Source organism: Uranotaenia lowii, chromosome 2, assembly GCF_029784155.1.
Source record: "Uranotaenia lowii strain MFRU-FL chromosome 2, ASM2978415v1, whole genome shotgun sequence".
Taxonomy (NCBI): Eukaryota; Metazoa; Arthropoda; class Insecta; order Diptera; family Culicidae; genus Uranotaenia; species Uranotaenia lowii.
In genome coordinates, this window is record NC_073692.1 from 49809664 (window position 1) to 50370058 (window position 560395).

Consider the following 560395-nt stretch of genomic DNA (forward strand, 5'->3'; position numbering starts at 1 on the left):
AAAATTGAATAAAAGGAATAAAAATAAAAAAGAAATATAAAAACGGAAAAAAAGATTAAGAAAAAAATAAAAAGAATAAAAGTAAAACGAATAAAAATAAAAAGAAGAAAAATAATTAATAAAAAACAATGAAATAAATAATAAAAATAATAAAAAGAATAATAAAAAAAAATAAAAAATAATAAAAAATAATAAAAAATAATAAAAAATAATAAAAAATAATAAAAAATAATAAAAAATAATAAAAAATAATAAAAAATAATAAAAAATAATAAAAAATAATAAAAAATAATAAAAAATAATAAAAAATAATAAAAAATAATAAAAAATAATAAAAAATAATAAAAAATAATAAAAAATAATAAAAAAATAATAAAAAAAATTGAAAAAGTATTACAAAAAATATAAAAAAAGATAAAAAAAAGAATGAAACAACGAATAAAAAGAAAATTTAAAAAAAATAAAAAAAGTATGCAAAAAAAAAACTAAAAAAATAAAAAAAGTATGCAAAAAAAAAAATAAAAAAAAATAAAAAAAAATAAAAAAAAATAAAAAAATAAAAAAATAAAAAAAAATAAAAAAATAAAAAAAAATAAAAAAATAAAAAAAAATAAAAAAAAATAATAAAAAAAAAAAAATAAAAAAAAAATAAAAAAATAAAAAAAAAAAATAAAAAAATAAAAAAAAATAATAAATAAAAAATGAATAAAAAAATAAAAAAAAATAAAAAAAAATAAAAAAAAAATAAAAAATATCTAAAAAAATAATAAAAAAATATTAAAAAAAAAAAACTAAATTAGGAGAATGATGTAAAGAATAAAGAGATAAAAAGTTTATAAAAAATTAATGAAGTAAAAATTGAAAGAAATTAAAAAATAAAAGGAATAAAAAAAGGTACAAATTCACTTTAAATAAAAATTTAAATAAAAGCAATAAAAAAAGGAAACGAAACAAGAAAATTGAAAGAAATAAAATACAAAAAGGAAAAAAAAAACTGAAGAAATAAAAATAGGAAAAAAAGGAAGGATTAAAACATAAGGAATTTAAATAATCATTTAAGGGACATAAATAATAAAAAGGGACATCAACAATAAAAGGGTAATAAAATAAATGAGGGGTATCAATAAATAAAATTAAGAGGAATAAAAAATTGGGAAATAATTTAAAAAATAGGGGAATAAATTAAAATTAGGGGAATACATAAAAAATAGGGAAAAACATAAAAAAATAGGGGAATATATTAAAAAGATAAGTGGAATAAATTGAAAAAATAATGCGAATGAATTTAAAAAATAAAAAACAAAAGAAAAAAATAAAAAAGAATGTGGAATAAATAAAAATAATAAGAAAAAAAGGGAGTTAATAAAAAAAAAATGAATAAATAAATATATGGGAACTTAGTTAAATAAATATGGGAATAAATTTGAAAAAATAAGGGGAAAAGTTTAAAAATATAAGGGGAATTAAATAAAAAATAAGGGGAATAAATTAAAAAGGGAGAATATATAAAAAAGAGTGCTTAATAAAAAAAATTAAGACTAAATAAAAGAAATAGGGAACCAAAAAAAAAATAGGGGAATAAATGAAAAAGAGGGAATTTATCAAAAAATAAGAGGAATAAAAAAGGAAATATAAAAACTAAAAAAGGGGAACATTTTAAAAAAAACATAAAAATAAAGAAAAAAAGTGGGAATAAATTTAAAAATTAGGTGAAAATGAGGGGAATATTAAAAAAAAGAAAGAGAATATCGAAAATACGGAGATCAAAAATAAATATGGAGATTAAAAAATAAGGAGTATAAAATAAAACCAGGAGAAAAAAAGTGAATTATATAACAGAGGAATGAATTTAAAAGATAAGGGAAATAAATCTATAAAATAAGGGGAATAAATAAAAAAAATAAGAGGAATTTAATAAAAGAAGGGAATGAAAAAATAAAGGGAGCAATTAAAAAAAGAAGAAGAAATAAAAAATACTAGAATGAATAAAAATAAATATGGGAAATAAATGAAAAAAAGGGGACTTAATAAGAAAGGAACTTGATAAAAGAAATAAAGAAGATTACAAAAATAAATAATTAAGGAAATAAATGAAAAAAAATAAGAGGAAAAAAAATAAAAAAGGGAAATAAATTTAAAAAAAATCTGGGAAAAATAAAAAAAGGAGAATTAATAAAAACAATAAGGTGGTTAAATAAAAAATAAAGGGAATGATTTTAAAAAAAATAAAGAGAATAACAAAAATTAGGAGGATAAATATAAATATGAAGAGAATAAGAAAATAAGGAGAATAAATAAAAATAAGGAAAATAAAATAAATAAAGAGAATGAAAAATAAGTTGAATAAAGTAAAAACCAAGAGAATAAACAAAAAAGGAGAGTTATAATAAGAAAAAATTAAATAAATATGGAAAAGGATAAAAAAGGGGATTAAAAAAGGGAGAAGAAGAAACAAGGAAAATAAAAAAATAAGGAGAGTTTAATAAACGAAGATAAAAAAGTAAGAGGAATTTAAAAAAATAAAGAAAATTAAAAAATACAGAGAATAAAAACTAAGAAGAATGCAGTGCAATCAGAAGAATAAAAAAAAATTAAAAGAATCAAAATAATGATTCGAAGTAAAGGTAATAAAAGGAATTTAAAAATTAAAGGAATGAAAAAAATAAATAAAAAGATTTAAAATATTCACGGAGTAAGAAATATAAAAAAAATAACAGAATAAAATAAAATAAAATGGATTAAAAAAAAGATAAAAAAATAGCAAAAACTGTAAACGAATAATAAAATTAATGGAATAGAAAACTAAAAACCAAAAACTAAAAAAATTTATGGAATCATGGCCGTAGGAACGGGGGGTGTTTTGGGGGTTAAACCCCCCCCCCCCATGAGGGTCCAAAAAACGTTAAACAAAATGTTCTTCTCTAAACTCAAAAAAATAAAAAAATTATGAAAAATACTAAAAGTTTTGATCAACGGTTAAAGTCAATCAAGAGTAACAATATCGACTCAGAACTTAGACCAAAACCTCGAAATCTTATCCCAGATCCACAACTCTACTATTGATTTTTTTAAAATTTCTCACTTGTTGATAGAAACTTAAAGACTGTACTCGAAAAATCGCTATCAAAAGTTATTCACATAATAATATGGTGCATGAATTTTGGGTGCAGTCCTTAGTCTCCAATTTCGAATTTAAAAAAAAAGATAAGACTCACTAAGGTTTCCTCCTGATGGCCCGGATTTTGCCCGAATGTTTTTACTTATTTGTAAATTTAAAGAAAAATTTAAACTGCGTGATAACAATTTTGTATTTTGCTTCCAAAACTTTTTTTTTAACAAAGTTTAACCAAATAAACTGGCTGATGTTTTTCGATGAAAACAAACTTTCGAGTTTTTTTCTTCTTGATTTAAATTGAAGAGTTCCTAAACTTTCCTGGATATTGCCCAGATTTTGGATTGTGAACTTTGAACGGAAAAATATCTGGTGAGCTAAAGTTTGAATAATTTCCGATGCTCTGGTACCATTTTTTTTCATAAATCTTAATTTGTTTCCTATAACCGGATTGTGGAATCTGAATCCTGTTTATAATTCTTGATTTTCAGTTTGGTTCAGCATCGGAACAAAATCCTGATCCGAATCTTGGTTTTGCCTCTAAAGCTAAAATAAGATTCATTTTACATGTTCGAAACTCATCATTCTGGATATTTGAAAAAATATTAAGAGTAACAAACCATTCCTAAAATTTGGATTTGAAATTTTTACTCTTAATTCTTATGCCGAATTGAAACATTAAAAAGTTTCATAATGTTGATCCAGAAATGATACATCAGAGTTTCATCATTCGGAATTTTCAGTCAGGATAGGAATTCAAAATTTGAATTCAGGTTCAAAATGCAGAATTGAGATTCGAAATTAAAATTCAATATTTCCCAAAATAAAATACAAACAGATTTGAACCTTAAACGAGTTTCTTTTTCTAAAAAAGCTTTCAAAATCCCTCATTCATTATTTAGAAATTTAAAATAAACTTATCACTTTTAGGCTTTGTTTCGAAAGTTATGATTTGAAATGAATAACTTTTAATATAAAAGAACTCAAACCCTAAAAATGAGATACTTTTAGTACCTTTTTTTTTAACTATTCTGTATGTATGCATTTTTCAAGCAAAAATGTGCTAGAAAAAAATGTTGTCACCAAAACCCCCCCTATGAGGCAGTTCTTCCTACGGCCCTGAATGGAATATTAATAACAATGGATAGAAATCAGACAGCGATTAAACATTAAAAATGTTAAGATTCAAAAAGGTTCAAACAGAATAAGAGATAAATAATAAAAAGAGGAACATAGATGCTATAGAATCATAAAAAGATTAATTAACAGGATAAATAAAATAGGGATAAAAATTTATAAACTTCTATAAAATTTTAATATACACATGATAAAAAAAGATAAGTCAATGAAAAAAAAGATAGAAAATTTAGCTTTGGAAAAGCTTGAAAAAAATTAATTTAAAAAAATTAAGAATCTAAAATCAGAAAAATAACCAAAAATCGCAAAAAAAATATAAATTCAAATAAAATACTAAGCTGAACTCAACATAATAAAAAATAATATCATTCGAGTATAACTCATAAAATTATCAAAAAAAAAAGTCTTGGCATGTTTGACATCATTTTTCCAAAATAATTTTTCAAGTTTAATTGTATCTTCTAAATCCTTACCAAGTCTTAGCTATCGGTAGAAAACTTCGAACTTGATTTCTAAATTGTCGACCAAAAATCCAGGCTAAATCCGGGTAAATTTGGTCAACACCCAATTACTCAAAAGTCAAGAAAATAACATAGAAACAATTTTTTTTATCAAATCTAATCAGCACATTTTAAATCGTATTCTAAGCTTTCAAAATACATTCTATGAATATTTTTATAAAACTTGCTCGAAAAATTTAGATGCCTAAATAAAAAATGTTTGCAACACAATTTGTTTATTTTTGTATGGTTTGACAAACAACATGAATAAATCCGGACAAATTCCGAGCTTTTTTCGGTGAAATTCGGGAAACCGGGCCTTTTCTCAAATTTTGTATTAAATATCAAATCAGGTTAAAAACGGACAATCTGGCAGCCTTATTCTAAACTTAACTAAATCACCTGGCACTTTTTCAATGATTTCCTTCTAGAATTAAAATTTTTCGCCTCGTTGCAAGTTTCTGCCGTAAGCAGTTTTTCTCAAGAAACCAAATCCGTAACCTAGTGGGTTCCTAGGTACCTCGGAAGAGCTCATCCATGGCTCATTTTCATCGGGCAAAATGCTGCCACTTATTGAGCTCGGTCTGTCGGTCATTTAGTTTTTGCCAGCTTATTTTCACTACTGACAACCAGACTGACACATGGCTGCGCGCCGCAACAAAGTGCCTACAAAGTATCACTGCAGCAACAGCAGAGGGCACACGTCTGGTCCTGCCGGCATTTCCTCCAGACTTTGTCGGATAATTCTCCACCTGGTGGCGCGGCTCTTTTAGCTAGACCAACAACTTCAACTCCTACCCTTCCTTGGAGGCGTCGATTGCATCCCTTGAAAAAAAAAAAAATTAAAAAAACGGTGGAAATGTTAATTATTTCCAATTTTACATTCCCTTCTGGCTCAACCTTTTGATGAGGGGCGAGAAGGAAAACGATTGCGTGGAGTCCTTTGGAAAGAATATTTGTTTATATTTGCCCGTTCGTAGAGTTAAATATATAAAAATTCCTCTTCGAAACACTGTTGATTTTTTAACCCCAGACGAACAGCCCTCCCAAAGCTTGTCAAGGCTCTCGGCAGTATAATTGTGTTGTGTGTGAGTTTTTTTTTTGAAATTTTAATTCGCGCCATCCACGACGACCCCCTCGTTTTTTTTTTCTCGGGACACCCTCTTGCTCGATGATGACGACAACGACGTCGACGTCGGCTGCGCGTCTGTCGGTAATTATAACTAATTAAACTCTTGTTTGCAAATGGTGTGTTTGTGTTGTATGCGTCTGGCGGCTGCTGCTGAGGGGTCTCGCCGTCACCTCGTGTGTATCGATGCGTGTAGAAGGTTGCTGTATGTCAGTCAGTCAGTCAGTGCCATGGAGAGTTTTTTTCTGTTTTGTTTTCAATATTTTTATTTACTTCCTGAGAGTATGTCCATGATCAATGTGAAAAAACTGCCCTTAGAGTCTTTCCGAGTTCAAGTGCTTTTATAAAGTCTTACTCACTATTCGGAATTCGAAATTGTTTTTGATCAAAACTCCATGATTTTGTACCAAAAATGAACACAAAAAGTCGGAGCGTCGACCCATATGACGCTTATTTTTCTATCAAACCCTCCATAAACACGCTCTACTAAATATTGATATTCATCCAAAATGAGTCCAACCGAAAAAAATTTCCTCCTAAAGTGAAGCCAGACATTGGTGCGCCACGCGCGTCAAGCTTCCGTGGAACAACAATCCGGCTCGAAGGACCACCGAACTTACTCACAAATGATCCATCGACAGGTTAAATATTGTATCAATTACAGAGTGCACGAGGCATACCACCCAGTTATTTTTATCGTTTTTATCGTTTCAATAATGGGACGAAAATGTCATCAACATTCTTCCACTTCCACACACAAACAAAAGTTGATCCCGCACAGTTTAAAACCTTGTGTATCAGATGAACTGTCCCCCCACTTAACACAAGTGGAAATCTCCCCGGCTATCGACAACTTCAACTGGGAAGTGACAAACTCTACTCTGTATCAATGACGTTCCCCGTATTCGAGGTTAAATTATAGCAGCGGAGCTCTAGGTGCCAAGTATAATTAACAGCAACTGCTATTGTAGAACAAACTACTCTGCACTATGATTGCAGATGGATATCGCGAAACCTCATTCCTTTTTTCTAGAGTTATTGAAAAAAGCAAAAAAAATAATGTGTGGAAATGTTGTCGGGAATATTGGCAGTTGAGAGGCATGTGAGTCATTATCTCTTCGGTTTCGATTTATCCAGTCAAGTGGTTGACGGATGTGTCTATATCGGGAACAATTTTTTATAGGGAACGGAACGAGAAATCTTCAGTTGCACGGTCGTTTTGTTACTAAAACAAGGTTGCCAGATTTTTTCTTCAGCGCGTTTCCCGGCCGGAGAAATTTGGGAAATTGAATATAAAAATCTAGCAAAATCCGGGAATTTGTTTTCAAAATTGGCGACCAAAAATCCGGGAAGCATCCGGACGAATTTTGTGAAAACCCAGAAATTACTTCACAAAAATCAAGAAAAAAAATTTATTTTTTCATCAAAAATTATTGACCGATTTTTAAAAACCTTCTAGATATATGACTGTGTTTTGAAAAACTAGCTCAAAAAATTTCATTTTAGAGGCATAAATAAAAAAGTTTTACAAATTTTTTTTTGTTGGATTTGTCAAATAAAGTGAATTAATCCGGGCAAAATGCGAGAATTTTCAAAGAAATCCGGACTGTTCCCAAATTTTGTATTTATTATCCGGCAAAACCCGCATAAAACCGGGCCATCTGGCAAACTTATACTAAACTTTAAATCGGTACGTTGGAGGAAGTATGATTTATTACATAAATAACGAAATAGTCCTTTTTAAAAATATGCAGGGTTCTTTCTGGCTTTACGCAATTTAGGTTTTTTGGTTTGCTATGTTATTAGCACTAAAGTTTTTCCGAACGCTATAAATAAATTGATTCTAATTACTTTTTTTTTCTCTTTTCAGGTATGCTTAACATTTTATTTACGATCGATGTAACAGAATGAATCAAGGTTGTGAGTAGTTATTTAAAAAAAAAATTTATCTGGTGAGCCTTTCTTAAACCAATATAAAAATCTAGACAATATTTTTCATACTTTGTTTGAAACGTTCCTAAGATATGCACTGAGTGCGGTTGAATGCATCCAAAGCCGTTTGATAGAATGACTTATTATCAACATTAATGATCAGTCTATTTTGAAGATTATCAGCTCTAATCATTAGGTATGAAAGTATTTTATGGAAATACGTAGTAAAGTAAGGAATAAGTTAAATGATTGAATGATAAAATCAATTTTTTAACCCCCGAAAAAAAACACAAAGTCTGTGGCAATTTCATTTTCTCAAAAATAATGACATGAATGACAAAATAATTTAAATGTCATAAATGACATAAATATCTTAAATAACATAAATATCATAAATAACATAAATATCATAAATGTCGTAAATGACATAAATGCCATAAATGTCATAGATGACATTAAATAATCTAATAATGCCATAAATGTCATTATCACATACATGTCATAAATAACATACATGTCATAAATGCCATAAATGCCATAAACCAATCTAAGAATGCCATCAATGACAAAAATGACAAAAATGACAAAAATGACAAAAATGACAAAAATGACAAAAATGACAAAAATGACAAAAATGACAAAAATGACAAAAATGACAAAAATGACTAAAATGACAAAAATGACAAAAATGACAAAAATTACACAAATGACAAAAATAACAAAAATGACAACAATGACAAAAATGACAAAAATGACAAAAATGACAAAAATGACAAAAATGACAAAAATGACAAAAATGACCAAAATGACAAAAATGACAAAAATGACCAAAATGACAAAAATGACAAAAATGACAAAAATGACAAAAATGACAAAAATGACAAAAATGACAAAAATGACAAAAATGACAAAAATGACAAAAATGACAAAAATGACAAAAATGACAAAAATGACAAAAATGACAAAAATGACAAAAATTACAAACATTACAAAAATTACAAAAATGACAAAAATGACAATATTGACAAAAGTGACAAAAATGGCAAAAATAACAAAAGTGACAGCAATGACAAAAATGACAAAAATGACAAAAATGACAAAAATGACAAAAATGACAAAAATGACAAAAATGACAAAAATGACAAAAATGACAAAAATGACAAAAATGACAAAAATGACAAAAATGACAAAAATGACAAAAATGACAAAAATGACAAAAATGACAAAAATGACAAAAATGACAAAAATGACAAAAATGACAAAAATGACAAAAATGACAAAAATGACAAAAATGACAAAAATGACAAAAATGACAAAAATGACAAAAATGACAAAAATGACAAAAATGACAAAAATGACAAAAATGACAAAAATGACAAAAATGACAAAAATGACAAAAATGACAAAAATGACAAAAATGACAAAAATGACAAAAATGACAAAAATGACAAAAATGACAAAAATGACAAAAATGACAAAAATGACAAAAATGACAAAAATGACAAAAATGACAAAAATGACAAAAATGACAAAAATGACAAAAATGACAAAAATGACAAAAATGACAAAAATGACAAAAATGACAAAAATGACAAAAATGACAAAAATGACAAAAATGACAAAAATGACAAAAATAACAAAAATTACAAAAATGACAAAAATTACAAAAATGACAAAAATGACAAAAATGACAAAAATGACAAAAATGACAAAAATGACAAAAATGACAAAAATGACTAAAATGACAAAAATGACAAAAATGACAAAAATTACACAAATGACAACAATGACAAAAATGACAAAAATGACAAAAATGACAAAAATGACCAAAATGACAAAAATGACAAAAATGACAAAAATGACCAAAATGACAAAAATGACAAAAATGACAAAAATGACAAAAATGACAAAAATGACAAAAATGACAAAAATGACAAAAATGACAAAAATGACAAAAATGACAAAAATGACAAAAATGACAAAAATGACAAAAATGACAAAAATGACAAAAATGACAAAAATGACAAAAATGACAAAAATGACAAAAATGACAAAAATGACAAAAATGACAAAAATGACAAAAATGACAAAAATGACAAAAATGACAAAAATGACAAAAATGACAAAAATGACAAAAATGACAAAAATGACAAAAATGACAAAAATGACAAAAATGACAAAAATGACAAAAATGACAAAAATTACAAACATCACAAAAATTACAAAAATGACAAAAATGACAATATTGACAAAAGTGACAAAAATGGCAAAAATAACAAAAGTGACAGCAATGACAAAAATGACAAAAATGACAAAAATGACAAAAATGACAAAAATGACAAAAATGACAAAAATGACAAAAATGACAAAAATGACAAAAATGACAAAAATGACAAAAATGACAAAAATGACAAAAATGACAAAAATGACAAAAATGACAAAAATGACAAAAATGACAAAAATGACAAAAATGACAAAAATGACAAAAATGACAAAAATGACAAAAATGACAAAAATGACAAAAATGACAAAAATGACAAAATGACAAAAATGACAAAAATGACAAAAATGACAAAAATGACAAAAATGACAAAAATGACAAAAATGACAAAAATGACAAAAATGATAAAAATGACAAAAATGACAAAAATGACAAAAATGACAAAAATGACAAAAATGACAAAAATGACAAAAATGACAAAAATGACAAAAATGACAAAAATGACAAAAATGACAAAAATGACAAAAATGACAAAAATGACAAAAATGACAAAAATGACAAAAATGACAAAAATGACAAAAATGACAAAAATGACAAAAATGACAAAAATGACAAAAATGACAAAAATGACAAAAATGACAAAAATGACAAAAATGACAAAAATGACAAAAATGACAAAAATGACAAAAATGACAAAAATGACAAAAATGACAAAAATGACAAAAATTACAAACATCACAAAAATTACAAAAATGACAAAAATGACAATATTGACAAAAGTGACAAAAATGGCAAAAATAACAAAAGTGACAGCAATGACAAAAATGACAAAAATGACAAAAATGACAAAAATGACAAAAATGACAAAAATGACAAAAATGACAAAAATGACAAAAATGACAAAAATGACAAAAATGACAAAAATGACAAAAATGACAAAAATGACAAAAATGACAAAAATGACAAAAATGACAAAAATGACAAAAATGACAAAAATGACAAAAATGACAAAAATGACAAAAATGACAAAAATGACAAAAATGACAAAAATGACAAAAATGACAAAAATGACAAAAATGACAAAAATGACAAAAATTACAAAAATGACAAAAATGACAAAAATGACAAAAATGACAAAAATGACAAAAATGACAAAAATGACAAAAATGACAAAAATGACAAAAATGACAAAAATGACAAAAATGACAAAAATGACAAAAATGACAAAAATGACAAAAATGACAAAAATGACAAAAATGACAAAAATGACAAAAATGACAAAAATGACAAAAATGACAAAAATGACAAAAATGACAAAAATGACAAAAATGACAAAAATGACAAAAATGACAAAAATGACAAAAATGACAAAAATGACAAAAATGACAAAAATGACAAAAATGACAAAAATGACAAAAATGACAAAAATGACAAAAATGACAAAAATGACAAAAATGACAAAAATGACAAAAATGACAAAAATGACAAAAATGACAAAAATAACAAAAATTACAAAAATGACAAAAATTACAAAAATGACAAAAATGACAAAAATGACAAAAATGACAAAAATGACAAAAATGACAAAAATGACAAAAATGACTAAAATAACTAAAATGACTAAAATGACAAAAATGACAAAAATGACAAAAATTACACAAATGACAAAAATAACAAAAATGACAACAATGACAAAAATGACAAAAATGACAAAAATGACAAAAATGACCAAAATGACAAAAATGACAAAAATGACAAAAATGACAAAAATGACAAAAATGACAAAAATGACCAAAATGACAAAAATGACAAAAATGACAAAAATGACAAAAATGACAAAAATGACAAAAATGACAAAAATGACAAAAATGACAAAAATGACAAAAATGACAAAAATGACAAAAATGACAAAAATGACAAAAATGACAAAAATGACAAAAATGACAAAAATGACAAAAATGACAAAAATGACAAAAATGACAAAAATGACAAAAATGACAAAAATGACAAAAATGACAAAAATGACAAAAATGACAAAAATTACCAAAATAAAAATTATTTTTGGATTTTTGAAATTTTTGAGTTCCTATTTGAAACATTTTGACGAATTTCAAAATTCGAAATTTTTTACAGATTAGAACAGTTAGCAAATGGTGAACATTTCTAGGATTTCATAAATTTTGACAATTCATGGCGCTCTTGCTTGACAGTTTGCCTTAGGTAAAGTAATTTTATCCTTTAGTTTACCTTTTGTGCAACAAAAAATTGAGTGCGAAATTAAGCTAAATCAGTGCAAAATTATGAAAAATGGAAAAGAAGTGTTCTAACGTTTTCTTTTATTTTTCACTGGCCTAGTAGCAAACCTTTTCTTCATAAACACACAAAATCGTCACCCGAGACGATTCATATAATTTCTGTGCGATGATTTTGTTTGTTTATAAAGTTCGCTTGTGCTACTGAGCAAGGAGAAAATAAACGAAAACGCTAATAATGTCTGACACTGCAGCAAGGTTGCCGAAATCGCAGAGAAATTCAAAAGAATAATTCACAAAAATCACACATTTAACAGAATTTTTAATTTTTTTTAATGAATTTAAAAACTAATAATTTTTTTTGACCAATATAAAATTTTGTTTTCTCACTTTGAATTAGAAAAGTACGATAAGGTTGGTAATAATAATAGATTTTCTAAAAATTAAATGTAAAACAGATTATCATGAATTTTCAATGTTATTAAAAGAAATAGCATCACAGAAAACCATCATGTAATTTTTAGGTAAAGTCATAGAAATTCAGATTTTTTCCTCAAAAAGACAGATTTTTTTCCGGCAACCTTGCACCTGGTTGTGTTTTAAAAGAAGGAGGCAGGAAACGCGTAAACATCAAAATAAATTTTCCTGATGTTTGATGATAACGTTTAAAAACTCAATTACGAAATTATGTAGTCTGAGGCAACGTTTTACTTGAAACTGTATTTTTTTAGAATTTTTTATCTTAATCGGATACGATTTTCTTAATGTTGATAATTTTAGATGGCATCATTATTACTAGAGAGAGAATATTCTTATTTCGGTCACTTTTACTTAATTCGAAATTTGCTTGTGAAGTTGTTGCTAATGGGAAGTCCTTGCTAATTCTGAAAGGTTATCAAGGTTCCTTGATTTTTTTCCTTATAAAAAAAAATCTCAAAATCAAATGTCAAATGACTAGCATTTTTTTGGTATTCCATTTTTTAACTGTCTGAAAGCTCCATGTGAACTTTCAGTGTTTTTCTATACATTTTTAAGATTATACCAGTAAATTTTTACAGATAAAAACTTACAGATGTTGTTTTTTTTTATTAGACTGATGGTTTAATTGTTCTTTAAAAAGCCGTTAGAGTTTCACACTTAATTCTTAATAGGATTTCAAATTTATGTAGCAGTTATTCCAAACTTTTTCCCTGATAAGAAAAATTTGCATTTTACATGTTGTAATGTTCAGATCGATTGATCCTAAACCAGTACATCAATTATGACTAAAGCTTAGTTCTTTTAGAAATGGGACACTTTCTTTTGTCAATAGCTCGTTTACTAGTAATCGGACATTCAAAATTTTGACAGCATTTTGTTGCCTGTAAAAAGTACTATCCGACCTATTTTTTTCAAAATTTAAAATTTACGCATTTTTGAGATAGTTACGATGCAAGAGAAAAAGGAAAAAATAATTTTGCAAAGTTTCATTCAAAATCCACCATTATCAAATTGATAGCTGAAAAAACCCGTTGATTATTCGAAGAATTACTATGTGTGAGTGGTGGAAAAGTATGCAAATACTGCCAAAAATGTCCACAAAGTTCATATCAAGCATTGGAGTGAAGCATATGATCGGAAACTTCGGCTTAGGGTCATTAGGGAAGTCAAGTCTCATACCAGCATTTTTAATTTTCAATAAGCGAAAAACTGGGTAAATCGGTGAAATTTCCAAAAAAAAAAATCTCCGATAAGCTGAAAGTGTTGCCTGGTAATGAGTCATTCAAACCGAATTTCAAAAAACAAATTTTTGCTAGTTCCACAGCTCGTAAGCTGTATAGCCGGTTTCGAGGCTATGGGACAGACAATTTCTGATGAACGAAAAAACTTATGAAATACCCTATTCTAAACAAATTCCAGCGTTTGAATCCAATACCATGTCTGCTCGTGGCAAGGTTCCGAGTATATTAAAGAATGTATTTGCTGGTGATTTTGTATAAAATATAATGATTTGCCAAAATTCTGCTCCTGTGGAAAAAAAAACAACAATTTTCAAAACGAAGACTATGGTTTTCGCTGTTTTTAAAAGCCTAAAAAGAGTAATCATTTATGTATCCTTCGCAACCTACGATCTATACTAACCGATTATACTTTAAGTTCAATCTTATGATGGTTTTACTTCGTTATTGCTTGATTTTGCCAGCAGAAATTCCGTAAAAAAGGCTCAAAAAGTGGCTCAAAAATAATCAAATTTGTTAATTTCGAAACAGCTGTATCCACTAAATTGCCCTCAGTTTCTTTTAAAAGAGAAGTATTGGTCCGAAAAGTAGCAGAAATTGAAGAAGGAGGATGTAGCCACCTAAAATACAGATTAGACGAAGTATAAGTTTGGAAAACTGATCAATATCATGACTGGAAAAAGTGTGCGCTGGCAGATGGGAGGTACCAAGAATAAATTAAAATTTATTCTAACAAAAAAACGAAAAATAATTTTTTCCAATTTGTTTCGTGAATTATCATAAGATTACCTTCATTTCCTTCATAGAAAGTATTAAGATCAAACGAAAGATTTTTGAGATACAAGCATTCGTAACTGTCCCATTTCTAAAAGAACTAAGCTTTAATACAAAAAAAAAAACGAAGAATCAAATGAAGAAGAGAAACCAGAGCTTCTTGTTTTTTTCGTTTTTTAAAATTGAAATTTATGGTAATCCGTTTTGGAAAATTTTTAAGTAATTATACAATTTTATTGAGATTTTTCCCCTTAACTGACTTGATTTTCAGCAAGAGAAATTCCTTACAAACATTTGTCTTCAATGAAAATGATCAGTATTTCATCATTTTGAGTTTTGAAAAAACAGCAACGTACAAACACATTTTTCTAGTTTAATTTTCTGACATTTTAAAAATATTAGCCCCGTCTGAGTACAAGTATATCTAAAAAGCAGAGCGCGGTATTACATTTCTGGAAACTGATGTTGCTTGAAGTTCGCTGCAAACGCGAGAGAAGGAAGAAAAACCCTTGCTGCATGCGAGGGTGGAATTGATTTATGCCTTTTTATTGTGTCTAGATATATGTATATGCTGCTCGGCGCTCATAATGTATATCATTTTTCGAAGGTATTTTTTTTGCTGTTGCTCCTTCTGTTTGACGTCGGCGTTTCTTGTTCAACTTTGGAGGTTGTGCGATGCTTGCCAACTGGTGGCAGAAGCAGTGTGATGTATGAGTGAGTTTACACATGAGGACATACACATACAGCCAAATTCGGTTGAGTAAAGGTGAGGAGAAATGCCAGCCAAGCAGTGAGGGGTTGAACTCGCAGGAGCTGTAAAGGACGACGAACGCGATAAAGATCGATAGCGAAAGCGTACAAGCGGAAAATATTCCTAAGAAATCATGCTCTCTCGCTGGGCTAGGAAAATATATAGAGGAATGTGCCTCCGGGTAGAGTTTTCTCATGAACACAGAACTGCCGGAAGAAAAACGACTTCAACCCCCGGCATGTGACGGGACCCAAAATGTGCATCATTTGTCCGGGCCCAATGTTGAACCTGTTTCCCGAAGAAAAATTTCGTTCCGTGGATGCTGTGTCTAAGCTAAGCTGAGTCCGGGAAACAATTGGCAAAACGTGGCAACCCCAAAATCGATGATGCATTCATGCCCGGGAGCGAGGGAATTTTGCCGACACGCCAAAATAGAACAACAATTAATTCGAAATTACCAACAACCACCAATCGTTCGTCATGTCTAAATCTCCCCGGCAACCGGTCCGGTTCGATTCCCGAAAGAATTTGTGCCTCTAAATATTCAAATTAGCTGAATCGGGCGGCAGGATCGCCAATGTAGCAGAATGCGGTGGCAAAAGGTGACGAGTGACGACTGGGAAGGGTTCAGCAGGTTCCAAGTAATGTCTGCCCGCCCGGATCCAATTGGGGATTCTGACTGACTGATTCGGGAGAAGACGAGAGACGATTCCCAGTGGATTGGTGAAGAAACGAGGGGAAGTTGGAAGCCTGTAATGAAAGTACGCTAGCTAGCTACTGTTGTGTGTCGGCCGGCAATCCGATAGAGCAGCTACGCGTCCATTTAATATGCAGCTCACATATTGGCAATAAAAGTTACTTTTTTTGGTTTGAGGTATTTTACAATTGTATATTTGAAATTCAAATTGTTCGGAATAAACCTAGAAAGTGCGCGCAGCATTTGACTGACCGATGATGGCAATGCGATGGTTGTTGGTTGAGCCATGTTGTTGGTTTTCGAATCGTTGTTGTTTTCGAGTGATGTGTGGCTGTGTGTCCCGGATAATTTAGAGGCGCGCTGGCTGCCCGTTTTGTTGTTATTGGCCATAACCTCACTGACAATCGCGATGGGTCCTGATTCGTGGACACAGATTACGAACAAAGGACATGGACGGTGTGGGATTATTTAGCTGCTGCTGCTGGATTTGATTTGTACTGTGGGCTAGAAACTTTTCCTGAAGTTCCATAAATTTCTTAAAATTTAATGTTCCTACCATGTCAGGGACAAATATATTAAAACTTCTAGGTTTCAGTGGTGAAGTAGAGTTATGTTTGTTCGTCAAGTCCTTAAACAAGTACCCATTACATTAGCGATAGCTATTTGTCACTTTTCACTCCTCATATTCCTTAACCGGGAAACTACTCATTTCTCAATGAGTACGTTGATTCTTTTACCCAGAATATCTGGCAACACTGCTGAGTTACTACGAACCTAGTTTGAGTTGTTTGGCTTTACAGTGTGCTGTAAACATTTGTACCGTTTTTACCATCATCAGCTGTCATCAGCAATCATCGATTCTATTGTTCGTAATTGCGAATTCTCGCGTGAGCTTTCATTACGTCGTATGATACATCTCAAGAATTCAAAACAACGTTAAAATTTGCATATTACATAAAGAATATGTTGTCCTGGCTATACATATTTTTTGTAAATGGAAAGGAGTTGCGACTAGTTTTTGCCAGTTTTTTTCGTTTCGTCATACGACGTAATGAAAGCTCACGCGAGAAATATTCTTTAAAAAACCAATATCAATTTCAATTTTTTGTGTCTTGTTCTTCTATTTAAATGCTCAATTCCACATTCCAAGGGGGTTTGATAAATAACGAAATGCCACATTTTTCCGAGGTGCCATCAATTTTAACGCTTCTTTTGATTACTCTTGATGCCCTGAATCCAAATAGGCAAAGATGTATTTTTTTTTCTTGAAGCTTTTGTTTTTTAAATAACTTTTAAAAATAAGTTAAAACCATTTCAGAAATTTTCTGATGTTTTTTGACAAAACATTTAAACATAACAAAAATTTGAAAATATTGGTTATAAATCGGTTTTTAACTTTTCCCAAAACTGCAAGTTATTTGCAACAAAAAAAGTTAAAGAAGTTTTCTTTTTGTTTGATTTTTCCGTTCTGAATCATACGAGAATTTTAGAGAATGTTTATAAAAGTTGTGGACCAAATTGAATTTTTTAGATATATTTTTTCAAAGCAAAAATTAATTTGTTTTGCAGGCAAATTCGTTTAGTAAAATTAAATCTTTTTTTTAAACTTTTTTCAGTAAGATCAATGATATCTTTCCAAATTTTGAAAAACTTGAGAATTTCAATTTTTTAGATCATTTATCATCATCATCAAAATATTATTTCTAAATTGAATGAAGTAACAAATTCGGAATAAGTTTTTTTTCTCAAATCTGATTCCTTTTAAAAACCTATGTTATGTTCAAAGTGAAAATTTCTAATCGAGAATTTACATTTCTAATCATGATGAAATATTTTTTTCAAATTCAAGATATAACAGAGAAATTTTTAAATCATCCCTTTTTTTATTCTAAATTTTGCACTGCGAAATCCTGATTCTTCATTATTGTTTTGAATTCAACTATGGAGCTTGATCCAGAGATTTTCAAACTCCGATTACAAATAACAAATACGGTCTTTCATTTTTCAATTTTCAAATTCCAATCTGTCAACATTCGATATCCGAGATTTGAAGTATAGTTTTGCTTGGTTTCTCAGAGATACAGTCTATGATTTGATTAATCATTACAATGCTCACTATTTTTCCTAAAGTTTGAGCCGTTTCTAATAAAGAAATGACAAAATATGCTCTTTTTTCAAATTTTCCAGTCTTTTTTGTAATGTGAGTTTTAATTAAAGTTTTTTAAATTATAGACTGATTTGAATTCTTATCTGGATGACTGAACTGGCACTGACTTTTTATTTGAAACTTGTTATTGTTGAATTCTGATTTATTTTTTTTGCTATTTTATCCTTTAACTGAATTTAATTTTGTTTAAGAAAACTGATATCAATTTATAGAACTAGGTATTTTAGATTTTCAATCTTTATCAGATCAAATTATTATTTATTTTCAGAATTTTAACAGAGATTTTCTAATTCAAATTTTGAATTTTAAATGCTGAAGTCATTTGCTTTTTTTTTTTAATTTTTATTCTGCACAATAATTTGAGACTTGAACCCTGTATTTTTGTGGCTCAGAAATATATTTTAAAAAGAGAATTTTGATTTAGGTTTTGACTTCGACTTTAAATAGATCCCGTTCGTTTTTTGCAACAATTTTTAGGAACCAGGACCATTATAATTTAGACAAACACCGAAAATACGTTTTTACGTTCTGAAATGGTGATAAAATGCAACAACAAAAAAACTAAAGTTTTTTAAAAAACTTTAAAGTACTAAAAAGTGACAAAACGATGAAAAATTAGAAAAAGTTAAAAAACAAATACAAACAAAAGATTAGAAATGACAAAAAACAACTGAAAAATAATGAAGAATGAGTAAAACAGCGAATAAGACAAAAAACATAAAAAGATTATAAACAAAACAAGAACAGACCAAAATGCATCAAAAGCATGAGAAAAATAATAAAAAAGTACTAAAAATGGTCGGAAATTGACTCTAAATACGATTATGCTCATAAAAATAGTTATTTTGTAAAAATAAGAGAAAAAAAATAAGAAAAAACGTTTGATTTTGGCAACATTTGATTTTGGAAACACAAAATGTTCGGGCATGTTGCTGGATTTTATTACAGTTATAAGACTCTAAGATCTTTACGTATAAAAAAAAAGAAATTCCTATCTAATTTTTCCATAGATATCTAACACATTTCACATTTCACACAATTTTTGCTCGAGTCAAAAGTTGAAAAAAAAAATTTTTTTTTGACACTACTTTATTTGACTTTTATTTGACAATACTTTCTCGGTATAATTTTAAACTATCGAAGATATATGTAGATATCTGCGAATAACTTTCAATGGAGAAGTGTTTTTGATTGATTTTTGTTCAAATTAGACTCATCATATTAAACCGGGAAAAGCTGCTCGAGGTAAAGGTGAAGAAACCAATATTTTCACAGTTGGTATTTGACTCAGAATCTACTTTTCAAATTTTTCCTTATGTGACTGAAACATCATTGACGGTAGATTGATTGGAAAGTACTGGTTTTCAGCTTCTCAATTCAACATGCTTATACACTAAGTAGAATTTTATTCGAGCATTTGATAGCCTTACTACAGCATGTTTATAGGTTTTTTTTTTAATTTATTTTTCTTCGACTTTGAATATCGTTGAAAAATTTTTGGTAATGCATTTGCAATAGATTATTTTTTCCGGGATTTTCATTTCTGAAAATTATATATACACTACTAGATTTCCAAAACTATAAGTATTGCACAAATTGATTGAGAAGTAAGGGAGATACAGCGATTTGAAGAGAGTAGTGTAAAATTTGTCCTTTATAAATAATGAGAAAGTTTTAATTTCTGGGATTTCACGAAACCGGTTTTTTTTAATTAATCCAAAATCAATGATTTCATGAAATGATAAGGGGTACAGAAAATGTTTCCGTTTGGATGCGCCCTAAAAGTCTTCGAATTTCAACTTAGTTTCAATTTCTTTGACATTTTGACGTTTCCCGGAAATCGAGAAATCTGATGATCCGTCCGGGAAATTCTCGGGATCCCTTAAAAATCGAAAAAGTTGCTTATGTTGCTTATGAAATCATATATGAGGCCTTTCGAACCAGAGGGGTAAAGAGTGCATAGTAGTCAATTTCGAAAAAAACACGCTTTTAAGTTGTTGTGTTTGACCATTTTCAATATTTTTTTTCATCATTTATGAAAATCAGATAAAATCATATAAATAATATAGTTTGAAATATGAAGAATTGTTGTTTGCCATTATCATTTGAAATCGAACATTTTTGTACTTAAACATCCTTTGATCTGAGGGCCTCAAATGGTATTTTTACAGTTTTTTAGTCTAACTCAATGTTTCAATATATTTTAAAAGATTTGGATAGTTAATTTTTTTTTTGTGTAATGCATTTTTTAGATAGAACTTAACAAAGCTTTTTCCGATGTAAAAATTATTGTGTGATTTGATGGACTTGTCCCATAGTCCATCAAATCACTCAGCTAAACTAGGCATTAAATTTTTGATGAAACTCATTGCTGGGTCCCAAAATGACCGCACGTACAGAGACCATTCCCATTTGCCTCAACCCTCAGCTTTGCCATCGTCCACTAAATCCAACCCAATCAGGCGCATGTAATCCCCCCCAATTATTTCAACAGTAGCAGCCTGGAACCTGATGAGACCTGATGGAATTGTCATCGCTGCTGCGTCATCCTCATCATCATCGATTCGGGAACGGGATCCAGGTCCACACGCCTGGCTGGAAATTGGCAATTGGATTTAAATGAATTTATTTGTAAACACGTCCGTCCCGGACCAGCTGAATGACTGAAGGAACGCACTTGTCCGAACAACCCGGTCATGTGCCACACTAATGGGCCGAGCCCGGTCGGTCATGTAATTAGTGTTTGATGAAGGAATGGCCATTGGCCAGCCATCCATCCCCAATCGGGTCGCCCAACGGGACAAATTAGAGCCGCGCCCGTCTCCCTGTTTTGGGTGCAATCCCAAAAAGAGAGAAGGAGGTGCACTACACAACCAGTTACAATTTAGACCCGCGGATTGTTGAAATTATTAGTATTCCGATCAGGTTCAATTGCGTGAAACCAAAGCGCGCACTGGAGAAACCTGGCCTGGCCCTATCGATGATTCATGGTTATTCATGATTTCTGATTTCGATTCGGTGCGTAGCCGATTAGTCACGACGCGACGACGTTTCGAATGGGAACCTGGGAATGGAAATGGGGTTCAGTTAGTGTTTGGGGATCCAGAGACGGATTTAGTTGTCAGGGGGAACTTGTACTAAGGATATAAACCATTTTTATGGATATAAACCACCATATGCGAACGTCAAATAGAAAATTTTTGTTACTTCAGGTATAATCAGCAGCCTATTTTTTTAAATAAATTTTTAGTGTACTTTGATTAAAAATACAAGACATCTTGAGCATAGACGAAGTAACCCTATTACAGGTTGAAATTCCCGATCAAATTTCGCTTTAAAAGACATCTTCTGTTAAAGACTTCTTGCTATTTGACGCGTCTTAAATTAAGAAAATCAGTGCTTCTAGAACACGGACATCCAATTTAAAAGACCTTGAGATTTTAACCTGATTAAGACCAGGACCTTGACCTGGATTTAGACTTAGACCTAGATCTGAACATGAACTCAAAACTGGACCCAAACCTAAACTTGAATCGTAAACTGATTCCAAACCGGAACTTAAACTTTGACTTGGACCTGGACCTGGACCTGGACCTGGACCTGGCCCTGGCCCTAGGCCGGCACTTCAATCTTAACCTGAACCTAACCCTGAATCTAAACCTGAAAAGGATTTAGTTCCTGGGCTTGGAACTGGACCTGGCCCTAGGCCGGCACTTCAATCTTAACCTGAGCCTTACCCTGAATCTAAACCTGAAAAGGATTTAGGTCCTGGACCTGGACCTGGACCTGGATCTGGACCTGGAACTGGACCTGGACCTGGACCTGGACCTGGACCTGGACCTGGACCTGGACCTGGACCTGGACCTGGATCTGGACCTGGACCTTGACCTGGACCTGGACCTGGACCTGGCCATAGGCCGGCACTTCAATCTTAACCTGAACCTAACCCTGAATCTAAACCTGAAAAGGATTTAGGTCCTGGACCTGGAACTGGACCTGGCCCTAGGCCGGCACTTCAATCTCAACCTGAGCCTTACCCTGAATCTAAACCTAAAAAGGATATAGGTCCTGGACCTGGACCTGGACCTAGGCCGGCACTTCAATCTTAACCTGAGCCTTACCCTGAATCTAAACCTGAAAAGGATTTAGGTCCTGGACCTGGACCTGGACATGGACCTGGACGTGGACCTGGACCTGGACCTGGACCTGGACCTGGACCTGGACCTGGACCTGGACCTGGACCTGGACCTGGACCTGGACCTGGACCTGGACCTGGACCTGGACCTGGACCTGGACCTGGACCTGGACCTGGACCTGGACCTGGACCTGGAGCTGGACCTGGAGCTGGAGCTGGACCTGGACCTGGACCTGGACCTGGACCTGGACCTGGACCTGGACCTGGAGCTGGACCTGGACCTGGACCTAGACCTGGACCTGGACCTGGACCTGGACCTGGACCTGGAGCTGGAGCTGGACCTGGACCTGGACCTGGACCTGGACCTGGACATGGACCTGGACGTGGACCTGGACCTGGACATGGACCTGGACCTGGACCTGGACCTGGACCTGGACCTGGACCTGGACCTGGACCTGGACCTGGACCTGGACCTGGACCTGGACCTGGACCTGGACCTGGACCTGGACCTGGACCTGGACCTGGACCTGGACCTGGACCTGGACCTGGACCTGGACCTGGACCTGGACCTGGACCTGGACCTGGACCTGGACCTGGACCTGGACCTGGAGCTGGACCTGGAGCTGGACCTGGACCTGGACCTGGACCTGGACCTGGACCTGGACCTGGACCTGGAGCTGGACCTGGACCTGGACCTGGACCTGGACCTGGACCTGGACCTGGACCTAGACCTGGACCTGGACCTGGACCTGGACCTGGACCTGGACCTGGACCTGGACCTGGAGCTGGACCTGGAGCTGGACCTGGAGCTGGAGCTGGACCTGGACCTGGACCTGGACCTGGACCTGGACCTGGACCTGGACCTGGACCTGGACCTGGACCTGGACCTGGACCTGGACCTGGACCTGGACCTGGACCTGGACCTGGAGCTGGACCTGGAGCTGGAGCTGGACCTGGACCTGGACCTGGACCTGGACCTGGACCTGGACCTGGACCTGGACCTGGAGCTGGACCTGGACCTGGACCTAGACCTGGACCTGGACCTGGACCTGGACCTGGACCTGGAGCTGGAGCTGGACCTGGACCTGGACCTGGACCTGGACCTGGACATGGACCTGGACGTGGACCTGGACCTGGACCTGGACCTGGACCTGGAGCTGGACCTGGAGCTGGAGCTGGACCTGGACCTGGACCTGGACCTGGACCTGGACCTGGACCTGGACCTGGACCTGGAGCTGGACCTGGACCTGGACCTGGACCTGGACCTGGAGCTGGACCTGGACCTGGACCTGGACCTGGACCTGGACCTGGACCTGGACCTGGACCTGGACCTGGACCTGGACCTGGACCTGGACCTGGACCTGGACCTGGACCTGGAGCTGGAGCTGGACCTGGACCTGGACCTGGAGCTGGACCTGGACCTGGACCTGGACCTGGACCTGGACCTGGACCTGGACCTGGACCTGGACCTGGACCTTGACCTGGACCTGGACCTGGCCCTGGCCCTAGGCCGGCACTTCACCGATAAACTGAGAGTCATCATCAATGAGCTGTTCCCACAGCACGATGTTACCCGCTGGCCAACAGTCCCGTATGACTGGGACACCAGCGCCGAAGAGAGGATAACGGTGGAAGAACTTCGCGAGATCGCCAAGTCTCTCCAACCGAGGAAGGCCCCCGGACCGGACGGCATTCCGAACGTCGCGGTGAAGGCCGCGATTAGGGAATTCCCCGATATGTTCCGAACATCGTTGCAACGATACGTGACGGAACGGGTGTTTCCTGACACGTGGAAACGGCAGAAACTTGTTCTTCTGCCAAAGCCGGGTAAGCGGTCAGGAGACCCATCGGCATATCGGCCGATCTGTCTACTGGATACAGCGGGTAAGGTCCTGGAGAAGGTGATTCAGAACCGACTTCAGAGATACACGGAAAGTGAGGGCGGACTCTCGGGGAAACAGTTTGGTTTCCGTCGAGGTCGCAGCACCGTAGATGCCATCCGCTCGGTCATCGAGGTAGCGGACAGAGCCAGGCTGACCAAGAGGAGAGGGCTCCGCTTTTGCGCGGTTGTCACTCTGGATGTGAAGAACGCCTTCAACAGTGTCAGTTGGACAGCGATTGCGTCGTCGCTCATCCAAATGAGGATCCCGGCATATCTGTATAGGCTTGTGGAAAGTTACTTCCACAATCGCCAACTGCAGTATATGACCGGCGAGGGTTTGCGAACACAAGAGGTTTCGGCGGGTGTTCCACAGGGGTCAATTCTCGGCCCGGTTCTGTGGAACATCACCTACGACGAACTCCTACGAACGAGCCTCCCATCGGGAGCCGAACTCGTAGGATTTGCAGATGATGTAGTCCTCTTGGCGAGGGGCTCCTCAACAGCGGAGGTTGAGCTACTGGCCACGGTAGCTATCCAGGAAGTGGAACGCTGGATGCACTCCAAGTGCCTGCGTCTAGCCCACCACAAAACCGAGATGGTGCTTATCACCAACCTGAAATCACCCCAAACAGGTACCATTGCCGTTGGACCGTGCAACATCGTGTCTAAACGCGCAATTAAGTACCTAGGGGTGATGATTGACGACAGGCTCAGCTTCACGAGCCATGTCGAACACGTGTGCAAGAGAGCGGCAATGGCCACGGCCGCACTCACACGAATGATGCCGAACTCCTCGGCTATCCAAAGCAGCAAAAGGCGGATCATTGCAAGTGTGACCACTTCGATCTTGCGGTACGGAGCAGCGGCCTGGAGGCAGGCCCTGGGAGGAAGCTGTAACCTGCAGCGACTTAGCAGCGTTCAGCGGCTGATGAACCTGCGGGTTATCAGCGGATACCGGACCATGTCGTCCGAAGCCGCCTGTGTAGTAGCGGGTGTTATGCCCATCTCGGTTTTGCTGGAGGAGGATGTCTATTGCTACGACAACAGAGACACGCCCAACGTTCGAGATCTCGCCAATGAGGACTCGATGTCCAACTGGCAGCAGCTGTGGGACAGCTCAACGAGAGGAAGGTGGACCCATCGTCTGATCCCGCACATCGGGAGCTGGATCGGAAGAAGGCACGGTGAAGTGGACTTCTATATGACGCAATTCCTGACTGGTCATGGATGCTTCATGAAGTACCACTACCGGTTTGGACATGTGGCTTCGCCATACTGCCCAGATTGTGGTGACGTAGAGGAAACACCCGAACATGTGGTGTTTGTCTGTCCGAGGTTTGCGGCGGTACGTACTTCCATATTTGCCGCCTGTGGGCCTGACACGACAGCAGATAACGTTGTACAGAGGATGTGTGCGGATTCCAACACTTGGCACGCGGTCAGCGATGGGTTCACCCGGATCATGACTGCCCTGCAGAGGAGCTGGAACCAACGGCAGTCCGCGAACGGTGTAGGATGACTCCATCGGCGGGGAGCATCTGAGTAGTGTGCGTCCGATCCTTTGATCGAAGCTACAAAGATAAGGCAACATCTTCTGCGTAGCGGAGGTCAGGGGTGCGCCGCGAACGTGTGTAGGATACCCCAATGTCGGGGGGTATCCGAGTAGTTCCGCTTCCTAAGAGGGAAACTGCGGGGATAAGACTTTACCTTCCTCGTAGCGGATCTCGAGGGAAGAGGGTTAACCACTGTCGGGGGATACCCACGGGTAGAGAGGCTCTCGACGCCGGGCGAGCCTCTCGAGTCGGTGTAGGATGTCGTCACCGTCGGGAAACATCCGAGTCGTAGCGTTCCAAGTCCCGAATGTGTGCCGTGACAGGCGCGAGTCTAGGATAAGCTGCTCTCGATTTGGCACACAACGGGCAGGAAAATCCGCGGGCCAAAAATCCTAGGGTTGCCAACCAAGGGGGATAAAGAAGACCGGACAACGGTCGGAGTAGACTGACCCCATCGACGGGGGGCTGTCGAGTAGAGTGCGTCCGACCCCACGGTTTGAAGTTACAAAGATAAGACAATACCTTCTGCGTAGCGGATGCCGTGGGTGCGCCGCGTTCGTGTGTAGGATGCTCCACCTTCGGGGAGTATCCGAGTAGAGCGGTTCTCAACGACAGAAGCTGCGGGGATAAGACTTGACCTTCTTCGCAGTGGAAATCGTTGGGAAAGGGTTATTCCACGTTCGGGGAATACCCACGGGTAGAGTGGCTCTCGACGCCGGGCGAGCCATTCGAGTCGGTGTAGGATGACGTCTTCGTCGGGAATCATCCGAGTAGTTGCGTTAAGTCCCGCGCGTGTGCCGTGACAGGCGCGAGTCCAGGATAAGCTGCTCTCGATCTGGCACACGACGGGCAAGGTGGCAAACTTCGAACCCTGAAGATAAGAGGTCGGGCTTCGAGTCGTTAGAGGAGAGGTCAGGCCTCAAACCTTCAGGCGGAGAGGTTTGTGTGGTCAACCCCGAGTCTTTATGATAGGAGGTCGGGTCCCGAGTCGTAAGAGGAGGGATCAGGCCCCTTACCAACAAGAGGAGGGGTACAAGTGGTCACCTCGAGTCATTACGAGGAGAGGTCAGATTTCAAGTCGTTAGAGGAGAGATCGGGCCTTGAATCGTGCAGAGGAGAGGTAAACCTCGAGTCGATGCGAGGAGGGGTCGGATCTCAAGTCGTCAGAGGAGAGATCAGGCCTCAAGTCGCGAAGAGGAGAGGTTTGTGTGGGAATCTCGAGTCATTGCGAGGAGATGTCGGTTCTCAAGTCGTCAGAGGAGAGTTCAGGCGTCGAGTCGTAAGGATGAGAGGTTTTGCTGAAAGTGGTCTCGTTAATGAGTATTGCCTTTGAGCGCATTAGCGCGAATAGACCTCCCACTATTGAAGCATAGTGTACTAAACAGTTCGAGGTGGGAACCAGGTCTGCGGCCCCAGGTGGAGTTTAGGGAGTAGGGGGTATACACGGAGTATATCATGAGTCTGCCCATTGTACCCATGGACCCAGAGTAGCAAACTGGGGGGACGCGGTGGCTCGCCGTGCCTTGGAATACAATCCGTAAACCGGGATTTACCACCTGTGGTTACCAACTAAAAAAAAAAGGCCGGCACTTCAATCTTAACCTGAACCTAACCCTGAATCTAAACCTAAAAAGGATATAGGTCCTGGACCTGGACCTGGACCTGGACCTAGGCCGGCACTTCAATCTTAACCTGAGCCTTACCCTGAATCTAAACCTGAAAAGGATTTAGGTCCTGGACCTGGACCTGGACCTGGATCTGGACCTGGAACTGGACCTGGACCTGGACCTGGACCTGGACCTGGACCTGGACCTGGACCTGGACCTGGACCTGGATCTGGACCTGGACCTTGACCTGGACCTGGACCTGGACCTGGCCATAGGCCGGCACTTCAATCTTAACCTGAACCTAACCCTGAATCTAAACCTGAAAAGGATTTAGGTCCTGGACCTGGAACTGGACCTGGCCCTAGGCCGGCACTTCAATCTCAACCTGAGCCTTACCCTGAATCTAAACCTAAAAAGGATATAGGTCCTGGACCTGGACCTGGACCTGGACCTAGGCCGGCACTTCAATCTTAACCTGAGCCTTACCCTGAATCTAAACCTGAAAAGGATTTAGGTCCTGGACCTGGACCTGGACATGGACCTGGACGTGGACCTGGACCTGGACCTGGACCTGGACCTGGACCTGGACCTGGACCTGGACCTGGACCTGGACCTGGACCTGGACCTGGACCTGGACCTGGACCTGGACCTGGACCTGGACCTGGACCTGGACCTGGACCTGGACCTGGACCTGGACCTGGACCTGGACCTGGAGCTGGACCTGGAGCTGGAGCTGGACCTGGACCTGGACCTGGACCTGGACCTGGACCTGGACCTGGACCTGGAGCTGGACCTGGACCTGGACCTAGACCTGGACCTGGACCTGGACCTGGACCTGGACCTGGAGCTGGAGCTGGACCTGGACCTGGACCTGGACCTGGACCTGGACATGGACCTGGACGTGGACCTGGACCTGGACATGGACCTGGACCTGGACCTGGACCTGGACCTGGACCTGGATCTGGACCTGGACCTGGACCTGGACCTGGACCTGGACCTGGACCTGGACCTGGACCTGGACCTGGACCTGGACCTGGACCTGGACCTGGACCTGGACCTGGACCTGGACCTGGAGCTGGACCTGGACCTGGACCTGGACCTGGACCTGGACCTGGACCTGGACCTAGACCTGGACCTGGACCTGGACCTGGACCTGGACCTGGACCTGGACCTGGACCTGGACCTGGACCTGGACCTGGACCTAGGCCGGCACTTCAATCTTAACCTGAACCTAACCCTGAATCTAAACCTGAAAAGGATTTAGGTCCTGGACCTGGACCTAGGCCGGCACTTCAATCTTAACCTGAGCCTTACCCTGAATCTAAACCTGGACCTGGACACGGACGTCCAATTTAAAAGACCTTGGCCTAGATTTTAATCTGATTAAGACCAGGACCTTGACCTGGATTGAGACTTAGACCTAGATCTGAACATGAACTCAAAACAGGACCCAAACCTAAATTTGAATCGTAAACTGAACCTAAACCGGAACTTTAACTTTTACTTGACTTGGACCTGGACCTGGACCTGGACCTGGAAGTTCAGATCCTAACTTGAACCTGGACCTAGGCCTGGAACTGAACCTTAAACTAAGCTGGACGTAGACCTAGACCTGAACTTGGACCTGGATCTCGACCTGGTCCTAAGCCGGAACTCCACTCTTTATGTGAACCTAATCCTGAACTTTAACAAAGACCTGCATCTAGGCTTCGACCATAAACTCAACCTGGATGTGGACCTGGACCTGGACCTGGACCTGAACATGCATAGGTAAGATCTCCAACACCGGAGATTGAGTAGGATCATTTCTCAACGATCGAACTTGTGGGGACAAGCCTTGACTTTCTTGGCCGTGGAGATTGTTGGGAAATGGACTGTTCCATTCGTGGGGAATATCCGTGAAGTAGTGGGGCTTTCGACGCCGGATGAATCATTCGAGTCGGCTTAGAATAAAGTCTTCGTTCGGAATCTTTAGAGTCTGTTGTTAAGTTGTGCTGAGACAGGCGCGGGTCCATGATAAGCATTCGGCCGACACACGACGGACACACTTAAATCTTTGTAATGAAAGGTTGGATTTCGAGTCGTTAATAGAGAATTCAGGCCTCGAGATGCCAAGAGAACAGTTAAGTGTTTAAAACCCCGAGTCATAACTTGGGGAAGTCAGGCCTTGAATCGTCTAGATGAGAGGTATGTGTGCGTTTTCTTTGAGGAGTGATCAGATCTCAAATCTTCAAAGAAAAGATCAGGCCTTGATCCTGTATTTCCTGTCATTAAGTAGTAGTAGTAGTGAGTTGTGTAGAGAAAAGGTATCGGTGCTTAGAGTCATTACGAGGAGATCAGGCCTTAAGTCGTGACAAAGTATGTGTGCGTTAACCTTGAGTCATTATGAGTAGAGATCAGACTATAAAAAGTGATCTGAACCTGGACCTGGACAGGACTCTAATCTTTTGATTAGAATTTAATTTCGTATTGTTTTTTAGCATCCAATAATCCCTCGAATTCGGCCCTGTATACGATTTAAGAAGCCCCCCCGTTAAGTAGCCGCGGGCAAATTTGATTGGTTGCGAAGCTCGAAGTAAGAATTTCTGTCCGCACCTTTGGCTTTAGCGAGAATCCGGACTTCGGTGGAACGGCCCGTTTCGAGTCCCATCGGAAAAAGCACGCGTAATTTTCGGCTAATCAAATAATTAATTAATTACTTATTCATTGCTTCCTCTCGTGAGTGAATTCATCGTTAGTTTCCTAGTGGCGACGACAAAATGTGGCATGACCCGGGCTGCCGGAACAACATCGATTAACACAGAAAACGGCTGAAGCGGGGTTGACTCTCCACGAACGACGTGGGTGGCTCGCTTCCAGTTATTTGATTACAAATTGAAGACGAAGATTAGCCCCGCTACCCTCCGCCCAAGCTGATTTCGAGCGGATTTCGAGCGGCTTTGCTAATTTTCATTGAATCCGGGTTGAGCATTCGGGTAATACTCTTACCACCCACTTCGACGACCAAATCGGAGCAGGTGGAATTTGCTTGCTTCCAGGAATTTTCTTTTCGCTTCCTCTTGGGGTGCCTCTTAGAAAGGGTGGATGGCAAACGGAGGCCAACCAACTAAGCCGACTATATCAGATTTAGGCGCTTGGTGGGTGGCAATGATGGCGGTTCCTAATCAGATGAAATTTAAAGCCTTCCAAGTGCCTTTATGTATGTGGTAAGTCCCTGCTGCTGTCGGGTTTAAGTTTATGTTCTTTGTTGGGGTTTTTCCCCGCTGCTGTAGTGGACAGGAAAAATTAGAGCACAATTGCACAGCAGCAGCGCCATATCAGGATAAAGAATGAAGGAACGCTAGAAAAAAGGAGAGCAAGCTGCCTGCTACAGGTAATTAATGGGACATTGTTGAAAACTAGTTGGTACCTGCGATAAAGTTCCACATAATAATATGCTAAAATTAGTTGCTTCCTATGAAAAACGGAAGCCTCGCTGCGATACGTTTTCCAGTCAATTCTGGGGAAAAATGTAGCACCGGTGCAGGTCATCAGTTCTATTTTTTAAATGGCAACTGCTTACGCGCTTGGTTGAAATAATAATAAACAATAAAATGTTTTTTTTGTTCATGTGGTTCCTGAAGGTGGCAGACCAAAAAAAAAAAAATTATATATAGCACACAATTTTTTTCTGAAAAAAAAAAATCAATACCCACATGGAATTTGTAGTGTTTGTTAGAATTTTCTAAACATGTTGATAAATAAGAAAATCCCGACCAAATTTAGCTCACAATGAATGACGAACTGTATCAAATTAATCATGATGTAATAGTGATGGAAACAAACTCTCGCTCTCCCTCAGAACGTCCAAATCAAGATTAATGGAACGCCATTACCGGAACACTTCATGGCGGGCCACAAAGTGCCACCAGAGCCGAATATGAACTCGAAAGGACTGAAAACCTGAATATGTTACCCACAACACTCACAACAATTCACGCATCCAATCGCATCTCCGCCATTGCTGCTGCTTCGCGAGACAAACGGTGGCCCGGCAAAGTGCCATTGTGTAACATATTTATGACAAATGTTTCATTATCATAAAAATAATATTTGTTAAACCGTCGCTTCCCGTTCCGGACTTATGTGGAAGCCTGCGGGAAGGGAAGCTCATATAAAAGGAAAACAGAAGGCACACAAACTCCAGTAAGGGAGCCTTCCAGAGGAAAAGAGTGAACGAAAATCCAATTTTCCCGGGACAGGAACATCTTTCATTTTCGCGAAATATGTCTACCGGATGCGTATGTGCTCCCCCTCATACGCAGCCGAAAAAGTATGTTGTGAATCCTTCTTCTGAGATACAATCGATGGCGCTGCTGCGAAAGAAAATGCCGTCCGTTTTTCCTTGGAGGCGTCCAAGTGTGAAAAACGAACTAACAAGATTATTTCGGCGAACAGCCCGGAACAAATAATGATTGTCAAAATCGATGATAAACAGCTGGGAGCTTCGTTTTCCCTCCATTTACCCCAACTAAAACACAAACACGGGGTGGCGTCTTCATAAACATCTCAACGTCGTCGTCGTCGAGCGTCGATTCAGCTGCTACTACTGTATTGAAGCTGGCTCGAAGGACCAAATTGATTCGCTAGTCGTCTTGGGAGAAAATTGCGTTCCTTTGCCAAGATTCTAAGCATCCGGTGTAGAGGAAATCCGATGACGATGATAAATGAAGACAACAGGCTGAATCAACTGCTGTCGATCTACTAGCTTTGGCTGCTGCCTGCTTCTACTTATTACTTTTCTCTCGCTCAAATGATGGGCAGATCGTAAATAATCGAAGCAAAACCATCAATAATAGTAATTCAGAAATCGATTTCGTATTGGAAGTTTGTTTTAGGAAGAGAAATTTGTTCTTCGAAGTTATGAACTTAGTACCGGAACTGGAACTGGAACTAAAACACTATCGAGAATCAGGAAAAATTAACAGAGTTTAAAAAAAAAAAATAATTATACTACAAGATGACAAAAATTGTTCAAAACATAAGAAACATAAGAATTCAAAAACAATTAAAAAAAAAATAAATCAAAATGGTTCAAGAAAGCCAAGAGTGACTAAAAATGAAAAAGACAAAAAAAGGCAAAAAAGACAAAAATGACAAAAATGACAAAAAAGACAAAAAAGACAAAAAAGACAAAAAAGACAAAAAAGACAAAAAAGACAAAAAAGACAAAAAAGACAAAAAAGACAAAAAAGACAAAAAAGACAAAAAAGACAAAAAAGACAAAAAAGACAAAAAAGACAAAAAAGACAAAAAAGACAAAAAAGACAAAAAAGACAAAAAAGACAAAAAAGACAAAAAAGACAAAAAAGACAAAAAAGACAAAAAAGACAAAAAAGACAAAAAAGACAAAAAAGACAAAAAAGACAAAAAAGACAAAAAAAAAAAAGACAAAAAAGACAAAAAAGACAAAAAAGACAAAAAAGACAAAAAAGACAAAAAAGGCAAAAAAGACAAAAAAGACAAAAAAGACAAAAAAGACAAAAAAGACAAAAAAGACAAAAAAGACAAAAAAGACAAAAAAGACAAAAAAGACAAAAAAGACAAAAAAGACAAAAAAGACAAAAAAGACAAAAAAGACAAAAAAGACAAAAAAGACAAAAAAGACAAAAAAGACAAAAAAGACAAAAAAGACAAAAAAGACAAAAAAGACAAAAAAGACAAAAAAGACAAAAAAGACAAAAAAGACAAAAAAGACAAAAAAGACAAAAAAGACAAAAAAGACAAAAAAGACAAAAAAGACAAAAAAGACAAAAAAGACAAAAAAGACAAAAAAGACAAAAAAGACAAAAAAGACAAAAAAGACAAAAAAGACAAAAAAGACAAAAAAGACAAAAAAGACAAAAAAGACAAAAAAGACAAAAAAGACAAAAAAGACAAAAAAGACAAAAAAGACAAAAAAGACAAAAAAGACAAAAAAGACAAAAAAGACAAAAAAGACAAAAAAGACAAAAAAGACAAAAAAGACAAAAAAGACAAAAAAGACAAAAAAGACAAAAAAGACAAAAAAGACAAAAAAGACAAAAAAGACAAAAAAGACAAAAAAGACAAAAAAGACAAAAAAGACAAAAAAGACAAAAAAGACAAAAAAGACAAAAAAGACAAAAAAGACAAAAAAGACAAAAAAGACAAAAAAGACAAAAAAGACAAAAAAGACAAAAAAGACAAAAAAGACAAAAAAGACAAAAAAGACAAAAAAGACAAAAAAGACAAAAAAGACAAAAAAGACAAAAAAGACAAAAAAGACAAAAAAGACAAAAAAGACAAAAAAGACAAAAAAGACAAAAAAGACAAAAAAGACAAAAAAGACAAAAAAGACAAAAAAGACAAAAAAGACAAAAAAGACAAAAAAGACAAAAAAGACAAAAAAGACAAAAAAGACAAAAAAGACAAAAAAGACAAAAAAGACAAAAAAGACAAAAAAGACAAAAAAGACAAAAAAGACAAAAAAGACAAAAAAGACAAAAAAGACAAAAAAGACAAAAAAGACAAAAAAGACAAAAAAGACAAAAAAGACAAAAAAGACAAAAAAGACAAAAAAGACAAAAAAGACAAAAAAGACAAAAAAGACAAAAAAGACAAAAAAGACAAAAAAGACAAAAAAGACAAAAAAGACAAAAAAGACAAAAAAGACAAAAAAGACAAAAAAGACAAAAAAGACAAAAAAGACAAAAAAGACAAAAAAGACAAAAAAGACAAAAAAGACAAAAAAGACAAAAAAGACAAAAAAGACAAAAAAGACAAAAAAGACAAAAAAGACAAAAAAGACAAAAAAGACAAAAAAGACAAAAAAGACAAAAAAGACAAAAAAGACAAAAAAGACAAAAAAGACAAAAAAGACAAAAAAGACAAAAAAGACAAAAAAGACAAAAAAGACAAAAAAGACAAAAAAGACAAAAAAGACAAAAAAGACAAAAAAGACAAAAAAGACAAAAAAGACAAAAAAGACAAAAAAGACAAAAAAGACAAAAAAGACAAAAAAGACAAAAAAGACAAAAAAGACAAAAAAGACAAAAAAGACAAAAAAGACAAAAAAGACAAAAAAGACAAAAAAGACAAAAAAGACAAAAAAGACAAAAAAGACAAAAAAGACAAAAAAGACAAAAAAGACAAAAAAGACAAAAAAGACAAAAAAGACAAAAAAGACAAAAAAGACAAAAAAGACAAAAAAGACAAAAAAGACAAAAAAGACAAAAAAGACAAAAAAAGACAAAAAAGACAAAAAAGACAAAAAAGACAAAAAAGACAAAAAAGACAAAAAAGACAAAAAAGACAAAAAAGACAAAAAAGACAAAAAAGACAAAAAAGACAAAAAAGACAAAAAAGACAAAAAAGACAAAAAAGACAAAAAGACAAAAAAGACAAAAAAGACAAAAAAGACAAAAAAGACAAAAAAGACAAAAAAGACAAAAAAGACAAAAAAGACAAAAAAGACAAAAAAGACAAAAAAGACAAAAAAGACAAAAAAGACAAAAAAGACAAAAAAGACAAAAAAGACAAAAAAGACAAAAAAGACAAAAAGACAAAAAAGACAAAAAAGACAAAAAAGACAAAAAAGACAAAAAAGACAAAAAAGACAAAAAAGACAAAAAAGACAAAAAAGACAAAAAAGACAAAAAGACAAAAAAGACAAAAAAGACAAAAAAGACAAAAAGACAAAAAAGACAAAAAAGACAAAAAAGACAAAAAAGACAAAAAAGACAAAAAAGACAAAAAAGACAAAAAAGACAAAAAAGACAAAAAAGACAAAAAAGACAAAAAAGACAAAAAAGACAAAAAGACAAAAAGACAAAAAAGACAAAAAAGACAAAAAAGACAAAAAGACAAAAAGACAAAAAGACAAAAAAGACAAAAAAGACAGAAAAGACAAAAAAGACAAAAAAAGACAAAAAAGACAAAAAAGACAAAAAAGACAAAAAAGACAAAAAAGACAAAAAGACAAAAAAGACAAAAAAGACAAAAAAGACAAAACAAAAAAAACAAAAAAGACAAAAAAGACAAAAAAGACAAAAAAGACAAAAAAGACAAAAAAGACAAAAAAGACAAAAAAGACAAAAAAGACAAAAAAGACAAAAAAGACAAAAAGACAAAAAAGACAAAAAGACAAAAAAGACAAAAAAGACAAAAAAGACAAAAAAGACAAAAAAGACAAAAAAGACAAAAAAGACAAAAAAGACAAAAAAGACAAAAAAGACAAAAAAGACAAAAAAGACAAAAAAGACAAAAAAGACAAAAAAGACAAAAAGACAAAAAGACAAAAAAGACAAAAAAGACAAAAAGACAAAAAAGACAAAAAAGACAAAAAGACAAAAAAGACAAAAAGACAAAAAAGACAAAAAAGACAAAAAAGACAAAAAAGACAAAAAAGACAAAAAAGACAAAAAAGACAAAAAAGACAAAAAGACAAAAAAGACAAAAAAGACAAAAAAGACAAAAAAGACAAAAAAGACAAAAAAGACAAAAAAGACAAAAAGACAAAAAAGACAAAAAAGACAAAAAGACAAAAAAGACAAAAAAGACAAAAAGACAAAAAAGACAAAAAAGACAAAAAAGACAAAAAAGACAAAAAAGACAAAAAAGACAAAAAAGACAAAAAAGACAAAAAAGACAAAAAAGACAAAAAAGACAAAAAAGACAAAAAAGACAAAAAAGACAACAAAGACAAAAAAGACAAAAAAGACAAAAAAGACAAAAAAGACAAAAAAGACAAAAAAGACAAAGAAGACAAAAAAGACAAAAAAGACAAAAAAGACAAAATAGACAAAAAAGACAAAATAGACAAAAAAAGACTAAAAAGACAAAAAAGACAAAAAAGACAAAAAAGACAAAAAAGACAAAAAAGACAAAAAAGACAAAAAAGACAAAAAAGACAAAAAAGACAAAAAAGACAAAAAAGACAAAAAAGACAAAAAAGACAAAAAAGACAAAAAAGACAAAAAAGACAAAAAAGACAAAAAGACAAAAAAGACAAAAAAGACAAAAAAGACAAAAAAGACAAAAAAGACAAAAAAGACAAAAAAGACAAAAAAGACAAAAAGACAAAAAAGACAAAAAGACAAAAAAGACAAAAAAGACAAAAAAGACAAAAAAGACAAAAAAGACAAAAAAGACAAAAAAGACAAAAAAGACAAAAAAGACAAAAAAGACAAAAAAGACAAAAAAGACAAAAAGACAAAAAAGACAAAAAAGACAAAAAAGACAAAAAAGACAAAAAAAGACAAAAAGACAAAAAAGACAAAAAAGACAAAAAAGACAAAAAAGACAAAAAAGACAAAAAAGACAAAAAGACAAAAAAGACAAAAAAGACAAAAAAGACAAAAAAGACAAAAAAGACAAAAAGACAAAAAAGACAAAAAAGACAAAAAAGACAAAAAAGACAAAAAAGACAAAAAAGACAAAAAAGACAAAAAAGACAAAAAAGACAAAAATGACACAAAAATGGCACAAAAATGACACAAAAATGACACAAAAATGACACAAAAATGACACAAAAATGACACAAAAATGACACAAAAATGACACAAAAATGACACAAAAATGACACAAAAATGACACAAAAATGACACAAAAATGACACAAAAATGACACAAAAATGACACAAAAATGACACAAAAATGACACAAAAATGACACAAAAATGACACAAAAATGACACAAAAATGACACAAAAATGACACAAAAAATGACACAGAAATGACACAAAAATGACACAAAAATGACACAAAAATGACACAAAAATGACACAAAAATGACACAAAAATGACACAAAAATGACACAAAAAATGACACAAAAATGACACAAAAATGACACAAAATGACACAAAAATGACACAAAAATGACACAAAAATGACACAAAAATGACACAAAAATGACACAAAAATGACACAAAAATGACACAAAAATGACACAAAAATGACACAAAAATGACACAAAAATGACACAAAAATGACACAAAAATGACACAAAAATGACACAAAAATGACACAAAAATGACACAAAAATGACACAAAAATGACACAAAAATGACACAAAAATGACACAAAAATGACACAAAAATGACACAAAAATGACACAAAAATGACACAAAAATGACACAAAAATGACACAAAAATGACACAAAAATGACACAAAAATGACACAAAAATGACACAAAAATGACACAAAAATGACACAAAAATGACACAAAAATGACACAAAAATGACACAAAAATGACACAAAAATGACACAAAAATGACACAAAAATGACACAAAAATGACACAAAAATGACACAAAAATGACACAAAAATGAAACAGAAATGACACAAAAATGACACAAAAATGACACAGAAATGGCACAGAAATGACACAGAAATGGACTTAAAAATGACAAAAATGATACAAAGAATAACAAAAAAAAAATGCAGAAAACGGCAAGAAAAGACAATAATAATGACAAAATATTGACTAAAAATGACAAAAAGCAATTACAAAAACAGGCAATAGAATAACCAAAAATGACAAAAAATTTAAAAAGAATGACAAGAAAAATTACAACTTAAAAATTTTAAAAAATTTTACACAAAAATTATAACAACATTGTAAAAATTTACAAGAAAATGGCAAACAAAAAAAATGTCAAAATATGCCAAATATCTAAACACAGAAAGAATAACAAAAATGTAAAAAAACGACAAAAAAATAAGAAAAAAAAAAACAAAATTGGCGAAATTGAATAAATTGATTTAAAATATTAAAACTGGCTGGAATCTCTTAATTGGCTTAGATGATTATTTTCTTAAATTTTTTTTTCAATTTTTTTTTTAATATGACCTCAATAAAACCATGATGACAAAAAATCACAAGAAAAATATTGACTAAAATGACAATAAAAAACGGAATTACTTATGACAGAAATAATGACTCAAAAATGATAGTAAAACGATAAAAATAATAATAAAAAATAACAAAAAATTGCAAAAAGTATTTCAAAAATGACAAAAATTTACAAAAAATAACGAAAAAATGACAACGGAATGACAACAAAATGACAAAAAAATTACAAATAAAAATACAAAATGACAAAAAATAACAGAATTGGCTAGAATGACATTAATTGATAAAAATGTTATGCATGAAATAAAAATGATTAAAATAATTTTTTTGTGTTGTTTTTTTCTGTGATTTGAAAAATGACAAATAAATGAAAAATTACAAAACATACAAAAAATAACTAAAATGGCAAAAATGACATAAATGGATAGCAGTGGTATACATAAAAAAGTGATAATTTTTTTTTTGTGTTTTTCTGTGATTTTTACTTTTGGCGATTTGCACCATTTTTGTTTTTTTTTTTTAAATTCTTTCAATACCTACTGATTTTTCGTTTTTTTTTCATAGTTTCTTGTTCGTTTATTTTTTTTTTTTCAAATACATTTTTCTTTTTTTTTCGAATTCATTGAATTTTTCGATTCATTTTTTTAATTTTTCAGAACCTTTTAAAAATTGAATGGACCACTTTTTTTTCTTTTCAACATTTCTTATGTGGTTTGAAATAAGTTTAGAGTTAATTAAAAAAATATTTTATTCAAGGTGTTGAATCTCCAAAAAATAAAATCAAAATGATAGAAGATCTTAACGTTTTATGCTTTTTAAAAATCATAACTTTGAGACCTTTCGTGGCCCTCAGTCGTGCCTGATAAAGCTCAAGTTTTGCAAAAGCAGTTTTTGCACCAAACATTAAAATATGCCTTCAAGGTTAGTTTTTTTTAATTTCATGCCAGTTTTTTTGCAACATAAATCAGTCGCTTTGCTTGGAGTTTACTCCCCAATTTATGGTGCACCAAAACCTTTTTTTTCACAAATTTGTTTATTTGAAACTAATCATAATTCAAATAAGTCCTTCAATGATCGGAAGATTATACAAGCTTATAGAATAAATTTATCAATAGAAGTATCTTCATTTTATGTGTAGATCAAACGGGGTCTCCTGCTATCTGATGGAGGATTTTCATAACAACAACTTCAATTAATGTTGATATATTTTTCACTTTTGGTTACTAAAAGATTTACTTGAAAATATTATTTTGGCGCAAACAAGGCAGTTGATGGAATTGGAGGAATGACTACCTGTGTAATAGACTGAGTCGATTTGGGGCCGTTTTCGAAATTATATTCAAAATATAAAAGCCTAGGGGTTTTTTCTCATCTATGATTTTGATTCAGATTTTGAGTTTTAAAGTAACGTTTGCATGAGTCATCTTTAATTTTTAGGTTTGTATGGCGAAACTTGAAATTTTGTTCTGAAAACAAACATGATTTTTCTTTCAACTCTCGAACTGAGTCATCTTATAGTTTTTGCGCCAATTTATGAATTCTCAAAAGGAAATTAAACGCCAAATATCTTTGGCAGATGTCGTAATTTAGTCGATGGAATTGGAGGAATGATTACTGTGCAATAGACTGAGTCAAATTGAGGTCCGACAAATCCGGGATATTTTATCTAAAAACCTGGCAAAATCCGGACATTTGGTTTCAAAATTGTCGACGAAAATCCGGGCAATATTCGGTTCAATTCGGTCAAAACCTAGGAATTATTCATCAATATTCAAGAATAAACTTGAAAAAATATTTGTTTCAGCAACTTTTATCAGTAGATTTTGCAGATTGTATTTTAGGCTTTCAAAAAACCATTTATGCTTATTTTTATTAAACTTCCTCAAAAAAATCGTGTTGGACGCATAAATAAAAAAAAAATTACAACTGAATTTGATTTTTTTTAGTTTGATTTGAGAATGAGAATAAACCCGGGCATAATCCGAGCTTTTTCAATGAAATCTGGGCACCCGGGCCGGACCGGACTCTTATGCTAAATTTTATATTAAATATTCGGCCAAACCCTCATAAAACCGATCCATCTGGCATCCTTAGCCTAGAGGTTTCTTTTTGTATAGGATTTCAATTCAGATTCTATGTATTAAAGTACCGTTTACATGAGTAAATGTTAACTTCTAGGTTTGTAAAGCAAAACTTGAAATTTTTTTCTGAAAAACGAACATCATTTTTCTTTTACCTCTCGAATCGAGCCATGTTATAGTTTTTGAGCCAATTTATGAATTCTCAAAAGGAAATTTAATGCTCAACAACTTCGTCGGTGGTGATTATTTAGTATCTCTCCAGATAGCTCAGTTATAACCTGTTAAATTAAGGTATGGCTTTTGGCAATGAAGGCAATTCAATAGAACTCGAGCTTTCAGAGGCAATCGATGGAATTGGAGGAATGAGTATCTGTGCAATTCAATCCAAAGATCCAAAAAAGTTTCTGCAGGCCCACAGCTTCTATATGGTGCTGCGGCTTACGTGTTGATGAGGTGGAGATGAAAGACAGCAGACAAACTTCTATTACAAATTTTTAGACTATCAAGTGGTGCGAAACTGACTGCCTATTGTCCGATTTTTTCTTCCTAATAGAACACATTTTTAGAGTCTTCTAGAATTTAAACCATCAGACATTTTTTGCGCCATTTTTAGTGAACTCACCTATAAAATGAAAGTTTGTCTTTTGGCTATGAATGCAGTTCAATTGTACCCAAGCTATAAGAAAACAGTCGATGGAATTGCAGGAATGAGTACCTGTGCAATTCAATCCTTAAAAATTAAAAAAAAGTTCCTGCAGGCCCACAGCTTCTACATATACGGTGCTACGGCTTACGTGTCTATTAAGAAATATTTAGACCGTCAAGTGATGCGAAACTGACTGCCTATAGGTCGATGTTTGTCTTCTGAATGAAAAACATTCTTTTAGATCGTATTTTCTTTGAAGTTCTTCTTGAATGAAACCATCATTTTTGCACTTACAGGAATAAGCACTTGGCATTTTTTGCACAATTTGTAGTGAACTGACTTTTGAACGTACTTTTTTCACAAAATGTACCAAAAATTACCATAAAAAAGTTTTTGTCGATATATCTCAAAGCCGTAGATTTGAAAGTGTGTCAAAATTGAATAAATATAATCAACAAACATTGAACATTTCATCTGAACGAAAGCAACAGCTTCTCACATTGACCTTAACAGTCCCCTCGGTCACATTCCGGGCTTGGGGATTACTCCTTCACATGTCCAGAAAGTAGATTACAACAAGTGTCGACGGCATGCCTGATGTCCCACCAGCTCTAGCTACCGTATCCCCTATCTCCAGTTGTTTTTCCCTTGTCCAAAACTACTCCCAATGGCAGCAACGGGTTCCGTTCTTCTTCCCTGATCCTTTTTGGTCCGCCAGGACACAGCATGGCGGCCGGTCGAACGACGACGACGATTCAAATGAACCGCACCCTTATGACCAATATACAAATTTATTTCCTGATCCCATTCATTTTCCTAATACCCGAGAATCGGGTGGTTTTTCGTGTGTCCGCCCGGCTGCCAACCGTATGGATCGTTTCGGTCCTTTTTCTCGGTTTGGTGGAAGCAATTGTACCGGCTATTTAGGTGTAGTAGATTCTGTTAGCGCCACCACCACCACTAAAATGGGGACCACCTCCATGCTGTCGTCGTTCTTCTTCTTCCTTGATTCCGTTCAGCCGTTTTGCGAAGAAAGCTGAATCCTTGTCGGGGGCGGCAAATATACTCAGGAGTATCGGGTTTAATGAAAAAAGGATAAACTCCGGTCTGTCTACGGTGGCCTCGCATGTGATCAGGACGACGACGAAGAATGGTTCGCTACTAGTAGGTGGCTTATGAAGAGGAGAACCGAACCAAAAAAAAAAAAAAAGAATTGTTGAAAAGGATATGTGCGTTGCTTGGCATTGTGTACATATTATATCGTGTAGACCAATTTATGAATCCCCGTACCCCCGATGAATGAAACAGAAAAAAATGGAATGGGGGAGTTGAGTTCAAGGCTATTCTTCCGCTCAGTCTCGCTGGTGTTGTTTTTGGTAAGGTACCAGAATTTGATACCGAATACTGGAAGTCGCCAGCAGCGCGCTTCAACAATTTGCTCGCTTGCCTTGAATGGGAACCAACTGTGCGACGGGACGCTAAAATGGAATGTTCCCACCGGAGAAACCGGAACAGAAATCAATTTCCCAGGAGCCGCGCACCAACACCGAAAGCGCCCCATGAGGGCAGTCAGTCCTCATTGTTTGCGAATCGGAAAATACCGTTGTTTTGCTAACATCCGGTTATTTGTCTAGCGCTGTTGTAATGTAAGGGCCAAGATCCTGGAAAAAAACGGTTCCGTTTTTCTAAGAACTTTCATTCCAAAAGACGTCTACTGACCGATATTCCGACTTGTTTTGACTCTCTCAGAATCGCTTAAACACCCGGAAAACAAAACAAAACCACCCACTCTGGAAGCTTTGTTTTTTTCCTTTGCTCGCGCAAACAAGCGATCCGGTTCAATACCGACGCCATCGTTGGCCACGGGTGAAATGTTTATCTTCCTTGCTCCCCACCCTGATTGATTCTCCCCAAACATCCAAAGCGAAAAGCAGGAAGAAAAACGACTTTGGATCAGGACCTGGAACCAGAAAAAATGAAGAGCTCAAACTCGTCGATAGCCGGCACCAAAGAGGTCAAATGACTCAATTTATCATCACCGGGTTTTCGTTCTATTTCGAAACCCGGAGATGATCGAAAAGTGCGTAAACGGCTTGTGAGTGCAATCTCACGGTGGGTAACTCCCAGTTTTAAGTTTCAATAAATTGAAAACATTTCAGAGAATTTATCTGATATCCAATTTTTTTTCCAAATTACAAAAAACGACAATAATGACAAAAATAACCAAAAATACATAAAATTCACGTTCAAAATATATGGAGTAGCTTAAATTTGCTTGAAATTGTTGTCATTTCTGTTTTCTTTTTGTAATTTTTTTTTCATGTCTGTCATTTTTGTCGTTTTTATCATTTTTGTCTTTTTTATCTTTGTCATGTTTGTCTTTTTTGTCACTTTTGTCATTTTTAAAATTTTTTCATTTTTTAAATATTTCTCATTTTTTAAATATTTCTCATTTTTTTAATTTTTTATTTTTTTTCTTTTTTTTAATTTTTTTTTTTCATCTTTATCAAGTTTATCACATTTTTCATTTTTGTGTTTTTTGTCATTATTGTTATTTTTGTCAACTGTGACATTTTTGAAATTCTTGTTTTTTATCATTTTTGTCGTTTTTGGCATGTTTGTCATATTTTCATTTCTGTTATTTTGTCATTCGGTTTGTAGCATCGTTGTCTTTTAATTATTTTTGTAATTTTTAGCCATTTTTGTTATTTTTTGTCATTTTTTGACATTTTTGTCAGGTTTGTAATTTTCTTTTTTTTTTTACATGTTTGTCATTTCTGAGCTTTTTGTCATTTTTGTCATTTCAATGAACAATGTTTCTTTTAAAAAATTGTGCATATTCGATTAACATAGGAATTTTATATGTCTGAGATGTTACTGATTCAATGATTCTTTATATGGAAAATATATATATGAAAACTGATAAAACATTACATTATAAAGATAAAAAGGTAAAATTATTCGAAATTTCCAATTTTTTTAATTTTTATGATCAGCAGATCTTGGTCAAAAGTGTGGGCTGTGGGCTCTAGCATTTGTATGTTTATTTATTTTTATTTACATAGTATTGGCTAGTGAAGTAGACAATGTGCAACTCGAGACCCCATACACCCAACCCTCGGGTAGTGGTCATATCACCTCTTGTCTGCAACTCCGATTCTCTACCTCCCCGTGGTACTAGCTGGGGTGCGAGCAACCTTAGCGGAGATCGGGTACCCAACCCCGGTGGATGCTTTGGTCGCATGCAGAATGAGTTAGGGGGCTTCGTACGCGTCTGTTCTCCATGTTAGGGGCGGCGTGCGGAGTGCAACAACGTCCTGGTGGTGTTCGGGACCCAAAACAGTAACATCACGACGGTCCTCCTGCGAGATAGTGGGGTTAGCTGCGGGCCTTGCGAGCCTGTGACTACTAAAAAAACATAAGCAACGAATAACGAACAACAAATTTCGGATGGAAATCGGCAAAGACCCACGCGACGAAAAGGGACTAGCGATTGGAAACTTGGAACATGGAACTGCCGATCTCTAAATTTTGTGGGCAGTACCCACGTGCTCTCCAACGAATTGAAGAGCCGCAAATTCGACATCGTAGCGCTGCAGGAGGTATGCTGGAAGGGCTCCACGGTACGAACGTATCCAGATGGTCGTGCCATCTACCAGAGCTGCGGCAACACACACGAGCTTGGAACAGCTTTTATAGTGATGGGAAAGATGCAAAAGCGCGTGATCGGGTGGTGGCCGATCAACTCACGAATGTGCCGGTTGAGAATCAAGGGCCGGTTCTTCAACATCAGCATCATCAACGTGCACAGCCCTCACCTCGGAAGTACCGGTGACGACAAAGACGAATTCTACGCGCAGCTGGAGCGTGAATACGACCGTTGCCCAAAACATGATATCAAGATCGTCATCGGGGATTTCAATGCTCAGGTCGGCCAGGAGGAGGAATTTAAACCGACAATTGGAAGGTTCAGCGCGCACCAGCTGACCAACGAAAACGGCCTCAGACTTATTGATTTCGCCGCCTCCAAACGAATGGCCGTACGTAGTACCTTTTTTCAGCACCGCCTCCCACACAAGTACACCTGGAGATCACCGTACCAAACGCAATCACAGATCGACCACGTTTTGATCGACAGCCGGCACTTTTCGGACATCATCGACGTCAGATCCTGTCGGGGCGCCAACATCGAGTCGGACCATTATCTGGTGATGGTGAAGATGCGCCCAAAACTCTCCGTAGTGAACAACAAGCGAAACCGGCGCCCGCCTCGGTTAAACATCGCGCGACTGAAGCAACCTGAGGTCGCGGCAGACTACGCGCAATCGGTCGAAGCAGCGCTGCCGGCAGAGGGCGAGCTTGACGAAGCCCCTCTCGAGGACTGTTGGGATACCATCAAAACAGCCATCAACAGTGCGGCGGAGAACGTCATCGGTTATGTGGAGCGATCTCGACGGAACGACTGGTTCGACGAGGAGTGTAGGAGGGTGATGGACGAAGAAAATGCCGCGCGGGCGGCAGTAGTGCAAAGAGGCACCCGTCGAAATGTGGAAAATCACCGACAGCGGAAGAGGCAGCGAGTCCAACTTTTCCAGGAGAAAAAGCGCCGCCTGGAGGAGGAGGAGCTCCAGGAGCTGGAGCAGCTGCATCGTTCCCAAGAAACACGAAAGTTCTATCAGAAACTCAACGCATCCCGCAAAGGCTTCGTGCCGCAAGCCGAAATGTGCCGAGATAAGGACGGGGGTATCCTGACGGACAATCGTGAGGTGATCAAAAGGTGGAAGCAGCACTTCGATGAACACCTGAACGGCGCACATGCAGGAGATCAAGACGGTGGGGGAAGGTACATCGCTGGCGTAGCCAACGACGAAGAGGAGCCACTCCCAACGATGAGTGAAGTTAAGGAAGCCATTCGCCAGCTGAACAGAAACAAGTCGGCTGGGAAGGATGGCATCGCAGCTGAACTCATCAAAATGGGCCCGGACAGGTTGGCCGATTGCCTACATCGGTTGATAATCCGGATCTGGGACATAGAACAGCTACCGGAGGAGTGGAAGGAGGGGGTAATATGCCCCATCTACAAGAAGGGCGACAAATTGGACTGTGAGAACTACCGAGCGATCACTGTCCTCAATGCCGCCTACAAAGTGTTGTCCCGAATCCTACTCCGCCGCCTAACGCCACAAGCAAACAGATTCGTGGGAAGTCATCAGGCCGGCTTCATGGAGGGACGGTCTACGACGGACCAGATATTCACATTGCGGCAAATCCTCCAAAAATGCCGTGAACACCAAGTCCCTACGCATCATCTATTCATCGACTTCAAAGCCGCATACGACACGATCGACCGTAACGAGCTATGGAAAATCATGGACGAGAACGGCTTTTCCGGGAAGCTGATCAGACTGATCAAGGCGACGATGGATGGAACGCAGTGCTGTGTGCGGATTTCGGGTGAATTGTCGAGTTCATTCGAATCGCGCAGGGGGCTTCGACAAGGTGATGGTCTATCCTGCATGATGTTCAACGTGGCGCTAGAAGGTGTTATTCGACGAGCGGTGGGCGAAATGCGGGGCACGATTTTTAACAGATCCAGTCAACTTATCTGCTTTGCCGATGACATTGATATAGTCGGCAGATCATCTGCGGCGGTGGAGGAGATCTACCGCAAACTGAAACGCGAAGCAGGAAGGATTGGGTTGATGATTAATACGTCCAAGACGAAGTACATGCTGGCCTGCGGATCCGAGACCGACCGAACCCGCTTGTCCAGTAATAACAAGGTCACGATCGACGGCGACGAGCTGGAGATAGTCGAAGACTTTGTCTATCTCGGCTCACTGGTGACCGCAGACAATGACACCAGCCGTGAGATCCGGAGGCGAATTATCAGCGGAAGTCGTGCCTACTATGGACTCCACAAGCAACTGCGGTCGAGAAGACTTAGCCCTCGCACGAAGTGTAACCTGTATATGACGCTCATTAGACCGGTTGTTCTCTACGGGCACGAGACATGGATATTGCTCGAGGAGGACCTGCGTACACTCGGAGTATTCGAGCGACGAGTGTTAAGAACCATCTTTGGCGGCGTACAGGAGAACGGAGTGTGGAGGCGAAGGATGAACCACGAGCTCGCGCGACTCTACGGCGAACCCAGTATCCAGAAGGTGGTGAAGGCTGGTCGGATACGCTGGGCGGGACATGTTGCGAGAATGCCGGACGACTGTCCTGCAAAACAGGTGTTCGCTACGAATCCGGTAGGAACAAGACGAGCGGGGGCGCAACGAGCGAGGTGGTTAGACCAAGTGGAGCGTGATCTGGCGAACGTGGGGTGCCCGAGAAATTGGAGAACGGTTGCTATGAACCGAGTGAATTTTAGGAATTATGTTCGTCAAGTTATGTCGTGAGACGGAATACTATGTAAATAAATAAATAGCATTTGTATGATGTAATCCATCATATCCTTGAAAGATGTAAGCTTTACAGTTAAATCAATAAGATCTCTTCAAAGAAACATTAAGTTTCACTGAGATCGTATGTACGGTTTAAAAAAAAAAATAGCCAAAATAATCAAAAAAGCAAACATTGTGAAACTGACAAAAAAAAAGAAAAATATTCTAACTTTACAAAATTCTCGAAATAAACCAAATTAACAATATTGATTAACAAGACAACAAAAAGTCGAAACTGACAAAAAAAAGAAAAATATTCTAACTTCACAAAATTCTCGAAATAAACCAAATTAACAATATCGATTAACAAGGCAAAAACTACACAACAAATAAGCAAATTCTCAAAATTGCCAAAATTGTCAAAATTGACAAAATTGATAATTGATAATTTTGAGTAAAATTTAAATAAATTCCAAAAGCTATTAGATTGCCAGAATTTTGGAAAGTTGACCAAATTCTAAAATTGTTTCCATCACTCAAAATTGCCAAAATTATTAAATGTTTCATATAACAGAATTGTCGAAACCTTCGAAAATATAAAAAATGCCAAGAATATCTAAATTGACAAAAAAAAAAACAACAAAATAAAAGTAAAATTTGTGAAATCTTTCGAAATAATACAAACTATGAAATAAGGTTCAACATAGCCAAGTTTAATAAAAAATGAAAACGTTACAATCTGCCGAAACTGACAATTTCAAACGCAGTAAATCCAAAATAATTAAAAAGACTAAAGAATCGAAATTGTTTTTAAGATAGAAATATTTCAAAATAATCAAAATTTCCATATAATAATATAATTTGCAACTTTTTGTTTGTCATTGAATGGCTGTATTTGTCATTTTTGTAGCGTTAAAATCCCTGAGAAAAAAGGAATAAAAAAAAGTCATTTTTGTAAATTTATCAAATTTCGTCAACTATTTCAAGTGACAAAAATTGGCAAAAATGTCAAGTTTGTCGAGTTGGTCGAAATGATTATTTTGAAAAAAAAAAATAATAAAATAAATAAAAAAATTGTGAAAATGATAAAAAATGTCAAAAGTACAAAATGGTCAAAGCGATCAAATTTGTAAATTGAAAATTGACAAATTTATACTCAATAAATACAATTAACAAAGATTGACACAATTAACAACAAGATTGTCAAAATTGACAAGATTGACAGACTTGACATAATTTCTACAAAATTAACCTTATAGACAAAATTAACAAAAAATGACAATAATTGCCCTGAAAAAAAAAATGATAAATGTGACAAAATTGCCAAAATTGACGATTGAAATTTTGTCAATCTTGTCAAAAAAGTCAATTTTATCCATCTCTTCTATTTTTCAAAATTTGAGTTAATTTGACCTATTTGTCAATTTTACAAATATTTTCAACTAAGTCAGTTTTGTCAATTTGGTCAAAATTTTTATTTGTGTTAATTTTTTCTCATTAGTCATTTATGAATTTTTTCTAAAATTTGCATAACTTACGTTGATTTTCGATCTACTAAAATGGCGCAAAGTGTGACTTGATTTCTCCAACGTTATTTTTTTTCGTTTTCTTTACCAACATTAGTAAACTGCTATCTTTTAACGTATAAACATTTACTACTTTCCGTAAAATTATTTCACCTGGAGACCATCGTGTTTCCTTTTTTTTTTCAATCACCAATCTGCCCAAATCCAAAAAAGGAACTCTGTTCCAGTTCGGAGTACTATTTATCGACATCAAGAAGCGACCATCTCGAATCGAAGTTTCGATCCGTTTGTTTTGGTTTATTCTTTGGGGGGAGATGTGGAGGACCCCGTTTCGATCATCATAAGGATAAAGTCACATAAATCTTTTATTGTTTCACGGGGTGCTCCTTTTCTTGCTTTGATCGTTGGTTGCTGAAAGGTTCGACTCATGGTTTATTTCTTCGCATCGTTTATGGATATAAAACACATCTCCTCTTCTTGCCGAAAGCCGACTTGGTTGGCTACAAAATGGTCTATTTGAAGATTTTTATCACTTTAGCCGGTGGATAGATGGATGCTGTTCGGGTTGTTTTGGGTTTGATGAGAAATGGCAGCAGGGAAGTATCTCCGATTGTGTGTGGATTGTGGGGTTAAGTGACTTCTCAACACCTCAACAACTGGGGGATGCGTTTCTCACTCAAAGTTCTTCGGCCTTTTTTTTTTTTTGAGAGTTATTTTTATGATGGCGCAGATGACAGCCGAAGAGTTAGTGAGGAAAAATCACGTGCTCAAGTTTGGGACAGCACACATCAATGGGTCACAGGGCGCGTGTCGATTTAACGACCCCATGAGTGCTTATGACATGTTAAATATTTAAGGTGTAATTTGGAGCTGAACGCCAAGATTTGTAGTTCATAAAACCTGTTGTCGTTATTGAAAACAAAATAACTTGAGGGAGTTTTTTGAGGGTCCTTATAAAGAATTTCACCTGAGAAAAGTGAAAACAGACGTCAATATTTAATTTCATGAACTGGAGCTTTGAGTTTAGAACTTTTATGATTCTTTTCAAAACCGTTCGAAATATTGATCACAACATAACACATAATTCCGTACGATTTTTAAGAATATTTATTCAAGTATTTTAATCCTGCTTCTAACAAATTGACCCTAATGCTGAACCCTTAAAAACTGGGTGACCTTCTTCATTCTTCCTTTCATTGAGTAGCACTCTCAAATCCTCCAAACATTCCTCCCTAGCTCTGTTCAAACAAACCCCGTACCGAACCAAACCGGCGAAACATCAAATGTTGGAAGATAAACTCTCCCGGGCGCGCGCTTAAACAAACAGCAATTGTCAAAATCAATATTTGTGGTGTAGCCATTTTTATGTCTCTCTGTGTCTGCTCACTGTTGTTCATACATAAGTATAATGTTTGCATTTGTGCGCCTCTCTGTGTCTGCGTGAGCACAAGTACGTAAATGTACTTTCGGAGAACGTTTGTTTTGGCACTGATGATGGCGGGTTCGGAAAAACGGAATGTGAACATCTCTATTTGTTACTGTTGGCTGCCTGGTTTCATTCAGTGTTGTCCCGATGATTATTGACGTTTTTATTTGTTTTTTTTTCCCGGATTAATATGAACTGGTACTGTGTGAAGTTCACCAACTCTGGCAGTCCAAGGCAGTCTGTAATGCCCAACACTTGGCTGCATTTTCAGCTGGGAATGTGTGAGGGGAGCGATGCAACTGCACTGACAATAAATGAATGAACACTCGAACAGCGAAGAAGAGCAAACAATAATATTTATACAGTATAAATTTTCTGCGCCCCCGGGATTGTGTGTTATGAGCTAGCAAGCAGGACCACTTCTGGAGGCTACTGGGCTTTTGGATCGGCTTTGAATAGGGTTATAAGCATAAAAAAATTTATGTATGAACAGCAAAATCTAAGAATTCATAGCTATCATCAAACGTCAAATGGTCAGAATTTTAAATAAAAATGTAATGAATAATAGAAAATTAACGTATTTAAAATAAAAATGCAAATATAAGGATAACCACTCAAAAGTCAAATCAACACATGTAAGACATTTAGGACAAACACGAGACAAAATCATGAGAAAAACTGTACGAAAAATGAGATAAGGATGAAACATAATCGAAACAAGCGAAACGAAAATGAGACAAACATGTTTAAAAAAATTCACAAAAATATGCGATGAAAATAACTAAACCTGTGAAACGGAGACAATCATCACGACAATGTGACAAAAATTAAATGAGTTACGTCAAAAATAGGCCAATAATAGCATATTAATGAAGATTGTGATAAAATTAAAGAAAATGGGATAAAATGACAAAAATTACATCATAATAAGCCAGAAATGAGACAATATAAAATTAACGACCAAAAAATGAGCAAACAACAATTAGAATGAAAATAAGGCAAAAATGTAACAAAAATAAAAATAATGATAATATATTATAAACATATGAAACATCAAATTCACAAAAATTAGACAACAATAGGACCAACAATAAACAAATATGAGTCAAAAACAAAATAAAACTGGAACGTAAATGAGATAGAAAATGAACAAACGTTTATATTGAAAAAAAAAAGAAACAAAATTAAATATATAAAATGATGAAAAATTTACAACAGCAATTAAAAATGATAAAAATAAAAAAAATACAAAAGAAAAACAAAAACAAAAATACAAAAAAAAAACAAAAATACAAAAAAAAACAAAAGAAAAACAAACAGTAACAGAAAAAATTACAAGAAAAACAAAAAAAAACAAATATGTACAAAAAAAAAAATAACGAAAAGAAGAAAGCAAACAAAAATAAAAAGAAACTTATAAAAAACATGTTAAAAAACATCAAATTAAAACAAAATAAAAATAAAAAAGAAAACAAAAATGAATATAAAATTCAATAAAAACAAAATAACCCAAAAAAAGAAAAAAAAGAAAAAGAAAAAAAAATAAATAGAAAAACACAAAAAAAAAGAAAAAACGAAAAAATACAAAAAAAACACAGCGTAAAAAAAATTACAAAAAAAGACAAAATGACCAAAAATGACATAATATCAAATATTCTGAAAATGGCAAAAATGATGTCTAAAATGAATGTTTGCTAACGTTGAAACGAGATTAAAGAGAATAAATAAAAGATGTAAAAATATTCAAAATAACAAAAGTGACAAAAAGATGGATCTCAAGTACTGTATAAGCAAAAAATGAATCAATTTAAAATAAAAACGGTAACAAAAATGAGCAATCAACAATTATATTAACATAAGGTAACCATGTTAAAAATGAAATGATGTTACACCAAATTCACAAAAATAAAATAATAATAGGACCAATAATAAATATATGATTCAAAAACAAAACAAAACTGGATCATAAGCAAAATGAACGAGTTGAGATATTGACAAAAAGAAACAAAATTTAAAAAAAAATACAATGATAATTATTGAACAAGATAAATAAAATTGACAAATATAAAAAAAAATTAATGAATAATTTACAAGAGCAATCTAAATTCAAAAATAAAAAAAAAACCAAAACAAATTAAAAAACAGAAAATCACAAATGTTAATCCAAACAACAAAAAAATAGAATAAAATAATTTTAAAAGAAAAGAAAAAGAAAAAAAAATAAGGAAAAGTTATTGCTTTTCATTCTATACATTAAAAATTGACTGAAGCAACAAAATTGAAATTATAAATACAATGATGAAAAATATACAAGAGAAATTAAAATGACAAGAATAGAAAAAAAACAACATAAAAACTTAGAAAACAAAAAAAACGATATAAATAAGAAACATAAAATAAATAAAAATAAGGATAACAAAATAAAATAAAACCAAAAGAAGAAATAACCTTAATTGAAAAAAAAAACAAAAAGAAAAAAAAACAAAAAAGAAAAAAAACAAAAAAAGAAGAAAAAAAAACAAAAAAAGAAGAAAAAAAAATAAAAAAGAAAAAAAAAAAACAAAAAAGAAAAAAAAAACAAAACAGAAAAAACTAAACACAAAAAAAAGAAAAAAAAAACAAAACAGAAAAAACTAAACACAAAAAAAAGAAAAAAAACAAAAAAAGAAAAATGATAAAATCATTGAACAAAAAATTAAATGCTGAAAAATTGAAAAATGAAATAAAAATAACAAAAATAAATTAAGAAAAAAACAAAAATAAATAAAAAACAAAAATAAAAAAAAAATCAATAACAAAGTTCAATAAAATAAAGATAAACAAACAAAAAAAATATAAACGACAAAGAAAAAAAGAAAGAAAAAAAACAAAATTTAGAGCCCGAAAATGAAAAACACAGTGAAAAACAAAACACGTGTAAGAAAAACAACAAATAAAATGTAAAAAGCATAACAAAGAAGAAAAACAAAAAACACAGTGTGAGAAAAAACAAAAAAGAAAAAAAATACAGAAAACAAAAAAAAGACATACACCGTCTTAGCCGATTTAGGCTTTACAGACTGAATAAATGACGTGGACAACTTAAGATTAACATTTAACACCCAGTACCGAGATGGGAATCGAACCCATGCCAGCAGTGGACCAGCGATTACCGTCTTACTACGCTAACCACTCGACCACCGAGACGAACAGGAAACAGAAAATAAAGCGGGAAAAAGGCACAAAAGATCTAATGGTAAAAATCACAAAAATGATAAAAATGACAAAAAAGAAAATATATTCTAAAAATACCACAAATGAATTTTGGCCAACATTGACAAAAATTTAATAAGAATTACTTTAGTTCATTCTTGCAATTTTAGTTTTTGACAAAATTTTGATTTTTTGAAAACATCGAAACTTAAGACATTCTTATCATCTTTTTGATATTCTTTTTGATTTTTCTTATTATGGCTGATTTATGCTTTTTTGACCGTCTTGGCAATTCTTACGATTCAATTAACTTTTTTACTTTTAATTTTATATGTTTTGTGTTTTTCTCTTAAATTTTGTCAATGCTGTAAATTATTCCATTTATTCTCAATTTTGGATTCAGCAAATTCTTTCAATTTTGGAAACTAAGTCTGTTAATGTTTTTTTTTTTTTGGAAATTTTGTGAACTTTGGCTTTTTTGTATTATTTAATTATTTAAATCTATATATATAAAAAGCAATTTCTGTGGGTTTGTTTGTTTGTTTGTTTGTTTGTTTGTTTGTTTGTTTGTTTGTTTGTCCTCTATAGACTCAGCCTTCTTAAGAGCTAGAGAGCTGAAATTTGGCATGGATGCTCATTAGGACCAGGAATGATGAAAAACGTTTTCAGATTTTTGGATGACCCCTTCTGAAGGGGGTCGTCCATACAAGACAAATATTGTTTTCGCGATATGGACGTTATTTTTCGTCGGATTGTGATGAAAATTTACACAGGAGTGTTTTGAGAGACAAGCAATCGATTCCTGGTATCAAAGTTAGGAACAGGGGTCGGCCAAAGGGGTCGTCCATATCAACTGTTCAATGTTTCAGCGATGTTGACGTTATTGTACACTGAATTGAGATCAAAATTTCTACAAAGCAGTTTTAGGTGACGTGCAATCGATTTCAGCTATCAAATTTTGAGTATTGGGTCGGAATAAGGGGTCGTCCATACAACACAAGTAATGTTTTGGCTATATTGGCGTTATTATAGATGGGTTTGCGATGAAAATTGGCACATAAGTGTTTTGAAGGACGAGCAATCGATTTCAGTTATCTAATTTTGGGTGAGGGGTCGGCCGAAGGGGTCGTCCATATGAACTATTCACTGTTCCTGCGATATTGACGCTAATATACATTGGATTGTGATGAAAATTTGCACATGGGAGTTTCAAGGGAGGAGTAATTAATTCCAGGTGTCAAATTTTGGATCGTGGGTCGGCAAAAGGGGTCGTCCATATTAACTGATTACTGTTTTTGCTATTTTGTAGTGATTATGCATCCGATTCAGATCAAATTTCGCACAGGGTAGGTTTAAGAGAAGGGCAATTGATTTCAGGTGCCTAAATTTGAATCAGGGGTCGGAAAAGAGGGTCATCGGAAAATCAGAATCGGAAATTATTACTATTTTCGCAATTTTGTCGTGATTGAACATCTAATTGTAATGAAAATGAGTAGATACATGGGAGGTTTACAGCATGGACAAATGATTTCAGGAGTCACATTTTAGGCAGAGGTCAGCAAAGGGAATCGTCCCTATTAATTGTACAATGTTTTTGCAATAATTAAATTACTATGCATTGCATCGAGACATAAATTAATGCACGCAAGTTTAAAAAAATGGACAATCGATTCCTGGATTCAAATTTTGAATCAAATGAAAAAAAGGGATTATCCATATAATTTCCATATAATAATTCTGTTGTTGAGTATCGGATCTATGAGAAAATTCATACACGGATGTTTCACAGCACGGATGATCATTCCTGATTAAAATTTTTGTATCAAAGGACAGAAAAAGGGATCGTCCTGCTTAAAACTTTTGCAGTAATTTCTTTTTTAGGCATCGGATCGAGACAAAAAATTATTCTTGAGAGTTTTACAGAACGGGTAAACAAATCCTGATTTCATATCAACTGCTTCAAGTATTTGCAATGATTGCGTGATTATGTATCCGATCAAGATTAGAATTCATACGCAGGTGTTCTTTTCGACAGTCAATATCAGTTTGATAGACAATAAAAAGGGTGTGTTAAAAAATACTGTTTTATATTTTATTCAATATTATCGTAAAAATGCATACCAATTATCTTTCACACACACGCTTATCACATATTAGAAGTTGAAAGCGAAACGGAGTTCGTACGGGATCAGCTAGTAATTAATATTGATCAGATTTAAGCATTTTTTTGATAATTTCGACCAACTTCTGAAAACATAGACACTTCTGTCAGGGTTTGCTATTTAGACAAAATGTTGCCTATATCGTCATGCTTTTTTTTTTCATTTTTTTTTTCTAATAGTTAAATTTGGCATTTTTGCTTATTTTTTGTTAATTTTTAAATTATTGGAATTGTTCAAATTGTATAAACTGATATTAATTGATAATATAAAAAAGCTTTAAAATGTTGGAATATTGAAAAACATTAAACATAAAATTCTGAAGCAACAGTATTCAGAAATTGGAATAAAAAAAACCGAACTGACCATTAAAATTCTAAAGCTTGTCTGTATTGACAAATTTTAAGTTTATACAATTTCAATATTTTTTATAATTTCGAATATTTTTACATTTGTTTAAATTTTGTTTGAATTTTCAATAAATTTCAATTAAATTTTGACAATTTTTAGAACTTTGAAGAATTTACGACTTTAATATCGTTTACATTTTTATTTTTTGATGTTCGACAGTTTCGATAAGTTTTTCATTTCACGTGAATAATTTTTTCCAATTTAATAATTAACATCTAACAATTTGAGCGATTTTTTTATAATTTTACAATACAGCCAACATTGAAAAAAATGCCAAATTGTTAATTTTTGGATTTTGTCAATTTAATCAATGTCGATTTTGACAAATTTATTCGCTTTTCAGTTGTGTAGTTTTTTCAATTAAGTCAAGTTTATCAATTCAGTTGATTTGGTTTTCTTTGACAATTTTGGCAATTCAGACTATTTTAGATTAAGTTGTAAAGAAATTGCCAATTTTCTTGCTAAAATAAATTGCTAATTTTTGTCATCGTGAAAATTTTAAACAATAGGAAAAATCGACTACTTTTACCTTTCTTACAATTTATACCCATTTAAAAAAAAATTATTGAGTATTTTTTCTTGTTTTTTTTTATATTTATTTACTAGGACTGTTTCCAATTTCAATTAATTTAAAAGTGATTTTACATTTTTTTATACATATTTTTTGTTTCACATGGTTTATTCACTTTATTATGTGAATTGTCATGCTCTTGATTTTGGTTTTCTTGAGTTAAAATCTGTTTTTGCTAACATATATGTTCAACTCCAAAAATTCGTGTTGAGCATTTCAAATCTCAATAGTTTTTAAAGCTTCGATTCATGTCAAACGTTTATCTTATTTTACTTCAATAAACTAGTTGGAGATTTTTGGCCTGAATTTGAAATATTCTGTAGTAATTTTTGTGGAACCAGAACCTTCTTAACTGGCAGCCCTACAAACCGATGCACTCAGATCTCACGAGTTCGAGCACATTCTGCAGCCAATGACGGCGATGGCGATGATGTGCTTACTGTTGACAGTCGCACATTGACGCACCCAAACATCATAACCCTCCTCATAATCAATCCATCTTCTCCTCTATTCTGTCATTTCATTTTTCGAATGAGGCGAAAAATTGTTGTTATTTGTTTGTGAATCTTAGTGGAGATTTTTAAAACAAACACGATCCATCCATGGAATGCTTTCGATGAAGGAGGACTTTTTATATTAAGTTGACTCATTGAAGCGTGGTGTGCTGTTTATCATTTAGTTAATTTGATCTGGTTTAAATTGAATCTTAGACTTAAGCTTTCTTATTCGATTATTTCAAAGAAAAACTCTAATTGGTATTTTTTCTCTCTTTTTTTCTTTCCAGGTAAGATCTCAGGACATTTACCGGTATTGTTGCTCCCCGAAGTGGAACCTGTGTTATCATTATCTGATCTCTTAAAGACCTTCGGATCTTCCGGTATTCCGAACAAAGAATTCCCTTTCCTAAGAGGTTAATAAAAGGAAGAATTTCCCCCCGCCCAAAATGGGCGCCACTTTGTTCACACGTAATGAGATTATCCCTGGGCAGAAATAATCCACAACATCATACACGCATATACTTAATAAAAGACTAACCAATGGAAGCTTTCAGGTCTGACCCAGGAAAAAAGCTAAATGAATCGTGGTCGTCATGTAACAGGAAGATGAGGAGGGTGAATGAGCCAGCACTGAGCAGTCTCGGGACAGGATAACAACAGTTTCGCCCCCCAAAATACCCACAGCCAGGATGCTTCCTCTCGGGGGAATGTGTCCTTTTCGTGAACCGAAACTCAGTCAGTTGGTTGTGTGGGTGTGAGATTCCAAGGATCCGTAGATATAGACGTGGACCGCGGCGAGGACGGAACAAGATTTCATACATAAATAATGCTGATGTCTGTCTGGCATTATGTATTTTTTTGGGTGGAAGCGAACGAGCTGTCCGGAAACAGTCGAATCTCTAGAAAAAAAAAAAATCGTGGAATCGAAAGTCGAGCGAAGAGCTGATAATAATCATTGCCATCATGGTCGTCATAAGTAGGATGATGATATCCTAGTTATGTTGGTAGACATAACTAGACAGAGAGACGCTTAGCGTCTGTTGCTTCTGAATGTGTAGAAAACTTCAAACAAAAGTAGAGAATACGCGTTCTGACATAATTTTACAATATTTCGGTACCAGACAGAAATTACCCCGTCAAATCATGCATCTGTTGGTATCATTTAGCAAGCTAAATGTGTTTCTGTCAGAATCCTATAATCAACGGTCAATTTCGGAGACATCAAGGTTTCACTTTCAACAGCACAATTTTACGACTCAAGAAGCATAACTTTTCCCCTTCACTTCATTCCTTGGTCTCAATCAGCAGACAAACTCAAAATGTAGCAAAAAAAAACGGATCAACAACATTCGTCGTGTGCCGTCAAGAGTGTCTGATCACAACAATTCGCAGCGCCGCCGCCGCCAACAGCTGTTTATCTGACAAGTAAACACACGTTTTACGAGAGTGCGAGTATTATGATTAACAAACAACACACATAGCTCACACGCGCCTTCTATCAGTTCATGCGTCTGTCCTAGGCCCTTAGCCTAGGCGAGGCCTAGGCCTCACCCTCCCGATCAACTAAACCCTAACTAGCGAGCGCGGACTAGTCCGCGAGGTCCGTTTAAGTCTAGTGATGTCTAGAGTGATCTCTCCCCACCCCACGATTTTATGCTCCGTGGATTCTTCCGGACTGTCCGACTGACCATCAGCCGGCTGACTGGGGTCGGAATTGAAAAGATCAAGAATTCCCCTACGGATCGTTTTTTTTTCACTGATGAGCTTAACAAAACGGCTACAACGCTTGGAACATCTCGCCGGGGGAACTTGTAGAATGTAGTGTTTTTTTTTCTAGCTACATAAGTATAACTTTTACGGGGTGGATGTAAACCGATCAGCTACGGGGTGAGCTTCCTCGATCAGCCGCTCGGGTCAGTCTGGTCTAATTAAAGACTCATTCGCGGAAAAAACCGATGTACAAAAGGGCATTTTTCCCCTTCGGTGCACTCATTTGAATGATGACTTTTTTCTCTATTCGAACTAGTAGGGAATACAAATTTAAGAAGCAAAAACTTCAATAAGGTTTTTACTGGAAAAATGTTAGTTTTTTTTTAACTTATCATGTTACTTTTTATTCTCGTTATGGGAAGGTATACGAGGAATTGCTAGCACGTGCCACGTGCGTTTTAGTTGAGGCTGTATTTCATTCTGTTTGGAACAAAAAATGCATGGAGGAAGTCTGTGAGGTTTATGTAAAATTTTAACAAAGCATGTTATTTTATCACAATGATCATGCTTTTTTTAAAGCTTAGATAAAAACAATCCAATAGAAATTTATCTGTATCGATTAGCGATTTTTTGTTTTTTAACGTTTGCAGTTAGTCCCGACTATTATTGCATCACGAGAAAAGCGCTGTAAAAATTAAACTAGAAGACTGATCCTATTTCAAATTTTCAGACAATGAAATAAAAAGCATTAGCTTTAGCATATTTATTTTATTAAAATTCAATACCATATCAATACTGTTTAAATTTGGCTGTAGCTTTTCCTGTAGGGGAGAATGAGGATACTTGATCCCCTTTTCTTATTTTCATCATTTTTTTTTCGGAAAATTTAGCAACTCGCCATCTTTTGCATTTTCTGACAGCACGTAATTTCAAGTTGCAATGTTCCAAAAATTAGAACGATACATGATCTTGTAGATGAACTAGAAGCATTTTCGTTATACTAAAAAAAAGTGATATTTTTTAGGTAACAGGAGACTTGATCCTTTAATAAAGGAGATTTGATCCTTAATTCAGTGCCAGAATAGCAATTCCATATAAAACTGCCACCACACGTTTGTGTTCATGATCACTAACTAAATATCTATTTTGACTGTATTTATTCTTCATTTCACTTAGAGAATCAAAAAAACATTTGGTGAAAAAACGCGCCGTCAACTGCACGATTTCGAGTTTTTATTTAACGTTCACGTTCACACACACATAGGATCTCAGTGAAACTTCATGTTTCTTCGAAGAGATCTTATTTCCTTAACTATAAGCGTACATTTTTCGAAGTTATGATGGCTAGCATCTTACAAATGCTAAAACCACCAGACCACAGAAAATGTACTATGTATGCCATGATCGGGATTCGATTTTTTTTTCGAATTTCGTACAAAACAAATATGCATCGTCGGTCTTATCCTACAGTGACGCAATTTTTTACAACTTTCAAAAGATCGGCAATTGAAAAAAAAACATTGTTAATAAGACATTTCAAACTATCTTTAGGCTAATTTTCATGAAAAAAAATTCAATGGGCTCAGCATTTTTCTCGTGATGCGATTTTTTTTTTTAAACGAACACAAACACATACAGGATCTCAATGAAACATGATGTTTCCTCGAAGAGATTCCTTTTTTCTTAACTCTAAGCGTACATCTTTCGAGGATATGATGGCTAGCATCTTTCAAATGCTTAAACCACCAACCCACCGAAAGTGTACTATGTATGCCGTGACCGGGATTCGATCTCATACCCCCTGGCTTAGAAGACTTCAAGGCTATCCTCTACGCCACGGGCGGCGGATTTGAGCCAGGACAGGCTTTATTAGCTTAGCTTAGTTTGATTTACTAATCCCATCCACCTGGATCATATACGAATACGAAATGGTCATTTCCTATCAATTATTGATTCTATGATTGTTGATCTATTACTGTTTCAACCATGATCGCAAGCGTGGCTCAGTAGAACGAATTTCACATCGCTAATGGTTTCGAATCCGTGATTGACCGAGGCTATCAATTTTGCGCAAAGGTCAAAAGAATTATGCTTAAAATTATCAACTCACTCCGAATGCACAGAACTGATACTCTCTCTTTGACCATCAATAACGGCGCCGGCCACGTCCTAGATGTAAATACAGTTGCGTTCAAAAAAGAAGGAAATCGCGTGAAGCTGCGCACTCACTTCCAACTTTGACAAGCTGCCATTTCTCTCTCGGATCTTTGTTTCCCGTCACTGAAAAGACTTCAAATTTTGTGGAATGTTAGTTGGATAGTTAAACTACATTGTGTGGAATTTTCATGAAAAAATATAAACCGAGAGAGAAATGGCAGCTTGTCAAAGTTGGAAGTGAGTGCGCAGCTTCACGCGATTTCATTCTTTTTTGAACGCAACTGTAGATAGGTCAAAAGATACAAATTTGTGCTTTAGGACCGAGGATACCTTTGCATCCTAGCAAATAATTTGAAAAAAATGTTGTTGTAAATTTTGTCATACAGAAATTCTGAAAATATTTTGAAATTTTTAATTAGATTTATTGTACTAAATAAACCATTCTCTGCTTCATAAGAAATTATTAAGATTTTAGATTTATTTTTTGTTTCGATTAAAGTCGTTTTTACATCTTTATGTCATTCGCGACTTATATCAACGATGCAGTTGGCGGACAGTGAATGATAAACCTATCCCGTACAATTGTGATTGATGTTTGCTCTTGGGCTCGAACTCACGGCCGTCGGCTCAGATTTTAGAATTGAACTTTCTCATATCTCCTGATTTTATTAACTTTCGATGAACAATATTACCTAGGTTATAGTTACTATGTTGAAAAATCTAAAAAAAAATCTAGTATATGGTTTACGATACTTTCTCAATGATAAAAGAAAACATTTATCGAATCTAAATTCATTATACCAGTTTAATAAAAATTCCCTGGAGCTGAGTGTATGCTTCGTTGAAAATCGACAAATCGTTATGCCATCCAATGCCATACTATGATGAATTAAGCTGTGTTGAGAGACTTAATAATTATTTCCATTTAGAATTAAAATAACCGAATTTACAGACGTTCGCTTTGTTAATCAGATAACTTCTGCAATTTGAGTCGAGGCAGCCTTTATTGTGAACAAAATCACACATTTTATGAATCCTATAATCTTCGAACTGAATGTGCTTAAAAACTGAAACATTAAAGAAACTTCAAATTCACCTCCAGTGCATAAAATGGTTCAAATTCGAATTATTTAAATGCAGTTTTGTAGTTTACTGGTTGTACGAAAAAGTTGCCAAATAATGTACATTTGTTGTGCCTACATTTGTTAAGTTTTCTCTATATTTTCAATTTGAAGAAACTGAATTTCTTTAGAAGCTTCAAGATTATAGCGATAGAATTCCATTTTTGACAATTTTTGCTACTTTTTTTTCATTTTGGTTATTTTTGTCATTTTTTTGTTATTTTTGTCTTTTTTTCAGTTATGCTTCTTTTGACACTTATGTCATTTTTGTCATTTTCTTCATATTTGTAATTTTTGACTTTGTTGTAATTTTTGAATTTTTTTTCTTTTTTTTTCGTTTTTGTCATTTTTAATTTTTTTAAATTTTTGTATTTTTGCAACTTTTGACATTTTGAAATTTTTGTTATTTGTGTAATTTTTGGCATTTTTGTGTGAATTTCGAGTCGCTTTTGTGTCATTTTTGTGCCATTTCTATATTTTTCTTTGCATTTTTCTTGTTTATTTTCGTTAGTGTAATTTTGTCGGTTTTGCCTTTTTAATATTCATATTTTGAAGTCATTTAGTTTCAATGTGTTTTCGTTGCTGGCTTTTAAAATGTAATGTAATATTTATCATTTAGACATGTCGTTTTTGGCTGCCCCTTCCTTCCTTCCTTCTAATTGGCCTGCTTTCGAAAACTAAAGGGTGATACGGTCAAAATTTGGTCAAGGGAAATCGCGTTTAAATCGGTGAAATCGTTTATTTAAAAAATCAAATTAAATTTCTTTTCCAAGTTTATTTATTTATTTTATTTATTTATTTATTTATTTATTTATTTGGGTTCCGCTTGACAATAGCCCAGTATTTCTCAATTGGGCGGAGCTCTGGCATGTTGGGAGGGTTCTTGTCCTTGGGAACCACCTGCACGTTGTTGGCGGCGTACCACTCCATGGCCTTTTTACCGTAATGGCAAGATGCCAAATCCGGCCAAAACAGTACGGAACAACCGTGTTTCTTCAGGAAAGGCAGCAGACAAGTTTATTCAAACACTCTTACACGTAAATTTCTAGGTTGACAGTCCTGGAAGCTATGAAAATGCTGCTTTTCAAGCCACAGGTACAGATGGCTTGCCAAACCAGATATTTCTTCGCGAACTTTGACAGTTTCATGTGCTTGAAAATATTTGCTACCTTTCCCCTCCCTTTTGTCGTATCAAACTTCTGTTCCAGAAGCTGCTTGTAGTCGGCTTTGACGTAGATTTCGTCGTCCATTTCCACGCAGTCAAACTTCGTCAGCATCGTCGTGTACAGCCTCCGAGATCGCGCTTTGGACGTCGTAATTTTTTTTTATCATCGCGATTTGGAGTCACTACTTTCTTGTAAGTCGATAGTCCGGCTCGTTTTTTGGCTCGATGCACGGTTGTAGACGATACACCCAGCTTATTTGCGGAGAGAGAGGTTAGGGTTTCGCTTGAAACTACCGGCAACTCTCTTTGTCATCTCAGCGGCTTCCGGTTTTCGATTTCCCCCCGATCCAGACTTCCTGGCTGTCGACAAACGTTCCCTAAACACTTTAATTACATTTGTAACGGTTGATTTGGCATTTTTTAGCGATTTTTCCTGCTTTGCTTGCGAGTAGTTCGGATTTTCGCAATGCGCGAGCAAAATTTTGATACGCTGCACTTCTTTCTTGGACGGCATTTTGACAACTGAAGAGTGAATTCCAAAATCAAAATAGGAGCAGCATTCTACACACACACACACATACCTTCGAAATGAGAGGTGTTCAGGTTTTTTAAATGCAAAATTGAAAGAAATACGTCAAGTTGATATTGACCAAATTTTGACCGTATCACCGTTTAAGGCAATCGACAACACAAATCAACGAAAACGAGCGAACTTTGGAATTACCATGTTGCTGGTAGTTGTTTTCAACGTAAATATTTTCACAGATTCAATCACAGATTTGAAAACTTCTAAACAATGAATAAAATCGTCAACTTTATATCGTGACAGAATAAGTGCAGCTTTTTAAAAAGGTATCAACATTTTAAAGCCACTGACAAATTTATCAATTCGAAGACAGAAAAAAAAACCGATTCATAACTTCTTTGCCGCAATTTTCCAGCTCTGCAAAAGATTGCAACTTATGCTCCAATGAAATCAGATTGCGACCATAAATGGACCCTACTATGGGATGAGCGAGCATTCATATTGCACGGTTGCATGCACGCATGCATTCATGGCACCCATTCATATACTCGGTTAGTTGACTGCCGTTCAAGTGTCATTGTGATAGTGCACCTCGAAGCGACGCCAACGACGAGACGCCTAAAGGGGGGCGCTAACGTGTGATTCTTCATAACAACACACGGCACGGCACGATATGAACGACCGTATGCCGGCGGCAGACTGAGTCTACAAAAGTTTGCAAAAGCTTTGACTGAACTCGAGAAGACCCGATACGGTTCAACGCGCGCGACGGATCTGCTCAATTGATTCCCCTCTGGTCCCGGTTTCTGGATGCCGGAACGGAATCAACGGACGATGGACGACAGTGATATTTATTAAATGTAAACTACCCGAGTCCTAGTGTGATTCCGGGCGGCAATGACGATCTGGGGTCACATTGGTTGGTCAATCGTGGCAGCAGGAATCAGATTTGTTGGCCTGCCTGCTAGTGTCCTGGTCCTCTGACTGATGGACTTGGGCTACACCTCTAGAGATAGACTGAACGGCACCACATGGATGATGGTGCTGAACTGAACTGTGATGGAAGGTGAAATTGTTTGACGACCGGATCATGAACCGATGTCGTTTTCCTGGTAAGCCAAACGGAAACAAACTCTGTCTGTCGTTTCGAGAAACCTTCTTCCTGAGGCTCCGAATGGGATAGGCCATATGACGACGAGGATGGTGGATTTTACCGAATACACTGCAGTAAATCCCATTGACGTGATAATAGCGCTGATGGAGGACTCATTAATAATACCAGTAATGATGTTTCCAGTGGACTCTGGAAGTTCTCTTCTGCTGAATATTTAGCTACGCAACCGACCGGATGAGGCTGAGCAACATTGTTGAACTGAGGGAGCCCTTTGGGGAATTACAACAATAACAGGAAGTTGGGACACATTGTTTGTTTCAGGATTTAGAACTGGTTTTAGATGTTCATTTAGATTATATTAAAATTTGCTGATTCTCATGGAAGACTTTTCGTTCAAAATAGTAAAACCCAAACAATATTTTCGGATCAGCGCATACATTTTAGTGCTATGATGTGTTCCAGTTCCAAAATATTTTGAGATTTTTTTGTGATTTTTCTGCTTTTTGACTGTTTTGAATTGGGGTAATGAAAGGAACAATTCATCAAAAATCACAATAAAGGGTGACACGGTCAAAACTTGGTCAATATCAACTTGACGTATTTCTTTCAATTTTGCATTTAAAAAACCTGAACACCCCTCATTTTGAAGGTGTGTGTGTGTGTGTAGAATGTTGCTCCTATTTTGGTTTTGGTATTCACTCTTCAGTTGTCAAAATGCCGTCCAAGGAAGAAGAGCAGCGTATCAAAATTTTGCTCGCGCATCGCAAAAATCTGAGCTACTCGCACGCAAAGCTGGCAAAATCGCTAAAAGTTGCCAAATCAACCGTTACAAATGTAATTAAAGTGTTTAGGGAACGTTTGTCGACAGCCAGGAAGTCTGGATCGGGGGAAAATCGAAAACCGGAAGCCGCTGAGACGACAAAGAGAGTTGCCGGTAGTTTCAAGCAAAACCCTAACCTCTCTCCCCGAGATGCCGCAAATAAGCTGGATGTATCGTCTACAACCGTGCATCGAGCCAAAAAACGAGCCGGACTATCGACTTACAAGAAGGTAGTGACTCCAAATCGCGATGATAAACAAAATACATCGCGGCCAAAGCGCGATCCCGGACGCTGTACACGACGATCCTGACGAAGTTTGACTGCGTGGTAATTGACGACGAAACCTACGTCAAAGCCGACTACAAGCAGCTTCCGGGACAGGAGTTTTATACGGCAAAAGGAAGGGGAAAGGTAGCAGATATTTTCAAGCCCATGAGACTGTCAAAGTTCGCGAAGAAATATCTGGTTTGGCAAGCCATCTGTACCTGTGGCTTGAAAAGCAGCATTTTCAAGCTGCCGGGACTGTCAACCAAGAAATTTACGTGAAAGAGTGTTAGAATAAACGTCAGCTGCCTTTCCTGAAAAAACACTGTTGTTCCGTACTGTTTTGGCCGGATTTGGCATCCTGCCTTTACGGTAAAAAGGTCATGGAGTGGTACGCCGCCAACAACGTGCAGATGGTTCCCAAGGACAAGAACCCTCCCAACACGCCAGAGCTCCGCCCAATTGAGAAATACTGGGCTATTGTCAAGCGGAACCTAAAGAAGACCAAAAAATTTGCTAAGGACGAGCAGCAGTTCAAGGCAAACTGGCTTTCTGCTGCGGCGAGGAAGGTGGACAAGGTGGCTGTACAAAATCTGATGGCAGGGGCTAAGCGTAAGGCCCGGCAATTCGGATTTGGAAAAGCGGAAACCTAACTGAATATTTTTCCTGAATTTAATATGGGAGAGTGGGGAATCATGGGCCACTTTTTTCGTTGTTCCATAACTTTTTTATTATAGAAGATAAAATGAAAATAAAATATGGTATGGTTTTCTACATTTTCAAGGTATCACAAGGTATTTTTTTTTTAATTTAACAAGTTATTTTGCCCAAATTCTGACTGTTTTAAAAAATGCTATATTTTTTGGATTTTGAAAAATTGTGGGGAATCGTTGGCCACTAAATCCAGATTGTCCAAATAACATGCAAATTTTATGAGTTGACCAAAAACTGTGATTTCATAATTCATTTCGTTATGTTAAAGCAATTTCAGATGATGAAATAAAAAAGAGAGCTGTGTATGACCAAATTAATTCCAAATCCTGGCTCGCGAATGTTTTGGCAAAATTCCTTATAGGATAGATGGACAAAATATTTTTCATAACTCTTCATTTGGCATAAGAAAACTTTACAGATATGGAAAACGTATTTTAAGTTGAGAATGTGTATAAAAACATAAAAATACAGGTGATTAAAGATGTGTGGCCTACGATTCCCCACAAGCTATGATTTGTAAATTGGTTGCGTTTGTGTGACTTATTGATTTTTCATCAAAAATTCCTTTTCCATGTGAAAGATCAAGACAAAACTAAGATCATAAGCGTATGAGCTTATTTTTGTTATGAACTTTAGGTTCCCCATCGATGCAATTAGCGGGAGTATTTTTAATTATGAAAGTAAATTTTTCTAACTTTTTTTAGCTTGATAAATAAAAGAAGCATATGATGCGTATTTAAGTCTACAACATATAGAAATATATGCTCACGCAAAGCGACGACGATGACAGTTGGTTCGAGATTTTTATCTCAACACACATCTGAGATATTAAAAGTAGTCCACGTTTCCCCATGGCCCACGATACCCCACTCTCCCCTACACATTTTTATCATAACCATACTTCAAGTTTTTACAAAAAAAAATCTGATAATATCAAAATTTTCTGGTTTGTGTTACATGTCAAAAACAATTAATAAATTTGTCCATAAATGAAAATTCAAATTATTGACAAGCGGAAAAAGCGCAAAGAATTTATATCACATATGGTTGAAATTTTTTTTCACATTTAAGGTTGATCCCAAGAGAGGAGAAAAATACAGGTAAACAGTAAAAATTTTAAATGAGTGGACACCATGTTACATGGTTTATTAATGATTGCACAAAAGGTAGAAAAAAATACCACATTTTTTGTGTGATTTTATTGAACATTTCGCGCATTTATAACAATAAAAAAATCTAAATTGAAAACCAAATTATGGCTTTAGAATAATTTTCAAAATTTGGATTTATACTTCAAATCTACAAAATCTAAATTGAAAACCAAATTATGGCTTTAGAATAATTTTCAAAATTTGGATTTATACTTCAAATCTACAAAATCTAAATTGAAAACCAAATTATGGCTTTAGAATAATTTTCTAAATTTGGATTTATACTTCAAATTTCAAATTTCGAATTCCGATATACCTGTATTTTTTCTGGTTGGATTGCAAATTCAGACTAAAATTCAGATTAACACCAAGGTTTGTCAAAATTACAAAAAAATCTTTTATTTTACAGAATTTGGAGCAAGTTCTCATCACAGAATCTGTGTCACAAAACACAAAATTTTTAAAATTTTCACAAAATTCACAGATTTTTTTTTTTCAATTTTGCTCATTTTTTTCAAAATAAAAAAATTTAATGTCCAAAAAATTTTCTGGTTCCTAACTGTTAATAGGAAAAATGTGGTAAAATTACTAATGTTAATTCATTTTGTCTAACTGTAGAAAACAACCAATTTGTCATGACTTTTCAATAAAACTAATGGAGCATCACACAAAACCATCACAAAATTCTCGGGTTTTATCACAGAAAGAATATATAACTAAATTTTTATTTTTCAAAAACACAGAAAATATTTCGGCAACTTGTAACACCTTAGGGGAATCGAAAAATCATAGCCGAGAAACACCGAAATTCGGCACTTTATATCTTAGAACAAGGGTGAGCAACCTTTTGAACCAACGGGCCAATTTACATTTGAAATCTTGTCGGCGGGCCGCACTTAAAATAACATTTTTTTTAACTAACAGAGCTTCACTTCATTTTGTATTACTAAAATTGTTTGGCGAAAATCAATTTGAAACAGCAATGATAAAACGAATACACGCGCTCAAAACTAAAAATTCAATACGACTTTTTGAATACCCGACATTGAAAAGGTACAGCTTTCTTATTTTTAAATTCTCTCAATTTTTTATAGTACTAGAAATTCAAAACGACTTTTTAAATACCCGATATTGAAAAGGTACAGCTTTGTCATTTTTCAATTCTCTCAATTTTTTATAGTACTTCTTTGCGAACATTCGTTCTTACAACATTCTTGTTCGAACCGATGATACTATTAGCCATCACTTCCATTTGAAAATCTCTTAGATCTTACCACAGTGATAACTAAGAGTGTGATAAATATATTTTTAAAGAAATCACAGTCTTCTTAGCGTTGGACGTTGAATCTGTGATTTTTTTTTTTCCAGAATTAAAACTTGTCCTCAAAGCCTAGATTTTTTTCTACAAACGTTAAAAAATCCGTTTTTTAAATTGAAGTTCTGTATTGGATCATTGCATTCAGATGTTGAGCAAGGTTTGCGAAATCACAGAGAAATGTTCAATTTCACATATTTTTAAGCAACTATCTTCAAAACTACATTCTTGATTTAAGAATTTTATCCACATTTTTATCATTTTTAATCTTATTTAGATATCATTTCGATAGGATTTCTAAAGCTATATTTTGACTCTGGTAATGTGGATAGTGAATTATAAGTGAAATAACTCAATTTATCGATGTTTGTGATATAGTTTCTATCAAATTTCTGAAAAAAAAAATGATCAGATAATCGTCAAAGATATTTTCGCGGGTGGAATTACAGAATTTCAGATATCTATTGTTTTATCAAGATCTAATAACTTTTGTGGGTTGATTCATGTTGATAAAAATTGTTCACCCAGACATTATTATTTAAATTTCGTAATTTTCGTTAATACTAAGAAATAAAAAAAATATCACAAGTGTTTGGTTGAATTTTTATTTGCCAGTATTTGAGTGCAAACAGAACATGCTTTTTTCCGAATTGGATAAAATAATTTTTAAAAAATTATCTGCTGAGCATATTTTTTATCATTCAACTTTATTTTTGCTTGAAATGAAAATAATAACTTCACTAAACCGGCTTCGAAATTCTTCTGATCATGTGTAGGTTCCGATTTTCGGCTGTTCTTCCGACCCAGTTTAATTGATTTAGCTCTCAAAGTAGTAAGAGTTAAATAATAAGGAAAAAAAGAATACTCCAATATTACGTTATACCAATGAACAATATTGCATTTAAGTCTTAAACAGAACATAATAAACGCTTTAAATGCCAAAATGCATTTTCCTAGCTATCCATTGTAGAAAAAATTTAAGGCATAAAATTTTTAAAAAAGCTTCGCGGGCCGCATAAATGGGTCTCGCGGGCCACATGCGGCCCGCGGGCCGCGGGTTGCTCACCCCTGTCTTAGAAATCATTGAACCAAATTCCACAAATTTACCTGCTTTGAGTTTTGGGAAGTGTTGTGTTCAATTTTGTCGAAAAAAGTTTAATGATAAATAAAGAACTTTTTAGTTATGCTTCCAAGTATAGCACATTTCAGCGAACGAACAAACTCGATATCTCGTGTTTGATCCGCAATGTGTTAACATGCCAACAATCGGAACAAAATGTCAGAATACATACTTAGGAGGAATAACATTCAGCGGATTCTGTTTTCAAAATTGCTGAGAAAAAATTTAGTAGCAATTGACTTGAGCTAAGCATTAGAAATAAAAATTAAACTTCCAATCACACTCCAAACTGAAAGTTAAGTTTTGATTTAAGTATTGATCCCGTAATTCACTCGAAATTTATCGTTGATGATTGTATTTCAAATTTCAGAATTCAGAAACCAGAGCTCAATAGTCTTATTTAGCATGCGATAAACTAATTTTCGCTTGTAACATCATCGTTTTAATTCAATCGAAAAGTGTTGACAAAATTATAAACAAAATATGAGTTTGTCACCAGGTATAGATTTAGATATGAAGAATCGAATGGTATATGTATTTAAGTCAAAATTGGAAATTTTGGCACTTCGTCCCTCTAATTCTAAAGGGTGCAATTATTTTCCTGGGCTTGTGATATAGCTCAGTTGGCAAGTCAGTTGCTTCCTGAGTCGATGTCCGTGAGTTCGAGCCCAAGAGCAAACATCGATCACAGTTGTACCGGATAAGTTTTTCAATGGCTGTCCGCCAAACGACTTTAATGGAAACAAAATAAAATATTTTCCTTCTCCTTTGCATTTAAACCTGCTTAAAACTATTTTCTGCAGAAATCTCAACAAACAACATCGTTATCTGAATAACCTTTGAATTTGAAGTTTGAATAACTAAAAATTTTAAGTCCTCTCACATTTTTACGTTTAACATTTGAAAAAAAAAAGTCTTTTTTTATAAATAAAACCCTGATAAAAATATTCATTTGTGTATTTTAAAACTGGGAGTGGGAGGATCACAACACAAATGAAAAAAAAAAGAGAATTTATTCATGGAAACTCGGCGGCCAACCTGCATTAACCATTGGCATTTAAAGAATTTCCTTAAATCAATTACGGTGTGTTTCGGTAGAAGGATGGAAATAAATAAAAAATACAGAAACGCTTTTTTTTTTGCATGGGCAAAAAGAAAGTAAGGCTTCTCCCGATTCATTTCCGCTAAAAATTTAAATATTTGGACAGAGACACCATATACAAATTTTTTTTTTGAAAAATTCCTAAATGAAACCATGAAATAATGTTTTTTTAAGTGTTTTGTTTTCAAAAATTTGTGTTTCGTCAAAAAAATATTCAGACTTTCTGTGATTTTACCTGGATATTCTATGATGGTTTTCTGTGACGCTATTTCTTAAAGTTTCATTGAGAATTCTCGAAAAATTGGGTCTTTTTTACACTTAATTTAAGCATAATCAATTATACTAATTTTATCATATTTTTCCAATGTAATCTTAGAAATCTAGAACTTATATTGACACTAAAAATTAAAATTTTGGAAACACGTACAAAATTTAATCGATATGTGAAATCTATAAATACTCTCATAATTCTGTGTTCTGTGACAGAGATTCGGAGATGAAAATTTCCTTAAATTTCTGTGAAATTACATTTGTTTTTTGCAATCTTCCTGCTAAGTAAAAAAAATTATCAAAACCTTTGAAAAATTTTCATTTTATTTTTAATTTAACGGTTAATTAGTTACAGAGCTATTATTTAAAACAAAGAAAATAGCTTTAAAAATATCTTCTAATCCCAAATTGATAAATCGGGAGGCAACTCCTGTTAGCAATTTGGAAGGGTAAAATCATCTGAAATTTCTGAAAAAAATGTTTTTTGGACAATTTTTAGCATTTTGAAGTTTTAACAAAAAAAAAAAACACTTCCTTTGACAGTCTTCGGGGGATTAATCGAGAAAATGACGTCAAATAAGCGAGCAGCAAGTGACGGATGTTCAAAATCCGCTTTAAATTTCTTGTTTTTCTTCGTCTGTACCCGGTTATGGCTGCTGAAGCCCAGGCAGGGAGACACCGAAAAAAGGATTCCATGAGCGGTGAGTCCCTTTTTTAGATCGGTCTCTCTTTCCTCTGCCCAGAGGTGCCAAAAGAAGGCGGGCAAACGAACAACGAGCCAAAGCATCATAAATCATATTTACTGCTGGAAATCCACAACATAAAAACACACCCGGTGTGGAAGGAAGTGTTGTTGTTGTTTTTGTAGTTGGGTCCGTTGCCTAATACGACGCCTGATGCTAGCAAGAAGAAGCTGGGCGTCGCCGCCGTCTCTGGGCAAAATCCAATGGGACACACACCGGGCCAAGGAGAGCCATCAGAGTTTCACCTTTGCTCAGGTCGACTCGAGATGTGGTCCCTTCAAAAGTTCGGAACGGAATCGAAAACTAGAAAAAAGGGAAAAAAAGTTGAGCAAAAACACAGAGAGAAACGATAATGGCGCGCTGAGGATGCTGCTGCTTTTGACGAGGAGCTAGCTCCAGAAGCATCCCGTCTTAAGGCTTTCGGGGAGGATTTCCGAAATTATGCTAATATTTATTGGATTTTCTTCCGCCGCCGAGTCACTTCGACGATGTGAAGGAAGGAAGGAAGGAAGGTTCCTTCTTCAAGGGTTTGCGTTACCCTCCAGGAAAAAAATGGACCGAGAAGGGCGGGAGAAGAACTTTGTCGAAAGTTGCTCTCTTTAATCATTTAAATTCATCCAATTTGTCAGTCTTTGATGGTGTGCAAATAAATAAATATTGATGAGCTGCGATCGGCTCGAGACAGGTACCGGGGCTGGGTTTTTTTTTCGTTTCTTCTTCTCGATGGGTTGGGGTAGAATCTTTAAAGTATGGTGACAGATTCGGTATAACTTTAACACTTGTTCCCCGTAAGTTTGTGGACATTTTTTTTTATATTGCTTAAGATCATGGACACAAAAATGAAAACAAGTGGTGTAAAATCTAAGTCACAGTAGAAATTTTGTGAAAAGTGAATGAGAAAGTTAACGTAATTTGTGACATTTTGACATCTTAAGATTTATAAAACACGAAACACAGAATTCTTGACGGCTATTCAAAGGAAGCTGTTTTAAGAAATTTTCATCAAAATGTGTTACGTCATACACGAACGCGCCGCCGCTACCAACAAGCCCCTACCAAAACTCGCCTTCCATGGCTCACGATAAGTACTGATAAATAGAAAGTAGATGATAAGAATAATAAGCAGATGCATGTCACAGCCAAAAACTGCATGTAATCGTCGAAGGCAAAGTTATTTCTCCGGTTGCTTAATTTGCTAAATTTAGTTTACGCGATAGTTGATAGGCTCTTTGCATGGATGACATTGCTAGTTGTTATCAACAAAAGTAGTTCACGCGATACTCATAAGACTAGCGACTTCGGCATACGTACAAAACAGACGGACTGACTAGTACCACAGGTCTCACGCAGCACGATTACGTATTACCGTACTGGATCGAATTTCGGACAGAAAGCAAACATCGGCACATACTACAAGCGTATTACTGAATACGATTTACCGTAACCGTATTTCATCGCATTCCGGATAGCAAACGAGATACCATAAAAACACTAAACGTAAGTCCTTAGTAATTAAACATGCAATAGAATTAGATATACAGGAATAATGAGTATTCACGCGGTTTTCTTCTATTTTGTATCGGTTACAGGAGAAATTTAACTGATCAATAAAATCTGTTTAAATTCACGGAATTCGTTCGTACCGTATTGTTACCAATTTCGGGAACAAATTAAATTTCTCGTTTATTCGGAATGATGAATAACGATGATGGAAATGGTTCAAATAATAATACAAGTAATTCACCTGGTAGTGAAGGGGCGAGTTGTGGAACATGCCGTAGACCTGATACCAATCGAATGGTGCAGTGTGACCAATGCGATGTTTGGTATCACTATGAGTGCGCTGGCGTAGATGAAAGTGTGGCAAATCGGGATTGGATTTGTGTAAAGTGTGAGAGGAAGTCTTTGCTGAAGGAAAGGGTTTCTTTAATCGGTGAACGCGATGAACTCCGTAAACAGCAGAAGCGGTGGCAACAAGATCTACAACAACAGAAGCGGTTAGAAAAACAGCAGCAGCAGCAGTTAGAAACGCAACAGCAGATGTTGGATCATTTTGAGCAGCTTCAGTTGCAGTGGCCCATGTCGCAGCCGTATAGTAGGCAGTCGGAAGTTTTAGCACCTAGCATTGGTAAAGAGAATTCTTCAACAGATCTTCCCGGGAGAAATACAGGAACTATCCCAAAGGATGTGACGTTTTGCCGTAGTGGAAACTTGCGTGTAGAGGAACAACATGAGCCATCGGGCAATCGGTCGATTGATCCGAATGGATCGTTGAACAGAACTAAGAAAGCGGGTTCGAAAAGCTCTAGACGATCAGAAAAGGCGAAGGAGATGCAGCTGAGAGCTTTAGAAGCCAGACAGGAACTGGAAAAGAGGCAGCTTGAGGAACGTCTAGCCTTAGAGCAGGAATTGTTGGAATCCAGCGATAGCGAAGTAGAAACGGTGATGAGTAATAAGCAGCTCGAAGATTGGTTAGATGAAACTGTTAGGGTTGAGGGAGATTACATGAATGAGATACAGATGAATGAAACTCCGTTACCGAAATACACAGTAAACCCGCAGATGATTGCTAAACCCGGAATGCTGCGAACTCAACACACCTCAACGCCACGAGTGGCTAATTCATGTTTGAGAGAGAATACTGAAAAGTCTGTAACCTTAAATAAAAATCACCTAGCGGCACGACAGACTGTGAAGGATCTTCCTAAGTTCGGTGGTGATCCCGAAGATTGGCCCAGATTCATTGCTGCGTTTGAACGATCATCTAGAATGTGTGCATTCGGAAACGATGAACTCCTCGACCGACTGGAAAGATGTCTTTACGATAGGGCACTCAACGCTGTGAAATGTTTACTTTTACATCCTGATAATGTACCGACCATAATTAATCGCTTACAAACATTGTTTGGAAATCCAGATTCAATTATCGAGACAATGATAAGGCGAGTAAGAACGCTGCCACCCCCCAAAGCGGAAAGAATGGAGACGATTATAGATTTCGGTATCGCAGTGCAGAATCTTTGCGCAACAATCCAAGCGTGTCGAATGAATGAACGCTTATATAATGCCACGTTGATACAAGAATTGGTTGAGGTTCTTCCCTACCCGTTGAAGGACAAATGGGCGAGACATATGTACAAGACAGGCGCTAGCTCTTTGCTCGATTTCAACGATTGGATCGAAAAAATTGTTGACGCTTATAGTCTGGTGACGAGACCTCAAGCGTGGGCCAAATCTTCAGTAAAGACAAAAAAGGATGAAGCCTTTCTCCATGTTCACACCGAATCCTCTATTGAAGTAGTTAGTGGAAAATGCTTTGCATGCGCTGGAGAATGCGCTGGTCTGGACGTGTGTCCTCGCTTTAATGCTATGACAACTACATCCCGTTGGTCTCTTGTGAATGATAAGAAAATTTGTCGCAAATGTCTCAAAAAGCACTTTAAGGCCTGTACTACCAGGGTTCAATGCAACAAAGACGGCTGTCAGTACCTTCATCACTGGCTTTTGCATGACGTAAAAAAGCATAAAGCTAACATCCAAAAACTTCCCCAAACCTCATCGTGCAACGCTCACCATGGTTCCCGTGAAGCTATTTTATTGAAATATGTTCCAGTTACCGTTTATGGAAAATACAAATCTGTTACGACATATGCCTTTCTTGACGCAGGATCTACCTGCACGTTGATGGAGCATAGTTTGTGGAACGAGCTGAACTTAGAAGGAAAACGTCATCCGCTCTGCATTAGTTGGACGGCAGGACAAGGCAGATATGAAGGTGACTCTGTGAAGTTTTCCGTTGATATAAGCAGTACTTCGAACCAGAAAAATAAGTTCAAACTTTCGAATGTACATACAGTTCGTAGCTTGGATCTTCCGTCTCAGAGTTTGTGCCTTTCTGAGTTAGCGAATCACTTCCATCATCTGTCTGAGATACCGGTAGAGTCGTATGTTGATGCTAAGCCAAGGATTTTGCTAGGAATGGATAACATTCGCCTGGAGTACCCATTCGATTCGAAGGAGGGTGCCGAGAATCAACCAACTGCAGTTCTGACTCGCCTAGGATGGATTATTTATGGACCGTGTTCCGTACCGGAAACGGCAATCTCCGAAGAAAATGAGCAAGCGTTTAGCTATCATATTTGCCAATGCGAAACTCTAAATTCAGCCATAAGAGACTATTTTTCATTCGATAGCCTGGGTATCTCGACAAATATGAATCGACTGTCATCAGATGATTCACGAGCATTAGATCTGTTAAGGTCTAATACTGTGTATAGAAAGGGGAGGTTTGAAACCTGTTTGCTCTGGCGATATGATGATATAACACTTCCAGACAGCAAAGCAATGGCTTTAAAACGACATCTTTGTTTGGAAAAACGCATGATAAGAGAACCAAAGATGGCTAAAGAACTACAGCAGAAGCTCTTCGAGTACGAAGTCAAAGGTTACATTCGCAAACTTTCAGCACAAGAAGAAAGAGAACATCAAGGCCGTCAATGGTATCTACCTATTTTTCCTGTCTTTAACCCTAATAAACCTGGAAAATTGCGTATTGTTTGGGACGCGGCATCAAAAAGTCGAGGTGTCTCCTTGAATTCATTCTTACTTAAAGGACCGGACCAACTTGTTGCTTTGCCCCATGTTCTTCAAAGATTTAGAGAGTACCGTGTAGCCGTTTCGGGTGACATTCGTGAAATGTTCCACCAAGTTAACATGAACGAACTGGACCAACATTGTCAGCGGTTTTTATGGAATGATGGTGTCATCGGGAAGGCGCCAACTGTGTATATTATGCGGGTGATGACATTCGGTGCAAGCTGCTCACCAAGCAGTGCACAGTATGTCAAAAATTCGAATGCGGAACGATTTGTCACCAAGTATCCGAAAGCAGTTTACGCGATTCGCTCTGGGACGTACGTGGATGATATGCTTATCAGCGTCGAAACAGACAGAGAAGCAATTCAACTAGTTAAGGATGTTCGAATGATACACTCGGAAGGAGGATTTGAAATTCGGGGTTGGCTATCTAATTCTACACAAGTGTTAAGAGCTTTAGGGGAGAAGTCAACAGTTCATAAGGATTTGAACGTAGACAACGAATTAGGTTCAGAAAAAGTATTGGGAATGTGGTGGAATACGGCTGAAGATATATTTACATTCAAAGTACCACGTAGATGCAACCAAGAAATACTGTCCGGCAACGAAACACCTACAAAGAGGGAAGTTCTTCGAGTCCTTATGCTCATATATGACCCCCTAGGAATGCTCTCCAACTTTTTGATGTATTTAAAGGTTTTATTGCAAGAGATATGGCGCTCTGGAGTCGGTTGGGACGAACCAATCCACGATGAACAACTTTCGAAGTGGCGTACATGGCTTAATGTCTTGAAGCAAGTAGAAACTGTTTCAGTCCCTCGATGTTATCGAAGACTTACTTCAGCAAATCCCAGTACAAAGGTTCAGTTACACGTCTTTGTGGATGCAAGCGAGAATGGATATGCAGCAGTTGCATATTTTCGGTATGAAGAATGTAACCAAATAGAATGTGCCTTCGTCACTTCGAAAACACGTGTTGCTCCCTTACGGTATGTTTCCATTCCACGCTTAGAACTCCAAGCCGCCGTCATTGGTGTACGATTAGCAAACGATATTGGAGAAAGTCATCGTATAAACTTGGCTCAAAGATTTTTTTGGACCGATTCGAGGGACGTGCTGTGTTGGATACGCGCAGACCACAGAAAATATAGTAAATTTGTAGCCGCAAGGGTTGGAGAAATTTTGGAAGGCTCTGAAATCGCAGAATGGAATTGGATTGAGTCCTCCGAGAATGTGGCTGACGAAGGAACCAAATGGCAAAAAATCCCGGACTTTTCTACATCCAACAGGTGGTTCAGTGGCCCGAAATTTATTCGTCAGGAACAAACGTTGTGGCCGTCACAGCCACCCTACTCCAGGAACACTGCAACTGAGCTTCAGAAGTTTATTAACATTCACATCATTCAACAACCACCCTTTGATGTGACAACATTCTCTAAATGGTGGAAGCTTGTACGCGTGATATCGTTTGTAATACGATATCTACAAAACCTTAGAGCTACGATACAAGAAACAAAACTATCTACTGGAGTTCTTACACAGAGCGAATTGCAAGCTGCCGAGATTTGTATCTTGCGTCAAGCGCAGAAAGATGCGTATGCTGAAGAAATTTCGTTGCTGTCTTCATCTGATAAAAATATCACCCTTCCAAAAAGAAGCCCTCTCTATAAAGTTTCCCCGTTCCTCGACGCAAACGGCGTCTTGCGTATGCGCGGGCGTATTGGAGCCTGTATGTTTGTTGATTTGAACACTGCTCATCCTATACTTCTGCCAAAAGAACATCACGTCACAATGCTGATCGTACAGTATATGCATGAGCGTTACCATCATATTAATAATGAAACTGTTATTAACGAATTACGCCAGCAATATCAAATTCCAATGCTTCGAAGAGTTTGTGACCGAGTTCGCCGGAAATGTCAAGCCTGCAAAATTGTCAAGGCAAATCCTCAACCTCCACTCATGGCTGACCTACCATTCGCCAGGCTCGCTGCGTATTGTAGACCCTTTTCCTACGTTGGGGTAGATTATTTTGGGCCGTTGAATGTAGTTGTTGGAAGACGCGTCGAGAAAAGATGGGGAGTTCTCTTAACTTGTTTGGTGGTGAGAGCTGTCCACATCGAAATTGCGCATTCGCTAAACACCAGCTCTTGCATTATGGCCTTACACAACTTTATAGCCAGACGTGGAAAGCCGTTGGAGATCTTTAGCGACCGCGGTACGAATTTTGTTGGTGCGAATAGAGAGCTGAAACAAGCATTACGTGACATGGATCAAGACAAACTGATGGAAGAATTCATATCAACAGAACTTAAATGGTCATTTTTACCGCCAAGTAGCCCACACATGGGTGGGAGTTGGGAACGATTGGTTCAATCGGTGAAGAAGACTCTCAGCAATATGAAGCTCCCTAGACTTCCCACGGACGAAGTACTACGAAACGCACTTCTCGAGATAGAAAATATTATCAACTCACGACCCCTCACTTACCTACCGGTGGAAAATTCCGATACCGAAGCTCTAACTCCGAACCATTTCCTGCTGGGATCTTCCAGTGGAGTGAAGCCTGCAGTTCCATACGACGATAAATCTAACACTTTGAGAAATACTTGGAAGACCTCTCAAGTATACGCAAATTATTTTTGGAAAAGATGGCTACAAGAATACCTTCCCACAATAACCCGCCGTACGAAGTGGCACTATAATGTGAAACCCATCGAGGTAGACGACATCGTAGTCATCGTAGACAACGACCTTCCAAGGAATTTGTGGCCGAAAGGAATTGTCATCAGCACAACGAAAAGCCGCGACGGACAAGTTCGTAGCGCAACGGTGAGAACAGCATGTAACACCTACGAGCGACCAGCAGTGAAGTTAGCAGTACTAGACGTCGGCGCAACGAGTAGTAAGCAGCGTGATTAACTCTGCGTACTGGGGGGGAGTGTTACGTCATACACGAACGCGCCGCCGCTACCAACAAGCCCCTACCAAAACTCGCCTTCCATGGCTCACGATAAGTACTGATAAATAGAAAGTAGATGATAAGAATAATAAGCAGATGCATGTCACAGCCAAAAACTGCATGTAATCGTCGAAGGCAAAGTTATTTCTCCGGTTGCTTAATTTGCTAAATTTAGTTTACGCGATAGTTGATAGGCTCTTTGCATGGATGACATTGCTAGTTGTTATCAACAAAAGTAGTTCACGCGATACTCATAAGACTAGCGACTTCGGCATACGTACAAAACAGACGGACTGACTAGTACCACAGGTCTCACGCAGCACGATTACGTATTACCGTACTGGATCGAATTTCGGACAGAAAGCAAACATCGGCACATACTACAAGCGTATTACTGAATACGATTTACCGTAACTGTATTTCATCGCATTCCGGATAGCAAACGAGATACCATAAAAACACTAAACGTAAGTCCTTAGTAATTAAACATGCAATAGAATTAGATATACAGGAATAATGAGTATTCACGCGGTTTTCTTCTATTTTGTATCGGTTACAGGAGAAATTTAACTGATCAATAAAATCTGTTTAAATTCACGGAATTCGTTCGTACCGTATTGTTACCAATTTCGGGAACAAAATGCATTTTCTGAGAGTTTCCTAGCAACTTAACAAATCGGCCCACAAATTTTTCCTCTCTCATCTAACCATTCCATTGAATAATTGCACACCGTCCGCGATCGCTATCAGAAATCGGTCAACCACTACACAGTGATAGCTATAATTGAGAATGCGCCACCTTAATTTTTTCATTGAAGAGAGCGCGTCCAAAAAAAAAAAACGCTTCAATTGCTATCTAAGTACTAGAAAAGGCAAAAAAAGTTCCCCTTCTCGATTAATTGGTTAATTGAACACCCAATCGAACGAAAGCAAACCCCGAACGTAGTGTGGAGGATGGGTACAGTTGTTGTAGCCAATTGTTAATTCGAGGGTGTTAACAGTTTTAGAATAGAGGCACGTGCAATCACCACTGCCGGCCACCGTACAATGAATGCGATGACTGAGGGGGTGGTATGAAATGGTTAAAAAAAGTGAAACAAACAAAACCAAACAGATTGAAAAAAAAAATTCAAATGGTTGCACCGATTATTCCGGTTAACAAAACTAATTGACGTTTAGTGAAGCGCGAAGCAAAACGTCTGCCGTTGAATGGTTAAAAAAAGTAGGTACTTCGGTTAATGTTTAATTGGGCTCAGGTAGATTTTTGAATGTTTTTTTTGCATAGAGAGAAAAAAGAGAAAAAAAAAATTAGGCCCACATTTAGAAATAACGATCGCACCTCGATGCACACAGCTCGTCGATACGGTAATTAGCGGCCGTGAAAGTGATCGTTTCAATTGCCCCTCTACAGTTACAGTAGATCAATTAACCTGTCAATGGTGGTGGTCATCCATTGATTACGGGTGCACGTGAAGATTTATTGGTTCAGTTGTGAAAAGTCTCTCTCTCGAAACGGTACCGATACCTTAAAATATGTGCAGAGTTTCCTCAATCCGTCCCCAAGAAGCGGTGGTACTCAAACGATAATTTCCATTCACGATAATTACCAACATAAGTAATTGAGGAAAAAGTTGAACGACGAGGATCGCGCGCCCTCTAAAGTACGATCGATCGATCGATCGATCGGCCAAACTCGCGCCTCCCGTTGATGGATTGCTGTAATTAATTGAAATTGCTGACCGTGCGCGAGCGTTTTGGTGTTCTCTTTATTTTTGTTTTCGATTGGTCCATCGTCCATTCTCGCACAACTCCAGAGCAAGCACCTTTCTCGCAACGATGCGTTAAAATCGTATGAATTACAAATGAGCCGAGTGGCCGGTTTTAGTCCGTTTATTCTCCGTTTTTTTTTTGTTCAACACAAACTGAAACTGATTAGGTCCAATTTTCCTGTCGATTGCATTGGTCCAGCTGATCCTAAAGTAGAAAGCATTTGTAGTAAAATGTTTCATTAAGTTTAGGGCTGTTCCGATTTCACGGATCTCTCGAACAGCTGCAGATTAGCTTAATAGAAACGTACCCGACACCAAGAATCGGCTTCAATAACATGAGGTCAGCGTCAGTGCGTTTAGCCCTTCCAAAATTTGAAGTCCAACGAATTATCTTGCTCTCCCGCGAAAACGAGCATCAACAGAACGAGACACCACTCTACCGTGAACGAATTTAACGGACTGTTGGGTTCCTGGCTTGTTGTTTCCCTCGTTGGCTGTTATAATATACATTTGGCTTAAATTTGGCTCATCATTATAATCGCTAGCCAGGCGGCATAACAATGAATGACAAGAAAAAAGGCAAACAAAAATAAAACAACATTCCATTCGGGGTTCTTTACTTTTGCTCTTCAATCTTGACAGTGATTTTTTACCAATATGTAGTTTAGAGTGAAAAATTGTGAGACAAATTTGAAGCTTCAGGCTTCAGAGAGAAGGTAGGATCAATAGCGGTAAGTTATTCAAACATACGAGAAAATTGTGCCTAGAAAAATTGTGACAACTTGAATAGAATCGTAATCGAATAGTTATTGTATCGTAATTATATCGTATCGTATAGTAATTGTATCGTAATTATATCGTAATCGTATTGTAATCGTATCATAACCGTATCGTAATCGTATCGTTATTGTATCGTAATTGATTAATCGTAATCGTATCATAATCGTATCGTAATCGTATCGTAATCGTATCGTAATCGTATCGTAATCGTATCGTAATCGTATCGTAATCGTATCGTAATCGTATCGTAATCGTATCGTAATCGTATCGTAATCGTATCATAATCGTATCGTAATCGTATCGTAATGGTATCGTTATCGTATCGTAATCGTATCGTAATCATATCGTAATCGTATCGTAATTACAAGAATTACAAAAATAATACAAATTACAAAAATCACCAAAATTACAAAAATCACGAAAATTACCAAAAATTAAAAAATTATAAAATTGTAAAAATTACAAAAATAACAATAATGACAAAAATTAAAAAAAAAACAACAAAAAACGACAGTATCACATATCGTAATCGTTTCGTAATCGTATCGAAATCGTATCGTAATCGTATCGTAATCGTATAGTAATCGTATACGAAAATAATAAAAATTACAAAAATGACCAAAATTACAAAAATTACGAAAATTACAAAAAATGACAAAAATAAAAAATTGTAAAAATTCCAAAAAATAACAATAATGACAAAAAATGAAAAAAAAAACGACAATATCACGTATCGTAATCGAATCGTAATCGTATCGTAATCGTATCGTGATTGTATCGTAATCGTATCGTTACCGTTTCGTAATCGTATTGTAATCGTATCATTATCGTATCGTAATTACAAGAATTACGAAAATAATAAAAATTACAAAAATTACCTAAATTACAAAAATTACAAAAAATTACAAAAATAAAAAAATTGTAAAAATTACAAAAATAACAATAATGACAAAAAAACGACAGTATCACGTATCGTAATCGTTTCGTAATCGTATCGAAATCGAATCGTAATCGTATCGAAATCGTATCGTAATCGTTTCGTTATCGTATCGTTATCGTATCGTTTTTGTATCGTTATCGTATCGTTATCGTATCGTTATCGTATCGTTATCGTATCGTTATCGTATCGTTATCGTATCGTTATCGTATCGTAATCGTATCGTTATCGCATCGTAATCGTATCGGTTCCTCAATTACAAAAATTACGAAAATTTCAAAAAAAATTACAAAAATAAAAAATCGTAAAATTACACAAATAACAATAATGACAAAAATTAAAAAAAACTACAAAAACGACGATATCACGTATCATAATCGTATCGTAATCGTATCGTTATCGTATCGTTATCGTATCGTAATCGTATCAAACACATTGTTTTCTGTAACGATCTTCTGGAGGAAATGGAAATCATCTGTAGAAAACGCCGATTCATGCTGTTGAAGCTCGAACGTTGAAACTGGTCTAATAAAGTATCTTGGGTAAATTTCATCCTTAAAAGAAATGCTGCTCCAAAACGACCACTTATTACTATAGACTCAGACTAAAGTGGCGACACTCGGTTCCTCTCTTTTCGAGGTCAGTAATTACATTTTAAGCCGATTGTTATTATTTATACACAGCAAAAAAAGTGTTGCGATATTACATCAAAAACGTGCACATAACTTGAGTCGCCAATGCTATCTAATATTACACTGTTTTGATGTATAATTTTGTTAGGTAGAATAATACACTAAATGTATGTATCGCATATATCGCAGTAGACAATTGAGAACAACAGGATACAATTTAAAAAGCGATAATATTATCCATCTTTGCTCAAGAACCTTATGATTTTTCAAAAATATTCGTGTTTTTAACTCGAATTATTGCCAAGAATCAACTGTTATTCTTTAATTAAGTTTCAAATCCAATATAGATTAGAAAAAGATGGATAAGAAATAGAAATCATTACATAAGATGGACTCAAGTGATGGCTTGCGATTTATTTTCGTTATCATAATAAAAAGATGGACTCAAATGAAGATTTAGGATTTATTTTCACATTTGTATAGAGCAGTCATTTTTCCTTTTCACAGATTTTAGCAACTCCCTGCTCACTATTTTGCATAATAATTTCATCGCAAAGTGAGGAAGCTTTTCTATTGGACTTATTTTCTTCAGATGCCATGGTAAGAAGTTACACGAAGCTGCGCTCATATTTTCACAATTAGAATAAAACGCTTCCTATCCGAATGAGCCTCCAGTTTTTCTCATCACCCTCGGACTGTAACTGCATCACTGAAGTCGTACACTGTTTATTCCTGGAGTGGTAATTTGGACACAAATCGCTTTTCGGATAAAGTTGACCTTTACATCCGGTTGTTTTGAAAACATCGAACCTTTTTTCTTCAGGCATGTGATTGGTTAAAATTCCCTAAAAATGACAAAAAAAGATATTTAAATATAACAAAGATTTTGCTTATCTAAAATATTAATTTTAATAGTACTTACCGATAAAACGAATCTTTTTTAACTTCACAATCCGTTCACAACTTATCAATATGGGAATTATTTTGAATGTCAAAAAAATCTAAACCGATTACTTTGCTAGAGTAATACATAGCGGATTGTGAAATTACACTGAACGACCTGTTCGCTCTGTGTACGTCGATTAGATGTAATTTAATAACCAAAATCATGTTCGTCGCCTAAATTACATCGTCCAGCCTTACATTTTTTTTTGCTGTGTACTACAACTAATTTGCTTTGACTTATGGGCAGTCGTCAGTCAGTCAGTCGGTTGTTGCTTGAGAAATTTTTCTTTCGTCTCTAATCAGCCCTCGGCCATCCTGAAGTAGGTAGTTTTGCTAATTGATGGCGATATATGGTTCTGAATGAGCGCTCTCGCTCGGTTTGGTCGCTCGCTCGGCTGGTCACTCGACTGTATCCTCCAGTCCAGTCCCGTCGAATTGCAAACATTACCGATCGCGCGGAACTGGATTTTATATTCTTCCGTCCAGGGACTTTCCACCATCCTAACTAACTAACTAACTATCTAGAAATGAAGGAGCACCCACCGACTCGAGTAAAGTCTTAGTCAAGTCGAACTGCCATCACTAGCAGAAACAAACAGAAACGAAATGTGCAACGCCATCCACGAGAAGAACTTAGTTAGTTGTTGGTTCATGTTTTCCCAACAGCTGAAATGGGTGCGAGAAACAACAACTTTGTACCGACCCAGAACAGTCCAGCCAGCCCAATGCAATGCAATGTTGTGTCGATGATAGGCACGTTCTCATTTGTCATCGGAGCAGAGAATGAGGTCAGACACGTTCTTGATGGATTCCGATGGAGCCGAGCAGAGTCCGGGTATCGAATGAACATACTAATACAAAGTGCCAATTGGAGGTTTTCCTCTTGGTGCTCACTGATGGCTTTCGGACTGATGGACACTAAGTATGGAGGTTTGTTGATGGAATTGAAGGGTCAGCAGCAGCCGGTGGTTCGGAGAATGCAATTTTCTTTCAAGAAATTCTACGAATTTCTCTCAGTAACTTATCCGTGAGCTTAGCATTGCTGGTGACCTCATTCTAGAAAGTACGAAAGTGGTACACAATCAGATCTATTGGAAAACAATATTCAGAAAAATCATCCAGAACATGGTTTTTTTAGTTTTTAAAGTTACCTCTGCATGATAGGATCTTTTTCTAGGCTCTGTTAAGGATTTCTTGACGAATTTTAGCACTGAAACTATTAAATTGGATTTGGTATAAGGCATTTTGCGCCGAAGGGTTCTCAGTTTTGTCCTAAATGTCTATAAAGTGTTTCAGTGTGATTTTTTTTTGCCGTTTTTTTTTTGTTTTGATAATGAATTTTTTTTTTAATAATTAGAGGTTTTCTAAAGTTAATTTTTATATTTCCTACGCAAACTTGAATACGAAGAAGATTATTCTTCCTCTAAATCTTGAATGAATGCCCTGAACCCTCAACTGGAAACTCAGAAAGCTCCATCAATGACCCCAGCTGGCGGCGCAGTCCAAATCGGATCTTCGCACCGGGTGAGATCCACAGCAGTTCCCCCGAATTCCTCCAAATGATAAACGACGTGATGAGTAGACAAGTTTTAATTGGGACCGTTTTCACGGCACGTTACCCATCGTCAGCCGACCGCCGGTGTGGCGGCTCGAAAAAGACAGATAGACGAAAAAATGGGAACCTTCTGAATAAGCTCCCCAACATTTTCAAGAGAGAGAGAGATCCCCGGGTCGAATGGTGGGGGGAATCAATTTCCAGCCGCGCGGAACCAACCGGATCAGATTGAAAGGGGGTATTTAATTCAATTTTTTTTCATTGAAGAAAGACTCCGAGAGTTCTTGATCATTCTGTCTCTTTTTTCAACAAAGAGAGAGAAAGAGAGAGTGATTAGTTTGGCGAAGTTTTCGGGGAAACGAACCGTTAACTTTGAGCAGCATGTCGTGGTTCAAGGTTGAGAAGCGCAGATCCATGACCCAACTACCGTTGTTCTTCCTGGCCCTTTTGACATCAATGGAAGTATGGCGGCGCGGTATCGTCAAGTCCCTCTCCTTCCAGGTGATTAATTGCCTGAGAACTGTCATCATTAGTTCCCCGGTGGCGGCGTGGCCACTCACTTCGGGAACTTCTGATTGCCGGAGATACTCTTTCGTCGTTAGTATTTTTGTGTTCATTAAATTAGCACACATTTGCCAAGACATGACAAGATCACTGCAGCTTTCTGCAAACGAGGCCCCCTTATTTGTAGGCCGCATCTGTCGTGTTCCTCGGTGTTGAAAATTGCCGCCGGAACTTCATGCCGCTGGAATATCATAAGCGCCGCTATTGCCTGCCTGCCCAAGACAAGCCTTCCCCACCACCGAATTCGAGAGCAGCATACTTGCTAACTATGCTTTCTGGGCACACACCAGAGCATAATGAATGCAGGCAGACTCATCGAAAGTCGCTTCGTCAGCTACGGTCTGTGTGTGAATTGCGATCCGCGTGCGCGCGAGAGAGTTTGTCGTCGCCATCAATCAACTTAGCGGCGGCGGCTGTGAGTCGCGAACCCTAACTAGCAGCTTCCTTTTTTGTTAACCTTGTCCTTTGGACGATCGTACGTGGACTTTTAAGGAAGAAGCACTCATTCTTTCGACAAAACCACCAAAGATCCATGAAGCGTCGCTCTTCACCAGCCGTCGTCACTTCACAGAGAAAGACACCGTTTTCCGTCTTATTGGTGACGACGAAGATCGTTCTTCATTCATATTCATTGACTCGGCGAGGGCCTAAATTATGTAGGTTCCCCGTTAAAGGACTGTCGTCTGTGGTCTTCGCCGCAAGCGAGCAAACAAACTGGGCGGGTGCCATACCTACTTATTGTTGGTGATGCCCTCTTGGATGGGCGCGACGACGGCCACACCATCGATCGCCGATACTTGGCGCCGAAATGCCAAATTTGAACGTATAAACCGCTTTTTTCCACTTCCAACTTCATACACCTTAGGGTTTGCACATTTTGGACGGCCGTGCGCTTTCACTGATGATAGTTATTATGATCGATTTTTCGGGAGTCAAATACTTATGACGACACGTTGAACCGTGGCATCGGTAGTAGGTAACTGATTTTATACCGAAGACGAAAACGAGAAAAAAAATGAAATTCGTGCAAAAGCTGGAAGAAAATTAAATATTGTGACTTGAAAACAAAATTAAGAAAACTATAACAGGAATATAAAAAATAAATAAAAAGGACAAATTAAAAAATAACGAGAATGACAAAAATGACAAAAATCACAAACATGACGAAAATGAATAAAATTACAAGGAAGGACAAAAACAATAAAAATGACAAACATTACAAATATTACAAAAATGCCAAAAATCGACAAAAATGATAAAAATAACATAATAAAAAAAAATAAAAAAAAAATACAAAAATGACAACAATGACAGAAATGTTAAAAATTAAAAAATTGATAAAAATTTCAAAACTGACAAAAATTTCAAAACTGACAACAATGAAAACAAGTTACAAAAATGACAAAAATGACAAAAATGACAAAAATGACAAAAATGACAAAAATGACAAAAATGACAAAAATGACAAAAATGACAAAAATGACAAAAATGACAAAAATGACAAAAAATGACAAAAATGACACAAATGACAAAAATGACAAAAATGACAAAAATTCCAAAAATTCCAAAATTGAAAAAAAATCCAAAATTGACAAAAAAAAAAAAAAAAAACAAAAAATGACTAAGATGACAAAAATGACAAAAATGACAAAAATGACAAAAATTACAAAAATTACAAAAATTACAAAAATTACAAAAATGACAAAAATGAGAAAAATAACAAAAATGACAAAAATGACAAAAATGACAAAAATGACAAAAATGACAATTAAGACAAAAATGACAAAAATGACAAAAATGACAAAAATGACAAAAATGACAAAAATGACAAAAATGACAAAAATGACAAAAATGACAAAAATGACAAAAATGACAAAACTGACAAAAATGACAAAAATGACAAAAATGACAAAAATGACAAAAATGACAAAAATGACAAAAATGACAAAAATGACAAAAATGACAATAATGACAAAAATGACAAAAATGACAAAAATGACAAAAGTGACAAAAATGACAAAAATGACAAAAATGACAAAAACGACCAAAAATGACCAAAAATGACAAAAATGACAATAATGACAAAAATGACAAAAATGACAAAAAATGACAAAAGTGACAAAAATGACGAAAATGACAATTAAGACAAAAATGACAAAAATGACAAAAATGACAAAAATGACAAAAATGACAAAAACGACCAAAAATGACCAAAAACGACAAAAATGACAAAAATGACAAAAATGACAAAAATTACAAAAATTACAAAAATTACAAAAATTACAAAAATTACAAAAAATACAAAAATGATAAACATTACAAAAATTACAAAATGATAAAAATTACTAATTGGTCAAAAATAACAAGAAATGACTTCTGGTACTTTTCGGTTTCTTAACCCCTTGCGTAATTTTTAAAATTCTGTAGTCGATTTTTACAACAAAAATGTTTTTCAAGATAATTTCAGATTTTGACTTTTTTTTCATGTTTAAGTCATTTGGCATAAAAATATACAATTTTGAATGTTCCGATTTTCTTTGGTCTCTCCTTTGGTGATGTTTAGGGGCAAAAAAACCGAAACTTTGAGCGCTTTGAGGCGTCCGTATAGCAAGTCCAATTGAGCTGAAATTTGGCACTTCTTGTTAGAAACATATTAGCAAATTGCGTCAGTGATAATGAGGGTGTTAGAGGAAACGAGAAAACTTTGACGGGATCCTTCTAGGTTTTTGTGATTCTTAGATTCATTAGTCGATTTGGACTCACTTTTGAACTTCTCCAACCTGAACCTGGAGCCTGAAAAGTTTCGTTTTGGTCCAAAACTCAAGCGTTAGATCAGCAGGATATTAATACAAAGTGGTCACAAAACCGGGAAAACCAGGAATCCAGGAATCGAAAATCGTTTAGGGAAAAGCAGGAATTCAGGTCCAAAACCGGGAATAATACACTAGGAAGTCAACATTATGTTTGATTCATTGGGCAAGGATTCAAACGAAAATTTAGAATTTAAATTGTAATATATTCTCCGAGTCAGAGTTCAAGAGATAAGCAAAAAAAAAAGTAGAAGAATAATGGTCTAGTTTTGAAATTCAAAATTACTCTGATCTTTCTTTAATTATCTCTAAATTGAAAAAACTCACAATTTTTACCAGAACATAGAGTTCAAAACTGTCTTTAAAAATGAGATTAACACTCAAAAAGTCTCTTAAAATTTCATGTCATTAGAAAAAATCAATTAATCATAGAAAAACAAGTACAAGTAAGTTAAAAGTCAGAAATAAAATTTAAAAAAAAAGGACAAGTGAGTAAATCAAAGTTAAATTTTGAAATCAGAACTCTTAGTTGCAAACATGGAAATGTAAAAAGATTTTTTTAAAACACTGTTGAAAATTAATAAGAGATTTGTAATGAGGGGTTATTTATGTAGATTAAAAGCAATGAATTGAATCTTATAAAAATTCAAAAATGCATTAGTTTTTTGAGAAAAATGTAGATAAAGATATTCACTACTAACATGCAGAATAAATTTATTGGAAAAAAACTTCAGAAAAGCTAAAATAAATACAGGTTTTCGGTAATTTCTTTGATATTTCAGAATGGTTGAACCAAAAAATGATGTTCATTTGACATTTGTTCGTACAAAAATATGTGTTTTTTATTTGGATTCACAAGTTTGCTGAAGACATGAATAAGAAATTTCTCAATGCTTTGGAAATATAAACTTAACAGAAATAATTCTTCTTCTGAAATTTCTTAATTGTTTTCAATTTATCTATTTTAAGACACTCAACTTAAAGCTGGTTGCAAACATCATCAAGAAAAAAAGGAGATGTAAATATAAAGACCTGGATCTAGCTCATCCATTTACTGAAATATGAGGTAACAAATTTTTTTCCATAAGTTCCCAACAATAAACATATTTCTGTCATGTTCAAATGTTCGTATTTTGATCAAATTTGTGAATTTGAAATGAGATAAATAAAATGATATGCAAAACTGTGAACAATCGATTTTTCGTAATAATGAAGGAATTTTATTTAAATTTTGAAACATTAAAATTATTTTCATACACTACATTTTACGTTTGAAAGCCTTTAGGATTTTTATTATGTTAATCTTTTCAAATTTACAAACGAGAGCAGAAGTAAGACAATGATTAAGGAAACAGATACACATAATTTCATGCAGTGACTCAGACCAAGCAACTGTCAAAATTATCCATCATTTCAAAGTTATTCTGTTAGTTATGTTTGAATGTTTTTTTTTTGTTTCCCCGAGTGTGCTCTACTTGGAAGCATAACGCGATTGTTAGTAATCCAGTAATGAAACTTTATTCTACAACTAAACTCAACACTCTAGGTAACTCAAAGAAACAAAATTTGTAAAATTTGGTCAAGGGGTTTCTGAGATAGAGCATGCCTAAGATTGCCACATTGCCCGGTTTTATGCGGGTTTGCCCGGATGATTAACAAAAAAAATTTGGGAACAGCCCGGCACGGTCCGGAAGCCTGGATTTTATTGAAAAATGACCGGATTTTGCCCGGATTTAGACTCCATTCAAATGTTTTAGACGAAGGATCAACTTTTTCGAATACCGCAAGTAATTTTGACTTCCGAGAAAAAAGTTATTGAGGTTTTCTTCGAGCGCATTCATCACATTCCAGTAAAAAATGAGAATTTTCAGGATATTTAGAAATAATTTTTAATTAAAATTAATCAGAGATATTTTTTTAATCAGAAGTCCAATTGTCAAATTGTCAAAGTCAAATTGTTAATTGATTTAAAATGTTTTTTATATCTTATGTTTTTTTTGCAAGTATAATTTCTCTGGATCAAGAACAGCTAGGAAAAATCTTAATCCTTTATCTAACAGATTCGAAACAAGTTTTTGTTTTTTATAGGATTGCAGTTTTGTTCTTCATAGGATTGTCAGTTCATTCATCAATAATTGATTTCCCTAAAAATTTAGTAGTTTTTAAATTTCATTACGTAATATCCCCAAAATTAGATATTTTATAAAATAGTTTCCATAGCTTCAGGAAAAAAATATTATGTAAACTTTTGAGTTCCTTTGAATTTGACACCTTGTTTGCCCACTGTTCAACTGAGTTTTTGCTCAAATTTTTTTTCGTGATTTTCAAATTGTGCAATAAGAACTTCAAATAATGCAAAAACTAAGTTTGATTAATGGTTTAAGAAAAAAAAAAACTTCAACAACATATTTAAAAAATTTTTATCAATTTTTTTTTAAGTATTGGCCTTAGTAAACGACAGATATAACACACTTCGTATAGGTAAAATGTCAGTTTTCAAAAATAATATATTAAAAAAAATGATTGAAAAATATATTTGAAAACTTTTTGTTTCCTACCACGGCCATAATGACGACTGTAAAAATATGTTATTATAGTGTCGTCAACCCCAGCTGTTTTTATACGCATAACTATTTTGTGTAGGATGTTTTGTTAAGCAATTTAAAAAAAATGTGATGAAAGCCATAAAATAGAATCGAGTTCCTCTGAATTCTCAATTACATGAGTTTGATAGAGCAGCAAAGTTAATGAAATTGGTTGGAAATTTTGAAATATTTTGAAGAAATAAGACAATCAAAGCCATGAACAAACCATGGATTTTCGACCGGAACATCCGGGAAAAAACGGGGAATTTGAAAATTGAAAAGTTGTGGCCACCCTGTTAATATTTCCGCTCACATGTTTAAATTTTAATTTAAATAACATTTCACCTGTCATATGACGTTTATAAGATTTAAGGCAAATCCGAGCTTATTTTATTATGAGTACTCTTTGAATGATTCTTTGCAGTAGGTGTCTTGAAGTTTAAAGAAAGACTTTTCAAAACAATTTGAAGCTACCGTATCCAATCGGAACACTATGATCAACAATGCCCGGACACAAATTCAGTTTAGGGAGCGAGATCTCTTTGAAGTGTCTGATTTGCTGCCGGCTTCAAACCGGGTTTCGCTCAACAATTGGTACCGCACACATGTTGGGTTTGGTAGCCGAAAATTTTTCCTGTTCCCGATTCGGGCCCCCTAATTTAGAATTCAAGACGCAACGCGAGGCCGCGCGGTCACAACAATGACGTTCCACCGGCAACGACGACCGGCGGCGGTAGTCATCAACGCCATCGGCTGCCGTCGCCCTTCTTCCGCCATTTTGGCCTTCCTCCATGGATCGGATTCCTGGGCGGCCGCCATCATGACGTTGAGGGGTGTGGTGAGATATTAAAACAAAGGGGGTAATTACCGCGCATCGCTTTTATGTTTTATTTTTCGGTACGACGACCTGTCGGAATGTGAAAGTACCCTTCCCATCAAATAGTCCGCGATTGTCCTCGGCCACCAAGATCCTGGATTGTTCCGAGGTCATCTGCCCCCCTCCTGATGGATCACTATTGACAGTTAATCGATGGTCCCGAATTAAGTCACGATTTCGTTGATTACTGTGCTCTAAATGATTGGAAATGAAAAATTTTATCAGAACTTTTTTTCCGAAAAGCTTTTGGGAAATCGTTTATTTTTGCGTTTCCATTGTGCAGCATTAGCGAAATTCGTTTCTAAGGAAAGCGTGGTGCCGTTTCTAATGGGAAATAATGAATCCTGTAAGGTTGAAATATGTATTCCGTGGGGCGCGCAAAATCGCAAACCCTAGCAGATAATTCCGGTGGAATTGCCGGGACAGACGAACCCAGGCCAAAGACACAACGATAATCACTAATAAAAATGATGATATCTTGGAATCGATTTCGGAACGAATTCAAAGAAAAGAAAGCTTGAATTGCTCCGGTAATCTTGGGCGAAGAAACCTTCCACAGAAAAACGCCGAAACGGTCCTGGCGTGAGTGAGTTCAACTCGATAAAGCATAATTGCATCGCCGCCGACTCTTGGAACTCTCCTGGCAGAACGTTTCGATTTGGACCAATTCGATTCGGATAGTTTCCGAGCCCTCTGAGCCAAGAATCGTCCGGGACGTTCCATATGGTCCGGCAAGAGTCATGGATCGAACAATCATCCCCCCTTCCCGAAACAGCAAAAAAAAAAAATAAAATAAAGATAACCGAAATCACACATCTTCCTCCAAACGTCCAAACGAACGGAATCGAATCCTCGAATCCAAATTGTGCGAGCTAAGTGAAATAAAAGAAATTGGTTACTGTCTGCGTCTTCTTCCTTTCGGATCATCGAGGCGAGGAGAACGTTCTTCCCGAAGGCAAAAGTGCTGATACTTTTCGATAGAAAAACATAATTCCATTCCTGTCTATTTTCAATTTCCCGGCGATGGTTATTGTGTCAGTTGTTGTGGTGGCTTCGGTTTCCTTTCGACAATTCCCAGCCTCCGTCTAATTACTGTCGATCGGCAGAATCCGGTACGTGTTTCGGCACCTTGGTTCATTTTTTTTTATTCCTTCCCAGATAAGCTTTCTGCTTAACAATCCTTTCGATTGAACTCGGAATCGTGATGTCCGAATATTGCTTCCGAAAAAAAATCTGACGAAAAAATGTTTTTCACTTATGATTCGACAAAATAAAATGAAATTATCTGTTGACAAATTGGAGTTAATGGCGTAAAATTGATGGCTTCTGATGTTTACACGTACCAAAATATATTAATGACAATTATTACGCTCCATTACTGTGGCACCTATCATTGGCGCTTGAAATTAAAGATTGGACCACCAACGATGTTTTCTACAAATACGGAACGATTCAAAAAGCAAAAATTATCAAAACCTTTATTTTGATTTCCATTTTTTTTTAACTTTTCGAAGACAATCGTTCGCAAGTCCGCTTTTTGTCAACCACTCTATGTATTGCATCATAACAATAAAATGAAGAACTCTCACTCGAGGCCCTGGAAAATTTAATGCCCAACCACTTACAACCATTCAATTAACTTTAAAAATGTCCCGCAAATTGGTTTATTATTCATATTTTGTCGATATTTATTATCATTACATGTGCCGGCCGGTCATTTGCCCCAATCTATGGGGAGTACCGGAGAGCAAATTTGTACAATTGATCTCCCCAATCAAATGCGACGCACGTTGCAGCAAAAGCATCAGCAGCGCATCAATTCGCCAGATTACAACAATAAATAAAACGCTTGGTTCACCTGAAGTCTGCTGCTGGACGCGCGCGCCTCTTTCATCAACATTCAACCATTCATCTGCGGGCGAATCCGGCCCAGCCCAGCGCAGGCTGCGTCATTTGTAATTTGTAATTTTGTGCAATTTTTGTAAATGCATAATCGTCGGTTCCAATTGACCGTTGCCAGTTTTGTGCAATTACTTTCTTGCTGCTGCTGCTGCTGCTTCCGTCCTTCTCGGCATCAGGCCGAAATGAGGATGCAGCAATGATTCAGAAAAAATAAACACGAGCTTCTGCCTTGAGTTCAATGTTTTTTAGTTTGGTATTGTTGAAACGGTATGACATTCTGTGGAACTTTCTAAGTGTTTCATTTATGGTATGTTAGGAAGACTGATAAAAAATCACTTAACACATTTAACTTAACTTAACTGAACTTAACTTAACACCGTGAAGAAATATAATTCGACATTCTTTATCGCAGAAACCACTGAACGAAATTCTACAAATTTAATAAGTTGAGTGCTCCTACATTGGACCTAGAGCCTACTCTAGTCCTAAAATGCCAAAAATTGTAAATAATTCGTTTTGCTAGCATAGGATGAAGATACTCCTACGCACACAATAAACTCTTCTTGTTCCTGAATCCTACCATACCGCTTTTTGACATAAAAAGTCTTTCTGATAAAATTTTAAATGTTTTTAAAAATATACCTCCTAATCAGTGGCAAATTAGACAGCTCAATTAGTGGGGCGCGCTTTGAGAAATCAGAGTGAATAAGGGAAAAATTACCTTTTTTTACTGTCTAAGCCACCATTTAAAGATAAATTATTTTCACTGTGCAGAATGTGAATCATACTACGAATTTTTCCTAAAATAAATAAAAATCAATGGAAAACCCAGAAAATCTGTAAAGGGTCCAAAAATAGAGGACTTCTGACTTTGGTGTCCCATTTTTAGACCTGACATCACCAAAACTTTGTTTTGATACCAACAAATAAACGAAAGTGCGAATTTTCAATTGGGGCATAATTCAGAGCAAATATCGAACATTTCTAACATTTTTTGTCAGCTTTACGCAAATAAATTATAAGTAAGTAAACACAAAAAAGTTTTAACTATTTTTCTGCTGATAGAGCTAATGGAGAGTGATAGTTTTGAGATATTCATAACAGAATTTCAGGTGTTTTGAACCGTTTAAAAGCTGTAACACTTATTTGATTAAAAATCACAATTTTAATAAATTTGTTTATTTATTTTCGAAAAATCATACTTTTTGTAGGAATTTTAGTTCTAGGTCCAATGATAGATAACAGTTCAGTACCAAAATAAGAACAGTAGGTTCAAAGATGGAAATTTCGATAATTTATATCTTTGAAAATCTTTCAATATCAGCGAATCCTATGTTTAAAATTCTTATTGAAATTTGTATATTACATCATGAACTATAAATAAATTTCCTGAAAAATATAAACCTCCCGCCTGTTTATAAGAAAAACATGATTATTTAAAAACCACCGCTTAAAGGGTCCAAAGTAGGGCAACTAACCCTATATTTGAGATCCAGGAAGTGATTTGTTTAATTTTGTGAAATGAGGTTCATTATTAAGGGGGGAGTAGGGCTAACACTTTCAAAAAATCGATTTTTTTATTTTTATATTTTCTTATTGTAAAACACTTCAAGAATATTGTGTCAAATTTTCAAGTCAATCGAAGCAAAACTGTAGAAATTATAGGCCTTTATCTCCTCTTATCTAACACTGCAGAAACAATAGAGCAGAAACTTCAAACGCCTTTTTCTCGAAAGCACATTTTTAAAGTCAGTGGACATCGTCATTTGAAAACTACTTCACAGATTCTTTTCAAATTTGGAACATATTTTCTACATATAAAATACCAAACCCCAACGATTTTCTTTTTTTTTACTTTGGGGAGATTTTACAGATAAAAAATGGCGGATTTTTTAGGGAAAAATCGTTGTTTTTACTTCAAACAGCCACAAAAATTTCATTAAAAAAATAATTTAAATAAAATCGTTGGGGTCCAGAAAAACATCTATTAAAAATATTTTGCTCTGATTTTTAGACTTCAGATGATTCTGTGCCGAGATACAGTGTCTACCGCAAATCCTGTTTTCTAAAAGGCATCCTCGAAAATGCTCCGTCTTCGGCTCATTTTTCAATATTTTTCTACGAAAAAATTACTCAATGTTCTTTTAACAATGCTTCGTATAATGCAAAAAATTTGAAAACATTTGTTTGAACGATAGCTCTAAAAAAAATTCGTGAAAATGGTGCTTTTTCACCCGTTAGACCCTACTCCCCCCTTAAATTCATAACATTTGAATTCGGAAAAAATATCTGGAGCCATCATCGTTTGGAAGCAACATACAGAATATTTTCTCGAATCGAAAAATAATAACATCACTAGAATGTGCTCAAAGAACGCATAACTGAACCAGATTGTTGTGATGATATGGATATGCTAAGATAAGCTTGCCAGATTGCCTGATTTTAACCCGGGCTTTCCCAGATATTTGATACAAAATTTAGGAAAAGTTTGGTCTGGCCCGGTTGTCCGCATTTCTCTCCTGCATTTTTTACAGATTTATTCAGTTTTTTTTTGCAAGTTTTATTGAAATAATGATTATGAAGTAATGATTAAAATATGATTTAATATCTGCTGATGTGTTTTGATGAAAAAATATATGACCAAATTTGTCCGTATATTGCCTGGAATTTGACAGGTTTCCAGAAAAAAATATGCCTGGAAAAAATTCAGGCAACCTTAAATGCTTAGAACTAAACAAGTTATTCAATCTCGTCTTATTAAACTTTGAAAAAAAGCCTCAAGTTTTAAAAATAACAACACACAAAAAATCTAAAAATTTTCGGTGTTGAACCAATGAATTTAAATTATTGCTAAAATTTGGTGTTTCCAATGTAATTCAGTGAAACTTCATAAAAAGGGTTTTGATTTTTATTTTTACAGCCTTACCCGATCAGGAGGGAAAAACAAAATTATATCAAAATGAGATATTTTGATACTTATTTTATTCTATCTAAATGAGTTATAATTCAGTACTCGTAGGATGTTAAAATATCTCAAATTATATCAAAAAATCTATACGATCATAGCTAAATTATATCAGTTTTTGATAGGCTCCTATCAAGATTATATCTCGTTCAGATAGCAAAGTTTGATATTGGACAGAACAAATTATATCAAAATTATAACTTATCAAGATATGAGTGCTTCGAGAAAATTTTCTAGTGCAAGGTCAATAAACCACATTATTTGATAAAACCATGCCCCATTTTTGGTATCCCAAAAGTTTGATTCAATTTTATGAATCTGTTGAGCGAAACTCGTTAATGTAAGGTTTGAGCCGTTGACTTCGATGTCCGTGTTTCAGAAAAAGTTGTACGTATATCAAAATAAGATATAATCATTTTATTTTAGGACAATTCGAAAAAAAATCTTGATAATTGAAAATGAGCTCAACCCCATTCAAGTTTGTCAATCAGAATAAGATATAATTCAGATAGGAGAAACTTCAAATCGAAATTTTGGAGTACTTCATTATAACTGAATCAGATGTAAATATCATGGTGAGATACGTTTGAGTTATTATTTTGATATGCTCTCCTGATCGGGTATCGACGAATATCATGTTCATCAAGAAAGAACATTTCAATTTTGAAAATAGTAGATAGATAAAAAATTCATTGGAAAAAAATAACAGGAGTTTAAAATTATAGGGGAAAGATTTCATAAGAAACGTTTTCATCAGTCACGGGGCAACTATTTTGAAGTGGTAGGGTTGAGTCTGAGGGCTGACCACAAAATAAAATACAAAACTGAGACCAAAATAATAGCATCATGTGCTGTACAACTGCAGGTCAGTTTAGAAAAAATTAAACATCATTGAGGCATCCCTTATTTTGAAAAACATCAAATATCATGAGTAATAATCTAATACATTTCATAGATTATAGCGTTAAGCGAGGCGATAAAAATTATGGTACAACTGTGTTCGATGTTTTGCTTTTGTGTTTTGCGCTTTTACGGCCTAAAAAAATCCTTATATACTTTAACGTCGAAATTATAGCCGAATTTGCTATCACGCCTTGAGAGTGAAATTTGCTTTCATTTTGCTTGACATAAAATGGTACACAAATGATAAACATAAAAGCAATATTTTCGTACTTGGTTAGCAACGTGATGCCAAATTTAGCTAAAACTGAGACCCCAACTACATTTCTTTTTTTTCGAAAAATTTAAGAGCATATCGATGTCAAAGTTTGCTTTTATTAAAAAATATGTGATGCCTTATATTGACATTATTTGTGCTCTCCGAGCTCTCACAGAACGAAGTGTAGTTCAGGATTTCAGGATTTCAGTCAGTTTTGTAAGTGGTCACCGTCGTTTGAACTTTTGTGGAGACATCCATAACACATCGTTCTTGATGATCGTGGAGAGCGCTATCGTTCGATGGAAGAGCGAAAAAAAAGTCAAATAAAATTTGGATCTTTGTTTAGTGGTTAGTCGTTTGATTTTCATTGCATATGCGTTAACAATCATTCCACATTGTTCGACCAACACATTCAAATATTGCCCGGCGCTGTAGAGCGGCTGATTTTTTTTCCACAGAAGAGAGATTGAATAGAAAGGATTGCATTTGCTTATTTAATCTTTAGATTCTGCTGCGTGAAAAAGATAGGCGACGTTGTAAACTGTCGGGAATTTTGATCGTTTGACCCAGGAGTATGAAACGTTATACGATTTTTCTATCTATCGTGTGACCAACTTCTATTTGCTAAGTGTTAGTTAGTGAAACTCATTTTTCAGTTTTATTTCCTCAGATTTAAGTTTTTTTCCTGATGGCATTGGAGATGAATGCTCAAATCTGAGAAACATAGCTTTAATCTGAGAAAAAAAAACTTAAATCTAAGAGATGTTCTTCACAGGGCTTCTATAAAGCGGACCATAGACTACACAAATGGCTTGTGCAAATTCGATGATTCCACGACGATTGTTTGGTTCTATGCTCGCCTACACACGATACAAAAATATTTCACGCGAACACAAACGATTGCTGACGAAAACAGCAAAAGCAACAACAAAAAATCTCCTTCACCCTAGCTGGGGCTGAGTAAATGGCCTGAATTTTATGCAAACAGCACCGTACACAATGCCACAGAGGGTTGTTTGTACAAAATATTTCGATCCCAACCGATTTTACACAACCCGTTTGCGCGCTCGTTATACACGTTGCAAATCGTGTTCACAGCGACAGAATTTCATCGAATTACACCGCATTTGTGCAAATGTTATGTAGTCTACGGCCCGCTTAACGTTGTATCCGCGTAGTTTGACCATAAAAACATCGTTCACGTGTACCAAGACATAAATTTTCGTTCGACAATCAAACATAGAAGAATGCATGACATTTCGTCTGATAGTAGTCGACTGTGGTGTGAGTGTTTGGTCGCATTCTTTTGATGGTACGAACAATGAAACTAATAAAAGCAGGATGTGCGACTATCAGAGAAAATGTCGATGGTTAAAAAGTTTGGTATCAGTTTTAGCAAAATTTGCTATCACTTTGCTAACCAAGTATGTGAATTTGGGCTCTCATTTTCGCTTTGTACCACCTCATGTCAAGAAAAATTAGAGCAAATTTGGCTCTCAGGGCATGATAGTGAAATTTGCTATAATTTTGCCATGAAAGTCTGCCCCTGAAGCGGAAAAAAACGAGATATCTCGTATTTGGTCCGCAATGTCAACATATTTCTGTCGGCATCTTTTTGAAATATTTGTAAATGCAATATAACAATTTCTATATGACGCTACAAATTGAAATTCAATATCTCTTTGATTCTGGAGCTGAGTACGTTGAATTGTGGAATCGTGTACTATATGGAATCGATTGTGACCACTTTTTTTTCGGGGCAGTGGACAAGTTACTTATCTATCCGAAGGGTGTTCGGATCAAAAAGTGGTCAACTTAAATTCACCGTATTTTCTCTAATCATTCATATAAAAAACCTGAACCTATCTGATTTTGTATGGGTGTGTGTGTGTAAAAAGATGGTTCTATATGAATTTTGACATTATATTTTTAGTTATCAAAATGGCGTCCAAGCAAGAAGAGTTACTTATCAAAATTTTATACGTGCGTCGTGAAAGTCATGAACGCAGAAAAAGCGAAATCGTTGAATGTGGCGAAATCAAACGTCACAAAAGTAATAGATGTGTTCGGGAAACGTTCGTCGATAACTAGGAAGTCTGGAGCTGGAGGAAGTAGGAAACCGAAAGTCGTAGTGAAAAACAGAAAAGTGGCTAGCGCTTTCAAGCGCAACGCCAACCTCTCCGTTCCAGATGTCGCAAGTAAGTTGGGAGTATCGTCTACAAAAGTGCATGAAACTCAAAAACAATCAGAACTATTCGCTTATAAGAAGGTAATTCCTCCAAATCGCAACCATAAGCAAAACCTTACGGCAAAAACAAGATCTCAGAAGCTGTATATATCATTGTTGACAAAGTTTGATTGCGTGGTAATGGACGACGAAACCTACGCCAAGGCAGACTTCAAACAGCTTCCTGGACAAGAGTATTATACATAAGGTTGCCAGATTGCCCGGTTTTATCCGGCTTAGCCCGGATATTTCATACAAAATTTGGGAACAGTCCGGCCCGACCCGGTTGCCCGGATTTCATTGGAAAATGCCCGGATATTGCCCGGATTTATTTACTTTATTTGGCAAATAAAACAACAACAAAAAAAATAAATTGTGTTGTAAAAATTGATAATTTTTGCCTCCAAAACGAATTTTTTGAGCAAGTTTTATAAAAAATAATCATGAAAGGTTTTTTGGAAGCCTTTAAATCGATTTAAAATCTGTCGATGTACTTTGATGAAAAAACTTTTTTTTCAATTTTTTTTTCTTGATATTTGTTGGAAAATTTTTGGGTTTTGACAAAATTTGCCCGGATATTTCCCGGATTTCGGTCGTCAATTTTAAAATCTTATGCCCGGATTTTGCCAGGTTTTTATAAAAAATTGCCTGCCCGGATTTGTCCGGCCCGGATAGGTACTGAACAAATTCTGGCAACCTCATTTATACAGCAACCGGAAAGGGAGAGGTGGGCAGGTGGCAGACATTTTCTAGCCTTATTAAATTATCCAAATTTGCTTAGAAATATCTCGTTTGGAAAGCTGCCTGTACCTGAGACTTGTAAAGCGACATTGCGTGTCTTCAAAAGCGTTTGCTGCTTTTCTTGAAGAAACATGACTAATTGTTTGTGCTATTTTGTCCGGATTTTGCATCCTTCCATTATGGAAAAAAGGCCATGGAGTGCCGCTAGGATAAGGAACCCTATAAACGCACCATAACTTCGCCCAAAAGAAAAATATTGGACGATAGTTTAGCAGAACCTTAACTCTTCAAAGCTATTCGCAAAATGTCCGTTTCGGGGAAATTTGACCTATAGTTTGTTGGCGTTCTCCTGGCCGCAAATGTTAACCGATTTTGATGATAATAGATTGATTTCTGAAGTTGGTTCCGGATGAAAAAGAATCAGTATTTTTTTTTTTAATTATTCATAATTCCTGGCAGCTTTGCTGCATATTATTGTTTTTTTAATCTTTTGAATTATCAAGAATAAATCTATCCACGAAATATTGTTGATACTCGCGGTTTTCAGATTCTGCAAAAGTCCCTCATTTCCGAGGCCAGCCCGCTCGGAAGATTTCGTCCTGGATTGTTTTGTTCTGGTTTTGAAATCTCATTTCTAGAAAAATATGTTGGAATCAGATAAAAATTTTGACTGCTATCCCCGGTTTTCTGGTAAACAAAATCTTACTTGAAAAAAATTTCAGCCAATTTAGCTTCGCTTTGCTGTATCTTATTTCTAAATGAACAGATGTTTTATACTCAAATTTAAGTGTTTTGTTTTTCGTCAATGTGATTATCATTTTCATAGAACATACTTGGTTTCTGAAAAATCTTATTTCTTCAGTTTTAGAAAGAAAATTAGGAAGATCTGAATGTTCGTTTCGATTCATATTGACCAGAACAGCTTTAGAAGGTTCAGAAGACCAAACAGGCGCTCTGTGGCGAAGAAAATTGATAAGGACTGTAAAAAATCTAATGGCAGGCATCAATCAAAAGGCTCGCCAATTTGGACCTGGTTGACCGGAATCTCAACTGAGTATATTTTCCGTCTTTTATCCATATTGAACTTCAAAAGGAAAGATACTTTAATGAAGCATATATCTGCATAGTAAAAAGAAATAACGCGGTCTTAAACAACAATAAAATATCGTGAAAATTGTTTGGTTTGGCTCAACTCTAGGCGTTTCAAATTAACAAAAACATGTATAATTGTTAGTCGCTTACCCGAGGTTGTCCTCACCTTATGAGTAATAGAGGGTTAATTCTAACTTTATCTACTTTATCTACTCCACAAGTTCAACTTTAAGTATAGGTAGATTCATTCTAATGTATGTGAATATTTCATAAATTAGAAAAAAAAGTTATAACTATACCAATTTCGATGTTTTTCAATTTACTCCCGTTAAAGTTGATTTGATTCTTAGCCCAACCTGTACGTTGTTGTTGATTTTTTTTTCTGATCCAGTGGCAACGGCTCGGAAAATTTTCAATTCATCGAGCATATCCGGCGCGGCGCCTAGTTCTTGACCTTGACTCAGATATATGCGAGTAGCTAGCTACCAGGTATTAGTAGCACCCGTTTCCAAGCAATCCCGTGTAGAACCACCAGCTGGGGTTGAACAACCTTCTCATGATGTTCGCGTGCCTTGCAAGTCTTGGTTGAGAAAGATTCTTAAAACTTCCGATTTGTAGTCATCGGCGTCGCCGTCGTCGTCCGGATTCTCCGGGACGTGTATGTGCTGTTGAACTTCCCCTCAACCAAAACAACGTCCACCCACTTGACTGGGACGGGATTGAATCGACCCAGTGACTGCGGTGCATGACAACACGATTCCGGTGCGTGCCCTCCTTTTGTTATTGCCCAGTCATAGCCGGAATGTTTGTGTTTGAGTTTGAGCTGCTTCCCATACGACGATCGAAGATACGGTGCTTCTTTGATGATGAGAGGGCGGAAGAAGTTTGACGCTCACTTGGCGTCCTCATTGACGTCGTCCGGAGCTTGTTTTGGGTGGGCGGGCGTCCGGCAGCAAGAGACATCCCCCCCGGTCGGTGTGTGTGACTTGACTGCCAGTTAACCGTTTTTGTGTGTGCTTCTAAAAATGTTGGGATATCCCCCTTCCTCTAGAGAGCAAAATTGTTGGAGCGCTTTCAATCGATTCGAATCTGCCTTTCCGCTCAGGTTTGCCACGTACTTGACCGGCGCGCGTCTTTTTTTGTGTATTTGCTCCCGCCTTCCCCCATTTCAATCCCTGAATGGCGACCGGCAACTGCCGCCGGCAGCAGGAGGTCATCATGGACAAGAATAGTCAATCCGCCCACCCGGCGAAAAAACGGGTTTGCTTCACTGCACTTCACCGCCAATCGATGGCTCTTGGTTTTGAAATTGATCCGCCTGCCAAGAAGGAAAAACGCACCCAACGCCTACGATTGTGTGTTTTGTTTGAGCCATTTTTGGTCCCGGGGAAGTTTGTTATTGTTGTTTATTTGAACGACACCCCTTCCTCAGCCTCTTTTAAGAACGGACCATTTCAAAACCTTTTCCAATACTCCGAAACCCGGAACCCCCATCAACTAATGTAGGTCAGCAACAACTGTCCAAACATCCGCTGGAAGGCTCCTCCGCATACAGAAAGCTTCCTTTCTGCAGTCTGCACACGTCCGTCTGGAAGACGTCGTCCACGTCGTCGACGTCGTCAAAAGAAGGCGATCACACGTTCCGTGACGTGGAAGCCGTTTTTACTTGCTGGTGGAAATTCCTGCCGCGTCTTCTAAGTGATGCACTTCCGAGGAAACCCCTAATTCCAAATGTATCTACCTCCTACATACGAACGAACTAAGCTCGCCGGTGTCGAACTAATCAATAACGGTTTTATTTTTGTTTTTTTTTTTTTTTTTCATTCACAGATCTGATGAGGATAGCGCCAGTGGAAACAAATACAACAGAATGGAAGAAGACAACGTTCAAGAGAAGGAGCGATTCGCCAGGTGAGTTTCGATTTTGAGGAATTGGATTTCTGAAATCTTTTCGTTGGTTTCCAGTTCTACATGAATGAGTAATGAAGTTTTGTTTTAGAATTTTATAAAAACTTTTCTTATTTCTAACAGAACTGTTTATCGATATACATTCAGGAACATAGATTTTTAAAACGACTTCCGGATTATAATTTTCTATCAATTTTCAAAATCTTGGACGATCTCTATGGAATTAATTACATTTTCTCGATATCGCTTGATTTTTTATGGATGAGTGAAGATTAATGGTAGAATCGACAGACCTTTTCTCAGAGTCGACTCGACAAGCTTCAAAACTAAATAAATCTATTTGAATTTATGTTTTTTCTACTAGAACACTACAAGCTAATACCGCTCAAAAACCGTTACAATTTTGCTCAATACGTGTCTAGTGATATTTTCCGCTTTTTAAACAAACAAAAAATAAGAGTTAATTTATCTACCATTCTACAAATCAATCGTTTCAGAAAGCCTATCCAAATGTTTAAGTTCATCTTCAACCCTAATTCTCTCTTTTGAATATTTTTTTCTTCTATAATTCAAATACGAAATTTCTCATGCCTTAACTGAATTCCTATTAAATTTAATGCAAACTTTCGTTGACCTGCTATTAAAAAGACGCCCTAAATCTATATTTGGTCAAGACTTTTTTTCTATAGTCGTTTCGTTAGTGGCATTCGCGACTTTATCAACGTTGCAGTTGGCGGATCGTTATTGAAAAACTTATCCGGTACAATTGTTTTCGATGTTTACTCTTGGGCTCGAACTCGCGGACATTGGCTCAGGAGACAACAGACTTGCCAACTGAGCTATATCACAAGCCTAAAATTGCTAATCATATGTTGAGAATGATAACAAAATTTAAAATTAAAATGTTTTAAAGCCAATTAAATTTTTATTTCCATACTACAAATGAAGAGGTCAAGTCAATGCCAAAATCCTATTCGATTTCTTAAAGTGAAAACAAGTGTGGATCTGGTCCTTAACTTTATACAATCTGCATTAAAAGCATGTTGAAAATACTGCCTCAAGACATTTTTTTTAATTACATTTTAAAAGGTATGAAAATCATTGAATTAAAAACAAACATACAAATGAGTATGAAATAAATACATTAAATTATTGATAACACTTAATTTAGAAAGTATTTAAAAAAACATGATAAAATAGGAAAAAAATAGGTAGAAAAAAATTAAAAAAAGAGAAAAAAGTAGAAAATATATTAAAAAACTTAAAAACACATAAAACAAAATGGGAAAAAAATGAGGAAAAAGAAACAAAAATAATGATAGAAGGAAGAAAATGTTATTAGGAATAAAAATATAATATGGGTAAAATAAAAAAGAGAAACTTATCAAAAACGACACAAAATTAAAAAAATATGTGAAATATGGGAAACTCAGAGGAAAAATGTAAAAAAAAGCTAAGAAAAATGGAAGAAAAGAAAATAAAATAGTTAAATGGTCAGCAGAAAAAAATTGAATGAAATCTAGTGCAAAACAGTTAAAACTGCAAAATAAGAATAAAGTGCCTATGTCCAAAAAATTAATATAAATGAAAAAGGAAATGTGATAATAAATAAAATAAGAACGTATAAAAAATAAAATAGAACAAAAAAATGAATGAAAATAAATAAAAATGAATAAAACGAAAACAGGGAAAAATCATCGGAATTACAAATAAAAAAGGAAAAGCAATAATGAAAGAATATAAATAAATACAATAATAAAGCAAAATAAAGAAAAATGAATCAAAAAAGAAAAACAATAATCAAGAAAACTAAATGAACAAAGGAAAAAAAAATTACTGAAAGAAAAAAACAGAAAACGGAAAAAAATTACATAGAAATATTAATAAAAAAGGAAATAAAACAACGACTTCAAAATGAAACAAACCATCCTGATAGAAAAATAATATTGGAAAACAAAAGGATTACAAAAAAGGATAAAGAATAAGAAAAAAAAGAAAAACAAAATAAAAGGAAAAAGAAAACGAAAAAACGGAAAGAAAAAAAAAATGAAAAATTAACACAAAAGAAATAAAGAGAAAAATAAAAAGGTAAAAGAACACAACAAAAATAAAAATAAAAATTAGAAAAGACTAAATAAAAAAGGAAAAAAAGGACAAATATATAAAAAGAAAAAATTGGAAAAATATACAAAAGGAAAAATTTAAAAAGCACAAAATTTAGAAAGGAAAAAGGGTAAAAATAAGAAGGAAAAAAATAAAATAGGATAAAAAAATAAAATAGGAGAAAAAAATAAAATAGGAGGAAAAAATAAAATTAGAGAAAAAAATAAAATTGGAGAAAACAATAAAATTGGAGAAAAAAATAAAATAGGAGAAAAAAATAAAATAGGAGAAAAAAAAGAATTGGAGAAAAAAATATAATAGGAGAAAAAAATAAAATCGGAGAAAAAAATAAAATAGGAGAAAAAATATAATAGGAGAAAAAAATACGATAGGAGAAAAAAAATAAAATAGGAGAAAAAACTAAAATAGGAGAAAAAAATTAAATAGGAGAGTATAATAAATTAGGAGATAAAAATAAAATAGGAGAGTAAAATAAAATAGGAAAGTAAAATAAAATAGGAGAGTTGAATAAAATAGGAGAGTAAAATAAAATAGGAGAATAAAATAAAATAGGAGAATAAAATAAAATAGGAGAGTAAAATAAAATAGGAGAGTAAAATAAAATGGGACAAAAAAATAAAATAGGACAAAAAATAAAATAGGACGAACAAATAAAATAGGACAAAAAAAATAAAATAGGACAAAAATTGGACAAAAAATAAAATAGGACAAAAAAATAAAATAGGACAAAAAAATAAAATAGGAGAAAAAAATAAAATAGGAGAAAAAAATAAAATAGGAGAAAAAAATAAATAAGAGAATAAAAATAAGGGGAAAAAAAGGAGGAAAAGATAAAATAGGAGAAATAAATAAAATAGGAGAAAAAAAATAAAATAGGAGAAAAAATCAAATATGAGAAAAAAATCAAATAGGAGAAAAAAATCAAATAGGAGAAAAAAAATCATATAGGAGAAAAAAGCCAAATAGGAGAAAAAAATAAAATAGGAGAAAAAAATAAAATAGGAGGAAAAAAATAAAAGGAAAAAAAGAATAAGGAAAGAAGGGAAAAAGGAAAAAAATAAAAGAGGCAAAGAAAAAAAACGACAAAAATAGAACATGAAAAAAAAGGAAAAATAAAAAAAGGAAATAATTGAAAAAAATAAAAAAGGAAAAAAAATAAAAGGAAAAAAATAATAAGAAAAGGAAAAATGCTACAGAAATAAATAAGGAAATAAAGGAAAAAAATAAAAATGGGAAAACAATCAATAAGGAAAAAAAATAAGAAAAGGAAAAGAACGGAAGAAAAGTTGAAAAAATAAAAAGAGGAGAAAAAATGAAAAAAAAAACCGGGTAAAAAAAAAAAGAAAATGGAATAAATAAACAAAAAAAGGAAAAGGAAAAAAATAAAGAAAGAAAAAAAAATTTAAAAAGGAAATAAGGAAAAAAAAAACAAAAAAAAGGAAAAAACAGCAAAAAGGAAAAAATTATAAAAGGAAAAAAAAATAAAATAAGGCAAATAAATTAAGAAAAGAAAAATAAATAAAAAGTGGAAAAAAATAAAAGGAAACAAAAATAAATTAAAGGAAAGTAAAAATTTTAAAAAAGAAAAAATTATAAAAGGAAAAAAATAAAAAAGGAAGAAAAAAGTTAAAGGAAAAAAAAATGGAAAAAAAAGAAAAAAAAATAGGATAAACAGAAAAACAAAAAAAAAAGAAAAAAAGAAAAAAAAGAAAAAAAAGAAAAAAAAGAAAAAAGAGAAAAAAAAGAAAAAAAGAGAAAAAAAAGAAAAAAACAGAAAAAAAAGAAAAAAAAAGAAAAAAAAAGAAAAAAATGTGAATAGGAAAAAACTGCAACAAGATTAAAGGATATAATATTTAGAAAAAAAAATAAAAACATTATAAAAAGGAAAAAAATATATAAAGGAAAAAAAATTAAAAAAATGGAAGGAAAAGAACATATAAAAATAGAAAATATTAAAAGGGAAAAAATCAAAAAGAAAAAAAATTGAAAATAAATTATTGAAAGAAATAAAAATTAAAAAAGTTGAAAACATATAAAAAAGGAAAAAAAATAAAAAGAAAAAGAAAAATACAGGAAAAAATAAAAGAAGAAAAATGAAAATGGAAAAAAAGGTAAAAAATATTTAAAAAAAAATTAAATAAAAGGAAAATTAATTAACAAAGCATAGTTATAATAAAAATAGAAAATTAAAAAATGATTAAAAATAGAACAGAATAAAAGAAAAAACTATAAAAAGTTTAACATTAGAAAAGTGATAAAAAATGAAATAGGGGAAAAAAGGAAAAAAACGTTAACGAAAAAAAAATAAAAAAAAAGATAGTAATAAATAAATGAAAAGAGAAAATTTTAAGAAAATAGATAACAGATAGAATAACAAGAAAAGCAAATAAAAAATAGAACAAAAAGAAATAAAGTAAAAATTGAATAAAATAAAGAAAGGAAAAAAAGAAAAAAATAGGAAAAATTTATGAAATTTCAATAAATAAAAAATAGGAATAAAATCAAAAAAAAAAAAAATAAAAAATGGAAAAATGACAATAATAAAAAAGGAAAGAAAATAAAAAGTTGGACTTTAAATATAAAATTGGTAGTTAAATTAAAACATCGATAACAATATTTGAAAATAAAAACTAAAATTGAGAAGAGGAATATTTGCAAATGGAAAAGAAAGGAAAGAGTTTGCAAAGGGGAAAAAAATTAAAAATAAAAAAAAATGAAAATTCAAAAATCGAATGCAAAATAAAAATCGAGGAAAAAAATATCAGCAGAAAATATTTTTTTAAGTTAAAAAATAATTAAAAAATATAGAAAATAAAATGGAAAAAAGGAAGAAAAGGAAATAAAAAACGGATGTACAAAAATATCCTGTCATTCATTTAAGGATAGAAATAGGGAAAAAAATAAAAATATAAAAATAAATTTAATATTAGCAAATCAATGGCAAAATGGGATAACAATTATACAGAAAATGTTTTAAAAAACAAAAAAAATATAGAAAAATGAAATAAAAAGAAGGCATAAAATAGAAAATTATATTAATACAAATGAAATAAAATTAAAAAGGAATAAACCTAACTTTCAAAAAAAAAATTACATTAATTATCAATTAAAAAAAAGAAATAAGTTAAAAATATATGAATACAGATAGCTAATGAAAAAAAAGGAGAACAAAAGAAAAAAAAAACACTAAATATGAGAGCATAAAAATTTTAAACAAAAAAAAAGTAAACGAAAAAAAATTTAATGGAAAAAAGGTATAAAAGTTTAAAATAGAAAACAATAAATTTGAAGAGATAAAAAGTATTCATGTTTTAAAATTGACAAAAGATTTTTTTTTTAAATTCACAAGAAATATAGAAATTAGAAAAATTTTCAATACTCTTGAAGTTGTTAAAATTTTAAATCAATTTTTTCAGAATATATAGAATGTGTTTTTAACTTTTCTAAAATCGAACTAACCAATGAGGATACCAATATTTCCAGACTGTTTAATTTCCCTGCTAGGGAAGAATACAGAGATACAATATTCACCGAAAATGAATTGGGAAGATAAACTGGACAAAGTTCAATAAGCTTGACGTATTTCTCACTCAACGTATTTCTCACTGTTCACAAATTCTTATTTAAACACTGTAGCTCATGAGCAAAATTTCTTTGCAGCTTTTTTCTTAATGGCCTATGGTGGTAGTCTAGGAATTTTGCCAATTTAATCCTGAAGAGAATTTTTTCGACAAAACCATTGGCCCACAATTGATTGATTATAAATTAAATGTCACTTACTGAAATAGTTGGTTGCTCTTTCCTTTCCCTACTTCCAAGCTTCTCAAAGCTCAACGTATTTTTTTTCTAACGTGGTTGCAACCTCGTTTCAATTTGTCCCATCAATATTGCTTTGTGGTTGCGGCCCTCTCGTGAGAATTGCACTTTTTGTCGAAGGAAGCAAAAAAAAAGGGAAGAAAAATCAACAACTGTAAACATTGTCGCCGCTGTCCGGCCCCGCCAAAGTAACGAGCTTAGCCCTACGGGGCAGCCTGAACATGCTGGTGCAAGGACCAACAGTGTTTTCCTTTTCGAAAGGTTTTTTTTTCTCTTCTGTTTGTACCATTGCATCGAACTTGAGTTTCAATTTTCAACGATTTCAAGCCCTGACGTAAACGGTTTCTGGATGGCCGTCCAATAGAAAGGAGGAAAAAATCGACGAAAGACCGCGTGCGGCAACAAAAAGAAATTAATGTTCGGATGTAATTTTTGCCTTTTTGTGCCCGTGGATCGTGTCTTGTAAGCTGTCAAAACCATCAAGGAGCTCCTCGATGACGCTGCTGGCTGGACCAATCCATAAGGAACACTCATAGTCATCATCCCCCCTTTCATGCTAAGGTCTTCCTCGCTCTTAGTTGTTGTTGTTGTTCTGTCACTTCTGTCAACTCTCTGGATGACGTTTAGTGACGGATGCGAAGCCAGGATTCATCGACAGAAGCCAAGCTGCCAATTCGAGTTCGATTGATTTGATGGATCGGTTGCGCTGGGGGTTTGTTTGGGATTCCACGGAACATGGGAGAAGGAAGAAAATTGCTTCTCGAGAAACTATATTCGGCACATAATTACCCCGGAGCACTGAAGCCAGATTTATTTGAATTTAATCGTCGTTGGGGAGAGCAATTTAAATTGTTTTGCCCAAAATAACGGGAAATGAACGAGCATGTTGCATGGATTTTTACAAATTATGTATCATGAAATTTGAGTTCAAACTTATTGTGTAAAATTACCTTTTTGGCTATTTCTAACTACTAAAATTAAAAAAAGTTAGGAAGTTGGATAAACATTATTTTGAATTTTGTAATTCTAAATTCAAGGAAATTCAAATCTGTAACCGAAGCCATTATACTCAATTGCCCAAAATTGATATCTTATGAGCATTAACACACTTGGTTGCTCTTCTCGCAGAAATGGCACAAAATTGTCAACCAAAACCAACAAAAAATTGTCAATGCCCCTAGGTGAACACGATTTGACAACTTGGCTGAAAACAATCAAATTAAGACCGGAATCTCGTTAACAATTTGCTTGTTTTCCCAGTTGGGGACTGCTAATGACATACCCGGGTAACTCGGACTGAAGTCGTCAGAAGTAATATCCGTATCAGAAAAAAAGACTGAAAGATGAAAAACAACCAACAGAATCGGTGGTCCCACTTTTGGGGTTGGTCTGGAACAGTAATTATCGGTACTTCAATTACACGCAGCAGCACCAGCAATCTGATCGAATAAAATCGCAAATTAGTGCTACGATGGCGGCGGCGGTCTCGAGTCGCCTTGATTGAAAAATTATTGAGACCCCCTTTTTCATTAATTGTGGTCCTCGAACAGTTTTGTTCGTTTTTTTCCCCTACATTTTAGGGGCTTCGTGTGCAAATTGTTTCTTTGCAATCGGACTTAATATGACCGGGAGGCGGTCCTCCCAATCCGGTGTAATAGTGTAATCAACCGGGTCGTCGCGATTCGTTCCATCCAATTCGATCATCGGGGACCCATTGACAGATGGATGAAAAAAGGGAAAAAAAACCGACCGTTGAAACCGTTCTGAAATAATTAGCATGAAATTGAAAAGTTTTTTTTTCGCTTTTTTTTCCTTATCTTAATGGGGCTGTCCCAATCCAGTCAGCCCTAGCAGGAAGAAGAAGAAGCAGGGGGTCTTAATTTGCCCCCACAACATTAACCAAACAGAATTAACGCAGCAATAAACGATCGTTTGCTTTCTGCCTGGACAACGCTGTTTATTATAATTTCTTTTTTCGCCTCAATTATCCCTTCAGGACTTCTCTCTCGGTGCCCTTATTTTGTTTCGTTTTTTTTCGCTCTTCGAAAGAGATCGATTTTGTTAGGGCAAGAGTCCAATCCAAAGGGAAAGAGAGAAGCAAAAAAAAAATACACAAATCAATCAATCAACATCAGGCCCTTTAAGCTCTTAGGGAATTGGGTGATCGATTATTGAGCTCGTTTTTTATTCTTTTTGGGGTTTTGCACTGCGGTTCGCAAAATTTAAGTCCAAGAAACTTGGAACGGAACATTTTTGCTTCGGTAGCTTTTCGAGGTGTCTATCGAACAGAATTCAAGAAGGAGGGGAATCTACGTAAAATCCAAAGCTAACTGAAGCGGAGGACGGGAAGAACCGAGAAAACGGCAAAACAAAAGACAACATATAATAAGATAATAATCGACCAGAACAGAAAATTATTGACAGATTTTTGAAGACACCTATATTTAGATAAACCTTCATTCTTTGATTGTTTTTTCCTTAGGGGGGTTCTCCGTTGAAGATCGTCTCTTGGACATCTTGCGCCTTCCCGGAGGAAGTCGATCGAGTGTGGTTTCCGAGATTTGGGAATAATTTTTATACGCTCATCCGGCGTCGGCGACTGACTGTCGATTTGATCGGCTTCCCGTTGCCTAACCGCATCCAATTTTTTTCGGGAGGATGTCTCAAACCGTTCGTTCAAAAGTCCATCACATCGCCCCGAAGATGACTGATGAAAATAATTGCTTGTCTGGGCTAAATTAGGCTCCGTAATTACCGGGGCCACAGTGTTGACAGAATTGAGGCTGTCGGGTTGATTAGACACTTCTTGGGAAACTTCAACGCGGATGCTCTACATTCCATTCCAAAATTTGAATTAACAAAACTTGAATTTCAAACTAATTCATTAAAACCTCCAAAAAATAATTTTCAACGCTGAGAAAAAGTAATAAAATCTTTCGAATGAACTTTTGGATAATTTTTCCAAAATTTTCGCTCATAAATCCACTGGGAGACTTCAACGAGAGCACATTCCGGCAAGCGACGAACCCAACCGTAAAGTGGCTACCGTTTTATTTGCAGACCAATTTGCTCCGAACTTACACGGGCGCCTCATCATCATCATGGATCATTTAAACTTCCTGTTGTAGTTACCAGTTCCGAGTTTTGAGCATTTAAAACATTCGAAATTTACCGTTACTGGAACCCAGCCGGGCGCCTGCCCTCCTGCTAGGAGGAGTTCAAGTGCACTCACCAGTTACTCATAAGGTGCCAATGATTACGGTGTGCAATTGGAAAATTTGCACTTGAAGGTTACCTGCCCGTTTTTACGCAATAATTGAAGCGCCCCTTTCCATTCCCGGGCCTCATTTCTGCGGAAAGTCGACACCTGAATTTACGGGTTTTTGGAGTCCCGATCAGATGGTAAGTTATCGTCCTCTGCCTCTCGGCACTGTCTCGCTGCAAAAAAGGGGGCTGCTACTCAATAAAAGCTATGAAAGAGAGTACACACAAGTATTAAAGAAGTGCTGACGGAATTACAGGTTACGGGGCCAATAATTAGGCTCCAGCAGTTTTGGGAGGTGTTTTCGGTTTGCTGAACTTTTTTTTCTTTCTAAAAATTGCTTGCGTATCAACATGAACGGGGATGAAAACAAAACCCATTTGGTTTTTTAAATAAGAAAATTAAATTTGCCGAAAAATGAAAACACAATACAAACTAAGGGATTTAAAACTTGTACAACCATTCTAAGAAATATTTAAAGGATATAAAATGTTGAATCATAGATTCCAGATTTCATGAAATTAAGCAAATGACTAGATTTAGAGATTGATTTGAAAGTTCACAGTTGATAACCGCAAAAAGATCATGTTCAGAGTAAGTTTCTATAACATTTTTTGAAACTGCGTTTTGAGTTCTACTAAAAAAAAACGAAAACAGAAACACAGATTTAATTATGTGTTTCTGATATCTTCTATTATTTAGAAAAATCGTATTTTTACTGTTATGGTTGATAAAAAAATTTGTAGTTCAATACTTTATTTTGTGACCTAAGTACCTAAGTTCATAAAAATGCTTAAAATTTAATTTGATTAATTTAAAAAAAATAATAATAATAAGAGCATCAATTAAATTCAGGGTGGCCTCAGAACCGGAAAAAAACAGGAATTGAAAATTGCACCGGGGAAAGCGGGAAAAATCAGGAATTCATACCCCAAAAACCGAGAAAATTTACAAAAGGAAATCAAAATTCAGTTTTGATTTCAAGAGCAGGGATTAAACCCTAAATTCAAAATTCAGAATTATCATTTCAATTTTTATGTTAGAATTCAACAGTTCAGAAAATGTGTGATAAAAAAATCATTTGTTTAAAAATTTAAAAACTGCTCTGATCTCTCTTAAACAACAGGGCTAGAAGTTGGTCATTTTTTAGTAATTTTGTTACTTTTTTTTTAAGCTGGTGTCTCACCAGCTACTTTTTTTTAATATGATCACTAAAGTCACTATTTTTATTATTTTCTTACTAACGAATATATTGAATCTTCAAATGTTGCATCTGTTTTTTTCAATATCATTTTTTCTTTATTGGTGAGGAAAAAGCCCATATAAGTTGGGATTCAATCCAACAACTCATATACGCGTAAAATCCTTATCTTTTGCATCCAAAGGTTACAATTTAAATCCAAATAATACATCGATTATTTACTTAAAGATAACATACATTACAATCTAGCTATATTTTGAACAGTTAATTTAAGGCCTAGATTAAGCTTTTCCAAAGCTCTCTGTGAGATTTACATTTCAGTGTGCTGCGAAATAAACAAAAATCAAAAACTGATGATACGCCATTGAACATTATAATTAGCTAGGTGATGCAAATAGAAATTCGCTGCAGCATTTTTGCAGCATATTTTTCTACTTTTCGACAAAAAACTAAGCTATTTTTGAAAGTAGTTGTAATCATTTAAGATCGAAATTCATGCCGAAACCAAACAATATCAACGAAACAATTTTTTATGTATAAGCATGCTCAGTGTGATGAAATTTGCAAATCTGTTCAATGAGAAAGTTTCTTAAGACTTTAAAAAAGTTTTTACAATAATCTTTTTCAAGAAACAACATTTGTTATCCTCTTACTGGCCGATGATTTAATCAGACCAATTTGACAATTGAGCGTTTTTCATATTTTTTTCTGTTTTCCAGCCCTGGGTAATTAGCAGAGGCGTATGATATGACTAAGAAGGACCGAGAACGATTATTCGAATTTTAAAGATTCAATTATCCATGCGTAACAAACCATTATTATTCGTCTTAACCTAAAAATCATTGTTTCGTTTTTCTTTTATTTTTAAATTTATTTTAAAGTAAAATTGATTTTCGATTTTCGTCTTAAACTCTTATCATTTTCATATTTCCCTATTTATTTCCTGTTCTCTTTAAAACGTAAAAAAAGTTATAAAGTGATGTAGAGCTAAGCAAACAATTGTAAACATAGAAAACGAGTTTGGCTCTTTAAAGCCTCAAGGTAAGAGCCGTTTCACATAAGACTGGAACAAATATCAATTTCTTCTTTTGTCACACCCCAAACCCCCCCCCCCCCCCCCTTCGAAATTTCCAAAAACACGAATGGGGAAATAAATAAAGTTTGAAGTATTTTATGTAAATTTCGAAAAAAAAAAATCAAGAATCCAAAAGATTACAAGACGGAAAAAACAAATTTTGGAAGATGGAAGTTATTTCACCTTTTGTATTCTTAATTTTATTGAATTTTTCGATAAAAAACTACTTGTTTTTTAGGTTTTGTGCAATGATATTGTATGCAACTTTGTTGCATACAAGCTTTCGTGAAATTTATTCCAATTTATTTGTTTTTCACATTATTTTTTATTGTCCCCCCACTCGTGATGTTTTAACTCCGAGTGATAAAAGAAGGATTTGAAATTTGTTCCGGCCTAATTAAATTACAAAAAAATATATGATTGTTCAATTAGGTAACTTTTTTCTTGGATTTGTACGAGTTTATTACATTTAAATGAGAAATCTAGTATAAGATAATATAAATACATCACATTTTCTAGGATAACAAATTGCAAAAAAAAATCCTTTAAATTTTTAATAGTCTCTTATATATTTTTGCTTCATAAGTTCCACTCTAGTTGATAGTTTTTTTCAGCTAGTGGCGTTTTGCTTCACTCATATAGTGTTTAAATACAGGTCTGAAATTCTTATATTTTAACATTTTTATGTCTTTTCAAAAGCATGAAATTTTCAAATTTAGTATTCTCAATTCAAGTTAAAAAATCATCTCAAATTTTAGATGAATCGAAAATGTATTCTAGTTTTTCATGTTTTCTACATGAATGTCCTTTGAAACATGCAAGGCGAGTTTGATTCTTTTTACCCTCTGCTGTATGAAAAATGAATTCATTGAGATTTTTTTTGTGTCAATGAAAAACAACTATTTTGACCTGTTACTGAAAAAACTTTGACAAAAAAAAAACAAAATAGTTTCTTTTCAGTATGTATCATTTGAAAAGTTTAAGAAATCAGATAATTCGTTCTCGTTTTTTCGGTTTTAAAACTGTCAATTGTGTTTTTGATGCATTAAAATCGTTTGAGATGTTTTACAGTAGATACTGAATATAGCTTTGAAATGTAAAAAAAAGTTCAAGACTTTATGTGGGCTGGTTAGATAAATTATTTCTGAAGTGTTTTGAAGTCTAATTTTTTTTTTTGTTTTGGCTCAAAATGCATCCACTTTCTTGTAATTTGTAACTAAATGACAAAGTTCTACATCAGAAAAAATCACATGACATGGCACATAACCGATAAAATAGCAATAAGTAAAATGAAAGATCAAAATTGTTTTTCAAAACCAAATTGAATTGAAATACCCTAGAAATAGAACTTTTTGGTAACACTGTAAAGAATTTTTTAGAGCTTTTTAAGACACTTTTACATTCTTACAAATTTTCAACATTGCATGGTACCGTTCTCAAAATATATATATATATGTGTTTTGAGTGAAGTAGATCAGGAAAATATAATTGTATTTGAATGTCTAAAAGATGTTTTTATTTCAACAAACAAACAAAATAACATAATTATTGCATTTGAATTGATTGTGTTACTCCTTTCTTTTGTTTTGTTCGATAACACAAGGCAACAAAACTCACATTTTTTCGTGGTGCCAAAGGTTTAAGAGTTAATTTTGACTAAATTGAGGGCACTCGAAATTGACTATTTGTGTTGTTCTTCAACCAGTTTCAATTTTTCCAAGGGTTAACTCTAAAATAAAAGCTAAAATATGTTTAATATTAAAATTTAAAAATTAAAAATAAAATAGAACATTTCTAAGATACTCGAAAGAAGAAAGAATCAATGTTCAACTATATGTACACTATCCAACATAGTTTTTGTTTATCAAGCTTAGCTGAGCTGGATTTAGTTGAAAACTTATACAATTGGCTATTCTGATACCTAGATTGTTTCCAAAAAAAAACATTACAGAAAAATTTTGAACTCATGTATGGGGTCGAATGCGGATTTAGAAATGCATTAAATTCTTGATGTTTATTGGTATGATCATTAATTTATTTGTGTTTTTAGTCTTGAATTTCGTTGAATAACTCCTGTGTTTTGACCACATTCGCCCGAATAAACATTTCTAAGTTGTTTTTCCTTCGAATTTGGGCAAATTTAAATGAGCAGTACTCTTATTCAAAGCTTATTATTAAAATTTCGAATAGCCAGCTGCCAACATTAATATTTTTATTCAGCTGCCATCAGCAGAAGTAAAAATTACATCAGTGTGTTCGAGTCTGATCTACACAATCAGAATATAAAAAAAAAACAATGAGAAGATAGGTACAATTTTTAAAATAAAGATCTAACATTCACCGATAAAGACTAAGAATTAACTTACAGATATTTTGGAAAAGAAAGATTCAAGACAGATCCTTCAAATTATTTTCTGCAAGAAAAATATCAGTTTTTGAAACTCAATGTAATGCTTAGCAGTTATCAAATTTGTCAAAAAACTAAAAAATTTATAGACGAGAAGAAAGCCTCAATTGTTTTTTTTTTACTTTTTTACAGATCTCTAAAGAAAAAAGTCATAGTAGAATAAAATTTAAATTCATCGGAAATTTTCACCTTTCTGTTTGTATTTTTTCCTCATAACAAAATGTGGAAGATTCCTCTGGCATTTCGAATCGAGCATTGTTTGATAATGTTTAGGTCCAAGCATCATTCACTCAATTGCAAAATGTTCAATTAATGCTCAGTGTAGAAAATTCAATAATATTTTTATAAGAATTCACAGATTTTACAAAATTAACAAAAACGACACAATTGACAAAAATGACGAAATTGTCAAAAAGTTCCAAATTTTCAAAATTGTGAAAATTTACAAAATAGATCAAATTTACAAAATCCTCCAAAATTACAAGATCGATAAAAATGACAAATTCAAAACAAAAATATTAATTCGTTAAAAATGACCAAATGTACAAAACGGAAAAAATTACAAAAATGATACAATCTACAAATTCGGCAAAATTGACAAATTTCACAAAAATGACGAAATTGGTAAAAAGGGTCAATATGATAAAAATTGCAAAATTGATAAAAAAAAAAGACAAAAATTGAAAAAATTGACAATAGGTACTTATAAAATTGACCAAATTGACCAAAATGACAACAAACAACAAAATTCACTAGGGGGCATCCATAAATTTCGTAACGCTCCTAGGGGGGGAGGGAGTAAGCTTGAGCGTTACGAATTGTGACATAGGGGAGGGGGGGAGGTATGCTCATCGTTACGTAACGATTTTTCCTTAAGAATTTCATTTTAATCGCAGCTACATTTATGACATGCATTTTTAACAGAATGATATGCGAACCAAAATCAGTTTAAATTTGTAAGCTTCAACATGATTGAAACTGGTTTGTAACCTTTCCTCTTTAATGATGGAGAATGAGAAATGAGAATGAGAATGAGAAAGATTGTATGAATGTGTATTGAAATGTGTATTGAATATCCGTGAAATGGAATTGGAAAACCGAATATTAGGTACATTTCCCCCCAAGAACTTATTTCAACTATAAGACGGAAATTTTATTATTTTTTCTCAATCAATATAAAAAATGCAGTTCTGATTTTTCCGACGAATATTTCTAAATGCAATATATTTTGCATAACAAGTTATGCTCCTTGAACAAAATAAAGTAAACATGGTAGGTAATCAGTTATGAAGCACAGAGCAACTCGTAACAAGACAATCAATTTATTTTATCAGAGAGTTATCATCAATGAGTACTAAGAAGCGATTGAGATGGATATTAATTCCGTTTGAAAAACGTTAACAAAATGTAAAATTAAAATTATTAAATCAGTATTTACAAAACATCAGAAGAGGGGGGGGGGGGGGGTAAATATCAGGGTTACGTAATTTTCATAGGGGGGTACGTCGAAGCGTTACGATTTGTGACATATGGGGGGGAGGGGGTCAAAAAAGTGCATTTTTTGCGTAACGTAATTTATGGATGGCGCCCTATTGTTATTTATGTCAGTTATGTTTATTTTGTCAGTTTGTGTCAATTTTGTCAAATTTGTAAATTTTATCAACGTGTGTCAATTTTGTCACTTTTGTCATTTTTTTAAAATTTTGCCAATTTGGTAATTTTTTACAATTTTTTGCATTTAGTTCATTTTTCATGTTTGTAATTTTTGTCTATTATGTCATTAATGTAAATTTTTTCAATTCGGTCAATTTTTGATAATTTTTGTTAATTTGGTAATTTTTTATCTTTTTAGTCAATTTTTAAATGTTTCGAATTTTTGTCAGTTTTGCTAATTTTGTCAATTTTTTTTTGTTTATTTTAAAATCTGTCATTTTAAACAAAAATCATGCAATTTACAAAAGTGTTAAAATTGATATAAAAATCAAAAATTTGCCAAAATTGTCTATAAAAGGTAACTAAATTGGCAAAAATTAGAAATTGTATAGTAGACGTTCAGTTTTAATTTATTCTAATTTTAATCATACTGAATAAAAAATTCCCCCTTTCCAAACAACCGAAAAAGCCAGCCTGGTATCACCCCGTTTTTCCTCAACTCAAGAGGGGATTTCCAAACAAGGATAATCGTTTCACCCTTTCCCATTGCAACCTGGCCAAAAAAACGGATAAGCCGCCCGGAATCGGGTAGGTATTTCTTCCGGGGCAAAATAAATGAGCTGTCCAAAAAGTCGGGATCGGAAACCAATCAAATCGCTTTGACGGACGCGACCGAAAAGACAGACAGGACCAGTAAATTGCTTTCCGAATGTTTTCTACACGTTCGGGTTTTATATTTTCGGTATATGTCTATGTTGAAATAAATAATATCATTGATCGATTCCAATGCAGCGAATCGAGTCCATCTTTCTCAAAACAAAAACCTTTGTTTTCAGAGGAATAAAATTGATTGAAAAGCGTTCGACTTCTTCGTCATCGTCGTCGTCGAGTAGAGGTCCCTGAACTGTACCGAAAAACCGAACGATTCGAGGAATTTGACGGGATCAGGGCAAGCAAAAAAAACGGGGTTAAAGGAATGCTTTAATTACAAACATTTCCGAGCAATTAAATGTGTGTGCGATGCCTGTGTGAAGGGACAACAGAAACAAGAAGGAAGATGGACGGCGGCCAACAACTGCTGGGCCGGAATTGTGGGGAAAATTATAATGTGTTTTATCTTTTCCGATGTTGTTGTTTCTCTTTTTGTTTTGGGGGCAAGCTAAATTCAACCTGTTTTTTTCGGAGTTTTTTGGCAACAATTACATCGAGTCCGACCGCACAGCGATGGTGAATTACAGAACCGCCACTTTAAAACACATCAGAGAGATGATTTTGGTTTTTTTTTGCGTTTCTGCTTGCAGAAACAAAAGTGCAACAAACGCTTCCTGATGCATTGGACGAAATTTGGAAGAATATTTGGTGAAAATGTGTTCCAATCTTTGAGGTGATGATTAAGTTCAATATTTTTGCTTTGTAAAAAAGCTAAAAATCTAAAAAAAAATCTATTTTTATTAATTATTTATTATCGATTATTTTAATTTCTTCAAAATTTGAATTAAAACTTTGATGGATGCCGGACCCCTGTAGTGACATTAATTATCCGTTGGGCAGTTTTTTAAAGTGCTCTTTCCATTTCAAAGGTCGGTCCGCGAGGCCGAAAACATCCGAGTGTGTCACCAGGCGTGAGAATGTGATCTACGTGAGCAGTTTCTGCAATCGATCGATTTTCCTGCAAGGCACCGGACAGTTTCTTGACAAAAACCCAAATGGCAAAACACTTTCCGACAATTGTCATCTCTCGCTCGTTCCCGATACCATGCAGTTGTTTTGCCGCATTCCGGAATAAATGAGATCCACAGGTCTTTAGACGGCATAGCCGAGTGGCGGCCATATAATTATGGAACGAGTTATTTGCGGACGTTCAATCGGTTTTTTTTCTTCAGTGCAATACTTTGATATCGGGAACATGTTTTGCGAACGTTTGTCATCTGGGAATATGTTAGAGCAAATTTTAAATTTTATAACTTAGTGGTTAATTTTTAAATCAGTTAAATCACGTATTGATAACTATTCAAATCTTGAACTTCAGACAAAAACTTTGCCTGCCGAAAGTTTGGTATTTCGAAGTTCTTTTTTTACCTAACTTGCAAATGCTATTCTAAACTCTTGACTCTTAACTCTCGACTTTTGGCTCTTGACCTTCGACTCTTAACTCTTAACTCTCGACTCTTGGCTCTTGACTCTTGACTCTTGACTCTTGACTCTTGACTCTTGACTCTTGACTCTTGACACTTGACTCTTGACTCTTGACTCTTGACTCTTGACTCTTGACTCTTGACTCTTGACTCTTGACTCTTGACTCTTGACTCTTGACTCTTGACTCTTGACTCTTGACTCTTGACTCTTGACTCTTGACTCTTGAACTTTGACTCTTGACTCTTGACTCTTGACTCTTGACTCTTGACTCTTGACTCTTGACTCTTGACTATTGACTCTTGACTCTTGACTCTTGACTCTTGACTCTTGACTCTTGACTCTTGACTCTTGACTCTTGACTCTTGACTCTTGACTCTTGACTCTTGACTCTTGACTCTTGACTCTTGACTCTTGACTCTTGACTCTTAACTCTCGACTCTTGGCTCTTGACTCTTGAATTTTGACTCTTGACTCTTGACTCTTGACTCTTAACTCTTGACTTTTGACTTTTGACTCTTGACTCTTGACTCTTGACTCTTGACTCTTGACTCTTGACTCTTGACTCTTGACTCTTGACTTTTGACTCTTGACTCTTGACTCTTGACTCTTGACTCTTGACTCTTGACTCTTGACTCTTGACTCTTGACTCTTGACTCTTGACTCTTGACTCTTGACTCTTGACTCTTGACTCTTGACTCTTGACTTTTGACTTTTGTTTCTTGACTAAAGTCTCTTGACTCTTGACTCTTGATTCTTGACTTCAGTCTCTTGACTCGTGATTCTTGATTCTTGACTTTTGACTCTTGACTCTTGACTCTTGACTCTTGACTCTTGACTCTTGACTCTTGACTTTTGACTTTTGACTCTTGACTCTTGACTCTTGACTCTTATATCTTGACTCTTCAATCTTGACTTTTGACTCTTGACTCTTGACTCTTAACTATTCACTCTTGACTTTTGACTCTTGACTCTTGACTCTTGACTCTTGACTCTTATATCTTGACTCTTCACTCTTGACTTTTGACTCTTGACTCTTGACTCTTAACTCTTCACTCTTGACTTTTGACTATTGACTCTTGATTCTTGACTCTTATATCTTGACTCTTCACTTTTGACTCTTGATTCTTGACTTCAGTCTCTTGACTCTTGATTCTTGACTCTTGACTCTTGACTCTTGACTCTTGACTCTTGACCCTTGACTCTTATTTTTTGACTCTTGACTCTTGTTTCTTGACTAAAGTCTCTTGACTCTTGACTCTTGATTCTTGACTTCAGTCTCTTGACTCGTGATTCTTGATTCTTGACTTTTGACTCTTGACTCTTGACTCTTGACTTTTGACTTTTGACTCTAGACTTTTGACTCTTGACTCTTGACTCTTGACTCTTGACTCTTGACTCTTGACTCTTGACTCTTGACTCTTGACTCTTGACTCTTGACTCTTGACTCTTGACTCTTGACTCTTGACTCTTGACTCTTGACTCTTGACTCTTGACTCTTGACTCTTGACTCTTGACTCTTGACTCTTGACTCTTGATTCTTGACTTCAGTCTCCTGACTCTTGACTCTTGACTCTTGATTCTTAATTTCAGTCCCTTGACTCTTGACTCTTGACTCTTGACTCTTGATTCTTGATTTTTGACTCCTGACTCTTGGTTTTTGACTTTTGACTCTTGACTCTTAACTCTTGACTCTTCTTAATTCTGGACTATTGATTATTGACTCTTGATTCTTAACTCTTAACTCTTGACTCTTGACCCTGAATTTTGATTCTCGACTCTTGACTCTGGACTCTTGACTCTTGACTCTTGACTCTTGACTCTTGACTCTTGACTCTTGACTCTTGACTCTTGACTCTTGACTCTTGACTCTTGACTCTTGACTCTTGACTCTTGACTCTTATTTTTTGACTCTTGATTCTTGACTTCAGTCTCCTGACTCTTGACTCTTGATTCTTGACTTCAGTCCCTTGACGCTTGACTCTTGACTCTTGACTCTTGATTTTTGACTCCTGACTCTTGATTTTTGACTTTTGACTCTTGACTCTTAACTCTTGACTCTTCTTAATTCTGGACTATTGATTATTGACTCTTGACTCTTAACTCTTAACTCTTGACTCTTGACCCTGAATTTTGACTCTTGACTCTTGACTCTTGACTCTTGACTCTTGACTCTTGACTCTTGACTATTGATTCTTGACTCTTGACTCTTGACTCTTGACTCTTGACTCTTGACTTTTGACTCTTGACTCTTGACTCTTGACTCTTGACTCTTGACTCTTAACTCTTGACTCTTGACTCTTGACTCTTGACTCTTGACTCTTGACTCTTGACTCTTGACTCTTGACTCTTGACTCTTGACTCTTGACTCTTGACTCTTGACTCTTGACTCTTGACTCTTGACTCTTGACTCTTGACTCTTGACTCTTGACTCTTGACTCTTGACTCTTGACTCTTGACTCTTGACTCTTGACTCTTGACTCTTAACTCTTCACTCTTGACTTTTGACTTTTGACTCTTGACTCTTGACTATTGACTATTGACTCTTGACTACTGAGTCTTGACTCTTGCCTCTGGACTCTTGACTCTTGACTCTGGACTCTCGACTCTTGACTCTCGACTCTTGAATCTTGAATCTTGACTCTTGACTCTTGACTCTTGACTCTTGACTCTTGACTCTGGACTCTTGACTCTTGACTCTTGACTCTGGAATCTTGACTGTTTACTCTTGACTCTTCTTAATTCTTGACTCTTTACTTTTCACTCTTGACTCTTGACTCTTCCTTCTTTATTCTTGATTGTCGACTCTTGATTCTTGACTCTTGACTCTTAACTCTTGACTCTTCACTTTTGACTCTCGACTCTTGACTCTTGACCCTTGACTCTTGACTCTTGACTCTTGACTATTGACTCTTGACAATTGACTTTTGACTCTTGACTATTGACTCTTGAATTTTTACTCTCACATTTCGACTCTTGACTCTTGACTTTTGACTCTTGACTCTTTATTCCTGATTATTAACTCTTGACTCATGAATCTTGACTCTTGTCTCTTGATTTTTGACTTTTGACTTTTGACTCTTGACTCTTGACTCTTGACTCTGAACTCTTGACTCTGAACTCTTGACTCTTGAATCTTGACTCTTGAATCTTGACTCTTGACTCTTGACTCTTGACTCTTGACTATTGACTCTTGACTCTTGACTCTTGACTCTTGACTCTCGACTCTTGACTTTTGACTCTTGACTCTGAACTCTTGACTCTGAACTCTTGACTCTTGAATCTTGACTCTTGAATCTTGACTCTTGACTCTTGACTCTTGACGTTTGACTCTTGACGTTTGACTCTTGCCTCTTGATTTTGGACTCTCGATTCTTGACGCTTGACTCTTTACTCTTCTCAAAGCTTGGTGCAACCCTGGTCAAGTCTCTTGGAGAACATCGAATAGATCAATATCCTTCAGAAGCAAATTTTTCACAGAGAGTCACTATTATGTAAAATTTGCGTTAGAGATTTAACAATTTACAAATCTTTTAACCTTCAATTGACTTACTGAACGAAAACCTCGCCAAACAACTTCAGCATCAAACAGAAACGAACGAATTCCCTCTGCCATTATTGCATTGATTCGCATTTGAGCCCCGAAAGCCGCGCAGCCGAGAACAATCAGTCAAAAGTTTCAATGGCGTATAAGTGAGTCTCATGATGATGATAGTGGAGAGCAGTGGGGGAAAAAAAACGCCAAACATAACCGGACCCACAATAATAACGTTAATCACAACAAATTGTCGGGGATTAGAAACCTTTTAGAGGCCGACTCTTTATTATTATGTGTTCGTTGTTGTTAGAACCGAGACCAAAAAAAAAAGTATAAATATCATTCGATGAAAATTGGACAGACCAATTTCCGAAACAAAACAACCACAAAAAAAAAATAATAACAAAGTGGAAACTGATTCCGCCAGACTCATTCATACTCAGATATGAGAGAATTTTGGCCCTCAAATGACAGCACAGAAGGAGCACAAACAAAAACCCCGAGCTGACTTTTCTGTTGTTTTGTTCCAACGAGTTTTGATGATGCTTATTTCTAAGCCGTTTCCTCCCGTTAGGTTTTGTTTTTTGGGAGTTTTGTGTATTTCCGCCCCCTCGTCTTCATTCGGGTCTGAGTTTGGATAGTTTTTTTTTAACTTTTTTTCTTCGAAACCAGTGAAGGGGGTTAACATTGTTGTAGTTTCCCAACCCTGGATAAAAAAAAAGTAAAAACGGCACCCAAAACAAAGAGAAAAACTCCACGCCACGGATCGATTTCAACTCTAGAAAAGCACCATTCAGGAGGTTGTCATATGTTTAGAAGCAGTCAGGAGAAGAAGGTGGACGAAAAACGACGAGTTGCTTTCCTCAACCGAAAAGTCGAGGGAGCAGAGGAGGGTGGACGCGAAAAATAGAACACACCGCGGAGGGAAACGTGAAAGGGGCAACATCACAAAATTACTAAATTACAGATAATTGTTTGATCCAATTTAATATAAATATGGCCCGGTTTTTTTCCTTTGCCTTCGGTTAACTTCCAGAGGCCGCTTTCCCCTGTTCATTTTTCGGGAGGAACCATTCGTGTCCGTCCATCCATCCATCCTTCTGGGGGATTGTCTGTGTTGTTGTCATTTCCATTCAGGCAGCCAGGCCGCCGTTTTCATTCATTTGAATGTTTTTGGAGAAAAGGCGCGCGCGATGTTTCTCTGATTTTTGACATGCTTGTATTTTTTGTTGTTGAGTTTTGGTCTGTTTGACTCCCGTTGGTTTGGCGAAGAGCCTAACTCTGTACGAACCCTTCTCCGAAAACGGTCAAAAAGCTCGAAAAATATAACCGGAGGGCAATCGACGGAGAGACCATATTTAATAACTAATAATAATGATATTAGACCTGCGTTGAAGAAGGTCCCGCGGGAGGTTGATTTGGATGAACCAAGGGTAAAAAAGGCACAAAATTTTAATGAGAGGATGTGGTGTGGTGGCGCTCGAAAAAACAAAATCCCGAGGTAGCTCAGAAAAGGTATTGGTTCACAAGATAACTGAGAGCTACTGGCTACTGGGCCCCTCCTCGTGGCTTTTGCCGAAACCCGGGAGCTGAACCAAATTTATCATTTTCACGCAGGTCGAAACAGACGAAAGCGACTTTTGGAGGAGCCGCCAGGCCCCAAAAGATTTAAATTCCACGAATCCTAGCTTAAAGGATTCCACGAATCCTGGATTAAAAGATGATTTCTCCCATTCGGGGATAATTGCGGGAAGCTGCGGATTTCATATGAACTAAAATTAATCATTCCCGCATACTTCCTTAGGAAAAAAAGAGACGATTTGGAGGTAATTTTTACAGTAGGTATCAAAAACGTTGGTAGCTTACTACTGAAACCAAAAAAAAAAAATCATTTCAAATAAGCTGCACCCTCGCATCTACTATTTGCATTTTTTGACGGTCGCCATGGAAGCAAAACAAAAAAAAAAACAATTCATTTCGAAACCAAATCATGGGTACTAATGATTGTGCTATGATCTAAGGAATCTCTCTAGGAGGGTCAAGTTTGAATAAAATTTTTGCATAGTTTAGTTGTTCTTGTCAGCGGAACTGAAAAAATAACTTCACTGGATCCTACTTTTGTCAGCATTTTAGCAAGGAAATAAACAGGACTAAAAATTGTACATTGCTTCATGCTGCATCATGCTTAGAATATGATAGCTGATTTCGATTGATTTGGGACTACTCAATCGAAATTTGCCAAATTTTTTCCAACAGATATTTTTCAAGTCCAAAGGGTGTGTCTGGAAAAAATATAAATCTCTTCAAAACACTAGTTACAGTGTTTAGTTACAGTTACAGTTTTAAGAAATATTGTACAACATTTGTTCCAATTGAGAAGTTGAAACCAATAACGCACTTTCTTAAAGACTTTCAATATTAGCTTCTTCCAACATAAGGTTACAAAAGTTTGCCTTTTTCTCTCCGTTACCTAAGGTATGAGAATTAAAAAAAAAATTAAAATGAAAAGCAAATCTTTAACATTTTTAATGCCTAAGTCATAACTTTTTTTCGGGCCTCCAGAAAGCCTTGAATAGAAAATAATAACGTCCTTCAAATGAGAAAAAAATAGTCTTAAAGGGTTAAACTCTTTGAAAAAAAATTGTCAAAATCTGAAGTTGAGACCGAATTAAAATCAAAATAACGCTAAAGTAATTCAAATTCTGTTTTAATAGCATGGACGCCACATGCATTTTTTTTTTCTCTCGATGTAATGTAAAAGCCTTTTTTAATTATCTCAAATTTCTCAGGATCTCAGATTTCTCAATCTCATCAAACCTTATCAAACTCATTGAAATTTAACCAGCATTTTGATGAAATACTTCAATGAAGGATGAGAAAAGATTATAGTAAAGCAAAGATTAATTTAAAGTCAGCTTTTATGACTAAAATGGTGATAAAACAGTTTATTGATAAAATTACAACAATTATAAATACTAAAAATGTTCATTATGATGAAGTTAAAATTTAAAAAACCATCAATTATAAAAGAATTCATAAAAAAATAATGATTAGAAAACAGTGATTAAAAACGAACGATAATGACAAAAATTCCGTCAAACCATAAAAATGACTACAGAGATTAGAAATCAAAAAAAAAAAAAAAGAAACACACAAATAGCACTATAAATTATATTTCAAAAATTGACATTTTTTTCATGGTGGTTCAGAACTGATTTCAAATTGTTTAAAAGGTTTTTTTTTCGTAATAGCTTTTCATTTTTGAGACGGTTTCCTTTAAACAGAACTGTTAACATTTTTAGCAACATTGTAAATTATAAATTAGTGTTTGAAATAGAAAGTTTTGAATCAATATTCAACTTTCACCAAAACTCCTTTTTATTCTGGCTTCTGATAAAAAAGTTACAAATATTTTCCTTTTGTTTTTTTTATGCTTGTTAAAATATTTGAAATTTGTTCAAAACAAAAGAACCATCTATTACAATTTAAAAAAATAATGAATCCAACGCTTTGCGGTATCAAATAAAATTGTAAATTGAAATCTTGATAATGAAAAACTTAGAAATGACTTTCAGAAGTACCAGTTTCAGGGAATCAGGAATGCTAAAGCCATTCGAAATCAGTTTCTTTAATATAGGCTATTGTTCGCCTGCATAATTCTTAATCATTTTCGAGCAATGTTTTCATTTTGTTATGTTAGATGTTTTATGTAAACGTAATGTGGTTAAAATGGCTTTTTTTAATTGTCTAATTATTTGCGCCAAAGGGTCTCAGATTTTCCAAAAACTCACTTTAGCTCAGTTTGGCTGTTTTATTAACAGAATTATGAATAATTATATTGATCATGATTAAGTTTTTAATTAAAAAAAAAAAATTTTTTTTTTTGATAAAATCTATCTTTGTCATTTTTCATCACTTATTGAAAAAAAAAAAAAAAACATTGTCATTTTACGAGGATTTAAATATTTAGAATATTTCTAAAAAGAACTGATAAAAGGGTTTAACAAATAGGCCAAAAATCTGCAAAACTTGCCAGAACCAAATCATAACAGAAATTTTGGAACAAATCAGGACCCCCCTGTGAAAACTCATAAACTAAGAACTAATAATTTTTTTTTAACTTTAAAGATTATTGTTTTATTTTTATTTTGTAATTTTGAAGATGTATTTTTTTGTAAAGTTTTTTTTATTTTATCTTCGATTCGCTGACCTGATGTGCTTTGCTAAACATTTCAAAAAGGCATAAGATTTTAAAAAATTATTGAAGTTTTTGAAAAGTTTTTTTAAATTTTATCTTCAATTTGCTGACCTGATGTGCTTTCCTACACATTTTAATAAATGCATAAAATTTGTGAGAATTATTTTATTATTTTTTGGAGGCATAATTTTAAATCAAATTTAGATTTTATTCATAAGCAACAACTATATAATGTGAATTCATAAGCATCAGCTATAAAAGGAAAATAAATTGAAATTGATCTCTAAATACATTTTTCAATATCTAAAATTTTTTCTCTACTTCAAAGTTTAATGAGTTTTTTTTTTAATGACAAAATGTATGTTTTACTGGTAGAAATGTCACACTCTGCCTTTTTCAAAGTGGGAAGGGCTAAAGAATTCCCATAAAAACATTGTTCGTATCTTAAAAACGTCAAATGCAAAAACTTTGTACGCAAACACCTATTCCTTATAAAAAATGGTAACTTTTGAATGATAAGTTTTTAATTTATGCCATTTCATTCTTGACAGTTTTGTAATTTTTGTCATTACATTCATTTTTGTCAACTTTGTCATTTTTGTCATTATTTTTTTCCTTTTAGTCCTTTTAGTTTTTGCCATTTTAGTCCGTTTTGTCATTTTATCATTTATGTAAATTTGGTCATTTCTGTCATTTTTGTCACTTTTGACATATTTTTAACTATTGTCATTTTTGTCATTTTTGTCATTTTTGACATTTTTGTCATTTATGTCATTTTTGTCATCTTTGTCATTTTTGTAATTTTAATCATCTTTGCCATTTTTGTCATTTTATGTATTTTTGTCTTTTTATTTTTTAAATTTTTTGTCATTTTTGTCATTTTTGTCATTTTTGTCTTTTATGTCATTTTTTCAGTTTAGTCATTTTTTCTTTTTTCCATTTTTGGTAATTTTGTCATTTCTGTCATTTTTGTCACTTTTTACATTTTTGTCACTGTTGTCATTTTTGTCATTTTTGATATTTGTGTCATTTTTTGTCAATTTTGTCATTTTTTCCATTTTTGTCATTTTTTCCATTTTTGTCATTTTTTTAAAATTAAATTTTTTGTCATTTTTGCCATTTTTGTAGTTTCTTTCATTTTTGTCATTTTATCATTTTGTCAATTTGTCATTTATTTTATTTATCATTTTTTTTTGTAATTTTGGTCATTTTGTCATTTTTATAATTATTGTATTTTTTGTCAGTCATTTGTGGGTTTTTTTCATTTTGGTTTTTTTGTCATTTTTATATTTTTTATCTTTTTTATTATTTTGTCATTTATGTCATTTTAAGTTATTTTTGGTCATCTTCGTTTTTTGTAATTTTTTCTTGTCATTTTTGTCCTTTAATTTTTTTTTCGTAATTTTTGTCATTTGTGTCTTTTTTATCATTTTTTTTTTGTCTTTTTATTTTCAAAATTTTTTGTTATTTTTGTCATTTTTGTCAGCTTAGTCATTTTTTTTCATTTTTGGTAATTTGGTCATTTCTGTCATTTTTGTCACTTTTTACATTTTTGTCACTGTTGTCATTTTTGTCATTTTTGATATTTGTGTAATTTTTTATCATTTTTGTTATTTTTTTCCATTTTTGTCATTTTTTTTAAATTTTTAAATTTTTTGTCATTTTTGCAATTTTTTGTAGTTTCTTTCATTTTTGTCAATTTGTCATCTTGTCATTTTATTTTATGTTATTTCGTATTTGGTAATTTTGCTCATTTTGTCATTTTTATAATGATTGTATTTTTTGTCAGTTTTGTCATTTGTGGGTTTTTGTCATTTTGGTTTTTTTTTGTCATTTTTGTATTTTTTGTCTTTTTTATTGTTTTGTCATTTATGTCATTTTAAGTTATTTTTGGTCATCTTCGTTTTTTTGTATTTTTTTCTTGTCATTTTTGTCCTTCAATTTTTTTTGGCATTTTTGTCATTTGTGTCTTTTTTATCATGTTTATCATTTCTGTCATCTGAGGCAAATAAATGACGATTATTTTTTGTCATTCATGTCATTTTATGCAATTTGTTTCATTTTTATTTTTGTGTTTCTTTTCTTTGCAATTTTTGCCATTTTTAGCATTTTTTGCAACAGTTTTTTAATTTGGTATTTGTTCTTTCACATTTTTTTCATTTTGTCATTTTCGTTATTTTTATCATTTTTCTTTCAATTTTTGCCATTTCTTGTCATTTACTCATTTGTGTCTTTTTGATGATGTTTTTTATTCTTTAATTCTAATTTTTTATTTTTCATTTTTGTTACTTTTGTTATGAATATTATTTTTGTCATTTTTGTGAGTATTTTTTTAATTTTTGGTAATTTTTCCCTTTATTGTCTTTCCTAAAATTCTTGAAATTTTTAACTTCTTTTTCTTTTTCTCCTATTTGGTCTTGTTCTTTTTGCCATATTCTTGTCTCCCTCATTTCTTATTATGTTCTTATTTTTGGGTCAAATTGGTTGCAGATCACGCTATTTTTTCCTACATTTTTGTCTCATCATTGTTGTTTCATTTTTGTCACAGTTTTTTTTTATTTTAATTTTTTTTACGGATCGCATGGCGTCTAGTTTTTGTTTTACTTATTTTAACATCGTTGTTTTAATTATGTCTTAAGTTCGTCTTTTTGTTTTATATGTGCCTCCTTTTTTCTTATTTTTGTATCATTTATGTTTTTTTCTGACTTTTTGCCTTTCTGGGTCATTGTCTAAATATTATCGAATTTCAATATCATTTGCTAATATTTTTTTGAAAATATTTAAAAGACATACACCGTCTTAGCCGACTTAGGCTTTACAGACTGAATAAATGACGTGGACAACTTAAGATTAACATTTAACACCCAGTACCGAGATCGGAATCGAACCCATGCCATCAGTGGTCTAGCGATTACCGTCCTACTACGCTACATACTCGACCACCGAGACGTACATATTTTTACATATTTTTTTCGTTTCTATCTCATTTTAGTTGTTTTTCTAGTGATTTTTGTTTCCTTTCTAACTAAATTTTGCCTCTATTTCTCCTTTATTTTCTTTCCCTTTTTTGTCGTAATTTGTTTGATGTTTAACACGATTTTGATCCTGGAAATATTGTTTCCTTGTTAATTTGATTATTTTTTCAATGCTTGTCTTTTTGTCTATTCCATTTTTTTCCTCAATTTTTTCCGAATATGCCGAGCTACGGCCTAAATGTTTCCTTTTTAAGGTTTTTTTCTGTCTGGCTTTGGTCTTATTTTCGATTATTATTTGTATTTTTCTAGATTTTCTTCCTTGAGTGTTTAAAGCCAGTTACGAGAATAGCGCAAATTTGGGATGAGAAAAGTCATGGCTAACTGCTAACTAATTGATGACTGTTGGCTTCTCTCGAGTGGATGGCTCTAGCTAGTGGATCTTCTCTTAGTGAATGATGCTTTAGTGCTAACTATCAAATTTTCGCCTTTTATACTCCCAATTTAATTTCCGATACGTAGGAACTCTTTTATGAAAATATCGATTTTTTTTTTCTGTGTGATTTTGGTGTTATTATTTTAACTTTGATATCGTTTTTAAGAAGAAAAAAATCGGTTGGAATATTTTTTTTTGGGTTAAGTTTCGTAAATACTTATAAATGATTTTGTTACAGATGCAAACTTTGACCATTCGCTGGCGATTTCAACCTCTGGCACTGCTCAAAGGCGGTAAATTTTGTTTTCTATTTTCCTTTCAGAAAAGTTCAGTCTCAGTTTCTCTAAGAACAACTTCTCGTAGTCTTAGCTGTGTTTTTCTTTGCTTGTGTTCCACCTTTTCTCGAGCGCAAGTGTTGCAACCGGAAGAAGAATGGTGAGAGCTTTCAGGTTCGGGAAAATTATGGGAAAATCATCCCCCCTTACTCCTTGGGCTCTCAGCTCACATGCGGCCTGCAGTACCACACCCCTGTGCTTAGTACCTGCAGTAGGAATACGTTGAATCGCGCAAGCAACTGTTGTAATATCATAAAGCAGCAAGGCGGCCAACTCCACGCGTACGTATTTCCATGGAAAGAAGGTAGAAGGACGAGGGGCTGGCTGGTGGTGAAAATTTATGTTTCTTCGGAAAGTAAATTGCACTCACTGGTTTTATGTGTTTCTTTCGATGGGGTTTTTTTACTATTTCGTCAGGATGGTTCCTCTTGTTTCGTCTATTCCGAGTGCAATCTAGGCGAAGAGTTTTTTTACTCTCGATTCTCTCTTTTTCAAAGAACAGGGGTACTTTAAAATGGATTACTCAGGGCTGTGTTGAAGAGAATGGAGGGCCAGAATGATTCCCATTCGATTGGTTTTCTTTCTTCTGAGCCAAAGGTGAGGAAAGGATCCACTACGAAAAGGTGGGACACCGAGCGCGCTGTATAAATATTGTAAAAAGATTAAGTACAATATTTTATGAAATCTTTTTATATTGTTTCTTTGAGAGTTGAGCGGCCAGTTGGGTTAGGGTTGGCGCGGCGGGTGTCGCGATTCCATTTGCTCAGACCCCCTTGCAGAAGTTGTTCTTCGCGATCCGCGATCCGAATAAGGACGACGAAGACGACGACGGGGTGGTGGCACACAGGTCATGAATTATTTCCTGAAGCATACAATTTTCTCATCGTTCACTGCTGGCTGCCGGTTTGGCTCTTTGGTTGGTTCAATGTAAAAATGTGCTTTCTTTCATTTTGATTGCTTTTGTTCCACCCGGATCGGAACATAAAATATGTAAACTGTTTGAATTGTTTCTCAGAGATTATCGTTTGGGAAATCTCCACGTGATTTGGCTTCCTCGATAAATTTTGTCAACATGTTTCGGAGGTTTTCGTTCAGTCGAATGTGTTTAAAAATTCAAAATCTTTTAAACCGCAAACCTGCTCTAGATGTAACAACAGCAGCAGCGCGGCTTCCTGCTATAATTGTCCCGCAATTCCCGCGTTCTCAGTGTAAAATCCACAAGACCGGGCCAGTTTGTGAGTTTGTTGACCAACTCTCGACTGACCATCTACCCGAGAATGACCGGCTTACAGCTTAGTCGTGACTAAAGTTTAAAAACATATATACACATAAGACGCGAAGCTGTAATTCCCATCAGGTATCCATCCCCCCTTCCAGGGCTCATTCAGCCTTTCGGGAGTTTTGAACTGGATCGCCCGGATCGAGTTCCCTGGCTAAATGATTGCAGTTATTGGACCGGGCAGCTTGGGCAGAGATTTACCTACACGGCGGGTTTCTGTTGTTGTTTTTTTTCTCCCTTCCAGTCTCAGGCCCCCACATTATGGAAGGTAATGAAAATAGAATGGAATTGGAACTGCTACCATTTTGCTGCGCTCTCATTGGGCTTAAGTAAGCCTCCATCATCAGGGCGGCAGGGATCGGTTTCAGTTCATGGGAATATTGTGTTTTTTTTTCCGGCGATCCCTTCTTCTAAAAGGAAGGGACGTTCTGGGATACTTTTTTCCCTTCAAGCTTAAGTCGGAACCAGAAACGCAGCAACGCGAACGTTGGGAACAATCTGGTGCGCCGACAGATATTAGAAAGCGAATCGTGGCTAATTGAGCTCCTAATGACCTGGTCTTCAATCCCTCGTGTTGTGCTATTGATTGAGGAGGGATTTTAAAACAAAACTCATGTAAGCCCAACTTGTATCATATAAACTCCGCAGCTTTTTAAGGCGATCACCGTTATTCGGAGCGTGATGATGGATCTTATCCATCCATTATGAAATGATCAAGTTTTTCTGCACTGAAACTGCATTTATGAGAATTGAGGTTCCTTAAAGACATCAATCAATTTTTGAATCATAGATTTACAAAGAATCCAGTTAGCTCACGCATGTTTTTGCCCAATATCTTTTGAACAGACTGCAAAACTTTTCAAATTGACGCTTTCTTCTTAGATATCTCGGAAATCTTAGAAATAACTCGGTAATGAAATTAATACGCCAATAAAATAACGCCTTAATTTTCAAAACAAAATCCAAAATGTTTACATAAGACACCAGGTGACACCAATATTTTATTGTTGTTTTGATAAAAATAACTTTGACAAAACTGAACAGACTGAAAAAAATAACACCAAAAATTTGCCAAAATGACAAAAAAAATTTAATTTAAATGACATCAAAATGACATCACAAATATACTAGAATGACACCAAAAACGAAAAAAAATCTAAGACAATAAAAAGCAACTCATCTTTGCTGAATGAGGCAAAAACTAGAAAAAATCAAGCTAAAAAAAGGCACACGTGTGGCATAAATGGCTCCAAAATATTATCAAAATGGCATCAAAATGACATGAAAACCTTCTAGAATGGTACCAAAAACAAAAAAAAAAACCGGAAAACAGAAATAACAAACATGATTTAAATGGGTTGAAAATAAAAGGTAAAACTGAATGACGAATGAGGCAAAATATACGAAAAATCATGCTAAAAAAGGCACACGTATTGCATAAATGAAGTTAAAAAAATGGAAAGTGGGGCGCAAAAAAAAGGTAAAACAAAAAGTGAGACGAAATAAGATTGAAATTGAACATAATGACATAAATAAGGCAAAAAAACACAAACAGCGAGTAAAAAATATGGCGAAAATAAAAGAAAGCAAATAAAAACAGAAAAATTTACATAAAATTGAAACAAATATAAGACAGAAATATGACCAAAACAACAAAAATTAAACTTAACAATAGTATTCCAATGAAAATATGAGACAAAAAAGGGAATGATAAACTATAAATGCGGATCAATAAACCTAAGCTTAAGACCAAAATGATGAAATCAAATTGAACAAAACCGGAAAAAGAAGATGAAATTAAACTAAAAATTGACAAAAAACTAAAAATATTTGAAAAGCATCCTAAAAATGATACCAAAATGTAAAAAAATGAATACAATTGCTAAGCTTCTTTATAAAACGCATTCAAGCGAAGATCGATTTGAAGAAAAAATGACAAAAATGACGAAGAAAGACCGAAAATTAAAAAAATTAACAAAAAATTATATAAAAACTAACAAAACAGGCAAAAATGATAAAAAAGACACAAAAGACAAAAATATCAAACTTGCAAAAAATTATAAAAAAAAATAACACAAATGAAATGCAAAAATTACAAAAATTACCATAAAGACAAAAATGAAAAAAAGTAAACACACAAAAAAACTTAAAAAAAAACACGAACTACAAAATGACAAAAATGATGAAAAGACACAAATGACAAAAATGAAAAAAAAGTTAAAATGACCAAAACTACAAAAAATCACAAAAATAACGAAAATGAAGAAAAAAAAAAAAAGAATAACAAAAATGACATAATTGACAAAATTTACAAAAATTACACAAATTACAACAATTACGAAAATAACAAAAAAAAGACTAAACGCCAGAATAAACAAAATTGACAAGAATGACAAAAATTTTACGAATGCCAAAAATGACAAAAATGTCAAAGTTTAAAAAAAAAAACAGTTAAATGACACAAATGACAAAAAATGACACAAATGACAAAAACGTCAAAATTGACAAAAAATGTCAAATTTAGCAAAAAGTATACAAAAATCACAAAAATAATTGAAAAGACAAAAGTAAAAAAATGACTAGAATTACAAACATGACAAAAATGGCTAAGATTAAAAATGACAAACATGCCATAATTATAAGAATGACAAAAAAGAGAAAAATGAATAAAATTATAAAATTTTCAAATAGGCATCAAAGATAAAAATGACAAAAGAGTCAAAAATGACAAAATTGACAAAAATTTTAAATATTAAAAACTCACAATAATGTCAAAAATGATTAAAAAAAAAACAAAAACGAAATTGAAATTTGTCGTCTGTTGTGCATGTTACATCAGGAGTGCCACAGGGATCCCATCTGGGTCCTTTACTATTTATTTTATTTGTCAATGATGTTGAACACATTTTAAATCATTTAAATGTTTTAATATATGCAGACGACATGAAACTTTTCATGGAAATACGTAAACCATCTGATATTGAATCCTTCCAAAGAGAAGTTGATAATTTTTATGTATGGTGTACAAAAAGCTTGCTAGAGATAAACGTAAAAAAATGCATCTCAATCTCATTTACCAAAAAGCGAAATGTAAGACAGGACACCATCACCATTGGTCAAAAATCTGTAGAAAGATGCAATCAAGTCAGAGACTTAGGAGTCATACTAGATTCTGAACTGACCTTTGTAGAACACTACAATAACATAATTTACAAGGCAAGTAATATGCTCGGGTTTATAAAAAGGTTTAGTTTTCAATTCAATGATCCCTATACCATCAAAACACTGTATGTAACATATGTTAGGCCCCTTCTTGAGTACTGCAGTGTTGTCTGGGCTCCATATCAAGGTACACATAAAGACCGCATTGAGTCAGTACAAAAACAGTTTTTATTATATGCTTTACGCAGGTTAGGTTGAAGCTCGTATCAGCTACCTTCGTATGAATCTCGATGTATGTTAATTAAAATAGATAGTCTTGATAAACGACGTGAGTTTGCAATGTTAGCTTTTATAAATGATGTTATTGGGCAAAGAGTAAATGATGCAAACATTTTAGAAAAACTTAACTTTTATTCTCCCACTCGGTATTTAAGAAACAGGAATCTTTTCTACATAAATAAACAAAGAACAAACTATGCCCAAAATGGACCTATAAATAAGATCATGATCTGCTATAACAAATACTGCACCATAATTGATATAACAATGAACAAAAATGAACTGAAGAGAGTGCTTCTATCATAACATTATACTTATATAGATTTAAGGCAAACATGTAAAACGGTCTACGCAAATGATTGACGTCAAATAAATAAAAAAAAAAAAGAAAAAAACTACTTAAACACAAATGACTAAACTGATAAAAATGAAAATAATGACAAAAGTTTAAAAAATAAAACAAAGATGACCAAAAATTTAAAAGAAAAAACTCGAATGACAAAAATTGTTAAAAAGGCCTAGATGACATATATGACATTAAAAACAAAAAGAGACAAAAATGAAAAAATGGACGAAAAGGACAAAAAATCCAAAATGGCAAAAATTGCAAAAAATGACAAAAATCACAAAATTGCCTGAAACGACAAAAATAAAAATTCACATAAATGAGAAAAAGGATAAAAATTACTAAAATTGCAAAAAAATTCACATAAATAATGAAAATGACAAAATTGACAGAAATGACAAAAAATAACAATAAATGACAAAAATGGCAAAAATGACCAAAAATGATTAGCATGACAAAAATGACACAAATATTAAAAATCAAAAACATGACAAAAATGACATAACTGACAAAAGTGACAAATGTGACAAAAATATCAAAAATGACAAAATAAACAAAAATGATAAAACTGACAGGAACGATAAAATTGGCAAAAATGACAAAAACGACAAAAATGACAAAAATGAAAAAAATATCAAATTTAAAAAATGACAAAAATGACAATAATGCAAAAATGACGAAAATGACAAAAATGACAAAAATTCACAAAAATTACAAAAATCACAAAAATGATAAAAATGACAAAAATGAAAAAAATTATAAAAATGACAAAAAATGACAAAAATGACAAAAATGACAAAAATGACAAAAATAACGAAAATGACAAAAATGACAAAAATGACAAAAATGACAAAAATAACAAAACTGACAAAAATGACAAAAATGACAAAAATGACAAAAATGACAAAAATGACAAAAATGACAAAAATGACAAAAATGACAAAAATGACAGAAATGACAAAAATGACAAAAATGACAAAAATGACAAAAATGACAAAAATGACAAAAATGACAAAAATGACAAAAATGACAAAAATGACAAAAATGACAAAAATGACAAAAATGACAAAAATGACAAAAACGACAAAAATGACAAAAATGACAAAAATGACAAAAATGACAAAATTGACAAAAATGACGAAAATGAAAAAAATGACAAAAATGACAACAATGACAAAAATGACATAAATGACAAAAATGACAAAAATGACAAAAATGACAAAAATGACAAAAATGACAAAAATGACAAAAATGACAAAAATGACAAAAATGACAAAAACGACAAAAATGACAAAAATTACAAAAATTACAAAAATGACAAAAAAACGACAAAAATGAAAAAAATTACAATAATGACAAAAATGACAAAAATGACAAAAATGACAAAAATGACAAAAATGACAAAAATGACAAAAATGACAAAAATGACAAAAATGACAAAAATGACAAAAATGACAAAAATGACAAAAATGACAAAAATGACAAAAATGACAAAAATGACAAAAATGACAAAAATGACAAAAATGACAAAAATGACAAAAATGACAAAAATGACAAAAATGACAAAAATGACAAAAATGACAAAAATGACAAAAATGACAAAAATGACAAAAATGACAAAAATGACAAAAATGACAAAAATGACAAAAATAACGAAAATGACAAAAATGACAAAAATGACAAAAATGACAAAAATGACAAAAATGACAAAAATGACAAAAATAACGAAAATGACAAAAATGACAAAAATGACAAAAATGACAAAAATAACAAAACTGACAAAAATGACAAAAATGACAAAAATGACAAAAATGACAAAAATGACAAAAATGACAAAAATGACAAAAATGACAAAAATGACAAAAATGACAAAAATGACAAAAATGACAGAAATGACAAAAATGACAAAAATGACAAAAATGACAAAAATGACAAAAATGACAAAACTGACAAAAACGACAAAAATGACAAAAATGACAAAATTGACAAAAATGACGAAAATGACAAAAATGACAAAAATGACAAAAATGACATAAATGACAAAAATGACATAAATGACAAATATGACAAAAATGACAAAAATGACAAAAATGACAAAAATGACAAAAATGACAAAAATGACAAAAATGACAAAAATGACAAAAATGACAAAAATGACAAAAATGACAAAAATGACAAAAATGACAAAAATGACAAAAATGACAAAAATGACAAAAATGACAAAAATGACAAAAATGACAAAAATGACAAAAATGACGAAAATTGACAAAAATGACAAAAATGACAAAAATGACAAAAATGACAAAAATGACAAAAATGACAAAAATGACAAAAATGACATAAATGACAAAATATGACAAAAGCGTCGAAATTATCAAAAAATGTCAAAATTTGCAAATCAAAAATACAAAAATAGCACAAATGAAAAAAAAACGACAAAAATGGCAAAAATGACAAAAATGACAAAAATGACAAAAATGACAAAAATGACAAAAATGACAAAAATGACAAAAATGACAAAAATGACAAAAATGACATAAATGACAAAATATGACAAAAGCGTCGAAATTATCAAAAAATGTCAAAATTTGCAAATCAAAAATACAAAAAAACGACAAAAATGAAAAAAAAAAAATGACATAAATGACAAAAATGACAAAAATAACAGAAATGATAAAATGACAAAAATGATAAGAATGATGAGAATGACAAAAATTAAAAATTGACAAAAAATTGACTATAATTGCAAAAATTTCGAATTAACAAAAAATAAAATGACAAAAATGACGAAAATGACAAAATAGATAAGAATGATAAAAATGACAAAAATGGCAAAAATAGCATAAATGACAAAACTAACAAACATGACAAAAATGACAAAAATGACAAAAATGACAAAAATGACAAAAATGACAAAAATGACAAAAATGACAAAAATGACAAAAATGACAAAAAAGACAAAAATGACAAAAATGACAAAAATGACAAAAATGACAAAAATGACAAAAATGACAAAAATGACAAAAATGACAAAAATGACAAAAATGACAAAAATGACAAAAATGACAAAAATGACAAAAATGACAAAAATGACAAAAATGACAAAAATGACAAAAATGACAAAAATGACAAAAATGACAAAAATGACAAAAATGACAAAAATGACAAAAATGACAAAAATGACAAAAATGACAAAAATGACAAAAATGACAAAAATGACCATAAGACAAAAATGACAAAAATGACAAAAACGACAAAAATGAAAAAAATTACAATAATGACAAAAATGACAAAAATGACAAAAATGACAAAAATGACAAAAATGACAAAAATGACAAAAATGACAAAAATGACAAAAATGACAAAAATGACAAAAATGACAAAAATGACAAAAATGACAAAAATGACAAAAATGACAAAAATGACAAAAATGACAAAAATGACAAAAATGACAAAAATGACAAAAATGACAAAAATGACAAAAATGACAAAAATGACAAAAATGACAAAAATGACAAAAATGACAAAAATGACAAAAATGACAAAAATGACAAAAATGACAAAAATGACAAAAATGACAAAAATGACAAAAATGACAAAAATGACAAAAATGACAAAAATGACAAAAATGACAAAAATGACAAAAATGACAAAAATGACAAAAATGACAAAAATGACAAAAATGACAAAAATGACAAAAATGACAAAAATGACAAAAATGACAAAAATGACAAAAATGACAAAAATGACAAAAATGACAAAAATGACAAAAATGACAAAAATGACAAATATGACAAAAATGACAAAAATGACAAAAATGACAAAAATGACTAAAACGACAAAAATGACAAAAATGACAAAAATGACAAAAATGACAAAAATGACAAAAATGACAAAAATGACAAAAATGACAAAAATGACAAAAATGACAAAAATGACTAAAACGACAAAAATGGCAAAAATGACAAAAATGACAAAAATGACAAAAATGACAAAAATGACAAAAATGACAAAAATGACAAAAATGACAAAAATGACAAAAATGACAAAAATGACAAAAATGACAAAAATGACAAAAATGACAAAAATGACAAAAATGACAAAAATGACAAAAATGACTAAAACGACAAAAATGGCAAAAATGACAAAAATGACAAAAATGACAAAAATGACAAAAATGAAAACAATGACAAAAATGACAAAAATGACAAAAATGACAAAAATGACAAAAATGACAAAAATGACAAAAATGACAAAAATGACAAAAATAACAAAAATGACCAAAAGACAAAAATGACAAAAATGACAAAAACAACAAAAATGAAAAAAATTACAATAATGACAAAAATGACAAAAATGACAAAAATGACAAAAATGACAAAAATGACAAAAATGACAAAAATGACAAAAATGACAAAAATGCCAAAAATGACAAAAATTACAAAAATTACAAAAATGACAAAAATGACAAAAATGACACAAATGACAAAAATGACAAAAATGACAAAAATGACAAAAATGACAAAAATGACAAAAATGACAAAAATGACAAAAATGACAAAAATGACAAAAATGACAAAAATGACAAAAATGACAAAAATGACAAAAATGACAAAAATGACAAAAATGACAAAAATGACAAAAATGACAAAAATGACAAAAATGACAAAAATGACAAAAATGACAAAAATGACAAAAATGACAAAAATGACAAAAATGACAAAAATGACAAAAATGACAAAAATGGCCAAAATGGCCGACTTAAATGACAAAAATCGACACAAATGACAAAAACGTCAAAATTGTAAAAAAATATCAAAATTTGCAAAAAAAAAATCAAAAATATAACACAAATGACAAAAATGACATAAATGACATAAATGACCAAAAATGACATAAATGACAAAAATTGACACAAAATGACAAAAACGTCGAAATTGTCAAAAAATATGAAAATTAGCAAAAAAAAACAAAAATATAGCACAAATGTCAAAAATAACTAAAATGACAAAAATGATAAAAATGACAAAAATGACATAAATGGCCAAAATGGCCAAAATGGCCGAATTGACAAAAATGACAGAAATGGCAAATATGAAATAAAACAAAAATGGCATACACGATAAAAATGACAAAAATGACAAAAATGACAAAAATGTCAAAAATGACAAAAATGATAACAATGACTAAAGTGACAAAAATGACCAAACTTAAAATTATTGCAAAAATTACAAAGTTGATTAAAATGACATAATTATTTTAAGTCGTTGTCAAAAAAGTATTGTTCAGCTACCTCTAAACGCAATCGAGGAGGAATCGATTTCGACGGGCTGGAATTTCTGGTTCGAATCCTGGTGGCTGGCTGCGGATTCCAGATCGTGGGAAAGTTTCGCGTTCGGGTTTTTTTTCGCTCTTTCTGATTTTGTTGCTGTTATTACAGCTTGCGGAAGCCAGAGCCACACGCCCGATTTTTTTTTCGTTATTGTTGTGGTGGAATTTTTACTAGGGTGGCTGTTTTCTTGAAGGGGTTCAACGTTTCCGAAAGGTTTTTTTTTTTTAATTTTTCAATAAACTGTTATTTTATAGTGATATGATTAAAAGGTTGATTTAAAATTAAATAAAAATGTCACCCTAATAGGAAAATGTACCCAGATAAGAAAGAGCGTTCGGGGATCTTCTCTACCATGGACAAGTCTCAGGATCTGTGTTTACGTTGCCATTTTTTCTTTTTTTTTTACTCGCGATATGCTCTGGTATGTGCGCACCCTTATAGGATTCATGTAACTTTAGTAAATACAATGCAAAATGCATATCGTATGTGCAGTTTGCTGCTGCCCCGGGAGCTTTCCGTGGCATCCAGCATATGCGCTTATCCCGATATCCGATGCAGCCACCTTCCCCTTGGAGGGATTCGAGGGATCTGTTCCTGGTGATGTGGTGTTGAGGAAGAAATTTTGCATAAGCGTATCATTCTTGTTTCGCTCTTACGGTTTTTTCTTCTTCTGATGTTTCCTCAAGACGGGGCCGAGACGTTTGGCTCATCTCGAGTCTCACAAGATGGAGAAAAAAAATTGTAAAACAAAAGAAAACTTTCCTCTGAGCTCTTGCTTCCCCAACGTTACTCATGGCGAGGAGAGGTTTTTCCTACTTTTATGAGATTGCTCTTCCAAAAGTGCCATAGTTTACCACCATCAGACCAATGTTGTTTGCTACCGGCTAGCAAATGGTTTTACGAGCTACAGCTTCCGATGGGAATTGCTGGCGGATGATGCTGTCTGGCTGCTGAATTGCGATCACAAGGAGAGCATCTTTGTGTGGTTTTGCCTATGTTTTTTTTCTCCTTCTATATATCTCAACATAAATTGTTTAAACTTGTATGAATAATGGTTATTAAATATGCAACTGCAGCTGACTCTCTGGGCAGCATCTGAGAACTACATGACAAAATTCCCTTGGGTGGATTTCCACTTGTGAAGTAGAATATTCAATTCAGAATGTTATTACACTTGATCATCAAATTTTGACGTAATTTTTTGCTCAATAAATCTTGGAAAACTAACAACTCGAACTCATGCCGGAATCAATCTTCACCGGAGCTAATACCCGGTGTTGTCAAAACGACTCCGCCCACTCATTCGAAGTCTATCCGGCTGTCTGTCAGCAGCTAAGCGCCAGCAATAACTTCGGCAAAATACTCTTATGCTGGAGAAAGCCCTCTCAAAGTAGGTGAAAGGTTAGAGAAAAGAAACCACCGATTTCGGATAATCTTCAACCATGCTCCTCCTCGTGAACTTCATGTATGAGATAAATAATTCGGCACCGCTTTTTGAGTCGCCCTTGGTCGATTGATGTTGCTTTATGTGAATTTCACGGGGTGCCCAGTCAAGCTCATACACACGTCAATTCATCCATTTAGTTTATTTTAAATCAGCTTTCGAGAGATCGAGGGTGGTACCGATTGATCGGTCGTTTGATGGAGTTTCTGAGGCCCGCACTCGAAGAGATCTAACGGAAAATTTCCGCGTTGTTAATGAATTTCGGAGATGGATACTCTATGGATCAAAGCATATACAAAACGCATGAAAAAAATATCAAAAATTAACAAAAACGACAAAAATAGCAAAAATGACAAAAATGGCAAAAATGATTAAACAAATGACAAAAATTTACAAAAAAAAATTACAGAATTGACAAAAATGACAAAAACGACAAGAATGACAAAAATGACAAAAATGATAAAAATGACAAAAATGACAAAGATGACAAAAATGACAAACATGACAAAACTAACAAAAATGAAAAAAATTTCAAAAATTACAAATACGACAAAATGACAAAAACGACAAAAATGAGAAAAACGACATTAATGACAAAAATTACGAAATTATAAAAAACAAAGTTCATAACAAAAATGACAAAAAATATAAAAACTACAAAACTACAAAACTAACAAAAAATGATCAAAAAGACACAAATGACAGAAATGAAAAAATATCAAAAATCCATTAATGCTGCGATGCCAGAATGCAAACTGTCACAGAAATAGACCATCTTTATGATTTTGGTTTGGACCGATAACAATCAACAATGATAAAGAATTGTGACGACCGTTCAAAAGAATATTGGATGGAATAATGGATTGAGATAAATGTTTGCAAATCGACGAAGAATGCTGGTCTTTAAATGTGCCTCAAATAAATTCTCTATCTTAATTTATATCTATTAGAATGACGCAAATGTTTCAATCAGAATTCGAACATAAATACAGAGATGCAACCTCTGTCGAGTGAATTGGGAGTGCCACTCACTTTTTTTTTGAAGAATATTCAATACAGACCAGAATTGAAGCTACCGCTTGTGTGTTAGAGCACTTGGAAATATTTTAAGCTAAGAATTGAACGGTATCATCGATTTATTCGACCCTAAGGTTATGTTTCTCTGTTTTAATATATGTATTTATTTGAAAAGAAAGTTCGGAAGAGTGGTTTTTGGGCAGCGGATTGAGATGACCACCTAAAATAGAAAGGTTTGACCGTTCTGTCAGACATACAACTGTAGGTTTATAGCTCATTAACCTAAAAAAAAAATTCAAAATGTTGATAGGCGAGGTTCTGGGCGTTTGTTCTCTGGCAGATTGAGATAACCCCTTTGTGTTGATTTTTTTTTGAATTGGGTTTGCCGGTTTCGCGATTTTTTCTGCAGGCTGTTCAACGCACTGTGGTTTTGAGACGGCAAAAAGTAAAAAACTAAACTTTATTTAACTTTATGTTAACTAGTTTATAGCCTTATATTTGACTAAGATATCCCCAATTTTTCAATTCATTCTCTTGGATACTGAACGCACCATAGACATCGGGCTTTGCCAAAATTGATAAATTCATTTGGTGAAAAATAAAAAATATATTACGTATCTTTCTATGGAACACATTTTTTTTAATATAAAGTAAATCATATGAAAGCTTAGATTAAAAACATTAATTTTAATTTTTCAAAATTTTTACAAACTAAATAAAATGGGTAAACGAACCATTTTCTCAGAAATCAAAAACTTTAAAGCCTAGTTAAACGAGATTCCCGCATTTTTCCAAACTCTATCAATTTGTGAGATCTAGTTTTGGGTCCTAAAAGTACAATGAAAGAGTTTCCATGCACCTTAAAGCGCCGTTTTTTAGAGTTAGAGTAAAAAGAAACTGGTAAAATAAAGCTAATGGGTAATTTGTACCCATTAATGAGTATGTTTTCACCAAAGTTTGTCAAGAAATTTATTTTCCTGATTCATCAATCCTTTGACACATTTTGCTCTTGAGTTTCATGTTTTGATAATATTTATCATTTAATTATAAATTAGTCCAAAAACGGCTTTTAACGTAAACAGAAAGCAGGGTTGAAAATAACACCAATCCTCTTACTTTAAAATTTTTTTATACAATTTTTGTAGGAAAGCCCAAAATCAACTAAATTTGGCAGTTTCTATGCCCGAAACGATTGAACCTAATTTTTCAAATTTTTTATTTTTCAATTATCGAAAGTGTTGTACACAATTATGTAGAATAAAGTTTCTTGATAAAATGTATCACATTTGAGTTATGCTTCTCAGTGACGCGCATTCGCGTCTGGCAAAAAACGAGATATCTCGTTTTTTTTATCTGCAATGTGTGAAAAGAGTATGTTTCATACCAAAAATTCAACATTTACAAAAGAGTCCAAAACACTAAGTAAAACTTTTTGCCACCTCATTGTATGGAACTGCCCCATAGTGCAAGGGCTTAGTTAATTGAGAGAGCCGAATATTTGAAAGCCTGTCGTATTCTGAACGTTATTTATGAAATCGAATACGAATTGAGAGAACTGCTTCGTATTGAGAGAATTGGGTAATCGTTACAGTACAGTGTTATAGCCACTTCTATAGTTAAAAATGCGAAATTTGTAGAATATTGTTCAGTCGTTTCTGAGATAGAGACTGCCAAATTTTGGTAATTTAACATCGGATTGAAACTACCGCATGTTCTTGAAAGGACTTCAGATCGGTCAAACTGATCATGAACCGTAATATTAGGCACATTGATTGACACTGCCTATTTTTGCTCTAAAAGTTATCGACATGGACATCAATCCTAGTCCTTTTTTGGTAGTCTCATCAAATAATGGATTCAACTACCAGATTGGATCTACTGGTTAAGCTTGAGAAGCCTTAAGCTCGACCTGAGAAACAAAATCACATATTCAATGAAGTCAGATGGTTACAAAAAAGTAAGTTGGAAATATCCTCCTTTTAGTTAAAAAAAAAAACCATATAGTGAACTGCAGAATTTAAACAGTCTATAATATTGATTGAGAGGACCGATCGTCAGAAAACTACACTATAACCCATGGATCATAAGACTTCAAAAATAAGACAAAGTTGCAAAAACAAATTTTTATTTCGAGAAAACAAACTTTCATGTTTAGATTAAGAACTATTAGCAGGAATCGATAGATTGAAATAGTCGCTTGCTAAGATGATTATTTTTTTTTCAATTATAGAAAGATTTTTTTATTACTTTTAAATATAACTTTTTTTAAAAATAAAATTCATCTTGATTCTTTGAGACGCTACACTATGGAGCACTTCCATATTTTTTTAAGTAGACTTAACAGAGACTTAAAAGAAACTTAAAAGAGACTTATGGAAACCCAAGAGAGACTTAAAAGGGTTTCAAAAAGAGAAACATAGAGACTCAAAAGAGATACAAAATAAACTCAAAAGAGACTGAAAAGAGATTCAAAGGAAGCTCAAAAAAGTCTCAAAAGAATTTTAAAAGAGAATCTAAAGACACTCAACAGATACTCAAAATAGATTCGAAAAGAATAAGAAGAGACTCAAAAACTAATTAAAAAACTCAAAAAGGCTCTAAAATGTCTCAAAAGAAAGAAAACGAGAACCAGAAGTGACTCAAAAGAGAAAGAAATAAAATACGGACAAAATCCAGGATTTTCCAAAAAAAACAAAACAACATTGAAAGGATTCTAAAGAAACTGCAAAAAGACTTAAAAGAGACTTAAAAGAAACCAAAAAGAGACTTAAAAGAGACTTATGGAAACCCAAAAGAGACTTAAAAGGGTATCAAAAAGAGAAACATAGAGACTCAAAAGAGATACAAAAGAGACTCAAAAGAGACTGAAAAGAGACTCAAAAGAGACTGAAAAGAGACTCAAAAGAAGCTCAAAAAAGTTTCAGAAGAATTTCAAAAGAAACCCAAAAGAAACTCAACAGAAACTCAAAAGAGTTTCGAAAGAGATTAAAAAAAGACTCAAAAAATAATCAAAAAAGACACAAAAAGGCTCAAAAGAAACAAAACGAGAACCAGAAGAGACTCAAAATAGACTCTAAAGAAACGCAAAATAGCTTAAAATAAACTCAAAGGAAGCTCAAAAGAGTCTCAAAAGAAACTCAAAAGAGACTCAAAAAAGACCCATTTGAGAAATAATGAAAAAAAAAAAACTTAAAAAAGACTCAAAAAAACTTTAAAAATAATCGAAAAAGACCCAAGAAGGCCCAAAATGTTCACAAAAGAAACAATTATGAGAATTCAAAGAGACTTTAAAAAACTCGTAAGAGACTCATAACAGACTCAAAATAGGCTAAAAAGAGTCTCAAAAAAGACTCAAAAGAAACTCAAAGGAAACTTAAAGGAAACTCAAAAGAAACTCAAAAGAGACTCAAAGAGTGTCAAAAAAACTCAAGAGATACTCGAAAGACACTTGAAGTTATTCTGAAGGGAGTCAAATGAGACTCAAAAGAGACTCAAAAGAGACTCAAAAGAAACTCAAAAGATACTCTAAAGAGATTCACAAGAGACTCAAAAGTGGCTTAAAATTGACTCAAAAGAAGCTCAAACACACTCAAAAGAGACTTAAGAGTACTCGAAAAGGACTCAAATTAGACTCAAAAGAGACACAAAAGAGTATCAAAGTAAACTGAAATGAGCTTGAGGCTCATTTAAGTCTCTTTTGATACTCTTTTGTGTCGACTCAAAAAGACTAAAATGAAACTCAAGAGAAACTGAAAAGAAACTCAAAAGAGACTTAAAAGAGACTCAAAAGAGACTTAAAAGAGCCTCAGAAGAGACTTAAAAGTGACTCAAAAGAGACTTAAAAAATACTCCAAATATACTCGAAAAATAATCAAAATAGACTCAAGAAGACTCAAAAGAGTCTCAATAGTAGCAATAAAGTGAATCATAAGAGACTTTAAATAAACTCAAAAGAGACTTAAAAACGAATCAAAAGAAACTCACAAGTGACCCAAAGAATGTCAAAAAAAACTCAAGCGAAACTCAGAAGAAATTTCAAGGTACTCCAAACGAACTCAAAAGTAACTCAAAAGAGACTCTAAAACGACTCAAAAGAGAATCATTAGAGACTTTAAATAAACTCAAAAGAGACTTAAAAACGAATCAAAAGAAACTCACAAGAGACCCAAAGAATGTTAAAAAAAACTCAAGCGCAACTCAGAAGAAATTTAAAGGTACTCTAAACGGACTCTAAAGTAACTCAAAAGAGACTCTAAAACGACTCAAAAGAGAATTATAAAAGACTCAAAAGAAGTTTTAAAGGGACTCAAAAAAGACTCAGGAGAGACTCGAAGGAAACACATAAAATTTTCAAAGAGTGTCATAGAGACTCAAGAGACACTCAAAACAGACTTAAAGGTAATCTAAATATACTCAAAAGATACTGAAAAGAGACTCAAAAGTGACTCAAAAGAAAATCTAAAGAGACATAAATGATATTCAAAAGAGACTTAAACGATACTCAAGAGAATCTTACAAGAGACTTGAAGGTACTTTGAAGGGATTTAAACAATACTCAGAAAAGACTCCAAAGAGACTCAAAAGACACTTTTCGCAAGACTCAAAAGTGATTCAGGGTAAGACTCAAAAGGCACTCAAAAGAGGCTTGAAAGAGACTCGGAAGAGACTTTGAAGAGACTCATAAGAAAGAGAATCGAAAGATGCTTAACAGAGACTCTAAACTCTCAAATGAGACTCAAAGGAAACTCGGTTTGTGTATCTTCAAAGAGACTCGCGAGAAACTCATTAGAGTTAATGGTACTTAAAAGAGGCTAATTTCAAGAGACTTGAAATAGACCCAAAAGAGACTCAAAAGAGTCTCAAAAGACCCTAAAAAGAGGCTAAAATGAGACTCAAAAGCGATTCAGGATAAGACTCAATGACACTCAAAAGAGGTTTAAAAGAGACTCGGAAGAGACTCAAAAGAGTTAACTCTAAAAACTCAAAAGAGACTCCAAGGAAACTCAAATGATTCCGTAAACTGGGGGAACACTGATCATTTTATCAATTCATTCGGGCCGGACCGGATCTTTTCCAAAGTTTGTATTCAATATCCGGGCAAGTCCGGGTTGAAATTGGGCAGTCTGGCAAGCTTAGCTTTTAAATTTGAACAGCCACCTAATTATGAAAAATCCCATGCCTAATGATTTTATCATTAGGTTTGACTGTTATTGACCTTGTTATTAGTTAACACTGTACCAAAAAGAAATGTTTAAATTATTTACAGTTTTGTTTTACTTTAAAACGTTCGATATATATCAAATTTACAATTTTCAACATTTGAAAAATAAAAAAAAACCATTGATTTAAGCATGAAAATCAATTTGAGAAAGTGTTTTTTTTTACCGTGACTAATTTAATACATGTTTGTAGATGTTTTCCATTGACTTGACTTTTTCTCAGTCTTTTTGATACGCCATTTGAAAAAAAAATTGTAAACCATTCAAAAACTTTCTCATTCTAGCGGACAATGTTCGGGCGCCGATCTTGTCAAGTGAGTTACGTTTTTGATTTTCAAACTAATATGCATTTTGTTCGTTGACTATCGTTGGCATTTTGTTCTAGTTTTTGATTTTAAAATTTATTTATCAGTTTCGTTACCAATGAGGTGTTTTTTTGGTTGAATTCTTTCATAAATATTTTTAAAATAGTTTTTGAAGCGAAGCTTCCGATCCATTTACCAGACGCTAGACTTTATTACTTAATCTTCCACAAGGCAGACAACGGCAGCTCCGCCAGACGACGAACTTCATGAACTTGAAACTTGAAGCGTACTTCAACAACGTACCTACTCATACAAGTGTATCGATAGAAGTAGCTGGTGAGGCGCGGAAAAAATCCGCATATGCAGCAGAATTCTCACGGCATTATGAGCACGAGCTGCCTCCGGGTAAATACAATAAATTTTCCACCCTTCCTCGCGTACGGATGGTTTATTCGACATTGCTCGATTAAGCTTGCGCGCGAGCAAAAAACCGGTGAAAGAATACCCTCTCGCAACCCACTTTTAAACCCCTTCAAGTTCATTTTCCCTTCAAGTTTTGAGGGACCTGAAGCGACCTGATCCAGTAACTTTCATTATCTTCCTTGAAGGGCCAGGGTCCCACTTAAACGGGTTCCCCAGCGCGCACGCGGAAACTTATTGGTTATTACAACTTCTTCAGTGTTGTTGCTTCTTGCAAGATTTAAGCCTGCGCGCTCCTCACACACGAACGCCCCGAAGAGAGGGACAGCGAAAAATTAAGAAAAAAAAATCGACGCGCAGCTCATTTAGTTCCCGTCCCGGCCTATTTGTGCCGTGATGTGACCCAACGAGGTCCCCAAATGAGTTTTGCACCGGGGAGACCCCAACCGGTGACCTGTTTAATTTTTGCTTCGTTTCTGATCTGGATCATCTTCCTCCTCGGATGAGACTGGTCTCGCTGGTTTTCTATAATCCCCAAGTAAAGGTCGACCAGAGAAGTGTCTACTTTCGAGAAGGAACGCTTTGCAATTTACTTCGAGTCACGGGTCATAAGAATGGGAGAACGCAAATGAATACTGATTTAATCTGTCTCATCCCAGGAAAGCGCGAAGCTTTAAACCCAGTTCAACCAAAATGAAGGGCAGTCGCTTCAGATTTCAACAGATGCTTAGAACGAGCGTAGTTTCGAGATCGAAACTTGAACGTTTGAAACTAACTAAAGTATTTATTTGGCTTACAAAAATCACTAAGTTGAAATTTGAGCATTGTTTAAATGAAAATCCTCCTAGAGGACTGTTAAACTGCTCGTAGAAAAATCTTTGGAAACATCAGTCAAAGTGCGTATCATTTCTTTAACTAATATTGTTCTGGAACTAACAAACTATCATGGGCCGCACTGAAAAGTCAAAAAGGCCCTGTAGTAATATGGCGATGCTGCGCGCATTAACCCTGATTTTTTCACCCTTAACAGTCCCTGGAGTGTCAATTTGGCACTTCTGACTAAAACCAATATATCTCACTTGTTTCCCAACCGATTTTTACAAAATTTATAGTTTCGGGAACCTCGTAACGTAACTCAAATATGTTTTTCAGAAAATTATTCATCTAATTCATCTATGCATCTAAAATTTTAATTAGTGTCCGACAAAGCTGAAGTTAGAAGCTATATGTAGCACAGGATATATTTTTTAGAAGTTTTTCAGATGATGATCACAAAAAATGTAAAATTGTGGTGTAAAAATCGTACTTTTCAATCAATAAACCTTACAAATTGTCTAGGTCATACCAGATACATTTTGAAAGAGGATTGTAATGTTGGCGTAATTTGGTACATTTTGGCATTTTTAGATTTTCAAAACACAAAACACAGAATTTTTTATGAATTTTCAATAAAGAAAAAAACTTTTGTCAATTTGCAATTTCTCAAATTTTCTTTGACTTTTATTAAATTTTGCACTGGATTTTGAGTATGTTAACGCGAGATTTCCGTAATTTATCGCATTTTTGTAAAGAACCGCAGCGCTAATGTAACCACTAAAATCGGTATGAAATTTCCTTTCCGATAAACATTATTTTTTTGCAAAAATCTTGCGTGAATATACTGTGCAAAGTTGAATTTAAGTGCCAGAAAATCTAAGAAATTGCAAATTGACAAACAGTTCCCTTTAAAAAAAATTTCGAAAATTGTGTGTTTCGTATTTTGAAAAATTAATGTATGATGATGGCATGTATGACTTAACCTAGGAAAAAAAAAAACATCTTTTGAATGTCAAATAGAGATAAATTTAACAACTGATTGATGGTTCAAAACAATTTATGTAAGTCTATTTTTTTAGGTACGACAACCGAGGACTTGTGCTTAGTTCAGAATGGGAGGGAAGGCCTGAGACAACGGCTTAAGCTAGCTGTTTGCATTGCTTCAACGGAATTGCCTCCCATATTGGTTTAAATACAGACATTTATTCATTAAACTATATTTCTAATATCGTTTTATGAAACTCTACAGGAAGTACTTTTGTGTTTTTCACGTTCAAGTTCCCTTATAGTTGTACCAGGACTTCCGTCCTACAAGGACACCGAAATTGTCTGAATTTACTCCACTCTCTTCACCCCTAGCTTTGCACGAATCAACCACGCAGGATAACGGCAAAGTTCGAATGAGATCTAATTAGCAAACGAAATCGTCTTGCAATGAAACTTGGCAGATCTAAGGTTTTTGTTTATGTTCCCAGCAAGTCCCAGCACATCATGTAAAAATTCATAATTTCATGAACCATGTACAAAAGAAAAAACTTCCGCATACTTCCTCACTCGTGATTTTTCAATGCTGAAGTTGATTTTTTTCTCCTTTTTTGTAAAATCATTTCGTTGCGCCCTGTTTATTTTTATCAGTTGTTCAAGAAAATAAAAGTTTTTCAAATTATAGTTTAAAATTGTTTTTCCGTGTTTAGTGTTAACTAATTGACCCGGTGTGCTTTGCTATCCCTTCTATGGAAAAATTTAAGTTTCTTTAAATTATTCTAATTCAATTTAATTTAAATTTGAACCTTATTCAAAAGCGAACTATATTTCATTGCATCTGAGCTTCCAGATTGTCTTGAGTATAAACATTACTTGAAGGTTTGAAGATTGAAGCAGCCTCAAAAGGAGGGATCTCCAATACAATAAATAATCCCTTTCAATTAAAAAAAATTGGCCTTTTTTAAAGCGGGAGGAGTTTTTGTTTTAAATACAGGCAAATTCTCACCTAGTCCAAAGTGTGCCAAACTTTATGAATATACTAATACATTGGTTTTGTGTTTGGTTTTTTTTGGGGGTTTTTTTTTGGTTTTTCTTTATTTTTTATTAACGACACTTTACCATCCTTGCGGCATTTGTGTCTACTCAATAACCTTTATTTTACATGTATTGAATTTGAAAATCTTCATTCTTTAAAATAAGAAGCGTCGATCAATACAATATATCACCTTATTTTATAATATTTTTTTTTGTCAAATCAATAAATCATCTTCAATTATGTCGAAACTGTTAATCAATTTTCAACGAAAAATACTTTGAGGATTTTATCATATTTGTGTTAATTTTGTATGGGAACCCCTTCCTCCTCCTTTTTTTGGATTCAAGGGGGTTTGAAAGAATTAAAGAAACAATTCCCGGTCTTTAAAATGGCTACATACCAAATTTCAAGTTGATTGATTAAGTTCTTTTGAAAAATTGTTCGAATTGGGGCATTTATTAATTTTGTATGGGAGCCCCCTCTCCCTTAATTTGGACCGGTTTGAAAGTGTTTTAGAAACCATTTCTGGTCTTGAAAACGTCTGCACACCTAATTCCTCGTTGATCGGTTCAGTAATTTCCGTAAATTGTTCGAATTGTGTCATATTTTTTTAATTAATTTTGTATGGGAGCCTTCCCCTCCTTAATTTGGAGGGCTTTGAAAGCGTTATAGAAATTATTCCCGGCTTTGAAAACAGCTACACACCCAATTTCAGTTGATCGGTTCAGCAGTTTCTGGAAGTTGTTCGATTTGTGTCATATTTTTATTGATTTTGTATGGAAGGGCTTCCCTCGTTTAAGACGGAGCGTTTTGAAAGTATTTAAAAAATCATCTCCGACCCTAAAAACTCTTACATATAAAATTTCAAATTGATCGTGTCAGTAATTATCGAGCCTATAGGGAATAGACAGACAGACAGAAAAACATTTATTTTTATGTTTATAGATAATTTATTTACCTAACGATGCATTTTCATTATTTTTAACACGTGCAACATCTTTAAAAGTCGCTGTTTTTTTTTAATTTTGAAACTATTTTTTATTTACATTTTAACAAAGAAAACTCTTGGATTTTTAGTTACAGGTTTTAAATCGAGTATTTATTCTAACAAATATTTTTTTTTGCAGAACGAACGTTCATTTTCCATAGCACAGCTGTTTAAAATAATCATTCAGTATAGAGATCTATAGAGGGCGAGTAAAACTAATATTTTTAGAGAAAAGGTTTATTGAAATTTCACGATGGTGCTCCAGGTAGACGAAAAAATTCAGCTATTCAGCACAAATTGTAGGACATTATATAAAAAAAAAACTATAAAAAATTGTTGATGGAATTTTTTTAAGTAGAAACTAGTACAGTAAATGTTTGAGAAAATTAGAGGATTTCAATAGAATAGTTTAATGATAATTTAAAGTGGAAGATAGTATTTGAAATATCAAGCAGATTCAATATTGATATCGACATTTTTTACCAGAAAGCTTTTAAAATAACTGCTAGGTAATTGAATTAGCTCAAAATTATTTTTATAAACTTTAAGAATATTTGAATAGTCTAATTTCAAGATATGCAAACTTATGACTGAGTATAAGACCGCTGCGAAAAATGCTCCCATATGTTTTTTCGATGCCCTTTGGGTCACCAAGCATCAGTGTAAAATTGGAGATAATTTGGTTCAGTCCTGAGCACAACGCGGAAGAAGAAATTTTTGCACATTTTATTATCTAGAAAATTCATGTAAGCTGGAAATAAAATTGGTCTTTAATTTTTGATTTTGGTTATTCTCTAGCTTCATTTTTTCTCTAACATGACAAGCAGCTAAGATTTTCATGAAAAAAGTTATAATCATTACAAATTAAAAATCTGAATCCATTGAAATGTATTTTATAAAATAGCAGATTTTGCTTGCTAGAGCTGTTAATAATTGTATGAAATTTTCGGCGTGTTTCGATCACCGTTTGATTATATTTTAGGATTTTTTGTTGATATTGTTCGGTGAAATAAATGACTAGGCACTTTGTTCTTTTACGTTTCGATTTACAAAAAGTAAATCGAAACGTAAAAGAACAAAGTGCCTAGTCATTTATTTCACCGAACAATATCAACAAAAAATCCTAAAAAAAAATTGTATGAAATGTTTTTGCAAAGGTTATATAAATCAATCAATTTTCTGGCCATATAAAGCAGTTTTTTGAGATTTTTTATTTCCATCCTACGGTTACACAGCTTTCAAATAAGCAGCCAAAAACGCAAAAATTTAAAAAAATAATTTTGAAAAAATAATTTATATAACATCGAATAACTTTTCTGGGGTACAAGTAAGGTTTGTGCTTTGTTCACATGAATAGTACTGCAAGAATCATTTGATTTTTTAATGAAAAAAAAAAATTCCCATACAAATTTCCATACAAAATTAAAACTCGTTGCGCTAATTCAGGACTGAAGGGATTGCTTCCAAAATTTTTATTGCTATTTCTGGTAGCAAAAACTACCAAAAAGAAGTTATGGGAGGTGTAAAAATTAAGGAATTTGAAATTTTCATACAAAGCTTGCAGCGGTCTACTGAGTATAAAAATAAAAAAAAAAACATTTTTGACCAAATATTGGTTTAATATACTTCTATGTGCAACGCCAATTCGATGCGCATTAGACTAGTTCAGCTCATCTATTCAAGTTTTTTACTTTTTTAAAAGTTTAAGATTTTTTTTCGGAAATTTACGCTTCGTTTGTTGTTGTTTTCAAAAGTTGCAAAAATATCAGCCGAATGCAAGTTATTGAGTGAATATTTTTGGGAGTTGACGTACAATACCGTGACATATAGTGACGACTACCAAAATTCGACTTTTAGGCTTTTTTCATTCAAACTATAATATGTCAAATACGAAACACAATTTGCTGCAAATTCACTTAGTATTTATAAAAATTAAGCAAACACGTGTGATGTCATGCTTTCAAACTTCTAAAGGGGAAATCAGAATTCAAGCGGGGTAGATTGCATTGAATTTATTTACTAACTCAAATTTTTTTTTATCCAAATTTGTATTGAAATCAAAACCAGAGAACTCATGAATTCTTATTTCAAGATATAATTGAACATTCATCCAAATTTTCTTTTCGTTTTGACTTTCAACGGAAATTTATTGATTGTTTTTTCGTGCATCGTTAAAACGCTATGGAACTCGAGGTTTTTTGTCCAGGAATTGAAAAAATTTTCACGAGACGTTACTGATTCCCATTCAGAGAATAACTGAAAACTGGAAAAGTTTTTTTTAGTTTTCAAGGATACGGATAGAGACCTTTAAGCAGAGCAAAGTGTTTGGTCGTATGTAAGATATTGCAGTTTAAATAAAAGAAGCTCAAGAAAATGCAATTTTCTTAGAATTGTTGTAAATCATGTTTCGAATATTTGAGAAACGTTCAATGTCGTCAGGTAAGAGATCAAAAATTAATTAAGTCTATAAATATAAAGTTTTTCAGAAACAATGTCATTGTAGTAGAACGTTAGAAACGTTGGAGATATCTTCCCAACTTCTGTAGAATCATGTACGGTACTGTAGGTAAATAGTTTGTACAAGTTAGTAAATATATAAAAAATAGTCCTCTGTTTATTAAAAAGCATGCGTTAAAAGCAGTGCAGTCAAAATAAATAAAATTAGTTGGAGTTGAGTCATATTCAATCTCTATGAGGCTGACTATGGTCAGCAAAAATTAGTTCAAATGAACCGGTCTAACGTCAATTCTTGCAAATCGGTTTCCTATTCGCTGTCGCTCATTTCCGACGGCTTATGGGAGCCGAGCGATTTGATTTCAATCGAAAATTGACAAATTTATATAAATCAGATTAGTTTTAAAACATGCTTCTAATTTTATTTCAACCTTTTTCTGTTGAATTTTATTATTTTGATAGTTCAAAACATTGTCAAAGAAACACGTGGAGGGGATCACTTAGTACATCTATCAACAAGGAGGAGTACACCAATAATTCATTTCACTTCATATCAAATATTTTTAAAAATAATTTAAAAAGTGAGAAATGTGATAGAAAGTAGTTCCTATTTGAGTTTTTCAAATACTGTGGCTGAATTCAAAGGAGTTTATCTATGAAACTCGCATTCGTTTATTTCAGCAATTTACCACTGAGAAATCTTGTATAGTTGAACCAACTTTCCAGAATTAATGATTCATCTAAGATGCTAAAACGTGAGGTCCAGGCAAATTTGCAGAAATTTTTACCAGCGAATACCGAATGAGTTCAGAAATTACTCACTCAAATTGAACTTAACGCGAGTTACATGCCGGGGTGCCGCGTTTTTCGGTTGCAGGATCGTTGGAAACGCATTTCATCATCATCATCCTCATCAGCTGCAAATTCATTGCCCGTAATGATGCATCCATCCCATGGATAGTTGCTCACCGATAACTACTTAATATGAAGTGGTAACGATACTGATCCTATTAGCATTAATCGCCGTTGCATTACTGTTAATCGCCCTGAGTGGTGGTTTTCTTTTGACGTTTATTGTAGCCGTCCGAGGATCGATTTGCGTGCTCAAAACATTTTCGGTTTTGTGGTTTGATGGCTCATTTTCGGGGAGACCACGACAATGTCGGAATTGTATTGTTTCTCCGGTTATTAAAATTATTGATATTCCTTGGACCGTTGTTGAATTGTTGCCGTCGAATGAGCTTGATTCAACAAAACCAAACCGTTACACGCTCAGCCAACCAGGTGAAAAACGCGTCCCATCGGATTTATTCCGGTCGTCTATAATCACCGAAAGGCGGCTAATACGTGTGATTTGCATAAAGCAACATGAAATATCCATTATTCAGAACCGGGCACCATCTTTCGGTTCTGATCGGCGGCTCCCGGAATCCACAACACTCTGTACCGGGTACCAACCGACAACATTGACCAAACCCCATCCGTGATGGTCTCTCCATGGCCAGGACGAGCCAGGAGGACGATCCAAACACGAATCGAGGGCGGAGGTATGCGGGGGCGTTACACGGAATAATCAAACACCAATGCTCGGCAACAATTGCCACTCTCACTCTGTGTGCCCTAGGAAATCTGCCAGGAATCGCGAGCCGATTGCAACGATGTGGACGACGCGATGCATCACAGCCCGCCCACCTACACCCTTCCGGCACCGGAAAAGTGCCAACATTCCGGCCACGGCCCCCAAGACCTACTTGGGTTGACACACGTGGTCCCCGTGTACACACACACGGCAATGTTTGCGTGCAAGTTGCCGGCCAATCGCCGGAGATTTTCAACTGGTGGCTGCCCCCTTGGACCCCTTCAAACTTAAACCCCTCGGCTAGCCGGGCTAGCTTTATGACAATTTGCATTCCGGCCTGTTGTGGCCGGCTGCCATTGTAGAACGGACGGAACTACCTTGGGCACTACATCGGGCTGGCGAAAAATTTCGAGTGCAGTTTTGAAGAATGACCGACTTCAACGAGGCGATGCAGAACGTCGAGGGGTGTTACGTTACACGGATAAAAATAAAATATCGTTGTCGTTATACAAATTCACATGGTTCCTCTATGTCAATTCTTTACCTTTTAAATTTATCTCTTTTTATTCCTGAATCAGCCATATTTCATGGTCATAAGAAAATTCATGCCTGATTGAATCAGCCTGAAGATATGGGTGAAAGAGTTGAAAGGCACGCCTAATCAGTCATGCATTTTTTTCGTTTCCAATTCAAATTCTCATTTATTGATTGATTCAACTGAGCAGCAACAAACAGCCATATTTATGGCTGAATAAGGGCGTATTTTGCCCTACGATGAATTTCAGCGTTTATTTTGGACCAAAAAATTCTAAATATAAATATTTCATTCATGTTGTGTTTTCATTAGGAGTAAGATACAAAATATACTACACAGAACCGTTCCTAAGAGTTTACAAGCCTTAATATAAGGTTACCAGATTTTTTCAGCACCTATCCGGGCCGGAAAAATCCGGTCAATTTTATATAAAAACCTGGCAAAATTAACAACCAAAAATCCGTGCAATATCCGGGAAATTATTTGTCAATGCCCAGAATCAAGAAAAAAATTTAAAAAATATTTATTTAATTTTTTTTCATCAAAACTTATCGACAGATTTTAAATCGTATATTAGGCTTCCAAAAAACCTTTCATGATTATTTCTATAAAACTTGCTGTAAAAAATCTTTTTGGAAAAAAATTTTACAAAAAGAAGTGTGTTTTTTTTGTTTGATCTGCCAAATAAAATGAATAGAACCGGGCAAAATCTGGGCATTTATCAATGAAATCCTGGGAAGAGGGCCCGGCCGAACTGTTCCCAAATTTTATTTTAAATCTTCGTGGCTTAACCGGATAAATCCGGGCAATCTGGAAACCTTACCTTAAAAACTGAGCCTGATATTGAGGAGTAAGTGGTTATAAGAGAAAAACAACTTACAATCAAAAAAATGTGTCACTGTCGGTTGTTGATATATTTTCGCTTGTCCAAACAGCCTTATACGGTTGTTACCTTTAATTTCTTATTATTCCGGCGAAAAATAGCTTGGTTTCAATTTTCTTGACAATTCTGGATTGAGGAATTCTTAGAGCCATTTCAAGAAATTCTAAGCAAATCTTCAGAGTATTCTCGGTGATTTTTAGAGTCATCTAAGAACTATTTAGAATCCTGCTTGGAACTCTTAAGATCAGATCCTGATCAACCATGAGAATTCTAAGTTTTTTTTAGAACTCTCAACGTCTCCTGAGGAACTTTCCAAGAAGGTTGCAGAAACTCTCCGAAGTTCTCTCAGAAATTCTCCAAAGTCCCCACAGAAGGTCTTCATAATTCTCATAGATACTCATCAGAGTTTACTTTGAAACTTTCCAAAATTGCCATGCAAAATCATCTGAGTTCCCTGAAGATCTAACCAAAATCGGCTTAGGATATTTTCGGAGTCTCATTAGGAACTCTTAAGACTTCCCGCAGAAATTCTCCAGACTTCACTCAACAGCTCTTTAGAGTTCCTCAGAAGCTATTCAAAATTAATTCAGCAATTCTCCATAGTCCTCTTTGAAAATCATAAGTGTACCTTCAATAACTTTTCAGGGCTCCCATGAAAATTCTGCAGATTTCTCTTTAGAAATTTTCTGAGTGAATCCCTCAGAAAGTATCCATAATCGACTATGGAACTCTCTAGAATCCTCTCAATAATTCACCAGACAACTCACAAGAATCTCCTCAGAAACTTATCAGAGTCCTTCCGGAAACTTTTTCCTTGAATCCCTCAAGAAACTATACGAAATCGATGCAGAAACTCTAAAAAAACTCTTCAGAACTCTTAAGAGTACGCACAGAAACTCTCCCGATTATTCACCCAGGAACTCTCCAAGGTGCCGATGAACTCCAGATGAGTCCAGCATACTTTGAGGAACTTTTTGCCTTCTTGCAGAAAGTCTTCAGAGTCATCAGGAAATCACCGGAGTCTTATCAGGAACCCTGCGAAGTGCCCACTAGAACTCTTCAGACTTCCCACAGAAATTCTCCAGATTCTTCTCAAGAGCTTTTAAGAGTTCCTCAGAAACTATTCGAAATCGATTTGGGAACTCTCCATAGTCCTCTTTAGAAGGCATAAGAACATCCTCAGAAACTCTTCAGAGTTCCCTCAGTAACTCTTCAGAGTCCCCTTAACAACACTTCAGCGCTTCCATAAAAAATCTGCAGGTTTCCCTCAAGAACTATTCTGAGTCTCTCAGAAACTATCCATAATCGACTAAGGAACTCTCCAGAATCCACTCAAAAATTCTCCAGAGAACACACAAGAAAATCTTCTCAGGAACTCTTCAGAGTCCATCCGGAAACTTTTTTTTGAATCCCTCAAGAAACTAAACGAAATCGACGCGGAAACTCTCCAGTCCTTAGAGCACGCACTGAAACTCTCCAGATAATCCACCTAAGAACTCTCCTCAGTGGCAAAGAACTTTCCAGAAAAGGATCATAAGTTTTCAAGAGTCCAGAATCTTTGAAGGACTTTTTGCGTTCTTACAAATAGTCCTCAGAATCACCAGGAACTCACCGATGTCTTATCAGGAACCCTGCGGAGTTCCTACAAGAACTCTTCAGACTTCCCACATTCTTCAGATTCCACTCAAGAACTCTTTAGAGTTCCTCAGAAACTATCCAAAATCGACTCGATATTCTCCATAGTCCTCTTTGGAAGTCATAAGTGTACCCTCAGTAACTCTTCAAAGCTCTCACAAAAATTCTGCAGATTTCTCTCAACAACTCTTCGGAGTCCCTTAGAAACTTTCCATAATCGACTGAGGAACCCTCCCGAATCTACTCAAAAATTCACCAGAGAACACAAGAACGACTCAGAAACTCTCCCCTGACCTCTTCAGAAGTCTTTAAAGTACACACAGAAACTCTCCAGATTATCTACTCAGGAATTCTCCAAGATGCCGAAAAACTTTCCAAAAAAGATCATAAGTTTTTTAGAATCCAGAATCATTTAAGGAACTTTTTGCGTTCTAACAAAACGGCTCCAGGATCACCTGGAACTCACCGGAGTCATATCAGGAACCCTGAGGAATGTCTACAAGAACTCTTCAGACTTCCCAAAGAAATTTTCCAGATTCTCCTCAAGAACACTTCAGAATCCCTCAGAAAATATCTGTAGTCGTCTGAAAAAATTTCAAGCATTTTCGTATAATCTTACCAGAGTCTTTTGGGAACTTTTTAGAGCACCCTCAGAAATTCTTCAGAATACACTCGAGAATTCACCGGAATCCTCATAGGAACTCTCCAGAATCTTCTCAGTCACTATTTCTGAGTTTTCTAAGAAACTATTCGAAAGCGACTCAGGTACTCTGCAGGGTCCTATTTGGAAGTCTTAGGAGTACCCTCAGAAACTCTCCAGATTCCCCTCAGGTACACTCCAAGGAACTCTCAGATTAGGTTTTGATATGTTTACTAGAGTTCAGAATCTTTCCAACGTTCTCATAGAAAATCTTCAAAGTTACCTTAGGATTTTTCAAAGACCGTTCAGGAACTATCCAGAATGGTTTCAAAGATTCTCCGAGGACAAGTCTTCTCAGAAAGTCTAGAGTAAGAGTCTTAACTATCAGGAAACTTGCGGAGTCCCCTCAAGAACTCTTCAGAGTTCAACAGAAATTCTCCAGACTCCTCTCAAGAACTTTTCAGTGTCTCTCAGGAAATATCCGTTATCGACTGAGACAATTTCCAGTATTTCCTCAAAATTTGTCCAGAGTCTTTTGAGAACTCTTAAGAATACCCTCAGAAACTCTTCAGAATCCTCTCAGGAACTCTCCAGAATCTTCTGAGGATTTTTTTTCTGAATTTTCTTAGAAACTATTTGAAATCGACTCAGCAGTCAGCAACTCTTCAAAGTCTTCTCTGGAAGTCTCAGGAGTACCCTCAAAAACTATCGATATCCGGAACTCCTCAGAGCATCCTCAGGAATTTTCCAGAATACACTCAAAAATTCATGAAAATCCTTTCAAAAACCTTCCAGAATCTTCTCAGGAACTTTTTTTCTGAATTTTTAAAGAAAATATTTGAAATCGACTTAGCAACTCTCCAGAGTAATTTTTGGAAGTCTTAGAAGTACCTTCAGAAATTATCAGCACGGAGAAAAAAAGTAGGGGAGAATGAGGATACTTGATCCCTGGGGATACTTGATTCCATAGCTATATCTCCAAACTGGAATGTCGTACAAAGATCAAATGTTCTAGAAAAATGTGCCAAATGGAACAAAACAGCAATGGTTGAAGCTCAAAAAATTTTAACAAAATAAGTTTTTGGGTTATTGAACTATGTTTCAAAAATTTCACAAAATGTGACTTGAAGATCTTTTTTCATCATTTTAAAATGTTCCTAACATGGAAATATTATAACAAAAATATTTATTCCAATACATCAATCTTTCGAGTGTAAAATGAACTTCAAAATACATTATTTTCAAAGCGATGGAACACTCCCAACTTTTTTCAGAAAAAGTTTTCTAAAATGTTGATTTTGGGTACAATTGATCCCTAATACATGGGTACAAATGATCCTGGTATATTCTTCTTCTCAATGGATCGTGGTCATTGCTGATTACAAGATTACTAATATTTATCCAGTAGCTAATATTCATCCATCAATTATCTGAAGAAAAGTGCTAAAATAGTTGATTTTCTCTTGTTTATAAAAAATTGCGCCCGTAAGTATGCAATGTCATAAGAGTTGAGAATAAGCTATAGAATTTTTTTTCTGACAATTATGGATTGTGAAATGAGAACAAACATGACCAAAATAGTCAATTAACATTCTATCTTGGGGTTTTGTTTGATTTTTTCCATGGATTAGGGCTAACTGTATAAAGGATCAAGTCCCCCCTAACTTCAAAAATATCGCAATTTTTTTACTCCCACGAAAATGTTTGTAGTTCATCTACGGGTTCAAGTATCGTTCTAATTTTAAGAGCATAGAAACTTGAAGTTACACGCTGTCAGAAAATGTAAAAGAGTGCGAGTTGCTAAATTTATCCAAAAAGATATGGTGAAAATAAGAAAAAGGGATCAAGTATCCCCACTCTCCCCTATAGTTTCATCAACAATTTTTCCTCTATATTCGATTATATTGATGATTGATTCTTGACCAACTATAATTATCAAATATTCAAATATATTTGTATGATTCGTTTTATAAATTCAACTATAAATATGACAGGTTCAACTACAATTGTATGATTGATTCAATCATTATTATAATAAATTCAACTTTAATATACCGATTGATGTTGGAAATTCAACTATACAAATTGTACATTAAACTATAGTGATATGGTTGATTAACTATAATTATGATTGAATCAATTATACTTCTATGGTTGATTTTATGCGTTCAACTATATATTTAAGGTTGCTTTTTCGTATTTTTTCTGCATTAATTTTTATTTTTATTTTGATTGTATGCATATTTTGTTTATTTGCTGACTTGAGCGGCGGCACACAAAATCATATGTTTTGCTTTCTCTCTAGTTCGTAATTTGCTCTTCCATCTGGTCGGGTCAAAGCCTACCTACTACGGATCTTTGCTGTTATTCTATCCAATTCCAAAAACTGAGCAACTACATAAGGAAGTGAGCTTAAATACTACGCACTGTGATGAATACGCACCTAATTTCCTCAAATATTTTCATTTAACTATGTTTTACATGCCTATACTCTACATTATTCTTTTCTGTCAAATTTTTTTCAATGCATTTGGAAAAATATATAAAATGCCAAAATTTTCATTTAACTTCTGCACGAAACCATCAGAGCACCCCTCGTTAAACGGCAGCGGCCTCTAACACCCGGGCGGGAGGTATCGATTTGACGGACGGTTTCTCCGTATGCCTAAACAACTCGGCTCGCAGTCATTGCAATGGCCGGATGGCGAATTGTTGCACTTTTCCGTCGTTGTCGTCGTCGTCAAACCTTCTCTCTAATCCAGTATGGTCCAACCAAACGAAGCGTTCCTGGACTATGCATCAAGATGGATTGTTTGTTATTGCCTTTTTCCGTCCATGGTTGTGTATTCGTCTCCACAAAATGGTCTGTTGGCCGCGGCTGACTAGCTAGTTTGGTGGAACTGCATGCAACTTTTTAGTCCACGTGTGGTGCTGCAGTTTGGCCCCAGTTGTTACTGGACTTGGACTCCAGTAGAATTTTCCCCTGGCCTAAAGTTACTAACTGCAGTTTGTAACCCTTTTCTGGATTTTTTTCGGAGCGATAAAGTAGCGTGTTGGAAGAAATGTGCATATCGCTAGGTGATTACCATAATCACTGGTTGGTTCGGTGCAAGTTAGTGGTGGGGGTCATTCGGTGGTGCTTTCTCCTCGTGGAGTATCACTCCGGTTTTGAATGAGGTGGGGAGAGTTGCAGGCGATGTGTGACCAACCACCGGTGGCCACTACCGGTTATAATTGATTTGGTCGATTCGGGAGCCACGGAAGTTTGAGGCAGCAGCAGGGAAAACTGCAGTTCTGATTCATGTTCTAAACCGAGGGCAAACCCAAAGTGGCCATAAATTAATGACAACGATTATTTTCAACTGCATATTCACCGCAGGGTGGATGGACCTTAATGGAGGAGAGTTGATGCACAGAAGGGTAGTAGATAGTTTAGGTCTTTCACACAGGAAAGACCAAACCGGACGCCTTCAGGGGCCAGGAGGCGCCTAGCTGATGCATACTAATTTCTTTATTTATCTTTACTTTCAATTAATCTGAAAGCAAACTCATTACGAAAAGTTTGATTGTGAGCCACCCTTCTTCATCAGAATGCCAACCTTTCGTTTGACCATCTCTGGTGGTGAATCTGTTCCGGAATCGGTGCAATGGAAGCAGTAAAACCACCTCCCCATACATAAGTATACGGAACGACACGTAGGACAGTAAAAGCTATTATAAAGGGATCTGCCCGCCTTAATACTCGGTGTATGTATAGACTCTTTATGACAAGAAAAGAAGGGGAATCCTTCTGAACTCAGTCAGTCGGTTACTGACACGTTCCGAACACATCATCACCATCACCATCATCATCGCCGTCGTCATCATTTGATCCCGGTCGGCCTTCCTCATCGTCAAAGAATTCCGGATACTTTCAGTGGAAACCACATCAATGAGAACATCCTTTTAAAATTCTCTCCCGCCCTAGGTTTTGAATGCCGTCAAAACCCGATGAAGTAAGTGTTGATGTAATCCTGTAGGGACACAATTTAACAACCACTTCTCGACCGGCCGTCTTTACTCAGGCCTACGTCATCGTCGGAGGAGGATTAAAACCTAAGCTGAATGTCTTACCGCACCGGTTTGCTGTTTGTACAAAGATTTTAAAGGATTTTTGACTAAACTTATGGCACCTACTTTTCGCCCCAAACGCCTTAAGAACTATTATCCGAGAATGTTTTTCTTTTCATCCTGACTAGTCAACCTTCACACGTGTTTATTCTAAGCTGCCGATGCCGGTCCTAATTGGGCCATGAAGAATTATTTCTTTTTATTACTGTTACCTACTGAGGCAAAGGAGCGGGAGCTAGTTTGCGAAAAGTTTTCGCCGGAAACCATCATCGTTAAAGGGCTTGAGGGATGACGGGGGTTTGGTTGTTTCCGACTAAGAGTCATTAATCCGAAAATGAAAAATATTTGTATACCTACTCAAATTTAAAATAAAATATTATTTATTCGGATCATGATGAAAACTTTAAAACAAATTCTTTAAGTCACCTGGTATGAAGAAAATCTTGGGCCTGATGGGCTGGAAGACCTGTGGGTTAGGGTTGCATTGGATGTATGGGAAAATTACACTATCGATTCCACCAGCGATTCAAACGAAACTCAAAAGCAAACGAATTAATCGAAAGAGCCGTCCAAGAACGGTACTTTCGGAAACTTGATTTTCGGTAAAAAGACCACCAACTTCCGTTTTAACGGTATGGCACCTTTTAATGTTAGCTTCCCCAGATATCACCTTCGATTCAAACCCGAGGAAGTATTTATTCAAACTTACAACTTTAATTAGTTTGTATTTTCATCATACTTCTACACTTTTCCCGTTTCTTTTGGGTGTGATATGGTTGGGCCCATTCGTCAACCTTTGAACAAACCCGACCAAGACCATGTGGTGGATTTCTTCCTGGTGCCAAGTCGTTAAGTTTCTACTTTTGCTGCCGCTGATGATGATGATGATTATTGCGATACTATTAAAAAATAATGAGATTTTAATATTGAATAAAAGCCGTCACCATCGTCGTCAGTCACCACCCCCATTAGGGCAAATCGGGAGGAAATGAAGGGTTTTCTGTGGAGAGGGTTATTGCACCCCACGGCAACACCAATAACAACAGCGAGTGCGGGTGTGAAGCAAACTTGGAGAAAGCCTTTAGCAGCTAATAACACCGCAGTACTACGACACAATCCATCCATCTATTCATCCAGACAACAACAACAACATTAGTCAGACTACCGCACAGCTAATCCTTCCAGCTTAAAACAACTCCTTCCCTTCTCTATCGTGGGTTTCTGGTGAAAACAGTGAAAAAAAATAAAACCAAGAAGGGGGTTGGAAAGAGTAATCAAACAGTAATTAAAGCAAAGTTGGAAGCATATATAAAGTTTAATTAGAAACTCCCTCGATCGCCATCCCCGAACCCACGAAGGAGCCACAGACACTGATGTCCGTCCATTCATTGGCTTATTGGATAGAAGCGTAAAAGAAAACTTTTTTCCTCCCTCCGTTTTCTTCCGGGGGTCACTCCGGCCCACGCTGCGGGCAGGAGTGCCAGCTGGTTCTGGCTCTCGGTTCGGTTGTAAAAAAACTTTTAGACAATTCCACGAAAAATTTGCGATAACTTCGAAATGTCATTCGGTCCCCGTTGGACCAAAGTCTCGCTTGACATTTGCTTGTTTTGGGTTTCGAATGTTTAGAAAAACTTAAGAATAGAGTTTAAAAAAAAATCAAGTTGAAAACGAGAATCCAAATGGAAAGAGTCTAGAATCGAATAACGAAACATAAGAGAATGAAAAAAAAAGTCGAGTAGAGTCGAGTCGAGCATTCGAGAGTGTCACTCAACAAGAGATCGAACACAGTGAGCTCGAGAGTCGAATAGAGAAAAGTCGAGATTCGAGTAGAGGAAAGTCGATTTGATAAAAGTTAAGATAAGAGTCAAGAAAACTCGAGGGTCGATTAGTGGAAATTCGAGAGTCGAGTAGAGAAAGGTTTCGAGTCGAGTGTAGAGAAAAGTCGAGAATTGAATAGAGAAAAGTCGAGAAACGAGTAGACGAAATTCGATAAATGAGTGATGAAATCAAGAGTCGGGTAAATAAAGTCGAGAGTCGAGTAGAGATCGAAGAGTTCGGCCGAGAGCTGAGTAGAGAAAAGTTAAGATTAGAGTAGAGAAAAGTCGAGAGTCGAGTAGAGAAAAGTCGAAATTCGAACAGAGAAACTTCGAGAGTTGAGTAGAGAAGTCGATAGTCGGATGATGAAAGGCAAGAATCAATGATTGGAGAGTTCAGTGTCGAGATTCGAGTAGAGGAAAGTCGAGTGTTAGGTTGATAAAAGTTAAAATTCGACTAGAGAAAATTCGAGAGTCGAGTAGAGAAAAATTAAGGGCCAATCGAATAGAGGAAACTCGAGAGTTGAATAAAGAAGTCAAGAGTCGGGTAAAGAAAAGTCGAGAGTCGACTAGAGAAAAGTCAAGAGTTGAGCACGGAGTTGAGTAGATGATATTAGAGAGTTTAACGAAAAAGTCGAGAGTCGAATAAAGGAAAGTCGAGAGTCGGACAGAGAAAAGTCTAGAGTCGATTTGAGGTCGAAGAGTCGGCTCAAGATTCGGGGCGAGAATGTCGAGAGTCGAGTAGAGGAAAGTTGAAAGTCGAGGAGAGAAAAGTCGAGAGCTGAGTAAAGAAGTCGAGAGTCGGGTAAAGAGAAGTCGAGAGTCGAGTAGAGGAAAGTCGATAATCCAGTAGAGAAAAGTCGAGTGTCGAGTAGGGATAGGTCGAGAGTTGAGGAGATGATATTAGAGATAACGATAACGAAACTCGAGAGTTGATGAAGAAGTCGAGAGTCGGGTAAAGAGAAGTCGAAAGTCGAGTAGAGAAAAGTGCAGAGTCGAGTAGGGATAGGTCGAGAGTTGAGTAGATTATATTAGAGAGTTGAACGAAGAAGTCGAGAGTCGGGTAAAGAAAAGTCGAAAGTCGGATAGAGAAATTCGGATAATTCAAGAGTCCAGTAAAGAATTCGAGAGTCTGATAAAGAGAATTCGGGAGTCGAGCATAGAAAAGTCGATAGTCGAGTAGAGAAAAGTCGAAAGACGAGTAGAGGAAATTAGAAAGTTTAGCGAAGAAGTCGAGAGTCGGGTACAGTAGGGAGAGATAATTTGAGAGTAGAGTAGAGGTTCAAGAGTCGGGTCGAGATTCGGGGAGAGAAAAGTCGAGAGTCGAGTAGGGGAAAGTCGAAGGTCGAGGAGAGAAAAGTCGAGATTCAAATAGAGGAAATTCGAGAGTTGAGTAAAAAAGTTGAGAGTCGGGTAAAGAGAAGTCGAGAGTCAGGTAGAGAAAAGATGTGAGTCGAGTAGAGGTAGAAGGGTTGGGTCGAGATTCGGGGAGAGAAAAGTCGAGAGTAGAGGAGGGATAGGTCGAGAGTTAAGTAGATGATATTAGAGATTTTAACGAATAATTGTCGAATAAGTCGAGAGTCGGGTAAAAAAAAGTCGAGAGTTTAATAGAGAAAAGTCTAGAGTCGAGTTGCGGTCGAAGAGTCGTGTAATGATTCGGGGAGAGACAAGTCAAGAGTCGAGTAGAGGAAAATTGAGAATCGAGGAGAGAAAAGTCGAGATTCGAACAGAGGTAATTTGAGAGTTCAGTAAAGAATTCGCGAGTCGTGTAAAGAGAAGTCGAGAGTCGAGTTGAGAAAAGTCGATAGTCGAGTAGAGGAAAGTCGAGAATCGAGTAAAGAAAAATCGAAAAGCGAGTAGTGGAAATTTGAAAGTTCAGCGAAAAAGTTGAGAGTCGGGTAAAGAAAAGTCGAGAGTCGGGTAGAGAAAAGTTTTGCGTCGAGTAGAGGTGGAAGAGTCGTGTCGAGATTCGGGGAGAGAAAAGTCGAAAGTCGAGAAGGGGAAAGTCGAGAGTCGAGGAGAGAAAAGTCGAAATTCGAACAGAGGTAATTCGACAGTTGAGTAAAGATGTCGAGAGTCGGGTAGAGAGAAGTCGAAAGGCGAGTAGAGAAAAGTCGATAGTCGAGAAGAGTAAAGTCGAGAGTCGAGTAGAGGATACTAGAGAGTTTTGCTAAGAAATCGAGAGTCAGGTAAAGAAAAGTCGAGTTTCGAGGAGTGAAAAGTCGTTAGTAGAGTAGGAAGAAGTGGAAGTTAAGATTCCAGGAGAGAAAAGTCGAGATTCGAATAGAGGAAATTCGAGGGTTGAGTAAAGAAGTCGAGAATCGGGTAAAGAAAAGTCGAGATTCGGGTAGAGAAAAGTCGATATTCTAGTAGAATAAAGTCAATATTCGAATAGAGAAAAGTCGAAAGACAAGTAGTGGAAATTCAAGAGTTTAGCGAAGAAGTCGAGAGTGGGATAAAGAAAAGTGAAGAGTCGGGTAGAGAAAATTTGAGAGTCGATTAGAGATCGAAGAGTCGGGTCGAGTTTCGGGAAAGGAAATTCAAGAGTCGAGTGGGGAAAAGTCGAGAGTCGAGTAGAGAAAAGCCGAGAGCCGAGAAGAAGAAAGAAGAAAGACGAGTAGAGGAAATTCGAGAGTTCAGTGACGAAGTCAAGAGTCGGGTAAAGAAAAGTCGAGAGTCGAGTAGAGAAAAGTCTAGAGTCGAGTAGAGAAAAGTCGAGAATTGAGTAGAGGAGAGTCGAGAGTCGAATAGAGGAGAGTCGAGAGTCGAGTACAGCAAAGACGGGTGTCGGTTTGATAAATGTTCAGATTCGAGTTAAGAAAGTCGAGAGTCGAATAGTGGAAATTCCGTAAGTCGAGTAGAGAAAATTCGAGATTCAAGTACAGAAAAGTTGAGTGTCGAGAAGATAAAAGTTAAAAGTCTATTGAAAAAGACTCATGAATCGAGCACGAAAAAGTTGAGAATCATGCAGAGAATATTCGAAAGTCTTGTAGGGAAAAGTTGAAAGAAAAATAGACATAAGTCAGAAGTCGTTTTAAAAAAGTCGATAGTAGAGAAAACAGACTCGTGAATCGATAAAAGAAAAGTCGATAGCATGCTTTAATTAATAATGTGCATGAAACCATTACAAAGAACTAAAGGTGTCAATTTGGTTTTGTTGCATATTTGAAGTAAAATAGCATATTTTTATGTCAAAATTATTGTAAAAATTCTAGTTATGATTGTTAAGAAAGATATCATCTAACACATAACTTAAATTTGAAGGATATTACATTCTACTACAACGATACCCATCACCTTGACAGCTCATCAAATCATGTTCAATAGTGCAGAACTTGTTCTTTTTCGCTTCCCGGCGACTTCTTTCAACTTCCTCTCCTACCCATCGAGAGCCCAAACTAATTAGCCCACATAACTCAATGATTTTATTTCGATTGCGTGTCACACCTCAACGAAATCGTTTATTAATTCATGTGTATTATTACCATCGTCATCATCATTGAGCTAGCGGTGGCGATATCTACATCGCGCTTTTGCCGATTTTACCGAGCATTTTTTTTAGCGGACGATTCCTACTCATTCGCAAAAAAAAACTTGGCGGTGGGAAGACATGTTCGCTTTCATGTGCAATACGATAGCGTACCATTTCCCAAACCGCATTTGTGCTCTCATGGTCGATTATAAATTTTCTGTTTTGATTGTTTCGACGGTCAAATCGTTTTCCGCCGTCATTTGTACCGATGGGGTTTTTTTTATCCTTTATTTCGGTTGTGTGCTGCCGCCATTGCATTGGTTTCAACCTTTCGTAACACATGGATGAGGAAAAATGGGAAGAATTGGAAACGTGGAAAACTTAACCGCGGCTGCCACGTGGAGAAATGCGCGCTCTCGGCAAAGACAATATAGATGTGACGATGGATGGCGATGAGGTTTAACAGTATCGGTAAAATTTTTTGCTTCAAACGGGGGATTTTGAGAAGAATAAAATTTGAATTTTGGATGTCGAAAATCACGGGTCGATAGTCGAAAGTCGAGTGTCGAGAGTCAAAAATCAAAACTCTAAAATCGAAAGTTGACAGTCGAGAGTTGAGAATCGAAAATCGACAGTCGGGAGTCGAATGTCGAGAATCGAGAATCGAAAACCGAGAACCAGTACCGTAAAACGAGAGTCGAGAATCGATAGTCGAGTGTCGAGAGTTGAATGTCGAAAGTCACAAGCCGAACCTCGAGAGTCGAGTGTCGGAATTTGAATGTCGAGTGCCTTAAATCGAGAGTCGAGAATCGAATGTCGAGAATGGAATGTCGAGAATCGAATGCCGATAATCGACAAATGAAAGTCCAATCGAGAGTCGAGAGTCGAAAATAGAGAATCATGAATCGAAAGTCGAGAATAGAGAGTCAAGAGTCAAAAATCTAAAATCGGGAATAAAGAGTAAAGAATTGTGGTTCGAGAATCTAGTGTCGAGAGTTTCGAATCGAGAGTCGAGAATCGAGAGTTGAGAAAAAGAGAGTCGAGAATAGAGAGTCGAGAGTAGAGAATGGAGAATCGAAAGTCGAGAATCTAAATTCGAAAATCGAAAGTCGAGTATCAAGTTCAATGTCGAGAGTCGAGAATCGAGTGTCTAGAATCGAGAGTCGAGTGTTGCGAATCAGATTCCAAGAATCGAGAGTCGAGATTCGAAAGTCGACAATTGAAAGTCGAAGCTCCAGTTGTTCTTCTCTTATTTTTCAAGTGACTCAAGTATTTGACACAAAACTGTGCAACTTGAAATCGCCAGCGAAGTTCGTTCGGCGCACTTCTTCTGATGTTTCTTATGCGAAATCAATCCGAACAACCCGATTTCTTCCCGAATGGGTGCTTCTCGAATGTATCCACCACCCAAATCGACGCGACGTTGGAGCGTTCCCTTTTTCTTCATCTTCATTGCTGCCCACCTTTCAAATGGTACCGCAATAAAAAATAAAGTAAAATAACAATAATAATAATTGTTATTATTATTACGATACACTGCGGCTTTTTTTTTCGCTTTGCTTTTTTCCTCTTTCTTCTCTCTGATATCGAAGGCTTCCGCCACACCCCCACAACATCTGTTGGATGGTGTAACCCTTCTTGCATCGGACCGATGTTGAACCGAATCGAATTGCCGGTGCTTTCTTCTTTTGCAAGATTACGTCATTTGTGTGTTGCTGGATCGAGTGCCTTATTTTCCCACACATAAGTGGCAGTACCCTCTTTTCCCAACTTTTCTTCCGACAGCAACACATTCCTCATAACCCGAATTCTTTCAGAAAAAAAGGATGGCTCGCTCGCGCGCTACATCCTTGGGTCGATTTTCTTTAGTTTTTTTTTAACTTGTGGTCGCTCTTAGTTTTTACGATTACGATCCTTTTCTCAGCCCTCTCTTGCCTTGCCTTCCGCTGCTGCTTCATAATTTTCAATTCGGCGTTTTCGTCAAAAATAAAAATTGATGGCCGCCGGTGGAAGCCAATCGGCTTCCATATAATCAAAGTCGCTCCCCTCACTTACTTCGGCTTGGGGTTTGAGTTCAAAGGCTTTAGTTTTTTAAAGAAAAAAAAAGCTGATCTAAATGGTGCCCGAAAGATCAGCTTGAGTCGGTTGGATTAAAATTTGAGAGAGAACCTATCGATGGTTCATTCAAATTTCGTCATATTTTGAGGCCCGAATTTTTCAATTGTCGGGTCCAATAGAGAAAAAAAATCGAGAGGCGAGAGTCGAAAAATGAAGAAAAGTCGACAATCGCATAGAGAAAAGTCAGGAATTGAGTCGAGAAAAGTCGACAATCATTTCGACAATGGTCTACAAACAAGTTGGAAAAAGTCGAGAATCGAGGCGAAAAAAGTCGAGAATCGAGGCAAAAAAAAGTATTGTCGAGAAAAATCGACGAAAAAGTCGGAAAAACTCAAAGTTTAATCAAGAAAAGCCGACAATTGATTCGAGAAAAGTCGAAATCGGGAAATGTGTGTAGAAAAGTCGACAATCGATTCATGAAAGGTCGACAATCAGATCGAGAAAAGTCAGAAATTGTGTCGAGAAAAGTCGACAATCGTTTCGAAAATTGTCAACAATTAAATTGGGAAAAGTCGAGAATCGAGGCGGAAAAGTCGAGAATCGAGTCAAAAAAAAAAAATAAGTATTTTTGGAAAAAATCGTCGAAAAAGTCAGAAAAACTCAAATTTGAATCGAGAAAAGCCGACAATTGATTCGAGAATAATCTACAATCGAGTTTGGAAAAGTCGAGAAAAGTCGAAATTGGGTATTGTGTGTTGAAAAGTCTACAATCGATTAGAGAGAAGTCGGCAATCGTTTCGAGAAAAGTCGACAATCGATTCGAGAAAAATCGACAATTGAGTCGAAAAAAAGTCGACAATCGAATCGAAAACAAACAAAAATCATGTCTGGAAATGTCAAGAAGAGTCAAGAATCGTCGAATGAAGGTAGGCTTACCCACAAAATTTAAGAACCAAGTCGCTCAAAAACAAGATTTCATAAACAGTCGAAAAATGTGTTAACTTCTCTTAGACGAACTTCTCTTAGTCAATTTAGACGATGAAAGATGAGGATGGAGTCGGAGAAATTGAAGGTTATTAGCTAAAAAAACGAGACAAAGGGTCAACAAAAAAGTCAGAAAAAAATCAAAGTTTATTCAAGAAAAGTCAACAATTGGTTCGGGAATAATCTACAATCGACTTTGGAAAAGTCTAGTATAGTCGAAATTGGGAATTTTGTGTAGAAAAGTTGACAATCGATTCGAGAAAAGTCGACAATCAAATCGAAAACAGTCAAGAATGAAGTCTGTTAAGGGCGAGAAAAGCAAGAATCGTCAAATGATGGTAATCCTAAAAATTTAAGAATCCAGTCGATAAAATACGAGATTCCATAAATTGTCGAAAAATGAGAAAAGAGAAGTTGACAAGAGTAGAGTAGAATTGATAGTGGAGTAGAATTGAGAATAGAGTAGAATTGAGAGTAGAGTAGAATTGAGAACAGAGTAGAATTGAGAGTAGAGTAAAATTAAGAGTAGTGTAGAAATGAGAGTAGTGTAGAATTGAGAGTAGAGTAGAATTGAGAGTAGAGTAGAAATGAGAGTAGAGAAAAATTGAGAGTAGATGAGAGTAGAGTAGAGTAGAGTAGAGTAGAGTAGAGTAGAGTAGAGTAGAGTAGAGTAGAGTCGAGTAGAGTAGAGTAGAATAGAATAGAATAGAATAGAATAGAATAGAGTAGAGTAGAGTAGAGTAGAGCAGAGTAGAGTAGAGTAGAGTAGAGTAGAGTAGAGTAGAGTAGAGTAGAGTAGAGTAGAGTAGAGTAGAGTAGAGAAGAGAATTGAAAGTCGAGAGCTGAGCATCAAGAATCGAAGCAAGTACATAGTTGGTTCTCGCTAGAGTCAAGAGTTGAAAGTCAATAACCGATAGTCGAAAATCGAGATTAAGGAGCAAGGTTCTGTGTTTTTGAGAAAAAAAATTCTGACTTTCTGTGATTTTACGCAATAATTCTGTGATCGTTTTCTGTGATGCTGTTTCCTTTAATTTTATGGAAAGTTCATGATAACTTGGGTCTTTTTGACATTTTAGTTGGAAAAATCAATTAACATTACCAATTTATTCGTACTTTTCTAATTTTTGGCAAGAAATCTAAATTTTTTATTGATCAAAAAAATTATATTTTTGAAAATTCATAAAAAATTCAAAAATTCTGTGAAATCTGTGAATATTTCAAAATTTTGTGTTCTGTCATTCTGTGACACAGATTCTGTGATGAAAATTTGCTCAAAATTCTGTGAAATTTCAGATTTTTCTGTGATTTCGGCAACCTTGTTAAGGAGTCGAGAATCACATGTCGAAAATCTAAAATCGACATTCAAAAGTCGATATGACCAGTCTTATAAGCGAAGCTAAGCTAAAATCGAGATGGAGAGTCCAAAATTGGCAATCGATGATAGTTCATAATCAAATTTTATTCAAAATTTGGTTCGGCTTCCCTTACCAATTTTGTTTTTTAAATTCTTTATATTAATTCTTTAAACCATTTCTTATGTTTTTTGTACACTTCTCTTGTTCTTAATTTTTTTTTTCGTTCCTTTTTAAAAAACTTCTACCACAATCCTAATGTTTTTTTTCTATTTCTATCTTTCTGCTTACAGCCGAGAAAACCACTGCGAGATCGAGCGGCGGAGGCGAAACAAAATGACGGCCTACATCACCGAGCTGTCCGACATGGTGCCCACCTGCAGTGCCCTAGCCCGGAAGCCGGACAAGCTGACGATCCTGCGGATGGCGGTGGCCCACATGAAGGCGCTAAGAGGTGAGTGCGGAAATCCCTTCGAAAAATGTCTGCTGAAGTTTGACATTATCTTCTTTTTTTACGATATTCAAGTTTGTTCTTAAGAAAAAATTATGATGAAATGATGAAATTCGTCAACGAGCTGAGGCACAGCATCAACTTTTGGTACCTACCTATGTTGATTTTTATGTGTTGCTTGATTGCGGAAGTTTTTCACCATTTTATTGCCTGTTCTGAATCTTGTTATGGGAGTGATAAAAAACAAGTTTTTCAAAGTTTATTTAGACACTACGGGTTTTGGAAACGAATGACAGTAACATGTTGGGCATAAAAAAAATCGCCTTTCCAAGTCCCAAGTACAGAATTATACCGAATTAGAGGACAAAAAAAAAATGCAAAAATCGCTAAATTGACCAAAATGGGAAAAATTCAAAAATGATTAAAATGACTTAAATAAGACAAAAAGGGGAACATGACACGAAAATGAGGAAAAAATGGTAAAAGATAGGGGAATGTGAGGGAAAAAAATTGCAAAATTAGGAAACGATTAGGCAGAATGAGGCAAAGATGAGGCAAAGATAAGGCAATAAAGTAAAATTAAAAAAAAAAAGTAGAAGATAAGGCAAAAATTGCAAAAATACGTGGATGACCAAAATAAGTTAGTTGAATCGAACTGCGATAATTTAAAAATATTTTTGAAAATTTTACTCATGTGAATTTCGATCAATGGAGCCACAAAGCCATTTATTTGTTATGTACACTATCATTTTCCCCAACCATGGAATAATATTCATAATATCATGCAGTGATAAACATTGACAATCGCATTACTCCCCTTCAATTCTTCACCCAGCCCCCGCTGTAGGCATCAAATTATCCATTAGCTAATGGACAAGATCCCGCCATTAAACTCACACTCTTCTAATTTGGACCATCATACACCCAAAGTAGGTATGAACCTATGGTAGTAATTCGGAAGCCTCCCTGCCGTCCTGATGATGATTAAGGCGGTTTAGTGTGAAGTTTAGTTGTTTCCTCCGGCTGATATTAGTTTTAAATAGTGCTTGTTTCACTTTTGGTCGCCAGTGTAATGGCTGACTGTCGCCAATTGTGACCTGTTCTGGCGTTAACAAGCTGGCTGACCCAAAGTATGGGTTTGTTTGTGTGCTTCTGTTGTACAAACAATGTCCGACGAATGGCTGCCTGTTTGGGTCTTATCAAGCTTGTACAAACAAAGTTCTATGTTCTGTTTCCTGTCCTTCATGGCCTCACCCCTTGGCTTCGTCCAGGGTTTAGTGAGACGCCAATGTAGTAAAAAAGAACTGTAATTATACAGAAATGCTGCAATAAAATTATTGTGATTACAATAAAAAAATGACTGTACCGGTCCGGTTCGGCTGTTTTTATTCGTCTGCTCCGGACGGTCGGACACATCGGAAAGTTTTTTTTAGGGAGCTGCATTATTTTTCGTTCCAATTTCGTTTCCTTTTTTTCGCCGTCGCCGTCGTCAGTTACTCATCCCGTGTTTAATCCTCCCGGAACCACCCCCAAGGGACCACCTAAAGGAAGCTTCCGGGATGGGACAGGATTAAGTCGAAGGGTGCGGGAAAGGCGATAAAGTTCTTCACTTCGAAGAAGCAAAAAAAAAAAATGGCCGGAATTTGTTGTGACTGCAGCTCTTTTATTCCAGAAAATAAACTGAAAGTGACTTTTGCATTTTTAGAGCCTCTCTTTTCTCTGCATTGGAAGGCATCCTTGAAAAAATAAGCAAACAGGGTAAAAAAAACAAATCCTTCAATTCTTAGCTTGCCCCGAAGAAAACTTGCGGTACGTGGAGGTGAAAATGAGAAAAACTTTTGTTATTTATTTTCTCATAATTTATTTTTCCCCTTTCTTCCAAGCAGAGGACGCTGCTTGGAAGGTTTTCAAACACCCACCTTCAACGCCACACTCAAAGGTTCAGATGCAGGAGGAGGAAAACGGAAAAATTAAAATGTGCAAATGGATCTGCGTTAGGAATGCCAACAGCAGCTGACAACCGGTTAGAAAAGATTCAAAGGCGTAGTTTTTTTTAAATAACTAATATTAATTTCCAATACTCAACAACCCAGAGTGTTGTTCAATGAGGAAAAGAGGCACAATTGCTTTCGATCGTGTAAAGCTTAGTTCTTTTAGAAATGGGACACTTTCATCTGCTAATAGCTCGTTTACTAGTAATCGGATATTCAAAATTTTGACTGCATTTTGTTGCCTGTAAAAAGTACTATTCGACCTATTTTTTTCAAAATTTAAAATTTACGCGTTGTAGAGATATTTGCGATGCAAGAAAAAAAGAAAAAAATTATTTTGCACAGTTTCCTTCGAAATCCGTCATTATCCAATTGATTGCTGACAAAACCGTTGATTATTCAAAGAACTACTGAGTTAGTGTGGTGGATAAGTATGCAAACACTGTCAATAATGTCTACAAAGTTCAAATCAAACATTGGAGTGAAGCACATGATCGGCAACTACGGTTGAGGGTCATCAGGGAAGTCTAGTCTCATACCAGCATTTTTAATTTTCAATAAGAGAAAAACTCAGGATAGATCGCTGAAATTTCCAAAACAATTTTCTCCGATAAGCTGAAAGTGTTGCCTTGTGATGAGTCATTCAAATCTAACCTCTAACAACAATTTTTGCTAGTTGCAGAGCTCGTAAGTTGTAAAGCCGGTACCGAGGCTATGGGACAGATGATTTCTAATGAACGACAAAACTTATGAAATACCCTATTTTAAACAAATTCCAGCGTTTAAATGCTGTACCATGTTTGCTAGTGGCAAGGTCCCGAGTATATTAAAGTATGTTTTTGCTGGTTATTTGGTATAAAATTATAATAATTTGCCAATATTCTGCTCCTGAAAAAAAAACAAAAAAAAATAAAAAAAAAAACTTTGGTTTTTGCCGTTTTTTAAGCCTAAAAAGAGTTATCTTGTATGTACCATTCACATCCTACGATTTATATTAACCGATTATTCTTCTTCAAATTCAATCTCATGATGGTTTTACTCCGTTATTGTCAGATTTTACCAGCAGAAATTCCATTAAAACGCTAAAAAATGTGGTCATAAATGATCAAATTTGTTCATTTCGAAACAACTTTATCCACTAAATTGCTTTCAGCTTCTTTCAAAAGAGAAGTATTGGACCGAAAAGTATCAGAAATTGAAGGAGGAGGGTGAAGCCACCTAAAATATAGATTTGACGAAGTATAAGTTGGAAAAACTGATCAATATCATGAGTGAAAAAAGTGTGCGCCGGCCAAAGGGAGATACCAAGCAAAAATCAGACATTTCTCTTACAAAAAACGATAAATAATTTTTTTCAATTTTTTTCATGAAATATTATAACATCACCTTCATTTTCTTCATAGAAAGTATTTCGATCAAACGAATGGTTTTTGAGATACACGCATTCGTAACTGTCCCATTTCTAAAAGAACTAAGCTTTAAAAGTAGGTCAGAAAAAGTAAATAAGAACGAAAAATGACTCAAAATTGAACAGAAATAAAGATAAAACAGAAATGAGGAAAACTTAAGTAACATTTTCGGCCAAAGTAAAAAACAATTGAGCAACATTTAAGTTAGACAAGAATGAGTAAAAATAAGACAGAACTAAGAAAATAACATTGAGGAAAATGGGAAAACAACTCGGGAAAAAGTAGTCAGAAAACAACACAAATGACAAAAATGAAAATAATATCAAAGATAACAAAAATTTCAGAAAAATTACAAAAATAACAAAAATGGAACAAAAAGTGGAAATTTTTTTTAACAAAAATGGAACAAAAATGGAATGAAAATGGAACAAAAATGGTACAAAAATGGAACAAAAAGAAAACAAAAATTGAACAAAAATGGAACAAAAATGGATCAAAAAAGAAACAAAAATGGAATAAAAATGGAACAAAAATTATACAAAAATGGAACAGAAAGAAAACAAAAATTGAACAAAAATGGAACAAAAATGGAAAAAATGAAACAAAAATGGAACAAGTATGCAAACAAAAATGGAACAAAAATGGAACAAAAATGGAACAAAAAATGAACAAAAATGGAACAAATATGGAACAAATATGGAACAAAAATTACAAAAATTACAAAAATGACAAAAATGACCAAAATGGATAAAATGACAAAAATGACAAAAATGACCAAATTGACAAAATTGACAAAATTGACTAATATGACAAAAATTGTACAAATTGCCATTCATATCATATTTGTCATTTTTGTCATTTTTTGTCATTTTTGTCATTTTTGTCATTTTTGTCATTTTTGTCATTTTTGTCATTTTTGTCATTTTTGTCATTTTTGTAATTTTTGTAATTTTTGTAATTTTTGTAATTTTTGTAATTTTTGTAATTTTTGTAATTTTTGTAATTTTTGAAATTTTGTTCATTTTTGTCATTTTTGTCATTTTTGTCATTTTTGTCATTTTTGTCATTTTTGTCATTTTTGTCATTTTTGTCATTTTTGTCATTTTTGTCATTTTTGTCATTTTTGTTATTTTTGTCATTTTTGTTCCATTTTTGTAATATTGTAATTTTTGTTCCATTTTTGTAATATTGTAATTTTTGTAATTCTTGTAATTTTTTGTAATTTTTGTAATTTTTGTTATTTTTGGTATTTTTTGTAATTTTTTTCATTTTTTGTCATTTTGGTCATTTTGGTATTTTTTTTTTCATTTTTGTTATTTTTGTCAGTTTTGCCATTTTTAATATTTTTCAATAATTTTTTGTCATTTTTAACATATTTACTCTTTGTCACCGTTGACATTTTTATAATTTTTGAACCAAATTGGTACAAAAATGGAACAAAAATGGAAAAATAATGGAACAAAAATGGAAAAAATAAAACAAAATTGGAAAAAATGAAACAAAATTGGAAAGAATGAAACAAAATTGGAAAAATTGAAACAAAATTGGAACAAAAGTTGAACAAAAATGGAACAAAAATTGTCAAAACAGACACAAACGACAACAGTGATAAAACTGACAAAAATTACAAAAATGACAAAAATGACAAAAACGACAACAGTGATAAAACTGACAAAAATTACAAAAATGACAAAAATGACAAAAATGACAAAAATGACAAAAATGACAAAAATGACAAAAATGACAAAAATGACAAAAATGACAAAAATGACAAAAATGACAAAAATTACAAAAATGACAAAAATTACAAAAATTACAAAAATTACAAAAATGACAAAAATGACAAAAATGACAAAAATGACAAAAATGACAAAAATGACAAAAATGACAAAAATAACAAAAATGACAAAAATGACAAAAATGACAAAAATGACAAAAATGACAAAAATGACAAAAATGACAAAAATGACAAAAATGACAAAAATGACAAAAATGACAAAAATGACAAAAATGACAAAAATGACAAAAATGACAAAAATGACAAAAATGACAAAAATGACAAAAATGACAAAAATGACAAAAATGACAAAAATGACAAAAATGACAAAAATGACAAAAATGACAAAAATGACAAAAATGACAAAAATGACAAAAATGACAAAAATGACAAAAATGACAAAAATGACAAAAATGACAAAAATGACAAAAATGACAAAAATGACAAAAATGACAAAAATGACAAAAATGACAAAAATGACAAAAATGACAAAAATGACAAAAATGACAAAAATGACAAAAATGACAAAAATGACAAAAATGACAAAAATGACAAAAATGACAAAAATGACAAAAATGACAAAAATTACAAAAATTACAAAAATGAAAAAATGACAAAAATGACAAAAATGTCAAAAAATGACCAAAATGACAAAAATGACAAAAATGACAAAAATGACATAAACGACAAAAATGACAAAATGACAAAAATAAAGAAAATGACAAAAATGACAAAAATGGCATAGATGACAAAAATGACCAAAATGACAATAATGATAAATTTAAAAAAAAAAATGACAAAATGGACAAAAATTAATTTAATGACAAATTTGGCAAAGTTAACGAAAATGACGAAATTTACCTTTTTGTAAAAAAAATACAAAATTGTTTCAAATTATTATGACAAAAATGAGGCAATTATGACACAAATATAAAACAAAAATGAGGCAAAAGTGAGACAAAAATTTGGCAAAAATGAGGCAAAAATGAAACAAAAATAAGGCAAACCTCCTAAAAATGAGGCAAAAAATGGAGCAAGAATGAGACAAAAATAATGCTAAATTAAGGCATGAATAAGGCAGAAATGAGGCGAAAATGGGACAGAAATGAGGCAGACAGAAAGTCAACATATAGAAAATAAGGCCAAAAATCATGCAGGAAGAATACAAAAATTAAGCTTAATTGAGGTAAGAATTAGGCAAAAATGACAAAAATCACAATAATTGTTTTAAAAAAATCACGAAACTCATAAAAATTCTTAAAAAAATGTAAAAAAAAAACTACTATAAATGACAATAATTATAAAAATAATAAGACGAAATTAGATTAATAAGAAAAAATCCTGCGCTAATGTTTTCTCAAATAAGAAGGACGATGGCTTCATTCCACGAACCACGAAGCTGCTCAGAAACTTCTAGCCAGAACTTTTATTTTCATCTCCGCACTCGACCTCCCTCTGCAGCCTGCTGCAGCAAGATGTTTCTCACAAACGTCTCATCCGTCGTCGTTTTTTTCTTCTTATAGCGCAAAGCACCTCGGCAAAAGGGATAAGAAATGGATAATTTATTCAAATAATTAGCGGAGAATTTATAACTATGTAGATCCTGCAGAGACACCACGACGTTGCTCCAAGGCTAGGTCCAAACTCGGCGAATTGCCCCCGTATCTCTTGCCAAGTTCCTCCAACTCACGTCCAATTCCAGAAAGCGAACTCTTTTTCTAATTATTATCGTTATCTCTACACCAGTTAAAATAATGACTTTAACTCTTTCCCTACTTTGTATACATTCGTCTTCTGTTTTCGAAGCTTTTAACCAGGGTTAAACGACTCAAACGAAGCTCGCTTCCAAGCAGCCAAGCACGATGTCAAATTCGGTCCAAATTTTTCATATTTTATGGCATTAATCTAATCATTGAACTGCGCGCCACGCCCACCTTTCCTGTAACAATTTGTAAATTATAGATAATTACCAACTCATTCCCGAAACCAATCGAAGGCAATAGGAAAACGATCAATGACCATCTCCATAGAACCACGTTGTTGATGTCCCTGTCTCTTCTAAGTCGGTCGAAGGTTATTTAGCTTCCTTTTCCAACCCATTCCTCAAAGAGTGGTTGACTTTCTGTAACTAGAAGGAAGCTTTCTTCTTCAGCCAGTCAGTCAGCCAGTGTTGGGGTTGAACTTCTTATCTTAAAAGCTGATCGTTAATTTTCCTCCACTCAGCTCAGCAGTTCCAATCCAATTGGGATGTCTTTTCCCCACCACCCGTTTTCTTTTTTCTTCTAGGTTCATGCTTTTTCTACTGCTGCTACTCAGCTAGAAAGTTCCATTCGGGAAGGGTAAAGATTAATGCGAGGGATATAAATTTAAATGAGCTTCTGTTTAATTTATAAATAATATTTTTATTTTCCTTTGGTTAACCCTTTGCTGGTTATGGAACAGCGGAAAAAGAAAAATTTCTGTGGATTCATAGAAACCTTTGAATTAAAGGAAATTTTACGGACTAAATAGATCTAAATTTAATGGAAACATCAAAAGGTGATTACACATAAAGATTGCAAATGAGGCAAACCAAAGCCGATGAGGCAAAAAATTGCCTTGAAAAGATTAAAAAAAAAAGAAAAATGACAAAAATGATAGAAATGAAAAACAATGACATAAATGACAAAAATGACAAAAATGTAAAAAATGGCAAAAATGATAAAAATAATAAAAATAAATAAAATAACAAAATAACTCAAATGACAAAAATGCCAAAAATGACGAAAATGACAAAAATGACAAAAAATGGACAAAGATGGACAAAAATGCCAAAATTGAAAAACTTGACAGAATTGCCAAGAAATAAAAATTTAACAAAATTGCCAAAAATGGCAAAAACGAAACGAACGAAATGGTTCAAAACTGGTACAAATATGGAACAAAGATGGAACAAAATAAAAACAAAAAAGGGGAAAAAATGAAACAAAAATGAATCAAAAATGGAACAGAAATGGTACAAAAAAAAATCAAAAATGGAACTAAAATGGAACAAAAATGGAACGAAAGTAGAATAAAAGTGGAATATAAATGAAACAAAAATAAACCAAAAATGGAACAAAAATGACAAAAATGACAAAATTGACAGCTACCTACCGGTTAGAAAAGATTCAAAGGCGTAGTATTTTTTTAAATAACATCAACAACATATTCCAATACGCAATAACCCAAATTGTGGTTTAATGTGGCAATAGAGACACAATGCGGTTGAAAAAGTAAAAGTAGGTCAGTTATAGCAAAAACGAACGGAAAATGAGTCAAAATTGAACAAAAATGAGGAAAGCTGTGGAAAAATTTTCAGTCAAAGTAAAACAAAAATGTAGCAAAATATAACATTGACAAAAATGAGTCAACGTTAGGAAACATAAGATAAAACTAACGAAACTATAAGGCAAAATTGAGGAAACGACAAAAATATCTAAAATAATAAAAATTAGGAAGTTGACAAAAATGACAAAATGGAACAAAAATAGAACAAACATGGAACAAATATGAAACATACATGGAACAAAGATGGAACAAAAGTGGAACAAAATCAAACCAAATGGTATCAATATGACAGATATAGAACAAAAATGAAACAAAAAAAGAAACAAAAATGAAAAAAAAATGGATCAAAAGAGGAAAAAACATGGAACAAAAAATGGCAAAAAAGGAAAAAAATGGAACATAAATAGAACAAAAATGGAACAATTTGGATCCTCTGCAAATTTTTCGAGTTTTCCATTGATTTTCATGAGTTTTAGGAAAAAAAGGTAGTATGATTCGTGATTTTTCCTTAAATACTCTCATTTTCCAATACACGCCCTACTAATTGAGCTGTCTGATTTACCACTGATGAGGAGATGCATTTCAAAACACTTTGAAAATTTTATCAGATAGACTTTTAATGGCAAAAAAAAGGTATGGTTGGATTCCGGAAGAATAAGAGTTCATTATGTGCATAGGAATATCTTTATTCTATGCCAGCAAAATGAATTATGTACAATTTTCGGCATTTTAGGACTAAAGTAGGCTCTAGGTCCAAAGTAGGAGCACTCACCCTAGGTACATATTTCCCAAATTAATGTTTTTAATATTCAAATGCATTTGGATTTCAAAGCTTTAAATTTATGAAATTTTAATTAGATTTTTCTTAATTAAAATGTAAAAAAATACCCAATTCGTCATGATTTTTCAACGAAATCAAAGAAAATTGTATCACAGAAAATCATCACAGGATTTTTTTTTATAAATTCACAGAAAATTAAAATTTTTGTTCGCAAAAACACAGATTTTTTTTTTCGGCAACTTTGGGGTGAAGGCGATGAAAAGTAAAATAAATTTGGAATTCATAAAATAATATCGAGAGTTGAAAATCAGATTTTATAAATTTCTAAGGGACATTTCAGTTTTTGTCTCTTAAGTTTTGCGTCTCTCGAAATTTCAAATAGAATATAATTTTGAACAAGAACGCGTCTTCCAAATAAAATCGCTCACATTAAAATGATTAAAACACTGATAATCCCAAACGTCCAATATTTTCATGCTGAAATTAGCGACAAAATGGCATTAAAGACAAAAAATAATGTTACAAAAATGGACAAAATGACAACAATGACGAAAATCACTAGAGTGACAAAAATTACAAAACTGACAAAAAATTACCAAAATGACAAAAAAGAAAAAAAAATGACAAAAAGGACGAAAATGAATGACAAATGACAAAAATATGAAAAAGATAAAAAAAGGACGAACAATTATCAAAATGACAAAATTATATAAATTAAAATAAACAGAAAAAAACAACAAAAAAAAAATACATAAATGACCACAATGAAAAAATTGCCAAAAATATCAAAAATTACAAAAAAAAGTAAAAATAACAAAAATGACCAAAATAATAAGAATGACACAAATTAAACTGAAAAGAAAAAATGACAAAATAAAAATACATAAATGACCAAAATAGCCAAAAATGACAAAATTGACAAAAATTACAAAAATTTCAAAATGACAAAAATAACCAAAATGACAAAATGAAATTACCAAAATGACAAAAATGACATAAAATAAACTTAAAAGAAGAAAATTACAAAAGAAAAAATGACCAAAATGACCAAATTTCAAAACTGACAAAAATGTCAAAAAAGACAAAAATGACAAAATGACAAAAATGAAAAAAAGAGAAAAATGGCAAAATGACAAAATATCAAAAATGACAAAAACTTGAAAAATTACAAATACAAAAGCCAAAAATGACACAAATGACAAAATAACAAAAATGACATGAATGACAAAATTTAAAAAAAAAATAAAAGAATTAAGAAATTTCAAAAATTACAAACTTACAAACACAAATGACAAAAATTATGAAAAGGATTGAAATGACAAAAATGACATAAACGAAAATAAAGAAAAAAAAAATGACAAAAAAAATTACATAAATGACCAAAATAACCAAAATGACAAAAATGAAAAAAAAAATGATAGAAATGACAAAAATGACCAAATTGTTAAAAATGACAAAAATTGACAAAAGACAAAAATGACAAAAATTGACAAAAGACAAAAATGACAAAAATAACCAAAATTACAAAAATTTCAAAAATGACAAAAAAAAACACAAAAGACAAAAATGACCAAAAGGACAAAAATGACAAGAATGTCATAAATTAATCTTGATTGATAATAAAAATTTAAAAAAATTCATAAATAATCAAAAATAACAAAAAAGACAAAAATGTTAAAAATGACAAAAATGAAAAAAGCAAAAAATGTCAATTAAGACAAAACTGAAAAAATTGACAAAAAAGATTAAAATGGCAAAAAAGACAAAAATGACCAAAATGAGAAAAATGACAAAAAAAATTTAAACTTTTTAAATTTCTTGTTTTTGCGTTTTTTGTTATTTTTTGTCATTGTTATCATTTTTGCCTTATTATTATCTTTTTAATGTAGTTTTTCTCATTTTTGTCAATTTTGTCATTTTGGACATATTTGAATAATGTTTGATTCAGTTTTTGTCTCATGTTGACCTTATTTATGTCATTTTTGCTTCAGTTTTGTTCTTATTTTGTCCATGATTGCCAAATTTCTGTATTTTTTTATCTATTATTTATTGTCTCATTGTTACCTCTTTTTTGCATCATTTCTGCCAATTTTTAATTAATTTTTACCTCGTATTCGACCTTGTTTTTGTTTCGATTTTGCCTCATTTTTGTCTCATTTTTGTCTTTTTGAAATTTTACATTATTTTTGCCTTATTTATACCTCCTTTTCTACCTTATTTTTGTCATTTGAATCATTGTTGTAATTTAAGCTATTTAGTCAAACAAACAAACCAAAAATGGGGCAAAAGCGGGACAAAAAAAAGACAACAATTAGGCAAATTAAAAGAATAGCGAGACTTACTAAAACTTCAGAAATGATGAAGATGACAACAAAAGAATTGAGATAAAATGGGGTCAAATTTATTAAGTCAAAGCCAAATTCAGGAAGTGATGGGAATGAAATTAATCAAAATGGCAAAAACAAGGCAATGAGGCAATTTGAAAAAAAAAATCGAAAAAGTTAAAAATAAGATGAATGGCTAAAATGGGATCACATGGTAGAAATTAAGGTATGAATTATACAAAAATAAGATGACAACATGATAAACGGATACGAAAATAACATTTTTGTAGCAAAATAAATTTAAAAAAAGCCTATGCACATCAGAGGTGAGGAAAAAACAGATGAAAAAGAGCAACAATGCAACTAAATTTAAATAATTTAAGTCAATATTTAGGTCAAGCAAACTTGAAGCAATAATTAGAAAAAATAACAAAAAATTAAAAAAGCAATCGAAGTCAATTTTTTTCTAAGACAAGATTGTATGTAGCTAATTTCTGTTTAAACAATAGTTTTTCTTTCTACATGAATATTTATTTTATTTGTTTCCCTTCTGTGGTATAAATTTCCAGATTAACGCTTGATTCTGTTTTTCACTCTGAAACTCTCTCACAGTCCCAGCAGAGCTCAACACGGCTGCTTTAAGTAGCAAATTCCAATTCGTCTTCGTTCGGGATAAGGGTTTTTGGCACTCGATTCACTCTTTCCCCGTCGTTTCCCTGCCCCTGCTTAACTAAGCTAACAGTCCGAGTCGGTCCTGAAGTTAACTTCCCGAAAAGGCAGTAAATTTAAGAAAATGGCAAATATTTCATCAATCTTTCCACATCCTCGGTGTGACTGACTGGACTCTGACCGACCGACCGAAGTGACTGACTGACTCATGAGCCGGGGCTTTTTTCGGAAACCGAACTGCTTTTGGCCAAAAAGGGAAGAATCCCGAGGGTGGTGACAGGAAACGAACGAAAACAAACATTAGAGGAGGAAATTCGATGGAGGGATTTTTCCTCAGAATCCATTACATTGATTGCCCGAACGCCAGTCAGGCAGCGTGTGAGAGATGTGATGCAATGAATTCGTACCTACTTCCTTTCCTTCGATTGGGAAGGTGGAGGGAGAAAGTTCCGGGTAATGTTGATGGAGAAATTGTGGAGCTTTTAAGGAAGGCAAGGGGGTCAGATGGGAATTTTTCCGTACAAACGCAACAGTCCACCAGCTAAGCATTCGGAAAGAGAGGAATCATTAAATGTGACCATTAGAGTACCTTCATTTATCATAATTTTATTTTTATCATTTTCCGTTTTTTGCGCAGACCAACTCAGTTCTCGCTCAGAATTTTCACCAAAGGTTATCCAGACAGAAAGTTGCGAAAATTATTCCGTTTTCGGGCACCGAGGACCGGAGTATTTTTTTTTCTCTCGAAAGATCCATCACGAATCGGGTTTGCCAGAAAGTAACTTCAGAACCAGTAGAACGAAAATGTTCAGCATTGTAGCAGCAGGTGGGAGTAGATTTTCTCCGGAGCAAAACGAGAAACATTACCAGGAGAAAAAAAACAGCAGAAACACCCTTCTCGAAGGACATAGGAAAATAATAAAAAAAAATCCCCTACAAATGATTTATGACCATCGTCTTGCGCCACGGTATCTCACGATCCGGTCCCACTTCCATACCAATTCCCAAGCTGGCAGTTGGCAAAAGAAAAAGGAGAAGTCTTGTGCCCTTTCGGATGGCTCCGCCGAGAACTAGGAGCAGCAGCACATTTCGAATTCAACATAATTTACATTAAAGTGGGATAGCACCGGGTTTTTTTTTCATTCTTTTGCAGAAAATGTCTATCCCGGCAACAGAAAAGCGCAATACTTGTACTCAGCAGTACAGTACAAATTCCTCCAACTCTAACGAGAAACAGGAACTTCCTCCTCCTCCGGACTTGCTTGATGTCCCGGAATGTAAAGTTGGATCCCATTCATCGATCCTGAAACGCTTGGTCTCGACTACTGGAGGAGAGAGCTCAAGTATTTTATTTTTAATTTTCACTTCAGTCTAGCTGCGTCTTCCGGAGTTGGGTGTTACTCCGCCCGGGTGTCAGACTGGAATTTCTCGCTTCTGCTTCCGGCCGGCGGGCGTCCAAGCCGTTATTGAAAGAAGACAACAAAAAAACGGTCCACCAGTGAAAAGTGGGGAAAACACCAAAACGGAAGCATCCGCCCGGAAGACCAGAGATATGGGACAAGCGAGCTCAGCCAAAACAATGCCTAGGTATTTGAGTAATTAAATTTCTAAAATGTTTTCGCTCGGTCCCTTCCGAAAAATGTCTGACGCCTGAAAGTAGGGTAAGCCGAATGCCAATAAGCGCGAAATTAATGTGCATGGTGGTATGTAATTAATCTTGGCGCTCTCTCTCTCTCTCTTTGGGTAATCGCGACTGTTCTAACGTAAGAATGTCGATACTCGAGGGTGAGATTTTTTTAGAATTTTCAAGTTTAACAGAATTGCGGATGAAACTTGAAAATCCTATTCCATTTCGAAACCCATCTTCAGGGTTGAAAATCAGAATTCAGAGATGGTTTCACAATTTGAACGGAATACAAAAATCATTTTTGACACTTTTGTCTCAGTTCTGTCTCATTATTATTTCACCAATGCTTCATTATTAAGGTGGTAGTTTAGCCTAATGGCGAACGTGTCTGGTCCATAAGCCAGAGCTCCAGGGATCGAATCCCACCACCTAGAACTAGGTTAAGGAAATTTTGTCAGTCTCCGTAAAATTAACACAAAATACAAACGAAATGGAACAATTTAACAAGGAAAACAAGAATTTTAAACTTTACAGAGTATAGAAGAATACAAAAATGGGCAATAACAGGAGCTAGCCGATAAGGCAGATTAGAGCCGTGCTAAAAAAGAATCATTAAGGGTGCAATTTACGCCTCATTTTAACTAGTTTTACAACATTTTTGTTAGTTTCATCATTTTTTTGTCAGTTTGATTATTTATTTCGTCATTTTGTTACAACCAGTTTTGTCAATTTTATTATTTTACTTTGTAATTCGTTATTTTCCCACATTGCCACATTTTTCCTTACTGTTGTCTCATTATTGCTCACTATTGTCACTCTTAACATTTTTGTATCAGTTCACCTCATTATTTTTTCATTCTTACTGCGTTCTGCTAAGTTTATGTCATTTTTATCAGCTCCATCATTTTTATAAGTTTTGTCATTTCTGCCTTATTTAGGCCTCATTATTGCCTTATCAATACCCCAAATAAGATGTCCAGGACATTATTACCTTATTTTGGTAATATCTTAGTTGTTTTTGCTTTAGTTTTGCCTCAGGTTACCTATATTTTTTTTTCTGATTTTGACTCACTTATGCCAAAATGATAAAAATAATAACAAAAATAGGGCAAAAATGATTCAATTTTGCCTCATCTTTGCCTCATTTTTGTATTATTTTTGCCGCATTGTTATCATTCTTGTCATTTTGCCTTATTTTTGTATCAATTTAGTAGATTTCGCTTTAGTTTTGCCTCATATTTGCCTAAAGGTTACCTAGTTTTTTTTTCTGATTTTTACCTCTCTTTTGCCAAAGTGATAAAATAACAAATAGACAAAAATGACAAAAATAGGGCACAAACGAGGCAAAAATGAGACAAAAATAAGGCAAACTGAAAAAAAAGCAAAATTACTAAAATAAAAGAATGATGAAACGAAGGCAGTGATGGGAAGAAAATGAAACATAATGACAAAAATAAGGCAAACTACTACAAAATTACATAAAAGGGGAAAATTGCAAAAAAAAAAAAATCAGAAATGAATGAATTGGCGAAAATTTTAAAAACAACAAGAATGACAAAAATGAGGTAAAATGTTAGAACATGCTCAAATTAAGATATCCATAACTTTTTCAGCACGTATCCGGGCAATTTTATATAAAAACCTGGCAAAATCTAAGAATTTTATTTCAAAATTGACGACTTAAAATCTGATCAATATCCGGTCAAATATTTTCGAAACCCAGAAATAACTCAAAAAAAAAAAATTAAAAAGAAAATTTTTGTTTCATCATTTTAGGCTTCCCGAAAATCTTCAATGATTTTTTTTATAAAACTAAAACAATTCGTTTTGGAGCCATAAATAAAAACATTAATAACCACTTATTTTACCATTTTGCCTTTATTGGCTTATCATTTACCTAGATTCTGTAATGATTTTTGTTTACTTTAATCATGAGTGAGTTTGGTTTTTGTATATTTATTTTAATCTTTTCCTTGCAAATTTTTGCCTCATCTTCAAAGGTTTGGCCAAATTTTTGTTTCATTTTTGTCACTTAAATCGTTTCAATCATTTTTGAAATTATTTTTACTTAAGTAATTTTTGTCGTATTTTTTTTATCGTCACATTTTTTAATTTTTAATTTTTCGTCGATTTTGTGATAACTAAAAAATGCAAAAATGACAAAAATGATAAAAATGACAAAAATGAAAAAATGACAAAAATGACAAAAATGACGAAAACGACGAAAATGACAAAAATGGTAAAAATTATTGAAATGACTGAAATGAAAAGAAAAAAAATAACAAAAATGACTTTTGTGTCCTTTTAGGCATTTTTGTAATTTTGGTTATTTTTGTTTTTGTTATTTTTGTTATTTTTGTTATTTTTGTTATTTTTGTTATTTTTGTTATTTTTGTTATTTTTGTTATTTTTGTTATTTTTGTTAATTTAGTTAATTTTGATATTTTTATAATTTTTGTTCCATATTTGTCATTTTTGTCAATGAAAGAAAATTTCGACTTTGATGTTCCATGTTTAGACCTGACATCACCAAAACTTTGTTTCAATACGAACAAATAAACAAAGGTTCGAATTTTTAATTGGGGCATCATTCAGAGCCAATATTGAATATTTCTAACATTTTTTACCAGCTTTACGCAAATAAACTACAAGTAAGTAAAAGAAATCATACTTTTGATAGGAAGTTTAGTTCAAAGCCCAATGAAAGGAACTAGTTCAGTGCCAAAATAGGAACAGTAGGTTCAAAGTTGGAAATTTTGATCATCCATATCTTTGCAAATCTTTCAATGATGAAAATTTGCATTGCAACTTGCAGATAAGATCATGAACTATCAATAAATTTACTGAAAGATATAAACTTCCCGTCCATTTATGAGAAAACATGATTATTTAAAAACCACCACTTAATGGGTCCAAAGTAGGGCAACTAACCCTACAATATTAAAAAAAAAATCTGTGAAATCTTTCAATATTACCCAAATTCTGTGTTCTGTGACACAGATTTGTGATGGCGCTTTGCTCAAAATTCTGTGAAATTATGGATTTTTTTTGTGATTTCGACAACCTTGCGAAATTAAAATACACTTTGCAAAATTTCAATTCACTCTGCGAAATTAAAATTGATAATTATCAAAAATGACCACACATTTTTATATGATAAAGTCGTTGTTTTGGTGAGAAATACTACTTTTGAACTTATGTTACCTTATTGCCTGGCGACCGTTAAAATTGGATTTAAGAGCGGTAACTTTTCTGCAACGATGATGATATTGTATGAGTCTTATTTCATTGCGACTGTCAGAAATGTCTTGTTGACTGCGAATAACAAGCGAACCGTTACCGGAAAAAAGAGTTTTTAGCGTTTGCTCACTACTAATATAAATCTTAAAATAAACTCGTGGCGATGATAATAACACCATGATTATCTAAGAAAGTATAGGTTTAAACCACCTTGGAAAGCATCTACTCAGATAGCACGAAACAAATCAGAAATCTTTACAAGATGAAACCAAAAATCATAAAAGTTCATGAATGGAAAAAATTTAAGCTTTAAAATTTCCAAAGCCTTATGCAAACTGAAAATGAATACCTACTTCAAAAAGTATGTTTCTAAGAGAAAAATTAAAGAACGAAATTAAATTTCCTCCATCAACTTTAAACAGCTACCAAGCGCAACAAAACTACTTTCTTCCATCTGCTTCCTCTGCCCTTGTCAGAGGGTGGTAGGTAGATTCAAAGACTACAACCGGGTGTACCTTCCGAAAGTTTCTCCCATGGATCCGGGACCGGTGCCGGTGCCGTGTGCGAGAAGAAAACATTTCTCAAACTGCCCCGATAGGTGTCATGTGGATCTAACAGCACCAAGATTTATGATATCGCCAAGACAAAGTCCATGGAGCTTATCCCACCGAGGAAGCTCTGCTGCGGCGGCTGCCATCATCCCCCCTTACTTTTCTTCTTAGTCGTCGGGTTGAAGACTGTAAGAAGATGAGAGTCCATTAGCCTTCCGGTACTCGGTTATTCCGCCACTTTGCCAAACCACTAGCTGCTGCTGGAGGGAGATTTTTGTACTTCGGTCGAAAAAAAAGGAAACAAAATCCTTTACGAGCGATACATTCTGCCAAGTTTCCGCACATACATACAGGACATATCCTTCTTCCAAACGAACTCAGAGTCACACACAAACACAAATCCACACGTGGAATGCTGAGTTCTTATCTTCGTCGTTCGTCTCTTGCTTCTAGAAGGAAGAGTTGTTACACTTGTTTCTCTGGCCGCCCGGAGGCCACAGCATGGCAACTGCTGCTTCTGTTTCTACACGAGAGTCCATTTTTTCTCGTTCCGGATATCATCAGTATTAGCCTGGCGCTTCTCTTCTGTGGACACCCCAAAAGCGTAGTGGAAGTGTCGTTGTCGGAAGATGGCGACGGACGACCGAGGTAGATTGCCTTCGTTTCATTTTTATTAAACCATTATTAAAGTGTGCAGCAGAACAAAACCCAACCTGGTGGTGGTCCAGCCAAGAGAAAACAGAGAGAAATAAAAAAGAAAGGAAGAAAGAAAGCAATTGCTCCAAAGGATTCATCCCCCCTTACCGAACGAGTGAATGGAGGTGGTGGGTGGAAGCCAGCTCCGGATTTAAGGGAGGTAATCGTATCCGAGTGAAAATATTGAAGGCTAAATCCGGCCCTGGTATGGGATGTCGAGAAAAAAAAGAAAAAAGGACGACTCCACACCGAAAGAAAAGAAGGTGAAAAATGATTCTTGCCAGCAAAATGTGTTTTGTCTCCGTTTTATTTCGTAGCTATTCATTCGGTGCTAGACATCCTCTTCCAGTGGGTTGGGTGTGGGTGGTTAGACAAGAGGAACCTAAACTTGGATAGGTTACACAAAATGGCCCTGAACGATGGCACCGAGTTCTATCGCATCCCATTCTTCGTCGTCCTGTCTTAGCTGGCTGGCTCCGAGGGAAGGCAAGAAGCAGGACGACTTTAAATGGTGTTCAGTTTACTCCTAGTAGTAGCTGAAGCGATTATCTCATGCGAAAACGCATTCCAATTTCGGAACTCTAACTATTAGGGCTGGGTGGTGCCGAACCATTTGCCATTGTAGTAGAGTATATACTAGGTACCACATGCTGCTGTCTTTCTTGGGATAGGGAAAATGGAACTTTGACCAGATTCGGTAGAATGCCTCCGGTAGAATTTGGCTCTCCCCGAAAGAAAGCACCACCTGTTATGGATGGTTGAGTCCGAATGGTCTTTATGGGCGCCGCATGTTTTCAGTATAGAGAGTAGACCAGAGAGCATCCGAGACATTCCATTTGGGAAGTTCCACTTTGTGGTGGCAATTGTGGGACGCCTACCCCAACCCCTCAAGAATGAATGAATGAGTGAATGGGGTCATGGCGGGGCTATCTTGGAGACTAGATCGATGTGAAAGCAATTTCCTATCGCATGCCTTACTCAGCAGTTAATGGGTTGTAGCCCAGCCAGCCGGATGGATTCCCTTTTGTCGTTTAGCCCTTGGTCGCTTGCTGCTTGCTGATCGAAAAAACTAAATTCTAATAAAATTAAGATAACAGAGAGCATATTGTCAAGGGAAAAATTTGAAGAAGGAAGATAAAAAAAACTCAAAAATTTAAATTTTTAATTATACTTGAAGGAATCTTGGCTAAGAATTGATTTATTCACCGCACATATTCTTCAAGTGAAGATCAAAACTCTCAAAGCGGTTTATTCAAAGGGAAAAAAAATCAAATTCTGTTTGTGAATTTTTTCTTTAGTATTTCTATGGATTTTTTCCAAAGTGTTTCAAAACATTTTGAATACAGAATATTTTCTTTTTTACTCGTTATTTCAAAAAATAACAAATCGGCTAGTCAGAACTTTTCAAGTGTCCGTAAATTTCCAAACAAAGTTGGTTGTTAAAAGTTGTTGGATTCAATTAGATTCTATGCTAAAATTGCAGTTAAAAGATTCGATTTTCCTGTTTCAAAACAACATTGGAATAAAGAAGTAAAATAACAAAAATGAAAAATATGTGAATAGTGACAAAAATGACAAAAAATAATAAAAATAACGCAAATGACAAAAAATTTAGAAACAATAAAAATGGAAAAAAGACAAAAATGACAATAACGGCAATATAAGCAAAAACGACAAAAATGACAAAAATGACAAAAATGACAAAAATTACAAAAATGACAATAACAACAAAATAAGCAGAAATGACCAAAATGACAGAAATGTCAAAAATGACAAAAACGACAAAAATGACAAAAATGATAAAAATGACAAAAATGACCAAAATGACAAAAATGACAAAAATGACAAAAATGACAAAAAAGACCAAAAGAACAAAAAATGACAAAAATGACAATAACAACAAAATAAGCAGAAATGACCAAAATGACAAAAATGACAAAAACGACAAAAATGACAAAAATGATAAAAATGACAAAAATGACAAAAATGACAAAAATGACAAAAATGACCAAAATGACAAAAATGACAAAAATGACAAAAATGACAAAAAAGACCAAAAGAACAAAAAATGACAAAAATGACAAAAATGACAAAAATGACAAAAATGACAAAAACGACAAAAATGACAAAAATAACAAAAATGACAAAAATGACAAAAATGACAAAAATGACAAAAATGACAAAAATGACAAAAATGACAAAAATGACAAAAATGACAAAAATAACAAAAATGACAAAAATGTCAAAAATGACAAAAATGACATAAATGACAAAAATGACAAAAAATGACAAAAATGACAAAAAAATGACAAAAAAATGACAAAAAAAAATGACAAAAAAATGACACAAATTACAAAAATGACAAAAATGACAAAAACGACAAAAAGGACAAAAATGACAAAAATGACAAAAATGACAAAAATGACAAAAATGACAAAAATGACAAAAATGACAAAAATGACAAAAATGACAAAAATGACAAAAATGACAAAAATGACAAAAATGACGAAAATAACAAAAATGACAAAAATGACAAAAATGACAAAAATAATAAAAGTGACAAAAATGACAAAAATGACAAAAATGACAAAAACTACAAAAATAAAAAAAAATGACAAAAATGACATAAATGACAAAAATTACAAAACTGACAAAAATGACAAAAATGACAAAAATGACAAAAATGACAAAAATGACAAAAATGACAAAAATGACAAAAATGACAAAAATGACAAAAATGACAAAAATGACAAAAATGACAAAAATGACAAAAATGACAAAAATGACAAAAATGACAAAAATGTCAAAAATGACAAAAATGACAAAAATTCAAAAAATGACAAAATGACAAAAATGACAAAAATTACAAAACTGAAAAAATTACTTGAAATGACAAAAATGACAAAAATGACAAAAATGACAAAAATGACAAAAATGACAAAAATGACAAAAATGACAAAAATGACAAAAATGACAAAAATGACAAAAATTACCAAAATTACAAAAATGACAAAATTGACAAAAATGACAAAAATGACTAAAATGACTAAAATGACAAAAATGAAAATGTTTCATGATTTTAAACTTCCACCCCATGGGTATTTTTTTTCAAGAAAAATTTTCAGTTAAAAAAATGAATTTACCGTAGTAACGTGAAACTACTTGATTCCAAAAGGTGTTTAAAATTAAATGTAAGCAAACAAACATATAAAATGTTTGTTTAGTGAAATACTGATGGTGGCGCATCATGTCGGCTCTGTGCCTTTTATACCCAGTTCCCCTTTACATACATTTAAAGGTTATCTTCGGTCGATTTTTCAGTTTGCGAATAGCAAGATGGAAGTAAAAGATAGGTTTTCTATAAGTTTTTTTTGGGTGATGCTTCAAACGATAACCCAACTAAACCTGGTTTAACCATAGAGATGAAGTGTTTTTATCACGGTCGCCATAGAAAAATAATAGAGCGAAAGAGTAATTTTTAATAACAAAATAAAAATAATGACAACACTTTTTAATCCATATTTTGACGTTCGCCATGGAACAAAAATGATCAGTGTTTCTATACTTCAAGTAGAGACCACATTTGAGTTATTTCAATATTATTTAAATTGGCACAAGTCAGGTTCGTGGTTATCCGCCAAGGTATATTACCCGTTGCGAATCTGGTAAAGGCTTTTTTTTCTGAGACTTACTTCCAGACCTTCAAAAACCTGACTTGAAACGAGAAGCAGTAATCTAAAATTTGTTAAATAAGGAAAATATTCGAAATCGAAATCCCCACGAAAAAATGTCAATTACCACTGAGAAATATTTTCGAATTGAAAGACTGATCTAGTCGAGTTGACAAAATTACACAAGAACGTTTAGGCAACTATAATCGAAAGAAAAGTTGTAAACAGTTAGGCATTTCTATCACGAGTTAGACTCGTAGTTATATTAATATAGTGAAAAAAGTAAAAACCTAGAACTGTTAGAGTTTTATAAGATGTCATTTTTTAAAGTTGTAGAAGAATTGATGGAATATCAATAGTAGCCTGTAACAGTGTTGAGTTCAATTTGTAATCAGAAGATGGAATTGTACCTCTTTTGAATTTTCAGTACACGCAAATAATTTCTTTAAATTGAAAGGTTACAAACACATTTATAAACCTCTCAAAGACACAAATCAAGTGTGTACCACTAAAAATAAGATTCACTGAATCTTTAATTTGAGCAATGCGGTGACAACCGATGAAATTCAACGACAGCAAAAATAAATTCAAATTACTCATCATCAAACATTCAGTAGCTGTTGGTTGTCCACAACTGGCTCAATTCTGGAACCTAAGCCGGAGGTAAAATTCCTTCGTTTGACATTTAGATGTACTTTTACCGAAATTCCAATTTTTCAATTTTTCTCAACAAATAGATATACCACACAAATATTTATGTACGTCACCGGAAGAAACCGCATTTGAATGTTGGCAATATTTTTTTTCTTCTCAGCGTTCTAAAGCGGAAACATTTTTTAACGCCAGTTCCAGAAGCGACATCTTGTCCTGAAACCAACGAAAAAAAAAATGGGAAAATTCCGCGCACACTTCCGGAAAAATTCGCTCTGACATATGGAAGCGGAGCAGCGAATAAATTATCTTTTCGCTTTCCTGGTTTCCGGCTGTTTTTTTTACTCTGTCTTCTTCGACTCGGCAACATTCGAACCAAATCAATAACCGGGAAATGTACGAGAAATCGATGTTCTTTCTGTTTGGGACTCCGAAACGAGGCGCTATACTTCTGTTCTTTCGGAGAAAACGAGTAGCGAATCCTTTTGGAAAGTGGATAAAACTGTGGCTCAAAACTACATTCGATCAAATCGAAACTGCGAATAAATAGATTTTTTGCTTCCGGGTGTGGGATTTACAGTCCCCGGTGTGGGTAGCAAACTTGAAAATTGGACTCCACTCTACTAAACAGAAATGGATCGGTTGCAGCTCGTTCCGGTTTCCGTTTTCCCGGAGTCATACGGTATGAATTGGATATTCTTTTTCAATCTCGTTTCCCCAACCGAGAAGGATTTATGGCTGATAAGAGCGATTTCTGAAATTGATTTCTGTTCTGTAGCGATTCGAGATTCGTTTTCGAGATTTTCGCTAGACATGGCTGATTGACTGGGCCATTTCTACGATTCGTTCTTCGGGGAAAGTCGTCGTTGAATACGAATAAGCTCGTTTTCGCTCAGGACGGATGATTGATGCAGAGAAACAACAGTTTGGTTTTAATATGATGGCAATCGCGCCGTTTGTTAAAAAGCATAATTGACCCTGTTCGCTGTTTATGAGTTATTTGAAGCCATTCGGGCGTGAGTTTTTTTTCTCTGTTTGTGATGGTCGAAAGCTAAATTAAATACTCCGGTTCCACCATATTTCTCTAATCCACTCAATTGGACAGTGATTGATTGTGCCCACTAAAGCTGGACGAGGAACGTTGATCCCCTTCTCCTGACGTTGAAAGGGTAAATTGAAAGTTTCTTACAAAGGTAAAACTCAATCTTCAAGGTTTTTTGATATGTTTTTGCAGGATTCAGGAATGGTCTCATCTAAAAATCTCACTCCAGATCTAGTCCAACACCACAATAAACAAACGAGCGAAAGAACGCATTTACTTAATTTCCAATCCAATTTTCTGCCAGTATCGTAAAACTCTGAAGTTCCCCCCGGTCGCCGGACTCTGTCGCTTATGCTGATAAATTACCGTCAAAGCACTAAAACTATTATGCAAATTATTTGCCTTTTGCTCGCCCAGGCGTAAACCTTCCCCAATTCTGGAGAGAGCAAATAAATGAACAGGCAAAAAAAACGTCAAACAACCCACCCAACGACCGAAACGAAACTGGCTGCGGCGGCGGCGGCGGCGTGACCAGAAAATCCTCCCCTCTTCTCCCTGTTCACAATTCAAGAGCTCCAAATCCCAACCAAGGCAGCCCAGGGGCTTGGAATCGATTTCACACAAAATGTGTCATAAACCGGTAGAATGTGCCGTTTCACCCGTCAAAACCTGGTCGCGACCGCGTGAAACCCATCATCGGAACTGGGACGTCACTTTATGGCGAAACAATAATCAACTCGCGAAACTGCTCTTTCCCTCTTTGAATGAAAAAAAAAAAACACACAGAGGGAAAAAATACACATAGGTATAGAGGTACTTCGAACCGAAAACTCAAGAATCAGCAAAGAGTAGGTACCCTAAACAATGTAACGTTTTAAGTACTCTATTTGCTTAAGCGTATTCAGCAACGTCGTCGTCTACGTCGAAGTCGTCGTCAACGGTAAGCGATGATGGCCTTCGGTTTTCGGTTCCACACCCCTCGCTTCTTTATTTTCTCTCTTTTTTTTCCTCCACCCCAAATCCAACTCAGAACCCAAGCCCAGCCAGGTTGACTATAAAATTAACTCAGTTTCACATGTTATTAAGAGCTCACACTTGTTCTAGCTAGAAGAAGCAAACTACATATTAAAAAAAAAAATGCACAAGTGCACCTCACTTCCACTTGCAGTAACTAAATAAGTGAGACGATAATTTCTGTTCGCTGAGACCTAGCTATACCGATGAATGGAGTCATGACTTGATGGGTCAGTGGAAAACTGTAAATTTTATGCAAATTTTCACCGTAACTATTCATCTGCAGCTAACCATCCAAATTAGCTGATGAAAATTGTCGCTCTCGGTGATGAACTGGTAGGTTTTTGGGCTCCAAAGTTAGCTAGCGCCCCGTCAACATCAATAGTGTTATTAGTCAAAATTAGTTGGCTTCCATGTTCTAGGATGCAAATTGAGGAATTTTCGATTTTATGAATTTTCTCGGTTAGGAAGTGTAGTTTTGGTAGGCAATTTGAATAATTCTGAACTGTTTATTTCGTTCCATGGCGACCGTAAAAAAGATGTTTAAAAAGTCTCCTGTACGGTATTCCAATTTATTTTTAAACGAGGCCTCGTTCCATGGCGACCGTCAAAAATTGGTTGGAAGAGTTTCAATTTTTTGTACGTTTGTATTATATGACTTATATGAGTCTTATCCAATGGCGACCGTTAAAAAGATTTTTATCATTTTTGGTAATTTTTTATTTATCTTGAATATTTTTTGTAATTTTTATCATATTTGTAAATTTTCCATTTTTTACATTTAAAAGTCCATAAATTTTTATTTTTTTCCCGAATAAATAGAAAAAATGTAAAAATGTACAGAAACAACATCACAAAGATTACATGATTTAATCAAATAGTATATTTTTTGTAAATTTTTGCAGATTTTTAAAAAAAATTGGTTTTCGTTTGAGATTTCTAAAGATTTTTTATGTTTGGTTTCGTTAATGTTTCTTGGATTTTTTAATTGTTGCATATTTTTGCAAATTTTAATTTTTTTTTCAAATTTTGAATACTTTTGTAAGGTTTTTTTTTATTAAAATTAAATAATTTTGATTATTATTAGTTTCAGTTTTGGTTCAGTTTCAGTTCAGTTTAAGTTCAGTTTAAGTTCAGTTTCAGTTCAGTTTCAGTTCAGTTTCAGTTCAGTTTCAGTTCAGTTTCAGTTCAGTTTAAGTTCAGTTTCAGTTCAGTTTCAGTTCAGTTTCAGTTCAGTTTCAGTTCAGTTTCAGTTCAGTTTCAGTTCAGTTTCAGTTCAGTTTCAGTTCAGTTTCAGTTCAGTTTCAGTTCAGTTTCAGTTCAGTTTCAGTTCAGTTTCAGTTCAGTTTCAGTTCAGTTTCAGTTCAGTTTCAGTTCAGTTTCAGTTCAGTTTCAGTTCAGTTTCAGTTCAGTTTCAGTTCAGTTTCAGTTCAGTTTCAGTTCAGTTTCAGTTCAGTTTCAGTTCAGTTTCAGTTCAGTTTCAGTTCAGTTTCAGTTCAGTTTCAGTTCAGTTTCAGTTCAGTTTCAGTTCAGTTTCAGTTCAGTTTCAGTTCAGTTTCAGTTCAGTTTCAGTTCAGTTTCAGTTCAGTTTCAGTTCAGTTTCAGTTCAGTTTCAGTTCAGTTTCAGTTCAGTTTCAGTTCAGTTTCAGTTCAGTTTCAGTTCAGTTTCAGTTCAGTTTCAGTTCAGTTTCAGTTCAGTTTCAGTTCAGTTTCAGTTCAGTTTCAGTTCAGTTTCAGTTCAGTTTCAGTTCAGTTTCAGTTCAGTTTCAGTTCAGTTTCAGTTCAGTTTCAGTTCAGTTTCAGTTCAGTTTCAGTTCAGTTTCAGTTCAGTTTCAGTTCAGTTTCAGTTCAGTTTCAGTTCATTTTCAGTTCAGTTTCAGTTCAGTTTCAGTTCAGTTTCAGTTCAGTTTCAGTTCAGTTTCAGTTCAGTTTCAGTTCAGTTTCAGTTCAGTTTGAGTTCAGTTTCAGTTCAGTTTCAGTTCAGTTTCAGTTCAGTTTCAGTTCAGTTTCAGTTCAGTTTAAGTTCAGTTTCAGTTCAGTTTCAGTTCAGTTTCAGTTCAGTTTCAGTTCAGTTTCAGTTCAGTTTCAGTTCAGTTTCAGTTCAGTTTCAGTTCAGTTTCAGTTCAGTTTCACTTCAGTTTCAGTTCAGTTTCAGTTCAGTTTCAGTTCAGTTTCAGTTCAGTTTCAGTTCAGTTTCAGTTCAGTTTCAGTTCAGTTTCAGTTCAGTTTCAGTTCAGTTTCAGTTCAGTTTCAGTTCAGTTTCAGTTCAGTTTCAGTTCAGTTTCAGTTCAGTTTCAGTTCAGTTCAGTTCAGTTTCAGTTCAGTTTCAGTTCAGTTTCAGTTCAGTTTCAGTTCAGTTTCAGTTCAGTTTCAGTTCAGTTTCAGTTCAGTTTCAGTTCAGTTTCAGTTCAGTTTCAGTTCAGTTTCAGTTCAGTTTCAGTTCAGTTTCAGTTCAGTTTCAGTTCAGTTTCAGTTCAGTTTCAGTTCAGTTTCAGTTCAGTTTCAGTTCAGTTTCAGTTCAGTTTCAGTTCAGTTTCAGTTCAGTTTCAGTTCAGTTTCAGTTCAGTTTCAGTTCAGTTTCAGTTCAGTTTCAGTTCAGTTTCAGTTCAGTTTCAGTTCAGTTTCAGTTCAGTTTCAGTTCAGTTCAGTTCAGTTCAGTTTCAGTTTCAGTTTCAGTTTCAGTTCAGTTTCAGTTCAGTTTCAGTTCAGTTTCAGTTCAGTTTAAGTTCAGTTTCAGTTCAGTTTCAGTTCAGTTTCAGTTCAGTTTCAGTTCAGTTTCAGTTCAGTTTCAGTTCAGTTTCAGTTCAGTTTCAGTTCAGTTTCAGTTCAGTTTCAGTTCAGTTTCAGTTCAGTTTCAGTTCAGTTTCAGTTCAGTTTCAGTTCAGTTTCAGTTCAGTTTCAGTTCAGTTTCAGTTCAGTTTCAGTTCAGTTTCAGTTCAGTTTCAGTTCAGTTTCAGTTCAGTTTCAGTTCAGTTTCAGTTCAGTTTCAGTTCAGTTTCAGTTCAGTTTCAGTTCAGTTTCAGTTCAGTTTCAGTTCAGTTTCAGTTCAGTTTCAGTTCAGTTTCAGTTCAGTTTCAGTTCAGTTTCAGTTCAGTTTCAGTTCAGTTTCAGTTCAGTTTCAGTTCAGTTTCAGTTCAGTTTCAGTTCAGTTTCAGTTCAGTTTCAGTTCAGTTTCAGTTCAGTTTCAGTTCAGTTTCAGTTCAGTTTCAGTTCAGTTTCAGTTCAGTTTCAGTTCAGTTTCAGTTCAGTTTCAGTTCAGTTTCAGTTCAGTTTCAGTTCAGTTTCAGTTCAGTTTCAGTTCAGTTTCAGTTCAGTTTCAGTTCAGTTTCAGTTCAGTTTCAGTTCAGTTTCAGTTCAGTTTCAGTTCAGTTTCAGTTCAGTTTCAGTTCAGTTTCAGTTCAGTTTCAGTTCAGTTTCAGTTCAGTTTCAGTTCAGTTTCAGTTCAGTTTCAGTTCAGTTTCAGTTCAGTTTCAGTTCAGTTTCAGTTCAGTTTCAGTTCAGTTTCAGTTCAGTTTCAGTTCAGTTTCAGTTCAGTTTCAGTTCAGTTTCAGTTCAGTTTCAGTTCAGTTTCAGTTCAGTTTCAGTTCAGTTTCAGTTCAGTTTCAGTTCAGTTTCAGTTCAGTTTCAGTTCAGTTTCAGTTCAGTTTCAGTTCAGTTTCAGTTCAGTTTCAGTTCAGTTTCAGTTCAGTTTCAGTTTCAGTTTCAGTTTCAGTTTCAGTTTCAGTTTCAGTTTCAGTTTCAGTTTCAGTTTCAGTTTCAGTTTCAGTTTCAGTTCAGTTTCAGTTCAGTTTCAGTTCAGTTTCAGTTCAGTTTCAGTTCAGTTTCAGTTCAGTTTCAGTTCAGTTTCAGTTCAGTTTCAGTTCAGTTTCAGTTCAGTTTCAGTTCAGTTTCAGTTCAGTTTCAGTTCAGTTTCAGTTCAGTTTCAGTTCAGTTTCAGTTCAGTTTCAGTTCAGTTTCAGTTCAGTTTCAGTTCAGTTTCAGTTCAGTTTCAGTTCAGTTTCAGTTCAGTTTCAGTTCAGTTTCAGTTCAGTTTCAGTTCAGTTTCAGTTCAGTTTCAGTTCAGTTTCAGTTTCAGTGCTTAACTTGTTCTATGGCGACCGTTAAAAGGAGAAATGATAGAGTTTTTACTTTTCTTCACTTTGTAAACACCCCATTGTATCTTATTCTAGAGGAAGAAAGAATTTAAAATTTTTTGAAAATATGTGGTTTTCGACATATCGTACATAGATCCGGCTTTTGGCAATTTTTTCTGCGAAAAGCTCTTTTTCTTCCATGGCGACCGTTAAAAATTTGTTTCGAAAGATTCGGTGGGGATTTTCGAGTAAAAATTTAATCCAATTAAAAGACTAAGCGGTGATGTCTTAACGTACATAAGATTTGATCTTATGTGAAATTCTATAAACTGAAACTGCCTTTGATCAACTCCTTATAGTCGTGAGAGAAAAAAGTTTTCATTTACCTTAAAAGGTACCCATCAAAACAAGAGATTTCACACTTATGTTCATTTGCAATTGCCCCCTAGTTTGCCTACTAATTATACCAATCCAAAATTCCTCGAATGCACTGTTTTTTGCGATCGCAAGCAACGTTTAGCGTTTTGAAACAACACAGAAAAAATACAAGCATTCCCCAAGACCATTCCCAGAAACACTCAAGCACTTATTAATTAATACAAGAGAATAAAAAAAACCTTAAAAACTACAAACGGGGCAGTTGAGCGGTGTTTTTTTTCTTTTTTATTCTCTCCCAAAGTCGAAACCAGATCGTCTTTCGATTAAGAAAAACGGGTAAGAACATAACCTATAAAAAGGGGATCCAAAAGCCGAATAATTGTTTATTCAAAACTGGACCCATCAAAGCTGGGGCGAAAGTGAGAGCAGCGGCGAGCACTTAACAATTTTATACGCCGTTTAAAAAAAATGAATTAAATTATGAAACCGGCAGCGGGAAGCGCGCGAATGTTTCGAGATAAGATACCACATGTAGACATCAACAAAAAAAAAAACAGAAAAAAAACGGACAGGGGAGATGATAAGTGCGGAACTTTTTTTTCAAAAATTTTTCCGATCAAGATATGAGCGATGAAGCTGTTGCCGGTGATATCTGCCTCGATCTGATACCCATTATTGGGTACAATTACCGAGATCATAAGCTGCCCGAGCAAGTATCCGGGAGTTATTTGTTCGGAAAGAGGAACAACGCAGCAAAAAAAAAATAAACGTTGGGTAATAAAAGTGGGGATGTCAAAAACAACAACTGCACTATTTAATGAGAACTCGAGTCTCGTGTGCATCAAAACCTCCGGCATCGACACCAAAAGCTTCTGGGGGTGCCAGGCGGTTTTTTTTCTGCAACAAAACTTTCGTCAGGTATCGACAATATAAAAAAAAATGGCAAACAGCTCGTCAGCTTGAATGCAAAAAATTGAGTAATTTATTCGGACGTTCATAAATTGTTGTCGGAAATGTTTCGAGCGCGGCAACAGTTCAGAGTGGGTAAAAGTACTTTTTTTTTGCTCTCTCTCTTTTATGGGAGCAATCGATTGATGTGAGTGATAAGTGAGTTAATATCCATCAATTTAAGTTTAAGCTGCCCGATGTTTGTTGGGCTGAGTACTTTGCTGCATTTATGTTTAACTTAAGTTAAATTTTAAAATGAAGAGGTGATCTTTTTTCAATTTGGACTCTTTTTGTAAAATTCTTAAAATTCTGAATGATGTTTGACGAACAAGCTATACGCTGCATTAAAACTTTAACTTCAGGCCGGAAAAAACCGGGCAGTTTTGTAAAAAAAAACTGGCAAAATCCGGGCATTTGATTTAAAAAGTGATGACCATAAATCCGGGAAATATCCGGGCAAATTTTCTCAAAACTCAGAAATTATTCAACAAAAATCAAGAAAAAAATAAAAAAAAAGTCTTTCCATCAAAATTCACGACAGATTTTGAATCGTAATTTGGGCTTCCGAAAAATCTTTCATAAATATTTTTATAAAATTTGCTCAAAACATTTTGTTTTAGAGGCGTTCGTGATTTTTTTTTTGTTTGATTTCCTAAATAAAGTGAAACACCCGGGAATTTTTCATTGAAATCCGGGAAACCTGGCCGGGCAGTATTGCTCCCAAATTTTGTATTGAATATCCGGGCAAACCCGGATAAAACCGGGAAATCTGGCAACCCCAATGTAAAACTAATGTTAAATTTATATAGGTATCAATGGAAAGTCAATTACTTGATCAATAAAATCCACTCCAAAAATTATATGAACTTGTCCGATCTCTTAAAGATATAGTTTTTCTGAAAAAATGCACTATTATCTTGGAAATTGTTCAAGAGTTTCGTAGGCTTAGCATAAGGTTACCAGAATTTTTTATATCTCTTATCTTAGTTGAAATATGTATTCGACATATTTCACAAAATTATGTGTTTCAACAGTTGGGACAACTTTTTCTGATTTACCAAGTTCATAAATCGTATACTGAAAAAGATACCTATTAAATAATATCTTAAAATTAATTGTAACTAAGATTTTTTTGCAAAAACACAGTTTTTTGCGGCAGCCATGCCTTGGTCTCTGTTTTCTGGTCTCAGATCTTAGATCTCAGGTTTACGACGGCCTCGGCTTTAGAGCTCAATTCCCAGGTGTTCTGTGTCAAGTCTCATTCAGGTGTAAGGTCTCACGTTTCCGGTTTCATGACTCACAGCTTATTTCCTAGGTCTCAGGTTTCAGGTTAATATTTCATGTCTCAAGTCCCAGGTCTCAGTGCATGAAAAAAAGAAGAAAAAAAAACCTAAAGCTTCTTTGAAAAAATGTGAATATTTCGCTAATATTATTTTTTTTATGTTAGGGGCGTGGTGCATCACTAGTCAATACCACAGCTTGGAAAAATCAATTAGAAACAATATCTGCTAGGTCTTCGTAATCTGAATATGCACTGAAACTCAATTTCAGACTTTTGAAGAGAGGAAGTCATGTTTCGAATCCAACTCAAATTTGGGATCCTAATACAAATCAACAAGTGCACTGTGAAAGTAAAAAAACCAATAACAAAAACAAAAAAAAATATCAGAACCTATTCGTGCAAAACTGATACGGTGTTCAGCGATTCTGTTAACGCGAAACAGCACATTCCATTAACACCAGCACCATATCGTGTGTGATAAGCAGCTACCTACTAGAGTGGATTGGAACTCGTTAATTCGCTAACAACAGCTCGAAAGCTTAACTTATGGCGTTAATTAGCGCCTTAGCACTGTTGTTAGTATTTTTTTCCCTCGATACCAGAGACAATCAAGAATCAATTTGATACAGCTACTCGATAAGTATCACTGATTTTTACGTGCATTGACAAATTGCCAGGCCATTAACACCTGATTGGATGTGTGGATGGAAGTGCGTAAAGGATCTCCCATGTTCCACGACGAGCCTGTTGAAGCCTACAAATGTCATCGCTTTGATAGGGTGTATTTAGCTGGAAGGTATCGCTAAACGCACTAATGATCATATAGCATGAGTCGAGCATGAAGGAACCCCCGACTCGTGTGCTATTTCATTATTGGCTGACTGATGCCGTCAGCAAGGTCTTGTTTATCAATTACCAATCGACAGCTCGCCGCAGCACCAGGTTAACTACAGTTTGATAAATGACTTATTCATTTTCATTCATAAGTAGCTACAATCTTTTATGACACATGATGTTGGGTGTTTTCACAAGCATGAACAACATTCAATGACCACAAGCTCTCCGTGAAGCAATTAGTTTTCCCACGAAGATAAAAACGGTTGCCTGACAAAATGGTATTTCTGATTCTTGGTTCACTTTTGTTGGGAAATTAGTGGAATCGCGGCTTTGCCGCGTGCGCAACTCAAATTAACACATTAGTGGCATCACTAGTTCCAGCCCAGCTGTTGATGGAGTTTTCATTGAGGTTCAATCAGCCCGGTGGAAAACCTAAGACCTAAGAAGTGGCGCCTAATTGGGCATCTACTTGGTCGCGAGTTTGAGTCCCATTACAATATCTCGGAACCTTAGAATATGCCGATGATGATGATGATGGCTTCATCTGCTTAACCGGGGGTCTCGGTCAGGAAAATGGGCGGTGTTTTACTAGCAATTCTTCCCACAAAACCTTACATGAACCAACGATGACCAACAATCAAAACCGCCGGAGGACGAAGGATTTTCCTTTAATCACTTCCACAAACGAAAGCGAATTTATTAATGGTAATCAAGCAAGCAAGCAAGCAAGCAAGCAAGCAAGCAAGAGTGGTGTATAGTGATTGTGCCCGGCACTAACTTTCTGGTCTGGCAAATGTGTAGGTGTTTTCCATAAAACACTTGTTGATACTTTTCCTTCACCTTTTTTTTTTCGTTTCCTCCCGAGAAACGGACGAATCGATAGAGTCGAATAAACAAACCACCCACTGGTCACTTACTCTGATTTCAATTTTTATTGGAACTTTCGTTTAAGTGTACGGTTCTGGTTTGTATACAAAATTCAAGAAGAACGAAACTTCAAAAGGTTAACCTTCCTAGGCCGTTCGGGTCAATATGACCCGAAGCGAACTTTAAAATCGTCATAACTCTTTTAAAAAAAAATCGGAAAAATATGAAATTTGGAACATATTACTAAAACCACGAGATACATAACCTGTAGAAAAAGCAACTTCCGGTGACCACCGGAAATGTCACAACTGGCAAGCCGAAAAAAAAAGTTACACATAAGCCGTTCGGGTCAATATGACCCGAGAGTTTGCGCGCGTTCCCCTGATGATATGTGTTAACCGATTTTCATGATTTTACATTCATTAGTTAGGAAATTTATCCTAGTTTCTGAATCTATAAAATTTTAGTAGATGTAACTTATCCGAACGTCTGGATTCGGCTTCGAATGGAAAAAACCCCCGAAAATAATGTCTTCTCAGAATTCCCATATCTTCTAATTGCTTTGACGTATTGAAATTATTTTATAAGTTTTGAAATTGTGAAAAATAAATCTATTTAAACATATAGAAAAATTGAAAGTCATATGGAATCTATGGTCGCTAGCGTGGAATTTCTGAAAAAAGCTTCTTTTTTATGAACTTTTGCTTTGCAGTGTTGTATCTCATTCTTAACTGAACCAAAATTCTATTTTTATTTTTATTTTGATAACATGATCATCATTTTTGCTGAATACACATAGTATCTCAAATATTACTGTTATTCGTAATACGAGAATGAAAACAAGAAAAAATCGTGATTTTCGAACCCGTCTGCTATGATGCGCACATTTCTCATTTTGTTATTGCCCTGCCCACTTTTTATATACCCAATGATACATTTTAATCTCTACAATCGATTGATATGCTGTTTATGTGTTTTTTCAAAAATTTGTAGCAACGTTTTCCGAATTTACTAAAAGATATCGAAATTCGACTAGTTTTTCAAACGTTTTGTAGCAAGCAAGCACAACCCCCCGGGAGAGCTTAAATCGAACAAAATCCATGGCTCTCCCGGTCGTGCTCTCGAAATCTGCCTTCCTATAGCAGACTGAAGGAATCGCCCGCAAGGCTACGTAGGGTGGTTTGTGCTGATACGTATGAATATACGTATTTACGTAATTCATAGCTAGGTCATTGTCTTCATCATTATGATTGTTTTTCAGCTTTTCAAAGTTTCAGAGACCTTGTTCAGAAAGGTTTTAAGATATTTTTAAGAATCCTTATTTTGCAAAATAATTTCGGCATCTTCTTTGATTTTTATTAGGAGCCGTTCACATACCACGTTGACAACTAAGGGAGGGAGGGGGTATGGAAATGTCCACGCTTGTCCACGGAGAGGGGGGTAGGGGTTTCGTTCATGTCCACGTGGACATACTTTCAAAATATTTTCTAAACGTAAATAAGTATTACGATGTTTAAATCAAAATCTTAAAATTTCAAAGCTTTCCAGTTAAAGTTTACACAATTAGCAGCTACTTGAAAGCATGTCATAAATATGATAATTAGGAAATTTCAAATTTTTTAAATTGTTTTCGACCAGGAAATGATTAACCGTTTTTTTTTCAAAATCAGCCATTCCAATAACAAAAAGGCAAAAAGAGGTGTTTTCTTTTCAGAAAAAAAATTCTTATCTGTCCACGTGGACACCTGGGGAGGGGGGTATGGGTTTTCCAAATGTCCACGCTTGTCCACGGAGGGGGAAAAGGGAATAAAAAATCTAATTTTTCTGTCCACATGGGATCTGAACGGCCCCTTGTAACATAAAATTTACATACATACATAATACTTTTACACAAGTGTGAATGTTTTCGATGGTAATTTTTGAAATATTTCAAAACCATACGTATTAAAATAAAATTTGCTGTTTATATTTCAGATTACTAATCTCAACTTCAAATCCGAATGATGAATAACATTTTAGAATAAATAATTCAATATTACCGATTCATATTTCTTTGTTCATACTTAATTTTTTTTTAATTCAAAACTCTTAAATCGGAACTATGAAATTGTTGACAATACTAAGCTTTCAAAGGTGGATTTTGAATTAAAAGTCCACAATTTTTCATTCTTTTTTAAACCCCGATTTAAAAAAGAACAAAATCACGATTGAAAATTCGTACTCAAAAATCGTAAGTTTCATATTTATGATACTAAATTCGAAACTGTCAAATTTGAATTGGAATTCTGATTTTTGTTGGGCTATGAATTTTGAATTAAGAATAAGCAATTCTTTTGTCTTAGTTTTCAATTATTTATTTATTCATTACAAATTCCGATTCTGAACTCTTAGAAAAATGTTAATTTGAATTGCAAAATTCATATTTGGAAAGTCAAAAATTTAAATAATAAAATCCGAAAAACTAGTTTAGATCTCACAATTCGAAGAACAGCATTATGAATCCATAAAATCATTTTTGAAGTTTGAATCATAAATTATTAATAATTTATTTGGAGTTTTTTTTAATTTTTGTTCTGAATCCTGATTTTAAGTTAAAATTATGAATCTTTTTGAAGAAAACATGAGTAAAATAATAAAAATCACACTTATGTAAATGAAGAATGTCTATTTCAAATAATATCACTAAAACAAAAGATGTCGATCAAAATATTAAGCAATATGACAATTTTCTGGAACACAATGTTTCAACCTTTTAAAACGTGACTTTTTTTTATAAATTGATAGGGCAATTACTAATTCATTTAAAGCATCTTTTAATTCTCATAACACCACGAAGAGTTCAAATTATGATTTAAACTACTTTTATGCATATTTTGTCTACCTAATATTTCACATGTAAATTGAAACTCGATATTTATAGCATTATAAACTTAAAGATTTAAATCGTTGTAATATTGGTTGTGATTGTTTTGAATATAACAATATCCACGCGCTTCCGAAATAATGTTAATTAAGTGTCGTTTTGAAATCACACTATGCATTAAAGATAAAATAAATTCTGAACTAGGTATCTGTAACTTTGAAAGACTGAAAAACAATTAAAATGATGAAGACAATGACCTAGCTATGAATTACGTAAATACGTATATTCATACGTATCAGCACAAACCACCCTACGTAGCCTTGCGGGCGATTCCTTCAGTCTGCTATAGGAAGGCAGATTTAGAGAGCACAACCGGGAGAGCCATGGATTTTGTTCGATTAAAGCTCTCCCGGGGGGTTGTGCTTACTTGCTACAAAACGTTTGAAAAACTAGTCGAATTCCGATATCTTTTAGTAAATTCGGAAAACGTTGCTACAAATTTTTGAAAAACCTCATAAACACATATCAATCGATTGTAGAGATTAAAATCTATCATTGGGTATATAAAAAGTGGGCAGGTTTGATGAAAAGTTTTAAGAAATCACAATAACAAAATGAGAAATGTGCGCATCATAACAGACGGGTTCGAAAATCAGGATTTTTTTTCTTGTTTTCATTCTCGTATTACGAATAACAGTAATATTTGAGATACTATGTGTATTCAGTGAAAATGACGATCATGTTATCAAAATAAAACTAAAATTTGAATTTTGAAAATCGGTTCAATTAAGAATGAGATACAGCGCTGCTAAGCAAAAATGTTACCTTTTTTAAAACTTGAGAATTTTTTTTCCGGTAATTCCAAGATCGCGGCCAAAACTCCCATTGGACCCAAAATTTTTTATATATATTCAAAAAGATTTATTTTTCACAATTTCAAAACATGTAAAAAAAATTTATACACCAACATATACTGCAGATATAAGAATTTTAAAGTGATGTCTTTTTTCTGTTCAAAGCTATCTATAGGTCATCTTCTAAGTCAAATCGATTTAAATTTTATATATTTAAAATCTTGAATAAATTACCTAAACAATGAATCTAAATTCATAAAAATCGGTCAAGATATGTGACCAGTGGAACGAAATCAATTTACTAGTCAAAACAAGCGAAAAATAATTTGTTCAAAATTTTGCGAACGGCCTAGGAAGGTTAATGAATCAATTTTTTTATTTAAAAAAAAAACGAACACAAACATATACAGGATCTCAATGAAACTTTATGTTTCCTCGAAGAGATTCCTTTTTTTCTTAACTCTAAGCGTACATTTTTCGAGAATATGATGGCTAGCATCTAACAAATGCTAAAACCACCAACCCACAGAAAGTGTACTATGTATGCCGTGACCGGGATTCCATCTCATACCCGCTGGCTTAGAAGACTTGAAGGCTATCCTCTACGCCACGGGCTGCGGCAAATTTAAAAGTCAAAGAACATGATTCAGATATTACCTCAATATTTAAAAATTTTTTTATGTATTCAGTTTTTTATTTTATTTTCAACTATGTTACTGAAAGTAATAAAAATTACTACTCTTTTCAAACCTCTTTTCAACATTATGTCATTTTTTTCGAATTTTTCTAAATCGATTTAAACATTTTAGCTAAGATTGTTTCTTTTTTTTCTATTTACAGGTAAGACTTTTCAAACACCACTATCTCAGATTGACCAGTAAGTTAAAAAAAAACTCACACTATTTATAATGATCATTAAAGTAACTTCTCGGTCTCTCAAATATTCATGCCAATCTTCAAGATAATAATGCCAAAATCGCAATTCAATTTTCATTCTACAAATAAGCTGTTTTTCCAAGATTGCTTAGTAATAGTAGAGGTTTATATATGTATATATTTTGATAATTATAACCTCTTGAATACTAAGGTGCCATATACTTAACACTAAAAACTTGCCGAGCATTGTACGTCAAATTTAGAATAATTTATATAAATATTTCAATGTCAGGACTTAAAAGATGCCACTCTTTAGAAAGAATGTGCAATGAATGACAAGAAAATGAATAAGCAATCCCTTTTTAACTCACAAACGAAACGTTGCTTTTGTATTACTCAAGTGATAATTATTTTTGGAACCAATTGTAGGTTCGTAAAACGCATTTTGTCTCAAATGAAATTTTTGGAAACATGAAGTAATGCAACGCTTCCTTGAAGGCGTATACTAAAAAAATGAAAGTAAATCAACGTTTTTCAAGATGAAATAACAGTCAACAAACTGCTTAAATAGCTTAAGTCGTAAAATTTGTTTGAAATCAACTACCTAAAAAGCTTTTGTAAATTGAAGTTTTTTCTGAAATTTCTTTTTGTTGAAAAAAAAAAACATTTTTTTTATTTGAAAAAAAATCTTGTATGTCAAATGAAAAAAATCATTTAAGTCAAACGGATCAATAGAGTCTAGTGAGTTAAAAAAAAGTCAATACAACAAAAAGGGTAAAAATTTACAAATGATAAAAATAAAACATAACAAAGACAAAACTGACTAAAAAGACTAATTTCACAAAAATGACAAAACTAAAAAAAATGAGGAAAAAAAATTATAAAAAAGTTAAAATAACAAAAATGACACAATTTTCAAACTGACAAAAGATTAAAAAACGACAAAAATAACCAAAACGTAAAAAAGACGAAAAATTAATAAATTGCTAAATCGACGAAAATGACAAAAACTACAAAAATAACACTATATGACGTAAAATACCAAATTAAAATAATAAAAAAAAACGACAAAAAAAAAACAAATGACAAAAATGACAAAAATAACAAAAATGGCACTATCGAAAAAATTAAAAAAAAGACAAAAGAAAAAAAGACAAAAATTCTATAATAACAAAATGACAAAAATGACCCAAATTAAATAAATTTAAAAAAAACGAAAATAATATCAAGAATAACAAAAAAAAACAACACAAAAAAAGACACAAACTACAAAAAATACCAAATTAAAAAGATAAATACAAGAAAACAAAAATGACCCAAACTTACAAGAATTCCAAAAATAAAAACAAAGACAAATTACAAATACAAGAAAACAAAAATAAAACAAACTTACAAGAATTCCAAAAATAAAAATAAAGACAAATTACAAAAATTACGAAAATTACGATAATGACAAGAATAACAAAAATAACGAAATAGAGAACAGAGACAAAAAGACAAAAATAACAATTCCAGGATTGACAAAAAATCAAAAAAAAACAAAATTGACAAACATGATAACGATGACAGAAAATTACGGAAATTTTAAGAATTACAAAAATTACAAAAACTTTTGTAAATGCCAAAAGTGACAAAAACGGCGTAAATGACAAAAATTACGAAAATGACCAAATTGACGAAACTGTCTTAAATGACAAAAATGACAAAAACAACAGAAATTTTTAAGAAGATGAAAAAACAGAAGAAAAAAAAACAAAAATGGTGAAAATCACAAAAAATAAAAAATAAAAATTAAATAAATGAAAATGTAAAAAAAAGACAAAATAACTAAAATGACAAAAATTTAAAAAAGATGATGAAAATGATAAAAAAAACAAAAGTGCAAAAATTCACAAAAATGACAAATATGACAAAAACGACCAAAACCGACAATATTTTCGGACTTGGAATGACGGCGGCAAAAATGACGAGAAAAAATTGATTTGACAAAAATGGCAAAATTGACAAAATTGAAAAAAATATTAACAACGTCGACAGAACCGACAATATAAAAAAAAAATGACAAAATTAAAAAAAAACTTATAATATTGTAAAAATTGACAAAATTGGCAAAATGACAAAAATGACAAAAATGACAAATATTACAAAAATGACAAAAATGACAAAAATGACAAAAATGACAAAAATGACCAAAATGACCAAAATGAAAAATTGATAAAAATGACAAGAATGACAAAAATGACAAGAATGACAAATATGACAAAAACGACAAAAATGACAAAAATGACAAAAATGACAAAAATGACAAAAATGACAAAAATGACAAAAATGACAAAAATGACAAAAATGACAAAAATGACAAAAATGACAAAAATGACAAAAATGTTAAATTGACAAAAATGACAAAAATGACAAAAATGACAAAAATAACAAAAATTACAATGATGATAAAAATGACAAAAATGACAAAAATAACAAAAATAACACTAATGGTAAAAATGACAAAAATGACAACTTCGTCAAATTTGTCCATTTTGTCAATATTGTCAATTTTGTAAATTTTGTCAATTTTGTCAATTTTGTCAATTTTGTCAATTTTGTCAATTTTGTCAATTTTGTCAATTTTGTCAATTATGTTAATGATGTCAATTTTAACAATTCTGTGAATTCTGTCAATTTTGTCAATTTTGTTAATTTAGTTCATTTTGTCAATTTTGTCAATTTTTTCAATTTTTATTTTGTCAATTTGGTCAATTTTGTCAATTTGGTCAATTTTGTTAATTTTTTCAATTTTGTCATTTTTGTCATTTTTTTCAATTTTGACAATTTTGTCAATCTTGTCAATTTTACCAATTTCATCAATTTTGTCGATTCTGACAATTTCGTCAATTTTGTCAATATTGTCAATTTTATCAATTTTGTCAGTTTCGTTAATTTGGTCTACTGGGTTAATTTTGACAATTTTATCAATTTTATTGTTTTTGTCAATTTGTTCATTTTTTTTTTCAATTTTGTCAATGTTGTCAATTTTGTAAATTATGTCAATTTTGTCAATTTTACCACTTTTTTTAAATTTTGTCCTTTTTTTCAATTTTGGTCAATTTTGTCAATTTTGTCAATCTTGTCAAATTTGTCAGTATTTTCAATATTGTCACTTTTGTGAATTTGGTTTATTTTGTCAATTTTTGCAGTTTTATCTTTAGGTTTAATTTTGTTAATTTTGTCAATATGGTAAATTTTCTCAACGTTGTTAATTTTGTCAATATTGTATTTTTTTTTCATTTTTGTCAATTTTGTCGATTTTATCAATTTTGTCAATTTTGTAAATATTTATAATCTTGTCATTTTTGCCAATTTTGCCTCATTGTAATTTTTTCAGTTTTGTCAATTTTGTAAATTTTGTCACTTTTCTAAATTTTTTCAATTTTAGCATTTTTGTCAACTTTTTTTATTTAGTTTATTTTGTCAATTTTGTCAATTTTTTCAATTTTGTTAAATCGGTCAATTTTGTAAATTTTTTCAATTTGTTCAATTTCTCCACTTTTGTCCGTTTTGTCAATTTAAATTTTTTAATTTTTTAATTTTTTTTAATTTTTAAATTTTTTTCAATTCTGTCGAATTGCAATTTTTTCTCTGTATCAATATTGTCGATGTGCCAATTTTGCAATTAGTTATCATTTTTGTCAAATATGTCAATTTTGTTAATTATGTCAATTTTGTCAATTTTGTCAATTTTGTCAATTCTGTCAATTTTGTCAATTTAGTTAAATTTTTCATATTTGTCCTGTTTGTCAATTTTGTCCATTCTATCAATTTTGTCAATTTTTTTTTTCATTTCATCGAGTTTATCAATTTTGTCAATTTGTTGTCAATTTTAACAAATTTATCAATTTGGTCATATCAGCAATTTTTTAAATTTCATCAGTTTTGTCAATTTTATTCTTTCTGTCAATTTGGTTGATTTTGTGAATTTAGTTAATCTTATCAATGTTGCCCATTTTATACATTTTTAAAATTTGTTAATTTTGTCATTTTTTTCATTATGGATAATGTAATTAATTTCGTCATTTTTGTATTTTTGTAAAATTTATTGATTTTCTCAATTTTGTTTATTTTGACACTTTATTAGTTTCGGCATTATTTTCTGTTTTTGTTATTTCTCTTATCTTTTTAATATATTTTGTAATTTTTACAATTTGTTCCTTAATCCCGTTTAAAATGCTTTTTTCCAATTGCTTTTTTCGTTTTTTTTTTTTTTCATTTAATAGTTTGTCTTGTATCATGTGGTTAATTTACTCGTTTTGTTAATTTTTTGTGGTATTTTTTTTCCATCGTTTCCAAGATATTTGTTTAATTTTTTCCTATATTTTTTTGTTCAGCCTCGTATCCTCAAAGTCCCTTGAATTTTTCCTGACTCGATCTGTTGATTTTTGAGGAGGTAATTGACAGGTACAGATAATCTTCCTATTGAACTTTAATCAGATAAAACGTATGTTGAAAATTAGGATTTTCGCAATTTTTGGTTTATTTTGTAGTTGCTTGAGATTGCTCTGGATTGTTGAAAGATCAAAAAAATTCTGAATTGAAAGATCAAAAAAAATTCTGCATTGGTGTCAAGCAGAATTTTTTTGATCTACATTCATGATTTGTAAGGTCAGAAGAATCAGAATTGAAAAATTAAAAAAAAATCTACCAATTTAAGTAAAATTTGGAATCAAATTTTCAGAACCTGAAACTTTTGAAGGTTGAACGCATAATTGAATTGTTTCGATTTATTTTAGTACGCTTGAAAAGTGGTTTCAACTATTAAAAGATAATCATTTAAACGGTTGAAAAAGGAAAAAAACCGTTTACACATGTTTCCGCGAACTTAAATTAGTACTGAGTAGGTACTTTTTTTTTATTACCAAGTAGTCTGTAGTAGCATCAGCAGCAGTAATCAACAAGATTGAGTTGCAACCAGCTGCGCTCCAGTGCATTTGGTCGATCGTTCGTTCGTCCACTCTTAAGGAAAGGGGGGATGATGTAAAGGAGAAGAAAAAAAAAACAGAACATAAAACATTGGGTCCATTTCTTTTCGTTTCGTTTCGTATTTTAATCTGTTTTTTTTTCTGGTTTTAGCGCATTCATTTGTTCTCGTTAATTTAAATTTTGTGACGCTGTAAACTTTTTTATGACAATCGGTGGGGTCATGGCTCGTCTTTTTTTTCGTTTGCTGTCACTGGAAAGGGGGGATGAGTATGTGCGCTGAATTTCGGTTTTTGAACCTACTTACTCCTGACGACTTAGGAGTGTAATAATTTCAATATTTTATTTGCTCTCGGTAAACTAGGACTGGTTTTTATTGGATTCAACTGGCTCTGGTGGCAACTTTTCGGTTTTTGATTAGCATAAGTTGTGTATGAGTGTGTTGAGCGATGACGGAATTTATTGATGTTTTTTAAGTACGCCGCCCGTTTTTCACTTGAAATGAACATAAAACTGACGGTCTTCAAGATTGATGTTCATTCGAAATTCACGGCTTTCGGTTTTTATCTGGATGGCGCATAAAATCCGCAAATACATCACATTCTGCCAAACGTCTTTTCGACAGGATTGACAATAAACGATGGCAGAAGGCTGTCGCCCTTTTTCCGGCTGCGTATCAGCCGAATTTAGCTAAAATATTTAAGATATGGCCGTCATATCGCAGGACGTAAAACCGTGTTTCCCTTTTCTTTTCTAAGGAGACTCGAACCCAAATGGCCTGTCGCGAACACGCAATAGACCAGAAAGAGGACCAGCCCCGGAAGAAAAAGCCCCGGAGAAGTGCGAATAAACATAATGTTTACACTTTTGCACCCCAACGAAACCCTTCATCCGTCTTCATTCCGGAGCACTTATGGCAACTTTATGTCTCACTTTCTCGAAAATGACCCATCCTTCTAAAAAAAAAAGATCTCCGGCTCAGAGCCCACAGTTTTTGTTTTCGGCGCTTGGGTGGCTTTCCAGCGATCTGGTGCCTACATTATAGCTGTCATATGTGCTTGAGTACGCACCCAGGAGAAAATAAAATAATGCGACACTCTTTTATCCTGATGGTGGTTTTGGCCCATTCCAGGCGACATAAAATGCCCCATTTAAAGACTTTAAGACCAGAAAGAGACTGCTCTCCAATCCACGCTTAGCCGGGGACAAGCCAAAACGTTCTTCGCCGAGATAAAATCCCATTTGTAAATAATACATTTGGGTACCTTCTCGGCTGAGAGTAGAGACCTTCCTTTTCTGCCGCCTCCTCGGGACGACCGACCGAATGAGACATTTCAATTTCGGATCACTTTTACGAATGTTTTATGAACTCTTACTTATTTTGATTTCGAGCGTGATATTTACGATACGGCTTTCGGGTCCCCCCCCCCCCCATTTCCCTGCCTCATCGATTGAGTGTTTCTTTACTTTGGGAGTCTCCCTCCCATCCCACCGCGCCAAATCATCATAGTTCGGGTTCCCGGCTGATCGTTGGTGGGGCATCGATGGCAAAAGGATTTTTACGGCCTTCGTCAACCCGATTGGGAATGATTTTCTCCTCGGTTTTGGTGACTCTTTTTCCTACCTCCTTTTTTTGGAGCTGGCCATTACGACCTTACTGCCACGGCTTATGGTGTGATAAATCTAAATTTGACTGTTTTCAATTTCGGGAAAGTTTCAATGTTGTGCGCTTGTTGGAGGATTGAGTTACTTCGGAGTTTGTGATCATCTCGGTGGAAGGATTGTTTGATGTTTTTTTTAGATGGGGGTCAGCCATAATTTACAGCTAGAGAACTGAATTTGGGAAATTATTTATTGGAGCAATTTGTAGGACGTCGTTTGTGCAAAACTCAACTGGGCGTCAGTTTTTCAAAAAAAGAACCCGGTGCTCAGTAGAAAGAGTAGAAAAAGTTAATTTCGGTCCTTCGAGCCGGATCCAAATTTACAATATCAGAACCGAGATGCGTGAGACTTCAAAGTGCATTTATTTGTTGAAGAATTTAACTATTTCAGATTCTCGGGGTAAGAATTGTAGAGGTTAAGGATAGTAGGGAGTATTGGATGGTTTAAATGAACCTTCCCACAGCAATAATTTACAGTTTTGGGATGTTGTTTCAGAACTATTTTTTGAATCTTTTGCTACGGTTTCGTTTGTCAAATTGCGCTATTTAACAATATTTTTACAATCAATTTAATAGACTGAGAGTCGTTCGGCCGATGGACGTTATTCATTATAAGTTTACAGGCCAAATAGGCCAGTAGGTTACACAAAAGATTCCAAAGATTCAAACGGTTCAAAAGATTCAAAAGATTTAAGAGATTCAAAAGATTCAAAAATTCAAAAGATTCAAAATATTCAAAAGATTTGAAAACACTCAAAACATTCAAACGATTCAAAAGATTCAAAAGATTCAAAAGATTCAAAAGATTCAAAAGATTCAAAAGATTCAAAAGATTCAAAAGATTCAAAAGATTCAAAAGATTCAAAATATTCAAAAGATTCAGAAAATTCAAATGATTCAATTTTGTCAATTTTGTCAATTTTATCAATTGTTTCAATTTTTACAGTTCTGTCAATTTTGTCAATTTCGTCAATTTTGTCAATTTTCTCGATTCTTTCAATCTTGTCAATTTTATCAATTTTGTCAATTTTGTCAATTAAGTCAATGTCATCGATTTCGTCAATTTCGTCAATATGTCAACTTTATCAATTTTGTCAATTTCGTCAATTTTCGAGATTTTGCCATTCTTGCCAATTTTATCAATTTTATCAATTTTGTCAATAAGGTCAATTTCTTCAATTTTGGCAATTTTGTCAACTTTATCAATTTAGTCAATTTCGTCAATTTTTTCGATTTTACCAATTTTACCAATTTTGTCAATTTTGTCCATTTTGTCAGTTTTACTAATTCTGTCAATTTTATCAATTTTGTAAAATTTTTCAGTTTTGTCAATTTTGTCGATTTTGGCAATTTTGTTACTTTTGTCAATTTTGGCAATTTTTTTACTTTTGTCAATTTGACCAATTTTGCCAATTTTATCAATTTTTAAATTTTGTCAGTTTTGTCAATATTGTCAACTTGTTATTTTGTCAATTTTATCAATTATGTCAATATCGTCAATTTTGTCATTTTTTTTTCAATTTTGTCAAATTTGTTAATTTTGTCAATACTGTCCATTTCGTAAATTTTGTCGATTCTGTCAATTTTGTCAATTTTATCAATTTTGTCAATTTTGTCATTCCTGTCAATTTTGTCAATTTTGTCAAGTTTGTCAAAACTGCCAATTTCCTTTATTTCGTAAATTTAGTCAATTTCTAGATTTTGCCAATCTTGCCAATTTTATCTATTTTATTAATTTTGTCAATTTTGTCAATTAAGGCAATTTCGTCAATTTCGTCAATGTTGGCAATTTTGTCAATTTCGTCAGTTTTGCCAACTTTGTCAATTTTGTCAATTTTATCGATTTTGGCAATTTTGTCAATTTCTCGATTTTGCCAATTTATCAATTTTATCAATTCTGTCGATTTTATAAATTTTGTCAATTTTGCCAATTTTATCGATTTCGTCAATTTTGTCGATTTTGCCAATTTTGCCATTTTTGTCAACTTTGTCCATTTTGTCAATTTGGTCAATTTCGTCAATTTTGGCAATTTGGCAATTTGGTCAATTTTGTCAATTTTATCGATTTTGCCTATTTTGTCTTATTTGTCAATCTTTTCAGTTTTGTCAGTTATGTCAATTTCGTCAATTTTGTCAATTCTCTCGATTTGCCAATTTTCTCAATTTCGTCCATTTTCTAGATTTTGCCAGTTTTGTCAATTTAGTCAATTATTTCAATTTTATAAATTTTGTCAATTTCGTCAATGTTCTCGACTTTGCCAATTTTGTCAACTTTGTCCATTTTGTCAATTTTGTCAATTTTGGCAATTTGGCAATTTTCAGTTTTGTAAATTTTTAAATTTTGTCAATTTTTTCGAATTTGTCAATTTTATCAATTTAGTCAATTTAGTCTGTTTTATCAATTTTATCAATTTGGTCAATTTGAGTCAATTTATCAATTTTGTCAATTTTGTCAAATATGCCAATTTTATCAATTTAGTCATTTTTGTCAGTTTTATCAATTTTATAAATTTTGTCAATTTGGGTCCATTTTAGCAATTTTGTCAATTTTGTCTATTTTTTCAATTTTTCAAATTTGTTAAATTGGTCAATACTGTCCATTTCGTCAATTTTGACAATTTTGTTTATTTGTCAATTTTGTCAATTTTCCAATTTTCCAATTTTGTAATTTTTTTAGTTTTGTGAATTTTAGCAATTTCGTTAATTTTTTCAATTTTGTCAATACTGTCAATTTCCTTCATTTCGTGAATTTTGTCAATTTTGTCAATTTTCTAGATTTTGCCAATTTTGTCTATTTTGTCAATTTTGTCAATTAAGTCAATTTTTGCAATTTTGTCAATTTTGACAATTTTGTCAGTTTTGTCAATTTTTTCAATTTTTTCGATTTTGCCAATTTTGTCCATTTTGTCAATTTTGTCAATTTTGTCAATTTTGTCAATTTTATAAATTTTGTTTATTTTGCCAATTTTGTTGATTTTGCCAATTTTGTTAATTTCGTCAATTTTTTCAGTTTTGAACATTTTTTCAATTTTGTCAATTTTGTTAATTTTGTCAATTTAATCGATTTTGTCAATTTTGTCAGAAGCTATAGAGGCTTTTTTTCTCGTCAGACATTCGTGCTGAACCGAGAGTCAAACTATTTTTTTTCACTCCTGAAAACATCAAACACGAAACTGCGGTCGTGATGAACTTCTAGGAGAAACTATGCATGATTTCGAGTACGATTGAAGTTAAATGTCAACAGGCAGAAGACGAGAAGAAGATTTTTTGTGGCCATTTTTCTTGAAGATATTAATTTACTCTATTTTTCTCACAGAAATTAAAGAGGAAATCACAAAACTAGGAAGTGATAGAAAAAAGAGCGATGAACAGTACGAACATTTCGATCCGATTCAATTTTAAGCAACCGGTTGCACAAATAAAGTGTGTAATGTAAGGCACCTTTTACAGAACAGCTGATGGAATAAGGCGAATGACTACCTGTGCAATCCATATAAAGTCATTTAAACTGTGGATTACTGGAGTTCTGTAAGAAGTAAACCCAGCAAACATAAAATTGCATTATAAATGATAAATTAAGCCGTAAATAATGTTAATGCAAATCATAATTCCTACAAAAAAGTAAACAATCGTAAAAATGGTTATTTAAAGTCACTGTAAATCGGATAAGATAAAAAGTCCGCCATGTTTGTAAGGTTGTTCTCCCGCGCGGAATACAAGTGAGAAAACTACCTTGTTCTTCTCTCTGTGAGTAGCAATGCAACCAGATTACTTAAAATGAGATGGATCATTTAAAAGAATTGTTCAATAAGAGAACTAGCAAATGTTGTTGCTGGCAACGGTTTGCATGAATTGAAAGCAAAACTTGCGCTCTCTCGCTTACTTTCAGGACATAAGAATAAGGTGTTGAATATCGTCCAATTTGTATAGTGCTTATCGCTCTAAACAGAAGTTGAAAAATTGTATGTATATTAACTTCCACTTTGGTAGGTAAATGCTGTTTTTTCGCGTTTTATACGATCATTCTATTATGTATAACAAAGTTCTTGAGAAATATACCTACAAAAATGTTTGCCGGGAAAGATCTGTGGGTATTTATTTATTCTTTTTCCTACAAAATTGATATGTCTGATTAGACTGAGGCGATCTGGAGTCATATTTGAATTTCTCAAATCCTGAAATCTTAAAATCTTCGTTTTGGTTCAAAACTCATCCATGATTTTTGCAGAATTTTGATATTACGTCTACATAAGTAAATTTGAACCTTTAGGTTTGTATAGAAAAATTGAATATTTTGTACTGACAAACAAACATCATTTATGTTTCTTCGTTGTAATCGAGCCTGCTGATGGTTTTTGTGCCAGTTTATAAACTCTCTAAAGGAAATTTTTCGCTGAACAACTTTGTTGAAGACCGTCTCTTCGTATCTTACTAGACAAAAAAGTTATTAGGTGTTGAACAGGGGTATCTCTTTAGGCATTGAAAAACATAATTTCAATTGACATCACTGCTGAGTTGCCTAGTGAGGTGTCTGCATGACTACTTTTTATGCAATACTTCGCGAGCACCGGCAGTGATGTCAATTGAGTTTATTGGTTTGCAATGCCAAAAGACATACCCCTGTTAAACAGCTAATAACTTGTTTGGTTTATGAGATGCAAAGTTACAGTCTTCGACAAAGTTTTTCGGGGGGAATTTTTTTTTTTAAGATTTATAAATTGGCACAAGAAGCATAAGCATACTAGGTTCCACTGGAGTAACAAAAATGATGATGATTTTTCAGTACAAAATATTCAATTTTCCCATACAAACCTAAAAGTACTTAAAAATTCTGCAAAAAATCATTGATGAGTTTTGAACCGAAACAAAGCCTCAGGGTTTGAGAAATTCAAAAATAACCCCTAACCGAATTTAATGTTTGATTTAAGTGTGTAATGCCAAGTGTTGCAATGCCAAAACTAAACAAAAACCGTCAACATTTTCAATTTATAAAGAGGTGAAACTATCCTGAGAACCTCAAACTTGAAGCTGTCTTCACTGCCTTACAAGAAAGGTGATAATTGGTTGGTCAGTTTACATTTCAAAAATTAATAGTATTTTTGCTTCAGAAAAACATGTGAAGAGATAAAAACGACGTTATTCATAGGCAATAAAACTCTTTACTTTGTCTTAATCTCCTGCGTCGTGAATAATTTGAACGGAAAATAAACCTGCTCATTTTGCAAACATAATTAAACAAACAAAGAAAGCTGCACTCGTCCTCCACTAATGGAGTCGTTCAAGAGAGAGCAAGAGTGCAGTTTAATTTTAATTGCAAAATATCAAAAACCATTAGCCATGCAAAACTCGGACGGAACTAAAACTGCTTGCACCAAAACCAAAACGCAAAATGGTCATTTGTTTTATGCTCAACTTTCAGGGCGTCGTAGTTTGTTGCTTCCTTGCACAGTCCGAGAGGTCTGGACAATTTAATTAAAACATAATAATCAGAAGCAGTAAAATTTTAATACCTATAATTTCGCTTCCAATAGCCCTGAATATATGTGGTCTCATTTAAAACAAACGAAGCTAAAAAAAAAACTGCAGCTCTTAATAACTCAAACCAAACCTAGAGAACTGCATATAATTGAAACTAAGAAAAGAAAAATCAACAAAAAATTACTCACATTGAAGTGGTTTCCATTACCGTCCCACGTCATGCATTAAACGCTGAATTTATGATTTAGGAAAAGCTTAAAGATTCTGCTGGAGCACCAGGAAGCAGCGATAGGTTGATTTCGACATGCAACCAGGAACGATTCCATTCATCTGCTTTAGAAAGAGGGAGGGGTTACTTCTCAATAACACGCAATGTCCCTTTCCGTTTTTTTGTATATAATATCTGGATAAGAGATTTTTTATGAGATTATGCAGTTGTTAGAAAAGAACCCGTTATCAACATTTAAATCGAATCTAAAATTTTGTTATGAGATACTCATTTCCTTTCCCATTTTTAACCTAATTGACGAATAACTTCATTCAAAGGAATAATACAAGTCCTCAAATTGATTTTTAATTTTCAAACTATTAAATCAGCATTAGTAGGAATTAAAGACCCTCGTCTAATCCCGGCACTTGCCAAAAGAATAATTCCACTCTCGAACCGCAAATTCTCCGATCCTTTAAAAACTGGAGACGATTTGGCTTTCAGAAAGCAAAACGCTGGGAGCCCCAACTGCAAATAAATATAGCCATAAATAAAGCGAACTCACCAGCCAGTACCAATTCTTAAATTTTTTTTTCCCCCCGTCTCTTAAGTTTGGGTTGGGCAACCAGCCAAAGTGCATTTTTTTCTCGAAAAAGAATTTCGCTCAAACAACGAACTCAAGAGGTATGGGCAAGCGCCACAAATGACTTATTATATTCCCATTATGTTAATCAGGATATTAATCATTCCCTGGCGTTTTGGACTTGACTCTCGATTCTTCACGACTTTAGAACTTATGCTTGGTTTTTTTTGTCGGAAAACATTTACCCCGAGTATTGAAGGCGCATTTTCGCTGCCGCTGAATTATGTGCTCGTGTTTTTATTTTGCGATTCGACTGATGAAGGCAAGTTGGAAAAAATAACGTGGCGAACAGATTAAAAAACTGCAACGGGAAGTGCATAATTCAGGACTTCGATTGTTTAGGTCAGCACATGTGTTGATTCTAAAGAATGATCCAAAACTGTGATTAAGGAATTTGTTTCTGATTCGGCCTCCGGTAGAAAGACGGATTGGCACAGGATGCGCAGATTTTTAAGGCGGCTGCTAAGAAGAAAAAAAAGTTTTTGATTCGGCCTCCGGTAGAAAGATGGATTGGCACAGGGAGCACAGATTTTAAAGGCTGCTGCTACGAACGAAATTGTTTCTGAAGCGGCCCCTGGAAAAAGACGGATTGGCTTAGGAGGCGCAGATATTTAGGTTGCTGCTGCTGATTGTTTGTTTGATTTGGCCTTCCCTTGAGAAAAGACGGATTGGCTTAGGAAGCGCAGATTTTTAATGCTGCTGCTGGTTGTTTGTTTTGATTTGGCCTTCCGGTGGAAAAGACGAATTGGCTTAGGAAGCGCAAATTTTAAAGACTGCTGCTGCTGCTTGTGTGTTATGATTTGGGCTTCCGTTAGGAAATGATGGATTGGATTAGAAGCGTAGATTTTTATAGCTGCTGCTGATTGTTTGTTTTGATTTGGCCTTCCGGTGGAAAAAGACGGAATTGGCTTAGGCAGCGCAGATTTTTAAAGGCTGCTGCTGATTGTTTGTTTCGATTTGGCCTTGCGGTAGAAAAGACGGATTGGCTGAGAAAGCATATATATTTAAGGCTGCTGCTAATTGTTTGTTTTAGGTTGATGCTTCTGATTGTTTCTACAAAAAAAAAAATGATTTGATTTGGCCTTCCGGTAGGAAAAAAATTGGCATAAATGACAAAAATGACAAAAATGACCAAAATGACCAAAATGACCAAAATGACCAAAATGATAAAAAAGATAAAAAAAAGACCAAAATGACAACACGGCAAAAAAGACAAAAACTACAAAAAATAACAAAAATGACATTAATGACAAAAATGGCAGAAATGACAAAAGTGACAAAAATGACAAAAATTGCAGAAATGACAAAAATGACAAAAATAGCAAAAATGACAAAAATGGCAAAAATGACAAAAATAACAAAATAATAAAAGTGAAAAAAATGACAAAAATTACAAAAATTACAAAAATAATAAAAAAGACAAAAAAGCTCGAAATGACAAAAATGATAAAAAAAGACAAAATAGACAAAACGACAAAAAAGACAAAAAAGACAAAAAAGACAAAAAAGACAAAAAAGACAAAAAAGACAAAAAAGACAAAAAAGACAAAAAAGACAAAAAAGACAAAAAAGACAAAAAAGACAAAAAAGACAAAAAAGACAAAAAAGACAAAAAAGACAAAAAAGACAAAAAAGACAAAAAAGACAAAAAAGACAAAAAAGACAAAAAAGACAAAAAAGACAAAAAAGACAAAAAAGACAAAAAAGACAAAAAAGACAAAAAAGACAAAAAAGACAAAAAAGACAAAAAAGACAAAAAAGACAAAAAAGACAAAAAAGACAAAAAAGACAAAAAAGACAAAAAAGACAAAAAAGACAAAAAAGACAAAAAAGACAAAAAAGACAAAAAAGACAAAAAAGACAAAAAAGACAAAAAAGACAAAAAAGACAAAAAAGACAAAAAAGACAAAAAAGACAAAAAAGACAAAAAAGACAAAAAAGACAAAAAAGACAAAAAAGACAAAAAAGACAAAAAAGACAAAAAAGACAAAAAAGACAAAAAAGACAAAAAAGACAAAAAAGACAAAAAAGACAAAAAAGACAAAAAAGACAAAAAAGACAAAAAAGACAAAAAAGACAAAAAAGACAAAAAAGACAAAAAAGACAAAAAAGACAAAAAAGACAAAAAAGACAAAAAAGACAAAAAAGACAAAAAAGACAAAAAAGACAAAAAAGACAAAAAAGACAAAAAAGACAAAAAAGACAAAAAAGACAAAAAAGACAAAAAAGACAAAAAAGACAAAAAAGACAAAAAAGACAAAAAAGACAAAAAAGACAAAAAAGACAAAAAAGACAAAAAAGACAAAAAAGACAAAAAAGACAAAAAAGACAAAAAAGACAAAAAAGACAAAAAAGACAAAAAAGACAAAAAAGACAAAAAAGACAAAAAAGACAAAAAAGACAAAAAAGACAAAAAAGACAAAAAAGACAAAAAAGACAAAAAAGACAAAAAAGACAAAAAAGACAAAAAAGACAAAAAAGACAAAAAAGACAAAAAAGACAAAAAAGACAAAAAAGACAAAAAAGACAAAAAAGACAAAAAAGACAAAAAAGACAAAAAAGACAAAAAAGACAAAAAAGACAAAAAAGACAAAAAAGACAAAAAAGACAAAAAAGACAAAAAAGACAAAAAAGACAAAAAAGACAAAAAAGACAAAAAAGACAAAAAAGACAAAAAAGACAAAAAAGACAAAAAAGACAAAAAAGACAAAAAAGACAAAAAAGACAAAAAAGACAAAAAAGACAAAAAAGACAAAAAAGACAAAAAAGACAAAAAAGACAAAAAAGACAAAAAAGACAAAAAAGACAAAAAAGACAAAAAAGACAAAAAAGACAAAAAAGACAAAAAAGACAAAAAAGACAAAAAAGACAAAAAAGACAAAAAAGACAAAAAAGACAAAAAAGACAAAAAAGACAAAAAAGACAAAAAAGACAAAAAAGACAAAAAAGACAAAAAAGACAAAAAAGACAAAAAAGACAAAAAAGACAAAAAAGACAAAAAAGACAAAAAAGACAAAAAAGACAAAAAAGACAAAAAAGACAAAAAAGACAAAAAAGACAAAAAAGACAAAAAAGACAAAAAAGACAAAAAAGACAAAAAAGACAAAAAAGACAAAAAAGACAAAAAAGACAAAAAAGACAAAAAAGACAAAAAAGACAAAAAAGACAAAAAAGACAAAAAAGACAAAAAAGACAAAAAAGACAAAAAAGACAAAAAAGACAAAAAAGACAAAAAAGACAAAAAAGACAAAAAAGACAAAAAAGATAAAAAAGACAAAAAAGACAAAAAAGACAAAAAAGACAAAAAAGACAAAAAAGACAAAAAAGACAAAAAAGACAAAAAAGACAAAAAAGACAAAAAAGACAAAAAAGACAAAAAAGACAAAAAAGACAAAAAAGGCAAAAAAGACAAAAATGACAAAAAAGACAAAAAAGACAAAAAAGACAAAACAGACAAAAAAGACAAAAAAGACAAAAAAGACAAAAAAGACAAAACAGACAAAAATGATTATACAGACAAAAATGACAAAAATGACAAAAAATGTTATTATGACAACATGACAAACTGACAGAAATAACAAAAATGACCAAAATGACCAAAATGATAAAAATGACAAAAATGACAAAAAAGACAAAAACGACAAAAATTACAAAAATTACAAAAAGTGTTAAAATGACAAAATGACAAACTGACAAACTGACTGAAATGACAAAAATAACCAAAATGACCATCACCAAAATGACCAAAATGACCAAAATGACCATCACCAAAATGACCAAAATGACCAAAATGACCAAAATGACCAAAATGACCAAAATGACCGAAATGACAAAAATGACAAAAATGACCGAAATGACAATAATTACAAAAATGACAAGAATGTCAAAAATGACAAGAATGTCAAAAATGACAAAAATGACAAAATTGACAAAAATGACAAAAATTTCAAAATTTACAAAAATTACAAATGACAAAAACGACAAAAATGTAAAAAATGACCAAAATTACAAAAATGACAAAAAATGGTAAAAATGACAAAAATTTTAAAAATGACAAAAATGACAAAAATGACAAAAATGACAAAAATGACAAAAATGACAAAAATGACAAAAATGACAAAAATGACAAAAATGACAAAAATGACAAAAATGACAAAAATGACAAAAATGACAAAAATGACAAAAATGACAAAAATGACAAAATTGACAAAATTGACAAAAATGACAAAAATGGCATGAATGGCAAAAATTATAAAAATGACAAAAATGGCATAAATGGCAAAAATGATAAAAATGACCAAAATGATCAAAATGATCAAAATGACCTAAATGGCAAAAATGATCAAAATCACAAAAATGACCAAAATGACCAAAATGACAAAAATGACCAAAATGACCAAAATGACCGAAATGACAAAAATTACAAAAATGACAAAAATTTCAAATTGACCAAAGAATAACAATTTTTTTAATTGAAAATTCAACGATTCTTATGAAAATATAGTTTTAAATTGTAGTTAAAAAAATGTGTTTAAGAACTTTTCAAACAACCGGCTGTGGTCTACAAAACCAAGCCCTTTTATTGTTTCAATTTGAGTTTGTTATCGATCTGAATTCATATCAAATAACAGTTTTTCAATACTACTTAGTAAAATGAGTTGTCTTTGTTGCAAAACACCCATTTTTAAAGGATTTTTTGACTCGGTTTCCGAAGGCAAAAAAAAAATCGTAAATAAAATTTTTAAGAAAAAACTTTGTACGATTTCAGAATGGTACGGTTTATGAAAATTCGGTTTAGTAGTTTGGATTTTACATTCAAAACAGTAATGCGGGTCTATATGACCCTAATCGGATTATTGGTCTTTTTTTGCCGGGGGGTTTTAAGCTTCCCTTTTTTGGGTTATTCTGAAAATTTTATGTATCTTCAACCATTCCTGGGATATCGCATCGGTTCTTATATAAACTCTGACCGAGAAGAAAGGTTGAATAAATTCTAAAAATTCTAAAGATTCAATGTTGTGTTCCAGAAAACATTTAAAACTGTTCTAATTGTGAAATCATTATTTTTTTTCTGTATGAAATGAAAAAGGTTGCTTTAAGATGGGAAGCATTGAAAAAAATATAGAGATTTTCTTTTATCTTTACCATTGATAGAATTGCTTATCGAAATTCGATAAAAGCAGAATCGATTCAATCAAGTCAGAAAAGATAATTTATTTCTCAATATTTTTTCATAGTTTAAAGTTTTGTAATATAAAATTTACAAATATTATATTGTTATCTTAGAAAATATGAGGCCCTTGTAGCCGATGTGCGAAAAAGCGAATTTCGAGAAAACACTCTATCAGATTGTTTTGTTTGACCCTTTTCCAAATATTTTACGAAAATTTGTATTTTTCTTTCAAACGTCAATACCAATGTCAATTTCAATTATTGCTGTTTATTTTACTGAACGTTCAAACAAGAGTTATCAGATATTTTTCCAAAAAATCCTTATTTATTATACTTAGTCAATAAGGGTAACCGAAAAATGCAATTAAAATTTCTTATCGTTTTGAGATGAGATGAGATTTAGGCGTTTTTTGATTGAAACTTATTAAAATAAATTTTACTTAAATTCATTAAAAAAACATAAGTTCCATTGCTTTTACATTTCCGTATAAAAAACGGCTGTATCGTTTTTTTTTTCTTAAAAAAATAAAAGCAATAACTCAACCAAAGAAAGTATGGCAAGCTTTCTTAACTCACAAGCGATGTACTCCATTGCCTGAAAGACTACTCATCTGGATAATTTATGCTTCTGTGATTTTCAGACCCCCTCCCGGAAGGGTGGAGGTTCAAGGAAAGCTCGCATAGGATCAGTTTTCTCGATTGGTATGGAAACGGATGGATTCAGTTTCCCATTTTCTTCGTTCTCATCCATCCTTGCTGCCCGGGTTGGGGAAATTGCGAGCGGGGATCCTAGAATAGTACATTTCTAGTAGTCAGGAACTCAGTGCCCGAACATTCCCCGATTTCAATGGAGCTGATGTAAATTTCATTGCATTCCGTTTGATTCACTGCGTCTATTTTGCGCTGGGCCTTCGTTCGTTTTTTCCCTTATTTTCTAAGAGATCTATGCTCTTTCTGTTGAAGGCAACAAAAAAAGGGAATGCAATCTTGGAAGCCAAGTCGAAGTCGAACAGCAGCCGGGGCAAAAATGAAACGTTTAAATATTCAATCTCATTTCATCAATTGTGTATGCACGCATGACTCCGAGAAGTCTTTCTCGGGATTTTTCCTGCCAATCGACTTGGGTGCGGAAAAAAATCTCAACCCTCCGGAAAATGTTGCACTTCCAGCAAGCAAAGCAGTAGATATGTGAATAATCCCTCTGAGTGAATGAACCATTCTCCATCTGTCTGTCCGTCCATCGGAATCAGTTCCAATTGGCCGAAAGCATCTCTCTCTCTCCGTTTGCTGATGATGACATAAAAATCTCAGACAAATGAGTTATGCAAATTTAATCCAATTTTATCTCAGTCACAAAACAAATGATCAGATCATAAACAATCATCTTTGGGAGCGAAGCCTGTCAGTCAGTCAGCAAGCCGGTCTCAGGATTTGCCTTTTTCTCCGGAAACGTCTTGCGGAAAGCTTTTTGCCAATACGTTCTGAGCTTCGGCAAACATGGCAACAACAAAAAAATCAAGGGGCCCGGCTTTTCCGATTTTACATTTCGAAGCCACATCACATCCCGTAGTTTGGGATCATTCTGGAAGTAATTTTTGAGATTGACGCGAGCCGAAGCCGAGGGGTGGTTCCGTTTTGAGGCTCAGGAATCAGGGGGTTGGTCGATGGTTTCGCTCCTCATTCTGTGTGTCCTTCTAGAAACCACTCTTCCCGCGCTGCAGATGATGAAGGAATTAGAAATTCAGATTTATGCAAATAGTGAAATTCAATTATTTCGCCACCGTGCTCGGTTTTTCTCGCATTTTCCACACAAGCAAGGAGGAATCTGAGGTCCATCAGCAGAGAGATGAAATGAAAATGCACATAAGGACTTCCTTCCTTGGAGCGGACTTTGGCGCAGCAACATGAATTACATAATCTGAACATCCGCTGAAATCCTCCGGAATGGCCGAGAGGAACAAATCCACAACAGAACGACGGCAGCCAGCCATCAACACGGCTTAGCATTTTGTCCGGATTAAAATACAACGATCGTACCGTTCATAAAGAAAGTTGAGCGTAATAAAGAAACTAAATTAGGAGAAATTGGGTTGCAGTTCCCTCTCCCCATCATCATCGCCGCCGCCGTTTGGATTTTCAACTTCGGATGATGGTGGTGGGAAAAAATGCGAAACGACTTTCCTTGATGGCTCCAAACTACTTTCTGGTGCCAATTCTCTGATTATGGAGATTGAAAGCAAGAGTGAGGGCAGGGGGGAAACAAGCACTGAAAGTGGTCAATTTGAATAACTTAACGCGCGGAGAATGCCAGCCGTATGGTTCTTAATGAAAAATTTGCCCTTCAACCGGACTAAGTCGTAAAAACGGTTGAGAAAATAAACATTGTTTTAAGAATACAAACGACGAAAATCACTTTTTTCAAAATGTTTTTTAAATTGTATGTTTTGTAACTAGAATAACATAAAGAAATTTAACTCATCTGGAATGATAACTTCTTTCAATTCTTAAGAAATGTTCCAATCGAGTTAAATTTTACAATTGAGTCCAATTTTATTTAGCTTAAGGGGGGAGTAGGGTCTAACGGGTAAAAAAACACCATTTTCACTAATTTTTTTAGAGCTATCGTTCAAACAAATGTATTCAAATTTTTTGCATTATACAAAGCATTGTTAAAAGAACATTTAGTAATTTTTTCGTAGAAAAATATTGAAAAATGAGCCGGTGACGGAGCACTTTCGAGGATGCCTTTTAGAAAACAGGATTTCCGGTGGACACTGTATCTCAGCACAGATTCATCTAAAGTCTAGAAATCAGAGCATAATATTTTTAATAGATGTTTTTCTGGACCCCAACGATTTTATTTAACTTAAAAAAAATTATGAAATTTTTGTGGCTGTTTGAGGTAAAAACTACGATTTTTCACGAAAAAATCCGCCATTTTTTATCTGTAAAATTTCTCCAAAGTAAAAAAAAAAAGAAAATCGTTGGAGTTTGGTATTTTATATGTAGAAAATATGTTCCAAATTTGAAAAGAATCGGTGAAGTAGTTTTCAAATGACGATGTCCACTGACTTTAAAAATGTGCTTTCGAGAAAAACGGGTTTGAAGTTTCTGGCGCCGAATTCTTGCAGTATTAGATAAGAGGAGAAAAAGGCCTATAATTTCTACAGCTTTGGTTCGATTGACTTGAAAATTTGACACAACATTCTTGAAATGTTTGACAATAGGAAAATAAAAAAATAAAAAAAATCAATTTTTTGAAAGTGTTAGACCCTACTCCCCCCTTAAATGTACAGCGGTAAGTTTATGAAGTTTATGAAGTGGACAAAAAACAGTAATTTTGGTAAAAGTAGAAAATAATCTATGCAGAAAGGTTTTTTTTTGTGTTAAGAAATTCTTTTGGGTGATTCGATAACTTGATTTTGATTATTTTACCCGAAGTTCATACAAATTTGAAAATCAGAAATCATTTCAGTTTATACTAACCTAAGTTCGCCAGACTGCCCGGTTTTATCCGGGTTTGCCCGGATATTTAGGACATTAATTTGAAAAAAGCACGCATTTTCACCGGATTTATTAACTTAATTTGTCTAAATAAACAAAAACAAAGCAAATTATGTTGTTATTTTTTTTTTATTTATGCATCCTAAACAACATTTTTTGAGCAAATTTTATAAAAATAATAATGAAAGAGGTTTTTGGGGCTTTTAAGGCTTAAAATCAATTTTAAATCAGCTGACAAGTTTTTTTTCTTGATTTTTGTCTAGTATTTCCTTGGTTTCGAAATTGCCCGAATTGTGCCCGGATTTTTGGTCGACAATTCGAAATCAAATACCCTGATTTTTCCAGGTTTTAAGATAAAATATCTCGGATTTGTCCGGCCCGGATACGTGCTGAAAAAATTCTGGCAACCTTATACTATCCCCTTATCACCCGATTTTTGTAAATCTTAAGTGAATTTTTTCCATAAATTGAGTAAAATCTGTTGAATCACCGCATGCATCGAAAAATGGAGGCCCGTCCCGGTTGCCCAAATCTCTTGAAAAATGCTCGGATTTGGCCCGAATTTATTCATTTTATATGCAAATCAAACAAATAAAAAACAAATTGTGTTGTTAAGATTTTTTTATGCCACCAAAACGAAATTTTCTTAACAAGCCTTATCAAAATAATCATGAAACGTTTTTGGAAGCCTTAAATACATTTTAAAATCTGTCCATAATTTTTTATTGAATCAGTTTTTTTTTCTCTCGATTTTGTAGAGCCATTTTTGAGTTTCGACAAAGTTTGCCAGATATTGTCCAGATTTGTGGACGTCAATTTTGAAATGAAATGCCTGGATTTTGCCAGGTTCTTATATACAATTTCTCGGATTTGTCCGGCCCGGATCCGTACTGGAAAAAAAATTCTGGCAACCTTAGACATGACCATTTTGCTTTTATTCCCCTAGGTTTCAAATTTTTCAGATAAGGTTCCAAAAATATGTGATTTTTTTTCGAACAGTCGATTAAAAGCTGTTGAAAATTATTACAGGTATTGGAAGATAGAAATGTAGCCAATCTATTTTGGCTCAGGAGCGTCCATAAATTACGTAACGATCTTAGGAGAGAAGGAAGAAAGTTTGCTTCACGTTACATAACTTTTTTTTCTTTTCAAACACTTTTATACTGTACCAGCACAATATATATATTCTGACGTTTTGTCATCAAAAGTTTTACGGCACCGATTTGAATTTGTAAGCAATTCCAATAGAGCTTAAGTATTTAAATTTAAACCAAAAGTGATTGAAACTGATTTTAATCCTTTCTTCTTTATCCGGAATTCAACATAAATATCAAAACTTTTGAGGGACTTCCCCAAATCATTGTTATCATTTTGTTAAATCCAAAAAAAATAAAAAAAATAGTTAAAGAAACAAAAGTCGAATAATAAGTTTTAGAAAATAGTTTAAACTGAATGTTTAAACGTTGTGGAGGATAATTTGATTGAAATCTTATTTCTCTTCTGTGTCGTCTTTTCTCTCTTTGTTCTTTGCTTTTTTCTATCTTTTATTTCTCATTACTCATATCTCATCTCTCTTCTCCTTCCTCATCTCCTATCTCCTATCTCTCATTTCTCACCTCTTGTCTCTTATCTGTCATCCCTCATCTCTCATCCCTTACCTGTAATCGCTTATTTCTCATCTCTCATCTTTAATTCCCATCTCTCATCTCTCTTATCTCTCTTCTTTCCATTCTCATCACTAATCTCTCATCTCTCAATTTAGTCATTTTTGATGATTTTGGTTACTTTGTTATTTTTGCAATTTTTTTAAAAAAATCTAATTTTTGTAATTTTCCTGATTTTTTCGAGTTTTGTGTTTTTTTTTTCATTTTTGCCATTGTTGCCATTTTTGTCTGTTTTGTCATATTTATGATTTTTTTTCGATTTTGCCATTTTTTTCATTTTTGTAATTTTTGGAGATTTCTGTCACTTTGTCATTTTTGTCACTAATTGTCAAATTAGCATTTTTGTGATTTTTATCATTTTTATCATTTTTGTGATTTTTGTCATTTTGTGGATTTTTTTGAAATTTTTGTCAAATATTCAATTTTTGTCAAATTTGTAGTTTTTGTATTTTTTGTAATTGTTATCATTTTGTCATTTTTGACATTTTTGTTATTTTTTACTTTTTTCACCATTTTTGTCATTCTTGTCATTTTTATCATTTTAAGTCATTTTCGTCATTTTGTCATTTTTTTTTTTTCATTTTTACAATTTTTGAAATTTTTGTAATTTTTATAATATTTGTAATTTTTTTTATTTTTGTCATTTTTGTGATTTTGGTACTTTCTCTCATTTTTGTCATTTTTGTTAATTTTGTCGTTTTTGGCATTTTGTCACTTTTGTTTTGTTTTTGTCAATTTTTTGTTATTTTTTTTCATTTTTTACATTTTTGTCATTTCTGTCGTTTTTGTCTTTGCCATTTTTGTGATTTTTGTGATTTTTGTCATTTTTGACATTTTTGTAATTTTTGTTATTTTGGAAATTTTTGTCATTTTGGAAATTTTTGTCATTTGGGACATTTTTGGCATTTATGTGATTTTTGTCATTTTGTGTATTTTTTGTAAATTTTGCTATTTTTTTTCATTTTTGGGATTGTTTTTTTTCATTTTTGTGATTTTTGTCAAATTTTAAATTTTTGTCAATTTTGTAGTTTTTGTTATTTTTGTTCAAATTCTTATCATTTTTGTAATTTTTGTAGTTTTTTACTTTTTTGTCATTTTCGTCATTCTTGTTATTTTTGTCTTTTTAAGTCATTTTCGTCATTTTTGCAATTTGCTTTTTTTCATTTTTGTCATTTTTAAAATTTTTGTCTGTTTTGTAATTTTTGTTATTTTTAGTTATTTTGCCATTTTTGTTGGTTTTGTCATTTTCGTGATTTTTTCTATTTTTTTCTCATTTTCGTGTTCGTGTCAATTTTATCATTTTGGTCATTTTTGTCACTTTTTTTTTTATTTTTGTCAAATTTTTGTTTGTTTTGTCATGTTTGTCGTTTTTGTCAGCTTTTACATTTATGTCATTTCTGTCGTCTTTGTCTTTTGCCATTTTTGTCAATTTTATCAACTTTGTCAATTTGTCATTTTTTTACTTTTATCACTTTTGTCATTTTTATCATTGTTGTCGGTTTGTATTTTTTCTTTTTTTTCATTTTTGTGATTTTTGTTTTTCTTTTTTTTTTTTTTTTGATCATTTTTGTGAATTTGGTCAGTTTTCATATTTGTGATTTTTGTCGCTTGGTCATTTTTTTTGTTATTTTTGTCATTTCGGTCATTTTTTGGTATTTTGGTAATTTTTGACATTTCTGGGATTTGGGTCATTTTTGTAATTTTTTGTCATTTTTTTTATTTTTGTCAGTTTTGACTTTATCATGATTTTCGTGTTTTATGCCATTTTTGTCATGTTTGTCATTTTTGTTATTTATGCCTCTTTTGTCGTTTTTTCATTTTTTGCACTTTTGTCATTTTGATCATTTTGGATATCGTTGTCATTTTTGTCTTTGTTGTCATTTTTGTTACTTCCGTCGTTTTTATCATTTTTTGACATTTCTGCCGCTATTTTCATTTTAGTGATTTTTTGTCACTTCTGTCCTCCATTTCATTTTTGACACTCTCGTTACTTTTGTCACTTCTGTCATTTATGTGATTTTTTTTTTATTTTAGTCTATTTTATCATTTTTGTCTTGTTCTTCACTTTTGTAATTTTTGTAATTTTTGTCATTTTTGTCATTCGGGTTGATTTTATCATTTTTGCCACGTTTGGCATTTTTATCATTTTTGACATCTTTTCTCCATTTGCTTTATTTTTGTTCTATTTTCAACTTATTGTTGCGTTTATTTTTTAATTTTTTGCTGTATTTTATTTCAGTTTTAATCAGTTTTACACTATGTTGATGAATTTTGTCATTTTATATGGTACAATAATAGCTTTTTAATTTATTTTTTTTTTGTGAAAAATGAACCTTAGTTTTTACCTTCTACGGTAATTCACTTGAAAGAAAATCTTAACTCGCGAAAACAACTTCCAATAATAATTCGGCAAAACGATGCAAAGCGAAGCCGTTTTATCGTCGCACCAATCTTGGACTTGGAGTTTTTGGCAGATAAAACAAACATAAATTTGCATTCCCAGCCGGGCGCCCCACCTCTCGAATGTGTAAGGTGATACAAAATTTCACAGATGAACTTTTGCCATCCCATAATACCCGAATATTGCCGTAAAACTTTCCTCGAACCCCCAAAAATCTGCTGAACCCCTCGAGGGGACGATTTCCTATTTTACGACCTCCGTATTTGTACATTTTTGAAAGATGGGAGGGCTGTTCAGAAGTTTTCCCTCTGATCACAGCGTTGGCTTCTTTCCGATGCATGTGACTTAGTTGCAGCAGCAGTTGCAAAGCGCGGAAGAAAGGTAGAAAAGTGGGGGGAAACCGAACTTTTACCTTCCATCCATTCTCCCATCATCTTAGCCTGGGATTTGGCCTTAATCTAGAAGAACCACATATTCAGCAGGTAAGGCTCTCTCGTCGTATGCAGTGGGATTTCAGCTTCGCGGATATTGCACTTTTGAGTAAGCGAACCTGAGCCATCTCGATTCTCGAATACCAAACTACTTAGTCTGGGGCCAAGCAGGGTTCTGTGTAAGATTGGAGGATGGCGATGGGTTTTGCACGCGATTCTCATAAGTCGTCGTCGTCGTTTGCCGTCTTTCTTAGTCAAAAATAACAACGACGTCGTCGTCGTCCTCGTTCGTTGTTTACATTTGCGCTGTGCAGACTTTTGAGGAAATCTTCGCGGAAATCTTGGGAAACAAAGCTCCGAGAGCTTCCCGGGAAAAGTATCGCTTTTGCTCCATCTCTAAAAGCTAACAACTGGGCGCTCGCTCTGCTAAATGCCGGCTGAGGGAGTTTTGGCATCGGAATGGGGGGACCCATCTCGCAGAAAGGTGTATCATAATCATTTATCTTTCATCGACGACTTTGGAGGGGGGAGTCGCGCGCCCTGTAACTAGGAGCCGACGGAAGGAACCTTTGGAAGGGAGCTCCCATGGAATGGGATCGGGGATGGGATTTCGTGGGTGGATTTCTTCAGCAGCCTTCCAGGCATGATGGTGGTTAATTCCTATGGATTGTGTTAATTTCAGCACAACGAGAAGACGTTCTTCTTTCGGAGACCCAAGCTCTGGCGCAAATCTCTCTTAAGCGCAACGTCATTAAAAAGTTTCCTACAAGATTTACACGTTATGATAATTATGTAATCATTATGCGGCAATTATGATTATGTGCTGTGGAGGAACAAGATGGGCTGGTTTAGGGTTTCAGTTCCGGGTACTGATCCCAAAAGAGATTCGGTTTATTAGCATCAGAAGAAACTCCTCCAACCGTGAGATTCCGCAGAACCATCGAGTAATCACAACACCGTTCATTCTTGTTGTTGCCGACCAGCCATTCTGAATCGTTCGCCCGAAAAACTGTTTTGGAATCCATTATTCGAAACGTTAGTGATGCCTATCTAATTTCTCCTGCTTCTGTCATCAACGGAGTGCTGAATCGAATCCAAGAAAAAGACACACACGCATCCCGAAGAATGTCCCGTAAAAACGGATGACGTTCCTTGGCTTCCCGATTGAGGTCCCGGCCGGCCATTTATTCAATGAACAGCAACGCCTGGCTGTGGTGGGTGAATCGGTCTGCTGGGAGGAGGTCACATCAGGTGCCAGTATCTCACTCCGTAACAGAGCGACGGAGAACGAGAGGTCGGTCATTAGGAATTCCACTCGGGTACGCATTTGGTGGCATCCGGTAAATAACATTTATATTTATTTTTATTATTATTCCAATAAGCGCTGGAAGCCACTACATTGGTTTCTCTGGGACCGACGCATGTGAGCATGTTTGTTTGTTTGATTTTTTTTTTTCATCTGTTTAGTCCTGGAGAGTAATGGGTGAGCTTTCGGTCCTTCGAAAGCCATCGTTTCGTATGCCTACCTACTTACTTCATTCAAACATGAATGTGGGAATGAATGGCGGCAATAGGCCATTGTTTTACTTGAAATTGAGTCCCCCGATGTTTATGTTATTTCGGTTGTTGGTTGGGTGTATCAGTTTCTTCGTTTATTCCAAGATTGGGCGCACTTCATTGTCATTAATCGGCCTGAACATTCGGCAGTGTTGAGGAATACAAATAGTGATCAACTAAGAAAAAACAGATTTAAAACTGAACGCAAGGTTTGAAAATTCTCGAATAAGCCGTTGTTATTTTCATTTAGAAACAACATAAAAAAATTTCCCACATACTGTAACGCTAGAAAGTTTTTTAATGAAGAGAAAAATTTCAAATTGCGAACAAAAATAACATTGATAAAGGATATGAAAAGAAGAGATCTGAAATAAGACCCCTATTGAACATCTTAAGAAGAGTGGTAAAAAAACCGATGTGTCTAACCTAGAGGTAGTTCCTCTATCTAATGAAAGGATGCCAGAATTTTTTCAGTACGATCCTATCCGGGCCGGACAAATCCGGGCGATTTTATATAAAAACCTGTCAAAATCCGGCCATTTGATTTCAAAATTGACGACTAAAAATTGGGGAAAAATCCAGACTAACTTGTCAAAACTCAGAAACTTATCTAATAAAATCAAGAAAAAAATTGTTCATCAAAACTTATAGACAAATTTTACATCGTATTTTATGCCTCCAAAAAATTTTTCATAATTCATTGATTCAAGCTCAAAAAGTTTCGTTTTGGAGCCATAAATAAATAAATTTTACAGCAAAGTTTGCTTTTATTTGGTTTGATGTTCCAAGTAAAGTAAATTATTCCGGGCATTTTTCAATGAAATCCGGGCAATCAATCTCTCTTCTCATATATTTCAAACTATATTTGATGATTTTTTGCAGATTTTTTTAAATTTATTTACATACTTTTACGTTCCAAAGCCAAATTCAATTTTTCGAAAAATATATGGAGAATTGGCAAACACAACAACTTAAAAGTCTGTGTTCTCGAAATAAGCTTCCATGCACTTATACCCCTTTGGCTCCAAGGGCCTCATATCATCTCTCATCTCTCATCTTTCATCTATCATCTATCATCTATCATCTCTCATCTCTTATCTTTCATCTCACATCTCCCTTCTCTCATCTCTTATCTGTCATCCCTCATCTCTTATTTTTCATCTCTCATCTTTCATCCCTCATCTTTCATTTCTCATCTCTGATTTCTAATCCCTCATCTAATATCTTTAATCCCTCTTCTCTCATCTCTCATCCCTCATCTCTCATCTCTCATCTCTCATCTCTTATCTATCATCTTTCATCGCTCATCTCTTATTTCTCATTTCTCATTTCTCATTTCTTATCTTTCATCTCTCATTTCTCATCTCTCATCTCTCATCTCTCATCTCTCATTTCTCATCTCTCATCTCTCATCTCTCGTCTCTCGTCTCTCATCTCTCATCTCTCATCTCTCATCTCTCATCTCTCATCTCTTATCTCTCATCTCTTATCTCACATCTCCCTTCTCTCATCTCTTATCTGTCATCCCTCATCTCTTATTTCTCATCTCTCATCTTTCATCCCTCATCTCTCATCTTTCATTTCTCATTTCTGATTTCTCACCTCTCATCTCATATTTTTCATCCCTCTTCTCTCATACCTCTTCTCTCATCTCTCATCTCTCGTCACTCATCTTTCATCTCTCATCTCTCATCTCTCATCTCTCATCTCTCATCTCTCATCGCTAATCTCTCATCTCTCATCTCTCATCTCTCATCTCTTATCAGTCAAGATAAGAGATGAAAGATTAGAAATGAGAGATGAGTGATGAAAGACGAGAGATGAGGGATGAGAGATGAGAGATGAGAAATGAGAAACGAAAGATGAGAGATAAGAGATAAGAGATGAGAGGTGAGAGATGAGAGATGAGAGATGAGAGATGAGAGATGCGAGATGAGAGATGAGAGATGAGAGATGAGAAATGAGAGATGAGAGATGAGAGATGAGAGATGAGAAATGAGAGATGAGAGATGAGAGATGAGAGATCAGAAATGAGAGATGAGAGATGAGAAATGAAGGATGAGAAATGTAGTATTAAAGATGATAGATAGAGAGATTGGAGATGAAAGATTAAAGATGAGAGATGAGAGATGAGTGATGAGAGATGAGAGATAAGAAATGAGAGATGAGAGATAAGAGATGAGAGATGAGAGTTGAGAGATTAGAAATGAGACATGAGAGATGAAGAATTAGAGATGAGATGAGAGATGAGAGATGAGAGATAATAGATGAGAGATGAGAGATGAGAGATGAGAGATGAGAGATGAAGGATGAGAAATGTAGTATTAAAGATGATAGATAGAGAGATTGGAGATGAAAGATTAAAGATGAGAGATAAGTGATGAGAGATGAGAGATAAGAAATGAGAGATGAGAGAGGAGAGATGAGAGATGAGAGATGAGTGTTGAGAGATCAGAAATGAGAGATGAAAGATGAAGAATTAGAGATGAGTTGAGAGATGAGAGATGAGAGATGAGAGATGAGAGATGAGAGATGAGAGATGAGAGATGAGAGATGAGAGATGAGAGATGAGAGATGAGATATAAGAGATGAGAGATGAGAGATGAGAGATGAGAGATGAGAGATGAGAGATGAGAGATGAGAGATGAGAGATGAGAGATAAGAGATGAGAGATGAGAAATGAGAAATGAGAGATGAGAGATGAGAGGTGAGAAATGAACGATGAGAGATTAGAGATGAGAGATAGAAAATGCGGAATAAGATACGAGTGTTGACAGATAAGAGATAAGAGATAAAGGATAACAGATAAGAGATTAGAGCTGAGAGAAATGAAATAAGAGATGAGAGATCAGTGATGACAGATGAGAGATGAAATTTGTGCTATGTTAGATGAATGGTGAGTGATAAGAGATTTAAATTGAGATTGATTCAAATTCTTTTGAAAAGTTGAACTTTCCCAAAGGTCTATTTGTTTTTTTTTGTTATCAAGCCGGATTAAAATCACTTTCATGGGTTTATCACGTAATTTAAAGCAGAAACCTGATTCCGACGCTCTTCAACTTTGGCTTAATGTCTCTTCTGTGTTCTTAACTTTTTTAAATTGTAGATTCTACAATGTAGATGCAATTCTCTTATGACTTTTATTAAATTTTGTTGAGCCAGTCTTTCGTTAAATAAAATTTAGAACAAATGTCATGTGGATTTCCATACCAAAGTCGATTATTTTCCTTTATCCTCATTCCTCCATTCTAGAACATATTCCAAAGCATCAAAATCATCCTTCAACGACACGCTTCCATACTTGTGTCAAACTTCACTTACAACGTTTTTTTTGTCTCTCCCAAACTGTGTCATATGAAGACGTCAATGAAGTTACTGGGCCCGCCCATCTGCCTGTCTTTTGGATTTCTTCGTCGTATCCTTCCATTTTTTTTTTTTCATTTGTCTCCGCCAGGTGATTGAAGGATTGAGTACGACGATATTTACAGTGCTGATCGAAAGATAGCAGTCTTCCCTTTGCTTTCGCAAAAAGTTTCTCAATTCTTCTGCTGGGAGCCTTCACCCAAACTGGGACGACGACGTCGCGAGACATTTGTCAAACACAATTTATTCGATTTATTGATCTGCCAACTCGGTTCCAATCCTCGAATTGAAGAGGGAAGGTTGAACTCACCCGACGTGGCGCAATGTTTGACTGACAAATGGTACATTTGCCTCCGGCTGGCAGCTCCCAGTTGTTCTGATTGATTTCTTCCAGACAGACAGTCAAAAAGCTTTGGTCTTTTTTTTCGCTTTCTGCTCCTGGGCTGCCATTCAAGTTACGTCTTCACTGAGCCGTGACTGAGCGCTGCTCTTTCAATCTACATTATTATCGAGAAGCCGTTCGAATAAATAATTCCGGCGAGTGCGTGCCTCAGGCCACGGCCGAGTGAGTGCAAAAGTGAGGAAACGTTAATAACTATTTACACCCGGCCTGGCAATGGCAAACTTTTTATTATTTCGTATCATTCGTAAACGATGAAAGTGCTACTGTTTGTTGTTGAAGTAGTTCCTTCCCGGCAACAAGTGTAAATCATACCCTCGCCAGCAGAGGAGCACAGGAGAATGGAATCAACAGACACACAATTGCACAACCCTCCCCAGCTCTCAATTTCCACACCTTTAAATTGCGTACTGTGAAGTTTACCTCGAAAAAAAAAGTGGGCAGGGCAGACGGAAAATGTCGGTTTAGCACTGCTGCAGCTGATGTGTGTGATGTGATGCGCCGAGTGGGCGGAAAAAAAGCTGTTGATGGAATAAACACTCAATTAGAGTCAATAAAAGAAAAAATCTTCATCAGTAGCAGCAGCAGCAGGTATAAATTGGAGAAATGCAGCCATGAGACGCATACCTACTTCAGTTAGTCGTGGGGCGGAAAAGTGCAATAAAAAGTGCTCAGGAGTCTTTTGACTGTTTGTCTGCTGTAAAGCTGGATAACTTGTTCCAATTCGATAATTGACTGAGAAACGATTAGTGGAATTTCTTGCTTTTTGAATGATTGTCGTAGGAATTGGAAAATTGCTTGTTTGTGGAAGAAAATTATAACAGATAGAAAGAAAATTCTGCTGAGATTTAAATCTCGAATCCCATCTTCAATTTCTTATCTTTGATCTCTCAAATTTGTTATTTTTAATTTTCTCTTTTCCATTTCCTCTTAACATCTGCTTATTTCTTTTTTATTCCATTTTCATTTACATATTTCCTATTACTTATTGTCTTCGAGTTACTGTTTTTTTCTATTGCCTGTTGCTTATTGTCTATTGATTTGTCTTTTTGTTGTAGAATTCTATCTATTGGCTTTTCATTTTTCCTATTGGCTATTGTCTATTGCCTTTTGTCTATTTCCTATTGGCTATATGATGTTACCTATTCCCTTTGCCGGTTGCCTATTGCCTATTACCTTTTGCCTTTTGCCTTTTACCTTTTGCCTTTTGCCTTTTGCCTTTTGCCTTTTGCCTTTTGCCTTTTGCCTTTTGCCTTTTGCCTTTTGCCTTTTGCCTTTTGCCTTTTGCCTTTTGCCTTTTGCCTTTTGCCTTTTGCCTTTTGCCTTTTGCCTTTTGCCTTTTGCCTTTTGCCTTTTGCCTTTTGCCTTTTGCCTTTTGCCTTTTTCCTTTTGCCTTTTGCCTTTTGCCTTTTGCCTTTTGCCTTTTGCCTTTTGCCTTTTGCCTTTTGCCTTTTGCCTTTTGCCTTTTGCCTTTTGCCTTTTGCCTTTTGCCTTTTGCCTTTTGCCTTTTGCCTTTTGCCTTTTGCCTTTTGCCTTTTGCCTTTTGCCTTTTGCCTTTTGCCTTTTGCCTTTTGCCTTTTGCCTTTTGCCTTTTGCCTTTTGCCTTTTGCCTTTTGCCTTTTGCCTTTTGCCTTTTGCCTTTTGCCTTTTGCCTTTTGCCTTTTGCCTTTTGCCTTTTGCCTTTTGCCTTTTGCCTTTTGCCTTTTGCCTTTTGCCTTTTGCCTTTTGCCTTTTGCCTTTTGCCTTTTGCCTTTTGCCTTTTGCCTTTTGCCTTTTGCCTTTTGCCTTTTGCCTTTTGCCTTTTGCCTTTTGCCTTTTGCCTTTTGCCTTTTGCCTTTTGCCTTTTGCCTTTTGCCTTTTGCCTTTTGCCTATTGCGGTTTTGCCAAATGTTTGTGTCTATTAAATTTTCCATTTGCTTTTTGCTTATTGGCTATTGACTACAGGAATCACCAAAATCAATCAAATGACAAAAATCGTTAAAATGACAAAAATAAACAAAATCAAACAAATGACAGAAATGCTTAAAAAGGCACAATCAAACAAATGACAAAGTTAACAGAAAAAAAAAACAAAAATGACAAAAATAACACAAATGACAAAAGTGGCAAAAGTCAAAAAACTAAAACATAACAAAAATGATAAAAATCACATAAGTCATAAAAGTGACAAACATCATAAAAATGATGAATGCCAAAAATGACAAAAACGACAAAAATTAAAATAAAGACCAAAATCACCAAATTCCCAAAAAAGACAAAAATGAAAACAATGACAAAAATTACAAAATTGACAAAATAGAAAAATTGATAAATATGCCAAAAATCATAGAATATGACAATAATGACAAAATCGTAAAATATGACACTAATGACAAAAATGACAAAAATTACAAAAATTACAAAAATACCTAAAAATGACAAAAACGAAAAAAAAAAATTACGAAATTGGCAAAAATGGAAAAAATGCCAAAAATGACACCAACCGACAAAAATGACCACTATGATCAAAATGACAAAATTGAAAAAATTACACAAATGGCCAAAATTCCAAAAATAGTAAAATATGGCAAAAATGACAGTCATAAAATATGACAAAAATGACAAAAATTTAAAAAAATGATTCAAATAAAAAAAAGGGAAAAATGAAAAAAATACAATATTTTCGAAAATTGCAAATATCATGAAAATGACAAATATCACCAAAATGATAAAAATGACAATAATGACAAAATTGAGAAAAATGACAAAATTGACAAAATAAAAAAAATGCCAAAAATCATAAAATATGAAAAAAAATGACAAAATTTTAAAATATGACAAAAATGGCAAATATGACACATGGGGATTTTTTTTTATTATCTGACGGGTTTGCGCCGGGGGTCTTCAGATTTTCCCGAAAATTGAAAATTTGGTTCATTTTTGCGACTTAAAAACACATGTATTTTTTCAGATTTCTAACATTTTTATTTTTTGAGTTAGCTTCGGTTAGATTTTTTTGTAAATAAAAAATAACCATTTTTCAAAGCTACATAACTCTGTTGTTTCTCAACGGAAATTATAAAATAGCACATCAAAATGCATTGAAATTTTATCAGCTTACCAAATAGAATAGTTGAAAAAAATTAAATAATGACCTTCAACATGAAAAGTTGTAAATAAACTTTAAATGGCGTCTAAAAGTACCGGCTGCACCACCGAATATTTTGCAAAAAATACCATTGTATAGCTCGATTCATGATGCAACTTTCATCTGAAGACACCAAAGTGGGCCATCAACACCTTGAAGAGTTATGAAAGAAATAATGACAATAAATCTCTTTTTTTGCATCGAAAACAAACAATGGTCGAACAACTGCACTCACATATGGAGATAGCAAGCACTTCTAACAACATGGAAACAAAAGAACTTACCAAAGCAGGTAAAAAACACTACTTTATCGTCCTTTTCAGACTGCCCTTACTCGCATAACAGTCCCATATGAATTTTCGTCATTTTAGGTCAACATACGGCTTCAACATAAAAGACTAAAAAAAGGGGTTTTGTTCTAGAAATTTCGAAAAAAAATATCAATTCGTGGCTGTCCTATATGAAATATACCTGAATAACAGTCCCATATGTGAAATACCACGGATTTGGTTACTTTTCAATGTTTCTTTCGGCGAAATAGTCTTTGGTTTATTGCTTTGAATCATTTAACCATTTTTTTAACTCACTTGATGTCGAATGATGCACACTAGTTTTCGAAGGCAGGTCTGACTTTCTTAGGAATGACTTCCTGAGCGAAAAACTATCGGATGCAATCAAAAATCGTAAAAAGATTCAACTTACAATGTGGAATTCATGATATTTTTTTTTGCAAAAGTATGTTTCTTTTTCTGAAAATTGCATTTAGAAGTTCAAAAATGATCAAATTTAAGTCTTAGAAAGTAGCTTGGTGAGAAACATATATTTTGTATGGGACTGTTATGCTAGTAGATTCGTAAAAGGTTTCAAATATAGTCGATTAACAGTCCCATAATGAATAAAAATGGTGCTCTCGACCTTACCAATAACCCAATTTCGAAAATTTCAGGCCTAACGATTTATTATGACAACCTAGAAACGATTTTCGTTTATGCTGAAAGTGGTGGTCACAATTTAAAAATATATTCCAAAACAGAAGAAGCTGATTGTTTCGCTTGCTTATTTTTGTATATGGGACTGTTATGAAAGAAGGGGCGGTAGATTGTTGCAGCTTAACTGACTTCATGTTATATCCAAAAATCTAATAACGTATTCGTTTATACCCAGTTTTGCACCAGGTCACAACAAGTTATGCACATTTTACTATCATTTTTAGAAGTTTATGCGCTAAGTTTTACATCCGTAATTCCCCAGATTTCATTTAAAATGGACGGTGGAACACTGAAGATTCGTGTGTGAGCGATCGAGGTATCAAAACACTGACGACGAATTATGTTCGTTCTAGTATGGTAAACCTCAAAACTGGGCGAATGTAGAAAACGAATGCGGTTTAAGTATCATATTTTCATCATTTTACAGCCTGGGCTGGCCATACTGAGCTCTTTGATTATTTCTACAACATTTGTGCCACTTTCTCATACTTTTTTGATCAATGGGAAAGGATTTTGGTGTCCAGTGCTTTTTTGAATCACATTTTTGTGATCCCAAACACAAGAACTGAACCTTCTACTATTGGCATTGATTATGCTTCACAATGATCTTTGATCGAAAAATCAATAAGTTATATAGTATATGACCAGGTTGTAAAAGCAACATTCCCATTATAAGTTTTATCACTTAAACAATACGATACTCAGAATTTTGGTTAAAATTCAAAGTCAGTTTTGCTGCAAACACTCTACAAAGCACGAAAAAGTAGTGTTTTTTACCTGCTTTGGTAAGTTCTTTTGTTTCCATGTTGTTAGAAGTGCTTGCTATCTCCATATGTGAGTGCAGTTGTTCGACCATTGTTTGTTTTCGATGCAAAAAAAGAGATTTATTGTCATTATTTCTTTCATAACTCTTCAAGGTGTTGATGGCCCACTTTGGTGTCTTCAGATGAAAGTTGCATCATGAATCGAGCTATACAATGGTATTTTTTGCAAAATATTCGGTGGTGCAGCCGGTACTTTTAGACGCTATTTAAAGTTTATTTACAACTTTTCATGTTGAAGGTCATTATTTAATTTTTTTCAACTATTCTATTTGGTAAGCTTATAAAATTTCAATGCATTTTGATGTGCTATTTTATAATTTCCGTTGAGAAACAACAGAGTTATGTAGCTTTGAAAAATGGTTATTTTTTATTTACAAAAAAATCTAACCGAAGCTAACTCAAAAAATAAAAATGTTAGAAACCTGAAAAAATACATGTGTTTTTAAGTCGCAAAAATGAACCAAATTTTCAATTTTGGGGAAAATCTGAAGACCCCCGGCGCAAATTGTCAGATAATAAAAAAAAATCCCCACATATGACAGAAAAGAAAAAAAAAATGATAAAAATAATAAATATGACAAAATTGAAACAATGACAAATATGGCCAAAATGCCAAAAAACGTAAAATATGGCAAAAATGACAAGATCATAAAATATGACAAAAACTACAAAAATGACAAAAACGACAAAAATGACAAAAATGCCAAAAATCATAGAATATGACAATAATGGCAAAATCATAAAATATGACACCAATGACGAAAATGACAAAAATGAACAATATGATAAAAATGCCAAAATTGTAAAAATGAGAAAAAAAGCCAAAATGCCAAAAATTATAAAATATGGCAAAAATGACAAGTCATAAAATATGACCAAAATGACAAAATTAAAAAAAATGATTAAAATAACAAAAATGACAACAATGAGAAAAATCAAAAAATTAAACAATTTTCAAAAATTGCAATTATCACAAAAATGACAAATATCACAAAAATGTCAATAAAAACAACAATGAGAAAAATGACAAAAATTGACTAAATAAAAAATATGACAAAAATGCCAAAAATCTTAAAATATGAAAAAAATGACAAAATTATAAAATATGACAAAAATGGCAAAAATGACAAAAAAAAATGACAAAAGTGGAAAAAATGACAAAAATGACATAACCGACAAACATGACAAATATGATAAATATGACAAAATTGAAACTATGACTAATATGGCCAAAATGCTTAAAATCATTAAATATGACAAAAATGACAAAATCATAAAATTTGACAAAAATGACAAAAATGACAAAAACGACAAAAATTTAAATAATGACAAACATGACAAATATAACAAAAATGAATTTTGAAAAGCTTTATTCTCTGCTTTAAACAGTGAGTAATTCTTCTAAAGAATGACAGAATCCGGCTCGAAGGACCAGTGTTTGTAGCTGTTTTTACAATTCACTCGATTCTCGTTTACGTGGGAAAAAATCTACCACGTTTCAGTAAACAAACATCCTCAGACGAGCCGTAGAATTTTTCGGTGACGGTGATTTAAAACATTTTGTCGATTGAGATAAGTCAGCTCATGAATTCATGAGGCTTCATTTATTGGTAATGATACCGCGCACGTCATTGAATATGACTTTTCCACAAAGCTTTGGAAAAAAATCTGATCAACAGTAATAAAAAAAACTTGTTTCTCAATTTATAGCAGATGAATGCAATACATTTCTCAAAGACAAGATGGAAAATTTATTTGTCAAATTTACCCTCCTGAACCCATAAAACCAAAAGATTCCAATATCAATGTTTACGGTTTCCAGTACGGTGAAGGGAAAGCATCGTCGAAAATGTTCGAAGAAAACTCGGTGCCGCCACCATATTTATACTCGCATTTTACCCAGCCAGGTACTTATCAGGAAACAACGAACGGACGAGAGAGCGAGACAGAGCTTAAAATATTTCCCACCGCTATCGAACACGTACGAGGTGAAAATTTACTTATGAGTGTATTTTAGAGCTAAAGCTAAACACGGGACAACGTAAAGTAACTGTTTTGAAGAAGGTTTTGTGGGGGTGGAGGGAGGGATAACTGTGATACGACGTAATGACGAAAATCTTTTCGGTAAACTTTTCCATGCTGCCCTCCTTCCTTTAAGATGGGAAAACTCCGCCATTTGCCATTTGTTTCGGGGGTGGAAAACAAAAGGCAAACACACACTTGCACGTTTTCTGTTCAGGGTGTGTACTTTTGGCTTAGCGCTCTTTTAGCATCCAGGAGGAGCCGGGCCCAGGAAATTGATGGGAATAGGTTATGACTTCAATATCTCTCCCACGTTAGTGATTCGAAAGCCATCAAGCGAACGTACACACTCTTTGGGAAGGGGTTTTTGCATGTTGTGGTATTAATGCACGAATCTCTTATTTTCGGAAGGGCCCCATCGAGAAGACGACGATGACACGGGAAAACCATCTTCATTTTTGTGAAGAGGGGTTTCACAAAATTTAAGGCCTCAATTTTCAGTCGTCTTATCTTGAGGATTAGGAAACGATACATGGTGTACTCATTTAGTTGGACGAGGAACGAGTCTTATCAGATTTAAGTATTGTCGAAAAGCTTTTTGGTTTAAAATGGGTTCACACCTGTTAGTACGAGAGCGATTTGGAATTTTTTTTAAAAGTAAATGTTCTTCAAGCTTGTTACGATTGCTAACCTTGACAAATTTTTTAAATTTCGGAAACTCATATTAGAGCCTCACAGAGTTGCGCCTGTGTCCGGAGTGAGTAAACGCAGCATTGAACACTCGGATTGGATTTCTTAAACCATAAGCACTAGCTGTTTGCGACCTCTTTGAAGCTATAATGTTATTCTTTTGACGGTCGCCATGTAAAGAGAAGAGGTTTTCTTTTGTAAAATGGAATTTCAAATGCGTCTAAAAAATAACTTTGGAACTGTCAATTATTTCTATTATTTATGAAGCTGGCAGTTAAGAGTTGCACTAAAAAAAAAGACAATCAAATTCCTTGACATAAATTTATTTTCAATTTTCCACCTGTAAAATTTAGTCTGTGCAATAATCATTTTCTAATCAATTTTTGTTTTCTTTTTTTCTATTTTCAGGTTCGTATCTAACTACAAACATCGTGGCTGTTACGTAAGACATTTGTTTCTGCACACCCGGAAGAACTTTTCGGACCCAAAGAAAACGGACAAAGCCGAACTGTATTTCGCGGCGGTATTTTTTTTTCTACCCTACTGTACTTTACAAGTGCAAAAAGTGCAATACCAGCTTAAGATGACTTTCGCTGTACAGTATGACCCATAAAAAAATGCGAAAATTTTTAGCGGTCTGTTTTGGGTTGTTTTTGACCATTTTTGAGGATTTTTTGTGGTTTGTTTTAGCTTTAATCATCATCTGTCAATTGAAGGTTAAAATTTAGGTTTCTTACTTTGAATTATAAAAGTATGATGAGATTGGTAGCATCACAGGAAACCATCACAGAATTTGTGGGTAAAATCACAGAAGGTTTGGTTTTTCTCAAAAACACAGAATTTTCTCGGCAACCTTGCCGGGTAGAAGAAGGCCACAGTCTGCATGCACTGTGAAAGTGGAAAATTGGCCAATACGAGAGTGAAGCGGAATCCAGCAAGATCCATCCAGAGGATGGCTTAGGAAGCGAATATCTCGTATTCTTCTATGAATGCGACTTGAGCGCTCGAAGCGATTTATGTTTACGTTGAAGAACAAGAAACTTATTTCGATTGTTCCGAGGTCAAATTCTCGTACGGATCGGTTTATGTCACCTATGAAGGCTAAGGATGTTCCAGAGAATGCGAAATTCAAGTTGACTATCAAGTATAATTCGAAATTCACCGAAGTCATGTTATTTGGAAAGGTTGCTTCGAATGGATTGAAGATGCCTCCTGTTTCCTGAAAAGCTGGATTAAAAGTTAATACTGAAGTCTACACGGACATTTTTGAGAAGCATTTGTTTCCGTGGATTTCGACAAACTTCGATGAACCCGAGAATGTTGTTTACCAACTAAATGAGCCCAGGCCATACCTCGAAACCGACTCAAACCCCAAAACATTTTGGACTGAATTGAAACTTTTAAACGCTATTAAAAAATTAACAATAAACAATAAAAAAAAAAGAAAAAACGAATTGAGAGGACAGCTTTAAATCGAAAGGCGAGTCGAGAGGACAGCCTAAGTTACAGATGAGAAATCAAGTGAGTCGAGAGGACAGCTTGAAATCGAAAGGCGAATTGAGAGGAAAGCCTGAGTAATTCATGGAAAAACAAGCGAGTTGAGAGGACAGCTTCAAATCGAAAGGCGAGTTGAGAGGACAACCTTAGTTACTGATGAGAATTCCAAGCGAATTGAAAGGACAGCTTGAAATTTTAAGGCGAGTTGAGAGGATAGTCTAAGTTACTCATAAAATTGAAAATCAAGCGGATTGAAAGAATACCTCGAGATAAGAACAACAAATGAAGCGTTGCGAGAGGATAGTTTAAAAGAATTGTTCATAATTCAAGTGAGTCAAAACGACAAATTGATATGTTAAGGCGTGTTTGAGAAGGCAGAGCTCATCTAATTATTCATCAAGCTTGTTGAGGGAAAGTTTGAAATAAGAGAGTACAATAAAGCGAGTTGGCGAGATAGGATTCAGCCTCGACTCCGGTACCTTCAGCCTTCAGTCTCGACTCCGGTACGTTCCTCAAATCGCGCAGAGTGTCCTGGTGTCAGTGATTTGAAGTCATCAGGATCATTGCTGAGTTCGGATTGACCTGTAGTTCAATGCTGCCTCAATCTTCACCACGATTGCCTGGAATTCCTCGTGTCCAAGCGAGAGCTGTCTAACTGTCCTTTTGAGTAAAGTTTTAAACGTTTTCACTGCAGATTGCCAAAGTTTCTCAAAATTTGGCGAGCATGCATGAAGGAAAAGAAACTCGATGCCTTTGTTTGCTGCGTAGTCAAACACCGAGTTTTGGAACTGCTTGTCGATGAACAACCCGTGAACTTCGTCCAGAACACGTTTGCTCTAACAAAATTCTTCGTATTGTCGCACATCACCAATCGAGGAGCACTTCAACGACTGCGGAACCGTTGAACAGTTGCGAGGAAATCTTGCGTAGACAAATTTTTTTTTAGTTGGTAACCACAAGTGGGAGATCCTGGTTTACGGATTGTATTCCAAGGCGAGCCTCGCCCCAGTTTGATACTCTGGGTACAATGGGAAGACTCGTGATATACTCCGTGTCTACCTCCTACTTCCTAAAATCCACCTGGGGCCGCAGATCTAGTTCCCACCTTGAACTGTTTGACACACTATGCTTCAATAGTGGGAAATCTATTACCGCTAGTGCGCTCCAAGGCCATACTCATAAACGAGACCACTTTCAGCAAAACCTCTCGTCCTTACAACTCGAAGTCTGAACTCTCTGCTAACGACTTGAAAACCGACATCTCCTCGCAATGACTCGAGATTCCCACATAAACCTCTCCTCTCCGCGACTAGAGGCCTGATCTCTCAAGACTCGAGATCCGATCCTTCCTCGCATCGACTCGAGGTTGACGTACACACATCTCTCCTCTGCACGATTCAAGACCCGATCTCTTCCCTAGCGACTCAAGATCTGACCTTTACTCATAATGACTCGAGGTAACCACTTATACCTTGTCGTAAAGACTCGGGATTGACCATACAAACCTCTCCTCCTGACACCTGGCTTCTCCTCTAACGGCTCGAAGTCCGAACTCTTATCTCCAGGATTCGAAATTTCGCCAACTTTATGCCCGCCTGTCACTGCACACGCACGAGACTTGGTGCAACTGGGTGATTCCCGACGAAGACGTCAAACTACTCCGACTCGTCGAAGTCTTATTCTCGCAGATGCAGTCGTTAGGAACCTCCCCAAAGGTGGAGCTACGCAGATTTTGTATTATCTTTATAGCTACAAACCGTGGGATCGGACTCACACTACTCGACAGCCTCCCATCGATGGGATCAGTCTACTCCGATCGTTGTTCGGTCTTCTTCTATCCATTTAGCTGGTAACCCTAGGATTTTTGGACCGCGGCTTTTCTGCCCGTCGTGTGCCACATCGATATCAGCTTGTCCTGGGCTCGCGCCCTTTACGGTACATATTCGGAACTTTGAACGCTACGACTCGGATGTTCACGACAGTGACGACATCCCACACCGCCTCGAAGAGGCTCACCCGGCATCGAGACAGTTATTTATTCTGTTCCTACGAGGTCCGCTACGAGGAATTTGCTTTTCCCCGCAGTTTCCCCTGTAGGAAGCAGCATTACTCGGATACCTCCCGGCGTTGGGCACCACGTAGTTTGCTGTCGTGTCAGGCCCACAGGCGGCAAGTATGTTGGACGTACCGCCGCAAAGCTCGTACAGGCAAACACCACATGTTCGGGTGTTTCCTCTACGTCCCCACAATCTGGGTAATATGGCGAAGCCACATGTCCGAACCGGTAGTGGTACTTCATGCATCCAACTGCAATGGTACCCGTTTGGGGTGAGATCAGGTTGGTGATCATCCCCAGCTCGATTTTATGGTAGGCTAGGCGCAGGTTCTTAGAGTGCATCCAGCTTTCCACTGCCTGGATAGCAGTGGCAATTAGCTCGACCTCCGCTGTTGAGGAGCCTCTCGCCAAGAGGACTACATCATCCGCAAATCCTACGAGTTCAGCTCCCGATAGGAGTCTCGTTCGTAGGAGCTCGTCGTATGTGGTGTTCCACAGGACCGGGCCGAGTATTGACCCCTGTGGAACACCAGCCGAAACCTCTCATCGGTCATATTTATACTGCAGTTGGCGATTGTGGAAGTAGCTTTCCACAAGTCTATATAGATACGCCGGGATCCTCATTTGGATAAGCGACGACGCAATCGCTGTCCAACTGACACTGTTGAAGGCGTTCTTCACGTCCAGAGTGACCACCGCGCAAAAGCGGAGCCCTCTCCTCTTTGTTAACCTAGCTCTGTCTGCTACCTCGGTGACAGAGCGGATGGCATCTACAGCGCTGCGTCCTCTACGGAAACCAAACTGCTTTTCCGAGAGTCCACCCCCACTTTCAGTGTGTCTCTGAAGTCGGTTCTGAATCACCTTTTCCAGGACCTTACCCGCTGTGTCCAGTAGACAAATCAGCCGATACACCATTGGGTCTCCTGGAGGTTTACCCGTTTTTGGCAGAAGGACGAGTTTCTGCCGCTTCCACGTGTCAGGAAACACCCGTTCCGTCACGTATCGTTGCAACGATGTTCGGATCATTTCGGGGAACTCCCTGATCGTGGCCTTCACTGCGACGCTCGGAATGCCGTCCGGTTCAGGGGCCTTTCTTGGTTAGCGAGTCTTGGCGATCTCGCGAAGTTCTTCCACCGTTATCCTCTCTTCTACGCTGGTGTCCCAGTCGTACAGCACTGTTGGCCAGCGGGTAACATCGTGCTGTGGGAACAGCTCATTGATGACGACTCTCAATTTTTCTGGGCACGTTTTAGGCTGTGTGGTGGCGGCTTATAGAATACTACCACTGGGATACTGGTCCACGTCGTAAAAGGCGACTTATCCAGTACTTCCCATATGCGTTAGTCATTCTTCAAATGCGACTATCACATTGGGAGGGGGGAACCTTGGCTTGGTTCCAAGCCAAGTTTCTTCAGGGAGGATTCACCAATTGTGCTTATTGCTATTAATGCGCATGCACGAGTTGTATTCTCCTAAATTTTGTAAACACCCGCTTCAAGGTGGTTCTGTGCCTGCGGGCCCCAAAGTGGGGGTAGGAGGGTGTATAATAATCCTATCTTAAGCAGAACGTTGTTAAGGTCTGCACTATAGCCAGGCACTGGTGCAAAGGGCCGTATTTTTCCTGGCAACTCGTGGGATTCAGATTATACACACGATTTTTAAATTTTCATCCTGTAAGGGATACCCCGCTTCATGCGTTGATATGAAGGTGCAGTGGTTCTTGTGTGTGATGGAAATATGTGTGGAATTCTTTGATCGAAATGCTTTCTATTAAGGTTGCACAGATAAATCTGCAGCACAAAAGAACCGCTACACTGAACTTATGTCGTTTAATCCTTAATGGAACTGCATCAATCGCCTTGGTCCAAGAACCCTATTTCCGAAATGGAACTTTTTACTTAGGGAATTTGCTCAAACCAAACTTTACTGTGTTCAGTGTAATTGGAATGACTAATGCCCGAATAATGCCTCGTGCATGTATATTGATAAACAATTCTTTAAATGCAACACTTATACCCAATCTAACAACAAGAGATATTTGCGTCGTTCAGGTTTCGCTGCCTGATAGAAAATACGTCTACTGTTCAGCATACTCACCATATGAACAATCATCCCCTACGGATGATTTAAAAAATGTCATTTCATTCTGTGAATCACAAAATATACCTCTTGTAATTGGCTGTGATGCCAATGCCCATCATTTTGTATGGGGTAGCTCAGATATCAATCTGAGAGGCTTAAATTTAATGGAATATTTAAGCAGCACTGATTTGGAAATTCTAAATGTAGGAAATAAACCAACTTTTGTTAGGTGTGACAGAGAAGAGGTGATTGACATCACACTTTGTTCTAGAACAATTTCTCAGGAAATTTCAAATTGGCATGTGCCTAACGAAGAATCGATTTCTGACCACAGGTTTATCTATTTTGATCACTCAGGTGAGTTTTTAGAAACAATTACATTCAGAAACCCAAGAACAACTAATTGGGACCTATATTTGGAGCATCTTGCTACTAAATTTCATGGATATACACCTGAAATTACTACTCCTCTTGAGTTGGATGAAGTGGTTGCAAAAACCACCGAAATTATTTTAAATTCTTATGAAGAAGCGTGTCCCTTACGAACGTTGAAATTCAACAAAAACAGTACACCATGGTGGAACTCAAATCTCAGTAAATTACGAAAAAACTGCAGACGCTCTTGGAACCGAAGGCGCACGGAAGGTTTTGATGCTTTCAAGTTGCAGAGCTACTGCACAAACATTTCAAGCTTGCACGAAGCAAGTAGGTTAAATAAAGTCTTAGCCAAATCAAAAGATTATCAGGTTTCATACCTTAAAACCCCTAGTGGTGATTATACATCAAACGACGAAGAAACATTAAGTTGTCTATTCAATACTCACTTTCCAGGATGTGTTGATCAAGATTCATCGATAGAGCCTGAGTTCTTTTCTGGAAGCCTAGATTCCTTGCATTTTGCTCGGAAAATAGTTACTACAGAATCGATCAAATGGGCAATCGATGGTTTTGCTCAATACAAATCTCCTGGAAGTGACGGTTTATTTCCAGTTTTGCTTCAAAAAGGTTTCGATCATTTCAAACACATATTAAGAAAAATAATGATAAGCAGTTTTGCTCATGGATATATTCCTAAACTTTGGCGGCAGATAGCCGTGAAATTCATCCCTAAAGGGGGACGATCATCATACGACGAAGCCAAAAGCTTTCGTCCTATTAGTCTAAGTTCATTTCTATTAAAAGCACTTGAACGTTTAATTGATCATCATATCAGGCAAGAATGCCTTGTCCAACATCCGCTTAATGCGACACAACATGCATACCAAACAGGAAAATCAACATTAACTCTTCTGCACAACGTAGTACATAATATTGAAAATAGTTTTTCACAGAAAGAATCATGTCTAGGAGCATTTCTAGACATAGAAGGAGCATTTGATAATGTCTCGTTTACATCAATAATGGATGCGGCACTACTTCATGGAGTGCCTAACTGGATAAGCGCAATGCTAAGTAACAGGAATCTTCATTCGTCTTTAAGACAGGCTTCAATTACAAAAGTTAGCACACGTGGTTGCCCACAGGGAGGTGTACTATCTCCTCTTTTGTGGAACCTAGTTGCAGACGGCTTGTTGAGAAAACTCAATGACCGTGGAATACCAACCTATGGATTCGCAGATGATTATCTTCTGCTGGTAAGAGGTTTGTGCATAAGCACATTATTTGATATAATGCAACAATGCTGTCAGGAAATATCGAAAGATCATCGAGTCATACAAATGTGTGGCCTGAATTAGTTAGATTAAACAAGTTTAATCTAGCGCCAAACGATTTAACACTCTCGAGTAGTTTTCCCTACATGGGGTTTAAAGTCAAATTTCCTTCTCCTCAAGAATGGTTATCAGGTTTCGTAGAAGACCAAATGTCCTCTCATATTGTATTCTATACTGACGGTTCATTATCAAACGGCCGTGCAGGTGCAGGAATTTACTGTCACGAGTTGAACATAGAATATGCTCAACCTCTAGGAAAATATTGTACAGTCTTTCAGGCTGAGCTATATGCTATTATGTATGGAGTGCAAATTGCGCTTCAAAAGAAGATTATGTTCAGAACAATTTACTTCTGTTCAGATAGCCAAGCAGCTATCAAATCACTCAGTGCTTCCAGTTCTAGATCAAAACTGGTAACCGCATGCCGGAAAGCAATCGAAGAACTTGCTGAAGGCAATGGATTAAACCTTCTATGGGTACCCGGACATAAGGGAATTTTTGGAAACGAATGCGCCGACGAACTCGCTAGAGCTGGGTCGGAAAAGGAATTTTACGGACCAGAGCCGGCTGTCCCAATATCACCATGTTGGTTCAGAAACCAAATTCAAACTTGGTCCTCTGACCAGCATGAACGATACTGGGGAGAGTTGGACACTTGTCGTCATACTAAATTATTTTTAGAAAAACCATCTCCAATCATATCGAGTTACTTATTAACTTTAAATAAATCTCATTGCAGCATCTTGATCAGAGCACTCTCCGGTCATTGTAAACTCAACTATCACATGCACAACATTCAGCGTGCTGAATCTCCAGTATGTGGTAGTTGTGAATCAGATGTGGAAGATCCCTTCCATCTTATATGTAACTGTCCCTCATTTGCCAGACTACGTTTTCGTACTCTGGGATCTTACGCTTTAAGCGAATCTGAGTTTAAGAAATTAAACTTAAAAAACATTCTATCATTCCTTACCGAATGTAGAAAAGAGCTTTAATGCTAATAATCCCTAGTGGAAAGGCTTTATGCCATCTTAAATAGATTGAATTTATTTCTTTCTTTTATAGGTTTTTCAGGTTTCTCAGGTAAATGATGAAATCTTGGATAAAAAAAGGCTAGGCACAATTTTCCCGTATGTTTGGATAACGTGCCGCTATTAAGCCTACCCCCATTCTGATACCTGATACCTGAACATCGTGCTGTGGGAACAGCTCATTGATGACGACTCTCAATTTTTCTGGGCACGTTTCAGATGGCGCACCCCCTCTTTCAGTTTTGCCCATGACCGATATGCAACACTCCATGGACAGTCATTGGCGTCACGGCATAACTGTTTGAAACGTGCTCTCTTGCTTGCGTTGAAGGCTCTGCGGAGGGCCGATTTCGCTTGTGAAGAGTGGCCTAAACTCCACTCTCCCTTCTTGGTTCCTTGCGTTCAGCATCCTGCGCCTTGCCCTATGGCAGTCGGGGCGCAGACCCGCGATTTCCTCTGTCCACCAGTAGACGGGTGGCCTAGTGTCTAGTGGCCCTTCTCGTCATCGCAACATCGCAAGCGCGAGCCAGAACCCTCGGCAGTTCTTCCGCGGACAGGTTGTCCAGGTTCCTCTCCCAGTGCAACACTTCAACAAAGACGTTCTGGTCGAATTGTGTTGTCTTCCAGAGGCGTTCCCCTGTCCTAGACTCACGTCTACCTGTTCGCGTATTTGAACCTAACCGATAGCGGATCGCGAAGTGATCGCTATTCGTGTATGCCTCGCTCATCATCTAATCGCACACCAACCCCGGGCTACCGAAGGTGACATCTATGGTTGATTCGCTCCCGTTCCTGTGTTAGGTTCTGGTGTTATTTACGTTCGCCAGGTCCACATTCAGCCTTGCCAGGGCTTTTAAAAAAATTTGGCCTTTGGGGTTTGTGAGGCGGCTACCCCATTCATCAGCCCACGCGTTGAAGTCGCCAGCTATAACGAATGTCGGTGATCCAAGATGTACGGATGATTTAGGTAATCGGGAATCGATGAATGACGGGGTCATCGCCTATCCGGATTAATCCATCTACCATTTCCGGCGTCATTAACATCAGTTTTGATGACGGTAAAATCTGGCGATTGTTCTTTAAATCACAGTACTCTTTTGGGAAACTCTCTCTCTGAGCGATTCGTACAAGCGCTTCGTCGAGTTCTGTAATAGTCAGGGCACCACTTCTTTTGATATCTCTATGCTCAACCTGGTAATTGAAGCGACATCGAAAAACTTTCTATGGAGGAAATGAAGGTGTTGATTTACTTGATTATAAAATCCTTTTTTATCTTTGCACTCAATACTAAAACTTAAACATCATGTCTATAAGATTGGAATTACTTACTTTTAATCCGAATGTTTGTTTCGATTTTAGTCGTTTTACCATCTTTGTGGTACTTTGGATCCGAATGTTAAAAAAAGATAATTTAAAAGACGGCGTAATAAAGTTCAGAGGAAACGGTTTTAAAAGACTGGTTGAGAAAAAGTAGTTTGTATGGTGACCGTCTTAAATTTGTTTAGATAAGTTATCTCTATGGCGACCGGTAAAAATAGTAAAGAAGGTAGATTGTAGGTACATATGTTGACTATTAAAAAAAACTTTGACAAGAATTTTGTATGGCGACCGTTAATAATTCAGTTATTTAAAAAAAAAAGGTAGCTCGTATGGCGACCGTCAAAAGTTGGTCTTCTCAAAGAAACTCAATGGCACTGCCCACAAAAACCATTTTGTAAGGTTCAAAATTCGACATTATTGAGGACAATTCTATTCCACAATCCTTGCTGCCCGGATACAATCATTTGCCTAGCTAGCTAAAAAGAATGCCAATGCCTCAGTCCCGCTGGAAATGTGTGAAATACCTCACAAACCACGAAGCGCCTATAAATCAGATCTCAAATTACTTATCTACAAATAAAGAACCATGAACAAAACAATCCAGCCATCATCAGAAGAGAGCTTGGCGAAGATCGGTGACATCGATAGCAGCCGAGCCGGAAAATAATATCCCTTTTGCTGATTGTTGTTGCTTCAGTATAATCGAGGCGAAGCGTTTTGAGCCTAATATACATATTGATACATTGATTATTTATGGCTTATTGCCATTATTACTATTATTATTGACGCTCGGCCGTCGTCGTGGTCTTCATGGGGTTTTGTGTTCAGCAATCCAACTCCACCCCCATCCCCCCGTTGTTGGTGGAGATTGGGATTGTAACCAGTCGGTCACCAATCATCATCCCCCCTTTCCACGAGAAAGGCTGCTTGTTTTCGTCTCTCCCACACCGGTCCTTTTCCTCTTTTAGAACTATGTTGACGGCACCACACCCACCACCCCCTTCAACGCCCAAAAACGTGTACCTATTGAAAGATGGGGTGGTGTCGCTTGCTGGTGCTTTATTAAAATTATTTATTAGTTACTGGTGCTGCTGCCACCATTCAGTGGGACTAGGACTAGGAATAAGTACAACATTATTCTCTACTCAATAGTCGCAGCCCGCAGCAATCTGGCCGATTCGATCTTTGGGGGTGTTGCTGTTTGTGGATGCCCTCCTCGGAAAATTGCCCGAGCCTGGTTTGTTATTTAGCTGCTTCCAATTCGCTACAAGGCAATTCAGTGGAAGGAGCGATACAGTGACATCCACCGGTATATTTAGTGATTATTATTTCTGGGCATTTATTATTGTTATTAGTGTATAGTTGTTGGTTGGTTGGTTGTTGATATTACTGATGGTGCTGCTACTGCTTTGTGTATTCGACGTACATATGGTTTATTGACTGCCAACCTAAAAGGGCAGGAAGAGAAGGGTGGGAAGGGTGGGCTTTGTTTATTTAGGAATTCATGTCATGTATCGAAATCTCTATTATACTGTTAATTACAGAGAATGCTGACATCTTTATCTATCGGTTGATGATATTCAGTGTGTTTGTTGCTTGCGGGTGTTTGTTTGTGTGCTTCTTCGGAATCGATTCCTTTCACACAAAAGTATGATCGAACTGGAAAATGGCTTTTTACTAGACATGAATTGTGTCATGATAACAATTCAAAAGCTACCTCATTCGTAATCGATTTAAACTTCAGAAAATATAGATTAAGAACAACGCAGCGCAAAAGTTCATTTACCGGATTTCCGACAAATTTCTAATTTTTGTTGAAGCTTTTGACAATTTTGTTATTTTTGTGGTTTTTCAATGAATTACAGTTTTTGTTATACTCGACCGCACAAATTTTTAAGAATTTTAGATAGATTCGTAAGTTTTGCAATTTTAAAATATTGTTTTCGTAATTTTTTTTTAACTGTGTCATTTTTATGATGTTTCCATCATTGATATCTTTTTTTTGTCATTTTTTTTCCTGTTCCACATTTATGGTTAATTTTTTTTATTAAAATTTTTGTGTCTAATTTAAGTCTCATTTTTGTTCCATTTTTGTCTTATTATAACTTCCTTTTTATGGTCTCATTTTGGTCTTATTTTCGTTCTATTTTGCTTCATTTATGTCTTTCCTCTTTCAATTAATTTTATTTTTGCTCTATTGCAGCTTCAATTTTGTTGGCATATTTGTCTTATCTTTAATTTAATGTTCTTCCCCAGTTTTTCGCCAGATTCGTAAGTTTTGCAATTTTAAAATATTTTTATCGTAATTTTTGGTAACTGTCTCATTTCTATGATCTTTTCTTCATTGATGTCTTTTTTTGTCATTTTTGTTCCATGTTCCACATTTATGGTTATTTTTTTTTAATTTTTATTAAATTGTTTGTGTCTCATTTAAGTCTCGTTTTTGTTCCATTTTTTGTCTTATTATAACTTCCTTTTGATGGTCTCATTTTATCTCTCCAATTCTTTCTCATTTTGGTTTGAATTAGAGTGTCCGTCCCGGGAATTCGGGAATTCCCGATTCCCAAGAATCGTAGTTTGATTCCCGGGAATTCCCAACATGTATGAAATTCTTTCTCTGGAAAAGCCTGAAAGTTGTTCTTTTGAAAATGTAGTCATACAAAACTCATTGAGAATATGCCGATCCCTGTGGCATTAGACATTTTGCAGATAAGTTTAAAAAGATGTGTATTTCCACACCGTATTCATTGAACGGAAGCCCACAACAGTTCGAAAAATATATAAAAAATTGCGTAGCAGATAGGCAGATTCTCGAAAGTAACATTCATGCACTTGTTTCTCTTTGGCTTTGAAAGATGAATTTCAAATCCTCAAAATAAAGAATTAATTTTTTTGTTGTATGAAGAGCAAATATGTAAAGTGTTCAGAAAAACGAAAAATGGTTGGAATAATCAAACAAATAAAAACATATTTTTTAATCAACCCCTAATTGCATGGATGAATTATTCATTTGACTTATTCAGGTAATTTTATAGTTCATTAGACTGTTTTTAATATACCACTGTTGAAAACAGTTAAATTTATTTGATTAAAAATAAGCTAAAAATCATCATGAAGATAACTTTTTGAACAAATATGGGCTTGTATGCACGAAAAGTTCGATAAGCTATGTATATTTGAATCGATGTGCATATATTTTAGAATTTTTTGAATTCCCAGGAATCAGCCGACCAAAATTCCCGATTCCGTGGAAATGGTCGGGAAATTCTAGTTTGAATGCTGTTAAATTTTTGGCTTATTTGTTCCTTTATCATATTTGTTAGTGTAATTATTTATGACATTTTCTGTGAACCATCTTTTTTTGGCATATTGGTCATTCATGTTTTTCCAGTCATTTTTTTTTTTTCGTTTTTATCATTTCCGTGATTTATTCTATTTTTGTCGTTTGTGTCATTTTCGGATCGCAGCAAGCCGTGCTCGAGAACGAACGTGTTGTTTTGCCGTCGCGTTTTTTCCCGTTAATTTTCTCGCAAATAAAAAAAATACTGTTTATCTTTTCTATTTCGGGACCTCTGTTGTGTTCGCTCTGGAGCTCTGGCGTGTTGGGAGTGTTCTTGTCCTTGGGAACCACCTGCACGTTGTTGGCGGCGTACCACTCCATGGCCTTTTTACCGTAATGGCAAGATGCCAAATCCGGCCAAAACAGTAACAACCGTGTTTCTTCAGGAAAGGCAGCAGACGTTTATTCAGACACTCTTTCACGTAAATTTCTTGGTTGACAGTCCCGGAAGCTATAAAAATGCTCCTTTTCAAGCCACAGGTACAGATGGCTTGTCTAACCAGATATTTCTTCGCGAATTTTGACAGTTTCATGTGCTTGAAAATATCTGCTACCTTTCCCCTTCCTTTTGCCGTATAAAACTCCTGTCCCGGAAGCTGCTTGTAGTCGGCTTTGACGTAGCTTTCGTCGTCCATTACCACGCAGTCAAACTTCGTCAGCATCGTCGTGTACAGCCCCCGGGATCGCGCTTTGGCCGTCGTATTTTGTTTATCATCGCGATTTGGAGTCACTACCTTCTTGTAAGTCGATAGTCCGGCTCGTTTTTTGGCTCGATGCACGGTTGTAGACGATACACCCAGCTTATTTGCGGCATCTCGGAGAGAGAGGTGAGGGTTTCGCTTGAAAACAGTTAAATTTATTTGATTAAAAATAAGCTAAAACTCATCATGAAGATAACTTTTTGAACAAATATGGGCTTTTAATTACGAAAAGTTCGATAATCTATGTATATTTTAGAATTTTTTGAATTCCCAGGGACCAGACGATCAAAATTCCTGATTCCGTGGAAATGGTCGGGAAATGGACACTCTAGTTTGAATGCTGTTAAATTTTTGGCTTATTTGTTCCTTTATCATATTTGTTATTGTAATTATTTATGACATTTTCTGTGAACCATCTTATTTTTGGCATATTTGTCATTCATGTTTTTCCAGTCATTTTTTTTTTTCATTTCCGTGATTTATTTTATTTTTGTCGTTTGTGTCATTTTCGGATCGCAGCAAGCCGTGCTCGAGAACGAACGTGTTGTTTTGCCGTCGCGTTTTTTCCCGTTAATTTTCTCGCAAATCAAAAAATACTGTTAATCTTTTCTATTTCGGGACCTCCGTTGTGTTCGATACATTTTAAAATTGATTGAAATGCATTATAATTACAAGCAGAGAAATGCAATTGGTGTTTTGTTGTGCTGGACGGATCTTACGTTATTGATAGAAACATGTGTGCAAATGACTTTCTTATCGTCGCGATTTTTATGCTTAGAATCAAGCTAGTTCAGTTCCGGCTGGAGAATATAAATTATCAGAAATTTTATTTTTGAGGGAAGAGTTGTTACAAAATTTTGTGGTTCAATTGAAATGAGAATACCCATCAAAATTAGGAATGAAAAAAGTCATTCAAGACATTTTCTTTCGGCTTGTTTGCTCGTGCTGCTACGTACTAAGGTTGATACAAACAATTTATTAGCGCTTGATGTTTTGTGTTTGCAAGAAAGAAGATGCGATTAGTAATATTGAGAAAATTTGGATGCGACCAACCAAGATGCAACCAAGGTTTTTTGAAACACGAGGTTCTCCGACTTTCACAGTAAGTAGGTGAAGAGTGAGCGGGGCTCTCAATGAGTTTGTTTGCAAACATAAGATTATTTGCTCAGCTTTTCTGTGGTTTGTTGGTAAACAAACTCCATGAGTTCCTCAGTTGGCTAAATAGCCTAAATAGCCAAAATGGCTGAATCGGGAATTTGATATTCGATAACACCTCCTACATATACAGTACCGTTCATAATTGTATAGAAATTGAAAGCAAGCGCACTGTCACTTCGACTTTGAACTTCCATAACTTTTTACTCTGATGATATTTTTTGACCAATTTTTATGCGTTAGATAGATCAGTTATCACACTATTATATCACAAAATTTGAGCTTTCTGGAGTTTGTGTGGCCTGAGAAACAGTAATTCTACGAAAATCGGACTTTTCGGACTTTTCTCATTCTAACTGCAATATCTCTGAAACTACGCTACATTTTTTATTGAAATTTTGCAGAGTGATTGTTGAAATATAAAGCTAGCATGTCTGAAGTTTTCGAAAAGTTCTATCGATGAAATCAAAAGTTACGCGAGGTGCAATATTTCAGGCATGGATCTAGATATGCGATTTCTATAGAATTTTGGACGAATGTTTCCATAGGAAAATCATATTCTCTGTTTAACAACCAGTAAATCTATTCCAAACGAAAAATCACAACAATATCGCGAGATTCTGATTTCAAAACACAAATGGATCATTTATTACATTTTTTCTTTTCTTCATTGCTTTTGCCAGACTTTTTTTGTCTGATTGGTTGAGGTATCGATATTGTTCTCATGAATCGTCCAAAATTCTATAGAAATCGCATTTCAAGGTTCATGCCTGAAATATTGCACCTCGCGTAACTTTTGATTTCATCGATAGAACTTTTCGAAAACTTCAGACACGCTAGCTTTATATTTCAACAATCACTCTGCAAAATTTCAATAAAAAATGTAGCGTAGTTTCAGAGATATTGGAGTTTGAATGAGAAAAGTCCAAAAAGTCCGATTTTCGTAGAATTACTGTTTCTCAGGCCACACAAACTCCAGAATGCTCAAATTTTGTGATATAATAGTGTGATAGATGATCTATCTAACGCAAAAAATTTGATCAAAAAATATCATCAGAGTCAAAAGTTATGGAAGTTCAAAGTCGAAGTGACAGTGCGCTTGCTTCCAATTTCTATACAATTATGAACGGTACTGTATATACACAAATTGGATGCAACCAAGATTGCCGAAACCAGGAAGAATTGGGAGATAGTACTGGCGGAAGTCTATCACTTTTCAATGGTATTTTTTTGAGATCGTCTCTTTTTGAAAAAATTTTCTATCATATTTACATTATTCTTTTGCTGATTCATCACATTTGCCAAACAGGATTCCCTGTGAAAAATTCCTTCCACCACCTTTCCGAATACAACACTCTGGCCCGCATGAGTTTTTTGCACCAAATTTTTTTTGTCATTTTTTACGTAAGGTTTTTTCAATTTTTTTACATTTCGTGTCATGATTTTATTTTTTGTTTTTAAATTATCTGTAAAAGTAATTGTGTAATTTTCTGTAACTATGACATTTCTACAAATTATGACCATTTTGAAACTATGACCCAGAGATGGGTCTTGACTCAAACATTCAGTTAGCGAAACTTTTTTTTGTGATGAAATGAAAAAGAAACAAAAAAATCGCCTTGTCTCCCGGTAGGACTTGAACCCAAATCTTGCGCCACTCCGGGGCCATGTATTAACATTCTACTTCACGAGACAACCTGGCGTATAAAAGTTATACTGGTCGAATGTCGAAGTCTATCGGAATCAATCGTTCTCCCATGTGATCATCATCATTTTCGTTGTCTATTTCTCTTACTAAGTCATTTCATTCTACGGTAGTAGAGCTCATATTTGGACCATTTCAGTACGGTAAGATTTACATTGCCTTCTCATATACTGCACGGGTTTTCAGCACGGTTGCCCAAAAAAATCTGTGTTTAAACGAAAAAAAACTTTCTGGCTTTCTGTGATTTTATCCCAAAATTTTGTGATGGTTTTCTTGAAAAATTCATGAAAAATTGAGCCTTTTTTACGTTTTAGTTGAGAAAAATCAAATAACGTTACCAATCTTATTATGTTTATCCAAAACAGAGCAAGAAATCAAAAATTTGTGCTGACATAAAAAATACATTTTGGGAATTCGTAACAAAATTTAAAAAAATCTGTGAATATTTAAAAAAAAATCTGTGTTCTGTGACACATATTCTGTGAAAATTTACTCAAAATTTTGTGAATTAAGATTTTTCTTCCGATCACTCCAGTCTACTAGAAACTACTGCATCTCACTCGCTCGTTTGGGATCCATAGGCAATGGAAACGAAAATCAAATTCAAAAGCTTGGTTAAATTTAAGCTGCATCCCACTCGCACTCATGCAAATTTATCACCCAAACTAGGCATATTTTCACGGAAAAAAAACGCCATCTCCCCCTGCTGAGGCAACTAATCCGTAATCTAAAACTAACTTGGTCAAAACTTTATTTTTAATTTCACATGAAATAGAAAATTATAAAAATTCAAGCTCGTAGTAATGTAGTATTTCAACATCGTTATGCAATTTTTTTTTCTAAAATAAACATAATGCTGAGGGTGTTATAATTTGAACTTTGTAACAATTCCTTTCAAAGCAGTATTCCTTATGCAGCAAATGTTGATCTTCAATACAAATTAAATGGAATCAAAAAACGTCGATCATTATTTATAAACGTGTAATTTTAAGATGTGTAGTAACTTCCACATTCAGATGATCCAAGATATCAATTCGGCTTGGGATGTTGATTTTTTGCTTAGAAGTAATTTTAACGAGAAGAAAAGTTCTCAAAGTTTACCAAAAAAGGGCAGCTCAAATTGTAGGTAATTTGGGAATCTAACCAACATAAAATTAGAGTGAGAAGAGTAAACGGGAATTTTTTTTTAGTCTATGATGAGTCAAGTTGAAGTTGTTGACAGATTGGCCTCGATTAAATGATTTGATTTCGATGAAAAAGCATCATAATTCCAAGTGAGCCGAATGCGCTTGAGAGATAAATAAAATCGAAAATACATTCATGATTTTTTTTAAGTTATGTCAATCATTCGGCTACCGGCTGTCAACTGTCTGCTATTTTCACACCTACATACATACTTCATACTCCAATAAGTTGAATTGCATGCCAAGATTATGCAAAAACTAGTTTATATTTTTCTTCAGTACTTCAATGTTTTTTATTATATTTTCCTGTAACCAGCGATATTTTTAGTGAATTTTTCATAAGGAAGCGTGTTTTCAATATCAATCCGAAGATGTCAAATGCACTTGCAAGGTAGGATCATTTAAGCTTTTTTTCCAAAGATCCAAAGATTTTAATTCATTTAATCATGTTCATTGACACGTGCGGCGAGATGAAAATGCTAGGTAGAAATTTGTAAAGGAATGAAGAATAGGCGGATAGGCAAGCATCAGATGAGCTTCGTAGGATAAAGTTTGGATAGGTGTTGAAACTGTAAGTCTAGGGCATTTTTTATTGGAAAGCATGAAAGTGTGGTGGTACGCCTTTGCCGTACAACAGACTACTCTGTATAGGAAGCGTGATCGACTTTTGATCAACACATTCCTAAACACAGCAGGCCAGTTGGATTGTGTATTGTGAATACGCAATCGGGCAAAAACGTAGCACCACACCGACTTACATGTGCTTTCTTAGATGCGCACCCGATTCTAGCGATGATTGCAATTTTTGGGTTTCGCTTAGAGTAGTTGCTACTTGTTGATTTTTCAAATTTTATCTACTCGGCGTCCCTACTTTGCGAAAATTATCTGAGTGAATCGTAATTTGTATATTCCCATTTTTATTAACCCCCCTTTTTGTCAAATTATTGGTTGATGATAAGTTTTAATCGCCGATAAATTTATTCATTTAATCATGTTCATTGACAAGTGCGGCGAGATGAAAATGCTAGGTAGAAATTTTTAAAGGAATGAAGAATAGGCGGGGTTAATAAAAATGGGAATATACAAATTACGATTCACTCAGATAATTTTCGCAAAGTAGGGACGCCGAGTAGATAAAATGTGAAAAATCAACAAGTAGCAACTACTCTAAGCGAAACCCAAAAATTGCAATCATCGCTAGAATCGGGTGCGCATCTAAGAAAGCACATGTAAGTCGGTGTGGTGCTACGTTTTTGCCCGATTGCGTATTCACAATACACAATCCAACTGGCCTGCTGTGTTTAGGAATGTGTTGATCAAAAGTCGATCACGCTTCCTATACAGAGTAGTCTGTTGTACGGCAAAGGCGTACCACCACACTTTCATGCTTTCCAATAAAAAATGCCCTAGACTTACAGTTTCAACACCTATCCAAACTTTATCCTACGAAGCTCATCTGATGCTTGCCTATCCGCCTATTCTTCATTCCTTTACAAATTTCTACCTAGCATTTTCATCTCGCCGCACGTGTCAATGAACATGATTAAATGAATAAATTTATCGGCGATTAAAACTTATCATCAAAGATTTTAATTGCAGTTTGTCATGTAAAAAAATTTATTACGCAGTTTTTAGATTTCGACTGTGCACAAATGATATGCATAATGTTGACATATGCGATTTTCTTTGATGTTAGATTTTTTAAATATTTTTTTGCATATGTTTGACATGTAAATCACCAAAAGGCATTTTGACATGCCAAGATAAGGAGCATGCCAAGTTAAGGCTCACTTTCCCTATGTACTTGTGGAATGTGTAGTGTAGCGACATCTCAGGTGGCGATGGAAATCCCGTGCTAAGTGTTGGTAAAAGTTTTTTATTGTAAACATTGAAACCATGACAATTTGTGACGTCAGTTGCATTTCCAAACAAACAACCAATAGCGAAAACTATAGAGAAAAAAATCATTGCCAACTTCTGTTTACGATTCTCGCCTAGGATACATAAACATCCTGGCAAGTGACGTAGGCTTTGTTTACCTTTTTACTTCTTGAATAACGAATTCTGTATTTGTGTGCGTGTTTCTTCATCACCTTCTTTCCACCACATTGCACTCGACCAGCTAGTACTACAGTAAAAACAGTAGGATGAAAAAAAAATCATAGCCAACGCGTTTGCTTTTATGAAAAAACTTGGCCTGAACATATCATGAAAAAAATTCAAACGTTAGCAAACGAAACCTGACATTTTTAACTCCTTTTCTTTGGTTGGAGCTCGAGTTTTTATATTGAAATTATGAAACTTGATAATAAAAATCTGTGGCTCTAAATCTCTCATTTGCTTGTTTGTTGAGGTACTGATTACGATTTTGTAATTCAAGTTTTTGTTTATTGTCGTCAAACAATATTTATCTGAAAAGTGGAACGAGTTTTGGACCCTTAGTTGAAGAGATTCTTTATGGAACATTTCAGATGGAGTTTTTTGATTACATCTCTACAGAGAAGCACAAAAAGAGATATAAACAACTAAAATCTGTAATTGATTTTTTAAACGGTTTAAAATTAGGTTTAAGGATGCCAAAATAAAGATTTTTAAGAGAAATGAAAAAATGAATTCAGAATGTTGAAATGATCGTTATCGTTAAATTATTCTTGAAATCTTGATACAAAAATTGTTTTTTTTATGCATGGAACGACTGTTTAGGTTCATTTTTTTAAGGATTTTTAAAGGTTATCAGTCTCAGATTTTTTATGTTAAAAACGACTGTTTTTTACTTTAACGTTTCGATCCTTACTGGATCTTCTTAAGGGGTGATTAAATGTCGTTTTCTTGTTAAATTTGAGTCGATCCAATAAAGATCGATAGGTTGGAGTAAAAAGTCGTTTTTGCTTATAAAAAAGTTGAGACTGATAGCCGTTAAAAAACTACAAAAAAATTGAATAAGATATTCTTAAAACACCGGACCAGAGATATTTATATTTTGTAAAACAAAAAATCAAGTTTGAAATCAATTTTTAGATATTTTTTTATTTTTCATTTTTTATGTTCTTTAATGAGAGACATATACAACTTGAGCGAGGTTTATAATTTAAAAATAAAACATTTTATGTTAAATGATCTCGATTTTAACTTCCCGAATAAATATGAGGAATTTTCAGCGGCTCACGAAAAATATGAAATACTATCATTTTCCTACTTTTTTCGTTCAATGTGATTTTAATGTTTTCAAAATAACTATTTAATAAGTTTGATAAATATATTAAAAATTGTGACGTATCTCGTTAAAAGGAAGCGTTCTTTTCAATTTTTTGTTTCAAATGTTCTCAAAGAACCGTCTGAATTCCTTCGCCAGTTTCTAAAGGAAATTTAATCGCATTTTTGTAAGGCTGATTTATCGTACCGTACTGTTGTTGCTGTATAGCATAAGAATGACTTCCAAAGGAATTGTCCAATAATTTAACCGATTGTTATCCATGGTTTTTCCTGGACATCGGAATCAGAAGCCTGAAAGGCGTCAATCTAGGAGAAATCTGAAACCCTCCAGTAAAGATGTGTCCCAAGAAAGACATAACACACGACGCTCTAAGGCAACAATACGCTCCGGCAGCAAGAAAAGGTTGTGAAATAATTTATTTCCTTCCTTTCCAGGTTGTTTTTTATCTTCATAACTTCTCACCTCATTGCCACTGCTGCTGCTGCACATTTCTCCAGATTCTCGAGGCTGATCGTCGTTAGCGACCAAACACCCAGAAATCAAACCGAAGAAGCTGACAACAAAAAAGCTCAACTCAACTCGACACTATCGTTTTATCGTTTTTTAATGAAAATTATGTGTCAGATCGTTTTCAGGTTCTCGGTTTTCTTCTCCCACACCCCAGTCACCACCAACATCCTCCGATTGTTCCGTTCCTTTTCGTTTGAAAAGATGAGGGAAGGCGTCATAACAAAAAGACACATTTCGTTCGTTTTTGTGTCATATCCATTGAGGAGTTCGGAGGAGGACGGGAAAACGGAACATCGTACGCGGTCCAGAGATTTCAACGGCCGATAATCACATCTTCATCACTTTTTTGTGGCCCTTGCTTGTCCCTGATTTTGGCGTTCTGCTTTTCTGCTGCGCCGGGACCAGGCATTGATGCGGGCGGGTGAGGAAGAGGTTTTGGATCATCTGAGCCCATCCGAAAAAGGCGATGAGGCGCGATTGTTACGGTCGCCATACCCAAGAAGGATGATGATGATGATTGTGATGCTGATGGTGATGATAATGATGATTTTGTTCCATTCGCATTTTATACAACGTACAACGGCCGAAGAATAAGATGAGATGAGTGTCTATGGTTTCCGTTTTTGGAGCCAGTGAATTACCTTTTGCTTGTCAAACAAAAAAAAAATGAAACACTCGCTGGATCAATGAAGACACGTTGTCGTCGTTTTCGTTGAAGTTGAGCAGTCAAAGGACACAAGCACGGGTCGGTTTTCATTTTTCGGGGGGACTGTTGACGCTTCTCGAGATCGAGAGAAAATGATAAGGACAACGACGACGATGCGGGTTTAGCTGTTTCGCCCTCTGTGTCAACAGCCGGATCAGTGTTGGTTTAGGTTGATCCACTTGGAGCCGCTGCCGAGACAAATTAATCTGTTATGATCGGCCCACGGAATAAAGTCAGCCAGCTCAAAAAAGAACCAGAAGCCGTCATCGTCGTCCGTGTATGCAAATACAGGTAGCGCAAATCGGGCGTTTGTCACATGCAAACTACCAGTTTTCGGGCGAGTTCAAAGAATGTTGGCGGCGCGAGCCGAAGCAGATAAATCATTTGTCGTTGAAATAAAAAAATGTTTGCTCTCAGTTTTGTTATTCACAGAAAACCGCACCTTTATGATTTTTTTTTGTTGTGATTCATCGTGTCCCACTTCGACAACACCTTTTTGGGAATTTAATATTTTTGCTTACACCAGATTTTAAATATTGAATCGATCGAGCACATTAATTATTTGATTTGTAAAGACTTCAGCATTAGATATTTTGGAAAACTTTTGCAACACATCATTATGACAATTAATACCGAAAAAGTTTCTGAAATTCTACTTCTTTAGATGAAAAAGTAGGTTGCAAAAGAAAAAAATACCTGCGCTCAAGTCTCTTTATAAATCAATTAACGGTATAAAATTTTTTTCCAATTTTGAGAATTCTCAGGTAGAAACTTTCCGATTGGAATATTAGTTCAGAATTAATGTTTAAGAAGGATCATGGAACAAACTCGCCAATTGATGAAGTATGAAGTGTGTTTCCTCTTGCAACGGATCATTCAACGATGTCAACTGTTGGAGGTGGATGAAATCAACGGAGAATCGGGCACATACAATAAAACATGCAATTATTGATCACTATGCTTCGTCCACTAATCCCAAGAAAAATTCACAATTTCACAATGACAAACTACCCAAACTTCAAAAATTTAATTTTCACGTCGACGGAGCAAAAAAAAACACGTGCGATACCCACAAGCCATCGCCTACTTCTCTGAAGAACATTTCTGTGTTTCTGATATTAAAATTATTAACTTGTTTCAATTTTGTTGGAAGAATACAAAACGTTAAAAATTAACGCTTTAAAAAATAACTAAATAAATTTCTTTTAAAACTATGTATTTTAAAGAATTGGTAAAAATAAACAGAAATAAAAAGTCTGTAACCCTTTTCTCAGAAGTCGAAATAAGCCGCAGTCTGCAAGAAAGGTAATTGTCGTTGAAAACCTTAATTTTGAATATCTCTGTAATATTTCACAGTTTTATCAAAAAAGTGTACAAATATATTAAATAAGTTCCTTAGAGCCAAAGGGAACTAAGTGCATAAAAGCTTAAATTATAGTGTGATAGTTGATCTACCACACGAAAAAAATTCAATAAAAATATATTATCAGAGTAAAAAGTTATTGAAGTTCAAAGTTGAACCCCATCAGCTCAAAAAAACAAACTTCAAACAATCAATCACGTCAAATAAATCTCATTTGCTATCATGTATTCAAATTAGAGGGAAAAAAACTTTGACTATGAGACCTTTTAAAAACCTTGCTTTTCATGAAAATAAGTTGACTTACAGGTAAATTAGGACAGTGTAAATGAAATTTGAAAGGATTAATATAACACTTATTAAGTTCTATTACAATTTCATCTTTATTTGCTCGCCAAATTTGTTCGATTGTTAGGACGAAATGATCAAAATTGTTCCCTGTACATGTAGAATATTTTCTTTACTTTTTTGGTCATTTTTCAAGTTTCGATTCACCATTATGCTTTTTTCCTGAAAAAAAAATCAGCATTTGATGAAGTTCGTACATCACTAATTCTGGAACAGTAATTTCAAAGAGAGTCGATGAATTCTTTTGAATTCAGCCACTGAATTTGAAAAACCCAAATGCTAGTTATTTTTACTAGCTACTTGCTAACATCCTCAGTGGGTTATCGACTACTGGACCAGTGAATGATAAATCCAGTTATAAGAAAGATGCTAAGCACCTATTTAGCTTTCGAGATGTGAATCCAGTCAAATAACTAGCTGATTTCAACGTATGCATTCACATCACATCTTTAATATTATCTAAATTTTCTTTTTTTTAATTTATTTCTTCATTCGAATGTTAAACATTTTTCCTGAGATTCGTAAAGAAGGTACACCACGGTACAAAACATTCCATTTCATTATTTCAAAATAAATCAAATGTTTTTTAACTTCAATTGAATCATTTCAGCACATTGTAGCTGTGCTCGCAAATCGCGAGTTTTTTTTTTTAAAGAAATTCCCGACTATTTCCTCTTGAAATTTGATTCCCAATTTTTTCCAGCTGCTGAGCGAAAAAAAACTAGAATTTAATTAATTTTGAATATGGGAAAAATGATCCATAAAAAATTTTCCGCTTTCGATTCGGTATTCCCGGTTTTCCCGGTTCTGTTCCCTATGCCCGGTTTTTTCGGTTTTCCCGGTTCGTTGGCCATTCTGGCTAAATCGGACTTGGTTTAGGGGTTCCTTAAGCTCTTAAAGTTTCGATTTTTGACCTTCGAAAATCACCTCAGGGAGGACCAAAGGAAATCCGAAAAATTGAATTTTTTTTAATTTTGATGCCAAATGACTTTACAATGCACAAAACGTCGAGATCTGGTGTCATCTCGACAAAATAATTTTTGGCAAAAAATCGACTTTTTGGGACTTAGTCGGTTTTTCGAAACGCGACCGGTTTTCCAAAAATCAAAAAAACAGCTAAGTTTCAGAAAGACGATTTTTGGGCAAAAATTTATTGTTGGAGTCATCAGCTCTCGACGTTTTATGCATTTTATAGGCTTCAAAATTAAAATCAAATTTTTCCGATTTCCTTGAAACAAGTTGAGCACCACTGACTTTCAGTATGTGCTGCGCGGCTAACTTTTACCCAAAACACAAGCACGCAAAACCCAAATCTTGTAGCAATTATATTTATTTACTAACACGACATTTTAAAAACTTAAGCTAGCTCACATAATAACTACTCAGGGGCCCGTTTTTCCGACCATAACATCAAAACGCACAACAATCATATCACAGCTTTCTTTCTCAATATCACAGTCGTATACGGCTAACTGGCAACCCTGCCTGGCTGCACTGCTTCGACGGGCGTACCGCAGCTGCCCGGAGCAATCCTGACTCGATCCGGCTGCCTCTCACCACGTCCGCAGCTTAATTTCGCAAAAACGGGACTTGCAAAACCAATCGAGTTCCGAAAAGCGATCGGCTCAGCTCTCAAAAACGACACTCGGCTCTCCAACAACGACCTGCCGATTAATAACCATGGCTTTACTTTCGCTTTTTATCAGACAAACAAATTCGCTACTCACCAACGAGGGGTCGTTGTCTTCTTCCAATCAAAACTTCCAACAAACCGGATGATAACCAAGCTAGTGGTTATGTTCCGGCACTTAAAATCGAGACAATTTTGTATGCAATTTGGAGGGAAAACTTCGGTTTGATTCACTCACCAATGTTTCTTTCGTCTTCCAATTTTTTTTTGCTAGTGGCACGGAAATGCTTTCGACCTACGGCGTCTTTTCCGCTGGAGATGGTTCTATTTGCTTCTCGGTCGTCCGCTATCTCCCATTGCCTAGTGTAAGGAAACAGTTTTTATCCGATCCATATGGAGGCTCTCAAATTGTCTCACCTCTTCACCAAACCAACTTGAGTTGGGCTTCAGTTTGTTAGCTTCGACACCGGGAAGTAAGCGATGGACGTTAACTCCACGACGTTCCGCAAATCACAATCGCAATGACGAATTCTGGCGCTTAATTTGTTTTGTTCCACCGATTCTTGTTTGTTTTACCGCTTCTGTTTTACTTGTTCACGTGGTTTTGTTTGACATCTTACACTCTAAACTATAAATACTCAAGTTTGGCACGTTTCAACTCAATCACTACACGCTCAAAATTAAACAACCACAAATACTTAATTATAACGCTACATCCTTTGGTCTTCTTTTAGATGATTTTTGAGGGGAAAAAACGAAACTTTGAGCGTTTTGAGGCACCCCCAAATCAAGTCAGATTCAGCTGAAATTTTGCACAGGTCAGTTTTTATTGGACCAATCTACGAAATGTACATGGTCGGATTTTAAACTTTGATCATGAAATTTTTCGCATATATATGTACATCCATTGCCACTTTAATTTTCAGTCATTGCTTGTTTATGTAGGTATGTTTTTCTCTGCATATCCGTTAGGTTCTGTGACTGAGAGGTCGACAATTTTAAGATCCTGAAGAACTTTACTTGAAAATCGGAAAAATAGGCCTAAGGAATTTGCCTTCATGAAAAACACAATTTTTTCACACTCTTCTAATACAGTAAGGATAAGCTCCACTCGAATCATTTTAAGCTCGAAATAACTAGAAATTGATTCCTCATATCAGTGTTCAAGAAACATAAAAACGCACTGAGAAAGTTCCACCGAACTCGGTGGAATCAAAACCAAAAAACGAGGAAAGAAAGATTTATTGTGCCCGAATCACAGCCAACATCATTACCATTTTTATAGCAAATTTATGTACTCTCGAAGCGCGCTTCTTCGAAGTCAGTCTCTTTTGTTGTGTTAACGTATAGCTACATATGATAATGCCCGCAACAAAAGTCTCTCGGTAGCGTGTAGATTTATGTTTTCATGCTTCATCCGATTTACATCAGAGCGGTAATCCCCCCTTACCCACGATTCTGCCTGTCTTGTCTACTAATCCAACCCTCCCTCTCGGTTCGGGTTCGTAGCTTGTTATTTTTTTTGTCTTTGCTGGCCACAAAAAAGGGTACGGCCTTAGGATGATTACTGAATAATTTCTCTGTCCCATCGCGGTTTTGGAAGCATATATGGTGCCACACACTCTCTCGAATCTTCACGTCTCTCGAAGCCCCGCAACAAGCCTCCTCGAAAAAGTCCCCAGAAAGCCTACTCATCGCCGACCGACCACATAAAACAGTGGTCATTTTATTAAATTAAAACCTCACTGCTTACTTAGTATTCCCAGCATGAATTATTTTAATTATTTCTGAACAATTTTCTCCCCATCGTTCCACACATTCCGTCGTTGTCGTTGTTGTTGAAAAAGACAAATTTGGATGGTTTTACGGGCTAGCCATTGAATTTCTTCTTTCTCCGGGAGTTCTCCTGATTTACGTCTCCCTGCTTCGAGGACGAAACCGCGATTTTGCCACTCCTAGTGGTGATAGGTTCTTCCGCAAGCTAGACTCGGTTTTGGACCTATCATTTCAATTTCCAGCTACTGTGTGATGGCTATATACTGATAACAAACATACACAGATAAACTATGAATTTTGATAACGTTGCGACGCAATCCCAAAAGAATGCTCACTTTTATGTGTATAAAATACAATTTTGGCCGCAGAAATCCGCAATGACAATTTTTGGGTGACTCGCGTATGTTCTAAGGTTAAAAAACAAGTTTTGATGCAAAAAATAATTAGAGGTTTTTTACACCGGGCCTGAACATTGATTAATCTAAATAATATAAGTATAGTTGAATGCAAAAAAACAATTGTAAAGATATAGTTGATTCCACGATATCCATAGTTCAATCAATCATATTAGTACAGTTGAATCTGCTATACTTATTGTTGAATGCGTGGAATCAATCATACAATTACAGTTGAATCTATGATATTTATAGTTGAATGCATAAAATCAATCATAAGGTCATAGTTGAATCTAACACATGTATTGTTGAATGCAAAAAATCAATCAGATAATCTATCACATATGTAGTTGAATGTTTAATATTCATAGTTGGTCGAAAATCAATCATAAATATGGTTGAATATAAGGGGATTATTGTTGGAATTACTATACTTTTTTTCCGTGATGAGTTATTTGACCGAAGGTTGTTGAGCCGAATGGTCGCCGAACGACTTTCGGCCGAATGACCCACCCCAATTAGAAAAAAAACAAAGCGAATACGATTCGTCGGGAGTGACCCATATACGATGTTTGTGTCATACTTGGTTCCAAACCATAAGGTCCCCCCCTCCCACACTGATGTATGAAATTGGCACTTTTGCATAAAAACGAACGAACGCATTTGACACTCATTGAGTCAACTAGCTGGCCTGGATCGGGTTCAGTCTGGAAAGTATTTATGCAAAATAAAGGGAGGGAAACTCCCCACCGATTATTACCGGACGAGGAAAAGTGCGAAAGGGCGGAAATTTACGGTGACAAACGCGTGTGTAGGCTTTAACGAGTAATAACATGGTGAAGGAGCAGCTGAAGGGTGTAATGTCACTCTACGTTATATGAACATTTGGACATATGCATGAAGCCACTACTACTGGCCATTGTTGTGACCCAAAGCGGTAACGTCCAGGGCTTGCCACCGCACACCAAATGACCGTAATCTGATCAAAATGACAGGTCGGTAAGCTGTGTTGTGATAACTTCTTTCTGCTTTTATTTTCTCGCTCCCTTTGACGTGACAGTTTTTCCACAGTGATGGTTTAATCAGAATTCTGATGGGACTGTCGCGACTGAATTTGAATGACACTGTTGAACCAACTTTTTTTTATGGCAGTTTGTTTCGTTGGAGTTAAAAATTTACACTTTAATGTAAAGATCATTCGGTCAAACGTGAATTTTAACTGTTAAATGTCACAAATCAAATGTCAAACGTCAATTTCGACAAACAGAAAATTTCTTGACAACTATGACAAACTTTAAAGTGATAACAATTTTTAGAGTTTCTATAATTTGAACAAGTTTTGTTATTTTGCCGATTAAAAAAACTACCAATTTTATTACCCATAATAAAATTTTAAGAAAAATTTAAAATTCTTATATTTTTGACACTTTTAATGACTTTCCAGACAATTTTTAGAACTTTGATAATTTAAAAAGTAGGGTGGCAACCAAATAGGCCATATCCAGGGCTGAAGTTGATCAGTTTTTAGTATTATTATTTTATTACATATTACTTTGTTACTTTTTTCAGACTGGTCACTCACATGTTACTTATTTTGAAGTCACATTTTTCAATAATTACTTTACAACTGAGCTAATTTTTAAACATTTTTTCCAATTATTGATAATCTCGCTTTATGTCACCCCTTTCAAGACACGTAGTAGGTATTTATCAGGTTTAACACTAGTTTATTTCTTTCGATTGTGGAAAATTCACAGGATCGAAATTGGATAAATGACTCAGATTCAGTAAGGAAGTTGATTGTTTTGCCTTGATATATGGCTAAAATTTGATCATTTTCTGGTTGGAAAATTGAATGTAACAAAAATGGATCTGTTCTTCCGTAAACCTAGTGTTAATAATTGCAAAATACGAAGCACACCTGCGCAACGTCGATAATGTGAACTTCACAAAGCAACAGGCATTATGAAAACAAATTCTCACCACACTTATGTGCTAAAAGCTTCCAAAAATATGTATAGGGCTGTAGTCGGCAACCTTTTGAGTCAGAAGAGCCACAAACTTAAAATTATCAAAATTTCAGAGTTTGAAAGAGCCACATTGAAAATTTATTGTTTTTCTTTTTACAAAAAAAAATTGCTGCCCATTTTTTTTCTCTTTTTCTTCTCTAATCGTCTCTATGTTTTTGACCATTTTTCGGATTATAGTTTGATTTTTCATGATCGAACTTTCAAAGCGATATATTTTTGGAAAATGATGAGAAGAAATTGATCCCTTGAGGAAGATGTCAATCAACATCGAAACGTAGGATCAATCAAAACATCGTTTCAAGAAAATAAAAAACTTTGTATCGGACGTCGGGATTCGTAAGTAACTAAGTAGCAAAAAATAAAGACTTATATGCCGAAAAACAATTACATTAAATCATCTCATAACTTTACTATTATAGTTTTTTTTTTCTAACTCTTCGATATTTCTTTAAAATCTTTTTCTGATATGGATTCTCTTCTGGATCGTCAACTCTTCTAACATGGTTTGATTTGATTTCATTTTTAATGCGTTGGCGAATATTGGGTCAAGAAAATTTTCAATCCATAGGGGAGAATGAGGATACTTGATCCCTGGGGATACTTGATTCCTTAGCTATATCTCGAAACTGGAATGTCTTACAAAGATCAAATGTTCTAGAAAAATGTGCCAAAATGAGCAAAATAACAATGCTTGTAGTTTAAAAAATCTTAACAAAATAATTGTTTGAGTAATTGAACTTTGTTTAAAAAATTTCACAAAATGTATCTGGAAGATCTTTTTTCATCACTTTTAAATGTTCCTTACATGGGAAAATTATGAAAAAAATATTTGTTCCAATGTATCAATCGTTCGAGCGTAAAATGAACTTCATAATGCCATATTTTCAAAGTAATGGAAAACTCTCAACTTTTTTCAGAAAAAGTTTTCTAAAATGTTGATTATGGGGATAATTGATCCCCTAGAGTTGGGTACAATTGATCCCCCTTCCAAACGGCATATTCTTCTTCTGAATTGAACGTTATGATTGCTGATTACGAAATTACTAATACTTATTCAAAAACTAATATTCATCAAACAATTGTCTGAAGAAGAGAGCAAAAATAATTAATTTTCTTTCAATTATAAAAAATAGCGCCTTTAAGTATGCAATGTTATTAGCGTTGAGACATAGTTTAGAATTTTCTTCTTATGTCTGCTACAAATTGTGAAATGAGAACAAACATGACCAAAATAGTCAATTAACATTCTATCTTGGGGTTTTGTTTGATTTTTATACAAGGATAAGGGCTTCCTGAATAAAAGATCAAGGCTCCTTCAATAGGGGATCAAGTCTCCCCTAACTTCAGAAAAATCGCAATTTTTTTACTCCCACGAAAATGCTTCTAGTTCATCAACGGGTTCAAGTATCGTTCTAGTTTTTGGAGCTTAGAAACTTGAAGTTACAAGCTGTCAGAAAATGTCAAAGACGGCGAGTTGCTAAATTTTTCCAAAATGATATGGTGAAAATAAGAAAAGGGGATCAAGTATCCCCACTCTCCCCTATAGATAAAGCTTATATGAACAACATGTATGATGATAAAGTGAAAGATTTGAAAATATTTTCATAAGCAGAACGTTTTAATTTCTTCGGCAAAGAAAAAGTTTTAAAACTACAATGTAAAGGGAAATAAATTTTCTTAAAATTTTCATGATCAAGCTTTTTTATGACATTCCCAAGACTTAGCTAATCTTTTCCGAAATCTAGAAGCATGAGGTTAAATTTAACTAAAATTTATGTAGTCTTCAGAGTTCTATGCATCTTCAAAATTCTAAAAACCTCATTTTATGTCACATGTGATTCTTCAGTATTGTGCGTCTATTTGAATAAAAAATGAAATTCAATACATTGAATATTATTCATCAATGCTTATCAAAGCTTTGATTACAGAAAAAAATATGTGGTTCGTTACAAATAATAAAGAACCAGAACATTTTAACTGGAAAAATCAGTTCAAGGATATTTTTTAAGATTCGAATTTTTTTTTTTTATAAATCAACAATGATTAACTCTTAATCTAAAATGTTTAAAAAAATATGCCCGTTGATAAAATTTCGTTCAAAATTTGTGTGCTTTGGTTAATATTGGCTGCAGGAATCACACTTGAAATTTGAAATGTGTTCAAAGACTCAAAGGTTCACTTTTTTATAAACTGCTTCAGGGTTTGAAGCTCAATATAGTTATTGATTAAAGCATTAAGCCTGTGATAAAGTTTTCAAATAGATTTTAAGAATTGAAATTTTCATTCATTCTCAATGCTGATTCGAATTTTGAAAAGTTGTCAAACTTTAATTTGTAATTTTCAATTCTTAGTTTTTGATTTTTTTATTCGAAATTCAGGCATCTATTCACTATTTAACTATTTATTTATTGAGTAAGCTTTCCAGATTTTTTCTGTACGTATCCAGGCTGGGCAAATCCGGGCATAAAACCGTGTAATGTCCGGACAAATCCAGCCAATATAAACGTATTTTCCGTTAAAAGGCAAGAGCAAAGTTGAAAAATAAACATATGAAAATTTTTTTTTTATTAAGGCACATCATCGGCGTGAAAAACTTATCTTGCAATTTAAAAAAATGTATGCGAATTTATTTCGCTAAAACAAGTTGAAAATTTGGAATTTCGTAAAAATTGTAAATAATCCTGGAAAACCTCGGACCTTTTCCCTCGGTATCTGGGAAACCGGACGGGATCGGGCATTTGCCAATTTTTTCTTTGAAAATCTGGGTAAGCTCGGTTAAAACCGGGCAATCAGATTCATTAAGATTATCATATTCAATTCAATCAATATGACAGGATTGAGGAATTTTCCTATATTTTTATGTTTACTGTTATCAACAGCTTAACGTTCATGTTTAATTGATTCAAAAATATACACACGTGTTGAAAATAAAAAAATATTTTTGTTCTTGTTGCTTTAAATATTAGTTATTCTTTGCATTTAGGTTTAATGATAAAAAATAAATTTTGATTAGTATGCTGATGCTACAAAAAAACAGTGAAAAGCGAAAAATTAGGCTTCAAAAAATTCTATTTTGTCATTTGGTCGGCTCCGGTTAAATTCTTCGGCAGATTTGAGTTTCTGAGGAAATTTCACATGTGATAATGTTCCAGACTCTCAAACCGGCGGCTTCGTGTTTTTTTCGATTTTTGGTCCAAATTTTCTCACTGTGCATTGGAAGGTTTATTTGGAAGACCCCCCTCAAAAGGGGCCGCCTCCAAATTGGATTTCATTTGAACTAGAAGTAATCACAATAAGCTTCCGTAACAAATATCAGCCTCTTTGACCTTAAACCTTAAGAAGGTTTTTAAAATTGTGCAACCATTGGAAATAATCGGACAACATTGGGCACGACATAAAATTTGCCTGTGCAAAGACAAGCTGTTGTAAATGATTTTTTAAATTTTTATGTCACTTTTTTAGAAACTTGAACTTTTGAACTTGAATCTCGTTGACCAATCTTGTATGAGTGTAATTGACCGAAACAGTCGAGTGAATTCAGTTAAAATGACTAAAATACAGCATAAAACGAAAATCATGTGCTTAGTTGTGCAACAATACTATATCATAAGGTTGCCAGAATTTTTTCCACTCCCATCCGGGCCTAGCAATTCCGGGCATTTTTTCAAAAAAACCTGGCAAAATTCGGGCATGGATTTCAATTTTTTTAAATCCAAAAACCGGGCAAAAACCGAGCAAAATTTAGGTGTTATTATATATAAAATCAAAGAAAAAATGCAAAAAAAATGAAATTAATATTTCATTAATGTAATTGCAGACTTCCAAAAACTTTTTGGAACACTTAAATATTTAAAGGTTTATAAAAGTAAATCAGCGAAATTATTTGAAACATCCGTTGAAAATTTCCATACCGTTAATCGATTTTGATGAAACTTACTCAAAAACTTTGATTTTATTTGGTTTCTTTGTGAAAATTATGAAAAAATCCGGACAATATCCGGACTTTTTTCACGATATCCGGGCAACCGGGCCGGACCGGACTTTCTCGAAATTTTGCATCAAATATCCGGGCAAACCCGGATATAACCGAGCAATCTGGCAAGCTTACTATATCATGATCAAAACGAGTGCTGTATCGGAAAATTGCAAAAAGTTTTAAAAATTTTTAAAAATGGCATGGCAGGTAACATTTGCCATGCTATTAATGTTTTCGGTTGAATTGAGGTAAACTTGTGAAAAGTGACTCTATCGAATCAAAAAAATTTAGTTATTTTTTTCTCAAAGTTTGCATATTTATAGACATTATCCTTTAAAAGATAGCTTGGTATCAATTGATGATTTGAAAACCTATTTCAGTAATATCTCCACCTTTTTGCAGGTTGGCTGAAGAATTTAAACAGTATTCTGAGGAACTTCTGAAAGCTTTCCAAAAAAAAATTTAGGCGGTTTTGTCAAAGTTTACGAGGCATAAAACCTTTTTAATTTTTTAAAGATTTTTTTAAAATTTCGCTTGATGTTTCATTACTATTAGCAAATGTTCTTTGAGTTAGTTTTGAATTAACAAATTAAATTCTAAGTAGAAGTTGATTCTAGTGAAATTTCTGCGCTTTTTTGTGTATACCTTGAATCTTTCCTTAATTTTTCACTAAGCTTTTGTAAGTCTTTTGTCAATATTTGGTCAACATTCTGTTGAAAAACTATTTTCAATCTTGTATTGTCACTTTTTTTTATAAGGATCTTCCAGCTGTTTTGTCATGACTTTCATTATTTATCTGTCATTTTTTTTTCAATTTTGTTTCAAACCTCGAATCTTTTCTTTAAACTTTTTGTCAAGCATGTGCTAGTTTCTTATTTCAGTACATTTGTAGAATTTTCAATTTAATTTGAGTTTTCTTCAACTGTGTTAAACTGCTTTGAAAAGAATCTGATTTGGGTGTATGGTGAACATGAAAAATTTGTAGGTTTGTTTTTTTTTCAAAGAAAATAGATAAACTCGAAGTTTCCATCGGGCTCTGTTCTCATAGCCCTTCAGGTACGATCTTTTAGTTCTCTCTCACTAGTGTTTCAGAACTTTAGCTTTCTGTAGTCGCTTTTAGTAAATCATCAAAACTCATTTAGGTAAAATGTTTCATTATGTCCAACATATGCTTTTCTATCAGTGAAGCCAAGAGCTTTTTGGAAAACTTATTTCCAACAAGCAAAATTTGTTTTATTTGGTCGGCCATCAGCACAACTAAAGGCTATTTAGGAACAACAACAAGCAAAATTGTCTTGGAACCGTTCTATAGGAATGTTTGAAATCACTATTGAGTTACTTTTCGACTTGATTTGGGCACTATTTTTGCCCTAATTTTACTTAAAAGTAACTATTTTTCCCTACTTTTTTGCCTCATGGTCGCATGTCGTATTTTGAAAACCGACCATATAAATTTTGAAAATAGACCCAAAAAACTGGCCTGTTTTGGCACCGGAACACTTTTTCGGACGCGATTAGAAAACCCGGTTATTAATTTGCACTCAACTTAAAACTCGAAACACTTTATTTTTCGATCGAAATTGGGGGGTTTTATTTGGGCGATGTATACAAGCCGACGGGTTGGTTTGGACTGTGTCTACATTTGTGTTGTACAAAAAGTGGCGAATGGTGGAACAAAATATAAAACAAATATTTCCTATCAATATAGATTTCACACATTTACATGTTGATAAAGTGTTCTTTGCAGAGAGAAAATATGCTCAAATTCGAGTAGTTGAACAGAGCTTAAGTGAGCTTTCCCATTTTAGATCACTTTCGGGTGATCAGCTTCTGACATCTGTCTGTTCTTCTACCTTCACGACTGCACTACCACTAACTAACATGATGTTACCAAAACATACGCCGCCCGCCTTGAAATCTCATTTCAAAACAACGGTACCTTTCTACAACCATCGATTTGCTGAACACTGAGCTATATAATTTCTTGCGAATCTTGCGATAATTCTAACGGTACTTGGTCCTATCTGTTTTGTTTTGCTCACTGCTTCGTGTGCTTTTTGTGTACTGTAGTGAGTGTAGTGTTGTGAGATTTTAGTTGCTATTACTGGACTGTAGCCGCTGAGCTGGGACAGATGTCGTTTTCAGTACTGCTGGATGAAATTTGTGTTGCTGTTGGCTGCTGGTTGGGTGCTGCTCTGGATGCCTTGGACCTGGACCTGCCAAGGTAAGGATTGGTGTACTATTCTTCTTGAAGTTCCGTGAAATTGCCAACGTCCATGCATGGATTTTATCGGCGATATTGTTGTCGATGATGACGATAATGTGTGATGATTGGTTTTTGTTTGTTTTTATTTGCAGCTCTCTCCGCGTGTGGTGTACGAACCTTGGACCCGGACTGACAGGCATTCGACAGGTTTGCCTAATCCCGAAACGATGATACTCCTTAGAACCAGGTTAGTAATTGGTGAAACTCTTAGCTGCTGGATTGCTGACCTTGATTGCCTTGTTTTTAGAAAACCGCTGCTGTTGCTACTATTGCCATTGGTGGTGTATTCCTTCAAGCATATTTCCGGAAGATAAACGGATCTCCGGCTAATTGTGACATTGTGAACATGTACAATGTTGATGTCACGGGAGTGGATAAACTGCGGATAGGCTTTAGGAGTTATTCAGATGATCCGACATACTGCTAGTTCCGAATCTGCTCGGACTTGACATAAAAGTAGCTGTGCTAGATTATCATTTTGCGGATCAAATTGCCAGGTGAGTATCAAAAGCTGAGAATCAAAATAGTTACTAAGAAATCATTCTTCTAGATAACATCAGGGAAAACGATGCGTGGTTCGTTTTCACTGACGTGCGTGACGTCGTTCGACGTATACAATTTGGTACTGGCTTCAAAATGATTGAGGAGAAGCAATAACAACCTATGCTTCGAATATGCCTGATGCTATGTGGAACGGTGTGCGGAACTAGCGACAACTTCCCAGATAGGTTGCTCGACCCGGTGGATGATCTGCGAGTCTGGAGTGCACGATGAATTCGATGCGCGTGTAATCATCGTAGAATGTTTAGGTTTATCTGGCTGTTGCAGCTAGATGTTGTTGCGCCGATCAATGACTGTGATGATGGACCAACGGCGGATGTGATTGCTTAATCTTCGGGACGGGCGATGGAAACTTCGATGGCCTGCAGGCATTTTGTGTGGACCGGACCGAATATAGTTGTCGACACGCAGCTGGATTTGTAGCTCACGGGGCGGTTGGCATGTGAACCTCGGACATAGGGGTCGATTTACTCAACTTGAAGCTTCCTCCACAAGTGCTCGATGGATGCGTGGGTGTTTTGTGTTGACCTGGGTACATAGGGAAAGTGCTTAGCATTTTGTAAACTTTCTGAATAGATTGGAACTTCCCTGAATGCGGAAGCGCTGGGCCTCCGCACACCCTTCCATGACGTAGGACCCCTTTCATTGCAATGATGACATCCTTTTTAAAATTTCTCGGGAGCCTTTGATATTAAAACAAGGTAGTGAAACTCTTCTCACAAGGGTGAAGCATGGGGTGAGCCTTCTGCTGACAATGATTCGTCAACTAGATTTTGTTTTAATCGTTAGTAAAATTCAACTGACTCGAAGATGGTTAATCAGCAGATAAGATGGCAAATTTCAACAGATTTTATAGATAACTTTGTATGGTTCCTTCACATGATAGGGTCAATTTGAATGATACGAGGAAACTTCAACGATTTGAACCTTAAACGATCTGCTTCTTATGCGAGTCAATTCTTAATGCGATATGCTTCGGGTTCTGAAGATAGTATGATTCTTTAAGCACCTTGGGGGAACTTCAGAGATTATGGGTGGACTTAAAACCTTTGCTTCACTTTAATTTTGTTTGATTTAAGGGAGGCTTAAGGGAGATCAAGAGTACTTAAGGGGTTGGAACTTAACTTGAATTCTGTAGAATCCAACTTTTGATTCGTACTGGGATACTTCAGTAAAGATCGCTTTGTTTAAAGATCGATTGTCTTTCACTAGAATTCTCAGATGCATTCTTCTCAAGTTTTTCTTAATGACATTCAAACTGAATTATTTAACTCTGACTTAACATTTCTGACGCATTCTTGAAAAATCTTTCTTGATGACATTCAAACTGAATTCATCAACTCTGCCGTAGCATATCTGACGCAATCGTATGGATCTTTCTGACTGACACAAATCTGACTCATTCTTGGGTAGGGTACCGACAAAACGTTCTGCTTAATTTCTTGCTGTGGAATCTTCAATGGAGTTCGTGCTCTTGACGAGGCATGTTTCCAGCTCCTATAACCATGTGAGCTGCTTCTGGAGTTTCTTGAATAACAGACTAGGGTATGTGAAACGTTTTGCGGAGATTCGACCACTCGACCTGACACAATCCAACCAAAAACAGAGTTGTGAAGCATGGGACCATTCTTCGTGACTTTTCTTCGTTCATTCTTCAATAAATCCAAGTAATACTCGGCACCAATGACGACATCGACCCGCTTTGATTCGTGGAAGTAAGGATCAGCTAGCAAAGAGGAATCGGGAATCGACATGGGCGGAGGATGAAACGATGACGAAGGTAGCTGCAGCGTGAGTTTGGGCAACACAAAGAATTGCATAGTTTCGCGGAAACCAGATATTTTTGGTGAACGTGAGCAGACTTCAGAACGTATGGTTTTCGTTGACACTGACTCAGACGACCCAATACCCTGGACTGACAAAAACGTGGGTGTTTCTTCGAGCTTCAGCTTTCTCGAAAACTCTTCTGTCATCAAACAATGTTGCGAACAAGAGTCCAGCAGGGCTCTAGCCGTCAGAGCGTTACCGTAGCGGTCTTTGATCTTGATAAGAGCGGTAGGAAGCAGGGTATTCGATGCAGGCTTGACAGATAGTGCTACGTAGCTTTGGCTTGTGCTTGGCATAGGTGAATTGATTTGTGTGGTTGTGTTTGGTGAATTGTGTGTTGCATTTAGTGGTTGAGTGTGTGTTTCCGTAACTATTGGCATGGTTTGTTGTCTTTGCTGTTGATATGCTTGCTGTGTATTAATATGGGTGCTTTCAAGATTAGGTTGTGCGTTTGACAGTTGACTGAGTCTCGGATTTGACGGATTTGGAACGGAGGATCGCGTAGCATGCAACATAGTGTGATGCTTTTGTTGACACAACCGACAACTGCTATGCGTGCAGTTTGTCGCAAAATGACCAGGCTGCAGGCAATTTCGACAGACTCGACTTCGATTGGCGGCTTCAACACGTTCTGATATCTTCAATCGAAGGAATCTCTGACAGTGAAACGGTGAGTGCCACGTTTCACTACAGAATGGACACTGGTTTGAGGACTTAACTGTTGTGTAGCTTGCTGATTGGGTTCTTGACTGGTGATGATCGGTGACATTGTAACGGGGTTCTGTGGCTGGAGCAACTGACTGCAGAACGGAACAGTAGCTGCGCAGAAACTTCCTCATGTCCTCGTATTTCGGTACTTCTTTGCTGTTGTGTTGAGTTTCCCAGCTTCTTAAGGTGACAGAGTCCAGTCGCGAGTAGAGCATGTGTGCCAGAATTGTGCTCCAACCATCAGTGTTCTCGCCGACCTTCTGCAGCATCATCAAGTTCTTCTCGAACTCACTTATGAGATTGTTGATGCTCCCATACCCCTCTTTTCTGATCGGTTCGAGTGAAAATAGTGCGTCTAGGTACGCCTTCACTATCAGCTTCTTGTTTTCATATCGTTCTGTCAGAATCTCCCAGGCGACAGTGTAATTGACGTCTGACAGTTCAATAGAGATAACTTCTTCGAGTGCCTCGCCGCTTAAAGATGATCTGAGGTAAGAGAACTTCTCCATGGGTGCAAGTTGTCCGTTGTTGTGGATTAAACTTTGAAAACTGTCGCGGAACGAGACCCATTCGCGAAGTTTTCCACTGAAATTGGGCAATCGGATTTCTGGCAGCTTAACTCTCGACCCCATGGAGGCATGGCCTTGGCTGTGTGAAGAATCGTCTACGTTCGGAGCTCGCTCGGGTTTGTTTTGAAGTTTTGACAGTGCACCCTTCAACTGGAAGAAACGTTCTTGGAAACTCAGTAGCAGCATGTCGTTTTCTTCCTCACGTTGGGCTTCAGCTTCATCTTTGGCGTCACCGTAGAGCTCCTTGCCTTTTTTCTCCTCACTTTCTAACACAATCGTTTCAATTTTGCTACGCACCTCTTGAAATTCATTGAACACAGGTTCTAAGGCCTCAAGCCTAGAACTTATCTGACACTCATCTCGTTCTGGATTATAATTCTGCACGAATCGGTCCACACTGTCCATGAGAAGCACTATTTGCCTCTCTCTCTTCTGCAACAACTTTAACTGAACATTTTTCGCCATTCTGACTGGAAAATTTATTCACTACTACTTAAATTTCAATAACTCTGAAGCTTCAGAGCTGATAAACCAGCGATTCAACCCAAATTGGGGAAAACGAGAAACCAATTTCCAATTTCCAAAATATCTGACCAACTTGGACCAAATTTGTCCAAAACTGATGAATTTCTGACACAATACTGACGTAGGCGAATTTATTGTTGCAGTTCAGGAGTTTATTCTTAATTTCTGGTGAAATATCGAACGAATTTCAATTTCTGACAAATCAGACACCCTTGGACCCGATTCGTCCAATACAGAATTACTTATAACTGACTCAGGCTTCGAGTTTCTGACGAATTCAAACTTGTACCTTCAGACAAGTTCTTAAACTGACGCTTTGTTTTCTGACACAGGCTTAATATTTCACAATTTTTCAGACGACTTGTAAACTGACTCAATTTCTAACAAGTTTCAGACCAAATTTCACTGACTTCATTTCTGAAAATATTTCAGACGAAATTTCCGAGAATATTCAGACAAGATTTCTGGCAAAAACTTTAATTTTGACTCAGACTCAATTCTGACAAGTTGCAAAAAAGATATCTGACAGTATTCACTTAAGAATTCTGACACAAACTAATTCAGACTTAATTCTGACAATATTTCCAACTCAAACTTGAATTCTGACCATTCAGACTTAATTCTGACAAGATTTCCGACTCAAACTTAATTTTCTGACAATTCAGACTTGATTGTGATAAGATTTCCAACTCAATCGTAAATTCTTCAACTAACTTGTATTTTCCGACAAAATCCAACACCTTGGACCCAATCCGTCCAGTACTGAATAATTCTGACCAAAATATCTGACTTGCACCTTCTGTGCTTCTGACTTGCACCTTAATGTGCTTTGACATGCACCTTAGGGTATTTGCACTTAAATTTGATCAACTCTACGTTCCATCCGATCGCGACGCGAATTTGTGAGACTAGCAACCCGATATTGACAGCAGCGAGTGGGCACAACCAGTGTAGAAAGCAAAGTAAAAATGCCAATAGACTACCAAAGACCAATTCTAGTTAAACGGACAGGGCACACACTTCATGCAACTAAAGATCAATTCAAAATCAATTTTTTATTTTATTAAGCACTACTTTTTGGCCTCATGCATCAAGCCTTTTAAGATACTCCCTTGCTCAATTCCGAAAAACTGCTCCTTAAGACGTTGCGTCGTTTGCTGCCCTCTGATGCGCTGCTGTTCAGTCAGCTGTCCTCTGCTTCGTTGATCAGCTGTCCTAGGTATCGGCTTAACTTCTCTGGTATGCTTCAGGTAAACGGTGGGCAATTGTTCCGAGATCGCGATGGCTGACACTGGAGTCCGATGCACTCAATTGCATCCAAGCCAAGCGTTCAAAAATACACTTTCTTTGTTAGCACTTAGCACAATCACTTCGGTTCAATTGTTCAGTAGCGCTATGGCGATTTTGTGAACACAAAATGGTTCACACTTTTGCTGCTGGGCGATCGGTGGTCTTTACTTAATGTCCGATTTTTATTGTTCCGGAACCACTTTTCCGGACGGTCATCCGGCTCGAAGGACCAAATGTTTTGGCACCGGAACACTTTTTCGGACGCGATTAGAAAACCCGGTTATTAATTTGCACTCAACTTAAAACTCGAAACACTTTATTTTTCGATCGAAATTGGGGGGTTTTATTTGGGCGATGTATACAAGCCGACGGGTTGGTTTGGACTGTGTCTACATTTGTGTTGTACAAAAAGTGGCGAATGGTGGAACAAAATATAAAACAAATATTTCCTATCAATATAGATTTCACACATTTACATGTTGATAAAGTGTTCTTTGCAGAGAGAAAATATGCTCAAATTCGAGTAGTTGAACAGAGCTTAAGTGAGCTTTCCCATTTTAGATCACTTTCGGGTGATCAGCTTCTGACATCTGTCTGTTCTTCTACCTTCACGACTGCACTACCACTAACTAACATGATGTTACCAAAACATGGCCGTTGCAAAATTTCAGCTCCATTCGACTTGATTTCAATGATCGAAAATCACCAAAAGAGTGACCAAAGGAAATCAGAAAATTGAAATTTTTAATTTTGAAGCCAAATGACTTAAAATGCATGAAACGTCGAGATCTGATGTTATCTCGAAAATAATGTTTTGGTCAGAATTCGACTTTCTGGAAAAAAAATCCCTGAATGTCGACTTTTGACAATTTTTTTTCGAGATTACACCAGATCTCAACATTTTATGCATTTCTAAGTCATTTGGCATAAAAATTCAAATTTCAGGTTTTCCGATTTTCTTTGGTGATTTTTTAGGGTAAAAAAACCGAAACATTGAGCGCTTTTAGGCATCCCATAATCCCCAAATCCGATTGAACTGGAATTTTGCACAGGTCAGCTTTTTGGGGGAATCCACAGAATTTATGTGGTAGGTTTTCCAAATTCGACCATATCCCATACATCCATTGCCATCATTTCGCTAAATTTAAGAATTACGATTATGTTGATCAGAACGGCGATTTTGACAATTTTGAAAATTTCGAAAAATCCTTACGATTTCGAACATATTGCCCATTTTAAATATTTTGTTTACCTAGAAAATAATAACAGTATTTACAGAAATCTTTGACAAATTTGAAAATATTAAAATTTAGATAATTGGAAACATTTTACTTGTTTTGGAATTTCGACAACTTTGACACATTTTTTTAAAAATTTTGAATTTTTGACGATTTTTAAAAAACTGGCCATCAAAACAAGAACTAAGAAGTTCAGATTCGAGATAATCAGTAGACCGAGTCGATTTGGGATCATTTTTGAATATCTCAAACCCTCTAAAATGCTTCGTTTTGGCTCAAAGCTCATCCATGATTTTTGCAGAATTTTCAAGTTACGTTTATATGAGTAAATTTGAACTTTTATGTTTGTATGAGAAAATTGAGTATTTTGTACTGAAAAATCAACATAATTTTTGTTTCTTATGTGGAACCGGGCCTGCTTAGCGTTTTTGTGCCAATTTATAAAATCATTAAGGAAATTTTCTTCTGAAGAACTTCATATCTTATTAGACAAAAAAGTTATTAGGTGATAAATGAGGGTATGTCTTTTGGCATTGAAAACACTAAATTCAATTGACATCACTGCTGCTTTTAAGGCCCCAGGGTTTGAGAAATTCAAATCGATTCAGTCTTATGATCAGTCTAAAGTTGAGAATATACATCAAATGATCATAATTTAGGATTTGAAAGTTGAAATTGGGGTTTTAACTAAATTTGTAAAATGAAATATTGAAAATAAAAAAAAACTTATACAAAAAAAAACCACAGAAGGACTCATTCTCGGAAAAGTCTTGCACAACTCAATAAATTATTTGTCTTGTTTTATATCTTCCTCCAGGTGCTTCCTCGAGTGCACTTTCGGGGACCATTTGTTTCCGTTTGTTAACCCATCACCGGCTTAGGCTTGCTGGGCAGAATATTTTTTCTCTGATTATTTATGTTAATTTGAAAATTATTCCGAAACTCGGGCTACCGACTGGCCACGATAACTCTACAAGCGATTTCAAGATTTTGCTTCCAGCCTCCACGCTTTTCCCTTTTCATCTTCAGAAGAGGAAAAAAAAATGGGGGGTAGGAGGACTGTAAAGTGTGGAGTATCCGGGCATCCCGATGCCGCCGGGGTGTTATCCTCCATTTTTCATCTATACTACATGCTGCGTTTGATTTCTTACTCAACGTATTTGTTTGGGGGCCCGCGCATATTCGCGGTTGGTGCCTTTTTGAAAAATAAACTCCGGTTTCTGCGGTAGCCCCCAAACAGTGGCAAACTGTTTCGGTTCAGATTATTCTTCGACCGTCATCCCCCCTTTACTTAAAAACAAGGGTTTTGGGTTGGGGACCGGAGAGTTTAACAGCAGCAACAAAAAGAAAACAAAAAACACAAGCGACAAGGCGAAAGATATCAGATTTTGATTAATATTTAAATAATTTCTACATCTTGTGTTTTTGCTTCTGCGGTTTTTCTGCCTTCTTCTGCTTCGCAGATTGCAATGTTGGCTGCCGATCGACCGACCGCAAGCCGTGCCGTCCGCCGTTGTTTAGCTTTTATTTTTTTCGGGGATGCCGGCTTTAATTCATCCGATGAAATGTTTAAAAAAAAAATGAAGAAACACAACCCAACAAAATTCGTTGGGTATGCTTAGTCACCAGGAGTCGTCAGTCGTTTTTTTTTCGCTTGTGTTTCACGTAGGATGATCAACAGGACCCGTGCCAATGAGCTTTGGGGCACCTCATCCCGTCCGAGGATGTATGGTTGCCGTGGAGTGGAAAGGGGGGATGAATGGCGCAGTGCGCAGTGTTACAGAGATTTTATATTATGTCTGTTTATTGGTTTTATGGCGTTCCGATGAAGGGTATTCGTTAAACTGATATTTCGGGAATGCTTGTTAACAAGCTCTAAAGAATGTCGATATTTAATGCGATTGGATCGGAAGCACAGTGATTTGCAACTGGAGATGCAAAAATGTTGCTAAGTTTTATGAACTTATGAGGGGGAAAAGTTCAGCAATTTTAACACTTATTCAAAGGAATTTATCTGTGTTAACGAAGATAACCGATCAAATTAAGAAAAAAAAATCGATATCTTTCAATAAAGATTAAAAAAATTAACTTTTAAGTTATTAGACAAAAATGACAAAAATGGAATAGCAGCCATAAAAGCCATAAATAATGTTGAAGTTGATGATGTAGTTTCCCACCATATTCAAACCAAAAAAATTTCAAATCAGACAATCTTCCAATGAAATTTAGCCTTTCTTAATTGAGTTGAGATTTCCTATATCGCCTTCCTTAGACCTGAGTAACGTTTCTTACCAAATAAATTCAAATGGACACAAACCTGAAAATTTAAGTAAAAATCGGTCTGAAATATTTCCATTTATAATAAGAGAAACATAGAAAAGTATCTATTTGAAAAAAAAATTACTCCACATATTAGAAACCTATATCTGGAATTGGATGGAAACTATCATCTTTAAATCCTTTTCCATATTGAACCAGTAATCCCTTATTCTTAACACATCAATTCATCAGTCGGTTGGCCACAAAGAAAAACCGCACCCTCATGAATTAAACCCAGCACAACATTTTCAGATAGTAGAAGAGAGAGAAAAAACTGCCCAACAAAATCAACCCTTGTTGCTGTAAATTGTTCTCGATGGTCTCTCCGAAGTCTACCGGTAATTAAATTAAGACTTTTCCACCAAACCATCCGATACGTCGATGGATGAGCCAAAATCTACCGGCAGGCAGCTGTCAGAACCTTGGAGCGAGCAAATTAGTGAATGTTCCGAGGGAAAAAAAAAACGCGGGAGAAAACTTCGGCCGGTCAGCAAAAAAAGACGGAAACCAATCAATATTAGCTCGCCGCGATGAAAGCCGGCACCAGATGATGCTGTTTCCCGAGTTTTCTTCAGGAATGGCCATTGGTCATCACGCTATTTTCTGATCTCTCCGGACCCCTCTTCGTCTATGGCTGTAGGCACACTCTCTAATGACCAAAGGAAATTAATCTTATAGGAAATTCGGAGCAGCCAGGCGAAAAATTTTCCTTCAACCGACTAGAAACAACCGAAACGATTCATCCTCCCTCAAATCTTGCGATTCTTCTCAAATGATCCGGATGTGAATCAGGATCCGAGGGAAAAAACCATCGACAGCAACGAAGAACATGATGAATGGTGGTTCTGGTTGAAAATTATCGATCCGTGCGAAAGTGATAACGAACCAGGAACTCTCCCCGTTCTGACGTCGTCGTCGTCGCCATGCTTCCTCTTACGGACGTCATTGAAGAGACACCCGGCAATTGTTGGAAAACCCAAAAGCCCCCTCAATGAATTATATATTCATTCATTCATTAAAGCTCAAAGAACATCTACGGGAGTCGATCCTTGGGGAGAAAAGGGGCTCCTGGGGGGATGAAGATCCACGGTGCGATAAATAAAGATCTTGTCGACGCAAGTTGCATCCCCAACATCCGACTGAACTCTCGCGAAGGCTAATGAATCACTCTAGCGACCAGGAAAAAAGTCGATTTCTGAATTACGAGCCGTTGAAAACCTTAGGCCAGGGTAGAAGGGGACACTCAATTACTTTCAGAATCCAAAGGCATCGGGCGGGGTTCGGGGTTCGTGATGACACATGACGGCAAAAGAAAACGGGGCGGGACGACGATATCATTACGAGTGCATCGCACACAGCTGTCATGGGATCGTTTAGTCGAAACCACGGGGTTTCCTTCTCCTTGAATGAGTGCTGGTTTCGTGAAAGGCCGATGATCTTATTCAATCCGGTCGCGCGCGGATAGTTTGCTCATTGAATGGTGCGGCCGCAATCATTCTTAACTTAAACGTTAACTTTTTTCGATTGTTGAACGATGTTTTTGTAATTGATTTTTATAGCCGAATTATTTTATTATTTTAAGAAGAGAAATCACCGTGAGTTATGAAATTAGTTTACGGCTTTATCGGTGAGGGTTAAAGAGTTGAAATGAAAGACGGATTGAATATCAGAAGAAAATTCTAAGGTGGTGAAAAGAGCGAAGAGCATTTGAAATAGAAGCTTGACCACATACTAAATTCTTTGTCCCGCACCAATTAATTGGTGTACCGATAAAGCCGCAAACTAATTTCATAAAAACAAACTCACGGTGATTTCTCTTCTTAAAATAATAGAATAATTCGGCTATAAAAATCAATTACAAAAACATCACTTAAACGTTAACTTAACTTCATGCTCCACTGTTCGGAGAATACTGACCGGAATAAAGTACGCTTCTCGGCAAAGCGTCATGATAAAAAAACGAGATATTTTTTTTAAATTAATTTATTAACTGAATCTGACCTTTACGTGTACCGCCTTAATTGGTCAAGCGTTGAAAAACGAGATATTTCGTAGTTGTATAAATCTTAAAATATACAAAAACTAAGGTCAATTCAATAAAAAGCCTGTGAAAATCAAATGAAGTTGCATTTCACGATTACAATTTGTAAAATCAGAGTAAATCAAAAAAGTTTTTACGTCAAATGTTGGACCAATAGCCTTTCTTTGAAGGTGCTTACAATACATTAAAAAATTAAACGCCTTGAAGCCAAAACGGTGCACTGAAATCCAAGTCCGTACAACTTATCTAGCAGTTTGTTGAAACAAACATTAATAAATTGCGGTAAAAAATCACTCAAAAAATGTTTATTTTATTGGGAGAGCGATTTTAAGTGGATTAACTTAAATTTCATAAAATTTTAAAGGCACTACGTAATATTTGAGCGGCCCTTAAATGAAATTGTCTTGTCAAAATTATCGGAACAATCAAGATTGTCGATATCGTCTAAATCTTCAAACTTTTTCAAAACTGTCAAGTTTTTGTAAAAATTGTAAATATGCTTATGCTTATGCTTATGATACGTACACAGCCAGATCTTGTCAGCATCCCGGTGAATAGTAAAAATACATTCACTATTCATCTTATCTAGGCCGGGCCCACTGTGCAGTATTGGACGCAGAGACGACTGGAACCAGGGGAGGAAGAAACGTGGACAACAGTACCATACGTTCCCATGTTTAGTTGATATTAATTCGTTGGGAGCATAGATGCTAAGATATTTCTATGCTCCTTGGTGTAGGGCCTTGCTATTCTTCCTTCAGGGGATGGAAATGAGGTTTTTCTACATGAAGTTCAAAATTTAACAATACAATAATTAAAAAATTCTTCTTTAACCATCATACACTGTTTAATTTTGGATTCCTGTACCTTCATCTCAGGTCATTGACCATGGTTATAGCGCCATTGCTCGCTTTTGAAAAGATTTGAAAGAGCATAGAAATTATTAATACAGCATCGAAATCCTTAGAATTTTTTCCATTCTAAAGATTTCAGCGCCAAAAAGAATACATACACATATGAACACACATTTACATGATAGAAATATTTGTCCCTCTACATTTGTCATCATTAATTAAATTAAAAACAACACAATATGTTGTAAAACTAAGCTTCTCAAAATGAACGAAAAATTAAAAAAAAAACAAATAAATTGAAAATCAATTTATTCCAACCAGTCGATAGATTTTTACTATGAAAAATCAAAACTTCAGTTTAAAATAAATCTATTTAAAATCTTGAACATCATTTTAAAGTGTATGATTATAGAAATTTTCGTTGATACTTATCTTTGTGATGTTCTCCATAGGATACATGAGATTAAAAAACTGGAAAAGTGTCAACAACAAAACACCGCGTCATATGTAGATGAAAACGACAAGAGCATTTTACTTCCCGTTTCATATAAATTATTTAAAAAACTTTCGCCAGCTTTGAATATCACTACCGACAGGCAGCAATCTTCAACTTTTTTCTGTAGGTATACCGATTCTTTGTGACCATTTTACTACGTATGTAGCAGATTTTTCCCAGATCACAGTAAGCTAAAAACAATCGTCGCGTCTTTGAGATAACTGACTATGAAAACATCTGGAAAATTTTCTTCGAGTTCCAACATGAAATCTTTTTTCCACCAAAATGTTCAAATATTCTTCTTTTATAGAACCTTTAAACTATTCCAACACACCCAACACTTATATCTCTTTCAAGGAATTTTCCTGATCTCAACAATCGCACTGAAATGGGGAGCACCAACGAAGGTTTGCATCACTTTTGCTGTGAAATGGTTTCCGAACGGAAAGCACAAATTAAAAACCATGAAAGAACCAAAAAATCCTTCTTCGACTGGTAGTTTTGATCACATTGTGACTCAGACCGTTTTCAACTGTATTTCGGTTAAATTTTTCTAAACTTTTTCTTGTATTTATCACAAGAAAAACTAAAAATTAGAAAAAAAAATTCGCGAGCGAAGAAAAAACGCGTGCGTTCGCTACGGATCAACGCCTACTCCTCTCTCATTAAAATATAGACAGGTGACATAATATGAAACTGAAACCAAAATTACCGAAATTTTAATTGAAAAAACACTTATTAATTTAATTTTAAAATATGCGTAAGTCAATAAAAATGTAAAATCTAAGAAGAAAGCAATCGTAGCCAAGACATTTGGTATCATCCATGAAAATAATTTATAACTTAATAGGAAATCCATTTTTCATTTTGTGGAGCTTCTAATGGCAGGCTACTTTGATTACCAAGCACTCGAACTGAAATTTTTTATTAAGCAGGCAGGCAGGAATTAAGCAGGCGAAGTTTTCGCGAACTGTTCCGCCCAAAGTCTCTTGCGAAACTCAATAATTTGAAGAAAACATAATACTAGAATAAATTTTTCATTAAAGTTAAAAGAGGGATAACTTTTTTTTCTTGATTATAATTTTTGCTTAGCAACTGATTTCAGAAAATATTTTTTTTTAGAATGTACCTAGCTTGATCAATTACAACTTATCCATTCCATTCAATCCTCCGTTGCGCGTAGTCCATATGTGACGTTTACTTTAGCCTGGACCAAAACCTTATCTAAAAGTTTCCCAGCGTCATCTTCGTTCATTTTTTGTAAACTTTTTTCGACGCTTCCGAACAAACGCCATCGTATTGTCATACAAAGACCATAATTCTTTCACAAATAACTCGCAAAAACCAATTTCCTCTTACAAACTCCACCATGATGTAAACAAATTACGAAATAATATAAAAAATCATGATAAAGTTATTTTAATACTGTGGGAGAATGACATAATGAAAAGTAAAAACAAATAAATAACAATAATAAAATGATTAGTTTTTTTAGAATGTACTTAGCTTGGTCAATTACAAAACTTCTCCATTCCATTCAATCATGCGTTGCGCGTTGTCCATATGTGACGTCGACTTTAGCCTGGACCAAAACCTTATCTAAAAGTTTCCCAGCGTCATCTTCGTTCATTTTATGGAAACTTTTTTCGACGCTTTCGAACAAACGCCATCGTATTGTCATCCAAAGACCAAATTTTTCAAAACTAAAATCACAAATAACTCGCGAAACTCCATTTTCTTTCACAAAACTCCACTGTGAATTCACTCCCGGGCACGGCATTCACCGATATTACGAAAAATAAAAGTTTTTCTTGGGCTACAATCTATATAAAATCACTCCTTTTTCTTCCCGAAAATTTCGCATCAGCCACAAGCCAGTGCTCCCGGGTCTTTTTCTTGTAAATACAGTCAAAACTGCCGAAATCATCGAATTTGTCAATACTTTTGGATGCTAAATTTGACAGTTTGTGGAAATTTTCGCAATTTTGCCAATATGAACAAATTGTAATAATTTACAGTTATTAATTTTTTTTAAATTCGGCAAATTTGAAATTTGAAAATTTCGGCAATTTTGAAAATTTCTGACCTGACAGGTCAGAATAATTTAAATTTCCAAAATTTACGAGTTTGTCAAAATTGTAAAAATTGAAAAACAAGTTGAAAATCTCAAGTTTGTTAAATTGAGCGGTTCAGAAATGTCCATAACATAAATAGATTTAAAAAAATACAATAACAAAAAATAACAGTCATATCAAACAACATTTTATAAAATTACTTAAATAAAAATTGAGACAGTTAAGGAAATTTTTACAATTTTGTCCTTCTTAACAATTACAACAAAATCTACATGTTCGAAAAATATGACAATTTTGAAAGAAATATTAAAATTTTCCGATCTGTCAGAAATTTTCAAATTGACAAAATCGACTAAATCTTACACGACACCTCAAAAACAACTCGCCCGGATCAAAATATTTTCTTTGGCAACTTTTTTGAACATCCAGTGAACTAAACAGTGAATTTGAATTCGATCAAGTTTACGTGCTAGAGTTGAGCACAAGTTTGTGCTGAAAATATTTATTTTTCAAAGGAACTATTTTTCGACACTTATTTCACAGGATATATGAATTAATTATTCATATAACCTGTAAAAACTATACATTTCCAAACGTGTTGAATTATCTTCTTCAAGAAACGCTGAAATTTATTTAAAAATTTCGACTCTCTGGACCAGGGTTGTCAACTGTTGTTCGAAACAGTCTGGAAGATTTTGAAAAAATGTCTGCAAATGTCTGGATAGCTAAGTTTTGAAGGTGGTGACTTTTTTTTGGTCGCCAGATCTCAATGTTGTAAATAACCGGTAATCGTATATTTTTGTTACTATCAACAACTGGGTTGTCAACTGTTTTTCGGAAAAGTCTGGAAGATTTTGAAAAAATGTCTTGAAATGGTGGGAGGAATTTTGGAGGAAGTGACCTTTTTTTTTGGATGCCAGATCTCATTGTAGAAAATATTTATGTCATTTTATCAGTAACGTGCTCTGATTGAATCTAAATTTAACATACATCTTCAAACCATTAGCCATTTTAATAGGTTTCGAACACTTAAGAATTCATAATTTATTAATTCAAATCATTTTCAGCCATCTTAATCTATTGAATTTTCATAGTTTCTTAAAACAATTTATGTCCAAACCCAAAAGTCTGGAATTGTCTGGAAGAAATGTCAAAAATCTGGAAATCTGAAAACCTGGAAAAAAGTCTGGCATAAGTCCAAAAAGTCTTTAAGATCCAGACAAAATCTGGAATGTTGACATCACTGCTCTAAACGCAAGTGCGTGAAATTTGTCACAAGAATATGGCAACAACGTGATACAATACCTAAAATCTATTAATTACCTAAATACCTAAAATCTATTAATTTGTACGAAAAAAATTATAAATATTGCAATAATTAAACAATTTTGACGAAAGCAGGTCCGAACAGGTCCAAAATAAATCAAAGTTAAATTGTTAAGACCTTCAGAAATGTCGTATAAAATTGTCTAAATTTACAAAACGCTTAAATATATCGAAACATTGAGAGTTGATATTTTTTCTCGAAATCGTCTAAATCAACAAAATTATGGAAAATACAAAAATTGCAATAATGTCAAAAATGAAATAGATAGGAAAATGACAAAAAAAGTTGAGCGATGAAAATGGTATAAATGACATGAAAGACATAAATCACATAAGTAAGGTAGCGACGAAAATGACGGTAAATGCAAATGCAAATGAATGACCCAAAATTAGGATCAAAATGAGACTATAGAAGATTAAAAAGTGAGTAAATAAAAGAGAAATATAAGATTCAAGTGAAACAAAATAAAGAAGTAACTAAAAAACGAAAATAAAGCAAAAATAAAATAAAATGGGACTAAAATGATACATACCTATTGAATTGATTATTTTTGGCTTTTTACGGTTTACGATTTTAATCAAAAAACTTTTTATTTGAAATACCCCACGTTTCGACCATTTTTTGTGGTCTTTCTCAAGGGCACTGGAAGTTTATTTATTTAAAAGTAGACTGAGCGTTAGACTGAGTCGATTTGGGGTCATTATCGATTTTCTCAAACCCTGGAGTCTTAAAAGCTTCGTTTTGGTTCAAAACTCATCCATGATTTCTTGCAGAATTTTTAAGTAACGTTTACATGAGTAAATTTTAACTTTAAGGTTTGTATGGGAAAATTGAATATTTTGTACTGCAAAATCAACATTTTTTTGGTTTCTAATGTGGAACCAAGCCTGCTGATAGTTTTCGTGTCAATTTATAAATTCTCCAAAGGAAATTTTCCGCTGGAATACTCAGTTAAAGACCGTAACTTCGTATCTTATTTGACAAATAAGTTATCAGCTGTTTTGGCACCACTGCTGAGCGCCTAGCGAGATATTGCACAACTACTACTTTTCATGCAATACTTCGCGGGGCAGAAGCAGTGGTGTCAATTGAATTTATTGTTTATCAATGCCAAAAAACATCCCCCTGTTGAACAGCTAATAAGTAATAACTATTTTGTCTTATAACTATTAACAGGCTCGGTTGCACAGAAGAAACCAAAATGATGTTGATTTTACAGTATAAAATATTTAATTTTCCTATACAAACCTAGAAGTTCAAATTTATTCATGTAAACGTTACTTAAAAATTTTGCAAAAAATCGTGGATGAGTTTTGAACCAAAACAAAGCGTTTTAGACCCCAGGGTTTAAGAAATTCAAAAATGACCCCAAATCGACTCAGTCTACTGACCATTGTTAGTGAACTATTCTAATATGTGTAAACTCACTTATCTGTCTGCTGTTTTTGTCAATATCTTTTTACGTTGAACGTTACGTTAACTGATACCAACTTGGGCACCCTCTAACCGAAAATATGTATGTGATCGACAAAATTTTAAAACAAATTTCTAAAGTCAAAATGTAAAAACATTGATATGATTAAACTCTGTTGAGAATTTCTTGTCGACTAGTATTATTATTGAAACCATATAAGAAAAGTTGAAGTTAACTAGTTAATAGAGTATTGATTGTTGTAAATAAAGCTTGATTTTTTTCAAATTCTGTCATCCGGTTTAAAATAAGAGAATATAATCGAGCACTTCCCCTTGATGAAATCGCTATCCGTCGTCATCCCACACGCGCCAGCAACTCATCAAACATCCACTTAGCGCAATACCGGTTTGGCACTCCGGTTACGCTTCGGGTAGATTAATCTGGCGTTAAATCGCGCCCCTTTAATTGGCAATCTGCCAAACGCGCCGGAACAACAGCCCCAAACATTCATTCGCGGGAGATATGTATGTAGGTATTTCTATGCTGCTTTCCATTTAAGAAACCATATCGTATTGTCTGCCAAAAAAAAATCTTCGCACCCATAATGGAATGGCGAGCTCCTCGCCCATTAAATGATGGCTTTAATGTTATGGGAAACCATTTTCCGACACATTTAAGGCAATTTCGCTGCTGCCTCTCGATTGGCGCCATTTGTTTGACAGTTATTTTGAGTCAGATGGAGAGAGAAAAAATGGAGAAAAATCCTCAGGAACAATGCCAGAAGCAGGACGACGACGCACTTGTTGTTTGCTGCTAGCTAGCTAGCTGCTGCACATTATCGACACTTTTATCGCCGTCTTACCCAATATCTGTCTACACAATATCTGTACAGTAAGTAGAAGAAAAACGGCTCCTCCATGAAAGTGACACTTTAAAAGAGCGAAACTTCCAATATGTTCGATCGATTGTAACGGACGCGATGGTGCAAACTTTGCAAAGTACAGGCGAACGAGCGAGGGGTAAACGGATGTTATATCGTTGGAAAAGCGCTCTGCGAAATTAGGTTTTCCTCGAGCGTTGATTCTGATTTGGCATTTTCTACTGCTTGCTTTTGCTTGCACTACATTACCACCGGTGCCAATATCCGATGAAGGGGGTGCTACTCAGGCGCAAAAAGAGGGGCTCCAGAGGGTTGAATCGCATTTGTGCTTCGAGCAAAAGATGCCACTGAACGACACGACCCGACACCGCCGTGGAAAATGACAAGCGGTTGTAAAAACAAATGGCATTAAGCTTTTCTCCAATTTTAATTTGCATAGTAATAAAAGCAGTGCTGCAGCACCGACTTAAATTTCCTCGCAAAGATGTTGGGAATAAAAACCAACATTTTCTGCACGAATGTTAAGGAAAAATGACAATCTTCAACTGTTTGAAATCCATTTCTTCTTGGAAGGATTGAAGTGAAGGTAAAGTTGGGTGTTATCATTGTGTAAAGGACTGTTGCACTTTGGGTGCTCCCGAAACTTAGCAGTCTTAAGTTCACCAAAGTGACGTTTCGAGCAAGCCATTTCATTCTGGTTTTTCAAAGAAAAAAAAAAGAAACTGATATCAAACGCTCCATAGGATGTTCAGTATTCAAAAACAAAACCTTTGCAAGTAACTCAATCCATTTTCCTACGTTTTTTGCAGTTGGTGCAAACTTTGGTCAAGTAATTCGTTGTGTTTGGCCATAGACAATACTTTGGAATTGAGTGAAAACTAACATAAAATGAATTCTGTTATAAAGGGTGATACGGTCAAAATTTGGTCAAGGGAAAACGCGTGTAAATCTTTAAAATCGTTTATTTAAAAAATCAAATTAAATTTCTTTTTCAAGTTTAATTAGTATAATATTCAGGAAAAATATTCAGTTAGGCTTCCGCTTTCCAAATCCGAATTGCCGCGCCTTACGCTTAACCCCTGCCATCAGATTTTGTACAGCCACCACCTTGTCCACCTTCTTCGCCGCAGAAAGCCAGTTTGCCTTGAACTGCTGCTCGTCCTTAGCCGTTTTTTTGGTCTTCTTTAGGTTCCGCTTGACAATAGCCCAGTATTTCTCAATTGGGCGGAGCTCTGGCGTGTTGGGAGGGTTCTTGTCGTTGGGAACCGCCTGTACGTTGTTGGCGGCGTACCACTCCATGGCCTTTTTACCGTAATGGCAAGATGCCAAATCCGGCCAAAACAGTACGGAACAAACGGCGTTTCTTCAGTAAAGGCAGCAGACGTTTATTCAAAAACTCTTTCACGTAAATTTCTTGGTTAACAGTCCCGGAAGCTTTGAAAAGGCTGCTTTTCAAGCCACAGGTACAGATGGCTTGCCAAACCAGATATTTCTTCGCGAACTTTGACAGTTTCATGTGCTTGAAAATATCTGCTACGTTTTTCCTTCCTTTTGCCGTATAAAACTCCTGTCCCGGAAGCTGCTTGTAGTCGGCTTTGACGTAGGTTTCGTCGTCCATTTCCACGCAGTCAAACTTCGTCAGCATCGTCGTGTACAGCCTCCGGGATCGCGTTTTGGCCGTGGTATTTTGTTTATCATCGCGATTTGGAGTCACTACCTTCATGTAAGTCGATAGTCCGGCTCGTTTTTTGGCTCGATGCACGGTTGTAGACGATACACCCAGCTTTTTTGCGGCATCTCCGAGAGAGAGGTTAGGGTTTCGCTTGAAACTACCGGCAACTCTCTTTGTCGTCTCAGCGGCTTCCGTTTTTCGATTTCCCCCCGATCCAGACTTCCTGGCTGTCGACAAACGTTCCCCAAACACTTTAATTACATTTGTAACGGTTGATTTGGCAACTTTTAGCGATTTTTCCAGCTTTGCGTGCGAGTAGCTCGGACGGCATTTTGACAACTGAAGAGTGAATTCCAAAATCAAAATAGGAGCAACATTTTACACACACACACACACACCTTCAAAATGAGGGGTGTTCAGATTTTTTAAATGCAAAATTTAAAGAAATACGTCAAGTTGATATTGACCAAATTTTGTCCGTATCACCCTTTACGCCTAAGGAAACTAAGAATTTCCTTGAGAAGTGAGATCCATTTTGAACAGATAGCTTTCGTCCCGTCAAGTAGCATCGAAACCAGTCCAATAGGAATCTACAGAAGCGTTTGAGCTTAGCGATTGCAAAATCGTGGTTCACTTCTTTTCAAAGTAAGGGGAAGATTGTGACGTCCAGCGAAACTCGAAAAATATTCCTAATCGGCGTCAGCAAATGTGGTATAAAACGTGTCAAAAAGATAGCAGGTATCGCGTCTGGACCCGTAGAGTTAGAATTTTTTAGCTTCGCTTTCGCTTTTAGAATGCCTGCACCATTTAGATTCTTCTCAAAGCTCCAATATTTATGTTTATTTACTGATCCTGTATGATATGTTGGCTGACTAATCTTAAAAGGGAAGGGTTATATGCATCCATAAATATTTAAAGAATCTTTTCCTTCGTACAATCACCAATCAGATAGCCAACATTAAAAACTAATCGCAGAAATCGCTTCAAACAAAGTATCTGAAATGCATCCTGCTAACAATTATTCGCAAACATCCGTTCCAAAGTCATGGCGTAACGGTCGTAAAATAAATCTTGCAGTAGATACCTTCTATACTTGGAAACTTTGCTTGCTGCCTCTCTCTCGCTGTAGTAATATGCATCAAGATTCTAATTAGCAACCAATTCAGGGTGACACAATCAACCGCACAACCACGTGTCCCTCAACCTCAACGAACGAAGGGCGCATTACTTTGCAACACCCGGGCTGATTCGTGTGCTGTTCTCTTATCGATAAACCGAAACCTGGCAGGGGGCCACACAATCCACAATCCATGCATATATTGTATGTTTGTACCTTCCTTACCTTCCTATCGTTTGAAATTTGCCTGGACATACAGCTAGTATCAAAGCCAAGGGCAACGGCAGAAAATGCAGTCGCGGTTTGAAATTTTTCTACCCCCTCACGACCCCACCAAAACACACGGATAACAAACGAACAGAAGAGCGAAAAAAAAAGTCGCTTCCAAATGTCGTAGTCCCTTGGGGAGGACATCATGTGAGAGTTAGTTGGCACACAAGAGTGACTTCGCCAGATAGCTACGGGAATGAAGCAAAATAAAAACCACACAAAAGATAAACAAAAGCATGATTTAGACTGCAGAGGCCCGCGCCAGCCGTGGAATATGGTAGTGGAGCAACAACGACGACAACAACAAACGGCAGCAGGGAAAAAAAAGAATTGCTACATAGGTTTTCCCTGCTGTTCTGTGTAATTATGCAGATAAACCCTTCGTTAGGACCCTCTCTCTCTCTCGGTGCACACGATGACGCGGGGACCCTTTGGTGAACCCCTCAAAAGCGAGCAATCCAAACTGCCATCTATCGTTGGGTGTTTTTTATTCTGTGCTTCGTGGAGCTACAACATTCCTAGTGGAGACTTTGTTTTGAATCAAGGTTTTCTGCTGAAAATTTTATTTTTTCAAAAAGCATGTCTATTTCCAGTTTTTTTTTATGTTTTTAAGCTTTTCTTAGACAAATCCTTGTTGTCCTGCACATATTTTGAAACATTCGACTCAAAAAGTAAGTTGGCTACTGAACCCACATACTTTCATTCAACTTGTTGTTCACTGCTAGACTTGCTTGTCACCAATTCTGCTAGTATGGTTGAAAAATTAAATCAATTATCATTGCCTGGAATTTTTTACTTCGATTTCATTTTTTGCACACTGACTGAACCTTACTTTTTCTGAACGGAATTCAGGTTATTGGTTCCGGGATTATCATAACTTCAATAATTTAGCTTCGAACGAGTGCTTACGGAACATTGCATGGGGAGAATATCTTAGTATCGATAATCCTGAACTGATTTTATTTAAACTCAATCAAAATCTTTCGTATATTCATGAAACTTTTTTCCCTATGAAGTTAAACAAAAAACATAAGAAAAACAATTAGTTTAATCGACAAATTGAATTGGCCATTACTAATAGAGGTCTAACTTATGAAACCTGGAAACGGAACAAAACTGTCGTTATTAGGACTAAGCTCAAGCAGTTGAGGAATAGAGTTAGAGGTATTAAAAACTGGAACCAGCTCCCAATGCAAAAAAAATTCTAGTATTTCACACTTTTATTTTTTTCTATCATAGGTATAACTGCAATATTATTGCCAAACGCGTAATATCGGATTTTACTTATTCAGATAACATTTTTCATAATTTTTAATTACCATTTTTAAATTCAAATGAAATGAAAGTGGGTTTAAAAAGCTACACAACCGGTAAGCTACAGATGCAGATGAACACGAAAATTTTAAAGTCCATTGATGAAGTAAATTTTTTGACGTAGAATGACGTCTTACGGCAACACTATAGGGGGACAAATTTAAATTTGCAAACGAATCTCGCGTCACGAAAAACGCCTCTTTCACAGACATCACATCTAAAGGATTATGACGTCATCACCAACGCCTGCTTTGATGGGTTTTGTTTTTCCCTACCTACGAAAGGTATAAAAGAAAGGGCCCATCGGTCGACCCGTTTCTTTCGCTGTTTGCCGTCGAATTGAACAGACCGTTGCTGCGCTTCGATCTGAGTGTGGACCCCACCAGTGCACTATGGGGTTTGAGGCGGCAAAAAGTCAAAAACTGAACTTTATCGGATCGCTTTTTTATTTCTACTAATTAATAAATTTATATTTAACTAAGATATTCCCAGTTTTTCAACTCATTATCTTGAATACTGAACGCAGCACAGACATCAGACTTTGAAAAATTGAAAAATTTATATGATGAAGAAAAAAATTTAAATCACATATAATTCTATGGAAAACATTATTTTCTGAAATTTAAAGTACACCATATGAAAGCTTATATTAAAAGCTATCATTTAAACCATTCAAAATTTTTACACACTAAATTGATGTATGATAAAAATGAGTAAATAATTATTTTTTTCAAAAGTCAAAAACTTTAAATCCTTGCCAAAAAAAATCCCCGCATATCCCCATACTCTTTTCCCTATCAAGATCTAATTTAAAGTCCTAAAAATACAATGAAAGAGATTTCAGGCACCTTAAAGCACCGTTTTTTGAGTTATAGTCAAATAAAGCTGAAAATATCATGCAAATGGGTAATTTTTACCCATTAATGAGTATAAATTCAACAAAGTTGATGATGGTTTGTCAAAAAAAAATTTCCTCATGATTGATCATTCATTTCACACATTTTTTCTTTGAATTTAATGAAATGTCTTGATGTTATTTATCATTTAATGATCAATTAGTCCAAAACCCGGTTTTCAAAAGAAATAAATAGTAGGTTCAAAAATAACACCAAGCATCGTACTTTCAAAGTTATTTATACAAAATTTTTGTTAGAATTTATTTTAAGTTAGTTAAAATAGTAATTTTCATACAAAATTTTCAAAAATAACAAAATAGTCTAAAACACCTAATCATACTTTTTGCCGCCTCATTGTATGGAACTGCCCCATAGTGCAGTGGTAATCTGACCCAGATATCGATTTGCAGTAGTTCAGTGGCAACCGTGGACCAGTGAGCAGCGAAGACGGTGAGTACTGAGCACCGATGACGGCCACCAGCGTAGACAGCCAGCGGCGGAGGCGTCCAATGGCGGAGGACTTCAGTGGCAGTGGTAGGGATCCTACAGGGCTTCGCAAGTGGCGTTGCATAATCGGATTATGTCACATGGTCCGATTATGTTGCATGAAAAGATTATGTTGCATGATCGATTTATGTCACATGATCGATTTATGTCACATGGTCGATAATGTTGCATGGTCGGATCACATGTCAATTTATGTTGCAAGGTCGATTATGACACATGGTCCGATTGTGTTGCATGGTCGGATTATGGGGCCGTTCACTAATTACGTAAGCACATAGGGGGGGGTGGGGGGGTTTCACATTTGCTTACGATCTCTTACTTGGGGGGTAGGGGGGGTTTCCAAAAATCTTACGTAAGAAATGTTACATTGATAATTCGTTACAGCCATACGAAACCATATTACTCAGGTTTTATTTTTATTTCTCACTACCTATTTGTTGGTGATTTTTGATGTTATGTTATCAATCTGTTTTAATTCATAAAAAAAAGTTGCTGGTTCTATAAAATTAATAGAGAACCAATTCAAACAACATGTCACCAGAAACACTGAATCACATTATTTTAAAAGATCGTCGCTATTCGCTTTTCATCATAACAATCTTTTTAATTGAGAAATTTATAGAAACAAAGAGTGAAATGGTGCGGTCTGAAACCACGATTCGAAAACATTTTATTTCGAAAATGACTTCATCAAGTAGAAGTCTTTAAAAATCGATATGGGGGCTTTTAGATATTTAATTTCTAGACAGTTTTTTCAGTGATACCAACCAAGCCACTACCAACTCTAAATTTTACAAACTATTTACCAAAAATAATCTTAAAAGTTTATCGCTTATCGCTGAAGTGAATCTCAGCTTTTAGGTTAATTAACAACAGTAATTGTCGTTAAACATTTTCGCACCAATTCTAGTAGGATAGAATAATATTTTTTTTTAGATTTTTATGATTTTTTAGTCAAAAAACAAAACATTTTGATGGTACGTTGTGCTAACCTGATCTCTCACTTGTTTTTTAATTGGAATTTAGATTTTATATTGTTTATTCGATTGTGGAAACTTATTGAAGATTATTGTAACCCCGAACATGCTATGTCATTAAAATTTTATGTTTTGTATAATCGTTCAAGACATTTCATCTGTTGTTTTGTATAAATTATGCTATTCAATTGCCATTATTAAGTTTTATTTAAAAAGTGCTCTGCTTTGAAGCATGGATGACATATTTTTAATATTTTCAAGCTGGTTTTTGAAAAAACGTGTCAATTTCTTATAGAATTAAAAACGTAAGATCTTACTAGGGGGGGAGGGGGGGTTTCGAAAAATCTTACTTTGTCTTACCAGGGGGGGGGGGAGGGTTGAAAATTTCCAAAATCGTGCTTACGTAATTAGTGAACGGCCCCTATGTCACATGGTCAATTAATTTTGCATGGTCCGATTTTGTTACATAATCGGATTATGTCACATGGTCTGATTATGTCACATGGTCGATAATGTTGTATGATCGAATAATGTCACATGGTCGATAATGTTGCATGGTCTGATTATGTCAAATGGTCAATTCATGTTACATAGTCCGATTATGTCACATGGTCCGATTATGTCACATGGTCGGATTATGTCACATTTTTGTTGCATGGTCGATTATTAGAGAATTTGTTTTCAAGTGGTGGCGCACCGGGGCACTACCGGTAGTGCACTTTTTGCTGTTTTCATGCTCGTTTTCACGAAGAGTAGCCCACTGGTAGTGCACCATAAAGTGGACGGTGGAACACTCTGAAAATATTCGGTGTTGCTTGCGCTCTCACCAATACTATCATGAATTTTGACAGCACGTGCTTCCCGATGTAAACAAATATCAGCTGGTTGGTTTATTTCTATACCGCAAAATTGCGTTCGAGCTTTTCTCTTTATTATCCCGAAGAACGGAAACTTGTTCCGGACTCAATACCAGTGCCGTTTCCAACAGAGGCGGAGAATTTCACCTGGATGGCACGTTCCAAAGCAAACAACGCTCCCAAGAAGAAATGTGCCCAGAAGGCTTGCTGCAATCGGTTCCAGGCGATGCCGAAAAAGAGCAGCAAATTCGAGTGCAAAAAGGCCAACCCAAAGATTTGGTGGAATCGCCCAAACCGAAAAGATTTCTTGTTCGGGAGGGTCCTATAAGTTGGTCTCCACAGCAAGAAGCGTTCAGCTGCATCGAAGCTACTCTGCTACAAGCCAGCTTCGAGCTGTGCCTTAGGGCGACCATGCTCGGTTGCGCCAAGTCCCAGATTTACACCCGTTGCCCTTCAAAAACGGTAGTTCGAGACTACACCCGCATTGGGAGCTTGAATTTTGTTCGTTTCGGTCTGTTAGCAAAACTTTCTCCCCCGACTTCCGCGATCCGAGTTCGCCATTTTGACTTCCAAGAATTTTTTTTGAAATCTGAAAACGGAAATAGGTACTCGAACGAAGATGAGATTTGCGAGGAATAAACGTTCAAAATATCGGAACCTTCAAGCTGGGGTAACTGCAGTCTAGCAGCAGCAGCAAGAATAGACCGCCCAGAATCAGCCGGTATTGCAGTTATCATCAGAGCCAGAGGAGAATCTACCAAGCAAAATAAATCTGAAATCTTCACAATTAAACATAATATATAAATTCATGCTAAAATTTTCATATTATTTAAAAGACAATGATCAACTAAAATAAATTTCATTTCAATTTTCGAAGTCAAACGAAAACAAATACCAGCTGTAATGGATTTTTGACAGCTTGATGTTTTCTGTTGGCACTGCCGATTTCACGTACACCAACAAAGGTGGGTGCAAAACTCGATTCATGCTCGTTTTCAGCTTGGAAGGTGCAACACTTTCGGGTGGTGAAAACAAATACGGTATATGTCACAGGATCGGATTATGTCACATGGTCCGATTATGTTGCATGATTCGATTATGTTGAATGGTTGGATTTTGTCACATGGTCGGATTATGTTGCATGATCGAGTTATATAGCATGGTCGGATTTTGTCACATGGTCAGAATATGTTGCATGGTCGAAAATGTTGCATGATCAGATTATGTCACATCTTCGATTTAACTGCATGGTTGATTACATTGCATAATCAGATTGTGTCACATGGTGATTATGTTGCATGATCCGATTATGTCACATGTACTGCTTGTTCAGATAATTTCTGGTGATAGGTTTATGTCACATGGTTAAATTCTGTTAAACGGTTGAAATTTGTCACGTCATATTGCCATTTTGACACGCATATGTTGGTAATTTCAAAAATGCACCATAAGTTTTGTTATTCTATACATTGACAAAAAACAATTGCGTAATTCTACGTTTAGCGGTCGTAGCCAAATTACTACCTCCTCCACTTTTTTTTATTAAAACAAAGACAAAATTTAATGAATTTTTTAAACTTTTCGAAAGGCTTATTTCTTTGGCACAAAAATATCGAGAAAAAAAATTAACCAAGCGTAACACTTTTGTTCTTGAATATTAACGGATACGGCTTTCCTCATTTCAATTAAATTGCCATGGTGCTTTTTAAATGAATTTCATCAGAAAATCATGTCAACAAATTGAGTCATTTCACTTTGAAAATTTGCATTACAAATATCATAAGATTATTATTAAAATAGCGTTAGAAATTTTGGTGTTTCTTCTAAGGTAATAAAAGGCACAACTTATGTGATCAAGTACTCAAATAAAACTGACCTACATCAGCCATCGAGTCATCGTATATTTTCTCATCTTCGAAAGCTCATCAATCTTGAGAGCGCATGCATCATTATAGCATCAGAGATAGGGTAATTGTTTGATATATAACAACTTCTTTCCCCTTGATTTTTTTTAAGCTTATTACTTTAACTTATGTTCCTTATTTTCGAATTCATCTTGCAAGATGATTTTTTTTTCTTTTCTATTACTTTTCTAAATCTGTTTCCATTGAAACTCCGCTTCTGATATCTATTTATATTTTTTTTTACTTACAATTTTCGAATTAATCCTTTCTGATTACAACATAACTTTATAATTTAATCTTATTATTCTTCAACCGTTTATCATTCAGGGAAGCATCTTCTTTTGATCTTCACACGTTCGGAACGCCTTGGATGGCTAGATGTCGAGGGCTTTGTTAAACTCCTTTGAGCTTCTTCAACTACATGGTCGTCAAAACCCAAAAACTCTTCGTCACTTAAACTTCTTTCCCTCTTCCTTTTCAACACCTTTTTACAGGGCACCGCCATGTTATAACCACGTTCAATCCGATCCAGCACCTTTAATTGCGCGCGATGGGCCTTCGCCACAACGTTTCCAATTGCCACCTGGAAGACAGTAGGAGAAACTTGTTTGATGAAGGTTGCCTTAATCCATCGCGAACAATCTTTTGTGTTATGATTTTTGTACCATATTAGATCACCAGTTTTTAATTTACAAATAGGGTCTTTGTAAGTACTTTTACTGTTCAGAACATCACTATTTACAATATCTTTCCTTTCCTTATCGTCTAAAATCTTTGGTTTAAAGGTTTTTTTTGGATTAACTAAATCTATCAAGGTTTTTGGAGTAAATTTAAATAATTTTTCAGACGGGAACATTCCATCTTTCGTTAAACAGCTATTTCTATAATATGATAGAAAAAGGTTTAATTGATCCTCAGTCTTTAAATTTTTAATGTCAATATCAAATAAAAATTTCTTCAAAACATCCTTTACAACTCTCACCAACCTTTCCGCCTGTCCATTACTCGACGGATTATAAGGGGGACTTTTCATAACTCTAATACCATTTCTTTCAAAAAATCGTATGAATTTTGATGAATTAAAAGGAGGTCCACCATCAGTAACTACTACTTCAGGTAGTCCAAAACGTGTGAAAAGGTTTACAAATTTCTCAATAACTTTATCTGCTTCTGTTCCATTTTTCATCCATTCTACTTCTATCCATTTGGAATAACTGTCCACAATTAACAAGAATGTTTTTTGACCAAAGTGAAAAAAGTCAGCATGTATTCTTTCAAAAGGTTTTTCTGTAGGTATCCATTCAGTTTTGATTTTAGGTTTGGGAACCACAGACATCCGTGCACAGGGATCACAATTTCTGACAAAGGTTTCAATATCTTTATTAATGCCGAACCAGTAAATTGATCTTCTAGCTAACTGTTTCATTTTAACAATACCGAAATGAGCACCATGCAGAAGTTTTAAAATTGAATTTTTCATATTTTTAGGTATTACACGCTCGGTCTTGGAAAATCAAGCAACCGTCTAGAAATTCAAGATCGTGTCGATTTGAGAAAACATTCATAAGGTCTTTTTCCACTCTTTCAGGCCATCCTTTTTGATGATAAAAAATTACTTTTTGTAAAAACAAATCGTTTTCTGTTTCTCTGGCTACTACAGAATGATCCACTGGGAGATTTTGACTTAAGTTTATGTTTTTAACCACTTCCTCGCCATATTTTAAAGGAACACTTCGTGATAAGGGAAATCTGGAACAGAAGTCGGCGTTCCCCATGTTTTCCGATGGTCTATAAATGATGTCAAAATCATAAATCGACAGCTCGAGAATATACCTTTGCAATCTCGTTACGTAAATAGAATGTTTCCCATTCTTCCCAAAAATTCCAACCAGTGGTTTATGGTCTGTATATAAAACAAATTTTTGACCAAAAAGATATTTGTGAAACTTTTTCACCGTACAAACTACCGCCAGAGCTTCTAGATGTAGGATAGGATAATTCAACTGTGCTTTATTTAAAGAAAACGAAGTAAAACTGATGGGTTTTTCTATTCCATTAACTAAATGAGAGATTACTCCTCCTAACCCATAACTGGAGGCGTCAGTCGATACAATAATTGGTTTTTTAGGATCATAAAATTCTAAAATATTAGCGGATAACAAAGCCGATTTACTTTCTTGAAAGGCTGTTTCACACAAATCATCCCATACAAACTTTGTATCTTTTTTCAAAAGACGATGCAAATGAAAAAGTTTTGACGACAGTTGTGGTAGGAATTTTCCATAAAAATTTAATAAACCCAAATAAGCTTTCAATTCACTGACGTTTTTTGGCGTTTTTGCCTCATTAATTGTGGCAATTTTCTCAGGGCATGGCCGTAAACCTTCTTCCGATATAATGTGGCCTAAATATTTTAACTCTTTAACAAAAAATTTGCATTTGTTAACATTGACTCTAATGTTTGCTTCTTGTAACCGTTCCAATACTTTGCACAGCCTTTTCATACAATCACCCAAATCTTTGCCTGCGATTAATACGTCATCCAAATATACAAATACAAATTCAAGTCCCATAAGTACTTTCTCCATAATAGACTGAAATATACCTGCACTGGAGGAGGTTCCTTGAGGAAGCCTATTGTACTGGAAAAGACCACGGATTGTATTAATGACCATAAACTTTCTAGATCGTTCTGACAAAGAAAGTTGTGTGTAAGCCCCTTCCAAATCAAGAGCCCAAAAATTTTACAGCCAGCCAATTTAGCAAACAAATCCTGTGCTATTGGTAGAGGGTAAGTGTGAGGAATTATTAATTTATTAATGGAGACTTTACAGTCTATCACTAGTCGAATTTCATTATTCTTTTTCATCACCACTACTACCGGCGAAGCCCACTCACTAGTTTCAACAGGAGTTATAACATTTTCTTTTTCTAACATGTCCAAATGTTTTTCGACTTTCTCTCGCAATCTGTATGGCACTTCATAAGCCCGTTTAAAAATAGGAGTATCCTCTTTTAATTTTAAATCTGCTTCATAGCCACAAATAGGTTTTGAAAAGTTTCTTTCAAATACATTTGCATATTTTATTTTTAACTGTTCAACAAAATGTTTCGCATAAATTTCAGAAACGTTGTTGACCCTTGGAACACCAGTAAAAACATCTCTCCAAGAAGGTTTGAATTGGTCGAGCCAATTTCGTCCTAGTAGAGGCATAAATTCATTGCAACTGTCCAAAATAATTAATTCAAGTGATTTTTTCAACCCATTCCACTCAACATTGACCATTGATTCGCAGCAAGCCGTGCTCGAAAACGGTCGCGTTTTCTGTCGGTCTCGTTTTTGGTCTTGTAGTTATGTGTTTTCTAGAAAAATTATAATTATTTTTGGCTGATCGGAATTTTTTCGTTTTGTGTTGAAGTGTTGTGTGTGGCTGTGGTAGGAGTATACCTCGCATCTTGATCAACAGCAAGTCATGCGCCGCTGGATGGAGAAAAGGCAACATCTCTGACGAATACGGAAAAAATCCGGTGAGGATATTCCATGATGGCATTTTTCACTCTCTCTCTTTGTTTTCATTAACTTTTCTGAACATTTTGTGTGCGAAATGAAACAAACATCTGAAAATAGTAGGTTTCATTATAGTTTTTGCAGGCAGGTTTTTTTTTAAGAGTCGATGAACTAGATGTGTGTTTGCGGCATTTTATTAACGCATCTGCAAACAAACTTTGATAACAATCTTAATGTTCTCTATGTTATTTCAAAACTTTGAGTTTTATTTCCATAGTTCTTTTTTTAACTAAGGAGTTCGGGTTCGCCCGGCACTTGTCGAGCGAAGAGTGTTTGAGTGTCGAAATCCACGTTTCGTATTTTTGTAGGATGTTTTTTTTTACCCGCTTTAATCAGTTCGGTGGATTATGCAGACAAGGTGAACAAAATAAGATTTATCCTGCGAAATTGACCTTTTTCAAAGTTTACTCCGGAACAGTGCCGAAAATAGTGTACTTTGTGTATGATTGTTGGTTCTCGTGTTTCGGAGAAAAATTATAAGGCCAACATCGAAATACGCAATCCAACGTGGTGTGAGTTTCGCTCGTTTCTATCCTAGTCGATGTTTTAAATTTCGTGACCTGCTTAGGTTGTCAGTTTTTTTTTTTTGTTTTGGATTTTTTTCTCGGAATTTCAATTTCAGCTTTTGATCGTTTGGAGTTAATTTCGATTAATGTTGTGTTATTTAGTATAAGTCGGGAAACAGAAAACACAAGGAACTTAATCCTATCAAGCAATATTTCTTCTACGTGGAACCTCTTATTATTTACTGACTTAGCTACATCCTTTTTAAAACCTTTTTTTTTTTATAAAATAACTGTTTTAAATAAATTCTTCATTATCTTAGGGTTCATAGTTCTCTTTATTTGTTCAAATATATTAACCATCAGAAGCATATTAGATAAGGTTTACAATCAAAACCATGGCACTAGTCAAAAGTGTCTCCAGAACATATCCTTACACCCACACTCCAAACCAAAATTATTTTGCTAGGATGCAGAGGTGACCTCGGTCCTAAAGCACGAAATCATTCTTTCATCCCTTTCTCTTTCTTTCAATCTATCAATTGACTGCTAGGACGTGGCCGGCGCCGTTATTGATGTTCAAAGAGAGAGCATCAGTTTTGGGCAATGTGAATGTGCTGTCAGTCCCAGACACCATTCATTTGACCTTTGAACAAAATTGGTGGCCTCGGTCAATCACGGAGTAGCAACCATTGGCGATGTGGAACTTGTTCTACTGAGCCACGCCTGTGATCGTGGGATTTGAAATGCATAGCTTGTAATGATAATTTCATTAAAGGAATTTATTTTTAATCATGAAAGGTTTTGAAAGAGGGAGAAAAATACATGTATTAAAAATTGAGTTTTGTCGATAAAGCATTTCAGGTTCAACTATTTAAGGTGGATGTGAGCAGTCAATCAAGCTAAGCCATTCCACTCAACATTGACCATTGTTTTCCCATAAATATTCAAACTTGAACCATTTACCACAATCAATTTTTTTGCACAATACTGTACGGGTAATTTGAAATATTTAAAAAATAATTGCTTTCCAATCAATGAAACAGAAGCCCCACAATCAATTTCCATCTTAAGGTAAACATCTTCTATAAGAATGCCAGTGATACATGGTTCACTGGTAGTCGAATTACTAAGTACCATCATGCAATATAAGTCACCTGATTCTTCGTCCGATGATTCGTCAGATTGAGTGTTGAACCGTTTAAACAACTCTTCCAGCTGTAAATGCTTGTTTGGGCTAAATTGTCCCCTTGGTTGTTCTTCATCTGCAAACTTCACTGTGGGTCTGCGGTTGTCGTTGATCCATTTGAAACATTTTTTTACAATGTGACCAACCTTATTACAGTAATGGCAAACAACTGGCTGATTTCTGTTAAAATTCTGCGATCCAATGTTTCTTGTTTCTCCATATCGCCTCGTTTCAAAATCTCTGTTAGAGCTACGACGAAAATCAATCTTATTAAAACGGTTATTTGATCGACTTCTACTTCTATTGCGAATAAAGTTTTCCCGATAATTAAAATTCTCAAAACGATCTTTTCGTCCTAACCGAGTTTTAACCGAACCGACTGCTTGAAGACCGCTGCCCGAGATCATCTGTGCTCTTGCTCCTGCCAACTCCCAATTAATTATCATTCTTTCAGCGCTAGCTAATGTTAGATTTTCTTCAGCTAACATTTTTTGTTGCAAATTTTTATCCAACACTCCCATTAATAATTTGTCTCTAATTGCTGTATCCTTGAATTCCCCAAATGCGCAAAACTCCGCTTGTAACTTAACTGCCAAGACGAAATTCTCCGCGGATTCATCTTGCTGCTGTGAACGTAAATAAAACTTGAACCTTTGTATCAAATCGGAATCGCTCTTGTCAAATCGACTTTTCAATTTTTTAACGATATCATGATATGGTATTCCTGATAAATCATTGGCTGGATACAAAAGTTTAAGTTCCTCAAATACCGCTGGTCCTGACAATGTTATAAATAAAGCTTTTTTTGAATCTGCGGGAATTTGATTGTATTGGAAAATAAATCCCAATCGCTCAATATAGTTACTAAAGGACGTTCCAGGTACATAAGGTTCAATCGAACCAACAATATTGCTTGCCATATTTCACAAAACTCAAAAAACAGCAGAAGTTGGCCGAGCCAAACACAATTTTAGTTTAATACAATTACCAGATATTGGCACCACCCAAGCAACACCAGCATAAAATTTTGTCACGCAACAAACTTCCGAATGTCACACTAGCTTGTAGCACAAGTTTGTAGCACAACTCCGATTGCAGCTTATCTGCACTGGTAACTAGCAACTAGCGTGCTGATGGGCTGATAGCGAACAAGCTTGTACAAAAAAACGCGGTTGACTGGGTAACAAAAGGTGTACCTCGGCTTTGTTCTGTATCACTCGTTCCTTGGCGCAACAATTGCAATTCCTATATGACAAAAGATATATCGATTAAGTAATATTTTTAACACAATTGCTTAAATTCTTCTATGTAACTAAAATATGTTCATCTTATGATTGCCTTCGCAAAACCATCGAACAACTTCAATCGATTAATCGATCAGCAATAGCATTACCCTTTGGCTAACAGTAACGAACTTTGGGGAGTCACTTTTTCCCCACTATTAATCCAGTCAACGATTCAAAGCAACGTACAATTTTACAACCTTTGTTGAACTACTGGCCAAAAAAAAAATCCACTTTCTATTCCACCGAACTTAAGTTTTTCCTTGTCGCCACTTTTGGTGTTTCTTCTAAGGTAATAAAAGGCACAACTTATGTGATCAAGTACTCAAATAAAACTGACCTACATCAGCCATCGAGTCATCGTATATTTTCTCATCTTCGAAAGCTCATCAATCTTGAGAGCGCATGCATCATTATAGCATCAGAGATAGGGTAACTGTTTGATATATAACAGAAATCAAATCCTAGTAAATTAAATTAAGAAAATTATTGAAATATATGTCAATATTTTCAAGCATCTACAACGTAAACTTTTAACTCTTTGGCAAAATTTGAAGAAAAAGCTGTAAAACTATGTATTTTTCTGTGGACCTTGTTCAACAATGCTCAATATTAACCTGAATTATACTTCCATATAAACAATTTGTTTGAGAAAAAGCTCCAATTAATTAAAAAAAAAAATAAATGATTCTAAAATTACCACACAACCTGACTACGGTTTAGTGGTGCATCAAACAAATTTCGGCTGGTATTAACCTGCTTTCACTTAAAAGATTACCAAATATCTTTTTTTTTTAATATTCAAATTTTAAAGTCGTTTCCTTTTTCCATCTTACGTTTTTTTTTCGTGAAATAAATATAGCATGTGCTATTCGGATATCGTCGGATATCGGTCGATATCGGATTCGGATATATCGGATATCGATATCGTGTTCTTCCAAATTGGGAAAATGCTGATCAACAAGAAAGTGACACTACTGTAATCAATCAGAGTGATCTATCTTGAGAAGCTACAGTAAATAGGGGACAAACCACAAAAGATCTAACAACTGGTCGCAGTGGTAGGGACCCAACATAAAAAAAACATAAAAAAAAGATTCGGATATCGATTAAAAAGACGTTGTCTGTTTAGTAGTCAAAACTTTACTGAATCTCTCATCTCACTTTAGCTTAAGGCCATCCAGAATCCATTGCGAACAATAGGTTAAATAAGTGTGTGCAATTCACCACGGATGCAGCAATCATTAAGTATCGCAAGTCATGATGATAGTTGATGACTGCTACATAAATTTCGATATAAAAAATTGAGGTTTAATTTTCATATATCTCTATTGTTATGGTTATTATGCAGTAAATTCTGTCAATTATCAATAAGTGTCATATTGAGTGCGGCCCGCCGGAAACATTTATAATTTGAATTGGCCCCTTTGGTTGAAAAGGTTTCTTTACCCTGATTTAAACTATCCTGATATCAGTCCACTATTTTCTCAACAACGAGACCATGGCACGAAAGATCTTGGAGTTTCATGATTCACATCAATCATATCGTTCCAAATCATTCACAAAATAATAATTAAAATTAAATTTTTCAAATATTTCTACTATTCTTTATTTGATGAAGAATCAACTGCAAACGTCATTTCGGTTTGAAATATGTTTGAAATTTCATTCTCTAGCGGGATACCTGTCCATGACCTTTTTACCGTAATGCCAGGATGCAAAATCCGACAAAAACAGCACAGTCATAGTAATTTCATGTTACTCCAGCAAAGGCAGTATACACTTTTGAATAACTCTTTCACGTAAATTTCCTGGTAGACGGTCCAAAGATGTTTTACCAGATGACTTTATGTTGCTAAATATGGATACGATTTTGATGGATTTTATTGTATTTTGTAAATATAAAGTTTACCCAATATCCCCCGAATCAAATATAAAGTTAATACTATTTCATTTTCTTTTTTTTACAGGAACCGGAAACACAAATGCCGATGGATCCTACAAGCCTTCGTTTCTAACCGATCAGGAGTTGAAGCACCTGATACTGGAAGCTGCAGATGGATTTCTGTTTGTGGTAAGTAGTACGAGTTAAATATAGTCAAGATAAGGTTCAGTTTATGAATATTTTTTGTTCGTCTTACAGGCTGGCTGTGATACGGGACGCATCATCTACGTGTCCGACTCGGTGACGCCGGTGCTCAACTACACCCAGAATGAGTGGTACAGCGGGAGCCTTTTCGATCACATTCACCCGGAGGACATCGAAAAGGTGCGGGAACAACTGTCCACACAGGAACCGGCCAACAGCGGCCGGATATTGGATCTCAAAACTGGCACCGTCAAGAAGGAGGGACACCAATGTAAGTGGAACAGATTATGTGAGATCTACTGAAATACTAAGCCAAATGTTTGCCATCTCGTTAAAGCAGCTTCAATGAGATTATGCATGGGATCGCGAAGAGGTTTCATCTGTCGAATGCGAATCGGACCCATGACGCCGGAATCGATGGCCCTGGGACATTTGAACCGACTAAGGCGGAAAAACTCGCTCGGGCCTTCACCGGATGGACACAACTACGCGGTCATGCACTGTACCGGGTACATCAAAAATTGGCCTCCGACTGGTAAGTATTGTCATCTACGTATGGTCCATTTTCAAACGTCCTTTCGATCATTGCGATGCGACCGGAACCCCCTTTGATTGTGATCCGCCAATTTAAGATATGTTTCCAGGGGTGACGATCGATCGAGGCCAGGACGACGATCTGCACAATACCCACTGCTGTCTGGTGGCGATCGCGCGGCTCCAGATTACCTCCTCGACGACGGCCAACGACCTGAACGCGAACAATCCGAACGAATTCATCTCCCGGCATGCGATGTGCGGGAAGTTTACGTTTGTGGACCAGCGGGCTGTGGGGGTGCTCGGCTACCAGCCGGTGGATCTGCTCAACAAGAGCTGTTACGATTTCTTCCATCCGGACGATATCGCCCATATGAAGGAGAACTTCGAACAGGGTAGGATAATTTATGAGTGCAAATTGAGGAACGTAGAACTTATTTTGCAAATTTTTATCCGTTCTTGCAGTGCTAAAGCAGAAGGGCCAGATGTTCTCGGTGATGTACCGGTTCCGGGCGAAAAACAAGGAATGGGTCTGGATGCGGACGCAAGCGTACGCCTTCCTGAATCCGTACACGGACGACATCGAGTACGTGGTGTGCACCAACAGCTCGGCAAAGTGAGTAGCAATTTTTTAAGCAAATTCTTAAAAATAAATTGTTCTTTTTCCATTTAAAGAAATTTGAGCATTAAGTCTGAATCCGAGATCTGATTCAACATTCTGAAATCCAAAATCAGAATTCAAAATCTGAATATAAAATCTGAATTTCCATCTAAATCTGAAATCCAAATCTGGAATCTGAAATCAGAATCGAAAATCTGAATCTGAATCGGAAATCTGAATCTGAAATCTGAATATGAAATTTGAATCTGAAATCTGAATCTGAAATCCGAATCTGAAGTCTGAATCAGAAATCTGAATCAGAAATCTGAATCTGAAATCAGAATCTGGAATCTGAATCTGAAATCTGAATCTAAAATCTGAATCTGAAATCTGAATTTGAAATCTGAATCTCAAATCTGAATCTGAAATCTTAATCTGAAATCTGAATCTGAAATCTGAATCTGAAATCTGAATCTGAAATCTGAATTTGAAATCTGAATCTGAAATCTGAATATGAAATCTAAATCTGAAATCTGAATCTGAAATCCGAATCTGAAATCTGAATCTGGAATCTGAATCTGAAATCTGAATCTGAAATCTGAATCTGAAATCTTAATCTGAAATCTGAATCTGAAATCTAAATCTGAAATCTGAATCTGAAATCCGAATCAGAAATCTGAATCTAAAATCTGAAATCTGAATCTGAATCTGAAATCTGAATCTAAAATCTGATTCTGAAATCTGAATCTGGAATCTGAATCTGAAATCTGAATTTGAAATCTGAATCTGAAATCTGAATCTGAAATCTTAATCTGAAATCTGAATCTGAAATCTGAATCTGAAATCTAAATCTGAAATCTGAATCTGAAATCTGAATCTGAAATCTGAATCTGAAATCTGAATCTGAAATCTGAATCTGAATTCTGAATCTGAAATCTGAATCTGAAATCTGAATCTGAATCTGAAATCTGAATCTAAAATCTGATTCCGAAATCTGAATCTGGAATCTGAATCTGAAATCTGAATTTGAAATCTGAATCTGAAATCTGAAATCTGAATCTGAAATCTGAATCTGAAATCTGAATCTGAAATCTGAATCTGAAATCTGATTCCGAAATCTAAATCTGAAATCTGAATCTGAAATCCGAATCAGAAATCTGAATCAGAAATCTGAATCTGGAATCTGAAATCTGAATCTGAATCTGAAATCTGAATCTAAAATCTGATTCCGAAATCTGAATCTGGAATCTGAATCTGAAATCTGAATTTGAAATCTGAATCTGAAATCTGAAATCTGAATCTGAAATCTGAATCTGAAATCTGAATCTGAAATCTGAATCTGGAATCTGAAATCTGAATCTGAATCTGAAATCTGAATCTAAAATCTGATTCTGAAATCTGAATCTGGAATCAGAATCTGAAATCTGAATTTGAAATCTGAATCTGAAATCTGAATCTGAAATCTGAATCTGAAATCTTAATCTGAAATCTGAATCTGAAATCTGAATCTGAAATCTAAATCTGAAATCTGAATCTGAAATCTGAATCTGAAATCTGAATCTGAAATCTGAAATCTGACATCTGATTCTGAAATCTGAATCTGAAATCTGAATCTAAAATCTGAATTTGGAATCTGAATCTAAAATCTGAATTTGAAATCTAAAATCTGAATTTCAAATCTGAAAATTAAAAAAAAAATGTTTCTTTTTTTTGGAAGAACTGTAATTTTTCACCAAAATTCTAAATTTGTTGTTTGTTAATTTTTCTCCGTGGGGTGCAATACATTAATTTTGACAAAATTTGAAAAGAATATAACAAAAGTAATTTTATATTGTTTTTTCTGTTTCAAATTTAAGTCAAAACCTAATTATAGTCTTTAAAAAAGTTGTTTGATTAAATTTAATTCATTCATATCAAAACTCAAACACTCCTTAGAGATATAAGAAATTTGACTTTTTTGTGATTTATTTTACATGCCAAATCTTAAAAAATCAATTTCGGTGTAGTGAAATGATCCCGGAAGTTTGTTTTTTGAGCATACCTTTTTACGAAAGAACTCCAGATCCTAACGTTTTGGGCATTTTCAAGTTGTTAAAAATATTTATTTTTCAAATTTTTTCAATTTTTACGATTTTATGTAACACATTTTCATCCTAATGTTTGATTTTTGAGGGTATAAACGTCTAGACTTTGAGCATTTTAAGAAACACGGAAACACCTCAATCAATTCAGATTAATCTCAAGTTTTGTGCAGGTCAGTTTTAATTGAATTACACGTATGTGACAGTGGAATGATTTTATCTTCTAATTTTACGACACGGTTTACTTAGATTCTAAATAAATTCAACGTCTTCTACAGTTTTCAGCAAATCAAGAAAGTCGATTTTTGAAATTTAACATAGCCGTTTTCGTTGCCCTTCTTCTAAAAGTGATCGACAGATTTAAGTTTGCTACTGTACCAGTGGTAAAAACGAAAACGCTATAAGAAAATTTAACAGTAAATTCTCCAAAGTGTTTTTCAAGGTTTTTAAAATTTATTTTCTACTTTTCATTTTCAATTTTCCTCAAAAAATAGGGCATTTTTTCCAAAAATCAGTAGAAAAATCACCAGGGCACAACTTGAATAAAAAAAAGTTGTTATGGACCCTCCGTAGTTTTGTTCCCGAATTGTGCGTTGAAAAGAAAAAATTCTCCTCCATAACGACAAATTTTCAAATACGCCTTTTTCAGCTTGAAATTGTTCTAAAAAAAAGCCGTGACATTTGTCTTGTGTAAATTTCAATAAGTATGCCATGTGTTTATGGCAACTTTGGAACTCATCAATAACTTCTCACTTCATAGGTTCATCAAACAAGAAAAAAAAACATTCAAAAAAGTTTGCTAAATGTTTTCCTCCCTACTTGCAGATCTCTCCACTCCAGCCATGAAGCGGTGGGTGCGGCAGATCCGGCAGACACCCCGGTCTCCTACCAGGCCCCGGGCCTAGACTATTCGATGCCAAGCCGGCGAGAATCGACGCCCGCCAGTAGTATATACAATCCTCACAACTTGATTTCACACTTGCCATCACAACAGCAACAGCAACAACCGCCATCAGCCGCCACGGCCGCGGCCGCCAACGCGTCGATCCAGCGACCGGACAGTGCGCACAACTCGGTGCAATATAGCTATAATCCAACGCCCTCTCCTATTCAGTAAGTTGAACTCACTTCGCTTTATTTAAAGAATATAAATTTAACGGATATCTTGTCTTAACTTTTTACAGATATGGTTCCCCCGGTACGCCCGGTGCTTCCGGTTCCCTAGGTCATATTCCCAAAACTAACAACACCTCGCCAACGCCGGCAGCGACCGCATGGTCGTTACGACAGGTTAGACAAAACTCGAATCAAAATCTTTACAACTTTTTAACGCAATACTCTCACTCCCCAGCCTCAACCCGTTACCGAAGGTTACCAGTACAGCGAGCTCAGTCCGAACAGATCGCCAACGGGGCCCACGTACACCCAGCTTAGTGCGACCGGATCGCGGCAACCCTCAACTTATACACCGTCCGCCGGACAACCCGGTAAGTGCCGTCTCAAAACTGTCCACAACAATCAAGCCCCTCGAAGCGATCCCTCGACGTCTTCCTTTCCGATTCCCGGGTCAAGTGGTGGGGGGTGCTCTTCCAGTTGTAGATTCTACCAGGTGCAGCCGGTTTCGGCCTGTCGGCAGTGCAGTGGTGCCAACTGTGGCCAGTGCTATCTCTGTCAGGGCAATTTGTACTGCACCAATTGTAATCATTCCGGGTGCGATCAATGCTCGAAGCTGATCGAGTATCCTGGACCACCTTCGATTGGACCCCCTCCACCGCCATCACCCGTTCAAATGTTCAATGACGGAACTTTTGGTCCGATGGACTTCACTCGAAGCACCCTGATCGAGGAAGAGCTGTGGGACTGCGACGTTCTGACGCCTATGCTTTTCATAATAATACTGCTTGTGACCATTTCTATGATTGTTATATTTAATTGAATAAAAGGTTGTGGGGTTTTGTCTTGATGTCGATTGTTGAATTTGATAATAACAGTTTTTAGCCAATATTTTGTGTAAGTGAACTCGAGTATTAAAGCGAGCGAGGTCCTGTTTACTACTCTGGGTGCAATGGGACGATTAATGCCATGCCCAAGTTTATCCATACTCCAGCTCTGACTTCTGAGCTTTGGTTCCACCATGAATTCCGTTTACGTTGTACTCTGGTAGTCATATCCGCGCTAGTGTGTTCCATGACAATACTCATAAACGAAGTCATGCCCAATATGTGGTCAAACATCTCATCTTGACGACCCAAGATCCATCTTTCTGTCTATCGTACGTCGATCGAAGAGAGTCGCTCAGCCTAGACTCACGCCTGTCACAACACATGCTGACGTTGGGCAACGAATAAATGTTTCCGGACAAAGATGTCATCCCACACCAACTCAAATGATCCTCGGCGTCAAAAGCCACTCTACAAGTTGCAGTTATCTCTACTTTTTTTATATGATTTTATTGTCTAGGTTCACATAGTAGATAAGTAAAATTTGTAACTATTTACATCACGGTCGGTTTTTGGTGTTTCTATAATATAACAAATCATAGCAGCGAACTGTTGAAGAAAAAGTTTTCTACTAAGATGCTATCTGTCTCCAACACATTGTAGGGCAATAAAAATCCGGGAGGACCAACCATTGACCAGTTGGCCTCGCGCATCCACTGCGGTTGTCGTCCGGGACCACAAGGAACACATACCTCGCTGTGCATATACAGTAGCTGACGATTGGGAATGAATAAACCAACCAGTTTAAAATCCCAATAAAAAATAATAAAAAAAAAGTAGCTGACGATTGTGGAAGAAGCTTTCCACCAGTTTACAGATATATACCCGGATCCTCACAACGCAGCACAAACGCTGTTGGAGGCGTTCTACGCATCCAGGATGGCAACTCGAAATCAAACTGTTTGTCAGAGAGTTTTTCTCCTAATTTATACAAGAAGTGAACCAAGGAACTTAGCTGCAATCCAGTGAAAAATCCTGGCAACCCGACTCTTGTTTAACTGTCAAACGGTTAAGAACTGCGTTAAATTGGGTCCAAATATCATCAGTTTTGGACCAATCCTTATGCCAGTTCTAAAATAAGTTGAGTTGAAACTGATAAAATGCACAATAGGCAGTAGACATATCAGCCTTTATTCCAATGATTTCTCTTTTTTTTTCTGTTTCGATTATAGTCGTTTTACCATCTTTATGGCATTCGCGACTTTATCAACGTTGCAGTTGGCGGATCGTTATTGAAAAACTATCCGGTACAACTGTGTTCGATATGTTTACTCTTGGGCTCGAACTCGCGTTTATTCCAATGATGATTTCTTAATATTTCAACGTAACTGGCATAAAATGTGATACGATTGGTGAGCGCAGGAGTTGTCCTCCCAGTATAGCATCATTGCGTATGACTAAAAGAAAGAAAATAAACAAGTTTTCACGCACGTCCTTCCCTATCCCATCATAAGGCAAACGAGGATAGAAGCAATGTGTATGTAGGGCGGCATTAGAAAAACTACGGAGATTTTTTTATCTCCGTAGTTTTTCTAATGCCGCCCTACATACACATTTCCTTTTATAAAACCACCGGCAAACAACCCTCCGGCAGAGATGCCAGTGTACCTGATTTTTCAGGATTTGCCAGATTTTTCGAGGCTCAGCCTGACAACCTGATAAGCCATTGAATTTCTCTGATTTTTTGAAAATAGTATGCCTGATTTGGCCTTTTTTTGCGAATGTGATGAAAAATGTAAGGAACTGGACCCTGCCCTCCGGCGAAGCTGTCCGGCTGTAAGCTGCTGTGCGTGTGTATGTAAACAGTAGAAATGCAAATAACAGGTTTTTTTGTGTCCAATTCCCATTTCCTTTAAAAGACAAAGGACTCCTTTGAAAGGAGGATGAAATAAACCATCAATCAAATACCAGAAAACCAGAAACACTATGACAATTGACCCTCATTCTCCATCTGACATCTGAGGTAGTACACTGGTAAAGTGGTCGTATTACCAAGCCGATATAAGAACGTTGTTGTGAGTTCGATTCTGCTCTTCTGGCAGCATTTTTTTATTTACTTGTTTCTGGGATAAATTATCCAGTACGATGAAAATCTCATGAAATGTTTTTCTTTCCTCGCTTGAATGATTGTTTGTAGAGATCGGTCATGCATCACTTTGCTCGAAAGCTCGAGTTTTTATGCCAGTTGTTTGGAGAGCAATCGTATCAACTTTGGCACAATGTACGTTCAGCTTTGTCAGGGCTTTTAGTGAAATATGACCTCTGGGCTTACACCCTTATTCTCGTTTTCGATCGAATGACATTCGTTCGAAAGTTTCACAATTTCGTATTCTTGTTTTCGTTCGAACGAATGAGAACAGTTCGATCTTTCGAACATCGTTCGTACGAACAAAACGTAGCATTCCGGTTTTCGATCGAATGTATATTTAATATCGGTTGTCAAACGCGAGTCTAATGCTGCGAACCGCATGCGTTAAAACCGCCAAAAAATTTAAAAAATAGAAGAAATATGTTAAATTGGGAGGAAATGAGACAAAAAAATCTGAGGATACAACAAATTTTAATCCAGGTTGGTAGAATACAAAACAACAAAAATTTTTGGTGAATAAATTTCATACGATCGATGTTATTTTTGCCACCGTCTAAGAAACGTTAGTTTTATGCTGCGAACTAAGTAAGGGTGATTGTGAATTGTAGGAAGGTTGTGTTTTAAAATAATAAAATTTATGTGGCTCAAATAAGCATGTCTATTGATTGTTTAGGAACTAGAGTTGAAATAAAATAAGTTTTTATTCAAAATTTAGGAAGTTTTATTTTTGATTGACTTTTGGTCGGTTTCCAATTTTTCACTCCGGGTGGGGGAGCTTTGCAGCAGCACCATCCCCACTACCGTCTGGAATTGAGAACACCTTTGTGGAACCGGAAACACATCGATCTGCTAGGGCAGGCGATCTTATCGGAAGGCGTTCGTTTCGTTCGTTTCTGCTGCTGACGATGTCGGAATTAGCCCCGGCTATTGCGGATGTTTTTTTGCTAACAGTTTTTTGTTTTTAAAACTCACCGGATGAGCACGACAATGATCCACTTTTCGTCTCTTGGGTTGTGTCCCTTAAAAATTCTCTGGTTCTGGACGATAAATTTCCGCAAGACACAGAAAAACAAATTTTAATTCCAATATTTACGTTTAGAATTGTCATTTTCAATCAGGTTGCTGCCCAACAATTTCGACACTCAGAAAAATACTATTATGTATGCCATAAGATTCTCTTATAAAGTGGCGCCATAAGAGAAATCATTGAAATTCATAAGATTGTCTTATGACGCGAATGAATTCTGAAGATGAACACCTAATGTAATGGGGGTTTGATGGTTTTCATAAGAGGCTCTTATGGAAACAGGAAGTCACTTCTAATAAGAATAATTTAAGAAATTTTATGTTGAAAACACTTTATTGTTTTCCGGATTTGTTTGAAATTTAGTTGTTCATGGCTACCATCAGCAAAACCTCAACACCCGGTTCCAACAATTTTTTTTTGTCGCATCCGATTCTTTGACCTTGTGTTTTTCCGGTCCGCGTACTGAAAAGCAAACAAAAAATATTTTGGTTTACAAATACATTAATCGTTCACATCAAAACCATCAACTCAAACTTACCACTCAGAAGATCACAATTATTTTCCACTGTTTGGGAAAACTAATAACTAACAACTAGCGAATGCTTCGTACCGTTAGACGATGGAAAACTGATGGAATGAATGAATGTATTCATTATATTTTCACAATGCCGTTTCTTCTATATTTCATAAGATGTTCTTATGAAAACTGAAAGTATTTCATAAGACTCTTATGAAACACAATTTTGCGCTCTAGAAAGCGATTCATTAGACGCAACTTATGAAAATTTTAATAAGAATTTGCCTGAGTGGAAGTTCATCAGGCAGCACCGAAATTGAACGTATCACGTTCGTACGAAAACAAGAATACCTTTTTCGAATTCGTTCGAAAGTTTTCGTTCGAACGAAAGCCAGATACGCCGTAAACGAGAATAAGGGTGTTAGTAATTCAGCTATTCCATTCCTCGGTTCTACTAACAGGAAGCACTTTAGCTTGTGAAAACGAGAGATTTGTTATGCTTGCTTGCTTTTCTGCTCCTTTCCACTTGAGCTGGGCCCTTATCTACCCAGCAAGCCTCTACACTCAGAAAAATACTATTATGTATGCCATAAGATTCTCTTATGAAGTGGCGCCATAAGAAAAATTAATGAAATTCATAAGATTGTCTTATGACGCGAATGAATTCTGAAGATGAACGCCTACTTCAATGAGAGGTTGTTGCTTTTCATAAGAGATTCTTATGAAAACAGTAAATCACTTTCAAATATGAAAAATTCTCGATATTTCATGTTGAAAACATTCACTTTATTGTTTGCCAAATTTGTTTAAAATTAAATCCTTCATGGTCACCATCAGCAGCGCATCAACAGACGGCTCCATCAAAGTTTTTTTTTGCCGCATCTTAATCTTCGACCTTTCGTTTTTTGCGGATCAGCTTGCTGAAAAGTAAACAAATAATGTATTTTAGTTTACTAATATATTCAACGTTCACACCAAAAACATCAAATCGAACTTACCTTTCTTGAGATAACAATAACATTTAACATTGAAGGAAAACTATAATAACTATGAACTGGCGATTACTTCGTACTGTTAGATGATGAAAAAAAAACTGATGCTATGAATGAATGCGTTCATCATTTTTTCACAATGCCGATACTTCTATTTTACATAAGAACGTCGTATTAAAATTGAAAGAATTTCATAAGACTCTTATGAAAAATTAGTTTGGACGCAAAAAAATGGTTCATAAGATGTATCTTATGAAATTTATAATAAGATTTCCTCTGAGTGTATAATAAAACAAACAAACGAGTTGGGCCCATAACCTGTATAAACAGCGCTTGAGGCATTGGAAATTCTCGTTTGACCTGTTGCTGATTTTCTTCGTGCGACTACTGTTCGGAAGGAATGCAAAGAGTAATGGAACTAACCTCGCACTAATAACAAAACGGCCCCAAAAAAATAAACAAATCTTAAACTTTCATTTTCGCATGTATTCGAGTAAAGAGTTCATAATCAACAAACTCACTTGATCCTAGTAGTCATCAGCTGACACGGGTTCGAAGAGCATCTGCGCTCGGAATGCTGGCTCGTCAGATGCCGAATGTTACAACCAGCAACGTTTCGTGTCACGAACAGACCCTGGCGCTGTACGACGACCGTAGGAAGTACGTTGGTCACCTGGGTAACATTAAAAAAGGTCGCCAACTCCCTGATCATGCGAAAACCTCAATTACTACTCGGCTGACCTGGAGTGCTTGGCCCTGTTCACCGGGATATTTTAAATTCCGCTCGGTTCGGACGCGCCAACGTAGAAAACAGTAAGCTGTGGACAGATCAGCTTGACATCACCTCGACAATTCTTGAGGAATTGAGCCAAAGGCACAACAAAACCCCTTCGAAAAAAAAGCACGTTATTCGGGGCTGTTGTATGCTCGATATCTTCGCTCTTACCAACTGTTTTCGCTGTGTCCCGTTTGGGAATCTAGGTTCGGAATACACAACGTGTGTTAGCAAATTTAAGGTCAACCCACTATATTCCGCTACTGTTGGCTTTGCTTGACGCGCCAGGCTTTCCCCGAGCGAGTTTTCTCCTGCTTTCGATTCACGGAGCCGTTTGTATCCTGGTTTTTTTTTAATCGTAACCGGATTCGGATGGAGCAACCTGAGCAAATTACAGAACACGTTAGTGCACGTTGTTTGTACGCAACTCATCAGAGGCTCAGAGGCGATCTATTCGGCTAATCGCCAGCGAGGAACTGTTCGCAGCGATGTTGGCTCGAGATCTTCAATACACCGCGCCCTGGGGACACTTCTGACTGCTTGTTGTCTTCCGAGATTCCCCCTGCGTCGGACGCTCACGAATCCAAGCTGTTTACCTCAACTTTTTTTTTCGTTTTTTTCCACACTGAAATAAACGTTACTCCCGGTAACTTGTTTTTGAGGTTATATTCGAGCGAGGGTACTAAAAAATTACAAAAATATGAAAAATTCAAAAAGTTGAAAAATAAATTCAAAAAAGCGAGAGTGGATGCGAGTCTCTCGTTCAGCCAGTGCAGCACATAGCTTAAGTTTGCACACCCACCTTAAGCGATTCCTGGAATCGAGTGATTCGATTATCGTCAGCTCACGCGCGGCGCAGAATAAGAGCCATTAGCTTGATCTTCACATGTTGAATAATGATATAGAATGTCTAACGATCTGACGATCCTAAAAGGGTAATTTAAGCTTTGTTGGCTGTTACGAAGAGAAGCTTCACTTTTTGAAGTTAGTCCTTTAAATCCTAATGAATGTTGAAACAACTTTTTATCAACTTGAACTTGGTGCGCCTTCCATAGATGAGGCTGCCTTTTTTGACCCTCAACTATCCCTTGGAGGCCTATTACAAAGTAAACTTGGACTATTACGAGGCACAGGTTCAGAGCCAAACATTTCATTCCACGGTTGGCTAAACTTCCCCAAGGACTCGCCAGGATGTAATCACTCGCCGTTCGACTAGTATTTCACTATCCTTACTAAAGCTTGAGAGGGTTCACCTCTAATCTATGTATGTGGTCGTATCTCCAAAGTGGATCGACGAATGTATCAAAATCTTAAGCTAGAGACGTCATCAAAAGGTAGGGAAAACGGAGATCTCTTGGTCGTACATTTGCAAGGTTAGCAGACACGTTTTCGCTCTAGATAATGAAGAGGCAGAATATCTATTGACGTCCTTCTAGACCTCTGGAATTTATGTACATTACTATTAGCTGCTCTACGTTTATAACGGGTTTATGATCATGACCATTTCTTCTCTTTCCTTGCAGGCATTTGGAGCGGCTGGCAGGCGCACCATCCAGCGGCACCGGAACCGATGCAAACGAGCAGTAGTAGCGGGGCTGCCCCTGGAGCCGGCGGCAGCAGCAGTAGTAGCAACAGTGCACCCCAGGACATCCCGCCAGAGCACATGCAACAGCATCAGCAGCACCACCCGCACCTGCAGCAACATCACGGTGGCCATCATCCTGCACAGCATCATCCGCACCATGCGGCACACCACGCGGCAGCAGCAGCCGCAGCCCATCATCACCATCAGGTGCACCATCCGGGCCACCATCATCCGGGGCAGCACCACCCGGGCCAGGGTCACGAACTGTCCGAGATGCTGCAGATGCTGGACCAGAGCAATGCGACCTCCTTCGAAGATCTGAACATTCACATGTTCAACACTCCGTTCGAATGAAATTTGCTGTACTACGGTTATAACAGCTATAACCAGTCGACGGCGGCCGCGGCCTATCATGGTGGAGGCGGAGGAGGAGGAGGAGGTGGTGCCGGTGGAGGCGGGATCAGTAGTGGCCACGGAGTAACGTCGTCGGCAACCGGGGTTAATAGTGGCGGCAGCAGCAGCAACAGTAGTAGCATTAGCGGATTGATGGGTGGATTTGCCAATGGGAACGGCCTGACGACCACGGTCGGTGGACTGGGCAGCGGTTTCGGCGGCTACATCAATGATCAGCTGTAAATAAGCAGGAGGAAGGACGCAGAGACGCGTGTAAATGTAAATGAGATGAGAAAACTTTTTTATATTATAATTACCAACTTACACCCCCAAAACACAAAGTCACGCTCAATAGATGTCGTCACCATTCCACTGAAGAAAAAAAAAACGGAGGAAATCAAACATTTTATCAACATCCCCTTGGAAGCTAAAAATAAAAAAATGCAGGCATTAAGCAAACAATTCGCGTAGATTTCCTAACAATCTTATTAAATCTGGAGAGATCTGCCAAATGACCTGATTAGACGACATTCAGTTGGAAAGCTTAGAAACAGAAAAAAAACGCAAAAATGACCGCAAATTCAACGAAGGCCACTAGTTAGGCAATTGATTAGAATAAACGAGAAAAAAAGGCAAGACAAACAACAAATGAAATGTGCTGCGATTGAGCTGTCGACTGTTACACCGACTAGGTCGTCCTACGAATAGGTACTTGTTTTGTTTAAGAACCAATTCTGTCCGCGCGTGCTCATATCCACTTCTACCAAGCAGCAATAGATGTTTGTGAACAAAAAAATAAGTTCGTTCTCACTGAACAGTTTTTGATGTATGTTTTTTCACTTTTAGTTATTTTACGAAAAATTGTTTATCCCCCGCAGAAAATTTAGCAAAGTATCTAGGCAAGAGAAAAGGGACGAATCTGGCGAAGAAAAGTTTCTTCGAAGAAACATCGACTAGAAAGTGGTACATTATACGGAAACAAAATTTTCAAATTCTTCAATGCAGAAACGAATGCTTCGAACAGCTGTGTGGATAATTTTGTAAAAAAGTATTCAATTACGATTCCGATTTTATTTCTCAGAAAGCAAAAGCTATATCATCACACACACGTTTATAAAAAAAATCGCAATTGAAAAATTCAAACATTTCGAACAAACAGCACCAAACGCATTCGTTGGATAAACATTAAGAAATTATTAAACTGTAAGAGAATGCATGGCAAAGAATAGAAAAGCGAGATTGAGATGAAGAAGGTAGAAATCTTTTTGCTAGGTCTAATGATTATGTAAGTTAAATTTTATTTTAATAAAAGAAAAAAACCGGACAAAATTCATCAGAGGAAAATTATTAAACTATACATAGGTAAAACATTTCGCTACGATTAACTATTAAGAAACCGAAGAATTCGTTTATTGTATAGACACACAGCAGAGGATATAAAGGATTAGAAGGAAACCATTGAGCTAGTTTAGTTTAAGTAAAGAAAAAGTGTAAAGATTCCTAATCAGTTTTCTCCGCATCAGCGCAGCAATAGGACATAATTTATATATATCATGCCCGTGAAACATAGTTTGAAAATAAATTCATCTTCCTCCACATTTTTGTGAACGCAACAACATCAACCAATAACAATAGTTAAAAAAAATAGAACACAAGAAAGTAACGACGATTGCCATCCGGGAATGAGTTAAGTTCTTTTTTTTTTAAGTTTGATCGACTCCCTCCCGGCAACCACTAACTGATAAATCTGTACAGAAGCAACTACCATATAAACGCAAGAAAGCAAGCAAGAGTGATCCGAAATGCTCCGAATCCGAGCGGTCGGCTGAGCTCTCAACCCCAGACAGACTCATGACAAGTCAAGCATTTAGTTTAGAAAAAAAAAACCGACAACAGCCAAGCGAATCATAATTTATTTGTAAAGTAGTTAATTTGTCCAACTCCCCAATTCATCATCCTTCGCCCGCAATTTTATACTAAATACTAAGTAAAAGCTCCTTTAGTTAGTTTAACTTCCCTTCAAACCTTGTTTAGCCGAAGGTGTTGAAAGCTTCCCCACCTTTTGTCCGTTTTGTGAATAGAAAGTTAAAAGAAAAAGTAAGACAAATCCATTCAGTTAAAATAAAAAGAAAATGGGTATCGAACGTATATTTTTCCGAAAAGCAATGCAAGTCTTCAAAGTAAAAAAAAAGAATTGTTTTTGAGTTTCAAACGCAAAACAATCCAAAACCGAGCAACATCGAACATCTAACTTCCAATATTGATGAGACAAACACACATAACAGACCCAATCCATGGGGTGTTTAACAGTCGTACGTGTTCCAACAATTGTTTTGTCCTGCGCTAGGTTGTATATGTGTATGTATTGGACAAAGGTTGCAAGAAGTAAAGAATCAAAAACCGGAAATTTAGCTACAATTATATTTGAGGAGAATTTTCGAATGGTGAAAAAAAATTACAAATGAACGTAAAAATTAGGCAAATGAAAAAAAGATTTCGGTTCGGCACGCTATTAAGGCAACACACACACAAGACAAAAAAAATCAGCAGCAAAAAGAGGAACTTAAAAGAAAACTTATGTGTACGATAAATCGGAACAAAAAGCAGTAAATATTGCAAAAATAAAGAAGCACTTACCTTACACAAGCAGCAAAAAAAAAATATTAGCTAACCCCTCATTTGTATAAAAGAAAGAAAAACACAATTAAAGCAGGATTTTGAAAAAAAAAAAAAGATTGTATAAGTGAAAAAATGTTCTCTTTTTTTTAAAGTGGAATCGAAAAAAAGAAAGGAAAAATATCATAAATAAAAAAAGAAACGATATACCGTTTAATAAAAATTTACACTGGGTCTTTTTGCATGAGTTCTAGACTATCCGAAACCAGTTTTTCTCCATTCAGATTAATCGTTGAAGAATTCTGAAGTAACCGGCAACGATTCGAAATAGGTAACCTATTGGTGCGCAGAATCTTCGATGCGATTTTTCCCGTTCTACTATAGAAAGAATTTCACAAGACTCTTATGAAAAAATTTTCTGGACGCAAAAAAGCGGTTCATAAGACGTGTCTTATGAAATTCATAATAAGATTTCCTCTGAGTGTACATGCTTCATTAAGGGCATACGATGGCAAACATGTGCCCAAATCGGTTTCGGCGAGAGGTCAGAATCGACATTTTTGTTGGGTTTGCTCAAAATTTCCACTTTTTCTCGCTATTTTATGATGTTCTCGCAAAATGTATGCATAATGTAGGGCGGCCTTTAGATATAAGATGGACACCTGTATACTTTGATAGACAGATCGCGATCTAAGAAACGCGCAAAGAATCATATTCGCTAGTCCGTTCAACTTACGTCACGGAATCGCGGAATGTAAACGCGATACTCGAGTGTGAATTTTAACTCAAAAAGCAATTTTGCTTTCTCCAACAAGCCAAAGGCAGCACTTTTTTGTTTTTGAGCTTCGATAACGATAAAAAGGAATGATCCTTCGAGATTTCGGGCGTATTTCCCTACATCATCGACTATCGAAAAACGGTCATATACTTTTTTTAAGGTTGGCCCAAAAAACTGATCTAGGCAACATTTCAGTTCAATCGGAATTTCTTTAGAGGTGTCTCAAAGTTTCGACTTTTTTTATACGAAATGACTTGAAAATGTATAAAACATCCAGACCTCGGTTTATCTAAAATAAAATAAATTTGTCATACATCGATTTTCAATCTTTAATCGAAGCGCTCTCTGGAGCCACTCTTGAGTCTCTGTTCTCATTTCTAACTTGCAGCGCTCGTTCGCTTTTGTTCAGATCCACTTTCTTTTTGAATTATCTAACGACCCGCAGGGTGTCACCTCTGCAGGTATATGAACTTTATCCTCGTGAACTATCAAGACGCATAGTTTAAGGTGGTTTAAGGAAAGGTTGCCAGATTTTTTTTCAGCACGTAACCGGGCCAAACAAACCCGGGCAATTTGATTTCAAAATTGACAACCAAAAATCTGGGAAATATTCGTGCAAATTTTGTCGAGATCCAAAGGCTTTAAAATTTAGATTTTAAAGCTGTGAAAGGTGTGAATTTTATTTGCCATGTGTCAAAGTCTTTATCACAAGTGTCGGTGCTTTGTTTTTTTTTTCAGATTCACTCTTCAGATCCGACTCACTCAACTCTATCACACGGCTTAGCATGTACGAGATCTTGTTAGCTTTTGAAATAGCATCAGGTATATGTATTCAGTTAAGAAATTAAGCAGATTCTCAGAGTGGCTCCAGAGAGTGATGTTTCAGGAAGTGTACCTTTCTTACACAAGGAATACAAATGAATTGAATTACAAATTGATTCAACACTCTAAAATATTTTTTGCCTTCAAATTCACAGACCTCAAAGTCCAGGAAAAAACTCCCTAATCAGACCTTTGAGTGTTAATTTAACACTCTTTGTTTAAAACCGCTATATCTCACTGGTTTCTCAACCGATTTTTACAAAATTTATAATTTTGGAAACCTCGTAGTGTAAAAACCGAAAAAAAACACGTCGCTAGGAAATGCTTAGCACTAAACATACCGACACTTTGTATATACCTATTCATACCGCGAGCGGTCAAATGACGGCAAACACCGTTTTCGCTAAAACTCCCTTGTTTCTCAACCGATTTCTACCAAATTTGAAGTTTTGAAAAGCTTATAATTCGACTCAAATATGTTTCTCAGATAATTTTCAGCTACAATCAATAACTTTAAAGTTATTTACAGTACAAAAAAAAATTTATGAAAAAACATGCTTCAGGACAAAGGTTGTAAATCAGTTATTAAGTGCTCGAAAAAAATTTCACTTAGTGCCTGAGAAAGCTGAAGTTAGAAGCTATATGTTGCACATATGGAAATTTTTTTTAAAAATTTTCTAAGATCATGGCCACAAAAAATGTAAAAACGTTGTGTAAAACTCGTACTTTTCAATCAATCAACTGCCAAAGCTGTTCCTGTTACAGTAGAAAATTTTGAAAAAGTGAATTGAAAAGTAGACGTAATTTGTCACATTTTGGCATCTTTAGATTTTTAAAATACTAAATACATAATTTTTGACGGCTTTTCAAAGGTAGTTGTTTTGCGAACTTTTTATGAATCTGGATTTTCTGAGACAATCCCTACACCCAAATTCAGCTTTGCACTGGATTTTGAGTACGTTAACGTATAGTTTAGGCAAAAAAATTATATGCAAAAGAAAGAAAATTTCATACCGGTTCTAGTGACGTAACTACATTGGCGGTGCGATGCTTGACAATAATATAATAAATATATTTCTGAAAGTAAAACCAGAAAATTTGAGCGAATGCTCGTTTGTTTTTTCGTTTCCTTTCACCCGTCTTCGTGTGCAAAATAGCTTTGAGATATTACCACCCACTGCGCCCGTCTGCCAAGCAAGAATTTGTGCTGACTTCTCAAAATTCAGAAACTAGTTCACTGTTTTATTTATCATATTTTTGCCAAGCATTGCATCGCCAATGCAGTTACACCAATAGAACCGGTATGAAATAAGCTTTCTTTTGCATATAGTTTTATTGCCTAAACCTTACGTTAACGTACTCAAAATCCAGTGCAAAGCTGAGCTTAGGTGTAGGAATTGTCTTAGAAAATCCAAATTGAAAAAAAGTTCGAAAAACAACTACCTTTGAAAAGTCGTCATAAATTATGTACTTCGTATTTCAAAAAATCTAAAGATGCCAAAATGTGACAAATTACGTCTACTTTTCAATTCACTTTTTCACAATTTGCTACTGTAACAGAAACAGCTTTGGCGGTTGATTGATTGAAAAGTACGGGTTTTACACAACTTTTTTACATTTTTTGTGGCCATGATCTTAGAAAATTTTCAAAAAAAAAATCCATATATGCAACATATAGCTTCTAACTTCAGCTTTCTCAGGCACTAAGTGAAATTTTTTTCGAGCACTTAATAACTGATTTACAACCTTTTTCCTGAAGCATGTTTTTTCATAAAATTTTTCTTGTACTGTAAATAACTTTAAAGTTATTGATTGTAGCTGAAAATTGTCTGAAAACCATATTTGAGTCGAATTATAAGCTTTTCAAAACTTTAAATTTGGTAGAAATCGGTTGATAAACAAGGGAGTTATAGCGAAAACGGTGTTTGCCGTCATTTGACCGCTCGCGGTATGAATAGGTATACCACATACGTTATTCGAAAACCGTAACACTTAAAAAAATTTAAAAAACGCAAAAATACTTGCATTTCAAAAACAAAAATAGTCCTGTCGTTAAATTTGCGAAAAAACAATTGTATAAAGCGTAATCATCGTTTAAAGTTCAAAAACCGTCATTTGACCGCCTCCGGTACGTTTATTGTTAAAAAAAATCAATTAGTTTCCAAGAAAACTGAAGTTAAAAGCAAAGGATTTTTTTTTAAGATCATGACCACAATAAATGTGAAAAGTAGTGTAAAATCCAATGAACCGTCAAAATTGTTTAAGTCATACCAGTTAAATTTTGAAAAGAGCAGTGTTCGGCATCGCTAACTGAAAAATTAGCGCCGCTAGTTAAATCGCTAACCCATTCAAAGTTAGCGATCGCTAATTTAATACGCTAAATGTGCCGAAAAAGTTATCGCTTTAAGCTTAAAGCGCTAATCGCTGATCGCTAACTGTTGAACAACATTAAGGCCGGAACAAATATCAAATTCTCCTTTAGTAACGCCCTTCCCCCTCCGATTTTTTCAACTCCCCAAGCAAAACTATATAAAGTTCAAGTATTTCATTTCGATAAATTGACCGATTTTTTTTACAAGCAGTAATTTTATCAAATGCTCAATCTGTTGATATCTTTCTGTGTTCTACAAATAAAAAAAGAATATCCGAATTTTTGAACAATTACCAGAGCAAAAAAAACAGAATGTGGAAGATGGAAGCTATTTATTTTAATTCTGTTTAAAAATTTACTCGATTTGTCGGTTTCGTGCAAAGCCGATAGTATGCAATTTTGTTGCAAACAATCTTTTGTGCAATTCATTCCCTCGTCGCCACTTTAGTGTTTTAACAATTACTCTTAAGATTCGGATTAAAATAAATGTAAGTCGAGATGTTGCTTGTTAGACAGCGTAATTCCAACTGCCTTTTATTTGAATTTCAATTCTTCTTCCGGTGGTATTATTTTTAAACGATGTGTCGTCCATACTCGTTCAACGAGTTTATCAAAACACGACAATTATTACATTATCTTCATTTAAAATCTTCAACCTGTTTTCCCCTTTTTTAAACTTGCAGGAGTATTGTCAAACGTGAACATTTTTCAATTTCATTTTGAACTTAAAATGAATATAACAACGAATTATTAACAACTTAACAATATCAATTCATCTTATGGTGATTTTATCTTATTTTTATATGAATTGATCTGTAAAATTTCTAAAAAACTGAATTGTGAAAAGTAAATATCTCAAACACAAAAGCTCAAAAGATTAAGAGATGTTAAAAATAGTTTTATATTGTATAACACCTTTTATCATTATCTACTTCTGTAAATGTTGCGTGCTAATAGAGGGGAAAATACACCTTTCCTCTAATTTCAGTACGTAGATGCTTAATGTCACCTTAACTTGATTAACGACAAAAATTTCATTCTATCACTAAATAATTTGAAAGATTGATACAAATATATGGGGGTTAGCGGTCTTCAATTAGCGGAACAAAATAATAACGGAACTTTTTAGTTTGCTAGATCAATCATAACTTAGCGGCAAAATTAAACCACTAACAAAAAGTTAGCGGACTAACTAGCGATTAACGGATTAGCGCTTTTGTGCCGAACACTGGAAAAGAGGATTGAACAGTTTACGTTATTTGACACATTTTGCATCTCCAGGTTTTCAAAATACGAAACACAGAATTTTTGACGAAAAGGTAGCGATTTTTTTTAAACTTTTAGTCAATTTGCGATTTTACAGATTTTTGGCATTAAATTCAACTTTGGACTGGATTTTGAGTAGGTAAGTTAAGGAAGTAACAGCACTGGAACAGGAATCAATCGCAACACACGCACCGGGTACACACGCTGGCACCCAGACAGCATGGTCAGCGATATTGAACTCCAAGTTCAAGTAAAGAGGTTCCCGTTCCCACGAGACAGCAGCGAAGACGACACCAGCCACGCGAATTGTCGCTCGGTGCGAATTAGGGAAAACGCGAGGGAACCAAAGGTTTACTATAGAGACAATAAATCATTACTGTTCAGACCGCGAAGCCGTGTAGTTCATAGTTTAGTTTTTTAAAAACGAAAATTCCCGTCTCAATAATTTAACTGGCGCAGTCGGCGCGGATTTTGTTAAGTGTATACTTCCGCTGTTAGAGCTTCCGCGAACGCATATCGCGCGAATTGTGTCGGATACCTTTGCAAAACCGTGAAACCTTACGTGAACGAAACCGCGAGTGTTAGTGTACCAACTTGTTGCATCAAAGAGGAGGAAAAAATATATACGCGAACGGATATCGCGAAGGGTAAGTCAAAAACTTTTCATTTTACTATCTTACTTTCTCTTATAACAAATTTCACTATAATAGATACTAACAAGTGAAAAAGTGAACAGAAAAGATTAAAAGGAAAATAATTAAACGCGGTGATTAATCTCTTCATAAAAATTATAAACAAATTTTAAACAAAATCAAACTTTATTTGAATTTAATTGATAAAAATGGATCTAAATAGACAAGTGGCAGAATTGCAAGCCCTTCTCCAAACTAAAGAAGAGCAAATCCAGCAGCTCCACATGGAAGCTGTAGGTGCAGCCGAGGCAGTGCAAGCTGCCCAGGCAGCCGCACAAGCAGCAACTCAAGCTGCCACACAAGCTGTCGCCGGTGGAAACGCCATAGCAGCTGCCCCACGGCAACTCACTACAATAGAATTAATTTTAAAGGGAAGTCAAATTCCTGATACAATTAAATGTTTGCCATCCTATAATGGAGACCCAAAACTGTTGTCAACCTGGTTAGATTCGGTGGATCGGGTACTCAGATCTTTGTCGGAAGCGAGAAACTCCCCCATTTATTCGATTTGGCTTAGCCAAATCAGAAATAAAATTATCGAAAGAGCTAACGAAGCTTTATTGAAAAACCACACCCCACTTGACTGGGAAAATATAAAAAATACTTTAATAAATTATTTTGGGGATAAGCGCGATTTGTCGACCCTAACAAGCAAAATTGCGTATTTAAAACAAAGAAATTTAACCTTAGACGAATATTACCAACAGTGCGAGGGGTTACTCTCGGACATTAATGGTAATATTCGACTAGACCCTGCTAACACGGGTCATGAATCTTCTATCATGAGAGTGATAGAAGTACAAATAAAAAATGCCTTTATTGATGGATTAGGGGAACATTTATCAACGTACACTAGAACTGGTAGGCCCACTACTTTGATAGAAGCATACCAGTTTGCACAAGAATTCGAAAACGCAGAGAATAGACGTAAAGAAAAATTTGGGCACTTTGGAAGCTCCAAATTCCCTTCAAAACCTTTACCTTTTAGGCCAATGATGCCTGTGTTCGCGGCAAGAGCAACAAATAATTTTAGGTCAGCTCCACCGTTGCCACCAAGACCACCACAGAAAGTGGAACGTATGGAGGTGGACCCTTCCATAAGGGTAAATTATATGAACAGGCCGCAGCAGCCCTACAGACCACCTTTTAAACAACAACAATTCCGACCTAATCTATTCCGCGGACCCCAAATCCCACAACAACCATTCAGACCAAATAACTTCTTTCGATCCCAAGGACCACCGAGATTTCATGTGGAGGAACTAACTTCACATGAAACTGGTGACGAAGACCAACAACATTTCTTCAAGGATAATCATCCAGAAGAGATTGCCGATCCCACTGAGGAAAGCGATTACCTAAATTTTCAGGATGCTCCTCATCTAAAGGAGGCAACCTAAACTTTATACCTTTCATCAAATTCTACTCCAATAAAGGAATCCTAAAATTTCTAATTGACACGGGCGCTAACAAAAATTACATTAGCCCAAAACACGTAAATATTGATAAGTGTCGTCAAACTAAACCAACTAGTGTAAGAAATATTAGCGGTTCCTTCAAAATTGACAAATTCGTTGAACTCAACCCTTTCCAAAATACTCCCGGTACAAAAAAGGAAACTTTTTATGTCTTTGATTTTCATCCATTCTTCGATGGCCTTATCGGCTATGAAACTTTGCAAAATGTTAAAGCTAACATTCTGGCTAGTGATAACATTTTACAAATAGGAGGAAAAGAAATTAAAATGTATAAAAAATACCCCGATATGGTTAGTCTTCATCTAAATGCAAACGAAACGGAAACGTTCAATTTGCCCGTCAATCAAGAGAATGGCGACTTCTTCCTAGAAGAAGACTACCCTCTTGCACAAGATGTGATCATAAGATCAGGACTGTATTCAGCACAAGCAAATCGAGCATTTTTTGTGATTTCGAATTATGGAGATATTCCACAAAAGTTGAGCTTTACAGAACCGCTCGCTGTAAATCTCAATAACTTTGAAACAAGTAACCCTCCAAACCACGACCGCCTTATCAAAAGAGATCTTCTTCAGAATCTCCGTTTAGACCACATGAACTCAGAAGAAAAATCAATGCTTCTCAATCTTATAGCGGATAACCAAGAGACATTTTATCTAGAAGGAGAAAATCTAAGTTTCACCAGTAATATAAAACATAAAATCAATACTACAGATAATCTACCGATATTTACTAAATCGTATCGCTACCCTTTCTGCCATAAACAGGAAGTGCAGCGACAGATTTCCAAAATGTTAGATCAAGGGATTATCAGACATTCGAATAGTCCTTGGACTTCGCCTGTCTGGATAGTTCCGAAAAAACTAGACGCTTCTGGACAACAGAAATGGCGTTTAGTAATAGATTATCGAAAACTAAATGATAAAACGGTTGATGATCGGTATCCGATACCAAACATCACCGACATCTTAGATAAACTGGGCAGATCAATGTACTTCACGACACTTGATCTAGCTTCAGGTTTCCATCAAATAGAAGTTTGCGAAGAAGACGTACCCAAAACAGCATTTAGCGTAGAGAATGGAAAGTACGAATTCGTACGAATGCCATTTGGGCTAAAAAACGCGCCCAGTACCTTTCAGCGCTGTCTTGACCACGTTCTCAGAGAATACATAGGCGTCATCTGTTTAGTCTACATGGATGACATCATTGTGTTCTCAACTAGCTTAAAAGAACACATTGAAAACCTTTCAAAAATTTTTAAAGCCCTGAAAAAACACAATCTCAAAGTGCAGATGGATAAATGCGAGTTTCTAAAAAAGGAAGTTGCATTTCTAGGACACATTGTAACCGCAGATGGAGTAAAACCAAATCCTGATAAGATGGAAGCAATAAAAAATTGGCCGATACCAAAAACCGAGAAACAAATAAAAAGCTTTCTAGGTATCGTTGGATATTATCGAAAATTCATTAGGGACTTCGCGAAAATTTCCAAGCCCTTGACAAAGGCACTTCGGAAAGGCGAAGCAATTTCGCATGATCAAGAGTTTATAGAAGCCTTCAACAAGTTGAAAGCAATCTTGACTAGTAGTAGCATTCTACAATACCCTGATTTTGGAAAACCATTCATTTTAACTACGGATGCCTCTAATCATGCTTTAGGAGCTGTACTTTCCCAAGGTAAAATTGGCAGCGACAAACCTATAGCTTTCGCATCACGAACACTGAACAAAGCAGAGGAAAAATATTCCGCAATAGAAAAAGAACTTTTAGCCATCGTATGGGCCTGCAAATACTTTAGACCATATCTTTACGGTCAAAAATTTACCCTGTATACAGATCACAAACCTCTTGTACACATCTCAAATTTAAAAGATTGTAATAATAGACTATTCCACTGGAAAACTTATCTTGCCGATTACAGTTTCGATGTCCAATATCGACCAGGAAAACAAAATGTGGTCGCAGATAGCCTTTCCAGAATTCAAAATGATTTGAACATAAACGAAAATTCTGACCAAGAAGAAATCGAGAGCATATCAACCGATGACGCAACTGCACACTCTGCAGACACGGATGATTCCGAATTCATTCCTTGCACAGAAAAAGCGGTGAACGAATTCAGTAATCAAATAATTTTAAAAATCGGTGAGGTAGACCAAAATAACTATGAAACGATATTTCCCAGGATGTTCAGAAGAACCATTACAAAATTTCATTATGGCGTACCAGCCATATTCAAAATATTCAAAGAATATATGGATCCAAAACGACAAAACTGTATCTTTTGTCCAGAAAATCTAATTGGTTTAATCCAAACCGTCTATAAAAACTACTTCCAAAGATGCAAATCATTTAAAATATTTATTTCACAGAAAATGCTTATAGATCTTCAAACATTGGAGGAACAAAATACTTTAATAGAACAAACACACAACTCCGCCCACCGAGGAATTTGGGAGAACAAAGCACAAATTAGTAGACGTTATTTTTTCCCGAAAATAAAATACAAAGTTAAGAAATTTATAAAATTATGTCGAATTTGCAATAAAAACAAATACGACAGAAAACCATTTAAAATTGTACTTGGTAAGACCCCAGAAGCATCAAAACCAATGGAAATCCTCCACATTGATGTTTTTATATCTCATCCAAACATCTTTTTAACCGCCTTAGATAAATTTTCGAGATTCGGTATAATCATCCCCATACAATCCCGAACAATAATTGACCTCAGAAAAGGCCTCTTAAAGTTATTTTCGCTATATAGTATCCCTCAACATGTTGTTTGCGATAACGAGCCGGCATTGAAATCTATGGAAATCAGACAATTAATGGAAGATTTCAATATCGACGTCCACTTTATTCCCCCTAATCATAGCACAAGTAACGGATCAGTTGAACGATTCCATTCAACACTGGCCGAGATCTACCGCTGCACAAAAGCAGAATGGCGAGATCACCGTAACATGAGTAAAAAAGAACTTTTTAGAATATCTTGCACTCTTTATAACAACACGATACACTCCGCTACTAAACTTAAACCAAGAGAGATATTTTTCGCACTCAAAGACGGAGATGATCGACCTCTTGGATTAGAACAAATAACCCAATACAAAGACAGATTCTTCAACGAAGTTCAAGACACAAACAAGAAAACACAAAATCAAAATTTAGAATTCCACAACAAAAATCGAATTGAACCTCCCCACGTTGAAGAAAACCAAACAATTTTCAAAAAAGTACAAGATATTCGAAAAAAGACAAATGAAAAGTTCACCCCGGTCAACGTAGCACGAGACAAAGGCAGAACACTACTTGACCAGAGTGGACGAGAAATTCATAAAGATAATGTAAAAAATATCTAACAGTTTTTTATTTTTCAGAAAGATGTCGACACAAGGGAAACTCAGGACACCCCTAATATTCCTCATCCTAACATCGTTATCCATTTCCCACCAACAGTCAATTCAGATAAACGATATCACAAACAACGCAGGAGCGTTGATTCTCAATAGGGGGGAAGGGAAGATAATTGCTGGTTATGATAGGTTGCTACACATAATAGATTTTAAACAATTTGAAATCTCAATTTCAATTATGGAAAATATTATCAGTCAAACGAAAAACACATCAAGCGAATTATCACAAATCATAGACATGAAATTCAGAGAAATAAAGTTTCTTTTCGGCACCCTTAATCCAAAAGCAAAAAGGAATAAGAGATCCATTGATATTTTAGGTAGCTCAATTAAATACATTACAGGAAACTTAGACGCCGAAGATCTTAAGATAATAAACTCTAATCTAAATCAAATAAGAAATAAAGGAAACGTACTTGTAAAACAAAATAACCAGCAAATCAAAATAAACTCTAAATTCGAAAACAGATTAAACTTAATAAATACAGAAATTAGAAATCACCAAAATACTATAAATAAAGTTTTAGAAAATGACAATTACCTAATATCTGAAAACCAGAAAATATCGATAATATTTCAGTTAGACACCTTTCTAGAAAATTTAAAATCAATAGAGTACGCTATATTGCTTTCAAAAGTTAACATTATTAGTAAACTCATTCTCACACCCAATGAAATAGAAGTTATTATAAACGAGGTCAAAGATCAAGGAATAGATATCCAGCACCTGAGCGACATCAACAACCTCCTGACGACCACCACCATCTACACGGAATCATCAGTCATCATTTGCGTCAACATTCCGAAGTTCCAACCCACGACCTATCAGAAATTCGTCATCGAGCCTCTACCCATCTTCAACCACTCTGTAAAGGTCATGTACAACAAAGTTTTCACCAATCAAGATGAAATTCTTGCCATAAAATCAGAATGCCGAGAAAGCAACAGAGTCACAATCTGCGAGAGGAGACAATTAGTTGACATCAGCAATAGCCATTGCGAAGCTCCACTTCTAAAGGGACGACAAGGACAATGTCCTTCTTCGGAATCGCCAACATCAACAGAAACCAGAATAATCGCCCCAGGAACATTATTGGTTATTACCATCAATCAAAAAGTAGCCATCAATAGCACCTGTGGAATACCAGCAAGAACATTGACCGGAATTCACTTCATTACATTCCACAATTGTTCGATTTACATAAAAAACGAGCTTTTCGAAAACTACGAGCTCAAATTTAACCACGCATCAGTTCTACCAATGCAACTAACTAACATAAAAACATTGCATATAGAACGGCACGTAAATTTATCAGAGTTACACGAACTTAACCTGATAAACAGACGACACTTAGAAACAGTAGACTTCAAATACCGGCTTAGCTTGGGAACGTTCAGCACCGTCATCCTTCTCATACTTGCATTGTTGGGCCTTGGCATTTACAAGTGGAAAAATTCGAAACCCATGGATTGCTCGGGACGAGCAAAACTTAAGGGGGGACGAGTTAAGGAAGTAACAGCACTGGAACAGGAATCAATCGCAACACACGCACCGGGTACACACGCTGGCACCCAGACAGCATGGTCAGCGATATTGAACTCCAAGTTCAAGTAAAGAGGTTCCCGTTCCCACGAGACAGCAGCGAAGACGACACCAGCCACGCGAATTGTCGCTCGGTGCGAATTAGGGAAAACGCGAGGGAACCAAAGGTTTACTATAGAGACAATAAATCATTACTGTTCAGACCGCGAAGCCGTGTAGTTCATAGTTTAGTTTTTTAAAAACGAAAATTCCCGTCTCAATAATTTAACTGGTATATTCACGCAAGATTTGCGCAATAAATTTATATTCATCAGAAAGGCCCCTTCTTTCATAACAGTCTCATATGTAAAAACGAGCAAGCGAAAAAATCAGCTTTTTCTGTTGTTCAATATGTATTCTCCAATTATGCCCACAACTTTCAGCATAAACGAAAATCGTTTGATGAAATGTGTTCTAGGTTGTCATAATAAATCGTAAGACCTAAAATTTTCGAAATTGCTAATATCCTCACATGCCAAATATGGTTCCATTTGCTCGATCTACTCTCCGGTTATACTGAAAATTGTAACGGAGACCTCTCCTCCCCCTTTCCATCGACCCCTTCGAAGGAGTGAGGGATATGAAATATTCATAGAAGCATTTCTCGTACCCAAATATCGTTCCATGCCAAATTTGGTTCTATTTGCTGTTGTAGTTCTCGAGTTATGCAGTAAAAATTGTATGAAACTCCCCTCCCTCTTTACTTTCTTCCCGGTGGAAGAAGGAAGGGGTCTCAAATAATCATTAGAACATATCACGTTCCCAAATTCCCGCCCATGCCAAATCTGGTTCCATTTGCTTAATTGTTTTTGAGTTATGTAAAAAAATATAAAAGAGGCCCTCTCCCCCTCCTATGCCAAATTTGGTTCCATGTGCTTCATTAGTTTTTAAATTATGTAAAATATTTTGAAAGAGGCCCCCTTCCCCTTTCTACTGGAAAGAGGGTGGGCTCTCAAATAATCATTGAAATATTTTTCGTATCCAAATACCTTGTCATGCCCAATTTGGTTCCAATATCTTGATTAGTTTTCGAATAATATGAAAAATTGTAAGGTAGCCCCCTCTCTCCTTCCTATAACCCCACTGCACAATGGTCCGAAAAGGCTTAAAGTGGTTTGCTCTTTTAAATATGCTACATAATTTGAAAGTATTTAAAGTTAGTCAAAGTCCACCATAAATAAATTGAAAATTCTAACTTTTTTTATTTCAATAGATCGAGCTTTACTTTATACTACAAAGTTGTAGAATACATAAAAATATGAAACTTTGTTGAACTCATCAAAACTCTATCTCTTTTCAAAGCAGAGTTATAAAGGTTTTCTTTTGAAAGCTATTTAAAAGTTCGTTTTTAAAACTTAACTATAGTTAGATGAGGATTAAAATGAATAAGAAGTTCTGAAAATTTGTTAGGACATTCAAATCACACGTTTTGCACAAGATTTCAACATTCTACGACGTTTCCTAGCCAACATATTGCAACTTTAAGTTTTATTTTTACTCAACTTTACGAGCGTTTATTGCAAAAACGTGCAAGTGGATTTTTAAAACTAATAAAACACATTGAAGCTTGAACTGAGTGCAACAAATTGGTGTTGGCGCCATTTGTCTCAACGCGCTCATATTTGAACACAGCAAAATGTTCAAATATGAGCGCGTGGAGACAAATGGTTCTAAAATCAATTTGTTGCACTCAGTTCAAGCTTCAATGTGGTATATTAGTTTTAAAAATCCACTTGCACGTTTTTGCAATGAACGCTCGTGAAGTTGAGTAAAAATAAAACTTAAAGTTGCAATATGTTGGCTAGGAAACGTCGTAGAATGTTGAAATCTTGTGCAAAACGTGTGATTTGAATGCCCTAACAAATATTCATAACTTTTTATTCATGTAAATCCTCATCTAACTATAGTTAAGTTTTAAAAACTAACTTTTAAATAACTTTCAAAAGAAAACCTTTATAACTCTGCTTTGAAAAGAGATAGAGTTTTGATGTGTTCAACAAAATTTCGTTTTTTCACGTATTCTACAACTTTGCAGTATAAAGTAAAGCTCCATCTATTGAAATAAAAAAGTAAGAATTTTCAATTTTTTTATAGTGAACTTTCACTAACTTTTGATGCTTTCAAGTTATGAAAAATGTTTGAAGAAGCAAATGTTCTGAAGACACTTAGGAGATAAGATGAAAGATAGAGGCGCTAAGAAAAAAGTTCCACTTTTAGCCCTTTCGGACCACTGTGCACTGAGAGGAGGGAGGGGTACCTAATGTGCATAGAAATATTCCTCGTTCCCAAATACCACCCCATGCCAAATTTGATACCATTTACTTGATTGGTTTTCGAGTTATGCAAACAATTGTCTTTTGTTTGGGAGGCCTCGCCTTGCTTCAGCGTGCGAAATCTTACAGACTCCAATTTGACAGCTCGATTGCTGATTGTGAAAATCATGGAAAAGCAATTTGAAAAGCGATTGCTGATTTTTCAGCAAAAATGACAAAAACACGACCAAATACAGACCCCGATCGTTTTAGGCAACATTCGATTTTGGCAACATGGAACGGTTTTTAGAATCAACATTACCTTTTAATGACATTAAATGGTCGAAAATTAACCAAAAATAACGTGTTTGATAATAATAACAGTTATTTTGTAAAAATAACTGAAAAAAGTTGAGGAAAAAAAACCGTTCTATATTTTGGCAACATTCGATTTTGGCAACACAAAATGTACGGGCGTGTTGCCAAAATCGAACGGGGTCTGTACTGAAAAATCCAGCAATTAGAAAACCGATTGTTGGTTTCTAGAAAAAAAATTGGATTGCTGAACGTTTCCATCAATTTTATTGCTGGAAATCGAGGCAAAAATTTACTGTGTACATCCGTGGTATTTTACATATGGGACTGTAATGCGTGTATATGTCATTTGGGACAGTCACAATTTCTAGAACAAAATCTCATTTTTTATTGTTTTATATTGAAGCCATATATGTTCAAAATGACGATTTGTCAGGTTAGATGAAAATATGGGACTGTTATACGAGTAGGGGCAGTACAACACTTTACACAAATATGATAAGTTTAAAACTAAAAGTGAAACCTGCCTCCAATACATAAGTTTTCATCGTTTTGATTTGATGAATTTGCCAAATTCTTACAACGACAGACAACCCCTCCTGGTTCTTAAAAATGACAGACGCCTTTGAAGAAAAGTTTTTTTTTTAAATAGGGGGAAGTGTTCCTATATGCGCATATTGGGTAATATGCGCATACAGCCGATTGACGATATGGCTGGAGATTCATCATATCTAATTATTGCAGTTTGAGGGTAATACGCTTTTAACACATGGCATAAAAAAATTAAATTATTATATAAAGTCGAAAAAATTTAAAAATTCAAACAAGATTTTTGTCAGTTTTGTTATAATATATTGAACTTTGATTATTGTGCATACAGATTCTGTGAACAAAAATTTTAGTGGTTTTTCTTTCTTATTCATCTGGAAATCGGAAATTCAACAAATCGAAGCTTTTGGCAAAGTTGTAAATGATAAGATATTGGAATAAGAGACAGCCCGCATAATTAAAAACAGTTGGGGATATAGTACTAACTATTAACTTAATATATTGGTAGCAGTACCAGTATGAAATATCTTCCAAGTATCATTTCATTATACATGTTCAAAATTTTATTACCTCAATAAATTATGACAGGATCGTATCAGTGACAGTGACAATATGATATATGATTTAGTAAGTATAGTATAATAAGAGAATAAAAATTTGCAACCTTTGAATATTGTCTCTGGACCTTATCCAGGACTCTAACAGTGTACGACAAAGTTTCCTTATATTTTCTTAGCATTAGACATTAAATTAAAAAAAAACAACATTGACAACATTGTATGAGTTAGACAAGTCGTTATCATTTCACCTCTTGCGGATAATAACTAATATTGTTATTTTAAGATGTAGTTGTGAGCTTATGCATTTTTTCGCTCTTGGGTTCAGCATCTGCTAATTTTCACTTCACTTCGTTAAAATTTGTGTCGGCAACCCCACGCCAGGTTCGGAACTGAAAACTGTGTTCAAAATGGCTCCGAAAAAAAAGAATCACGCTGAGAAAAACACACAGAACGCGAAAAGTAAGTAAAACTATATTATATTATCGATAAAAACTAGTGAGATTAAATAAAACTAATGAAATTACAGAAACAAAGATCTCTGCTGAGCGGAGAGCGGAAAAAAAATCTACTGAAAGGCTGAACAATGCAGATCTGCACAAATAGGTAAGATTGTATAATCCATGTATAATATCAGAAATAAAAAATAAAAATCTCAACATTTAAATTTTTTAATTTTATTTTATTTTTTGTGGGAAAGAATTGGAACTATATTGGTTATGGTACAGGGAAGCTCTTTTTAAAAATATTTTACAATATGCGGAACGTATGATTGAGCGTTATTTTTACTACAAACTACTATAAGCAAACTATATCCATTGAAGTTGATGAAATCTATGATTTTGTATTCCAACGTAGCTAGAACATTCAGGTAGATTGTTTTGCTCGCCAAAAGTGGATGATATTTTAACCGTATCCAATAATGTAGCATGAAATATTTGTTCGAAAAAATCGCTCTTTTTGAATGGTAAACATGCTTAACAGCCCTTTCCCCATATGGTACTTTAACAGATAATCATAATACAGATTGTTAATATGGTCTGTGTTATTGTACATATACTGTTCACTTTACAATAAACGATAACGTTTAGAGACAATATAGAATATTCTCTATATATTGTAATTGATTATGCGGGAGGTTCTGAATGCCCATATCAAGGCAGGTTAAATGCCTATATCATGAAAAATAGATTAGTCTTATAAATTTTTTACTTTCTATCATTTAAAAATGAAATCTACGCTCAAATCACGATCTTACAGCGAAAAAAGAAGAACTTCCTACTGATCCGATAAAAATACAATATGAACAAAATATTACCCTGAAATATGGCCATATGGCATATTTAACTATGTTTCATGCAAAAGAACTAGTGATGTAAAAAATTTCACCAAAATTTCGGCCTTGACGTATGCTTAACATCCGTTTCTACCATTTTCAATTAAATAATATCAAAATATTGCAAGTGGTAATGAAATATAGCTAAAAACATAAATATGCGCATTTAGCCCGCCAGTTTCGGAAATCGGCTACTTTGACTTCTTTTATTATAAAATTATTTTCACAAAAACTGTAAGAGATTTTAACAGAAAAATTTCACTAACGTATATAAAACAGATGTCCGCTCATGTGCATATAGTTTTCAGACTCCTATCTTTTGGAGTATAGGAGAAAATGAGTGCTTTCCTTAATATGCGCATATAGCCTTCCTCTCCCCTACTATGAGCTCTTGTCAGTTTGTCGGATTTGGAGGGAGAGGGTCGGAAAGACGTAACAAAATAAAATGAAATATTCAGAGCTCAATTTAAAAAAAAAATACGCATAAGTTCTAAAATCATCTTAAAACATTTGAAAATGTTAAAATAAAAAAATTAAATACGGAATCCTTGTATGACACCTTTGCAAAACCGCTCTCTAAAAACTGGAGAAAGAGCGAAAGTGAGTTTGTTTGACGCTCCGGATTCCGGTCCCCCTGTCCTGTGACTGTGACCAACCATATTCAATAGGTATATCGCGGTAGCAGGATTCTGCGGGCTAGGTGATTAGGACATCCCCAACCCCAACCAGCCAGAGTTTCCTTCACACCTTTTGACAGTGGAATCCAGTAAGTTAGTATTTGTCAATTCAGTAAAGCCAGGCCACAGAGACATTCGTAACCCACTACACTAGTTATCGAAAATATAGGTTTCATGTCATTTCTGTTTCAACGCAAAACTTATTGTCACAGACTAAGCTTGTTGTATTGTAGGTAGTTATTAGAAATCGAGCACAGCAAAAAAAGTGTTTCTCTTGAAACGGTAATCAATCAATTGTAGGTGCTTTTTCTTTTCTATTAGTCCCGTGTACTGAACGTTTTGTGTGGATCATTCGCAGAGTTCAACTCGAGATAGGTGGGGTGTCAGTGTTTGTCTAAACAGCGATAGGCATCAGAACTAAATAATAAATTCGATGTTGTTTTTGTAAAACTAGAACCTGAAGATAAATGTTAGTTTTCTTCCAGAAGTAATTGATAATACATCATCTCTCACCGTAGAAACAAGTTTGTTCACATGGAGCGGTGAATAAGATTCTATTAGCTAATCGTAATTGCCACGACGTTGAATATTTAATCATCTAGTCCAAGAGAGCTTGTGGGGCGGAGGAAAAAAAATCTTAGCCAAAATGTTCCAAAAACGTCTTCTTCGAATCGTCTACTTGGTGCTGTTTGTTATTCTGCTAATTCTGTTGTACAAGGCCTTCAATAACTCGCCGGAATCGAACCAAGCTCAGGTAAGCGAAAGGCTGGGGTTATTCTCCAAACGGTTAGGTGGTATTAAAACGGCTTCTAAATTTGCAGGATGAGCTTGTTCAGCGTCCCTCGGACGCCCCGGTTTACGTGATGGTATTCTATGAAGCGCTTTGCCCCGATTCCAAGAATTTCATCATCAAACAGCTTCAGCCTACCTTCCAGCGAGCGCCAAGCTTGATTGAGATTCAGTTCGTGCCCTACGGCAAAGCAACGGTGAGTTAATCTTTGTATGTTTAAAACGTGATTTGCTTTTTTTCTCAACAATTAGAAAATAATATGAATTGGAATATTAGGCAGACTTGACTAACATTTTGAGATTTTAGTCAGCATTCAAACTTATGTATGCGTTCTTTTTAATAATTTTTTTTTGCTTGTGCCCTACAGACCAGCACCAACAGCGATGGTTCCCTGGCTTTCGACTGTCAGCATGGGCCGATCGAGTGCGAGGCGAACATCATACATGCGTGTGTAGTGGAAGCGGTTCACGATGCCGCCACCCGTCTGAACATGGTGGCCTGCATGATCCGGGACAACATGATTCCCAAGAACGCATTCTATCGGTGTGCTAAGGAATACTCGGTAGAAATCGAGTCCATTCAGAAGTGCTACGACAGCCCTCACGGTGCCGAGTTGCTGAAACTGCACGGAGAGGCTACCCATGCGCTGCGACCAGCCGTCAGCTTCATTCCGACGATCACCCTGGATGGGCAACAGGGTCGGCAGGCTTCCATCCTAAAGGACCTGTTCGGGGAGGTGTGCAAGGTCGCCGCCGGCCGGGGCCCAAAGCCAGTCGTTTGTGAATGATAGCAGATGGTTCTCTACTCGATAAATCGTTTCATCCGAACCGAGTTGTACGAGGAATTCCGGCAGATCCCGACGCGCATCCAGCGATCGGTTCTACTATTGCTGCAGTAGAAACAGACAGATGAAAAAAAAACTCTAAAACAACGTTAGTATCCCAGTTGTTTTGCCCCCCGCAGATCAAGAAATATTTTCTCATCTTCACATTGATGAACAAAGATGATGCCCTCCAAACGTATGAGACTTTTCCCAAAAAACAACGATTCTTTAAAATATGTTTTCCGGTTGTTTTGTTGTTGGTATATTCTAGTGTTTAAGAATGTGTTTTCCATTTTGAGCTAGAGAAATCTTTAGATAAGATAACTGTATTGAGTAGACAGAAGCACAATTATAAGTAGAAAACATGCACTACATTTTGATTCAGATAGAGCAGCGTGATCGAAATTCAAATAACAGAACCATAAATGTTTTGAACAAGGCTAACGTGGAACATTAAACTTATCCAATTAAAACAAAATACAATTAGAGGCACTTAAACTATTATAATTACGATAGAATGTGGTATAGTTTAATGTAGTAGTGCGACGATATTTATCTTCATCGGCTTCAAAATGTACTAGAAATCGATTGTAAACGGTACTGATATAAGTAGATGGTAGCAGCAATTCCAAACTTTAGGGTCTTCAAGATCTCAAAGAGCAGACAGTCATTAGCAATTCTCTACGAAAACAAAAACTGAATATGAATAAAATAATCTTATTCCGAGATGTGCGAGAACGAGTTTGCTTTTTTTTAAGAACTATCCTTATTCAAAACATGTTAATCCAAATCTTTATGTGATCTCTGCAGATCTCGTTCACATCTCTACGAAGTGTATACCCAATCAATCTACTCTTACGTTTCCGAATTTCAATTTTCATCATCTTTATAGACACCGGCGATGTAGTTTCAGGTTTAAGATCCAGTTTCCAGGATACAAAACACTTATCATATTCCACAGGCAACTATCCACTAAAGATTCCAATTTTTACTTGGTAGAAAAGCATTGATTCGTATTTTCAGTTTAGAGTTCTCTTTTATAGAAAGATCGACGATCTCAGATCTAAAAGCGATGCAATGTTGTCCCCACATGACAGTTCGTCACTAAATTCAGTTTAACCAAGACCATTTTTTTTGTTAAGGCATTTTACTTATAAAGTTTTTATGTACCGGGAGTATTTTTCCTAACTTTGGGTTAGTAAGAGGGGGGAACCAAGACCAATTTACCAGACTTAAGATCAATGATAAGCTACCATGTTCAATTAAAAAAGAATCTGTACTTTTAATATAAACAATTTTCAAGCATATTAAGCTGCTTTTCTCAAATTTATAATAACTGCTAGTGGGGGGTATTCATCTGTTTTCCCTGATATAACTTATAAAATCTTTCCGATCTTATAACTGAAAACTTGAGATAAACTTAAACAATCCGAAACTGAAAATTGTTACTAGATAATCAGGGAAGTTTCGGAACCAGACACGAACATCACCTTTGTTCGGAATATTTGTATTTGTACGGTTTACAGCAAATAAGCATAGTTTGAAGTCGTAGTTTGAAATAGTTTGATACAAGATATTTGGAATAGAATTATAAATCCATATCATTAGTTGATAAACTCACCCATACATCCTGCCGCACAAGTTCAGTTGTTTTCCACTTCCATCGCCTGTTCCGCTTCCTTGAGACTGTCGTCATAGAACATGTATTCGTCCTGGTATTCCTTTAGAATTTTACTGGAGCGTTTTTCGTCCAAAAACAGTGAGTACACTTTCCTGATATCCTCAACCGTTATTTCGGCTGCCTTGCGCCGTTTGCTTACCAAGTGTGCAGTGGTAATCGACTGGATTGCATAACGCAAGCTGGTTTCGGTGGCAATTCTTCCCAAAACCATCAGAGCCTCGTTACTGATCTGACAATCTTCCTCTTCGCAACGGATCTTCAATATTTCTTTGATTTCCTTTGCTGAGTAGGGAACTGTTCGAATGATGATCATTCGGTCTAGCAAATCAATGGGGATGCCATGTGGGCTGCGATAGTTGGTACCGCGAATTTTGGTGATGCCTCGGTTTGTGGCCATCACAACTACGGGAGCCATCTCGCTTTCCAATGCTCGGTTCAAATACGAGAAGCACTCGATATCCAACATGTGAGCTTCATCGATGAACAGCACCCCGGGATTGATTTCGGCTTTGCCTTCCTCGCGCCACTCCATGACTTTGCTGTTGATCTGGTCACGAACTTCCTGTTTGATTTCTCCTGTGTCTCCGGCAAACAGGGCCAGAAATCCGTGAGTTCGACTGTTGATAACGTCGATTTCATGAAGCGTCACAGTGTGAACCACTTCTTTTCGCTTCTGCAGCTCACCCTCCGGACACTGGACAAACCGCGTTTGGGCGCCGGTGGCATCATAATCTCTGGCTCTGGTGAAACTTCGACCAAGCTTGCTCACTTTACCGGAAGCTTTATCGATGGTGATCACATCTCCGGCTTGTATCTTCTCCTTCATGAAGCACTCGATAATCTTGTTGCCCAGATCGTAGTTGGTTTCCATGTCGGTGGTTTTAATCGTAACCTTGCCAACTTTTTGACCGGTTCCGGAGGCAGGCCTGTCGATTTGAATTTCGACCACCTCACCTTCGATTATCTCGGTCTCTTCTTTGATACGAACGCCGATGCTTTTACGCAACGCCTGAGACAGTGCTTCCGTTTTGTTCATTTCGAGCGAGTAGATCTCCGAACCAGACATGCTCGTAAATGGTGTTTCATTGCCAAGAGCCTAGTATTTAAAATTTAAAAAATTTAAATTTGTTTAACATTGTTTTTTTAACAAAACATTAAGAAATGAACCAGATGTACAGATTCTTTACCTGAGCCATTCCCACGGCGATGGCCGTTTTACCGGTACTGGGTTCTCCGGCCAGCAGAATGCACCGGCCGGCTATTTTACCCTCCCGGACCATCTGCACAACGATGCCGGCAGCTCGGCGAGCCTCCTTCTGGCCCACCATGCCCTGGGAGACGGCTCTTGCCTCCAGCACATCGTCCAACCCCAGACCTCGGATGTGCGAATGGGCTCCGATCCGCTCGATGCGGGTTATGTCCCGGACTTCAATCTTGTCCAAGTCGGCCATTGCTAGCGGTGTTTAGATCTAAAAGGCAAGAAACGTTTAGGAGGATTATGATCTAGCTTGTGGAGCTGTTGACCGTAGAAAATTATTTTCCGGTTACCAAGGAAACAGATCAATAACATGATAACAAAAGGACAATCGAATATTCTAGACCTGACCGGAATTTATTGGCGAAATTGAAAAATATCGTTCCTAAGATTAATAAAAAATAATATCCAGAAGATTTTTATTGTTTTAAAAATTTAATGATTCTTGAAACTCGGGGAAACGATTATGTGCCGGTTGTAAAAAAAAGGACTCATTTCAGCGAAGTCAATCTTCTACTGTTCTAAATAGTATACTTACCTATATTTGACAAAATTTGCCAACAATCTATGCACAATTAAACTGTAGAACTTCAACAATTAAGCGGAAATTGTTGAAAAAAATCCTGTCTGAGCACACCGCTGTGAAGTTAGGGACAAGGACGAAACATTTCAAAATTTTTGAAATATTTCCATAAAGTTGAGCAGTGTAGCCAATTCGAATGAAATTTTATCTAAAACAAAGGAATACCAAATAACAGATTGTCGTGACATCCCGAAAAAGAATTTCTAGGTTCTGTATTCTATATCATTAATTACCTGAGCCACCTGGTAAAGGAACTATAGTCAGAGTTATAGAGTTCCAAAATTCAGTAAGCAGAATTCCTGAAAAATAATTACTAGGTTCTGTATTCTATCTTATTAATTACCTGAGCCACCTGGTAAAGGAACTAGGGTCAGAGTTATAGGGTTTCAAAATTCAGTAAGCTGAATTTTAAAAAAAATAAATTTCAATGTTTGAACAATATTGTTCAAAAATCTCGATATAAACTCGTAGCCACTAATTCACGAGTGTTCTTGGGACCGTCCCGAACAATCTAGTATAGGTGCCACCAACGGAACAAAAGTCAGAGACGAATTAAAGGGTTCCAAATTGCAATATGCAGGGGCAGGGTTAACTTAAAAAAAAAACAATTTCAATGTTTGAAAAACTTTGTTCAGGATACTCGATAAAAACTAGTAGCCACTATATCAGGAGTGTTCTACATACTGTCCCAAACAACCCAGTATAGGTATATATCATATTTTTGTCAAGCATTGCACAACCAATACAGTTACATCACTAGAACCGGTATGAAATTTGCTTTCTTTTGCATATATTTTCATAGCCTAAACCTTACGTTAACATACTCAAAATCCAGTGCAAAGCTAAATATCGGTGTAGGATTTGTCTCAGAAAATCCAAATTGATAAAAAGTTCGAAAAACAGCTACCTTTTAAAAGTCGTCATAAATTATGTATTTCGTATTTTAAAAATCTAAAGATGCCAAAATGTGACAAATTACGTCAACTTTTCAATTAAATGTTTAATTTTTTTTCTGTTGTAACAGGAACAGCTTTGGCGGTTGATTGATTCAAAATTACAGATTTTACACAACTTTTTGACGTTTTTTGTGGCCATGATCTTAATTTTTTTTTAAAAAAATCTGCCATATGTGCAACATACAGCTTCTAACTTCAGTTTTTTCAGGCATTAAGTGAAATTTTTCTCGAGCACTTAATAACTGATTTACAGCTTTTTTTCTGGATCATATTTTTTCATAAAAAATTTTTTGAACTTCAAATAACTTTGAAATAATTGATTGGAGCTGAAAATTGTCTGAAAAGCATATTTGAGTCACGTAAAAAGCTTTTCAAAACTATAAACTTTCTAGAAATCAAGAGAGTTTTAGCGAAAATGGTGTTTGCCGTTATTTGACCGCTCGCGGTATGCATACACTCAGAAAAATACTATTAGGCATGCCATAAGATTCTCTTATGAAGTGGCGCCATAAGAAAAATCATTGAAATTCATAAGATTGTCTTATGACGCGAATGAATTCTGAAGATGAACACCTAATCCAATGAGGGTTTGTAGCTTTTCATAAGAGGCTCTTATGGAAACAGAAAGGAAATTCTAATTAGAATAATTGGAGATATTTGACATTGAAAACATTCACTTTATTGTTTTCCGAATTTCTTTTAATCAAATAATTCATAGTAGTCATCAGCAGCACCCCGGTTTCAACGAAGTTTTTTTTGGCCGCATCTGATTCTTCGACCTTGCGTTTTTTACCGGTCAGCATACTGAAAAGTAAACAAAACAAAATTAGTTTACAAATATATTAAGCGTTCACATAAAAAACATTAACTCAAACTTACCAATCAAAAAGATCACAACGATATTCAACCGTTAAGGAAAACGAATTACTAACAATAGCGAGTGCTCCATACCGTTAGACGATAACAAAATTGATGGAGTGAATGAATGTGTTCATTATATTTTCACAATGCCGTTTCTTCTATTTTTCATAAGATGTTCATATGAAAACTAGAGCAATTTCATAAGACTCTTATGAAACACAATTTTACACTCTAAAAAGCGGTTCATAAGACGCATCTTATGAAAACTATAATAAGAATTTGCCTGAGTGTAGGTATACCACATGCGTTATTCGAAAACCACAATACTTAGAAAATGTTTAAAAATGCAAAAATACTTGCATTTTAAAAATAACAATAGTCCTGTCGTTAAATTTGCGAAAAAAAAATATATAAGGCGTAATCATCATTTGAAGTTCCAAAACCGTAATTTGACCGTCTCCGGTACGTTTAGTGTTAAAAACGTTGGAAAATTTATATTTGATATAGTTGATTCTATAACGCATTAAACACCAACTGCAGTAATTTTTGGTTTTGTTCGAATTAAATTTTACACTTTTTTGTGTCAAAAATGAATTTATGAGAAAAAGCATACATTTAGGGATATAAAATTCCACAAATTCCACTAGGGAAAGTTCACCCACCTCCATCGTATCCCTTAGATTTATCTTAATTTATGAATGCATGTTTTAGAGCCGATTAATCACTTTGCACTTTAATTAGCTACTCTACATGACAAACTTACGCTAATGAAATTATTTTTAATCGAAATTTGTCACTTTTAAACTATTCTTTGAGGTAAGTACCTATTAGTTTTTGTGTTTTATGATTTTAAGTGAAATGAATTATTGGCGCAATCCGCCCTATTGATAGACGAACGTGATCACTCCAACGTGTTTGTTTGTTTTAATGCTCCCTGGCAATGTTTTTCACTATCAAAATCATAAAATTTAACAACAAAAAGTTGAAAGAAATATATCGATATAGCCTGAGAGAAATATTTATGATAAATAAGTGGTTAAAATACGAAAAAATATGCATATATATTAGATTAACTTCGATTAAAACTTTATAATATATTTATCTACCACAGGTTGCAGTTCGTTTTTTGGCAACCTAGTTAGTAGTTCCACTGTAAAACGATAATATGGAAATTTCGCTGTTGCTGGTAAAAGAGAAATAACAACATTTAAATATGGCACTGGAGCGAAATTTTAGCAGGCAATCATCCTAAAGCAATGATATTGAATGTTTGCTATGCCAGCTTTCATTGAGATTCTAAGAATGGTGGTCATCAGCCTGCTGATGATCGTTGACTTTGGCTCGGTGAACAGTTGGAGCTTGGGAAAATGATGATGATTGGAAAAACAGTACCCATCTAAAACGCTGTCAAGTTTTAACTGCTCTGAGTAAATCAGAATTGTTCCTTGCACCTTTGGGAGTACCTAAATTATAAACCATTTCAAGATATATGACATACAAGAAGAAGTTAATTTCTAAACTTTTGTTCAAAAATAGGGATTTACTCCCTTAGCCAGGTTGTCAAAATCGTTACTTTTTTGTTAATTCTGAACAATCTGGTATAAGTCGTATATCTGAATTATGGATAATTTCATTCTCAAAATCGGATAGCAAAATTATAAGCTCATCATAAAAATGATGAATTATAAAAGACTAGCTAATTGTCAATCAAAGACGTTTTAAACATTAAAAATAACAAACTTAGTCAGATTTGCATTTTTGAAGGGTAAACTGGCAACACTCTATTTGAGTTCAACATTTCAGTATACTCACTAGCAGCATCTGTTGGAAAACTTCTGAAGTATTGATCCTGAAATATTTCTTACTATAAAACTGCTTGTTAGCCTAGTTTGAGGCTGTTTTTGTCAGTGATGTTATAAAAACCGTCGTTGTTCGTCTATGAATATTATACTACCTATTTTCTGAAATAAAAAATTAGATTATGTTACAACTTTTGACTAGTTTATCCGTTTACTAGCAAGTTCACGATATTTTCGTACAGATCGTTGTTTATTGCAATTCATCAAAATCAAAGCATAAACCCTCGTTTATTCGATAATGACTGTGGTCGAAATTCCAAACCAAGGTGTTTCTATTTTGAACCACCTTTTAACAATTTAAGCTCTTCAAATTTTGCTTAAGTTTCGAAAGTGATTGATTTATACGTATTCAATAAACCTTTTCCCTTTTTATTATTTCAATTAGGTTGGTTCTCGGTAATTCACTCGCTAAACAATTTTTCTCAGCTTTTATTTAAACTTGTTAGTTGATCATTTCGTAAGTTTTTTTTTCTTCAAACATGCTGTAAAACATAAATTTATATATCTACATATACATCAATAAATGAATGTCTGTCTGTCTGTCTGTTCTCTATAGACTCGAAAAATACTGAACCGTTCAACGTGAACTTTGGAATGTAATCGTTTTCAAGACCGTGAATGGTTTATATAATAGTTTCGAAGCCCTCCGACGTGATGAAGGAGGGGCCCTGAGCATAAATAATTCCAAAATCCTAAATTAAAATTTCACCCATTTTTCAACCGATTTTTTGTTCGGTGGTTTGTTTTTCGTCTCCTTACCATGGACCAGACCATAGTACATGGAAAATAACAGGTAGGCCATTTCGCTTAACCTCACTTCAAAGCTCCTATGTACACAGCATGCTTGCATACCAACCAAAAATAGTTATGAAAAAATGGCAGATTTATACAGAATGGCAATCAAAATTATTAATTGCTCCGTCGATAGCCATTCGATTTTTTTAAAAAGGGCTTCAGATTAAAGCTTGTTTCTTCAGGCTCATCGTAAACTATTTTTTGCATTGGATTTTCGAATCTGAACCATAAATAATGAGCATTAAAAAAAATCATCGCCGTCCCTCATTTTTGAGAGCAAGCAATGTAATATTTTCTTCTGCCCATGTTAACAATTTGATAAATGATCTAAACTTCTCCATATTTCTGTGATAAAAAGTCAATTTGTTTGAATTTTTATTCAAATCGCTCAAGAAAAAGCAACACAAAGCAAAAATATCACAAAATTTTAGCTTTAAATCGACAAAAAGCCCGTTGCATATAAGTTTTTGCGGTTTTGAAAAGCCAAACATTGTTTTATACATTAAAACGCATCAGTGCATATTTTTCTCATAATTTTAATGCTTATCAATTTTGAGAAAACGGTGATTTTCTGATAAATTTCATACATTTACCAGTTTTTTCCATAACTATTTTTCGGGGCCTCTTACCAATACGTTGAAAGAGAGCGGAATAGCCTACCGTGTTTCAAAGTACTATGGGACCAGACTACAGAATAGAGAGCATCACTCTAGGCCGGTCTAACCCAAAACCAAGTTGAAATGCCGCAAAATCGGGTGAAACTGGATCCCGACGAAAATGAGTTTGAGGGGGTTTCCCCAAACTTAAGAATAAACGTCATTTTTGCAACTTAATTTGGGGCATATCATGCGGCGGGATTTTTTGCAAAATCTCTGAAATTTTTCGAATGTTCCATAACCAGGGAACCATTCTAATATAGTGGCCTACATGGTAAAACTCGATTTTTGAACAAAATTTTTCAAATATTAGACATGTCAAAAACCCCTCTATATCATACTCAAAACTGTCGAACTAATCCTGTTTCTTTCTTCTTTTTTACAGTTGATCAAATACAAACAGTGGTCATGCCCACAAGCGTATGGTTTCTACTTTCTCAACGTTCTTCTGTTTCGCGGTGGGCTTAGATTGTAGTGACCTTGCCAGACTTCTCCCAATGTTATTTATCATTTGTGGGTCTGGAGCACAATCAGCAGCATTAATTCGCTTATCACACCTCCCAACTTAAAACAGCAGCAAAAGAACAAGTCTCTCTCGAAGAGTTAAAAGCGCCATACATTACACCATAGTTGCCCAATTTCAACGAATTTTTTTTTAAGATTTAAAAGTTTAAAGCGGAATGGAGTTCGCACGGGATCAGCTAGTTCTTTAAAACACAAATTATTTCTTTTTCATTTCAGTTTATTTTATTAAAGAACAAAAAAGATAACAGGAAACAAAATTGATTGAAATAGGAACAAAAATTTTAAAAAAAATTATACATACATTTAAACGTGTTAATAATGAATAATAATGAATAATAATGAATATAAATGATATAAATTATTAAAAACCAAAAAAGAATTATAAGAAAAAATTAATAAAAAAATTTAAAAATATGAACATCTTAACGTCTTTCTCTTTTAAAATGTCGTGAAGGGGACCTGACACGGTAATGCTGGGCTGAGGAGGGTCGGTAACCGGAGCTCCGCCCTCGACAAAGCCTTGCATAGTGGCCGAGTTTGTTGCATTTAGTGCAACGAACTCGGAACGCTTTGCAACGGCGTCTTTCGTGTTCTTCTCCACAGTTGGGGCACTTAATCGGACCGACCGCGCTAAAAGGGTTGTACACCTTTTTGCCCACTGTGGAATCCTGGCTGGAGCTGTCCCCGAGCTTCCTCTTTGGTGCCGCTTTTGATGTCCCTTCGCCCGCATCATGCATGCTTCCAATTTTCCGTTTAGCTGGTAGTGCGCTGTTTCTTTCCAATCGTATGTTGTCCAAGTGCTTGCCTTGGCGGATGATTTTTTCGACGTTGTTTTCCAATATCTCCGTCAGCTCGTATAACTTGGAGGCAATTTCCGGGATCGACCTTCTAATGATGCCGTGCAGCATCTCTTCCGAATATTGCTCAGGCTGTAACTCACAAATTTTGGCCTGTGCCTCCAGCCGCAGCACCCAGTCGGAGAATGATTCCTGCTTCCCCATGCGCATTTCACGAAGCTTAATCCTTTCCTTTCCTGAGTCGCATAGCTCATTAAAATACCGATCAAGCGCTGCAATTGCATCCTGGTATGGGTCTTCTCCTGGAACGGCGGTGTCGGTGCAGGATTCAATAATCCGCAAAAGGTAGTCTCCGGCGAAAATCTTCAATGCCGTTAGTTTCGTCGTTGCGTCCACCGGTGCTTTGCATGATGCAATCCGCTCAAACTGGTCCCTGTAGCGTTTCCATTCAGCTTTCTTGGCATTCGCAGGAACCTCCTTATCGAACGCCTTAAGGGGCCAAGACCCGGAAAGAAAGTCGTTACCGCTCATGGTGAAGGAAATAATGTTAAAAATGGAGACTTCTGTGGTTGAAATTGGAATGAGTTTATCGCAAGTAAACACTGTCTTATATACAAATTAAACTCGTAGCATTTACTATTACCTGCATTTTACTTTTACCTGTATGTGTTGCACACGCTTTCCCTAGTATTACTCGAGCTAGAAAAACCAGCTTTGCAATTAGTTTTACCCGTAGCCGCAACCTCTGAGATAGTCAAACAACGAGCCGTTTGCGCAGGATCAGCACAGGTACCATTGAAACCATTCTAGCAGAACCTAGACGTGGTGCCAAGGTCGAACTAGGCTGATTGCGAACAGGCAGGTTGTTTGTCGGTCTGACGTGTGAAGACGAAAAATTAGAAATAGATAATTAGATTAGATTAGATTAGATAATTTTTGATTTTATTTGGAATTATTCCTTGAAGAAATTATTTTTGCTGTGATAGGAACCAGGCGGCCACTGACTGCCATGGTTCAAATAGAACGGCCACAGCTTAATCCAATACGACTCACCTGGTCCCAGAGACGAAACCCGACGGCGAAACAAAAATCTTTTACATATATATTTTTTTAAATAAAGGTATATATATATTAACAATATTTTGACTTGGTATTCATCAAATCAACGAATCCATCATTTGTCTTAATAATTATACAGGTTTTAACTATTCTAGCATGAAAAAAGCGTTCAAATACCGCTTCAGAATGATTCGCGCATTCTGAGTAACCATGACTCAGTTGTCGCGAAAAGGGCTGTTAGTCAGATCTGAGTAAAGGCCTTTTAGTCAGAACTGAGTAGGTGCGGTTTTGACGACAACTGAGTAATCGTCAGTCTGAACTAGTCTGAACTGAGTAGCTGAAAGTTAGCGAGAAGGCATAAGCACAGATGAACAGATGTACAAGTGCTTTATGCTAGTTTGAAGCAAATCGAAAAATAGCTTAATTGAAAATTTTGACAACGCAAATCATAAATGTGTAACGAGTCTTCAACATCAATTTGCTCGAAACTCATCAAATAGTAATACGACCTTTTCATAATTGTCTAAAAGTTTGTTATTTTGTTTTGTTTACATTTCATTTTCTTCCTGACAGTTTTCTCTGGTGTCCTTGGAGACATCTGGAGGCTCAACCAAAAAACATAAAATTGATTCAAAACGGTCGTCGGGACTTTACACACTTTTCAAGGCTTGCTTGTACATCAGTTCATCAGTGGCGTAAGTTCGACAGCCGAACTTAAATTTAAGTAAATTTTTTTTTTTTGACACGTCCTAAAAACACCCTCAGCCCCTAATTCAGGTACTCCCACCTATACCAAATTGTTCAGCACGTTACCCACAACGATTCTAGACTAGTGGCTAAGAGAGTATATTTCGGTTTTCGAACAACTTTTTTTCAACAAGGAAAAATTTGATTTCTTCAAATTTCTTCAAAAAAAAAATTTTTTTTTTTGACACGTCCTAAAAACACCCTCAGCCCCTAATTCAGGTACTCCCACCTATACCAAATTGTTCAGCACGTTACCCACAACGATTCTAGACTAGTGGCTAAGAGAGTATATTTCGGTTTTCGAACAACTTTTTTTCAACAAGGAAAAATTTGATTTCTTCAAATTTCTTCAAAAAAAAAATTTTTTTTTTGACACGTCCTAAAAACACCCTCAGCCCCTAATTCAGGTACTCCCACCTATACCAAATTGTTCAGCACGTTACCCACAACGATTCTAGACTAGTGGCTAAGAGAGTATATTTCGGTTTTCGAACAACTTTTTTTCAACAAGGAAAAATTTGATTTCTTCAAATTTATTCAAAAAAAAAATTTTTTTTTTTGACACGTCCTAAAAACACCCTCAGCCCCTAATTCAGGTACTCCCACCTATACCAAATTGTTCAGCACGTTACCCACAACGATTCTAGACTAGTGGCTAAGAGAGTATATTTCGGTTTTCGAACAACTTTTTTTCAACAAGGAAAAATTTGATTTCTTCAAATTTCTTCAAAAAAAAAATTTTTTTTTTTGACACGTCCTAAAAACACCCTCAGCCCCTAATTCAGGTACTCCCACCTATACCAAATTGTTCAGCACGTTACCCACAACGATTCTAGACTAGTGGCTAAGAGAGTATATTCCGGTTGTTGAATAAACAAGATTTTTTTTATCATGGCTTAGAGGTGTTACCACTGACTATAGTTTTTCGAAATACTTGTATTTTTTGGAAGAGGATTATAACGATTTGATAATATTTCTATCTCCCTTTGTTTTATATCTCGCTAAGAGTATGTTGCATTTATTATAGCGAAGCTTTCTTTCGAATCTCATAGGTAGCGCTTTCGCCTTGAAATGTTTCGTCCCTAGCCTTGAAACCGTTTCGTCCCTAACTTGACACAGACTCTGAGCACACTCGTTTACAATTGGAGGTTAGGTTTCGATATTGTTTACAAACAACGCTCGCGTTTGTGCGCCTGCACGCTCTTTTTTTTTAACTCAAAATTAAGTATGACCGAGGTTCAAAACATAGTTCGATTCTATGAACTTAAAATTAAGAACCATTTTTCCTCCTTGCGATGGATCAAAACGGAGTTCGAACTGCGAACTCAAAATTGATCCCTTTTTTTTCCTTCGGCGAGGGATCAAAGCTGAGTTCGACCTTATGAACTAAAAAATGAACTCTCTTTGTTGGACTGAAAACACTTAGCGAGTTCAGTCCGAACCGGAGCAGCAACCAACGAACACGTCGCAAAATTTTGTCGTTCCGGAACAATTACCGGAAGATATGAAGGAACTTCATAATGGAATGCATGTTCACCGTGTCAGCGTAAAATTCTGTCCGTCATTGTCATCATATGGTGAGCGGCTTGGAATGTCCGGAAACTTCCGGATGTTGTTTACTTCCCGTGGGAAGTAACATCCGGAAGTTTTCTTTGACCGGGAATGTGAAAACTTTCCACCGCTCTGTAATTGCAATGCAATGTACCGGAACAGCAACATCCGGGTACAACAAATTTTAATAATCCTTTAATTCCCTGAAAATCAGCTACCCTCGAAAAAAAAGGATAAATTCGAGTTCGGCTGCCGAACTTAGTATTGAGTATGCCTATCAGAACTTAGTTTTGCTGTTGCCCAGTCAAACTCAAAGTTGAGGGAAGCCACCGAAGTGCTGTTTTGAACCAAAACTACTTAATTTTGAGTTTAAATAAAAGAGCGTGTGTCAAAAAAAATAATACACGGTTAAACAAGAATAGCTCAAATGGGCAAAAATTTAAAAAACAGAATCCATCTCTGCCAAATTAGAAAAATAGAGTTGCCCACCACAATTTAAAGGAAGGAATTTCAAAACCGTTATGAAAATTTTTCAACATATAAAATTTAGTTAATGTTCAAGTATATTATTCGAAACTACGGTAGCATTGAAGGAAATATAATTGTGGTACAAGTTTGTAAATCTGAAGTTGGATATTTAAACAAATTTAAATCAAAATATATTTTATTAATTTCATGGTCATAATTTTTAATATGTAATCGAAATTTAGAGATTAAGGACGGTCGCGAAAACCCAATACAAATACGACTTGTTAACTTTCAACTGCATGGAATTCGTTTTGTAATTTTTTTGTCTTTTTTTGTTCTTATTTTTGTTTAATTTTTTGATAGTTTTTTTTTTGTAATTTTTCTAATTTCTGTAATTTCTGAAATTTCTGTAATTTTGTAATTTTTGTAATTTTTGTAATTTCTGTAATTTTTATCATTTTTGTTATATTTGTCATTTTTGTCATTTTTGTTATTTTTGTCATTTTTGTCATTTTTGTCATTTTTGTCATTTTTGTCATTTTTGTCATTTTTGTCATTTTTGTCATTTTTGTCATTTTTGTCATTTTTGTCATTTTTGTCATTTTTGTCATTTTTGTCATTTTTGTCAGTTTTGTCATTTTTGTCATTTTTGTCATTTTCGTTATTTTTGTCATTTTTGTCATTTTTGTCATTTTTGTCATTTTTGTCATTTTTGTCATTTTTGTCATTTTTGTCATTTTTGTCATTTTTGTCATTTTTGTCATTTTTGTCATTTTTGTCATTTTTGTCATTTTTGTCATTTTTGTCATTTTTGTCATTTCTGTCATTTTTGTCATTTTTGTAATTTTTGTAATTTTTGTCATTTTTGTCATTTTTGTTATTTTTGTCATTTTTGTCATTTTTGTCATTTTTGTCATTTTTGTCATTTTTGTCATTTTTGTCATTTTAGTCATTTTTGTCATTTTTGTCATTTTTGTCATTTTTGTCATTTTTGTCATTTTTGTCAATTTTGTCATTTTTGTCATTTTTGTCATTTTTGTCATTTTTGTCATTTTTGTCATTTTTGTCATTTTTGTCATTTTTGTCATTTTTGTCATTTTTGTCATTTTTGTCATTTTTGTCATTTTTGTCATTTTTGTCATTTTTGTCATTTTTGTCATTTTTGTCATTTTTGCCATTTTTGTCATTTTTGTCATTTTTGTCATTTTTGTCATTTTTGTCATTTTCGTAATTTTTGTCATTTTTGTCATTTTTGTCATATTTAAAAATTTTGTCATTTTTGTTATTTTTGTTATTTTCGTCATTTTTGTCATTTTTGTCATTTTTGTCATGTTTGTCATTTTTGTCATTTTTGTCATTTTTGTCATTTTTGTCATTTTTGTCATTTTTGTCATTTTTGTCATTTTTGTCATTTTTGTCATTTTTGTCATTTTTGTCATTTTTGTCATTTTTGTCATTTTTGTCATTTTTGTCATTTTTGTCATTTTTGTCATTTTTGTCATTTTTGTCATTTTTGTCATTTTTGTCATTTTTGTCATTTTTGTCATTTTTGTCATTTTTGTCATTTTTGTCATTTCTGTCATTTTTTTCATTTTTGTCATTTTTGTCATTTTTTTGTCATTTTTCTGTCATTTTTCTGTTATTTTTTGGTCATTTTTGTCATTTTTGCCATTTTTGTCATTTTTGTAATTTTTGTAGTTTTCGTCATTTTTGTCATTTTTTTCATTTTTGTCATTTTTGTCATTTTTGTTATTTTTGTTATTTTTGTTATTTTTGTTATTTTTGTTATTTTTGTTATTTTTGTTATTTTTTGTTATTTTTGTTATTTTTGTTATTTTTGTTATTTTTGTTATTTTTTGTTATTTTTGTTATTTTTGTTATTTTTGTTATTTTTGTTATTTTTGTTATTTTTGTTTTTTTTTGTCATTTTTGTCATTTTTGTCATTTTTGTCATTTTTGTCATTTTTGTAATTTTTATCAGTTTTGTCATTTTTGTCATTTTTGTCATTTTTGCCATTTTTGTCATTTTTGTCATCTTTGTCATTTTTGTCATTTTTGTCATTTTTGTCATTTTTGTCATTTTTGTCATTTTTGTCATTTTTGTCATTTTTATCATTTTTGTCATTTTTGTCATTTTTGTCATTTTTGTCATTTTTGTCATTTTTGTCATTTTTGTAGTTTTTATAATTTTTTTTAGTTATTTTTGTCACTTTTGCTATTTTTGCATTTCGTGTCATCACTCGTTTAAAAAGCCGCTTTTTCCTCCACCTGACATCTCGAAAACAGTTGGTATTTGTCATATTTATGAGTGAAGAACTTAAAAAATATTTTTGGAATCAAGCTATTCCAGGAATCGTTTTTGAAAAAAAAAACACCGTTAGTATTTACACCAGGAAATGCACCCCGAATTGGGTGGTGGGTGGCTCGCAGGAAAAATCACATGGTATGAATATCTGGTCTGGGTATATCACACTATCACACTGACCATCGCGATGTAGCTTTTCTCAAGAACAAGGCAAACAAATCGAAGAATTGATACATACAACAATCACTGTAAAATGCGCAGTTTCATGCAATCTAGTGATAAAAGCTGTCTGGTCTGTTGTATTTATGTGCATGTCGCACTTGAAAATGGATCAAACTGTAGATATTAATGAGGCTTGGATTTTAATAAAAATATTTTCTTGAACTATTGAGCAATTTAGTGATTCAGAATTTGAAAAAGTTTATTCGTTTTGTTTTTTTTTTTTTCAAAACAACTTTATTTCGCAAATTCAAATTTGGTTTTACTTTTGTTGTTTTGTTTAAAGTTAATTATAGTTCCATTACAAACAGCTTAGAAGACAGAAAGTTTGTGGTTGTCCTTTTTTTTCCTTTTTATTTTTGATTTTATTTTTTTTCCTTTTTTTTCCTTTTTTCCTTTTTTAATTTTTTTGCTTTGTTATTTTTTTTCCTTTTTAAATTTGATTCCTTGATTCCTTTTTTCCCTTTTTTTATTTTTTTCCTTTTTGTATTTTTTTTCCTTTTTTAATTTGTTTTCTTTTTTTATTTATTTTCTTTTTTATGTTTTAATTGTTTTTCCATTTTTCATTTTTTCCCTTTTTTATTTTTTTAAATTTTTTCCCTTTTTTTTTGTTTTTTTCCTTTTTGTATTTTTCTTTTTTTTTTTAATATGTTTTTCTTATTTGGTTAGTTTTCTTTTTTATAATCGTTTTCTTTTTTCTGTTTTTACTGTTTTTCCTTTTTTTATTTTTCCCTTTTTTATTTTTTCATATTTTTTCCTTTTTATTTTTTTTTCTATTTTTTTCCTTTTTTTATTTCTTTCCTTTTTTTTATTTAATTTTTTTTCCTTTTTTTATATTTTTATACGTTTATTGTCTTTTTAATTTTTATTTGTTTTTCCTTTTTTTTCATTTTTTTCTATTTTTTTATTTGTTTTTATTTTTTAATTTTTTATCTTTTTTTTCTTTTTTTTTTATATGCATTTCTTTTTTTAAAATTTTATTCCCCTTTTTTCCTTTTTTATTTGTTTAAATTTTTTTAAATCCATTTTTCCCTTGTTTATTTTTTTTTCCTTTTGGTTGTGGTTGGTCTAAAATTTAAGCCGCAGTAAGCTACATAAATATCGTTTGAGGTCTTCCGTCAAATAAATACCAATAAGTAAACAAAACGTGAGCTTGGTATCGCAATAGTATCACAATAAAGTTGCAATTATAATGATTTATCTACTCATTCATACAAACAGAACGCTCGATTGACGCGCGGGTTGATAGTTAGCCAGAGTTGATGTTGCTGATGATGACGACGCCAACGACAACTACGGCGACGACGTTGATTTTGATGACTGTTGTAGCCGGCGCGTCTTTTTTATTTTGAAACTGCTGATTTTCCCAGCGTCGTCGTCGATGGTCTTTTGAACGACAGACAGGAAGCCCGCGCGAGAGACGAATGAAAGAGTGATTCTATCCGGTCAGTACGATAGTAAACCTCAACCGGATAAGTCGCGTGTTTAAGGCTACGTTCGGGGCTTCTTGTGGGACGACGCGCCGTTTGCAAGCTGGGCGCCTCCACCGGATTGTAGCAGAAATGCCTCGATCAAATTGGCTCAAGGAATCAACAAAGTTCGGGGCTCCTCTATAATTAGTGACATTCTTGGACCGGTGGGATTTTTTGCCAGTGAATTCCGGTGCTGTTTCTAGTTCTTGACAGGAAAATGCAAAGTGGTGCTAAGATATTTCATTCATACAATTTGAATGTAGGAATTCGAATAAAGGTTGCAGTTTAAATTCTTAAACGGTTGGTGAAGAACCTTGTAAGGTTCTGCTGAAAGCAACAACCGACAATTGTGGGTGTTATCTAAGTATAGCTGAAGAATAGTTTGCCGGAGACCGTTGGAGCCATCAATTTTTTTTTTTCGGAGCAGTGTTCTGGGAAAAAGTGGACGGGGATTATAGTTTCCACCGAAATTAAGCTAATCGATATTGATTGATTCGTGGTTGTCGCTGTCAGCAAATTTTAATCGAAGAAAGTGTGCGGAGGAAATTAGACCGCCTTGTTTACTCCAAGTTAACTCCAAGCATCATGGATCCATTGAGGTATGTATTACATCTTGGGATCAGCTTGTGGTTTTTCATTGGAACGGGGAGATGTAGAACAGGCTGTCTTAAAGTTAAGAAACGGAAACATCGTTAAAATATTCACAACAACAATTTGATAATTGATTCTAAAAATTGTTGTTTGAAACGTCAAAATCGTGGTTGTTTGATTTTAGCCTGATTTTAGCTGCACTATTTTAGCCTCTTAAATTGAACAATATTTGAGAGGCTGATATTTTTTTGAGTTAAATTTAAAAAAATTTCAATATTTTATTTTTAAATGTCGAGGTTTTCTGTAAGAATAAAAAATTAATTTCAAGTTTGAATCTTCGAGAGTGACCCTACACAATCCTCTTCCCTTTCCTCAAGTTAAATTAAATAACAGTTGAGTAGCCGCGACGATTACGGCCTCCCTTTTACTATAACACCACACAAAAGTGAAATGAATACTCGGTACAAAAAAAAGTTATGAGTTAAATGCCTTAAGGGGGGGTAGGGTCTAACAGTTTCAAAAAATCGATTTTTTTATTTGTTTATTTTCTTATTGAAAAAAATTTCAAGAATGTTGTGTCAAATTTTCAAGTCAATTGATGCAAAACTTTAGAAATTATAGGCCTTTATCTCCTCCTATCTAATACTGCAAGAAGGCAAGAGCAGAAACTTCAAACGCGTTTTTCTCGAAAGCACATTTTTAAAGTCCGTGGACATCGTCATTTGAAAATTACTTATCCGATTCTTTTCATATTTGGAACATATTTTCTACATATAAAATACCAGACCCCAACGTTTTTCTTTTTTTTTTACTTTGGGGAGATTTTACAGATAAAAAATGGCGGATTTTTTCGTGAAAAATCGTAGTTTTTACTTCAAGCAGCCACGAAAATTTCATAAAAAATCTTTTAAGTTAAATAAAAGCGTTGGGGTCCAGAAAAACATCTATTAAAAATATTTTGCTCTGATTTTTTGACATCAGATGATTCTGTGCTGAGATACAGTGTCCACCGCAAATCCTGTTTTCTAAAAGGCATCCTCGAAAGTGCTCCGTCACCGGCTCATTTTTCAATATTTTTCTACGAAAAAATTACTAAATGTTCTTTTAACAATGCTTTGTATAATGCAAAAAATTTGAATACATTTGTTTGAACGATAGCTCTAGAAAAAAATCGTGAAAATGGTGTTTTTTTTTTACTCGTTAGACCCTACCCCCCCCCCCCCCCCTTAATAAAATTATTTGTTAATAAAAAAAAATTTTAATCTTTTTTCTTTTAAAAGGTTTAGGTTTGATACTTAGATTTAAATTTCTGTAATTAAATATTAAATTTGAGCTCAGATCGAAATCTATAATTTTGAAAAAAGACCAGTCCCGTGCGAAAATCCAGTTCCTAGGGTTGGGGGGGGGGGGGGGGGTTGGTATTCGAAATTCGAATTAAGCTAAAAATATAGAAATACCAAAAATAAACAATAAAAAGGAAAGGAATTTCTAACACCGTTTCTCACTCATGATTAACAAACATACTTACTCATGATTCTACCACACAACCTGATAAAAAACATAAAAACATTTTTTTTCAATCATATCACTATGGAAGTTCAAAATTTTTGGTAAGTCATTGATAATTTTTTTCAAAACGATGTTCTTTATTCTGAACAAGAAATTTGTTTCAAAAGAATTTCCAAGCAAATTTAAAATAATCGAAATAAGAAAATGATAGTAATTGCTAATTTTTATTCATCTTAATTTAAATTCTTTTCTTCATTTTCAACTGGTTGGTTGAAAAATTCTGCAGTAGTATTTTAAATTTGAACAAAAACTATTTAATCGCGATTAAAAATGTGCATTTTCGATAATTAAAACAATCAAATTTGAACTTTGGAGAATTTGTAAAATGGTTGATGGATTAATATAATTTAATAAAAAGAAGAATATAATTATTATAATTTGAAAAATGCAAGTGATAGAAGTAAGAGATAAAACCCTTTTACAAGAAAAAATCCTAGGTACAGATGTCAAAATAAACGGTTTAAAAAGTTCATTTTTGATGTTCAAAATAATGACTTCATGTTCGATTATACTGACAACGAAATGTTGGGAAATGGATAATTTCGTAAATAATCAATGAAAACTGTTGAAAAATGAACAGTAAAGAGTTCCAAGTTTTGTTTTAAATACTGAAAGAACAATGCAAATACAAAGTTAGTTAACATTTCGCATTAAAATTAAGTTTATAGTTGCTACTTCAAATCTTTTCAAACATTTTTTAATATTAATTTAAAAATCATGATCGATTCATAAAACAAGATTTTATATAACAAAAAAAATGGGAAGTTTTTAAATTTTCAATCGCAGGTTTAAAAATTTTAAATTGCAAGCTCTAAGTATTTTGTCATTTTTGATTGAAATATGGGGTCCTGGAAAGAACAGAAGCTTGGAACTATATTTTTCTTATTAAAAATTTAGATTTAAAGGCTCATGTGTCAAGTACACAAAAAATCAGAATGAAAAAACAAAAACAAATTTGTTAAAATTATTTGTAAAATTTAAAAAGTTTGACTTAAAAATTCGGCAAATAATCAAAGCATTGAGGAAAAACTGTACTTTAAAATTCGGTAAATTTATTTGAAAATTTAATCAAAATACGAAAATGAAAAATATAATTGTTTTAAAACATTTCAGAAGGTTTTCTTTAACAAATACGTTTCACCATGAGCTTTTACACAATTTAATTGACTCAAGGCAACATAATGTTGCTGTTTTTTTCAATGATTGATTTGGTAGATTTTAGCGTCTTGAACTAGAATCTTTTATCAAATTTGGTCGAAGGCTTTGAGTTTTGATGATAAGGAGTTTTAAAATGTATCAGTTTTAAGTAAAATCATACTTTGATAACTGTATAACTAACAAACCTACATATATGAAAAAATCTGACTCTGATTCATTTTATCATACTTCATCAAATTAAGGAATAATATTAAAATAGAAATGATGCATGATCCAAAACAAGGAGAATTCAATAATTAAAAAAAAAATGGAAAGATGTCATCATATTTTTGACATTACTGCCGAAAGTGTAAAAAAATCTTAATTTAACTTATCATATTTTTTGAAACCTGCAAAAAGATTACATGTATGTTCAAAAATACCTAAAATTCAGTTTGATTTGAAACTTCTTTAAAATTTGATAAATGAGAAAAAGTAAAAAAAAACATAAAACTTTCATATTTTTTTTGCCGAACTCAAAATTACTTGAAGTCTTGAGGAAAGTTGGTAATACTATTAAAACTTTTATTTTTAAATTATGAGCTTCTGATTTGGGTTTGTAAAAAAAAGTGCAGAAATTTCTCAAATATTTTTACTTATTTTCAAAAGTCATTTCAATAACAAAAGCTGATAGAAATATTGGGCTTCCAAAATTAGGGATGGTCAGTTTTAAATGAGTCTACAATATAAGCTGCACACTGCTCCTCCTTCCTCCATGAATATACTAATTTCAATATACTTTTATCAAACCTTAACCATCCTTTTATAAAACAACCAGCGAATCTATAACATCCACAGCGGAAAAATTGATAATTGATTTTTTTTTAAAAATTTGTTTGTATATCTGGTATTTTAAAATTGTCAGTTTCAAATCTCTTTAAAGAATCTCTCGTTATGAAAGTAATTTCTTCAAAGAAAATTATACACACGTGGCTGATATTTTATAATTCTTCGATAGTATTTTAATTTTATCGATAAGGCCGATAAACTAATTTTTAAACATAACTAACGGGAATCAAATTCTTCATTGGAGTATTTTACTGAATCGTGATTTGGAAATTTAATATTATTATTTTCAAATTTGGAAACACAATTCTCGTTGAAAATTGTTGTTTGTTTTTTTTTTTTCAATTTCTTAATATATTAAATCACCACTTATGTAAATTTAAATTATGTAGAAAATACGATTATCAAAATCAGTTTCTGAAGTATGAGGCTACGGGAATCAAATTTTGTCTGATTTACTCTTGAATTTAAATTTATCATAGAAAATTTGCAATTTTAATTGTACTAAAACGAATGAAATAGTCACAATTGCAACAAATAATTATAAAAAAAGTGTTTAATTCTTTTTTATTATTCATGTAGGTACCTACACATAATTCCAAATTTTTTAAATGATTTTAAATTATAATAAAAAATAATGAAATGAAGGATTAGTTCTGAAAGTTAATACTATTCTTTACGGAACGAACAGTCTCAATCATTTGCAATTGAAATAGCGTAGCTTTCAAATTCAGAATATCAAACCTTAAGCTAAAATTTAACTTTAAATTTCAATATTATTGTGTAGATGTGCTGAAAGCAGTATCGGCGACACAATCGGTGTAGATCTTGAAATCCAGTAGTATCTATTAGTTAAAAATTACTGAAAGATCTTCCGACTGTAAAGCATGATAGATTGCCTTGTTGCCGAAAAAATAGTGGAATGATAAGGGGATATATCTAATTCACAAGGGAAAAAATAAAACAGAGGCAAACTGATTTTGGAAGATTTTTGCGTCTCAAACTCAATTTTTTTGCCAGATTTTTTCTCTCACTTCTTTGTATCTAGCGTATAGTAATTTTAAAAACTTAACAGTTTAGAGTGAAATCGATCAATGATAATAAAATAAAGTAGCTAACCTACACGAACAACAAAAAAATGTTCATTCTTTTCATTATCCTTTATTCTTTCAACGATACAGATTAGAGGGAAGAATTCGACAAAGTGACCAATTCCCGAAAAAAAAAACAATTCATATTTTGTCTAGATAAAATATACAAAAATATGTTAAACATTTTTCTTTTGCTTTTGCTAACCTTTGCTAACATCACAAAAAGAAGGTTAATTTTGTTAATTATTTTATATTTAAAATTTTGATCATTTTCACAACTATGTTGAACGCTGAAAAGCATTTTCACTTGTGCATTATCATAAAAATATCCAAGGTTGATTTTGGTTCAAAATGTTTTCAAAATTCCCCTATTTTACAAAATGAGGAAAAATACTTACTTCTATAATTTTTTCTCCCAGAAGTCATGGTAAATTACTCACAGTCTTCATGGAAATTGATCATTAATTGATAATTTTGCTAAAAAGTTTCTACTTTTTCAATGAATTTTTACCTTGGATTTTCAAAATTTAAACCGGAAACAAATCTGCATTTCGTGCTCCTAAATAAGTCGAAATCAGTTTTCAAATTCTTTGCACCTTGGAAAATGTGAATTTTGTTTCCTTGTGTTATAGTTGTGAATGTAAATTTTGGGTTCTGGAGATGGATTTGAATCTCTATCGCGAACACCAATTTCTTCATATTTAAACAGCTTTTATAAATACTTTTTTGTTCCTTTTTGGCTCAAAAAACCCATAGGGAAAGCAAAAGTTGTAACACGTAATCTCTTCTTTCGATTTATTGTTGCTGGAATGTCTTGTGTTTCAAGGTTTCTAAACTCAAGCTAATGGAATTTAGAAATTTTGAGAAGATAAAAAAAAATTAAACTTTTATGAATAGTTTACATTCGATTTCTGTTCGGTAGTATTTGCATTTTTTATGGTCATTCATGATATGAATGTTAGATGTGATACATTTCAAACTGAATTAAATAAAATCGAATCTTAAATTTAAATTTTTTTTAATTTCATTATATAAGTTATTAATTTTAAGTTTATAATTCATATTAGAATGATGGAAAATTGAGGGTGAAAAAAACTCGTGAAAGAGAATCTTTGCTGTGATTCAGAATCTGAATTCTTATTTGCCAAAGTCATAAATTCCTTGTAAGCGCAAGTCAAATAGCACAGCTTTAGATTTTAAAATGAGGTTAGGAATAGACATCTGATATGACTTCATAAAGTTTAAAAATTCTCAATAAATCAGCTATGAACAAACAAAAAACAGAGTTTTAAATTCAAATTTATAAATCAATTTCAGATATGTATAAGCTTAAATAATAATAATACTTTAAGTAAAATATTATTAGAATGAATTGTCCTGATTCTGAATTGATAATTTTCCTTCGATTTAAAAAATATTTTGAAATACAAAAAAAAAATCTAATGGAGAACTTTTTGCTGCTAAAAACTTCATCAAAACAAATTTCTCGCGGCATCAACACTTGTTATTAATTACGATTGAATTTGTTTAGTGAAATATTGGTGAAAGACAAAAAGAAAGATTAGAAACTTAGAATTGAAGTCATGCGCTTCTTAAGCGCCTACTGGAAAATTGTGCTGGCGATGGAGAACTTGACTAAAATTTAAATTTCTTCCTTTAAATGCAATTTAACATTTGAAACATGGTAGCACAAGGTAGAAATTTCTAAAAACGTTATAAGTTTAATGATTTTTATTGTTGTTGTCTGCTAAATCTGGGCAAATAAAAAATAAACTGCATATTGAGGGCAATAAATGTATGACGACAGCAGAACAAATATTTTAAATATTTCAGTTTTTAACCATATTCACCCCCCATATATGACGTTTTCAAGTTTGTCATTTCATTAAAATTCAAACTTCAAACTTAGAATTTAGAAGTTCTGAATTTAAAGCAAATACAGAATTTATAACGATTTACTCGTGTTAATTTATGCATATGAGGGAAATTAGTGACAATAAAAATAAAAGTTGTCTCTACATTCCATTAACAGCAAATTCAAAATCAACACTCTAAGTAACAAAAGTTTTTTGGTATACTTCAGTCCAGTGAATTGCAAGTTAAAGCTGCTTGAGTTTGGTGGACCGACTTTATTCAAAATTGAGCCTTTTAAGTGATAAACAAACTTTTTTGTTGAATAAACACCCCCACGGAGTGGAAAATTTTGAAAATTTAAAAGCACATCTACTAAGAAAAGTTACAAGTTTTTATAGAAATTCAAGCATTTGCGGGTATTTTGTAACGGTTTTTTGGCGCTTAGGGGGGGGGGGGGAGCGATCACCCCGATCACCCCCCCCCCATAGGACCGCGCCTGATTCAGACGTTCACGCTACAAATTCCTTTGATTTTAGATTGAAGGATACAGAAATAAATCGATCTTAATCATGCTTTTAATTTAAATTTTAACTAGGTTTAAAGCCGTATTCTGATCTGGGATGATTTATTAAATTGAGGATAAAATACTCAAAATTTCGGAGTAAGAATTGTAATTCGTGTTTCTTATTTCTGTTTAAATCTTGTACCAAAACTTATTTAAAAGGTTCTTTACAATTTAGTTCCAAACACTCAAATACATAAATTCTTCGCGAATTACTGAGAGTGAAAATACTCAAATCAAAACCTCAAAAACTTATCTTAAATTTGAGATTGCAAAGAAAGAGAATCGTTCAAATTTCAGCTGCGAACTTTCAATCCATATTTTATTGTTTGAGTTTTTGTTAAGATAGTTTAAGGTTTTATAAAAAATTGCTTACAAATAAAAAAGAGCAAATTAAAACTTCTGAAAAAACAAAAGACAAAAGAAGAATTTGATATGTATATGTTCCGGCTTTCAAAAGACTAAACCTTTTCAGCGAAAATCATTTAGTAGAAATAAATAACACAGAGTTTTAGGTTCAAAGGTTTAGGTGGCTAAGCTAAGCTAAGATCATTTCTTGTAACTTAATTCGAAAGTTCCATAGAATAAAGTAAACTGATCAGATTCGTAAACAAAACCCATCATTCATGATGATGCACGAAGGCAATGCACGGAACGGCAAGGCAAAATCTTCTCCGTGGTGGAGCGTGGCGCCAATTTGACTAAGTAAACTGCTTAACAAGTTATGGTCAATTCATTTTTATACTTCTTTCGGAACAGGGTCAAATCTCCAGCAGAAAATAAATAAAAACTTCCTGGGAAGTGAAACAACCCATCTCTCGCGCAGTCCTTGCGGGCTGAAGTCATGAGATAATCATTGCATTATTTTCATATTTTTATCTTATTTTTCTCTTTCTTTTCTTTCAGCGTTGGGTCCAGCGTGCTGAGTCTGCATCAGAGGTAAGTTGCATGGAACGTGTTGCATTTATCTTACCCCAACAACACTGTAGCTCTGTCCGAGGATGCAATTCATCCCCCCTATCCCAGCCTTCTTCAGCGGTGCACCATCATCGTCTTCTGTGAATGAATGTGACCCCCATCATCATCACCATCTACCGGTTCCATTGCAGATGGTTTAGCCTTCATGGGACGTGTTTCGAAGAATCTCGTCACACATGTGCTCAGGGATTATAATTAATGCGTAAACCATGCGATGTCGGGTATCTAAACAAGCCGTTGAAATATCATTCCGGGTAAGGTATAATGACCTGACAGTAGCATTTTATTATTGGTAGCATGATTTCCATTACAAAGAGCTGTAGAATTACATTAAAAAACTAACGAAAATTTAAGAACTGATATAGACAATTTCTAAATCTTTAGTTCTGATCTTTGCATTGGAAGTTCTACCGAGAATCTTGAACTGAAAATACAATTTATAAGATAATCAGATTCGTTGTTGAAACCAAAGGATTCTCAAAGCTTCCACAGTACAGTAGAATAAATCCCACGGTTTGTTGTTACCAAGCCCATCAACAACAGGAGGGTGTCATGATTGTTTGGTCGATTAGTGTGGTTAGATGATATTAACTATCAGGATTACGTGGATAATAAATCGGATAAACTATTAGGAAAACAGCAAGTTTTTCGGCTAGACTTTCGAATAGATGAATCATCAAGCTTACTCGTATAGACTTTTAAAACTTTTTGACCAAAAACCCCCCCTCCCAAGAGGGCCCATCAAAAGCTAGCGAGGTATTCTACTCTACACTCAAAAATTTTAAACTTTTATTCTATGGATGATGAAGTAAAGTTCTTCGATAGGAACAGTCTTGACTCAAAACTGATGTCAAAACCTCGAAAACTTATCCCAGTTTCAAAATTCAGCTACAGATTTTCAAAATTTTCTCACTTATGAGCTTATGGGTAGTAATTCCTTTCTTAATACTAAATTTTATTCTGGTTCCTTATAATCATAATCGAAATTGTATTTGTGTTTTCAAATTTCGGATTATGTATCCAGTTTAGGATTATTGATTTTCGGTTCGTATCATCATTAACAATCGAAATAAAAAGCTGTGTTTGAAATCGTCGTTTAAATTTGGTTTTACATTTCCTTCAAAATTTGAAAACATGATTTTCGAAACTCATGGGCATTTTTACATTTAGTTAATATTTTTTGGAATATGAAAAAAAAATAGTTTTTTTCGTCATCTTCGGATTCGAAGTTCACTTTATTCTTATGCAAAATAAGGATTGCCAGAATTTTTTCAGTCCGTATCCGGGCAATTTTATATAAAAATCTGGCAAAATCCTGGCAATTGATTTCAAAATGAAGTAAAAAAAAATTGGAAAAAATGCTTTTCTTCAAAACTCCTCGACAGATTTAAAATCGTTTTTTAGGTTTTCAAAAAACCTTTAATGATTATTCTTGTAAAACTTGCTCAAATAATTTCGTTTTGCAGGCAAAAATTTAAAAAAACTATTACAGAACAATTAGTTTTTGTTGGATTTGCCAAATAAAGTGAATAAATACGGGCAACCGGGCTGGGCTGGACTGTTCCTAAATTTTGTATTAAATATCCGGGCAAACCCGGAACCTTATGCTAAATTCAAACATAACAAAGCATCAAAATAGCGATGAAGATTCATAATTCCAATTTTTTATTTTTTATTTAGATTTGCAAGTCGGATTGTAAATACAAAATTCATGATTGAGGGTTCCGAAACTGATTTAAATTCTTGGACCATATTTCTAAATTCAGAAACCGATTTAATGTACATTTAAGAAAACGTTTTGAAATTCCGAAACAGATTGAAAATTTGAATTTTTCATTCAGGCTCAAAATTCAGATGCAGATTCAGCTCGTAAATGAGTTCCATAATAAAAATTAATTTATCAAGATGACTATTTCGATGAGGATTTAAATTGCAAGAGATCACAGGATGATAATTCTGATAGTTAGTTCGATGTTAAAATTCAACCAAAGTCGTTTGCACAATTCAGCTGACAATGACAAAAGTTAATTAGAATTATAGTTTATTTAGCAAAAAATCTATCCTAAGGAATAGATTTTCTCTCTTGTCTCTTTTCTTACAGAAATTACAGGGAATTCCATATGTTCTGGCGTATCGTTCAGCATTATTAATATTGCAGTATTTTTTGGAACCAAATTTTAAACTTAAATCTTTAACTAGGGTCAACTTTTCATAAATCTGATTTGTACTGCAAAATTAATCTTTTCCTCTTACCTACAAAAATTGGATTAATTTTAAGGATTTTCTTTCGAAATTGTAGGCTTTCTTAAAATAACTTATTGTCAGTTCTAATTAAATAAGCATAATTAAGCCCGGTTTTACCCGCACGGATATTTGATTTAAAAAGTTCAGCCGCCAAAATTTTGTTGAAAAAAAAAATGATTTTGTCCGGATACATTCACATTTTATTGGAAAATAAAATAAAAATAAAGTGCATCAGTATAATTTTAAATTTTGTCACCCAAATATGAAAATTTACAAGCTAGATTTATTAAAAGAAACCTCAACGATTTTTGGGAGACTTAAATACGATACAAAATCTGGTTGTGTTTTTTGGTGAAAAATATTTTTTGTTGAACAGTTCTTTGGATTTTGGCCACGATTTGATCATCATATTTTGATTATTTTACCGGTGAGCAGCTTTTCTATTTTCTACAAATGATTTTGTTAGCTAGATGAACCAGTCAGAAAAGTTTACCTTTTTTATCCCTTCCCCAATTGAAATTTTCGGACGGAGCTCAAAAAAACTTCCTACTTTCCTGTATGGAATCGATAATCTTCACTTTTCTTCAAATTTTGATTGATCCTTTAGGGCTCCTTAAACGATTCACCAAACAAACTTTGTCCGAATAGTTGATTTCCAGCTGATTTGAGTCTCCCACTGCGACTTACACTGCCGGCCAAAAGTTTGGGATCACTCGCTAAAAACCATGCAAATTTTGATCGTTCATATCTCAGCCGTGTTAGGACATATTGCAAATCTTCTGATCTCTTTTGAAAGATAATGTGCAATAGCTATTCCGGAGGTATTTTGCCCAGAAATAACGTTTTAGTTTTGTACCTTAAACTTAACCTAAAGTTAGAACATTTTAAAAAAATCGCACTCAATATTCAAAGCCGATCATCTCGGGATAGGGTGGACCAAAGTTCAACATTTTAGTAGCATTAGAATCCTTATTCTATACTTCTCAAAACACAATCAAAAAATTTTGTACAAAAAATTAAGAGTGTACTTTTAATTAATAAAATGGATACTTAAGTCATCTAACATCGTATTGCAGATCTGAAGGGTTCATTTGAAAGCTAAGGAATTGTTATTTTTTCATAAATTCATCAAAAATTATATTTCAAATCGATAACCATGAAAAATTCAGAATCATAAGTGTGAATTTTCAAAAAACAATTAATTTCAGGTAAATTTTTCATGGTTATCACTTTAAAATATAATTTTTGTATGAATTTGTAAAAAACAACAATTCCTAAGCTTCCAAATGAACCCTTCAGACATGCAATACGATGTTAGATGAGAAAGATATGAATGGGATAAATTTGCATGTTTTTACCAGAATGATCCCAAACTTTTGGCCGATACACCATACTAAGGGGTGGTCCCAAACTTTTGGACGATAACATAAGTGTCTATTTTATTAATTAAAAGCACATTCTTAAATTTTTGTACAAAATTTTTTGATTGTGTTTTGAGAAGTATAGAATAAGGATTCTAATGCAACTAAAATGTTGAACTTTGGTCCACCCTATCCCGAGATGATCGGCTTTGAATATTGAGTGCGATTTTTTGAAAATGTTCAAAACTTAGGTTAAGTTTCAGGTGCAAAACTAAAACATTATTTCTGGGCAAAATACCTCCGAAATAGCTTTTGCTAATTATCCTTCAAATGAGATCAGAAGATTTGCAATATGACGGCTGAGATATGAACGATCAAAATTTGCATGGTTTTTAGCAGGTGATCCCAAACTTTTGGCCGGCAGTGTACCTGATTTTTTCTCGATTCTGCCCAAAAAAGTTGTGAAAAAGTTTCTGTATTGAATGCTGTCTCAAAACCTACTTGACAGATTGTTTCTAAATTTTGGACACGTACACATTACATTAGTAGGTAGCTTCATTGAAAATTTCTTTAGGTACCTATACCGTCAACCAGTGCATCATGCAACAGCAGGGTTAGATTATTTTGTCAGTCATTATCATTGATCTATTCTTGTGTGAGTGAAAGAAGTATCTGAGTCAAGCTCTGAATTGAGATTCATAAGAATCGTAAAATCACGACAATGGCGTGGTTGGTAGAATAAGGGCAGAGAGCACAGATTGTGAAGGCAGCTGCTACGAACAAAACTGTTTCAGATTCGGCTATTGGAAAAAGACGGAATGGCTTTGAAAGCGCAGATTTCTAAGGCTGATGCTGATTGTTTGTTATGATTTTGCTTTCCGGTGGAAAAATACGGAATGGCTTTGGAAGCGCAGATTTTCAAGACTGTTGCTGCTGATAGTTTGTTTTGGTTTGGTCATCCGGTAGAAAAAGATAGAATTGGCTTAGGAAGCGAAGAATTTTAAGGCTGCTGTTTCTGATTTTTTTTATTTGATTTGGATTTGCTGGATTTGTATTCGGCAACACGGAAGATAAATGAAATAAAATAAATGTCTATGGCAACGTTTATTATTTTGGCAACACTAGGCAAAACAAACAAAACAAGGTCAGTCATTGATCTAATATTGTGAGTGAAAGACGTGTCGTGCCGTGAAAAATTTCACCCAGTGTTATGGGAAATAACAATACTTTTACTCCAACACTGTTGGAGTAAAAGTATTTTTTGAGCTATCACCCAATTTTTTAAATAAATATTTTTATTCTTTAGTTACTAGTCTGAGCTAAAATGCATCAAATTGCAAATCAAAGATGGTCCTTTCAAATCTCGTTTTCATACGCTGGAATATGATCACGCGTTTGATTATTTCAAAATTTCGTCCAACCAAGTATTTATTTTTATGATTTCAGCTAGTAGATTTTTTTAAAGTATTTTTACCCCTAAATGTATGCAGTGCAGTGCTTGAAACAGTCACCTTCATTGACAGAAAACGGGTTGAATGTGAGAGAAACAGCTCTCCCTTTCATCTTCTTCGGCAGTCGATGAAATAATCTCCGTTTAGAGAGAGTGAGCTTCTTGTTGACTGTGAATGTCTTCTCTTTTGTTTCACCATTCGTTTCACACTCATTCGTTCCACAAAGTCGTGACAGGATAAAAAAATCATTCAATTGGATCCTCTTAGAATGAGTGAGCCAATCATATTCGCCTGTGCTACTTTGCATGTACCGAAAAAAGTTATCAAAATTAATAGCCGCTAAACGGTAAACGATAGACACTTGATGTCTTCGAGACAATTTATCTACGCAACAAAAACTTTCGTATTCTATTGAAAAACATCTTAAAAATTCATCTAGAAGGGAAAAATGCCTATTTTCAATCAACTTATAGAGTTCGGCTGAGTTTGCACATTTTTATTAATGGATTCATTTTTCAAAGTTATTAGCTTTCAGACGATGTAGGCTCACGAAACATTAATTTTCATTAAATGAATTGCAAACTGAGGCGTTTTCACCTAGAAAAAGTCAATAAATGAATGATAAATCACAACAACAGAAATAACTCAATAGTGATTGAATGTATACAAATAAACTAATGCAATCTAATGTTTCGTTTTTACATCATTGAAAAGCTGATGACTTGAATAATTAAATCAATTAATAAAAAAATACTCTTGAAGTAATAATTGGGGGCAAAGAATTGGTATAAATTCTTATTGTCTCTATAATGTTCAACAAAGTTGGGTGTTTTAGCAATTTGAACGTTTTTTTATCAAAACACTGATTTTCTTAAACTTATTCGAACAAAAAAAAAATTTAACCCTCTTGTGCCAAACCCGCCTTAAGACGGGGTCTACTAAAATCGCCATAAAACCATTTTTTTTACTACAATAATTTTTATTTACTTTTTTCGCAGAATCTTTCTAAATATGGTAAGCTAACAAACCATACTGATACAAATGATTTGACAAGCAGTTGTCAAAAGCAACAGCTAAGAAAACTTAAAAAATATGAGAAAACTAAAAATTGACCTATTTTTTTTCGAAAAATGATCCATTTGGAACCCTCAGAAATCCTTGGTCAATGAGTTCTACGATCTAAAAAAATATTGGCAGTAAGGTTAAAAAGTTACCGCCATTCTGGATTGATTTTTCTAGAAGACAAATTCCTTAGTTAGGTAGGAGAGATGAACCCCGCTTAAAGGTGGGGTTGGAAAAGTATGACAACAATTCGAAAAATATGTACAATATTTACTTTTAGTATAAGTTGAAATATCTCAGTTATTTGTGGAAAAATTTCAACAAAAACTACTTAAAAATATAACTATCGATCAGGGTTTATATATTTCAAAATTTAGGAGAATTTGGTTTAAGTTTATAGAAACTACAATCGAAAAAGTACTGAAAGTGAATTTCTTTAGCTCCTATGCAATTGTCAATATTTCTGTCTCATCTTAAAAGTTTTTCGTAGAATAAACCTTGTTTGTAATCATAAAACTAGGCTTTTGTGAATTTTTCAGCTAAAAGAATTGGGTTCTGGAGGATTAACAAAAACTGAAAAAATTCTCATTTTTGTGTGAATCAATCATTTATTTTTCTATGTGAATCAACCGTTTATTTTTAAATAGAATATGAGAGATCTAGTTGCGTAAATAAATTCTCTCAAAGACATCAAGTTTCTATCGTTTACCGTTTAGCCGCTATTAATTTGATAGCTTTGCGCCGGGAACAACGCGTACGTTCAACTTATCTCAAACGGATTCCATTCATTCAAAATCGAAATGACTGAATTTGCATCGAAGCTCACAGTCATGTCCTCGAAGTGACTGTGACCGTAGGCCAAAACGAATGGGAAGATGAGCGAAAGACAATTGTAAACGCTGTCAGTCAGAGAGAGCTTTTTGAGTGAGGGAAGGCAATAAAGGAAACGAAAACGTAAGACTCTGAATGGAGAGAAATTTCACATTCACGCAAGGCTGTCGATAGTTTTAAGCTCTGATGCAGTGCATTTATGCGTTTTCTTTAAAATATTTTTGACAGACAAAAAAGTACCTGCTATTGCATTCAAACAAAACCAGAAATCACTGCAATTGGTGCTTTACGCGTTATGACATCACAAATATATCAAAAACTATAAATTTTCAAACGTTTTCATTTCATATTGCTTATTCATCAAAAGTTTAAAGGTTGATGGGACATCAAATTGACGTAGTCACATAAATTATTGGTTTCACCAGTTATTTTCAAATTTACAAAATCATGCGATTTTCCCCCTATCAAGAAAAAAGGGTAAATTGCAACAAGCTTTGTTTTTAATGAAAAATGAAATGAAAACGTTTGAAAATATATAGTTTTTTTTATATATTTTTTGATGTCATAAATTATAAAGTATTTTTATAACCATTGCAGTAAATTTTGGTTTTGTTCGAATCAAGTTTAACATTTTTTCTGTCAAAAATTTTTTTTAAAGAAAAAGCATAAATGCACTGCATACATTTAGGGGTAAAAAAAAAACAAAAATTCTACTAGCTGAAATCATAAAAAATAATGTTTGGTAGGATGAAATTTTAAAAGTAACAAACGCGTGATGCAAAACAATCATATACCAGCATATGGAAACGAGATTTAAAAGGTGAATCATTGATTTGTGTTTTGATGCATTTTAGCCCAGACTGGTAACTGAATTATAAAAATATTTATTTTAAAAAATGTGGTGATTGTCCCAAAAATATGTTTGCACCATTAGTGTTGGTATAGGATAACAAAAGGAATATGTAGTTTGTAAGTGATATCATTAAGCCAATTCGTCATGCTGGCAGAGTTTTTTACGGCATCGAAAATGTAAAAAAATGAACATCTATGCGTTTTACTTCATTTTTTTAAAAAGAATCTTCAAAAAACTATCTCACGAGTTGAGAAACTACAATTTATTAAAATATAAATTGAAAAAGTCTTGTGGTACCGAAATGTTGCATCTAACCCTGCTGTAGCATGATGCCCCATTAGGCGGTATTCAACTGTTTCGAATAAGACAGGTCTTTAAAAAAATTATCTTAGAAAAAAACCAAATACTTTTTGTCTAATAGAAGTCACCAACGAAGACTTCAACTACAATACGAAAAACAAATCTCATTGACATCGAAGACTATCGATTTGTGCATCAAATAACAATTGTCCGCTATTCTGTCGTAAATGATTCTACACGTTCGAAGAACCTAATCCGATGCACTTCGTGACGATCAAGCAGCGAGCGCAGCGTCTCGTTGTTTGTTGGCTCACCACAGACATAATTACATTTTAGACGGATAGGGTAGGGATAGTTAATATTTTTGTTAGCAGCTGATTTGACTACATCAGCGAGTCCCCTCAATGGATATTTTTCCCCTTTTTTGCTAGACGACTCGTGAATAAATCTTGTATAGATATACCTAAATTGCAATGTGACCGAAATAGATTTGAAACCGATCAGCCAACAACGGTTCTGATCTGGCTTTGAAATTTTTTATTCTTCTGCTTTCGGCACTCAAAACGATGACGTTTCCGCAATAGAGCAGATTCCGTTCATCGGAATCAAAACCAAATATTTTGATTCGGTTCTGATGATTGATTTTTGCCGTATGTTTATTTGATCAGCTTTTTATTTCTTGGACGGCTAATGTTCAAAGTGTCAAATGATGATTGAGTGTGCGAATATCGTATTTATATTCTACCCAAAACGTTAGCCTTATAGTTTACAACATTTTATGGTACGAATAATGTAGGCATCCATTAACTACTATAGGAAAAAAACAAAACAGTAAAACGACACATTTTTGTGGTTGGTTATCTCAACAAAGTCCCTTCAACGTTCAGAAATATGATCATGTGACTTGAAGAGCAAAACAAAATTTCATATTGAATTTCATCTGAATTCCAGTGATACTTTGCTACAAAGAAATATCAGTTGATGCAAACAATCATTAGAGGACAACTTTTAAACATTATGAACGCAATAAGACCGTTCGAGTTAAAACTCCTTCGTGAATTACACAGTAGAAAGTAAGTTAATTGAAAAGTTTGTTTTTTTTTCCAGGAAACTCGATTTGCAAGATTTCCAGATAAAGTAGAACTAAGCAATAACACTCTAAAATACTAGCAGGTTTATAGCGGAATTTTGTTCTTTGCGCTCTTATCAACATTAGCGTAACATGTGCTATCGGTGATCAAAGTTAGTTTTACAGTTAGGCATGCCGGCTTTAATTGCCCCCATAACAAACTCTGAATGTATGTTTCTATCGACAAACTGGTACTTTCCAGTTTCCGATCAGCTGCTTTTTCGAGATTTGATGTCAAGTCCGTCCTCTGCACTCACGTGTTATTTAATTTTTTTCTCTTCTGATCTCGACCACAAGAAAAGGTTCAGTACACCGGCATAACGAGACAGTCTTATAAGTATCTATGGAAGAAAACTCCTTCTTCAAATCTGCTGCCAGTTGCGGTGCGGCGGCGTGGCAAGTTTTAGCGATTCGCAAAGCTGATGGTGGGCCGATAGATTTTTATGTCTTTGACCGTTCTGAAGAACATTCGCGCTGCTAGTCAGTGGCCACAACGAACAAACGTACGGTTGGTATAATTAAATTCCCGCTGGATTGCCTTCTAGCGGAGTTTGTATGGCGATGGTAGTAAAACTTCAGCTTCTTGTCGGTGGAATTAAAAATACGTGTAGTGAATTTAATTGACCATTTCCATCCAGTGTACGAAGACTTTGGTCAATATGTCATCTGATTTGACTTTTTTTTTTAACTTTGGCTCATGATGGCGAATATGAACTAAAAATATATTTAAGGTTTTTTTTTGCAAAATTTACACAACAGAAAATTGCGGGAGTCCCGAAATCTCTTATAATCTTGAATTTTTCAATTTTAAACTGTGTGCAAATTAAATTTATTTAGTGCTTTTCTTGAATTTTTCAATCTTAAACTTTCAATCATCCCCTAGAATACTATACCAATATGTAATTACATCGAATTCTAAATACCGTAAACTGGGGGAACTTTGATCACTTTATTCATTCATTTTTGAATATTTTGGAAGGGGTTGCTTTTACGTAATACCTAAACGTTTTGAAACACTTACTGAGGCAATGATCATTGATTGCAGTAAATTCAAACGACATTGGTGATTATAATTAAATGTTTGTTACAAAACCAGATTGCGAGTTTCGGGGTAACTTTGATCACTATCGTTTTTACGTACCTCAACATTTTCCAAATAATTGTTATGGTGCCAATTAGCACAGAAGACACAAACATTAATAGCAGTATTTTTTTTTAGTACATACTATTTAAACTGATTTTTTCAACGTTTTTTTTTTCAAAAACATTTATAATCAAAAGATGAACAATGTTGCTGCATACATCTAGGGGCAAAAATTATAAACATTTCTCAATTTTGTTTGACCTCAAAAACAAATGAAATATTGCCTTCATGCAATTCCCTAGGTCTTCGCACTGTTCTCATGTTCTTTTTTCTTCAATTTGAACCATTTGATAGGGTTTAAGCCATTTTTACTATACGGGCTTTCTCATGGAAAATCACCGTTTTTTTTTTCAATATCCAAAAATTTCCACCAATTGACCATAAAAATAACACTTAAACTAAACCTAAACAAAGAAAACAGTTGAACTTTCACATAAAACAACCCATTTGCTCCTAAATGATTAATTTTGTTCACGAGAGATGTTTGTTTGAAAGCCTTCGAAAAACCAGATATTTTAAGATTTTGAAATTACATTTTAAGTAATGTCAAAAATCTTCTGATTAAAAATATTAGCTTATTAGTAACTTAATTTATAGGCTATCAAAAGTAGTAAACAGTTTTCTGATATTTTAACTTTTCTTTTAGTTAATAATGATTATCTACAAAAATTTCATGTTGATCAAAGTTCCCCCAGTTTACGGTACAACTTCAAGAGCTCTGAATTGAAGAATGAAGAAATTGTACTGTGTACCATAGAGAACAGACGTACAGGCTAGCCCTCAAAACTTGGGTAAAAATTCTAACGACCTATTTGAACTAATATTTGTTTCCTGACTGGGCCACCAGATGTCCCAACACACACCGATGAGAACTGTCAAAACAAACCTGAGACAAAATAACAAAATTTTAGTCAGTTTTGAACAGGTCGTCTGAGCTATTGGCATGTTTTTCGAAAATGGCTGTTGAATTTTCGTAAGACAGTCGTCATTTTGCATAATATAAAAAATTATCTTAAAAGATATTCGCTATTTCCTTCAAACTTAGCTTAGCTTAACTTGTTTGACTACTCATATTCACCTTAAAACGTTGAGCTCGAAGTGGACAAACAATTTCTTAGCTGGCTTAGCAGAACCAGTTCCGCATCACCAATAGTTGCTACTCCGTGATTGATCGAGGCTTTGTGCAAAGTCCAAAAGAATGATGATGGATGGATTAGCAGTATATGCTCGATGCACAATACTGATGCTCCCCCTTTTAAAAAATTAATAATAACGGCGCCGACCACGTCCTGTCAATGGGGATAAAATTAAGGAATGTTAGTAAGATACTCTTTTTGATCAACTAACAACCTCTGGTCCCGAGTACTTCAAAACATGATTTGAAATTGGTTCACCCTCCACATGGTAGATTAGGATGTGGAGAACAAACTTTTGCACATTTGCACATTTTTGGAGCCGACTAAAAAAAAAATCATGTTTAGAGGTTCCGCGAACGCAATCTTTGAAAAAAGTGCACTTTCAAAATATTTGATTTTAAATAAATTCTGGGTTCAAAAATTTTCACAAAATTTATATATTTTATATTTTTCTAATTTTTTATGGGTTAAATACAACACGTAAAAAATGAAAAATGAACCAAATTCGCATCAAAATTCAAAAAATATATTTTACGCTAGGTACACAGTTTGGTCAGTTAAATACAAAATTTTTGGCCCAACAAATTTTTTTTTCTTAAAAATAGCTTGCTTATTTTAAATTTTGATGCGAATTTGGTTCATTTTGTCATTTTTCACGTGTTGTATTTAACCCATACAAAATTAGAAAAATATAAAATATATAAATTTTGTGAAAATTTTTGGACCCAGAATTTATTTAAAATCAAATATTTTGAAAGTGGACTTTTTTCAAAGATTGCGTTCGCGGAACCTCTAAACATGAATTTTTTAGTTGGCCCCATACAAAAGTTTGTTCTGCACATCCTAATCTACCATTTGGAGGGTGAACCTCCACCGAATTTCCATAAATTATGCAATTTTGGGACACCCTAATGTGAATCGATCTTTTCAAGGGAACGTAGATTGCACTTGGAGATCCTACCTAGATGTGCGCTCGTAGTGCTAACGGTAAACAACCATAGTATTTTGAAATATACAAGGTAGGCCATTCTGCTCTCTTTCAACGTATTGGTAAGAGGCCCCGAAAAATAGTTTTGGAAAAAACTGACAAATGTATGGAATTTATTAAAAAATCCATTTTTCTTAAAAATGACAAGAAATAAAATTATGACAAAAATATGCACTGATGCTTTTTAAAGCAACGAACAATATTTGGTAATTCAACATCGCTAAATGAAATATGCAATGGGCTTTCTCTAGATTTAAAACTGAAATTTTGTGATATTTTCCTTTTTCTTTTGTGATTTGAATAAAAATTCAAACAAATTGAATTTTCATCTCTGAAATACGAAGTATTTAAGATTATTTATCTAATGTTTAACACAGATAGAAGAAAATATTGCATTGCTTGCTCTCAAAAAAAAAGAGGTACGACGAAGAAAATTACTTTTGAAAGCTCATTGTTTATGGTTCAGATCCGAAAATCCAATGCAAAATATAGTCTCCGATGAGCCTGAAGAACCAATCTTTAATTTGAAGCCCTTTTCAAAAGAATCGGATGCCTATCGACGGAGAAATTAATAATTTTGATTGCTATTCCATATAGAACTGCCAAATTTTCATAACTATTTTGTTGGTATGTAAGCATGCTGTGTACATACACGGAGCTTTCGAGTGAGGTTAAGCGCAATGGTCTACCTGTTATTTTCCATGTACTATGGTAAACAACTGCAACTTCAACCAATAGTGCAGGGATGTCAAGAAGCATAGCAAAGTAAAAATAACAACGCGGGGTCATACCACAATGTATCAAATTAAGAGTCGCAGTGGACTCTCTCCCCAACAGGAAAAAACTCGTACTACAATGCTTACCATTACTTCTATTTTTAATTTAAACCGTGGATCGATTATCTACAAAAAAAGGTAAGCTAAAAAAAACTTGACTCCTGAACCTGATGAGAATGAATAGTTTTCCCTTGAATAGAATGAAAATTTTGTTCAACATAACTTTGTACAAGAAACCCAATTATTGCTGGCTAACAAATTTATATTACAGTGATAGTTATTAATACAGAGCATAACATTTAATTTTTGAGGGTAACTTTTAATCTTTCTCTTTTTCACAAACAATCTCCAAAGGATCTTACATAGATGTTGGATACAGCTTAGTAAGATTTGATAAACGCAGACAGCAAGATGATTGCATTCTTCATATCATTATCAGTATATGACGCAGGCTGTGCTGTTTTGAAAAATATTTGATAAGAACTGCCAAATTTATTAAACAGATCCAGAATTCAAAAGAGGGTTCAATGAAAAACAAACAAAAACTTGCAAAAAGATATCCACATGAAAACACTCTTATGCATATCATAATATTTGCAGAAAAATTTCAAAGTTGTGTGTACATAAGACCGCTGCAAAAAATGACATTTTGATCTCATACGTATTTTGGGTCATCAAACATCAGTGTAAAATTTGAGATGATTTGGTTGATTCCTGAATCTGCGCAAAGCGTTTCCACTTTGTATGCAAGAAGAAATTTTTGCCTATTAAATCATCCAAGAAATTTAACTAAACTTGAAATTAAGTTTGTTTTATATTTTTGGTTTTGCTTATTCTTGAGCTTCATTTTTTGCTAACATGAGAAAAATATGAATTTAATGAAAACTGAATATAAAAAAAATGGCAGGTTTTTCTGGCAAGAGCTTTCACAAATTTCAAGAAATATGTTTGTCAAGTTTAAATAAATCAACAAACTCATTGGCTAAGGTTGAAGAGTTTTATATAAGCAGTTGAACACGCGAAAATTAAAAAAAATATATTTTGAAATTTGTTTTGTTATCTTTATATGCAATGTAAGAATTATTTATGATACAATGATATATAGATATGTTAATGTTCACATTAATCACTTTTTAAAAAACACTTTATTCACTGATCTCTTAAATCGACTAATCTTAACTACGCACGAAAACTAACTGACTGACTCTAACTAACTCGAGGACTTCTAGACCGGTCCCACACCTGCTGCGTCGATTGTCGGCGTTGCTGGTTGGTGTCGGATGTCCGGCGGTTTCCGTTGGTTGTAGCCTGTCGCGACACGTTTGCTACCTGTGGGAACACGGGCGAACGGTCGCGCATGTTGCTGACGTTGCGTCTGGGTTCGCGCCACCTGATGACCGGGGGACGCGATATCACCTGATGACTGGGGAACGTGATATCACCTGATGACCTGCTGGTGCACAAGGATTGCTGATGGTGCAATATGAGTGCACCGGGTTTCTTCTGAAGAGTGTTGGGATCTATCCATAACTTCCCCCTTGTTAGATTGAACCGTCTCGGTTCAGTTCTGATTGCGAAGCTGTTTCTGTGCTGCTTGCTGGGACTTGAACTGTGAGTTTCAATTTCAGATTACGAATTTCCTTCTTTTGGGAAATGAAAATGGCAATGACGATGGATGTTATCAAGATTGTGGTTCCAATACTGAATGTTTTAGTTCTTTGGTGTAAATTCTGTAGGTATTTTAAGTTGTTGCGGTTATTAATGTGTATTTCTTCCAAGTTTAGTATGGATTCTGCTTTAACAGTTGCTTCTTCCACGTACGTCGAATGGATTGGTAGAGTTTTTGGACTCGTTTCTCCACTGAAGGTTTTGTCGTCAAATTGTTTGCCATTTAGACTTATGGAACAATTTTGGAATTTTATAAGGATGGTTCCCGTAATGTTTCTCGGACCAAATCCACAGTTATTCTGTAGTAAAGTTGGTTTTACAGAATTCTTGATAAGTAAACCGAGGTTGTCGATTATTTTTATCTCTGATGCTGTATGGATTTTAACAAAGGTACAGTTGCTGGGAAATCCTCGTAGTATTGGGTGTAGGCAATTATCGTCAGAAACGTTGAAAAGCTTTTCGACGTGACAAATGTTGTTTCCTTCAATGTTCATACACTGGTTAGTGATTAGGTATGACTCGTCGTTGTTAATTATAGCTTTTGTTGCGTTCAGGTCGATGACTTTCTCGCCTATTGGAATCGGTTCTATTTGTAGTTGTTTGTATATGCCTCTTCTAAACTTGGGTATCTTGATAACAAATATTATGTTGGAACCATTATGGAAAGCTATCGGTTCCAAAAACTCGTAAGTTTGGTCATAGCTCGTGATCGTTATCCCTTGTATCTCGAGAAGGTGCGTAGCGAACTCTAACTCCGATGGTTGTAGGAAAGCTTTGGAAATCACGCCAAGTTTCGAAAGTTGTAAGGATTCGAAGATGATGTTCAGCTGTTGTTGGACCTCGTCGATGTGGAATATGATGTTGTGTAAGTGCAGTATGTGTTTCCAGTCTACTGATCTATCTAAACCTAACATAGCCTGTTTCACAAAATCGTTAATTTCTTTTGATTGTAAATAAGCTTGTTTCGTTAAATTATTTATTCTATCTTCGAAAAGTTTGTTGATTTTAATTTGTTCGTTATTTTCGGTAATAAGTGCGTTGTTGGAGTTTTCTAAAGTCTCTAGTTGCAATTCTATCTTTAGTAGGTCTTCATTGTCTAGGTTCCCAGTTATAGTTTTTATTGCAGATCCTAAAAAGTTCAACGACCTTTTTGTTTTTCTAGGTTTTGATGTTAAGTTGTGGAGCAAAAGAAGTGCTTGGCTGTGTTTTTGTTTTAAAATATAAGTGATTTCTTTGATATTTGGATTCTCTCCTAGTTTTTGTATAATTGATTCATATTGTTTTAGTATAGCTATGAAAGGGTAGAGGTTAAATTTATGATAAAGCCTATGGGAACCTTCTCTTATTAGCACTGTATTTGTCTCAAACGCTATGATACCAGGGTTTCTATTCATGTCGAAGATTTCCATGCTGCAATGGATATTATTGGCTAAAGATATTATGAAGACTATTATGCATATATGTTTTTGGAATGTCATTGTGAGAAAAAAAAAAATTTTTTTTTTTTTTTTGCTGAAATGAAAAAATGATAAAAGCAAAATTAATTAGTTTTAAAATTAGGATTTTCGTTTGCGTTTTAGTTTGGATTTGTGAATTTTCCTTCCGTTGTCGTCGATGATGTTAGTGCGGAGGTTTTCTTTAACTATGGTTTCTTTATACCTCTCTTGAAGTTTTAAGTTATTTCGTTTCCTTTCAAAGACCGTGTCGTTTTGTGCGAATTCTTCAGGTTCTTCTCTGGATTTGTTTGTTTTTTCCAAATCTTTGCTTTTCTTTTCGAGATGTTTCTCAGAGAAGAGTCTGTAAAATTCTTCTTTTAATCTTATTCTTTCGTTTATATCGTCTGGGACATGGTCTTCGTTTCGGAATCCGAAGAATAATTCTTTTGGGGTTAATTTTGTTTGGGAATGGATGGAGTCGTTGTATATAGACACTGCAAGGTTTATTTTGGATTTTTCGGGGAGATTCTTGGTAGATTCTCTGTTCGAAAGAATGTTATGTAGCTCTCTCAGTGTTCTATGTACAACCTCGACTGTTCCATTGGAGGAGGACTGTCCTACACTTGTGAAATGGTATTCAATGTCCTGTTGCTCCAAAAAATCTTTGATTGTAGTTGATGTAAAGGATGCCTCCTGGTCCATGACGAGAAGGGAAGGTTTACCTACATTTGCTAGGTAACGAGTTATCGCTTTCAGAATGTGGATTGAATTGCGTGTTCTAATAGGGAAAGCCATTGTTAATCGCGAAAATTTGTCACAAAGCGTTAGGAAGTTAGTGTTACTTATGATAAAGATATCCATATGCACAATTTCTAAAGGTTTTGTTGGAGTTTTAGTGAACTCGAATTTTTGCTTATATGGACGTCTTTCATACTTAGCCTTTTGACAAAGTTTACATAGGTTGATGAATTTAGTGATCCTTGTCTTCATTCCTGGAAAGAAAAATTGTCTGGAAATATGGGATTTAGTTTCATTTATCCCACGATGATTAGTATTGTGTTGCCTTTGGATGATAAGGTCTTGTTCGATCTCATCTGTAACGTCTTCCAGAATTTTTTCAGTCCAGAAAATTTTGAAAGTTTTCGCTCTTGCGAAATAGTTTTTATAGATTGCTTGTAGATTTAATAAGGTACGTCGGTCACAGTAAAGGCCATTTAGACAATTAGGAGAGCCGTAATCTTTTAGAATGTTAATAAGAATAGCTGGACTAAATAATACTTTCTTAATGGTCACTCGATGATAGCCTCTGAAAATATTTGTAGTTTCAACGCTGTCTTGGTCAGATGTTTCTAGGATAATCTGATTTCGGAATTCATTCAATGCTCGCTCCGTAGAAGGAATGAAGTCATTGTCGTCTGAATCGGCTGAGTGTTGTGTCATATCATCCGATTCAGAGGCAGAATTAGCGTTAATTTCAAGTTTTTCCGGGATCATTCTGGACAGGGCATCTGCATTGTTGTTCAATGTACCTTTTTTGTAACTAACGTCAAATTCGAATTCTTCGAGAGTTAATTTCCAATTTAGTAGTCTTCTGTTCAGGTCATTTTTCTGCCTTAACCATACTAAAGGTTTATGGTCAGTTCTGACATCAAATTTTACACCGTAAACATAGGGCCTAAAGTGTTTAGTTGCCCACACTATTGCCAGTAGTTCTTTTTCCGTTGCTGAATAGTTGCATTCAGCATCGTTCAAAGTTCTAGATGCGTAGGCAATGGGGTGTTCTTTCCCATCGTCGAATTTTTGAGATAATACGGCTCCCAGTGCTAGGTCGCTCGCATCTGTTTCAAGAATGAATTTTCTTGTAAAGTCAGGATATTTCAAAATCGGGTCTGTGGTTAGAAGTTGTTTACACTCTTGGAAACACTGAATTCTGCATTATGAACAATTTTATGATCTTTTTTCAAGCATTTCGTCAAAGGTTTGGTTAGCTTTGCGAAATCTCGAATGAATTTCCTATAATACCCTATAAGTCCTAAAAATCCTTTGATTTGGGTTAGGGTTTTGGGTAAAGGCCAAGTTAAGATTTTCTCAATCTTATCGGGATTTGGCTTAATACCTTCCTGGGTGACAATGTGACCTAAGAATTCACATTGTTTGCGCAGGAATTCGCATTTGTCGAATTGAATTTTTAGGTTCGCTTCGACAAGTTTGCGTAGGACTTTGTTTAAGTTGTCCAGGTGTTGCTGCAGCGAGTTCCCAAAAATTATTATGTCATCTAGGTACACAAGGCAACAGGTGCCAATTAAATTTCCTAGTATGTTGTTCATAACTCTTTGGAACGTCGCTGGGGCGTTCTTCAGGCCAAAGGGCATACGAGTAAATTCGAAATGACCTTTGTCTGTGCTGAAGGCTGTTTTAGGCCTGTCCTTAGGGTGTACCTCAATCTGGTGGAACCCAGATTTGATATCCAAAGTAGTAAAGTAAGTGCTTCGTCCCAATCGATCCAAGATTTCTTCAATGAGGGGGATGGGGAATTTATCATCCACCGTTTTCTCATTAAGTTTTCGGTAATCAATGACTACTCGCCATTTCTTTTTACCGCTTGTATCGATCTTTTTTGGGACAATCCAAATGGGGGATGTCCAGGGCGATATTGAATGTTGAATGATACCGTCTGCTAGCATATCATTCACCTGTTTCTCCACTTCGGCTTTGTGGATGTGAGGATACCTATAGGTTTTCGTATGAATCGGTATGTCATCCACTGTTTTAATGCGATGCTGAATTGCGGTGGTGCAAGACAGTTTTTCGCAATTTTTTTGTATAATTTCTGAATTTTTTGATAAGATTTTGAATAATTCGGCTTTTTCTTCTAAGTTTAGATGATCATGCCGGATTAATCTTTCTAATTCAGTAGTTGGTATTAAAGATGGGATTTTCTCCATTTTTGCGTATGTATGATTAATTTCATTAATTTCTTGTATTGGCAAGGTCTTCGCAGGTTTAGTCCACTTGAATGAAATGGTTTCTCCAAAATTTGAGGCTAAAGCGTTTATACATCCGTCGTTGGCTTGGTACAATCCAGCGGGGATTATTACGTCGCCAATTATGATGTTTTTTCGCAGAAAAACATTGCCATCTTGTTGAGCCACTGGGACTTTGATCATTGACGCTGAATGAGCGTTAATTGTTATTTCAGGTGGTCCCATTATCCGAATGTTGAATGGTATTGTTTTCTCCGGAAGAATTAATTTATTATTCGCGTAGTCCATAATCGCTTCCAAGTCGGAGAGTGATTCGTAACCTAAAATTCCGTCGAAGAATTTGTGGAATTTAAACAAGTAGAAATGGGTTCTCTTGCCTGTTTGAAAAAGTTCGGTTACAAATTTATGCGAGGCCTTATGTTTTCCAAAGTTGTTTGAAATCATTAAAGGTTTACAGGGAACTTTAAGGGATTTTGGAATAAGGTCGGGTGAAATAAAACTCTTATTCGATCCGCTATCGATAAGAAGTTTGGCTTCTTTCCCGATGGGGAGGTGGATTGTTATAAATGGTAGGCCATTAATTGCATTTATTTCTGAGGTTGTTTCGGTATACCGATCTGAAAATTTATTTCGGTTTCCGATTCAGAGTCGGATTGCTCAACTTGAAATTTTTCGGAATTTTCTTTAACCATTTTGGAATCGTGGTTAAACACTTTTCCTTGTCTAGATTTAATTGATGGGTCAACGTCCATCGGTGTGACCTTTGATCTGTCTGATCTAACCCGATCTGTTCGATCTGTCCGATCTTGTCCATAATTGAATGGTTTGTTTTGCTTGAAATTTTTAAAGTTTTGGTGTTGACCTTGAAACTGTCCTGAATTTTGAGGTTGTTTAGTTTGTGGGTGGTTCGCGTAATTTTGTTGATTGGTTTGTTTTTTTGTCATCTCGGCACACTGGAATCGACACAGGAAAGCGTATGCTGATTCTAAGTCATCTGGTTGTGCCGTCTGGGCGTAACCAAAGTATGGTCGTTGGAGACCATTAATAAATGCAGCTAGGCATTCTTGCTCGATAAACACGTTTATTGCCTCCCAATTTGAGGCATAAATGGGGTTTTCTTTGGCTAGGGATTTTATATTTACCATAAGTTCCTTCGCCCTTCTATAGTAGCTGTGGAGAGAATTCTCCATTTTGGTGTTCCAGATCTGCGTCTGGTATGTAGCTATTGTGTTTTTGTCACCATAGCTATTTAGAAGAATTTTAGCAGTTTCTTCGAAAGTCTGTGGATTGCCATTAGAGCACAATGTGTCTCTGGCTTCCCCTACGACTTTATTAATGATACACTGCTCATAAATCTCCATCGATTCTTGCGAAACGCGAGATCTAAATCTGTTTAGTGTTGTGCGCACCGTTTGCACCCAAGCGGTGGCTTGTTTCTTTTTCCCATCAAAACTCGGCAGTGATTTAATCGGGTCTGGGATCCGAAAAATATCTTCTGCCATATCACGAGCAAATTGATGTTGCTGATTATTTTGCGCCGCTGCGCGTAAGCTTATGTTTTCGGATTGGATATCCCGCAGCCTTTGCTCCATTTCCAACATGCTGTTGTACAATGTTTGCATGTTGATCATGGTTGGCTGCGAAGAATTTTCCTGTTCCATTTTCAAAAATGTTCGTGCCTTTACTTTTGGCAAAGGGTTGAATTTTTTCATAAAAAAAAATAAAAAAGTAAAGTAAAATTCACTTACCGATGTAGGTTATTTTCCCTGACGACAAAGGGTTGAAACCCACCGTTGCCTGCTGAAAGTTTCCTTGTACCTCCCGTCGCAAGTCTCCTACGTGTTGAGGGATGGGTTGGCCTTCACGTGTTGGTTGGCTGTCCCCGGGCGGGCGAAAATTGCAATTGATAATTCCGGATCTTCACTTCACTTCACTTTAATAGCACTTTGTGTCCATGAATGTCCAGAATTCAATTCACAATCACTGAGTTTCAGATTGCAACCGTTAATTCCGGGTCTTCACTTCACTTTAGTAGCACTTTGTGTCCATGAATGTCCAGAATTCAATTCACAATCACTGAGTTTTTAATCAGTGCAAGGATTCACTTTTAGCTTTTAACGTTCGTCAGGCCGTACGACTGCGCCAGATATGTTAATGTTCACATTAATCACTTTTTAAAAAACACTTTATTCACTGATCTCTTAAATCGACTAATCTTAACTACGCACGAAAACTAACTGACTGACTCTAACTAACTCGAGGACTTCTAGACCGGTCACACACCTGCTGCGTCGATTGTCGGCGTTGCTGGTTGGTGTCGGATGTCCGGCGGTTTCCGTTGGTTGTAGCCTGTCGCGACACGTTTGCTACCTGTGGGAACACGGGCGAACGGTCGCGCATGTTGCTGACGTTGCGTCTGGGTTCGCGCCACCTGATGACCGGGGGACGCGATATCACCTGATGACTGGGGAACGTGATATCACCTGATGACCTGCTGGTGCACAAGGATTGCTGATGGTGCAATATGAGTGCACCGGGTTTCTTCTGAAGAGTGTTGGGATCTATCCATAACTATATATTTTAGAGCTTTCATCTCTGACAATTTCTGCATGTTTTTTTCATCTCATACAAATTTCCATAAAAAAACTCGTTATGTTAATTCAGAACTAAAGTATTAATAAAGTATTTTGTCACACCGTGACGCACAAAGAAGTGTTCATATTTACCCCATACTTTTCAAGATGCGGGGTAATTATGAACACGTGTTTTCTCAGCATTGGTTGATAATTAAAATTTACATTTAACCGTCAAATAACGATAGCCAACCAAATCTTGAAAATAAGCCTAAAATATTACAAACGTTTTTTAGAATCGTGGATCTATGATTGTATGAAAAAATGCCTCCCAGCTATGTAAAACTGAAAATAACCTATAACTTCTTTACCGTAAATTTTGAAAATCAACAATTCTAACTTCAATACACTGTTTAGATGTGGTGTCAATCTAGAAATAAAGCCAATACTAAAAATCATCACATAACAAGAATCGTAACACTGTTCATAACTACCCCATAGACAAGGAGGTAATTATGAACAAGCGTTTTACGCCCACAAGCTGCAACATAAAAAATAAATAAAATAAAATGAATAAGTGAACCAATCATTCATTTTTGGTTACTATCACAGCGCTTATGTAATTACACCACTAGAATCGTTATGAAATTGACATTCTGATAATATAAATTTATTGCGGAAATCTTGCATAAATATACTCAAAATCCAGTGCAAAGTTGAATTATCTATATATATAAAAAGCAATTTCTGTGGGCTTATTTGTTTGTTTGTACTCTATAGACTCAGCCGTTTTAAGAGCTAGAGAGCTGAAATTTGGCATGGATACTCATTAGGACCAGGAAAGATGAAAAATGTTTTCAGATTTTCGGATGACCCCTTCTGAAGGGGGTCGTCCATACAAGACAAATTTTGTTTTCGCTATATTGACGTTAGTTTTTGTCGGATTGTGATGAAAATTTACACGTGGGGCTTTTGAGATATGAGCAATTGATTTCAGGTATTGCACTTTGGGTCAGAGGTCGGCAAAAGGGGTCGTCCATATAAACTTTTCCCTGTTTTTGCAATATTGACATTGTTGTACATCGGATTCAGATAAAAATTGATACACGACAGTTTTTAGGGACGGGCTATCGATTTCAGGTTTTAAATTTTGTGTGAGGAGCCAATAAAAGGGGTCGTACATATTAACTTTTCGCTATTTTTGCGATATTGACGTTATTATACATCGTATTCAGATGAAAATTGATACACGAGAGTTTTTAATGACGTACAATCGGTCTTAGGTATTCTTATCTTAGGTAATTCAATGTAAGAGACCGGCAAAAGGGTCGTCCATATACAGTTTTCAATGTTATTATACATCGGATAGAGAATATAATTTGCGCTCGCATATTCTTAGGGACGGACAATCGGTTGCCGGTTTTAAATTTAGTGTGAGCGGCCTGTTAAAGGGGTCGTCCATATTAACTGTTTGCTATTTTTGATGTATTGACGTTATTATACATCTGATTCAGATGAAAATTTGTAAACGAATGTTTTGAATGACGTACAATTGATTTCAGGCAGCAAATTCAGTGTAAGGGGCCGACAAAAGGGGTCATCCATGTAACCTTTTCAATATTTTTGTGATATTGAGGTTATTATACATCGGATTGAGGTGAAAATTTTCATATAGGAATTATTAAGGACGCCAAAAGGGTTGTCCATATTAACTATTCAGTGTTTTTTGTGATGTTGACGTTATTATGCAATGGATTGATTCGAAAATTTGCACACGGGAATTTTGAGAAAAGAACAATCGATTTCGAAGTTTGTAAAAGAAGCCACCGAAAGAGGTTTAATTTAATGGCAATAACTCCGTTTTTAAACAACGATGGGGTCGAAATTTATACACGGGGGTTGGGACGGTCAATTGATTTCTAATTTCAATATTTGAATCAAACGACAATAAGGGGGTCTTCCGTATTAACTGATAAATTTGTTTTTACAATAATTTTGTGTCGCATTGAGACGAAAATTCATATATGATTTCAAATTTAGTAGCAAACGACAGAAAAAAAATGCATCTGAAAATGCCTGGCAACTGAAATTCATTCAAACTGTTCATGACATATTCTAAATTAAATGCGAAACGGAGTTCGTATGGGATCAGCTAGTAGTGCTATAAATCTGAGAAATTTCAAATTATAATGTTTGAAAATTTGCCAAAAATGTTGTGTTTCGTATATCGACAATTTAAACATGCGGAAATGTGCCAAATTACGTCAACTTTTCAATCCTATTTTCAAAATATATCTGGTGTGTCTTGAACACGACGGTTCATTGATTAAAAGTACGGTTTTATACCTCTTTTTTTACATTTTCGTAGTCATAATCTTTAAAAATCTCAAAAAAATATATCCTTCTATACAACGTATAGCTTCTTACTTCAACTTTCTCAGACATAAAGTTAAATTTTTTGAGCATTCCGTAGCTGATCTACAGTCTTTTTCCAGAACATGTTTTTCTTGATTTTTTTTTTTTACTTTGAATAACAGAGAACTGAAGTGTTGTAGGTCTGAGAATCAAAGTTGAGTTACATCACGAGGTTTCCAAAACTATTAATTTGGTTAAAATCCTGAGCACCTGATTTCTAAATTTTTATCAAAATTCCAGGCAAGCTAGGATTTTTTCCCAAAAAATCAAGGAAAAAGTTGAAGAAAGTTAGGTACCTATAAGCAATAGTTATAACGAAATTTCACTGGCTTTCTTGCTCATAGTTTTGGTTTTTAATTTCACTAGGCAATGCATTTTACTCCTGAATAATCGAAACTGCAGGGATTTTTAGTTGTTCCCCTGTATGAAAAGCACAAATTTTCTCATTGTGATTTTACTGTATCAAATATGTAGAAAAATCTTAAATTGGGGTGTTTAAATAAAAGCATTTTCGTCAATAAAGAAATACTCTCGGTAATCTTTAAAATAAAGATATAATTGTTCTTACTTGTTTGTAACACTAGTTGAAAAGAATGGAAATCGATCAATCGAACCATTTTTCCACCTGCCAGGGAAACAGGCACCAGCTATCTTGGCTAATCTTAAGCTGCTGGCTGGTAACAAAAAATGCAGGCTTAGACGCCAGGCCACGTTAGAATGGGGGGATGATTACGTTCACTAGTGTCAAGGTGGTGGGTATTTCAGTGTAAAATGTCACTGCACTAAACAATTTGAGATCCAACGTATTAGTTTTAGTGAAGATTTTTATAACATCTAGCATTTTAATCCTGAGCAAAATTGCTGGAATATTTTTTAAAATGATGTCATTTTTCAAGCGATGTACTCATTTACGAATGGTTTCTTAGCCTTCTAATACTTTAAGGATTTTTTTTGGTTGATTTCTGTCTATCGTTATTTTTTGCTGTTCAATTCCGACACGCGATGGGGCGCCTTGGTTTTCCACGGTCAACCGTTCGAATTTTCCTAAACCAGCCCTGACAGTCAGTCGTTTGGAAACGGTTGCATTCACCAGATCGGGAAGGAAATTTCCCATTACACAACGAAATTGGCATAACTTGGGGAATGTTTTTGTTTTAATTTGATTCTTTGAAAATGTGTCCTGTTTATTATCACGTTGAAAGAATTGGCCTTCGAAGTGTTATTGCTTAGAAAAACTTTGAATGCCGGGAAAAGAAAGACATCGCGTGATTGAAAACGTATAAAAATGGTTTATATGGGTGATCTTCAATGTCAACACATACCGCCAATAAATCATAAATACTAGAGAAACCACCAAGTGTTTGAGTTTCCAGTGCAAAGTCACCGAGGTTCAAGGTCACGGTCTAAAAGCTCTTAGAGGAGGTTTCAAGTGACCATTTCCAGACCAGAATCGTTCCATAATGCCTCTGTCAGCAGTGAAAAATGTGTACCGAAGGTCTTACAGCAGTGTCCTCGTGTTTCGAGAGTGAAGTCAACTGTTTGGCATTTGAGTGAACCTTGCATAAACGGTCAAGGCTGTGGGCGATATGCAACATGAACGCATTGTTGGCAGAACTAGGGATGTTCGTAACTAGTTTACGGCTAGGGAAAAAGAATATGATTGCAGCTTTCTGGATTGGATGCTTCAAATGTTCAATTATGTTGAAACCAAAAATAATTATTTTTTCCACATTTTCTGAAAAAGTCGATTTAACCATAATTGTTAAATAGATTATCCAATCCTAACTTTTATTCATCCTACCATCCCTAGTCTGCCTCCCGACAATAATAATAGTATTCAAATGGATTTAGTGAAAATTCTCTTGGTCGACAGCCAGGAACTAGACATATCGTCTCTTTGTATCCCATTGCAGCGCTTTTCCCGATCAATGTAGTGCGCGGGGTTAGAAATGTGAGGATAGCAGCAAGCAAGTAAACAAGTCCGATGCTTTCGGAAATAATTGCAATGATAATTGCACTCTCTGTATATGCAGAGGGAAATAGATGAATCTCTCGCTCTGAGGACCTCAACGATGACGACGGGCGTCGTCGGTTTGGTCGATAAGAAAGCGGTGTCGTCCGGTGACAAATTGAAGAGAAAAAAAACACATGGGTGTATCTCTACACTTTGAGATACATATAGATTTCTAACGGAAAGATGCCGGCCTCTAACCGGCTACATATGATCAATGGACATACAGCCGGCGAACCACTTTTATTAATAAATACCTACAACGTTAAGTGGAGTTAATTATTGTGGTTTGCATGAATAATGGAAGACACCACGTGTCAACCGCTAGTGACTTGTTGGACTGATACATAAATGTTGATAATATAGGAAAATAAACAGTGGATAAGTGATGGTAATATACATATCATTCTTACCTGTCAACATGTTTTTGAAGAGATGGTCACTAAATTTTTAGAATATTGTGAATCCAATCAGTCGCAGCATTGAAAAAAGTGACCAACTTCCTGTACGTCTTATGGAAAAGTGATTCGATTTCTATTGTAGTGCTTTAAGACGGAGACATGTTAATAGGGTAAGTTATAAGTGCAAAGATAAGCTTATGAGAATGCATGGCAGATGTACAGTAGAACCCCGCTTTTCCGAAATAGTCGGGAGAAGGACCACCACGGATTGCACGAAACATACTGCATAACTATATATCGCGATAATAAAAAAAAAACATTTTAAATCACTTAATAGACTGAAACCGCCGAAAACCATTGAGCATACAGTCGGAGGGGAAATTTTGAAAAAAAAATCTTTGCTTGGATTTTGTTAAAAATGTTTGTTAAGATAACGCGGAAGCTCGGATAGGCAGTGTTATACTTAAATACATATTTCGATATTTGAATATCAACCCTAACCCGCGCTTGAATGTCAATATAGAAATTTGGCGGCTTGTATCAGGCGCATCCAATTGAATTTTTTTTCAAGGACGCTCAATGAATTCATGAAATCTTTAATTTTACATTATTACTTTTTTTATGGACGCACCTTGAAAGCCTGGAAAAAACTTCCTAAACAGGACTTGAATGTCAATTTGACACTCCTCCATTGAAATCGCTATACCTTTCTTATTTCTCAACCGATTAGGGTGTGACGTATTAGTTGAGGTTTTTGGCGTTAAACGTAGCCTACTTTCATTGACCCATTCCAAGCACCCCTCAACTGGAGAAACAATTTTTATTTTTCATTAGGTTTTCAAAAATATATTGCATAGCAGTTATCTTTACCGGAGTATGTTATCGTTGAAATTTAAAAAAATTTAAGCTGAAAATAATTTGATTTTTACAATTATGTTTTATTTGAACACAACTTTGCCAAAAATCTAGCTATGTAAAAAAAAAATTGCAAAATGATGGAAGAGAGCCATCTTTTAATCGTGATATTAAAAAAAAACAAAAATCACTGCAAGTTTACGCTCAAGAATCGGCGATAAAGGTATCTATTTTAAGTAGAGATGTACCGAATAGTGGTATTCGGCGAACGGCCGAATACCGAATATTGACCTTTTCAACTATTCGGCCAAACGAATATTCGGCCGAATATTCGGCCGAATGTGGTGAAGTTTATAATAAAAAAATAATGCAAAAACTAATAAATTGGAATGAATTGCATGGAAGCTTGTATGCAATTAAATTGCATACTATATCACTGCACAAAACCCATAAATCAAGTAAGTTTTAATAGAATAATTCAATAAAATCAAACATTCAAAAGGGGATAAAATTCTTCATTTAACTTTATTTATTTCCCTCTTCGGGGTTTTTGAAAATTTCGAAAGGGGAGGGGGGCGGTGTTGACAAAAGAAGAAATTGATATTTGTTCCGGCATAATAGAAACTAATTGTTGACCACTTGATTCGAGAATAACTATCATAGAAATTAAATCCTCATACATTTAAAAAAAATAATCTTTTCACTGATAACAATATTAAACAAAATAAAATATGTACTTGCACACGATTCATTGAAAAGTTTGAACCAGATTATACTACGGAAAGGGTCGCGCAAGAAACCTGTATGTATGGAATTATGTGGCTTTTATTCGGCATGAACAAAAAAACAGTTTTTCAACAATAATTTTGATCTTCATCAACCGATTTTTCTTTTAATTTGAGTGTTTTAAAGCTTTTATTATGACAATATTTCATCTGGAAAACGCATTTCGATTAGTGTTATCATAAAACAGTTATTAAGCCTTAAAAAAAAGGTAGATATATAAGCGTCGGATATTCATGTTATTTTTCCGATCATTCATGTTCCGCCAGCTAAGTCCAAGATCACAGCCCCATCGCGGGATAGGGACTTTAGGCTAACAACCTACTGCTCCCGATTTGAACTGTTACGGAAACTGAGAGAAGAAATAACCGAATTGTAACTTTGGCAACGACTTTGTACCGTCTCGATTTCCTTAGGAGTTCGAAACTGAAACAAGACGATATAACTCTCAGAAACCAACAGCCACTGATTTTAATCAGGACCGGATCCCACTTTGTGCTAAAGGAAAGTAAATATTTCTTGACAAAATTGCGTAAAGTCTGCTTCATTTAATATTGGAACAAATTCTTTTGCTCATTGTGGCGCTCCTAGTGGACGGATTTGGAAACTTTTTTCACCCACGTGTCGGGAAATTCATTACCTTTCACCATGTATTTATGTCATAACACCAAACGATAGCATTTTGTAAACAACCGCCATGGAAGCCGAACGGAGAGATCAAATTGTGCACAGTTTTCTTACGAGTACGAGTACGAGAATTTCTTCGAAACAGCAATGAATAATTTTTTTAATTTTTTTTTATGAAAGAGTAAAGAAAATGCTACATTTGTATGAAAAACAAATTATGAATTCGTTAATAAATGACTGAACTACACGCAATTGTTTGTGTTCCAATATTAAATGAAGCAGACTTTACATCCGTCGAACTTGGTCAGCACTTGGTCGTATAGCTTTCGAGCACGGATTCTGGCCACATTGTTCTGCTTCAGCGTCCGATTTGGCTGTTTGCTGGCTCGGAATGACCTTATTCCTTCCCGGAGACGAATTCTTCGCACCGTACTGTGAGCGGCCTTGAACTTATTGGCCAAATCGCGGTCTGAAAGATTGGGATTCCTCTTGACGGCCTTGATGACTTTCCCACGCAGTTTCCGGTCGACAGTTCCACTCCGACGCTTCGAATGCGGCTTCCGAGCCGTCATCAATGTTTTCTTGTACTGCTTGATAACACGCCATACGGTATTTCTGGGCATTTTAAGCTGTTTAGCTAGCTTCGATGCCGACAACAATGGATTTTCAAGAAAACTGTGCACCATTTGATTTCTCCGTTCGGCTTCCATGGCGGTTGTTTACAAAATGCTATCGTTTGGTGTTATGACATAAATACATGGTGAAAGGTAATGAATTTCCCGACACGTGGGTGAAAAAAGTTTCCAAATCCGTCCACTAGGAGCGCCACAATGAGCAAAAGAATTTGTTCCAATATTAAATGAAGCATTCTTTAGTTCAACTTAACAGCACTTAAGCGTCAACAACTAAAAAAGTTGATGTGCTGAGGTCGCTTAAAACCCGGACTTTCTTCCCAGGGGTGGGCTTCCAAAGAAGACTAAACAAAATGGGGTTGGCGAAATGAGGGGTTTGTGTAGGTACACGAACTTAGTCGCCGTGGTAATAGCCGTAGGTTCCCGCAGCATAAAAAGAACATACAGAATGCATAAAAAGTGCTTCACAAAGATAACTAAAATGTAAACTTACCGGTAAAATCGTCCTTGCACTTGCACACAAGCTACCGCCAGAGAACTTCCCGGGACTGGGGTTGGTTGCCGAACGTTGGGCCAGGCCTTAGCTCCCGAGATTTTCGTAGACTCGAAGCACTATTTACACGGCGCGTATTACTAGGGGCGATTATACGGGTAAAAAGTGGTCGAAGACAGTATAATACACGCCTTACAAAATCTTATAGATCCGCAGCTTACTCAAAATCGATTTTTTCAAAAGCAAGAACCAAATGGCTAAGAGACCCGTTTTCTGGTTTTTGATCCCAAGAAAATTCGATTTTCCAAAGTTGTGAATTTTTTTGCTGCTAATTTTAAGTCCTGGAAAAAATATATGTATTTATAAATTGTATTGTTTTGTGTTGAAAAATGTTGGTGTTTTGAGGTGTACAAGCATTATTTATTACCAAAATTGGTGGATGATGTCTACTGGCCGCTGCAACAGCTGGAGCCGGTGCCAGAGCTGATTGGAAAAGACGAAGAACCTTGTACTGAGAGCGTCGAGCGTCTACACATAACGACCGATGAATCATAGAAAAAGCTTAAGGAAAAGTACATTTCCAGGAACGTTGATTTTAGCGATTAACTCGGGAACAAATTTTGGGGTACGAAGTGAAAAGTGGCGAATGGGATTTTACCGGAGTAGGAGAACAGGAATTACCGGTTCAAAAATACTGATGACTCCCTGGATAAGCGTCAACCTAAGAAGTTTCTGGTGAGATCAATCCATTTTTTTGTTTATATTTATGATTTCAACTGTACATTAGACTGCCCCAAATGACCTGACTTTTGAAAAAGTTATACGCTGCAGGCTCAAATTGATCCTGGGCCAAGTACAAGATCTCATGCCAAATTTGGGCCAGATCGGACCACGGGAAGGGGTCGCTCAACGAGCCTGAAGTTTGTATGGGATTTTGAGACATTTTGTTCGAGAGGAACATGAAAAACCAGTTTTTCGTCAATAACTTTTGTCTCCTTCGACCGATTTCTTTCAAAAACGAGTTTTCTTATAGCCTAAATTATGACAAATATTTCATCCGAAGGTTTAATTTCAAATAAAGTTAAGATAAAAAAGTTATTAAGCTTCAAAAATTGGCTAACTTTTTTAAGGGTGATATTCATCACTGTTTTAATGAGGCGACTAAATGTCCGACCAGAACACTCAATGTGAAATACATGCCGTTTCGTCAAATAATGACCGATTTTAACAATTGATGTTGCGCTCGATTGCAATTTTTGATGTTTTTCTGATATTTGAGTTTGGATGATATTCACTTGATAGTTCGGAAAGAAATAAGGGCGGAAAAATGCTTGACAATTTAAATTAAAATTGCATAACCACAGGGGCTTAGGAACATGACTGGACGATTTGTGATGCCAATAAAAAAAAACTAGTTTTTCATCAATAACTTTGGTTTCCGTCGGCCGATTTCTTCCAAAAACAATTTTTCTAAAAGCCTAAATAATGATAAATATTTCATCCGAGGACTGCATTTCGATAAGAGTTAAGATAAAAAAGTTATTTGGCTTCAAAAATGGGCTAACTTTTTTACGGTGGTATTACTGTAAATGAGGCGTCAATATGTTCGACCGCCCCGACTCATTGACAGTGATGAATACCATCCTTTTAGAAAAACCGTTTTTGAAAAAATATCGGCCAACGAGAACCAAAGGTATTGATGAAAACAGGTTTTTCATGTTTCTTCCGAGCAAAATATCTCGAAATATCATACAAACTTCAAGCTCGTTGAGCAACCCCTTCCCGTGATCCGATCTGGCCCAAATTTGGCATGAGATCTTGTACTAGGACTAGAATCAATTCTAGCCTGCAGCGCATAACATTTCACAGGTTTTGAATTTCCCATAGACATTTGGGGCAGTCTATTGTACATATTTCCACCTTTGGGCGACTCAACTGCCAACAATTTTTTGTAATTCGAAAAACACATGGACCAAGGCTTTATGATGCCAATAAAATAATAATTTTTCGAAAAGAGGTCCTTTTACATTTTTCTCACGTTTTTATTATATAAGCTGTAGCTTTCTTTTGATAGAGAATGAGGGTGAATCTTTTTATTGGCATCACAAATCGTCCAGTCATGTTCCTAAGCCCCTGTGGTTATGCAATTTTAATTTAAATTGTCAAGCATTTTTCCGCCCTAACTTCTTTCCAAACTATCAAGTGAATATCATCCAAACACAAATATCAGAAAAACATCAAAAATTGCAATCGAGCGCAACATCAATTGTTAAAATCGGTCATTATTTGACGAAACGGCATGTATTTCACATTGAGTGTTCTGGTCGGACATTTAGTCGCCTCATTAAAACAGTGATGAATATCACCCTTAAAAAAGTTAGCCAATTTTTGAAGCTTAATAACTTTTTTATCTTAACTTTAATTGAAATAAAACCTTGGGATGAAATATTTGTCATAATTTAGGCTATAAGAAAACTTGTTTTTGAAAGAAATCGGTCGAAGGAGACAAAAGTTATTGACGAAAAACTGGTTTTTCATGTTCCTCTCGAACAAAATGTCTCAAAATCCCATACAAACTTCAGACTCGTTGAGCGACCCCTTCCCGTGGTCCGATCTGGCCCAAATTTGGCATGAGATCTTGTACTTGGCCCAGGATCAATTTGAGCCTGCAGCGTATGATATTTCACAGGTTATAAATTTCCTATACAAATTTGAGGCAGTCTACTGTACATTTTAAACATTATCACTTTAAAACCAAACCCTACATAATCATAAGAAGCGTTTGGCAGGGAACTCCACGCTTCATCTCTCCCTTGTTCCTGTATCTTTTGCGTTTTTATCACATGGTTGGCCTGGCCGTAGTTGTATCTGCAATGCATGATATCAGATACTATGTTGAAAAGAAAAATGAAGAACGCAAGTTTTTCATTTTCCAGGATGCATACAAGTTTTGGCCATGTTGGTGTTAGAAGAAGTAGAAGAAGAAGAAGAAGAAGAAAACTCGATTTTCCAACTACCCATAGAAAAATCCTCGTTGGTAGCTAATGATGACTGCCAGAATAACGATTAGCTATTCCGTAGTCCTTATGGGTGGAATTTCCATTTAACCGAAATTTTACATTTCAGTACACAGAGATCCACTCTCAGTACTTATTATGATTTGGAAATTCTACGGACATGTTTTCGACTGGAATGTTTTGACCCTTGCCCAGCCAGGTAAGCTGGCTAAACTTGCTTGAGAAGCTAGCCGCCTCATGCTAGAGATATTGGGACTGAGCGAAGTCCGTTGGCCTAACACTGGAGAACACAAGACACAGTCCGGGCAAGTACTGCTTTACTCTGGCATACGAGGAGAACATGCTACTCGGGAACGAAGAGTTGGGTTCCTATTAATCCCGCAGGCCCATGCGGCCCTTATAAGATGGGAACCGATCAACGAAAGAATGATCGTAGCCAGATTCAGAACACGGGTTAGAAACCTTACTATGGTCCAGTGTTATGCGCCAACTGACGTTGCCGATTTGCAGGAGAAAGAGCAGTTTTACAGTCAATTGAACAGCGTGATTGAGAGAATTCCGAAGGGTGACATTCAAATCTACTTAGTCGACTTCAACGCAAAGATTGGCTCCGATAATCAGGACTTTGAGCGCATCATGGGGCGCCATGGCCTAGGACAGATGAGCGAAAACGGAGCGCTGTTTGTAGAATTTTGTGGCAACAACAACATGGTGATCGGGGGATCGCTCTTCCCCCATCGACCAGCACATGAGGTCACTTGGGTATCCCGAGATGGCCGAACAGAAAATCAAATTGACCACATCTGCATCAGCCGAAAATGGAGAAGGAGCCTTCTTGATGTCCGCAACAAACGAAGCGCAGACATTGCATCGAGAGGAGAAAGTCGGATGTCGATACGACATCCACCGGTTGGAGAATTCAGAGGTGAAAAGGGCATACGTCGAACAGCTTGAATCCCGAGCCTCGGAGCTGCCGATAGACGGGACAGTTGAAGAACAATGGAGTGGAATCAAGAATGCCTTTATTACGACGAACCATGGTACTCTCAGTAAAGTTTGTGGAAGAAGAAGTGAATGGATGTCGGATGAAACTTGGAGGATGGTCGATGATCGGAGAAAGGCGAAAGTCGGAATTGAGCAGGCATGTACCGGGTCAGCCAAGGCAGCCGCCCGCTTACGATATGCGGAGCTGGAAAAGCCAGTCAAACGAGCTTGTAGACGAGACAAGAGAGCCTGGACAAACTCCCTAGCCGAAGAGGGGGAAAAAGCCGCCGCCAATGGAGATATCCGATTACTTTATGACATTTCTCGCCACCTCAGTGGTGCAAGGACTAATGCAAGAATGCCGCTGAAAGACCGAGCAGGTCAGTTATTGACCGATCAACAGATCAGCTCAAGCGTTGGAATGAGCATTTTGAACAACTCTTCCGAGTCACAAATAGCAATGGCCAACAGATCCCGCAGCTCGAAGCGCTAACAGTATGTCGCATTAATGGCGTCAACTCGGAAGCGCTCTTGCTGGCTGAAATAGAAGCGGAATCGATTGCATTCCTGCTGAAATGCTCAAAGCCGACCCTACCTTGTCAGCACAAATGTTGCACCGACTTTCCGCTGACATTTGAAATACTGCAACATTTCCGGCCGACTGGATGCTGGGTATCCTTGTAAAGGTCCCGAAGAAAGGAGACCTGACCGAGTGCGGTAACTGGCGAGGCAAAACTTTGATCTCTCAAAGTACTCTGCAAAGTGATCCTGAACAGGATCCATTAGAAAATCGACGCTACACTCCAACGGGAGCAAGCTGGATTCCGATCCGGACGACCATGTGTGGACCACATCACAATGAATGCTACGAATCATACTGTAACAAATCATCGAATTCCAGGACTCTCTTCTGCTGGTGTTAGTTGATTTCGAAAAAGCATTTGACCGACTGAACCACGGAATCATCTGGGCTGCTCTAAGACTCTAAGCTTCGTGGTCCGATCCACCAAATTTAGCATTGGACTTTCTGCTACACCTAGGATAAATTTAAGCATGAAACTTATAAGATTTTGATGAGTCGGCTGATTTGGGCTCTCTAGTTTCAGATTCAGAAACACATTTCAACGCTTTTACAAATACGTTTTTCCTAGTATTAGTTTTTTTTAAAAATAACATTCACGTGATCGCAAAAATAAATTTCGAATAATATTGATGTGCGGAGTGTTGAAAACCTTGTTTGCTTACATGGGCTTGTTTGTATTCAATGCACTTATTTTTTTTTTTTGAATGAATGGATATATTTCACCATCAATCAAGTTATTTGTTGATTTTCCAAGCATTTTTAGTAAACTAAGCATTAATTTTATGATTTTTCTTTGATTTATTTCATGTAGCTGACCATAAAATTTCGTGACGTCACAACGCTTTGCAAAACCGTGTTTTAAAAAAAGGACACGTTGTGACTTCACGAAACTAAAACGCACTTAAATAAATTGAAATTGTTGGTTGTAATGAATTGATACTTTTCTGATATTTTCATAAAGTTTGATCGAATAGAAGAGCAGAAAAATACGGTTCAGTAAAACAAACCAGAAAAGTGAAAATGGGGCGCGTTGTGATGTCACGATTTCTTTTGATAATATTTTGATAACTATTCGTTCAATTTTCGATTCCAAATTGTAGCGATTTAAATTCTGAACTTAGAGGTATATTTTTGTTCAATGTGCGCTATGAACTGTAAAATTTACATGCAATATATCAAGAAATTGTTTTGAAACGTTGTGACATAACGCTGTAATGGGTTCATTGCTATCTGTGGCGAAAACGCTGTACCTTCCTAACTATGTCTATTTTGAAACAAAACCGCAAGCATTCTCGTAAATTCTCTAGGTTTACTTTTTATTTTAAATTTAACATTTTTTTTTAAATATCTTCACTAGAATCGGTATGAAATTGCCTTTCTAGTGAATATTAATTTATCACGGAAATTTTGCGTTAATTTGAAATTGAGAATAAGTTCAAAAACAGATGACTTTGAAAATTTGTCAAAAAATCTGTGTATCGTATTTATATGAAGATGCCAACATGTGTCAAATTACGTCAATTTTCCTACACATTTCCAAATTTACCTACTCTGATCAGCGCCGGATTAAGCCATTAGGGGGTTGGGGGCAATTTTTCACGAGGGCTCTTTTGAGTAATTTTTATTTTTTTCATATACTGTCTTAGAGAACACATAATATTTTAAACATAAAAAGCAACTTTAAGGAGTTCGTTATTGGTAATCCATCATGTGCAAACATTGCGGAAGAATTTATGAAGTAATCGATAGTAAAAATGCTGATTCGAGCTGTTAAATGCAAAATTCAATTCACAAATTATTTAATAACTCCACCACCATCTACAAATCTCTTGATTAAAAAAGTTTAATGATAGATTTCAAAACTCTATTCATTTTATTATTTATCACTTGGTATGAGCTTCATCGGAAGAATAATAAAGTCTAAAACTTTTTTTTATTTCGAGTATAGCTGTTTATGTCATTCGCGACTTATATCAACGATGCAGTTGGCGGATAAAATTAAAATCGTGATATCAAATTACCAATTAAATTTAATTACAAAATTGGGAATCAATGTAACAATCAGAGTGAAGCAGGATTGCAAAATTTATTACTCAAATCCAAATGTTTATTTCACTTTCATATCTTTAAAACACAAGAAAATACGTGTTCATGTAATGTGTTGAAATTTTTAAAATGTAATGCGAATTAAAACTTATAATTAAAAATTATTCATTTATTTGATAGAAAAAATGTTATAAAAAATTAAGAAGCCTAGAAAATTATTCCTAAGAAATTTGTTCCTACGTAATTGTTTTTATACATTAGATTAGATTGATCCCGATTCACCCATCATCGGCTAAACAATCATTCCACCAGACTTTGCACGTGACGATGAAGTTCCCGGTCTGTGCTAATAAACTGATATCAAGTTCAGGAACGCGCCCGTACAATCACGAGCAGCGGATAATGACACTTGAAACGAGTCAATGCATTTGGTTTGGAGGTACTTGCTTAGGTAGATGATAGCAATCAATATCAGGTATGAACTAATGTTGCTGATTATATCAACGGGGCAACCTTGAATTAAGCAACCAGTAGAATGGCTAGTCGCGTCCCATCGTAAATCACATTATCTGTTTGGTGTATTTTTTATTGACTGTAAATGATAAAACCGTTCGTTCAATGAATTGAACTGCTTATCTGCAAATCAGAGAGATGACAATGTTGATAGAGTAAAGACGGGAAAAACAAGTCACACTTCATTATTTTACCGATGCATGCGTTGTGTTCAATATTTACTTATGTTAATCAATAAGAGCGATTTATATATTTGTTCTGTCAGATATTGATATTTTTATAATTGAGAGAATTGAGAGGTTTTTTGAGGTTAGTGAAATTTTAAATGTTTATTTTTTTCCTATTCCTGTTCCTAATATCCCATTGAATAACAATTCCAATTCCTATTCCTATTCCTTTTGCTATTCATAGAAATCTGGTGAGAGTTTGTTTTTTTTTTCTTCGAATTTTCGAATACATATAACCAACCATAGCAAAAGTTTGCAACCACTAGTGGCAGAAAAGTACAAAACGATAAAGCTATTTTTTATTAATAGGACGTTAATCCATCCGCTAATGGGCTTTTTACTTCCGCGTTTCGAAAAAAAGCACACACCCCGGGAGGAACCATCGAAAATGTCAAAAACCTATCAACACCTATTCTAATGACCTAATAATGGCTGGCGAAACGAGTTAAGATAGAAAGAACGTGCCGGTGGAGATTCAACACCTCTTCGCGCTTAATCGCTGTTGATTCCGGGCGTCGTGCTTAGCATATATTTACATATATCCGTCGTTTTAGGATAGGTGACATTTTGGCTTTACGCGCTTTTGATACAGTTTGAGGAATTTCAAAATGACTCACAGCAAAATGGGGTGCCACACTTTTTTGTTTATCATTGTGGGATACAAGATGATCTAACACGTGATTTCTGGATTTTTTTTGGTATGGAAGTCTGCAATCACGGGTCATCGACTTTGTCCATACGCGTGTTTGTATACCATCACGTGATCCGGAAGCCGATTAAGAGCTATGATCGCGATTGATGACTTAATTTTTAAGTGTGAGCTTATGATTTAAAACATCGCAACTCCTTTTAAAGTGATAAATAATGAAGTTTTTCCCCGCTTGTACAAGCAGAAAATTTACAAGCTTAGCATGATGACTTAGCATCATGACGCATATCTATTAGCTCAGAACTGTAGAAACTATTGATGACACATTTAGATACGAGATTACCAATTTTCATTCATGCTTTATCTTCAACCGTACCAATTTGATTTACCATATTTTTCTCCGTTTCCACCCACCACCTTAAAGAGAGACCGTAACGGACCGGAAAGACGATGCGTTCTGCGAAATCGTAGTCAGTTGCCAGTCGCTCAGCAAGTACGAGACCAACATCTGGTCGGCCTTACCGCAGATCACCTCCTCGATCATCGCCGCAGCATTTCACATCGTCATCGGCGTGTCGTTGGCATTCTCGGCCATCCAAATACCTCAGCTCGAAGATCCCAGCAGTGAGCTGCGGATCACCAAGGCACAATCGTCATGGATTGCTTCCATAATCGTGATCATGGTTCCGATCGGGTCGCTTTTCGCCGGCCTGGTGATGGAGTTTCTCGGCCGGCTGAATACCATCAAACTGGCCACGGTGCCCTGCGTCATCGGGTGGATCATCATTGCCCTGGCCGATAGCTTCACGATGATAATGGTCGGACGGGTGCTGACCGGATTTGCCTGTGCCATGGGTATGAGCCCGGCCATCGTCTACATCACCGAAGTATCCCGGCCCGATATGCGGGGATCGCTTATTTCTTCCGGACCAACCATTGCTTCCCTAGGTTAGGATTGATTGAAACTTATAAGAAAGATTAAAATAACCACAATTTTGTCAATTCTTTTTTAGGTATGGTAATAGCATATACGAAGGGTGCCTTCCTACACTGGCGTGTTGTCGCGTGGACCAGTATCATCTACACCGTGCTGCCGGTGATACTGATTCAGCTGTTCGTACCGGAGTCTCCGGTTTGGTTGGTTTCAAAGGGCCGTATTGAAGATGCTGCCCGGTCGCTTCGTTTCCTGTACAAAAAGTATCCCCAGCCCGATCATACGGTATGTATGACTAGACTATTAGACTGAGTCGATTTGGGGACATTTTTGAATTTCTTAAACCCTGGGGTCTTAAAAGCTTCGTTTTGGTCCAAAACTCATCCATGATTTTTTGCAGAATTTTTAAGTAACGTTTACATGAGTAAATTTGAACTTTAAAGTTTGTATGGGAAAATTGAATATTTTGTACTGAAAAATCAACATCATTTCTGTTTCTTCTGTGGAACCCAGCTTGCTGATGGTTTTTGTGTCAATTTATAAATTCCTTCAAGGAAATTTTCCGCTGAACAACTTTGTCGAATTTCATAACTTCGTATCATTTAAGACAAAAAAGTTATTAGCTGTTCAACAGGTGTATGTCTTTTTGGATTGATAAACCATGAATTCAATTGACACCACTGCTGGGTGCCTAGAGAAGTATTGCAAGACCACTTTTCATTCCATACTTCGTGGGGCACAAGCAGTGGTGTCAATTGAATTCATGGTTTATCAATCCAAAAAGACATACACCTGTTGAACAGTTAATAACTTTTTTTGTCTAAAAAGATATGAAGTTATGATATTCGACAAAGTTGTTCAGCGGAAAATTTCCTTGAAGGAATTTATAAATTGGCACAAAAACCATCAGCAAGCTGGGTTCCACAGAAGAAAAAAAAAACGAACACAAACACATACAGGATCTCAATGAAACATGATGTTTCCTCGAAGAGATTCCTTTTTTTTTCTTAACTCTAAGCGTACATCTTTCGAGGATTTGATGGCTAGCATCCTACAAATGCTATAACCACCAACCCACCGAAAGTGTACTATGTATGCCGTGACCGGGATTCGATCTCATACCCCCTGGCTTAGAAGACTTGAAGGCTATCCTCTACGCCACGGGCGGTGGCGAAACAAAAATGATGTTGATTTTTCAGTACAAAATATTCAATTTTCCCATACAAACTTAATAGTTCAAATTTACTCATGTAAACGTTACTTAAAAATTCTGCAAAAAATCATGGATGAGTTTTGGACCAAAACGAAGCTTTTAAGACCCCAGGGTTTGAGAAATTCAAAAATGACCCCAAATCGACTCAGTCTACAGTAGATTGTAAGAGCTTTTTCCACAACATCCCCAAACAAAAAAAAACATTGATGATTTGGTTCTGAGAATTTGGGAATTGCCCAGCCCAACGCTTCTCCATCGATCCGTTAATCGTTAAAACAAGATAAGTGAAAAGAGGCATATTTATTACAAGAGATAACACCGGATCGCAATTAGACTCCCGCGATGAAACTAGATAGCAAAGGTAAACGCTTTCCTTATTACGCAGAGTTACGTTTCAAAGCTGATTAGGTATACTTACATATTTCCGACGCATTTTTCGTTTGTCCCGGAGTTCGTTAAGAGCAAGTGATGGTATTGATTTCTAAAACATCGCGATGCATCGGTTCAGAGGTATGTCACGTGCTAAAAAAAGATGGTACTGAAGTATGATGAAACCATATATAAATCTGGGGACTAAGTTCGTAGCCTTTCTTACAAAGACTTTAGTTTAAACTAAGATGAATAATTATACGTACACTAGCTGACCCGGCAAACTTTGTAGACCCTTTGAATTTTCACAAAAATAATGATCATGTAAGTGTAAATGATTATTTATTTTCATAAAATTGGAATGGTACCGTAAAATTAGGAGAACCGTTGCAGATTTAGGGCTATTTTCGTAATATTTCTGTTAATCTGTTAGTCTTATATATTTATCTTATTTGATTTGAGCATAGAATAAGTTGTTTTTTTTTCAAGTAAGCATTCAAGTTCTTGAAAAAAAACTTATTCTAAGATTAAATCAAATAAGTTAAATCTATCAAACTCTTGAGCAAATTTAGGGATTTGAAGTTTTAAACCATCGATAAAAATAACCCCCTCCCAGATACAACCTCATTGATTTCCAATAGACAGAAAAATGAGATTAACATATCTGAGAAGTATTGGATTAGTCGTCTCGTATGACTTGGACCAGTATCCCAGTGGCCATGCTTCTGAAAATCAATCATTTTCACTGAGCCATGCTTGACTACATTCAGAGCCAAAAAATCAAAGCAGTCAAATTTTCCTTCTTCAACCAAATCATACAAACAATCATGCATGACAACGACGCTTCTGTATTTGAAACACTTTTGCGATACATGATGAGGTAAAAAAGGACGCAGACTATCAGCAACGAACGTCTCGATGCTGATTTCCTTCCCCTAACGACTTTCAACCTTTAGGATCATAACTGATATGTATCAGTTCTGAGCGATCTATGTAGGCTATCAGATGATTTTTTATTTTTCGTTTTGCCTAGTAGGACAAAATCATGACTAGGTAACCGCAATGAACTGTCCAGCATGTGCTACAGCTTTTTTGAACATGTGGTCCTGGTATTTATTCAGATTTTTCCTTTTGAAACATTAATGATCGTCTATCAATAACGAGCATTATCAACAATGATGCGAGGATAGACGTTCGGGGATGATTGAGAGGGCGACGTTCAAAATGTATCACCAAGTATGTCGATCACCGTCGATTAGCCACGTGACGAATAGCAACGGTAGCCTCCGGTGGGGCATGGTATATCTTCTTGTATCAAGTTAGTGTTGATTTTCGACATATATTCAATGGGTACTTTTACCACGTGCGTATCACAGCACTCGGAGGTAGCATCATTCTAGCTAGAAACCATTCCTGATTGCTTTTCTTGAGCGATTTTCCGACCACTGCCAGTGGCAGTATTCTATAGGCCGCTACCACACAGCCAAAGTACCAGACTTTCAGTGTTGAATTCCACCGATCTTTGAGTCCTGCTGCCTTGGAGCTTTCGATGAGGTCGTTGAGTTTGCTTGGCGTATCTGGATAGCTTTGAGCGAGCAAAACTACATCATCAGCCAGGTCAAGATCATTTAGCTGCTCCAGTCACCGAGATTAAATTGGACAAGATACCGTCTTGAAGTACCTTGCACGAAAGTGCCTACTGTGCCACGCCTGTTTCTTCGCACTCTCCTATAAATTTAGTTGTCATTGCTGTTGGACCCCTTGGAACTGCAATGAAGTGCACAACCCTGCGAAGTTGTAACGCTTAGGCTTATTATAAATCCCGCCTGGATATCCGATATTGGATTACTGATTATATTGCGCGCCAAGCTACTACCTACTACTCTAGTTTTTACGTCGATCTTAGAATAAACGTTGTCATAAGTAGTTTGCGTCTTTTATGTCATGCTATTCGACTTCTGAGATCTACAACATTTTGGCGACGAGGAGTGTGAATTGAATCCTAGGCTCAGTGATAATTCACCAATAATAACATTCCGTGCTAAACAATGAATGAGGAATTCAAGAAAATGTTCGTCACCCTGATGGACACCCAGCAAAAACTCCTCACCGAGCTGGCATTGTCGTGGAATGCAACGGCTTCAGCAGCAATAATCACCGATGCCAGGATGGAATCTTTGGCAATATCCATTACAGAATTCCACTTCGATCCGGAGTCTAACCTCATTTTCGACAATTGGTTCAGTCGTCATGAGGATGCATTTCGGGTCAATGCAGTAAGCTTGGACGATGCAGCTAAAGTTCGTTTGTTGCTCCGTAAACTGAACGACAAAACCCACACGGAGTTTACAAACACAGTGAAAAAACTCATGGAGTTATTCGGCGCACATACATCAACTTTTTGCAAGCGATATTGCTGCCTCATGCTCAGCAAAAGTGCATCTGATGGCTTCCTAGCCTATTCAGGTAAAGTTAACCGATTCTGTGAAGATTTCGGCTTGTTCGATTGATGACTTCAAGTGCCTCATATTTGTTTGTGGTCTCCACGCAAAGCAAGACGCCGAAATACGAACATCACTGCTGGCTAAACTGGAAGGTAGTAAAAAAATGACGTTGTCTGACCTTACTGCCGAGTGCCATCGTATTCTCAGTCTCCGGAGAGACACCTCGATCCTGGGAAACCCCACCAAGTTGTCCCCGAGCGAGAGTGCTTCGGTGAACGCAATCACTTACAAGGCGGACAGTTCCAAGAAGATGAACACCTTCAAGCACTCATCGAAAGCCCCATCGCCCCATCATCACAACCAAAACAAACAACCATTTAAAAACGAGTCGGTCACAAGGAATGGTACTGCCAGTGTGTGTCGTCCAATCCTGGTAAGAAAAGGAGATTGAAACAGCCCCCAGTGCAAACCAGAGGCATATACTCCGTCAAGCAAGTTGCTGTTCATCACCGAAGGAAGTATGTATCAGTGGCCAGTGGTAATCAATAACGTCCCACTGGAGCTCGAGTTAGACTGCGCTTCCGACATCACCGTCATCTCGGAGGCTAGCTGGAATCGCATAGGACGTCCTACCAAAAAACCACCATCGCAGCATGCTCGCACAGCTTCGGGGCATCCCCTGGACTTAGTGGCAGAAATCGATTGCTCAGAGGAGTTCAACGCTCAGGTAAATTGTTTGTAACCAATATTCACGGTCTCGATCTTTTAGGCCTCGACTTCATCGAACTCTTCAACTTGTGGGACGTCTCCCTGAGCATGGTTTGCCACCGCATAAGTTCATCGCAGGAGGACGTGCAGAGTTTGCATATATCGTTTCCGAATCTTTTCACCGATTCGTTGGGTTGCTGTAATAAATCAGAAGCAAAGCTGTACCTCATGCCAGACGTTCAACCAGTTTTTCGAGCCAAAAGGCCTGTGCTGTTTGCCGCATTGCAGTCGATCGAGCTCGAGCTAAATCGCCTAGAGTCGTTGGGCATCAGCTCGCCTGTGGAGTTTTCGGACTGGACTGCAACTATAGTCGCAGTTAAGAAGAATATTCCACCGGCCTGAACAGTGCCGTCCAGCCCAACCATCATCCGCTGCCTCTTCCTGAAGAGATTTTCGTCAAGCTTTCGGGGAGCAATATTTTTTCGCACATTGACCTGTCGGACGCCTACCTGCAGGTACCTGTGGAAAGGGAATTGCGAAAATTTCTCACCATCGACACACATCGTGGCCTTTTTTAATTTAATCGTTTGCCACCGGGTGTGAAGTCAGCTTCTGGGACCTTCCAGAATATCGTCGACGTAATGGTTGCAGGACTCGAGGGGGTTGAGACTTACCTCGACGATGTGCTTGTCCATGGCCGGGCACCGGAAGAACGTCGCTCTCACCTTCTCAAGGCTCTGGAGCGCATTCAGGAGTAGGGATTTACCTTGCGGATCGAAAAATGCTCCTTTTTCATGTTGGAGATACACTACCTTGGCTTCATCATCAACAAGCGAGGAATCAAGCCTGATCCGGAAAAGACTGCAGCAATTTGTAGCGTGCCACCCCCGCATGACGTCAGCAGTTTGCGTTCTTTCCTTGGTGCCATTAATTTTTATGGGAAATTCGTTCGCAACATGCACGATCTTCGCCATCCACTCGATGCTCTTCTGCGCAAAGACACCAAATGGCACTGGGACCAAAAATGTCAGAATTCTTTCGAGCAGTTCAAGATCCTTCTACGTTCTGATTTACTGCTTGCTCACTACGATCCTGCTGTGGAGACCATTGTTGCTGCAGATGCATCCAACTACGGCGTGGGCGCTTGCTTAATGCATAAATACGACGATGGGTCAGTGAAAGTCGTGTGTCATGCATCTCGATCACTCACCAAGGCTGAACAAGGGTACGGCCAAGTAGAAAAGGAGGCGTTGGCGCTAATATTCGGAGTCACCAAATTCCATCGCTTCATTTGCGGTAGAAAATTCACCCTGCACACCGACCACAAGCCTCTGCTCGCCGCATTCGTTTCAAAAAAAGGGATTCCTGTGCACACCACCAATCGCCTACAACGGTGGGCGCTCATTCTTCTGTCGTACGACTTCGAAATAAAGCACATTTCGACTGATGACTTTGGCTATGCTGACGTGCTTTCCCGGCTCATTGATACCAAAATCAAACCGGAAGAAGATTTTATGATTGCTTCCGTTCATCTAGAGGGAGAAATCACTGCTACGATCGATGCGGCAATTAACGTTTTACCAATCAATTTCAAGCATCTACAAGCGGCTTTAATCAAGGACAAAATTCTTCAAACAGTCATCAAATTCGTCCAGTCATCGTGGCCCAAGTCAGTGGAGCAAGTTGAAGATTCTATTCGTCCATTCTACGCTCGCGAAGATGCACTATCTGTGGTTCGCGAGTGCCTCATGCTAGCAGATCGAGTTGTTGTTCCGCATATTTATCAGCAACAGATTCTCAAGGCTCTTCACCATTGTCCCGGATGAAAGCGGTGATGCGCAGCTACGTCTACTGGCCTGGAGTAGACCAAGATGTCGAGGACTTCGTACGATCCTGCCGAGCTTGCGCTGCTGTCGCGAAGGCTCCTATACTAAAACTTTGCTGTCATCCTGGCCCAAATCAAGTTGTCCTTGGCAACGCACAGTGGTGCAGAACATCAATCTAGCTGTACGAAATTAATAGCGCCCAGGGATAAAAAGATAGACATTTGATGTCTTCAGCAACATTGTTCAGTTTTACAAGGAGCATATTCTAGTATCAAAATTTTTGCCGAGGGGTCCACCGATAGCGAGATAAAAATGCTAACTTTTTTGTTTTTCAAATTAGGGCTTTGATGTCTTCAACAAAGTTGTTTATCTGATCAAAATACATAAGTTTGTTGAATACGTCAAAGTCCTATCACATCACCCTCAGGAGTTACAGTCAAAGTAAAAAAAATCTCTTGGAAAAACAGTTTTTTGATCCTGACACGTTCACGGTGCGCCTCTGGACCGTTATTATAAAAAAAATTGTCCATCAAATCCAAGTACGGGGCTCGATTCCTTAGGTCATTCTGCACCTCTGGGTAAATTTAAAAAAAAATCCCTAGCAGAAAATCCGAGAAATCTTGATTTTAAGGTTTTTGTTGAGAAATTTCAAAACAATTCATATTCAAATTATTCAATATCATCAAAAAACCTCCAAAAACGTCAAAAAAGTGGTCCAAGTCATTTCCAACCAGTATGTATTTGTTGCCGTTGATAAAATTATGATTATTTACAACTGACTTAACTCTCCAAACATGGCTTAAGTGTATTATAAGTATGGTTTATTAGTGGTTTAAGGTTAAATAAATCTTGTAATCATCATTGGCTTGAAACTACCTACAAGCGAATGACCAGCGAAACAGTCGACCGGCACAAAAGCGGGGACACAAGTGGGCTTTGAAAAATCAAAAGGATTCAACTTCAAATTCTCAACGTCAATTTTTGTCCTCAAAATGGATGTTCACGAAAAGAACAGAAATTTGGTTTGCGTACTCTGCCTTTCTAAGACATCGTCGCTTCGACCGATAAGTGCAGGTATAAGAGTTGTTATTCGAAAATTTCTCCAAGATTTTGAATCCAGAGAAAATTTGTATCCGTCGGTCATTTGCGGAACATGTCGCGCGTCGTGTGGAGAGTTCAGCAAGGGCGGTACAAGGGTCCCCAGGATTCGAAGTTACAAGCTCGAAAATTCAATCATCACGCGATCTCAAGGAATGTGCAAATGTGAGATTTGTGTTGCTGCCGGTATACATGAGGGCAGAAGCAACCTGCCTGGTTTTGAACCCAAGAAACTCAAGCGCGGAAGACCCAGGTCCAGTCCAGACACAGAAGACATTGATGGGTGTAAAGCGGTGGTAATTTGTAAAACTTGCTACAGTGAATACGGAAGAGGAAAAAGGCACCATTGCACTCAATCCACCCGAGCGTCGAATTTGAAAATCATTTTTTTGAATAATGGAGAGCCCTCGTCAAGCTCAGCGGATGCGGCAGTAGCTGACTATATGCGTTCAAAGCCAGATTCACCAGGTAAAACTATATTTTAAAATAATCACCTGCAGTGATGGTTTGAATCATTTGACTTATTTTTGAATCATTTGGTACCAATTGGTTATAACTTCTTTTGAAAACATTTTTCCATGAAATGATGTTCTAAACTTTAGTAGATACAGATCTAAGCTACAACTTTCTTGTATGTCATAAATATGTATCTTCAATGTGGTATGAATTGTAGGATTTAATCCAACCCACTAATCCAAATGATTGTGATTACGATCATTGCTCAAAAATTTAAACTTTTCGATTTCTCATTCATAAGGCATAAGAGATACAGGTTTGTGTTGGTCACAAAAGTTGCAGCTAAGATCTAGTTCTACTAAAGTTTAGAACATCATTTCTGGGAAAAATGTTTTCAAAAGAAGTTATAAGCAAATGATTCAAAATTAAGTCAAATGATTCAAACCATCACTGATCACCTGATTTAAAAAATCCAAAAAAAAAAAATATTTTATCCATCAAGATGGAAAATGTGTTCTGCGAAATCTTCGTGGAAGACCGTCTGTATTCGAGAAAGTTTCAACTTGTCCAGAACCTCCCAAAAAACTACGTGCAGATGATTTGTTTAAGGTCAAAGGCGAAAACAATCTAAGCATGAGGAAAACAATGGGTAATTAGTATTTTATTCATAACAATGGTTGTTTTATATAATCTATCTATTATCTAGGTGTGATTAAAAGTATTCGAGCTTCTGGAGTCGATATAGAATCTGGAGTGCGGTTGAAATTGATTGAAATGAACCGGCAGCTTAAAGACTTGTTTGATGTAGTTCAGTTGTCCAGCATCACAGGAAATGTAGCACCTTCGTCAGATCATGTTGTTGCATATTGCACTGATGTACCGGAACTCATTAACCGTATCAAACGTTCAAGACCACCTGTTGATGATTTTGTGGTGAAAATAGGAATTGATGGGGGTAGGAGCTTCTTCAAGATAACGTTATCTGTGATCTCTCCGCAAATGGAACATCTGGCTGGCTTCAAGGATGGCGGCGTGAAGAAGCTTTTCATCATTGCACTTTCACCAAATCTCGCTGAAAAGTATGACAATATTTCCCCCGTTTGGACGAAACTTCTCAAATTACACGAGCTCGAATACTTGGTTGCTGGGGACCTCAAGATTATAAATATTATAATTGGTATAATGGCCCACTCTTCGAAGAATCCATGTCCATACTGTGAGGCTTTAAAGAGCGAGCTCGGTGTAGCAAACGGAACCGCGAGAACCAAAGGAAGTATAAACGAAAATTGCACAAGAAAAAAGAAATTGAATGGAAAGAACTTCGCAAGCTGCGTGAATGCCCCGTTGGTCTCGGGTAGTGATGAAGACAAAATCGTGAACCTTTGCCCGCCTCCACCGTTACATATAACGCTTGGAATTATTAATACAATTTTTAAGTCACTTGAGAAGAAAGCACCAGACTGGGTAGACTTATGGGTGGAACAAGCACAGGTGAGACACCAACAGATGACGTACGGTTTCACGGTACCGAGCTTGCCACGCGCTATTGGATGCTACCAATTGTTTGGCAGACAACCCTGAACTTTCAGATTACGTTACGGTTGGTTGTTCTACTAAATAAACTTTACCAAGTTTTTAATAAATATTACGATTTTCAGGTTCTGAATAACTTCAAAAACGTGTATGCAAAATGCTTTTCCTTTAAACTCGAGCATGGGTTTGAGGAGGCTATTGCAGATTTTGCCAGCAGCTGGGAGAAGCTGAATCTTCCATTCACATCTAAATATCACATTACAAAGTACCATGTGGCGGATTTCTGTCGAGAAGCCGGAAGAGGACTTGGGCTTCACAATGAGCAAGCCTCCGAATCCGTACATGCTGATTTTGATGTGATTTGGCAGCGATATAAAGCTCCCAAATCATCAAAGGTTTATAACGACCGTTTTTTAAACTCTTTGATTGATTACAACAGCAACCATATGTGTTAGTTTTGAGTTTTTAATATGTTCCATTCATTATTTTTAGTTGTATTGCTGTTTTATAGTTTACTTTTACTTTTTACTATTTCACTGTTTCCTTTTCCTACTAACCAATAAAAGCACCACTGATTTGAAATTCATTTTCCCCCATAACTTCACGGAAACAATAATTTAAACTAAACTTAAACCCCTAATAAACCATACTTATAATACACTTAAGCCATGTTTGGAGAGTTAAGTCAGTTGTAAATAATCATAATTTTATCAACGGCAACAAATACATACTGGTTGGAAATGACTTGGACCACTTTTTTGACGTTTTTGGAGGTTTTTTGATGATATTGAATAATTTGAATATGAATTATTTTGAAATTTCTCAACAAAAACCTTAAAATCAAGATTTCTCGGATTTTCTGCTAGGGATTTTTTTTTAAAATTTACCCAGAGGTGCAGAATGACCTAAGGAATCGAGCCCCGTACTTGGATTTGATGGACAATTTTTTTTTATAATAACGGTCCAGAGGCGCACCGTGACGTTGTGTATTGAATAAAATTGTTTGCTGTCTTTGAAACAAAGTTGTAACAAGCCACGATCTACATTTGTCTCATACATTATGATGGGTTTTGAAGTTGCTGAAGCTCTATAGAAAGCATTTAGTGTATTTTATTGGAATTTTAGAAGGCTCGCCCATTGAAAAGTGCACATTTTCGCAACACCCCCTTTTTTGGGATTATTTATGATGATAAGCGGAACCATTTCCATTTGAAATTAGAGCGGAAATCGGTGGAACTAGTAGAGATTTGAATGATTGAAAATACACATTTTCTGTAAAAATTACCTATTTTACTTAAAGAAAAATCGTTTAAACATTTAATTGATTAATAAAATGTTGCAGTTTTATTTTATATATTTTGTTTTATTAAAAGGCATTTAAATTCGATTAAAACTTATGACTCAACGAAAAGACAAAAGTGAGTTGCTTGTAAGATTGGTTACTTGGATACAGTTACTTGGAACCATTTCAAGCAGTTATATTGTAATGGCAAAATTCTATTATTCACTTAAGTGATATCAAATACTTATTTAGTGCTCTACCAAATTTAACAGATAAGTTCCATTCATTTTTTTGGGGTTTAAATGATTTAAAAAATCGAATTTAAATATCTTTTAATCAAACAATATATATAAAAGAAAACTTCAACCCTTTATTAATTACTTAAATATTTTAACGTTTTTTCTTTAAGTAAAATAAGTAATTTTTACATAAAATGTGTATTTTCAATCAGTCAAATCTCTACTAGTTCCACCGATTTCCACGCTAATTTCAAATAGAAATGGTTTCGGTTATCATCAAAAATAATCCCAAAAAAGGGGGCACGGTGTGCCAAAATACGTTATTAAAAATAAAAAATGACCACCAAAACGGCACTCGACATTCGAAAGATATAGTATTCAGGCATCTATCCTGAAAATTTGGAAATGTTTCATCGGGCTTTTTTGAAATTAGAGCGATTTTTGAATTTTAAGTCAATTTGCATTAGATTTCCAATGGGGTTTTTCGACCTTATGTTCTATGACCATGAATTTTTCTGACTACAAATATATTATGACAAACACCCAGTTCAATGACTTTATAGAAAATTTCATGCCCGACAACTTTGTGGAAGTCTGGAAAACGATTTGAGTTGATCCTGAAAAGTTATTAGCAATTTTCTAAAACTTTATTAGACTGATTGAAATTTTTCCATGTTTTTTAAGTTTTTTTTTCAATTCCGCTTCACTTAAAAGCGAATATCTTTCATGGCGTAGTTTGAATCGTTTTTGGGTCTTCGGTAAAGTTGTTTGGGATAGAATTTTCAGCACAAATGTGTATGTAATAGTAAATCTATGGGTAATAGTCATCATATGAGCTCACAGCTCTTTGAAACCAACTGCTCCTGTATCTGCCCAGAATGTGTTCGAAATGAAAGTCGACAACAACTTAAGCGTGAGGAAAACCCTTAGTATTACACGAAACTTTCGTAAAATGGGTATCAATTTTGAGCCTAATCTTAAAGAAAAGTTAGGCTCATATAACCGGCAATTAAAGGATTTCTTCGAAATCAAGAAGATGGGTGATATGGGAGGAAACGAAAGCATCAAAGAAGCACCCGTAGTATACTGCGTCGATGTAAAAGAAATTATTCAAAAGAATCGAGACACGCGAAATATGACTGATGAAGAACTAATTTTAAAATTTGTAATGGACGGTGGAGATGGTTCTTTTAAAATTACCGTAAACTGGGGGAACTTTGATCACCGGGGTAACTTTGATCAACATGAAATTTTTGCAGATAATCATCATTAACTAAGTAAAAAGTTAAAATAACTGAAATCTGGTTTTGTAAAAAAACATTTAATTATAACCACCGATGTCGTTTGAATTTACTGCAATCAATGATCATGAATGAATGAATGAAAAAAGTGATCAAAGTTCCCCAGTTTACGATACTTTGTCGGTGATTTCTCTGGGACAGCAGTCCAATTCTAAACATTTCAAGGATGGCGGTGTTCGAAGGTATTTTAGAAATAGTTATGAACATTAGCCTTATAGTATAATAACATCAAATTATTTAATCAACTTAAACTGCCAAACTCTTTCAAATTCCACATTCTACGATTCCATGTAAAGGATTTTTGCGAATACACCGAAAAATCGCTGGGTGTATTCGGAGAGCAAGCCTCGGAGAGTGTTCATCATGATTTTTCAGAAACGTGGGAAACGATATTAAACCCCCGATACATCGAAGTTTTCTATGATCATCTCTTAAATGCTGTAGTGGACTATAACAGTCGTCATCTGTGTTGATTTATAATTTTAAATAAAAAAATATTGTTTATTTTTATTGTTGAATCCAAGAAGGTAATCAAAAATGACTATTCTTAAACCAATATTATGCTATTTACCTTGTTCGATTAAGCACATTTTAAGCACGAAAAAAAAAATGGTAGAAGACCCAAAATCAATTCAAACTACGCCTGGAAAGATATTCGCTTTTAAGTGAAGCGGAATTGAAAAAAAAACTTAAGAAACATGGAAAAATTTCAATCAGTCTAATAAAGTTTTAGAAAATTGCCAATAACTTTTCAGGATCAACTCAAATCTTTTTCCAGTCTTCCACAAAGTTGTCGGGCATGAAATTTTCTATAAAGTCATTGAACTGGGTGATTGTCATAAAATATGTGTAGTCAGAAAATTCCATGGACATAGAACATAAGGTCGAAAAGCCCCATTGGAAATCTAATGCAAATTGACTTGAAATTTAAAATCGCTCTAATTTCAAAAAAGCCCGATGAAACATTTCCAAATTTTCAGGATAGATGCCTGAATACTATATCTTTCGAATGTCGAGTGCCGTTTTGGTGGTCATTTTTTATTTTAAATAACGTATTTTGGCACACCGTGGGGGTGTTGCGAAAATGTGCACTTTTCGATGGGCGAGTCTTCCAAAATTGCCAATAAAATACACTAAATGCTTTCTATAGAGCTTCAGCAACTTCTAAACACATCATAATGTATCAGACAAATGTATATCGTGACTTGTTACAACTTTGTTTCAAAGACAGCAAACCATTTTATTCAATACACAACGTGTCAGGATCAAAAACTGTTTTTTCAAGAGATTTTTTTTACTTTGACTGTAACTCCAGAGGGTGATGTGATAGAACTTTGACGTATTCAACAAACTTATGTATTTTTATCAGATAAACAACTTTGTCGAAGACATCAAAGCCCTAATTTGAAAAACAAAAAAGTTAGCATTTTTATCTCGCTATCGGTGGACCCCTCGGCAAAAATTTTGATACTAGAATATGCTCCTTGTAAAACTGAACAATGTTGTTGAAGACATCAAATATCTATCTCTTCATCCCTGGGCGCTATTAATTTCGTACAGCTAGATTGATGTTCTGCACCACTGTGCAACGGCTTCACATAGATTACGCGGACCCAGTTGAAGATCATTACTTTTTGGTGATCATCGACTCCTACAGCAAATGGCCTGAAATCCTTCGAACTTCATCGATCTCCGCCAAGTGACTACCGAGTTGCTTGTGGAAACATTCGCACGCTATGGCCTACCAGAAACCATCGTGAGCGACAACAGGACGCAATTTTCCAGTAGCCTTTTCAAAGAACTGTGCGATTCCCTGGGCATTTTGCACATTCGAACTGCGCCGTATCATCCACAATCAAACGGCTAAGCTGAACGGTTTGTGGACACACTTAAACGGAGCCTGAGGAAGGTTATGCCTGAAACACACAACTCCATCACACGATCACTGCAAATATTTTTGGCTGCCTACCGTGCTTCTCCCAACAAGTCAGCACCTAATGGTCTATCGCCTGCTGAAATTTTGATGGGAAGGAAACACCGTACAACTCTGGACTTGCTCAAGCCAGGTTCAGAGCGAACAAAACCACTTGAACGAAACCAACTCCAAGAAGAGCAGTTTAACCGAAGGCACGGGGCACAAAAGCTACAGTTCGAGAAAGGAGACCCTGTCTACGCCAGCATTTTCATTCAAGGAAAGCTCGTCTGGCTGATTGGTACCATTATTGAACGCGTCGGTACTGTTAACTACAACGTCTGGCTGGAAGAAAAGAAGCGGCTCATCAAGTCACATGCAAACCAACTCCGTGCTCGGGGGGACTCCAAAGTCGAAGCCTACCCGGAAGAAGCTGCATCGGAGGTCAAGCTGCCTCTGCACATCCTGCTCCAAGACTTCGATCTCGGCGAAGATCCAGCAACACCTGAGGTTCAACAAACAGCACCATCGGCTACGATTCCACCACAACGCCGACAACGAACGAGGCCATCAAGCATTCTTCGGCGGTCAACTCGTATCCGCCGGATGCCGGAGAGGTACAACCCGTACTTCTACAATTAAGGGGGAGGTGTTGGACCCCTTGGAACTGCAATAAAGTGTACAACCCTGCGAAGTTGTAACGCTTAGGCTTATTATCCCGCCTGGATATCCGGTATTGGATTACTGATTGTATTGCGCGCCCAGCTACTACCTACTACTCTAGTTTTTACGTCGATCTTAGAATAAACGTTGTCATAAGTAATTTGCTTCTTTTATATCATGCTATTCGACTTCTGAGATCTACAACAATTGCTTTCTCATAATATCTTATTTTCTGATGGATGATGGACGTTTTCTAAATTTCTCTAATTTGCAGGACACACCTTTGGCCGAGATGCACTTGAACGCACTGCTCAAAGACCGAGAATCGAAAATTCGCGAAGCCGAACGTACCATGGGTGCCAACAAAAGCAAACTTCGGGGTTTCCTGAAACCTACCGGCTACAAACCGCTGATCATCCTGTTCTGGTTCTTCCTGATCCAACAGTACAGTGGAATTTACATCACACTGTTCTACGCGGTCACCTTTATCCAGGATGTCGGGACCGAGGTGAACGCCTTCACGGCTTCCATTTTTGTCGGAATGACACGGTTTTTGATGAGTCTGTTTAATGCCTGGCTGCTGAAGCGTTTCCGTCGAAGGTTGCTGGTGATGGTTTCCTGCACCGGAATGGCCATTTGCATGTTCACGTCCGGAACTTTCACCTACTGGATCAAAGAGGGCACCACTACGCTGACGTGGGTTCCTGTGGTTGGATTGCTGCTGTACGTTTGCTCTTCCATGATCGGTTTGCTGACCATCCCATGGACTATGACTGCTGAGCTGTTTCCGACGGACATTCGAGGTATCGGCCACTCGATCTCGTTTTCTCTAGCTTACGTTCTCATGTTTATTGCCGTTCAAGGATACAGGTAGTGTGGAACTTATTCTGACAAAAAAAAACCATAAGACTTAAATTTATGTTTATTTCAGGTCCCTGGACGAATTACTTGGCGGTGCCCATGCGACCCAATGGATGTTTGGGGCTGTTTCGGTGATTGGCTTTTTCTTTGCCCTGTTCTTCCTGCCAGAAACGCACGGCAAATCGCTCGCTCAAATCGAGGCGTACTTCGCCGGCAGTAAGAAGCGTTCTTCAACGCATGTCCAGGAGAGCAGCTCTCCGCGAACCAATGTGGTCGATCACCTGATCAAAAGTCCCAGCACAATACGGATGGCCGAAATGGAGTCGATGTTGAAATTGCGCAGGGATTCAACAACAGCTTAGGGCGAATAGGCGTGATACGAAACGTATATTTCTATGTGTTTTTGCTAAAATTTATCAGTACGAAGGACAAAACATTCAGATATAAGTGTACTTACGCTGCTTTATAAAATATAACTGCGGTCAAAATTGAGGAGAAAAGTATTTACAAAACTTTGATACTGTAACAATGAAGGAGTACTTAAACGAGAAAATGGGTCTTGCTATTCAGCTACAAGTAGCCCTACGATACAACGCTAGAACAGTATTACATTTTGAAACTGTATTTTTGTATGACAAATATCAATAAATTTCTTACGTATATTTTCAGTTCACTTTGTACCGATTAAGGAATAGATGTTAGATTTGTAAAAGTAAGAGTTGTTTTAAATCTGTTGGAACACATTTCGATTATAAAAACTTTTTTTACGGCAGCTTCTGAAATATATTTATTTACATTCATTATTTAACCGTAAATAAACAAATTATTTATAACAGTATTTAAAAGAAGCATTTTATATGGTTTGAAATATCACTTTCTTTCAATAATGCAGTTTAAGATGATTAAAGGTCTTAGGTTGGAGTATATATTTCCCCAAAGTTTAAAAGATAAAAAAAAACTGTTTTCAAGATTTTTTCTGTGAAAAGAACGTCTAAGTACTTCACCACCCTCGTGTGGAAAAATGTTAACAGTAGAACCTCGGTTTTCCAAGCTTCTACGATATCCTATCCTTTGTAGTCTACATGTATGCTCTATTTTTACCTTTGATTGATCGGTGACGGACTTGTTATATAATATGACTAACGTTAAGAGTCAGAAACAGGACTGTAATCGTATAATTTATCAGTTGAGAGTTGTAAAACTTTCCACCTGTTTACAGATGTATGGCGGGATGCTTAGCTCGCTGCAGGCTCAATTGCAGAGTAAAAGGCAGCCACTATGCTGCAACCTTCCTGGGAATCAAACTGATTATGTGAGGGAACTAAAGGGTGATACGGTCAAAATTTGGTCAATATCAATTTGATGTATTTCTTTCAATTTTGCATTTAAAAAATCTGACAACCCTTATTTTGAAGGTGTGTGTGTGTGAAGAATGTTGCTCCTATTTTGATTTTGGAATTCACTCTTCAGTTGTCATAATGCCGTCTAAGGAAGAAGAGCAGCGTATCAAAATTTTGCTTGCGCATCGCGAAAATCCGAGCTACTCGTACGCAAAGCTGGCAAAATCGCTAAAAGTTGCCAAATAAACCGTTACAAATGTAGTTAAAGTGTTTGGGGAACGTTTGTCGACAGCCAGGAAGTCTGGATCGGGGGGAAATCGAAAACCGGAAGCCGCTGAGACGACAAAGAGAGTTGCTGCTAGTTTCAAGCGAAACCCTAACCTCTCTCTCCGAGATGCCGCAAATAAGCTGGGTGTATCGTCTACAACCGTGCATCGACTTACAAGGAGGTAGTGACTCCAAATCGTGATGATAAACAAAATACGACGGCCAAATCGCGATCCCGGAGGCGGTACACGACGATGCTGACGATGTTTGACTGCGTGGTAATGTACAACGAAACCTGCATCAAAGCCGACTACAAGCAGCTTCCTAAAGAACCTAATGAAAACCAAAAAAAAACTGCTAAGGACGAGCAGCAGTTCAAGGAAAACTAGCTTTCTGCGGCGAAGAAGGTGGACAAGGTGGCTGTACAAAATCTGATGGCAGTGGTTAAGCGTAAGGCCCGGCAATTCGGATTTGGAAAAGCGGAAGCCTAACTGAATATTTTCCCTGAATTTAATACTAATTAAACTTTAAAAAGAAATTTAATTTGAGTTTTTAAATAAACGATTTCACCGATTTAAACGCGTTTTCCCTTGACCAAATTTTGACCGTACCACCCTTTACTGGGTACAATGAGACGACTTAAACCACTGAGTCATACTCTTTATTACCTTAATACCCTTAACAAATTCTCTTTCTCAGCAAATGCTCTACGACCTCTCCTCTCTACGACTCAAAATCTGATCTCTCCTCTACGGACTTCAAGTCCGACCTCGTAAAGACTCGATCTCTACATTTCTTCCTGTTGGATTGAATATCGATCGAGCATAACTTATCTTGGACTCGTGCTTATCACAGCACACGTTCGGGACTACCACTCGAACGATACCTTTTTTTGGTTGGTTCAGAATAGGGATAGGCTTAATTGCGGCACGTTATCCAAACATACAGGAAAATTGTGCCTATGTTAGCCATCGTGTGTTGGTCGACAGCAGCTTATCTTGCACTGGCGCCTGTCTCAACGTGAGAGCTCTCACGGATCAGCAGGACAGCTTCCTTCGGCTGAATCCGCATTCTTACAGACGACAATCACAGGTTATAACAAAAAAAAAGGCCGATAGTGATTCTGGCGAAAACCAACGGTATTAAGCAATCTTCAATTGTAGGTTCTGATTTGGTAAACACTTACTCAGCTTTTCTGCTTGTGCGAACTCAGGCGTGTGAGAGCTATCTTCCTTCGAAACTCTTTCAAGACTATTTTTTGGCAGTGAAAACAGCCGATTCCGCACAATGTGGTTTCATGCAGAGGAACCGGCGGATTTTTCTGGATCTTCCAGACTTTTTGGACTTTTGCCAGACATTTTTTCAGGTTTCCAGACTTTCAGACTTTTGTCATTTATTCCAGACATTTCCAGACTTCCAGACTTCCAGACTTTTGATTTTTAACATGAATTTTCAGACAAAACAATCAAAAATCAAAATTTTCGTTGCAAAATGGCAGAACATGACTCGAATTAGATTGAAGAATGAAGAATGCCACGAAGAAGCCTTCCCGACATTTCCAGCCATTTCCAGACATTTTTTCAAAATCTTCCAGACATTTCTGAAAAACAGTTGACATCACTGATCATGGATTGAATTTTGAATGCTACAACCCAGTTCGCGCGTTCTCTCAGAAATCGACAGAGCATGCAAAAAATTGAGAGTTGAGTCACCGAACTTAGAATAAAACGGTTAATTTCGACGACATACCAAGAACTCAAATATTCTCATTCGGTTTGTCCTGCCGAGATACCTAGAGGCAACGAATACGAATGCGTACATGCGAATTAGTTTGAATCGTACACTCGTACGGTGTGCTCGCATTTTATCCCCGTGTTTTTTATATGTGTGCTTTCAATCGTAGCAGTCGACTTCTCAGGCAGGCAAACACGCGTCTCGAAGGGAAACATACAAACACGATTCGGATTGTGTTCGTGCGTTTCTCTGGAGGGCGTGTCTTAGATTAATTCGTGGTACTCACCCAAGACACGCGTGTGGTGTGTTCCTCTCTGCTGATTTATAGATGATGCAAAATCGCCAGAGAGATCGTTACGACCCCTCTGTCGATTTGAGTTACCTCTCCACCGATTCATGTTACTAGGATGTCCTCCGTAGCGTATTCTCGCATGTTGGGCGTGCAATCATCTTCCTCCAGCAAAACCAAGATTCGCATGACCTTCATCACTACGCCGGCCGCTTTTTTCTTAGTTGATCATCCAGGTGGTAAATCCTTTTTATGGATTGCATTCCAAGGCACGACGAGCCACCGCCTCTCCTCCAGTATGCTACTCTGAGTCTATGGGTGCAATTAGTCGACTCTAGATACTATGAAGAATTACGTCATAAAGCCCGTCTGGCCATAATTCCCATCCGGACCTGCAACGAAGGCTGTATCTACCCGTGATGAGAGACCAAGTCAACGTTTCTGCGCTGATCGGCTCACTCGGATTCAAATCAAAACTCCAGCATATATACCCTGCCTTGTATTACGATTCAAGACTATGGACTTCTCCTCTGACGGACTTCAAGTCCGGCCTTTACTCATAACTCGAGACTCGCTTGGTTATTTACCACGACTATCGTTCGCTCCGCCCTGTTCGAGACCACTGCTAGAGACCAATGGCAATGATCTTGGCAATGACCTTGCAATTGCAATGACTTGAGATCTTGGCTCCGTTTGGTTTGGCTAAAGACCATCTCCTCTTTTTCCGTCCGTTTGCCGATCGAGATAAGCTTATTCAGGACACGCACACGTCCGGGGCTTTACGTAACTACTCGGATGATTCCCGGCGAAGACGTGAAGACTCGAGTGACTCACCCGCCAACGACATGAAGTCACTCCATCGGAGAGTATTCCGCTGCGTGAATACTCTTCTCCCTAAGAGTTCGAATGCAAAGAAGGTCAAGTCTTATCCCCCCAGCTTCCGTCGTTGTACTCGGATACTCCGGGGCGGTGGAAATATCCTACGCAGCGTTCGCAACGTACCTAGTAGGTCGGCATATGCAGAAGGTAAAGACTTAACTTTGTAACGGACGCACACTACTCGAAGGCCCCGCCGAAAAGACATTCTACTTCGACCGTGGTCCGGTCCGGTCTCCTTCTTCAGGCTGGCAATTTTGGGGCTGGCAACCCTAGATTTTTCGCCCGCCGTGTGCCGAATTTAGAGCGGCTTATTCTAGTCTCGCGTCTGTCACAGAACACGTACGGGTCTTTAACGCTTACGACTCAGATGATTCCCGAAGGTGATTCCGACGGCGACGTGAGACCACTCTACCTGAGAGTACTCCGCGGCGTGAATACTCTTTCCCCAACGAGTTCGACTGCGGAGAAGGTCATGTCTTATCCCCGCGAAGGTTGGGCAGGATGGCGAGGCCACGTGTGCAAACCAATGCGATGGTGGTATTGCATGAAGCATCCGTGACCAGTCAAAAACTATGTCATGCAGAAATCCACCTCTACATGTCTCCGATCCATCCCAAATCCGACGTTAAGGATCAAGCGATGAGTCCACCGATCGCGTTCCGAGCTATCCCACTGGTGCTGCCAGCTGGACATCGGTGACTTCCCGTGCTGTGGGTACAGCTCGTTGAAGATTTTGCGCTGTTTGTTCGGGCACGTTTCCTGCGGCACACCCCCACCCCGCGTCTTGTCCATGTCAATAGACTGAGTTGAATTGGGGTTATTTTTGAATTTCTCGAACCCTGTGGTCTAAAATGCTTCGTTTCTCACGGACCTTGTGGATGTAAGACGTTTTTCTAACACACTCCACAAGGTCTTTGATGCCCGCCATTGTCGCCGCTAATTCAGCAGAAGCCTCGGGGTTCTGAAGCTCCTGAGCTTAGGAGTTCCTTTACTGCCTGTTGGACTTCGACGAAGGGGTCTTCACTCTCTCCGACATCTACCGGCGTCCTCACTGGCTCGGCGGGTTGGCTAAGGGGGGGGGGGAAGGGTGTAGTTCTCTCGGCCATACATCTGCGCAGTAATGCAGACACGTTTTCCCTCTGAACCACGAGAAAGTGGAACTACTTCGCAGAGCAACTGTTGGTGATGGTTGTGGTGCGTGGTCCCGAGAGAATCGTCCGCTCGCCTAACGACAGCTTGCTTCGTTGACCGCCTGCCGATGAAAAAGGACGATGCCGTGTGCCTGGCTGTCTGTTTGGTTGATTCTGAATGTTCTGCTGTTACTGTTGGTAGCACTGCGTGTCGCTGTCACTACTGTCATCGCTGCATGGGCGTAGAATGCTGGGGGCTATTTCTGGACCGTCACATCTTCCCTCTACTTCAAAATAAAAAGGGAAGAAAAGAAGATTTATTATTGAAATTTTTGTCACTTTTTGCTTAACAGCTGTGAATTTTTAAACAAAATCTCCATTAAACATGAGATTAATCAGGATAATTCTTGAGAAGCTTTGGAAGAATTTGCAATCTTTGAAGATTATGAGTCATATTGTGATGCTATTATTAGAATATTTTTCAGTTAGGAAGAAATAACCTTTATATTGGATTCTTAAATGTTTTAAATTTTACTGTTCTTTTCTAGATAACAACTGTATCGTTTTTTCAATCTCTACAGATGGGTTTTTATGCTTTGTGCTTTTTCCTTCATATGCATTTACATTTCGATTAAATCATTAAATAGGTATACGAAAACTAATGATTTTTTTTTATATTTTCCGAACATTCAGGTATATTTAAATGCATTATTAACAACTAAACTTATTGGTTTTATATACTATAACCTTTTTTAAAAAAAAATCAATTTTTGTCGCGTTACAACCAAGAATTCAATGCAACCAGAATTCCTTCGTTAATTTTCGATTTCTTATATAAAATTTTCAATTCAGGCCTTCAGTTGGTTCTCCCATCTCAAACCGTTCGTCACAACACCTGAACCTAGCTTCTGTTGGATGTCCCGTCGCAACACGAAACTCATTCGTTTGTTGTGTGTCCCGTCTCAACATAGTTTCTGTTGGATGTCCCGCCGCAACACGAAATTCATATATTGGTTGGATGTCTCGTCTCAACCCCACGAAACTATTTCTTTGGTTGAATGTCCCATCGCAACCCAGTTTCTGTTGGATGTCCCGTCGCAACACGAAACTCTTTCTTTAGTTGGACGTCCCATCGCAACCAGTTTCTGTTGGATGTCCCGTCGCAACACGAAACCCTTTCTTTGTTGGACGTCCCATCTCAAACTAGTTTCTGTTGGATGTCCCGTCGCAACACGAAACTCTTTCTTTAGTTGGACGTCCCATCGCAACCAGTTTCTGTTGGATGTCCCGTCGCAACACGAAACTCTTTCTTTGGTTGGACGTCCCATCGCAACCAGTTTCTGTTGGATGTCCCGTCGCAACACGAAACTCTTTCTTTGGTTGGACGTCCCATCGCAACCAGTTTTTGTTGGATGTCCCGTCGCAACACGAAACTTGGCCAACTTGGCCAACTTGGCTACAGTACGAAGTTCCATCACAGGCAGCTATCTAATCCTCCGTGATTCAATAAAACTCGTGTTGGATGTTCCGTCACCCTTTCACGAAATAGAATTCAAGGTAAAACTAATTAAACGAATTTATCACATGAACTTTAATTACAACATTTGGTCATTTAATTTTTTTTTAAGGTGGAGTAATTGCATGTGTCGTAAATCATTTCATGTGAAGTATTTCCTGAGACGGACGCTGGTCCGCTTTGTTATTGTTTTGGAAAATTATGGTTGATGATTATATTTATTCAATGATTTTTTAAGACATCTTTTCCTTCAAATAAGTATTTAGGTAGAGCGCGATCATTGAACACACTAAATGTTTCTGTCATTCAACGAACCATCATACATCCAAAATTTTATTAACAATGAGAAATCAGCTGTTCGGTTGACGTGCTAGGAAAAAGATTTTTTTCTCTTTCTAAAAAGACATAAGTAAAACTCACTTTAACACATTCGACTTGCACAAATCTCAATACTTTATACCAAAAGCTTCATCGTTTTACGTTTTCAAGAGACAGAAAATCGATTTCACTTTTTTTAACCATCTGAAATTTTAATCCGCAAACAACGAACAAACACAAATATGAATTCACTTTAATTTAATCAACAAGGACAATTTTGTATCAACCAGCATATAAAAAAAATATTAACGAGAAACAGTTTTATTCCACTTTTAAATTATCAGATTTCGCTTTTGAAGTTCACTCTAGTTTAGATTTAGAATGCGATCTAATTTCGACAATTCAAGCATCGCTACTGACATCAAAATTTTACCGGCAAAACAATACAGAAAAAATGGTCGGCTCAGGTGGAGCATCGAATAGTCGAAATCGCATGCAGTCATGCACCGTTAAAGCTCTCACCTGTTCTTATTTCATAACACACGTTAACTGGAGAAACCCCGGTTCTAGCTTCAGATTTCCTTAGATTAATAAACAACTTACGTAGTAAGAAAACCTTTCGAACGATAGCAGCCGAAATGTATCTTCACAGCGGTAGAGAGAAAATTGGACTTACCATTGGTTAACCACCATTTTCTTTTTCGTGCCATAAATTTCATTTTCGTTGCAACCACATTTTGTCGACACTAACGCCTTATCGATCAAGAAAAATACACGAGGCACAGCGCGGACGATTCTCTCCACTTTGTTCGTTTTATTTGTTCTAAAAAGAACAACCTGCCACGGTCAGCCAAATGTGGTGCGTGGTCCCGAGAGAATCGTCCGCTCGCCTAACGACAGCTTGCTTCGTTGACCGCCTGCCGATGAAAAAGGACGATGCCGTGTGCCTGGCTGTCTGTTTGGTTGATTCTGAATGTTCTGCTGTTACTGTTGGTAGCACTGCGTGTCGCTGTCACTACTGTCATCGCTGCATGGGCGTAGAATGCTGGGGGCTATTTCTGGACCGTTACAATGGTGATACCAAAATTTACAGCACTATCTATTTCCGAATACAATCCCGTAGCCTATTTGCGCTAAGGAATTTCGGGTGGTCCTTCTTCATTTCTAACTAAGCCGCTTATTTGCATAGTAAGCGTTTTTATCAAAGACTAGCTGTCCCCATACGAACTCCGTTTCGCTTTCAACTTGGAATATGTTATGAACAGTTTGTATGAAAGTCAATAGCCAAATATTTTCCAGATGCATTTCCGAATTAATTGTTAAGTTATAATTGCAAAAATATTGAACGAACACCTCTTCTGTCGTCTGCTACTTCATTAGAAATCAGGAATTGATTGTCCGTGCCAAAAAAAACCCCGTCTAAAAATTTCGAGTCGATCGTCGCATAACAACGCAATTATTGCCAAAAAGTTAAACTTCTTTTGGTGGCTTCTTATACAATCTTTGATATCTGAAGTCGATTGTCCGTCTCTGAAAACTACCGTGTGCAAATTTTCATCCCAATCCGATGTATAATAATGACGATATTTCAAATATTGTAAGGTTAATATGGACGACCCCATTGCCGGCCCCTTACGCTGAATTCAATACCTGAAATCGATTCATCGTCCCTCAAAACTATCGTGTACCAATTTCTTTTAAATAGGTGTATAATAACGACAATATCGCAAAATCAGTGAATAGTAAATATGAACGACCTCTTAGACCGACCCCTGACTTTAATTTGGATAAGTGAATTCAATTGTTTGTCCCAAATAACCCCTATCGGCCAATTTACAACCCAATCCGATGTATAAAAACGGCAAGATGACTAAGACATTGAAAACTTAATATTGACAAACATCATTTCTTAGGAAGCTTGAATAGATTTGGCCTAATAATTTTATCTTCAAAACATTTAACTGCTTTTTTATCTTTTCTATCCCTTATTTAATGAAAATATCTGTTGAAGATTATCCCACTTTTCAATATGGATGATTTTGTTAAGCATGTTGAAAACTCACTTTGCATGGAGATGAACCAGCTGAAAGCTGAAAATCTCTAGAATAAAGACATTTAAAAAAAAACTTTGCATGTTTTCAACTGCATAAACTCTGAATCTGATTTTTTTTTTCTTATGAGGAATTCCAAAAATATGAAAATGGTTGACCCCCAAAGCCCCCCAGCGGCGGCAAAGAGTACTTTGAAAGCCACTACTATTCTAGTCAATATATTCTTAACAGGATAGTTGTATTTTTCAATCAAAATGTAGTCTTAAAATTGTATCCAAATATCTCGTACCGGTAGCATGTGCTTTGAACAGTAGAAGGTACAAAAAACACCCGCCAAAATTTTCACTTTCAAATTTTTAATGCTCAGCAAGCTTTGATTTGCTATCCAGTACATGTGAGCTCTGGATGGTCGTTTCTAATAGCCTGCCCATAGTGATGGTGAAAATAATCCCGCCAACAAAACGAACGGAAACGAACGTCGGTCCACAAAATGGGTGCCATGACTTTTGGTTCGGGGGAATAAAACCGTTGTTGTATGGACGACCGCCTTCAAAAGGGGTCATCCGAAAATCTAAAAACATTTTTCATCATTCCTGGCCCTAATGAGCACCCATGCCAAATTTCAGCTCTCTAGCTCTTAAGGCAGCTGAGCCTATTGAAGACAAACATACAAACGAACAAACAAACGGAATTTACTTTTTATATATATAGATTCATGCTGAACTAGGCTTTACTGCCTCGTTAGCTGCTTACAACGTTGCATGCTGATGCAGCACGAGGATCATGTCACATGCAGGAGTCCGTCTGACGTTCTGAACGTTTCACCCAGTGTGGTAGGCCACGACCACACGACCAATCAGAAGCTACTAGAATGTCGCAGCATGCTATCATCACGCTAGGGGTACTTGCTGGTATAAATACCACCCCTTGTGTGAAAGATCTGTCATTCAGTTGTCACACTTGCTTGAATAAACATATACTCTAGTTAGTCTCTAGTCTTTCATTCTTCTGGGAACACGACAAATTGGCGACGAGAACCTCGAAGATCCCGATCAGAAGATGACCGACATGGATATTAAAAACGCTCTCCTCCGGCTCAACGATATCCTGGCCAACCAGCAGCAGCAGATGGCAGTTCTCCTGCAGAACAACGCAGCTCCCCAGGCTGAGAAGAAGGATCCCTCAATCAACCCTGTGTCCCTCCATCCCAAGCCTCCCGGGAAGAAGACGAAAAAGATGAAGAGCATCAGTTTGGTGAAACATGTTGACATCTCCAAAAAGCGCAAATTTGCTGAGGTAAATTTGAACGGTGTCAATGTGAAGCTCCAACTCGACTGTGCGGCTGACATCACCATAATTTCGACGGAAACCTGGGCTTGCATCGGGAAACCAAAAATCAACCCTACGAACATCGTTGCTGTCAGCGCTTCCGGTGACAAGCTCGACTTGAAAGGAGAGTTTATCACCGAAGTAACCATCCGGAACGTCTCCAAACAAGGGTGCATCTACGTTGCCAACCACTCCGATCTCGACGTACTGGGTATCGACCTCATCGAGTTGTTCAACCTTTGGTCGGTCCCCTTCGACTCGTTGGTGAACTCCATCCAGAAATCCGAAGACGTGGCACAACGACTGAAGGTTAAGTTCCCCGAAGTGTTCCAGAGTTCCCTTGGGCTGTGCACCAAAGCACAGGTTACACTCTACCTCAAGCCGGATTCCCGACCAGTATACTGCCCCAAGCGCCCGGTAGCCTATGCCGCTCTCCCGAAGGTGGATGCTGAACTCCAAAGGCTACAAGAACGCGGCATCATTTCTCCAGTGCAGTTCTCCAATTGGGCTGCCCCCATCGTCGTGGTTCGCAAATCGGACAACGTCTCTGTTCGAATTTGCGGCGATTACTCAACTGGACTCAACGCAGCTCTAGAATCCGACCGGCATCCTCTGCCTCATCCCGACGACATCTTTACTGCCCTGGCTGGGGCACGCATTTTCTCCCAAATCGATCTGTCGGACGCATACCTCCAGGTCGAAGTGGAGGAAGAATCACGCAAACTGTTGACGGTTAACACCCACCGAGGCCTGTTCCAGTACAACCGTCTTGCTCCAGGTATAAAATCGGCACCTGGAGCCTTTCAACGCATAATCGACTGCATGGTAGCTGGCATCCCAGGTGTAAAAACCTATCTCGACGATATTCTGGTATCCGGACGAACTCAAGAGGAACACGATCGCAATCTGGACGCGACCCTTGGAAGGATTCGTGATTACGGGTTTCATCTACGCATCGAAAAATGCCATTTTTCTCTTCCTAAGATTAAATTTCTTGGTCACATCATCGACAAGGAAGGTCTCCGCCCAGATCCAGCCAAGACTCGTGCGATCTCTGAGATGCCGGCCCCCACGAATGTGTCACAGCTTCGATCCTATCTTGGCGCTATAAACTATTATGGACGGTTTGTAGGCCAAATCAAGGAGCTCCGTGCGCCGCTCGACCGGTTACTGAAGAAGGACGCCCGCTGGGAATGGACTCCAGAATGCCAAAGCTCGTTCGACCGCTTCAAATCCATTCTGCAGTCTGACCTCCTTCTGACACACTTTGACCCTCGGAAGGAAATCATCGTAGCTGGTGATGCATCCAAACACGGCTTGGGTGCCGTTATAATGCATCGATTCCCCAACGGTTCCATCAAACCCATCGCTCACGCTTCAAGATCGTTGACACCTGCTGAGGTTAAAAAAAAAAAAAGACATACACCGTCTTAGCCGATTTAGGCTTTACAGACTGAATAAATGACGTGGACAACTTAAGATTAACATTTAAACAACCAGTACCGAGATGGGAATCGAACCCATGCCATCAGTAGATCAGCGATTACCGTCTTACCACGCTAACCACTCGACCACCGAGGACGTACACTATGGCCAAATCGAGAAGGAAGCTTTGGCACTCATCTTTGCTGTCACGCGCTTCCACAAAATGGTTTATGGTCGCAGGTTCACTCTTCAAACCGACCACAAGCCCCTCCTGAAGGTTTTCGGCAGCAAGAAAGGGATTCCGGTGTACACAGCAAATCGACTCCAACGCTGGGCGTTGACTTTGTTGCTCTACAATTTCGAAATCCAGTTCGTTCCAACCGCAAGCTTTGGACACGCCGATCTTCTCTCTCGTCTGATGAATTCCCACAAGAAATCGGACGAAGAATATGTCATCGCAGCGATACAGATGGAGACAGACGTGAAAACTATTTTCGAAGGGTCCATCTCCAACCTGCCGGTTACATCGGACATGATCTCCAAACAATCAGCAGAGGATCCAACACTTCAAGAAGTATTCAACTATATCCAGAACGGGTGGCCCGAATCTGCGAAAACAATCGCCGATCCAACAGTACGACAGTTTTTCTCCAGACGTGACAGCCTACAAGTTTTTCAAGACTGCATCATGTTTGGTGACCGTGTCGTCGTTCCAGCCTTGTACCGAAAACGAATACTTCGCCAGCTACACCGAGGACACCCTGGAATGGAGCGCATGAAGTCAATAGCAAGAAGTTTCGTCTATTGGCCGAACATCGATGATGACGTCGAGGACTTTGTGCGCCGATGTAGTTCCTGTGCCCAAGCAGTGAGAGATCCCCGGAAAACAACTCTCGAATCCTGGCCCCTTCCTTCAAAACCGATGGAGCGAATTCACATCGACTATGCCGGCCCCATCGATGGTTTCTACTATCTGGTCATAGTTGATGCCTACTCCAAGTGGCCCGAGGTTTTCCGAACGCGTTCAACTACTACGACTGCAACTTTGGACTTCTTGCAAGAAACCTTTGCAAGATACGGATATCCCCACACATTGGTCTCCGACAACGGTTCCCAGTTCATCAGCGCACAGTTCCAACAATTCTGCAAAGAACACGGAATCCAACATCTGACGACCGCTCCATACCATCCGCAATCGAACGGCCAAGCGGAAAGGTTTGTGGACAGCTTGAAACGAGGACTCAAGAAGCTCGCAAATGGGGAAAGCATGGCTACAACCCAGCACTTACAAACATTTTTGTCAGTGTACCGTTCCACGCCAGCTCGAAGCGCTCCTGACGGCAAGACCCCTGCTCATCTTTTCCTCGGTAGGCAAATCTCCACCCAATTGGACCTTCTGAAGCCAACGCTACCAAGCCCAACACGAATCAACGATGCTCAAAACGCTCAGTTCAATAAACATCACGGCGCTGTGCAAAGGAAATTCGTCGCTGGAAATCCGGTTCTGGCCAAGGTTCATCAAGGGAATTCCGCCAAGTGGATTCCGGGTCGGATCATCGAACCCAAAGGTAACGTGATGTACACCGTTCTCCTGGACAACGGTCGACTCATCCGATCCCACACCAATCAACTGAAGGCCTGGTTCATCGAAACAGCAGCACCGGTTCCAACACCAAATCTTCCATTGTCGGTGTTGTTGGATGATTTCGTTGTTCCAGTCTCCGGAGCTGACCAAACAGACTCCTTGCGGAATGAAGACGATTTGGATTGTTCCGAGTATGGCTCACCTCTGCAGTCACCTGAAGTTCCACCACCACGGACAAGACCAACCCGAAATCGCTGTCCGCCCAAGCGATTGAGCTCGTACGATCTTTCTTAAAAAAAGGGAGATGTGGTAGGCCACGACCACACGACCAATCAGAAGCTACTAGAATGTCGCAGCATGCTATCATCACGCTAGGGGTACTTGCTGGTATAAATACCACCCCTTGTGTGAAAGATCTGTCATTCAGTTGTCACACTTTCTCGAATAAACATATACTTTAGTTTAGTCTACTTGCCTTTTCATTCGTCTGGGAACACGACACCCAGCATTACCTCTAATTTGTCTCAAGACATCCTTTTTTATCTCTACGATTTCTCTCAAGCTGAATTCGTACCTACATGCTACAGTCCTTTATTAACGACTGACAATCATGGCACGTTAGAAACTTTTGAGGGTCGCGTTTGCCTCGCCCGTTGGCAGTTTCAAACAGTTACATGCAGACAGGCGTTAGTGAAACACCAGAGGAGTGACCAATAACTGATAATAATTACGGTTTACACGGTTTTGGGTGCTCCGGAAACAAACATTTTAGGATCTTTCTGGCGTAAGCACGCATTACTCTCCGACCCAAAGTTTTGTCCACTGGATCCGGTTTCTACCCAGATTTTTATTTGTCCACGAAGCTTCTTTCCTCTCCATACTTGCGAATTGCATTTCGAACTGCTTCAATGCTTACTTCTTTCATTTTCGCCAACTGGGTCAGCGAAATTATGGGGATAGACAGTACACCATTTTTGTATAATATTTTCGCGCTTTTCCGGGGAAATGCCAGAAATGCTTTCATTTTCACGAAAGTTATGCAAACTGGAGCTTACGTTACACAGAGTTTTAAGTTAAACCGTAAGCGGCCACAGCGGAAATCAGCTGTTGAAACGTCGTCATCCGGAATGAGCAGGGTTATATCAAAATCATGCTTAGACATAATGAAACTCCCATTACGCCCGGGCACACAAAATTTTTTCCAAAACTAAAGCATGACTTTTCTAGGATCGTCCAACGTATATTTTTCTTAAAAACGGCTCCCATTTCAAAGAGTAACCCTATACCATCCCGTTAATCGGTTGTTCGAAAAAGCTCCCGTCCGGCTCCATTTTTCGAACATCCTTTCTGGCTGGTGCGACGCATGTGTGAGTAGTGAGTCGTGTAAGTATTTGTCGGTAAGCGCTTTCGCCCGTTTTGCGGTCCCATCCGGTTGCTGCGGGATCCTGGCCAGTGCTGCGCCTCATTCGTTGTGATTCGGTCCAGCCAGTAGGAATAACGCGACCGGGGGACGACTATGGAAAGCTAAACCGTCGGGTGTGTGTATGCTGTTTAACATTTTGGATATTGGTGCTTTTTTTCTCACTCAGCAGATTGTACGACGGTACACGGTCAGCGCCATTCTCTAGGAAGGATACCCAAGAAAAATATTTGGTCAGCTAACAACGAAAGGAAGCAGCAGCATATCGGAATATTATCGGGATATTTTTCATCTCGGTTCTGGTTTCGCTACGGGTTTTCCGGATTTTGCGGGTGATTTGAGTTGAAAAGAAGAAATAGGTTCTGCAAGTATTCTCGATTGAGAGGGAATAGTCGAAGTCATCTACGACGGCAAGGGTAAATTTTTGTGAAATTTGGGGGAAAATTTGTGTGTGATAAGTTGATGGAATTGGAAAATTGGTGTTGCAATTCGTAGAAATAGTAGTGAATCATCCTTGTTTGTTTTTTTTTTCGGTGGGGTTGACTGCGTAGTTAAGAAAATCGATTCCAAGTGAAAACCAGGTCTCGAATAGTGAAATCATTCGATGAAATTTGTTCAAGAAATTCCAAAGTATTGCATACTTACAGGAGCAAAACGTGAAAGATTGTGAAAAAGTTGTTCAGTTGTTCATCCATTCGGAGTGGATTGTTCTTTCTCAAAGGTCACCGTAAAGGATGAATCCTGATGAAATTCCTCTATAATATAGATGTTTCAACATGTGATTTGAGATGAAGATTTGTGTGCAGTGATGCAAGCCATCAAAAATTCACGAAACTGATGTGACGAAAACAGAGAATATTTTTTCTCTTACGGCTGCCATTTAGTGAAGATTAAAAAAAACATCGATTGAAAAAGTAAAAACAGATAAAAAACATCATTGTGCCAGAGGATATTTCAAGTCTCTTCAATCGCCAGTCCAGGCAATAGGTGAGTTGAATTTAATTATTGAGCACCAAATGATACAGCTGTAAACAATTTTCCAACATTCAGCCCAGTGAGACCTTTGTCCCAGCGTATAATTCCATAGCGAAACCGTTTCCGGTCCGAGGAAAATGTTCACTTGCGGTGAAAAACATACCCCTGTTCGTCCAACTTATCACGAATGGGCCGAATTGGGTCAATAAACTGGTATATAATTTATCCAGCCGCTGCTAACCGCACACATCGTGGGATCGTTTGATTGTTTGCGAATAATCGGCGGCAGGTTTTATTGTTCCTACCGAATCCGGTTTGATGGGTTGGAAAAGCGAAAAGCTCACACACCGGACAAGCCGCCGACAAACACAAAAGAAAACAACTACAAAAAATTTCGTCGCATTTTCGCATTTTCTCTTGTGTCGTGGATGGGTGCCAACAACACACAGAGCGAAAGAGGGTGGTAATTTTGTTAGCCGATTTCGGTTTTACTTTTTCGGTCCTTTCGAAAATAAGAGGGTGGTAGGAGGTTAGCCAGAAGAATTACTGATGTTGAGTGAGAGTCGAACTTTACAGCACACAAAGAGAACGCGCAAAACTTGAGCTTAAACTTGGGGACATACAATGTTATGTGTGTAATGGGTAAAAGAGAGCATGAACACGAGCTTGAGAGAAATCGATTGTTAATCTATGGGTACAGGAATGTGCAGCAGCAGGAAAATGCGAAGGAATGTTTGTGTTGTGTTTTTGCTTGGGAGCTTTTCATTATTTTATGCGCTGGAATGCGAGATGTGAAAATTTTCCAAAAGTTATCAAAACAGATTTATCCAAGTGCATTTTTATTTTTTTTAAATATGTCTTTATTCATACCAATTCATCATTACATTTATATTACATTATTACATTAAATTAGGTGTTCAGTTCAATAATGAACTGTCCAGAGCCCTATAGTTTACTTATCACTAAAATTTGTTTATTCGACTTAAATTTGCTGAGCACAATCAAGTATTTTTTCCCAGGAGAACATCCTGTAATGTCAAAAATATTTTAAACTTACAACAAAAAACTAAAACTATCCTAAAATTAAACTAATTGAAGAGAGAACGAATCTCGATGGAAGACTGCATCGATTTGCCTCTGAAGTTGGAAAAGATTTTGTTGACCATCTCTTCGATCGATTCAATGCCTGCAATACGATGAGGATCTTCGGTGCTAAGTCGCAAAATTATTTTCAGAACCTTGATCTGAATCCTCTGGATGGCTTTCTTCCTCGTCGCGCAGCAGCTAGACCAAATCGGAACTGCATACATTATCGCTGGTCGGAACTCGGAACACCTGTTTGTAGATTAGCATTTTATTTCTCTGGCACAGTCGGGATTTCCTGTTGATGAGAGAACAAAGAGATTTAGTGTATTTATTACATTTAGATTGAATATCTTCAATGTGATTTTTAAAAGTAAGATTCCGATCAAATGGGAGTCCCAAGTATTTCACGTGATCAGACCATTCTAAAGAAACCCCATTAAAAGTTATGGAATGATTTTCATTAGGTTTTAAAAATTTAGCTCTTGGCTTATGGGGAAATAAAATAAGTTGAGTTTTGGAAGCGTTAGGAGAAATTTTCCACAGCCAAATCAATATCTTCTATTGAATTCAGTGGAACGCTTACATCTAAAGGGTGATACGGTCAAAATTTGGTCAAGGGAAAACGCGTGTAAATCGTTGAAATCGTTTATTTAAAAAATCAAATTAAATTTCTTTTTCAAGTTTAATTAGTATAAAAGGAAAAATATTCAGTTAGGCTTCCGCTTTTCCAAATCCGAATTGCCGGGCCTTACGCTTAACCCCTGCCATCAGATTTTGTACAGCCACCTTGTCCACCTTCTTCGCCGCAGAAAGCCAGTTTGCCTTGAACTGCTGCTCGTCCTAAGCAGTTTTTTGGTCTTGTTTAGGTTCCGCTTGACAATAGCCCAGTATTTCTGAATTGGGCGGAGCTCTGGCGTGTTGGGAGGGTTCTTGTCCTTGGGGACTACCTGCACGTTTTGGCGACGTACCACTCCATGACCTTTTTACCGTAATGGCAAGATGCAAAATCCGGCCAAAACAATACGGAACAGCCGTGTTTCTTCAGGAAAGGCAGCAGACGTTTATTCAAACACTCTTTCACGTAAATTTCTTGGTTGGCAGTTCCGGAAGCTAGGAAAATGCTGCTTTTCAAGCCACAGGTACAGATGGCTTGCCAAACCAGATATTTCTTCGCGAACTTTGACAGTTTCATGTGCTTGAAAATATCTGCTACCTTTCCCCTTCCTTTTGCCGTATAAAACTTCTGTCCCGGAAGCTGTTTGTGGTCGGCTTTGACGTAGGTTTCGTCGTCCATTACCACGCTGTCAAACTTCGTTAGCATCGTCGTGTACAGCCTTCGGGATCGCGCTTTGGCCGTCGTACTTCGTTTATCATCGCTATTTGGAGTCACTACCTTCCTGTAAGTCGATAGTCCGGCTCGTTTTTGGCTCGATGCACGGTTGTAGACGATACACCCAGCTTATTTGTGGCATCTCGGAGAGTGAGGTTAGCGTTTCGCTTGAAACTACCGGCAACTCTCTTTGTCGTCTCAGCGGCTTCCGGTTTTCGATTTCACCCCCGATCTAGACTTCCTGGCTGTCGACAATCGACAAACGTTCCCCAAACACTTTAATAACATTTGTAACGGTTGATTTGGCAACTTTTAGCGATTTTGCCAGCTTTGCGTGCGAGTAGCTCGGATTTTCGCGTTGCGCGAGCAAAATTTTGATACGCTGCTCTTCTTCCTTGGACGGCATTTTGACAACTGAAGAGTGAGTTCTAAAATCAAAATAGGAGCAACATTCTACACACACACCTTCAAAATAAGGGGTGTTCAGGTTTTTTATAATGCAAAATTGGAAGAAATACGTCAAGTTGATATTGACCAAATTTTGACCGTATCACCCTTTAGTCCGATCACAAATTTTGATTTATTTAAAAAAAACTAGAACCAGAACATCGGAAATTATTTGTTCAAAATTCTGTGAAATTATAGATTTTTTTGAGATTTTGGCAACCTTGATTGGCTCACGAAGGGAAGAAACCCAATTTTCGTGTGCAAAAATTTTTTTGTGGGTTAATTCCGAGCGCGGAGTGGCCGGCGAGTACGCTAGACCTGAACCCGATGACCTTGACTGTCTGGGTTATATTGAAGCCCGATGTCTGCTCTACAAAACATGACGGTTTGAAAGTTCTGAAGCGCCATCTAGCTGAACCCTGGGATAACATACCACAAAAATCAGCAGCAGGCTTTTAAGAACATGCGCCTTGAGCTTTTGCAGCATTTGATTAAGCTCATGGATAAAAAAAAATTAAAATGCACCATTGGATTTTGAAAATATGATTTGTTTTGAAGTAAATCTAATTAAATTTTAAACAAAAAGTTTTTGTTTTGATCAAATAATTTGTTAGTGATGTTAACAATGTAGCACTTCAATATTCGGACCCTGTAGATTATGGTTTCTTCGAAGCTCAGGATAACACCAAGGCAAGGGATACTTTGGAATAACCCTGTCATGAGAACAGGCTGTTAGAAACAGAATAAGCTACATAAGTTGACCAATTTTATTGACACAACATTACGGAGTTTGGTGCATTTATTTTTTCAGAATGATTCATCCGTTTGCGTGTATTAAAAACGCAGTCACGCCTCACAGTTTTAAAGAATTTCTCATTTAGGCTGATTTTATCCATACGTAAGTACAGGAAAATCCTTACAAGCTCGTAAATAATCAGATGGTAGGCAAATTGCTAGTTAAACATGAATGGCCACCACTCTAGAAGGATGAATTGTGCATCGCAGGATTCAACAACAGATACAACATATGTACATACATATGTGTGTAGAAGACTGCACAGGATAAGATATAATACAGTTGACAAACTGATGTATGTAATGGACCATCCCACAATGTTCGACACAGCCAATTGCTCTGACTGTCGGTAGAAGAGCCCTGTGAAGGGGTTTTGCTTCGGTCCCATAAATCACAAAGCTAATGAATGTCCAGTGCGGTTATTGCAAGCGTAAATAGTGTAGGATAAACGTATGATGGATAAGCTCGATTTTAAAGTCTTCGAGGATACTTTTACATGTGTTGTACTCTATTGAGTGCATGTTGGTTGTAAATAAATTTATCTAACGGATTATTGATATTCAAATGGATGCATATCTCTATCATTTGATGACGAAAGCTAATCTGGTTTAAAAACTCGACATCTACATACATTTTTTGAATTGATAAGCTTCAAAGTTGCTTTATTTAAAGGAAAGGAGAAAATGTATGTATTATATACAGTGACATTAAGTCCTTAGTCCCGAGACTCCCGAGGCCATGACATGAAAGAATATCGTTGAAATTATCATAAATACCACTAGGATGCGATGACGCTGCAAACACCGTCGCTTGAAACCCAACTGTTCCTCTTTTATTTTTTTTCTTTCTTTTATTTTGCTCTTCCATTGCGAGAATAGGTGCAATGTGTCATTTTCCGTGGTAACCTCCAGCAAGGAGTGGTTCCGACTCGCTCGGAAAATGCTTAGCCGTCAATGTACCCAGTAGTAGATTCTTTTTTGCCCCCATTCTACAAAAAAGCACAACTCCCACATAGGAGATAAGTATTGTACGGAAAACCGTTGCATGTCAAAGCCCGGCACCAATCGGATGGTCCATTAGACGACTGCACCTTTTCGCAAGATGGCTCCAGAGACCGAAACTCGTGGGTAGTTTTTACCGACAGCCACAGACTTTGTGCTATATCAACAGCAAACTCACGCTTTTTATGGAAGTTTGCATGTGGTCTACAGGTGCCTCAGCCATCAACTGCAGGAACCGCGAACGGAACTCGAGTGGAAAAGGTAAATGGGAGAGAGTCGTTGGTTGTTGCTTCGCGCCGGCACAAAATGCACAAAATGCACAAAATTTTGTTTCTAAAGAAGTCCGTGACAGATTTTTTATATTCTTCCTGATTGACATGGCGATAACTTTCGAACGAGCTTGTAATAGAGAACCTCGATTTAAGCTAAATGAAGCAGTTTTATTTTAAGAGCATGAGAATGTAAGTACAAAGTACTATTGCCGGTCAGATATTTTTTATGTTTTCGCTTTATAATTATATCGAAGATTATTCATACAATATGTGAAGTTATTTTTAAACTTTGATGTGTGATTACATGAGCAGTCGTGTCTTTCAACTTATTCACCAGTTTTTTTTTTAAATTAAAATGAAAAAATGTAGCTGCGTCACCAATCATTCTTTCCTTTAAAAAAAGGAATGCATAAGTTCAGTGGTATTCAGGAAAGTAGCAGTTTTTAATAGTTTATTTTAAATTAGGATTTTAAAAGTGGCTTTATTTCTACCCTACTGTTTCCTTGAAAAAAAGTTCCCACTTCATTATTGTCCATTACTGGTCCACCAGGCGCAGCTCCGGACAGTTTGGCGGGTTTATGTCCTTGGGAACAAAGTGGACAGAATTGGCCTCATACCACTCCAGGACACTTTTAGAATAGTGGCGTGATGCCAAATCTGGCCAAAATAGCAGAGCTTTGTCGTGCTGCTGCAAGAACGGCAAAAGGCGCTCCTCGATGCACCCAGATTTGTAGATCTCGCCATTTATTGTGCCCTTCGTCACGGAAGGCTCACTTCTCAGCCCACAAGAGCAGATGGCTTGCCAAACGAGATATTTGGAGGCGAACTTCGACATTTTTTTCTTCTTAAGTTTGTCGTCCACAGCGAACTTGCTCTTGCCGGTGAAAAACTCCAACCCCGAAATTTACATAAAATCGGCTTTTATATACGTTTTGTCGTCCATCACAAAGCAGCCGTAAAATGTCAGCATCTTCTCGTAAAGCTTCCGTGCCCGATTTTAAGCCGTCGATTGTTACTGCTCATCGTGGTTTGGGAAGTTCTGTAATTTGTATGTATGTAGTCCAGCAGCCGAATTCCGGGCAAAAAATGTTGTGAAAGAAAAGAAATTTTTGAAGACATTTTTAAAATTTTCTTATCTTGGAATTCCAGAGAATTTAAAGAAGACATTTTTTTGACGTTTGAAATAGAAAACGAGATTTTTAATTTCTTCGGCATTTTTGCTTCGGAAATTTAAAAAGGCATTTATTTTCAGTGAGTATTTTTTGTTAAATTATTCGTTAATATCTATTAAAACTTGAAAATAATGGAGCAAATGATTGTATCATATTACTATGCAAAAAAGAAGTGGTATAAACGCCAAGAAAAAATCGAACTACTTCGGCATCATCGTTATTTGAGAGATATTAGACCAGGCCCACCAATGGTTGCTAAACCTCGAATTGAGTACATTCATCAACATATTTATCAACCCATCATCGCACCAACAGTCGGTAACTTGATTCGAGAAATAGCATTCGAGCAGTAGGTTGTTACAGGATACGTTTATATAGCAACCCGGTAGCAACGCAGCTGGTAGTCGCTATCAGAAAATAAACAAATACAAATACCAACCTGGATTGCAACAATGGGTGCGAAAATCAGTTAGTAGATAAAAACGCAACCAATCAAAACATCTGAAATACCGACCGAAACAGCAGCGCCCGGTGGGTTTGGTCTTAGTAATCCGTTTGATATTTTGGATGGAAATTTCGAAAAACTCTATCGAATGCCAAAATGTTTGGCTGAGAAGTTTATTAACTTATTGGATCAACCATCGATCGCTATCCCATTGAGTGATGAAAGAACCACAACTATTCCGGTACATTTACAAGTTCTAACAACATTACGATATCTTGGCTCAGGTAATCGATTATACCTAATTAATCTAAATCAATAAGTATGACACTTTCGAATGTACAACTATAACATATTTCAGGTTCCCATCAAGTGACAGTCGGACAAGACAACTTACTGGCAGTTTCACAACCAACATGTCATCGTATTTTGAAGAACGTTATTGGTGCAATGAACAAATATCTGTTGGGAGGGTTTGTCGTTTTTCCAAAAAATGATGCAGAACTAGCCCTAATTAAGCAAAAGTTCTTCCAGCTATTTAATATACCCGGAGTGATTGCAGCTCTTGACTGTACACATGTAGCTTGAGCTCTCCGAAAGATCTAGAGCATGTGTACTTGAACAGAAAAGGATATCATTCTAAAAATGTTCAGATTATTTGCGATATGAACCGTCGTATATTCAATGTGAACGCAAGATTTGGAGGATTTACCCATGACGCGTTTACATGGAAACGTAGCCAAGTACGTCGACATTTTATGCAAAAGTATGATGCCGGAAGCAGAAATACATATTTGCTAGGAGACGGCGGTTACCCAACTGAGCCATGGCTTCTTGTTCCATTTACAAGGGCAAGAAACCAAGCAGAAACCGACTTTAACACTGCCCACTGTAAAGCTCGAAATCCTGTGGAACGATGCAACGGTTTTCTGAAGTCTAGATTCAGATGCATTTCGAAAGACTCATTTTTACGTTATGACAAGGACTTTTGTGGTGAGAGAATCAATAGCTGTGTAATAACTCACAACTTCTTAGTTTACAATAAGGCTGGAACAAATATCAATTTCTTCTTTTGTCGCCCCCCCCCCCCCCCCCCCCCTTCGAAATTTCCAAAAACCCGAAGGGGAAAATAAATAAAGTTTGAAGTATTTGATGTAAATTTCGAAAAAAATTTCAAGAATCCAAAAGATTACAAGACGAAAAAAACAAATTTTGGAATATGGAAGTTATTCCACCTTTTGTATTCTTGATTTTATTGAATTTTTCGATAAAAAATTACATGTTTTTTAGGTTTTGTGCAAGGATATTCTATGCAACTGTGTTGCATAAAAGCTTTCGTGCAATTTATTCCAATGTATTTGTTTTTCGCATTATTTTTTATTGTCCCCCCCCTCGCGATGTTCCAACTCCGAGTGACAAAAGAAGGATTTGAAATTTGTTCCGGCCTAAGTACCCGGTGGAAGAAATTTTGGATGAAAATTTGAATAATGAAGGTAATGATGTAAATGATGCTGTTGAGAACTTTGGTCATGAAGATGATAATGATGAGATTTTGGCCATAGGAGGGAGAGAAAGGAAAAACATTGTTAATAACTATTTCCGTTAACATGAAAACTGCAAGCAGTGATAGCCCTTCTACAGATATTTCTTTTAATTTGAAAACTAAATAAACCGATAAAATCCTCGTAAAACAGTATTATTAATTAATTTAACATCAAGTTGTTAACAAATTCAAAAACACCCTGCTTTAATATTTAATTGCGATTAGTGTAAATGTACCCGACCTTGGCACCTAAGGCATGGTTTACCCTTTTTTTCAACATTCCAACCTTCCTGTTGAATGCATCATAGAACATCCTTTGAAGAATTTACTTGCTAACTTGCTTAGAGTTCAACAAAAATATGTTTTCTCTATGGAACTTCCATTAATGTGAGCAAAATGCATGCAAAGTACTCACTGCGGTGCTCCAATTACTTGGCCGCCGTACCAATTGTTTGCCGTTCCGATGAACAGAATCGTTGGCTATTCTGAATATAAGGCCACTGACAGAATGACGTCAGCTGAGCGTAAAGTTCTATGCGACGATGGAACACCGGGCTTCACTCATACAACAAAACTGCTTTTGAAAACATTGATGAAATTTGGTTGGAAGGGAAGCCCAAAATCAGCTTTTATTTCAAAAAGTCGGAAGTCCAGAATTTCCGCAATTCTATTTTTAATTTTTAAAACTTTAAACTTTTTACTCATTTAAACAAAGTGATGATTATAAACACCTTAGGTTGTTCCAGAATATTTGTGCATGAACAAGAATCATTGGTTAATGAATGACAACCAAACCTTCATCATGGGGACCGATTCAGAAACGAATTATGTCCGCGAGTGGGTTGAACTTTCTCTTTTTCATGAACATTAAATCCCTTTGATGAATAAACTTAGATTAGTAAACTAACATGTTTTGTAAGCAATCTTTCTAAACTGAACACTTCAAAAAATTTCTCCAATATGTATACAGTTAGTAACTCATGAAGGACTGATAAAATTTGAATAAAGCCAATCAATCTAGGAAAAGTATTTCAGATGGCATGGGCTTATTTATGTAGACTAGCCCAGGTTTTCAACGTAGAGTTTAAAAAAAATAGTTGGTGTGGTCCAGCTGCCAGAATATTGATGTAAAATATTGGTATCTGGCCCCAATTGATTCACATTCCTCGAAATTTTTCAAAGAGATTTCATAGTTCATCATTTTTACGAAGTTTTTTGAGACAATTTCATCAAAATAAAAATCAAATACGACTTGAATGGGAGTAATACTGAAAGGTTTAAGCCGTGTCAAATAAACGAATAATAAAAAAAAAACGACTTGAACGTGGTTGTTGTGAAAGTCGTATGGTAACGTTGAATTGAAATATCTTATTTTGAACTTAACTCATCGATTAGATTTTACCAAATATTGGTAAAATTGCTTAGATTTTCTCAGTTTTTTAATGGAGAATTTCCTTACTAGAATGAATAACTGGACAAATTCAGGAATGCTAAGCCTAACGACCGATTCATTTACGAGATTTCTATGGTTCTGTGCATCATGATGTGTTGTCATTTATAAATCAATGTTTAAATTATTCCTTTTGAGTTTTATACACCATAAGTTGATAGTAAAATACTCTAGGAGACTTGCGATTGCGAAACATATGGTTGTTTTCACTACCAAACAACTAAATTCAAATTGTAGAGTTTGGCTTCATAAAGAAAGAAATTTAAAATTTCCTTGAATGGTATTTTGAAATTTTGCCCTTTTGAATTTATTAGCTGAGATTATGAGCTTCTAGCAAGAGCCATCTCGAATGCCCGGGGCGTTGCGCAGTGGTTTGACACGCCAAATAGATCTTAGAATGTAAACCTTGCTAAAACAATTTTTTTAATTCGACTCACATCTAATATTTAAAAAAAAATTGGAAAGAAACGATATTTTCCTGAACTTCCAACTTCTGTTTCCAAGAAAAAAATTAGAACAAAAATCCAAAAAAATTAAATCTGAGTATATGGTTCCCAAGGAATAGAAAACGATTCCAAAACTCAATAGATTATGTATTTTATATACTAAAGTCATAAATTTCCATCGATCTAACAGTTTTTAGATAAGAATAACATCTTAAGTCTTGCGAGTTGGTTAATTTCACTTAGTTTTTTTTTATATCGAACCACTGTGTTCTGTAGGAGACCATGTGCTCGGCAGACTGCAATGCAAATGCTGTTCGCACGCATACCAATGTACCTTCGATTCATGGTTCCCAAATAGCGATTTTTGCATTTTCAATGCTTGGATATGACTTTTAGTTTGTCGAATCACTTATGTTCTTCAATTTATTTCGAAGCTTAAGTTGATAGAAACGGTCTTATCATACAACCCAATTAGTATGAAAACATTTGTGCGTAGTTTTAAATGAATTTTTAGGGAAAACATCAGCCCAAAAATACCTCTTAAATGAACATGTATTTTTCCAGCTTCCAACACTGGTGGTGTATTTCGATTGAAGTTGCATGCCAAGAAAAGGAACAAAATTAGTTTTAAATTTTTATTCAAAACCTAAATAAATATTCATTCTTTTGTCTTTCTAGTAGGGGAGATGAGGGCATAACGAGCACCCGAGGCATAATGAGAACTACGCTTTTCTACGAAAGTGTGTATTTTCTTAAATAAATTTTCATGAGGATTTGTTTCGTACTTCCTATAGTATTAATTTTTCACAAAAAAAGGAATCTCCTTATCATCTTTACAGAGATATTTAAAAAAACTAGCTTGGTTCTCAAGATACGAAAATATTATAATTTTTGAGCACCACGAAATAAGCTCTTATGATCTTAAAATAACCTTGATCTATAATGTACGCACTGCAACATGATGTACACATTGTTTCTCAATTTTTACCATCATAAAATATTTGATTTTTCACTTTTATCAATTTTAAAACACGTTTTTACTTAAATTTGTTGACTAGGGGCATATAGAGCACCATATTATCGAGGCATAATGAGCATTTTCTGCCGTAGAATCTAGCAGCAAATTAAAATTTATTGATAGCGCCACACCTTGACTAGTTTTCATCCGACAATTTAGCCTATTGGTAAGGTGTCGGAGAGGTAATCAAAAGACTAGAGTTAGATTTCTGTTCGAGGGGATTTTTTTCCATTCACAATTCATGATCGATTTTTTTATTGTTACATTATACGGCTAGTAGCATCATCCGCCGAACAAAGCACTTTATGTTTGAGCGTGCGTGAATTGTTTGTATTCTACAAACAGACCTAGATTAAATTTTGTAATTGCTTTGTTTGATGAATCTACGACTCACCTGACTTCATCGAATTGAATTCGCTGCTAGATTCCCCGGCAAAAACGCACATCTTGCTCTGATTAATGGTGCTCATACTGCCTCAGGGGGGGTTCTCATTATGCCTCCACAGTGGCTGGTTTTCAGCTTTTGGAAAAAAATTTTAAAATGCATTTTTTAACGTTTTCATCTAGTTTTTCACGTTTCAGCCCGTTAGGGAATAGGCTTTTCAAGTGTCTGAACACGAAACAATAATGTAACCTCCATATTATAGCTATTTTCTATGGTTAAATAACCGTTTTCCTTAAGGTGGCCATTATGCCCCCATCTCTCCTATTTTTAGATTTTTTGCCGAGTTGAACTGGAGGCATGAGTATTTATTGCAAATTTTTCTAATGAATGTCCGCGTTTGAAATCGCATGTAAATTTAACAGTTGCACTAGAAAAGTGAGTTCATCTGATTTTCATTCGGTGATTTCCAACATAATTGCTTCGGATGCAGATCGAAAAAAATTAACTACTTTTATAAAGTACAAACAATCGAAAATTTCGATATGCTCAGATTTGAAACAGATTGTTTTCTTCGCAATGAAAACATATTCAGATTTTTTTAGCTCAATTTGGACCTGAAAACATGAATAAACATGTTGACATGCCAAGAAAAGGACCATGCCAAAATAGGGCTCACTTACCCTAAACAGGTTATGAATGTTCTCGTCGATTGAGTTCAGGGCATCCACCATTTGTTGTTTGATTACAAGTTTTCTCTCCTCAATGTTCAGCATCTTCTCCTGCAGCTCAAGCTTACGCTTCATATGTTCCCTTTTACCTGCTTGCATGTTTTCAAGGCATTTAAATACCTGCGATTCCATGTTTTGTATTCCGGTATCCGAATATCGCTGGCCTCTGCCTAGTTTTCTTCCTCTTGAAGGTGTTGCAGTTGTTTTTGGGCGAGATGACGTTCCCTGTATAGCAATAGCATCTGGCGTCTGATCGTTATTGGCTCCGGAACCTGGCGCTGTTGAAGGTGCGGCGTTATGAATCATGTCACCAGAGACTCTGCTAACATTAGCTTGCATGTCCGTGAACTCATCTTCAAGAAACTCGATGTTTGCTTCATTATAGGTGTTATCCTGAGGCTGTTCCAGTGCATCGTCTTCATTTTTCAAATCCACTGGAAGAGTCTGAAAAGTAAACATGCTTTGTTAGAATAATATTGAAAAATAGAAACGATCCCGAACTGGGGTAAATTGCAAGTTACGCCTTAATTCGATTTTCCTCCGGAATTATTATTGCCTCACCGGTTCATTGAAGCCCCCTTCTTGAGTGCTTCCGTCGCCATCCAGTGTATCCTTCTGCATAACAGCAAGCACCATCTTCTCTAGCTCCGAAAGAATGTCTCGCTTTTCTTTACCAGCCCGTTTTCACCACTCTGACGGTTCTGAATACTCAACCATTTATTTTTGGTCTTCTGCCTGATATCTCTCCACGAAATCTCCCATTGCTCGGGTGTTTTTGTAGCTCCTCCTAGAGCATTCAACGCAGTACTCAAATCGTTCCATTGCTGATTTTGGAGGTCTTTCCCTCTTAGCGACTGGAATCGGTTGTTGGCAAAGTCCAAATTTTCAGCCATGAAATCCATCTTGTACTTCTTTTGCTCATTCGTTATGTACTCGTTCGGCCTATTTCAAACCATGATATTATCAATATAAATTAAATAATTATGAATCGGTATAATAACTTACCCAGTTGTCGATGCCATTCTCAATAATTTAATTGTACTTCGTCAAATTCTGTGGTAAAATTATTAACATCGTCGCCGTTCAACACATCCGATTGTTTACAAACACGTAACTTTCTAACATCATTTTTCAAAATGTCCAATTATGCCTTCAACACTCAACGATATGTTTTTTTTATATTTAATTGCATGCACGGTTTTGAGCAAGATTTGAAGCATTTTATCTAGCAATATTGAATATCCCAAGTAACCATAAGCACTAAAATATAGCCCTTAATCAACACTTTATTCCCATATATAACTCTGAATAAATGCTTGTTTTGCACTATATGCGTATATAATGCAGATTTAATGCTAAAAAGGCGAAATAGCGGGCTGAATAAATGCTATCACAACATAGCCTTTAATAAGCATTACAAATGCTGAATTAGAGCACCATCAAAACGTCATTTTTCGCCAGCCGTATAAAAGCATTAACAATGCATACTTAGAACACCTTTTAAGTTTTTAATTGATTCATCATGATTGATGTGAAACGGAAATTAAAAATAGGAAATTTTCTTTGATTTATTAAAATGAACAAAAATTAAAAAATAAAATCATTATCTACAACATCAATCAACCTGCTGAATGAAGGATTATGCTTGCTTAATGAAGTGTTCTATGAAATGAGAAGTGATTATAATTGAATTATGAATACTTTGATGAGTCTCGAACCGAGGATCCCTCAGCAGCCTTTATCTTTCCTTGCGCCTTTACCATTTCGACCACTCTTAATGCTGATAAGGTAGGTGAAAAAACCCGTACTTCAAGTACTGTTCGGGTCACACAACTTCATAGACAATGTATGCATGAGAAGGTTTGGAAATGTATTTGAAAATTTTGGGAGAAGACAACTGCAACTGCTCGCTCTGATTGTTTTCGTTTGCTGTCTTGCTTACTCACACGCGGCAAATGAAAAAATCGTTCTTGTTTACATTCGCGGGTTTGACGTTTCTGCACTTTATAAAAGCTTTATATGAGCATTAACAGGAAGTTCTAGTGCTATAGTTTTAATGCTTCTTAACTTTATTTAGTAGCTCTATATGTGCATATAGTGCTATCGTTAGTGTTAAATTTTGTTATTGCTTCTATGCAATAATAATGCTTACATAAAACTAAAAAGCGTTATGAATGTTGATATAATGCTAACTTGCATTAGAAATGTTGATTTAATGCTGATTAAGGGTTATGGCTTAATGCTTATTGTTACTTGGGATTGCTGTTATAAATAGTTTTCAGTATTACAAATATAATTTTAACCCAATTACCATGCTCAATATCGGGAAACAAACTAACATGGGAGAAAGACGGTGCCAACAATAAGTCGTTTTGAAAAGTCTCACCGACAACAAACGTCAAAGACGTCTAGCGGTGAATAGGTGAACTATACTTTTTTCTTCTCTTACTTTTGTTTTTTTCTCTTTACTTTTTCGGAATCAGCCAAGAAGAAAAGACAATTTTATGAAGAGAACGACAATTTTAGAATTTCTTTTCTAGAAGAGATTTTTGGTGATTTTCTTCAAGTACCGGAATTCGGCTGCTGGTAGGTTGACTACTTTAATTTAAGTGAAAACGTTAAAATACCAGAATACCAGAATTTATCTTGTTATTTGATACATGATTGATTATTCGAACATTATCCTGAGCAAAGTTGGCAATCCTAATTTCAATTGAAGGCATACGAGTTGTTAAAAACGAAAAATCTGACACTCGACAAATAAATATGGTCGCAGCAAGCTTTGCATTAGAAGATGTTCGTTTAGTAATTGCATGGAAGGGAAAAACCAACCAAACCAAAACCAACAGATGAAACGTTTTTTTTCAGGATCATGAACTTATTGAGGCAACAATAATTTTATTTGGTTATTGTTAAGAAATTTCTAGTTGAATTGTTGAACATAGGTAGATAGGATCCTTTTTGTAACAAAATTTGGTTTGTGGTTTTTTCTGTGAAGCCTTTGATTAATGTTTGGTCTAAAACTGCTTTTTAATGTTTTAACATTCAAAATTAAGGCCACTCGCAACGTTCAGAACAAATCATTTGCTTTTTTGTCAGCATTGAATTAAGAATTCCAAATGTGCAATAGCTTCAGCACGCCGTTGGATTTTTAATCAGCAGTGGAACAAATGATGTTTGCATTAGCGTTAGTTTTAGCTGCTACAGATGCTGCTGATAGCAGTATGACTAATTTGCAATTCATCTATAATGGCTCCGGCCTTGATTTTCACCATCTCGTTTCTCGGTATTTCCAGCGCGAATTCATCGACAGTGTATCCTTCCGGTCCGGAGTATGCAGAAAGCACTCGAATAATTTTCATCCATTTGTACAAATGATATCGCACTTAGACACACATACTTGTCCTTTGCTCCACCCAGCTTGTTCAAATAAGTAACTGGTGCAGAATATAATCTTTTGGTTGCAAAAACATCATCGTCATGTTTGCCGTGTAAATGGGAAAATGTGCGGATAAGCGTCTTGTTTTCCATACTAACTACACAATTTCACGCGGAATTGGATGAGATTAGTTTTGCGTGTTGGACGCTGGAGTTGCTTTTGATGAAGCTGAACCCTAACGCCGGCATAATGCTGTGATAAAATTAGAATACTAATCTGTTGGGGAAAGCGTTTTTAATCTTCTTTGACGGAAATGTTCTATTTGAATAGTTGAAACGACTGAAATTTTAAAAGGGCAAACTTACATAGGTTTAGATAAAAATAATAAAATAAGAAATAAAGTAACTCTTAACATAGTGTCACAAAGCAAGACGATAAATAAAATATAATAAATCTTGTGCGTCCTGTTGGTAGCTCCGTTTTATTGTTACCGGGGCCGGGAACAACTTTACTGATACTTCAGAAGTGTGATTGACATTGTGGTTACGTGCCTTGGCAAACTTTTCCCGAAAAGAAAAGGTAATAATATTCATTTCATTGCGTTCATTGGTTTCTTGAAGCAGGAAAATTTCCTGCTATTTGGCGGTTGTTTAAGGAAAGCTGTTCGAAGTCATTCCTGTTAAAATATATAACTTGTCAAAAACGTACAAAGCTGCATTTAGCGGAGGCTCTAACCGACATTGATTGAATGCTATCTAAGCTGTCAGTTGAATGGGAACACCAATTTTCTCAATAGCATATTTTGCCATTCTAACTGAAGTGCGTGAGAATGACATGGTCTATTACAGGTGTGAGAGACAAATCATTCGCACGTACCTTATTTTCATGTTAATGTCAATACAAGCGATTCAAATCATGTTAGTGAAATTGATATTTTCAACTGAAATACAACGGGAATTCTTAAAGACATACACCGTCTTAGCCGATTTGGGCTTTACAGACTGAATAAATGACGTGGACAACTTAAGATTAACATTTAACACCCAGTACCGAGATGGGAATCGAACCCATGCCATCAGTGGACCAGCGATTACCGTCTTACCACGCTAACCACTCGACCACCGAGACGTACAATTCTCATAATAACTATATGCTCTTAGAGTGAATTTGTTATACTTATAAGCGAATACAAGTTTATTCTGCACATGACTACACCCAAAATTCAGCCTTTACTCCAATCATGAGTTCTGAATATTTCAACGTCATTGGCATAATATTTGAATGCCAGCGGTGTTGATTCGATTTCAGATCGCCGGCAGTTAGCTAGTGTAGAGCAAAGGTGTTACAATTCATGGGAGCTTTTCATCAACATGCCCTCTAACCTAAAATGTCAACATCTATTGGCGCACTAATGCCTGTCTATCCACCTTTCTTTAATATTTCTAAAAAAAAGTTCTGCCAAGCGTGCCAATTATAATTAGAATCCCGAAAGAGAAATTTTAACAGTAGCTAGGCTATACATGGCACACTACGACGTCGCATCAGAAAAAAAGTCGACTACTCAGCTAGAAATCTAAATACCAACTGACTCTTGAACAAACTCGTTTGAGAGTCTTTAGAAAGTACTTTTAGAGTTTTTTTTGAGTGTTTTGATAATCTTTTGGATTTTTGTTAAAAGTCTTGCTCGAATATCTATCATAGTTCTTTTTTTATCTGAATCTTTCTAGTGTCTTTTGAGAATTTTTGGAGAGTCTTCTAAGACTCTTATAAAGTTTATTGAAACTCAAAGTGTTGTTTAAAAATACTCTTAAAGACTCTCAAAGGTAGAAAACAAAATCTTCAAATGAGTTAAAAGACTCTCAGAAGGCTCCGAAATCACTCTTAAAAGACTTTCTTAAGACTCTCAAAATATTTTCGAAAAACTTAAGTCTAAATTTATAACACTCTCATAAAACTCTCAGAAGATTTCTCGAGACTTTCAATGGAATCTCAAAAGAGTCACAAAAGACCACCAGAAGATTTTCAAACCACTCTCAAAAGACTCTAAACTGACTCTCGAAAGACCCTTAAAAGACTTTCAGCAGGCACTCAAGAGACTTTTAACAATCTTTTTAGGATTCTCTTGAGAGTGTTTCCAAAGTCTTCTCTGAGTATTTGAAGAGTATTAGGAACGTATTTAAATAATATTTTCAGAATATTTGACGAATCTTTTGAGAGCAATTTGAGAACCATTGGAGAGTCTTTGAAGAATCTTTTGCGAGTCTTTGAGAGCCTTATGAAAGTCTGTTGAGAGTCTTTTCAAAGTTTTATCAATGTTTTTCAAGGTTTTTTTTTTATAGTATTTGGGGAATATTTGAGTCTTTGGAGTCTTTTGAGACTTTTGAGTCTTTTGAGTCTTTTGATTTGATTTGATTTGAAATTCGTTTATTTGAAAAGGTGCCGTGTTGAGCATTTTGAGTCTTATGAGTCTTTTGAGTGTTTGAATTTTTTAAGTGTTTTGAGTCTTTTGAGTCTTTTAATCGAATCATTTAATTGTTGTTGAACATAATTCATACACAAACATTTAAGAATTGTTAAATGGAAAAGACTTTGAAAAAAATGCTCTCTTATTTTTTTTTAAATATTCGAAAAAATGTACCTCCGATTAGTAATAATGAAAAAAGAACTATTCGGTACTGCTCTACACCTGACATAAGATCTAAAGGACGCTATAATTGAATATTTGGAACCATGTCTCGTCTTCTCAATAATTAAATTTTCCGTTTCCAACGAACAATCGAGCTTCTCGATTCAATAAGGTACTAATCGACTGAATGTAACTCTCAATTATCCCGGACAGAAGGTTAACCCCCATACTATCAACCAACTTCTCTAACCTCCCAAGTCAAATTAGGCGTAAATTTCATTTCTCAACTCAATCATTAGTTTGGCTCACTGGAGACGTCATGTCTCGAGCTCGATATAGCTGTTAAAATTACCACATAGCTACATACATGCTGTTCGTAATTTACCCCATTCCTCGAAACAATCCGTTACGTCATCATTTTCGAAGAGGTGGCGCCGTTTCGCTACACTCTCTGATTAATTTACCATCCAGCCTGTCAGTCAGGCAAGTGTTTCGGTGGAAATTTGAACCACCCTCACCAATCCACACGATTTGAACTTCGGTTGTCTTCCAAACCCCCTCGAAGACTGAAAAGGTATCGATTTTCCCATCAATCTGAAACGTGAAGAAATAGGACCAAAAGGAAAAAAAGCTTCGGCAAACCGGCCGGAGATTTACGACAACGATTTTTCAGCCGCGTCTTTTGACCTTCAAAAATTAGTTGAATTAGGTGAACGTGAGCCGAAACATTTTTATTTGGACCCCCGTAGTCAACACTTACCACCATAGGTGTAGGTAATCACAATCAGGTTGTGACATCAAGGTATGAAGGTATGTACCTATTTTTAAATTGAATTAACTGAATATGAAACATTCCAGAATTCGGTTCAGGACTAGGATCAAAATTAAATAGGATCAGGATCAGGATGAGGATCAGGATGAGGATCATGGTCAGGATCAGTATTAGGATCAGGATAAGGTTCAGGATTAGGACCAGAATAAATAATAGGATTAGATCAGGACTAGGATCAGAATAAGATCAGGGTTATGATCAGGATTAGGATCAGGATAAGGATCAGGATTAGGATCACGATTAGGATCACGATCAGGATTAGAATCAGGATTAGGATCAGGATAAGAATCATGATTAGGATCAGAATTAGGACCAGTAATAGGATCAGGATTAGGATCAGGATTAGAATCACGATTAGGATCACGATTAGAATCACGATCAGGATTAGGATCAGGATTAGGATGAGAATTGGGATCAGGATTATGATCAGGATTATGATCAGGATTAGGATCAGGATTAGGATCAGAATTAGGATCAGGATTATGATCAGGATTAGGATCAGGATTATGATCAGGATTAGGATCAAGATTAGGATCAGAATTAGGATCAGGATTAGGATCGGGATTAGGATCAGGATTAAGATCAGGATTAGGATCAGGATTATAATCAGGATTAGGATCAGGATTAGGATCAGAATTAGAATCAGGATTAGGATCAGGATTAGGATCAGGATTATGATCAGGATTAGGATCAGGATTAGGATCAGGATTAGGATCAGAATTAGGATCAGGATTAGGATTTGGATGAGGATAAAAAATCCATACAAAAATTTCTAAATTTGAAATTCAAAAATTAAATATAGATTACAAATTAAGTTTATATTTTCACATAGGGTAGTGCATAGGCAATTTGTAAATTCGATAGATACAGTTCATTTTATGGCAAAAATATTGCCCTTACATATCCAAAATCAAGTGAAAAGTAAATTTAGGTGTAAAAAAAATGCATATTAACAAAACAAATTTGAGCTTTCTGGAGTTTGTGTGGCCTGAGATACAGTAATTCTACGAAAATCGGACTTTTTGGACTTTTCTCATTTAAACTGCAATATCTCTGAAACTACGTTACATTTTTATTGAAATTTTGCAGAGTGATTGTTTAAAAATAATGCTAGCATGTCTGAAGTTTTCGAAAAGTTCTGTCGGTCAGATCAAAAGTTATGCGAGGTGCAATATTTCAGGCATGAACCTAGAAATGCGATTTCTATAGAATTTTGGACGATTCATGAGAACAATATCGTTTCCATCAAACAATCAGACGAAAAGTGTCTGGCAAAAGCAATGAAGAAAAGAAAAATTGGAATAAATGATCCATTTGTGTTTTGAAATCAGAATCTTACGATATTGTTTTGATTTTTTGGTTGAAATAGATTTGCTGGTTGTTACACAGAGAATATGATTTTCCTATGGAAACATTCGTCCAAAATTCTATAGAAATCGCATTTCTAGGTTCATGCCTGAAATATTGCACCTCGCATAACTTTTGATCTGACCGACAGAACTTTTCGAAAACTTCAGACATGCTAGCATTATGTTTCAACAATCACTCTGCAAAATTTCAATAAAAAATGTAGCGTAGTTTCAGAGATATTGCAGTTTGAATGAAAAAAGTCCAAAAAGTCCGATTTTCGTAGAATTACTGTATCTCAGGCCACACAAACTCCAGAAAGCTCAAATTTTGTGTTATAATAGTGTGATAGTTGTTCTATCTAACGCAAAGAATTTGATCAAAAAATATCATCAGAGTAAAAAGTTATGGAAGTTCAAAGTTGAAGTGACAATGCGCATGCTTCCAATTTCTATACAATTATGAACGGTACTGTAACTCTAAAAGATTATATTTTAAATTCTTTCAAATTTTGTAAAAAAATTTAAAGCTTTTAAAATTACCAGAAAAAAGTTATGATAAAAAAATGTTTTTAAATGTAATTTTCATATTTTACTCTGTAACTCAAATGATAAATTTTTTAGGGAATCGACGTTCGAGACAAAGTTTCATACATTTGCATCATTAATCTGTTTGTTGAAGACAGCAAAGAAATTGGAGCTATGGATAAGAAGTTAGTTTTTTTAATTTCACTAATAGGGGGATTAATAAAAAAAATTAGCAACATTTCCTTAAAGAGCTTATTCTATAGTAAACTAGCAGACCCAGTAAAGTTCGTCTCACTGTGTTACACTTAGCGTTCATTTTCCATTTTTTCGTCGCTGATTAATTTAAAAAAAGCATTAATTATTGAGTCGTTAATCCTTTCGCTTTTGTGAACATGTCTAGTTTTTTTTTACATTTCCATCTTTCCCTTTACTCGAATTGTCCCACTTAATTCCATCGAAATAAAACCTAAGGAATTTAAATTTATTCTACGGGTCTTAACTTGAATTATCAAGAAATAACCTTCAATAAATCTTACATGCATCTTACATGAATCCTTTTTTTTATTTACTTCTCTTTAATTCGGATTTTTTGTATATCGCCGAATGAACAGGTATCAGGTTCTCGTTGCAAATTCGATTTTTTTTTCAGCACTCGACGTAATCACTCAACTTGGCATGCCTCGTGCTCACAAACTCCACTTCTCTGTAACTTGTTCCATAAATAATTGTATGTTGATAATATGTATGTTTCATTTATTGTATAACATTTAGTTGATTTACTCCGCTTTGTTCAAGTTCACATTAAGGTTTTAATCGAAATAAAATGTTTCGCATTTATTGGAATTTATTGCATAAAAAAATTAATGGAAATAGAATTTTTAAAATCTAGACAAATTTTGGAGTATTTGCCAAATATTTTGCCTAAAGCAGCTTCTAATTAGCTTTGGATGGTATATTTTTAAGAGCTAAAGGAATAAAAAGCATTACAGCAGATTTGTTACAAACCATTTTCAAACAGTTTTTGTTTACCATACCCATCTTTCGAAGCAGTTTGCATAAATATCCATATTTTCAAAATCATGTTCAACAAAGTTTCGCCAGATACCAAACTTAGAGACATGACACATTTTAACTTGAAGTGTTCCCAAACAGCACTTGTCATGGCATGAAATGTGGGGATTTTGTATACTGCAAATTACTTTTTTTACAGTTATTCAAGCAAAAAGTGAAAATTAAATTTCTTTGAACTTTAACCCGATTGGTTTTGAAAGGAGGAAGAAATATGTTTAGATTTTTTTTTGTTATTCAACCGAATCACGTAATATTTTTCTATTTTTGCTTAAATGAAAATGTGCCAATTTAACCCATTTTATTAAGAGATTCAAGTTGAAGCATTGGAATGTTCTGATTTTAAAATTATCTGAATATTGTTGGTGGTGATCTGCGATTTCATTTAAGATTGTGTAATATTTTCAAGACTTAATAACATTTAACTTAAAAGCACATTTTAAAAAATTAAATAGATCGAAAAGAAATAATCTGTTCAGGCTACGATGGTTTCATGAGTTCATTTAATGAGTTCATTTAATTTTAAAATAATTGGGCCCAACAATTTATAAATGGGGAAATAATTTATACATTTTTTGGAAAATGATGAACGTTTGTATTTTCTCTAGTGTACCTTTTTAACTGGAAATTATTCCAGTTAATGCATATCCTCACTTTTTTAAAAAGAGGTTTATTTTATTGACAACTTTAACTTATGCTTGCAAAAATCTAAAAGTTATCTCGTTCGGCCTTTAATTAAATCAACCCTATAATCAGTTTTTTTTTCATTTTCATGGATTTTGATGTTGTTCTTAAAATTTTAAAGGCGCTTGATACATATTCAGTTAAGTACATTTGTACATGTTCAAAAAATGTTTTCTGCCTGTTACTGTCGAAAACATCTTATTATTTTTTCTGTTTTCGATATGAATCAAAACTAACCTTTTAAGCGTATTGGATTATACAATTGTATGTAAAGCTTCCCATGTTCTTTTTTCAAACGTCTGCAAAAAAGTCCATTATTTCATATGCATCAGTTCTAAATTCATTTTTTATTTTTCAGATAATAATAGCTGTTTCAATAAATAACTTTAATTATTATTATTATTATTATTATTAATATTAGAGACACTTTACCATTTTCACGGCTTTCGTGTATAATTTTAATAAAAAATAGTTTTAATTTGTAAAATCGTTTATATGGTTTTGATTCGTTCGGCAATATATGATTCTGGGTCACATCTAGGCGTCATTCATTACCATGTGCTGTACAAATGAGCTTGAAATCAAGAAGAAGAAAAAAACACATCTAGGCTTCATATCACCAACACGTGCATTGAAAGTATGCTTGGTTGAAATAGGCGCCCAAATATTCCCACTAATCAGTATGCTATGCCATGGTTACTATCCTCTCGCGACGTGTTGGCTTGCGACGCCTTGACCTTGGAGACGAAAAACAAACCGCAAAATGGGGAAAAAAAATCTCGAAAAAATGGAAGCCATGACTTTTATTTCATTCAAAAAACTACAAATTTAATCATTACGGACAATTGATACAATTGATACGACTTTGTGCTCTTTTTATTCGATATAAACCGATTCGCATGCCTACAGAATATTCTAAAAATAATTTATTTTGAATCGTTTGGGTCATTTCGGAGGGAGTAGTACTACAAACACCGTTACAAGAGAATTTAATATAATAGATATTCTTCAAAGACACCTACAAGGTAAAACAAAAAAGTTATAAGCAACGATCACGTTTTTCACATTTTTTACCACTGCGCTATGGCCAGCACTTGAAATCTTTGTTTTGAATTTGAACTGAAATGTTAGGCCCATAGAAAATCCTTTTTTAATTTTAAAAATCTTACTGTTGGGTCTAAATATGTCGACGAAATAAAAAGTTTAAAACAAAAATATTTTGTATCGTTTCTCCGATCATAAATTAACTTTTATCAATAATCAAGTATATATGTATAATCAAAAGCAAACTAATTCACCTTCAATATGCAAAAAACTGATTTCAATTTGATGCTCTGCTGTCCGAGATATTTGAATCTGAATTTTCCATATTTGGAGCAAAACATAAAAAACTGTTCGACTGAGATTTTTAAAATTTCATTTTAGGTTCCAACACCAGATTTTACATTAAAAATGTGGATCGATCAATGAATTTTACTTTTTTTTTTTAAATTTTGTAAACTAGTGTTACCAAACCTATGTACACTTTCATAATAAATTGGAGATCCTTCTTCTTACCCATGTAGGATCTGTATCACAGCCAATTTTATTTTCTGGAAACCAGCAAAATTTTGCTGAATTTTGCCCAGATGGCTTTCTAAAGAGTGTATTCGAAAAAAAAAAAAATCAACACTTTGTTTTGTGAATAACTTTTGAATGCATTGATGAAAATTGATGAATTTTCAGTGAAGCTACCTAGTATGTAACGTGTACGTGCACAAAATTTGGTGACAATCTATCATGCGGTTTTTTGAGATAGTGTCCAATACTGAAGTTCATTGAAAAAATTTTTTGGGCAGGATCGAGGAAAATCCGGAAAAGTTCCAGTAAGAGACCCAAAACAGCTGTAAATAAACTTTTCGGCCGAAGTTCACATGGTAAATCGTTTAAAATGACCATAGGGATCCAAAAGTGAGCAACAATTTAAGTAAAGATTATTGATTCCAATAGGGAAAGAAATTTGAAAGATTTTTTCAAACTCATTTCAAGCTCAGTCCCTATTGTGACGGTTTAAATGAGTTTTCTTGATCATAAATGATACAAAACACCTTCATAATATTTACAAATGTTAGTAATTGATAAACTAAGGCAGTTTGTGTGTTATGGCCGAACGACAATTGGAATCGAAAGATGGACCATGATGCTGCATAAATTAAGGGGCTAAATTTTTTTTAAATTACTTATAAAATTTTAACTATGAAAAAAATGAAATTTTGCCTTCATTAAATTCTCTAGGCTTTCGCACTATTCCCTTTTAGTTTTTATTTTCAAACTTTGCCATTTGATAGGGTTTCTAGCTTTTTGTCTTAGACTGGCTTACTCTTGGAAAATGTCCCAATTTTTTAAATATCAAAAATTTACCTCAAAATACAACAAAAACAACACCAAAACTAAACATTTACTAAAGGAAAAGGTTGAACTCTTACATAAATGAACCTGCTGCTTCTAAACGCTGTGATTTCATCAGGAGGGGTGTTTGTTTGCGAGCCTTCAAAAAATAGATATTTCAAGGTTTTAAAAATAACATTTTACTTACATTTTAAATTTTCAAAAACAAACCAAGTTTTACTCAATTTGAAACTCAACGCGTAGGTTTTCAAACGTAAAAAAAAGGTTTAACTTTAGACTTAGTTATTGGTGATTATGTGGCAAAATTCATGTTGATCAAAGCTTCCCCGGTGATCAATATTACCCCGTTTTACGGTACCTGAGGAGGCTAACTATCTATGGAGACTGCCAATTACTCAGTATTGCATAACGATTGACACGATAAATGGGTAAATATACAAAGAAGACAGCCTCCAAAACGGACCGTTTTCTCTGCAAAGTTTTTCAATGGGTCTCACAAAGTTTATACTCTGTTCAAGTTGGATCTGGATGCAAAAACGGTGGTGGAGTGACAAAAAGTCAAATATGTTGTTTGTGTGCCGAAGGAGGACTATCGGCTAAATTTGTTACAACTTCAACCAAATTCAAAATTTGGAATTATTTTGAAGGTCAAATTTCAGAAAACAGCAAACATAATCAAATAAAATTCTTGATTTGAAAAAAGGTGGTGTATAGTATGCATTATAGATGGCGCACGTGTTGCCCAAAATTTCAAGTCGAAAAATTTCTACTTTGGACGCTATCTCGAAAACAACTTTATTTAACATCACGAAAATTTGCGTTTAGAGTTAGTTGCCCTACTTTGCAAAGATATGGATGATCAAAATTTCCATCAAAGTATGATTTTTCGAAAATAAATAAACAAATTTATTAAAAAATTAATCTTCAATCATAAATTATCATAAAAAAGTATTACAGCCATTTAACGATTAGAAACACTTATATTTCTGTTATGAATATCTCGAACACCTCAATTCCCTGTCAGCTCTATCAGCAGAACAATAGTTGAAACTTTTTTGCGTAAACTTACCTGTACTTCATTCAAATTTTCCGAGTTTTCCATTTATTTTCATTTATTTTAGAAAAAAAAAAAGATGGTGTGGTTAACTCAGTTGCTGGAAAATGCTCATTTTTATAAAACAACCGTAATTTTTTGGATTCTAAATAAGATGGTAGTCATATTTATAAAAAAAAATTTGTTGGTTTTTTATTCTTGAGCGACATTTATTTAAATTGTTATATAAAAAAAAATTATCTCCCAGTGGGTTGGTAGCTTTTCGCCAAGTATTGGACATCATGCTCCATCTGAAAAAAAAAATTACTTATTTTAACGAAATAATTTATCTCTTCGAAAAAAACAAACGATTTAAATGTTTCACTGGAATGGAATATGGAGCCAAGCACTTTTCGCGCGATACGAAAAATAATCAGAAAAAAACAAAAACAAACTCAAGTTAGACAGATCGATTGCTGGTTTTTCAGCAACGAAGACCAAGTGCTGGAAAAATCAGCAACACGGAGAATCTTCGCTGGAAATCGAGGCAAAATCTACTGTGTAAGGATAAGAATCAGACTCAGATTCTAAATCAGGAAAAAGATCCAAATCCGGATCAGGATCAAGATCAGAGCTATGATCAATTTGGGATCAATTTCAAAATTAGGGTCACGATCCTCATTTCAAATTTATGTTTATGGTTAGCAAAGTTAGTTGAAGTGAATAAGGTTGAAAAAGTTTTGTATAAGTCACAACAGCAAGTTGAAGGTAGAATTAATGTTGAATTTAACCACAAAGGATCATGACGTTTTTCTGAACTCCAACCGAGTTTACAAATATATTACAAGAATTACATCGCGCATTGACTATAGAAGTGTTGTCCTGTCCTGTCTGTCTAGGCTCAGCCGTTTTAAGTTCTTCACGAACAGCAATAGTGAAAACGTTTTCGGATTCAAAGCTGACCCCTTTTGAAAGGAGTTGTCGTGAGAGCCATTACTTTTTTTTTTCTATCGCCCAACCAGAAAACTTATTTAAAACTTCACTTACAATGTAATTTTTTTTTCGATTTCCAATTATTAAAACAATCAATCATCACAACACCAATTCTGAATCGATTCTGGATACAGAAGCTCCCTCAGCACGCTTACTTTTGTCTACTACAAAACCCACTGACAAATACAAATGAGTCCACATTTTCCGAGCCCTGTTGCGCCCTGTAAAATCCAACAAAGCTTACGAAACAAGAAACGGTTTCCCAGCTCATTGCTTATTGCTCTGGGACTTCCCTGAACGGGGCCATACATTGTACCTAGTTAGTTATACTTATTCGTCGTCGTCACTCGACAAATACTCGCTGACAATGTGGCAAAATAAAGCTTCCAGCAGCAGAATCACCCAGGGGAAAACTTTTCCTATCAAACATTAACCGGCTCATGGCTCCTCTTTTTTATACGATGCTTCCACACCTTCACGAAAACGTGGCATGGCTCTCGGACCAGAAAAAAGGGGTGGCTGGATGGCGCCGACAAAGAATTTAGGGGCGGCCACCCAACAGCTGGCAGTCGCTTTGCAATGATATCACGATTTCTGGATTAATGAAGACGAATATCACGCTACACCATCACGGCACGTAAGCAGTACTGCTCCTGGAATAGTGTTCTTGTTGGGTAAAAATGGGCACTGAATTCTGTGTGACATTCCATTGGTTTCAAATCAAACAGTTAAATTTAGAAAAAAAAATCTGCCATGCAACTATCGTTACTTACTTTTTCCAATTTATTGTAATTGTGCGAAAAAATTTAAATTTTCCATCATTCATTAATCCATTTTACTGACCATTTGACCACTGTGCGTCGATGGCCCAGATCCATAACGAGCCCATTGAAAGATTTTTCAATCTTTGTGCACATCAATTGTAAATTGCACCGTTCGAGTTTATGGGTTTGCAGGATTCAACCGAAGTCGAGGTCTTGAAAACACGAAAGGGTCCTTGGAGAATGGACCAGGTTATGGGGTACGGTAATTGAAAATTTCTCAAAGTTTTGATACTTGATACTTGTTTAGCGCACCGTAAATATTACTAACTTACACAAGTAGTAAATAATTCTATTATAAAACGAATTCATAGAGGTGCTTTTAAATATTGATATAAAATAATACCTTCGAAACTTTTTATAGCCCCTTAGCACCCAAATGGATTTTAAAACGTCGTTCATCTGAAAATGCTAATGAACCTTTAAAATTTATTAGACTTTTGAAAAAATTGTTATAAGAGTTCCATATAACATATTTCATAAATTTAAATCTTTGAATACCATACCATTTTTAAGCAAATTTATATATATTCCAGCAGAAAATTGACAAAATTGTCGAGTCTGAAGGGTGGAGAACCTTAAAAAAATTCACAACAAAATATTTTCTGTGAATTTTGTGTGGAATTCTCCGGGAAATCTGAATCTGTCGATATTTTTGGAAAAAAAATTACAAAAATGACATCATAGATTTCTTCATTAAAATATTGACAAAAATGATAAAACTGACAAATTAATATGACAAAATTGACAAAACAAATTGTCTGAATTAAAAAATTGACATTAATAACAAAATTGACAAAAATGACAGTAATTGACAAAAATGACAAAAATGACAAAAATTACAAATAATACAAATATGACAAAAATTGCAAAAAATACAAAAATCACAAAAACTACAAAAATTACAAAAATTACAAAAATTTCAAAAACTACAAAAATTACAAAAATAACAAAAATGACAAAAATGACAAAAATTACAAAAATTACAAAAATTACAAAAATGACAAAAATTACAAAAATTACAAAAATTACAAAAAATTACAAAAATTACAAAAATTACAAAAATTACAAAAATTACAAAAATTACAAAAATTACAAAAATTACAAAAATTACAAAAATTACAAAAATTACAAAAATTTGAAAAATTACAAAAATTACAAAAATTACAAAAATTACAAAAATTACAAAAATTACAAAAATTACAAAAATTACAAAAATTACAAAAATTACAAACATTACAAAAATTACAAAAATTACAAAAATTACAAAAATTACAAAAATTACAAAAATTACAAAAATTACAAAAATTACAAAAATTACAAAAATTACAAAAATTACAAAAATTACAAAAATTACAAAAATTACAAAAATTACAAAAATTACAAAAATTACAAAAATTACAAAAATTACAAAAATTACAAAAATTACAAAAATTACAAAAATTACAAAAGTTATTAAAAATACAAAAATTACAAAAATTACAAAAATAAAAAAAAATCAAAAATTACAAAAATTACAAAAATTACAAAAATTACAAAAATTACAAAAATTACAAAAATTACAAAAATTACAAAAATTACAAAAATTACAAAAATTACAAAAATTACAAAAATTACAAAAATTACAAAAATGACAAAAATTACAAAAATTACAAAAATTACAAAAATTACAAAAATTACAAAAATTACAAAAATTACAAAAATGACAAAAATTACAAAAATTACAAAAATTACAAAAATTACAAAAATTACAAAAATAACAAAAATTACAAAAATGACAAAAATGACAAAAATTACAAAAATTACAAAAATTACAAAAATTATAAAAATTCTAAAATTTACAAAAATGACAAAAATGACAAAAATGATAAAAAAGACAAAAATGACAAAAATGACAAAAATGACAAAAATGACAAAAATGACAAAAATGACAAAAATGACAAAAATGACAAAAATGACAAAAATGACAAAAATGACAAAAATGACAAAAATGACAAAAATGACAAAAATGACAAAAATGACAAAAATGACAAAAATGACAAAAATGACAAAAATGACAAAAATGACAAAAATGACAAAAATGACAAAAATGACAAAAATGACAAAAATGACAAAAATGACAAAAATGACAAAAATGACAAAAATGACAAAAATGACAAAAATGACAAAAATGACAAAAATGACAAAAATGACAAAAATGACAAAAATGACAAAAATGACAAAAATGACAAAAATGACAAAAATGACAAAAATGACAAAAATGACAAAAATGACAAAAATGACAAAAATGACAAAAATGACAAAAATGACAAAAATGACAAAAATGACAAAAATGACAAAAATGACAAAAATGACAAAAATGACAAAAATGACAAAAATGACAAAAATGACAAAAATGACAAAAATGACAAAAATGACAAAAATGACAAAAATGACAAAAATGACAAAAATGACAAAAATGACAAAAATGACAAAAATGACAAAAATGACAAAAATGACAAAAATGACAAAAATGACAAAAATGACAAAAATGACAAAAATGACAAAAATGACAAAAATGACAAAAATGACAAAAATGACAAAAATGACAAAAATGACAAAAATGACAAAAATGACAAAAATGACAAAAATGACAAAAATGACAAAAATGACAAAAATGACAAAAATGACAAAAATGACAAAAATGACAAAAATGACAAAAATGACAAAAATGACAAAAATGACAAAAATGACAAAAATGACAAAAATGACAAAAATGACAAAAATGACAAAAATGACAAAAATGACAAAAATGACAAAAATGACAAAAATGACAAAAATGACAAGAATGACAGAAAATGACAAAAATGACAAAAATGACAAAATGACAAAAATGACAAAAATGACAAAAATGACAAAAATGACAAAAATGACAAAAAAGACAAAAATGACAAAATTACAAAAATTACAAAAATTACAAAAATTACAAAAAATTACAAAAATTACAAAAATTACAAAAATTACAAAAATTACAAAAATTACAAAAATTACAAAAATTACAAAAATGACAAAAATGACAAAAATGACAAAAATGACAAAAATGACAAAAATGACAAAAATGACAAAAATGACAAAAATGACAAAAATGACAAAAATGACAAAAATGACAAAAATGACCAAAATGTCAAAAATGACAAAAATGACAAAATTACAAAAATTACAAAAATTACAAAAATTACAAAAATTACAAAAATTACAAAAATTACAAAAATTACAAAAATTACAAAAATTACAAAAATTACAAATACAGCATCCAGCATTATGGAGGTTTGAAAATCTTTCTATAAGAAAGTAAAATTTGAACCTTCTCACTAGTTGGTAGATTGATGAGAGGAATTTGACGTTTGATTTTTTTTTTGTTGTTTTTAGTTAGTATTGATTCCCTAGATCAACAAAAGTTTCGCGCTGGAAAACTACCAGGTGCCCGTTTGCTCATTTTGCTGTCCTTTACGTGATTTTCCAAAATATCTCCCCGCTAGCAGTTCCAATATTTTGTGCACGATTTGACCGCCGTATTTTGTTTATTTCTACGGTGGGCAGTTTTTTTCTTGCATTAATAAAGTCAGAAATGAAAAGTCAGGTATTGAAGTCTTAAGTCAGCAGAAGTCTAAAAAAGTTTAAAGTCAGAAGTTCAAGTCAAAAGTCTAAATTCAGAAATCTTAAGTCAAAATTTATAAGTTGGAATTTAGAAGTCAGATGAAGTCAAAAGTCATAAGACAGAAGTCTGAAGTCAGGAATCAGAAATCAAAAGTTTGAAATTAGAAGTCTGAAGTCAGAAGTCACTTTTTTGATAAACCATGTTTTTTACAATAGTTGAAAACAACTAATACTAAAAAACTGCAATTATGCGAGTCTATAAAATTCCCAGCATATCCATTAGATATCATAAAAAATTGTTGTTGTTGTTCTATGTGAGGCCAGTCAAGAGCAGTTCGATGGGTCCGTCTCTTGAAAATTGATAATCCTCTCTAGAAGAATATGCGGTACTTAAAAATAAAATGCCACACGGTGCGACACCGACACGTGTATTGGCAAGGGAGATATATGAGATGAGAGTCGGACAAAAGCGTGACACGTTCGTGAACTCTGGAGTGCTCGGCGCGATTTCAGTCTGATACCACGAACGAGATGGGTTTAGTGGTGTTTTTATTTGCTCTTCACCTATCACGAGCCTTTTTCTTGAAGCTGTCTTTTCACGAAGGAAAAAATCGGAATCTGGTTCTGGCTCGCGAACATCCGTATAGGTATAGTAGCTAGAGCATCGAGGATGAAAGGTAACCGAGCAGCTAAGTAAGTACCGCAACAAAGTGAAGTGGATGGTTTTACAACCCCTTTAGAAAATGGGGGGTAGTCTTGTAGAGTGACCAGTTTAAATAATCCAATTGTAAAAATTTTAAAAATTTACAAAAATCTCTTCTGATTAGAATGTGTTACTTTCTTGTTTAGAATGAAAGAAGTTTTTTTTTTTATTTCTGCTGAGCGCCCTAGTCATCTTAAACAGGAAAAAGGACTCGATATAGGTCAATCCGCGATTTCGAAGCTAATTTTTGACAGATCGTGTGTGTGCAAGAAAATGTAAACAAATGGGTGGAAATACTAGCCTGTAATAAATTATGATTTTCTCTGATTTGGTAAGGATTTTCAAAAAATTGTGAATACATGCTTAAAGTAAAAGGTTCAGAGATTATTGTGAGCTATAGGAGAAAATCTGTATGTGCCGTGATGCATCGTAAATCGACGACAAAAAATGTGGTTTTTTTACTATTCCAAAAACCTCTTGGAGTATTTCACATATTTTTGAATGAAAAATTAAGCCAAGTGCACATTTTCAATTGCAATTTGTTAAAAGATAAGTCAATTAACATTTCTTCAAAATTTGGAAAAGCCCCAACAATTGATAAGCTAGAAATTTCTATTCAAAAATCCATAGATTTTTGCTATTTTCTACTAAGTTTTCTTCTGCAGCTACATACAATCAGGCGTAATAATTTGAAAGCTGGAGGGTGGATTTTTATATTTGATGGTGGTTTAAGTGAATAAAAACAAGATTCTCGAGCTACTACACAATTTTAGATAAATTTTATGCTATTCAATTGACATCGTTCGATGGTATTATCATGTTCTGTCGTTTTATCGGACCTTATGGTCTGATTTTTTTTTTTGGGAAACTTATTGAAAATTTAATTAATGCAACCAAAAGCCGTAAAGAATTTCAATTAAGAATTTAACATTTTATACTGTCTTGAGCTGAAATTTCATACATTTTTATATCTAACTTATTTATTTAAACATAATCCAACAGTTAGTTGATAGTAACAACGAGCAAATCGTTCATGCATACATACCAGCCAAAATGACATGAAGTTCAATATAAAGATATAATATAAAAATATAGATAACAATTTTGAAAAAAAGAAAAGTCTTGAAAATAGGCGCAAACAATTATTTTACATTGGTGTACATTTTTACATTTGGTTTTTTCTCACCGACTGACTAGTTTAAAATGGATCAATCACATAAAATTGACTCTTCAACCGGGCAAATTTATTACGATTTAAGTGGAAAAATAAACTTAAATCTTCAAAGGAGTGTTTTTTTTTTTTCAAAATCATTTGGATTTATGAAAATTTTACTCAAAAGATTATAAAGTCTTCTATAGTTTATCGTTTACCCAGAATGTTGCTCACGCTTCATCGTACTACTCCAGATGGCAGCAGCGCAGCTTCGAAACAGCGAATAGCGTTCAACGAGGGATGATGATGATGATGAAGATGGCGAGGAGGTGGGCATCAGCTGAGAAGAGCTTAATTCCTTTGTGCTCTCCATAATAATGACTGAAAATAACAGATAATTTCCTGCCAAATGACACGACTTTGGTTTGAGCTTGTTGCTGTGATACCTACACCGAACACCGATGAAGCAGCTTCCAAATTAGGTGGTTTAATATTGGCCGTTATCTTGGCAAAATTATGAACATCGTAAAACTTGCCACTGAATTGTTGGCACCGAAAACATACTTTTTTTTTTAAATCGGTTAAAATATCTCTAATTTTGAAAACCATTTATTCGACCGAATAGTTTTAATGATACTGTTGATACTTACGGTTTTCGATGCCGCTCCGTCGGCGAAACCAAAACAGTTTGTTTTGGTTCCGCATGCTTTGAGTCAATTCGCAATTGAAACAATAGCGGTGATGATTGAAGATGACAGCTGATGATGGTAAACACGGTATAAATGTTTACATCATCACACGTTCAAGCGAGACAACACAAATTGGGTTCGTGGTAACACAACAGTGTTGCCAGATATTCTGGGTAAGAATATCAAAGTACTCATTAAGAAATGAGTACTTTCCCGGTTAGGGAATATAAGATGTGGAAGTGACAATTAGCTATCGCTAATTAATATGGTTGTATTCTAATGACCTCACTGACGAAACTGAATAAAGATAACTCTATTCCACCACTGAAACCTGCGTTTTCAACAGATACCTATTTGCTATTTATTGTCAACCCATTTGGTACAATTTGTGTTATTGAGGTTAACATAGTTTTTCCTACTCATGCACTGCAATTTTTTCGAACACCACTGCTATAAGTTGCTACATTGTAAATATTTTTTACACTTTTTTATTGTGATTTTGACACAATTTTTTCCCGAAATATGATACTGTCAAAAATCTGTGTGTTTTTCACATAAACAATCTGTGTGAAACTAGCTCTGCATGAGAAAAGCTGACAAACTTGACTTGTTAATTTCCTGTTTCAGTTTTGGTAGGTCATGGTTTGGAGTTATGGTTTGGAAACTGCCGGAGTAATTGCAAAATTTCAACGATCGAAATGTTGGCATTTGGAACAAGTCCTGCTGAAAAAAGTGTTTTAAATGTTAAAAATCTTGATGTAATAAAAACTGTACCCAAGACATAAATAACGTTGAATTTTCTATTATTTCTATTACTATACATTCCATCAAAACTTTTTTGATTTTTTTTATAAGTATCAACCCTCATCGCTACAGAAAATCTGTGAAAATTTTAAGTTCCACATTCCGAACGAGATGTGTGAAACTTACACGCCGACGTTTTCTTATTCTGTATAACAGTTTTGAGTGTTCGACCCTCGAACACTGAAAATGTGTTGACCAATTTAAGCTCAAAATGTGTCAAATTTTACACAAAAAAGCGATATCAATTGCGATATTAGTGTATAACTTATAGCAGTGGTGTTCGAAAAATCTGCAGTGCCATCAAGTCCTACGCGAAATGCTTCAAATTTCAAATGATTTTCATAAAATTGAGAATACTTAGAAGTTTCGATACTACTTCATGACGTTCACAAACAAGTGGTTACAAAAAAAATATTCTTTGGGGGGCCCCTATGAATCATTTTTTTTTCATATGCACACCCAGAAAATAGGATCTGGAAATGAGTTCAGCATATTGCATTCAAATAACAATGTTGTTTGGTATCTTCAAACAAAATAAAATAAATGTTTCCATGGATGGTAATAAGGGAGTAACATTAAAGTTTCAGACTAAGAATCCAAAATTGAAAATTGAAAACAAAAGAAATCAAATCAAATTACAAAAAGATACAAACATAATCGTTCAAAAGTAAGGTTCAAAACCTAACATCGGACTTCATTTTAAAAATCATAATTCAGTGTCTGATATAAAAATCATAATTTTAAATCAAGATTTGAGAAACAAATAACAAATGAAATTCAAACTCAAAATTGAGAATCAAATTTGAAATCTTAGCCAAAGCAGAAAATGCACAATTTAGCCCAAATGTTAATTTCAATTTCTTATCATTGAAACTCCATGAAATTCGCTTTTCAACTATGAGAGTGATTCTATAATTTAAATAATTTAAAAACGGTCAAGTAAGAAATGATACGCTGAATTCAGGATATTTGATTTAGTTAATACAAGATAATTTCAAATAGAAAGTACATGCATGAAATGCATTAAAAAAATTCAATAGAGGAACTCAGTATTGTTGTTTTGTCCAATTTAAGCAACCACAAAAAGTAGTTGTTCGATTTTTCCAAACTTAGAATGTATGAATGTAACAACGCAAATGTTAGAGAAGATCGAAAAGCAAACATTTATTTTACAACTAGCTGACCCGGTGTGCGTTGCAACACCTTCCGAAAATAAATGAATTTTTAAGAGATATTTAAATTTGGTTTTTGTAGTAAGCTTGGTTTATGCCAAAAAATCTTAGGGAAGCCCCTCTTTCCCCTTACAATCCGCAAATGCTGGAAAGAGGTAGGGATCCCATTTTTTCGTATTCAAAAACTTGATAAGTTTTAGGCCATATATCAACATTTAAATGAAACCCCCTCCATCCCTCCGCTTTCTACACTGCAAGACAGAAGGGTCTGTAAAATTCCATAAAAACATTTCTTGTAATCAAATACCTTCCCATGTCAGATTTGATTTTTTTTTGCTTGATTACTTCTATACACTGGAAAAGGGATGGTGTTTGTAATAATCATAGAACCATTTTTCGTACCCAAATGATTTCCCATGTCATATTTGGTTCCAGTGTTCCGAAAATCACTCATTTTCAATGAATGTTTCTGATTGCACTTCGCACCTGAACGTACAGCGGTCGGGTTTCGTTATTGATTGCTACTGGACCTACCCGATCATCGATCGTTCAATTCATCGCTAAAATACAGATCGATGCTTGCACGATGCTTGCTGTCAAAACAGTGCAGCACCATCATCAAATTGGAATCTCACCAATGCGCAATGCATATGCCCTGGTTTTCAAAGTAAAGTGGACAAGTAAAACAAACTATTGTCTGGCTCAAATAGAAAACTACTATCTTTCCCTAAATTTTTATTTGTTATGTTATTTTGATCGCCGCTGGGATATATTCTTATTTAAGTTTATGGCATATCAGTAAATTATAATTTGTCACTTACCACAAATAACAAGCAGGTGCAATGTGAGCTAGGACATTGTAATCTCAGACAAATAGACAAACAAACAGCTGGTGCTGGGCAAAGAATCGGACAAGTAGTTTAAAGCTGTCGATAACACTATGTCCTAGCTCACATTTTCCCCATCTATTCGTTTCTTCTACTCAAAGCGCTCTAGCTTTGACCTTTCCACCAAACAATTTTTCATTTCTGTCTTAATCGCTCTCTTATTAGAATTATAATTTGCCGATATGCCATAAGCTTTAATATACATTGTTTTTTGGAAGTTTAAAGAATGGTTTGAACGCTGCTGATGTGTTTTGAGAAAAAAAAATGAAAATTTAAGGTGTTTTTCGTCACTTTTCTATACTTTTTTTAAAATAAAAACTGGAGTTTGCTTAGATTTGTCAGATTTTTTTGTTAAAAAATCAGACATCAAATGCCCAGATTTTTTCATATTTTGGAACAATTTGTGCTTATTTGCTCAGCCAACAAAACTGCGGAAAAAACTCTGAAATTTTTACTCAAGAGGGCTCCCCAAACTTCTATTATAGTGATATTTTCGAGATATTATTTCAAAGGGGCCCTTATCTTAGTCCAAATTTAGTAAAAACCTAGAGATTACTCAACAAAAATCAAGCACAAAAAAAAATTGAAAAAAATTGACGAAAACACTGTATTTAAGGCTTCCAAAAACCTTTCATGAATATTTTAATAATACTTGCTCAAAAAATTTCGTTTTCGAGCCATAAATTAAAAAAAATACAATTCAATTTGAAATTTTTTATTTGATTTAACAAATAAAGTGAATAAATCTGGGCATTTTTCAATGAAATCTGGGCAACCGGGTCAGGCCGGACTTTTCCCAAATTTTTCATTAAATATCCGGGCAAACCCGGATAAAACTGGGCTATCTGGCAACCTAACCTTGCCTGTTATATTTTATGTTTTAATTCTGATTTTATAGTTCATTTTTTTCCTAGATTTATATAACTGTAAGCAGAGTGATTCAAGTAATATTTTGCCCCCATTGCAAAATCTTGAAATGAAAAAGGAAACCATTAATTCATTTTTGGTTACTTTCTAGAATTAAAATATTGTAGACATACTTATTGAAGCTGATAGTATAAAAAACTAAATAATTTTGTACATAATTAGCCCCCCACCCCTCTCCACCCACACAAAATTCGAACAATTCAGTGAGCAAATCAAGCATAAGTTTACTTTTTTTTTTGGAAGAAGCAATTGGCGTTGAGAATCAACAATATGAAAAAAAAGGTGCTAAATAAGATTAAATAGTACCATTTAGGTTTTTTCTGCAAAAATCAAGATTATTTCTCAATATTTACTGTGGAAAGTGAATAATAATGCTTCTACGATTTATTTGCTTAGATAACTGCCTTTAAAGGCGTTTCATAGTATCCCAACACTTTTATAGGGGTTTTTGAGATATTTTCCTCTAGCACTAAGGAATCTGACATTTCAGCTGTACTACTTTATCAAACTGCTTAACATTCACATTATCATGATGTTAAACGATTTTTTTTTTTCGAGGAAGAAATGTGAAATGATGAAACATAGATTTTAGGATGAATTTGAATCCAAAACACAGGGTCTTAGTTCAAAAATATTTATTTTTTAAATCCGTCAAACACTATTTTTCAGTTTAAAGTCGTATATGGCAGCACTTTTTTGCTGTTAATCGTAATTGATACCAATTTTCGAATATTTGGGATCAATTGAGGTGTGCTGAATGATTTTGGTCTAGAAATAAGATCACTTATTTGAATAATTAGAATTGCATAAATCTCACTAAAAGTGAATTTCTTGGTCCGATAATCAGAATAATGTTGTTTTTTTTTTCGATGGAACTTAATAGCCTTCAGTATTATTGGAATGTTTTGCAGTTGACAAGGAAGTTGAGATGAGCAGAAACTTCGAAGGTGGTTTATACCTTTGCTGGTGAGTTTTTGAAAATCCAGAAAAGCTTCCTTCAGGATGAACTTCAACAAAACTGTATTGAAAAAATACCTCAAAATGTGAAGTGCGACTAAGTAAACCCGGAAAATCATTTTTGAGACTTAATTTGGTTTAAACTGTAAGAGAGTGCTGCCATCTACGACTTGAACGTGGAAAAAGTGTGGTTTACTGGAATTTTTTTTTTAATTCCAACCTTTTTTTCTAATTAAAAATTAATCTAGAACGTTTATTGTTATTTGATGTAAATGAAAATTGATAAATTTTTGAAACTGGAATGTAAAATTCCTTAGTGCTAGAGGAAAATCTCTTAAAAATCACTTTAAAATTCCTTAGAGTACAAGAAAATGCCGGGAAATGTAGTTATGGATCTTTTCAAATAGTTCGTAGAAACTTTATTATTCACTTTTCCACAATGAGTTTTAAAAAATTATCTTGATTCTTGTAAGAAAACATAAGTGGTACTACTCTTATTTCGCACTTTTTTCATTTTTTTGGTTCTCAACACCAATTGTTTAATCCAGAAAAAGCTAACTTATGCTTGATTTATCCGTTGAAAAATTTAAAACAAATTGTAGAAGAAAAATTTAGATGATTTTCAATCATTCACGGATGCAAAAAACATAGTGGTACTATTCTTGTTTCGCTCACTGCAGTTAGCTGATATACATCAAATTTTGAACACAAGAGAGTTTTGACATACCGTCAAACGGGGCATCATGCAACAGCGGGGTTCGATGCAACATTTATATAACACTACATTGAATCAATTTTTAATTTAATGTATTGTAATAAAGTTATCTTTTAATGATAACAAAATGATTATGACTTAATTTCTCGCATCTTAAGCTAGTTGTCTTAAGTTTTTTATTTTTATGTAAAATTTGAAAAATCGAGCAATAAATGTACAAATTTTAACATTTTTGATGCTGAAAAAAACTTTACCCAGTATGACGGATCGGCTTGATAAAATTACCTACAAACTTTTTACAGGTTTCCTCATATTATACCAACATTGTTGGTGTAAAAATATTTTTCGAACAATCACCCAATTTTTCTAAATGAATATTTTTAATATTCAGTTAGGTGTCTGGGGTTAAATGCAACAAAATGCAAATCAAAGAAATACCTTGTAAATCTCGTTTCCAAGTGTTGGAATATGAATGTTTTGAATCACGCGTTTGTAAACATTTAAATTTCATTCATCCAAACATTTATTTTTATGATTTCAGCTTTTAGAATTTTTCGTAGTATTATTTAACCCCTAAATGTATGCAGCATCCTTAATTTCAGAAAAAATGTGAAAATTTGTTTTTACAGACCCAAAAACTACTGCAATTGGTGTTGTCATGCGTAATGGTCTTTAAGACATCGCAAATATATTAAAAATTATGAATTTTCGTACGTGTTCATAAGATTTTTCATTAAAAACAAAGTTTGTTGCAAGTTACCCCATTTTCTAAGAAGGGTGAAAATCGCATGTTTTTAGAAAATTAAAAATAACTAAAGAAACCAATATTTTTTTTAACTACGCCAATTTGATGTCCCAGCATCCTTAAAACTTTTGATGCATAAAGGATACGATTAACTGTGAACATAAGTTTTTTAGAAGCTATTGAAGTTGAAAATTGTTGCATGTTGCCCCAGTTGACGGTAACGAGATGTTTTTCACATTGTAAGAACCCTTCCACTCTCAATATGGGAGCTCCCATACGAAATCAATTTAATATACGACACGAAATATTCTCCATGCTATGGTACAGCTCGACCAGTTTTCAAGTCATTTCCATCAAATTTGAAAAAAAAAAAGAAAATTGAGGACTAGATGTTGTCTTTTTAAAACAGCAAATTCCATACAAAATCAGTTAAAATATTATAAAGCTTTAATAGTTATGTATATAATCTATTTTTTTTTTTCATTAGGAACTCAAACACGACCCAATGAAGTATTGATTTATAATCTATTTCAGTGCAGACGTTTTCCTAAAAAGACAGGATGGGTGTTTTTCCTACATAATCAATGAACTAATGCTATAGATCAAAAACAAAACTTCAAATGATTTTCATCAAATTTCCTTTACACTATGATTTCTACATGAGAAGATTATTTATTGTAATTAATTAAACCCTCATATTTTCAAAACGTAGGACAAATCTATCAAAAATCAGTTTGAATAAGATATGATTCCAATTTTCCTTTACATAATTTTGAAATATTAGAATTATCAATTGCTTAAAAAAACTTTTTACAAATTTCAGCGGAATTCTCTAAAATAAAAAAAAAACGCCAAACCATTTTAAGAGATTCCTTAATTTGAACCGGCTAAACCAATTACGTATACCTACTATTTTTTGTTTTTGTTTAAGGGGGGGGGGTAGGGTCTAACGGGTATAAAAAAACACCATTTTCACGATTTTTTTCTAGAGCTGTCGTTCAAACAAATGTATTCAAATTTTTTGCATTATACAATACATTGTTAAAAGAACATTTAGTAATTTTTTCGTAGAAAAATATTGAAAAATGAGCCGGTGATGGAGCACTTTCGAGGATGCCTTTTAGAAAACAGGATTTGCGGTGGACACTGTATCTCAGCACAGAATCATCTGAAGTCAAAAAATCAGAGCAAAATATTTTTAATAGATGTTTTTCTGAACCCCAACGTTTTTATTTAACTTAAAAATTTTTTTATGAAATTTTTATGGCTGCTTGAAGTAAAAACTACGGTTTTTCACGAAAAAATCCGCCATTTTTCACCTGTAAAATCTTTCCAAAGTAAAAAAAAACAAAAAAATAAAAACGTTGGGGTCTGGTATTTTATATGTAGAAAATATGCTCCAAATTTGAAAAGAATCGGATAAGTAGTTTTCAAATGACGATGTCCACGGACTTTAAAAATGTGCTTTCGAGAAAAACGCGTTTGAAGTTTCTGCTCTTGCTTTCTTGCAGTATTAGATAGGAGGAGATAAAGGCCTATAATTTCTACAGTTTTGCTTCAATTGATTTGAAAGTTTGACACAACATTCTTGAAATGTTTTACAATAAGAAAATAAAAAAATAAAAAAATCGATTTTTTGAAAGTGTTAGACTCTACCCCCCCTTAACACTGAGTTAATTACTTCAGAACTTCATAAGAGATTCTCTTCGCTCTGCTGCTCAAACTTAAAAATTTAACTATGAATAAATTTAGGTTTCATTATGGCAACAACCCGGTCTTTACACATTCATAATCACTGCTCGTTTCGCTTTGCACCAAAAACAACAGGCGGTACTGCCCAATTATTTATAGGTATCTGCAATTGAAAATGTTATCCAGCCAGCAAACCACCATGTATGTATGTACTACGCCATCGGCAAGGGCGTCCGGTCCAAGTGCAAGCCGTTCCTTCAGCCTCTTTGTTGCAACAGAATAACAATATTAACATCCACTATTTACCTACTGTCATACATTATTCAGATTTCGCTCGAAAAAAGGCCAACCTAAACAATCCGATAAGGGAAGAAAGCTTTCGGGTAAACGGCATCTTTTTTCCGCCTTTGTTTTTCCCGAAGCCGACAGGAAAGGATCTCGGTAGAAAAACAACACCAACACCACAATCCACAATACAACACAACACAAGAGCCAGCCAGCGGCTTTCGCGGCATCAGAGGGAACATAACAAACCATATCTTTCTTGCACCGGAGCCGTCGTCGCCGCATGAAAAAAGCATAAGCATGCGCATGTTGTCCCGAGTGGAAATGAGTGTTTTTTTTGTCTTCTGGTTCTGGTCCTGATATGCTCGAAAAACTTTGTAGGAAAAAGCTTTCTGAAGTTGAGTTTTGGTTTTGCGGGTGTGTAGAGGCCGTAGATACACATTCGGATGGAAGTAAATGAAAGCTAGCGGTTGTATGGTTTAGTAGGGTGGATGGGGTGGATGTGAGTTCGGAATTCAAATGGAATTCGACTTTTTGTGAAGAAAAACGTTCCTTGTTTTACGTTCCTTCTCACAAGATCGTTCCTTTTTTAACAAATAAACTGTAAAGATAACTTGTCTGAATTATGGTGTAGCAGTCCTGATATTCGAAAATTCGATATTCATTCTCCGCCTTTAAGTAGACCAAATTTGTCCGTCATTCATCGATCTCGAACATATCATCGAATTGTTTCAGCTAGAACTAATAAACTACTGCAATTCTCATGAATTTGTCGAGATTCTAAAATAATTCCTTAGAACTCTCGGGAATAACGAACTTCCGTCGAGGGCGTCCGTAGCAAGGTCACCTTCCCTATACTGAGAGCTCAAAAGGAGACGATCAAACGTTTCTTGAGCGTGATCAGCAGTGGATGTGCGTGTGGGCCATGATTTATTGGGTCCAATTTGAAGTATTTTGAAGTGCGGTTAGGGTTTTCCGAAATTTCATATAATGTTTTCTGATTTTAGTCCAAAGAGGTAAATCAGAAAAGTGCGTGTTAATTAGAGATTCTTCGTGACAATCTCAAGTAGCAAGATACTTGTGCGTGCCTATGTTATCCGTGCGTGTTGTAATGCTCTTTGTGTCCAATGAAGGCACATATCTTTCGCAGCTGAACCAATTCTTGACTACATAACACCCGCTGCTTCTTATTCCCGTCACACTAGAGAGCACCCGATCCGTCGGAAGCGAAACGTTTCGGAGGAGCAACGGGAGCTCCACGCTACTAAGCGAGTCAACCATTGTTCGCAGCCAGCACTGAAACAACCCAGGAGCCGTTCAAGGTCAGAGCAGTGTAACACAGTGTAGATCGTTGCCCTTTCACCGCAGGTCAAGCCAAACCAGGTTGTAAGATTAGCATCTTGCATCCAGATTTTTGTCAACCAACACTCAACCAACATCCGAGATGGAAGCTAATAATATAAGCTTACTAGCTGACCCGGTAAACTTCGTTTTACCTTCTTAAGTATAAATCGTAATAAATGATTAATTTTATCTACACGTCCTTAACTGCATCGTTCTCGTGAATAGAATCTTATGAAAATCGTAACAAATAAAGTTGAATTTGTATTGGGAAAACCTTTCATAAAAAGTGAGATCTTTGAAACTATTATACAAACCATATCTGACCCAAAAACCCCTCAGATACCAAATTTCACATCATTCCGACCGACCATTCATACGTGATGTTGTTACAAAGAAAATGCCTCCATTTTTATATAAAGCTTAGTTCTTTTAGAAATGGGACAGTTACGAATGCCTGTATCTAAAAAACCATTCGTTTGAACGAAATACTTTCTATGGAGAAAAAGAAGGTAATGTTATGATCTTTCATGAAAAAATTTGAAAAAAAATATTTACCGTTTTTTGTTAAAGAAATTTCTACTTTATTCTTGGTATCTCCCATTGGCTGGCGCACACTTTTTTCAGTCATGGTATTGATCAGTTTCTCCAACTTATACTTCGTAAAATCTATATTTTAGGTGGCTTCACCCTCCTTCTTCAATTTCTGATACTTTTTTGTCCAATACTTCTCTGGAAACTGGAAACTGGAAGCATTTTAGTGGATACAGTTGTTTCGAAATGAACAAATTTGATTATTTTTGACCACATTTTTGAACGTTTTTTTTTCGGTACCGGTTTTACAGCTTAAGAGCTTTGGAACTATCAAAAAATGTTTGTTTGAGGTTGGATTTCAATGAGTCATCACTAGGCAACACTTTCAGCTTATCGGAGAAAATTGTTTTTGACATTTCAGCGATCTACCCTTAGTTTTTCGTTTATTGAAAATTAAAAATGCTGGTATGAAACTTGACTTCCTTGATGATCCTTAACCGTTGTTGCCGATCATGCGCTTCTCTCCAATGCTTGATTTGAACTTTGTGGACATTATTGACAGTGTTTGCATACTTATCCACCACAAAAACTCAGTAATTCCTTGAATAATCAACGGTTTTGTCAGCCATCAATTTGATAATGACGTATTTTCAAGGAAACTGTGCAAAATTATTTTTTTCTTTTTCTCTTGCATCGTACATATCTCAAAAACGCATTAATTTTTAATTTTGAAAAAAATAGGTCGAATAGTACTTTTTACAGGCAACAAAATGCTGTCAAAATTTTCAATATCCAATAACTAGGTAACGAGCTATTAGCAAATGAAAGTGTCCCATTTCTAAAAGAACTAAGCTTTATAAGATGTGAAGAAGAGATAACTTTGTATGGGGACCCCCCTTTCATAAAAAGTGAGATTGTTGAAACTATTATACAAACCATCTCTGACCCAAAAAACCCTCGGATACCAAATTTCACTTCATTCCGACCGACCATTCATACGTGATGTTGTTACAAAGAAAACGCCTCCATTTTTATATAGGGGAGAGGCGGGCTATATGCGCATATTAAGGAAAGCACTCATTTTCTCCCATATTCCAATAGATAGGAGTCTGAAAACTATATACACATGAGCGAACATCTGTTTTGTATACGTTAGAGCAATTTTTCTGTTAAAATCTCTAACAGTTTTTGTGAAAATAATTTTATAGTAAAATAAGTCAAAATAGCCGATTTCCAAAACTGGCGGGCTAAATGCGCATATTTATGTTTTAAGCTATATTTCATTAAGACTTGCAATATTTTGATATTATTTAATTTAAAATGGTAGAAACGGATGTTTAGCATACGTCAAGGCTGAAATTTTGGTGAAATTTTTACATCACTAGTTCTTTTACATAAAACATAGTTAGGTATGCCATATGGCCACATTTCATGGTAATATTTTGTCCATATCGTATTTTTATCGGATCAGTAAGAAGCTCTTCTTTTTTCGCTGTAAGGTAGTGATTTGAGCGTAGATTTAATGTTTAAATGATAAAAAAGTAAAAAATTTATAAAACTAATCTATTTTTCTTGATATAGGCATTTAACCTGCCTTGATATGGGCATTCAGAACCTGTCTCTTATTCCAATATCTTATCATTTACAACTTTGCCAAAAGCTTCAATTTGTTGAATTTCTGATTTCCAGATGAATAAGAAAGAAAAACCATTGAAATTTTTGTTCACATAATCTGTACGCACGATAATTAAAGTTCAATATATTATAACAAAACTGACACAAATTTTGTTTGAATTTTTTATTTTTTTTGGCAATATATAACCATCAAATTTCTTCATGCCATGTTTCAATAGCGTATTACCCTCAAACTGCGCTGATTAGATACGTTGAATCTTCAGCCATATCCTCAATCGGCTGTATGCGCATATTACCCAACATACGCATTTAGGAACACTTCCCCCTATAAGATTTGCAAAAGAACTGCGGCTCTGTGAGTGACTTTCCGGCAGTTAGACGGAACATTCGAAATGGCGGACAAATATGCATTTAAAATGCACAATGAGTTGGACATGTCTCTCTTCTGCCAACTACCCTATTGTCGTGATTTCATGATCTACGATTTTCAATTCAAAGATTCACTAAGACACGTCTTTGGTTCACAAGAATCGATCAATGAAGCCTAGTCCACACTAGGCAACTTGGACTGCGATTTCGGTTGCTGAGACTTGTTTATGTTTACATCTTGGTTGCTGAAGGTCTCCCATACTTGTGGGGAGACTTGAGACGAGACGAGATGCAATTGTAAACAAAGTCAAGTCTCAGCAACCGAAATCGCAGTCCAAGTTGCCTAGTGTGGACTAGGCTTGAGTGACTTGTTTTGCTTAGTGTTGCCAAAACAACAAAGGTTACCAAAACAACAAATGTTGCCATAGAAATTTTTTTTATTTCATTAACTTCAGTGTTGCCGAATACAACTATTATTTTATTTTTATTCAGTTCGATTTATTTTCTGAATATCCTTCATCCCTTCTCTACATTCCTTCTTAACTCTATTCGCAACTGCAAATTTTTACTTAACAATTTTTGTTTTCTTTTATCTAAACAAGATTTTATTCACCTAATTTCCTTCATCTTTATTCTTCGTTCCATTCTAATCAAAAGCTGTTGGTTTTTTTTTTCAAATATCCTTCCTCTTGATTCTACAATCCATTCTCAACAGAGGAGCACAGGCTTTCCTAATCTGTGTTTCTACTGTCGCGCTGTCGTTGTTTACCAGAGCTGAAACAATCCGAAAACATTCTTAGGCTGATGTCAAGCTAAGGCGACAAGCAGCGCAACACGTTCATACGACATACCTGCTCTCATTTGATCTCCATGGAAAAAGCGCAGACCTGTCATGCTGAGCGCATTGGAAAGCGCGACGAAGCTGATACCAGGGTGTTTTGAAGCGCGACAAGTAGAAAATCCTATGGGAATGTTCTTTTTTCTCGGTTTAAAGCAGTGATTTCGGGTTTTAACCACAATAGTTCGTAGATCCTTCCAAATTTGTGATAATAAACTAAATAATATCTGAATCGACGAGAAAATTTTCATAAATTCTTAGTTCCCGCAAAAAAACAAAGAATTTTGTCAGTTGAAATTTCGGCGGCATTTTCACAATCCGGATCATGATCTGATGAGTTTTTGATTGCTCCCTAAAGAAAGGATACGATTCCAAGCATTATCCGATGTAGAGAAGTGATAATTTGTAGTGAATTTTGAAAGAGCCATGGAGCGCCAGCATGACATACCAATGCGTTGCATTGCTTTCTTATTGGAATTTATAACGCAAAGCGATGCTTGTCGCCTCAGCTTGACATCAGCCTTAGAGCAAATTCACCAGAAGGCCAAATCATAGTAAATAATCAGGAGCAGCAGCTTATAAAATCCGCGCTTCCTAAGCCAATTTGTCTTTTTCCACCGGAAGGCCAAATCAAAACAAACAATCAACAGCAGCCGCCTTCAAGAAATCTTCGCTTCCTAATCCAATCCATCTTTTTCCACCGGAAGGCCGAATCAAAGCAAACAATCAGTAGGGGCAGCCTGTAAAACTCACTCTTCTTTCGTTACGGACTGGTCGTGAAAGAAGAATTTGAAAGCATGAAGTGCCTGCCAGAAGTTGCGTAGTTTATCAAGAAATAAAATTAAGCCGAAAACGCTGTGTTCTTGCCGGACCTGGCGTACATTTATTAAAATTTTCAAACGCTTTAAAAAAAGATTACCATGATCCAAATACATAAATATGAAATCATACTAATGGATCAAATTCAAACTGACTAGGATAGTCCAGTTATTTAAAACGTAAATAATTAAAAACGCATTCTCAGTTTACGCGATGACCTGCAACAATTTAAAACAGAGTTTTGAACAAAAATACAGTAGTGAGGAATAGGAAAAGTTGATCCTGACAAAAAATAAAATATTGCATAAATTCGAAAAATGAAAATTATGACAAAAGTTACAAAAAATTACTAATTCATCATGACAAAAAAAGAGAAAAACAACTGTTGTTATTTTTTTTTTCCTAATGTATAGTTAGTGAAAGTTTGGCACAGTGTTGACCATGTATGAGTTCATTTTTCAAGGTAAAATAATTGAAAACTCAAACACCTGAGAAAACATTTCTTAAAAAGATTGCTGAGAAAATCAACACACGCACACAGGACGCATTTCATCATAAAACAATTTTCCCACGCGATCGTGTACCCGGCCGGGGTTGAAAAAGGGCACATCTTCGAGTGGGGGAAACAAACGTAGCGCGTGGCTTACCTCCAAAATTACACCGGGCGGCAGCAGCTCAAGCGTTAAGGTGAAAGGTCAATTTCGGTACTTTACCTTATGTACACGACGGCTACGCTTACGGGACGGAAACTGGAAACCATTTTGACTGTGTTGTCAAGTAGCTGTGTGGGTGGGTTTAGGCGGAGGAGGGGGGTGTTCAGTTGGGATTCTTCCCTTCATTTATACTTTTATGGAATGTTTTCTTTCGCTTTTCCCACCACACCAGGGTAGGGGTTTATTCCCACCGGTGCCGTTTCGCCTTTCTACAGAATCGGGCAGGAGGTAATCGGGGAGCGTTCAAAAGATTAGGCAGCAATGATGAACTCATTGGCCGGTAATTGGGGTAACCCTGCTTGATAAGCACTTTGTCCGTTGCAATTTGTTGAACTATTAAATTGGGGGGTATTGCACAGCTTTTCAAGGTTTCACAGCAAAAGGACCGACTCGTGGTTATTTTGCACATCATTTGACCCAATCACAGAGCTATACTAAAGGAGGAGCAATGAGATTCGACTACCCCGGATTTTTCGATCTAATAAAAAATAAATTAAAAATGTTAAGGAAAACATCTCGTAAGGGGGAACCAAAAAAATTAGGAAAATCGAAGTTTTAATTTCAAAATTAATTTGGCATCAATGCCAAACGACATAAAAAGCACAAAACGTCGAAATCTGGTGATACCTCGGAAAAATTTTTTTGTCTAAAGTGGACGTTCAGGGATTTTCCGAAAAAAGACCGGTTTTCCCTGACAGTCGAAATTTTGAGATACCACCAGATCTCGACGTTTCATGCATTCCTTAGTCATTTGGCATGGAAATTAAAAACTTTGTTTGTCCGATTTCTTGGGTCCCCCTTTTGGTGATTTTTGAGGGTCAAAACCCCAAAACTTTTAGCACTTGAGGCACCCTCCTAAATCAAATCCGATGGAGCTTAAATTTTGCACAGGTCAGTTTTTTGGGCCAAATCCCCATACATCCGACCTATAAATCTCAATTTAAATAAGTTAAAATATTTGCAGAGATATACACATGAGTTTTGTTCAAGTCACAAGCGTATAACTCAAAATGCATGCGTAATGTTAATTAACGTTATCAATTACTAGATTCATTCTTCAGTGGCTGGAAATGATTTATTTTATACACAGAAATAACAAAACATGAACAGAAGCATGTTTAAGAATTTTATGAAATAAAAAAAGGAGATTAAGATTCTATGGTTATTTTTCTAAGATGAACTGTTTTAGATTTCAGTGTACAATCATTTCTGGTCATCGACCAAGGATAAAGCGCCTCATCTCGCTCTTGAAAATAAAAAAGAAAATCAAGAATATTAGTAGAACATAAAACTTTTCGAGGTCTGTTTAGAACTCGATAGATTTTTCAAAAATTTCACCGTAATTATCAGCACGTTTAAATGTAAGGAACACGTTTCAAGTTAGCCATAAATCATTTACTTTTTAATCCATGAACATTATAATCTAACATGTATTACTTTCCTCAAGTATGTTCGATTCTTTCTTATAATGTAGAGGAATTGTAAAATAAGATTTATTAAAATTGAATTTACAAGAATACATGTAAGTCTTGATTGATTTAAAAAGCTATTTACTTTAAAAAAGATTTCACTGGACGAGTAAAATTTATTAAGGACTAGCTGATCCCATACGAACTCCGTTTCGCTTTCAACTTGGAGTATGTTATGAACAGTTTGCATGGAAGTCAATTGCCAAGCGTTTGCCAGATGCACTTTCGAATTCATTTTTAAGTAATAATTGCACAAATATTGGACGATCGCATTTTATGTCGTCTGCTTCTAAATTTGAAATCAGGAATCAATTGCCCGTGCCAAAAACCGCCGTGTGTAAATTTCGACTCGATTGTTGCATAACAACGCAATTATTGCCAAAAAGTTAAACCTCTTTCTGTGACCTCTTATACAATCTTTGATATCTGAAATTGATTGCCCTCCCCTTAATACTCTCGGGTGCAAATTTTCCGAGCAATTCATTGCATAATTACGTCAATATTGCTAAAAAACGTGATAACTTAATTAATATGGACGACCCTTGGCAAAACATTTGACATCTGAAATCGATTGCCCGACCTCGAAAACTACCGTGTGCAAATTTTCATGCCAAGCCGATGTCAAATAACGACGATATTGCGAAAATATTGAAAGGTTAATATGGACGACCCCCTTTGCTGGCCCCTTACACTGAATTTAATACCTGAAATCCATTGCTCGTCCCTCAAAACTCTCGTGTTCCAATTTTCATCTGAATCCGATGTATAATAAACTCTATATCGCATAAACAGTGAATATTTAATATGGGCGACCCCTTTGGCCGACCCCTGTTTGTAATTTGGATGAGTGGAATCAATTGTTTGTCCCTTATAACTCATATTTGCAAATTTTCATCCCAATCCGATGTATAAAAACGTCAATATCACTAAGATATTGAAAAGTAGATATGGACGACCCCTTTTGCCGGCCCCTCACACAGAATTTGATACCTCAAATCGATTGCACGTCACCCCAAACTATCGTATACCAATTTTCATCTGAATACGATGTATAATAACGTCAATATCGCAAAAACAGCGAACAGTTAATATGGACGACCCCTTTGGCTGACCCCTTACACAAAATTTGACACATGAAATCAATTGCTCGTCTTTCAAAACATTCTTGTACAAATTTTCGACACAATCCGACGAAAAATAACGTCAATATCGCGAAAACAATATTTGTCTTGTATGGACGACCCCCTTCAGAAGGGGTCATCCGAAAATCTGAAAACATTTTTCATCATTCCTGGTCCTAATGAACATCCATGCCAAATTTCAGACCTCTAGCTCTTAAGGCGGCTGACTCTATAGAGGACAAACAAACACACAAACAAACAAACATACAGAAATTGCTTTTTATATATATAGATAATTATCTTTGCGCAGCATGTCCCAACTAAGCGTTCGGAAAAAAAGCTTTTCGTTCGTTACTCCAGAGAAACCCGCAAGCGTGTAGTAAGATCTCAATCTCCATACACATTTCGCTCAGAAGCAGATAGGATTTATCATAACAAAATTTGTTTGAGTATGTAAAATGAAACAATCTCAGCAAATTCAACTGATCTTTCCTGACTGTTAACAAAGATACCGTCACTTATTTACTTTCTGTGCAATGGCTGTCGCATCTGGTATCTGCAGCTCCATTCCACAGACAACATTATTTCAAAATAATCTATTAAAAAACATCATAGCTAGCTATGTAAAAATGCAAGAAAAAAAAACTGCCAATGTCATAAAAGCACTTCGTATTTTAGTAGATTTATCATTAGAAGTACCACTGCTCTGTGCTGTTGGTTTTTCACTTTAAAACACATTTTTTTTCCGAATCATTCGTGAACTTTCCCAAGCAAACAGCGACAAATCTTTGAAGCAAATCACTAGACATGATTAGTCATTTTCCTCACAACATCATTCCCGGAACACAACTTTCATTTTGTGAAATAGTTCTTTAATTTGTACAACTTTTCTTCTCCACTTTCCTCGTAATATCAAAATTACACCCATTTATTTATATGTTCACTCTGATGTATGCCATGACTTAGAAACACGACTTTTCAATCCCAATTTCGATGGATGTTTATTCATTTGCAACACTCGTTTTTTTCAACCGGAAAGAAAACGCTTTCTGCTCACATGATTACTCCGAGAAAGATTCCTTTTTGTAGGTAAATTTTCGATTATCACACTTCCACCAAAAATTCCAGCTGTACCGATCCAGCTCCTATTTGATAGTACATAATAACACATTTTCTAAACTTTCCCAAAGAAATCATTCATTTTTTTTTTAATTGGAGACGAAAAAAAACCCGTGCGATTTTATCCAGTCGTCGCCTACTCCCCGTTTCTTGGTTACCGTAATCCTGGGTAATATTGATCACTTTTTTCAATATTTTTGATTATTTTTTTCTGTTAAGGGGAATGTGGCATGTTTCATTTTTTAAACCAGAAATTTATTAGACTACTTTAAATTTGATTTAAAAATCGATTTCGTCTCTGTTTTGAATCTGATGCTTTGGGGTAACATTGGTCAGTAGACTGCCCCAAATTTGTATGGGAAATTTAAAACCTGTGAAATGTTCTGCGCTACAGGCTCAAATTGATCCTAGGATTAGTACAAGATCTCATGCCAAATTTGGGCCAGATCGGATCACGGGAAGGGGTCGCTCAACGAGCCTGAAGTTTGTATGGGATTTTGAGACATTTTTTTCGGGAGAAACATGAAAAACCAGTTATTCACCAATAACTTTGGTTCCCGTTGGCCGATTTCTTTCAAAAACGGGTTTTCTTAAAGCCTAAAATATGAAAAATATTTTATCCGAAGACAGCGTTTCGATAAGAGTTAAGATAAAAAAGTTATCAGGCTGCAGCAATGGGCTAACTTATTTTAAGGTGGTATTCATCACTGTCAATGAGGCGACGAAATGTTCGACCGCCCCGACTCATTAACAGTGATGAATACCACCCTTAAAAAAGTTATCCTATTTTTGAAGCCTTATAACTTCTTTATGTTAACTCGGATCGAAATGCAATCTTCGGATGAAATATTTGTCATAATTTAGGCTTTAAGAAAAACCAATTTTAAAATCGGCCGAAGGGAACCAAAGCTATTGATGAAAAACTGGTTTTTCATGTTTCTCCCGAACAAAATGTCTCAAAATCCCATACAAACTTCAGGCTCGTTGAGCGACCCCTTCCCGTGATCCGATCTGGCCCAAATTTGGCATGAGATCTTGTACTAGGCCTAGGATCAATTTTAGCCTGCAGCGCATAACTTTTTAAAAAGTCGGGTAATTTGGGGCACTCTATTGGTCAGTCTCTAATTTCTACGGTTTTCACGAGTTTTCTTGATCATATAGGATACAAAACACCTTCATAATATTTACAAATGCTAGTTTAGAATTTTTACCTTGCTTTTTAACGTTTTCTCTCAATAACATTTATAATCGGAAAAAGTACTATTATGGTGCATACATTTAGGGGCAAAAATTAAATTAATTGCTAAATAGATTGAGCTACAAAATACAAATGAAATTTCACCTTCACACATTCCTCTAGACCCTCTACTACAGTGGTTTTTCGATTTTTTCACTGTTCGATTTTATCAATACTCGCCAAATTCACGCTCGATTTTATCACGCTTTTAAAGAAATCATTCAGAAACCATTTCCAGGACCTTAATTTTCGTTCAAATGCCTAGAGCGTCTTTGTTCATGATATATGTTTATGGTTTATGTTATGGTATATAGGTGTTCAATAATATGAAAATGCTATTGAACTGCTTACTTTAGCTCTTTATTGTTTAAAATCGTCATTTGGATTTAAAAAACATTTGTAATTATCGATATGAGTATTTAAACGTCACGCTAATGCTAGTATTGTTATTTGTGCTTGTTTAGCTGCTCTTAAAAAAGTAAACTTGAATCATATAAAGATGAGCGTTTTTGAAAAGAGATAAGTGTCTCTGATTTCTTTGCTGAATTTGTTTATTTGAAAGGGTGGCGTACGTAATCCTGATTTGACAACCTTTAGTATTGTAAGAATGGATAATTTTGGAAGATCAAAATGAAATTCTGCTAGCTTTGCCTCAAAATATGTAAAAAGGACTAAGATTTTTGCTTTTCTACATATGAAAAACAAAGGATCATCTGCCCATAAAGTTAATTTCGAGAAACACACTTTAAAAGTCTAAGTTGAGCCAATTCCAATATATTTTTCGAAAAGGTATACTTTTTAGTTAATGTAGAAATATTGAAATTTGAAATTAGCAGAACATTTTTGTCGATGAATTTTTCTTTGAGTTTTTTTTTTAAATCGAAATAAAAGATATCGACTATTAAATTCCAATTCCCATAAAAGCTAGATAATTCACTTTAATTAGATGTAGACTATCAAATGGATATTCTACATGGTTTTATTTCAAGAAAAGTCTATGAATTAACAGGGAAAAAATAAAGGAAGCACTACTGTAATTTTGTATTGTTTTACTATTTTCCATCGTTCTCAACATTTTTGTCATTTTTGTCATTTTGGTCATTTTGGTCATTTTTGTCATTTTTGTCATTTTTGTCATTTTTGTCATTTTTGTCATTTTTATCATTTTTGTCATTTTTGTCATTTTTGTCATTTTTGTCATTTTTGTCATTTTTGTCATTTTTGTCATTTTTGTCATTTTTGTCATTTTTGTCATTTTTGTCATTTTTGTCATTTTTGTCATTTTTGTCATTTTTGTCATTTTTGTCATTTTTGTCATTTTTGTCATTTTTGTCATTTTTGTCATTTTTGTCATTTTTGTCATTTTTGTCATTTTTGTCATTTTTGTCATTTTTGTCATTTTTGTCATTTTTGTCATTTTTGTCATTTTTGTCATTTTTGTCATTTTTGTCATTTTTGTCATTTTTGTCATTTTTGTCATTTTTGTCATTTTTGTCATTTTTGTCATTTTTGTCATTTTTGTCATTTTTGTCATTTTTGTCATTTTTGTCATTTTTGTCATTTTTGTCATTTTTGTCATTTTTGTCATTTTTGTCATTTTTGTCATTTTTGTCATTTTTGTCATTTTTGTCATTTTTGTCATTTTTGTCATTTTTGTCATTTTTGTCATTTTTGTCATTTTTGTCATTTTTGTCATTTTTGTCATTTTTGTCATTTTTGTCATTTTTGTCATTTTTGTCATTTTTGTCATTTTTGTCATTTTTGTCATTTTTGTCATTTTTGTCATTTTTGTCATTTTTGTCATTTTTGTCATTTTTGTCATTTTTGTCATTTTTGTCATTTTTGTCATTTTTGTCATTTTTGTCATTTTTGTCATTTTTGTCATTTTTGTCATTTTTGTCATTTTTGTCATTTTTGTCATTTTTGTCATTTTTGTCATTTTTGTCATTTTTGTCATTTTTGTCATTTTTGTCATTTTTGTCATTTTTGTCATTTTTGTCATTTTTGTCATTTTTGTCATTTTTGTCATTTTTGTCATTTTTGTCATTTTTGTCATTTTTGTCATTTTTGTCATTTTTGTCATTTTTGTCATTTTTGTCATTTTTGTCATTTTTGTCATTTTTGTCATTTTTGTCATTTTTGTCATTTTTGTAATTTTTGTCGTTTTTGTCATTTTTGTCATTTTTGTCATTTTTGTCATTTTTGTCATTTTTGTCTTTTTTGTCATTTTTGTCATTTTTGTCATTTTTGTCATTTTTGTCATTTTTGTCATTTTTGTCATTTTTGTCATTTTTGTCATTTTTGTCATTTTTGTCATTTTTGTCATTTTTGTCATTTTTGCCATTTTTGTCATTTTTGTCATTTTTGTCATTTTTGTCATTTTTGTCATTTTCGTCATTTTTGTCATTTTTGTCATTTTTGTCATTTTTGTCATTTTTGTCATTTTTGTCATTTTTGTCATTTTTGTCATTTTTGTCATTTTTGTCATTTTTGTCATTTTTGTCATTTTTGTCATTTTTGTCATTTTTGTCATTTTTGTCATTTTTGTCATTTTTGTCATTTTTGTCATTTTTGTCATTTCTGTCATTTTTGTCATTTTTGTCATTTTTGTCATTTTGTCATTTTTGTCATTTTTGTCATTTTTGTCATTTTTGTCATTTTTGTCATTTTTGTCATTTTTGTCATTTTTGTCATTTTTGTCATTTTTGTCATTTTTGTCATTTTTGTCATTTTTGTCATTTTTGTCATTTTTGTCATTTTTATCATTTTTGTCATTTTTATTAAGAACCACTTGTAGATTTGCAAGGGACAATATTCTAAACTTTGAAGATTTTGTGGCAACCCTAAATCAAATATTTTTAAACTGAAATTTCAAAACTTTTCACTCACTCCACATTTTGAATTCAATGTTATCGTTTAATTTCTCCCTCCCTTTCCAGACGTAACCAATTCCAGCATACGCGCTCCTATTCCGACACCTTGGCAGCAAGATGCATGCGGTCGGAATCCACTCGGCCCTGGCCATCAAGCGGCAGCGGAAACGGCGGGACAACCAGCGGAAAGTCCGGGAACGACGCTACAGCATACAGAGCTCCGAAAGTGGGGACACACATTCGCCCCATGGCTCCACCCGCCGGAAGTTCCACCCCCACAAAGTGCACGCGGTCGACAACAATAACTTAGACACGAAAGTGAGTAGCAGGATTTTCTGTCACCAAAACGAGCAGCCACTTCGGTAAATCACAAGCCCTGAGCCCTGGGACTGGCGTCTGATGGATCAAGAAAATCACAAAAGTCATTCAGCCGTTCAACCATGAACCCGCAAGTCCTGATTGACGGTTTCGATTTCTTGCCATCATTCCACTCAATGATGATGGTTGGCGCCGCTCGTTTTGGTTTTGCCAACACGCGTTGGCTTGGCAAAGTTCAGGACCTCACTTTCTATTCTTCTGCTTTTTCTTTTCCATTTTCTCTTTTTCTCATGCAATCCGCAACAGGTAGTCACAAGCATCGGCATGCTTCACATAGGAGTCGTATTCGTAGTATTCGGAATCTTTTTACTAGGTGCTGGATTTTTTCCAGATAATATATCAAGTCACCAGACGCAATCCTGGCATTTACTTGGTGAGTGTTTGTGCTTTTTGTTATTCCTTATAGGTGGGGGAGAGTGATTTGTACTGAGTTTTGTTACCGACGAAATAATCTGCGTCAGCGCTATTTGTCCACGAAGAATGGCTGAAGGGTTTTCCAAAACAGATGCTCACAGCTGGAAACTTACAGCCCAGCTTTCATTTTACTGTGTTAGGCTTGACATTACTCTTTTTTGAACAGACTTCCGCAAAGATTGCGTTTTAGTCATTTTCATCCAACTGGCTTAAACTGATTGTTAGCATAGCTGTTATTCGATCGACCAAATGTATTTATGATCATAAATTGGAGTTCGATCTTTGATGAATCTTGATATGAGTTTGTTATCTTCGAAAACTTCTAAAAAAATCAACTCTAAATTTGCAAATTTGGAAAATATCAACTTAACTATTTAAATAAAAGCTGGCTTAATAAGAAACGCATCTCACAAGAAATTGTTCATTGATCTTTGAAAGTTTACAGGAGTATTTATCAGGCCAAAAGGCATCCGCAGGAAATTGCAGTATGTCAGAAACTTTTAATTAATTTAATTTTAAATCTACATGCAAATATCACCCAAAGTAGGAACATTTGTAGATATCCAAATTTTATTTGAAATGGGTCTTTAAGATCGAGAATCATCATATTAAGCATAACGGAGACCCTTCAGTCCTTAGACCCTTGGCACACTATTGACTATCTATTGAGCAATAAAACCGCCGATAAATCAGAATGGATCAGTGATTTTGATTTTGACAACCCGAAGCCGATCTTACCCAACAATCAGCAAATTTGAAGTGTGCAGTGTCCTGGATACCTCTGAAGACGTGCTCTGATCTATTCAACAGAAAGTTGCTGCGATGGGACAGCTTTTAATGGCTACTTTAAAGGCTTCCAAGAATGACAGAACCGTACGGCCCCTCCGCAGACAGGTGTAGCTCCTTTTATGAACTTCCGAAGGAAGGCACACCCTTGACGAAGGCAAGACAGAATTCCGAAGATATAACCATTCTGTTCAGCGGAGTTCGGGAGAATCCCATCAACGGACCTTGTGGCTATGCCCATGTCTAAAATATCTGCAGAAAAACCGACAACCTCGGATTCCGGAAAATTCCGTTCTTGAATTGGCGACTTACCTGGAGTTTCTGCTGCTGGTGGTGCCGTCGTCTGGAGACGGGAAGAAAGACCTCGAAATCCGAACCCCCCATCGGCCGTGCCCGTACATTTGGTCCTTCGAACCGGATTTGAGTGGTGGAGGGTTCAACGTCCATCCTTTGGCTCCCATCGGTGGTGTCCATTGACCGGAACTCCCCAGGGATCGTTTCTCGGGTTTGATCAACGATGGAGAGGAAGCACGCTCGCGGTGCGGTGGTGGAGCTGGAATCCACTTTGCCAGAAACTGTCCAGCCAAAGAGGGTGTCCACCAAAAACGGGAAACCGTAACCAAGGGAGTCTCGTACGCCTGTGTGAAACTCATGGTAACATTCTCCAGCGATGATCATGTCGATTGTTGTTGAACTGAGGATCCGCCAATGGAACCTTCGGCATTCTCCAGGCAGTTGAATCGATCGGGGATGTGGGGAGATATGATGTTGGTTACTTCATGACGAGGAAATCGAGGGTAGTGGAGAAGTCGCTGTTCTTGGATATGATCTTGGCAGCTAACTTGTGCTTGATCGCTTGACTCATTCTCCAATTCCGGCAACTGCGATATCCACGGGGCTTTAACGGGTGGCGAGCTGGTTCGCCAGCTTCTTGGTGATGAAATTTGACATTGCTGCAGAATCAAGTAGAGCTCGTGCTTGGATCTTTCTGCCGTATCGGTCGACTACTAACAGCGAGACTGTCTCCAAGAGAACGGTTGAATTAGAATTCACGGAAAGGTTCACTGTTGGGGGGCTAAGTAATTTACTGGGGCCTGGATTCGCTTGTATGGGATGTGGTTCCTCAGTAGAGAGTTGCTCTAGATGTGCTATTAAGTGGTCGTGCAACATGGTGTGGTGTTTTGCTTGACAAATCGTGCACACCCTATAAACATTTTGTCTGCTTAAGAACGGCAATTCGCTGAACAAAAGCTGAGCTAAAGCGTAATTGCTGCTTCAGCTTAATGGTTGAATAAAGACAAACTATAACCATGTTTCAGCGTTTAAAGAAGTCTCAGCGCAGCCAATGAAAGGAGTTGAAGAGTTCCTTCCATAACACTATTTCAGCTTTTGTTCAACCATTCGCTACCATTGGAACTTGACAGACTGTGAACTGTGGTAAAATTGCGCTGCATGATGGCGGCTTGATTGGAATGAGAGGGGAATTTTTGTTTTCTTTATGCAATGGGATTTTTTTTTATGATTTCTCATTTAGCTTAATTTTGAAATAAAGAATAAATTTCCTCACAAATTTTATTTTTGGTGCCCGAAACTGAAAAAAAGATCATTTCTCTCACACTTATTTAAAAAAAAAAATTCGGTTTAGAGGCATGTTGGTCGCTTAAGATCGACAAATTTTCATCGTGCCGCAGACTTCATGATTGGTTCTGCGTACTGCGGCATGCGACCAACAAGCCGGAGGTTTAAAAGTCGGGGCAGTTGAAACGAAAAAAAAACAACACAGAGGGGAAAAAGTGGGTGCGAAACATCTGACAGACAGACATTTGACTTTTTTTTATTTTTTTTTTTTTTTGATGATCCGTCAATTGACGTTTAATAACGTTTGCTGAATAACTTCTCCAGATCAAGATGATTAAAGGCTGAAGACACGTGAATTAGTGAATTTTTGAGACCTTCTTTCAGCCAGATTGCTGATTAAAAATTGAACCACGATATTTTTTCAGCGTTTATTCAGCAAAAAGTGTTTGTTGGGCAGAAACTTGGATTTGCAGGATCTTGCCTGGTGGTTTGCGTGAAAGCAATTCCAGCAAAGGCAGTGCTGTATCACAAGCTCTTGCCATTGGGAACTTGACAGGTTCGAAAATGCTGGACATTAGTGAAGCGGATGTGTTCTTAAACAACAGTGGCATGGCGAAGTGCTGGATTGAGCTTCGGATGTATCGGTGTTCACGACAGATCGGATGGGAGCTGGTTTCTTCGGGATTTGTCCGGCCACCTTGGAAATGGTGAGCCCTGCGGATCGATGTCGGAGATCGCTGTCCACGGATTTCAACATCCGGACCTGGTGGACGAGAAACTCGATGAGCTCGTTGTACTGCACGTCATCGTTCTGTCGAGTATCTTGCTCCCATGCACGAGTTGTCGCTGCTTCCAATTTGTTTGTAAGGATGAAGATGAGCGGAGTGTCCCAATTCTCGATCGGTTCACCCAACTTCCCCAGAGCCTTGACGTGTCGCTGGAAATCATTAACCAATGTGTTGAGGTCTTGTGCGGACTCGTGCTGTATCGGTGGAAGGTTATACAGGCCTCGGAACAGCTCCTTTCTGAGAAATCTTGTTATCGTAACGCTTCTTAAGCGCGTCCCACGTCGACGAATAATTATCGGCTTTGATATCCACCGACTCGAATGGTTTCTTGGCTTCTCCTTCGAGGGACTGTAACAGGTACTGCAGCTTGTTGACGATCGGTATATCCTCGTTGCAGTGAATCATCGAGAGAAAGTTGTCACAGAACGAGATCCAGCGCGATTCATCTCCACTGAATTTCGGATGATCGATTTTCGGCAGCCGATGATGGAAACTGGAAGCCATGCTCCCTACTTTCCAGTTTGGACAACAAGAAACCTTTTGCTTTGCAAAACCGATCCTCGAAATCCGCCCGGAACTCCAGATGTGTCTCGAACCGTTCTTCGCTGTCACCCTTGTTGAACGCCTCCAAATGTACCGCAACCTGGCAACAATCCCGTTCATATAGGTGAAATCCGCTACGAACTTCTCCACCACATCTCGTTCGGCACATGCTCGTCGTCTCGTCAGAAGGTTCGCTGCTAACTTTTTCTCCGCCTTGCTAGCCATCACTCAACACCACTCAAATCACACTTGTTGACACCAAAAACGATCGGAAACACCACCAGCGATTGACTTTCGGATGATTTTTTATAAATAAATATTTTCAATTTATTTTTATTTCGTATGAGTTTGTTTGACCGGTACTGTTGTCAGCAACTTGTATTAATGCCACCCAGTAATATTACAATCACCTCAAAATGAAATCCGAAAGCGATAAGAAATTTATACTTTTGCACGATACTGTAGTCTAGCAACTTGTCCCAACACGTCTCAGCAATGTTTCAGTGTCTCAGTGACCACTGGAAGTGAATTCCAATTTTTCCAAAACACTTTCAAATTTGTAAGTGTCGATGTGTTTTTGAACGACACTGTAGAATATACCACCCTTGATGCACTTGCAATTCGCCGTAGAACTGACTTTTAGTCGCAAAATACAATTTCGTAAAAAAAAGTTATTTAATTTTTACTTGTTGCAAAACTTTTTCAATGTACTGTGTACTTTTGTACTGCAGTGTAATTCTTCGTTTGTTTTGATCCGACCACAAATCATCAATCAATTTTTCGACAATCGTGTCGGTTATACCGTTTTTTTTTCACCTGAAGGCAAACTAGAGGCAACCTAGGTTCGCTCTAACTGCTGTCATCGTGCTAATTTATTGCTCGAGAGTCATCCTAGGTTAGCTCGAAAAACGGACGGAGTCGTCCTGAGAAGAAAGTCAGTTTTGCGAGAAGTTCACCAATACTCTCAATTTTGTTGTCAAAACATTAAACAGCTGTTTTGGCTGAAAGCAAAACAGTTGAAATAATGAGCGGGAAAATGATAATTGCCGTGATTTTGAACCTCTCAACCAAGCAAAATCGTACTATCTGCTGTCCAGTGCAATCCGGACACGAAAAAAGGCAATCCGGATGTGAAGAACCGGATGAAGAAATCCAGAAGGGAGAACAAAATGACAGCTGCATGTAAACATTGCGCTCGTTCTCACGCACACCTACGTATGGAATAACTCGAAACCCGAAAGTCGTTTTTTTTATTCTGACGGTTCCAGAGCCAAATCCGGAATCGAAAAAAAATACGCCATAAGATTTGTGCGCGAAATTTCCGAAATATTCCGTTGGCCAAACGTAATTAGGCAACTATAATCAATTCCACGGTGAGAAAATCACATAATGGCCTACCTTGAAGTGGACTTTCTATAAACCACAACTGCTATGGCGCTCCAGAAGATGGCGAATGTTCAATTCCTGCGATGGTCCAGATGAGCTTCCTGTCCTCGAATCCGGCTTCGAAGGACCAAATGTTCGGGCACGGATGGGGGGCGGTGGGGGGGTTCGGATTTCGAGGTCTTTCTTCCCGTCTCCAGACGACGGCATCCACCAGCAGCAGAAACTGGGGATTAAGTAAAATTCCGTGCTTCTAATTCAATGTATTGATCTATCCTAACTTGTATCTAAAATGGCTTAAATACTATTGTGTGAGACTCTCTCGGCGAAAGTTGTTATGTTGCGAGAGAGTTATGCTTATTCTAAGGTACATGCATAGATAATGATGTTTGCGAACAAATTGATTAAAGTGTCAAGTGAACATAAAAAGGACACATTACAAACATAAATCAATTTGAATTCCTGATCGGTTTAGTACCGATCAAACTAATAGCACCATAACGCAATTCTTTCTAAAATCCAATCGGGGTAATATTTTTTCAGCCTAATAACCATCCAACTTAATGACCATTCGGTCCATCGTATATTTGGCCTCGAGACTATTCTTTCTTGTAATCATTCGACCTACCATCCACTCGGCCTAATGACCATTCGGCCTAATGAATATTCGACCTACATTATTCGGCCTAAAATTTTCGGCCAATTAACCTTCGGCTTGATATCCCATTCGGCATATTGTCCTATTCCGCCGAGGATCTTTCGGCCGGATGTTTAAGGCCAGGATTTCATCGCGTATTTATTTAGTGTACAGCTGAAATCTGTCCAACACTTTGAATAGGCAAGACGAAATCACTTCAAGGTGGTAGGTTTTATAACCAATTCAAGATGCACCCACAAATCAGACTCTACTCCAATAATGACCTCCCTAGAAGGTGGAATTATCGGCATAAGATTGTATGGCGGACTGTAATATGTTTTATTTGGTTTCTTTCATACATATGCAGTGCTGTTGCGCTGGGAGTATAAAGCCAGAGATGAGAAAGCAAGTTAGTACCGGTTAGGCATAGAATCTTATGCCGATAATTTCACCTCCAAGGAAGGTCATTATTGGAGAAGAGTATGATCGATGAAGAGTGACCTTAATGGGTTAAATTCTTATAAAAAAAAGAAAAAAAAAGTATAGTCTGATTTGTGGGTGTAAATAGGGTTTGGTTGGGCTTCTATTAGTTTTATTTGCTTAAAGGTTTCATGCTGTGAGCAAATTGTTTTTAAAATTCAAGATTTTTAGATTGGAAAAATTTGAATGTAAAACAAATGTATCGCGGTGCGTTATAAGAAGAAAGAATCTTTTTTTTGGAACATCCTTATACGCAAAATGAAAGTGGCACGCAACACAGAGCCACTCTGAAGAGAAGAGAGCGTTCCCTATAACATCTTCCAATGTTTCTATTTTCTAATATAATTTCCATTTTCGTTTTTCCCCTCCCAAACAGGTAAAGGCTCCTGGTGGAACGAACTGATATGCACGGGGCTGTTCGCCGTCGGTCTCGGCATTTTTCTAATCATCTTAAACTGTGTGATAAGCAATCGAGAGGAGCAGGACCTCGAAAGCTACGTCCAGCGGCAGCTCACGCGATCACGATCCGGTAAGTATATCGATTTGGGTCTGGTTTTTTTTTTTTTGGGGTTCAAAGATGTTTAAAATTCCTTTTTCGGTAGCGTCGTCGTCGTATTCGGGTGCTTTTGCAGAAAACGTGCGAAAACGTGGGAAAAAATATTTCAAGCTCTGTCACCGGCTGACCCGTTATGTCGTTTATTTTCTTCCACGAAATATCGGAACGAACAACGAAAGCGTGTGAGCTTGGCTGAGCGTGTAATGTAATAACCATCTTAGGAACATAAATAACAAAAGCAATATTCGGGCGATGGTCATTTTTTGGGTAGCGATGGAAAAAGGTCGACCTAATACACAAGACTTTGGCTGTTGCTAGAAAATATCTGAAGGAGCTTCAATTATAGACCAACCCATAACAAATTTGTACATCTTTTTGCTAGTGATTGATACTGCAAACGTGTTTCTTTTGATTTTGAGCTGCAATTTTTATCTCACTTTAAAAATCAAATTTCAAATATTTGGTCCTCTCTGATAAAAACAAATCCATAAAATCAAGGATTCAATACCATCTCATTAAAAGTTTGTGCCCTTCTGAAATCCCCGGTCGAAAATTCTGGAAAGAAACAACAACCTAAAGCTGATCAAACTGGAATGTGAGCTGAGCATCAAGTAACAGTTTTCGGTTTTCTCGTTGTTTTTTTTTTTGCCAACTTCATTACTTTACCAACCGGAAAAACTTGTTCTAGGGCAAGGACACAGACCGTGCTTTCCCGGAACATCACATTACAAGAATCATTTGAGCAGTTTTCGGTTTAGCTCTTTCAAAGTCAAAACCTGTTTCGAGGAAATTTTTAGTTATATTGAAGAGATAGTTTTATTGACATTATTATAACCTTTAATGAAAGAAATACATGTGTAGAATCCAAAAATTACCTTTATTGAGATGTTCAATCCACTTACTTGAACCCAATACGTGAAACTTATCAGAACCACTATAATGGCGAGGCAACAAGTTCCTACGGTGATGCCCGATCCAGTGCAAAAACAAGGCTTTCAAATGTTTAACCAGGGTAAATATTGACAGCAGCAGTAAATAAACACGAAACGGCTTCCACCAACCTGTACGACACACAGTATTTTAGTGTGGCAAGGCAACATCGAACGACAAACTTTCCTTCGAAAGGAGAGTTTGCCAAAAATTGATCCAACCCTTTTTTTCGGCTAAACTTAGCTAGGACCAGGACGGTTGATTAACAACCATTTCGAGGGGCTGCCAGAAAGTAAACAAATGGATTCCTATGACACACAAAATGCCACCGTCAGCCGTCAGCAACACACTGTTGCTTGACTTTTCACCGGTTGTTGGTTAGTCGAAGTTGGCTTAGCGAAATGCTAATGTCTTGCAAGTTTGGCACATTCCCAATGCATGAAATGCGCCTGAAAGTATACCACAAACAAAATACGCTATCTCAATACACTGAGCTTCAGGTGAAGTCAATAACGAGTCAAGTTATCCGAATTGGGAAAAGAAATTTTTCAGAATATTGTGCTAAATCAACAAAAAACTACGCAGCTCAAAATTTGTTTAGGCTACAGGAAAATTGGCTCATGTGTATCTCACAAGGTACCTTTTTGATTAAATGAAAACGAACACACATATAGGATCTCAGTGAAAATTCATATTTTCTTTGAAGAGATCATGAATCTACTAAACACTAAAGCGAACATTTTGTAATTTTTGTCAATTTTGTCATTTTTGTCATTTTTGTCATTTTTGTCATTTTTGTAATTTATGTTATTTTTGTAATTAGTATAGTTGTAATTGTAGTTTTTGTCACTTTTGCTATTGTTGTAGTTTTTGTAAGTTGTGTTATTTTTGTAATATTTGTAATTTTTGTCATTTTTTTAAATTTTGGTAATTTTTGAAAATTTTTATCATTTTTGTATTTTTTGTCATTTTTTGTTTTTGAGATTTTTGTAATTTTTGTCATTTTTGTAATTTTTGTAATTTTTTATAATTTTTGATATTTTTGTAATTTTTGTCATTTTTGAAATTTTTGTCATTTTTGTAATTTTTGTAATTTTTGTAACTTTTGTAATTTTTGTAAGTTGTGTTATTTTTATAATATTTGAAATTTTTGTCATTTTTATATTTTTTTTTAAATTTTGTAATTTTTGTCATTTTTTTAAATTTTCTATTTTTTGTATTTTTTGTAATTTTTGTCGTTTTTGCCATTTTTGTAATTTTTGTCATTTTTGTAATTCTTGTAATTTTTGTAAGTTTTGGAATTTTTGCCATTTTTGTAATTTTTGTAATTTTTGTAACTTATGACATTTTTGTATATTTTGTCATTTTTGCAATTTTTGTAATTATTGAAATTTTTCAAATTTTTGTAAATTTTGTAAATTTTGTAATTTTTGAATTTTTTCTAATTTTTGTAATTTTATTAATTTTTGTTATTTTTGTAATTTTTGGAATTTTTGGAAGAATCGTATTTTTTGTTTTTTTGTAATTTTTTTTTACTATTGAATTTTTGGTAATTTTTTTAATTTTTGTAATTTTTGACATTTTTGTTATTTTTGCAATTTGTGTAAATTTTATCATTTTTGTTATTATAGAAATTTTATAAATTTTGTAATTTTTGTAAGAATTGTCATTTTTAAGTACATATTTTTGTTATTTTTGTAATTTTTGTAACTTTTGTCATTTTTGTAATTTTTGTTATTTTTGTAATTTTGTAATTTTTGTTATTTTTTGGAATTTTTGTTATTTTTTAAATACTTGTAATTTTTGTAATTTATGTCATTTTTGTCATTTTTGTCATTTTTGTCTTTTTTGTCATTTCTGTCATTTCTGTCATTTCTGTCATTTTTGTCATTTTTGTCATTTTTGTCATTTTTGTCATTTTTGTCATTTTTGTCATTTTTGTCATTTTTGTCATTTTTGTCATTTTTGTCATTTTTGTCATTTTTGTCATTTTTGTCATTTTTGTCATTTTTGTCATTTTTGTCATTTTTGTCATTTTTGTCATTTTTGTCATTTTTGTCATTTTTGTCATTTTTGTCATTTTTGTCATTTTTGTCATTTTTGTCATTTTTGTCATTTTTGTCATTTTTGTCATTTTTGTCATTTTTGTCATTTTTGTCATTTTTGTCATTTTTGTCATTTTTGTCACTTTTGTCATTTTTGTCATTTTTGTCATTTTTGTCATTTTTGTCATTTTTGTCATTTTTGTCATTTTTGTCATTTTTGTCATTTTTGTCATTTTTGTCATTTTTGTCATTTTTGTCATTTTTGTCATTTTTGTCATTTTTGTCATTTTTGTCATTTTTGTCATTTTTGTCATTTTTGTCATTTTTGTCATTTTTGTCATTTTTGTCATTTTTGTCATTTTTGTCATTTTTGTCATTTTTGTCATTTTTGTCATTTTTGTCATTTTTGTCATTTTTGTCATTTTTGTCATTTTTGTCATTTTTGTCATTTTTGTCATTTTTGTCATTTTTGTCATTTTTGTCATTTTTGTCATTTTTGTCATTTTTGTCATTTTTGTCATTTTTGTCATTTTTGTCATTTTTGTCATTTTTGTCATTTTTGTCATTTTTGTCATTTTTGTCATTTTTGTCATTTTTGTCATTTTTGTCATTTTTGTCATTTTTGTCATTTTTGTCATTTTTGTCATTTTTGTCATTTTTGTCATTTTTGTCATTTTTGTCATTTTTGTCATTTTTGTCATTTTTGTCATTTTTGTCATTTTTGTCATTTTTGTCATTTTTGTAATTTTTGTAATTTTTGTAATTTTTGTCATTTTTGTCATTTTTGTCATTTTTGTCATTTTTGTCATTTTTGTCATTTATGTCATTTTTGTCATTTTTGTCATTTTTGTCATTTTTGTCATTTTTGTCATTTTTGTCATTTTTGTCATTTTTGTCATTTTTGTCATTTTTGTCATTTTTGTCATTTTTGTCATTTTTGTCATTTTTGTCATTTTTGTCATTTTTGTCATTTTTGTCATTTTTGTCATTTTTGTCATTTTTGTCATTTTTGTCATTTTTGTCATTTTTGTCATTTTTGTCATTTTTGTCATTTTTGTCATTTTTGTTATTTTTGTCATTTTTGTCATTTTTGTCATTTTTGTCATTTTTGTCATTTTTGTCATTTTTGTCATTTTTGTCATTTTTGTCATTTTTGTCATTTTTGTCATTTTTGTCATTTTTGTCATTTTTGTCATTTTTGTCATTTTTGTCATTTTTGTCATTTTTGTCATTTTTGTCATTTTTGTCATTTTTGTCATTTTTGTCATTTTTGTCATTTTTGTCATTTTTGTCATTTTTGTCATTTTTGTCATTTTTGTCATTTTTGTCATTTTTGTCATTTTTGTCATTTTTGTCATTTTTGTCATTTTTGTCATTTTTGTCATTTTTGTCATTTTTGTCATTTTTGTCATTTTTGTCATTTTTGTCATTTTTGTCATTTTTGTCATTTTTGTCATTTTTGTCATTTTTGTCATTTTTGTCATTTTTGTCATTTTTGTCATTTTTGTCATTTTTGTCATTTTTGTCATTTTTGTCATTTTTGTCATTTTTGTCATTTTTGTCATTTTTGTCATTTTTGTCATTTTTGTCATTTTTGTCATTTTTGTCATTTTTGTCATTTTTGTCATTTTTGTCATTTTTGTCATTTTTGTCATTTTTGTCATTTTTGTCATTTTTGTCATTTTTGTCATTTTTGTCATTTTTGTCATTTTTGTCATTTTTGTCATTTTTGTCATTTTTGTCATTTTTGTCATTTTTGTCATTTTTGTCATTTTTGTCATTTTTGTCATTTTTGTCATTTTTGTCATTTTTGTCATTTTTGTCATTTTTGTCATTTTTGTCATTTTTGTCATTTTTGTCATTTTTGTCATTTTTGTCATTTTTGTCATTTTTGTCATTTTTGTCATTTTTGTCATTTTTGTCATTTTTGTCGTTTTTGTCATTTTTGTCATTTTTGTCATTTTTGTCATTTTTGTCATTTTTGTCATTTTTGTCATTTTTGTCATTTTTGTCATTTTTGTCATTTTTGTCATTTTTGTCATTTTTGTCATTTTTGTCATTTTTGTCATTTTTGTCATTTTTGTCATTTTTGTCATTTTTGTCATTTTTGTCATTTTTGTCATTTTTGTCATTTTTGTCATTTTTGTCATTTTTGTCATTTTTGTCATTTTTGTCATTTTTGTCATTTTTGTCATTTTTGTAATTATTGTCATTTTTGTCACTTTTGTCATTTTTGTCATTTTTGTTTTTTTTGTCATTTTTGTCATTTTTGTCATTTTTGTCATTTTTGTCATTTTTGTCATTTTTGTCATTTTTGTCATTTTTGTCATTTTTGTCATTTTTGTCATTTTTGTCATTTTTGTCATTTTTGTCATTTTTGTCATTTTTGTCATTTTTGTCATTTTTGTCATTTTTGTCATTTTTGTCATTTTTGTCATTTTTGTCATTTTTGTCATTTTTGTCATTTTTGTCATTTTTGTCATTTTTGTCATTTTTGTCATTTTTGTCATTTTTGTCATTTTTGTCATTTTTGTCATTTTTGTCATTTTTGTCATTTTTGTCATTTTTGTCATTTTTGTCATTTTTGTCATTTTTGTCATTTTTGTCATTTTTGTCATTTTTGTCATTTTTGTCATTTTTGTCATTTTTGTCATTTTTGTCATTTTTGTCATTTTTGTCATTTTTGTCATTTTTGTCATTTTTGTCATTTTTGTCATTTTTGTCATTTTTGTCATTTTTGTCATTTTTGTCATTTTTGTCATTTTTGTCATTTTTGTCATTTTTGTCATTTTTGTCATTTTTGTCATTTTTGTCATTTTTGTCATTTTTGTCATTTTTGTCATTTTTGTCATTTTTGTCATTTTTGTCATTTTTGTCATTTTTGTCATTTTTGTCATTTTTGTCATTTTTGTCATTTTTGTCATTTTTGTCATTTTTGTCATTTTTGTCATTTTTGTCATTTTTGTCATTTTTGTCATTTTTGTCATTTTTGTCATTTTTGTCATTTTTGTCATTTTTGTCATTTTTGTCATTTTTGTCATTTTTGTCATTTTTGTCATTTTTGTCATTTTTGTCATTTTTGTCATTTTTGTCATTTTTGTCATTTTTGTCATTTTTGTCATTTTTGTCATTTTTGTCATTTTTGTCATTTTTGTCATTTTTGTCATTTTTGTCATTTTTGTCATTTTTGTAATTATTGTCATTTTTGTCATTTTTGTCATTTTTGTCATTTTTGTCATTTTTGTCATTTTTGTAATTATTGTCATTTTTGTCACTTTTGTCACTTTTGTCACTTTTGTCACTTTTGCCATTTTTGTCATTTTTGTCATTTTTGTCATTTTTGTCATTTTTGTCATTTTTGTCATTTTTGTCATTTTTGTCATTTTTGTCATTTTTGTCATTTTTGTCATTTTTGTCATTTTTGTCATTTTTGTCATTTTTGTCATTTTTGTCATTTTTGTCATTTTTGTCATTTTTGTCATTTTTGTCATTTTTGTCATTTTTGTCATTTTTGTCATTTTTGTCATTTTTGTCATTTTTGTCATTTTTGTCATTTTTGTCATTTTTGTCATTTTTGTCATTTTTGTCATTTTTGTCATTTTTGTCATTTTTGTCATTTTTGTCATTTTTGTCATTTTTGTCATTTTTGTCATTTTTGTCATTTTTGTCATTTTTGTCATTTTTGTCATTTTTGTCATTTTTGTCATTTTTGTCATTTTTGTCATTTTTGTCATTTTTGTCATTTTTGTCATTTTTGTCATTTTTGTCATTTTTGTCATTTTTGTCATTTTTGTCATTTTTGTCATTTTTGTCATTTTTGTCATTTTTGTCATTTTTGTCATTTTGTCATTTTTGTCATTTTTGTCATTTTTGTCATTTTTGTCATTTTTGTCATTTTTGTCATTTTTGTCATTTTTGTCATTTTTGTCATTTTTGTCATTTTTGTCATTTTTGTCATTTTTGTCATTGTTGTCATTGTTGTCATTGTTGTCATTTTTGTCATTTTTGTCATTTTTGTCATTTTTGTCATTTTTGTCATTTTTGTCATTTTTGTCATTTTTGTCATTTTTGTCATTTTTGTCATTTTTGTCATTTTTGTCATTTTTGTCATTTTTGTCATTTTTGTCATTTTTGTCAATTTTGTCATTTTTGTAATTTTTGTCATTTTTGTCATTTTTGTCATTTTTGTCATTTTTGTCATTTTTGTCATTTTTGTCATTTTTGTCATTTTTGTCATTTTTGTCATTTTTGGTCATTTTTGTCATTTTTGTCATTTTTGTCATTTTTGTCATTTTTGTCATTTTTGTCATTTTTGTCATTTTTGTCATTTTTGTCATTTTTGTCATTTTTGTCATTTTTGTCATTTTTGTCATTTTTGTCATTTTTGTCATTTTTGTCATTTTTGTCATTTTTGTCATTTTTGTCATTTTTGTCATTTTTGTCATTTTTGTCATTTTTGTCATTTTTGTTATTTTTGTCATTTTTGTCATTTTTGTCATTTTTGTTATTTTTGTCATTTTTGTCATTTTTGTCATTTTTGTCATTTTTGTCATTTTTGTCATTTTTGTCATTTTTGTCATTTTTGTCATTTTTGTCATTTTTGTCATTTTTGTCATTTTTGTCATTTTTGTCATTTTTGTCATTTTTGTCATTTTTGTCATTTTTGTCATTTTTGTCATTTTTGTCATTTTTGTCATTTTTGTCATTTTTGTCATTTTTGTCATTTTTGTCATTTTTGTCATTTTTGTCATTTTTGTCATTTTTGTCATTTTTGTCATTTTTGTCATTTTTGTCATTTTTGTCATTTTTGTCATTTTTGTCATTTTTGTCATTTTTGTCATTTTTGTCATTTTTGTCATTTTTGTCATTTTTGTCATTTTTGTCATTTTTGTCATTTTTGTCATTTTTGTCATTTTTGTCATTTTTGTCATTTTTGTCATTTTTGTCATTTTTGTCATTTTTGTCATTTTTGTCATTTTTGTCATTTTTGTCATTTTTGTCATTTTTGTCATTTTTGTCATTTTTGTCATTTTTGTCATTTTTGTCATTTTTGTCATTTTTGTCATTTTTGTCATTTTTGTCATTTTTGTCATTTTTGTCATTTTTGTCATTTTTGTCATTTTTGTCATTTTTGTCATTTTTGTCATTTTTGTCATTTTTGTCATTTTTGTCATTTTTGTCATTTTTGTCATTTTTGTCATTTTTGTCATTTTTGTCATTTTTGTCATTTTTGTCATTTTTGTCATTTTTGTCATTTTTGTCATTTTTGTCATTTTTGTCATTTTTGTCATTTATGTCATTTTTGTCATTTTTGTCATTTTTGTCATTTTTGTCATTTTTGTCATTTTTGTCATTTTTGTCATTTTTGTCATTTTTGTCATTTTTGTCATTTTTGTCATTTTTGTCTTTTTTGTCATTCTTGTCATTTTTGTCATTTTTGTCATTTTTGTCATTTTTGTCATTTTTGTCATTTTTGTCATTTTTGTCATTTTTGTCATTTTTGTCATTTTTGTCATTTTTGTCATTTTTGTCATTTTTGTCATTTTTGTCACTTTTGTTATTATTGTTATTATTGTTCTTATTGTCATTTTTGTCATTTTTGTCATTTTTGTCATTTTTGTCATTTTTGTCATTTTTGTCATTTTTGTCATTTTTGTCATTTTTGTCATTTTTGTCATTTTTGTCATTTTTGTCATTTTTGTCATTTTTGTCATTTTTGTCATTCTTGTCATTTTTGTCATTTTTGTCATTTTTGTCATTTTTGTCATTTTTGTCATTTTTGTCATTTTTGTCATTTTTGTCATTTTTGTCATTTTTGTCATTTTTGTCATTTTTGTTAATTTTGTTATTTTTGTCATTTTTGTCATTTTTGTCATTTTTGTCATTTTTGTCATTTTTGTCATTTTTGTCATTTTTGTCATTTTTGTCATTTTTGTCATTTTTGTCATTTTTGTCATTTTTGTCATTTTTGTCATTTTTGTCATTTTTGTCATTTTTGTCATTTTTGTCATTTTTGTCATTTTTGTCATTTTTGTCATTTTTGTCATTTTTGTCATTTTTGTCATTTTTGTCATTTTTGTCATTTTTGTCATTTTTGTCATTTTTGTCATTTTTGTCATTTTTGTCATTTTTGTCATTTTTGTCATTTTTGTCATTTTTGTCATTTTTGTCATTTTTGTCATTTTTGTCATTTTTGTCATTTTTGTCATTTTTGTCATTTTTGTCATTTTTGTCATTTTTGTCATTTTGTCATTTTTGTCATTTTTGTCATTTTTGTCATTTTTGTCATTTTTGTCATTTTTGTCATTTTTGTCATTTTTGTCATTTTTGTCATTTTTGTCATTTTTGTCATTTTTGTCATTTTTGTCATTTTTGTCATTTTTGTCATTTTTGTCATTTTTGTCATTTTTGTCATTTTTTTCATTTTTGTCATTTTTGTTTTTTTGTCACTTTTGTCATTTTTGTCATTTTTGTCATTTTTGTCATTTTTGTCATTTTTGTCATTTTTGTCATTTTTGTCATTTTTGTCATTTTTGTCATTTTTGTCATTTTTGTCATTTTTGTCATTTTTGTCATTTTTGTCATTTTTGTCATTTTTGTCATTTTTGTCATTTTTGTCATTTTTGTCATTTTTGTCATTTTTGTTAAAATTGTCATTTAAGCCTTTTTTGCCTTTTTTGCCTTTTTTGCCTTTTTTTCCTTTTTTTGAATTTTTTTGCTTTTTTTGCTTTTTTTGCCTTTTTTGCTATTTTTGTCATTTTTGTCATTTTTGTCATTTTTGTCATTTTTGTCATTTTTGTCATTTTTGTCACTTTTGTCATTTTTGTCATTTTTGTCATTTTTGTCATTTTTGTCATTTTTGTCATTTTTGTCATTTTTGTCATTTTTGTCATTTTTGTCATTTTTGTCATTTTTGTCATTTTTGTCATTTTTGTCATTTTTGTCATTTTTGTCATTTTTGTCATTTTTGTCATTTTTGTCATTTTTGTCATTTTTGTCATTTTTGTCATTTTTGTCATTTTTGTCATTTTTGTCATTTTTGTCATTTTTGTCATTTTTGTCATTTTTGTCATTTTTGTCATTTTTGTCATTTTTGTCATTTTTGTCATTTTTGTCATTTTTGTCATTTTTGTCATTTTTGTCATTTTTGTCATTTTTGTCATTTTTGTCATTTTTGTCATTTTTGTCATTTTTGTCATTTTTGTCATTTTTGTCATTTTTGTCATTTTTGTCATTTTTGTCATTTTTGTCATTTTTGTCATTTTTGTCATTTTTGTCATTTTTGTCATTTTTGTCATTTTTGTCATTTTTGTCATTTTTGTCATTTTTGTCATTTTTGTCATTTTTGTCATTTTTGTCATTTTTGTCATTTTTGTCATTTTTGTCATTTTTGTCATTTTTGTCATTTTTGTCATTTTTGTCATTTTTGTCATTTTTGTCATTTTTGTCATTTTTGTCATTTTTGTCATTTTTGTCATTTTTGTCATTTTTGTCATTTTTGTCATTTTTGTCATTTTTGTCATTTTTGTCATTTTTGTCATTTTTGGCATTTTTGGCATTTTTGTCATTTTTGTCATTTTTGTCATTTTTGTCATTTTTGTCATTTTTGTCATTTTTGTCATTTTTGTCATTTTTGTCATTTTTGTCATTTTTGTCATTTTTGTCATTTTTGTCATTTTTGTCGTTTTTGTCATTTTTGTCATTTTTGTCATTTTTGTCATTTTTGTCATTTTTGTCATTTTTGTCATTTTTGTCATTTTTGTCATTTTTGTCATTTTTGTCATTTTTGTCATTTTTGTCATTTTTGTCATTTTTGTCATTTTGTCATTTTTGTCATTTTTGGCATTTTTGTCATTTTTGTCATTTTTGTCATTTTTGTCATTTTTGTCATTTTTGTCATTTTTGTCATTTTTGTCATTTTTGTCATTTTTGTCATTTTTGTCATTTTTGTCATTTTTCTCATTTTTATCATTTTTGTCATTTTGTCATTTTTGTCATTTTTGTCATTTTTGTCATTTTTGTCATTTTTGTCATTTTTGTCATTTTTGTCATTTTTGTCATTTTTGTCATTTTTGTCATTTTTGTCATTTTTGTCATTTTTGTCATTTTTGTCATTTTTGTCATTTTTGTCATTTTTGTCATTTTTGTCATTTTTGTCATTTTTGTCATTTTTGTCATTTTTGTCATTTTTGTCATTTTTGTCATTTTTGTCATTTTTGTCATTTTTGTCATTTTTGTCATTTTTGTCATTTTTGTCATTTTTGTCATTTTTGTCATTTTTGTCATTTTTGTCATTTTTGTCATTTTTGTCATTTTTGTCATTTTTGTCATTTTTGTCATTTTTGTCATTTTTGTCATTTTTGTCATTTTTGTCATTTTTGTCATTTTTGTCATTTTTGTCATTTTTGTCATTTTTGTCATTTTTGTCATTTTTGTCATTTTTGTCATTTTTGTCATTTTTGTCATTTTTGTCAATTTGGTCATTTTTGTCATTTTTGTCATTTTTGTCATTTTTGTCATTTTTGTCATTTTTGTCATTTTTGTCATTTTTGTCATTTTTGTCATTTTTGTCATTTTTGTCATTTTTGTCATTTTTGACATTTTTGTCATTTTTGTCATTATGTTATTTTTCGTGAATTTTGTTATTTTTGTATTTTTTATAGTTTTTGTAATTTTCGCATTTTTTTTTTTAATTTTTTGCCATTTTTCTTTTTTTTACAATTTTTGCTATTTTTTAAGTTTTGTTTTTAAGTTCCTAAACAAGATTGCGGAGGACTTTGACTCGATTGATTTTTGTTTTAATTACTAGAGTACCTTTCGCGTCAAAAATTTTGTGTTTTAATATCAATAATTTCATTAAATTATTCAAAAACTAAACGTTTCAAATCATCAAAATGATTAACTGGACGATTTTCGTCCATTCTCAAGTTCGAGGTAATCAACCCATTAGCCGAGTAATAAATCATCCAACAACCCAAATCATTTGGGTGACATTTTCTTCATATCTTTTTCGGGCCCACTCCAAAGCTTCATCGTCCATTAATAAATGAATGATATCATCTGGCAAAAATCGATTTCAATTAAGCTTGTTCTAGTAGTATTTTCGTAATCCGAGGACAGTTTCGTCTGAGTAAAGTGTCATATATGTTCGTTTGTAAGATACAATCCATTGAGAAAGGATTTTTCTACACGCTCTGGTGCTGCTTAAATATTTCTACGAGAAGCTGTTAGACGGCAGCAAGGAATAAGCATGGGGAAAATTGGAATGGGACACCAATATAATAGCGAAAAGTTGATTTCATCTTTCTGCTATTACCCTTGGGAGAAAAAAAATCTTCTTATACCAGGCACAGGGGGTCATTTGGAGGATTCAAGAGACAATCGCTGAAAGAGCGCGGAGGTTCATTGATTTTCTCCTTCCGTAAGCAATCTTTAATTTGTTGAAGATTATTATCTTTGCGTTTTGTTTCAGTTGGCGAAAAAAACGGATTTTTTATTCCATTGATTTCCAAGTTTCGTTCTGAAGATTACAGCAATTAAAGAGGAAAAACAAGAGGATAATTGAAGTTCACAGAAGGTTAAAAAAGAAAGAAACGTTGATGGGGTGTTAACATCTCTAGTATTTTTTGTTCTGTGGTGCAATGATACACAACTGAAAGCTTCAAAGATTACTTCTTGGAAAATGTTGAAGCATTCTCCTTCTTCTAGATCAACTCTGCTTTTGGATATTAAAGAATTGACGTTTTTTGCTTGAAAAACTGGTGAATTTTCTGTCTATAAATTGGCATAAACTTCCTAAAACCTTAGGTTGCCATGAAAAATTGCAGCTATCCTATGTAATTTTGTTGGTATACTATTCATATTTTGAAAACAAAAATGAAAATAACACCATCCTTGTTTCATCTTTCTCCCTTCCAGGCCACCGACTAGAGCGCGACGTCGAGACGGGCGGCTTGACGACGCGTCACCACCGCAAAGCCATGCAAATTCAGAAAGGCGCCGCCGAGAGGGGCCTGGACAATTTGTCCAACTCCAACATCCTGCTGACGCCCACGAGCAGCGAAGTGGTGACCCCAACAACGCCCTCCGGAGGTAAGCAGAGCCAGTTTAGCCTTCTAGCTTCCTATTTTTCTTCTTCTTCAATTATGCAATTCCGACACTCTTCGACCCCCTCTCACATTCACTCGAGACCTCTGCCGATATCTCTCTCTCATTCTGTTTCTATTCGTGACTGTGTGTCGGTGTTTGTCTCAGGAAAAATTACGCCTCATTTGTGGAAATCCACTGGCGAGGAAAATAATTCCATCCCGATGGAGGCATTGGAAAACTTCATCCTCATCTTTATGCAACAAACAAACATTCATTGCCATTTTTCACAAACACGTTACTTTTTGCTCGCATAATAACTCGATCTCTTTCCTCTGTTCGATAAGTCATCATAACCTCACTTCTTCACACTGCACAACTGCTAGGAACTTCCGTCAAATCAGCATCTCATTTTCGCTTGTTATGATATTCAGTTTTTTTCCAATCTATTATCCTTTTTTCTTACCTTCTTTTTAAAAAAAATATCGAAACCTTGAATCGTTCAATAAAACAAAATTGAGCTCCACTTCATTGGCTGTCTGAGTGACACTTCAAGCTTTAACCCATCCAATTTAAGGGCAGCCGCAGCGCAATGAAGTGGAAAGAAAGACTTTCGCTATGTTTAGGGAGGGAAAATATTATTATAACATTACATCGATGGTATCAACCCTTCAATGAAGCTGCTTCAGGGATCAAGTGGTTATCCTTTTGCTGCCTAGGGTTGATGGAACACTTTTTGGCTGATTTCTGGTTCGAGAAAGTTCACCTTCACTTGCGATTTGAAAAAAAATTGAAAATAGAATTTAGAATACCTTCGATAGTAATTTTTTTTTATTATAATTAGGTATTCAAAACCTGTGCTAATACTTTTAACAAAACATTTTCTGTTTTTTTGTTGGATTTTTATCTCAAAACGATGCTGCTACAAAACGAATTGAAGACTGCTCTCACTTAAAAATCTACCACCAGTTTGAGGTTTTCTTTACTGATTCCCTCACCAAAATAACATGCCGTAATTTTTTTTTATGCTTGATTGATTCTCTTTTTGTAACAATGAAAACATATTTGTATGAATTAACAGATTCACACATTAAAATAGGTTTCAATTTTATATGAAACACAGGTTCTAGAGACTTTTAAAAAATTACTGAACAAAACGAGGTTCTACTGGATTGCATTATCCGGCTCGAAGGACCATACATAAAGGGTGATACGGTCAAAATTTGGTCAATATCAACTTGACGTATTTCTTTCAATTTTGCATTTAAAAAACCTTAACACCTCTCATTTTGAAGGTGTGTGTGTGTGTGTGTGTGTAGAATGTTGCTCCGATTTTGATTTTGGAATTCACTCTTCAGTTGTCAAAATGCCGTCCAAGGAAGAAGAACAGCGTATCAAAATTTTGCTCGCGCATCGCGTAAATCCGAGCTACTCGCACACAAAGCTGGCAAAATCGCTAAAAGTTGCCAAATCAACCGTTACAAATGTAATTAAAGTGTTTGGGGAACGTTTGTCGACAGCCAGGAAGTCTGGATCGGGGGGAAATCGAAAACCGGAAGCCGCTGAGACGAGTTGCCGGTAGTTTCAAGCGAAACCCAAATCTCTCTCTCCGAGATGCCGCAAATAAGCTGGGTGTATCGTCTATAACCGTGCATCGAGCCAAAAAACGAACCGGACTATCGACTTACAAGAAGGTAGTACACGACGATGCTGAAGAAGTTTGACTGCGTGGTAATGGACGACGAAACCTACGTCAAAGCCGACTACAAGCAGCTTTCGGGACAGGAGTTTTATACAGCAAAAGGGAGGGGAAAGGTCGCAGATATTTTCGAGCACATGAAACTGTCAAAGTTCGCGAAGAAATATCTGGTTTGGCGAGCCATCTGTACCTGTGGCTTGAAAAACAGCATTTTCATAGCTTCCGGAACTGTCAACCAAGAATTTTACGTGAAAGAGTGTTTGAATAAACGTCTGCTGCCTTTTCTGAAGAAACACGGTTGTTCCGTACTGTTTTGGCCAGATTTGGCATTTTGCCATTACGGTAAAAAGGCTATGGAGTGGTATGCCGCCATCAACGTGCAGGTTGTTCCCAAGGACAAGAACCCTCCCAACACGCCAGAGCTCCGCCCAATTGAGCTATTGTCAAGCGAAACCTAAAGAAGACCAAAAAAACTGCTAAGGACGAGCAGCAGTTCAAGGCAAACTGGCTTTCTGCGGCGAAGTAGGTGAACAAGGTGGCTGTACAAAATCTGATGGCAGGGGTTAAGCGTAAGGCCCGGCAATTCGGATTTGGAAAAGCGGAAGCCTAACTGAATATTTTTCCTGAATTTAATACTAATTAAACTTGAAAAAGAAATTGAATTTGATTTTTTAAATAAACGACTAGCTGACCCGGTAAACTTCGTTTTACCTTCTTATGTAATCATAATAAATGTTTGATTTCATCTACACGCCCTTAACTTCATCGTGCTCGCGAATCGATTCTTTTGGAAATCGTAACAAATAAAGTTAAATTTGTATTGGGACCACCTTCCATGAAAAGTGAGATTCTTGAAACTATTATACAAACAATCTCTGACCCAAAAAACCCCCGGATACCAAATTTCACTTCATTCCGACCGACCATTCATACGTGATGTTGTTACAAAGAAAACGCCTCCATTTTTATATATGAGAAGATGTGAAGAGATATTTTTGTATGGGGACCCCCCTTTCATAAAAAGTGAGCTTCTTGAAACTATTATACAAACCATTTCTGACCCAAAAAACCCTCGGATACCAAATTTCACTTCATTCCGACCGACCATTCATACGTGATGTTGTTACAAAGAAAATGCCTCCATTTTTATATATAAGATTTCACACGCGTTTTCCCTTGACCAAATTTTGACCGTATTACCCTTTATGTTGCGAAATTTTAAAAATTCAAGAAAACTATTCCATCACAAAAATGACAAAAATGGCAAAAATGAAAATAACAAAATGACAAAAATCATTTAAAATCACCAAAAATGATAAAGAAGTGACAAAAATGTCATAAAACACAAGACTGATGAAAATAATAAAACTGACAAAAATACAAAGAAATCGGAAATGGAACATCGTCAACAACGTCAAAAATGGGAAAATAACAGAAATAACAAAACTGACAAATATAACAAAAATCAAAAAAAGATACAAATGACACAAGGACAGACATAACAAAAATTATCAAACTTAAAAAAAACGTAACAATGAAGTAGAACAGAAAAATTACAAAAACGGCGAAAAGTGTAAACATGGCAACCTGCAAATGTGACGGAGATGAAATTTAAAAAAAAATTAACAAAAAAAAAGATTAAAAATTTCAAAAATAACGAAAATGACCGAAATTACAAAACCGACTAAAATTTCAATAATGCTGAAAATGACAAGAATCCATAATGACAAAATATATAGAAAATTGCGAGAGCGACAAAAATTACAAAAACAACAGAAAATATCAGAAAGACATAAAATTTTCCCCAAAATTGGATCCAAATTGCGAATACAATTGAACAAATTTAAGTAAAAATGAAATTGTTGCAAAAAATGAAACAAGAAAACTTAAAGAGGTTGTATATAAGACACAACCAGAAGAATAGCGTAGAATTACGGCTTTTTTCATACCTTTTCTCGAAAACTTAATTTTTTTTTTTCTACGAGTTTGTCGTTATTGAGTTTCATATACAATTTTTTGTAAGTTTGTATCAATGAGAACTCGAAGAATTCACAATGAATAAATCATTAGTTCTTCTATTTTTTTGCTTATTATCGCAAGTAGCTTTTCTAGTCAGGCTAATTGGGCTATTTTTGAGCTTTTTCTGCGTTAGTTAAAAGAAGTTTATCTCCATCTTTCAAAGTAGGAATTGGCTTCTGGGGCTTTTTCAGAATTTTAGTTAATTTCCAAAATAGCTTTGAGCAGAGTTTTAAGGCCTCTACTGCTTTTGCAAAACTTTCATTACGAATAACATTTAAACGACGGTTGATCTCTTTTTAAAGGTCGCAATAAATAAATTTCAAATAAGGATCCCTAGTTCGTTGATATTGGCGTCGACAAATGTTTTTCAATCGTATCAAAAACAGAAGATCATCATCGATCAAAGGTTGATTAAATTTGTGTTTAACTTTAGATATTGAAGCGGGTTTAGCATTGACTATTGAAGTTGTCAAATCTTCTACAGCCAAATCAATATCTTCTATTGAATTCAGTGGAACGTTTACATCTAAATTACGTTCAATAAAATTCCTATATTGCTCCCAGTTAGCCTTTTGAAAATTAAAAGTTGATTTTAAAGAGTTTTCAATGGGACTTTGGGATAAAGAAAATGTTACTGGAAGGTGGTCTGAATCGAGGTCCGCATGAGTTACTAATTGACTACAATGCTCGCCTAAATCCGTTAGAACCAAATCAATTGTGGAGGGATTTCTAAAAAAACTAGTATGCCCATAAGGATATTCAACAGTATAAAATATTCCCATTTGAATTTGATGAAATAACATTCTTAGATCGGTGTTTTGCATTTCACAAATAATAAAAAATTTAGATTTTTTTCTGGTGAGTTTTTGTAAATCTCCCTTCAAAAAAATTTTCTGTTCACCGCTACATTGAAAAGTCAAATATGCGGCAATAATTATAATTTTCCCCATAGAAGTTTCTAATTCAATTCCAATTGTTTCTCAGACTTTTGTATTGAAAGAAGGAAGAAGTCTAAATTTGAGACGACTATTGATGACAATAGCTACACCCCCACCTTGTCGATCAAGTCGATCATTTCGCAAAATTTTAAAGAAAGCATTGCTTTTCAAGTTATTGTGTGGCTTTAAAAAAGTTTCAGTGATGGCAGCAATATGTATGTTTTGAGTTTTCAAAAATAAAAAAAAATTCATCTTGGTTAGCCAGCAAAGATCTAGCGTTCCAATTCATAATATTTAAACATCTATTTGGATCCATGAGGGAATCGTAAAGTCATAATAATTTTATTAGCATAATTAAAGGAAGTTTGAAAAGCTTCAAACATTGAATTTGCTTTCAACATAAGTTGCATCATTTCCATTAAATTTTGATGCAAAAATTTTAATTTTTTTCTCAGTTTTCTCACCTGAATCAACAAAATTGTTAGGATCAGAAAATGAAGGAGAAGAACAGGTATTTTTATTTCGGGGACTTTCCCAAGCCTTCGCATGAACGTTGAGACTTGGTTTTTTCCCATTTTTATTAGTTATACCAGAAGAGGGCAACCCATTTTCAACCTCCTCTGAGAACGTTAAACAACGAGTCTGTGGCGCTGAATCAGCACAGGTAACATTAAAATCACTTCGAGCATTACCAAGGCGAGATTCTAAAGTAGGCCGAGGCTGACCGCGAACAGGCAGATTGTTTGCCGGCCTGACGCGTGAATACGAAAAAGAGGAAGGAGGCGAAGAAACTTTTCTGACAACTTTTGGATTTTTCCTAGAAGCAATAATTTTTGCCCTAACGGGACAGCCTATGGAATTGAAGGAATGATTACCTGCGCAATTCGCACACTTGAAGAATTCTATTTGTGGTTTATCACTACCAAAAAGACATTTAGATTTTTCATGATCGAATGAGTCGCAAAGCGTGCATCTGGCATTCATTCTACAATTTTTAGTGCCGTGACAAAAAGCTTGACAACGACGACATTGAGTTTTATTTTGAAGAATATTTGTTGAAGATTTTCGAAAAGGTTCAAATTTGACTCGACAATGAAACATAAGACGAGCCTTTTCAAGAATTTGCAAATTATTAACCTGGTTCTTTTTAAAATGCATCAAATAAAGCTCAGGAGCAAAACCAACACTACTGGTATTATTCGTGATGGTTCTTTTCCTCATTTAAATTACTTGAATCGGAGAAAACCCTAACAAAGAATTCAATTCGGTTGTAATCTCATCCGGTGTCTGATCGCCGGTGAGACCACGAAGTACAACTTTGTCGGGACGATCACTTTTAGTGTCGTAAAAAAATGGTGTTTTTTATTATTCAAATAATTAAAAAAAAATTCAAATCATTAAAAGATTCCGCCGATATACGAGCAGTTCCCCTTCGACCGATCTGAAAAGAAATCTTCAAATCCTTGACGGAAGTGACGATTTCTTTTCGAAAGGCATTGAAGTCTGAAATCGTGACCGTAATTGGTGAAACCTTTTCATTTTTAAGAATATAAGAAGAAGATGGTATCTTACTTAGTACTCTTATCGGAATTAAATATGAATATTTCCTCATCACCGATGTTATGAAGGACATCGAATGAATTGGAAATTTCAACTGTTTTGGCCGATGGACCTGAATTAGGTTCGGCAATCCGTTTCTTCCGACTTTGACGCCGGCCGATGACTTCCCCATGCTGGAAAGAAAGTGCTGATTCAAAAACAGGTCAGGTTACTTCAGGTCTGCTAATATGCAGTTTTGATTTTGTTTAGATTAAAAGTCATAGTTTTAAAACTGGGCAAATGCTTTATACTATATTTCAAATATTAAATGGATTTGGATGATTTGATAAGTAATTGAGGAGCAAAGACCATCAGTGGATAGTTTTTCAGATTCAACTACTTTGTTCTGTTCACATCATGCTGGATTGCTTGAGGGTTATAATTCAATTACTTAGGCCTAATCATGACCATGCTCATCTGTCTCTTTAGCTGGATGTATACAGCTGTTATTGGTTGTATTTTGATCCAATCAAATCAAAACCGCCCCGAAGAAGATACACAACAATATATCGATTTTTCCTTTAGACTCGCTGTTTTACCATATGTTAGCAAAATCCATCCCGCAGATGAAGTGGTGAAGCCTCTGTCTGATGGATTGAACACAACCCGGGAGCTTGTGTAAACAGACCCCTTTTCGTTGTAGGCACTGAATGGAATTACAAGTGCGTCTCGCTCTGGTTCAACCCCATCGGCATTTAATCGAATTAGGTTCTGCCCAGATTCCTCTTCTTTCCGTGGGCCGCCTGGTTTCAATCTCTGTCAATCTATCTGGCACTGGATCTGAATCCGAACCCATTACAGAAGCCGTGTTGTGGATAGCTTCGCACAGGTTCATTCGGCAGTTCCGTATGGATGCTCCTATGCAAAAACCACGCTGTATACCTACGTTTTGCAACAAAAAAAGAAGGATAACGAGGTTTTCTATGGCCTGGCGACAACAGAACAGTGTAGCATCAACATCATCATCATCCTCATCGGTGAGCGATATTGCAAATGCGAATGAAGCCACGTGTAGAGGATGATTTATGGCGGGTTCCACCCCACTGGGGATGGTTCGGAAAATGTCTGCTTATTACCGGGACGCTGAGAAAACGGTGGTTTTGTTTGATAACTGGAAGTACAAAATGTTTACACGGTGTTACAAGATGCTTGAGCTGGTAGATTTTTATTTGCTACAAATTGTTTCTTGTTTCGGAGGCAGTAGGGCGTTTCAAAGCTTCTACAATTTTGAGAAATTCGAAATATATAATCCAAAAAACATGAAAAACACACAGTATACAAGTGAAATCTTATGATTATGATAAATATTGTTACCTGCTAAATGAAGGAAAATTAACTTTCTGAGACTATGAAGGTTTTTGGTAACTTAGAGAATTACCTGTAGGTTGTCTATCTGTAATTTTTGTTTCAGTTTCAGATATTTTTTTTCCTTAAGGTCGTTTGACATTTTTTAAAAGTTTGAAAAATTTTATTTTTTTTTCTTTTACTATACGATTCATGCCGCCGAGATGAACTAAATGAAAGATTTAGATCCATTTACTCATCATCACCACATTTCCTCTGGCTGCGTTGTCTACATGAAAGATTATTTGTTAGTTAAAAGCAGTGGTTTTCAAAATGGTCCCTACCGCCCCCTTGGGGGCGATGAGAGCTTCCAGGGGGGCGGTGAGCTCAATGTTGAAATTTGGGGGGCGTTGGAAAGGCTCAGGGGGGCGGTGAGGTCGTAATCCACATTTATACAAAACACGAAACAACATAGATTTGGACTAACAACGAGTAAGTTCTATGCAAAAAATGAAATTACGTTACAAAACTAGACATCAGGTTGAAGACTAAAATATTTATGATTTCACAGAGCTGCAAGCAAATCTTTTGTTCCAGTATCTCAATAATTATTTTTTAATGTAACTAAAAGTTTTTTTTTAAATTGTCACTGATTTTGTATACGCTCTACATGTTGATCTTTTTTGTTAAGAATATTTTGGGTTATACTAAAACAAGAATAATTTTAGATGGCAATGCTTGATAATCTTTAAAATGTATTGTCTCCAAAAATCTGATAAACAGAAAATACCTATGAAAAAATCTGTATTCAAAGTCGTTATCTGTGATTTATTTTATTTAGAATTATTTTAGATTAGAGAATTTTTAATTTAAGTTCTTAATTGTTCATCTCGATTTCAATCGATGCAAAAAAACAATTGTGCTATGGATAAACTTCTAATCTTTTTGGTCATCACGAACATTGCCTGGGTTCAGTTATTAGAATCTTATTTATACTTTAAGACCCGTGAATGCTGCATAACTTTGAACAGGACTCAAATTCAGATATCGAGAAGTAATACTATTCTCATGTTATTACGGCTTTACAGTATTTGTATTCAATAATGCAATTAAGTTTTTGACACTAATGCAAATTAATGGTAAATAGAAAAGAATTAAGTGTGGAGGTTTGAAGCAATATGAGGCCATTAGAACCAAATGGATGTACGATAAGGTAGTCAGATTTGCCAAAACAAACTAAATAATCAATACTGATGTTATGAAATCGCTTGGTACATCTTTGTACCTGAAAATGATCACATTTTCATATGTGATGAAAGAAATTAGAGAAACATGAACTATCAAAGAACGAAAGAACAGTTACCATCACATACCAAATTTTTGTTCCTCACGACTATCGACCGTACCGTTTCGCATGCAAACCCCGCATGTAACGAATGCGAAGATAACAAACTGAGAAGACTTAAACATCGATAGATGCGTTTCTGAGTTAAAGGGAGCTTATCTGAGCGATCACATACCATCTTTTTGTTCGTCCGCACTACAAGTTCTCGCTTGTGGGGCGGACCACGCTAAGCCTACTAATGTGTGGTGGTAGATGCAACTCTATCTGTATCTACCACTTCATAGTAGTAGGCTCGTGAGGAACAAAAATTTGGTATGTGATGGTAATGCTTCTAGACAAATTCTACCCGCTCATTTTCACCATCTTTCATTTCTTCTAACCTTCTATCCATCTGTATAAAAATTTCATAATCTTTAGATGTCCCTACTAAAAAGGACATCACTTTTCACCGCTAGGCCGATAAATCAAAGTAACAAACATTAAATAATTTCATTCAAAATTTAAAATCACTGTATAAAGTAACACATTTCGAATGGCGCATACGGGCTACCGTGGGGTTTAACCTGAGAATTCCAGATTGCCCAGTTTCATCCGGACTTGCTCGGATAATCAGAGAAAAATTCGAGACAAGTCCGGCCCGGCCCTGTTTTTTATGGAAAACTGCCCGGATATTGCCCGTATTTATTCACGACATTTGCAAAACTTTGAAAAAAATAGCAAAAAAAAACTCAAATGATGAGTAATGATAAGTTTTGATTTTTGGGTTTAAAAAACAATTTTACACAGTTTTTCACAGTGTTTCTGTTAAAATACATCAAAGATTAATTGATGCTTTAAATATGTTTTAAACGCTGCTGAACGAATTCTATAAAAAAAATTTAAATTTGAAGTTATTTTCTTCAATTCTTTTCTAGACTTTTGTCTGATAATGCTCAATTTTCTATAGATTTGCTTGGATATTGCCCTGCTTATGAATAGGCAATTTTAAATTATGTGCCTGGTTTAAACAAGTATTTGAAAAAGTTGCATGGCTCAAGCTTCAAATGATGGCTTAATGTGTAAGAAACAATATTTTATATGACGGCGACTCAGAAAAATGATGTTTAGAGGTCGCACTGGTTCGATTTTTGGAAAAAGGCAATTTTTTCGACATTTTGTCCTAATAACATTTTCAGATCTTGAAAAAGTTTCAAACATGTGTCTCTAATATTTTTTAAATTTTCTTCATAATGTAAATTTTAAACTAAAAATGTACTGGGACTGTTTTAGACTTTCAATTTGTATGTATGATTTTTTAAATTACGCAATACTATGAATTTTTGTAAAAAAAATTATTAAAATTAACAAAAAAGTGTACTTTGGCCGAAACTCATCCACAGCATAATATGAAGCAATTCTTAGCAAAAATTGGAAAATTGTGACTTTTTTCCACAGTGAAACTTGAATTACTTTGAAACTACAAGTCATAGCTATACACTTTCTTCTGCAAAGTTGCACATCATAACGTCGCGCATTTTTTCAGTTCAATGTTGATTAAAAATCTTTATCTAAAGTACACCTTTTTGTTAATTTTAATTATTTCTTTTTACCAGAATTCATAGTATTGCGTAGTTTAAAAAATCATACGTACAAATTGAGAGTCCAAAACAGCTCCAATAAATGTTTAGTTTAAAACTTATATTATAAAGAAAATTTAAAAAATATTAGAGACATATGTTTTGTACTTTTTCAAGATCTAAAAATGTTATTCGGACAAAATGTCGAAAAAAAGGAATTTTTCCAAAAATCGAACCAGTGCGACCTCTAAACATTATTTTTCTGAGTCGCTGCCTTACAAAAGTTTGTTTCTTATACCTTTAGCTATCATTTAAAGTTTGAGCCCCCAAAATCCCAGACGTAGTACAATTTCGGGCCACCCTAATGGACATGAACGTGTATGAATGTGAGTGTGTATGACCGGATATATGTAAGAAAAGATCTGAAATATTCAGTTTAACCTAAGGTTACCATATCCTGCAATTGAAAAAATACAATGGAAAAAACTTTTCCAACTAAATAAGGAAAGCTTCATTAAAAAGGATGTAATTAAAAATCATTCAAATGCTGCCAATTTGTTAGAAGTTGTAGGTATGACTAAGCATTCCAGATTGCTTGGTTTTATCTGGTCTTGCCCGGTTTTCAAAGAAAAAAAAAGCTCGGTCCAGCCTGGTTGCCCAGATATCGATGAAAATGCCCGGATTTATCCAAAATCTGAGCAAAATCCAAACTGAAACTGCATTTTTTACATAATGTATGTTTTTTTAGCTTCTTTCATCGAAATACTCGTGCAAACATTTTTAGGAAATGTAAAATTTTAATTGAACACCGCAGATGTGACCAAATACAAACTTATTTTTCTTGTGTATATTTTTCACAGCCTAGATTTTAGTTAGATTTGCCCGGATATTGCCTGGCGTTTTATCGAAAGTTTTAAATCCAATACCCGAATTTTGCCAGGGTTTTGGGTGAGATGCCCGGATTTTTCCAGTCCGAGTACGCTGGAAAAAATCCTGTAAAGCTTTAGCATGACGTACATTTTAATTATAATTTTTCTCATAAAATATTTTTCAACTAATGAAAAGAGAAAAGTCAGGGAGTTAATATTGCCATTTGGATTATTCGAAGAAAAAGTAGTAGTTTATGTTATGCTGACAAACCACACCAAACACGATAAAACAATCGATTTCAAAAAGAGATTTTAGGTGCGTATATTTCCTATGAACAAACAATATGTTAGATTTGTGCGTTACGAAGCATTTGAGTATATTGCCTTTGTGCTCAAAGTTATCAAACTGTTCGGGAGTTAATTGCATACTCACAGGCGCTTATTGCGTTCACTGTAAATTACGATTCAAATGTGCTTTCATGAATACGGGATATTGAGGTAATGTATAGACAGTTTTTGTAAGTTTCTTTCGTATATCTTGTATATCTAAGATGTGGAAAGCATACTTCATACATCAAGTTCATTTTTCTGATTAAATGGCTCTCATAAGAAAAGAGTAAATTTCGTGAAACAGTCTTGTTGTTCCCTCAGTGAACAGCAGTGCAACCAGATTGCTTAAAAATCAGATGGTGTACTTGCAAGAATTGCCCAATAACCGAGGCAGTAAATATTGTCACTGGCAACGGTTCGCATGCATTGAGAGAAAAAACTTGTGCTCCCTCGCATTCTTTAAGTATGTATGAATATGGTGTCGAATATCGCCCAAATCGTAAACTCTTATCGTTTTAACCAGAAGTTGAAAATATGTACGTATATTGCCTCCACTTTGGTGGGTAAATGCTGTTTTTTTTTCTATAATGTATATGAGACGTATAACAAAGTTGTTGAGAAATATACCTACAAAAATGTTTGCTGGGAGAGTACGTGCACTCTTAAAAGAGTACGTATGGTATTCCTAGTTTAACCCCTTGCACCCCTTTTTGTTATTCCGTCCGAAATGGACTAGTTAATACTAGACTAGATAATTTCACTGAAAATCAATTCAACTTCAACTTCAACAATGGCTCTCACCTTTTGCTCATGGTTTTGGTGCCAATTTATAATTGCATTAAAGGAAATTCTCAGCTGAAAAACTTTGTCGAAAATTGTAACTTAGTAGATTTTTAGGCATAAAAACATTATCTGTTGAGTAGGGATATGTCTTTTGACATTGAAGAACAATCAATTCAACTGACATCACTGCTGATGATAAGCAAAGTATTGCTTGAAAAGTAATCACACAGTGACTCTCACTAGACATCAACAGTGATGTCAGTTGAGTTGATTGTTCTTCTAAAGCTTAGTTCTTTTAGAAATGGGACAGTTACGAATGCCTGTATCTCAAAAACCATTCGTTTGAACGAAATACTTTCTATGAAGAAAAAGAAGGCAATGTTATGATCTTTCATGAAAAAATTTGAAAAAAAATATTTACCGTTTTTTGTTAAAGAAATTTCTACTTTATTCTTGGTATCTCTCATTGGCCGGCGCACACTTTGTTTAGTCATGGTATTGATCAGTTTCTCCAACTTACACTTCGTAAAATCTATATTTTAGGTGGCTTCACCTTCCTTCTTCAATTTCTGATACTTTTTGGTCCAATACTTCTCTGGAAACTGGAAACTGGAAGCATTTTAGTGGATACAGTTGTTTCGAAATGAACAAATTTGATTATTTTTGACCACATTTTTGAACGTTTTTTTTTCGGTACCGGTTTTACAGCTTAAGAGCTTTGGAACTATCAAAAAATGGTTGTTTGAGGTTGGATTTTAATGAGTCATCACTAGGCAACACTTTCAGCTTATCGGAGAAAATTGTTTTGGACATATCAGCGATCTACCCTTGGTTTTTCGTTTATTGAAAATTAAAAATGCTGGTATGAGACTTGCATTCCTTGATGATCCTTAACCGTTGTTGCCGATCATCTGCTTCACTCCATTGCTTGATTTGAACTTTGTGGACATTATTGACAGTGTTTGCATACTTATCCACCACAAAAACTCAGTAATTCTTTGAATAATCAACGGTTTTGTCAGCTATCAATTTGATAATGACGAATTTTAAAGGAAACTGTGCAAAATTATTTTTTTCTTTTTCTCTTGCATCGTACATATCTCAAAAACGCATAAATTTTAAATTTTGGAAAAAATTGGTCAAATAGTACTTTTTACAGGCAACAAAATGTTGTTAAAATTTTTAAAATCCAATAACTAGTTAACGAGCTATAAGCAAATGAAAGTGTCCCATTTCTAAAAGAACTAAGCTTTATGCTAAAAGACATACCCCTAATCAGCAGATAATAACTTTTTTGCCTAATAAGATACGAAGTTACAGTCTTCGATAAAGTTGCTCTGCTCTAAATTTACTTTAAAGAATTTATAAATTGGCACAAAAACCATTAGCAGGCTAGGTTCCACAGAAGAAATCAAAATGATGTTGATTTTTCAGAACAAAATATTCAATTTTCCCATTGAAACATAAAAGTTCAAATTTACTCATGTGAGCGTTACTTAAAATTTTTGCAAAAAATCATGGATGAATTTCGAACCAATATGAAGCTTTAAAAACCCTGGGTTTTGCGAAATTAGTCTTCTTACTGGCGTAAGCAGGCATGACATTTCGGTCCAAAATTTTGTCCACGAAGCTCATTTCCTCTCCATACTTCCAAATCGCATTTTGGACCGCACCAACTTTTTTCCGTTTTCGCCAACTGACACAGCAAAATATTGGGGATAGTACGCATGGAATTTTTGAACATTTCCGGGGAAATTCTTCTCATTTTCAGAAAAATTATGAAAACTGGAGCTTACACAGCAAGTTTTTGTCTCGATGTCCAGTAAAAAAATTGTTGGACCGTCCAGCAATCCGAATTTTGCTGGAAACCAGCAAACATTCTCCGTATTGCGATTTTTTCCAGCACAAGATTTGCATTGCTGAAAAACCAGCAATCGATCTGTCAAAATTGGAACTAGTGTTTTTTCAAGGTAAAATTCTTTTCACGCAAAAATTTTTTCCGATGAGTTGAGTTTTCAGCAATTTATATAGCTGGAAATTTAGCTGGAAAAGCAGCGGGGAAAAACCCCCAAAAAATTTTGCTGTGTATGATAAACAAAGTTTTAAGAAGAACTCAACACACAGCGGAAATCAGCTGTTTAAAATTCATCCGGAATGAGCGGGTTTGTATCAAATTCGTTCTAAGTCATAATGGGAGACCCTCTATAATAATGTTATCTCTTTTTTTTACAAAGATGTTAAATGCTCATTGTAGTTTATGATTCTGTTTAAACTAAGGATCCTTTCTGTAAAATCCATAAATTAGAATCAATATTCGAATATCTGCTAATGCAAACTTCTCCTAATGACGTCTTAAATCAAGTTCTAAATTTTATACGTGCATCATAAAAACGTTTTTAACATTCAGAATTTGCTTTTTTTAATAATATTTGGCCATTTATCTTCTATTTTTTTTCATTTAAAATATAAGAAAAGATTTTAGTTTTGGCCAAGTTTGTAGAATTTAAAACACATACTGTTTTAGGAAGGGAAATGTATAATTGTGGGTTGAAGAACTGAGAAACATTTTGAGTAGCTGAAAGGAAAAAAAAAACTAAAATTTATGATAATATTTCGATGTTTTGTTTGTTTGTGCTAGTTAGGTACCTGTCAAAACGATAAAACATCAATTTTTAAAATACTGTGAGTTTTCTGAGGATTCTTTTTTACTGAAAAGTTAAAAAATATATTGATCCAAATGTCACCTCATCGACATTATTTTGGTGATTTTGTGCTGAAGTATGCATTTTCATCATTTAACTTAAATAAAATTTATGACAGTTATCCCTTTCTCCTGTTGTAGACTTTTTTGCTTATTAAAGTCAAAAGTCTTGGCTTCTGTTTCCCAACATTATTTTTCAATGAACTATCACAGCATTAGAACAAACATAAGGTACTCCAAAAAAATTGACCTGGTCTTCCCTAAGACACGATCTGAATCTTAATGAAGTTTTTCGATATTTATTTGAAGAAAAATTATCATTGTAATACATACATTATTCTCTATGCAACTGGCTTAGCGATGAATCATCCCAAAGGATGAAAATACCGAAAAAAAATATGCAACTGTAGCAGTATCACATTGTGCTTGATTTGAATCAATTAAAGCTGACACAAGCTGCCAAATTTGTGTCCAAATCGTTTTATTTCATCACAAAACTTGTCCACGAGCCACCCTTACTCCTTTTCGTTTTTTTTTTTTTCTATTGCTTTCTCTTTTTATCGAACAATTCGATACCGGCAATCTTTCCTATCTATCTCTCTTTTACCGTCACCAAAAATCATACTATTTGCGAAGCGCCACGAGCTATATTCTGCATTCAAACGTCATCATTTTCGTGCCGTTCGAAAATAAACATTCATGACCAAAAAAAGACATCGATTTGAGTTTGGTATGATATCATAGCTATATTTCATGTCGCCGATGCCAACATATTGGAAACTCTTCTTTTTCGAATCGCTTTCGTATTCATCTGTTGGAATGTTTTCGATCCTATTAAAGCCTAAAATGGAGCCTATTGAGCACTTGCAAGAAGCTTGAATAAAATTATATCAAGAACAAATTTCACTTTTCATAATTGATTGGCGGCTTCAATTTTTATCATCTGTTTCTAGTTCAGCTTACTCTATTTCTTAAAACTTTTCTTTCTGATTCAATTTCTTCAACATATAAAACTGGACCCTAAATCCAACTAACCATCATCAGGGTACGCATTGTAAAATGGAGCAAAAAGTTCATCAGCAGAACATATTTATAAAAAAAAAACCCTCCAACTAACCAAAACCATATTTGAAAAAAAAATACTGCGAAAATACTACGTAAAAAAGGCAAGTTTTTGCTCGTTCCAATCCCATAATCAACAAAACTGTACCATAAAGCTACGAATTGGAAATCGAAACACATTCCAAATCCTTGATGTGGTTTTAATAATTCGGATGTGAATGCCGCTTTTTGGTTCGTATTTTCGAATATATTCATGTATACTTATATCTGTACGTTTCTTGTTGTGTTACAATTTGAAGTTCATTGTACCCCCGAGATCGAAAGAAAAAAAAAGCCAAACGTGTGACCCAGTGTGGTGTTTCCATTCCAAATTTTGCTTGTTCGGATTGTTTTTTCGTCCTCCAGTTTTCCATATGCGTATATATACACTGTGAATAGCTTGCGAATGATTATGTTGAATATATCCATGCATAACATTTATTGTGTTGTCGGCATTCGACCAGAAACATCAAGAAAAACTCATAATTAATTAAAACCCTGGGAGCGGGTCTTCAGATACATTAAAAAACGAAAATAAAACTTTCGACTCACTTCGCATCCAAATTCACCGAAAGTGCTTTTGCTTGTCACTCGCTTGAAGCTTTTGGACGTTTTGAAATCCACCGAGATTGTTCGTTTTTTTTTCTTTTCTTCTTGAATTTTGCTTTTAAAGATTGAATAAATTTCAAAAGTGATTACCAACACAGATGACATCTAACTGCCTGGACAACTGTAGTCATGAATAAAAAAAATCAATATTTGAAATTTAATTTGTTCCATTTCTTCAGAGTACAAATAACGAAAAATATGTCAATATTCGAACCAAAAAGAACCAAATCCAATAAAAGGGCGGCTGTTCAAATCGGTAGTATGTTGCCTCTAGCTACACTCGTCGACATTGATTTCTTTGATCTGAAAGAGTTTATTTGTTCCAAGTCAGAGATATGGATCGCTATTCTGTTTGAAACATTATAAAAAGGCGTAACAGAGCTCGATTTAAATTGAAAAAATAAAAAGGAGGAAGAAAACAGCATATTGGCATCTGAGCTACTATAAAAGTTAACACCGTAAGTAAGGTGTCAATTTATCTGTGTATGGTGCAATCAATTGGTAATAATTAAATGGTTCATTTTAAATAGATTTGACAATATGCTCGATGTAAACGATTTACTGGAGCTACTCCAATATTTATATGCAATGAGTTCCAAAAACTACTTTCTCTTAGTGGCTCCAGAGAGTAAAATTCTAAAGCAGTCGCATTTTTAAATTATGTTTTAATAGAAGCGGGCGATATAAACTTGATCGTTAAACTGCTATAGCAAACCCTTTCAAATTTTATTTTCATTCTTGTTTTAAAGGGCTTGTGACAAGCTCAGTTGGCAAGTCATTTGCCTCCTGAGCCGATGTCTGTGAGTTCGAACCCAAGAGTAAACATCAAACACAGTTGTACCGTATAAGTTTTTCAATAATTTCGCGAATTTCATAAAGATGGTAAAATCTATAATCGAAACAAAAAAAAAATCTTGTTTCAAAACACCAGCAGAAATTGTAAACCCACCACACGCCATTTTAAAAACTGATCGACATCATCACCCTTCAATTTTATTAATTGACAATCCTTACGGAGCATGCAGTATGGAAATAGTTCACCCCGTATCTTGTGAATTAGATTTTATGCACTGTGATACCGATCGTGCGATAGAATCGTTAGCAGAAACAAATTGGATCTCTACTTTTGCCAATCTGGATATCGACAGTGCTCTTTCCATATTCTATGACCACCTTTGGGGTATACTTCGTGAGTGCACCCCTCCCAGACGACCAAACCGACATAAGCCGTTTAAGTTCCCTTGGTGGAACTCAGAACTTCGTAGAAGCCGCAACTTAGTTCGGAAAGCCCGGAATCGTTACTTCAAGGATAAATCTGATCATAACAAGACTATCCTATCTGGTTTAGAAGTTGAGTGCTCAACCCTGCGAAACACTGCCTTTAAACAATACATTTTAAACATCGAACGCAACGTAAAGCAAGATCCATCGAGTTTTTGGAAATTTATGAACAGCCGCCGCCTCAAAAATACGATTCCATTTTCTGTATCGTTTCATGGACGCATCTCGAGTAGCATCAGGGAATCCGCTGATTTATTTTCGGAATTCTTCAGCAGTGTTTATAGCTCGTCTAATCCTGATTGCGCTGATACCTATTTTGGAACTCTACCGAACTACGACGTCAGGCTCCCACAACCTCTATTTACCGATCAGGAAGTGTTAAACGTACTCAGTTCGCTCGATCCATCGAAAGGTCCAGGTCCAGATGGCATTCCATCGTCATTGGTTTCGAGATTAGCTGTATCTCTTGCAACACCGCTTCGTTTAATTTTCAACCGATCAATCTCAGAAGGTGTTTTTCCTAGCCATTGGAAAACCGCTTCTATATCGCCGATTCATAAGTCTGGGAATGCGCATCGTGTGGAGAACTACCGGCCAATTTCAATCCTCTGCTGCTTTTCAAAGGTGCTTGAAGTTTTGATGTACGAAAGGCTCTATTCAGCAGCTACTCCGATACTTGCCGAAGTCCAGCACGGTTTTATCCGGAAGAGATCAACGTTGACCAACTTGATGTGCTATGCCAGTGACTTGCATACTGCAACTGATAAAAAACTGCAAGTGGACTCAATATACGTCGACTTTGCCAAGGCCTCCGACAAAGTACCTCATATGGTCGTGATGGAGAAAATAAAACGCTATGGTTTCCCTGAATGGGTAAGCAAATGGTTGCACTCTTACCTGCTTAATCGTCAAGGCTTCGTAAATATCCGTGGAGTTCACTCCACTATGTTTACTATGCCGTCTGGTGTTCCGCAAGGTAGTCACTTAGGACCACTTATTTTCGTGATTTTCATAAACGACTTAGCAACCGTCCTTCAATCGCCAAAACTACTGTTCGCAGATGATTTGAAAATCTACCGGATCGTTGACTCAAGAGTGGACTGCGCTGCCCTCCAAGAAGACATTAACAGACTTCTCGCATGGTGTGGAAAACATGGAATGGAAGTAAACGCTGATAAGTGCAAGTGCATCAGCTTTTTTAGAACCAGAAATTCTTTGGTCTTCGATTACGCTTTTGGTGACACTCCGCTCGAAAGAGTTGTCACAATTAAGGATCTTGGAGTAACCTTTGATCAGAAACTCTCGTTTAATCAGCATATCGCAACAACAACAGCTAAAGCCTTCGCTCTGTTTGGATTCCTGCGACGAAATACTTTGAGCTTTGAGGACCCATACGCTCTCAAGACAGTGTTCTGCTCTTTGGTGCGAAGTGTCTTGGAGTATGCGGCACCAGTTTGGGCACCCTACCACTCTGTCCATATCGAACGAATCGAACGAATTCAGAGAAAATTTCTTCGTTATGCGTTGCGTCAACTGCCATGGAGAGACCCTGTAAGGCTACCACCCTACCCACAAAGGTGTTCTTTTTTGTCTATACCGTCCCTAGGCCAAAGAAGAACATATTTGCAGCGAATGTTTGTATACGACATCCTGACAAACGCTATAGACTGTCCACAATTGCTCCAAAGCTTGAGTTTGCACGCCCCAGCCCGCCGTTTGCGTAATCAAACCACCCTTTGGCTACCTAGAAACAGAACAGTTTTTGGACAAAACCACCCGCTGAATCGATGTTGTCAAGTCTTCAACGATGTTTCACACTTGTTTGACTTCAATGTATCCAAATCAATGTTTAAATGTGCAATACGTAACGTTCCCTAGTTTTAACATAGTTTTAGTTTAAACATAAGTTAATTTTAATATTCGGTCTGTATGGCAGCAGTCAAAGACTTAAATAAATAAATAAATAACCTTTACCTCGTATGTGCATTAAAGTTTTGCAAAGAAATCCCAAACTGATGCCATCTATACCGATCTGTCTGCCGCATTCGACAAGGTGAACCATGATATTGCCATCGGAAAGCTCGCGCGTTTAGGATTTTGTGGATCTCTTATTGGCTGGTTCCGCAGTTACCTTACTGGACGTAAATTGACAGTTCGTACGGGTAACTGTTTTTCCAGGCAGTTCTCAGCTTCATCAGGCGTGCCTCAGGGAAGTCATTTAGGGCCATTAGTATTCCTAATCTACTTCAACGACGTGCTGCAACTCCTCGATGGACCAAAATTGGCGTATGCCGACGACTTGAAACTGTACTACTCTATTAATGGCTCCAAAGATGTGAACTTCCTGCAGAACCAGTTCAACCTCATTGCCTCCTGGTCTGATGCCAATCGCCTACCTTTAAACCGTAATAAATGTGTAGTAACATCATTTTCCCGCAAACGACGCCCGTTCTCAGCCATTTATTTCCTTGGAAACGATGCAATCTCTCGAGCTCAACACGTGAAAGATCTTGGTGTGATCCTCGACGCGCGGCTGGATTTTAAGAATCAAACCAACTATATCGTTGACAAAGCCTCCAGAACGCCTCCTGGGTCTTTTTTTCCGCTTGACGAAGGACTTTAAGGACATCTACTGCCTGAAGAGTCTTTGCTGCAGTCTCGTTCGATCGATTCTCGAATATGCTTCTGCGGTTGGTGCCCATATTATCAAAACGGTTCTGATCGCATCGAAGCCATCCAACGACGTTTTTTGAGGTATGCTCTTCGACACATAAACTTGCAAGACTCTTTTCGATTTCCCAGCTACGAAAGCCGCTGCCGCCTAATCGACATCGACACGGTGCAAGCCCGCAGGACCGCCACTCGTGCTTCTTTCGTCGCTGATCTGCTTACATCAAGAATCGACTCTCCCGCACTTTTGGAAGTTCTTCCACTTAGCGTCTGACCTCGTGGTTTGAGGAATCGGGATCTTCAGATCTTCGTTCCTGTTAGACTAAACAATTACGGGGCCAACTCTGCAATAATTGGCGTCATCAAGACTTTTAACCGCTTCTCAGAGCATTTTGATTTTGACGTTTCGAAGATTGTATTCCGAAGAAGAATTCTTAGTGTTCTAAGTTCAGTGTAGATTTGTATTTGTAGTTAGTCTCTTAATTTTTAAATATCATTTGGATCAATATATGATCTGTTGATTTAATAATAATAATATAGATTTTTCTATGGTTTTGTTTTGGCAACCTTGCTCCTGCGAATGATTATTCTATACCTATTATTTTTTTTATAAGATTTTAGTTATATTGAATAGAGCGCTCTACGTTGAGGTCTCGAAGCTCTCTATAAACATTTTAATACATTTTCGAACTTAACATATCACACAAAATACTTCAAAGAATCGGGAAATTGAAACCTATTGCGGATTCAAATTGGCATTTTAAGCTTATTCTGTAATATGACATAGAACCGCATGAAGCAACTGAAACCTGTTAAAAATAACAGGTTATTTTTTTCTTTGTTATTTGTGAAATTTGAGTGAAAAATATTAATATGTAATAAAATATACCGTGATATTACGGGTAACGACCTGTTTTTTTTTCACAGAAGATTTATGTCGAACATAAAATTCTTAGAGGGGTTATTTTGTGTTATTCAGGTATTTATTTGATATTTGTTATATTTAGCAGAGAGCTCAACATTTGAGGTCTTGTAGCTCTCTATGCAAACTTCAATCAATTCTCTAATTTAACATTATGGAAGGAATATGGAAATATGGATAGATTTTTTTTTCATTGTAATGATTTATGAAATTGAGTCGAAATGGGCCTAAATTGTGAAATTTGTGTGAAATTTTTAATGAAATCTATCATTATATTGCAGGACTTAATTTTTTATCAGTTTTTTTTTCTATTTGCAGTACACTTAATTGTTGCTATGTAGTAATTCAAACATACCAAAGCTTGACATTGATTTGTTATTCAATATAATGCTGCCAGCAATCAATGGGTTTGAATTTGTACCTCCGACAAATGAAGAGACAATACTGAACAAATTTACTACAAAAATAAAAAGAAATGTATGAGAAGTTGGCAATTTTGGTATCAATAAGTTTCTGTTTTGCTAATTTGTTTGGCACGGGTCCAAACCTAACCCCACGGCTCAAATAAAGTTTTGAAAACCGAATTTGAATCTCATGCATATTTTACTAAAGACAAAAAAAAGTCCGAATACGATACATTAAATTCAAGGGTCCCTAAACATGTTTTTAGCCTAAAGTTTTTTTTTTGATCGAACCTCAAACATTCGGATTCCAAAATCCTTCTCTCGCTTGTATGTATTTCAAGGTTGAAAATTTTCAATGGCTTCCAAAA

The 560395-nt window shown here is 35.2% G+C and overlaps 7 protein-coding genes across 25 annotated transcripts; 6 read left to right on the forward strand and 1 right to left on the reverse strand.

The window, feature by feature from the left end:
- Nucleotides 1–74309: 74309 nt before the first annotated feature.
- LOC129741374 (uncharacterized) lies at nt 74310–80132 on the forward strand. Its single transcript, XM_055733099.1, has one exon. It carries the CDS (start codon nt 74310–74312, stop codon nt 80130–80132), a length of 5823 nt encoding a protein of 1940 aa, XP_055589074.1.
- Nucleotides 80133–105519: 25387 nt separating this feature from the next.
- LOC129748180 (aryl hydrocarbon receptor nuclear translocator homolog) lies at nt 105520–343829 on the forward strand. 5 transcript variants are annotated; one of them, XM_055742687.1, is made up of 12 exons: nt 105523–105623; nt 153133–153162; nt 179207–179367; nt 328342–328445; nt 328515–328731; nt 328798–328995; nt 329093–329389; nt 329460–329610; nt 332502–332789; nt 332861–332966; nt 333028–333163; nt 340600–343829. In XM_055742687.1, the coding sequence occupies exons 1-12, from the start codon at nt 105583–105585 to the stop codon at nt 341013–341015; spliced, it is 2145 nt and encodes a 714-aa protein (XP_055598662.1). In that variant the 5' UTR covers nt 105523–105582; the 3' UTR covers nt 341016–343829. The 5 variants fall into 5 exon arrangements, with proteins under 5 accessions (XP_055598666.1, XP_055598662.1, XP_055598664.1 ...); XM_055742689.1 differs by having other exon boundaries at nt 105524–105623; nt 329105–329389; nt 340600–343827; XM_055742688.1 differs by having other exon boundaries at nt 105524–105623; nt 328801–328995; nt 340600–343827.
- Nucleotides 343830–361708: 17879 nt separating this feature from the next.
- Nucleotides 361709–364118, forward strand: LOC129745604 (GILT-like protein 2). 9 transcript variants are annotated; one of them, XM_055738777.1, is made up of 4 exons: nt 361709–361856; nt 362286–362521; nt 362589–362753; nt 362925–364118. In XM_055738777.1, exons 2-4 carry the CDS (start codon nt 362414–362416, stop codon nt 363342–363344), a joined length of 693 nt encoding a protein of 230 aa, XP_055594752.1. In that variant the 5' UTR covers nt 361709–361856; nt 362286–362413; the 3' UTR covers nt 363345–364118. The 9 variants fall into 9 exon arrangements, with proteins under 9 accessions (XP_055594752.1, XP_055594750.1, XP_055594755.1 ...); XM_055738775.1 differs by having other exon boundaries at nt 361733–361860; nt 362253–362521; XM_055738780.1 differs by having other exon boundaries at nt 361733–361860.
- A 762-nt stretch (nt 364119–364880) lies between these two features.
- LOC129747159 (ruvB-like helicase 2) lies at nt 364881–366977 on the reverse strand. The gene is made up of 3 exons (XM_055741201.1): nt 366855–366977; nt 366249–366530; nt 364881–366157 (listed from the first exon to the last, which is right to left on the reverse strand). The coding sequence occupies exons 2-3, from the start codon at nt 366510–366512 to the stop codon at nt 365024–365026; spliced, it is 1398 nt and encodes a 465-aa protein (XP_055597176.1). The 5' UTR covers nt 366513–366530; nt 366855–366977; the 3' UTR covers nt 364881–365023.
- Nucleotides 366978–381151: 14174 nt separating this feature from the next.
- Nucleotides 381152–445623, forward strand: LOC129746332 (facilitated trehalose transporter Tret1-like). 7 transcript variants are annotated; one of them, XM_055739931.1, is made up of 6 exons: nt 381152–381768; nt 389726–389758; nt 428394–428917; nt 428983–429188; nt 444222–444817; nt 444879–445623. In XM_055739931.1, exons 1-6 carry the CDS (start codon nt 381755–381757, stop codon nt 445168–445170), a joined length of 1665 nt encoding a protein of 554 aa, XP_055595906.1. In that variant the 5' UTR covers nt 381152–381754; the 3' UTR covers nt 445171–445623. The 7 variants fall into 7 exon arrangements, with proteins under 7 accessions (XP_055595906.1, XP_055595905.1, XP_055595907.1 ...); XM_055739932.1 differs by lacking the exons at nt 381152–381768; nt 389726–389758 and adding exons at nt 415227–415425; nt 416022–416730 and having other exon boundaries at nt 444879–445622; XM_055739933.1 differs by lacking the exons at nt 381152–381768; nt 389726–389758 and adding exons at nt 415227–415425; nt 416062–416730 and having other exon boundaries at nt 444879–445622.
- A 9727-nt stretch (nt 445624–455350) lies between these two features.
- On the forward strand, nt 455351–459136 carry LOC129748629 (uncharacterized protein K02A2.6-like). The gene is made up of 4 exons (XM_055743291.1): nt 455351–456602; nt 457375–457390; nt 457641–457660; nt 457960–459136. Exons 1-4 carry the CDS (start codon nt 455392–455394, stop codon nt 458963–458965), a joined length of 2253 nt encoding a protein of 750 aa, XP_055599266.1. The 5' UTR covers nt 455351–455391; the 3' UTR covers nt 458966–459136.
- A 1001-nt stretch (nt 459137–460137) lies between these two features.
- Nucleotides 460138–555145, forward strand: LOC129745355 (uncharacterized). Its single transcript, XM_055738381.1, has 6 exons — nt 460138–461078; nt 517380–517631; nt 517938–518064; nt 524677–524829; nt 537750–537923; nt 554085–555145. The coding sequence occupies exons 2-6, from the start codon at nt 517431–517433 to the stop codon at nt 554096–554098; spliced, it is 669 nt and encodes a 222-aa protein (XP_055594356.1). The 5' UTR covers nt 460138–461078; nt 517380–517430; the 3' UTR covers nt 554099–555145.
- Nucleotides 555146–560395: the final 5250 nt, after the last annotated feature.

Coding starts and splice junctions, on each gene's coding strand:
- LOC129741374 (XM_055733099.1), top strand. CDS start 74,310: ATGAATAACGATGATGGAAATGGTTCAAATAATAATACAAGTAATTCA.
- LOC129748180 (XM_055742687.1), top strand. CDS start 105,583: ATGGAAGAAGACAACGTTCAAGAGAAGGAGCGATTCGCCAG. Junction 105,624..153,132: donor GAGAAGGAGCGATTCGCCAG/GTGAGTTTCGAT, acceptor TTCTCATTCTAG/CGGACAATGTTCGGGCGCCG. Junction 332,790..332,860: donor CCAACGCCCTCTCCTATTCA/GTAAGTTGAACT, acceptor AACTTTTTACAG/ATATGGTTCCCCCGGTACGC.
- LOC129745604 (XM_055738777.1), top strand. CDS start 362,414: ATGTTCCAAAAACGTCTTCTTCGAATCGTCTACTTGGTGCTGTTTGTT. Junction 362,522..362,588: donor CGGAATCGAACCAAGCTCAG/GTAAGCGAAAGG, acceptor CTAAATTTGCAG/GATGAGCTTGTTCAGCGTCC. Junction 362,754..362,924: donor TGCCCTACGGCAAAGCAACG/GTGAGTTAATCT, acceptor TGTGCCCTACAG/ACCAGCACCAACAGCGATGG.
- LOC129747159 (XM_055741201.1), bottom strand. CDS start 366,512: ATGGCCGACTTGGACAAGATTGAAGTCCGGGACATAACCCGCATCGAG. Junction 366,158..366,248: donor TCGCCGTGGGAATGGCTCAG/GTAAAGAATCTG, acceptor TTTAAATACTAG/GCTCTTGGCAATGAAACACC.
- LOC129746332 (XM_055739930.1), top strand. CDS start 389,996: ATGCGTAAACCATGCGATGTCGGGTATCTAAACAAGCCGTTGAAATAT. Junction 428,918..428,982: donor ACCAACCATTGCTTCCCTAG/GTTAGGATTGAT, acceptor ATTCTTTTTTAG/GTATGGTAATAGCATATACG. Junction 429,189..444,221: donor ATCCCCAGCCCGATCATACG/GTATGTATGACT, acceptor TCTAATTTGCAG/GACACACCTTTGGCCGAGAT.
- LOC129748629 (XM_055743291.1), top strand. CDS start 455,392: ATGACCGACATGGATATTAAAAACGCTCTCCTCCGGCTCAACGATATC. Junction 457,661..457,959: donor AGGATCCAACACTTCAAGAA/GTATTCAACTAT, acceptor CCAAGCAGTGAG/AGATCCCCGGAAAACAACTC.
- LOC129745355 (XM_055738381.1), top strand. CDS start 517,431: ATGCATGCGGTCGGAATCCACTCGGCCCTGGCCATCAAGCGGCAGCGG. Junction 517,632..517,937: donor ACAATAACTTAGACACGAAA/GTGAGTAGCAGG, acceptor AATCCGCAACAG/GTAGTCACAAGCATCGGCAT. Junction 524,830..537,749: donor GCTCACGCGATCACGATCCG/GTAAGTATATCG, acceptor TCTCCCTTCCAG/GCCACCGACTAGAGCGCGAC.